This window comes from Hemitrygon akajei, chromosome 10 (genome assembly GCF_048418815.1).
Source record: "Hemitrygon akajei chromosome 10, sHemAka1.3, whole genome shotgun sequence".
Taxonomy (NCBI): Eukaryota; Metazoa; Chordata; class Chondrichthyes; order Myliobatiformes; family Dasyatidae; genus Hemitrygon; species Hemitrygon akajei.
Window position 1 is genome coordinate 109958787 of NC_133133.1, and position 569409 is coordinate 110528195.

Sequence of the window (569409 nt, forward strand, 5' to 3'; positions counted from 1 at the left end):
TCGGAAACATATCCCTCAGCTGTGTTATGGGAACGTTTTCCCTCAGCAGTGTTATGGGAAACTTTTCCCTCATCAGTGTTATATGAAACTTTTCCCTCAACTGTGTTATGGGAACATTTTCCCTCAGCTGTGTTATGGGAAACATTTCCCTCAGCAGCGTTATGGGAAACGTTTCCCTCAGCAGCATTATGGGAAACTTTTCCGTCAGCAGTGTTATGCGAAACTTTTCCCTCATCAGTGTTATATGAAACTTTTCCCTCAGCAGCGTTGTGGGAAACTTTTCCCTCAGCTGTATTATGGGAAACTCTTCCCTCAGCAGTGTTATGCAAAACTTTTCCCTCAAAACTCTTTTGGGAAACGTTTCCCTCAGTTCTGTTATGGGAAACTTTTCCTTCAGCAGTGTTATGGGAAACTTTTCCCTCAGCTGTGATATCGGAAATTTTCCCTCAGCTCAGCTATTGGAAAATTTTCCCTCAGCAGTGTTATGCGAAACTTTTCCCTAAGATGTGTTATCGGAAACGTATCCCTCAGCAGGGTTATGGGAAACATTTCCCTCAGCAGCATTATGAGAAACTTTTCCCTCAGCAGCTTTATGGGAAACTTTTCCCTCAGCTGTGTTATGGGAAACCTTTCCCTCAGTTGTGTTATTGGAAACATTTCCCTCAGATGTGTTATGGGAGCTTTTCCCTCAGCTGTGTTATGGGAAACTTTTCAATCTGCAGTGTTATGGAAAAATTTACCCTCAGCTGTGTTATGGGAAACTTTTCTCTCAGAAGTGTTATGGGAAACTTTTCCTCAGCACTGTTATCGGAAACATTTCCCTCAGCTGTGTTATAGGAGATTTTCCCTCAGCTGTGTTATGGGAAACTTTTCAATCAGCAGTGCTATGGGAAAATTTACCCTCAGATGTGTTATGGGAAACTTTTCCCTAAGCAGTGTTATGGGAAACTTTTCCCTCAGCTCTGTTATGTTAAACTTTTCCCTCAGCTGTGTTATGGGAAACCTTTCCATCAGCGGTGTTATCGGAAACTTTTCCCTCAGCTCTGTTATGGGAAAATTTTCCCTCAGCAGTGTTATGCGAAACTTTTCCCTAAGATGTGTTATTGGAAACTTTTTCCTAAGCAGCGTTATGGGAAACTTTTCCCGAGGCAGTGCTATCGGAAACTTTTCACTCAGCAGTGTTATGGGAAACTTTTCCCCGGGCAGTGTTATGGGAAACTTTCCCCTCAGCAGTGTTATGGGAAACTTCTCCCTCATCAGTGTTATGCGAAAGTTTTCCCTATGATGTGTTATCGGAAACTTTTCCCTAAGCAGTTTTATGGGAATCTTTTCCCTCAGCAGTGTTATGGGAAACATTTCCCTCAGCAGCATTATGGGAAACTTTTCCCTCAGCAGCTTTATGGGAAACGTTTCCCTCAGCTGTGTTATGGGAAACCTATCCCTCAGTTGTGTTATTGGAAACATTTCCCTCAGCTGTGTTATGGGAGATTTTCCCTCAGCTGTGTTATGGGAATCCTTTCCCTCAACAGTGTTATGGGAAACTTTTTCGTCAGAAGTGTTATGTGAAACTTTTCCCTCAGCAGTGTTATCGGAAAATTTTCCCTCAACTGTGTTATGGGAAACATTTCCCTCAGCAGCATTATGGGAAACTTTTCCCTCAGCAGCTTTATGGGAAACGTTTCCCTCAGCTGTGTTATGGGAAACCTATCCCTCAGTTGTGTTATTGGAAACATTTCCCTCAGCTGTGTTATGGGAGATTTTCCCTCAGCTGTGTTATGGGAATCCTTTCCCTCAACAGTGTTATGGGAAACTTTTTCGTCAGAAGTGTTATGGGAAACTTTTCCCTCAGCAGTGTTATCGGAAAATTTTCCCTCAACTGTGTTATGGGAAACATTACCCTCCGCAGTGTTATGCGAAACTTTTCCCTCATCAGTATTATATGAAACTTTTCCCTCAGCAGCGTTGTGGGAAACTTTTCCCTCAGCTGTATTATGGGAAACTCTTCCCTCAGCAGTGTTATGCAAAACATTTCCCTCAAAACTGTTTTGGGAAACGTTTCCCTCAGCTCTGTTATGGGAAACTTTTCCTTCAGCAGTGTTATGGGAAACTTTTCCCTCAGCTGTGTTATCGGAAATTTTCCCTCAGCTCAGCTATGGGAAAATTTTCCCTCAGCAGTGTTATGGGAAACTTTTCCATCAGCTGTGTTATCGGAAACTTTTCCCTCAGCTCTGTTATGGGAAAATTTTCCCTCAGTAGTGTTATGCGAAACTTTTCCCTAAGATGTGTTATTGGAAACTTTTTCCTAAGCAGCGTTATGGGAAACTTTTCCCTCAGCGGTGTTATCGGAAACTTTTCCCTCAGAAGTTTAATGGGAATCTTTTCCCTCAGCAGTGTTATGGGAAACATTTCCCTCAGCAGCATTATGGGAAACTTTTCCCTCAGCAGCGTTATGGGAAACTTTTCCATCAGTTGTGTTATCGGAAACATATCCCTCAGCTGTGTTATGGGAACGTTTTCCCTCAGCAGTGTTATGGGAAACTTTTCCCTCATCAGTGTTATATGAAACTTTTCCCTCAACTGTGTTATGGGAACATTTTCCCTCAGCTGTGTTATGGGAAACATTTCCCTCAGCAGCGTTATGGGAAACGTTTCCCTCAGCAGCATTATGGGAAACTTTTCCGTCAGCAGTGTTATGGGAAACTTTTGCCTCTGCAGTGTTATCGGAAACTTTTCCCTCAGCAGTGTTATCGGAAACTTTTCCCTAGGCAGTGCTATCGGAAACTTTTCACTCAGCAGTGTTATGGGAAACTTTTCCCCGGGCAGTGTTATGGGAAACTTTTCCCTCAGCAGTGTTATGGGAAACTTCTCCCTCATCAGTGTTATGCGAAACTTTTCCCTATGATGTGTTATCGGAAACTTTTCCCTAAGCAGCGTTATGGGAAACTTTTCCCTCAGCGGTGTTATTGGAAACTTTTCCCTCAGCAGTGTTATCGGAAACTTTTCCTCAGCAGTGTTATGGGAAACATTTCCTTCAGCAGCATTATGGGAAACTTTTCCCTCAGCAGCTTTATGGGAAACGTTTCCCTCAGCTGTGTTATGGGAAACCTTTCCCTCAGTTGTGTTATTGGAAACATTTCCCTCAGCTGTTTTATGGGAAACTTTTCAATCAGCAGTGCTATGGGAAACTTTTCCCTCAGCTGTGTTATGGGAATCCTTTCCCTTAACAGTGTTATGGGAAACTTTTTCCTCAGAAGTGTTACGGGAAACTTTTCCCTCAGCTGTGTTATGGGAAACATTTCCCTCAGCAGTGTTATGCGAAACTTTTCCCTCATCAGTGTTATATGAAACTTTTCCCTCAGCTGTGTTATCGGAAATTTTCCTTCAGCTCAGCTATTGGAAAATTTTCCCTCAGCAGTGTTATGCGAAACTTTTCCCTAAGATGTGTTATCGGAAACTTATCCCTCAGCAGTGTTATGGGAAACATTTCCCTCAGCAGCATTATGGGAAACTTTTCCCTCAGCAGCTTTATGGGAAACGTTTCCCTCAGCTGTGTTATGGGAAACTTTTCAATCAGCAGTGCTATGGGAAACTTTTCCCTCAGCTGTGTTATGGGAATCCTTTCCCTTAACAGTGTTATGGGAAACTTTTTCCTCAGAAGTGTTACGGGAAACTTTTCCCTCAGCTGTGTTATGGGAAACATTTCCCTCAGCAGTGTTATGCGAAACTTTTCCCTCATCAGTGTTATATGAAACTTTTCCCTCAGCTGTGTTATCGGAAATTTTCCTTCAGCTCAGCTATTGGAAAATTTTCCCTCAGCAGTGTTATGCGAAACTTTTCCCTAAGATGTGTTATCGGAAACTTATCCCTCAGCAGTGTTATGGGAAACGTTTCCCTCAGCTGTGTTATGGGAAACCTTTCCCTCAGTTGTGTTATTGGAAACATTTCCCTCAGCTGTTTTATGGGAAACTTTTCAATCAGCAGTGCTATGGGAAACTTTTCCCTCAGCTGTGTTATGGGAATCCTTTCCCTTAACAGTGTTATGGGAAACTTTTTCCTCAGAAGTGTTACGGGAAACTTTTCCCTCAGCTGTGTTATGGGAAACATTTCCCTCAGCAGTGTTATGCGAAACTTTTCCCTCATCAGTGTTATATGAAACTTTTCCCTCAGCTGTGTTATCGGAAATTTTCCTTCAGCTCAGCTATTGGAAAATTTTCCCTCAGCAGTGTTATGCGAAACTTTTCCCTAAGATGTGTTATCGGAAACTTATCCCTCAGCAGTGTTATGGGAAACATTTCCCTCAGCAGCATTATGGGAAACTTTTCCCTCAGCAGCTTTATGGGAAACGTTTCCCTCAGCTGTGTTATGGGAAACTTTTCAATCAGCAGTGCTATGGGAAACTTTTCCCTCAGCTGTGTTATGGGAATCCTTTCCCTTAACAGTGTTATGGGAAACTTTTTCCTCAGAAGTGTTACGGGAAACTTTTCCCTCAGCTGTGTTATGGGAAACATTTCCCTCAGCAGTGTTATGCGAAACTTTTCCCTCATCAGTGTTATATGAAACTTTTCCCTCAGCTGTGTTATCGGAAATTTTCCTTCAGCTCAGCTATTGGAAAATTTTCCCTCAGCAGTGTTATGCGAAACTTTTCCCTAAGATGTGTTATCGGAAACTTATCCCTCAGCAGTGTTATGGGAAACATTTCCCTCAGCAGCATTATGGGAAACTTTTCCCTCAGCAGCTTTATGGGAAACGTTTCCCTCAGCTGTGTTATGGGAAACCTATCCCTCAGTTGTGTTATTGGAAACATTTCCCTCAGCTGTGTTATGGGAGATTTTCCCTCAACAGTGTTATGGGAAACTTTTTCGTCAGAAGTGTTATGTGAAACTTTTCCCTCAGCAGTGTTATCGGAAAATTTTCCCTCAACTGTGTTATGGGAAACATTTCCCTCAGCAGCATTATGGGAAACTTTTCCCTCAGCAGCTTTATGGGAAACGTTTCCCTCAGCTGTGTTATGGGAAACCTTTCCCTCAGTTGTGTTATTGGAAACATTTCCCTCAGCTGTTTTATGGGAAACTTTTCAATCAGCAGTGCTATGGGAAACTTTTCCCTCAGCTGTGTTATGGGAATCCTTTCCCTTAACAGTGTTATGGGAAACTTTTTCCTCAGAAGTGTTACGGGAAACTTTTCCCTCAGCTGTGTTATGGGAAACATTTCCCTCAGCAGTGTTATGCGAAACTTTTCCCTCATCAGTGTTATATGAAACTTTTCCCTCAGCAGCGTTGTGGGAAACTTTTCCCTCAGCTGTATTATGGGAAACTCTTCCCTCAGCAGTGTTATGCAAAACTTTTCCCTCAAAACTCTTTTGGGAAACGTTTCCCTCAGTTCTGTTATGGGAAACTTTTCCTTCAGCAGTGTTATGGGAAACTTTTCCCTCAGCTGTGTTATCGGAAATTTTCCCTCAGCTCAGCTATTGGAAAATTTTCCCTCAGCAGTGTTATGCGAAACTTTTCCCTAAGATGTGTTATCGGAAACTTATCCCTCAGCAGTGTTATGGGAAACATTTCCCTCAGCAGCATTATGGGAAACTTTTCCCTCAGCAGCTTTATGGGAAACGTTTCCCTCAGCTGTGTTATGGGAAACCTATCCCTCAGTTGTGTTATTGGAAACATTTCCCTCAGCTGTGTTATGGGAGATTTTCCCTCAGCTGTGTTATGGGAATCCTTTCCCTCAACAGTGTTATGGGAAACTTTTTCGTCAGAAGTGTTATGGGAACCTTTTCCCTCAGCAGTGTTATCGGAAAATTTTCCCTCAACTGTGTTATGGGAAACATTTCCCTCAGCAGTGTTATGCGAAACTTTTCCCTCATCAGTATTATATGAAACTTTTCCCTCAGCAGCGTTGTGGGAAACTTTTCCCTCAGCTGTATTATGGGAAACTCTTCCCTCAGCAGTGTTATGCAAAACATTTCCCTCAAAACTGTTTTGGGAAACGTTTCCCTCAGCTCTGTTATGGGAAACTTTTCCTTCAGCAGTGTTATGGGAAACTTTTCCCTCAGCTGTGTTATCGGAAATTTTCCCTCAGCTCAGCTATGGGAAAATTTTCCCTCAGCAGTGTTATGGGAAACTTTTCCATCAGCTGTGTTATCGGAAACTTTTCCCTCAGCTCTGTTATGGGAAAATTTTCCCTCAGTAGTGTTATGCGAAACTTTTCCCTAAGATGTGTTATTGGAAACTTTTTCCTAAGCAGCGTTATGGGAAACTTTTCCCTCAGCGGTGTTATCGGAAACTTTTCCCTCAGAAGTTTAATGGGAATCTTTTCCCTCAGCAGTGTTATGGGAAACATTTCCCTCAGCAGCATTATGGGAAACTTTTCCCTCAGCAGCGTTATGGGAAACTTTTCCATCAGTTGTGTTATCGGAAACATATCCCTCAGCTGTGTTATGGGAACGTTTTCCCTCAGCAGTGTTATGGGAAACTTTTCCCTCATCAGTGTTATATGAAACTTTTCCCTCAACTGTGTATTGGGAACATTTTCCCTCAGCTGTGTTATGGGAAACCTTTCCCTCAGTTGTGTTATTGGAAACATTTCCCTCAGATGTGTTATGGGAGCTTTTCCCTCAGCTGTGTTATGGGAAACTTTTCAATCTGCAGTGTTATGGGAAACTTTTCCCCGGGCAGTGTTATGGGAAACTTTTCCCTCAGCAGTGTTATGGGAAACTTCTCCCTCATCAGTGTTATGCGAAACTTTTCCCTATGATGTGTTATCGGAAACTTTTCCCTAAGCAGCGTTATGGGAAACTTTTCCCTCAGCGGTGTTATTGGAAACTTTTCCCTCAGCAGTGTTATCGGAAACTTTTCCTCAGCAGTGTTATGGGAAACATTTCCTTCAGCAGCATTATGGGAAACTTTTCCCTCAGCAGCTTTATGGGAAACGTTTCCCTCAGCTGTTTTATGGGAAACTTTTCAATCAGCAGTGCTATGGGAAACTTTTCCCTCAGCTGTGTTATGGGAATCCTTTCCCTTAACAGTGTTATGGGAAACTTTTTCCTCAGAAGTGTTACGGGAAACTTTTCCCTCAGCTGTGTTATGGGAAACATTTCCCTCAGCAGTGTTATGCGAAACTTTTCCCTCATCAGTGTTATATGAAACTTTTCCCTCAGCAGCGTTGTGGGAAACTTTTCCCTCAGCTGTATTATGGGAAACTCTTCCCTCAGCAGTGTTATGCAAAACTTTTCCCTCAAAACTCTTTTGGGAAACGTTTCCCTCAGTTCTGTTATGGGAAACTTTTCCTTCAGCAGTGTTATGGGAAACTTTTCCCTCAGCTGTGTTATCGGAAATTTTCCCTCAGCTCAGCTATTGGAAAATTTTCCCTCAGCAGTGTTATGTGAAACTTTTCCCTAAGATGTGTTATCGGAAACTTATCCCTCAGCAGGGTTATGGGAAACATTTCCCTCAGCAGCATTATGAGAAACTTTTCCCTCAGCAGCTTTATGGGAAACTTTTCCCTCAGCTGTGTTATGGGAAACCTTTCCCTCAGTTGTGTTATTGGAAACATTTCCCTCAGATGTGTTATGGGAGCTTTTCCCTCAGCTGTGTTATGGGAAACTTTTCAATCTGCAGTGTTATGGAAAAATTTACCCTCAGCTGTGTTATGGGAAACTTTTCTCTCAGAAGTGTTATGGGAAACTTTTCCTCAGCACTGTTATCGGAAACATTTCCCTCAGCTGTGTTATAGGAGATTTTCCCTCAGCTGTGTTATGGGAAACTTTTCAATCAGCAGTGCTATGGGAAAATTTACCCTCAGATGTGTTATGGGAAACTTTTCCCTAAGCAGTGTTATGGGAAACATTTCCCTCAGCTCTGTTATGTTAAACTTTTCCCTCAGCTGTGTTATGGGAAACCTTTCCATCAGCGGTGTTATCGGAAACTTTTCCCTCAGCTCTGTTATGGGAAAATTTTCCCTCAGCAGTGTTATGCGAAACTTTTCCCTAAGATGTGTTATTGGAAACTTTTTCCTAAGCAGCGTTATGGGAAACTTTTCCCTCAGCGGTGTTATCGGAAACTTTTCCTTCAGAAGTTTAATGGGAATCTTTTCCCTCAGCAGTGTAATGGGAAACATTTCCCTCAGCAGCATAATGGGAAACTTTTCCCTCAGCAGCATTATGGGAAACTTTTCCATCAGTTGTGTTATCGGAAACATATCCCTCAACTGTGTTATGGGAACGTTTTCCCTCAGCTGTGTTATGGGAAACATTTCCCTCAGCAGCGTTATGGGAAACGTTTCCCTCAGCAGCATTATGGGAAACTTATCCGTCAGCAGTGTTATGGGAAACTTTTCCCTCTGCAGTGTTATCGGAAACTTTTCCCTCAGCAGTGTTATCGGAAACTTTTCCCTAGGCAGTGTTATCGGAAACTTTTCACTCAGCAGTGTTATGGGAAACTTTTCCCCAGGCAGTGTTATGGGAAACTTTTCCCTCAGCAGTGTTATGGGAAACTTCTCCCTCATCAGTGTTATGCGAAACTTTTCCCTCAGCTGTGTTATGGGAAACCTTTCCCTCAGTTGTGTTATTGGAAACATTTCCCTCAGCTGTTTTATGGGAAACTTTTCAATCAGCAGTGCTATGGGAAACTTTTCCCTCAGCTGTGTTATGGGAATCCTTTCCCTTAACAGTGTTATGGGAAACTTTTTCCTCAGAAGTGTTACGGGAAACTTTTCCCTCAGCTGTGTTATGGGAAACATTTCCCTCAGCAGTGTTATGCTAAACTTTTCCCTCATCAGTGTTATATGAAACTTTTCCCTCAGCAGCGTTGTGGGAAACTTTTCCCTCAGCTGTATTATGGGAAACTCTTCCCTCAGCAGTGTTATGCAAAACTTTTCCCTCAAAACTCTTTTGGGAAACGTTTCCCTCAGTTCTGTTATGGGAAACTTTTCCTTCAGCAGTGTTATGGGAAACTTTTCCCTCAGCTGTGTTATCGGAAATTTTCCCTCAGCTCAGCTATTGGAAAATTTTCCCTCAGCAGTGTTATGCGAAACTTTTCCCTAAGATGTGTTATCGGAAACTTATCCCTCAGCAGGGTTATGGGAAACATTTCCCTCAGCAGCATTATGAGAAACTTTTCCCTCAGCAGCTTTATGGGAAACTTTTCCCTCAGCTGTGTTATGGGAAACCTTTCCCTCAGTTGTGTTATTGGAAACATTTCCCTCAGATGTGTTATGGGAGCTTTTCCCTCAGCTGTGTTATGGGAAACTTTTCAATCTGCAGTGTTATGGAAAAATTTACCCTCAGCTGTGTTATGGGAAACTTTTCCCTCAGAAGTGTTATGGGAAACTTTTCCTCAGCACTGTTATCGGAAACATTTCTCTCAGCTGTGTTATAGGAGATTTTCCCTCAGCTGTGTTATGGGAAACTTTTCAATCAGCAGTGCTATGGGAAAATTTACCCTCAGATGTGTTATGGGAAACCTTTCCCTAAGCAGTGTTATGGGAAACTTTTCCCTCAGCTCTGTTATGTTAAACTTTTCCCTCAGCTGTGTTATGGGAAACCTTTCCATCAGCGGTGTTATCGGAAACTTTTCCCTCAGCTCTGTTATGGGAAAATTTTCCCTCAGCAGTGTTATGCGAAACTTTTCCCTAAGATGTGTTATTGGAAACTTTTTCCTAAGCAGCGTTATGGGAAACTTTTCCCTCAGCGGTGTTATCGGAAACTTTTCCTTCAGAAGTTTAATGGGAATCTTTTCCCTCAGCAGTGTAATGGGAAACATTTCCCTCAGCAGCATAATGGGAAACTTTTCCCTCAGCAGCATTATGGGAAACTTTTCCATCAGTTGTGTTATCGGAAACATATCCCTCAACTGTGTTATGGGAACGTTTTCCCTCAGCTGTGTTATGGGAAACATTTCCCTCAGCAACGTTATGGGAAACGTTTCCCTCAGCAGCATTATGGGAAACTTATCCGTCAGCAGTGTTATGGGAAACTTTTCCCTCTGCAGTGTTATCGGAAACTTTTCCCTCAGCAGTGTTATCGGAAACTTTTCCCTAGGCAGTGTTATCGGAAACTTTTCACTCAGCAGTGTTATGGGAAACTTTTCCCCAGGCAGTGTTATGGGAAACTTTTCCCTCAGCAGTGTTATGGGAAACTTCTCCCTCATCAGTGTTATGCGAAACTTTTCCCTATGATGTGTTATCGGAAACTTTTCCCTAAGCAGCGTTATGGGACACTTATCCGTCAGCAGTGTTATGGGAAACTTTTCCCTCTGCAGTGTTATCGGAAACATTTCCTTCAGCAGTGTTATCGGAAACTTTTCCCTAGGCAGTGTTATCGGAAACTTTTCACTCAGCAGTGTTATGGGAAACTTTTCCCCAGGCAGTGTTATGGGAAACTTTTCCCTCAGCAGTGTTATGGGAAACTTCTCCCTCATCAGTGTTATGCGAAACTTTTCCCTATGATGTGTTATCGGAAACTTTTCCCTAAGCAGCGTTATGGGAAACTTTTCCCTCAGCGGTGTTATTGGAAACTTTTCCCTCAGCAGTGTTATCGGAAACTTTTCCTCAGCAGTGTTATGGGAAACATTTCCTTCAGCAGCATTATGGGAAACTTCTCCCTCAGCAGCTTTATGGGAAACGTTTCCCTCAGCTGTGTTATGGGAAACCTTTCCCTCAGTTGTGTTATTGGAAACATTTCCCTCAGCTGTTTTATGGGAAACTTTTCAATCAGCAGTGCTATGGGAAACTTTTCCCTCAGCTGTGTTATGGGAAACTTTTCCCTCAGCTGTGTTATGGGAATCCTTTCCCTTAACAGTGTTATGGGAAACTTTTTCCTCAGCAGTGTTACGGGAAACTTTTCCCTCAGCTGTGTTATGGGAAACATTTCCCTCAGCAGTGTTATGCGAAACTTTTCCCTCATCAGTGTTATATGAAACTTTTCCCTGAGCAGCGTTGGTGGAAACTTTTCCCTCAGCTGTATTATGGGAAACTCTTCCCTCAGCAGTGTTATGCAAAACTTTTCCCTCAAAACTGTTTTGGGAAACGTTTCCCTCAGTTCTGTTATGGGAAACTTTTCCTTCAGCAGTGTTATGGGAAACTTTTCCCTCAGCTGTGTTATCGGAAATTTTCTCTCAGCTCAGCTATGGGAAAATTTTCCCTCAGCAGTGTTATGCGAAACTTTTCCCTAAGATGTGTTATCGGAAACTTTTCCCTCAGCAGGGTTATGGGAAATTTTCCCTCAGCAGTTTTATGGGAATCTTTTCCCTCAGCAGTGTTATGGGAAACTTTTCCCTCTGCAGAGTTATCGGAAAATTTTCCCTCAGCTGTGTTATCGGATACTTCTCCCTCAGCTGTGTTTTCGGAAAATTTTCCCTCGGCTGTGTTATCGGAAAATTTTGCCTCATCTGTGTTATGGGAAACTTTTCCCTCAGCAGCGTTATGGGAATCTTTTCCATCAGCTGTGTTATGGGAAAATTTTCTCTCATCTGTGTTATGGGAAACTTTTCCCTCAGCAGCGTTATGGGAAACCTTTCCCTCAGATGTGTTCTCGGAAAACTTTCCCTCAGCAGCGTTATCGGAAACTTTTCCCTCAGAAGTTTAATGGGAATCTTTTCCCTCAGCAGTGTTATGGGAAACATTTCCCTCAGCAGCATTATGGGAAACTTTTCCCTCAGCAGCGTTATGGGAAACTTTTCCATTAGTTGTGTTATCGGAAACATATCCCTCAGCTGTGTTATGGGAACGTTTTCCCTCAGCAGTGTTATGGGAAACTTTTCCCTCATCAGTGTTATATGAAACTTTTCCCTCAACTGTGTTATGGGAACGTTTTCCCTCAGCTGTGTTATGGGAAACATTTCCCTCAGCAGCGTTATGGGAAACGTTTCCCTCAGCAGCATTATGGGAAACTTTTCCGTCAGCAGTGTTATGGGAAACTTTTCCCTCTGCAGTGTTATCGGTAACTTTTCCCTCAGCAGTGTTATCGGAAACTTTTCCCTAGGCAGTGCTATCGGAAACTTTTCACTCAGCAGTGTTATGGGAAACTTTTCCCCGGGCAGTGTTATGGGAAACTTTTCCCTCAGCAGTGTTATGGGAAACTTCTCCCTCATCAGTGTTATGCGAAACTTTTCCCTATGATGTGTTATCGGAAACTTTTCCCTAAGCAGCGTTATGGGAAACTTTTCCCTCAGCGGTGTTATTGGAAACTTTTCCCTCAGCAGTGTTATCGGAAACTTTTCCTCAGCAGTGTTATGGGAAACATTTCCTTCAGCAGCATTATGGGAAACTTTTCCCTCAGCAGCTTTATGGGAAACGTTTCCCTCAGCTGTGTTATGGGAAACATTTCCCTCAGCTGTTTTATGGGAAACTTTTCAATCAGCAGTGCTATGGGAAACTTTTCCCTCAGCTGTGTTATGGGAATCCTTTCCCTTAACAGTGTTATGGGAAACTTTTTCCTCAGAAGTGTTACGGGAAACTTTTCCCTCAGCTGTGTTATGGGAAACATTTCCCTCAGCAGTGTTATGCGAAACTTTTCCCTCATCAGTGTTATATGAAACTTTTCCCTCAGCAGCGTTGTGGGAAACTTTTCCCTCAGCTGTATTATGGGAAACTCTTCCCTCAGCAGTGTTATGCAAAACTTTTCCCTCAAAACTCTTTTGGGAAACGTTTCCCTCAGTTCTGTTATGGGAAACTTTTCCTTCAGCAGTGTTATGGGAAACTTTTCCCTCAGCTGTGTTATCGGAAATTTTCCCTCAGCTCAGCTATTGGAAAATTTTCCCTCAGCAGTGTTATGCGAAACTTTTCCCTAAGATGTGTTATCGGAAACTTATCCCTCAGCAGGGTTATGGGAAACATTTCCCTCAGCAGCATTATGAGAAACTTTTCCCTCAGCAGCTTTATGGGAAACTTTTCCCTCAGCTGTGTTATGGGAAACCTTTCCCTCAGTTGTGTTGTTGGAAACATTTCCCTCAGATGTGTTATGGGAGCTTTTCCCTCAGCTGTGTTATGGGAAACTGTTCAATCTGCAGAGTTATGGAAAAATTTACCCTCAGCTGTGTTATGGGAAACTTTTCCCTCAGAAGTGTTATGGGAAACATTTCCTCAGCAATGTTATCGGAAACATTTCCCTCAGCTGTGTTATAGGAGATTTTCCCTCAGCTGTGTTATGGGAAACTTTTCAATCAGCAGTGCTATGGGAAAATTTACCCTCAGATGTGTTATGGGAAACTTTTCCCTAAGCAGTGTTATGGGAAACTTTTCCCTCAGCTCTGTTATGGGAAACTTTTCCCTCAGCTGTGTTATGGGAAACTTTTCCATCAGCAGTGTTATCGGAAACTTTTCCCTCAGCTCTGTTATGGGAAAATTTTCCCTCAGCAGTGTTATGCGAAACTTTTCCCTAAGATGTGTTATTGGAAACTTTTTCCTAAGCAGCGTTATGGGAAACTTTTCCCTCAGCGGTGTTATCGGAAACTTTTCCCTCAGAAGTTTAATGGGAATATTTTCCCTCAGCAGTGTAATGGGAAACATTTCCCTCAGCAGCATTATGGGAAACTTTTCCCTCAGCAGCTTTATGGGAAACTTTTCCCTCAGCAGTGTTATGGGAAACTTGTCCCTCATCAGTGTTATATGAAACTTTTCCCTCAACTGTGTTATGGGAACGTTTTCCCTCAGCTGTGTTATGGGAAACATTTCCCTCAGCAGCGTTATGGGAAACGTTTCCCTCAGCAGCATTATGGGAAACTTATCCGTCAGCAGTGTTATGGGAAACTTTTCCCTCTGCAGTGTTATCGGAAACTTTTCCCTCAGCAGTGTTATCGGAAACTTTTCCCTAGGCAGTGTTATCGGAAACTTTTCACTCAGCAGTGTTATGGGAAACTTTTCCCCAGGCAGTGTTATGGGAAACTTTTCCCTCAGCAGTGTTATGGGAAACTTCTCCCTCATCAGTGTTATGCGAAACTTTTCCCTATGATGTGTTATCGGAAACTTTTCCCTAAGCAGCGTTATGGGAAACTTTTCCCTCAGCAGCGTTATGGGAAACGTTTCCCTCAGCAGCATTATGGGAAACTTATCCGTCAGCAGTGTTATGGGAAACTTTTCCCTCTGCAGTGTTATCGGAAACTTTTCCCTCAGCAGTGTTATCGGAAACTTTTCCCTAGGCAGTGTTATCGGAAACTTTTCACTCAGCAGTGTTATGGGAATCTTTTCCCCAGGCAGTGTTATGGGAAACTTTTCCCTCAGCAGTGTTATGGGAAACTTCTCCCTCATCAGTGTTATGCGAAACTTTTCCCTATGATGAGTTATCGGAAACTTTTCCCTAAGCAGCGTTATGGGAAACTTTTCCCTCAGCGGTGTTATTGGAAACTTTTCCCTCAGCAGTGTTATCGGAAACTTTTCCTCAGCAGTGTTATGGGAAACATTTCCTTCAGCAGCATTATGGGAAACTTTTCCCTCAGCAGCTTTATGGGAAACGTTTCCCTCAGCTGTGTTATGGGAAACCTTTCCCTCAGTTGTGTTATTGGAAACATTTCCCTCAGCTGTTTTATGGGAAACTTTTCAATCAGCAGTGCTATGGGAAACTTTACCCTCAGCTGTGTTATGGGAAACTTTTCCCTCAGCTGTGTTATGGGAAACTTTTCCCTCAGCTGTGTTATGGGAATCCTTTCCCTTAACAGTGTTATGGGAAACTTTTTCCTCAGAAGTGTTACGGGAAACTTTTCCCTCAGCTGTGTTATGGGAAACATTTCCCTCAGCAGTGTTATGCGAAACTTTTCCCTCATCAGTGTTATATGAAACTTTTCCCTCAGCAGCGTTGTGGGAAACTTTTCCCTCAGCTGTATTATGGGAAACTCTTCCCTCAGCAGTGTTATGCAAAACTTTTCCCTCAAAACTCTTTTGGGAAACGTTTCCCTCAGTTCTGTTATGGGAAACTTTTCCTTCAGCAGTGTTATGGGAAACTTTTCCCTCAGCTGTGTTATCGGAAATTTTCCCTCAGCTCAGCTATTGGAAAATTTTCCCTCAGCAGTGTTATGCGAAACTTTTCCCTAAGATGTGTTATCGGAAACTTATCCCTCAGCAGGGTTATGGGAAACATTTCCCTCAGCAGCATTATGAGAAACTTTTCCCTCAGCAGCTTTATGGGAAACTTTTCCCTCAGCTGTGTTATGGGAAACCTTTCCCTCAGTTGTGTTATTGGAAACATTTCCCTCAGATGTGTTATGGGAGCTTTTCCCTCAGCTGTGTTATGGGAAACTGTTCAATCTGCAGTGTTATGGAAAAATTTACCCTCAGCTGTGTTATGGGAAACTTTTCCCTCAGAAGTGTTATGGGAAACTTTTCCTCAGAACTGTTATCGGAAACATTTCCCTCAGCTGTGTTATAGGAGATTTTCCCTCAGCTGTGTTATGGGAAACTTTTCAATCAGCAGTGCTATGGGAAAATTTACCCTCAGATGTGTTATGGGAAACTTTTCCCTAAGCAGTGTTGTGGGAAACTTTTCCCTCAGCTCTGTTATGGGAAACTTTTCCCTCAGCTGTGTTATGGGAAACCTTTCCATCAGCAGTGTTATCGGAAACTTTTCCCTCAGCTCTGTTATGGGATAATTTTCCCTCAGCAGTGTTATGCGAAACTTTTCCCTAAGATGTGTTATTGGAAACTTTTTCCTAAGCAGCGTTATGGGAAACTTTTCCCTCAGCGGTGTTATCGGAAACTTTTCCCTCAGAAGTTTAATGGGAATCTTTTCCCTCAGCAGTGTAATGGGAAACATTTCCCTCAGCAGCATAATGGGAAACTTTTCCCTCAGCAGCTTTATGGGAAACTTTTCCCTCAGCAGTGTTATTAGAAACTTGTCCCTCAGCAGCGTTATGGGAAACTTTTCCATCAGTTGTGTTATCGGAAACATATCCCTCAGCTGTGTTATGGGAACGTTTTCCCTCAGCAGTGTTATGGGAAACTTTTCCCTCATCAGTGTTATATGAAACTTTTCCCTCAACTGTGTTATGGGAACGTTTTCCCTCAGCTGTGTTATGGGAAACATTTCCCTCAGCAGCGTTATGGGAAACGTTTCCCTCAGCAGCATTATGGGAAAATTATCCGTCAGCAGTGTTATGGGAAACTTTTCCCTCTGCAGTGTTATCGGAAACTTTTCCCTCAGCAGTGTTATCGGAAACTTTTCCCTAGGCAGTGTTATCGGAAACTTTTCACTCAGCAGTGTTATGGGAAACTTTTCCCCAGGCAGTGTTATGGGAAACTTTTCCCTCAGCAGTGTTATGGGAAACTTCTCCCTCATCAGTGTTATGCGAAACTTTCCCTATGATGTGTTATGGGAATCCTTTCCCTTAACAGTGTTATGGGAAACTTTTTCCTCAGAAGTGTTACGGGAAACTTTTCCCTCAGCTGTGTTATGGGAAACATTTCCCTCAGCAGTGTTATGCGAAACTTTTCCCTCATCAGTGTTATATGAAACTTTTCCCTCAGCAGCGTTGGTGGAAACTTTTCCCTCAGCTGTATTATGGGAAACTCTTCCCTCAGCAGCGTTATGGGAAACCTTTCCCTCAGCAGTGTTATGGGAAACTTTTCCCTCAGCTGTGTTCTCGGAAACCTTTCCTTCAGCAGTGTTATGGGAAACTTTTCCCTCAGCTGTGTCGTGGGAAACTTTTCCCTCAGCTGTGTTATGGGAAAGGTTTCCCTCAGCAGTGTTATGGGAAACTTTTCCCTCAGAAGTGTTATGGGAAACTTTTCCCTCAGCTGTGTTATGGGAGACTTTTCCCTCAGCAGTGTTATGGGTAACTTTTCCCTCAGCAGTGTTATCGGAAACTTTTCCCTCAGCAGAGTTATGAGAAACTTTTCCCTTTGCAGAGTTATCGGAAAATTTTCCCTCTGCTGTGTTATTGGAAAATCTTCCCTCAGCTGTGTTATGGGAAACGTTTCCCTCAGCAGCGTTATGGGAAACGTTTCCCTCAGCAGTGTTATCGGAAACTTTTCCCTCAGCAGCGTTATGGGAAACTTTTCCCTCAGCAGCGTTATCGGAAACTTTTCCCTCAGCAGCGTTATGGGAAACTTTTCCCTCAGCAGCGTTATCGGAAACTTTTCCCTCAGTAGTGTTATGGGAAACTTTTTCCTCAGCAGTGTTATCGGAAACTTTTCCCTCAGCATTGTTATCGGAAACATTTCCCTCAGCAGTGTTATCGGAAACTTTTCCCTCAGCAGAGTTATGAGAAACTTTTCCCTCTTCAGAGTTATCGAAAACTTTTCCCTCAGCTGTTTTATCGGAAAATTTTCCCTCATCTGTGTTTTCTGAAACTTTTCCCTTGGCTGTGTTATCGGAAAATTTTACCTCAGCAGTGTTATGGGAATCTTTTCCATCAGCTGTGTTATGGGAAAATTTTCCCTCATCTGTGTTATGGGAAAATATTCACTCAGCAGCGTTATGGGAAACCTTTCCCTCAGTTGTGTTATGGGAAACTTTTCCCTCAGCTGTGTTCTCGGAAACCTTTCCCTCAGCAGTGTTATGGGAAACTTTTCCCTCAGCTGTGTAGTGGGAAGCTTTTCCCTCAGCTGTGTTATGGGAAAGGTTTCCCTCAGCAGTGTTATGGCAAACTTTTCCCTCAGCAGTGTTATGGCAAACTTTTCGCTCAGCTGTGTCGTGGGAAATTTTCCCTCAGCATTATTATAGGAAACTTTTCCCTCAGATGTGTTATCAGAAACTTTCCCTCAGCGGATTTATGGGAAACGTTTCGCTCAGCTGAGTTATGGGAAACTTTTCCCTCAGAGGCGTAATCGGAAACATTTCCCTCAGCAGTGTTATGGGAAATTTTCCCTCAGCATTATTATGGGAAACTTTTCCCTCAGCAGTGTTATCGGAAACTTTTCCCTCAGCAGTGTTATCGGAAAATTTTCCCTCAGCTGTGTTATGGGAAACTTTTCCCTGAGCAGTGTTATGGGAAACTTTTCACTGAGCAGTGTTTTGGGATACTTTTCCCTCAGCTGTGTTATGGGAATCCTTTCCCTCAGTTGTGTTATTGGAAACATTTCCCTCAGCTGTGTTATGGGAGATTTTCCCTCAGCTGTGTTATGGGAAACTTTTCAATCAGCAGTGCTATGGGAAACTTATCCCTCAACTGTGTTATGGGAATCCTTTCCCTCAACAGTGTTATGGGAAACTTTTTCCTCAGAAGTCTTTGGGAAACATTTCCCTCAGCAGAGTTATGGGAAACTTTTCCCTCAACTGTGTTATGGAAAACATTTCCCTCAGCTATGTTATGGGAAACTTTTCCCACAACAGCGTTATGGGAAACTTTTCCCTCAGCAGCTTTATGGGAAACATTTCCCTCAGCAGCGTTATCGGAAACTTTTCCCTCAGCAGCGTTATGGGAAACATTTCTCTCAGCAGTGTTATGGGAAACTTTTCCCTCAGCAGCGTTATGGGAAACGTTTCCCTCAGCAGCGTTATGGGATACTTTTCCCTCAGCAGAGTTATGGGAAACTTTTCCCTCAGCAGTGTTATCGAAAACTTTTCCCTCAGCAGAGTTATGAGTAACTTTTCCCTTTGCAGAGTTATCGGAAAATTTTCCCTCAGCTGTGTTATCGGAAACTTTTCCCTCAGCTGTGTTATGGTAAAATTTTCCCTCTGCTGTGTTATCGGAAAATCTTCCCTCGGCGTGTTATCGGAAAATTTTCCCTCAGCAGTGTTATGGCAAACTTTTCGCTCAGCTGTGTCGTGGGAAATTTCCCCTCAGCAGTCTTGTGGGAAACATTTCCCTCAGCAGTGAAATGGGAAACTTTTCCCTCAGCTGCTTTACCGGAAACTTTTCCCTTGGCAGTGTTATGGTAAACTATTCCCTCAGCAGCATTATGGGAAACGTTTCCCTCAGCAGTGTTATGGGAAACTTTTCCCTCAGCAGTGTTATGAGAAACTTTTCCCTTTGCAGACTTATCGGAAAATTTTCCCTCAGCTGTGTTATCGGAAACTTTTCCCTCAGCTGTGTTATGGTAAAATTTTCCCTCAGCTGTGTTATCGGAAAATTTTCCCTCAGCTGTGCATTGGGAAACTTTTCCCTCAGCTGTGTTATCGGAAACTTTTCCCTCAGCAGTGTTATCGGAAACTTTTCCCTCAGCAGTATTATCGGAAACTTTTCCCTCAGCAGCGTTATGGGAAACGTTTCCCTCAGCAGTGTTATGGGAAACTTTTCCCTCAGCAGCGTTATGGGAAACTTTTCCCTCAGCAGCGTTATGGGAAACGTTTCCCTCAGCAGCATTATGGGAAACTTATCCGTCAGCAGTGTTATGGGAAACTTTTCCCTCTGCAGTGTTATCGGAAACTTTTCCCTCAGCAGTGTTATCGGAAACTTTTCCCTAGGCAGTGTTATCGGAAACTTTTCACTCAGCAGTGTTATGGGAATCTTTTCCCCAGGCAGTGTTATGGGAAACTTTTCCCTCAGCAGTGTTATGGGAAACTTCTCCCTCATCAGTGTTATGCGAAACTTTTCCCTATGATGAGTTATCGGAAACTTTTCCCTAAGCAGCGTTATGGGAAACTTTTCCCTCAGCGGTGTTATTGGAAACTTTTCCCTCAGCAGTGTTATCGGAAACTTTTCCTCAGCAGTGTTATGGGAAACATTTCCTTCAGCAGCATTATGGGAAACTTTTCCCTCAGCAGCTTTATGGGAAACGTTTCCCTCAGCTGTGTTATGGGAAACCTTTCCCTCAGTTGTGTTATTGGAAACATTTCCCTCAGCTGTTTTATGGGAAACTTTTCAATCAGCAGTGCTATGGGAAACTTTACCCTCAGCTGTGTTATGGGAAACTTTTCCCTCAGCTGTGTTATGGGAAACTTTTCCCTCAGCTGTGTTATGGGAATCCTTTCCCTTAACAGTGTTATGGGAAACTTTTTCCTCAGAAGTGTTACGGGAAACTTTTCCCTCAGCTGTGTTATGGGAAACATTTCCCTCAGCAGTGTTATGCGAAACTTTTCCCTCATCAGTGTTATATGAAACTTTTCCCTCAGCAGCGTTGTGGGAAACTTTTCCCTCAGCTGTATTATGGGAAACTCTTCCCTCAGCAGTGTTATGCAAAACTTTTCCCTCAAAACTCTTTTGGGAAACGTTTCCCTCAGTTCTGTTATGGGAAACTTTTCCTTCAGCAGTGTTATGGGAAACTTTTCCCTCAGCTGTGTTATCGGAAATTTTCCCTCAGCTCAGCTATTGGAAAATTTTCCCTCAGCAGTGTTATGCGAAACTTTTCCCTAAGATGTGTTATCGGAAACTTATCCCTCAGCAGGGTTATGGGAAACATTTCCCTCAGCAGCATTATGAGAAACTTTTCCCTCAGCAGCTTTATGGGAAACTTTTCCCTCAGCTGTGTTATGGGAAACCTTTCCCTCAGTTGTGTTATTGGAAACATTTCCCTCAGATGTGTTATGGGAGCTTTTCCCTCAGCTGTGTTATGGGAAACTGTTCAATCTGCAGTGTTATGGAAAAATTTACCCTCAGCTGTGTTATGGGAAACTTTTCCCTCAGAAGTGTTATGGGAAACTTTTCCTCAGAACTGTTATCGGAAACATTTCCCTCAGCTGTGTTATAGGAGATTTTCCCTCAGCTGTGTTATGGGAAACTTTTCAATCAGCAGTGCTATGGGAAAATTTACCCTCAGATGTGTTATGGGAAACTTTTCCCTAAGCAGTGTTGTGGGAAACTTTTCCCTCAGCTCTGTTATGGGAAACTTTTCCCTCAGCTGTGTTATGGGAAACCTTTCCATCAGCAGTGTTATCGGAAACTTTTCCCTCAGCTCTGTTATGGGATAATTTTCCCTCAGCAGTGTTATGCGAAACTTTTCCCTAAGATGTGTTATTGGAAACTTTTTCCTAAGCAGCGTTATGGGAAACTTTTCCCTCAGCGGTGTTATCGGAAACTTTTCCCTCAGAAGTTTAATGGGAATCTTTTCCCTCAGCAGTGTAATGGGAAACATTTCCCTCAGCAGCATAATGGGAAACTTTTCCCTCAGCAGCTTTATGGGAAACTTTTCCCTCAGCAGTGTTATTAGAAACTTGTCCCTCAGCAGCGTTATGGGAAACTTTTCCATCAGTTGTGTTATCGGAAACATATCCCTCAGCTGTGTTATGGGAACGTTTTCCCTCAGCAGTGTTATGGGAAACTTTTCCCTCATCAGTGTTATATGAAACTTTTCCCTCAACTGTGTTATGGGAACGTTTTCCCTCAGCTGTGTTATGGGAAACATTTCCCTCAGCAGCGTTATGGGAAACGTTTCCCTCAGCAGCATTATGGGAAAATTATCCGTCAGCAGTGTTATGGGAAACTTTTCCCTCTGCAGTGTTATCGGAAACTTTTCCCTCAGCAGTGTTATCGGAAACTTTTCCCTAGGCAGTGTTATCGGAAACTTTTCACTCAGCAGTGTTATGGGAAACTTTTCCCCAGGCAGTGTTATGGGAAACTTTTCCCTCAGCAGTGTTATGGGAAACTTCTCCCTCATCAGTGTTATGCGAAACTTTCCCTATGATGTGTTATGGGAATCCTTTCCCTTAACAGTGTTATGGGAAACTTTTTCCTCAGAAGTGTTACGGGAAACTTTTCCCTCAGCTGTGTTATGGGAAACATTTCCCTCAGCAGTGTTATGCGAAACTTTTCCCTCATCAGTGTTATATGAAACTTTTCCCTCAGCAGCGTTGGTGGAAACTTTTCCCTCAGCTGTATTATGGGAAACTCTTCCCTCAGCAGCGTTATGGGAAACCTTTCCCTCAGCAGTGTTATGGGAAACTTTTCCCTCAGCTGTGTTCTCGGAAACCTTTCCTTCAGCAGTGTTATGGGAAACTTTTCCCTCAGCTGTGTCGTGGGAAACTTTTCCCTCAGCTGTGTTATGGGAAAGGTTTCCCTCAGCAGTGTTATGGGAAACTTTTCCCTCAGAAGTGTTATGGGAAACTTTTCCCTCAGCTGTGTTATGGGAGACTTTTCCCTCAGCAGTGTTATGGGTAACTTTTCCCTCAGCAGTGTTATCGGAAACTTTTCCCTCAGCAGAGTTATGAGAAACTTTTCCCTTTGCAGAGTTATCGGAAAATTTTCCCTCTGCTGTGTTATCGGAAAATCTTCCCTCAGCTGTGTTATGGGAAACGTTTCCCTCAGCAGCGTTATGGGAAACGTTTCCCTCAGCAGTGTTATCGGAAACTTTTCCCTCAGCAGCGTTATGGGAAACTTTTCCCTCAGCAGCGTTATCGGAAACTTTTCCCTCAGCAGCGTTATGGGAAACATTTCCCTCAGCAGCGTTATCGGAAACTTTTCCCTCAGTAGTGTTATGGGAAACTTTTTCCTCAGCAGTGTTATCGGAAACTTTTCCCTCAGCATTGTTATCGGAAACATTTCCCTCAGCAGTGTTATCGGAAACTTTTCCCTCAGCAGAGTTATGAGAAACTTTTCCCTCTTCAGAGTTATCGAAAACTTTTCCCTCAGCTGTTTTATCGGAAAATTTTCCCTCATCTGTGTTTTCTGAAACTTTTCCCTTGGCTGTGTTATCGGAAAATTTTACCTCAGCAGTGTTATGGGAATCTTTTCCATCAGCTGTGTTATGGGAAAATTTTCCCTCATCTGTGTTATGGGAAAATATTCACTCAGCAGCGTTATGGGAAACCTTTCCCTCAGTTGTGTTATGGGAAACTTTTCCCTCAGCTGTGTTCTCGGAAACCTTTCCCTCAGCAGTGTTATGGGAAACTTTTCCCTCAGCTGTGTAGTGGGAAGCTTTTCCCTCAGCTGTGTTATGGGAAAGGTTTCCCTCAGCAGTGTTATGGCAAACTTTTCCCTCAGCAGTGTTATGGCAAACTTTTCGCTCAGCTGTGTCGTGGGAAATTTTCCCTCAGCATTATTATAGGAAACTTTTCCCTCAGATGTGTTATCAGAAACTTTCCCTCAGCGGATTTATGGGAAACGTTTCGCTCAGCTGAGTTATGGGAAACTTTTCCCTCAGAGGCGTAATCGGAAACATTTCCCTCAGCAGTGTTATGGGAAATTTTCCCTCAGCATTATTATGGGAAACTTTTCCCTCAGCAGTGTTATCGGAAACTTTTCCCTCAGCAGTGTTATCGGAAAATTTTCCCTCAGCTGTGTTATGGGAAACTTTTCCCTGAGCAGTGTTATGGGAAACTTTTCACTGAGCAGTGTTTTGGGATACTTTTCCCTCAGCTGTGTTATGGGAATCCTTTCCCTCAGTTGTGTTATTGGAAACATTTCCCTCAGCTGTGTTATGGGAGATTTTCCCTCAGCTGTGTTATGGGAAACTTTTCAATCAGCAGTGCTATGGGAAACTTATCCCTCAACTGTGTTATGGGAATCCTTTCCCTCAACAGTGTTATGGGAAACTTTTTCCTCAGAAGTCTTTGGGAAACATTTCCCTCAGCAGAGTTATGGGAAACTTTTCCCTCAACTGTGTTATGGAAAACATTTCCCTCAGCTATGTTATGGGAAACTTTTCCCACAACAGCGTTATGGGAAACTTTTCCCTCAGCAGCTTTATGGGAAACATTTCCCTCAGCAGCGTTATCGGAAACTTTTCCCTCAGCAGCGTTATGGGAAACATTTCTCTCAGCAGTGTTATGGGAAACTTTTCCCTCAGCAGCGTTATGGGAAACGTTTCCCTCAGCAGCGTTATGGGATACTTTTCCCTCAGCAGAGTTATGGGAAACTTTTCCCTCAGCAGTGTTATCGAAAACTTTTCCCTCAGCAGAGTTATGAGTAACTTTTCCCTTTGCAGAGTTATCGGAAAATTTTCCCTCAGCTGTGTTATCGGAAACTTTTCCCTCAGCTGTGTTATGGTAAAATTTTCCCTCTGCTGTGTTATCGGAAAATCTTCCCTCGGCGTGTTATCGGAAAATTTTCCCTCAGCAGTGTTATGGCAAACTTTTCGCTCAGCTGTGTCGTGGGAAATTTCCCCTCAGCAGTCTTGTGGGAAACATTTCCCTCAGCAGTGAAATGGGAAACTTTTCCCTCAGCTGCTTTACCGGAAACTTTTCCCTTGGCAGTGTTATGGTAAACTATTCCCTCAGCAGCATTATGGGAAACGTTTCCCTCAGCAGTGTTATGGGAAACTTTTCCCTCAGCAGTGTTATGAGAAACTTTTCCCTTTGCAGACTTATCGGAAAATTTTCCCTCAGCTGTGTTATCGGAAACTTTTCCCTCAGCTGTGTTATGGTAAAATTTTCCCTCAGCTGTGTTATCGGAAAATTTTCCCTCAGCTGTGCATTGGGAAACTTTTCCCTCAGCTGTGTTATCGGAAACTTTTCCCTCAGCAGTGTTATCGGAAACTTTTCCCTCAGCAGTATTATCGGAAACTTTTCCCTCAGCAGCGTTATGGGAAACGTTTCCCTCAGCAGTGTTATGGGAAACTTTTCCCTCAGCAGCGTTATGGGAAACTTTTCCCTCAGCAGCGTTATCGGAAACTTTTCCCTCAGCAGCATTATGGGAAACTTTTCCCTCAGCAGTGTTATGGGAAACTTTTCCTCAGCACTGTTATCGGAAACATTTCGCTCAGCTGTGTTACTGGAAACTTTTCCAACAGCTGTGTTATTGGAAAATTTTCCCTCAGTTGTGTTATGGGAATCTTTGCCCTCATCAGTGTTATGGAAAACTTTTCCCTCAGCAGTGTTGTGGGAAACTATTCCCTCAGCAGTGTTATGGGAAACTTTTCCCTCAGCAGTGTTATCGGAAACTTTTCACTCAGCAGCGTTATAGGAATCTTTTCCCTCAGCAGCGTTATCGGAAACTTTTCCCTCAGCACTGTTATCGGAAACTTTTTCCTCAGCAGTGTTATGGGAAACTTTTCCCTCAGCAGTGTTATGGGAAACTTTTCCCTCAGCAGCGTTATGGGAAACATTTCCCTCAGCAGCGTTATGGGATACTTTTCCCTCAGCAGCGTTATGGGAAACTTTTCCCTCAGCAGTGTTATCGGAAACTTTCTCTCAGCAGCATTATGGGAAACATTTCTCTCAGCAGCGTTATGGGAAACTTTTCCCTCGGCAGCGTTATGGGAAACTTTTCCCTCAGCAGCATTATGGGAAACTTTTCCCTCAGCAGTGTTATGGGAAACATTTCCTCAGCAGTGTTATGGGAAACTTTTCCCTCAGCTGTGTTATCGGAAATTTTCCCTCAGCTCTGCTATGGGAAAATTTTCCCTCAGCAGTGTTATGCGAAACTTTTCCCTAAGATGTGTTATCAAAAAATTTTCCCTCAGCAGGGTTATGGGAAACTTTTCCCTCAGCAGTTTTATGGGAATCATTTCCCTCAGCAATGTTATGGGAAACATTTCCCTCAGCAGCATTATGGGAAACTTTTCCCTCAGCAGCTTTATGGAAAACTTTTCACTCAGCTGTGTTATGGGAAACCTTTCCCTCAGTAGTATAATTGGAAACATTCCCCTCAGCTGCTTTACCGGAAACTTTTCCCTTGGCAGTGTTATGGTAAACTATTCCCTCAGCAGCATTATGGGAAAGGTTTCCCTCAGCAGTGTTATGGCAAACTTTTCCCTCAGCAGTGTTATGGGAAACTTTTCCCTCAGCTGTGTTCTCGAAAACCTTTCCCTCAACAGTGTTATGGGAAACTTTTCCCTCAGCTGTGTCGTGGGAAACTTTTCCCTCAGCTGTGTTATGGGAAACTTTTCCCTCAGCTGTGTTCTCGAAAACCTTTCCCTCAACAGTGTTATGGGAAACTTTTCCCTCAGCTGTGTCGTGGGAAACTTTTCCCTCAGCTGTGTTATGGGAAAGGTTTCCCTCAGCAGTGTTATGGCAAACTTTTCGCTCAGCTGTGTCGTGGGAAATTTCCCCTCAGCAGTCTTGTGGGAAACATTTCCCTCAGCAGTGAAATGGGAAACTTTTCCCTCAGCTTCTTTACCGGAAACTTTTCCCTTGGCAGTGTTATGGTAAACTATTCCCTCAGCAGCATTATGGGAAACGTTTCCCTCAGCAGTGTTATGGGAAACTTTTCCCTCAGCAGTGTTATGAGAAACTTTTCCCTTTGCAGACTTATCGGAAAATTTTCCCTCAGCTGTGTTATCGGAAACTTTTCCCTCAGCTGTGTTATGGTAAAATTTTCCCTCAGCTGTGTTATCGGAAAATTTTCCCTCAGCTGTGCATTGGGAAACTTTTCCCTCAGCTGTGTTATCGGAAACTTTTCCCTCAGCAATGTTATCGGAAACTTTTCCCTCAGCAGTGTTATCGGAAACTTTTCCCTCAGCAGCGTTATGGGAACGTTTCCCTCAGCAGTGTTATGGGAAACTTTTCCCTCAGCAGCGTTATGGGAAACTTTTCCCTCAGCAGCGTTATCGGAAACTTTTCCCTCAGCAGCATTATGGGAAACTTTTCCCTCAGCAGTGTTATGGGAAACTTTTCCTCAGCACTGTTATCGGAAACATTTCGCTCAGCTGTGTTACTGGAAACTTTTCCAACAGCTGTGTTATTGGAAAATTTTCCCTCAGTTGTGTTATGGGAATCTTTGCCCTCATCAGTGTTATGGAAAACTTTTCCCTCAGCAGTGTTGTGGGAAACTATTCCCTCAGCAGTGTTATGGGAAACTTTTCCCTCAGCAGTGTTATCGGAAACTTTTCACTCAGCAGCGTTATAGGAAACTTTTCCCTCAGCAGCGTTATCGGAAACTTTTCCCTCAGCACTGTTATCGGAAACTTTTTCCTCAGCAGTGTTATGGGAAACTTTTCCCTCAGCAGTGTTATGGGAAACTTTTCCCTCAGCAGCGTTATGGGAAACGTTTCCCTCAGCAGCGTTATGGGATACTTTTCCCTCAGCAGCGTTATGGGAAACTTTTCCCTCAGCAGCGTTATCGGAAACTTTCCCTCAGCAGCGTTATGGGAAACATTTCTCTCAGCAGCGTTATGGGAATCTTTTCCTCAGCAGTGTTATGGGAAACTTTTCCCTCAGCTGTGTTATCGGAAAATTTTCCCTCAGCAGGGTTATGGGAAACTTTTCCCTCAGCAGTTTTATGGGAATCATTTCCCTCAGCAATGTTATGGGAAACATTTCCCTCAGTTGTGTTATTGGAAACATTTCCCTCAGCTGTGTTATGGGAGCTTTTCCCTCAGCTGTGCTATGGGAAACTTTTCCCTCAGCACTGTTATGGGAAACTTTTCCTCAGCACTGTTATTGGAATCATTTCCTTCAGCTGTGTTACCGGAAACTTTTCCCTCAGCAGTGTTATGGGAAACTTTTCCCTCAGCAGCGATATGGGAAACGTTACCCTCAGCTGTGTTATCGGAAAATTTTCCCTCAGCTGTGCATTGGGAAACTTTTCCCTCAGCTGTGTTATCGGAAACTTTTCCCTCAGCTGTGTTATGGTAAAATTTTCCCTCAGCTGTGTTATGGGAGATTTTCCCTCAGCTGTGTTATGGGAAACTTTTCCCTCAGCAGTGTTATGGGAAACTTTTCCATCAGCAGCGTTATGGGAAACGTTTCCCTCAGCAGTGTTATGTGATACTTTTCCCTCAGCAGCGTTATGGGAAACTTTTACCTCAGCAGCGTTATCGGAAACTTTTCCCTCAGCAGCATTATGGGAAACTTTTCCCTCAGCAGTGTTATGGGAAACTTTTCCTCAGCACTGTTATCGGAAACATTTCGCTCAGCTGTGTTACTGGAAACTTTTCCAACAGCTGTGTTATTGGAAAATTTTCCCTCAGTTGTGTTATGGGAATCTTTGCCCTCATCAGTGTTATGGAAAACTTTTTACTCAGCAGTGTTATGGGAAACTTTTCCCTCAGCAGTGTTATGGGAAACTTTTCCCTCAGCAGTGTTATCGGAAACTTTTCACTCAGCAGCGTTATCGGAAACTTTTCCCTCAGCAGCGTTATCGGAAACTTTTCCCTCAGCAATGTTATGGGAAACATTTCCCTCAGCAGCATTATGGGAAACTTTTCCCTCGGCAGCTTTATGGGAAACTTTTCCCTCTGCTGTGTTATGGGAAACCTTTCCCTCAGTTGTGTTATTGGAAACTTTTTCCTCAGTAGTGTTATGGGAAACTTTTCCCTCAGCAGCGTTATGGGATACTTTTCCCTCAGCAGCGTTATGGGAAACTTTTCCCTCAGCAGCGTTATCGGAAACTTTCCCTCAGCAGCGTTATGGGAAACATTTCTCTCAGCAGCGTTATGGGAAACTTTTCCCTCGGCAGCGTTATTGGAAACTTTTCCCTCAGCAGCATTATGGGAAACTTTTCCCTCAGCAGTGTTATGGGAAACTTTTCCTCAGCAGTGTTATGGGAAACTTTTCCCTCAGCTGTGTTATCGGAAATTTTCCCTCAGCTCTGCTATGGGAAAATTTTCCCTCAGCAGTGTTATGCGAAACTTTTCCCTAAGATGTGTTATCGGAAAATTTTCCCTCAGCAGGGTTATGGGAAACTTTTCCCTCAGCAGTTTTATGGGAATCATTTCCCTCAGCAATGTTATGGGAAACATTTCCCTCAGCAGCATTATGGGAAACTTTTCCCTCAGCAGCTTTATGGGAAACTTTTCCCTCAGCTGTGTTATGGGAAACCTTTCCCTCAGTTGTGTTATTGGAAACATTTCCCTCAGTTGTGTTATGGGAATCTTTGCCCTCATCAGTGTTATGGAAAACTTTTCCCTCAGCAGTGTTGTGGGAAACTATTCCCTCAGCAGTGTTATCGGAAACTTTTCACTCAGCAGTGTTATGGGAAACTTTTCCCTCAGCAGTGTTATGGGAAACTTTTCCCTCAGCAGTGTTATCGGAAACTTTTCACTCAGCAGCGTTATCGGAAACTTTTCCCTCAGCAGCGTTATCGGAAACTTTTCCCTCAGCACTGTTATCGGAAACTTTTTCCTCAGCAGTGTTATGGGAAACTTTTCCCTCAGCAATGTTATGGGAAACATTTCCCTCAGCAGCATTATGGGAAACTTTTCCCTCGGCAGCTTTATGGGAAACTTTTCCCTCTGCTGTGTTATGGGAAACCTTTCCCTCAGTTGTGTTATTGGAAACTTTTTCCTCAGTAGTGTTATGGGAAACTTTTCCCTCAGCAGCGTTATGGGATACTTTTCCCTCAGCAGCGTTATGGGAAACTTTTCCCTCAGCAGCGTTATCGGAAACTTTTCCCTCGGCAGCGTTATTGGAAACTTTTCCCTCAGCAGCATTATGGGAAACTTTTCCCTCAGCAGTGTTATGGGAAACTTTTCCTCAGCAGTGTTATGGGAAACTTTTCCCTCAGCTGTGTTATCGGAAATTTTCCCTCAGCTCTGCTATGGGAAAATTTTCCCTCAGCAGTGTTATGCGAAACTTTTCCCTAAGATGTGTTATCGGAAAATTTTCCCTCAGCAGGGTTATGGGAAACTTTTCCCTCAGCAGTTTTATGGGAATCATTTCCCTCAGCAATGTTATGGGAAACATTTCCCTCAGCAGCATTATGGGAAACTTTTCCCTCAGCAGCTTTATGGGAAACTTTTCCCTCAGCTGTGTTATGGGAAACCTTTCCCTCAGTTGTGTTATTGGAAACATTTCCCTCAACTGTGTTATGGGATCTTTTCCCTCAGCTGTGTTATGGGAGCTTTTCCCTCAGCTGTGCAATGGGAAACTTTTCCTTCAGCAGTATTATGGGAAACCTTTCCTCAGCACTGTTATCGGAAACATTTCCCTCAGCTGTGTTACCGGAAACTTTTCCCTCAGCAGTGTTATGGGAACTTTTCCCTCAGCAGAGTTATGGGAAATGTTTCCCTCAGCAGTGTTATGGGAAACTTTTCCCTCAGCAGTGTTATGAGAAACCTTTCCCTTTGCAGAGTTATCGGAAACTTTTCCCTCAGCTGTGTTATAGTAAAATTTTCCCTCAGCTGTGTTATCGGAAAATTTACCCTCAGCTGTGCATTGGGAAACTTTTCCCTAAGCTGTGTTATCGGAAACTTTTCCCTCAGCAGCGTTATCGGAAACTTTTCCCTCAGCAGCGTTATCGGAAACTTTTCCCTCAGCACTGTTATCGGAAACTTTTTCCTCAGCAGTGTTATGGGAAACTTTTCCCTCAGCAGTGTTATGGGAAACTTTTCCTCAGCAGTGTTATGGGAAACTTTTCCCTCAGCTGTGTTATCGGAAATTTTCCCTCAGCTCTGCTATGGGAAAATTTTCCCTCAGCAGTGTTATGCGAAACTTTTCCCTAAGATGTGTTATCGGAAAATTTTCCCTCAGCAGGGTTATGGGAAAATTTTCCCTCAGCAGTTTTATGGGAATCATTTCCCTCAGCAATGTTATGGGAAAAATTTCCCTCAGCAGCATTATGGGAAACTTTTCCCTCAGTAGCTTTATGGGAAACTTTTCCCTCAGCTGTGTTATGGGAAACCTTTCCCTCAGTTGTGTTATTGGAAACATTTCCCTCAGCTGTGTTATGGGATCTTTTCCCTCAGCTGTGTTATGGGAGCTTTTCCCTCAGCTGTGATATGGGAAACTTGTCCCTCAGCAGTGTTATGGGAAACTTTTCCTCAGCACTGTTATCGGAAACATTTCCCTCAGCTGTGTACCGGAAACTTTTCCCTCAGCAGTGTTATGGGAAATTTTTCCCTCAGCAGCGTTATGGGAAACTTTTCCCTCAGCAGTGTTATGGGAAACTTTTCCCTCAGCAGTGTTATGAGAAACTTTTCCCTTTGCAGAGTTATCGGAAAATTTTCCCTCAGCTGTGTTATCGGAAACTTTTCCCTCAGCTGTGTTATGGTAAAATTTTCCCTCAGCTGTGTTATCGGAAAATTTTCCCTCAGCTGAGCATTGGGAAACTTTTCCCTCAGCTGTGTTATCGGAAAATTTTCCCTCAGCTGTGCATTGGGAAATTTTTCCCTCAGCAGTGTTATGGGAAACTTCTCCCTCAGCTGTGTTATGGGAAATTTTCCCTCAGCATTATTATGGGAAACTTTTCCCTCAGCAGTGTTATCGGAAACTTTTCCCTCGGCAGTGTTATCGGAAATTTTTCCCTCAGCAGTGTTATGGCAAACTTTTCGCTCAGCTGTGTCGTGGGAAATTTCCCCTCAGCAGTCTTGTGGGAAACATTTCCCTCAGCAGTGAAATGGGAAACTTTTCCCTCAGCTGCTTTACCGGAAACTTTTCCCTTGGCAGTGTTATGGTAAACTATTCCCTCAGCAGCATTATGGGAAACGTTTCCCTCAGCAGTGTTATGGGAAACTTTTCCCTCAGCAGTGTTATGAGAAACTTTTCCCTTTGCAGACTTATCGGAAAATTTTCCCTCAGCTGTGTTATCGGAAACTTTTCCCTCAGCTGTGTTATGGTAAAATTTTCCCTCAGCTGTGTTATCGGAAAATTTTCCCTCAGCTGTGCATTGGGAAACTTTTCCCTCAGCTGTGTTATCGGAAACTTTTCCCTCAGCAATGTTATCGGAAACTTTTCCCTCAGCAGTGTTATCGGAAACTTTTCCCTCAGCAGCGTTATGGGAACGTTTCCCTCAGCAGTGTTATGGGAAACTTTTCCCTCAGCAGCGTTATGGTTAACTTTTCCCTCAGCAGCGTTATCGGAAACTTTTCCCTCAGCAGCATTATGGGAAACTTTTCCCTCAGCAGTGTTATGGGAAACTTTTCCTCAGCACTGTTATCGGAAACATTTCGCTCAGCTGTGTTACTGGAAACTTTTCCAACAGCTGTGTTATTGGAAAATTTTCCCTCAGTTGTGTTATGGGAATCTTTGCCCTCATCAGTGTTATGGAAAACTTTTCCCTCAGCAGTGTTGTGGGAAACTATTCCCTCAGCAGTGTTATGGGAAACTTTTCCCTCAGCAGTGTTATCGGAAACTTTTCACTCAGCAGCGTTATAGGAAACTTTTCCCTCAGGAGCGTTATCGGAAACTTTTCCCTCAGCACTGTTATAGGAAACTTTTTCCTCAGCAGTGTTATGGGAAACTTTTCCCTCAGCAGTGTTATGGGAAACTTTTCCCTCAGCAGCGTTATGGGAAACGTTTCCCTCAGCAGCGTTATGGGATACTTTTCCCTCAGCAGCGTTATGGGAAACTTTTCCCTCAGCAGCGTTATCGGAAACTTTCCCTCAGCAGCGTTATGGGAAACATTTCTCTCAGCAGCGTTATGGGAATCTTTTCCTCAGCAGTGTTATGGGAAACTTTTCCCTCAGCTGTGTTATGGTAAAATTTTCCCTCAGCTGTGTTATGGGAGATTTTCCCTCAGCTGTGTTATGGGAAACTTTTCCCTCAGCAGTGTTATGGGAAACTTTTCCATCAGCAGCGTTATGGGAAACTTTTCCCTCAGCAGCGTTATGGGAAACTTTTACCTCAGCAGCGTTATCGGAAACTTTTCCCTCAGCAGCATTATGGGAAACTTTTCCCTCAGCAGTGTTATGGGAAACTTTTCCTCAGCACTGTTATCGGAAATATTTCGCTCAGCTGTGTTACTGGAAACTTTTCCAACAGCTGTGTTATTGGAAAATTTTCCCTCAGTTGTGTTATGGGAATCTTTGCCCTCATCAGTGTTATGGAAAACTTTTCCCTCAGCAGTGTTGTGGGAAACTATTCCCTCAGCAGTGTTATCGGAAACTTTTCACTCAGCAGTGTTATGGGAAACTTTTCCCTCAGCAGTGTTATGGGAAACTTTTCCCTCAGCAGTGTTATCGGAAACTTTTCACTCAGCAGCGTTATCGGAAACTTTTCCCTCAGCAGCGGTATCGGAAACTTTTCCCTCAGCACTGTTATCGGAAACTTTTCCCTCAGCACTGTTATCGGAAACTTTTTCCTCAGCAGTGTTATGGGAAACTTTTCCCTCAGCAATGTTATGGGAAACATTTCCCTCAGCAGCATTATGGGAAACTTTTCCCTCGGCAGCTTTATGGGAAACTTTTCCCTCAGCTGTGTTATGGGAAACCTTTCCCTCAGTTGTGTTATTGGAAACTTTTTCCTCAGTTGTGTTATGGGAAACTTTTCCCTCAGCAGCGTTATGGGATACTTTTCCCTCAGCAGCGTTATGGGAAACTTTTCCCTCAGCAACGTTATCGGAAACTTTCCCTCAGCAGCGTTATGGGAAACATTTCTCTCAGCAGCGTTATGGGAAACTTTTCCCTCGGCAGCGTTATTGGAAACTTTTCCCTCAGCAGCATTATGGGAAACTTTTCCCTCAGCAGTGTTATGGGAAACTTTTCCTCAGCAGTGTTATGGGAAACTTTTCCCTCAGCTGTGTTATCGGAAAATTTTCCCTCAGCAGGGTTATGGGAAACTTTTCCCTCAGCAGTTTTATGGGAATCATTTCCCTCAGCAATGTTATGGGAAACATTTCCCTCAGTTGTGTTATTGGAAACATTTCCCTCAGCTGTGTTATGGGAGCTTTTCCCTCAGCTGTGCTATGGGAAACTTTTCCCTCAGCACTGTTATGGGAAACTTTTCCTCAGCACTGTTATTGGAATCATTTCCTTCAGCTGTGTTACCGGAAACTTTTCCCTCAGCAGTGTTATGGGAAACTTTTCCCTCAGCAGCGATATGGGAAACGTTTCCCTCAGCTGTGTTATCGGAAAATTTTCCCTCAGCTGTGCATTGGGAAACTTTTCCCTCAGCTGTGTTATCGGAAACTGTTCCCTCAGCTGTGTTATGGTAAAATTTTCCCTCAGCTGTGTTATGGGAGATTTTCCCTCAGCTGTGTTATGGGAAACTTTTCCCTCAGCAGTGTTATGGGAAACTTTTCCATCAGCAGCGTTATGGGAAACTTTTCCCTCAGCAGCGTTATGGGAAACTTTTACCTCAGCAGCGTTATCGGAAACTTTTCCCTCAGCAGCATTATGGGAAACTTTTCCCTCAGCAGTGTTATGGGAAACTTTTCCTCAGCACTGTTATCGGAAATATTTCGCTCAGCTGTGTTACTGGAAACTTTTCCAACAGCTGTGTTATTGGAAAATTTTCCCTCAGTTGTGTTATGGGAATCTTTGCCCTCATCAGTGTTATGGAAAACTTTTCCCTCAGCAGTGTTGTGGGAAACTATTCCCTCAGCAGTGTTATCGGAAACTTTTCACTCAGCAGTGTTATGGGAAACTTTTCCCTCAGCAGTGTTATGGGAAACTTTTCCCTCAGCAGTGTTATCGGAAACTTTTCACTCAGCAGCGTTATCGGAAACTTTTCCCTCAGCAGCGTTATCGGAAACTTTTCCCTCAGCACTGTTATCGGAAACTTTTCCCTCAGCACTGTTATCGGAAACTTTTTCCTCAGCAGTGTTATGGGAAACTTTTCCCTCAGCAATGTTATGGGAAACATTTCCCTCAGCAGCATTATGGGAAACTTTTCCCTCGGCAGCTTTATGGGAAACTTTTCCCTCAGCTGTGTTATGGGAAACCTTTCCCTCAGTTGTGTTATTGGAAACTTTTTCCTCAGTAGTGTTATGGGAAACTTTTCCCTCAGCAGCGTTATGGGATACTTTTCCCTCAGCAGCGTTATGGGAAACTTTTCCCTCAGCAGCGTTATCGGAAACTTTCCCTCAGCAGCGTTATGGGAAACATTTCTCTCAGCAGCGTTATTGGAAACTTTTCCCTCGGCAGCGTTATTGGAAACTTTTCCCTCAGCAGCATTATGGGAAACTTTTCCCTCAGCAGTGTTATGGGAAACTTTTCCTCAGCAGTGTTATGGGAAACTTTTCCCTCAGCTGTGTTATCGGAAATTTTCCCTCAGCTCTGCTATGGGAAAATTTTCCCTCAGCAGTGTTATGCGAAACTTTTCCCTAAGATGTGTTATCGGAAAATTTTCCCTCAGCAGGGTTATGGGAAACTTTTCCCTCAGCAGTTTTATGGGAATCATTTCCCTCAGCAATGTTATGGGAAACATTTCCCTCAGCAGCATTATGGGAAACTTTTCCCTCAGCAGCTTTATGGGAAACTTTTCCCTCAGCTGTGTTATGGGAAACCTTTCCCTCAGTTGTGTTATTGGAAACATTTCCCTCAACTGTGTTATGGGATCTTTTCCCTCAGCTGTGTTATGGAAGCTTTTCCCTCAGCTGTGCAATGGGAAACTTTTCCTTCAGCAGTATTATGGGAAACTTTTCCTCAGCACTGTTATCGGAAACATTTCCCTCAGCTGTGTTACCGGAAACTTTTCCCTCAGCAGTGTTATGGGAACTTTTCCCTCAGCAGAGTTATGGGAAATGTTTCCCTCAGCAGTGTTATGGGAAACTTTTCCCTCAGCAGTGTTATGAGAAACCTTTCCCTTTGCAGAGTTATCGGAAACTTTTCCCTCAGCTGTGTTATAGTAAAATGTTCCCTCAGCTGTGTTATCGGAAAATTTACCCTCAGCTGTGCATTGGGAAACTTTTCCCTAAGCTGTGTTATCGGAAACTCTTCCCTCAGCAGCGTTATCGGAAACTTTTCCCTCAGCACTGTTATCGGAAACTTTTTCCTCAGCAGTGTTATGGGAAACTTTTCCCTCAGCAGTGTTATGGGAAACTTTTCCTCAGCAGTGTTATGGGAAACTTTTCCCTCAGCTGTGTTATCGGAAATTTTCCCTCAGCTCTGCTATGGGAAAATTTTCCCTCAGCAGTGTTATGCGAAACTTTTCCCTAAGATGTGTTATCGGAAAATTTTCCCTCAGCAGGGTTATGGGAAAATTTTCCCTCAGCAGTTTTATGGGAATCATTTCCCTCAGCAATGTTATGGGAAAAATTTCCCTCAGCAGCATTATGGGAAACTTTTCCCTCAGTAGCTTTATGGGAAACTTTTCCCTCAGCTGTGTTATGGGAAACCTTTCCCTCAGTTGTGTTATTGGAAACATTTCCCTCAGCTGTGTTATGGGATCTTTTCCCTCAGCTGTGTTATGGGAGCTTTTCCCTCAGCTGTGATATGGGAAACTTTTCCCTCAGCAGTGTTATGGGAAACTTTTCCTCAGCACTGTTATCGGAAACATTTCCCTCAGCTGTGTACCGGAAACTTTTCCCTCAGCAGCGTTATGGGAAACTTTTCCCTCAGCAGTGTTATGGGAAACTTTTCCCTCAGCAGTGTTATGAGAAACTTTTCCCTTTGCAGAGTTATCGGAAAATTTTCCCTCAGCTGTGTTATGGGAAACTTTTCCCTCAGCTGTGTTATGGTAAAATTTTCCCTCAGCTGTGTTATCGGAAAATTTTCCCTCAGCTGAGCATTGGGAAACTTTTCCCTCAGCTGTGTTATCGGAAAATTTTCCCTCAGCTGTGCATTGGGAAATTTTTCCCTCAGCACTGTTATGGGAAACTTCTCCCTCAGCTGTGTTATGGGAAATTTTCCCTCAGCATTATTATGGGAAACTTTTCCCTCAGCAGTGTTATCGGAAACTTTTCCCTCGGCAGTGTTATCGGAAATTTTTCCCTCAGCAGTGTTATGGGAAACTTTTCCCTCAGCTGTGTTATGGGAAATTTTCCCTCAGCATTATTATGGGAAACTTTTCCCTCAGCAGTGTTATCGGAACCTTTTCCCTCGGCAGTGTTATCGGAAAATTTTCCCTCAGCAGCGTTATGGAAACTTTTCGCTCAGCTGTGTTTTAGGATACTTTTCCCTCAGCTGTGTTATGGGAATCCTTTCCCTCAGTTGTGTTATTGGGAACATTTCCCTCAGCTGTGTTATGGGAGATTTTCCCTCAGCTGTGTTATGGGAAACTTTTCAATCAGCAGTGCTATGGGAAACTTTACCCTCAGCTGTGTTATGGGAAACTTTTCCCTCAGCTGTGTTATTGGAAACATTTCCCTCAGCTGTTGTTATGGGAGATTTTCCCTCAGCTGTGTTATGGGAAACTTTTCCCTCAGCAGTGTTATGGGAAACCTTTCCTCAACACTGTTATCGGAAACATTTCCCTCAGCTGTGTTACTGGAAACTTTTCCCTCAGCAGTGTTATGGGAAACTTTTCCCTCAGCTGTTTTATCGGAAACGTTTCCCTCAGCAGTGTTATGGGAAAGTATTCCCTCAGCAGTGTTATGGGAAACTTTTCCCTCAGCAGTGTTATGGGAAACTTTTCCTCAGCAGTGTTATTGGAAACTTTTCCCTCAGCAGTGTTATGGGAAACTTTTCCCTCAGCTGTGTTATGGGAACTTTTCACTCAGCTGTGTTTTGGGATACTTTTCCCTCAGTAGTGTTATGGGAAACTTTTGACTAGGAAGTGTAATGGGTAACTTTTCCCTCAGCAGTGTTATGGGAAACTTTTCCCTCAGCATTGTTATCGGAAACTTTTCCCTCAGCAGTGTTATGAGAAACTTTTCCCTTTGCAGAGTTATCGGAAAATTTTCCCTCAGCTGTGTTATCGGAAACTTTTCCCTCAGCTGTGTTATGGTAAAATTTTCCCTCAGCTGTGTTATCGGAAAATTTTCCCTCAGCTGTGCATTGGGAAATTTTTCCCTCAGCAGTGTTATGGGAAACTTTTCCCTCAGCTGTGTTATGGGAAATTTTCCCTCAGCATTATTATGGGAAACTTTTCCCTCAGCAGTGTTATCGGAAACTTTTCCCTCGGCAGTGTTATCGGAAAATCTTCCCTCAGCAGTGTTATGGGAAACTTTTCGCTCAGCTGTGTTTTGGGATACTTTTCCCTCAGCTGTATTATGGGAATCCTTTCCCTCAGTTGTGTTATTGGAAACATTTCCCTCAGCTGTGTTATGGGAGATTTTCCCTCAGCTGTGTTATGGGAAACTTTTCAATCAGCAGTGCTATGGGAAACTTTACCCTCAGCTGTGTTATGGGAAACTTTTCCCTCAGCAGTGTTATTGGAAACATTTCCCTCAGCTGTGTTATGGGAAACTTTTTAATCAGCAGTGCTATGGGAAACTTTACCCTCAGCTGTGTTATCGGAAACTTTTCCCTCAGCAGTGTTATTGGAAACATTTCCCTCAACTGTGTTATGGGAGATTTTCCCTCAGCTGTGTTATGGGAAACTTTTCCCTCAGCTGTGTTATGGGAATCCTTTCCCTCAACAGTGTTATGGGAAACTTTTTCCTTAGCAGTGTTATGGGAAACTTTTCCCTCAACTGTGTTATGGAAAACATTTCCCTCAGCTATGTTTTGGGAAACTTTTCCCACAGCAGCGTTATGGGAAACTTTTCCCTCAGCAGCTTTATGGGAAACTGTTCTCTCAGCAGTTTTATGGGAAACTTTTCCCTCAGCAGTGTTATCGGAAACTTTTCCCTCAACTGTGTTATGGAATACATTTCCCTCAGCTATGTTTTGGGAAACTTTTCCCTCAGCAGCTTTATGGGAAACTGTTCTCTCAGCTGTGTTATGGGAAAACTTTCCCTCAGTTGTGTTATCGGAAACACATCCCTCAGCTGTGTTATCGGAAACTTTTCCCTCTGCAGTGTTATGGGAACCTTTTCCCTCAGCTGTGTTATGGGAAACTTTTCCCTCATCAGTGTTATATGAAACTTTTCCCTCAGCAGTGTTATCGGAAACTTTTCACTCAGCAGTGTTATGGGAAACTTTTCCCTCAGCAGTGTTGTGGGAAACATTTCCCTCAGCAGTGTTATGGGAAACTTTTCCCTCAGCTGTGTTATGGGAAACTATTCCCTCAGCAGTGTTGTGGGAAACATTTCCTCAGCAGTGTTATGGGAAACTTTTCCCTCAGCTGTGTTATCGGAAATTTTCCCTCAGCTCTGCTATGGGAAAATTTTCCCTCAGCAGTGTTATGCGAAACTTTTCCCTAAGATGTGTTATCAAAAAATTTTCCCTCAGCAGGGTTATGGGAAACTTTTCCCTCAGCAGTTTTATGGGAATCATTTCCCTCAGCAATGTTATGGGAAAAATTTCCCTCAGCAGCATTATGGGAAACTTTTCCCTCAGCAGCTTTATGGAAAACTTTTCCCTCAGCTGTGTTATGGGAAACCTTTCCCTCAGTTGTGTTATTGGAAACATTCCCCTCAGCTGCTTTACCGGAAACTTTTCCCTTGGCAGTGTTATGGTAAACTATTCCCTCAGCAGTGTTATGGGAAACTTTTCCCTCAGCAGTGTTATGGCAAACTTTTCCCTCAGCAGTGTTATGGGAAACTTTTCCCTCAGCTGTGTTCTCGAAAACCTTTCCCTCAACAGTGTTATGGGAAACTTTTCCCTCAGCTGTGTAGTGGGAAACTTTTCCCTCAGCTGTGTTATGGGAAACTTTTCCCTCAGCTGTGTTCTCGAAAACCTTTCCCTCAACAGTGTTATGGGAAAATTTTCCCTCAGCTGTGTCGTGGTAAACTTTTCCCTCAGCTGTGTTATGGGAAAGGTTTCCCTCAGCAGTGTTATGGCAAACTTTTCCCTCAGCTGCTTTACCGGAAACTTTTCCCTTGGCAGTGTTATGGTAAACTATTCCCTCAGCAGCATTATGGGAAACGTTTCCCTCAGCAGTGTTATGGGAAACTTTTCCCTCAGCAGTGTTATGAGAAACTTTTCCCTTTGCAGACTTATCGGAAAATTTTCCCTCAGCTGTGTTATCGGAAACTTTTCCCTCAGCTGTGTTATGGTAAAATTTTCCCTCAGCTGTGTTATCGGAAAATTTTCCCTCAGCTGTGCATTGGGAAACTTTTCCCTCAGCTGTGTTATCGGAAACTTTTCCCTCAGCAATGTTATCGGAAACTTTTCCCTCAGCAGTGTTATCGGAAACTTTTCCCTCAGCAGCGTTATGGGAACGTTTCCCTCAGCAGTGTTATGGGAAACTTTTCCCTCAGCAGCGTTATGGGAAACTTTTCCCTCAGCAGCGTTATCGGAAACTTTTCCCTCAGCAGCATTATGGGAAACTTTTCCCTCAGCAATGTTATGGGAAACTTTTCCTCAGCACTGTTATCGGAAACATTTCGCTCAGCTGTGTTACTGGAAACTTTTCCAACAGCTGTGTTATTGGACAATTTTCCCTCAGTTGTGTTATGGGAATCTTTGCCCTCATCAGTGTTATGGAAAACTTTTCCCTCAGCAGTGTTGTGGGAAACTATTCCCTCAGCAGTGTTATGGGAAACTTTTCCCTCAGCAGTGTTATCGGAAACTTTTCACTCAGCAGCGTTATAGGAAACTTTTCCCTCAGCAGCGTTATCGGAAACTTTTCCCTCAGCTGTGTTATGGGAACTTTTCACTCAGCTGTGTTTTGGGATACTTTTCCCTCAGTAGTGTTATGGGAAACTTTTGACTAGGAAGTGTAATGGGTAACTTTTCCCTCAGCAGTGTTATGGGAAACTTTTCCCTCAGCATTGTTATCGGAAACTTTTCCCTCAGCAGTGTTATGAGAAACTTTTCCCTTTGCAGAGTTATCGGAAAATTTTCCCTCAGCTGTGTTATCGGAAACTTTTCCCTCAGCTGTGTTATGGTAAAATTTTCCCTCAGCTGTGTTATCGGAAAATTTTCCCTCAGCTGTGCATTGGGAAATTTTTCCCTCAGCAGTGTTATGGGAAACTTTTCCCTCAGCTGTGTTATGGGAAATTTTCCCTCAGCATTATTATGGGAAACTTTTCCCTCAGCAGTGTTATCGGAAACTTTTCCCTCGGCAGTGTTATCGGAAAATCTTCCCTCAGCAGTGTTATGGGAAACTTTTCGCTCAGCTGTGTTTTGGGATACTTTTCCCTCAGCTGTATTATGGGAATCCTTTCCCTCAGTTGTGTTATTGGAAACATTTCCCTCAGCTGTGTTATGGGAGATTTTCCCTCAGCTGTGTTATGGGAAACTTTTCAATCAGCAGTGCTATGGGAAACTTTACCCTCAGCTGTGTTATGGGAAACTTTTCCCTCAGCAGTGTTATTGGAAACATTTCCCTCAGCTGTGTTATGGGAAACTTTTTAATCAGCAGTGCTATGGGAAACTTTACCCTCAGCTGTGTTATCGGAAACTTTTCCCTCAGCAGTGTTATTGGAAACATTTCCCTCAACTGTGTTATGGGAGATTTTCCCTCAGCTGTGTTATGGGAAACTTTTCCCTCAGCTGTGTTATGGGAATCCTTTCCCTCAACAGTGTTATGGGAAACTTTTTCCTTAGCAGTGTTATGGGAAACTTTTCCCTCAACTGTGTTATGGAAAACATTTCCCTCAGCTATGTTTTGGGAAACTTTTCCCACAGCAGCGTTATGGGAAACTTTTCCCTCAGCAGCTTTATGGGAAACTGTTCTCTCAGCAGTTTTATGGGAAACTTTTCCCTCAGCAGTGTTATCGGAAACTTTTCCCTCAACTGTGTTATGGAATACATTTCCCTCAGCTATGTTTTGGGAAACTTTTCCCTCAGCAGCTTTATGGGAAACTGTTCTCTCAGCTGTGTTATGGGAAACCTTTCCCTCAGTTGTGTTATCGGAAACATATCCCTCAGCTGTGTTATCGGAAACTTTTCCCTCTGCAGTGTTATGGGAACCTTTTCCCTCAGCTGTGTTATGGGAAACTTTTCCCTCATCAGTGTTATATGAAACTTTTCCCTCAGCAGTGTTATCGGAAACTTTTCACTCAGCAGTGTTATGGGAAACTTTTCCCTCAGCAGTGTTGTGGGAAACATTTCCCTCAGCAGTGTTATGGGAAACTTTTCCCTCAGCTGTGTTATGGGAAACTATTCCCTCAGCAGTGTTGTGGGAAACATTTCCTCAGCAGTGTTATGGGAAACTTTTCCCTCAGCTGTGTTATCGGAAATTTTCCCTCAGCTCTGCTATGGGAAACTTTTCCCTCAGCAGTGTTATCGGAAACTTTTCACTCAGCAGCGTTATAGGAAACTTTTCCCTCAGCAGCGTTATCGGAAACTTTTCCCTCAGCTGTGTTATGGGAACTTTTCACTCAGCTGTGTTTTGGGATACTTTTCCCTCAGTAGTGTTATGGGAAACTTTTGACTAGGAAGTGTAATGGGTAACTTTTCCCTCAGCAGTGTTATGGGAAACTTTTCCCTCAGCATTGTTATCGGAAACTTTTCCCTCAGCAGTGTTATGAGAAACTTTTCCCTTTGCAGAGTTATCGGAAAATTTTCCCTCAGCTGTGTTATCGGAAACTTTTCCCTCAGCTGTGTTATGGTAAAATTTTCCCTCAGCTGTGTTATCGGAAAATTTTCCCTCAGCTGTGCATTGGGAAATTTTTCCCTCAGCAGTGTTATGGGAAACTTTTCCCTCAGCTGTGTTATGGGAAATTTTCCCTCAGCATTATTATGGGAAACTTTTCCCTCAGCAGTGTTATCGGAAACTTTTCCCTCGGCAGTGTTATCGGAAAATCTTCCCTCAGCAGTGTTATGGGAAACTTTTCGCTCAGCTGTGTTTTGGGATACTTTTCCCTCAGCTGTATTATGGGAATCCTTTCCCTCAGTTGTGTTATTGGAAACATTTCCCTCAGCTGTGTTATGGGAGATTTTCCCTCAGCTGTGTTATGGGAAACTTTTCAATCAGCAGTGCTATGGGAAACTTTACCCTCAGCTGTGTTATGGGAAACTTTTCCCTCAGCAGTGTTATTGGAAACATTTCCCTCAGCTGTGTTATGGGAAACTTTTTAATCAGCAGTGCTATGGGAAACTTTACCCTCAGCTGTGTTATCGGAAACTTTTCCCTCAGCAGTGTTATTGGAAACATTTCCCTCAACTGTGTTATGGGAGATTTTCCCTCAGCTGTGTTATGGGAAACTTTTCCCTCAGCTGTGTTATGGGAATCCTTTCCCTCAACAGTGTTATGGGAAACTTTTTCCTTAGCAGTGTTATGGGAAACTTTTCCCTCAGCTGTGTTATGGGAAACTATTCCCTCAGCAGTGTTGTGGGAAACATTTCCTCAGCAGTGTTATGGGAAACTTTTCCCTCAGCTGTGTTATCGGAAATTTTCCCTCAGCTCTGCTATGGGAAAATTTTCCCTCAGCAGTGTTATGCGAAACTTTTCCCTAAGATGTGTTATCAAAAAATTTTCCCTCAGCAGGGTTATGGGAAACTTTTCCCTCAGCAGTTTTATGGGAATCATTTCCCTCAGCAATGTTATGGGAAAAATTTCCCTCAGCAGCATTATGGGAAACTTTTCCCTCAGCAGCTTTATGGAAAACTTTTCCCTCAGCTGTGTTATGGGAAACCTTTCCCTCAGTTGTGTTATTGGAAACATTCCCCTCAGCTGCTTTACCGGAAACTTTTCCCTTGGCAGTGTTATGGTAAACTATTCCCTCAGCAGTGTTATGGGAAACTTTTCCCTCAGCAGTGTTATGGCAAACTTTTCCCTCAGCAGTGTTATGGGAAACTTTTCCCTCAGCTGTGTTCTCGAAAACCTTTCCCTCAACAGTGTTATGGGAAACTTTTCCCTCAGCTGTGTCGTGGGAAACTTTTCCCTCAGCTGTGTTATGGGAAACTTTTCCCTCAGCTGTGTTCTCGAAAACCTTTCCCTCAACAGTGTTATGGGAAAATTTTCCCTCAGCTGTGTCGTGGTAAACTTTTCCCTCAGCTGTGTTATGGGAAAGGTTTCCCTCAGCAGTGTTATGGCAAACTTTTCCCTCAGCTGCTTTACCGGAAACTTTTCCCTTGGCAGTGTTATGGTAAACTATTCCCTCAGCAGCATTATGGGAAACGTTTCCCTCAGCAGTGTTATGGGAAACTTTTCCCTCAGCAGTGTTATGAGAAACTTTTCCCTTTGCAGACTTATCGGAAAATTTTCCCTCAGCTGTGTTATCGGAAACTTTTCCCTCAGCTGTGTTATGGTAAAATTTTCCCTCAGCTGTGTTATCGGAAAATTTTCCCTCAGCTGTGCATTGGGAAACTTTTCCCTCAGCTGTGTTATCGGAAACTTTTCCCTCAGCAATGTTATCGGAAACTTTTCCCTCAGCAGTGTTATCGGAAACTTTTCCCTCAGCAGCGTTATGGGAACGTTTCCCTCAGCAGTGTTATGGGAAACTTTTCCCTCAGCAGCGTTATGGGAAACTTTTCCCTCAGCAGCGTTATCGGAAACTTTTCCCTCAGCAGCATTATGGGAAACTTTTCCCTCAGCAATGTTATGGGAAACTTTTCCTCAGCACTGTTATCGGAAACATTTCGCTCAGCTGTGTTACTGGAAACTTTTCCAACAGCTGTGTTATTGGACAATTTTCCCTCAGTTGTGTTATGGGAATCTTTGCCCTCATCAGTGTTATGGAAAACTTTTCCCTCAGCAGTGTTGTGGGAAACTATTCCCTCAGCAGTGTTATGGGAAACTTTTCCCTCAGCAGTGTTATCGGAAACTTTTCACTCAGCAGCGTTATAGGAAACTTTTCCCTCAGCAGCGTTATCGGAAACTTTTCCCTCAGCACTGTTATCGGAAACTTTTTCCTCAGCAGTGTTATGGGAAACTTTTCCCTCAGCAGTGTTATGGGAAACTTTTCCTTCAGCAGCGTTATGGGAAACGTTTCCCTCAGCAGCGTTATGGGATACTTTTCCCTCAGCAGCGTTATGGGAAACTTTTCCCTCAGCAGCGTTATCGGAAACTTTCCCTCAGCAGCGTTATGGGAAACATTTCTCTCAGCAGCGTTATGGGAATCTTTTCCTCAGCAGTGTTATGGGAAACTTTTCCCTCAGCTGTGTTATCGGAAAATTTTCCCTCAGCAGGGTTATGGGAAACTTTTCCCTCAGCAGTTTTATGGGAATCATTTCCCTCAGCAATGTTAGGGAAACATTTCCCTCAGTTGTGTTATTGGAAACATTTCCCTCAGCTGTGTTATGGGAGCTTTTCCCTCAGCTCTGCTATGGGAAACTTTTCCCTCAGCACTGTTATGGGAAACTTTTCCTCAGCACTGTTATTGGAAACATTTCCTTCAGCTGTGTTACCGGAAACTTTTCCCTCAGCAGTGTTATGGGAAACTTTTCCCTCAGCAGCGATATGGGAAACGTTTCCCTCAGCTGTGTTATCGGAAACTTTTCCCTCAGCTGTGTTATGGTAAAATTTTCCCTCAGCTGTGTTATCGGAAAATTTTCCCTCAGCTGTGCATTGGGAAACTTTTCCCTCAGCTGTGTTATCGGAAACTTTTCCCTCAGCTGTGTTATGGTAAAATTTTCCCTCAGCTGTGTTATGGGAGATTTTCCCTCAGCTGTGTTATGGGAAACTTTTCCCTCAGCAGTGTTATGGGAAACTTTTCCATCAGCAGCGTTATGGGAAACGTTTCCCTCAGCAGTGTTATGTGAATCTTTTCCCTCAGCAGCGTTATGGGAAACTTTTACCTCAGCAGCGTTATCGGAAACTTTTCCCTCAGCAGCATTATGGGAAACTTTTCCCTCAGCAGTGTTATGGGAAACTTTTCCTCAGCACTGTTATCGGAAACATTTCGCTCAGCTGTGTTACTGGAAACTTTTCCAACAGCTGTGTTATTGGAAAATTTTCCCTCAGTTGTGTTATGGGAATCTTTGCCCTCATCAGTGTTATGGAAAACTTTTCCCTCAGCAGTGTTGTGGGAAACTATTCCCTCAGCAGTGTTATCGGAAACTTTTCACTCAGCAGTGTTATGGGAAACTTTTCCCTCAGCAGTGTTATGGGAAACTTTTCCCTCAGCAGTGTTATCGGAAACTTTTCACTCAGCAGCGTTATCGGAAACTTTTCACTCAGCAGCGTTATCGGAAACTTTTCCCTCAGCAGCGTTATCGGAAACTTTTCCCTCAGCACTGTTATCGGAAACTTTTTCCTCAGCAGTGTTATGGGAAACTTTTCCCTCAGCAATGTTATGGGAAACATTTCCCTCAGCAGCATTATGGGAAACTTTTCCCTCGGCAGCTTTATGGGAAACTTTTCCCTCAGCTGTGTTATGGGAAACCTTTCCCTCAGTTGTGTTATTGGAAACTTTTTCCTCAGTAGTGTTATGGGAAACTTTTCCCTCAGCAGCGTTATCGGAAACTTTCCCTCAGCAGCGTTATGGGAAACATTTCTCTCAGCAGCGTTATGGGAAACTTTTCCCTCGGCAGCGTTATTGGAAACTTTTCCCTCAGCAGCATTATGGGAAACTTTTCCCTCAGCAGTGTTATGGGAAACTTTTCCTCAGCAGTGTTATGGGAAACTTTTCCCTCAGCTGTGTTATCGGAAATTTTCCCTCAGCTCTGCTATGGGAAAATTTTCCCTCAGCAGTGTTATGCGAAACTTTTCCCTAAGATGTGTTATCGGAAAATTTTCCCTCAGCAGGGTTATGGGAAACTTTTCCCTCAGCAGTTTTATGGGAATCATTTCCCTCAGCAATGTTATGGGAAACATTTCCCTCAGCAGCATTATGGGAAACTTTTCCCTCAGCAGCTTTATGGGAAACTTTTCCCTCAGCTGTGTTATGGGAAACCTTTCCCTCAGTTGTGTTATTGGAAACTTTTCCCTCAACTGTGTTATGGGATCTTTTCCCTCAGCTGTGTTATGGGAGCTTTTCCCTCAGCTGTGCAATGGGAAACTTTTCCTTCAGCAGTATTATGGGAAACTTTTCCTCAGCACTGTTATCGGAAACATTTCCCTCAGCTGTGTTACCGGAAACTTTTCCCTCAGCAGTGTTATGGGAACTTTTCCCTCAGCAGAGTTATGGGAAATGTTTCCCTCAGCAGTGTTATGGGAAACTTTTCCCTCAGCAGTGTTATGAGAAACCTTTCCCTTTGCAGAGTTATCGGAAAATTTTCCCTCAGCTGTGTTATCGGAAACTTTTCCCTCAGCTGTGTTATAGTAAAATTTTCCCTCAGCTGTGTTATCGGAAAATTTACCCTCAGCTGTGCATTGGGAAACTTTTCCCTAAGCTGTGTTATCGGAAACTTTTCCCTCAGCAGCGTTATCGGAAACTTTTCCCTCAGCACAGTTATCGGAAACTTTTTCCTCAGCAGTGTTATGGGAAACTTTTCCCTCAGCAGTGTTATGGGAAACTTTTCCTCAGCAGTGTTATGGGAAACTTTTCCCTCAGCTGTGTTATCGGAAATTTTCCCTCAGCTCTGCTATGGGAAAATTTTCCCTCAGCAGTGTTATGCGAAACTTTTCCCTAAGATGTGTTATCGGAAAATTTTCCCTCAGCAGGGTTATGGGAAAATTTTCCCTCAGCAGTTTTATGGGAATCATTTCCCTCAGCAATGTTATGGGAAAAATTTCCCTCAGCAGCATTATGGGAAACTTTTCCCTCAGTAGCTTTATGGGAAACTTTTCCCTCAGCTGTGTTATGGGAAACCTTTCCCTCAGTTGTGTTATTGGAAACATTTCCCTCAGCTGTGTTATGGGATCTTTTCCCTCAGCTGTGTTATGGGAGCTTTTCCCACAGCTGTGATATGGGAAAATTTTCCCTCAGCAGTGTTATGGGAAACTTTTCCCTCAGCAGTGTTATGGGAAACTTTTCCTCAGCAGTGTTATGGGAAACTTTTCCTCAGCAGTGTTATGGGAAACTTTTCCCTCAGCTGTGTTATCGGAAATTTTCCCTCAGCTCTGCTATGGGAAAATTTTCCCTCAGCAGTGTTATGCGAAACTTTTCCCTAAGATGTGTTATCGGAAAATTTTCCCTCAGCAGGGTTATGGGAAACTTTTCCCTCAGCAGTTTTATGGGAATCATTTCCCTCAGCAATGTTATGGGAAACATTTCCCTCAGCAGCATTATGGGAAACTTTTCCCTCAGCAGCTTTATGGGAAACTTTTCCCTCAGCTGTGTTATGGGAAACCTTTCCCTCAGTTGTGTTATTGGAAACTTTTCCCTCAACTGTGTTATGGGATCTTTTCCCTCAGCTGTGTTATGGGAGCTTTTCCCTCAGCTGTGCAATGGGAAACTTTTCCTTCAGCAGTATTATGGGAAACTTTTCCTCAGCACTGTTATCGGAAACATTTCCCTCAGCTGTGTTACCGGAAACTTTTCCCTCAGCAGTGTTATGGGAACTTTTCCCTCAGCAGAGTTATGGGAAATGTTTCCCTCAGCAGTGTTATGGGAAACTTTTCCCTCAGCAGTGTTATGAGAAACCTTTCCCTTTGCAGAGTTATCGGAAAATTTTCCCTCAGCTGTGTTATCGGAAACTTTTCCCTCAGCTGTGTTATAGTAAAATTTTCCCTCAGCTGTGTTATCGGAAAATTTACCCTCAGCTGTGCATTGGGAAACTTTTCCCTAAGCTGTGTTATCGGAAACTTTTCCCTCAGCAGCGTTATCGGAAACTTTTCCCTCAGCACAGTTATCGGAAACTTTTTCCTCAGCAGTGTTATGGGAAACTTTTCCCTCAGCAGTGTTATGGGAAACTTTTCCTCAGCAGTGTTATGGGAAACTTTTCCCTCAGCTGTGTTATCGGAAATTTTCCCTCAGCTCTGCTATGGGAAAATTTTCCCTCAGCAGTGTTATGCGAAACTTTTCCCTAAGATGTGTTATCGGAAAATTTTCCCTCAGCAGGGTTATGGGAAAATTTTCCCTCAGCAGTTTTATGGGAATCATTTCCCTCAGCAATGTTATGGGAAAAATTTCCCTCAGCAGCATTATGGGAAACTTTTCCCTCAGTAGCTTTATGGGAAACTTTTCCCTCAGCTGTGTTATGGGAAACCTTTCCCTCAGTTGTGTTATTGGAAACATTTCCCTCAGCTGTGTTATGGGATCTTTTCCCTCAGCTGTGTTATGGGAGCTTTTCCCACAGCTGTGATATGGGAAAATTTTCCCTCAGCAGTGTTATGGGAAACTTTTCCTCAGCACTGTTATCGGAAACATTTCCCTCAGCTGTGTACCGGAAACTTTTCCCTCAGCAGTGTTATGGGAAATTTTTCCCTCAGCAGCGTTATGGGAAACTTTTCCCTCAGCAGTGTTATGGGAAACTTTTCCCTCAGCAGTGTTATGAAAAACTTTTCCCTTTGCAGAGTTATCGGAAAATTTTCCCTCAGCTGTGTTATCGGAAACTTTTCCCTCAGCTGTGTTATGGTAAAATTTTCCCTCAGCTGTGTTATCGGAAAATTTTCCCTCAGCTGAGCATTGGGAAACTTTTCCCTCAGCTGTGTTATCGGAAAATTTTCCCTCAGCTGTGCATTGGGAAATTTTTCCCTCAGCACTGTTATGGGAAACTTTTCCCTCAGCTGTGTTGTGGGAAATTTTCCCTCAGCATTATTATGGGAAACTTTTCCCTCAGCAGTGTTATCGGAAACTTTTCCCTCGGCAGTGTTATCGGAAATTTTTCCCTCAGCAGTGTTATGGGAAACTTTTCCCTCAGCTGTGTTATGGGAAATTTTCCCTCAGCATTATTATGGGAAACTTTTCCCTCAGCAGTGTTATCGGAACCTTTTCCCTCGGCAGTGTTATCGGAAAATTTTCCCTCAGCAGCGTTATGGGAAACTTTTCGCTCAGCTGTGTTTTGGGATACTTTTCCCTCAGCTGTGTTATGGGAATCCTTTCCCTCAGTTGTGTTATTGGGAACATTTCCCTCAGCTGTGTTATGGGAGATTTTCCCTCAGCTGTGTTATGGGAAACTTTTCAATCAGCAGTGCTATGGGAAACTTTACCCTCAGCTGTGTTATGGGAAACTTTTCCCTCAGCTGTGTTATTGGAAACATTTCCCTCAGCTGTGTTATGGGAGATTTTCCCTCAGCTGTGTTATGGGAAACTTTACCCTCAGCTGTGTTATGGGAAACTTTTCCCTCAGCTGTTTTATCGGAAACGTTTCCCTCAGCAGTGTTATGGGAAAGTATTCCCTCAGCAGTGTTATGGGAAACTTTTCCCTCAGCAGTGTTATGGGAAACTTTTCCTCAGCAGTTTTATTGGAAACTTTTCCCTCAGCAGTGTTATGGGAAACTTTTCCCTCAGCTGTGTTATGGGAACTTTTCACTCAGCTGTGTTTTGGGATACTTTTCCCTCAGTAGTGTTATGGGAAACTTTTGACTAGGAAGTGTAATGGGTAACTTTTCCCTCAGCAGTGTTATGGGAAACTTTTCCCTCAGCATTGTTATCGGAAACTTTTCCCTCAGCAGTGTTATGAGAAACTTTTCCCTTTGCAGAGTTATCGGAAAATTTTCCCTCAGCTGTGTTATCGGAAAATTTTCCCTCAGCTGTGCATTGGGAAATTTTTCCCTCAGCAGTGTTATGGGAAACTTTTCCCTCAGCTGTGTTATGGGAAATTTTCCCTCAGCATTATTATGGGAAACTTTTCCCTCAGCAGTGTTATCGGAAACTTTTCCCTCGGCAGTGTTATCGGAAACTTTTCGCTCAGCTGTGTTTTGGGATACTTTTCCCTCAGCTGTATTATGGGAATCCTTTCCCTCAGTTGTGTTATTGGAAACATTTCCCTCAGCTGTGTTATGGGAGATTTTCCCTCAGCTGTGTTATGGGAAACTTTTCAATCAGCAGTGCTATGGGAAACTTTACCCTCAGCTGTGTTATGGGAAACTTTTCCCTCAGCAGTGTTATTGGAAACATTTCCCTCAGCTGTGTTATGGGAAACTTTTTAATCAGCAGTGCTATGGGAAACTTTACCCTCAGCTGTGTTATCGGAAACTTTTCCCTCAGCTGTGTTATAGTAAAATTTTCCCTCAGCTGTGTTATCGGAAAATTTACCCTCAGCTGTGCATTGGGAAACTTTTCCCTAAGCTGTGTTATCGGAAACTTTTCCCTCAGCAGCGTTATCGGAAACTTTTCCCTCAGCACTGTTATCGGAAACTTTTTCCTCAGCAGTGTAATGGGAAACTTTTCCCTCAGCAGTGTTATGGGAAACTTTTCCTCAGCAGTGTTATGGGAAACTTTTCCCTCAGCTGTGTTATCGGAAATTTTCCCTCAGCTCTGCTATGGGAAAATTTTCCCTCAGCAGTGTTATGCGAAACTTTTCCCTAAGATGTGTTATCGGAAAATTTTCCCTCAGCAGGGTTATGGGAAAATTTTCCCTCAGCAGTTTTATGGCAATCATTTCCCTCAGCAATGTTATGGGAAAAATTTCCCTCAGCAGCATTATGGGAAACTTTTCCCTCAGTAGCTTTATGGGAAACTTTTCCCTCAGCTGTGTTATGGGAAACCTTTCCCTCAGTTGTGTTATTGGAAACATTTCCCTCAGCTGTGTTATGGGATCTTTTCCCTCAGCTGAGTTATGGGAGCTTTTCCCACAGCTGTGATATGGGAAACTTTTCCCTCAGCAGTGTTATGGGAAACTTTTCCTCAGCACTGTTATCGGAAACATTTCCCTCAGCTGTGTACCGGAAACTTTTCCCTCAGCAGTGTTATGGGAAACATTTCCCTAGGAAGTGTAATGGGTAACTTTTCCCTCAGCAGTGTTATGGGAAACTTTTCCCTCAGCATTGTTATCGGAAACTTTTCCCTCAGCAGTGTTATGAGAAACTTTTCCCTTTGCAGAGTTATCGGAAAATTTTCCCTCAGCTGTGTTATCGGAAACTTTTCCCTCAGCTGTGTTATGGTAAAATTTTCCCTCAGCTGTGTTATCGGAAAATTTTCCCTCAGCTGAGCATTGGGAAACTTTTCCCTCAGCTGTGTTATCGGAAAATTTTCCCTCAGCTGTGCATTGGGAAATTTTTCCCTCAGCACTGTTATGGGAAACTTTTCCCTCAGCTGTGTTGTGGGAAATTTTCCCTCAGCATTATTATGGGAAACTTTTCCCTCAGCAGTGTTATCGGAAACTTTTCCCTCGGCAGTGTTATCGGAAATTTTTCCCTCAGCAGTGTTATGGGAAACTTTTCCCTCAGCTGTGTTATGGGAAATTTTCCCTCAGCATTATTATGGGAAACTTTTCCCTCAGCAGTGTTATCGGAACCTTTTCCCTCGGCAGTGTTATCGGAAAATTTTCCCTCAGCAGCGTTATGGGAAACTTTTCGCTCAGCTGTGTTTTGGGATACTTTTCCCTCAGCTGTGTTATGGGAATCCTTTCCCTCAGTTGTGTTATTGGGAACATTTCCCTCAGCTGTGTTATGGGAGATTTTCCCTCAGCTGTGTTATGGGAAACTTTTCAATCAGCAGTGCTATGGGAAACTTTACCCTCAGCTGTGTTATGGGAAACTTTTCCCTCAGCTGTGTTATTGGAAACATTTCCCTCAGCTGTGTTATGGGAGATTTTCCCTCAGCTGTGTTATGGGAAACTTTTCCCTCAGCAGTGTTATGGGAAACCTTTCCTCAACACTGTTATCGGAAACATTTCCCTCAGCTGTGTTACTGGAAACTTTTCCCTCAGCAGTGTTATGGGAAACTTTTCCCTCAGCTGTTTTATCGGAAACGTTTCCCTCAGCAGTGTTATGGGAAAGTATTCCCTCAGCAGTGTTATGGGAAACTTTTCCCTCAGCAGTGTTATGGGAAACTTTTCCTCAGCAGTGTTATTGGAAACTTTTCCCTCAGCAGTGTTATGGGAAACTTTTCCCTCAGCTGTGTTATGGGAACTTTTCCCTCAGCAGTGTTATGGGAAACTTTTCCCTCAGCATTGTTATCGGAAACTTTTCCCTCAGCAGTGTTATGAGAAACTTTTCCCTTTGCAGAGTTATCGGAAAATTTTCCCTCAGCTGTGTTATCGGAAACTTTTCCCTCAGCTGTGTTATGGTAAAATTTTCCCTCAGCTGTGTTATCGGAAAATTTTCCCTCAGCTGTGCATTGGGAAATTTTTCCCTCAGCAGTGTTATGGGAAACTTTTCCCTCAGCTGTGTTATGGGAAATTTTCCCTCAGCATTATTATGGGAAACTTTTCCCTCAGCAGTGTTATCGGAAACTTTTCCCTCGGCAGTGTTATCGGAAACTTTTCGCTCAGCTGTGTTTTGGGATACTTTTCCCTCAGCTGTATTATGGGAATCCTTTCCCTCAGTTGTGTTATTGGAAACATTTCCCTCAGCTGTGTTATGGGAGATTTTCCCTCAGCTGTGTTATGGGAAACTTTTCAATTAGCAGTGCTATGGGAAACTTTACCCTCAGCTGTGTTATGGGAAACTTTTCCCTCAGCAGTGTTATTGGAAACATTTCCCTCAGCTGTGTTATGGGAAACTTTTTAATCAGCAGTGCTATGGGAAACTTTACCCTCAGCTGTGTTATCGGAAATTTTTCCCTCAGCAGTGTTATTGGAAACATTTCCCTCAACTATGTTTTGGGAAACTTTTCCCTCAGCAGCTTTATGGGAAACTGTTCTCTCAGCTGTGTTATGGGAAACCTTTCCCTCAGTTGTGTTATCGGAAACATATCCCTCAGCTGTGTTATGGGAACCTTTTCCCTCAGCTGTGTTATGGGAATCCTTTCCCTCAACAGTGTTATGGGAAACTTTTTCCTTAGCAGTTTTATGGGAAACTTTTCCCTCAACTGTGTTATGGAAAACATTTCCCTCAGCTATGTTTTGGGAAACTTTTCCCACAGCAGCGTTATGGGAAACTTTTCCCTCAGCAGCTTTATGGGAAACTGTTCTCTCAGCAGTTTTATGGGAAACTTTTCCCTCAGCAGTGTTATCGGAAACTTTTCCCTCAACTGTGTTATGGAATACATTTCCCTCAGCTATGTTTTGGGAAACTTTTCCCTCAGCAGCTTTATGGGAAACTGTTCTCTCAGCTGTGTTATGGGAAACCTTTCCCTCAGTTGTGTTATCGGAAACATATCCCTCAGCTGTGTTATGGGAACCTTTTCCCTCAGCTGTGTTATGGGAACCTTTTCAATCAGCAGTGTTATGGGAACCTTTTCCCTCAGCTGTGTTATGGGAAACTTTTCCCTCATCAGTGTTATATGAAACTTTTCCCTCAGCAGTGTTATCGGAAACTTTTCACTCAGCAGTGTTATGGGAAACTTTTCCCTCAGCAGTGTTGTGGGAAACATTTCCCTCAGCAGTGAAATGGGAAACTTTTCCCTCAGCTGCTTTATCGGAAACTTTTCCCTCAGCAGTGTTATGGGAAACTATTCCCTCAGCAGTGTTGTGGGAAACATTTCCCTCAGCAGTGAAATGGGAAACTTTTCCCTCAGCTGCTTTATCGGAAACTTTTCCCTCAGCAGTGTTATGGGAAACTATTCCCTCATCAGTGTTATATGAAACTTTTCCCTCAGCATTATTATGGGAAACTTTTCCCTCAGCAGTGTTATCGGAAACTTTTCCCTCGGCAGTGTTATCGGAAATTTTTCCCTCAGCAGTGTTATGGGAAACTTTTCCCTCAGCTGTGTTATGGGAAATTTTCCCTCAGCATTATTATGGGAAACTTTTCCCTCAGCAGTGTTATCGGAACCTTTTCCCTCGGCAGTGTTATCGGAAAATTTTCCCTCAGCAGCGTTATGGGAAACTTTTCGCTCAGCTGTGTTTTGGGATACTTTTCAATCAGCCGTGCTATGGGAAACTTTACCCTCAGCTGTGTTATGGGAAACTTTTCCCTCAGCAGTGTTATTGGAAACATTTCCCTCAGCTGTGTTATGGGAAACTTTTTAATCAGCAGTGCTATGGGAAACTTTACCCTCAGCTGTGTTATCGGAAAATTTTCCCTCAGCAGTGTTATTGGAAACATTTCCCTCAACTGTGTTATGGGAGATTTTCCCTCAGCTGTGTTATGGGAAACTTTTCCCTCAGCTGTGTTATGGGAAACTTTTCCCTCAGCAGTGTTGTGGGAAACATTTCCCTCAGCAGTGAAATGGGAAACTTTTCCCTCAGCTGCTTTATCGGAAACTTTTCCCTCAGCAGTGTTATGGGAAACTTTTCCCTCAGCATTGTTATCGGAAACTTTTCCCTCAGCAGTGTTATGAGAAACTTTTCCCTTTGCAGAGTTATCGGAAAATTTTCCCTCAGCTGTGTTATCGGAAACTTTTCCCTCAGCTGTGTTATGGTAAAATTTTCCCTCAGCTGTGTTATCGGAAAATTTTCCCTCAGCTGTGCATTGGGAAATTTTTCCCTCAGCAGTGTTATGGGAAACTTTTCCCTCAGCTGTGTTATGGGAAATTTTCCCTCAGCATTATTATGGGAAACTTTTCCCTCAGCAGTGTTATCGGAAACTTTTCCCTCGGCAGTGTTATCGGAAACTTTTCGCTCAGCTGTGTTTTGGGATACTTTTCCCTCAGCTGTATTATGGGAATCCTTTCCCTCAGTTGTGTTATTGGAAACATTTCCCTCAGCTGTGTTATGGGAGATTTTCCCTCAGCTGTGTTATGGGAAACTTTTCAATTAGCAGTGCTATGGGAAACTTTACCCTCAGCTGTGTTATGGGAAACTTTTCCCTCAGCAGTGTTATTGGAAACATTTCCCTCAGCTGTGTTATGGGAAACTTTTTAATCAGCAGTGCTATGGGAAACTTTACCCTCAGCTGTGTTATCGGAAATTTTTCCCTCAGCAGTGTTATTGGAAACATTTCCCTCAACTATGTTTTGGGAAACTTTTCCCTCAGCAGCTTTATGGGAAACTGTTCTCTCAGCTGTGTTATGGGAAACCTTTCCCTCAGTTGTGTTATCGGAAACATATCCCTCAGCTGTGTTATGGGAACCTTTTCCCTCAGCTGTGTTATGGGAATCCTTTCCCTCAACAGTGTTATGGGAAACTTTTTCCTTAGCAGTTTTATGGGAAACTTTTCCCTCAACTGTGTTATGGAAAACATTTCCCTCAGCTATGTTTTGGGAAACTTTTCCCACAGCAGCGTTATGGGAAACTTTTCCCTCAGCAGCTTTATGGGAAACTGTTCTCTCAGCAGTTTTATGGGAAACTTTTCCCTCAGCAGTGTTATCGGAAACTTTTCCCTCAACTGTGTTATGGAATACATTTCCCTCAGCTATGTTTTGGGAAACTTTTCCCTCAGCAGCTTTATGGGAAACTGTTCTCTCAGCTGTGTTATGGGAAACCTTTCCCTCAGTTGTGTTATCGGAAACATATCCCTCAGCTGTGTTATGGGAACCTTTTCCCTCAGCTGTGTTATGGGAACCTTTTCAATCAGCAGTGTTATGGGAACCTTTTCCCTCAGCTGTGTTATGGGAAACTTTTCCCTCATCAGTGTTATATGAAACTTTTCCCTCAGCAGTGTTATCGGAAACTTTTCACTCAGCAGTGTTATGGGAAACTTTTCCCTCAGCAGTGTTGTGGGAAACATTTCCCTCAGCAGTGAAATGGGAAACTTTTCCCTCAGCTGCTTTATCGGAAACTTTTCCCTCAGCAGTGTTATGGGAAACTATTCCCTCAGCAGTGTTGTGGGAAACATTTCCCTCAGCAGTGAAATGGGAAACTTTTCCCTCAGCTGCTTTATCGGAAACTTTTCCCTCAGCAGTGTTATGGGAAACTATTCCCTCATCAGTGTTATATGAAACTTTTCCCTCAGCATTATTATGGGAAACTTTTCCCTCAGCAGTGTTATCGGAAACTTTTCCCTCGGCAGTGTTATCGGAAATTTTTCCCTCAGCAGTGTTATGGGAAACTTTTCCCTCAGCTGTGTTATGGGAAATTTTCCCTCAGCATTATTATGGGAAACTTTTCCCTCAGCAGTGTTATCGGAACCTTTTCCCTCGGCAGTGTTATCGGAAAATTTTCCCTCAGCAGCGTTATGGGAAACTTTTCGCTCAGCTGTGTTTTGGGATACTTTTCAATCAGCCGTGCTATGGGAAACTTTACCCTCAGCTGTGTTATGGGAAACTTTTCCCTCAGCAGTGTTATTGGAAACATTTCCCTCAGCTGTGTTATGGGAAACTTTTTAATCAGCAGTGCTATGGGAAACTTTACCCTCAGCTGTGTTATCGGAAAATTTTCCCTCAGCAGTGTTATTGGAAACATTTCCCTCAACTGTGTTATGGGAGATTTTCCCTCAGCTGTGTTATGGGAAACTTTTCCCTCAGCTGTGTTATGGGAAACTTTTCCCTCATCAGTGTTATATGAAACTTTTCCCTCAGCAGTGTTATCGGAAACTTTTCACTCAGCAGTGTTATGGGAAACTTTTCCCTCAGCAGTGAAATGGGAAACTTTTCCCTCAGCTGCTTTATCGGAAACTTTTCCCTCAGCAGTGTTATGGGAAACTATTCCCTCAGCAGTGTTGTGGGAAACATTTCCCTCAGCAGTGAAATGGGAAACTTTTCCCTCAGCTGCTTTATCGGAAACTTTTCCCTCAGCAGTGTTATGGGAAACTATTCCCTCATCAGTGTTATATGAAACTTTTCCCTCAGCATTATTATGGGAAACTTTTCCCTCAGCAGTGTTATCGGAAACTTTTCCCTCGGCAGTGTTATCGGAAATTTTTCCCTCAGCAGTGTTATGGGAAACTTTTCCCTCAGCTGTGTTATGGGAAATTTTCCCTCAGCATTATTATGGGAAAGTTTTCCCTCAGCAGTGTTATCGGAACCTTTTCCCTCGGCAGTGTTATCGGAAAATTTTCCCTCAGCAGCGTTATGGGAAACTTTTCGCTCAGCTGTGTTTTGGGATACTTTTCCCTCAGCTGTGTTATGGGAATCCTTTCCCTCAGTTGTGTTATTGGGAACATTTCCCTCAGCTGTGTTATGGGAGATTTTCCCTCAGCTGTGTTATGGGAAACTTTTCAATCAGCAGTGCTATGGGAAACTTTTCCCTCAGCTGTGTTATTGGAAACATTTCCCTCAGCTGTGTTATGGGAGATTTTCCCTCAGCTGTGTTATGGGAAACTTTTCCCTCAGCTGTGTTATGGGAAACCTTTCCTCAACACTGTTATCGGAAACATTTCCCTCAGCTGTGTTACTCGAAACTTTTCCCTCAGCAGTGTTATGGGAAACTTTTCCCTCAGCTGTTTTATCGGAAACGTTTCCCTCAGCAGTGTTATGGGAAAGTATTCCCTCAGCAGTGTTATGGGAAACTTTTCCCTCAGCAGTGTTATGGGAAACTTTTCCCTCAGCTGTGTTATGGGAACTTTTCACTCAGCTGTGTTTTGGGATACTTTTCCCTCAGTAGTGTTATGGGAAACATTTCCCTAGGAAGTGTAATGGGTAACTTTTCCCTCAGCAGTGTTATGGGAAACTTTTCCCTCAGCATTGTTATCGGAAACTTTTCCCTCAGCAGTGTTATGAGAAACTTTTCCCTTTGCAGAGTTATCGGAAAATTTTCCCTCAGCTGTGTTATCGGAAACTTTTCCCTCAGCTGTGTTATGGTAAAATTTTCCCTCAGCTGTGTTATCGGAAAATTTTCCCTCAGCTGTGCATTGGGAAATTTTTCCCTCAGCAGTGTTATGGGAAACTTTTCCCTCAGCTGTGTTATGGGAAACTTTTCCCTCAGCAGTGTTATCGGAAACTTTTCCCTCGGCAGTGTTATCGGAAAATCTTCCCTCAGCAGTGTTATGGGAAACTTTTCGCTCAGCTGTGTTTTGGGATACTTTTCCCTCAGTAGTGTTATGGGAAACTTTTGACTAGGAAGTGTAATGGGTAACTTTTCCCTCAGCAGTGTTATGGGAAACTTTTCCCTCAGCATTGTTATCGGAAACTTTTCCCTCAGCAGTGTTATGAGAAACTTTTCCCTTTGCAGAGTTATCGGAAAATTTTCCCTCAGCTGTGTTATCGGAAACTTTTCCCTCAGCTGTGTTATGGTAAAATTTTCCCTCAGCTGTGTTATCGGAAAATTTTCCCTCAGCTGTGCATTGGGAAATTTTTCCCTCAGCAGTGTTATGGGAAACTTTTCCCTCAGCTGTGTTATGGGAAACTTTTCCCTCAGCAGTGTTATCGGAAACTTTCCCCTCGGCAGTGTTATCGGAAAATCTTCCCTCAGCAGTGTTATGGGAAACTTTTCGCTCAGCTGTGTTTTGGGATACTTTTCCCTCAGCTGTATTATGGGAATCCTTTCCCTCAGTTGTGTTATTGGAAACATTTCCCTCAGCTGTGTTATGGGAGATTTTCCCTCAGCTGTGTTATGGGAAACTTTTCAATCAGCAGTGCTATGGGAAACTTTACCCTCAGCTGTGTTATGGGAAACTTTTCCCTCAGCAGTGTTATTGGAAACATTTCCCTCAGCTGTGTTATGGGAAACTTTTTAATCAGCAGTGCTATGGGAAACTTTACCCTCAGCTGTGTTATCGGAAACTTTTCCCTCAGCAGTGTTATTGGAAACATTTCCCTCAACTGTGTTATGGGAGATTTTCCCTCAGCTGTGTTACGCGAAACTTTTCCCTAAGATGTGTTATCGGAAAATTTTCCCTCAGCAGGGTTATGGGAAAATTTTCCCTCAGCAGTTTTATGGGAATCATTTCCCTCAGCAATGTTATGGGAAAGTATTCCCTCAGCAGTGTTATGGGAAACTTTTCCCTCAGCAGTGTTATGGGAAACTTTTCCCTCAGCTGTGTTATGGGAACTTTTCACTCAGCTGTGTTTTGGGATACTTTTCCCTCAGTAGTGTTATGGGAAACATTTCCCTAGGAAGTGTAATGGGTAACTTTTCCCTCAGCAGTGTTATGGGAAACTTTTCCCTCAGCATTGTTATCGGAAACTTTTCCCTCAGCAGTGTTATGAGAAACTTTTCCCTTTGCAGAGTTATCGGAAAATTTTCCCTCAGCTGTGTTATCGGAAACTTTTCCCTCAGCTGTGTTATGGTAAAATTTTCCCTCAGCTGTGTTATCGGAAAATTTTCCCTCAGCTGTGCATTGGGAAATTTTTCCATCAGCAGTGTTATGGGAAACTTTTCCCTCAGCTGTGTTATGGGAAACTTTTCCCTCAGCAGTGTTATCGGAAACTTTTCCCTCGGCAGTGTTATCGGAAAATCTTCCCTCAGCAGTGTTATGGGAACTTTTCACTCAGCTGTGTTTTGGGATACTTTTCCCTCAGTAGTGTTATGGGAAACTTTTGACTAGGAAGTGTAATGGGTAACTTTTCCCTCAGCAGTGTTATGGGAAACTTTTCCCTCAGCATTGTTATCGGAAACTTTTCCCTCAGCAGTGTTATGAGAAACTTTTCCCTTTGCAGAGTTATCGGAAAATTTTCCCTCAGCTGTGTTATCGGAACCTTTTCCCTCAGCTGTGTTATGGTAAAATTTTCCCTCAGCTGTGTTATCGGAAAATTTTCCCTCAGCTGTGCATTGGGAAATTTTTCCCTCAGCAGTGTTATGGGAAACTTTTCCCTCAGCTGTGTTATGGGAAACTTTTCCCTCAGCAGTGTTATCGGAAACTTTTCCCTCGGCAGTGTTATCGGAAAATCTTCCCTCAGCAGTGTTATGGGAAACTTTTCGCTCAGCTGTGTTTTGGGATACTTTTCCCTCAGCTGTATTATGGGAATCCTTTCCCTCAGTTGTGTTATTGGAAACATTTCCCTCAGCTGTGTTATGGGAGATTTTCCCTCAGCTGTGTTATGGGAAACTTTTCAATCAGCAGTGCTATGGGAAACTTTACCCTCAGCTGTGTTATGGGAAACTTTTCCCTCAGCAGTGTTATTGGAAACATTTCCCTCAGCTGTGTTATGGGAAACTTTTTAATCAGCAGTGCTATGGGAAACTTTACCCTCAGCTGTGTTATCGGAAACTTTTCCCTCAGCAGTGTTATTGGAAACATTTCCCTCAACTGTGTTATGGGAGATTTTCCCTCAGCTGTGTTACGCGAAACTTTTCCCTAAGATGTGTTATCGGAAAATTTTCCCTCAGCAGGGTTATGGGAAAATTTTCCCTCAGCAGTTTTATGGGAATCATTTCCCTCAGCAATGTTATGGGAAAAATTTCCCTCAGCAGCATTATGGGAAACATTTCCCTCAGTAGCTTTATGGGAAACTTTTCCCTCAGCTGTGTTATGGGAAACCTTTCCCTCAGTTGTGTTATTGGAAACATTTCCCTCAGCTGTGTTATGGGATCTTTTCCCTCAGCTGTGTTATGGGAGCTTTTCCCTCAGCTGTGATATGGGAAACTTTTCACTCAGCAGTGTTATGGGAAACTTTTCCTCAGCACTGTTATCGGAAACATTTCCCTCAGCTGTGTACCGGAAACTTTTCCCTCAGCAGTGTTATGGGAAATTTTTCCCTCAGCAGCGTTATGGGAAACTTTTCCCTCAGCAGTGTTATGGGAAACTTTTCCCTCAGCAGTGTTATGAGAAACTTTTCCCTTTGCAGAGTTATCGGAAAATTTTCCCTCAGCTGTGTTATCGGAAACTTTTCCCTCAGCTGTGTTATGGTAAAATTTTCCCTCAGCTGTGTTATCGGAAAATTTTCCCTCAGCTGAGCATTGGGAAACTTTTCCCTCAGCTGTGTTATCGGAAAATTTTCCCTCAGCTGTGCATTGGGAAATTTTTCCCTCAGCACTGTTATGGGAAACTTTTCCCTCAGCTGTGTTATGGGAAATTTTCCCTCAGCATTATTATGGGAAACTTTTCCCTCAGCAGTGTTATCGGAAACTTTTCCCTCGGCAGTGTTATCGGAAATTTTTCCCTCAGCAGTGTTATGGGAAACTTTTCCCTCAGCTGTGTTATGGGAAATTTTCCCTCAGCATTATTATGGGAAACTTTTCCCTCAGCAGTGTTATCGGAACCTTTTCCCTCGGCAGTGTTATCGGAAAATTTTCCCTCAGCAGCGTTATGGGAAACTTTTCGCTCAGCTGTGTTTTGGGATACTTTCCCCTCAGCTGTGTTATGGGAATCCTTTCCCTCAGTTGTGTTATTGGGAACATTTCCCTCAGCTGTGTTATGGGAGATTTTCCCTCAGCTGTGTTATGGGAAACTTTTCAATCAGCAGTGCTATGGGAAACTTTACCCTCAGCTGTGTTATGGGAAACTTTTCCCTCAGCTGTGTTATTGGAAACATTTCCCTCAGCTGTGTTATGGGAGATTTTCCCTCAGCTGTGTTATGGGAAACCTTTCCTCAACACTGTTATCGGAAACATTTCCCTCAGCTGTGTTACTGGAAACTTTTCCCTCAGCAGTGTTATGGGAAACTTTTCCCTCAGCTGTTTTATCGGAAACGTTTCCCTCAGCAGTGTTATGGGAAAGTATTCCCTCAGCAGTGTTATGGGAAACTTTTCCCTCAGCAGTGTTATTGGAAACTTTTCCTCAGCAGTGTTATTGGAAACTTTTCCCTCAGCAGTGTTATGGGAAACTTTTCCCTCAGCTGTGTTATGGGAACTTTTCACTCAGCTGTGTTTTGGGATACTTTTCCCTCAGTAGTGTTATGGGAAACTTTTGACTAGGAAGTGTAATGGGTAACTTTTCCCTCAGCAGTGTTATGGGAAACTTTTCCCTCAGCATTGTTATCGGAAACTTTTCCCTCAGCAGTGTTATGAGAAACTTTTCCCTTTGCAGAGTTATCGGAAAATTTTCCCTCAGCTGTGTTATCGGAAACTTTTCCCTCAGCTGTGTTATGGTAAAATTTTCCCTCAGCTGTGTTATCGGAAAATTTTCCCTCAGCTGTGCATTGGGAAATTTTTCCCTCAGCAGTGTTATGGGAAACTTTTCCCTCAGCTGTGTTATGGGAAATTTTCCCTCAGCATTATTATGGGAAACTTTTCCCTCGGCAGTGTTATCGGAAAATCTTCCCTCAGCAGTGTTATGGGAAACTTTTCGCTCAGCTGTGTTTTGGGATACTTTTCCCTCAGCTGTATTATGGGAATCCTTTCCCTCAGTTGTGTTATTGGAAACATTTCCCTCAGCTGTGTTATGGGAGATTTTCCCTCAGCTGTGTTATGGGAAACTTTTCAATCAGCAGTGCTATGGGAAACTTTACCCTCAGCTGTGTTATGGGAAACTTTTCCCTCAGCAGTGTTATTGGAAACATTTCCATCAGCAGTGTTATGGGAAACTTTTCCCTCAGCTGTGTTATGGGAAACTTTTCCCTCAGCAGTGTTATCGGAAACTTTTCCCTCGGCAGTGTTATCGGAAAATCTTCCCTCAGCAGTGTTATGGGAACTTTTCACTCAGCTGTGTTTTGGGATACTTTTCCCTCAGTAGTGTTATGGGAAACTTTTGACTAGGAAGTGTAATGGGTAACTTTTCCCTCAGCAGTGTTATGGGAAACTTTTCCCTCAGCATTGTTATCGGAAACTTTTCCCTCAGCAGTGTTATGAGAAACTTTTCCCTTTGCAGAGTTATCGGAAAATTTTCCCTCAGCTGTGTTATCGGAAACTTTTCCCTCAGCTGTGTTATGGTAAAATTTTCCCTCAGCTGTGTTATCGGAAAATTTTCCCTCAGCTGTGCATTGGGAAATTTTTCCCTCAGCAGTGTTATGGGAAACTTTTCCCTCAGCTGTGTTATGGGAAACTTTTCCCTCAGCAGTGTTATCGGAAACTTTTCCCTCGGCAGTGTTATCGGAAAATCTTCCCTCAGCAGTGTTATGGGAAACTTTTCGCTCAGCTGTGTTTTGGGATACTTTTCCCTCAGCTGTATTATGGGAATCCTTTCCCTCAGTTGTGTTATTGGAAACATTTCCCTCAGCTGTGTTATGGGAGATTTTCCCTCAGCTGTGTTATGGGAAACTTTTCAATCAGCAGTGCTATGGGAAACTTTACCCTCAGCTGTGTTATGGGAAACTTTTCCCTCAGCAGTGTTATTGGAAACATTTCCCTCAGCTGTGTTATGGGAAACTTTTTAATCAGCAGTGCTATGGGAAACTTTACCCTCAGCTGTGTTATCGGAAACTTTTCCCTCAGCAGTGTTATTGGAAACATTTCCCTCAACTGTGTTATGGGAGATTTTCCCTCAGCTGTGTTACGCGAAACTTTTCCCTAAGATGTGTTATCGGAAAATTTTCCCTCAGCAGGGTTATGGGAAAATTTTCCCTCAGCAGTTTTATGGGAATCATTTCCCTCAGCAATGTTATGGGAAAAATTTCCCTCAGCAGCATTATGGGAAACATTTCCCTCAGTAGCTTTATGGGAAACTTTTCCCTCAGCTGTGTTATGGGAAACCTTTCCCTCAGTTGTGTTATTGGAAACATTTCCCTCAGCTGTGTTATGGGATCTTTTCCCTCAGCTGTGTTATGGGAGCTTTTCCCTCAGCTGTGATATGGGAAACTTTTCCCTCAGCAGTGTTATGGGAAACTTTTCCTCAGCACTGTTATCGGAAACATTTCCCTCAGCTGTGTACCGGAAACTTTTCCCTCAGCAGTGTTATGGGAAATTTTTCCCTCAGCAGCGTTATGGGAAACTTTTCCCTCAGCAGTGTTATGGGAAACTTTTCCCTCAGCAGTGTTATGAGAAACTTTTCCCTTTGCAGAGTTATCGGAAAATTTTCCCTCAGCTGTGTTATCGGAAACTTTTCCCTCAGCTGTGTTATGGTAAAATTTTCCCTCAGCTGTGTTATCGGAAAATTTTCCCTCAGCTGAGCATTGGGAAACTTTTCCCTCAGCTGTGTTATCGGAAAATTTTCCCTCAGCTGTGCATTGGGAAATTTTTCCCTCAGCACTGTTATGGGAAACTTTTCCCTCAGCTGTGTTATGGGAAATTTTCCCTCAGCATTATTATGGGAAACTTTTCCCTCAGCAGTGTTATCGGAAACTTTTCCCTCGGCAGTGTTATCGGAAATTTTTCCCTCAGCAGTGTTATGGGAAACTTTTCCCTCAGCTGTGTTATGGGAAATTTTCCCTCAGCATTATTATGGGAAACTTTTCCCTCAGCAGTGTTATCGGAACCTTTTCCCTCGGCAGTGTTATCGGAAAATTTTCCCTCAGCAGCGTTATGGGAAACTTTTCGCTCAGCTGTGTTTTGGGATACTTTCCCCTCAGCTGTGTTATGGGAATCCTTTCCCTCAGTTGTGTTATTGGGAACATTTCCCTCAGCTGTGTTATGGGAGATTTTCCCTCAGCTGTGTTATGGGAAACTTTTCAATCAGCAGTGCTATGGGAAACTTTACCCTCAGCTGTGTTATGGGAAACTTTTCCCTCAGCTGTGTTATTGGAAACATTTCCCTCAGCTGTGTTATGGGAGATTTTCCCTCAGCTGTGTTATGGGAAACCTTTCCTCAACACTGTTATCGGAAACATTTCCCTCAGCTGTGTTACTGGAAACTTTTCCCTCAGCAGTGTTATGGGAAACTTTTCCCTCAGCTGTTTTATCGGAAACGTTTCCCTCAGCAGTGTTATGGGAAAGTATTCCCTCAGCAGTGTTATGGGAAACTTTTCCCTCAGCAGTGTTATTGGAAACTTTTCCTCAGCAGTGTTATTGGAAACTTTTCCCTCAGCAGTGTTATGGGAAACTTTTCCCTCAGCTGTGTTATGGGAACTTTTCACTCAGCTGTGTTTTGGGATACTTTTCCCTCAGTAGTGTTATGGGAAACTTTTGACTAGGAAGTGTAATGGGTAACTTTTCCCTCAGCAGTGTTATGGGAAACTTTTCCCTCAGCATTGTTATCGGAAACTTTTCCCTCAGCAGTGTTATGAGAAACTTTTCCCTTTGCAGAGTTATCGGAAAATTTTCCCTCAGCTGTGTTATCGGAAACTTTTCCCTCAGCTGTGTTATGGTAAAATTTTCCCTCAGCTGTGTTATCGGAAAATTTTCCCTCAGCTGTGCATTGGGAAATTTTTCCCTCAGCAGTGTTATGGGAAACTTTTCCCTCAGCTGTGTTATGGGAAATTTTCCCTCAGCATTATTATGGGAAACTTTTCCCTCGGCAGTGTTATCGGAAAATCTTCCCTCAGCAGTGTTATGGGAAACTTTTCGCTCAGCTGTGTTTTGGGATACTTTTCCCTCAGCTGTATTATGGGAATCCTTTCCCTCAGTTGTGTTATTGGAAACATTTCCCTCAGCTGTGTTATGGGAGATTTTCCCTCAGCTGTGTTATGGGAAACTTTTCAATCAGCAGTGCTATGGGAAACTTTACCCTCAGCTGTGTTATGGGAAACTTTTCCCTCAGCAGTGTTATTGGAAACATTTCCCTCAGCTGTGTTATGGGAAACTTTTTAATCAGCAGTGCTATGGGAAACTTTACCCTCAGCTGTGTTATCGGAAACTTTTCCCTCAGCAGTGTTATTGGAAACATTTCCCTCAACTGTGTTATGGGAGATTTTCCCTCAGCTGTGTTATGGGAAACTTTTCCCTCAGCTGTGTTATGGGAATCCTTTCCCTCAACAGTGTTATGGGAAACTTTTTCCTTAGCAGTTTTATGGGAAACTTTTCCCTCAACTGTGTTATGGAAAACATTTCCCTCAGCTATGTTTTGGGAAACTTTTCCCACAGCAGCGTTATGGGAAACTTTTCCCTCAGCAGCTTTATGGGAAACTGTTCTCTCAGCAGTTTTATGGGAAACTTTTCCCTCAGCAGTGTTATCGGAAACTTTTCCCTCAACTGTGTTATGGAATACATTTCCCTCTGCTATGTTTTGGGAAACTTTTCCCTCAGCAGCTTTATGGGAAACTGTTCTCTCAGCTGTGTTATGGGAACCTTTTCCCTCAGCTGTGTTATGGGAACCTTTTCAATCAGCAGTGTTATGGGAACCTTTTCCCTCAGCTGTGTTATGGGAAACTTTTCCCTCATCAGTGTTATATGAAACTTTTCCCTCAGCAGTGTTATCGGAAACTTTTCACTCAGCAGTGTTATGGGAAACTTTTCCCTCAGCAGTGTTGTGGGAAACATTTCCCTCAGCAGTGAAATGGGAAACTTTTCCCTCAGCTGCTTTATCGGAAACTTTTCCCTCAGCAGTGTTATGGGAAACTATTCCCTCATCAGTGTTATATGAAACTTTTCCCTCAGCATTATTATGGGAAACTTTTCCCTCAGCAGTGTTATCGGAAACTTTTCCCTCGGCAGTGTTATCGGAAATTTTTCCCTCAGCAGTGTTATGGGAAACTTTTCCCTCAGCTGTGTTATGGGAAATTTTCCCTCAGCATTATTATGGGAAACTTTTCCCTCAGCAGTGTTATCGGAACCTTTTCCCTCGGCAGTGTTATCGGAAAATTTTCCCTCAGCAGCGTTATGGGAAACTTTTCGCTCAGCTGTGTTTTGGGATACTTTTCCCTCAGCTGTGTTATGGGAATCCTTTCCCTCAGTTGTGTTATTGGGAACATTTCCCTCAGCTGTATTATGGGAGATTTTCCCTCAGCTGTGTTATGGGAAACTTTTCAATCAGCAGTGCTATGGGAAACTTTACCCTCAGCTGTGTTTTTGGGAAACTTTTCCCTCAGCTGTGTTATTGGAAACATTTCCCTCAGCTGTGTTATGGGAGATTTTCCCTCAGCTGTGTTATGGGAAACTTTTCCCTCAGCAGTGTTATGGGAAACTATTCCCTCATCAGTGTTATATGAAACTTTTCCCTCAGCATTATTATGGGAAACTTTTCCCTCAGCAGTGTTATCGGAAACTTTTCCCTCGGCAGTGTTATCGGAAATTTTTCCCTCAGCAGTGTTATGGGAAACTTTTCCCTCAGCTGTGTTATGGGAAATTTTCCCTCAGCATTATTATGGGAAACTTTTCCCTCAGCAGTGTTATCGGAACCTTTTCCCTCGGCAGTGTTATCGGAAAATTTTCCCTCAGCAGCGTTATGGGAAACTTTTCGCTCAGCTGTGTTTTGGGATACTTTTCCCTCAGCTGTGTTATGGGAATCCTTTCCCTCAGTTGTGTTATTGGGAACATTTCCCTCAGCTGTATTATGGGAGATTTTCCCTCAGCTGTGTTATGGGAAACTTTTCAATCAGCAGTGCTATGGGAAACTTTACCCTCAGCTGTGTTTTTGGGAAACTTTTCCCTCAGCTGTGTTATTGGAAACATTTCCCTCAGCTGTGTTATGGGAGATTTTCCCTCAGCTGTGTTATGGGAAACTTTTCCCTCAGCAGTGTTATGGGAAACCTTTCCTCAACACTGTTATCGGAAACATTTCCCTCAGCTGTGTTACTCGAAACTTTTCCCTCAGCAGTGTTATGGGAAACTTTTCCCTCAGCATTGTTATCGGAAACTTTTCCCTCAGCAGTGTTATGAGAAACTTTTCCCTTTGCAGAGTTATCGGAAAATTTTCCCTCAGCTGTGTTATCGGAAACTTTTCCCTCAGCTGTGTTATGGTAAAATTTTCCCTCAGCTGTGTTATCGGAAAATTTTCCCTCAGCTGTGCATTGGGAAATTTTTCCCTCAGCAGTGTTATGGGAAACTTTTCCCTCAGCTGTGTTATGGGAAACTTTTCCCTCAGCAGTGTTATCGGAAACTTTTCCCTCGGCAGTGTTATCGGAAAATCTTCCCTCAGCAGTGTTATGGGAAACTTTTCGCTCAGCTGTGTTTTGGGATACTTTTCCCTCAGCTGTATTATGGGAATCCTTTCCCTCAGTTGTGTTATTGGAAACATTTCCCTCAGCTGTGTTATGGGAGATTTTCCCTCAGCCGTGTTATGGGAAACTTTTCAATCAGCAGTGCTATGGGAAACTTTACCCTCAGCTGTGTTATGGGAAACTTTTCCCTCAGCAGTGTTATTGGAAACATTTCCCTCAGCTGTGTTATGGGAAACTTTTTAATCAGCAGTGCTATGGGAAACTTTACCCTCAGCTGTGTTATCGGAAACTTTTCCCTCAGCAGTGTTATTGGAAACATTTCCCTCAACTGTGTTATGGGAGATTTTCCCTCAGCTGTGTTATGGGAAACTTTTCCCTCAGCTGTGTTATGGGAATCCTTTCCCTCAACAGTGTTATGGGAAACTTTTTCCTTAGCAGTGTTATGGGAAACTTTTCCCTCAACTGTGTTATGGAAAACATTTCCCTCAGCTATGTTTTGGGAAACTTTTCCCACAGCAGCGTTATGGGAAACTTTTCCCTCAGCAGCTTTATGGGAAACTGTTCTCTCAGCAGTTTTATGGGAAACTTTTCCCTCAGCAGTGTTATCGGAAACTTTTCCCTCAACTGTGTTATGGAAAACATTTCCCTCAGCTATGTTTTGGGAAACTTTTCCCTCAGCAGCTTTATGGGAAACTGTTCTCTCAGCTGTGTTATGGGAAACCTTTCCCTCAGTTGTGTTATCGGAAACATATCCCTGAGCTGTGTTATGGGAACCTTTTCCCTCAGCTGTGTTATGGGAACCTTTTCAATCAGCAGTGTTATGGGAACCTTTTCCCTCAGCTGTGTTATGGGAAACTTTTCCCTCATCAGTGTTATATGAAACTTTTCCCTCAGCAGTGTTATCGGAAACTTTTCACTCAGCAGTGTTATGGGAAACTTTTCCCTCAGCAGTGTTGTGGGAAACATTTCCCTCAGCAGTGAAATGGGAAACTTTTCCCTCAGCTGCTTTATCGGAAACTTTTCCCTCAGCAGTGTTATGGGAAACTATTCCCTCAGCAGCGTTATGGGAAACTTTTCCCTCAGCAGCATTATGGGAAACTTTTCCCTCTGCTGTGTTATCGGAAAATCTTCCCTCAGCTGTGTTATGGGAAACTTTTCCCTCAGCAGGATTATCGGAAAGTTGTCCCTCAGCAGCTTTATGGGAAACTATTCCATCAGCTGCGTTATCGGAAACTTTTCCCTCAGCAGTTTTATGGGAAACTTTTCCCTCAGCAGCGTTATGGGAAACTTTTCCCTCAGCTGTGTTATGGGAAACCTTTCCCTCAGTTGTGTTATCGGAAACATTTCCCTCAGCTGTGTTATGGGATCTTTTCCCTCAGCTGTGTTATGGGAGCTTTTCCCTCAGCTGTGCTATGGGAAACTTTTCCCTCAGCAGTGTTATGGGAAACTTTTCCTCAGCACTGTTATCGGAAACATTTCCCTCAGCTGTGTTACCGGAAACTTTTCCCTCAGCAGTGTTATGGGAAACTTTTCCCTCAGCAGCATTATGGGAAACGTTTCCCTCAGCAGTGTTATGGGAAACTTTTCCCTCAGCAGTGTTATGAGAAACTTTTCCCTTTGCAGAGTTATCGGAAAATTTTCCCTCAGCTGTGTTATCGGAAACTTTTCCCTCAGCAATGTTATGGTAAACTTTTCCCTCAGCTGTGTTATCGGAAACTTTTCCCTCAGCTGTGTTATGGTAAAATTTTCCCTCACCTTTGTTATCGGAAAATTTTCCCTCAGCTGTGCATTGGGAAATTTTTCCCTCAGCAGTGTTATGGGAAACTTTTCCCTCAGCTGTGTTATGGGAAATTTTCCCTCAGCATTATTATGGGAAACTTTTCCCTCAGCAGTGTTATCGGAAACTTTTCCCTCGGCAGTGTTATCGGAAAATTTTCCCTCAGCAGTGTTAATGGAAACTTTTCGCTCAGCTGTGTTTTGGGATACTTTTCCTTTAGCTGTGTTATGGGAATCCTTTCCCTCAGTTGTGTTATTGGAAACATTTCCCTCAGCTGTGTTATGGGAGATTTTCCCTCAGCTGTGTTATGGGAAACTTTTCAATCAGCAGTGCTATGGGAAACTTTACCCTCAGCTGTGTTATGGGAAACTTTTCCCTCAGCTGTGTTATTGGAAACATTTCCCTCAGCTGTGTTATCGGAAACTTTTCCCTCAGCTGTGTTATGGTAAAATTTTCCCTCAGCTGTGTTATCGGAAAATTTTCCCTCAGCTGTGCATTGGGAAATTTTTCCCTCAGCAGTGTTATGGGAAACTTTTCCCTCAGCTGTGTTATGGGAAACTTTTCCCTCAGCAGTGTTATCGGAAACTTTTCCCTCGGCAGTGTTATCGGAAAATCTTCCCTCAGCAGTGTTATGGGAAACTTTTCGCTCAGCTGTGTTTTGGGAAACTTTACCCTCAGCTGTGTTATGGGAAACTTTTCCCTCAGCAGTGTTATTGGAAACATTTCCCTCAGCTGTGTTATGGGAAACTTTTCCCTCAGCTGTGTTATGGGAAACTTTTCCCTCAGCAGTGTTATCGGAAACTTTTCCCTCGGCAGTGTTATCGGAAAATCTTCCCTCAGCAGTGTTATGGGAAACTTTTTAATCAGCAGTGCTATGGGAAACTTTACCCTCAGCTGTGTTATCGGAAACTTTTCCCTCAGCAGTGTTATTGGAAACATTTCCCTCAACTGTGTTATGGGAGATTTTCCCTCAGCTGTGTTACGCGAAACTTTTCCCTAAGATGTGTTATCGGAAAATTTTCCCTCAGCAGGGTTATGGGAAAATTTTCCCTCAGCAGTTTTATGGGAATCATTTCCCTCAGCAATGTTATGGGAAAAATTTCCCTCAGCAGCATTATGGGAAACTTTTCCCTCAGTAGCTTTATGGGAAACTTTTCCCTCAGCTGTGTTATGGGAAACCTTTCCCTCAGTTGTGTTATTGGAAACATTTCCCTCAGCTGTGTTATGGGATCTTTTCCCTCAGCTGTGTTATGGGAGCTTTTCCCTCAGCTGTGATATGGGAAACTTTTCCCTCAGCAGTGTTATGGGAAACTTTTCCTCAGCACTGTTATTGGAAACATTTCCCTCAGCTGTGTACCGGAAACTTTTCCCTCAGCAGTGTTATGGGAAATTTTTCCCTCAGCAGCGTTATGGGAAACTTTTCCCTCAGCAGTGTTATGGGAAACTTTTCCCTCAGCAGTGTTATGAGAAACTTTTCCCTTTGCAGAGTTATCGGAAAATTTTCCCTCAGCTGTGTTATCGGAAACTTTTCCCTCAGCTGTGTTATGGTAAAATTTTCCCTCAGCTGTGTTATCGGAAAATTTTCCCTCAGCTGAGCATTGGGAAACTTTTCCCTCAGCTGTGTTATCGGAAAATTTTCCCTCAGCTGTGCATTGGGAAATTTTTCCCTCAGCACTGTTATGGGAAACTTTTCCCTCAGCTGTGTTATGGGAAATTTTCCCTCAGCATTATTATGGGAAACTTTTCCCTCAGCAGTGTTATCGGAAACTTTTCCCTCGGCAGTGTTATCGGAAATTTTTCCCTCAGCAGTGTTATGGGAAACTTTTCCCTCAGCTGTGTTATGGGAAATTTTCCCTCAGCATTATTATGGGAAACTTTTCCCTCAGCAGTGTTATCGGAACCTTTTCCCTCGGCAGTGTTATCGGAAAATTTTCCCTCAGCAGCGTTATGGGAAACTTTTCGCTCAGCTGTGTTTTGGGATACTTTCCCCTCAGCTGTGTTATGGGAATCCTTTCCCTCAGTTGTGTTATTGGGAACATTTCCCTCAGCTGTGTTATGGGAGATTTTCCCTCAGCTGTGTTATGGGAAACTTTTCAATCAGCAGTGCTATGGGAAACTTTACCCTCAGCTGTGTTATGGGAAACTTTTCCCTCAGCTGTGTTATTGGAAACATTTCCCTCAGCTGTGTTATGGGAGATTTTCCCTCAGCTGTGTTATGGGAGCTTTTCCCTCAGCTGTGCTATGGGAAACTTTTCCCTCAGCAGTGTTATGGGAAACTTTTCCTCAGCACTGTTATCGGAAACATTTCCCTCAGCTGTGTTACCGGAAACTTTTCCCTCAGCAGTGTTATGGGAAACTTTTCCCTCAGCAGTGTTATGAGAAACTTTTCCCTTTGCAGAGTTATCGGAAAATTTTCCCTCAGCTGTGTTATCGGAAACTTTTCCCTCAGCAATGTTATGGTAAACTTTTCCCTCAGCTGTGTTATCGGAAACTTTTCCCTCAGCTGTGTTATGGTAAAATTTTCCCTCACCTTTGTTATCGGAAAATTTTCCCTCAGCTGTGCATTGGGAAATTTTTCCCTCAGCAGTGTTATGGGAAACTTTTCCCTCAGCTGTGTTATGGGAAATTTTCCCTCAGCATTATTATGGGAAACTTTTCCCTCAGCAGTGTTATCGGAAACTTTTCCCTCGGCAGTGTTATCGGAAAATTTTCCCTCAGCAGTGTTAATGGAAACTTTTCGCTCAGCTGTGTTTTGGGATACTTTTCCTTTAGCTGTGTTATGGGAATCCTTTCCCTCAGAAGTGTTATTGGAAACATTTCCCTCAGCTGTGTTATGGGAGATTTTCCCTCAGCTGTGTTATGGGAAACTTTTCAATCAGCAGTGCTATGGGAAACTTTACCCTCAGCTGTGTTATGGGAAACTTTTCCCTCAGCTGTGTTATTGGAAACATTTCCCTCAGCTGTGTTATCGGAAAATTTTCCCTCAGCTGTGTTATCGGAAAATTTTCCCTCAGCTGTGCATTGGGAAATTTTTCCCTCAGCAGTGTTATGGGAAACTTTTCCCTCAGCTGTGTTATGGGAAACTTTTCCCTCAGCAGTGTTATCGGAAACTTTTCCCTCGGCAGTGTTATCGGAAAATCTTCCCTCAGCAGTGTTATGGGAAACTTTTCGCTCAGCTGTGTTTTGGGATACTTTTCCCTCAGCTGTATTATGGGAATCCTTTCCCTCAGTTGTGTTATTGGAAACATTTCCCTCAGCTGTGTTATGGGAGATTTTCCCTCAGCTGTGTTATGGGAAACTTTTCAATCAGCAGTGCTATGGGAAACTTTACCCTCAACTGTGTTATGGGAAACTTTTCCCTCAGCAGTGTTATTGGAAACATTTCCCTCAGCTGTGTTATGGGAAACTTTTTAATCAGCAGTGCTATGGGAAACTTTACCCTCAGCTGTGTTATCGGAAACTTTTCCCTCAGCAGTGTTATTGGAAACATTTCCCTCAACTGTGTTATGGGAGATTTTCCCTCAGCTGTGTTACGCGAAACTTTTCCCTAAGATGTGTTATCGGAAAATTTTCCCTCAGCAGGGTTATGGGAAAATTTTCCCTCAGCAGTTTTATGGGAATCATTTCCCTCAGCAATGTTATGGGAAAAATTTCCCTCAGCAGCATTATGGGAAACTTTTCCCTCAGTAGCTTTATGGGAAACTTTTCCCTCAGCTGTGTTATGGGAAACCTTTCCCTCAGTTGTGTTATTGGAAACATTTCCCTCAGCTGTGTTATGGGATCTTTTCGCTCAGCTGTGTTATGGGAGCTTTTCCCTCAGCTGTGATATGGGAAACTTTTCCCTCAGCAGTGTTATGGGAAACTTTTCCTCAGCACTGTTATTGGAAACATTTCCCTCAGCTGTGTACCGGAAACTTTTCCCTCAGCAGTGTTATGGGAAATTTTTCCCTCAGCAGCGTTATGGGAAACTTTTCCCTCAGCAGTGTTATGGGAAACTTTTCCCTCAGCAGTGTTATGAGAAACTTTTCCCTTTGCAGAGTTATCGGAAAATTTTCCCTCAGCTGTGTTATCGGAAACTTTTCCCTCAGCTGTGTTATGGTAAAATTTTCCCTCAGCTGTGTTATCGGAAAATTTTCCCTCAGCTGAGCATTGGGAAACTTTTCCCTCAGCTGTGTTATCGGAAAATTTTCCCTCAGCTGTGCATTGGGAAATTTTTCCCTCAGCACTGTTATGGGAAACTTTTCCCTCAGCTGTGTTATGGGAAATTTTCCCTCAGCATTATTATGGGAAACTTTTCCCTCAGCAGTGTTATCGGAAACTTTTCCCTCGGCAGTGTTATCGGAAATTTTTCCTTCAGCAGTGTTATGGGAAACTTTTCCCTCAGCTGTGTTATGGGAAATTTTCCCTCAGCATTATTATGGGAAACTTTTCCCTCAGCAGTGTTATCGGAACCTTTTCCCTCGGCAGTGTTATCGGAAAATTTTCCCTCAGCAGCGTTATGGGAAACTTTTCGCTCAGCTGTGTTTTGGGATACTTTCCCCTCAGCTGTGTTATGGGAATCCTTTCCCTCAGTTGTGTTATTGGGAACATTTCCCTCAGCTGTGTTATGGGAGATTTTCCCTCAGCTGTGTTATGGGAAACTTTTCAATCAGCAGTGCTATGGGAAACTTTACCCTCAGCTGTGTTATGGGAAACTTTTCCCTCAGCTGTGTTATTGGAAACATTTCCCTCAGCTGTGTTATGGGAGATTTTCCCTCAGCTGTGTTATGGGAAACTTTTCCCTCAGCAGTGTTATGGGAAACCTTTCCTCAACACTGTTATCGGAAACATTTCCCTCAGCTGTGTTACTGGAAACTTTTCCCTCAGCAGTGTTATGGGAAACTTTTCCCTCAGCTGTTTTATCGGAAACGTTTCCCTCAGCAGTGTTATGGGAAACTTTTCCCTCAGCAGTGTTATGGGAAACTTTTCCCTCAGCAGTGTTATGGGAAACTTTTCCTCAGCAGTGTTATTGGAAACTTTTCCCTCAACAGTGTTATGGGAAACTTTTCCCTCAGCTGTGTTATGGGAACTTTTCACTCAGCTGTGTTTTGGGATACTTTTCCCTCAGTAGTTTTATGGGAAACTTTTGACTAGGAAGTGTAATGGGTAACTTTTCCCTCAGCAGTGTTATGGGAAACTTTTCCCTCAGCATTGTTATCGGAAACTTTTCCCTCAGCAGTGTTATGAGAAACTTTTCCCTTTGCAGAGTTATCGGAAAATTTTCCCTCAGCTGTGTTATCGGAAACTTTTCCCTCAGCTGTGTTATGGTAAAATTTTCCCTCAGCTGTGTTATCGGAAAATTTTCCCTCAGCTGTGCATTGGGAAATTTTTCCCTCAGCAGTGTTATGGGAAACTTTTCCCTCAGCTGTGTTATGGGAAACTTTTCCCTCAGCAGTGTTATCGGAAACTTTTCCCTCGGCAGTGTTATCGGAAAATCTTCCCTCAGCAGTGTTATGGGAAACTTTTCACTCAGCTGTGTTTTGGGATACTTTTCCCTCAGCTGTATTATGGGAATCCTTTCCCTCAGTTGTGTTATTGGAAACATTTCCCTCAGCTGTGTTATGGGAGATTTTCCCTCAGCTGTGTTATGGGAAACTTTTCAATCAGCAGTGCTATGGGAAACTTTACCCTCAGCTGTGTTATGGGAAACTTTTCCCTCAGCAGTGTTATTGGAAACATTTCCCTCAACTGTGTTATGGGAGATTTTCCCTCAGCTGTGTTATGGGAAACTTTTCCCTCAGCTGTGTTATGGGAATCCTTTCCCTCAACAGTGTTATGGGAAACTTTTTCCTTAGCAGTGTTATGGGAAACTTTTCCCTCAACTGTGTTATGGAAAACATTTCCCTCAGCTATGTTTTGGGAAACTTTTCCCACAGCAGCGTTATGGGAAACTTTTCCCTCAGCAGCTTTATGGGAAACTGTTCTCTCAGCAGTTTTATGGGAAACTTTTCCCTCAGCAGTGTTATCGGAAACTTTTCCCTCAACTGTGTTATGGAAAACATTTCCCTCAGCTATGTTTTGGGAAACTTTTCCCTCAGCAGCTTTATGGGAAACTGTTCTCTCAGCTGTGTTATGGGAAACCTTTCCCTCAGTTGTGTTATCGGAAACATATCCCTGAGCTGTGTTATGGGAACCTTTTCCCTCAGCTGTGTTATGGGAACCTTTTCAATCAGCAGTGTTATGGGAACCTTTTCCCTCAGCTGTGTTATGGGAAACTTTTCCCTCATCAGTGTTATATGAAACTTTTCCCTCAGCAGTGTTATCGGAAACTTTTCACTCAGCAGTGTTATGGGAAACTTTTCCCTCAGCAGTGTTGTGGGAAACATTTCCCTCAGCAGTGAAATGGGAAACTTTTCCCTCAGCTGCTTTATCGGAAACTTTTCCCTCAGCAGTGTTATGGGAAACTATTCCCTCAGCAGCGTTATGGGAAACTTTTCCCTCAGCAGCATTATGGGAAACTTTTCCCTCTGCTGTGTTATCGGAAAATCTTCCCTCAGCTGTGCTATGGGAAACTTTTCCCTCAGCAGGATTATCGGAAAGTTGTCCCTCAGCAGCTTTATGGGAAACTATTCCATCAGCTGCGTTATCGGAAACTTTTCCCTCAGCAGTTTTATGGGAAACTTTTCCCTCAGCAGCGTTATGGGAAACTTTTCCCTCAGCTGTGTTATGGGAAACCTTTCCCTCAGTTGTGTTATCGGAAACATTTCCCTCAGCTGTGTTATGGGATCTTTTCCCTCAGCTGTGTTATGGGAGCTTTTCCCTCAGCTGTGCTATGGGAAACTTTTCCCTCAGCAGTGCTATGGGAAACTTTTCCTCAGCACTGTTATCGGAAACATTTCCCTCAGCTGTGTTACCGGAAACTTTTCCCTCAGCAGTGTTATGGGAAACTTTTCCCTCAGCAGCATTATGGGAAACGTTTCCCTCAGCAGTGTTATGGGAAACTTTTCCCTCAGCAGTGTTATGAGAAACTTTTCCCTTTGCAGAGTTATCGGAAAATTTTCCCTCAGCTGTGTTATCGGAAACTTTTCCCTCAGCAATGTTATGGTAAACTTTTCCCTCAGCTGTGTTATCGGAAACTTTTCCCTCAGCTGTGTTATGGTAAAATTTTCCCTCACCTTTGTTATCGGAAAATTTTCCCTCAGCTGTGCATTGGGAAATTTTTCCCTCAGCAGTGTTATGGGAAACTTTTCCCTCAGCTGTGTTATGGGAAATTTTCCCTCAGCATTATTATGGGAAACTTTTCCCTCAGCAGTGTTATCGGAAACTTTTCCCTCGGCAGTGTTATCGGAAAATTTTCCCTCAGCAGTGTTAATGGAAACTTTTCGCTCAGCTGTGTTTTGGGATACTTTTCCTTTAGCTGTGTTATGGGAATCCTTTCCCTCAGAAGTGTTATTGGAAACATTTCCCTCAGCTGTGTTATGGGAGATTTTCCCTCAGCTGTGTTATGGGAAACTTTTCAATCAGCAGTGCTATGGGAAACTTTACCCTCAGCTGTGTTATGGGAAACTTTTCCCTCAGCTGTGTTATTGGAAACATTTCCCTCAGCTGTGTTATCGGAAAATTTTCCCTCAGCTGTGTTATCGGAAAATTTTCCCTCAGCTGTGCATTGGGAAATTTTTCCCTCAGCAGTGTTATGGGAAACTTTTCCCTCAGCTGTGTTATGGGAAACTTTTCCCTCAGCAGTGTTATCGGAAACTTTTCCCTCGGCAGTGTTATCGGAAAATCTTCCCTCAGCAGTGTTATGGGAAACTTTTCGCTCAGCTGTGTTTTGGGATACTTTTCCCTCAGCTGTATTATGGGAATCCTTTCCCTCAGTTGTGTTATTGGAAACATTTCCCTCAGCTGTGTTATGGGAGATTTTCCCTCAGCTGTGTTATGGGAAACTTTTCAATCAGCAGTGCTATGGGAAACTTTACCCTCAACTGTGTTATGGGAAACTTTTCCCTCAGCAGTGTTATTGGAAACATTTCCCTCAGCTGTGTTATGGGAAACTTTTTAATCAGCAGTGCTATGGGAAACTTTACCCTCAGCTGTGTTATCGGAAACTTTTCCCTCAGCAGTGTTATTGGAAACATTTCCCTCAACTGTGTTATGGGAGATTTTCCCTCAGCTGTGTTACGCGAAACTTTTCCCTAAGATGTGTTATCGGAAAATTTTCCCTCAGCAGGGTTATGGGAAAATTTTCCCTCAGCAGTTTTATGGGAATCATTTCCCTCAGCAATGTTATGGGAAAAATTTCCCTCAGCAGCATTATGGGAAACTTTTCCCTCAGTAGCTTTATGGGAAACTTTTCCCTCAGCTGTGTTATGGGAAACCTTTCCCTCAGTTGTGTTATTGGAAACATTTCCCTCAGCTGTGTTATGGGATCTTTTCGCTCAGCTGTGTTATGGGAGCTTTTCCCTCAGCTGTGATATGGGAAACTTTTCCCTCAGCAGTGTTATGGGAAACTTTTCCTCAGCACTGTTATTGGAAACATTTCCCTCAGCTGTGTACCGGAAACTTTTCCCTCAGCAGTGTTATGGGAAATTTTTCCCTCAGCAGCGTTATGGGAAACTTTTCCCTCAGCAGTGTTATGGGAAACTTTTCCCTCAGCAGTGTTATGAGAAACTTTTCCCTTTGCAGAGTTATCGGAAAATTTTCCCTCAGCTGTGTTATCGGAAACTTTTCCCTCAGCTGTGTTATGGTAAAATTTTCCCTCAGCTGTGTTATCGGAAAATTTTCCCTCAGCTGAGCATTGGGAAACTTTTCCCTCAGCTGTGTTATCGGAAAATTTTCCCTCAGCTGTGCATTGGGAAATTTTTCCCTCAGCACTGTTATGGGAAACTTTTCCCTCAGCTGTGTTATGGGAAATTTTCCCTCAGCATTATTATGGGAAACTTTTCCCTCAGCAGTGTTATCGGAAACTTTTCCCTCGGCAGTGTTATCGGAAATTTTTCCTTCAGCAGTGTTATGGGAAACTTTTCCCTCAGCTGTGTTATGGGAAATTTTCCCTCAGCATTATTATGGGAAACTTTTCCCTCAGCAGTGTTATCGGAACCTTTTCCCTCGGCAGTGTTATCGGAAAATTTTCCCTCAGCAGCGTTATGGGAAACTTTTCGCTCAGCTGTGTTTTGGGATACTTTCCCCTCAGCTGTGTTATGGGAATCCTTTCCCTCAGTTGTGTTATTGGGAACATTTCCCTCAGCTGTGTTATGGGAGATTTTCCCTCAGCTGTGTTATGGGAAACTTTTCAATCAGCAGTGCTATGGGAAACTTTACCCTCAGCTGTGTTATGGGAAACTTTTCCCTCAGCTGTGTTATTGGAAACATTTCCCTCAGCTGTGTTATGGGAGATTTTCCCTCAGCTGTGTTATGGGAAACTTTTCCCTCAGCAGTGTTATGGGAAACCTTTCCTCAACACTGTTATCGGAAACATTTCCCTCAGCTGTGTTACTGGAAACTTTTCCCTCAGCAGTGTTATGGGAAACTTTTCCCTCAGCTGTTTTATCGGAAACGTTTCCCTCAGCAGTGTTATGGGAAAGTATTCCCTCAGCAGTGTTATGGGAAACTTTTCCCTCAGCAGTGTTATGGGAAACTTTTCCTCAGCAGTGTTATTGGAAACTTTTCCCTCAACAGTGTTATGGGAAACTTTTCCCTCAGCTGTGTTATGGGAACTTTTCACTCAGCTGTGTTTTGGGATACTTTTCCCTCAGTAGTTTTATGGGAAACTTTTGACTAGGAAGTGTAATGGGTAACTTTTCCCTCAGCAGTGTTATGGGAAACTTTTCCCTCAGCATTGTTATCGGAAACTTTTCCCTCAGCAGTGTTATGAGAAACTTTTCCCTTTGCAGAGTTATCGGAAAATTTTCCCTCAGCTGTGTTATCGGAAACTTTTCCCTCAGCTGTGTTATGGTAAAATTTTCCCTCAGCTGTGTTATCGGAAAATTTTCCCTCAGCTGTGCATTGGGAAATTTTTCCCTCAGCAGTGTTATGGGAAACTTTTCCCTCAGCTGTGTTATGGGAAACTTTTCCCTCAGCAGTGTTATCGGAAACTTTTCCCTCGGCAGTGTTATCGGAAAATCTTCCCTCAGCAGTGTTATGGGAAACTTTTCACTCAGCTGTGTTTTGGGATACTTTTCCCTCAGCTGTATTATGGGAATCCTTTCCCTCAGTTGTGTTATTGGAAACATTTCCCTCAGCTGTGTTATGGGAGATTTTCCCTCAGCTGTGTTATGGGAAACTTTTCAATCAGCAGTGCTATGGGAAACTTTACCCTCAGCTGTGTTATGGGAAACTTTTCCCTCAGCAGTGTTATTGGAAACATTTCCCTCAACTGTGTTATGGGAGATTTTCCCTCAGCTGTGTTATGGGAAACTTTTCCCTCAGCTGTGTTATGGGAATCCTTTCCCTCAACAGTGTTATGGGAAACTTTTTCCTTAGCAGTGTTATGGGAAACTTTTCCCTCAACTGTGTTATGGAAAACATTTCCCTCAGCTATGTTTTGGGAAACTTTTCCCACAGCAGCGTTATGGGAAACTTTTCCCTCAGCAGCTTTATGGGAAACTGTTCTCTCAGCAGTTTTATGGGAAACTTTTCCCTCAGCAGTGTTATCGGAAACTTTTCCCTCAACTGTGTTATGGAAAACATTTCCCTCAGCTATGTTTTGGGAAACTTTTCCCTCAGCAGCTTTATGGGAAACTGTTCTCTCAGCTGTGTTATGGGAAACCTTTCCCTCAGTTGTGTTATCGGAAACATATCCCTGAGCTGTGTTATGGGAACCTTTTCCCTCAGCTGTGTTATGGGAACCTTTTCAATCAGCAGTGTTATGGGAACCTTTTCCCTCAGCTGTGTTATGGGAAACTTTTCCCTCATCAGTGTTATATGAAACTTTTCCCTCAGCAGTGTTATCGGAAACTTTTCACTCAGCAGTGTTATGGGAAACTTTTCCCTCAGCAGTGTTGTGGGAAACATTTCCCTCAGCAGTGAAATGGGAAACTTTTCCCTCAGCTGCTTTATCGGAAACTTTTCCCTCAGCAGTGTTATGGGAAACTATTCCCTCAGCAGCGTTATGGGAAACTTTTCCCTCAGCAGCATTATGGGAAACTTTTCCCTCTGCTGTGTTATCGGAAAATCTTCCCTCAGCTGTGCTATGGGAAACTTTTCCCTCAGCAGGATTATCGGAAAGTTGTCCCTCAGCAGCTTTATGGGAAACTATTCCATCAGCTGCGTTATCGGAAACTTTTCCCTCAGCAGTTTTATGGGAAACTTTTCCCTCAGCAGCGTTATGGGAAACTTTTCCCTCAGCTGTGTTATGGGAAACCTTTCCCTCAGTTGTGTTATCGGAAACATTTCCCTCAGCTGTGTTATGGGATCTTTTCCCTCAGCTGTGTTATGGGAGCTTTTCCCTCAGCTGTGCTATGGGAAACTTTTCCCTCAGCAGTGCTATGGGAAACTTTTCCTCAGCACTGTTATCGGAAACATTTCCCTCAGCTGTGTTACCGGAAACTTTTCCCTCAGCAGTGTTATGGGAAACTTTTCCCTCAGCAGCATTATGGGAAACGTTTCCCTCAGCAGTGTTATGGGAAACTTTTCCCTCAGCAGTGTTATGAGAAACTTTTCCCTTTGCAGAGTTATCGGAAAATTTTCCCTCAGCTGTGTTATCGGAAACTTTTCCCTCAGCAATGTTATGGTAAACTTTTCCCTCAGCTGTGTTATCGGAAACTTTTCCCTCAGCTGTGTTATGGTAAAATTTTCCCTCACCTTTGTTATCGGAAAATTTTCCCTCAGCTGTGCATTGGGAAATTTTTCCCTCAGCAGTGTTATGGGAAACTTTTCCCTCAGCTGTGTTATGGGAAATTTTCCCTCAGCATTATTATGGGAAACTTTTCCCTCAGCAGTGTTATCGGAAACTTTTCCCTCGGCAGTGTTATCGGAAAATTTTCCCTCAGCAGTGTTAATGGAAACTTTTCGCTCAGCTGTGTTTTGGGATACTTTTCCTTTAGCTGTGTTATGGGAATCCTTTCCCTCAGTTGTGTTATTGGAAACATTTCCCTCAGCTGTGTTATGGGAGATTTTCCCTCAGCTGTGTTATGGGAAACTTTTCAATCAGCAGTGCTATGGGAAACTTTACCCTCAGCTGTGTTATGGGAAACTTTTCCCTCAGCTGTGTTATTGGAAACATTTCCCTCAGCTGTGTTATCGGAAACTTTTCCCTCAGCTGTGTTATGGTAAAATTTTCCCTCAGCTGTGTTATCGGAAAATTTTCCCTCAGCTGTGCATTGGGAAATTTTTCCCTCAGCAGTGTTATGGGAAACTTTTCCCTCAGCTGTGTTATGGGAAACTTTTCCCTCAGCAGTGTTATCGGAAACTTTTCCCTCGGCAGTGTTATCGGAAAATCTTCCCTCAGCAGTGTTATGGGAAACTTTTCGCTCAGCTGTGTTTTGGGATACTTTTCCCTCAGCTGTATTATGGGAATCCTTTCCCTCAGTTGTGTTATTGGAAACATTTCCCTCAGCTGTGTTATGGGAGATTTTCCCTCAGCTGTGTTATGGGAAACTTTTCAATCAGCAGTGCTATGGGAAACTTTACCCTCAGCTGTGTTATGGGAAACTTTTCCCTCAGCAGTGTTATTGGAAACATTTCCCTCAGCTGAGTTATGGGAAACTTTTTAATCAGCAGTGCTATGGGAAACTTTACCCTCAGCTGTGTTATCGGAAACCTTTCCCTCAGCAGTGTTATTGGAAACATTTCCCTCAACTGTGTTATGGGAGATTTTCCCTCAGCTGTGTTACGCGAAACTTTTCCCTAAGATGTGTTATCGGAAAATTTTCCCTCAGCAGGGTTATGGGAAAATTTTCCCTCAGCAGTTTTATGGGAATCATTTCCCTCAGCAATGTTATGGGAAAAATTTCCCTCAGCAGCATTATGGGAAACTTTTCCCTCAGTAGCTTTATGGGAAACTTTTCCCTCAGCTGTGTTATGGGAAACCTTTCCCTCAGTTGTGTTATTGGAAACATTTCCCTCAGCTGTGTTATGGGATCTTTTCCCTCAGCTGTGTTATGGGAGCTTTTCCCTCAGCTGTGATATGGGAAACTTTTCCCTCAGCAGTGTTACGGGAAACTTTTCCTCAGCACTGTTATTGGAAACATTTCCCTCAGCTGTGTACCGGAAACTTTTCCCTCAGCAGTGTTATGGGAAATTTTTCCCTCAGCAGCGTTATGGGAAACTTTTCCCTCAGCAGTGTTATGGGAAACTTTTCCCTCAGCAGTGTTATGAGAAACTTTTCCCTTTGCAGAGTTATCGGAAAATTTCCCCTCAGCTGTGTTATCGGAAACTTTTCCCTCAGCTGTGTTATGGTAAAATTTTCCCTCAGCCGTGTTATCGGAAAATTTTCCCTCAGCTGAGCATTGGGAAACTTTTCCCTCAGCTGTGTTATCGGAAAATTTTCCCTCAGCTGTGCATTGGGAAATTTTTCCCTCAGCACTGTTATGGGAAACTTTTCCCTCAGCTGTGTTATGGGAAATTTTCCCTCAGCATTATTATGGGAAACTTTTCCCTCAGCAGTGTTATCGGAAACTTTTCCCTCGGCAGTGTTATCGGAAATTTTTCCCTCAGCAGTGTTATGGGAAACTTTTCCCTCAGCTGTGTTATGGGAAATTTTCCCTCAGCATTATTATGGGAAACTTTTCCCTCAGCAGTGTTATCGGAACCTTTTCCCTCGGCAGTGTTATCGGAAAATTTTCCCTCAGCAGCGTTATGGGAAACTTTTCGCTCAGCTGTGTTTTGGGATACTTTCCCCTCAGCTGTGTTATGGGAATCCTTTCCCTCAGTTGTGTTATTGGGAACATTTCCCTCAGCTGTGTTATGGGAGATTTTCCCTCAGCTGTGTTATGGGAAACTTTTCAATCAGCAGTGCTATGGGAAACTTTACCCTCAGCTGTGTTATGGGAAACTTTTCCCTCAGCTGTGTTATTGGAAACATTTCCCTCAGCTGTGTTATGGGAGATTTTCCCTCAGCTGTGTTATGGGAAACTTTTCCCTCAGCAGTGTTATGGGAAACCTTTCCTCAACACTGTTATCGGAAACATTTCCCTCAGCTGTGTTACTGGAAACTTTTCCCTCAGCAGTGTTATGGGAAACTTTTCCCTCAGCTGTTTTATCGGAAACGTTTCCCTCAGCAGTGTTATGGGAAAGTATTCCCTCAGCAGTGTTATGGGAAACTTTTCCCTCAGCAGTGTTATGGGAAACTTTTCCTCAGCAGTGTTATTGGAAACTTTTCCCTCAACAGTGTTATGGGAAACTTTTCCCTCAGCTGTGTTATGGGAACTTTTCACTCAGCTGTGTTTTGGGATACTTTTCCCTCAGTAGTGTTATGGGAAACTTTTGACTAGGAAGTGTAATGGGTAACTTTTCCCTCAGCAGTGTTATGGGAAACTTTTCCCTCAGCATTGTTATCGGAAACTTTTCCCTCAGCAGTGTTATGAGAAACTTTTCCCTTTGCAGAGTTATCGGAAAATTTTCCCTCAGCTGTGTTATCGGAAACTTTTCCCTCAGCTGTGTTATGGTAAAATTTTCCCTCAGCTGTGTTATCGGAAAATTTTCCCTCAGCTGTGCATTGGGAAATTTTTCCCTCAGCAGTGTTATGGGAAACTTTTCCCTCAGCTGTGTTATGGGAAATTTTCCCTCAGCATTATTATGGGAAACTTTTCCCTCAGCAGTGTTATCGGAAACTTTTCCCTCGGCAGTGTTATCGGAAAATCTTCCCTCAGCAGTGTTATGGGAAACTTTTCGCTCAGCTGTGTTTTGGGATACTTTTCCCTCAGCTGTATTATGGGAATCCTTTCCCTCAGTTGTGTTATTGGAAACATTTCCCTCAGCTGTGTTATGGGAGATTTTCCCTCAGCTGTGTTATGGGAAACTTTTCAATCAGCAGTGCTATGGGAAACTTTACCCTCAGCTGTGTTATGGGAAACTTTTCCCTCAGCAGTGTTATTGGAAACATTTCCCTCAGCTGTGTTATGGGAAACTTTTTAATCAGCAGTGCTATGGGAAACTTTACCCTCAGCTGTGTTATCGGAAACTTTTCCCTCAGCAGTGTTATTGGAAACATTTCCCTCAACTGTGTTATGGGAGATTTTCCCTCAGCTGTGTTATGGGAAACTTTTCCCTCAGCTGTGTTATGGGAATCCTTTCCCTCAACAGTGTTATGGGAAACTTTTTCCTTAGCAGTGTTATGGGAAACTTTTCCCTCAACTGTGTTATGGAAAACATTTCCCTCAGCTATGTTTTGGGAAACTTTTCCCACAGCAGCGTTATGGGAAACTTTTCCCTCAGCAGCTTTATGGGAAACTGTTCTCTCAGCAGTTTTATGGGAAACTTTTCCCTCAGCAGTGTTATCGGAAACTTTTCCCTCAACTGTGTTATGGAATACATTTCCCTCAGCTATGTTTTGGGAAACTTTTCCCTCAGCAGCTTTATGGGAAACTGTTCTCTCAGCTGTGTTATGGGAAACCTTTCCCTCAGTTGTGTTATCGGAAACATATCCCTCAGCTGTGTTATGGGAACCTTTTCCCTCAGCTGTGTTATGGGAACCTTTTCAATCAGCAGTGTTATGGGAACCTTTTCCCTCAGCTGTGTTATATGAAACTTTTCCCTCAGCAGTGTTATCGGAAACTTTTCACTCAGCAGTGTTATGGGAAACTTTTCCCTCAGCAGTGTTGTGGGAAACATTTCCCTCAGCAGTGAAATGGGAAACTTTTCCCTCAGCTGCTTTATCGGAAACTTTTCCCTCAGCAGTGTTATGGGAAACTATTCCCTCAGCAGTGTTGTGGGAAACATTTCCCTCAGCAGTGAAATGGGAAACTTTTCCCTCAGCTGCTTTATCGGAAACTTTTCCCTCAGCAGTGTTATGGGAAACTATTCCCTCATCAGTGTTATATGAAACTTTTCCCTCAGCATTATTATGGGAAACTTTTCCCTCAGCAGTGTTATCGGAAACTTTTCCCTCGGCAGTGTTATCGGAAATTTTTCCCTCAGCAGTGTTATGGGAAACTTTTCCCTCAGCTGTGTTATGGGAAATTTTCCCTCAGCATTATTATGGGAAACTTTTCCCTCAGCAGTGTTATCGGAACCTTTTCCCTCGGCAGTGTTATCGGAAAATTTTCCCTCAGCAGCGTTATGGGAAACTTTTCGCTCAGCTGTGTTTTGGGATACTTTTCCCTCAGCTGTGTTATGGGAATCCTTTCCCTCAGTTGTGTTATTGGGAACATTTCCCTCAGCTGTGTTATGGGAGATTTTCCCTCAGCTGTGTTATGGGAAACTTTTCAATCAGCAGTGCTATGGGAAACTTTACCCTCAGCTGTGTTATGGGAAACTTTTCCCTCAGCTGTGTTATTGGAAACATTTCCCTCAGCTGTGTTATGGGAGATTTTCCCTCAGCTGTGTTATGGGAAACTTTTCCCTCAGCAGTGTTATGGGAAACCTTTCCTCAACACTGTTATCGGAAACATTTCCCTCAGCTGTGTTACTCGAAACTTTTCCCTCAGCAGTGTTATGGGAAACTTTTCCCTCAGCTGTTTTATCGGAAACGTTTCCCTCAGCAGTGTTATGGGAAAGTATTCCCTCAGCAGTGTTATGGAAAACTTTTCCCTCAGCAGTGTTATGGGAAACTTTTCCTCAGCAGTGTTATTGGAAACTTTTCCCTCAGCAGTGTTATGGGAAACTTTTCCCTCAGCTGTGTTATGGGAACTTTTCACTCAGCTGTGTTTTGGGATACTTTTCCCTCAGTAGTGTTATGGGAAACTTTTCCCTAGGAAGTGTAATGGGTAACTTTTCCCTCAGCAGTGTTATGGGAAACTTTTCCCTCAGCATTGTTAACGGAAACTTTTCCCTCAGCAGTGTTATGAGAAACTTTTCCCTTTGCAGAGTTATCGGAAAATTTTCCCTCAGCTGTGTTATCGGAAACTTTTCCCTCAGCTGTGTTATGGTAAAATTTTCCCTCAGCTGTGTTATCGGAAAATTTTCCTTCAGCTGTGCATTGGGAAATTTTTCCCTCAGCAGTGTTATGGGAAACTTTTCCCTCAGCTGTGTTATGGGAAACTTTTCCCTCAGCAGTGTTATCGGAAACTTTTCCCTCGGCAGTGTTATCGGAAAATCTTCCCTCAGCAGTGTTATGGGAAACTTTTCGCTCAGCTGTGTTTTGGGATACTTTTCCCTCAGCTGTATTATGGGAATCCTTTCCCTCAGTTGTGTTATTGGAAACATTTCCCTCAGCTGTGTTATGGGAGATTTTCCCTCAGCTGTGTTATGGGAAACTTTTCAATCAGCAGTGCTATGGGAAACTTTACCCTCAGCTGTGTTATGGGAAACTTTTCCCTCAGCAGTGTTATTGGAAACATTTCCCTCAGCTGTGTTATGGGAAACTTTTTAATCAGCAGTGCTATGGGAAACTTTACCCTCAGCTGTGTTATCGGAAACTTTTCCCTCAGCAGTGTTATTGGAAACATTTCCCTCAACTGTGTTATGGGAGATTTTCCCTCAGCTGTGTTATGGGAAACTTTTCCCTCAGCTGTGTTATGGGAATCCTTTCCCTCAACAGTGTTATGGGAAACTTTTTCCTTAGCAGTGTTATGGGAAACTTTTCCCTCAACTGTGTTATGGAAAACATTTCCCTCACCTATGTGTTGGGAAACTTTTCCCACAGCAGCGTTATGGGAAACTTTTCCCTCAGCAGCTTTATGGGAAACTGTTCTCTCAGCAGTTTTATGGGAAACTTCTCCCTAAGCAGTGTTATCGGAAACTTTTCCCTCAACTGTGTTATGGAAAACATTTCCCTCAGCTATGTTTTGGGAAACTTTTCCCTCAGCAGCTTTATGGGAAACTGTTCTCTCAGCTGTGTTATGGGAAACCTTTCCCTCAGTTGTGTTATCGGAAACATATCCCAGAGCTGTGTTATGGGAAACTTTTCCCTCAGCTGTGTTATGGGAACCTTTTCAATCAGCAGTGTTATGGGAACCTTTTCCCTCAGCTGTGTTATGGGAAACTTTTCCCTCATCAGTGTTATATGAAACTTTTCCCTCAGCAGTGTTATCGGAAACTTTTCACTCAGCAGTGTTATGGGAAACTTTTCCCTCAGCAGTGTTGTGGGAAACATTTCCCTCAGCAGTGAAATGGGAAACTTTTCCCTCAGCTGCTTTATCGGAAACTTTTCCCTCAGCAGTGTTATGGGAAACTATTCCCTCAGCAGCGTTATGGGAAACTTTTCCCTCAGCAGCATTATGGGAAACTTTTCCCTCTGCTGTGTTATCGGAAAATCTTCCCTCAGCTGTGTTATGGGAAACTTTTCCCTCAGCAGCGTTATGGGAAACTTTTCCCTCAGCTATGTTATGGGAAACCTTTCCCTCAGTTGTGTTATCGGAAACATTTCCCTCAGCTGTGTTATGGGATCTTTTCCCTCAGCTGTGTTATGGGAGCTTTTCCCTCAGCTGTGCTATGGGAAACTTTTCCCTCAGCAGTGTTATGGGAAACTTTTCCTCAGCACTGTTATCGGAAACATTTCCCTCAGCTGTGTTACCGGAAACTTTTCCCTCAGCAGTGTTATGGGAAACTTTTCCCTCAGCAGCATTATGGGAAACGTTTCCGTCAGCAGTGTTATGGGAAACTTTTCCCTCAGCAGTGTTATGAGAAACTTTTCCCTTTGCAGAGTTATCGGAAAATTTTCCCTCAGCTGTGTTATCGGAAACTTTTCCCTCAGCAATGTTATGGTAAACTTTTCCCTCAGCTGTGTTATCGGAAACTTTTCCCTCAGCTGTGTTATGGTAAAATTTTCCCTCACCTTTGTTATCGGAAAATTTTCCCTCAGCTGTGCATTGGGAAATTTTTCCCTCAGCAGTGTTATGGGAAACTTTTCCCTCAGCTGTGTTATGGGAAATTTTCCCTCAGCATTATTATGGGAAACTTTTCCCTCAGCAGTGTTATCGGAAACTTTTCCCTCGGCAGTGTTATCGGAAAATTTTCCCTCAGCAGTGTTAATGGAAACTTTTCGCTCAGCTGTGTTTTGGGATACTTTTCCTTTAGCTGTGTTATGGGAATCCTTTCCCTCAGTTGTGTTATTGGAAACATTTCCCTCAGCTGTGTTATGGGAGATTTTCCCTCAGCTGTGTTATGGGAAACTTTTCAATCAGCAGTGCTATGGGAAACTTTACCCTCAGCTGTGTTATGGGAAACTTTTCCCTCAGCTGTGTTATGGGAAACTTTTCCCTCAGCAGTGTTATGGGAAACTTTTCCTCAACACTGTTATCGGAAACATTTCCCTCAGCTGTGTTACTGGAAACTTTTCCCTCAGCAGTGTTATGGGAAACTTTTCCCTCAGCAGCGTTATGGAAAACATTTCCCTCAGCTATGTTTTGGGAAACTTTTCCCTCAGCAGCTTTATGGGAAACTGTTCTCTCAGCTGTGTTATGGGAAACCTTTCCCTCAGTTGTGTTATCGGAAACATATCCCTCAGCTGTGTTATGGGAACCTTTTCCCTCAGCTGTGTTATGGGAACCTTTTCAATCAGCAGTGTTATGGGAACCTTTTCCCTCAGCTGTGTTATGGGAAACTTTTCCCTCATCAGTGTTATATGAAACTTTTCCCTCAGCAGTGTTATCGGAAACTTTTCACTCAGCAGTGTTATGGGAAACTTTTCCCTCAGCAGTGTTGTGGGAAACATTTCCCTCAGCAGTGAAATGGGAAACTTTTCCCTCAGCTGCTTTATCGGAAACTTTTCCCTCAGCAGTGTTATGGGAAACTATTCCCTCAGCAGCGTTATGGGAAACTTTTCCCTCAGCAGCATTATGGGAAATTTTCCCTCTGCTGTGTTATCGGAAAATCTTCCCTCAGCTGTGTTATGGGAAACTTTTCCCTCAGCAGCGTTATGGGAAACTTTTCCCTCAGCTATGTTATGGGAAACCTTTCCCTCAGTTGTGTTATCGGAAACATTTCCCTCAGCTGTGTTATGGGATCTTTTCCCTCAGCTGTGTTATGGGAGCTTTTCCCTCAGCTGTGCTATGGGAAACTTTTCCCTCAGCAGTGTTATGGGAAACTTTTCCTCAGCACTGTTATCGGAAACATTTCCCTCAGCTGTGTTACCGGAAACTTTTCCCTCAGCAGTGTTATGGGAAACTTTTCCCTCAGCAGCATTATGGGAAACGTTTCCGTCAGCAGTGTTATGGGTAACTTTTCCCTCAGCAGTGTTATGAGAAACTTTTCCCTTTGCAGAGTTATCGGAAAATTTTCCCTCAGCTGTGTTATCGGAAACTTTTCCCTCAGCAATGTTATGGTAAACTTTTCCCTCAGCTGTGTTATCGGAAACTTTTCCCTCAGCTGTGTTATCGGAAACTTTTCCCTCAGCTGTGTTATGGTAAAATTTTCCCTCACCTTTGTTATCGGAAAATTTTCCCTCAGCTGTGCATTGGGAAATTTTTCCCTCAGCAGTGTTATGGGAAACTTTTCCCTCAGCTGTGTTATGGGAAATTTTCCCTCAGCATTATTATGGGAAACTTTTCCCTCAGCAGTGTTATCGGAAACTTTTCCCTCGGCAGTGTTATCGGAAATTTTTCCCTCAGCAGTGTTAATGGAAACTTTTCGCTCAGCTGTGTTTTGGGATACTTTTCCTTTAGCTGTGTTATGGGAATCCTTTCCCTCAGTTGTGTTATTGGAAACATTTCCCTCAGCTGTGTTATGGGAAACTTTTCAATCAGCAGTGCTATGGGAAACTTTACCCTCAGCTGTGTTATGGGAAACTTTTCCCTCAGCTGTGTTATGGGAAACTTTTCCTCAACACTGTTATCGGAAACATTTCCCGCAGCTGTGTTACTGGAAACTTTTCCCTCAGCAGTGTTATGGGAAACTTTTCCCTCAGCAGCGTTATGGGAAACGTTTCCCTCAGCAGTGTTATGGGAAACTTTTCCCTCAGCAGCGTTATGGGAAACTTTTCCCTCAGCAGCGTTATCGTAAATTTTTCCCTCAGCAGCATTATGGGAAACTTTTCCCTCAGCAGTGTTATGGGAAACTTTTCCTCAGCACTGTTATCGGAAACATTTCCTTCAGCTGTGTTACTTGAAACTTTTCCAACAGCTGTGTTATTGGAAAATTTTCCCTCAGTTGTTTTATGGGAATCTTTGCCCTCATCAGTGTTATGGAAAACTTTTCCCTCAGCAGTGTTGTGGGAAACTATTCCCTCAGCAGTGTTATGGGAAACTTTTCCCTCAGCTGTGTTATGGGAAACTTTTCCCTCAGCAGTGTTATGGGAAACTTTTCCCTCAGCAGTGTTATCGGAAACTTTTCCCTCAGCAGTGAAATGGGAAAATTTTCCCTCAGCTGCTTTATCGGAAACTTTTCCCTCAGCAGTGTTATGGGAAATTATTCCCTCAACAGTGTTATCGAAATACTTTTCACTCAGCAGCGTTATCGGAAACTTTTCCCTCAGCAGCGTTATCGGAATCTTTTCACTCAGCAGCGTTATCGGAAACTTTTCCCTCAGCAGCGTTATCGGAAACTTTTTCCTCAGCAGTGTTATGGGAAACTTTTCCCTCAGCAGCGTTATGGGAAACATTTCCCTCAGCAGCGTTATGGGATACTTTTCCCTCAGCAGCGTTAGGGGAAACTTTTCCCTCAGCAGCGTTATCGGAAACTTTCCCTCAGCAGCGTTATGGGAAACATTTCTCTCAGCAGCGTTATGGGAAACTTTTCCCTCGGCAGCGTTATGGGAAACTTTTCCCTCAGCAGCATTATGGGAAACTTTTCCTCAGCAGTGTTATGGGAAACTTTTCCCTCAGCTGTGTTATCGGAAATTTTCCCTCAGCTCTGCTATGGGAAAATTTTCCCTCAGCAGTGTTATGCGAAACTTTTCCCTAAGATGTGTTATCGGAAAATTTTCCCTCAGCAGGTTTATGGGAAACTTTTCCCTCAGCAGTTTTATGGGAATCATTTCCCTCAGCAATGTTATGGGAAACCTTTCCCTCAGCTGTGTTATGGGAATCCTTTCCCTCAGTTGTGTTATTGGAAACATTTCCCTCAGCTGTGTTATGGGAGATTTTCCCTCAGCTGTGTTATGGGAAACTTTTCAATCAGCAGTGCTATGGGAAACTTTACCCTCAGCAGCTTTATGGGAAACTATTCCATCAGCTGCGTTATCGGAAACTTTTCCCTCAGCAGTTTTATGGGAAACTTTTCCCTCAGCAGCGTTATGGGAAAATTTTCCCTCAGCTGTGTTATGGGAAACCTTTCCCTCAGTTGTGTTATCGGAAACATTTCCCTCAGCTGTGTTATGGGAACCTTTTCCATCAGCTCTGTTATGGGAAACTTTACAATCAGTTGTGTTACGGGAAACGTTTCCCTCAGCTGTGTTATGGGAATCATTTCACTCAGAAGTGTTATGGGAAACTTTTCCCTCTGCAGTGTTATGGGAAACTTTTCCATCAGCTGCGTTATCTGAAACGTTTCCCTCAGCGGATTTATGGGAAACGTTTCGCTCAGCTGAGTTATGGGAAAATTTTCCCTCAGTTGTGTTATGGGAATCTTTGCCCTCAACAGTGTTATGGAAAACTTTTCCCTCAGCGGTGTTGTGGGAAACTATTCCCTCAGCAGTGTTATGGGAAACTTTTCCCTCAGCAGTGTTGTGGGAAACATCTCCCTCAGCAGTGAAATGGGAAACTTTTCCCTCAGCTGCTTTATCGGAAACTTTTCCCTCAGCAGTGTTATGGGAAACTTGTCCCTCAGAAGTGTTATCGGAAACTTTTCACTCAGCTGCGTTACGGAAAATTTTCCGTCAGCAGCGTTATCGGAAACTTTTCCCTCAGCAATGTTATCGGAAACTTTTTCCTCAGCAGTGTTATGGGAAACTTTTTCCTCAGCAGTGTTATGGGAAACTTTTCCCTCAGCAGCGTTATCGGAAAATTTTCCCTCAGCACTGTTATCGGAAACTTTTTCCTCAGCAGTGTTAATGGAAACTTTTCCCTCAGCAGCGTTATGGGAAACTTTTCCCTCTGCAGTGTTATGGGAAACTTTTCCATCAGCTGCGTTATCGGAAACTTTTCCCTCAGCACTGTTATGGGAAACTTTTCCCTCGGCTGTGTTATCGGAAAATTTTGCCTCAGCTGTGTTATGGGAATCTTTTCCAACAGCTGTTTTATAGGAAAATTTTCCCTCATCTGTGTTATGGGAAACTTTTCCCTCAGCAGCGTTATGGGAAACCTTTCCCTCAGCTGTGTTATGGGAAACTTTTCCCTCAGCTGTGTTCTCGGAAAACTTTCCCTCAGCAGAGTTATCGGAAACTTTTCCCTCAGCTGTGTCGTGGGAAACTTTTCCCTCAGCAGTGTTATCTGAAACGTTTCCATCAGCAGTGTTATGGCAAACTTTTCGCTCAGCTGTGTTATGGGAAATTTTCCCTCAGCATTATTATCGGAAACTTTTCCCTCAGATGTGTTATCAGAAAATTTCCCTCAGCGGATTTATGGGAAAAGGTTCGCTAAGCTGAGTTATGGGAAAATTTTCCCTCAGTTGTGTTATGGGAATCTTTGCCCTCAGCAGTGTTGTGGGAACCAACTCCCTCAGCAGTGAAATGGGAAACTTTTCCCTCAGCTGCTTTATCGGAAACTTTTCACTCAGCAGCGTTATCGGAAACTTTTCCCTCAGCAGCGTTATCGGAAAATTTTCCCTCAGCACTGTTATGGGAAACTTTTTCCTCAGCAGTGTTATGGGAAACTTTTCCCTCAGCAGTGTTATGGGAAACTTTTCCCTCAGCAGCGTTATGGGAAATGTTTCCCTCAGCAGCGTTATGGGATACTTTTCCCTCAGCAGCGTTATGGGAAACTTTTCTCTCAACAGCGTTATCGGAAACCTTTCCCTCAGCAGTGTTGTGGGAAACTATTCCCTCAGCAGTGTTATGGGAAACTTTTCCCTCAGCAGTGTTATGGGAAAATTTTCCCTCAGCTGTGTTATCGGAAACATTTCACTCAGCAGCGTTATCGGAAACTTTTCCCTCAGCAGTGTTAACGGAAAATTTTCCCTCAGCAGTGTTATGGGAAACTTTTCTCTCAGCAGCGTTATCGGAAACTTTTCCCTCAGCAGTGTTATCGGAAACTTTTTCCTCAGCAGTGTTATGGAAAACTTTTCCCTCAGCAGTGTTATTGGAAACTTTTCACTCAGCAGTGTTATGAGAAACTTTTCCCTCAGCAGTGAATTGGGAATCACTTCCCTCAGCAGTGTTATGGGAAACTTTTCCCTCAGCTGAGTTATGGGAATCACTTCCCTCAGCAGTGTTATGGGAAACTTTTCCCTCAGCTGAGTTATGGGAATCTTTTCCCTCAGCAGTGTTATCGGAAACATTTCCCTCAGCAGAGTTATGGGAAACTTTTCCCTCAGCTGAGTTATGGGAAACTTTTCCCTCAGCGGCGTTATCGGAAATTTTCCCTCAGCTCTGCTATGGGAAAATTTTCCCTCAGCAGTGTTATGCGAAACTTTTCCCTAAGATGTGTTATCGGAAAATTTTCCCTCAGCAGGTTTATGGGAAACTTTTCCCTCAGCAGTTTTATGGGAATCATTTCCCTCAGCAATGTTATGGGAAACCTTTCCCTCAGCTGTGTTATGGGAATCCTTTCCCTCAGTTGTGTTATTGGAAACATTTCCCTCAGCTGTGTTATGGGAGATTTTCCCTCAGCTGTGTTATGGGAAACTTTTCAATCAGCAGTGCTATGGGAAACTTTACCCTCAGCAGCTTTATGGGAAACTATTCCATCAGCTGCGTTATCGGAAACTTTTCCCTCAGCAGTTTTATGGGAAACTTTTCCCTCAGCAGCGTTATGGGAAACTTTTCCCTCTGCAGTGTTATGGGAAACTTTTCCATCAGCTGCGTTATCGGAAACTTTTCCCTCAGCACTGTTATGGGAAACTTTTCCCTCGGCTGTGTTATCGGAAAATTTTGCCTCAGCAGTGTTATGGGAATCTTTTCCAACAGCTGTTTTATAGGAAAATTTTCCCTCATCTGTGTTATGGGAAACTTTTCCCTCAGCAGCGTTATGGGAAACCTTTCCCTCAGCTGTGTTATGGGAAACTTTTCCCTCAGCTGTGTTCTCGGAAAACTTTCCCTCAGCAGAGTTATCGGAAACTTTTCCCTCAGCTGTGTCGTGGGAAACTTTTCCCTCAGCAGTGTTATCTGAAACGTTTCCATCAGCAGTGTTATGGCAAACTTTTCGCTCAGCTGTGTTATGGGAAATTTTCCCTCAGCATTATTATCGGAAACTTTTCCCTCAGATGTGTTATCAGAAAATTTCCCTCAGCGGATTTATGGGAAAAGGTTCGCTAAGCTGAGTTATGGGAAAATTTTCCCTCAGTTGTGTTATGGGAATCTTTGCCCTCAGCAGTGTTGTGGGAACCAACTCCCTCAGCAGTGAAATGGGAAACTTTTCCCTCAGCTGCTTTATCGGAAACTTTTCACTCAGCAGCGTTATCGGAAACTTTTCCCTCAGCAGCGTTATCGGAAAATTTTCCCTCAGCACTGTTATGGGAAACTTTTTCCTCAGCAGTGTTATGGGAAACTTTTCCCTCAGCAGTGTTATGGGAAACTTTTCCCTCAGCAGCGTTATGGGAAATGTTTCCCTCAGCAGCGTTATGGGATACTTTTCCCTCAGCAGCGTTATGGGAAACTTTTCTCTCAACAGCGTTATCGGAAACCTTTCCCTCAGCAGTGTTGTGGGAAACTATTCCCTCAGCAGTGTTATGGGAAACTTTTCCCTCAGCAGTGTTATGGGAAAATTTTCCCTCAGCTGTGTTATCGGAAACATTTCACTCAGCAGCGTTATCGGAAACTTTTCCCTCAGCAGTGTTAACGGAAAATTTTCCCTCAGCAGTGTTATGGGAAACTTTTCTCTCAGCAGCGTTATCGGAAACTTTTCCCTCAGCAGTGTTATCGGAAACTTTTTCCTCAGCAGTGTTATGGAAAACTTTTCCCTCAGCAGTGTTATTGGAAACTTTTCCCTCAGCAGCGTTATGGGAATCTTTGCCCTCAACAGTGTTATGGAAAACTTTTCCCTCAGCGGTGTTGTGGGAAACTATTCCCTCAGCAGTGTTATGGGAAACTTTTCCCTCAGCAGTGTTGTGGGAAACATCTCCCTCAGCAGTGAAATGGGAAACTTTTCCCTCAGCTGCTTTATCGGAAACTTTTCCCTCAGCAGTGTTATGGGAAACTTTTCCCTCAGAAGTGTTATCGGAAACTTTTCACTCAGCTGCGTTACGGAAAATTTTCCCTCAGCAGCGTTATCGGAAACTTTTCCCTCAGCAATGTTATCGGAAACTTTTTCCTCAGCAGTGTTATGGGAAACTTTTTCCTCAGCAGTGTTATGGGAAACTTTTCCCTCAGCAGCGTTATCGGAAAATTTTCCCTCAGCACTGTTATCGGAAACTTTTTCCTCAGCAGTGTTAATGGAAACTTTTCCCTCAGCAGCGTTATGGGAAACTTTTCCCTCTGCAGTGTTATGGGAAACTTTTCCATCAGCTGCGTTATCGGAAACTTTTCCCTCAGCACTGTTATGGGAAACTTTTCCCTCGGCTGTGTTATCGGAAAATTTTGCCTCAGCAGTGTTATGGGAATCTTTTCCAACAGCTGTTTTATAGGAAAATTTTCCCTCATCTGTGTTATGGGAAACTTTTCCCTCAGCAGCGTTATGGGAAACCTTTCCCTCAGCTGTGTTATGGGAAACTTTTCCCTCAGCTGTGTTCTCGGAAAACTTTCCCTCAGCAGAGTTATCGGAAACTTTTCCCTCAGCTGTGTCGTGGGAAACTTTTCCCTCAGCAGTGTTATCTGAAACGTTTCCATCAGCAGTGTTATGGCAAACTTTTCGCTCAGCTGTGTTATGGGAAATTTTCCCTCAGCATTATTATCGGAAACTTTTCCCTCAGATGTGTTATCAGAAAATTTCCCTCAGCGGATTTATGGGAAAAGGTTCGCTAAGCTGAGTTATGGGAAAATTTTCCCTCAGTTGTGTTATGGGAATCTTTGCCCTCAGCAGTGTTGTGGAAACCAACTCCCTCAGCAGTGAAATGGGAAACTTTTCCCTCAGCTGCTTTATCGGAAACTTTTCACTCAGCAGCGTTATCGGAAACTTTTCCCTCAGCAGCGTTATCGGAAAATTTTCCCTCAGCACTGTTATGGGAAACTTTTTCCTCAGCAGTGTTATGGGAAACTTTTCCCTCAGCAGTGTTATGGGAAACTTTTCCCTCAGCAGCGTTATGGGAAATGTTTCCCTCAGCAGCGTTATGGGATACTTTTCCCTCAGCAGCGTTATGGGAAACTTTTCTCTCAACAGCGTTATCGGAAACCTTTCCCTCAGCAGTGTTATGGAAAACTTTTCCCTCAGCAGTGTTATTGGAAACTTTTCCCTCAGCAGCGTTATGGGAATCTTTGCCCTCAACAGTGTTATGGAAAACTTTTCCCTCAGCGGTGTTGTGGGAAACTATTCCCTCAGCAGTGTTATGGGAAACTTTTCCCTCAGCAGTGTTGTGGGAAACATCTCCCTCAGCAGTGAAATGGGAAACTTTTCCCTCAGCTGCTTTATCGGAAACTTTTCCCTCAGCAGTGTTATGGGAAACTTTTCCCTCAGAAGTGTTATCGGAAACTTTTCACTCAGCTGCGTTACGGAAAATTTTCCCTCAGCAGCGTTATCGGAAAATTTTCCCTCAGCAGTGTTATGGGAAAATTTTCCGTCAGCAGCGTTATCGGAAACTTTTCCCTCAGCAATGTTATCGGAAACTTTTTCCTCAGCAGTGTTATGGGAAACTTTTTCCTCAGCAGTGTTATGGGAAACTTTTCCCTCAGCAGCGTTATCGGAAAATTTTCCCTCAGCACTGTTATCGGAAACTTTTTCCTCAGCAGTGTTAATGGAAACTTTTCCCTCAGCAGCGTTATGGGAAACTTTTCCCTCTGCAGTGTTATGGGAAACTTTTCCATCAGCTGCGTTATCGGAAACTTTTCCCTCAGCACTGTTATGGGAAACTTTTCCCTCGTCTGTGTTATCGGAAAATTTTGCCTCAGCAGTGTTATGGGAATCTTTTCCAACAGCTGTTTTATAGGAAAATTTTCCCTCATCTGTGTTATGGGAAACTTTTCCCTCAGCAGCGTTATGGGAAACCTTTCCCTCAGCTGTGTTATGGGAAACTTTTCCCTCAGCTGTGTTCTCGGAAAACTTTCCCTCAGCAGAGTTATCGGAAACTTTTCCCTCAGCTGTGTCGTGGGAAACTTTTCCCTCAGCAGTGTTATCTGAAACGTTTCCATCAGCAGTGTTATGGCAAACTTTTCGCTCAGCTGTGTTATGGGAAATTTTCCCTCAGCATTATTATCGGAAACTTTTCCCTCAGATGTGTTATCAGAAAATTTCCCTCAGCGGATTTATGGGAAAAGGTTCGCTAAGCTGAGTTATGGGAAAATTTTCCCTCAGTTGTGTTATGGGAATCTTTGCCCTCAGCAGTGTTGTGGGAACCAACTCACTCAGCAGTGAAATGGGAAACTTTTCCCTCAGCTGCTTTATCGGAAACTTTTCACTCAGCAGCGTTATCGGAAACTTTTCCCTCAGCAGCGTTATCGGAAAATTTTCCCTCAGCACTGTTATGGGAAACTTTTTCCTCAGCAGTGTTATGGGAAACTTTTCCCTCAGCAGTGTTATGGGAAACTTTTCCCTCAGCAGCGTTATGGGAAATGTTTCCCTCAGCAGCGTTATGGGATACTTTTCCCTCAGCAGCGTTATGGGAAACTTTTCTCTCAACAGCGTTATCGGAAACCTTTCCCTCAGCAGTGTTGTGGGAAACTATTCCCTCAGCAGTGTTATGGGAAACTTTTCCCTCAGCAGTGTTATGGGAAAATTTTCCCTCAGCTGTGTTATCGGAAACATTTCACTCAGCAGCGTTATCGGAAACTTTTCCCTCAGCAGTGTTAACGGAAAATTTTCCCTCAGCAGTGTTATGGGAAACTTTTCTCTCAGCAGCGTTATCGGAAACTTTTCCCTCAGCAGTGTTATCGGAAACTTTTTCCTCAGCAGTGTTATGGAAAACTTTTCCCTCAGCAGTGTTATGGGAAACTTTTCCCTCAGCAGCGTTATCGGAAAATTTTCCCTCAGCACTGTTATCGGAAACTTTTTCCTCAGCAGTGTTATGGGAAACTTTTCCCTCAGCAGCGTTATGGGAAACTTTTCGCTCAGCAGTGTTAACGGAAACTTTTCCCTCAGCTGTCTTATCGGAAACATTTCTCTCAGCAGTGTTATGGGAAAATTTTCCCTCAGCAGTGTTGTGCAAAACTATTCCTGAAGATGTGTTATCGGAAACATTTCCCTCAGCTGCGTTATGGGAAACTTTTCCCTCAGCAGTTTTATGGGAATCTTTTCCCTCAGCAGTTTTATGGGAAACTTTTCCCTCAGCTCTGTTATGGGAAAATTTTCCCTAAGCAGTGTTATGCAAAACTATTCCCGAAGATGGGTTATCGGAAACTTTTCCCTCAGTTGTTTTATGGGAATCTTTTCCCTCAGCAGTTTTATGGGAAACTTTTCCCTCAGCAGTGTTATGGGAAACTTTTCCCTCAGCTGTGTTATGGGAAAATTTTCCCTCTGCAGTGTTATGGGAATTTTTTCCTCTGCTGTGTTATGGGAAACTTTTCCCTCTGCAGTGTTATGGGAATCTTTTCCCTCTGCTGTGTTATGGGAAACTTTTCCCTCAGCAGTGTTATGGGAATCTTTTACCTCTGCTGTGTTATGGGAAACTTTTCCCTCAGCAGTGTTATGGGAAACTTTTCCCTCTGCAGTGTTATGGGAATCTTTTCCCTCTGCTGTGTTATGGGAAACTTTTCCCTCAGCAGTGTTATGCGAAACTTTTCACTCAGCAGTGTTATGAGAAACTTTTCCCTCAGCAGTGAATTGGGAATCACTTCCCTCAGCAGTGTTATGGGAAACTTTTCCCTCAGCTGAGTTATGGGAATCACTTCCCTCAGCAGTGTTATGGGAAACTTTTCCCTCAGCTGAGTTATGGGAATCTTTTCCCTCAGCAGTGTTATCGGAAACATTTCCCTCAGCAGAGTTATGGGAAAATTTTCCCTCAGCTGAGTTATGGGAAACTTTTCCCTCAGCGGCGTTATCGGAAACGTTTCACTCAGCAGTTTTATGCGAAACTTTTCACTCAGCAGTGTTATGGGAAACGTTTCCCTCAGCTGAGCTATTGGAAACTTTTCTCTCAGTGGCGTTATCGGAAACTTTTCCCTCAGCTGCGTTTTGGGACACTTTTCCCTCAGCAGTGTTATGGGAAACTTTTCCCTCCGCAGTGTTATGGGAAACATTTCCCTCAGCAGTGTTATCAGAAACCTTTCCCTCAGCAGTGTGATCGGAAACATTTCCCTCAGCAGTTTTTTTGGGAAACTTTTCGCTCAGCAGTGTTATGGGAAACTTTTCCCTCAGCAGTCTTATGGGAAACTTTTACCTCAGCAGTGTTATCAGAAATTTTTCCCCCAGCTGTGTTATGGGAAACTTTTCCCTGAGCAGTGTTATGGGAAGATTTTTCCTCAGCAGCGTTATGGGAAACTTTTCCATCAGCTGCGTTATCGGAAACTTTTCCCTCAGCAGTTTTTTGGGAAACTTTTCTCTCAGCTGTGTTTTCGGAATCTTTTCCCTCAGCTGTGTTATGGGAAACATTTCCCTCTGCAGTTTTATGGGAAACTTTTCCCTCAGCTCTGTTATGGGAAAATTTTCCCTCAGCAGTGTTATGCAAAACTATTCCCGAAGATGTGTTATCGGAAACTTTTCCCTCAGTTGTTTTATGGGAATCTTTTCCCTCAGCAGTGTTATGGGAAAATTTTCCCTCTGCAGTGTTATGGGAATCTTTTACCTCTGCTGTGTTATGGGAAACTTTTCCCTCAGCAGTGTTATGGGAAACTTTTCCCTCTGCAGTGTTATGGGAATCTTTTCCCTCTGCTGTGTTATGGGAAACTTTTCCCTCAGCAGTGTTATGCGAAACTTTTCACTCAGCAGTGTTATGAGAAACTTTTCCCTCAGCAGTGAATTGGGAATCACTTCCCTCAGCAGTGTTATGGGAAACTTTTCCCTCAGCTGAGTTATGGGAATCACTTCCCTCAGCAGTGTTATGGGAAACTTTTCCCTCAGCTGAGTTATGGGAATCTTTTCCCTCAGCAGTGTTATCGGAAACATTTCCCTCAGCAGAGTTATTTGAAACTTTTCCCTCAGCTGAGTTATGGGAAACTTTTCCCTCAGCGGCGTGATCGGAAACGTTTCACTCAGCAGTTTTATGCGAAACTTTTCACTCAGCAGTGTTATGGGAAACTTTTCCCTCAGCTGAGCTATTGGAAACTTTTCTCTCAGCAGCGTTATGGGAAACTTTTCCATCAGCTGCGTTATCGGAAACTTTTCCCTCAGCAGTTTTTTGGGAAACTTTTCTCTCAGCTGTGTTTTCGGAATCTTTTCCCTCAGCTGTGTTATGGGAAACATTTCCCTCTGCAGTTTTATGGGAAACTTTTCCCTCAGCTCTGTTATGGGAAAATTTTCCCTCAGCAGTGTTATGCAAAACTATTCCCGAAGATGTGTTATCGGAAACTTTTCCCTCAGTTGTTTTATGGGAATCTTTTCCCTCAGCAGTGTTATGGGAAAATTTTCCCTCTGCAGTGTTATGGGAATCTTTTACCTCTGCTGTGTTATGGGAAACTTTTCCCTCAGCAGTGTTATGGGAAACTTTTCCCTCTGCAGTGTTATGGGAATCTTTTCCCTCTGCTGTGTTATGGGAAACTTTTCCCTCAGCAGTGTTATGCGAAACTTTTCACTCAGCAGTGTTATGAGAAACTTTTCCCTCAGCAGTGAATTGGGAATCACTTCCCTCAGCAGTGTTATGGGAAACTTTTCCCTCAGCTGAGTTATGGGAATCACTTCCCTCAGCAGTGTTATGGGAAACTTTTCCCTCAGCTGAGTTATGGGAATCTTTTCCCTCAGCAGTGTTATCGGAAACATTTCCCTCAGCAGAGTTATTTGAAACTTTTCCCTCAGCTGAGTTATGGGAAACTTTTCCCTCAGCGGCGTGATCGGAAACGTTTCACTCAGCAGTTTTATGCGAAACTTTTCACTCAGCAGTGTTATGGGAAACTTTTCCCTCAGCTGAGCTATTGGAAACTTTTCTCTCAGTGGCGTTATCGGAAACTTTTCCCTCAGCTGCGTTTTGGGACACTTTTCCCTCAGCAGTGTTATGGGAAACTTTTCCCTCCGCAGTGTTATGGGAAACATTTCCCTCAGCAGTGTTATCGGAAACTTTTCCCACAGCAGTTTTTTTGGGAAACCTTTCGCTCAGCTGTGTTATGGGAAACTTTTCCCTCAGCAGTGTTATGGGAAACTATTCCTTCAGCAGTGTTATGGGAAACTTTTCCCTCAGCAGTGTTATCTGAAACTTTTCACTCAGCAGCGTTATCGGAAACTTTTCCCTCAGCTGTGTTTTGGGACACTTTTCCCTCAGCAGTGTTATGGGAAACTTTTCCCTCCGCAGTGTTATGGGAAACTTTTCCCTCAGCAGTGTTATCAGAAACCTTTCCCTCAGCAGTGTTATCGGAAACATTTCCCTCAGCAGTTTTTTTGGGAAACTTTTCGCTCAGCTGTGTTATGGGAAACTTTTCCCTCAGCAGTGTTATCGGAAACTTTTCCCTCAGCTGTGTTATGGGAAGATTTTTCCTCAGCAGCGTTATGGGAAATTTTTCCATCAGCTGCGTTATCGGATACTTTTCCCTCAGCAGTTTTTTGGGAAACTTTTCCCTCAGCTGTGTATTCGGAAACTTTTCCCTCAGCTGTGTTATGGGAAAATTTTCCCTCAGAAGTGTTTTGCGAATCTTTTCCATCAGCTGTGTTATGGGAATCTTTTCCATCAGCAGCGTTATGGGAATCTTTTCCCTCAGCTGTGTTATGGGAAAATTTTCCCTCTGCAGTGTTATGGGAATCTTTTCCCTGAGCAGTGTTATGGGAAATTTTTCCCTCTGCAGTGTTATGGGAATCTTTTACCTCTGCTGTGTTATGGGAAACTTTTCCCTCAGCACGTGTTATGGGAAACTTTTACCTCAGCAGTGTTATCAGAAATTTTTCCCCCAGCTGTGTTATGGGAAACTTTTCCCTCAGCTGTGTTATCGGAAACTTTTCCCTCAGCTGTGTTATGGGAAGATTTTACCTCTGCTGTGTTATGGGAAACTTTTCCCTCAGCACGTGTTATGGGAAACTTTTACCTCAGCAGTGTTATCAGAAATTTTTCCCCCAGCTGTGTTATGGGAAACTTTTCCATCAGCTGCGTTATCGGAAACTTTTCCCTCAGCAGTTTTTTGGGAAACTTTTCCCTCAGCTGTGTTTTCGGAAAATTTTCCCTCAGCTGTGTTATGGGATAATTTTCCCTCAGAAGTGTTTTGCGAATCTTTTCCATCAGCTGTGTTATGGGAAAATTTTCCCTCAGCTGTGTTATGGGAAACTTTTCCCTCAGCAGCGTTATGGGAATCTTTTCCCTCAGCTGTGTTATGGGAAAATTTTCCCTCTGCAGTGTTATGGGAATCTTTTCCCTGAGCAGTGTTATGGGAAACATTTCCCTCTGCAGTGTTATGGGAATCTTTTACCTCTGCTGAGTTATGGGAAACTTTTCCCTCACCAGTGTTATGGGAAACTATTCCTTCAGCAGTGTTATGGGAAACTTTTCCCTCAGCAGTGTTATCGGAAACTTTTCACTCAGCAGCGTTATCGGAAAATTTTCCCTCAGCACTGTTATCGGAAACTTTTTCCTCAGCAGTGTTATGGGAAACTTCTCCCTCAGCAGTGTTATGGGAAACTTTTCCCTCAGCAGCGTTATGGGAAATGTTTCCCTCAGCAGCTTTATGGGATACTTTTCCCTCAGCAACTTTATGGGAAAATTTTCCCTCAGCAGCGTTATCGGAAACTTTTCCCTCAGCAGTGTTATGGGAAACTTTTCCCTCAGCAGCGTTATGGGAAGCTTTTCCCTCAGCTGTGTTATTGGAAACTTTTCCCTTAGCTGCGTTATCGGAAACTTTTCCCTGAGCAGTTTTTTGGGAAACTTTTCCCTCAGATGTGTTTTCGGAAACTTTTCCCTCAGCTGTGTTATGGGAAAATTTTCCCTCAGAAGTGTTTTGGGAATCTTTTCCATCAGCTGTGTTATGGGAAAATTTTCCCTCAGCTGTGTTATGGGAAAATTTTCCCTCAGCAGCGTTATGGGAATCTTTTCCCTCAGCTGTGTTATGGGAAAATTTTCCCTCTGCAGTGTTATGGGAATCTTTTCCCTGAGCAGTGTTATGGGAAATTTTTCCCTCTGCAGTGTTATGGGAATCTTTTACCTCTGCTGTGTTATGGGAAACTTTTCCCTCAGCAGTGTTATGGGAAACTATTCCCTCAGCAGTGTTATGGGAAACTTTTCCCTCAGCAGTGTTATCGGAATCTTTTCACTCAGCAGCGTTATCGGAAACTATTCCCTCAGCTGTGTTATCGGAAAATTTTCCTTCAGCACTGTTATTGGAAACTTTTTCCTCAGCAGTGTTATGGGAAACTTTTCCCTCAGCAGCGTTATGGGAAATGTTTCCCTCAGCAGCGTTATGGGATACTTTTCCCTCAGCAGCGTTATGGGAAAATTTTCCCTCAGCAGCGTTATCGGAAACTTTTCCCTCAGCCGTGTTATGGGAAACTTTTCCCTCAGCAGAGTTATGGGAAGCTTTTCCCTCAGCAGTGTAATGGGAAACTTTTCCCTCAGCACCGTTATTGGAAACTTTTCCCTGAGCACTGTTACGGGAAACTTTTCCCTCAGCTCTGTTATGGGAATCTTTTCGCTCAGCAGTGTTATGGGAAACTTTTCCCTGAGCTGTCTTATCGGAAACATTTCCCTCAGCAGTTTTATGGGAAACTTTTCCCTCAGCTGTGTTATGGGAAAATTTTCCCTCAGCAGTGTTATGGGAATCTTTTCCATCAGCTGTGTTTTGGGAAAATTTTCCCTCAGCTGTGTTATGGGAAACTTTTCCCTCAGTAGCGTTCTGGGAAACTTTTCCCTCAGCTGTGTTATGGGAAAATTTTCCCTCTGCAGTGTTATGGGAATTTTATCCCTCTGCTGTGTTATGGGAAACTTTTCGCTCTGCAGTGTTATCGGAATCCTTCCCCTCTTCTGTGTTATGAGAAACTTTTCCCTCAGCAGTGAATTGGGAATCACTTCCCTCAGCAGTGTTATCGGAAACTTTTCCCTCAGCAGAGTTATGGGAAACTTTTCCCTCAGCGGCGTTATCGGAAACGTTTCACTCAGCAGTATTATGCGAAACTTTTCACTCAGCAGTGTTATGGGAAACTTTTCCCTCAGCTGAGCTATTGGAAACTTTTCTCTCAGTGGCGTTATCGGAAACTTTTCCCTCAGCTGTGTTTTGGGACACTTTCCCTCAGCTGTGTTATGGGAAAATTTTCCCTCAGAAGTGTTTTGCGAATCTTTTCCATCAGCTGTGTTATGGGAATCTTTTCCATCAGCAGCGTTATGGGAATCTTTTCCCTCAGCTGTGTTATGGGAAAATTTTCCCTCAGAAGTGTTTTGGGAATCTTTTCCATCAGCTGTGTTATGGGAAAATTTTCACTCAGCTGTGTTATGGGAAAATTTTCCCTCAGCAGCGTTATGGGAATCTTTTCCCTCAGCTGTGTTATGGGAAAATTTTCCCTCTGCAGTGTTATGGGAATCTTTTCCCTGAGCAGTGTTATGGGAAATTTTTCCATCTGCAGTGTTATGGGAATCTTTTACCACTGCTGTGTTATGGGAAACTTTTCCCTCAGCAGTGTTATGGGAAACTATTCCCTCAGCAGTGTTATGGGAAACTTTTCCCTCAGCAGTGTTATCGGAATCTTTTCACTCAGCAGCGTTATCGGAAACTATTCCCTCAGCTGTGTTATCGGAAAATTTTCCTTCAGCACTGTTATCGGAAACTTTTTCCTCAGCAGTGTTATGGGAAACTTTTCCCTCAGCAGCGTTATGGGAAATGTTTCCCTCAGCAGCGTTATGGGATACTTTTCCCTCAGCAGCGTTATGGGAAAATTTTCCCTCAGCACCGTTATTGGAAACTTTTCCCTGAGCACTGTTACGGGAAACTTTTCCCTCAGCTCTGTTATGGGAATCTTTTCGCTCAGCAGTGTTATGGGAAACATTTTCCTCAGCAGTGTTATGGGAAACTTTTCCCTCAGCAGTGTAATGGGAAACTTTTCCCTCAGCAGCGTTATTGGAAACTTTTCCCTTAGATGCGTTATCGGAAACTTTTCCCTGAGCAGTGTTATGGGAAACATTTCCTCAGCTGTGTTTTCGAAAAAGTTTCCCTCACCTGTGTTATGGGAAACTTTTCACTCAGCTGCGTTATCGGAAACTTTTCCCTCAGCTGTGTTATGGGAAGATTTTTCCTCAGCAGCGTTATGGGAAACTTTTCCATCAGCTGCGTTATCGGAAACTTTTCCCTCAGCAGTTTTTTGGGAAACTTTTCCCTCAGCTGTGTTTTCGGAAAATTTTCCCTCAGCTGTGTTATGGGATAATTTTCCCTCAGAAGTGTTTTGCGAATCTTTTCCATCAGCTGTGTTATGGGAAAATTTTCCCTCAGCTGTGTTATGGGAAACTTTTCCCTCAGCAGCGTTATGGGAATCTTTTCCCTCAGCTGTGTTATGGGAAAATTTTCCCTCTGCAGTGTTATGGGAATCTTTTCCCTGAGCAGTGTTATGGGAAACATTTCCCTCTGCAGTGTTATGGGAATCTTTTACCTCTGCTGAGTTATGGGAAACTTTTCCCTCACCAGTGTTATGGGAAACTATTCCTTCAGCAGTGTTATGGGAAACTTTTCCCTCAGCAGTGTTATCGGAAACTTTTCACTCAGCAGCGTTATCGGAAAATTTTCCCTCAGCACTGTTATCGGAAACTTTTTCCTCAGCAGTGTTATGGGAAACTTCTCCCTCAGCAGTGTTATGGGAAACTTTTCCCTCAGCAGCGTTATGGGAAATGTTTCCCTCAGCAGCTTTATGGGATACTTTTCCCTCAGCAACTTTATGGGAAAATTTTCCCTCAGCAGCGTTATCGGAAACTTTTCCCTCAGCAGTGTTATGGGAAACTTTTCCCTCAGCAGCGTTATGGGAAGCTTTTCCCTCAGCTGTGTTATTGGAAACTTTTCCCTTAGCTGCGTTATCGGAAACTTTTCCCTGAGCAGTTTTTTGGGAAACTTTTCCCTCAGATGTGTTTTCGGAAACTTTTCCCTCAGCTGTGTTATGGGAAAATTTTCCCTCAGAAGTGTTTTGGGAATCTTTTCCATCAGCTGTGTTATGGGAAAATTTTCCCTCAGCTGTGTTATGGGAAAATTTTCCCTCAGCAGCGTTATGGGAATCTTTTCCCTCAGCTGTGTTATGGGAAAATTTTCCCTCTGCAGTGTTATGGGAATCTTTTCCCTGAGCAGTGTTATGGGAAATTTTTCCCTCTGCAGTGTTATGGGAATCTTTTACCTCTGCTGTGTTATGGGAAACTTTTCCCTCAGCAGTGTTATGGGAAACTATTCCCTCAGCAGTGTTATGGGAAACTTTTCCCTCAGCAGTGTTATCGGAATCTTTTCACTCAGCAGCGTTATCGGAAACTATTCCCTCAGCTGTGTTATCGGAAAATTTTCCTTCAGCACTGTTATTGGAAACTTTTTCCTCAGCAGTGTTATGGGAAACTTTTCCCTCAGCAGCGTTATGGGAAATGTTTCCCTCAGCAGCGTTATGGGATACTTTTCCCTCAGCAGCGTTATGGGAAAATTTTCCCTCAGCAGCGTTATCGGAAACTTTTCCCTCAGCCGTGTTATGGGAAACTTTTCCCTCAGCAGAGTTATGGGAAGCTTTTCCCTCAGCAGTGTAATGGGAAACTTTTCCCTCAGCACCGTTATTGGAAACTTTTCCCTGAGCACTGTTACGGGAAACTTTTCCCTCAGCTCTGTTATGGGAATCTTTTCGCTCAGCAGTGTTATGGGAAACTTTTCCCTGAGCTGTCTTATCGGAAACATTTCCCTCAGCAGTTTTATGGGAAACTTTTCCCTCAGCTGTGTTATGGGAAAATTTTCCCTCAGCAGTGTTATGGGAATCTTTTCCATCAGCTGTGTTTTGGGAAAATTTTCCCTCAGCTGTGTTATGGGAAACTTTTCCCTCAGTAGCGTTCTGGGAAACTTTTCCCTCAGCTGTGTTATGGGAAAATTTTCCCTCTGCAGTGTTATGGGAATTTTATCCCTCTGCTGTGTTATGGGAAACTTTTCGCTCTGCAGTGTTATCGGAATCCTTCCCCTCTTCTGTGTTATGAGAAACTTTTCCCTCAGCAGTGAATTGGGAATCACTTCCCTCAGCAGTGTTATCGGAAACTTTTCCCTCAGCAGAGTTATGGGAAACTTTTCCCTCAGCGGCGTTATCGGAAACGTTTCACTCAGCAGTATTATGCGAAACTTTTCACTCAGCAGTGTTATGGGAAACTTTTCCCTCAGCTGAGCTATTGGAAACTTTTCTCTCAGTGGCGTTATCGGAAACTTTTCCCTCAGCTGTGTTTTGGGACACTTTCCCTCAGCTGTGTTATGGGAAAATTTTCCCTCAGAAGTGTTTTGCGAATCTTTTCCATCAGCTGTGTTATGGGAATCTTTTCCATCAGCAGCGTTATGGGAATCTTTTCCCTCAGCTGTGTTATGGGAAAATTTTCCCTCAGAAGTGTTTTGGGAATCTTTTCCATCAGCTGTGTTATGGGAAAATTTTCACTCAGCTGTGTTATGGGAAAATTTTCCCTCAGCAGCGTTATGGGAATCTTTTCCCTCAGCTGTGTTATGGGAAAATTTTCCCTCTGCAGTGTTATGGGAATCTTTTCCCTGAGCAGTGTTATGGGAAATTTTTCCATCTGCAGTGTTATGGGAATCTTTTACCACTGCTGTGTTATGGGAAACTTTTCCCTCAGCAGTGTTATGGGAAACTATTCCCTCAGCAGTGTTATGGGAAACTTTTCCCTCAGCAGTGTTATCGGAATCTTTTCACTCAGCAGCGTTATCGGAAACTATTCCCTCAGCTGTGTTATCGGAAAATTTTCCTTCAGCACTGTTATCGGAAACTTTTTCCTCAGCAGTGTTATGGGAAACTTTTCCCTCAGCAGCGTTATGGGAAATGTTTCCCTCAGCAGCGTTATGGGATACTTTTCCCTCAGCAGCGTTATGGGAAAATTTTCCCTCAGCACCGTTATTGGAAACTTTTCCCTGAGCACTGTTACGGGAAACTTTTCCCTCAGCTCTGTTATGGGAATCTTTTCGCTCAGCAGTGTTATGGGAAACATTTTCCTCAGCAGTGTTATGGGAAACTTTTCCCTCAGCAGTGTAATGGGAAACTTTTCCCTCAGCAGCGTTATTGGAAACTTTTCCCTTAGATGCGTTATCGGAAACTTTTCCCTGAGCAGTGTTATGGGAAACATTTCCTCAGCTGTGTTTTCGAAAAAGTTTCCCTCACCTGTGTTATGGGAAACTTTTCACTCAGCTGCGTTATCGGAAACTTTTCCCTCAGCAGTGTTATTGGAAACTATTTCGTCAGCTGTGTTATGGGAAACTTTCCCTGAGCACTGTTATGGGAAACTTTTCCTCAGCTCTGTTATGGGAAACTTTTCGCTCAGCAGTGTTATGGGAAAATTTTCCCTCAGCTGTCTTATTGGAAACATTTCCCTCAGCTCTGTTATGGGAAAATTTTCCCTCAGCAGTGTTATGCAAACCTATTCCCGAAGATGTGTTATCGGAAACTTTTCCCTCAGCAGCGTTATGGGAAACTTTTCCCTCAGCGGTGTTATCGGAAACTTTTCCCTCAGCTGTGTTATGGGAAAATTTTCCCTCAGCAGCGTTATGGGAAACATTTCCCTAGGCAGTGTTATGGGAAACTTTTCCTTCAGCTGTGTTATGGGAAACGTTTACCTAAGAAGTGTTGTGGTAATCTTTTCCATCAGCTGTGTTATGGGAAAATTTTCCCTCAGCTGTGTTATGGGAAACTTTGTCCTCAGCAGCGTTATGGGAATCTTTTCCCTCAGCTGTGTTATGGGAAAATTTTCCCTCTGCAGTGTTATGGGAATCTTTTACCTCTGCTGTGTTATTGGAAACTTTTCCCTCAGCAGAGTTATAGGATACTTTTCCCTCAGCAGCGTTATGGGAAACTTTTCCCTCAGCTGTGTTATGGGAAACTTTTCGCTCAGCAGTGTTATGGGAAAATTTTCCCTCAGCTGTCTTATTGGAAACATTTCCCTCAGCTCTGTTATGGGAAAATTTTCCCTCAGCAGTGTTATGCAAACCTATTCCCGAAGATGTGTTATCGGAAACTTTTCCCTCAGCAGCGTTATGGGAAACTTTTCCCTCAGCGGTGTTATCGGAAACTTTTCCCTCAGCTGTGTTATGGGAAAATTTTCCCTCAGCAGTGTTATGGGAATCTTTTCCATCAGCTGTGTTATGGGAAAATTTTCCCTCAGCTGTGTTATGGGAATCTTTTCCCTCAGTAGCGTTCTGGGAAACTTTTCCCTCAGCAGTGTTATGCGAAACTTTTCACTCAGCAGTGTTATGAGAAACTTTTCCCTCAGCAGTGAATTGGGAATCACTTCCCTCAGCAGAGTTATGGAAAACTTTTCCCTCAGCAGAGTTATGGGAAACTTTTCCCTCAGCAGCGTTAAGCAAAGCTTTTCCCTCAGCTGAGTTATGGGAAACTTTTCCCTCAGCGGCGTTATGGGAAACTTTTCCCTCAGCTGAGCTATTGGAAACTTTTCTCTCAGTGGCGTTATCGGAAACTTTTCCCTCAGCTGTGTTTTGGGAACTTTTCCCTCAGCAGTGTTATCGGAAACCTTTCCCTCAGCAGTGTTATCGGAAACTTTTCCCTCAGCCGTGTTATGGTAAACTTTTCCCTCAGCAGCGTTATGGGAAACTTTTCCCTCAGCACCGTTATTGGAAACTTTTCCCTTAGCTGCGTTATCGGAAACTTTTCCCTGAGCAGTGTTATGGGAAACTTTTCCCTCTGCAGTGTTATGGGAATCTTTTCCCTCTGCAGTGTTATGGGAAACTTTTCCCTCAGCAGCGTTATGGGATACTTTACCCTCAGCAGCGTTATGGGAAACTTTTCCCTCAGCAGCGTTATCGGAAACTTTTCCGTCAGCAGCTTTATGGGATACTTTTCCCTCAGCAGCGTTATGGGAAACTTTTCCCTCAGCAGTGTTATGGGAAACTTTTCCCTCAGCAGTGTTATGGGAAACATTTTCCTCAGCAGTGTTATGGGAAACTTTTCCCTCAGCAGTGTAATGGGAAACTTTTCCCTCAGCAGCGTTATTGGAAACTTTTCCCTTAGATGCGTTATCGGAAACTTTTCCCTGAGCAGTGTTATGGGAAACATTTCCTCAGCTGTGTTTTCGAAAAAGTTTCCCTCACCTGTGTTATGGGAAACTTTTCACTCAGCTGCGTTATCGGAAACTTTTCCCTCAGCAGTGTTATTGGAAACTATTTCATCAGCTGTGTTATGGGAAACTTTCCCTGAGCACTGTTATGGGAAACTTTTCCTCAGCTCTGTTATGGGAAACTTTTCGCTCAGCAGTGTTATGGGAAAATTTTCCCTCAGCTGTCTTATTGGAAACATTTCCCTCAGCTCTGTTATGGGAAAATTTTCCCTCAGCAGTGTTATGCAAACCTATTCCCAAAGATGTGTTATCGGAAACTTTTCCCTCAGAAGCGTTATGGGAAACTTTTCCCTCAGCTGTGTTATGGGAAAATTTTCCCTCAGCAGCGTTATGGGAAACATTTCCCTAGGCAGTGTTATGGGAAACTTTTCCTTCAGCTGTGTTATGGGAAACGTTTACCTAAGAAGTGTTTTGGTAATCTTTTCCATCAGCTGTGTTATGGGAAAATTTTCCCTCAGCTGTGTTATGGGAAACTTTGTCCTCAGCAGCGTTATGGGAATCTTTTCCCTCAGCTGTGTTATGGGAAAATTTTCCCTCTGCAGTGTTATGGGAATCTTTTCCCTGAGCAGTGTTATGGGAAACTTTTCCCTCTGCAGTGTTATGGGAATCTTTTACCTCTGCTGTGTTATTGGAAACTTTTCCCTCAGCAGAGTTATAGGATACTTTTCCCTCAGCAGCGTTATGGGAAACTTTTCCCTCAGCTGTGTTATGGGAAAATTTTCCCTCAGCAGTGTTATGGGAATCTTTTCCATCAGCTGTGTAATGGGAAAATTTTCCCTGAGCTGTGTTATGGGAAACTTTTCACTCAGTAGCGTTCTGGGAAACTTTTCCCTCAGCTGTGTTATGGGAAAATTTTCCCTCTGCAGTGTTATGGGAATTTTTTCCCTCTGCTGTGTTATGGGAAACTTTTCCCTCTGCAGTGTCATGGGAATCTTTTCCCTCTGCTGTGTTATGGGAAACTTTTCCCTCAGCAGTGTTATGCAAAACTATTCCCGAAGATGTGTTATCGGAAACTTTTCCCTCAGCTGCGTTATGGGAAACTTTTCCCTCAGCGGTGTTATCGGAAACTTTTCCCTCAGCTGTTTTATGGGAATATTTTCCCTCAGCAGTTTCATCGGAAACTTTTCCCTCAGCTGTGTTATGGGAAAATTTTCCCTCAGCAGTGTTATGGGAATCTTTTCCATCAGCTGTGTTTTGGGAAAATTTTCCCTCAGCTGTGTTATGGGAAACTTTTCTCTCAGTAGCGTTCTGGAAAACTTTTCCCTCAGCTGTGTTATGGGAAAATTTTCCCTCTGCAGTGTTATGGGAATTTTTTCCCTCTGCTATGTTATGGGAATCTTTTCGCTCTGCAGTGTTATGGGAATCTTTTCCCTCTGCTGTGTTATGGGAAACTTTTCCCTCAGTAGCGTTCTGGGAAACTTTTCCCTCAGCTGTGTTATGGGAAAATTTTCCCTCTGCAGTGTTATGGGAATTTTTTCCCTCTGCTGTGTTATGGGAAACTTTTCGCTCTGCAGTGTTATGGGAATCTTTTCCTTCTGCTGTGTTATGAGAAACTTTTCCCTCAGCAGTGAATTGGGAATCACTTCCCTCAGCAGTGTTATGGGAAACTTTTCCCTCAGCTGAGTTATGGGAATCTTTTCCCTCAGCAGTGTTATCGGAAACGTTTCCCTCAGCAGAGTTATGGGAAACTTTTCCCTCAGCATCGTTAAGCGAAACTTTTCCCTCAGCTGAGTTATGGGAAACTTTTCCCTCAGCGGCGTTATCGGAAACGTTTCACTCAGCAGTTTTATGCGAAACTTTTCACTCAGCAGCGTTATGGGAAACTTTTCCCTCAGCTGAGCTATTGGAAACTTTTCTCTCAGTGGCGTTATCGGAAACTTTTCCCTCAGCTGTGTTTTGGGACACTTTCCCTCAGCAGTGTTATCAGAAATTTTTCCCTCAGCTGTGTTATGGGAAACTTTTCCCTCAGCTGTGTTATCGGAAACTTTTCCTCAGCTGTGTTATTAGAAACTTTTTCGTCAGCTGTGTTATAGGAAACTTTTCCTTGAGCACTGTTATGGGAAACTTTTCCCTCAGCTCTGTTATGGGAAACTTTTCGCTCAGCAGTGTTATGGGAAACTTTTCCCTCAGCTGTCTTATCGAAAACATTTCCTTCAGCTGTGTTATGGGAAACTTTTCACTCAGTAGCGTTCCTGGAAACTTTTCCCTCAGCTGTGTTATGGGAAAATTTTCCCTCCGCAGTTTTATGGGAATTTTTTCCCTCTGCTGTGTTATGGGAAACTTTTCCCTCTGCAGTGTCATGGGAATCTTTTCCCTCTGCTGTGTTATGGGAAACTTTTCCCTCAGCAGTGTTATGGGAAACTTTTCCCTCCGCAGTGTTATGGGAAACTTTTCCCTCAGCAGTGTTATCAGAAACCTTTCCCTCAGCAGTGTTATCGGAAACATTTCCCTCAGCAGTTTTTTTGGGAAACTTTTCGCTCAGCTGTGTTATGGGAAACTTTTCCCTCAGCAGTGTTATCGGAAACTTTTCCCTCAGCTGTGTTATGGGAAGATTTTTCCTCAGCAGCGTTATGGGAAATTTTTCCATCAGCTGCGTTATCGGATACTTTTCCCTCAGCAGTTTTTTGGAAAATTTTCCCTCAGCTGTGTTTTCGGAAACTTTTCCCTCAGCTGTGTTATGGGAAAATTTTCCCTCAGAAGTGTTTTGCGAATCTTTTCCATCAGCTGTGTTATGGGAATCTTTTCCATCAGCAGCGTTATGGGAATCTTTTCCCTCAGCTGTGTTATGGGAAAATTTTCCCTCTGCAGTGTTATGGGAATCTTTTCCCTGAGCAGTGTTATGGGAAATTTTTCCCTCTGCAGTGTTATGGGAATCTTTTACCTCTGCTGTGTTATGGGAAACTTTTCCCTCAGCACGTGTTATGGGAAACTTTTACCTCAGCAGTGTTATCAGAAATTTTTCCCCCAGCTGTGTTATGGGAAACTTTTCCCTCAGCTGTGTTATCGGAAACTTTTCCCTCAGCTGTGTTATGGGAAGATTTTTCCTCAGCAGCGTTATGGGAAACTTTTCCATCAGCTGCGTTATCGGAAACTTTTCCCTCAGCAGTTTTTTGGGAAACTTTTCCCTCAGCTGTGTTTTCGGAAAATTTTCCCTCAGCTGTGTTATGGGATAATTTTCCCTCAGAAGTGTTTTGCGAATCTTTTCCATCAGCTGTGTTATGGGAAAATTTTCCCTCAGCTGTGTTATGGGAAACTTTTCCCTCAGCAGCGTTATGGGAATCTTTTCCCTCAGCTGTGTTATGGGAAAATTTTCCCTCTGCAGTGTTATGGGAATCTTTTCCCTGAGCAGTGTTATGGGAAACATTTCCCTCTGCAGTGTTATGGGAATCTTTTACCTCTGCTGAGTTATGGGAAACTTTTCCCTCACCAGTGTTATGGGAAACTATTCCTTCAGCAGTGTTATGGGAAACTTTTCCCTCAGCAGTGTTATCGGAAACTTTTCACTCAGCAGCGTTATCGGAAAATTTTCCCTCAGCACTGTTATCGGAAACTTTTTCCTCAGCAGTGTTATGGGAAACTTCTCCCTCAGCAGTGTTATGGGAAACTTTTCCCTCAGCAGCGTTATGGGAAATGTTTCCCTCAGCAGCTTTATGGGATACTTTTCCCTCAGCAACTTTATGGGAAAATTTTCCCTCAGCAGCGTTATCGGAAACTTTTCCCTCAGCAGTGTTATGGGAAACTTTTCCCTCAGCAGCGTTATGGGAAGCTTTTCCCTCAGCTGTGTTATTGGAAACTTTTCCCTTAGCTGCGTTATCGGAAACTTTTCCCTGAGCAGTTTTTTGGGAAACTTTTCCCTCAGATGTGTTTTCGGAAACTTTTCCCTCAGCTGTGTTATGGGAAAATTTTCCCTCAGAAGTGTTTTGGGAATCTTTTCCATCAGCTGTGTTATGGGAAAATTTTCCCTCAGCTGTGTTATGGGAATCTTTTCCCTGAGCAGTGTTATGGGAAATTTTTCCCTCTGCAGTGTTATGGGAATCTTTTACCTATGCTGTGTTATGGGAAACTTTTCCCTCAGCAGTGTTATGGGAAACTATTCCCTCAGCAGTGTTATGGGAAACTTTTCCCTCAGCAGTGTTATCGGAATCTTTTCACTCAGCAGCGTTATCGGAAACTATTCCCTCAGCTGTGTTATCGGAAAATTTTCCTTCAGCACTGTTATTGGAAACTTTTTCCTCAGCAGTGTTATGGGAAACTTTTCCCTCAGCAGCGTTATGGGAAATGTTTCCCTCAGCAGCGTTATGGGATACTTTTCCCTCAGCAGCGTTATGGGAAAATTTTCCCTCAGCAGCGTTATCGGAAACTTTTCAATCAGCCGTGTTATGGGAAACTTTTCCCTCAGCAGAGTTATGGGAAGCTTTTCCCTCAGCAGTGTAATGGGAAACTTTTCCCTCAGCACCGTTATTGGAAACTTTTCCCTGAGCACTGTTACGGGAAACTTTTCCCTCAGCTCTGTTATGGGAATCTTTTCGCTCAGCAGTGTTATGGGAAACTTTTCCCTGAGCTGTCTTATCGGAAACATTTCCCTCAGCAGTTTTATGGGAAACTTTTCCCTCAGCTGTGTTATGGGAAAATTTTCCCTCAGCAGTGTTATGGGAATCTTTTCCATCAGCTGTGTTTTGGGAAAATTTTCCCTCAGCTGTGTTATGGGAAACTTTTCCCTCAGTAGCGTTCTGGGAAACTTTTCCCTCAGCTGTGTTATGGGAAAATTTTCCCTCTGCAGTGTTATGGGAATTTTATCCCTCTGCTGTGTTATGGGAAACTTTTCGCTCTGCAGTGTTATCGGAATCCTTCCCCTCTTCTGTGTTATGAGAAACTTTTCCCTCAGCAGTGAATTGGGAATCACTTCCCTCAGCAGTGTTATCGGAAACTTTTCCCTCAGCAGAGTTATGGGAAACTTTTCCCTCAGCGGCGTTATCGGAAACGTTTCACTCAGCAGTATTATGCGAAACTTTTCACTCAGCAGTGTTATGGGAAACTTTTCCCTCAGCTGAGCTATTGGAAACTTTTCTCTCAGTGGCGTTATCGGAAACTTTTCCCTCAGCTGTGTTTTGGGACACTTTCCCTCAGCTGTGTTATGGGAAAATTTTCCCTCAGAAGTGTTTTGCGAATCTTTTCCATCAGCTGTGTTATGGGAATCTTTTCCATCAGCAGCGTTATGGGAATCTTTTCCCTCAGCTGTGTTATGGGAAAATTTTCCCTCAGAAGTGTTTTGGGAATCTTTTCCATCAGCTGTGTTATGGGAAAATTTTCCCTCAGCTGTGTTATGGGAAAATTTTCCCTCAGCAGCGTTATGGGAATCTTTTCCCTCAGCTGCGTTATGGGAAAATTTTCCCTCTGCAGTGTTATGGGAATCTTTTCCCTGAGCAGTGTTATGGGAAATTTTTCCATCTGCAGTGTTATGGGAATCTTTTACCACTGCTGTGTTATGGGAAACTTTTCCCTCAGCAGTGTTATGGGAAACTATTCCCTCAGCAGTGTTATGGGAAACTTTTCCCTCAGCAGTGTTATCGGAATCTTTTCACTCAGCAGCGTTATCGGAAACTATTCCCTCAGCTGTGTTATCGGAAAATTTTCCTTCAGCACTGTTATCGGAAACTTTTTCCTCAGCAGTGTTATGGGAAACTTTTCCCTCAGCAGCGTTATGGGAAATGTTTCCCTCAGCAGCGTTATGGGATACTTTTCCCTCAGCAGCGTTATGGGAAAATTTTCCCTCAGCACCGTTATTGGAAACTTTTCCCTGAGCACTGTTACGGGAAACTTTTCCCTCAGCTCTGTTATGGGAATCTTTTCGCTCAGCAGTGTTATGGGAAACATTTTCCTCAGCAGTGTTATGGGAAACTTTTCCCTCAGCAGTGTAATGGGAAACTTTTCCCTCAGCAGCGTTATTGGAAACTTTTCCCTTAGATGCGTTATCGGAAACTTTTCCCTGAGCAGTGTTATGGGAAACATTTCCTCAGCTGTGTTTTCGAAAAAGTTTCCCTTACCTGTGTTATGGGAAACTTTTCACTCAGCTGCGTTATCGGAAACTTTTCCCTCAGCAGTGTTATTGGAAACTATTTCGTCAGCTGTGTTATGGGAAACTTTCCCTGAGCACTGTTATGGGAAACTTTTCCTCAGCTCTGTTATGGGAAACTTTTCGCTCAGCAGTGTTATGGGAAAATTTTCCCTCAGCTGTCTTATTGGAAACATTTCCCTCAGCTCTGTTATGGGAAAATTTTCCCTCAGCAGTGTTATGCAAACCTATTCCCGAAGATGTGTTATCGGAAACTTTTCCCTCAGCAGCGTTATGGGAAACTTTTCCCTCAGCGGTGTTATCGGAAACTTTTCCCTCAGCTGTGTTATGGGAAAATTTTCCCTCAGCAGCGTTATGGGAAACATTTCCCTAGGCAGTGTTATGGGAAACTTTTCCTTCAGCTGTGTTATGGGAAACGTTTACCTAAGAAGTGTTTTGGTAATCTTTTCCATCAGCTGTGTTATGGGAAAATTTTCCCTCAGCTGTGTTATGGGAAACTTTGTCCTCAGCTGCGTTATGGGAATCTTTTCCCTCAGCTGTGTTATGGGAAAATTTTCCCTCTGCAGTGTTATGGGAATCTTTTACCTCTGCTGTGTTATTGGAAACTTTTCCCTCAGCAGAGTTATAGGATACTTTTCCCTCAGCAGCGTTATGGGAAACTTTTCCCTCAGCTGTGTTATGGGAAACTTTTCGCTCAGCAGTGTTATGGGAAAATTTTCCCTCAGCTGTCTTATTGGAAACATTTCCCTCAGCTCTGTTATGGGAAAATTTTCCCTCAGCAGTGTTATGCAAACCTATTCCCGAAGATGTGTTATCGGAAACTTTTCCCTCAGCAGCGTTATGGGAAACTTTTCCCTCAGCGGTGTTATCGGAAACTTTTCCCTCAGCTGTGTTATGGGAAAATTTTCCCTCAGCAGTGTTATGGGAATCTTTTCCATCAGCTGTGTTATGGGAAAATTTTCCCTCAGCTGTGTTATGGGAATCTTTTCCCTCAGTAGCGTTCTGGGAAACTTTTCCCTCAGCAGTGTTATGCGAAACTTTTCACTCAGCAGTGTTATGAGAAACTTTTCCCTCAGCAGTGAATTGGGAATCACTTCCCTCAGCAGAGTTATGGAAAACTTTTCCCTCAGCAGAGTTATGGGAAACTTTTCCCTCAGCAGCGTTAAGCGAAGCTTTTCCCTCAGCTGAGTTATGGGAAACTTTTCCCTCAGCGGCGTTATGGGAAACTTTTCCCTCAGCTGAGCTATTGGAAACTTTTCTCTCAGTGGCGTTATCGGAAACTTTTCCCTCAGCTGTGTTTTGGGAACTTTTCCCTCAGCAGTTTTATCGGAAACCTTTCCCTCAGCAGTGTTATCGGAAACTTTTCCCTCAGCCGTGTTATGGTAAACTTTTCCCTCAGCAGCGTTATGGGAAACTTTTCCCTCAGCACCGTTATTGGAAACTTTTCCCTTAGCTGCGTTATCGGAAACTTTTCCCTGAGCAGTGTTATGGGAAACTTTTCCCTCTGCAGTGTTATGGGAATCTTTTCCCTCTGCAGTGTTATGGGAAACTTTTCCCTCAGCAGCGTTATGGGATACTTTTCCCTCAGCAGCGTTATGGGAAACTTTTCCCTCAGCAGCGTTATCGGAAACTTTTCCGTCAGCAGCTTTATGGGATACTTTTCCCTCAGCAGCGTTATGGGAAACTTTTCCCTCAGCAGTGTTATGGGAAACTTTTCCCTCAGCAGTGTTATGGGAAACTTTTCCCTCAGCAGTGTTATGGGAAACATTTTCCTCAGCAGTGTTATGGGAAACTTTTCCCTCAGCAGTGTAATGGGAAACTTTTCCCTCAGCAGCGTTATTGGAAACTTTTCCCTTAGATGCGTTATCGGAAACTTTTCCCTGAGCAGTGTTATGGGAAACATTTCCTCAGCTGTGTTTTCGAAAAAGTTTCCCTCACCTGTGTTATGGGAAACTTTTCACTCAGCTGCGTTATCGGAAACTTTTCCCTCAGCAGTGTTATTGGAAACTATTTCGTCAGCTGTGTTATGGGAAACTTTCCCTGAGCACTGTTATGGGAAACTTTTCCTCAGCTCTGTTATGGGAAACTTTTCGCTCAGCAGTGTTATGGGAAAATTTTCCCTCAGCTGTCTTATTGGAAACATTTCCCTCAGCTCTGTTATGGGAAAATTTTCCCTCAGCAGTGTTATGCAAACCTATTCCCAAAGATGTGTTATCGGAAAGTTTTCCCTCAGAAGCGTTATGGGAAACTTTTCCCTCAGCGGTGTTATCGGAAACTTTTCCCTCAGCTGTGTTATGGGAAAATTTTCCCTCAGCAGCGTTATGGGAAACATTTCACTCAGCAGTTTTATGCGAAACTTTTCACTCAGCAGCGTTATGGGAAACTTTTCCCTCAGCTGAGCTATTGGAAACTTTTCTCTCAGTGGCGTTATCGGAAACTTTTCCCTCAGCTGTGTTTTGGGACACTTTCCCTCAGCAGTGTTATCAGAAATTTTTCCCTCAGCTGTGTTATGGGAAACTTTTCCCTCAGCTGTGTTATCGGAAACTTTTCCTCAGCTGTGTTATTAGAAACTTTTTCATCAGCTGTGTTATAGGAAACTTTTCCTTGAGCACTGTTATGGGAAACTTTTCCCTCAGCTCTGTTATGGGAAACTTTTCGCTCAGCAGTGTTATGGGAAACTTTTCCCTCAGCTGTCTTATCGAAAACATTTCCTTCAGCTGTGTTATGGGAAACTTTTCACTCAGTAGCGTTCTTGGAAACTTTTCCCTCAGCTGTGTTATGGGAAAATTTTCCCTCCGCAGTTTTATGGGAATTTTTTCCCTCTGCTGTGTTATGGGAAACGTTTCCCTCTGCAGTGTCATGGGAATCTTTTCCCTCTGCTGTGTTATGGGAAACTTTTCCCTCAGCAGTGTTATGGGAAACTTTTCCCTCCGCAGTGTTATGGGAAACTTTTCCCTCAGCAGTGTTATCAGAAACCTTTCCCTCAGCAGTGTTATCGGAAACATTTCCCTCAGCAGTTTTTTTGGGAAACTTTTCGCTCAGCTGTGTTATGGGAAACTTTTCCCTCAGCAGTGTTATCGGAAACTTTTCCCTCAGCTGTGTTATGGGAAGATTTTTCCTCAGCAGCGTTATGGGAAATTTTTCCATCAGCTGCGTTATCGGATACTTTTCCCTCAGCAGTTTTTTGGGAAACTTTTCCCTCAGCTGTGTTTTCGGAAACTTTTCCCTCAGCTGTGTTATGGGAAAATTTTCCCTCAGAAGTGTTTTGCGAATCTTTTCCATCAGCTGTGTTATGGGAATCTTTTCCATCAGCAGCGTTATGGGAATCTTTTCCCTCAGCTGTGTTATGGGAAAATTTTCCCTCTGCAGTGTTATGGGAATCTTTTCCCTGAGCAGTGTTATGGGAAATTTTTCCCTCTGCAGTGTTATGGGAATCTTTTACCTCTGCTGTGTTATGGGAAACTTTTCCCTCAGCACGTGTTATGGGAAACTTTTACCTCAGCAGTGTTATCAGAAATTTTTCCCCCAGCTGTGTTATGGGAAACTTTTCCCTCAGCTGTGTTATCGGAAACTTTACCCTCAGCTGTGTTATGGGAAGATTTTTCCTCAGCAGCGTTATGGGAAACTTTTCCATCAGCTGCGTTATCGGAAACTTTTCCCTCAGCAGTTTTTTGGGAAACTTTTCCCTCAGCTGTGTTTTCGGAAAATTTTCCCTCAGCTGTGTTATGGGATAATTTTCCCTCAGAAGTGTTTTGCGAATCTTTTCCATCAGCTGTGTTATGGGAAAATTTTCCCTCAGCTGTGTTATGGGAAACTTTTCCCTCAGCAGCGTTATGGGAATCTTTTCCCTCAGCTGTGTTATGGGAAAATTTTCCCTCTGCAGTGTTATGGGAATCTTTTCCCTGAGCAGTGTTATGGGAAACATTTCCCTCTGCAGTGTTATGGGAATCTTTTACCTCTGCTGAGTTATGGGAAACTTTTCCCTCACCAGTGTTATGGGAAACTATTCCTTCAGCAGTGTTATGGGAAACTTTTCCCTCAGCAGTGTTATCGGAAACTTTTCACTCAGCAGCGTTATCGGAAAATTTTCCCTCAGCACTGTTATCGGAAACTTTTTCCTCAGCAGTGTTATGGGAAACTTCTCCCTCAGCAGTGTTATGGGAAACTTTTCCCTCAGCAGCGTTATGGGAAATGTTTCCCTCAGCAGCTTTATGGGATACTTTTCCCTCAGCAACTTTATGGGAAAATTTTCCCTCAGCAGCGTTATCGGAAACTTTTCCCTCAGCAGTGTTATGGGAATCTTTTACCTCTGCTGTGTTATTGGAAACTTTTCCCTCAGCAGAGTTATAGGATACTTTTCCCTCAGCAGCGTTATGGGAAACTTTTCCCTCAGCTGTGTTATGGGAAACTTTTCGCTCAGCAGTGTTATGGGAAAATTTTCCCTCAGCTGTCTTATTGGAAACATTTCCCTCAGCTCTGTTATGGGAAAATTTTCCCTCAGCAGTGTTATGCAAACCTATTCCCGAAGATGTGTTATCGGAAACTTTTCCCTCAGCAGCGTTATGGGAAACTTTTCCCTCAGCGGTGTTATCGGAAACTTTTCCCTCAGCTGTGTTATGGGAAAATTTTCCCTCAGCAGTGTTATGGGAATCTTTTCCATCAGCTGTGTTATGGGAAAATTTTCCCTCAGCTGTGTTATGGGAATCTTTTCCCTCAGTAGCGTTCTGGGAAACTTTTCCCTCAGCAGTGTTATGCGAAACTTTTCACTCAGCAGTGTTATGAGAAACTTTTCCCTCAGCAGTGAATTGGGAATCACTTCCCTCAGCAGAGTTATGGAAAACTTTTCCCTCAGCAGAGTTATGGGAAACTTTTCCCTCAGCAGCGTTAAGCGAAGCTTTTCCCTCAGCTGAGTTATGGGAAACTTTTCCCTCAGCGGCGTTATGGGAAACTTTTCCCTCAGCTGAGCTATTGGAAACTTTTCTCTCAGTGGCGTTATCGGAAACTTTTCCCTCAGCTGTGTTTTGGGAACTTTTCCCTCAGCAGTGTTATCGGAAACCTTTCCCTCAGCAGTGTTATCGGAAACTTTTCCCTCAGCCGTGTTATGGTAAACTTTTCCCTCAGCAGCGTTATGGGAAACTTTTCCCTCAGCACCGTTATTGGAAACTTTTCCCTTAGCTGCGTTATCGGAAACTTTTCCCTGAGCAGTGTTATGGGAAACTTTTCCCTCTGCAGTGTTATGGGAATCTTTTCCCTCTGCAGTGTTATGGGAAACTTTTCCCTCAGCAGCGTTATGGGATACTTTTCCCTCAGCAGCGTTATGGGAAACTTTTCCCTCAGCAGCGTTATCGGAAACTTTTCCGTCAGCAGCTTTATGGGATACTTTTCCCTCAGCAGCGTTATGGGAAACTTTTCCCTCAGCAGTGTTATGGGAAACTTTTCCCTCAGCAGTGTTATGGGAAACTTTTCCCTCAGCAGTGTTATGGGAAACATTTTCCTCAGCAGTGTTATGGGAAACTTTTCCCTCAGCAGTGTAATGGGAAACTTTTCCCTCAGCAGCGTTATTGGAAACTTTTCCCTTAGATGCGTTATCGGAAACTTTTCCCTGAGCAGTGTTATGGGAAACATTTCCTCAGCTGTGTTTTCGAAAAAGTTTCCCTCACCTGTGTTATGGGAAACTTTTCACTCAGCTGCGTTATCGGAAACTTTTCCCTCAGCAGTGTTATTGGAAACTATTTCGTCAGCTGTGTTATGGGAAACTTTCCCTGAGCACTGTTATGGGAAACTTTTCCTCAGCTCTGTTATGGGAAACTTTTCGCTCAGCAGTGTTATGGGAAAATTTTCCCTCAGCTGTCTTATTGGAAACATTTCCCTCAGCTCTGTTATGGGAAAATTTTCCCTCAGCAGTGTTATGCAAACCTATTCCCAAAGATGTGTTATCGGAAAGTTTTCCCTCAGAAGCGTTATGGGAAACTTTTCCCTCAGCGGTGTTATCGGAAACTTTTCCCTCAGCTGTGTTATGGGAAAATTTTCCCTCAGCAGCGTTATGGGAAACATTTCACTCAGCAGTATTATGCGAAACTTTTCACTCAGCAGCGTTATGGGAAACTTTTCCCTCAGCTGAGCTATTGGAAACTTTTCTCTCAGTGGCGTTATCGGAAACTTTTCCCTCAGCTGTGTTTTGGGACACTTTCCCTCAGCAGTGTTATCAGAAATTTTTCCCTCAGCTGTGTTATGGGAAACTTTTCCCTCAGCTGTGTTATCGGAAACTTTTCCTCAGCTGTGTTATTAGAAACTTTTTCATCAGCTGTGTTATAGGAAACTTTTCCTTGAGCACTGTTATGGGAAACTTTTCCCTCAGCTCTGTTATGGGAAACTTTTCGCTCAGCAGTGTTATGGGAAACTTTTCCCTCAGCTGTCTTATCGAAAACATTTCCTTCAGCTGTGTTATGGGAAACTTTTCACTCAGTAGCGTTCTTGGAAACTTTTCCCTCAGCTGTGTTATGGGAAAATTTTCCCTCCGCAGTTTTATGGGAATTTTTTCCCTCTGCTGTGTTATGGGAAACGTTTCCCTCTGCAGTGTCATGGGAATCTTTTCCCTCTGCTGTGTTATGGGAAACTTTTCCCTCAGCAGTGTTATGGGAAACTTTTCCCTCCGCAGTGTTATGGGAAACTTTTCCCTCAGCAGTGTTATCAGAAACCTTTCCCTCAGCAGTGTTATCGGAAACATTTCCCTCAGCAGTTTTTTTGGGAAACTTTTCGCTCAGCTGTGTTATGGGAAACTTTTCCCTCAGCAGTGTTATCGGAAACTTTTCCCTCAGCTGTGTTATGGGAAGATTTTTCCTCAGCAGCGTTATGGGAAATTTTTCCATCAGCTGCGTTATCGGATACTTTTCCCTCAGCAGTTTTTTGGGAAACTTTTCCCTCAGCTGTGTTTTCGGAAACTTTTCCCTCAGCTGTGTTATGGGAAAATTTTCCCTCAGAAGTGTTTTGCGAATCTTTTCCATCAGCTGTGTTATGGGAATCTTTTCCATCAGCAGCGTTATGGGAATCTTTTCCCTCAGCTGTGTTATGGGAAAATTTTCCCTCTGCAGTGTTATGGGAATCTTTTCCCTGAGCAGTGTTATGGGAAATTTTTCCCTCTGCAGTGTTATGGGAATCTTTTACCTCTGCTGTGTTATGGGAAACTTTTCCCTCAGCACGTGTTATGGGAAACTTTTACCTCAGCAGTGTTATCAGAAATTTTTCCCCCAGCTGTGTTATGGGAAACTTTTCCCTCAGCTGTGTTATCGGAAACTTTACCCTCAGCTGTGTTATGGGAAGATTTTTCCTCAGCAGCGTTATGGGAAACTTTTCCATCAGCTGCGTTATCGGAAACTTTTCCCTCAGCAGTTTTTTGGGAAACTTTTCCCTCAGCTGTGTTTTCGGAAAATTTTCCCTCAGCTGTGTTATGGGATAATTTTCCCTCAGAAGTGTTTTGCGAATCTTTTCCATCAGCTGTGTTATGGGAAAATTTTCCCTCAGCTGTGTTATGGGAAACTTTTCCCTCAGCAGCGTTATGGGAATCTTTTCCCTCAGCTGTGTTATGGGAAAATTTTCCCTCTGCAGTGTTATGGGAATCTTTTCCCTGAGCAGTGTTATGGGAAACATTTCCCTCTGCAGTGTTATGGGAATCTTTTACCTCTGCTGAGTTATGGGAAACTTTTCCCTCACCAGTGTTATGGGAAACTATTCCTTCAGCAGTGTTATGGGAAACTTTTCCCTCAGCAGTGTTATCGGAAACTTTTCACTCAGCAGCGTTATCGGAAAATTTTCCCTCAGCACTGTTATCGGAAACTTTTTCCTCAGCAGTGTTATGGGAAACTTCTCCCTCAGCAGTGTTATGGGAAACTTTTCCCTCAGCAGCGTTATGGGAAATGTTTCCCTCAGCAGCTTTATGGGATACTTTTCCCTCAGCAACTTTATGGGAAAATTTTCCCTCAGCAGCGTTATCGGAAACTTTTCCCTCAGCAGTGTTATGGGAAACTTTTCCCTCAGCACCGTTATGGGAAGCTTTTCCCTCAGCTGTGTTATTGGAAACTTTTCCCTTAGCTGCGTTATCGGAAACTTTTCCCTGAGCAGTTTTTTGGGAAACTTTTCCCTCAGATGTGTTTTCGGAAACTTTTCCCTCAGCTGTGTTATGGGAAAATTTTCCCTCAGAAGTGTTTTGGGAATCTTTTCCATCAGCTGTGTTATGGGAAAATTTTCCCTCAGCTGTGTTATGGGAAAATTTTCCCTCAGCAGCGTTATGGGAATCTTTTCCCTCAGCTGTGTTATGGGAAAATTTTCCCTCTGCAGTGTTATGGGAATCTTTTCCCTGAGCAGTGTTATGGGAAATTTTTCCCTCTGCAGTGTTATGGGAATCTTTTACCTCTGCTGTGTTATGGGAAACTTTTCCCTCAGCAGTGTTATGGGAAACTATTCCCTCAGCAGTGTTATGGGAAACTTTTCCCTCAGCAGTGTTATCGGAATCTTTTCACTCAGCAGCGTTATCGGAAACTATTCCCTCAGCTGTGTTATCGGAAAATTTTCCTTCAGCACTGTTATTGGAAACTTTTTCCTCAGCAGTGTTATGGGAAACTTTTCCCTCAGCAGCGTTATGGGAAATGTTTCCCTCAGCAGCGTTATGGGATACTTTTCCCTCAGCAGCGTTATGGGAAAATTTTCCCTCAGCAGCGTTATCGGAAACTTTTCCCTCAGCCGTGTTATGGGAAACTTTTCCCTCAGCAGAGTTATGGGAAGCTTTTCCCTCAGCAGTGTAATGGGAAACTTTTCCCTCAGCACCGTTATTGGAAACTTTTCCCTGAGCACTGTTACGGGAAACTTTTCCCTCAGCTCTGTTATGGGAATCTTTTCGCTCAGCAGTGTTATGGGAAACTTTTCCCTGAGCTGTCTTATCGGAAACATTTCCCTCAGCAGTTTTATGGGAAACTTTTCCCTCAGCTGTGTTATGGGAAAATTTTCCCTCAGCAGTGTTATGGGAATCTTTTCCATCAGCTGTGTTTTGGGAAAATTTTCCCTCAGCTGTGTTATGGGAAACTTTTCCCTCAGTAGCGTTCTGGGAAACTTTTCCCTCAGCTGTGTTATGGGAAAATTTTCCCTCTGCAGTGTTATGGGAATTTTATCCCTCTGCTGTGTTATGGGAAACTTTTCGCTCTGCAGTGTTATCGGAATCCTTCCCCTCTTCTGTGTTATGAGAAACTTTTCCCTCAGCAGTGAATTGGGAATCACTTCCCTCAGCAGTGTTATCGGAAACTTTTCCCTCAGCAGAGTTATGGGAAACTTTTCCCTCAGCGGCGTTATCGGAAACGTTTCACTCAGCAGTATTATGCGAAACTTTTCACTCAGCAGTGTTATGGGAAACTTTTCCCTCAGCTGAGCTATTGGAAACTTTTCTCTCAGTGGCGTTATCGGAAACTTTTCCCTCAGCTGTGTTTTGGGACACTTTCCCTCAGCTGTGTTATGGGAAAATTTTCCCTCAGAAGTGTTTTGCGAATCTTTTCCATCAGCTGTGTTATGGGAATCTTTTCCATCAGCAGCGTTATGGGAATCTTTTCCCTCAGCTGTGTTATGGGAAAATTTTCCCTCAGAAGTGTTTTGGGAATCTTTTCCATCAGCTGTGTTATGTGAAAATTTTCCCTCAGCTGTGTTATGGGAAAATTTTCCCTCAGCAGCGTTATGGGAATCTTTTCCCTCAGCTGTGTTATGGGAAAATTTTCCCTCTGCAGTGTTATGGGAATCTTTTCCCTGAGCAGTGTTATGGGAAATTTTTCCATCTGCAGTGTTATGGGAATCTTTTACCACTGCTGTGTTATGGGAAACTTTTCCCTCAGCAGTGTTATGGGAAACTATTCCCTCAGCAGTGTTATGGGAAACTTTTCCCTCAGCAGTGTTATCGGAATCTTTTCACTCAGCAGCGTTATCGGAAACTATTCCCTCAGCTGTGTTATCGGAAAATTTTCCTTCAGCACTGTTATCGGAAACTTTTTCCTCAGCAGTGTTATGGGAAACTTTTCCCTCAGCAGCGTTATGGGAAATGTTTACCTCAGCAGCGTTATGGGATACTTTTCCCTCAGCAGCGTTATGGGAAAATTTTCCCTCAGCACCGTTATTGGAAACTTTTCCCTGAGCACTGTTACGGGAAACTTTTCCCTCAGCTCTGTTATGGGAATCTTTTCGCTCAGCAGTGTTATGGGAAACATTTTCCTCAGCAGTGTTATGGGAAACTTTTCCCTCAGCAGTGTAATGGGAAACTTTTCCCTCAGCAGCGTTATTGGAAACTTTTCCCTTAGATGCGTTATCGGAAACTTTTCCCTGAGCAGTGTTATGGGAAACATTTCCTCAGCTGTGTTTTCGAAAAAGTTTCCCTCACCTGTGTTATGGGAAACTTTTCACTCAGCTGCGTTATCGGAAACTTTTCCCTCAGCAGTGTTATTAGAAACTATTTCGTCAGCTGTGTTATGGGAAACTTTCCCTGAGCACTGTTATGGGAAACTTTTCCTCAGCTCTGTTATGGGAAACTTTTCGCTCAGCAGTGTTATGGGAAAATTTTCCCTCAGCTGTCTTATTGGAAACATTTCCCTCAGCTCTGTTATGGGAAAATTTTCCCTCAGCAGTGTTATGCAAACCTATTCCCGAAGATGTGTTATCGGAAACTTTTCCCTCAGCAGCGTTATGGGAAACTTTTCCCTCAGCGGTGTTATCGGAAACTTTTCCCTCAGCTGTGTTATGGGAAAATTTTCCCTCAGCAGCGTTATGGGAAACATTTCCCTAGGCAGTGTTATGGGAAACTTTTCCTTCAGCTGTGTTATGGGAAACGTTTACCTAAGAAGTGTTTTGGTAATCTTTTCCATCAGCTGTGTTATGGGAAAATTTTCCCTCAGCTGTGTTATGGGAAACTTTGTCCTCAGCAGCGTTATGGGAATCTTTTCCCTCAGCTGTGTTATGGGAAAATTTTCCCTCTGCAGTGTTATGGGAATCTTTTACCTCTGCTGTGTTATTGGAAACTTTTCCCTCAGCAGAGTTATAGGATACTTTTCCCTCAGCAGCGTTATGGGAAACTTTTCCCTCAGCTGTGTTATGGGAAACTTTTCGCTCAGCAGTGTTATGGGAAAATTTTCCCTCAGCTGTCTTATTGGAAACATTTCCCTCAGCTCTGTTATGGGAAAATTTTCCCTCAGCAGTGTTATGCAAACCTATTCCCGAAGATGTGTTATCGGAAACTTTTCCCTCAGCAGCGTTATGGGAAACTTTTCCCTCAGCGGTGTTATCGGAAACTTTTCCCTCAGCTGTGTTATGGGAAAATTTTCCCTCAGCAGTGTTATGGGAATCTTTTCCATCAGCTGTGTTATGGGAAAATTTTCCCTCAGCTGTGTTATGGGAATCTTTTCCCTCAGTAGCGTTCTGGGAAACTTTTCCCTCAGCAGTGTTATGCGAAACTTTTCACTCAGCAGTGTTATGAGAAACTTTTCCCTCAGCAGTGAATTGGGAATCACTTCCCTCAGCAGAGTTATGGAAAACTTTTCCCTCAGCAGAGTTATGGGAAACTTTTCCCTCAGCAGCGTTAAGCGAAGCTTTTCCCTCAGCTGAGTTATGGGAAACTTTTCCCTCAGCGGCGTTATGGGAAACTTTTCCCTCAGCTGAGCTATTGGAAACTTTTCTCTCAGTGGCGTTATCGGAAACTTTTCCCTCAGCTGTGTTTTGGGAACTTTTCCCTCAGCAGTGTTATCGGAAACCTTTCCCTCAGCAGTGTTATCGGAAACTTTTCCCTCAGCCGTGTTATGGTAAACTTTTCCCTCAGCAGCGTTATGGGAAACTTTTCCCTCAGCACCGTTATTGGAAACTTTTCCCTTAGCTGCGTTATCGGAAACTTTTCCCTGAGCAGTGTTATGGGAAACTTTTCCCTCTGCAGTGTTATGGGAATCTTTTCCCTCTGCAGTGTTATGGGAAACTTTTCCCTCAGCAGCGTTATGGGATACTTTTCCCTCAGCAGCGTTATGGGAAACTTTTCCCTCAGCAGCGTTATCGGAAACTTTTCCGTCAGCAGCTTTATGGGATACTTTTCCCTCAGCAGCGTTATGGGAAACTTTTCCCTCAGCAGTGTTATGGGAAACTTTTCCCTCAGCAGTATTATGGGAAACTTTTCCCTCAGCAGTGTTATGGGAAACATTTTCCTCAGCAGTGTTATGGGAAACTTTTCCCTCAGCAGTGTAATGGGAAACTTTTCCCTCAGCAGCGTTATTGGAAACTTTTCCCTTAGATGCGTTATCGGAAACTTTTCCCTGAGCAGTGTTATGGGAAACATTTCCTCAGCTGTGTTTTCGAAAAAGTTTCCCTCACCTGTGTTATGGGAAACTTTTCACTCAGCTGCGTTATCGGAAACTTTTCCCTCAGCAGTGTTATTGGAAAGTATTTCGTCAGCTGTGTTATGGGAAACTTTCCCTGAGCACTGTTATGGGAAACTTTTCCTCAGCTCTGTTATGGGAAACTTTTCGCTCAGCAGTGTTATGGGAAAATTTTCCCTCAGCTGTCTTATTGGAAACATTTCCCTCAGCTCTGTTATGGGAAAATTTTCCCTCAGCAGTGTTATGCAAACCTATTCCCAAAGATGTGTTATCGGAAACTTTTCCCTCAGAAGCGTTATGGGAAACTTTTCCCTCAGCGGTGTTATCGGAAACTTTTCCCTCAGCTGTGTTATGGGAAAATTTTCCCTCAGCAGCGTTATGGGAAACATTTCCCTAGGCAGTGTTATGGGAAACTTTTCCTTCAGCTGTGTTATGGGAAACGTTTACCTAAGAAGTGTTTTGGTAATCTTTTCCATCAGCTGTGTTATGGGAAAATTTTCCCTCAGCTGTGTTATGGGAAACTTTGTCCTCAGCAGCGTTATGGGAATCTTTTCCCTCAGCTGTGTTATGGGAAAATTTTCCCTCTGCAGTGTTATGGGAATCTTTTCCCTGAGCAGTGTTATGGGAAACTTTTCCCTCTGCAGTGTTATGGGAATCTTTTACCTCTGCTGTGTTATTGGAAACTTTTCCCTCAGCAGAGTTATAGGATACTTTTCCCTCAGCAGCGTTATGGGAAACTTTTCCCTCAGCTGTGTTATGGGAAAATTTTCCCTCAGCAGTGTTATGGGAATCTTTTCCATCAGCTGTGTAATGGGAAAATTTTCCCTCAGCTGTGTTATGGGAAACTTTTCACTCAGTAGCGTTCTGGGAAACTTTTCCCTCAGCTGTGTTATGGGAAAATTTTCCCTCTGCAGTGTTATGGGAATTTTTTCCCTCTGCTGTGTTATGGGAAACTTTTCCCTCTGCAGTGTCATGGGAATCTTTTCCCTCTGCTGTGTTATGGGAAACTTTTCCCTCAGCAGTGTTATGCAAAACTATTCCCGAAGATGTGTTATCGGAAACTTTTCCCTCAGCTGCGTTATGGGAAACTTTTCCCTCAGCGGTGTTATCGGAAACTTTTCCCTCAGCTGTTTTATGGGAATATTTTCCCTCAGCAGTTTCATCGGAAACTTTTCCCTCAGCTGTGTTATGGGAAAATTTTCCCTCAGCAGTGTTATGGGAATCTTTTCCATCAGCTGTGTTTTGGGAAAATTTTCCCTCAGCTGTGTTATGGGAAACTTTTCTCTCAGTAGCGTTCTGGAAAACTTTTCCCTCAGCTGTGTTATGGGAAAATTTTCCCTCTGCAGTGTTATGGGAATTTTTTCCCTCTGCTATGTTATGGGAATCTTTTCGCTCTGCAGTGTTATGGGAATCTTTTCCCTCTGCTGTGTTATGGGAAACTTTTCCCTCAGTAGCGTTCTGGGAAACTTTTCCCTCAGCTGTGTTATGGGAAAATTTTCCCTCTGCAGTGTTATGGGAATTTTTTCCCTCTGCTGTGTTATGGGAAACTTTTCGCTCTGCAGTGTTATGGGAATCTTTTCCTTCTGCTGTGTTATGAGAAACTTTTCCCTCAGCAGTGAATTGGGAATCACTTCCCTCAGCAGTGTTATGGGAAACTTTTCCCTCAGCTGAGTTATGGGAATCTTTTCCCTCAGCAGTGTTATCGGAAACGTTTCCCTCAGCAGAGTTATGGGAAACTTTTCCCTCAGCATCGTTAAGCGAAACTTTTCCCTCAGCTGAGTTATGGGAAACTTTTCGCTCAGCGGCGTTATCGGAAACGTTTCACTCAGCAGTTTTATGCGAAACTTTTCACTCAGCAGCGTTATGGGAAACTTTTCCCTCAGCTGAGCTATTGGAAACTTTTCTCTCAGTGGCGTTATCGGAAACTTTTCTCTCAGTGGCGTTATCGGAAACTTTTCCCTCAGCTGTGTTTTGGGACACTTTCCCTCAGCAGTGTTATCAGAAATTTTTCCCTCAGCTGTGTTATGGGAAACTTTTCCCTCAGCTGTGTTATCGGAAACTTTTCCTCAGCTGTGTTATTAGAAACTTTTTCGTCAGCTGTGTTATAGGAAACTTTTCCTTGAGCACTGTTATGGGAAACTTTTCCCTCAGCTCTGTTATGGGAAACTTTTCGCTCAGCAGTGTTATGGGAAACTTTTCCCTCAGCTGTCTTATCGAAAACATTTCCTTCAGCTGTGTTATGGGAAACTTTTCACTCAGTAGCGTTCTTGGAAACTTTTCCCTCAGCTGTGTTATGGGAAAATTTTCCCTCCGCAGTTTTATGGGAATTTTTTCCCTCTGCTGTGTTATGGGAAACTTTTCCCTCTGCAGTGTCATGGGAATCTTTTCCCTCTGCTGTGTTATGGGAAACTTTTCCCTCAGCAGTGTTATGCAAAACTATTCCCGAAGATGTGTTATCGGAAACTTTTCCCTCAGCTGCGTTATGGGAAACTTTTCCCTCAGCGGTGTTATCGGAAACTTTTCCCTCAGCTGTTTTATGGGAATATTTTCCCTCAGCAGTTTTATGGGAAACTTTTCCCTCAGCTGTGTTATGGGAAAATTTTCCCTCAGCAGTGTTATGGGAATCTTTTCCATCAGCTGTGTTTTGGGAAAATTTTCCCTCAGCTGTGTTATGGGAAACTTTTCTCTCAGTAGCGTTCTGGGAAACTTTTCCCTCAGCTGTGTTGTGGGAAAATTTTCCCTCTGCAGTGTTATGGGAATTTTTTCCCTCTGCTATGTTATGGGAATCTTTTCCCTCTGCTGTGTTATGAGAAACCTTTCCCTCAGCAGTGAATTGGTAATCACTTCCCTCAGCAGTTTTATGGGAAACTTTTCCCTCAGCTGAGCTATTGGAAACTTTTCTCTCAGTGGCGTTATCGGAAAATTTTCCCTCAGCTGTGTTTTGGGACACTTTCCCTCAGCAGTGTTATCAGAAATTTTTCCCTCAGCTGTGTTATGGGAAACTTTTACCTCACCAGTGTTAGCGGAAACTTTTCCCTCAGCTGTATTATGAGAAACTTTTCCCTCAGCTGTGTTATCGGAAACTTTTCCCTCAGCTGTGTTATGGGAAGATTTTTCCTCAGCAGCGTTATGGGAAACTTTTCCATCAGCAGTTTTTTGGGAAACTTTTCCCTCAGATGTGTTTTCGGAAACTTTTCCCTCAGCTGTGTTATGGGAAAATTTTACATAAGAAGTGTTTTGGTAATCTTTTCCATCAGCTGTGTTATGGGAAAATTTTCCCTCAGCTGTGTTATGGGAAACTTTTCCCTCAGCAGCGTTATGGGAATCTTTTCCCTCAGCTGTGTTATGGGAAAATTTTCCCTCTGCAGTGTTATGGGAATCTTTTCCCTGAGCAGTGTTATGGGAAACTTTTCCCTCTGCAGTGTTAAGGGAATCTTTTCCCTCTGCAGTGTTATGGGAAACTTTTCCCTCAGCAGCGTTATGGGATACTTTTCCCTCAGCAGCGTTATGGGAAACTTTTCCCTCAGCAGCGTTATGGGAAACTTTTCCCTCAGCATTGTTATGGGAAACTTTTCCCTCAGCAGTGTTATGGGAAACTTTTCCCTCAGCAGTGTTATGGGAAACATTTTCCTCAGCAGTGTTATGGGAAACTTTTCCCTCAGCAGTGTAATGGGAAACTTTTCCCTCAGCAGCGTTATTGGAAACTTTTCCCTTAGATGCGTTATCGGAAACTTTTCCCTGAGCAGTCTTATGGGAAACATTTCCTCAGCTGTGTTTTCGAAAAAGTTTCCCTCACCTGTGTTATGGGAAACTTTTCACTCAGCTGCGTTATCGGAAACTTTTCCCTCAGCTGTGTTATTAGAAACTTTTTCGTCAGCTGTGTTATGGGAAACTTTACCTGAGCACTGTTATGGGAAACTTTTCCTCAGCTCTGTTATGGGAAACTTTTAGCTCAGCAGTGTTATGGGAAAATTTTCCCTCAGCTGTCTTATTGGAAACATTTCCCTCAGCTCTGTTATGGGAAAATTTTCCCTCAGCAGTGTTATGCAAACCTATTCCCGAAGATGTGTTATCGGAAACTTTTCCCTCAGCAGCGTTATGGGAAACTTTTCCCTCAGCGGTGTTATCGGAAACTTTTCCCTCAGCTGTGTTATGGGAAAATTTTCCCTCAGCAGTGTTATGGGAATCTTTTCCATCAGCTGTGTTATGGGAAAATTTTCCCTCAGCTGTGTTATGGGAATCTTTTCCCTCAGTAGCGTTCTGGGAAACTTTTCACTCAGCTGTGTTATGGGAAAATTTTCCCTCTGCAGTATTATGGGAATTTTTTCCCTCTGCTGTGTTATGGGAAACTTTTCCCTCTGCTGTGTTATGGGAATCTTTTCCCTCTGCTGTGTTATGGGAAACTTTTCCCTCAGCAGTGTTATGCGAAACTTTTCACTCAGCAGTGTTATGAGAAACTTTTCCCTCAGCAGTGAATTGGGAATCACTTCCCTCAGCAGAGTTATGGAAAACTTTTCCCTCAGCTGTGTTATGGGAAAATTTTCCCTCTGCAGTGTTATGGGAATTTTTTCCCTCTGCTGTGTTATGGGAAACTTTTCGCTCTGCAGTGTTATGGGAATCTTTTCCTTCTGCTGTGTTATGAGAAACTTTTCCCTCAGCAGTGAATTGGGAATCACTTCCCTCAGCAGTGTTATGGGAAACTTTTCCCTCAGCTGAGTTATGGGAATCTTTTCCCTCAGCAGTGTTATCGGAAACGTTTCCCTCAGCAGAGTTATGGGAAACTTTTCCCTCAGCATCGTTAAGCGAAACTTTTCCCTCAGCTGAGTTATGGGAAACTTTTCCCTCAGCAGTGTTATGGGAATCTTTTCCATCAGCTGTGTTATGGGAAAATTTTCCCTCAGCAGTGTTATGGGAATCTTTTCCATCAGCTGTGTTATGGGAAAATTTTCCCTCTGCAGTATTATGGGAATTTTTTCCCTCTGGTGTGTTATGGGAAACTTTTCCCTCTGCTGTGTTATGGGAATCTTTTCCCTCTGCTGTGTTATGGGAAACTTTTCCCTCAGCAGTGTTATGCGAAACTTTTCACTCAGCAGTGTTATGGGAAACTTTTCCCTCAGCAGTGAATTGGGAATCACTTCCCTCAGCAGTGTTATGGGAAACTTTTCCCTCAGCAGAGTTATGGGAAACTTTTCCCTGAGCACTGTTATGGGAAACTTTTCGCTCAGCAGTGATATGGGAAACTTTTCCCTCAGCTGTCTTAACGGAAACATTTCCCTCAGCTCTGTTAAGGGAAAATTTTCCCTCAGCAGTGTTATGCAAAACTATTCCCGAAGATGTGTTATCGGAAACTTTTCCCTCAGCAGCGTTATGGGAAACTTTTCCCTCAGCGGTGTTATCGGAAACTTTTCCCTCAGCTGTGTTATGGGAAAATTTTCCCTCAACAGTGTTATGGGAATCTTTTCCATCAGCTGTGTTATGGGAAAATTTTCCCTCAGCTGTGTTATGGGAAACTTTTCACTCAGTAGCGTTCTGGGAAACTTTTCCCTCAGCTGTGTTATGGGAAAATTTTCCCTCTGCAGTGTTATGGGAATTTTTTCCCTCTGCTGTGTTATGGGAAACTTTTCCCTCTGCAGTGTCATGGGAATCTTTTCCCTCTGCTGTGTTATGGGAAACTTTTCCCTCAGCATTGTTATGCAAAACTATTCCCGAAGATGTGTTATCGGAAACTTTTCCCTCAGCTGCGTTATGGGAAACTTTTCCCTCAGCGGTGTTATCGGAAACTTTTCCCTCAGCTGTGTTATGGGAAAATTTTCCCTCAGCAGTGTTATGGGAATCTTTTCCATCAGCTGTGTTATGGGAAAATTTTCCCTCAGCAGTGTTATGGGAATCTTTTCCATCAGCTGTGTTATGGGAAAATTTTCCCTCTGCAGTATTATGGGAATTTTTTCCCTCTGGTGTGTTATGGGAAACTTTTCCCTCTGCTGTGTTATGGGAATCTTTTCCCTCTGCTGTGTTATGGGAAACTTTTCCCTCAGCAGTGTTATGCGAAACTTTTCACTCAGCAGTGTTATGAGAAACTTTTCCCTCAGCAGTGAATTGGGAATCACTTCCCTCAGCAGTGTTATGGGAAACTTTTCCCTCAGCAGAGTTATGGGAAACTTTTCCCTCAGCAGCGTTAAGCGAAGCTTTTCCCTCAGCTGAGCTATTGGAAACTTTTCTCTCAGTGGCGTTATCGGAAACTTTCCCCTCAGCTGTGTTTTGGGACACTTTTCCCTCAGCAGTGTTATGGGAAACTTTTCCCTCAGCAGTGTTATGGGAACTTTTCCCTCAGCAGTGTTATCGGAAACCTTTCCCTCAGCAGTGTTATCGGAAACTTTTCCCTCAGCAGTTTTTTTGGGAAACTTTTCACTCAGCTGTGTTATGGGAAACTTTTCCCTCAGCAGTCTTATGGGAAACTTTTACTTCAGCTGTGTTATCAGAAACTTTCCCTCAGCTGTGTTTTCAGAAATTTTTCCCTCAGCTGTGTTATGGGAAAATTTTACCTCACCAGTGTTAGCGGAAACTTTTCCCTCAGCTGTATTATGGGAAGATTTTTCCTCAGCAGAGTTATCGGAAACTTTTCCCTCAGCAGTTTTTTGGGAAACTTTTCCCTCAGCTGTGTTTTCGGAAACTTTTCCCTCAGCTGTGTTATGGGAAAATTTTCCCTCAGAAGTGTTTTGGGAATCTTTTCCATCAGCTGTGTTATGGGAAAATTTTCCTTCAGCTGTGTTATGGGAAACTTTTCCCTCAGCAGCGTTATGGGAATCTTTTCCCTGAGCTGTGTTATGGGAAAATTTTCCCTCTGCAGTGTTATGGGAATCTTTTACCTCTGCTGTGTTATGGGAAACTTTTCCCTCAGCAGTGTTATGCGAAACTTTTCCCTCAGCAGTGTTATGGGAAACTTTTCCCTCTGCAGCGTTATGGGAAACTTTTCCCTCAGCCGTGTTATCGGAAACTTTTCCCTCAGCAGCGTTATGGGAAACTTTTCCCTCAGCAGTGTAATGGGAAACATTTCTCTCAGCAGCTTTATTGGAAACTTTTCCCTTAGCTGCGTTATCGGAAACTTTTCCCTGAGCACTGTTATGGGAAACTTTTCGCTCAGCAGTGATATGGGAAACTTTTCCCTCAGCTGTCTTAACGGAAACATTTCCCTCAGCTCTGTTAAGGGAAAATTTTCCCTCAGCAGTGTTATGCAAAACTATTCCCGAAGATGTGTTATCGGAAACTTTTCCCTCAGCAGCGTTATGGGAAACTTTTCCCTCAGCGGTGTTATCGGAAACTTTTCCCTCAGCTGTGTTATGGGAAAATTTTCCCTCAGCAGTGTTATGGGAATCTTTTCCATCAGCTGTGTTATGGGAAAATTTTCCCTCAGCTGTGTTATGGGAAACTTTTCACTCAGTAGCGTTCTGGGAAACTTTTCCCTCAGCTGTGTTATGGGAAAATTTTCCCTCTGCAGTGTTATGGGAATTTTTTCCCTCTGCTGTGTTATGGGAAACTTTTCCCTCTGCAGTGTCATGGGAATCTTTTCCCTCTGCTGTGTTATGGGAAACTTTTCCCTCAGCATTGTTATGCAAAACTATTCCCGAAGATGTGTTATCGGAAACTTTTCCCTCAGCTGCGTTATGGGAAACTTTTCCCTCAGCGGTGTTATCGGAAACTTTTCCCTCAGCTGTTTTATGGGAATATTTTCCCTCAGCAGTTTTATCGGAAACATTTCCCTCAGCTGTGTTATGGGAAAATTTTCCCTCAGCAGTGTTATGGGAATCTTTTCCATCAGCTGTGTTTTGGGAAAATTTTCCCTCAGCTGTGTTATGGGAAACTTTTCTCTCAGTAGCGTTCTGGGAAACTTTTCCCTCAGCTGTGTTATGGGAAAATCTTCCCTCTGCAGTGTTATGGGAATTTTTTCCCTCTGCTATGTTATGGGAATCTTTTCGCTCTGCAGTGTTATGGGAATCTTTTCCCTCTGCTGTGTTATGGGAAACTTTTCCCTCAGTAGCGTTCTGGGAAACTTTTCCCTCAGCTGTGTTATGGGAAAATTTTCCCTCTGCAGTGTTATGGGAATTTTTTCCCTCTGCTGTGTTATGGGAAACTTTTCGCTCTGCAGTGTTATGGGAATCTTTTCCCTCTGCTGTGTTATGAGAAACTTTTCCCTCAGCAGTGAATTGGGAATCACTTCCCTCAGCAGTGTTATGGGAAACTTTTCCCTCAGCTGAGTTATGGGAATCTTTTCCCTCAGCAGTGTTATCGGAAACTTTTCCCTCAGCAGAGTTATGGGAAACTTTTCCCTCAGCATTTTTAAGCGAAACTTTTCCCTCAGCTGAGGTATGGGAAACTTTTCCCTCAGCGGCGTTATCGGAAACGTTTCACTCAGCAGTTTTATGCGAAACTTTTCACTCAGCAGTGTTATGGGAAACTTTTCCCTCAGCTGAGCTATTGGAAACTTTTCTCTCAGTGGCGTTATCGGAAACTTTTCTCTCAGCTGTGTTTTGGGACACTTTCCCTCAGCAGTGTTATCAGAAATGTTTCCCTCAGCTGTGTTATGGGAAACTTTTACCTCACCAGTGTTAGCGGAATCTTTTCCCTCAGCTGTATTATGAGAAACTTTTCCCTCAGCTGTGTTATCGGAAACTTTTCCCTCAGCTGTGTTATGGGAAGATTTTTCCTCAGCAGCGTTATGGGAAACATTTCCCTAGGCAGTGTTATGGGAAACTTTTCCTTCAGCTGTGTTATGGGAAACTTTTACCTAAGAAGTGTTTTGCTAATCTTTTCCATCAGCTGTGTTATGGGAAAATTTTCCCTCAGCTGTGTTTTGGGACACTTTCCCTCAGCGGCGTTATCGGAAACGTTTCACTCAGCAGTTTTATGCGAAACTTTTCACTCAGCAGTGTTATGGGAAACTTTTCCCTCAGCTGAGCTATTGGAAACTTTTCTCTCAGTGGCGTTATCGGAAACTTTTCCCTCAGCTGTGTTTTGGGACACTTTCCCTCAGCAGTGTTATCAGAAATGTTTCCCTCAGCTTGTTATGGGAAACTTTTACCTCACCAGTGTTAGCGGAATCTTTTCCCTCAGCTGTATTATGAGAAACTTTTCCCTCAGCTGTGTTATCGGAAACTTTTCCCTCAGCTGTGTTATGGGAAGATTTTTCCTCAGCAGCGTTATGGGAAACATTTCCCTAGGCAGAGTTATGGGAAACTTTTCCTTCAGCTGTGTTATGGGAAACTTTTCCCTCAGCAGCATTATGGGAATCTTTTCCCTCAGCTGTGTTATGGGAAAGTTTTCCCTCTGCAGTGTTATGGGAATCTTTTCCCTGAGCAGTGTTATGGGAAACTTTTCCCTCTGCAGTGTTATGGGAATCTTTTACCTCTGCTGTGTTATGGGAAACTTTTCCCTCAGCAGAGTTATAGGATACTTTTCCCTCAGCAGCGTTATGGGAAACTTTTCCCTCAGCAGCGTTATCGGAAACTTTTCCCTCAGCAGCGTTATGGGATACTTTTCCCTCAGCAGCGTTATGGGAAACTTTTCCCTCTGCAGCGTTATCGGAAACTTTTCCCTCAGCAGTGTTATGGGAAACTTTTCCCTCAGCAGCGTTATGGGAAACTTTTCCCTCAGCAGTGTAATGGGAAACATTTCCCTCAGCAGCGTTATTGGAAACTTTTCCCTTAGCTGCGTTATCGGAAACTTATCCCTGAGCAGTGTTATGGGAAACATTTCCTCAGCTGTGTTTTCGAAAAAGTTTCCCTCACCTGTGTTATGGGAAACTTTTCACTCAGCTGCCTTATCGGAAACTTTTCCCTCAGCTGTGTTATTAGAAACTTTTTCGTCAGCTGTGTTATAGGAAACTTTTCCCTGAGCACTGTTATGGGAAACTTTTCCCTCAGCTCTGTTATGGGAAACTTTTCGCTCAGCAGTGTAATGGGAAACTTTTCCCTCAGCTGTCTTATCGGAAACATTTCCCTCAGCTGTGTTATGGGAAACTTTTCACTCAGTAGCGTTCTGGGAAACTTTTCCCTCAGCTGTGTTATGGGAAAATTTTCCCTCCGCAGTTTTATGGGAATTTTTTCCCTCTGCTGTGTTATGGGAAACTTTTCCCTCTGCAGTGTCATGGGAATCTTTTCCCTCTGCTGTGTTATGGGAAAATTTTCCCTCTGCAGTGTTATGGGAATCTTTTCCCTGAGCAGTGTTATGGGAAACTTTTCCCTCTGCAGTGTTATGGGAATCTTTTACCTCTGCTGTGTTATGGGAAACTTTTCCCTCAGCAGAGTTATAGGATACTTTTCCCTCAGCAGCGTTATGGGAAACTTTTCCCTCAGCAGCGTTATCGGAAACTTTTCCCTCAGCAGCGTTATGGGATACTTTTCCCTCAGCAGCGTTATGGGAAACTTTTCCCTCTGCTATGTTATGGGAATCTTTTCGCTTTGCAGTGTTATGGGAATCTTTTCCCTCTGCTGTGTTATGAGAAACTTTTCCCTCAGCAGTGAATTGGTCATCACTTCCCTCAGCAGTGTTATGGGAATCTTTTCCCTCAGCTGAGTTATGGGAAACTTTTCCCTCAGCGGCGTTATCGGAAACGTTTCACTCAGCAGTTTTATGCGAAACTTTTCACTCAGCAGTGTTATGGGAAACTTTTCCCTGAGCTGAGCTATTGGAAACTTTTCTCTCTGTGGCGTTATCGGAAAATTTTCCCTCAGCTGTGTTTTGGGACACTTTCCCTCAGCAGTGTTATCAGAAATTTTTTCCTCAGCTGTGTTATGGGAAACTTTTACCTCACCAGTGTTAGCGGAAACTTTTCCATCAGCAGTTTTTTGGGAAACTTTTCCCTCAGATGTGTTTTCGGAAACTTTTCCCTCAGCAGTGTTATGGGAAAATTTTACATAAGAAGTGTTTTGGTAATCTTTTCCATCAGCTGTGTTATGGGAAACTTTTCCCTCAGCAGCGTTATGGGAATCTTTTCCCTCAGCTGTGTTATGGGAAAATTTTCCCTCTGCAGTGTTATGGGAATCTTTTACCTCTGCTGTGTTATGGGAAACTTTTCCCTCAGCAGAGTTATAGGATACTTTTCCCTCAGCAGCGTTATGGGAAACTTTTCCCTCAGCAGCGTTATCGGAAACTTTTCCCTCAGCAGCGTTATGGGATACTTTTCCCTCAGCAGCGTTATGGGAAACTTTTCCCTCAGCAGCGTTATGGGATACTTTTCCCTCAGCAGCGTTATGGGAAACTTTTCCCTCTGCAGCGTTATCGGAAACTTTTCCCTCAGCAGAGTTATGGGAAACTTTTCCCTCAGCAGCGTTAAGCGAAGCTTTTCCCTCAGCTGAGTTATGGGAAACTTTTCCCTCAGCGGCGTTATCGGAAACGTTTCACTCAGCAGTTTTATGCGAAACTTTTCACTCAGCAGTGTTATGGGAAACTTTTCCCTCAGCTGAGCTATTGGAAACTTTTCTCTCAGTGGCGTTATCGGAAACTTTCCCCTCAGCTGTGTTTTGGGACACTTTTCCCTCAGCAGTGTTATGGGAAACTTTTCCCTCAGCAGTGTTATGGGAACTTTTCCCTCAGCAGTGTTATCGGAAACCTTTCCCTCAGCAGTGTTATCGGAAACTTTTCCCTCAGCAGTTTTTTTGGGAAACTTTTCACTCAGCTGTGTTATGGGAAACTTTTCCCTCAGCAGTCTTATGGGAAACTTTTACTTCAGCTGTGTTATCAGAAACTTTCCCTCAGCTGTGTTTTCAGAAATTTTTCCCTCAGCTGTGTTATGGGAAACTTTTACCTCACCAGTGTTAGCGGAAACTTTTCCCTCAGCTGTATTATGGGAAGATTTTTCCTCAGCAGAGTTATCGGAAACTTTTCCCTCAGCAGTTTTTTGGGAAACTTTTCCCTCAGCTGTGTTTTCGGAAACTTTTCCCTCAGCTGTGTTATGGGAAAATTTTCCCTCAGAAGTGTTTTGGGAATCTTTTCCATCAGCTGTGTTATGGGAAAATTTTCCTTCAGCTGTGTTATGGGAAACTTTTCCCTCAGCAGCGTTATGGGAATCTTTTCCCTGAGCTGTGTTATGGGAAAATTTTCCCTCTGCAGTGTTATGGGAATCTTTTACCTCTGCTGTGTTATGGGAAACTTTTCCCTCAGCAGTGTTATGCGAAACTTTTCCCTCAGCAGTGTTATGGGAAACTTTTCCCTCTGCAGCGTTATGGGAAACTTTTCCCTCAGCCGTGTTATCGGAAACTTTTCCCTCAGCAGCGTTATGGGAAACTTTTCCCTCAGCAGTGTAATGGGAAACATTTCTCTCAGCAGCTTTATTGGAAACTTTTCCCTTAGCTGCGTTATCGGAAACTTTTCCCTGAGCACTGTTATGGGAAACTTTTCGCTCAGCAGTGATATGGGAAACTTTTCCCTCAGCTGTCTTAACGGAAACATTTCCCTCAGCTCTGTTAAGGGAAAATTTTCCCTCAGCAGTGTTATGCAAAACTATTCCCGAAGATGTGTTATCGGAAACTTTTCCCTCAGCAGCGTTATGGGAAACTTTTCCCTCAGCGGTGTTATCGGAAACTTTTCCCTCAGCTGTGTTATGGGAAAATTTTCCCTCAGCAGTGTTATGGGAATCTTTTCCATCAGCTGTGTTATGGGAAAATTTTCCCTCAGCTGTGTTATGGGAAACTTTTCACTCAGTAGCGTTCTGGGAAACTTTTCCCTCAGCTGTGTTATGGGAAAATTTTCCCTCTGCAGTGTTATGGGAATTTTTTCCCTCTGCTGTGTTATGGGAAACTTTTCCCTCTGCAGTGTCATGGGAATCTTTTCCCTCTGCTGTGTTATGGGAAACTTTTCCCTCAGCATTGTTATGCAAAACTATTCCCGAAGATGTGTTATCGGAAACTTTTCCCTCAGCTGCGTTATGGGAAACTTTTCCCTCAGCGGTGTTATCGGAAACTTTTCCCTCAGCTGTTTTATGGGAATATTTTCCCTCAGCAGTTTTATCGGAAACTTTTCCCTCAGCTGTGTTATGGGAAAATTTTCCCTCAGCAGTGTTATGGGAATCTTTTCCATCAGCTGTGTTTTGGGAAAATTTTCCCTCAGCTGTGTTATGGGAAACTTTTCTCTCAGTAGCGTTCTGGGAAACTTTTCCCTCAGCTGTGTTATGGGAAAATATTCCCTCTGCAGTGTTATGGGAATTTTTTCCCTCTGCTATGTTATGGGAATCTTTTCGCTCTGCAGTGTTATGGGAATCTTTTCCCTCTGCTGTGTTATGGGAAACTTTTCCCTCAGTAGCGTTCTGGGAAACTTTTCCCTCAGCTGTGTTATGGGAAAATTTTCCCTCTGCAGTGTTATGGGAATTTTTTCCCTCTGCTGTGTTATGGGAAACTTTTCGCTCTGCAGTGTTATGGGAATCTTTTCCCTCTGCTGTGTTATGAGAAACTTTTCCCTCAGCAGTGAATTGGGAATCACTTCCCTCAGCAGTGTTATGGGAAACTTTTCCCTCAGCTGAGTTATGGGAATCTTTTCCCTCAGCAGTGTTATCGGAAACTTTTCCCTCAGCAGAGTTATGGGAAACTTTTCCCTCAGCATTTTTAAGCGAAACTTTTCCCTCAGCTGAGGTATGGGAAACTTTTCCCTCAGCGGCGTTATCGGAAACGTTTCACTCAGCAGTTTTATGCGAAACTTTTCACTCAGCAGTGTTATGGGAAACTTTTCCCTCAGCTGAGCTATTGGAAACTTTTCTCTCAGTGGCGTTATCGGAAACTTTTCCCTCAGCTGTGTTTTGGGACACTTTCCCTCAGCAGTGTTATCAGAAATGTTTCCCTCAGCTGTGTTATGGGAAACTTTTACCTCACCAGTGTTAGCGGAATCTTTTCCCTGAGCTGTATTATGAGAAACTTTTCCCTCAGCTGTGTTATCGGAAACTTTTCCCTCAGCTGTGTTATGGGAAGATTTTTCCTCAGCAGCGTTATGGGAAACATTTCCCTAGGCAGTGTTATGGGAAACTTTTCCTTCAGCTGTGTTATGGGAAACTTTTACCTAAGAAGTGTTTTGGTAATCTTTTCCATCAGCTGTGTTATGGGAAAATTTTCCCTCAGCTGTGTTTTGGGACACTTTCCCTCAGCGGCGTTATCGGAAACGTTTCACTCAGCAGTTTTATGCGAAACTTTTCACTCAGCAGTGTTATTGGAAACTTTTCCCTCAGCTGAGCTATTGGAAACTTTTCTCTCAGTGGCGTTATCGGAAACTTTTCCCTCAGCTGTGTTTTGGGACACTTTCCCTCAGCAGTGTTATCAGAAATGTTTCCCTCAGCTGTGTTATGGGAAACTTTTACCTCACCAGTGTTAGCGGAATCTTTTCCCTCAGCTGTATTATGAGAAACTTTTCCCTCAGCTGTGTTATCGGAAACTTTTCCCTCAGCTGTGTTATGGGAAGATTTTTCCTCAGCAGCGTTATGGGAAACATTTCCCTAGGCAGAGTTATGGGAAACTTTTCCTTCAGCTGTGTTATGGGAAACTTTTACCTAAGAAGTGTTTTGGTAATCTTTTCCATCAGCTGTGTTATGGGAAAATTTTCCCTCAGCTGTGTTATGGGAAACTTTTCCCTCAGCAGCATTATGGGAATCTTTTCCCTCAGCTGTGTTATGGGAAAGTTTTCCCTCTGCAGTGTTATGGGAATCTTTTCCCTGAGCAGTGTTATGGGAAACTTTTCCCTCTGCAGTGTTATGGGAATCTTTTACCTCTGCTGTGTTATGGGAAACTTTTCCCTCAGCAGAGTTATAGGATACTTTTCCCTCAGCAGCGTTATGGGAAACTTTTCCCTCAGCAGCGTTATCGGAAACTTTTCCCTCAGCAGCGTTATGGGATACTTTTCCCTCAGCAGCGTTATGGGAAACTTTTCCCTCTGCAGCGTTATCGGAAACTTTTCCCTCAGCAGTGTTATGGGAAACTTTTCCCTCAGCAGCGTTATGGGAAACTTTTCCCTCAGCAGTGTAATGGGAAACATTTCCCTCAGCAGCGTTATTGGAAACTTTTCCCTTAGCTGCGTTATCGGAAACTTATCCCTGAGCAGTGTTATGGGAAACATTTCCTCAGCTGTGTTTTCGAAAAAGTTTCCCTCACCTGTGTTATGGGAAACTTTTCACTCAGCTGCCTTATCGGAAACTTTTCCCTCAGCTGTGTTATTAGAAACTTTTTCGTCAGCTGTGTTATAGGAAACTTTTCCCTGAGCACTGTTATGGGAAACTTTTCCCTCAGCTCTGTTATGGGAAACTTTTCGCTCAGCAGTGTAATGGGAAACTTTTCCCTCAGCTGTCTTATCGGAAACATTTCCCTCAGCTGTGTTATGGGAAACTTTTCACTCAGTAGCGTTCTGGGAAACTTTTCCCTCAGCTGTGTTATGGGAAAATTTTCCCTCCGCAGTTTTATGGGAATTTTTTCCCTCTGCTGTGTTATGGGAAACTTTTCCCTCTGCAGTGTCATGGGAATCTTTTCCCTCTGCTGTGTTATGGGAAAATTTTCCCTCTGCAGTGTTATGGGAATCTTTTCCCTGAGCAGTGTTATGGGAAACTTTTCCCTCTGCAGTGTTATGGGAATCTTTTACCTCTGCTGTGTTATGGGAAACTTTTCCCTCAGCAGAGTTATAGGATACTTTTCCCTCAGCAGCGTTATGGGAAACTTTTCCCTCAGCAGCGTTATCGGAAACTTTTCCCTCAGCAGCGTTATGGGATACTTTTCCCTCAGCAGCGTTATGGGAAACTTTTCCCTCTGCTATGTTATGGGAATCTTTTCGCTTTGCAGTGTTATGGGAATCTTTTCCCTCTGCTGTGTTATGAGAAACTTTTCCCTCAGCAGTGAATTGGTCATCACTTCCCTCAGCAGTGTTATGGGAATCTTTTCCCTCAGCTGAGTTATGGGAATCTTTTCCCTCAGCAGTGTTATCGGAAACTTTTCCCTCAGCAGAGTTATGGGAAACTTTTCCCTCAGCATCGTTAAGCGAAACTTTTCCCTCAGCTGAGTTATGGGAAACTTTTCCCTCAGCGGCGTTATCGGAAACGTTTCACTCAGCAGTTTTATGCGAAACTTTTCACTCAGCAGTGTTATGGGAAACTTTTCCCTGAGCTGAGCTATTGGAAACTTTTCTCTCTGTGGCGTTATCGGAAAATTTTCCCTCAGCTGTGTTTTGGGACACTTTCCCTCAGCAGTGTTATCAGAAATTTTTTCCTCAGCTGTGTTATGGGAAACTTTTACCTCACCAGTGTTAGCGGAAACTTTTCCATCAGCAGTTTTTTGGGAAACTTTTCCCTCAGATGTGTTTTCGGAAACTTTTCCCTCAGCAGTGTTATGGGAAAATTTTACATAAGAAGTGTTTTGGTAATCTTTTCCATCAGCTGTGTTATGGGAAACTTTTCCCTCAGCAGCGTTATGGGAATCTTTTCCCTCAGCTGTGTTATGGGAAAATTTTCCCTCTGCAGTGTTATGGGAATCTTTTACCTCTGCTGTGTTATGGGAAACTTTTCCCTCAGCAGAGTTATAGGATACTTTTCCCTCAGCAGCATTATGGGAAACTTTTCCCTCAGCAGCGTTATCGGAAACTTTTCCCTCAGCAGCGTTATGGGATACTTTTCCCTCAGCAGCGTTATGGGAAACTTTTCCCTCTGCAGCATTATCGGAAACTTTTCCCTCAGCAGTGTTATGGGAAACTTTTCCCTCAGCAGCGTTATGGGAAACTTTTCCCTCAGCAGTGTAATGGGAAACTTTTCCCTCAGCAGCGTTATTGGAAACTTTTCCCTCAGCAGTGTTATGGGAAACTTTTCCCTCAGCAGCGTTATGGGAAACTTTTCCCTCAGCAGTGTAATGGGAAACTTTTCCCTTACCTGCGTTATCGGAAACTTTTCCCTGAGCAGTGTTATGGGAAACATTTCCTCAGCTGTGTTTTCAAAAAAGTTTCCCTCACCTGTGTTATGGGAAACTTTTCACTCAGCTGCGTTATCGGAAACTTTTCCCTCAGCTGTGTTATGGGAAACTTTTCCCTCAGCTCTGTTATGGGAAAATTTTCCCTCAGCAGTGTTATGCAAAACTATTCCCGAAAATGTGTTATCGGAAATTTTTCCCTCAGCAGCGTTATGGGAAAATTTTCCCTCAGCAGTGTTATGGGAATCTTTTCCATCAGCTGTGTTATGGGAAAATTTTCCCTCAGCTGTGTTATGGGAATCTTTTCCCTCAGTAGCGTTCTGGGAAACTTTTCACTCAGCTGTGTTATGGGAAAATTTTCCCTCTGCAGTATTATGGGAATTTTTTCCCTCTGGTGTGTTATGGGAAACGTTTCCCTCTGCTGTGTTATGGGAATCTTTTCCCTCTGCTGTGTTATGGGAAACTTTTCCCTCAGCAGTGTTATGCGAAACTTTTCACTCAGCAGTGTTATGAGAAACTTTTCCCTCAGCAGTGAATTGGGAATCACTTCCCTCAGCAGTGTTATGGGAAACTTTTCCCTCAGCAGAGTTATGGGAAACTTTTCCCTCAGCAGCGTTAAGCGAAGCTTTTCCCTCAGCTGAGTTATGGGAAACTTTTCCCTCAGCGGCGTTATCGGAAACGTTTCACTCAGAAGTTTTATGCGAAACTTTTCACTCAGCAGTGTTATGGGAAACTTTTCCGTCAGCTGAGCTATTGGAAACTTTTCTCTCAGTGGCGTTATCGGAAACTTTTCCCTCAGCTGTGTTTTGGGACACTTTCCCTCAGCAGTGTTATCAGAAATTTTTCCCTCAGCTGTGTTATGGGAAACTTTTACCTCACCAGTGTTAGCGGAAACTTTTCCCTCAGCTGTATTATGAGAAACTTTTCCCTCAGCTGTGTTATCGGAAACTTTTCCCTCAGCTCTGTTATGGGAAGATTTTTCCTCAGCAGCGTTATGGGAAACATTTCCCTAGGCAGTGTTATGGGAAACTTTTCCTTCAGCTGTGTTATGGGAAACTTTTACCTAAGAAGTGTTTTGGTAATCTTTTCCATCAGCTGTGTTATGGGAAAATTTTCCCTCAGCTGTGTTATGGGAAACTTTTCCCTCAGCAGCGTTATGGGAATCTTTTCCCTCAGCTGTGTTATGGGAAAATTTTCCCTCTGCAGTGTTATGGGAATCTTTTCCCTGAGCAGTGTTATGGGAAACTTTTCCCTCTGCAGTGTTATGGGAATCTTTTCCCTCAGCAGAGATATAGGATACTTTTCCCTCAGCAGCGTTATGGGAAACTTTTCCCTCAGCAGCGTTATCGGAAACTTTTCCCTCAGCAGCGTTATGGGATACTTTTCCCTCAGCAGCGTTATGGGAAACTTTTCCCTCTGCAGCGTTATCGGAAACTTTTCCCTCAGCAGCGTTATGGGAAACTTTTCCCTCAGCAGCGTTATGGGAAACTTTTCCCTCAGCAGTGTAATGGGAAACTTTAACCTCAGCAGCGTTATTGGAAACTTTTCCCTCAGCAGCGTTATCGGAAACTTTTCCCTCAGCAGTGTTATGGGAAACTTTTCCCTCAGCAGCGTTATGGGAAACTTTTCCCTCAGCAGTGTAATGGGAAACTTTTCCCTTAGCTGCGTTATCGGAAACTTTTCCCTGAGCAGTGTTATGGGAAACATTTCCTCAGCTGTGTTTTCAAAAAAGTTTCCCTCACCTGTGTTATGGGAAACTTTTCACTCAGCTGCGTTATCGGAAATTTTTCCCTCAGCTGTGTTATTAGAAACTTTTTCGTCAGCTGTGTTATGGGAAACTTTCCCTGAGCACTGTTATGGGAAACTTTTCCCTCAGCTCTGTTATGGGAAAATTTTCCCTCAGCAGTGTTATGCAAAACTATTCCCGAAGATGTGTTATCGGAAATTTTTCCCTCAGCAGCGTTATGGGAAACTTTTCCCTCAGCGGTGTTATCGGAAACTTTTCCCTCAGCTGTGTTATGGGAAAATTTTCCCTCAGCAGTGTTATGGGAATCTTTTCCATCAGCTGTGTTATGGGAAAATTTTCCCTCAGCTGTGTTATGGGAATCTTTTCCCTCAGTAGCGTTCTGGGAAACTTTTCACTCAGCTGTGTTATGGGAAAATTTTCCCTCTGCAGTATTATGGGAATTTTTTCCCTCTGGTGTGTTATGGGAAACTTTTCCCTCTGCTGTGTTATGGGAATCTTTTCCCTCTGCTGTGTTATGGGAAACTTTTCCCTCAGCAGTGTTATGCGAAACTTTTCACTCAGCAGTGTTATGAGAAACTTTTCCCTCAGCAGTGAATTGGGAATCACTTCCCTCAGCAGTGTTATGGGAAACTTTTCCCTCAGCAGAGTTATGGGAAACTTTTCCCTCAGCAGCGTTAAGCGAAGCTTATCCCTCAGCTGAGTTATGGGAAACTTTTCCCTCAGCGGCGTTATCGGAAACGTTTCACTCAGCAGTTTTATGCGAAACTTTTCACTCAGCAGTGTTATGGGAAACTTTTCCCTCAGCTTAGCTATTGGAAACTTTTCTCTCAGTGGCGTTATCGGAAACTTTTCCCTCAGCTGTGTTTTGGGACACTTTTCCCTCAGCAGTGTTATCGGAAACCTTTCCCTCAGCAGTGTTATCGGAAACTTTTCCCTCAGCAGTTTTTTTGGGAAACTTTTCACTCAGCTGTGTTATGGGAAACTTTTCCCTCAGCAGTCTTATGGGAAACTTTTACTTCAGCTGTGTTATCAGAAACTTTCCCTCAGCAGTGTTTTCAGAAATTTTTCCCTCAGCTGTGTTATGGGAAACTTTTACCTCACCAGTGTTAGCGGAAACTTTTCCCTCAGCTGTATTATGAGAAACTTTTCCCTCTGCTGTGTTATGGGAAGATTTTTCCTCAGCAGAGTTATCGGAAACTTTTCCGTCAGCAGTTTTTTGGGAAACTTTTCCCTCAGCTGTGTTTTCGGAAACTTTTCCCTCAGCTGTGTTATGCAAAACTATTCCCGAAGATGTGTTATCGGAAACTTTTCCCTCAGCAGCGTTATGGGAATCTTTTCCATCAGCAGCGTTATGGGACTCTTTTCCCTGAGCTGTGTTATGGGAAAATTTTCCCTCTGCAGTGTTATGGGAATCTTTTACCTCTGCTGTGTTATGGGAAACTTTTCCCTCAGCAGCGTTATGGGAAACTTTTCCCTCAGCCGTGTTATCGGAAACTTTTCCCTCAGCAGCGTTATGGGAAACTTTTCCCTCAGCAGCGTTATGGGAAACTTTTCCCTCAGCCGTGTTATAGGAAACTTTTCCCTGAGCACTGTTATGGGAAACTTTTCCCTCAGCTCTGTTATGGGAAACTTTTCGCTCAGCAGTGTTATGGGAAACTTTTCCATCAGCTGTCTTATCGGAAACATTTCCCTCAGCTCTGTTAAGGGAAAATTTTCCCTCAGCAGTGTTATGCAAAACTATTCCCGAAGATGTGTTATCGGAAACTTTTCCCTCAGCAGCGTTATGGGAAACTTTTCCCTCAGCGGTGTTATCGGAAACTTTTCCCTCAGCTGTGTTATGGGAAAATTTTCCCTCAGCAGTGTTATGGGAATCTTTTCCATCAGCTGTGTTATGGGAAAATTTTCCCTCAGCTGTGTTATGGGAAACTTTTCACTCAGTAGCGTTCTGGGAAACTTTTCCCTCAGCTGTGTTATGGGAAAATTTTCCCTCTGCAGTGTTATGGGAATTTTTTCCCTCTGCTGTGTTATGGGAAACTTTTCCCTCTGCAGTGTCATGGGAATCTTTTCCCTCTGCTGTGTTATGGGAAACTTTTCCCACAGCAGTGTTATACAAAACTATTCCCGAAGATGTGTTATCGGAAACTTTTCCCTCAGCTGCGTTATGGGAAACTTTTCCCTCAGAAGTGTTATCGGAAACTTTTCCCTCAGCTGTTTTATGGGAAACTTTTCCCTCAGCATTGTTATGGGAATCTTTTCCATCAGCTGTGTTTTGGGAAAATTTTCCCTCAGCTGTGTTATGGGAAACTTTTCTCTAAGTAGCGTTCTGGGAAACTTTTCCCTCAGCTGTGTTATGGGAAAATTTTCCCTCTGCAGTGTTATGGGAATTTTTTCCCTCTGCTATGTTATGGGAATCTTTTCGCTCTGCAGTGTTATGGGAATCTTTTCCCTCTGCTGTGTTATGGGAAACTTTTCCCTCAGTAGCGTTCTGGGAAACTTTTCCCTCAGCTGTGTTATCGGAAACTTCTCCCTCAGCTGTGTTTTCGGAAACTTTTCCCTCAGCAGAGTTATGCGAAACTTTTCCCTCAGCTGAGTTATGGGAAACTTTTCCCTCAGCGGCGTTATCGGAAACGTTTCACTCAGCAGTTTTATGCGAAACTTTTCACTCAGCAGTGTTATGGGAAACTTTTCCCTCAGCTGAGCTATTTTAAACTTTTCTCTCAGTGGCGTTATCGGAAACTTTTCCCTCAGCTGTGTTTTGGGACACTTTCCCTCAGCAGTGTTATCAGAAATTTTTCCCTCAGCTGTGTTATGGGAAACTTTTACCTCACCAGTGTTAGCGGAAACTTTTCCCTCAGCTGTGTTATCGGAAACTTTTCACTCAGCTCTGTTATGGGAAGATTTTTCCTCAGCAGCGTTATGGGAAACATTTCCCTAGGCAGTGTTATGGGAAACTTTTCCTTCAGCTGTGTTATGGGAAACTTTTACCTAAGAAGTGTTTTGGTAATCTTTTCCATCAGCTGTGTTATGGGAAAATTTTCCCTCAGCTGTGTTATGGGAAACTTTTCCCTCAGCAGCGTTATGGGAATCTTTTCCCTCAGCTGTGTTATGGGAAAATTTTCCCTCTGCTGTATTATGGGAATCTTTTCCCTGAGCAGTGTTATGGGAAACTTTTCCCTCTGCAGTGTTATGGGAAACTTTTCCCTCAGCAGTGTTATGGGAAACTTTTCCCTCAGCAGATTTATAGGATACTTTTCCCTCAGCAGCGTTATGGGAAACTTTTCCCTCAGCAGCGTTATCGGAAACTTTTCCCTCAGCAGCGTTATGGGATACTTTTCCCTCAGCAGCGTTATGGGAAACTTTTCCCTCAGCAGCGTTATGGGAAACTTTTCCCTCAGCAGTGTAATGGGAAACTTTTCCCTCAGCAGCGTTATTGGAAACTTTTCCCTTAGCTGCGTTATCGGAAACTTTTCCCTGAGCAGTGTTATGGGAAACATTTCCTCAGCTGTGTTTTCGAAAAAGTTTCCCTCACCTGTGTTATAGGAAACTTTTCCCTGAGCACTGTTATGGGAAACTTTTCCCTCAGCTCTGTTATGGGAAACTTTTCGCTCAGCAGTGTTATGGGAAACTTTTCCCTCAGCTGTCTTATCGGAAACATTTCCCTCAGCTCTGTTATGGGAAAATTTTCCCTCAGCAGTGTTATGCAAAACTATTCCCGAAGATGTGTTATCGGAAACTTTTCCCTCAGCAACGTTATGGGAAACTTTTCCCTCAGAGGTGTTATCGGAAACTTTTCCCTCAGCTGTGTAATGGGAAACATTTCCCTCAGCAGCGTTATTGGAAACTTTTCCCTTAGCTGCGTTATCGGAAACTTATCCCTGAGCAGTGTTATGGGAAACATTTCCTCAGCTGTGTTTTCGAAAAAGTTTCCCTCACCTGTGTTATGGGAAACTTTTCACTCAGCTGCCTTATCGGAAACTTTTCCCTCAGCTGTGTTATTAGAAACTTTTTCGTCAGCTGTGTTATAGGAAACTTTTCCCTGAGCACTGTTATGGGAAACTTTTCCCTCAGCTCTGTTATGGGAAACTTTTCGCTCAGCAGTGTAATGGGAAACTTTTCCCTCAGCTGTCTTATCGGAAACATTTCCCTCAGCTGTGTTATGGGAAACTTTTCACTCAGTAGCGTTCTGGGAAACTTTTCCCTCAGCTGTGTTATGGGAAAATTTTCCCTCCGCAGTTTTATGGGAATTTTTTCCCTCTGCTGTGTTATGGGAAACTTTTCCCTCTGCAGTGTCATGGGAATCTTTTCCCTCTGCTGTGTTATGGGAAAATTTTCCCTCTGCAGTGTTATGGGAATCTTTTCCCTGAGCAGTGTTATGGGAAACTTTTCCCTCTGCAGTGTTATGGGAATCTTTTACCTCTGCTGTGTTATGGGAAACTTTTCCCTCAGCAGAGTTATAGGATACTTTTCCCTCAGCAGCGTTATGGGAAACTTTTCCCTCAGCAGCGTTATCGGAAACTTTTCCCTCAGCAGCGTTATGGGATACTTTTCCCTCAGCAGCGTTATGGGAAACTTTTCCCTCTGCTATGTTATGGGAATCTTTTCGCTTTGCAGTGTTATGGGAATCTTTTCCCTCTGCTGTATTATGAGAAACTTTTCCCTCAGCAGTGAATTGGTCATCACTTCCCTCAGCAGTGTTATGGGAATCTTTTCCCTCAGCTGAGTTATGGGAATCTTTTCCCTCAGCAGTGTTATCGGAAACTTTTCCCTCAGCAGAGTTATGGGAAACTTTTCCCTCAGCATCGTTAAGCGAAACTTTTCCCTCAGCTGAGTTATGGGAAACTTTTCCCTCAGCGGCGTTATCGGAAACGTTTCACTCAGCAGTTTTATGCGAAACTTTTCACTCAGCAGTGTTATGGGAAACTTTTCCCTGAGCTGAGCTATTGGAAACTTTTCTCTCTGTGGCGTTATCGGAAAATTTTCCCTCAGCTGTGTTTTGGGACACTTTCCCTCAGCAGTGTTATCAGAAATTTTTTCCTCAGCTGTGTTATGGGAAAATTTTCCCTCAGCTGTGTTATGGGAAACTTTTCACTCAGTAGCGTTCTGGGAAACTTTTCCCTCAGCTGTGTTATGGGAAAATTTTCCCTCTGCAGTGTTATGGGAATTTTTTCCCTCTGCTGTGTTATGGGAAACTTTTCCCTCTGCAGTGTCTTGGGAATCTTTTCCCTCTGCTGTGTTATGGGAAACTTTTCCCTCAGCAGTGTTATGCAAAACTATTCCCGAAGATGTGTTATCGGAAACTTTTCCCTCAGCTGCGTTATGGGAAACTTTTCCCTCAGAAGTGTTATGGGAATCTTTTCCATCAGCTGTGTTTTGGGAAAATTTTCCCTCAGCTGCGTTATGGGAAACTTTTCCCTCAGAAGTATTATGGGAATCTTTTCCATCAGCTGTGTTTTGGGAAAATTTTCCCTCAGCTGTGTTATGGGAAACTTTTCTCTCAGTAGCGTTCTGGGAAACTTTTCCCTCAGCTGTGTTATGGGAAAATTTTCCCTCTGCAGTGTTATGGGAATTTTTTCCCTCTGCTATGTTATGGGAATCTTTTCGCTCTGCAGTGTTTTGGGAATCCTTTCCCTCTGCTGTGTTATGGGAAACGTTTCCCTCAGTAGCGTTCTGGGAAACTTTTCCCTCAGCTGTGTTATGGGAAAATTTTCCCTCTGCAGTGTTATGGGAAATTTTTCCCTCAGCTGTGTTATGGGAAACTTTTACCTCACCAGTGTTAGCGGAAACTTTTCCCTCAGCTGTATTATGAGAAACTTTTCCCTCAGCTGTGTTATCGGAAACTTTTCCCTCAGGTGTCTTATGGGAAGATTTTTCCTCAGCAGCGTTATGGGAAACATTTCCCTAGGCAGTGTTATGGGAAACTTTTCCTTCAGCTGTGTTATTGGAAACTTTTACCTAAGAAGTGTTTTGGTAATCTTTTCCATCAGCTGTGTTATGGGAAAATTTTCCCTCAGCTGTGTTATGGGAAACTTTGTCCTCAGCAGCGTTATGGGAATCTTTTCCCTCAGCTGTGTTATGGGAAAATTTTCCCTCTGCAGTGTTATGGGAATCTTTTCCCTGAGCAGTGTTATGGGAAACTTTTCCCTCTGCAGTGTTATGGGAATCTTTTACCTCTGCTGTGTTATGGGAAACTTTTCCCTCAGCAGTGTTATGGGAAACTTTTCCCTCAGCAGAGTTATAGGATACTTTTCCCTCAGCAGCGTTATGGGAAACTTTTCCCTCAGCAGCGTTATCGGAAACTTTTCCCTCAGCAGCGTTATGGGATACTTTTCCCTCAGCAGCGTTATGGGAAACTTTTCCCTCTGCAGCGTTATCGGAAACTTTTCCCTCAGCTGTGTTATGGGAAACTTTTCCCTCTGCAGCGTTATCGGAAACTTTTCCCTCAGCAGTGTTATGGGAAGCTTTTCCCTCAGCAGTGTAATGGGAAACTTTTCCCTCAGCAGCGTTATTGGAAACTTTTCCCTTAGCTGCGTTATCGGAAACTTATCCCTGAGCAGTGTTATGGGAAACATTTCCTCAGCTGTGTTTTCGAAAAAGTTTCCCTCACCTGTGTTATGGGAAACTTTTCACTCAGCTGCGTTATCGGAAACTTTTCCCTCAGCTGTGTTATTAGAAACTTTTTCGTCAGCTGTGTGATGGGAAACTTTCCCTGAGCACTGTTATGGGAAACTTTTCCCTGAGCACTGTTATGGGAAACTTTTCCCTCAGCTCTGTTATGGGAAACTTTTCGCTCAGCAGTGTTATGGGAAACTTTTCCATCAGCTGTCTTATCGGAAACATTTCCCTCAGCTCTGTTAAGGGAAAATTTTCCCTCAGCAGTGTTATGCAAAACTATTCCCGAAGATGTGTTATCGGAAACTTTTCCCTCAGCAGCGTTATGGGAAACTTTTCCCTCAGCGGTGTTATCGGAAACTTTTCCCTCAGCTGTGTTATGGGAAAATTTTCCCTCAGCAGTGTTATGGGAATCTTTTCCATCAGCTGTGTTATGGGAAAATTTTCCCTCAGCTGTGTTATGGGAAACTTTTCACTCAGTAGCGTTCTGGGAAACTTTTCCCTCAGCTGTGTTATGGGAAAATTTTCCCTCTGCAGTGTTATGGGAATTTTTTCCCTCTGCTGTGTTATGGGAAACTTTTCCCTCTGCAGTGTCATGGGAATCTTTTCCCTCTGCTGTGTTATGGGAAACTTTTCCCACAGCAGTGTTATACAAAACTATTCCCGAAGATGTGTTATCGGAAACTTTTCCCTCAGCTGCGTTATGGGAAACTTTTCCCTCAGAAGTGTTATCGGAAACTTTTCCCTCAGCTGTTTTATGGGAAACTTTTCCCACAGCATTGTTATGGGAATCTTTTCCATCAGCTGTGTTTTGGGAAAATTTTCCCTCAGCTGTGTTATGGGAAACTTTTCTCTAAGTAGCGTTCTGGGAAACTTTTCCCTCAGCTGTGTTATGGGAAAATTTTCCCTCTGCAGTGTTATGGGAATTTTTTCCCTCTGCTATGTTATGGGAATCTTTTCGCTCTGCAGTGTTATGGGAATCTTTTCCCTCTGCTGTGTTATGGGAAACTTTTCCCTCAGTAGCGTTCTGGGAAACTTTTCCCTCAGCTGTGTTATCGGAAACTTCTCCCTCAGCTGTGTTTTCGGAAACTTTTCCCTCAGCAGAGTTATGCGAAACTTTTCCCTCAGCTGAGTTATGGGAAACTTTTCCCTCAGCGGCGTTATCGGAAACGTTTCACTCAGCAGTTTTATGCGAAACTTTTCACTCAGCAGTGTTATGGGAAACTTTTCCCTCAGCTGAGCTATTTTAAACTTTTCTCTCAGTGGCGTTATCGGAAACTTTTCCCTCAGCTGTGTTTTGGGACACTTTCCCTCAGCAGTGTTATCAGAAATTTTTCCCTCAGCTGTGTTATGGGAAACTTTTACCTCACCAGTGTTAGCGGAAACTTTTCCCTCAGCTGTGTTATCGGAAACTTTTCACTCAGCTCTGTTATGGGAAGATTTTTCCTCAGCAGCGTTATGGGAAACATTTCCCTAGGCAGTGTTATGGGAAACTTTTCCTTCAGCTGTGTTATGGGAAACTTTTACCTAAGAAGTGTTTTGGTAATCTTTTCCATCAGCTGTGTTATGGGAAAATTTTCCCTCAGCTGTGTTATGGGAAACTTTTCCCTCAGCAGCGTTATGGGAATCTTTTCCCTCAGCTGTGTTATGGGAAAATTTTCCCTCTGCTGTATTATGGGAATCTTTTCCCTGAGCAGTGTTATGGGAAACTTTTCCCTCTGCAGTGTTATGGGAAACTTTTCCCTCAGCAGTGTTATGGGAAACTTTTCCCTCAGCAGATTTATAGGATACTTTTCCCACAGCAGCGTTATGGGAAACTTTTCCCTCAGCAGCGTTATCGGAAACTTTTCCCTCAGCAGCGTTATGGGATACTTTTCCCTCAGCAGCGTTATGGGAAACTTTTCCCTCAGCAGCGTTATGGGAAACTTTTCCCTCAGCAGTGTAATGGGAAACTTTTCCCTCAGCAGCGTTATTGGAAACTTTTCCCTTAGCTGCGTTATCGGAAACTTTTCCCTGAGCAGTGTTATGGGAAACATTTCCTCAGCTGTGTTTTCGAAAAAGTTTCCCTCACCTGTGTTATAGGAAACTTTTCCCTGAGCACTGTTATGGGAAACTTTTCCCTCAGCTCTGTTATGGGAAACTTTTCGCTCAGCAGTGTTATGGGAAACTTTTCCCTCAGCTGTCTTATCGGAAACATTTCCCTCAGCTCTGTTATGGGAAAATTTTCCCTCAGCAGTGTTATGCAAAACTATTCCCGAAGATGTGTTATCGGAAACTTTTCCCTCAGCAACGTTATGGGAAACTTTTCCCTCAGAGGTGTTATCGGAAACTTTTCCCTCAGCTGTGTTATGGGAAAATTTTCCCTCAGCAGTGTTATGGGAATCTTTTCCATCAGCTGTGTTATGGGAAAATTTTCCCTCAGCTGTGTTATGGGAAACTTTTCACTCAGTAGCGTTCTGGGAAACTTTTCCCTCAGCTGTGTTATGGGAAAATTTTCCCTCTGCAGTGTTATGGGAATTTTTTCCCTCTGCTGTGTTATGGGAAACTTTTCCCTCTGCAGTGTCTTGGGAATCTTTTCCCTCTGCTGTGTTATGGGAAACTTTTCCCTCAGCAGTGTTATGCAAAACTATTCCCGAAGATGTGTTATCGGAAACTTTTCCCTCAGCTGCGTTATGGGAAACTTTTCCCTCAGAAGTGTTATGGGAATCTTTTCCATCAGCTGTGTTTTGGGAAAATTTTCCCTCAGCTGCGTTATGGGAAACTTTTCCCTCAGAAGTATTATGGGAATCTTTTCCATCAGCTGTGTTTTGGGAAAATTTTCCCTCAGCTGTGTTATGGGAAACTTTTCTCTCAGTAGCGTTCTGGGAAACTTTTCCCTCAGCTGTGTTATGGGAAAATTTTCCCTCTGCAGTGTTATGGGAATTTTTTCCCTCTGCTATGTTATGGGAATCTTTTCGCTCTGCAGTGTTTTGGGAATCCTTTCCCTCTGCTGTGTTATGGGAAACGTTTCCCTCAGTAGCGTTCTGGGAAACTTTTCCCTCAGCTGTGTTATGGGAAAATTTTCCCTCTGCAGTGTTATGGGAAATTTTTCCCTCAGCTGTGTTATGGGAAACTTTTACCTCACCAGTGTTAGCGGAAACTTTTCCCTCAGCTGTATTATGAGAAACTTTTCCCTCAGCTGTGTTATCGGAAACTTTTCCCTCAGGTGTCTTATGGGAAGATTTTTCCTCAGCAGCGTTATGGGAAACATTTCCCTAGGCAGTGTTATGGGAAACTTTTCCTTCAGCTGTGTTATTGGAAACTTTTACCTAAGAAGTGTTTTGGTAATCTTTTCCATCAGCTGTGTTATGGTAAAATTTTCCCTCAGCTGTGTTATGGGAAACTTTGTCCTCAGCAGCGTTATGGGAATCTTTTCCCTCAGCTGTGTTATGGGAAAATTTTCCCTCTGCAGTGTTATGGGAATCTTTTCCCTGAGCAGTGTTATGGGAAACTTTTCCCTCTGCAGTGTTATGGGAATCTTTTACCTCTGCTGTGTTATGGGAAACTTTTCCCTCAGCAGTGTTATGGGAAACTTTTCCCTCAGCAGAGTTATAGGATACTTTTCCCTCAGCAGCGTTATGGGAAACTTTTCCCTCAGCAGCGTTATCGGAAACTTTTCCCTCAGCAGCGTTATGGGATACTTTTCCCTCAGCAGCGTTATGGGAAACTTTTCCCTCTGCAGCGTTATCGGAAACTTTTCCCTCAGCTGTGTTATGGGAAACTTTTCCCTCTGCAGCGTTATCGGAAACTTTTCCCTCAGCAGTGTTATGGGAAGCTTTTCCCTCAGCAGTGTAATGGGAAACTTTTCCCTCAGCAGCGTTATTGGAAACTTTTCCCTTAGCTGCGTTATCGGAAACTTATCCCTGAGCAGTGTTATGGGAAACATTTCCTCAGCTGTGTTTTCGAAAAAGTTTCCCTCACCTGTGTTATGGGAAACTTTTCACTCAGCTGCGTTATCGGAAACTTTTCCCTCAGCTGTGTTATTAGAAACTTTTTCGTCAGCTGTGTGATGGGAAACTTTCCCTGAGCACTGTTATGGGAAACTTTTCCCTCAGCTCTGTTATGGGAAACTTTTCGCTCAGCAGTGTTATGGGAAACTTTTCCCTCAGCTGTCTTATCGGAAACATTTCCCTCAGCTCTGTTAAGGGAAAATTTTCCCTCAGCAGTGTTATGCAAAACTATTCCCGAAGATGTGTTATCGGAAACTTTTCCCTCAGCAGCGTTATGGGAAACTTTTCCCTCAGCGGTGTTATCGGAAACTTTTCCCTCAGCTGTGTTATGGGAAAATTTTCCCTCAGCTGTGTTATGGGAAACTTTTCACTCAGTAGCGTTCTGGGAAACTTTTCCCTCAGCAGTGTTATGGGAAACTTTTCCCTCAGCTGAGTTATGGCAAACTTTTCCCTCAGCAGTGTTATGGGAAACTTTTCGCTCAGCTGTGTTAGGAGAAATTTTCCCTCAACATTATTATGGGAAAATTTTCCCTCAGCAGTGTTATCAGAAACTTTTCCCTCTGCAGGGCTATGGGAATATTTTCCCTTAGCAGTGTAATGGGAAACTTTTCCCTCAGCAGATTTATGGGAAACTTTTCACTCAGCAGTGTTATGGGAAACTTTTCCCTCAGCAGTGAATTGGGAAACTTTTCCCTCAGCAGCTTTATGTGAAACATTTCCCTCAGCTGCGTTATGGGAAAAGTTGCCCTCAGCATCGTTATTGGAAACTTTTCCCTGAGCAGTGAATTTGGAAACATTTCCCTCAGCAGTGTTATTGAAACTTGTCCCTGAGCAGTGTTATGGGAAACTTTTCCCTCAGCTGTGTTATCTGAAAATTTTCCCTCAGCAGTGTTATGGGTATCTTTTCCATAAGCTGTGTTATGGGAAAATGTTCCCTCAGCTGTGTTCTGGGAAATTTTTCCCTCAGCTGTGTTCTCGGAAACTTTTCCCTCAGCAGTGTTATGGGAAGCTTTTCCCTCAGCAGTGTAATGGGAAACTTTTCCCTCAGCAGCGTTATTGGAAACTTTTCCCTTAGCTGCGTTATCGGAAACTTATCCCTGAGCAGTGTTATGGGAAACATTTCCTCAGCTGTGTTTTCGAAAAAGTTTCCCTCACCTGTGTTATGGGAAACTTTTCACTCAGCTGCGTTATCGGAAACTTTTCCCTCAGCAGTGTTATTGGAAACTATTTCGTCAGCTGTGTTATGGGAAACTTTCCCTGAGCACTGTTAAGGGAAACTTTTCCTCAGCTCTGTTATGGGAAACTTTTCGCTCAGCAGTGTTATGGGAAACTTTTCCCTCAGCAGTGTTATGGGAAGCTTTTCCCTCAGCTCTGTTAAGGGAAAATTTTCCCTCAGCAGTGTTATGCAAAACTATTCCCGAAGATGTGTTATCGGAAACTTTTCCCTCAGCAGCGTTATGGGAAACTTTTCCCTCAGCGGTGTTATCGGAAACTTTTCCCTCAGCTGTGTTATGGGAAACTTTTCCCTCAGCAGCGTTATGGGAATCTTTTCCCTGAGCTGTGTTATGGGAAAATTTTCCCTCTGCAGTGTTATGGGAATCTTTTACCTCTGCTGTGTTATGGGAAACTTTTCCCTCAGCAGCGTTATGGGAAACTTTTCCCTCAGCCGTGTTATCGGAAACTTTTCCCTCAGCAGCGTTATGGGAAACTTTTCCCTCAGCAGCGTTATGGGAAACTTTTCCCTCAGCCGTGTTATAGGAAACTTTTCCCTGAGCACTGTTATGGGAAACTTTTCCCTCAGCTCTGTTATGGGAAACTTTTCGCTCAGCAGTGTTATGGGAAACTTTTCCATCAGCTGTCTTATCGGAAACATTTCCCTCAGCTCTGTTAAGGGAAAATTTTCCCTCAGCAGTGTTATGCAAAACTATTCCCGAAGATGTGTTATCGGAAACTTTTCCCTCAGCAGCGTTATGGGAAACTTTTCCCTCAGCGGTGTTATCGGAAACTTTTCCCTCAGCTGTGTTATGGGAAAATTTTCCCTCAGCAGTGTTATGGGAATCTTTTCCATCAGCTGTGTTATGGGAAAATTTTCCCTCAGCAGTGTTATGGGAATCTTTTCCATCAGCTGTGTTATGGGAAACTTTTCACTCAGTAGCGTTCTGGGAAACTTTTCCCTCAGCTGTGTTATGGGAAAATTTTCCCTCTGCAGTGTTATGGGAATTTTTTCCCTCTGCTGTGTTATGGGAAACTTTTCCCTCTGCAGTGTCATGGGAATCTTTTCCCTCTGCTGTGTTATGGGAAACTTTTCCCACAGCAGTGTTATGCAAAACTATTCCCGAAGATGTGTTATCGGAAACTTTTCCCTCAGCTGCGTTATGGGAAACTTTTCCCTCAGAAGTGTTATCGGAAACTTTTCCCTCAGCTGTTTTATGGGAAACTTTTCCCTCAGCATTGTTATGGGAATCTTTTCCATCAGCTGTGTTTTGGGAAAATTTTCCCTCAGCTGTGTTATGGGAAACTTTTCTCTAAGTAGCGTTCTGGGAAACTTTTCCCTCAGCTGTGTTATGGGAAAATTTTCCCTCTGCAGTATTATGGGAATATTTTCCCTCTGCTATGTTATGGGAATCTTTTCGCTCTGCAGTGTTATGGGAATCTTTTCCCTCTGCTGTGTTATGGGAAACTTTTCCCTCAGTAGCGTTCTGGGAAACTTTTCCCTCAGCTGTGTTATCGGAAACTTCTCCCTCAGCTGTGTTTTCGGAAACTTTTCCCTCAGCAGAGTTATGCGAAACTTTTCCCTCAGCTGAGTTATGGGAAACTTTTCCCTCAGCGGCGTTATCGGAAACGTTTCACTCAGCAGTTTTATGCGAAACTTTTCACTCAGCAGTGTTATGGGAAACTTTTCCCTCAGCTGAGCTATTTTAAACTTTTCTCTCAGTGGCGTTATCGGAAACTTTTCCCTCAGCTGTGTTTTGGGACACTTTCCCTCAGCAGTGTTATCAGAAATTTTTCCCTCAGCTGTGTTATGGGAAACTTTTACCTCACCAGTGTTAGCGGAAACTTTTCCCTCAGCTGTGTTATCGGAAACTTTTCCCTCAGCTCTGTTATGGGAAGATTTTTCCTCAGCAGCGTTATGGGAAACATTTCCCTAGGCAGTGTTATGGGAAACTTTTCCTTCAGCTGTGTTATGGGAAACTTTTACCTAAGAAGTGTTTTGGTAATCTTTTCCATCAGCTGTGTTATGGGAAAATTTTCCCTCAGCTGTGTTATGGGAAACTTTTCCCTCAGCAGCGTTATGGGAATCTTTTCCCTCAGCTGTGTTATGGGAAAATTTTCCCTCTGCAGTATTATGGGAATCTTTTCCCTGAGCAGTGTTATGGGAAACTTTTCCCTCTGCAGTGTTATGGGAAACTTTTCCCTCAGCAGTGTTATGGGAAACTTTTCCCTCAGCAGATTTATAGGATACTTTTCCCTCAGCAGCGTTATGGGAAACTTTTCCCTCAGCAGCGTTATCGGAAACTTTTCCCTCAGCAGCGTTATGGGATACTTTTCCCTCAGCAGCGTTATGGGAAACTTTTCCCTCAGCAGCGTTATGGGAAACTTTTCCCTCAGCAGTGTAATGGGAAACTTTTCCCTCAGCAGCGTTATTGGAAACTTTTCCCTTAGCTGCGTTATCGGAAACTTTTCCCTTAGCTGCGTTATCGGAAACTTTTCCCTCAGCTCTGTTATGGGAAACTTTTCGCTCAGCAGTGTTATGGGAAACTTTTCCCTCAGCTGTCTTATCGGAAACATTTCCCTCAGCTCTGTTATGGGAAAATTTTCCCTCAGCAGTGTTATGCAAAACTATTCCCGAAGATGTGTTATCGGAAACTTTTCCCTCAGCAACGTTATGGGAAACTTTTCCCTCAGAGGTGTTATCGGAAACTTTTCCCTCAGCTGTGTTATGGGAAAATTTTCCCTCAGCAGTGTTATGGGAATCTTTTCCATCAGCTGTGTTATGGGAAAATTTTCCCTCAGCTGTGTTATGGGAAACTTTTCACTCAGTAGCGTTCTGGGAAACTTTTCCCTCAGCTGTGTTATGGGAAAATTTTCCCTCTGCAGTGTTATGGGAATTTTTTCCCTCTGCTGTGTTATGGGAAACTTTTCCCTCTGCAGTGTCATGGGAATCTTTTCCCTCTGCTGTGTTATGGGAAACTTTTCCCTCAGCAGTGTTATGCAAAACTATTCCCGAAGATGTGTTATCGGAAACTTTTCCCTCAGCTGCGTTATGGGAAACTTTTCCCTCAGAAGTGTTATGGGAATCTTTTCCATCAGCTGTGTTTTGGGAAAATTTTCCCTCAGCTGCGTTATGGGAAACTTTTCCCTCAGAAGTATTATGGGAATCTTTTCCATCAGCTGTGTTTTGGGAAAATTTTCCCTCAGCTGTGTTATGGGAAACTTTTCTCTCAGTAGCGTTCTGGGAAACTTTTCCCTCAGCTGTGTTATGGGAAAATTTTCCCTCTGCAGTGTTATGGGAATTTTTTCCCTCTGCTATGTTATGGGAATCTTTTCGCTCTGCAGTGTTTTGGGAATCCTTTCCCTCTGCTGTGTTATGGGAAACGTTTCCCTCAGTAGCGTTCTGGGAAACTTTTCCCTCAGCTGTGTTATGGGAAAATTTTCCCTCAGCAGTGTTATGCAAAACTATTCCCGAAGATGTGTTATCGGAAACTTTTCCCTCAGCAGCGTTATGGGAAACTTTTCCCTCAGCGGTGTTATCGGAAACTTTTCCCTCAGCTGTGTTATGGGAAACTTTTCCCTCAGCAGCGTTATGGGAATCTTTTACCTCTGCTGTGTTATGGGAAACTTTTCCCTCAGCAGCGTTATGGGAAACTTTTCCCTCAGCCGTGTTATCGGAAACTTTTCCCTCAGCAGCGTTATGGGAAACTTTTCCCTCAGCAGCGTTATGGGAAACTTTTCCCTCAGCCGTGTTATAGGAAACTTTTCCCTGAGCACTGTTATGGGAAACTTTTCCCTCAGCTCTGTTATGGGAAACTTTTCGCTCAGCAGTGTTATGGGAAACTTTTCCATCAGCTGTCTTATCGGAAACATTTCCCTCAGCTCTGTTAAGGGAAAATTTTCCCTCAGCAGTGTTATGCAAAACTATTCCCGAAGATGTGTTATCGGAAACTTTTCCCTCAGCAGCGTTATGGGAAACTTTTCCCTCAGCGGTGTTATCGGAAACTTTTCCCTCAGCTGTGTTATGGGAAAATTTTCCCTCAGCAGTGTTATGGGAATCTTTTCCATCAGCTGTGTTATGGGAAAATTTTCCCTCAGCAGTGTTATGGGAATCTTTTCCATCAGCTGTGTTATGGGAAACTTTTCACTCAGTAGCGTTCTGGGAAACTTTTCCCTCAGCTGTGTTATGGGAAAATTTTCCCTCTGCAGTGTTATGGGAATTTTTTCCCTCTGCTGTGTTATGGGAAACTTTTCCCTCTGCAGTGTCATGGGAATCTTTTCCCTCTGCTGTGTTATGGGAAACTTTTCCCACAGCAGTGTTATGCAAAACTATTCCCGAAGATGTGTTATCGGAAACTTTTCCCTCAGCTGCGTTATGGGAAACTTTTCCCTCAGAAGTGTTATCGGAAACTTTTCCCTCAGCTGTTTTATGGGAAACTTTTCCCTCAGCATTGTTATGGGAATCTTTTCCATCAGCTGTGTTTTGGGAAAATTTTCCCTCAGCTGTGTTATGGGAAACTTTTCTCTAAGTAGCGTTCTGGGAAACTTTTCCCTCAGCTGTGTTATGGTAAAATTTTCCCTCTGCAGTGTTATGGGAATTTTTTCCCTCTGCTATGTTATGGGAATCTTTTCGCTCTGCAGTGTTATGGGAATCTTTTCCCTCTGCTGTGTTATGGGAAACTTTTCCCTCAGTAGCGTTCTGGGAAACTTTTCCCTCAGCTGTGTTATCGGAAACTTCTCCCTCAGCTGTGTTTTCGGAAACTTTTCCCTCAGCAGAGTTATGCGAAACTTTTCCCTCAGCTGAGTTATGGGAAACTTTTCCCTCAGCGGCGTTATCGGAAACGTTTCACTCAGCAGTTTTATGCGAAACTTTTCACTCAGCAGTGTTATGGGAAACTTTTCCCTCAGCTGAGCTATTTTAAACTTTTCTCTCAGTGGCGTTATCGGAAACTTTTCCCTCATCTGTGTTTTGGGACACTTTCCCTCAGCAGTGTTATCAGAAATTTTTCCCTCAGCTGTGTTATGGGAAACTTTTACCTCACCAGTGTTAGCGGAAACTTTTCCCTCAGCTGTGTTATCGGAAACTTTTCCCTCAGCTCTGTTATGGGAAGATTTTTCCTCAGCAGCGTTATGGGAAACATTTCCCTAGGCAGTGTTATGGGAAACTTTTCCTTCAGCTGTGTTATGGGAAACTTTTACCTAAGAAGTGTTTTGGTAATCTTTTCCATCAGCTGTGTTATGGGAAAATTTTCCCTCAGCTGTGTTATGGGAAACTTTTCCCTCAGCAGCGTTATGGGAATCTTTTCCCTCAGCTGTGTTATGGGAAAATTTTCCCTCTGCAGTATTATGGGAATCTTTTCCCTGAGCAGTGTTATGGGAAACTTTTCCCTCTGCAGTGTTATGGGAAACTTTTCCCTCAGCAGTGTTATGGGAAACTTTTCCCTCAGCAGATTTATAGGATACTTTTCCCTCAGCAGCGTTATGGGAAACTTTTCCCTCAGCAGCGTTATCGGAAACTTTTCCCTCAGCAGCGTTATGGGATACTTTTCCCTCAGCAGCGTTATGGGAAACTTTTCCCTCAGCAGCGTTATGGGAAACTTTTCCCTCAGCAGTGTAATGGGAAACTTTTCCCTCAGCAGCGTTATTGGAAACTTTTCCCTTAGCTGCGTTATCGGAAACTTTTCCCTTAGCTGCGTTATCGGAAACTTTTCCCTCAGCTCTGTTATGGGAAACTTTTCGCTCAGCAGTGTTATGGGAAACTTTTCCCTCAGCTGTCTTATCGGAAACATTTCCCTCAGCTCTGTTATGGGAAAATTTTCCCTCAGCAGTGTTATGCAAAACTATTCCCGAAGATGTGTTATCGGAAACTTTTCCCTCAGCAACGTTATGGGAAACTTTTCCCTCAGAGGTGTTATCGGAAACTTTTCCCTCAGCTGTGTTATGGGAAAATTTTCCCTCAGCAGTGTTATGGGAATCTTTTCCATCAGCTGTGTTATGGGAAAATTTTCCCTCAGCTGTGTTATGGGAAACTTTTCACTCAGTAGCGTTCTGGGAAACTTTTCCCTCAGCTGTGTTATGGGAAAATTTTCCCTCTGCAGTGTTATGGGAATTTTTTCCCTCTGCTGTGTTATGGGAAACTTTTCCCTCTGCAGTGTCATGGGAATCTTTTCCCTCTGCTGTGTTATGGGAAACTTTTCCCTCAGCAGTGTTATGCAAAACTATTCCCGAAGATGTGTTATCGGAAACTTTTCCCTCAGCTGCGTTATGGGAAACTTTTCCCTCAGAAGTGTTATGGGAATCTTTTCCATCAGCTGTGTTTTGGGAAAATTTTCCCTCAGCTGCGTTATGGGAAACTTTTCCCTCAGAAGTATTATGGGAATCTTTTCCATCAGCTGTGTTTTGGGAAAATTTTCCCTCAGCTGTGTTATGGGAAACTTTTCTCTCAGTAGCGTTCTGGGAAACTTTTCCCTCAGCTGTGTTATGGGAAAATTTTCCCTCTGCAGTGTTATGGGAATTTTTTCCCTCTGCTATGTTATGGGAATCTTTTCGCTCTGCAGTGTTTTGGGAATCCTTTCCCTCTGCTGTGTTATGGGAAACGTTTCCCTCAGTAGCGTTCTGGGAAACTTTTCCCTCAGCTGTGTTATGGGAAAATTTTCCCTCTGCAGTGTTATGGGAAATTTTTCCCTCAGCTGTGTTATGGGAAACTTTTACCTCACCAGTGTTAGCGGAAACTTTTCCCTCAGCTGTATTATGAGAAACTTTTCCCTCAGCTGTGTTATCGGAAACTTTTCCCTCAGGTGTCTTATGGGAAGATTTTTCCTCAGCAGCGTTATGGGAAACATTTCCCTAGGCAGTGTTATGGGAAACTTTTCCTTCAGCTGTGTTATTGGAAACTTTTACCTAAGAAGTGTTTTGGTAATCTTTTCCATCAGCTGTGTTATGGGAAAATTTTCCCTCAGCTGTGTTATGGGAAACTTTGTCCTCAGCAGCGTTATGGGAATCTTTTCCCTCAGCTGTGTTATGGGAAAATTTTCCCTCTGCAGTGTTATGGGAATCTTTTCCCTGAGCAGTGTTATGGGAAACTTTTCCCTCTGCAGTGTTATGGGAATCTTTTACCTCTGCTGTGTTATGGGAAACTTTTCCCTCAGCAGTGTTATGGGAAACTTTTCCCTCAGCAGAGTTATAGGATACTTTTCCCTCAGCAGCGTTATGGGAAACTTTTCCCTCAGCAGCGTTATCGGAAACTTTTCCCTCAGCAGCGTTATGGGATACTTTTCCCTCAGCAGCGTTATGGGAAACTTTTCCCTCTGCAGCGTTATCGGAAACTTTTCCCTCAGCTGTGTTATGGGAAACTTTTCCCTCTGCAGCGTTATCGGAAACTTTTCCCTCAGCAGTGTTATGGGAAGCTTTTCCCTCAGCAGTGTAATGGGAAACTTTTCCCTCAGCAGCGTTATTGGAAACTTTTCCCTTAGCTGCGTTATCGGAAACTTATCCCTGAGCAGTGTTATGGGAAACATTTCCTCAGCTGTGTTTTCGAAAAAGTTTCCCTCACCTGTGTTATGGGAAACTTTTCACTCAGCTGCGTTATCGGAAACTTTTCCCTCAGCTGTGTTATTAGAAACTTTTTCGTCAGCTGTGTGATGGGAAACTTTCCCTGAGCACTGTTATGGGAAACTTTTCCCTCAGCTCTGTTATGGGAAACTTTTCGCTCAGCAGTGTTATGGGAAACTTTTCCCTCAGCTGTCTTATCGGAAACATTTCCCTCAGCTCTGTTAAGGGAAAATTTTCCCTCAGCAGTGTTATGCAAAACTATTCCCGAAGATGTGTTATCGGAAACTTTTCCCTCAGCAGCGTTATGGGAAACTTTTCCCTCAGCGGTGTTATCGGAAACTTTTCCCTCAGCTGTGTTATGGGAAAATTTTCCCTCAGCTGTGTTATGGGAAACTTTTCACTCAGTAGCGTTCTGGGAAACTTTTCCCTCAGCAGTGTTATGGGAAACTTTTCCCTCAGCTGAGTTATGGCAAACTTTTCCCTCAGCAGTGTTATGGGAAACTTTTCGCTCAGCTGTGTTAGGAGAAATTTTCCCTCAACATTATTATGGGAAAATTTTCCCTCAGCAGTGTTATCAGAAACTTTTCCCTCTGCAGGGCTATGGGAATATTTTCCCTTAGCAGTGTAATGGGAAACTTTTCCCTCAGCAGATTTATGGGAAACTTTTCACTCAGCAGTGTTATGGGAAACTTTTCCCTCAGCAGTGAATTGGGAAACTTTTCCCTCAGCAGCTTTATGTGAAACATTTCCCTCAGCTGCGTTATGGGAAAAGTTTCCCTCAGCATCGTTATTGGAAACTTTTCCCTGAGCAGTGAATTTGGAAACATTTCCCTCAGCAGTGTTATTGAAACTTGTCCCTGAGCAGCGTTTTGGGAAACTTTTCCATCAGCTGCGTTATCGGAAACTTTTCCCTCAGCAGTGTTATGGGAAACTTTTCCCTCAGCAGCGTTATCGGAAACTTTTCCCTCAGCAGCGTTATGGGATACTTTTCCCTCAGCAGCGTTATGGGAAACTTTTCCCTCAGCAGCGTTATGGGAAACTTTTCCCTCAGCAGTGTAATGGGAAACTTTTCCCTCAGCAGCGTTATTGGAAACTTTTCCCTTAGCTGCGTTATCGGAAACTTTTCCCTGAGCAGTGTTATGGGAAACATTTCCTCAGCTGTGTTTTCGAAAAAGTTTCCCTCACCTGTGTTATAGGAAACTTTTCCCTGAGCACTGTTATGGGAAACTTTTCCCTCAGCTCTGTTATGGGAAACTTTTCGCTCAGCAGTGTTATGGGAAACTTTTCCCTCTGCTGTGTTATGGGAAACTTTTCCCTCAGTAGCGTTCTGGGAAACTTTTCCCTCAGCTGTGTTATCGGAAACTTCTCCCTCAGCTGTGTTTTCGGAAACTTTTCCCTCAGCAGAGTTATGCGAAACTTTTCCCTCAGCTGAGTTATGGGAAACTTTTCCCTCAGCGGCGTTATCGGAAACGTTTCACTCAGCAGTTTTATGCGAAACTTTTCACTCAGCAGTGTTATGGGAAACTTTTCCCTCAGCTGAGCTATTTTAAACTTTTCTCTCAGTGGCGTTATCGGAAACTTTTCCCTCAGCTGTGTTTTGGGACACTTTCCCTCAGCAGTGTTATCAGAAATTTTTCCCTCAGCTGTGTTATGGGAAACTTTTACCTCACCAGTGTTAGCGGAAACTTTTCCCTCAGCTGTGTTATCGGAAACTTTTCCCTCAGCTCTGTTATGGGAAGATTTTTCCTCAGCAGCGTTATGGGAAACATTTCCCTAGGCAGTGTTATGGGAAACTTTTCCTTCAGCTGTGTTATGGGAAACTTTTACCTAAGAAGTGTTTTGGTAATCTTTTCCATCAGCTGTGTTATGGGAAAATTTTCCCTCAGCTGTGTTATGGGAAACTTTTCCCTCAGCAGCGTTATGGGAATCTTTTCCCTCAGCTGTGTTATGGGAAAATTTTCCCTCTGCAGTATTATGGGAATCTTTTCCCTGAGCAGTGTTATGGGAAACTTTTCCCTCTGCAGTGTTATGGGAAACTTTTCCCTCAGCAGTGTTATGGGAAACTTTTCCCTCAGCAGATTTATAGGATACTTTTCCCTCAGCAGCGTTATGGGAAACTTTTCCCTCAGCAGCGTTATCGGAAACTTTTCCCTCAGCAGCGTTATGGGATACTTTTCCCTCAGCAGCGTTATGGGAAACTTTTCCCTCAGCAGCGTTATGGGAAACTTTTCCCTCAGCAGTGTAATGGGAAACTTTTCCCTCAGCAGCGTTATTGGAAACTTTTCCCTTAGCTGCGTTATCGGAAACTTTTCCCTTAGCTGCGTTATCGGAAACTTTTCCCTCAGCTCTGTTATGGGAAACTTTTCGCTCAGCAGTGTTATGGGAAACTTTTCCCTCAGCTGTCTTATCGGAAACATTTCCCTCAGCTCTGTTATGGGAAAATTTTCCCTCAGCAGTGTTATGCAAAACTATTCCCGAAGATGTGTTATCGGAAACTTTTCCCTCAGCAACGTTATGGGAAACTTTTCCCTCAGAGGTGTTATCGGAAACTTTTCCCTCAGCTGTGTTATGGGAAAATTTTCCCTCAGCAGTGTTATGGGAATCTTTTCCATCAGCTGTGTTATGGGAAAATTTTCCCTCAGCTGTGTTATGGGAAACTTTTCACTCAGTAGCGTTCTGGGAAACTTTTCCCTCAGCTGTGTTATGGGAAAATTTTCCCTCTGCAGTGTTATGGGAATTTTTTCCCTCTGCTGTGTTATGGGAAACTTTTCCCTCTGCAGTGTCATGGGAATCTTTTCCCTCTGCTGTGTTATGGGAAACTTTTCCCTCAGCAGTGTTATGCAAAACTATTCCCGAAGATGTGTTATCGGAAACTTTTCCCTCAGCTGCGTTATGGGAAACTTTTCCCTCAGAAGTGTTATGGGAATCTTTTCCATCAGCTGTGTTTTGGGAAAATTTTCCCTCAGCTGCGTTATGGGAAACTTTTCCCTCAGAAGTATTATGGGAATCTTTTCCATCAGCTGTGTTTTGGGAAAATTTTCCCTCAGCTGTGTTATGGGAAACTTTTCTCTCAGTAGCGTTCTGGGAAACTTTTCCCTCAGCTGTGTTATGGGAAAATTTTCCCTCTGCAGTGTTATGGGAATTTTTTCCCTCTGCTATGTTATGGGAATCTTTTCGCTCTGCAGTGTTTTGGGAATCCTTTCCCTCTGCTGTGTTATGGGAAACGTTTCCCTCAGTAGCGTTCTGGGAAACTTTTCCCTCAGCTGTGTTATGGGAAAATTTTCCCTCAGCAGTGTTATGCAAAACTATTCCCGAAGATGTGTTATCGGAAACTTTTCCCTCAGCAGCGTTATGGGAAACTTTTCCCTCAGCGGTGTTATCGGAAACTTTTCCCTCAGCTGTGTTATGGGAAACTTTTCCCTCAGCAGCGTTATGGGAATCTTTTACCTCTGCTGTGTTATGGGAAACTTTTCCCTCAGCAGCGTTATGGGAAACTTTTCCCTCAGCCGTGTTATCGGAAACTTTTCCCTCAGCAGCGTTATGGGAAACTTTTCCCTCAGCAGCGTTATGGGAAACTTTTCCCTCAGCCGTGTTATAGGAAACTTTTCCCTGAGCACTGTTATGGGAAACTTTTCCCTCAGCTCTGTTATGGGAAACTTTTCGCTCAGCAGTGTTATGGGAAACTTTTCCATCAGCTGTCTTATCGGAAACATTTCCCTCAGCTCTGTTAAGGGAAAATTTTCCCTCAGCAGTGTTATGCAAAACTATTCCCGAAGATGTGTTATCGGAAACTTTTCCCTCAGCAGCGTTATGGGAAACTTTTCCCTCAGCGGTGTTATCGGAAACTTTTCCCTCAGCTGTGTTATGGGAAAATTTTCCCTCAGCAGTGTTATGGGAATCTTTTCCATCAGCTGTGTTATGGGAAAATTTTCCCTCAGCAGTGTTATGGGAATCTTTTCCATCAGCTGTGTTATGGGAAACTTTTCACTCAGTAGCGTTCTGGGAAACTTTTCCCTCAGCTGTGTTATGGGAAAATTTTCCCTCTGCAGTGTTATGGGAATTTTTTCCCTCTGCTGTGTTATGGGAAACTTTTCCCTCTGCAGTGTCATGGGAATCTTTTCCCTCTGCTGTGTTATGGGAAACTTTTCCCACAGCAGTGTTATGCAAAACTATTCCCGAAGATGTGTTATCGGAAACTTTTCCCTCAGCTGCGTTATGGGAAACTTTTCCCTCAGAAGTGTTATCGGAAACTTTTCCCTCAGCTGTTTTATGGGAAACTTTTCCCTCAGCATTGTTATGGGAATCTTTTCCATCAGCTGTGTTTTGGGAAAATTTTCCCTCAGCTGTGTTATGGGAAACTTTTCTCTAAGTAGCGTTCTGGGAAACTTTTCCCTCAGCTGTGTTATGGTAAAATTTTCCCTCTGCAGTGTTATGGGAATTTTTTCCCTCTGCTATGTTATGGGAATCTTTTCGCTCTGCAGTGTTATGGGAATCTTTTCCCTCTGCTGTGTTATGGGAAACTTTTCCCTCAGTAGCGTTCTGGGAAACTTTTCCCTCAGCTGTGTTATCGGAAACTTCTCCCTCAGCTGTGTTTTCGGAAACTTTTCCCTCAGCAGAGTTATGCGAAACTTTTCCCTCAGCTGAGTTATGGGAAACTTTTCCCTCAGCGGCGTTATCGGAAACGTTTCACTCAGCAGTTTTATGCGAAACTTTTCACTCAGCAGTGTTATGGGAAACTTTTCCCTCAGCTGAGCTATTTTAAACTTTTCTCTCAGTGGCGTTATCGGAAACTTTTCCCTCAGCTGTGTTTTGGGACACTTTCCCTCAGCAGTGTTATCAGAAATTTTTCCCTCAGCTGTGTTATGGGAAACTTTTACCTCACCAGTGTTAGCGGAAACTTTTCCCTCAGCTGTGTTATCGGAAACTTTTCCCTCAGCTCTGTTATGGGAAGATTTTTCCTCAGCAGCGTTATGGGAAACATTTCCCTAGGCAGTGTTATGGGAAACTTTTCCTTCAGCTGTGTTATGGGAAACTTTTACCTAAGAAGTGTTTTGGTAATCTTTTCCATCAGCTGTGTTATGGGAAAATTTTCCCTCAGCTGTGTTATGGGAAACTTTTCCCTCAGCAGCGTTATGGGAATCTTTTCCCTCAGCTGTGTTATGGGAAAATTTTCCCTCTGCAGTATTATGGGAATCTTTTCCCTGAGCAGTGTTATGGGAAACTTTTCCCTCTGCAGTGTTATGGGAAACTTTTCCCTCAGCAGTGTTATGGGAAACTTTTCCCTCAGCAGATTTATAGGATACTTTTCCCTCAGCAGCGTTATGGGAAACTTTTCCCTCAGCAGCGTTATCGGAAACTTTTCCCTCAGCAGCGTTATGGGATACTTTTCCCTCAGCAGCGTTATGGGAAACTTTTCCCTCAGCAGCGTTATGGGAAACTTTTCCCTCAGCAGTGTAATGGGAAACTTTTCCCTCAGCAGCGTTATTGGAAACTTTTCCCTTAGCTGCGTTATCGGAAACTTTTCCCTTAGCTGCGTTATCGGAAACTTTTCCCTCAGCTCTGTTATGGGAAACTTTTCGCTCAGCAGTGTTATGGGAAACTTTTCCCTCAGCTGTCTTATCGGAAACATTTCCCTCAGCTCTGTTATGGGAAAATTTTCCCTCAGCAGTGTTATGCAAAACTATTCCCGAAGATGTGTTATCGGAAACTTTTCCCTCAGCAACGTTATGGGAAACTTTTCCCTCAGAGGTGTTATCGGAAACTTTTCCCTCAGCTGTGTTATGGGAAAATTTTCCCTCAGCAGTGTTATGGGAATCTTTTCCATCAGCTGTGTTATGGGAAAATTTTCCCTCAGCTGTGTTATGGGAAACTTTTCACTCAGTAGCGTTCTGGGAAACTTTTCCCTCAGCTGTGTTATGGGAAAATTTTCCCTCTGCAGTGTTATGGGAATTTTTTCCCTCTGCTGTGTTATGGGAAACTTTTCCCTCTGCAGTGTCATGGGAATCTTTTCCCTCTGCTGTGTTATGGGAAACTTTTCCCTCAGCAGTGTTATGCAAAACTATTCCCGAAGATGTGTTATCGGAAACTTTTCCCTCAGCTGCGTTATGGGAAACTTTTCCCTCAGAAGTGTTATGGGAATCTTTTCCATCAGCTGTGTTTTGGGAAAATTTTCCCTCAGCTGCGTTATGGGAAACTTTTCCCTCAGAAGTATTATGGGAATCTTTTCCATCAGCTGTGTTTTGGGAAAATTTTCCCTCAGCTGTGTTATGGGAAACTTTTCTCTCAGTAGCGTTCTGGGAAACTTTTCCCTCAGCTGTGTTATGGGAAAATTTTCCCTCTGCAGTGTTATGGGAATTTTTTCCCTCTGCTATGTTATGGGAATCTTTTCGCTCTGCAGTGTTTTGGGAATCCTTTCCCTCTGCTGTGTTATGGGAAACGTTTCCCTCAGTAGCGTTCTGGGAAACTTTTCCCTCAGCTGTGTTATGGGAAAATTTTCCCTCTGCAGTGTTATGGGAAATTTTTCCCTCAGCTGTGTTATGGGAAACTTTTACCTCACCAGTGTTAGCGGAAACTTTTCCCTCAGCTGTATTATGAGAAACTTTTCCCTCAGCTGTGTTATCGGAAACTTTTCCCTCAGGTGTCTTATGGGAAGATTTTTCCTCAGCAGCGTTATGGGAAACATTTCCCTAGGCAGTGTTATGGGAAACTTTTCCTTCAGCTGTGTTATTGGAAACTTTTACCTAAGAAGTGTTTTGGTAATCTTTTCCATCAGCTGTGTTATGGGAAAATTTTCCCTCAGCTGTGTTATGGGAAACTTTGTCCTCAGCAGCGTTATGGGAATCTTTTCCCTCAGCTGTGTTATGGGAAAATTTTCCCTCTGCAGTGTTATGGGAATCTTTTCCCTGAGCAGTGTTATGGGAAACTTTTCCCTCTGCAGTGTTATGGGAATCTTTTACCTCTGCTGTGTTATGGGAAACTTTTCCCTCAGCAGTGTTATGGGAAACTTTTCCCTCAGCAGAGTTATAGGATACTTTTCCCTCAGCAGCGTTATGGGAAACTTTTCCCTCAGCAGCGTTATCGGAAACTTTTCCCTCAGCAGCGTTATGGGATACTTTTCCCTCAGCAGCGTTATGGGAAACTTTTCCCTCTGCAGCGTTATCGGAAACTTTTCCCTCAGCTGTGTTATGGGAAACTTTTCCCTCTGCAGCGTTATCGGAAACTTTTCCCTCAGCAGTGTTATGGGAAGCTTTTCCCTCAGCAGTGTAATGGGAAACTTTTCCCTCAGCAGCGTTATTGGAAACTTTTCCCTTAGCTGCGTTATCGGAAACTTATCCCTGAGCAGTGTTATGGGAAACATTTCCTCAGCTGTGTTTTCGAAAAAGTTTCCCTCACCTGTGTTATGGGAAACTTTTCACTCAGCTGCGTTATCGGAAACTTTTCCCTCAGCTGTGTTATTAGAAACTTTTTCGTCAGCTGTGTGATGGGAAACTTTCCCTGAGCACTGTTATGGGAAACTTTTCCCTCAGCTCTGTTATGGGAAACTTTTCGCTCAGCAGTGTTATGGGAAACTTTTCCCTCAGCTGTCTTATCGGAAACATTTCCCTCAGCTCTGTTAAGGGAAAATTTTCCCTCAGCAGTGTTATGCAAAACTATTCCCGAAGATGTGTTATCGGAAACTTTTCCCTCAGCAGCGTTATGGGAAACTTTTCCCTCAGCGGTGTTATCGGAAACTTTTCCCTCAGCTGTGTTATGGGAAAATTTTCCCTCAGCTGTGTTATGGGAAACTTTTCACTCAGTAGCGTTCTGGGAAACTTTTCCCTCAGCAGTGTTATGGGAAACTTTTCCCTCAGCTGAGTTATGGCAAACTTTTCCCTCAGCAGTGTTATGGGAAACTTTTCGCTCAGCTGTGTTAGGAGAAATTTTCCCTCAACATTATTATGGGAAAATTTTCCCTCAGCAGTGTTATCAGAAACTTTTCCCTCTGCAGGGCTATGGGAATATTTTCCCTTAGCAGTGTAATGGGAAACTTTTCCCTCAGCAGATTTATGGGAAACTTTTCACTCAGCAGTGTTATGGGAAACTTTTCCCTCAGCAGTGAATTGGGAAACTTTTCCCTCAGCAGCTTTATGTGAAACATTTCCCTCAGCTGCGTTATGGGAAAAGTTTCCCTCAGCATCGTTATTGGAAACTTTTCCCTGAGCAGTGAATTTGGAAACATTTCCCTCAGCAGTGTTATTGAAACTTGTCCCTGAGCAGCGTTTTGGGAAACTTTTCCATCAGCTGCGTTATCGGAAACTTTTCCCTCAGCAGTGTTATGGGAAACTTTTCCCTCAGCAGCGTTATCGGAAACTTTTCCCTCAGCAGCGTTATGGGATACTTTTCCCTCAGCAGCGTTATGGGAAACTTTTCCCTCAGCAGCGTTATGGGAAACTTTTCCCTCAGCAGTGTAATGGGAAACTTTTCCCTCAGCAGCGTTATTGGAAACTTTTCCCTTAGCTGCGTTATCGGAAACTTTTCCCTGAGCAGTGTTATGGGAAACATTTCCTCAGCTGTGTTTTCGAAAAAGTTTCCCTCACCTGTGTTATAGGAAACTTTTCCCTGAGCACTGTTATGGGAAACTTTTCCCTCAGCTCTGTTATGGGAAACTTTTCGCTCAGCAGTGTTATGGGAAACTTTTCCCTCAGCTGTCTTATCGGAAACATTTCCCTCAGCTCTGTTATGGGAAAATTTTCCCTCAGCAGTGTTATGCAAAACTATTCCCGAAGATGTGTTATCGGAAACTTTTCCCTCAGCAACGTTATGGGAAACTTTTCCCTCAGAGGTGTTATCGGAAACTTTTCCCTCAGGTGTCTTATGGGAAGATTTTTCCTCAGCAGCGTTATGGGAAACATTTCCCTAGGCAGTGTTATGGGAAACTTTTCCTTCAGCTGTGTTATTGGAAACTTTTACCTAAGAAGTGTTTTGGTAATCTTTTCCATCAGCTGTGTTATGGGAAAATTTTCCCTCAGCTGTGTTATGGGAAACTTTGTCCTCAGCAGCGTTATGGGAATCTTTTCCCTCAGCTGTGTTATGGGAAAATTTTCCCTCTGCAGTGTTATGGGAATCTTTTCCCTGAGCAGTGTTATGGGAAACTTTTCCCTCTGCAGTGTTATGGGAATCTTTTACCTCTGCTGTGTTATGGGAAACTTTTCCCTCAGCAGTGTTATGGGAAACTTTTCCCTCAGCAGAGTTATAGGATACTTTTCCCTCAGCAGCGTTATGGGAAACTTTTCCCTCAGCAGCGTTATCGGAAACTTTTCCCTCAGCAGCGTTATGGGATACTTTTCCCTCAGCAGCGTTATGGGAAACTTTTCCCTCTGCAGCGTTATCGGAAACTTTTCCCTCAGCTGTGTTATGGGAAACTTTTCCCTCTGCAGCGTTATCGGAAACTTTTCCCTCAGCAGTGTTATGGGAAGCTTTTCCCTCAGCAGTGTAATGGGAAACTTTTCCCTCAGCAGCGTTATTGGAAACTTTTCCCTTAGCTGCGTTATCGGAAACTTATCCCTGAGCAGTGTTATGGGAAACATTTCCTCAGCTGTGTTTTCGAAAAAGTTTCCCTCACCTGTGTTATGGGAAACTTTTCACTCAGCTGCGTTATCGGAAACTTTTCCCTCAGCTGTGTTATTAGAAACTTTTTCGTCAGCTGTGTGATGGGAAACTTTCCCTGAGCACTGTTATGGGAAACTTTTCCCTCAGCTCTGTTATGGGAAACTTTTCGCTCAGCAGTGTTATGGGAAACTTTTCCCTCAGCTGTCTTATCGGAAACATTTCCCTCAGCTCTGTTATGGGAAAATTTTCCCTCAGCAGTGTTATGCAAAACTATTCCCGAAGATGTGTTATCGGAAACTTTTCCCTCAGCAACGTTATGGGAAACTTTTCCCTCAGAGGTGTTATCGGAAACTTTTCCCTCAGCTGTGTTATGGGAAAATTTTCCCTCAGCAGTGTTATGGGAATCTTTTCCATCAGCTGTGTTATGGGAAAATTTTCCCTCAGCTGTGTTATGGGAAACTTTTCACTCAGTAGCGTTCTGGGAAACTTTTCCCTCAGCTGTGTTATGGGAAAATTTTCCCTCTGCAGTGTTATGGGAATTTTTTCCCTCTGCTGTGTTATGGGAAACTTTTCCCTCTGCAGTGTCATGGGAATCTTTTCCCTCTGCTGTGTTATGGGAAACTTTTCCCTCAGCAGTGTTATGCAAAACTATTCCCGAAGATGTGTTATCGGAAACTTTTCCCTCAGCTGCGTTATGGGAAACTTTTCCCTCAGAAGTGTTATGGGAATCTTTTCCATCAGCTGTGTTTTGGGAAAATTTTCCCTCAGCTGCGTTATGGGAAACTTTTCCCTCAGAAGTATTATGGGAATCTTTTCCATCAGCTGTGTTTTGGGAAAATTTTCCCTCAGCTGTGTTATGGGAAACTTTTCTCTCAGTAGCGTTCTGGGAAACTTTTCCCTCAGCTGTGTTATGGGAAAATTTTCCCTCTGCAGTGTTATGGGAATTTTTTCCCTCTGCTATGTTATGGGAATCTTTTCGCTCTGCAGTGTTTTGGGAATCCTTTCCCTCTGCTGTGTTATGGGAAACGTTTCCCTCAGTAGCGTTCTGGGAAACTTTTCCCTCAGCTGTGTTATGGGAAAATTTTCCCTCAGCAGTGTTATGCAAAACTATTCCCGAAGATGTGTTATCGGAAACTTTTCCCTCAGCAGCGTTATGGGAAACTTTTCCCTCAGCGGTGTTATCGGAAACTTTTCCCTCAGCTGTGTTATGGGAAACTTTTCCCTCAGCAGCGTTATGGGAATCTTTTACCTCTGCTGTGTTATGGGAAACTTTTCCCTCAGCAGCGTTATGGGAAACTTTTCCCTCAGCCGTGTTATCGGAAACTTTTCCCTCAGCAGCGTTATGGGAAACTTTTCCCTCAGCAGCGTTATGGGAAACTTTTCCCTCAGCCGTGTTATAGGAAACTTTTCCCTGAGCACTGTTATGGGAAACTTTTCCCTCAGCTCTGTTATGGGAAACTTTTCGCTCAGCAGTGTTATGGGAAACTTTTCCATCAGCTGTCTTATCGGAAACATTTCCCTCAGCTCTGTTAAGGGAAAATTTTCCCTCAGCAGTGTTATGCAAAACTATTCCCGAAGATGTGTTATCGGAAACTTTTCCCTCAGCAGCGTTATGGGAAACTTTTCCCTCAGCGGTGTTATCGGAAACTTTTCCCTCAGCTGTGTTATGGGAAAATTTTCCCTCAGCAGTGTTATGGGAATCTTTTCCATCAGCTGTGTTATGGGAAAATTTTCCCTCAGCAGTGTTATGGGAATCTTTTCCATCAGCTGTGTTATGGGAAACTTTTCACTCAGTAGCGTTCTGGGAAACTTTTCCCTCAGCTGTGTTATGGGAAAATTTTCCCTCTGCAGTGTTATGGGAATTTTTTCCCTCTGCTGTGTTATGGGAAACTTTTCCCTCTGCAGTGTCATGGGAATCTTTTCCCTCTGCTGTGTTATGGGAAACTTTTCCCACAGCAGTGTTATGCAAAACTATTCCCGAAGATGTGTTATCGGAAACTTTTCCCTCAGCTGCGTTATGGGAAACTTTTCCCTCAGAAGTGTTATCGGAAACTTTTCCCTCAGCTGTTTTATGGGAAACTTTTCCCTCAGCATTGTTATGGGAATCTTTTCCATCAGCTGTGTTTTGGGAAAATTTTCCCTCAGCTGTGTTATGGGAAACTTTTCTCTAAGTAGCGTTCTGGGAAACTTTTCCCTCAGCTGTGTTATGGGAAAATTTTCCCTCTGCAGTGTTATGGGAATTTTTTCCCTCTGCTATGTTATGGGAATCTTTTCGCTCTGCAGTGTTATGGGAATCTTTTCCCTCTGCTGTGTTATGGGAAACTTTTCCCTCAGTAGCGTTCTGGGAAACTTTTCCCTCAGCTGTGTTATCGGAAACTTCTCCCTCAGCTGTGTTTTCGGAAACTTTTCCCTCAGCAGAGTTATGCGAAACTTTTCCCTCAGCGGCGTTATCGGAAACGTTTCACTCAGCAGTTTTATGCGAAACTTTTCACTCAGCAGTGTTATGGGAAACTTTTCCCTCAGCTGAGCTATTTTAAACTTTTCTCTCAGTGGCGTTATCGGAAACTTTTCCCTCAGCTGTGTTTTGGGACACTTTCCCTCAGCAGTGTTATCAGAAATTTTTCCCTCAGCTGTGTTATGGGAAACTTTTACCTCACCAGTGTTAGCGGAAACTTTTCCCTCAGCTGTGTTATCGGAAACTTTTCCCTCAGCTCTGTTATGGGAAGATTTTTCCTCAGCAGCGTTATGGGAAACATTTCCCTAGGCAGTGTTATGGGAAACTTTTCCTTCAGCTGTGTTATGGGAAACTTTTACCTAAGAAGTGTTTTGGTAATCTTTTCCATCAGCTGTGTTATGGGAAAATTTTCCCTCAGCTGTGTTATGGGAAACTTTTCCCTCAGCAGCGTTATGGGAATCTTTTCCCTCAGCTGTGTTATGGGAAAATTTTCCCTCTGCAGTATTATGGGAATCTTTTCCCTGAGCAGTGTTATGGGAAACTTTTCCCTCTGCAGTGTTATGGGAAACTTTTCCCTCAGCAGTGTTATGGGAAACTTTTCCCTCAGCAGATTTATAGGATACTTTTCCCTCAGCAGCGTTATGGGAAACTTTTCCCTCAGCAGCGTTATCGGAAACTTTTCCCTCAGCAGCGTTATGGGATACTTTTCCCTCAGCAGCGTTATGGGAAACTTTTCCCTCAGCAGCGTTATGGGAAACTTTTCCCTCAGCAGTGTAATGGGAAACTTTTCCCTCAGCAGCGTTATTGGAAACTTTTCCCTTAGCTGCGTTATCGGAAACTTTTCCCTTAGCTGCGTTATCGGAAACTTTTCCCTCAGCTCTGTTATGGGAAACTTTTCGCTCAGCAGTGTTATGGGAAACTTTTCCCTCAGCTGTCTTATCGGAAACATTTCCCTCAGCTCTGTTATGGGAAAATTTTCCCTCAGCAGTGTTATGCAAAACTATTCCCGAAGATGTGTTATCGGAAACTTTTCCCTCAGCAACGTTATGGGAAACTTTTCCCTCAGAGGTGTTATCGGAAACTTTTCCCTCAGCTGTGTTATGGGAAAATTTTCCCTCAGCAGTGTTATGGGAATCTTTTCCATCAGCTGTGTTATGGGAAAATTTTCCCTCAGCTGTGTTATGGGAAACTTTTCACTCAGTAGCGTTCTGGGAAACTTTTCCCTCAGCTGTGTTATGGGAAAATTTTCCCTCTGCAGTGTTATGGGAATTTTTTCCCTCTGCTGTGTTATGGGAAACTTTTCCCTCTGCAGTGTCATGGGAATCTTTTCCCTCTGCTGTGTTATGGGAAACTTTTCCCTCAGCAGTGTTATGCAAAACTATTCCCGAAGATGTGTTATCGGAAACTTTTCCCTCAGCTGCGTTATGGGAAACTTTTCCCTCAGAAGTGTTATGGGAATCTTTTCCATCAGCTGTGTTTTGGGAAAATTTTCCCTCAGCTGCGTTATGGGAAACTTTTCCCTCAGAAGTATTATGGGAATCTTTTCCATCAGCTGTGTTTTGGGAAAATTTTCCCTCAGCTGTGTTATGGGAAACTTTTCTCTCAGTAGCGTTCTGGGAAACTTTTCCCTCAGCTGTGTTATGGGAAAATTTTCCCTCTGCAGTGTTATGGGAATTTTTTCCCTCTGCTATGTTATGGGAATCTTTTCGCTCTGCAGTGTTTTGGGAATCCTTTCCCTCTGCTGTGTTATGGGAAACGTTTCCCTCAGTAGCGTTCTGGGAAACTTTTCCCTCAGCTGTGTTATGGGAAAATTTTCCCTCAGCAGTGTTATGCAAAACTATTCCCGAAGATGTGTTATCGGAAACTTTTCCCTCAGCAGCGTTATGGGAAACTTTTCCCTCAGCGGTGTTATCGGAAACTTTTCCCTCAGCTGTGTTATGGGAAACTTTTCCCTCAGCAGCGTTATGGGAATCTTTTACCTCTGCTGTGTTATGGGAAACTTTTCCCTCAGCAGCGTTATGGGAAACTTTTCCCTCAGCCGTGTTATCGGAAACTTTTCCCTCAGCAGCGTTATGGGAAACTTTTCCCTCAGCAGCGTTATGGGAAACTTTTCCCTCAGCCGTGTTATAGGAAACTTTTCCCTGAGCACTGTTATGGGAAACTTTTCCCTCAGCTCTGTTATGGGAAACTTTTCGCTCAGCAGTGTTATGGGAAACTTTTCCATCAGCTGTCTTATCGGAAACATTTCCCTCAGCTCTGTTAAGGGAAAATTTTCCCTCAGCAGTGTTATGCAAAACTATTCCCGAAGATGTGTTATCGGAAACTTTTCCCTCAGCAGCGTTATGGGAAACTTTTCCCTCAGCGGTGTTATCGGAAACTTTTCCCTCAGCTGTGTTATGGGAAAATTTTCCCTCAGCAGTGTTATGGGAATCTTTTCCATCAGCTGTGTTATGGGAAAATTTTCCCTCAGCAGTGTTATGGGAATCTTTTCCATCAGCTGTGTTATGGGAAACTTTTCACTCAGTAGCGTTCTGGGAAACTTTTCCCTCAGCTGTGTTATGGGAAAATTTTCCCTCTGCAGTGTTATGGGAATTTTTTCCCTCTGCTGTGTTATGGGAAACTTTTCCCTCTGCAGTGTCATGGGAATCTTTTCCCTCTGCTGTGTTATGGGAAACTTTTCCCACAGCAGTGTTATGCAAAACTATTCCCGAAGATGTGTTATCGGAAACTTTTCCCTCAGCTGCGTTATGGGAAACTTTTCCCTCAGAAGTGTTATCGGAAACTTTTCCCTCAGCTGTTTTATGGGAAACTTTTCCCTCAGCATTGTTATGGGAATCTTTTCCATCAGCTGTGTTTTGGGAAAATTTTCCCTCAGCTGTGTTATGGGAAACTTTTCTCTAAGTAGCGTTCTGGGAAACTTTTCCCTCAGCTGTGTTATGGGAAAATTTTCCCTCTGCAGTGTTATGGGAATTTTTTCCCTCTGCTATGTTATGGGAATCTTTTCGCTCTGCAGTGTTATGGGAATCTTTTCCCTCTGCTGTGTTATGGGAAACTTTTCCCTCAGTAGCGTTCTGGGAAACTTTTCCCTCAGCTGTGTTATCGGAAACTTCTCCCTCAGCTGTGTTTTCGGAAACTTTTCCCTCAGCAGAGTTATGCGAAACTTTTCCCTCAGCGGCGTTATCGGAAACGTTTCACTCAGCAGTTTTATGCGAAACTTTTCACTCAGCAGTGTTATGGGAAACTTTTCCCTCAGCTGAGCTATTTTAAACTTTTCTCTCAGTGGCGTTATCGGAAACTTTTCCCTCAGCTGTGTTTTGGGACACTTTCCCTCAGCAGTGTTATCAGAAATTTTTCCCTCAGCTGTGTTATGGGAAACTTTTACCTCACCAGTGTTAGCGGAAACTTTTCCCTCAGCTGTGTTATCGGAAACTTTTCCCTCAGCTCTGTTATGGGAAGATTTTTCCTCAGCAGCGTTATGGGAAACATTTCCCTAGGCAGTGTTATGGGAAACTTTTCCTTCAGCTGTGTTATGGGAAACTTTTACCTAAGAAGTGTTTTGGTAATCTTTTCCATCAGCTGTGTTATGGGAAAATTTTCCCTCAGCTGTGTTATGGGAAACTTTTCCCTCAGCAGCGTTATGGGAATCTTTTCCCTCAGCTGTGTTATGGGAAAATTTTCCCTCTGCAGTATTATGGGAATCTTTTCCCTGAGCAGTGTTATGGGAAACTTTTCCCTCTGCAGTGTTATGGGAAACTTTTCCCTCAGCAGTGTTATGGGAAACTTTTCCCTCAGCAGATTTATAGGATACTTTTCCCTCAGCAGCGTTATGGGAAACTTTTCCCTCAGCAGCGTTATCGGAAACTTTTCCCTCAGCAGCGTTATGGGATACTTTTCCCTCAGCAGCGTTATGGGAAACTTTTCCCTCAGCAGCGTTATGGGAAACTTTTCCCTCAGCAGTGTAATGGGAAACTTTTCCCTCAGCAGCGTTATTGGAAACTTTTCCCTTAGCTGCGTTATCGGAAACTTTTCCCTTAGCTGCGTTATCGGAAACTTTTCCCTCAGCTCTGTTATGGGAAACTTTTCGCTCAGCAGTGTTATGGGAAACTTTTCCCTCAGCTGTCTTATCGGAAACATTTCCCTCAGCTCTGTTATGGGAAAATTTTCCCTCAGCAGTGTTATGCAAAACTATTCCCGAAGATGTGTTATCGGAAACTTTTCCCTCAGCAACGTTATGGGAAACTTTTCCCTCAGAGGTGTTATCGGAAACTTTTCCCTCAGCTGTGTTATGGGAAAATTTTCCCTCAGCAGTGTTATGGGAATCTTTTCCATCAGCTGTGTTATGGGAAAATTTTCCCTCAGCTGTGTTATGGGAAACTTTTCACTCAGTAGCGTTCTGGGAAACTTTTCCCTCAGCTGTGTTATGGGAAAATTTTCCCTCTGCAGTGTTATGGGAATTTTTTCCCTCTGCTGTGTTATGGGAAACTTTTCCCTCTGCAGTGTCATGGGAATCTTTTCCCTCTGCTGTGTTATGGGAAACTTTTCCCTCAGCAGTGTTATGCAAAACTATTCCCGAAGATGTGTTATCGGAAACTTTTCCCTCAGCTGCGTTATGGGAAACTTTTCCCTCAGAAGTGTTATGGGAATCTTTTCCATCAGCTGTGTTTTGGGAAAATTTTCCCTCAGCTGCGTTATGGGAAACTTTTCCCTCAGAAGTATTATGGGAATCTTTTCCATCAGCTGTGTTTTGGGAAAATTTTCCCTCAGCTGTGTTATGGGAAACTTTTCTCTCAGTAGCGTTCTGGGAAACTTTTCCCTCAGCTGTGTTATGGGAAAATTTTCCCTCTGCAGTGTTATGGGAATTTTTTCCCTCTGCTATGTTATGGGAATCTTTTCGCTCTGCAGTGTTTTGGGAATCCTTTCCCTCTGCTGTGTTATGGGAAACGTTTCCCTCAGTAGCGTTCTGGGAAACTTTTCCCTCAGCTGTGTTATGGGAAACTTTTACCTCACCAGTGTTAGCGGAAACTTTTCCCTCAGCTGTATTATGAGAAACTTTTCCCTCAGCTGTGTTATCGGAAACTTTTCCCTCAGGTGTCTTATGGGAAGATTTTTCCTCAGCAGCGTTATGGGAAACATTTCCCTAGGCAGTGTTATGGGAAACTTTTCCTTCAGCTGTGTTATTGGAAACTTTTACCTAAGAAGTGTTTTGGTAATCTTTTCCATCAGCTGTGTTATGGGAAAATTTTCCCTCAGCTGTGTTATGGGAAACTTTGTCCTCAGCAGCGTTATGGGAATCTTTTCCCTCAGCTGTGTTATGGGAAAATTTTCCCTCTGCAGTGTTATGGGAATCTTTTCCCTGAGCAGTGTTATGGGAAACTTTTCCCTCTGCAGTGTTATGGGAATCTTTTACCTCTGCTGTGTTATGGGAAACTTTTCCCTCAGCAGTGTTATGGGAAACTTTTCCCTCAGCAGAGTTATAGGATACTTTTCCCTCAGCAGCGTTATGGGAAACTTTTCCCTCAGCAGCGTTATCGGAAACTTTTCCCTCAGCAGCGTTATGGGATACTTTTCCCTCAGCAGCGTTATGGGAAACTTTTCCCTCTGCAGCGTTATCGGAAACTTTTCCCTCAGCTGTGTTATGGGAAACTTTTCCCTCTGCAGCGTTATCGGAAATTTTTCCCTCAGCAGTGTTATGGGAAGCTTTTCCCTCAGCAGTGTAATGGGAAACTTTTCCCTCAGCAGCGTTATTGGAAACTTTTCCCTTAGCTGCGTTATCGGAAACTTATCCCTGAGCAGTGTTATGGGAAACATTTCCTCAGCTGTGTTTTCGAAAAAGTTTCCCTCACCTGTGTTATGGGAAACTTTTCACTCAGCTGCGTTATCGGAAACTTTTCCCTCAGCTGTGTTATTAGAAACTTTTTCGTCAGCTGTGTGATGGGAAACTTTCCCTGAGCACTGTTATGGGAAACTTTTCCCTCAGCTCTGTTATGGGAAACTTTTCGCTCAGCAGTGTTATGGGAAACTTTTCCCTCAGCTGTCTTATCGGAAACATTTCCCTCAGCTCTGTTAAGGGAAAATTTTCCCTCAGCAGTGTTATGCAAAACTATTCCCGAAGATGTGTTATCGGAAACTTTTCCCTCAGCAGCGTTATGGGAAACTTTTCCCTCAGCAGTGTTATCGGAAACTTTTCCCTCAGCTGTGTTATGGGAAAATTTTCCCTCAGCTGTGTTATGGGAAACTTTTCACTCAGTAGCGTTCTGGGAAACTTTTCCCTCAGCAGTGTTATGGGAAACTTTTCCCTCAGCTGAGTTATGGCAAACTTTTCCCTCAGCAGTGTTATGGGAAACTTTTCGCTCAGCTGTGTTAGGAGAAATTTTCCCTCAACATTATTATGGGAAAATTTTCCCTCAGCAGTGTTATCAGAAACTTTTCCCTCTGCAGGGCTATGGGAATATTTTCCCTTAGCAGTGTAATGGGAAACTTTTCCCTCAGCAGATTTATGGGAAACTTTTCACTCAGCAGTGTTATGGGAAACTTTTCCCTCAGCAGTGAATTGGGAAACTTTTCCCTCAGCAGCTTTATGTGAAACATTTCCCTCAGCTGCGTTATGGGAAAAGTTTCCCTCAGCATCGTTATTGGAAACTTTTCCCTGAGCAGTGAATTTGGAAACATTTCCCTCAGCAGTGTTATTGAAACTTGTCCCTGAGCAGCGTTTTGGGAAACTTTTCCCTCAGCAGATTTATAGGATACTTTTCCCTCAGCAGCGTTATGGGAAACTTTTCCCTCAGCAGCGTTATCGGAAACTTTTCCCTCAGCAGCGTTATGGGATACTTTTCCCTCAGCAGCGTTATGGGAAACTTTTCCCTCAGCTGTGTTATGGGAAACTTTTCCCTCAGTAGCGTTCTGGGAAACTTTTCCCTCAGCTGTGTTATCGGAAACTTCTCCCTCAGCTGTGTTTTCGGAAACTTTTCCCTCAGCAGAGTTATGCGAAACTTTTCCCTCAGCGGCGTTATCGGAAACGTTTCACTCAGCAGTTTTATGCGAAACTTTTCACTCAGCAGTGTTATGGGAAACTTTTCCCTCAGCTGAGCTATTTTAAACTTTTCTCTCAGTGGCGTTATCGGAAACTTTTCCCTCAGCTGTGTTTTGGGACACTTTCCCTCAGCAGTGTTATCAGAAATTTTTCCCTCAGCTGTGTTATGGGAAACTTTTACCTCACCAGTGTTAGCGGAAACTTTTCCCTCAGCTGTGTTATCGGAAACTTTTCCCTCAGCTCTGTTATGGGAAGATTTTTCCTCAGCAGCGTTATGGGAAACATTTCCCTAGGCAGTGTTATGTGAAACTTTTCCTTCAGCTGTGTTATGGGAAACTTTTACCTAAGAAGTGTTTTGGTAATCTTTTCCATCAGCTGTGTTATGGGAAAATTTTCCCTCAGCTGTGTTATGGGAAACTTTTCCCTCAGCAGCGTTATGGGAATCTTTTCCCTCAGCTGTGTTATGGGAAAATTTTCCCTCTGCAGTATTATGGGAATCTTTTCCCTGAGCAGTGTTATGGGAAACTTTTCCCTCTGCAGTGTTATGGGAAACTTTTCCCTCAGCAGTGTTATGGGAAACTTTTCCCTCAGCAGATTTATAGGATACTTTTCCCTCAGCAGCGTTATGGGAAACTTTTCCCTCAGCAGCGTTATCGGAAACTTTTCCCTCAGCAGCGTTATGGGATACTTTTCCCTCAGCAGCGTTATGGGAAACTTTTCCCTCAGCAGCGTTATGGGAAACTTTTCCCTCAGCAGTGTAATGGGAAACTTTTCCCTCAGCAGCGTTATTGGAAACTTTTCCCTTAGCTGCGTTATCGGAAACTTTTCCCTTAGCTGCGTTATCGGAAACTTTTCCCTCAGCTCTGTTATGGGAAACTTTTCGCTCAGCAGTGTTATGGGAAACTTTTCCCTCAGCTGTCTTATCGGAAACATTTCCCTCAGCTCTGTTATGGGAAAATTTTCCCTCAGCAGTGTTATGCAAAACTATTCCCGAAGATGTGTTATCGGAAACTTTTCCCTCAGCAACGTTATGGGAAACTTTTCCCTCAGAGGTGTTATCGGAAACTTTTCCCTCAGCTGTGTTATGGGAAAATTTTCCCTCAGCAGTGTTATGGGAATCTTTTCCATCAGCTGTGTTATGGGAAAATTTTCCCTCAGCTGTGTTATGGGAAACTTTTCACTCAGTAGCGTTCTGGGAAACTTTTCCCTCAGCTGTGTTATGGGAAAATTTTCCCTCTGCAGTGTTATGGGAATTTTTTCCCTCTGCTGTGTTATGGGAAACTTTTCCCTCTGCAGTGTCATGGGAATCTTTTCCCTCTGCTGTGTTATGGGAAACTTTTCCCTCAGCAGTGTTATGCAAAACTATTCCCGAAGATGTGTTATCGGAAACTTTTCCCTCAGCTGCGTTATGGGAAACTTTTCCCTCAGAAGTGTTATGGGAATCTTTTCCATCAGCTGTGTTTTGGGAAAATTTTCCCTCAGCTGCGTTATGGGAAACTTTTCCCTCAGAAGTATTATGGGAATCTTTTCCATCAGCTGTGTTTTGGGAAAATTTTCCCTCAGCTGTGTTATGGGAAACTTTTCTCTCAGTAGCGTTCTGGGAAACTTTTCCCTCAGCTGTGTTATGGGAAAATTTTCCCTCTGCAGTGTTATGGGAATTTTTTCCCTCTGCTATGTTATGGGAATCTTTTCGCTCTGCAGTGTTTTGGGAATCCTTTCCCTCTGCTGTGTTATGGGAAACGTTTCCCTCAGTAGCGTTCTGGGAAACTTTTCCCTCAGCTGTGTTATGGGAAAATTTTCCCTCTGCAGTGTTATGGGAAATTTTTCCCTCAGCTGTGTTATGGGAAACTTTTACCTCACCAGTGTTAGCGGAAACTTTTCCCTCAGCTGTATTATGAGAAACTTTTCCCTCAGCTGTGTTATCGGAAACTTTTCCCTCAGGTGTCTTATGGGAAGATTTTTCCTCAGCAGCGTTATGGGAAACATTTCCCTAGGCAGTGTTATGGGAAACTTTTCCTTCAGCTGTGTTATTGGAAACTTTTACCTAAGAAGTGTTTTGGTAATCTTTTCCATCAGCTGTGTTATGGGAAAATTTTCCCTCAGCTGTGTTATGGGAAACTTTTCCCTCAGCAGCGTTATGGGAATCTTTTCCCTCAGCTGTGTTATGGGAAAATTTTCCCTCTGCAGTATTATGGGAATCTTTTCCCTGAGCAGTGTTATGGGAAACTTTTCCCTCTGCAGTGTTATGGGAAACTTTTCCCTCAGCAGTGTTATGGGAAACTTTTCCCTCAGCAGATTTATAGGATACTTTTCCCTCAGCAGCGTTATGGGAAACTTTTCCCTCAGCAGCGTTATCGGAAACTTTTCCCTCAGCAGCGTTATGGGATACTTTTCCCTCAGCAGCGTTATGGGAAACTTTTCCCTCAGCAGCGTTATGGGAAACTTTTCCCTCAGCAGTGTAATGGGAAACTTTTCCCTCAGCAGCGTTATTGGAAACTTTTCCCTTAGCTGCGTTATCGGAAACTTTTCCCTTAGCTGCGTTATCGGAAACTTTTCCCTCAGCTCTGTTATGGGAAACTTTTCGCTCAGCAGTGTTATGGGAAACTTTTCCCTCAGCTGTCTTATCGGAAACATTTCCCTCAGCTCTGTTATGGGAAAATTTTCCCTCAGCAGTGTTATGCAAAACTATTCCCGAAGATGTGTTATCGGAAACTTTTCCCTCAGCAACGTTATGGGAAACTTTTCCCTCAGAGGTGTTATCGGAAACTTTTCCCTCAGCTGTGTTATGGGAAAATTTTCCCTCAGCAGTGTTATGGGAATCTTTTCCATCAGCTGTGTTATGGGAAAATTTTCCCTCAGCTGTGTTATGGGAAACTTTTCACTCAGTAGCGTTCTGGGAAACTTTTCCCTCAGCTGTGTTATGGGAAAATTTTCCCTCTGCAGTGTTATGGGAATTTTTTCCCTCTGCTGTGTTATGGGAAACTTTTCCCTCTGCAGTGTCATGGGAATCTTTTCCCTCTGCTGTGTTATGGGAAACTTTTCCCTCAGCAGTGTTATGCAAAACTATTCCCGAAGATGTGTTATCGGAAACTTTTCCCTCAGCTGCGTTATGGGAAACTTTTCCCTCAGAAGTGTTATGGGAATCTTTTCCATCAGCTGTGTTTTGGGAAAATTTTCCCTCAGCTGCGTTATGGGAAACTTTTCCCTCAGAAGTATTATGGGAATCTTTTCCATCAGCTGTGTTTTGGGAAAATTTTCCCTCAGCTGTGTTATGGGAAACTTTTCTCTCAGTAGCGTTCTGGGAAACTTTTCCCTCAGCTGTGTTATGGGAAAATTTTCCCTCTGCAGTGTTATGGGAATTTTTTCCCTCTGCTATGTTATGGGAATCTTTTCGCTCTGCAGTGTTTTGGGAATCCTTTCCCTCTGCTGTGTTATGGGAAACGTTTCCCTCAGTAGCGTTCTGGGAAACTTTTCCCTCAGCTGTGTTATGGGAAAATTTTCCCTCTGCAGTGTTATGGGAAATTTTTCCCTCAGCTGTGTTATGGGAAACTTTTACCTCACCAGTGTTAGCGGAAACTTTTCCCTCAGCTGTATTATGAGAAACTTTTCCCTCAGCTGTGTTATCGGAAACTTTTCCCTCAGGTGTCTTATGGGAAGATTTTTCCTCAGCAGCGTTATGGGAAACATTTCCCTAGGCAGTGTTATGGGAAACTTTTCCTTCAGCTGTGTTATTGGAAACTTTTACCTAAGAAGTGTTTTGGTAATCTTTTCCCTCAGCTGTGTTATGGGAAAATTTTCCCTCTGCAGTGTTATGGGAATCTTTTCCCTGAGCAGTGTTATGGGAAACTTTTCCCTCTGCAGTGTTATGGGAATCTTTTACCTCTGCTGTGTTATGGGAAACTTTTCCCTCAGCAGTGTTATGGGAAACTTTTCCCTCAGCAGAGTTATAGGATACTTTTCCCTCAGCAGCGTTATGGGAAACTTTTCCCTCAGCAGCGTTATCGGAAACTTTTCCCTCAGCAGCGTTATGGGATACTTTTCCCTCAGCAGCGTTATGGGAAACTTTTCCCTCTGCAGCGTTATCGGAAACTTTTCCCTCAGCTGTGTTATGGGAAACTTTTCCCTCTGCAGCGTTATCGGAAACTTTTCCCTCAGCAGTGTTATGGGAAGCTTTTCCCTCAGCAGTGTAATGGGAAACTTTTCCCTCAGCAGCGTTATTGGAAACTTTTCCCTTAGCTGCGTTATCGGAAACTTATCCCTGAGCAGTGTTATGGGAAACATTTCCTCAGCTGTGTTTTCGAAAAAGTTTCCCTCACCTGTGTTATGGGAAACTTTTCACTCAGCTGCGTTATCGGAAACTTTTCCCTCAGCTGTGTTATTAGAAACTTTTTCGTCAGCTGTGTGATGGGAAACTTTCCCTGAGCACTGTTATGGGAAACTTTTCCCTCAGCTCTGTTATGGGAAACTTTTCGCTCAGCAGTGTTATGGGAAACTTTTCCCTCAGCTGTCTTATCGGAAACATTTCCCTCAGCTCTGTTAAGGGAAAATTTTCCCTCAGCAGTGTTATGCAAAACTATTCCCGAAGATGTGTTATCGGAAACTTTTCCCTCAGCAGCGTTATGGGAAACTTTTCCCTCAGCAGTGTTATCGGAAACTTTTCCCTCAGCTGTGTTATGGGAAAATTTTCCCTCAGCTGTGTTATGGGAAACTTTTCACTCAGTAGCGTTCTGGGAAACTTTTCCCTCAGCAGTGTTATGGGAAACTTTTCCCTCAGCTGAGTTATGGCAAACTTTTCCCTCAGCAGTGTTATGGGAAACTTTTCGCTCAGCTGTGTTAGGAGAAATTTTCCCTCAACATTATTATGGGAAAATTTTCCCTCAGCAGTGTTATCAGAAACTTTTCCCTCTGCAGGGCTATGGGAATATTTTCCCTTAGCAGTGTAATGGGAAACTTTTCCCTCAGCAGATTTATGGGAAACTTTTCACTCAGCAGTGTTATGGGAAACTTTTCCCTCAGCAGTGAATTGGGAAACTTTTCCCTCAGCAGCTTTATGTGAAACATTTCCCTCAGCTGCGTTATGGGAAAAGTTTCCCTCAGCATCGTTATTGGAAACTTTTCCCTGAGCAGTGAATTTGGAAACATTTCCCTCAGCAGTGTTATTGAAACTTGTCCCTGAGCAGCGTTTTGGGAAACTTTTCCCTCAGCAGATTTATAGGATACTTTTCCCTCAGCAGCGTTATGGGAAACTTTTCCCTCAGCAGCGTTATCGGAAACTTTTCCCTCAGCAGCGTTATGGGATACTTTTCCCTCAGCAGCGTTATGGGAAACTTTTCCCTCAGCAGCGTTATGGGAAACTTTTCCCTCAGCAGTGTAATGGGAAACTTTTCCCTCAGCAGCGTTATTGGAAACTTTTCCCTTAGCTGCGTTATCGGAAACTTTTCCCTGAGCAGTGTTATGGGAAACATTTCCTCAGCTGTGTTTTCGAAAAAGTTTCCCTCACCTGTGTTATAGGAAACTTTTCCCTGAGCACTGTTATGGGAAACTTTTCCCTCAGCTCTGTTATGGGAAACTTTTCGCTCAGCAGTGTTATGGGAAACTTTTCCCTCAGCTGTCTTATCGGAAACATTTCCCTCAGCTCTGTTATGGGAAAATTTTCCCTCAGCAGTGTTATGCAAAACTATTCCCGAAGATGTGTTATCGGAAACTTTTCCCTCAGCAACGTTATGGGAAACTTTTCCCTCAGAGGTGTTATCGGAAACTTTTCCCTCAGGTGTCTTATGGGAAGATTTTTCCTCAGCAGCGTTATGGGAAACATTTCCCTAGGCAGTGTTATGGGAAACTTTTCCTTCAGCTGTGTTATTGGAAACTTTTACCTAAGAAGTGTTTTGGTAATCTTTTCCATCAGCTGTGTTATGGGAAAATTTTCCCTCAGCTGTGTTATGGGAAACTTTGTCCTCAGCAGCGTTATGGGAATCTTTTCCCTCAGCTGTGTTATGGGAAAATTTTCCCTCTGCAGTGTTATGGGAATCTTTTCCCTGAGCAGTGTTATGGGAAACTTTTCCCTCTGCAGTGTTATGGGAATCTTTTACCTCTGCTGTGTTATGGGAAACTTTTCCCTCAGCAGTGTTATGGGAAACTTTTCCCTCAGCAGAGATATAGGATACTTTTCCCTCAGCAGCGTTATGGGAATCTTTTCCCTGAGCAGTGTTATGGGAAACTTTTCCCTCTGCAGTGTTATGGGAATCTTTTACCTCTGCTGTGTTATGGGAAACTTTTCCCTCAGCAGTGTTATGGGAAACTTTTCCCTCAGCAGAGTTATAGGATACTTTTCCCTCAGCAGCGTTATGGGAAACTTTTCCCTCAGCAGCGTTATCGGAAACTTTTCCCTGAGCAGCGTTATGGGATACTTTTCCCTCAGCAGCGTTATGGGAAACTTTTCCCTCTGCAGCGTTATCGGAAACTTTTCCCTCAGCTGTGTTATGGGAAACTTTTCCCTCTGCAGCGTTATCGGAAACTTTTCCCTCAGCAGTGTTATGGGAAGCTTTTCCCTCAGCAGTGTAATGGGAAACTTTTCCCTCAGCAGCGTTATTGGAAACTTTTCCCTTAGCTGCGTTATCGGAAACTTATCCCTGAGCAGTGTTATGGGAAACATTTCCTCAGCTGTGTTTTCGAAAAAGTTTCCCTCACCTGTGTTATGGGAAACTTTTCACTCAGCTGCGTTATCGGAAACTTTTCCCTCAGCTGTGTTATTAGAAACTTTTTCGTCAGCTGTGTGATGGGAAACTTTCCCTGAGCACTGTTATGGGAAACTTTTCCCTCAGCTCTGTTATGGGAAACTTTTCGCTCAGCAGTGTTATGGGAAACTTTTCCCTCAGCTGTCTTATCGGAAACATTTCCCTCAGCTCTGTTAAGGGAAACTTTTCCCTCAGCAGCGTTATGGGAAACTTTTCCCTCAGCGGTGTTATCGGAAACTTTTCCCTCAGCTGTGTTATGGGAAAATTTTCCCTCAGCTGTGTTATGGGAAACTTTTCACTCAGTAGCGTTCTGGGAAACTTTTCCCTCAGCAGTGTTATGGGAAACTTTTCCCTCAGCTGAGTTATGGCAAACTTTTCCTTCAGCAGTGTTATGGGAAACTTTTCGCTCAGCTGTGTTAGGAGAAATTTTCCCTCAACATTATTATGGGAAAATTTTCCCTCAGCAGTGTTATCAGAAACTTTTCCCTCTGCAGGGCTATGGGAATATTTTCCCTTAGCAGTGTAATGGGAAACTTTTCCCTCAGCAGATTTATGGGAAACTTTTCACTCAGCAGTGTTATGGGAAACTTTTCCCTCAGCAGTGAATTGGGAAACTTTTCCCTCAGCAGCTTTATGTGAAACATTTCCCTCAGCTGCGTTATGGGAAAAGTTTCCCTCAGCATCGTTATTGGAAACTTTTCCCTGAGCAGTGAATTTGGAAACATTTCCCTCAGCAGTGTTATTGAAACTTGTCCCTGAGCAACGTTTTGGGAAACTTTTCCCTCAGCAGATTTATAGGATACTTTTCCCTCAGCAGCGTTATGGGAAACTTTTCCCTCAGCAGCGTTATCGGAAACTTTTCCCTCAGCAGCGTTATGGGATACTTTTCCCTCAGCAGCGTTATGGGAAACTTTTCCCTCAGCAGCGTTATGGGAAACTTTTCCCTCAGCAGTGTAATGGGAAACTTTTCCCTCAGCAGCGTTATTGGAAACTTTTCCCTTAGCTGCGTTATCGGAAACTTTTCCCTGAGCAGTGTTATGGGAAACATTTCCTCAGCTGTGTTTTCGAAAAAGTTTCCCTCACCTGTGTTATAGGAAACTTTTCCCTGAGCACTGTTATGGGAAACTTTTCCCTCAGCTCTGTTATGGGAAACTTTTCGCTCAGCAGTGTTATGGGAAACTTTTCCCTCAGCTGTCTTATCGGAAACATTTCCCTCAGCTCTGTTATGGGAAAATTTTCCCTCAGCAGTGTTATGCAAAACTATTCCCGAAGATGTGTTATCGGAAACTTTTCCCTCAGCAACGTTATGGGAAACTTTTCCCTCAGAGGTGTTATCGGAAACTTTTCCCTCAGCTGTGTTATGTGAAAATTTTCCCTCAGCAGTGTTATGGGAATCTTTTCGCTCTGCAGTGTTTTGGGAATCCTTTCCCTCTGCTGTGTTATGGGAAACGTTTCTCTCAGTAGCGTTCTGGGAAACTTTTCCCTCAGCTGTGTTATGGGAAAATTTTCCCTCTGCAGTGTTATGGGAATTTTTTCCCTCTGCTATGTTATGGGAATCTTTTCGCTCTGCAGTGTTTTGGGAATCCTTTCCCTCTGCTGTGTTATGGGAAACGTTTCCCTCAGTAGCGTTCTGGGAAACTTTTCCCTCAGCTGTGTTATGGGAAAATTTTCCCTCTGCAGTGTTATGGGAAATTTTTCCCTCAGCTGTGTTATGGGAAACTTTTACCTCACCAGTGTTAGCGGAAACTTTTCCCTCAGCTGTATTATGAGAAACTTTTCCCTCAGCTGTGTTATCGGAAACTTTTCCCTCAGGTGTCTTATGGGAAGATTTTTCCTCAGCAGCGTTATGGGAAACATTTCCCTAGGCAGTGTTATGGGAAACTTTTCCTTCAGCTGTGTTATTGGAAACTTTTACCTAAGAAGTGTTTTGGTAATCTTTTCCATCAGCTGTGTTATGGGAAAATTTTCCCTCAGCTGTGTTATGGGAAACTTTGTCCTCAGCAGCGTTATGGGAATCTTTTCCCTCAGCTGTGTTATGGGAAAATTTTCCCTCTGCAGTGTTATGGGAATCTTTTCCCTGAGCAGTGTTATGGGAAACTTTTCCCTCTGCAGTGTTATGGGAATCTTTTACCTCTGCTGTGTTATGGGAAACTTTTCCCTCAGCAGTGTTATGGGAAACTTTTCCCTCAGCAGAGTTATAGGATACTTTTCCCTCAGCAGCGTTATGGGAAACTTTTCCCTCAGCAGCGTTATCGGAAACTTTTCCCTCAGCAGCGTTATGGGATACTTTTCCCTCAGCAGCCTTATGGGAAACTTTTCCCTCTGCAGCGTTATCGGAAACTTTTCCCTCAGCTGTGTTATGGGAAACTTTTCCCTCTGCAGCGTTATCGGAAACTTTTCCCTCAGCAGTGTTATGGGAAGCTTTTCCCTCAGCAGTGTAATGGGAAACTTTTCCCTCAGCAGCGTTATTGGAAACTTTTCCCTTAGCTGCGTTATCGGAAACTTTTCCCTCAGCTGTGTTATTAGAAACTTTTTCGTCAGCTGTGTGATGGGAAACTTTCCCTGAGCACTGTTATGGGAAACTTTTCCCTCAGCTCTGTTATGGGAAACTTTTCGCTCAGCAGTGTTATGGGAAACTTTTCCCTCTGCTATGTTATGGGAATCTTTTCGCTCTGCAGTGTTTTGGGAATCCTTTCCCTCTGCTGTGTTATGGGAAACGTTTCCCTCAGTAGCGTTCTGGGAAACTTTTCCCTCAGCTGTGTTATGGGAAAATTTTCCCTCTGCAGTGTTATGGGAAATTTTTCCCTCAGCTGTGTTATGGGAAACTTTTCTCTCAGTAGCGTTCTGGGAAACTTTTCCCTCAGCTGTGTTATGGGAAAATTTTCCCTCTGCAGTGTTATGGGAATTTTTTCCCTCTGCTATGTTATGGGAATCTTTTCGCTCTGCAGTGTTTTGGGAATCCTTTCCCTCTGCTGTGTTATGGGAAACGTTTCCCTCAGTAGCGTTCTGGGAAACTTTTCCCTCAGCTGTGTTATGGGAAACTTTTCCCTCTGCAGCGTTATCGGAAACTTTTCCCTCAGCAGTGTTATGGGAAGCTTTTCCCTCAGCAGTGTAATGGGAAAATTTTCCCTCAGCAGTGTTATGGGAATCTTTTCCATCAGCTGTGTTATGGGAAAATTTTCCCTCAGCTGTGTTATGGGAAACTTTTCACTCAGTAGCGTTCTGGGAAACTTTTCCCTCAGCTGTGTTATGGGAAAATTTTCCCTCTGCAGTGTTATGGGAATTTTTTCCCTCTGCTGTGTTATGGGAAACTTTTCCCTCTGCAGTGTCATGGGAATCTTTTCCCTCTGCTGTGTTATGGGAAACTTTTCCCTCAGCAGTGTTATGCAAAACTATTCCCGAAGATGTGTTATCGGAAACTTTTCCCTCAGCTGCGTTAAGGGAAACTTTTCCCTCAGAAGTGTTATGGGAATCTTTTCCATCAGCTGTGTTTTGGGAAAATTTTCCCTCAGCTGCGTTATGGGAAACTTTTCCCTCAGAAGTATTATGGGAATCTTTTCCCTCAGCTGTGTTATGGGAAAATTTTCCCTCTGCAGTGTTATGGGAATTTTTTCCCTCTGCTATGTTATGGGAATCTTTTCGCTCTGCAGTGTTTTGGGAATCCTTTCCCTCTGCTGTGTTATGGGAAACGTTTCCCTCAGTAGCGTTCTGGGAAACTTTTCCCTCAGCTGTGTTATGGGAAAATTTTCCCTCTGCAGTGTTATGGGAAATTTTTCCCTCAGCTGTGTTATGGGAAACTTTTACCTCACCAGTGTTAGCGGAAACTTTTCCCTCAGCTGTATTATGAGAAACTTTTCCCTCAGCTGTGTTATCGGAAACTTTTCCCTCAGGTGTCTTATGGGAAGATTTTTCCTCAGCAGCGTTATGGGAAACATTTCCCTAGGCAGTGTTATGGGAAACTTTTCCTTCAGCTGTGTTATTGGAAACTTTTACCTAAGAAGTGTTTTGGTAATCTTTTCCATCAGCTGTGTTATGGGAAAATTTTCCCTCAGCTGTGTTATGGGAAACTTTGTCCTCAGCAGCGTTATGGGAATCTTTTCCCTCAGCTGTGTTATGGGAAAATTTTCCCTCTGCAGTGTTATGGGAATCTTTTCCCTGAGCAGTGTTATGGGAAACTTTTCCCTCTGCAGTGTTATGGGAATCTTTTACCTCTGCTGTGTTATGGGAAACTTTTCCCTCAGCAGTGTTATGGGAAACTTTTCCCTCAGCAGAGTTATAGGATACTTTTCCCTCAGCAGCGTTATGGGAAACTTTTCCCTCAGCAGCGTTATCGGAAACTTTTCCCTCAGCAGCGTTATGGGATACTTTTCCCTCAGCAGCCTTATGGGAAACTTTTCCCTCTGCAGCGTTATCGGAAACTTTTCCCTCAGCTGTGTTATGGGAAACTTTTCCCTCTGCAGCGTTATCGGAAACTTTTCCCTCAGCAGTGTTATGGGAAGCTTTTCCCTCAGCAGTGTAATGGGAAACTTTTCCCTCAGCAGCGTTATTGGAAACTTTTCCCTTAGCTGCGTTATCGGAAACTTATCCCTGAGCAGTGTTATGGGAAACATTTCCTCAGCTGTGTTTTCGAAAAAGTTTCCCTCACCTGTGTTATGGGAAACTTTTCACTCAGCTGCGTTATCGGAAACTTTTCCCTCAGCTGTGTTATTAGAAACTTTTTCGTCAGCTGTGTGATGGGAAACTTTCCCTGAGCACTGTTATGGGAAACTTTTCCCTCAGCTCTGTTATGGGAAACTTTTCGCTCAGCAGTGTTATGGGAAACTTTTCCCTCAGCTGTCTTATCGGAAACATTTCCCTCAGCTCTGTTAAGGGAAAATTTTCCCTCAGCAGTGTTATGCAAAACTATTCCCGAAGATGTGTTATCGGAAACTTTTCCCTCAGCAGCGTTATGGGAAACTTTTCCCTCAGCGGTGTTATCGGAAACTTTTCCCTCAGCTGTGTTATGGGAAAATTTTCCCTCAGCTGTGTTATGGGAAACTTTTCACTCAGTAGCGTTCTGGGAAACTTTTCCCTCAGCAGTGTTATGGGAAACTTTTCCCTCAGCTGAGTTATGGCAAACTTTTCCCTCAGCAGTGTTATGGGAAACTTTTCGCTCAGCTGTGTTAGGAGAAATTTTCCCTCAACATTATTATGGGAAAATTTTCCCTCAGCAGTGTTATCAGAAACTTTTCCCTCTGCAGGGCTATGGGAATATTTTCCCTTAGCAGTGTAATGGGAAACTTTTCCCTCAGCAGATTTATGGGAAACTTTTCACTCAGCAGTGTTATGGGAAACTTTTCCCTCAGCAGTGAATTGGGAAACTTTTCCCTCAGCAGCTTTATGTGAAACATTTCCCTCAGCTGCGTTATGGGAAAAGTTTCCCTCAGCATCGTTATTGGAAACTTTTCCCTGAGCAGTGAATTTGGAAACATTTCCCTCAGCAGTGTTATTGAAACTTGTCCCTGAGCAGCGTTTTGGGAAACTTTTCCATCAGCTGCGTTATCGGAAACTTTTCCCTCAGCAGTGTTATGGGAAACTTTTCCCTCAGCTGTGTTATCTGAAAATTTTCCCTCAGCAGTGTTATGGGTATCTTTTCCATAAGCTGTGTTATGGGAAAATGTTCCCTCAGCTGTGTTCTGGGAAATTTTTCCCTCAGCTGTGTTCTCGGAAACTTTTCCCTCTCAGCGTTATCGGAAAATTTTCCCTCAGCAGTGTTATGGGAACCTTTTCCATCAGCTCTGTTATGGGAAAAATTTCCCTCAACTGTGTTATGGGAAACTTTTCCTCAGCTGTGTTTTTTGAAACTTTTCCCTCAGCTGTGTAATGGAAAAATTTTCCTTGAGCAGTGTTATGGGAATCTTTTCCGTCAGCTGTGTTATGGGAAACTTTTCCCTCAGCTTAGTTATGGGAAACTTTTCCCTCAGCAGTGTTATGGGAAACTTTTCCCTCAGCAGTGTTATGGGAAGCTTTTCCCTCAGCAGTGTAATGGGAAACTTTTCCCTCAGCAGCGTTATTGGAAACTTTTCCCTTAGCTGCGTTATCGGAAACTTATCCCTGAGCAGTGTTATGGGAAACATTTCCTCAGCTGTGTTTTCGAAAAAGTTTCCCTCACCTGTGTTATGGGAAACTTTTCACTCAGCTGCGTTATCGGAAACTTTTCCCTCAGCTGTGTTATTAGAAACTTTTTCGTCAGCTGTGTGATGGGAAACTTTCCCTGAGCACTGTTATGGGAAACTTTTCCCTCAGCTCTGTTATGGGAAACTTTTCGCTCAGCAGTGTTATGGGAAACTTTTCCCTCAGCTGTCTTATCGGAAACATTTCCCTCAGCTCTGTTAAGGGAAAATTTTCCCTCAGCAGTGTTATGCAAAACTATTCCCGAAGATGTGTTATCGGAAACTTTTCCCTCAGCAGCGTTATGGGAAACTTTTCCCTCAGCGGTGTTATCGGAAACTTTTCCCTCAGCTGTGTTATGGGAAAATTTTCCCTCAGCTGTGTTATGGGAAACTTTTCACTCAGTAGCGTTCTGGGAAACTTTTCCCTCAGCAGTGTTATGGGAAACTTTTCCCTCAGCTGAGTTATGGCAAACTTTTCCCTCAGCAGTGTTATGGGAAACTTTTCGCTCAGCTGTGTTAGGAGAAATTTTCCCTCAACATTATTATGGGAAAATTTTCCCTCAGCAGCGTTATCAGAAACTTTTCCCTCTGCAGGGCTATGGGAATATTTTCCCTTAGCAGTGTAATGGGAAACTTTTCCCTCAGAAGTGTTATGGGAAACTTTTCCCTCAGCAGTGAATTGGGAAACTTTTCCCTCAGCAGCTTTATGTGAAACATTTCCCTCAGCTGCGTTATGGGAAAAGTTTCCCTCAGCATCGTTATTGGAAACTTTTCCCTGAGCAGTGAATTTGGAAACATTTCCCTCAGCAGTGTTATTGAAACTTGTCCCTGAGCAGCGTTTTGGGAAACTTTTCCATCAGCTGCGTTATCGGAAACTTTTCCCTCAGCAGTGTTATGGGAAACTTTTCCCTCAGCTGTGTTATCTGAAAATTTTCCCTCAGCAGTGTTATGGGAACCTTTTCCATCAGCTCTGTTATGGGAAAAATTTCCCTCAACTGTGTTATGGGAAACTTTTCCTCAGCTGTGTTTTTTGAAACTTTTCCCTCAGCTGTGTAATGGAAAAATTTTCCTTGAGCAGTGTTATGGGAATCTTTTCCGTCAGCTGTGTTATGGGAAACTTTTCCCTCAGCTTAGTTATGGGAAACTTTTCCCTCAGCAGTGTTATGGGAAACTTTTCCCTCAGCTGTTATCAGATACATTCCCTCAGCAGATTTATGGGAAACTTCTCACTCAGCAGTCTTATGGGAAACTTTTCCCTCAGCAGTCTTATGGGAAACTTTTCCCTCAGCAGTGAATTGGGAATCTTTTCCCTCAGCAGCGTTATCGGAAATTTTCCCTCAGCAGTGTTATGGGAACCTTTTCCATCAGCTGTGTTATGGGTAAAATTTCCCTCAACTGTGTTATGGGAAACTTTTCCTCAGCTGTGTAATGGAAAAATTTTCCCTGTGCACTTTTATGGGAATCTTTACCCTCAGCTGTGTTATGGGAAACTTTTCCCTCAGCAGTGCTATGGGAATCTTTTCCATCAGCTGTGTTATGGGAAAATTTCCCTCAACTGTGTTATGGGAAACTTTTCCTCAGCTGTGTAATGGAAAAATTTTCCCTGAGCACTTTTATGGGAATCTTTACCCTCCGCTGTGTTATCGGAAAATTTTCCCTCAGCAGTGCTATGGGAACCTTTTCCATCAGCTGTGTTATGGGAAAAATTTCCCTCAACTGTGTTATGGGAAACTTTTCCTCAGCTGTGTAATGGAAAAATTTTCCCTGAGCACTTTTATGGGAATCTTTACCCTCCGCTGTGTTATCGGAAAATTTTCCCTCAGCAGTGCTATGGGAATCTTTTCCATCAGCTGTGTTATGGGAAAATTTTCCTCAGCTGTGTTTTATGAAACTTTTCCCTCAGCTGTGTAATGGGAAAATTTTCCCTCAGCTCTGTTATGGGAAACTTTTCCATCAGCTGTGTTATGGGAAATTTTCCCTCAGCATTATTATGGGAAACTTTTCCCTCAGCAGTGTTATCGGAAACTTTTCCCTCAGCAGTGTCATGAAAAAATTTTCCCTCAGCATTGTTATTGGAAACTTTTCCCTCAGCAGAGATATCGGAAACTTTTCCCTCAGCAGTGAATTGGGAAACTTTTCCCTCAGCAGTGTTATGGGAAACTTTTCCCTCAGTTGAGTTATGGGAAGCATTTCCCTCAGCTGAGTTATGGCAAATTTTTCCCTCAGCAGCTTTATGTGAAACATTTCCCTCAGCTGCGTTATTGGAAAATTTTCCCTCAGCATCGTTATGGTTATCTTTTCCATCAGCTGTGTTATCGGAAACTTTTCCCTCAGCTGTGTTATGGGAAACTTTTCCCTCAGAGGCGTTATTGAAAACTTTTCTCTCAGCAGAGTTATGGGAAACTTTTCCCTCAGCAGCATTATGGGAAACGTTTCCCTCAGCAGCGTTATGAGAAACTTTTCCCTCAGCAGTGTCATGGGAAACTTTTCCCTTAGCATTGTTATCGGAAACTTTTCCCTCAGCAGAGATATCGGAAACTTTTCCCTCAGCAGTGAATTGGGAAACTTTTCCCTCAGCAGTGAATTGGGAAAATTTTCCCTCAGCAGTGTTATGGGAAACTTTTCCCTCAGCTGAGTTATGGGAAACATTTCCCTCAGCGGCGTTATCGGAAACTTTTCCCTCAGCAGCGTTATGCGAAACATTTCACTCAGCAGTGTTACGAGAAACTTTTCCCTCAGCAGTGTTATGGGAAACTTTTCCCTCAGCTTTGTTATGGAAACTTTTCCCTCAGCAGTGTTATTGGAAACTTGTCCCTCAGCAGCGTTATGGGAAACTTTTCCATCGGCTGCGTTATCGGAAACTTTTCCCTCAGCAGATTATGGGAAACTTTTCCCTCAGCTGTATTTTCGGAAAAATTTACCTCAGCTGTGTTATCGGAAAATTTTCCCTCAGCAGTGTTATGGGAATCTTTTCCATCAGCTGTGTTATGGGATAAATTTCCCTCAACTGTGTTATGGGAAACTTTTCCTCAGCTGTGTAATGGAAAAATTTTCCCTGAGCACTTTTATGGGAATCTTTACCCTCAGCTGTGTTATGGGAAACTTTTCCCTCCGCTGTGTTATCGGAAAATTTTCCATCAGCTGTGTTATGGGAAAATTTTCCTCAGCTGTGTTATGGGAAAATTTTCCCTCAGCTCTGTTATGGGAATCTTTTCCATCAGCTGTGTTATGGGAAAATTTTCCCTCAGCACTGTTATGGGAATCTTTTCCATCAGCTGTGTTATGGGAAATTTTCCCTCAGCATTATTATGGGAAACTTTTCCCTCAGCAGTGTTATCGGAAACTTTTCCCTCAGCAGTGTCATGAAAAACTTTTCCCTCAGCATTGTTATCGGAATCTTTTCCCTCAGCAGAGATATCGGAAACTTTTCCCTCAGCAGTGAATTGGGAAACTTTTCCCTCAGCAGTGTTATGGGAAACTTTTCCCTCAGTTGAGTTATGGGAAGCATTTCCCTCAGCTGAGTTATGGCAAATTTTTCCCTCAGCAGCTTTATGTGAAACATTTCCCTCGGCTGCGTTATGGGAAAATTTTCCCTCAGCATCGTTATGGGAATCTTTTCCATCAGCTGTGTTATCGGAAACTTTTCCCTCAGCTGTGTTATGGGAAACTTTTCCCTCAGAGGCGTTACGGGAAACATTTCCCTCAGCTGTGTTATGGGAAAATTTTCCCTCAGATGTGAATTGGGAAACTTTTCCCTCAGCAACTTTATGGGAAACTGTTCCCTCATCAGTGTTATTGAAAACTTTTCCCTCAGCAGAGTTATGGGAAACTTTTCCCTCAGCAGCATTATGGGAAACTTTTCCCTCAGCAGCGTTATGAGAAACTTTTCCCTCAGCAGTGTCATGGTAAACTTTTCCCTTAGCATTGTTATCGGAAACTTTTCCCTCAGCAGAGATATCGGAAACTTTTCCCTCAGCAGTGAATTGGGAAACTTTTCCCTCAGCAGTGTTATGGGAAACTTGTCCCTCAGCAGTGTCATGAAAAACTTTTCCCTCAGCATTGTTATCGGAAACTTTTCCCTCAGCAGAGATATCGGAAACTTTTCCCTCAGCAGTGAATTGGGAAACTTTTCCCTCAGCAGTGTTATGGGAAACTTTTCCCTCAGTTGAGTTATGGGAAGCATTTCCCTCAGCTGAGTTATGGCAAATTTTTCCCTCAGCAGCTTTATGTGAAACATTTCCCTCAGCTGCGTTATGGGAAAATTTTCCCTCAGCATCGTTATGGGAATCTTTTCCATCAGCTGTGATATCGGAAACTTTTCCCTCAGCTGTGTTATCGGAAACTTTTCCCTCAGAGGCGTTACGGGAAACATTTCCCTCAGCTGTGTTATGGGAAAATTTTCCCTCAGATGTGAATTGGGAAACTTTTCCCTCAGCAGTGTTATCGGAAACTTTTCCCTCAGCTGTGTTATGGAAACTTTTCCCTCAGCAGTGTTATGGGAAACTTTTCCCTCAGCAGCGTTATGGGAAACTTTTCCATCAGCTGCGTTATCGGAAACTTTTCCCTCAGCAGAGTTATGGGAAACTTTTCCCTTAGCTGTATTTTCGGAAAAATTTACCTCAGCTGTGTTATCGGAAAATTTTCCCTCAGCAGTGTTATGGGAATCTTTTCCATCAGCTGTGTTATGGGAAAATTTTCCCTCAGCAGTGTTATGGGAAACTTTTCCCTCAGCAGTGTTATGGGAAACTTTACGCTCAGCTGCATTTTTGGAAACTTTTCGCTCAGCGGTGTTATGGGAAACTTTTCCTCAGCAGTTTTATGGGAAACTTTTCCCTCTGCAGTGTTATCGGAAAGTTTTCCCTCAGTGGGTTATGGGAATCTTTTCCGCAGCAGTGTTATGGGAACCTTTTCCCTCAGTTGAGTTACGGGAAGCATTTCCCTCAGCGGCGTTATCGGAAACTTTTCTCTCAGCAGCGTTATGCGTAACATTTCACTCAGCAGTGTTATGAGAAACTTTTCCCTCAGCAGTGAATTGGGAAACTTTTCCCTCAGCAGTGTTATGGGAAACTTTTCCCTCAGCTGAGTTATGGCAAACTTTTCCCTCAGCAGTGTTATGGGAAACTTTTCGCTCAGCTGTGTTAGGGGAAATTTTCCCTCAACACTATTATGGGAAAATTTTCCCTCAGCAGTGTTATCGGAAACTTTTCCCTCTGCAGGGCTATGGGAATCTTTTCCCTTAGCAGTGTAATGGGAAACTTTTCCCTCAGCTGTTATCAGAAACTTTCCCTCAGCAGATTTATGGGAAACTTTTCACTCAGCAGCTTTATGTGAAACATTTCCCTCAGCTGCGTTATGGGAAAAGTTTCCCTCAGCAGTGTTATGGGAAACTTTTCCCTCAGCTGTGTTATCTGAAAATTTTCCCTCAGCAGTGTTATGGGTATCTTTTCCATAAGCTGTGTTATGGGAAAATGTTCCCTCAGCAGTGTTATGGGAAACTTTTCCCTCAGCAGTGAATTGGGAAACTTTTCCCTCAGTAGTGTTATGAGAAACTTTACCCTCAGCTGCGTTATGGGAAAATTTTCCCTCAGCATCGTTATTGGAAACTTTTCCCTGAGCAGTGAATTTGGAAACTTTTCCCTCAGCAGTGTGATTGGAAACTTGTCCCTCAGCAGCGTTTTGGGAAACTTTTCCATCAGCTGCGTTATCGGAAACTTTTCCCTCAGCAGTGTTATGGGAAAATTTTCCCTCAGCTGTGTTATCTGAAAATTTTCCCTCAGCAGTGTTATGGGTATCTTTTCCCTCAGCTGTGTTACGGGAAAATGTTCCCTCAGCTGTGTTCTGGGAAACTTTTCCCTCAGCTGTGTTCTCGGAAACTTTTCCCTCTCAGCGTTATCGGAAAATTTTCCCTCAGCAGTGTTATGGGAACCTTTTCCATCAGCTCTGTTATGGGAAAAATTTCCCTCAACTGTGTTATGGGAAACTTTTCCTCAGCTGTGTTTTTTGAAACTTTTCCCTCAGCTGTGTAATGGAAAAATTTTCCTGAGCAGTGTTATGGGAATCTTTTCCTCAGCTGTGTTATGGGAAACTTTTCCCTCCGCTGTGTTATCGGAAAATTTTCCATCAGCTGTGTTATGGGAAAATTTTCCTCAGCTGTGTTTTATGAAACTTTTCCTCAGCTGTGTTATGGGAAAATTTTCCCTCAGCTCTGTTATGGGAATCTTTTCCATCAGCTGTGTTATGGGAAAATTTTCCCTCAGCACTATTATGGGAATTTTTTCCATTAGCTGTGTTATGGGAAAATTTTCCCTCAGCACTGTTATGGGAATCTTTTCCATCAGCTGTGTTATGGGAAATTTTCCCTCAGCATTATTATGGGAAACTTTTCCCTCAGCAGTGTCATGAAAAACTTTTCCCTCAGCATTGTTATCGGAAACTTTTCCCTCAGCAGAGATATCGGAAACTTTTCCCTCAGCAGTGAATTGGGAAACTTTTCCCTCAGCAGTGTTATGGGAAACTTTTCCCTCAGTTGAGTTATGGGAAGCATTTCCCTCAGCTGAGTTATGGCAAATTTTTCCCTCAGCAGCTTTATGTGAAACATTTCCCTCAGCTGCGTTATGGGAAAATTTTCCCTCAGCATCGTTATGGGAATCTTTTCCATCAGCTGTGTTATCGGAAACTTTTCCCTCAGCTGTGTTATCGGAAACTTTTCCCTTAGAGGCGTTACGGGAAACATTTCCCTCAGCTGTCTTATGGGAAAATTTTCCCTCAGATGTGAATTGGGAAACTTTTCCCTCAGCAACTTTATGGGATACTGTTCCCTCATCAGTGTTATTGAAAACTTTTCCCTCAGCAGAGATATCGGAAACTTTTCCCTCAGCAGTGAATTGGGAAACTTTTCCCTCAGCAGTGTTATGGGAAACTTTTCCCTCAGCTGAGTTATGGGAAACATTTCCCTCAGCGGCGTTATCAGAAACTTTTCCCTCAGCAGCGTTATGCGAAACATTTCACTCAGCAGTGTTATGAGAAACTTTTCCCTCAGCAGTGTTATGGGAAACTTTTCCCTCAGCTTTGTTATGGGAAACTTTTCCCTCAGCAGTGTTATCGGAAACTTTTCCCTCAGCTGTGTTATGGAAACTTTTCCCTCAGCAGTGTTATTGGAAACTTTTCCCTCAGCAGCGTTATGGGAAACTTTTCCATCAGCTGCGTTATCGGAAACTTTTCCCTCAGCAGAGTTATGGGAAACTTTTCCCTCAGCTGTATTTTCGGAAAAATTTACCTCAGCTGTGTTATCGGGAAATTTTCCCTCAGCAGTGTTATGGGAATCTGTTCCATCAGCTGGGTTATGGGAAAATTTTCCCTCAGCTGTGTTATGGGAAACGTTTCCCTCAGCAGTGTTATGGGAAACTTTACGCTCAGCTGCATTTTTGGAAACTTTTCGCTCAGCGGTGTTATGGGAATCTTTTCCTCAGCAGTTTTATGGGAAACTTTTCCCTCTGCAGTGTTATCGGAAAGTTTTCCCTCAGTGGGTTATGGGAATCTTTTCCGCAGCAGTGTTATGGGAAACTTTTCCCTCAGTTGAGTTACGGGAAGCATTTTCCTCAGCGGCGTTATCGGAAACTTTTCTCTCAGCAGCGTTATGCGTAACATTTCACTCAGCAGTGTTATGAGAAACTTTTCCCTCAGCAGTGAATTGGGAAACTTATCCCTCAGCAGTGTTATGGGAAACTTTTCCCTCAGCTGAGTTATGGCAAACTTTTCCCTCAGCAGTGTTATGGGAAACATTTCCCTCAGCTGCGTTATGGGAAAATTTTCCCTTAGCATCGTTATTGGAAACTTTTCCCTGAGCAGTGAATTTGGAAACATTTCCCTCAGCAGTGTTATTGAAACTTGTCCCTGAGCAGCGTTTTGGGAAACTTTTCCATCAGCTGCGTTATCGGAAACTTTTCCCTCAGCAGTGTTATGGGAAACTTTTCCCTCAGCTGTGTTATCTGAAAATTTTCCCTCAGCAGTGTTATGGGAATCTTTTCCATCAGCTGTGTTATGGGAAAATTTTCCTCAGCTGTGTTTTATGAAACTTTTCCCTCAGCTGTGTAATGGAAAAATTTTCCCTGAGCACTGTTATGGGAATCTTATCGCTCAGCTGTGTTATGGGAAACTTTTCCCTCCGCTGTGTTATCGGAAAATTTTCCATCAGCTGTGTTATGGGAATATTTTCCTCAGCTGTGTTATGGGAAAATTTTCCCTCAGCTCTGTTATGGGAATCTTTTCCATCAGCTGTGTTATGGGAAAATTTTCCCTCAGCACTATTATGGGAATCTTTTCCATTAGCTGTGTTATGGGAAAATTTTCCCTCAGCACTGTTATGGGAATCTTTTCCATCAGCTGTGTTATGGGAAATTATCCCTCAGCATTATTATGGGAAACTTTTCCCTCTGCAGTGTTATCGGAAACTTTTCCCTCAGCAGTGTCATGAAAAACTTTTCCCTCAGCATTGTTATCGGAATCTTTTCCCTCAGCAGAGATATCGGAAACTTTTCCCTCAGCAGTGAATTGGGAAACTTTTCCCTCAGCAGTGTTATGGGAAACTTTTCCCTCAGTTGAGTTATGGGAAGCATTTCCCTCAGCTGAGTTATGGCAAATTTTTCCCTTAGCAGCTTTATGTGAAACATTTCCCTCAGCTGCGTTATGGGAAAATTTTCCCTCAGCATCGTTATGGGAATCTTTTCCATCAGCTGTGTTATCGGAAACTTTTCCCTCAGCTGTGTTATGGGAAACTTTTCCCTCAGAGGCGTTACGGGAAACATTTCCCTCAGCTGTGTTATGCGAAAATTTTCCCTCAGATGTGAATTGGGAAACTTTTCCCTCAGCAACTTTATGGGAAACTGTTCCCTCATCAGTGTTATTGAAAACTTTTCCCTCAGCAGAGTTATGGGAAACTTTTCCCTCAGCAGCATTATGGGAAACTTTTCCCTCAGCAGCGTTATGAGAAACTTTTCCCTCAGCAGTGTCATGGGAAACTTTTCCCTTAGCATTGTTATCGGAAACTTTTCCCTCAGCAGAGATATCGGAAACTTTTCCCTCAGCAGTGAATTGGGAAGCTTTTCCCTCAGCAGTGTTATGGGAAACTTGTCCCTCAGCAGTGTCATGAAAAACTTTTCCCTCAGCATTGTTATCGGAAACTTTTCCCTCAGCAGAGATATCGGAAACTTTTCCCTCAGCAGTGAATTGGGAAACTTTTCCCTCAGCAGTGTTATGGGAAACTTTTCCCTCAGTTGAGTTATGGGAAGCATTTCCCTCAGCTGAGTTATGGCAAATTTTTTCCTCAGCAGCTTTATGTGAAACATTTCCCTCAGCTGCGTTATGGGAAAATTTTCCCTCAGCATCGTTATGGGAATCTTTTCCATCAGCTGTGATATCGGAAACTTTTCCCTCAGCTGTGTTATGGGAAACTTTTCCCTCAGAGGCGTTACGGGAAACATTTCCCTCAGCTGTGTTATGGGAAAATTTTCCCTCAGATGTGAATTGGGAAACTTTTCCCTCAGCAACTTTATGGGAAACTGTTCCCTCATCAGTGTTATTGAATTGGGAAACTTTTCCCTCAGCAGTGTTATGGGAAACTTTTCCCTCAGCTGAGTTATGGGAAACATTTCCCTCAGCGGCGTTATCGGAAACTTTTCCCTCAGCAGCGTTATGCGAAACATTTCACTCAGCAGTGTTATGAGAAACTTTTCCCTCAGCAGTGTTATGGGAAACTTTTCCCTCAGCTTTGTTATGGGAAACTTTTCCCTCAGCAGTGTTATCGGAAACTTTTCCCTCAGCTGTGTTATGGAAACTTTTCCCTCAGCAGTGTTATTGGAAACTTGTCCCTCAGCAGCGTTATGGGAAACTTTTCCATCAGCTGCGTTATCGGAAACTTTTCCCTCAGCAGAGTTATGGGAAACTTTTCCCTCAGCTGTATTTTCGGAAAAATTTACCTCAGCTGTGTTATCGGAAAATTTTCCCTCAGCACTGTTATGGGAATCTTTTCCATCAGCTGTGTTATGGGAAAATTTTCCCTCAGCTGTGTTATGGGAAACTTTTCCCTCAGCAGTGTTATGGGAAACTTTACGCTCAGCTGCATTTTTGGAAACTTTTCGCTCAGCGGTGTTATGGGAAACTTTTCCTCAGCAGTTTTATGGGAAACTTTTCCCTCTACAGTGTTATCGGAAAGTTTTCCCTCAGTGGGTTATGGGAATCTTTTCCGCAGCAGTGTTATGGGAAACTTTTCCCTCAGTTGAGTTACGGGAAGCATTTCCCTCAGCGGCGTTATGCGTAACATTTCACTCAGCAGTGTTATGAGAAACTTTTCCCTCAGCAGTGAATTGGGAATCTTTTCCCTCAGCAGTGTTATGGGAAACTTTTCCCTCAGCTGAGTTATGGCAAACTTTTCCCTCAGCAGTGTTATGGGTAACTTTTCGCTCAGCTGTGTTAGGGGAAATTTTCCCTCAACACTATTATGGGAAAAATTTCCCTCAGCAGTGTAATGGGAAACTTTTCCCTCAGCTGTTATCAGAAACTTTCCCTCAGCAGATTTATGGGAAACTTTTCACTCAGCAGCTTTATGTGAAACATTTCCCTCAGCTGCGTTATGGGAAAAGTTACCCTCAGCAGTGTTATGGGAAACTTTTCCCTCAGCTGTGTTATCTGAAAATTTTCCCTCAGCAGTGTTATGGGTATCTTTTCCATAAGCTGTGTTATGGGAAAATGTTCCCTCAGCAGTGTTATGGGAAACTTTTCCCTCAGCAGTGAATTGGGAAACTTTTCCCTCAGTAGTGTTATGAGAAACTTTACCCTCAGCTGAGTTATGGCAAACTTTTCCCTCAGCAGCTTCATGTGAAACAATTCCCTCAGCTGCGTTATGGGAAAATTTTCCCTCAGCATCGTTATTGGAAACTTTTCCCTGAGCAGTGAATTTGGAAACTTTTCCCTCAGCAGTGTGATTGGAAACTTGTCCCTCAGCAGCGTTTTGGGAAACTTTTCCATCAGCTGCGTTATCGGAAACTTTTCCCTCAGCAGAGTTATGGGAAACTTTTCCCTCAGCTGTATTTTCGGAAAAATTTACCTCAGCTGTGTTATCGGAAAATTTTCCCTCAGCAGTGTTATGGGAATCTTTTCCATCAGCTGTGTTATGGGAAAATTTTCCCTCAGCTGTGTTATGGGAAACATTTCCCTCAGCAGTGTTATGGGAAACTTTACGCTCAGCTGCATTTTTGGAAACTTTTCGCTCAGCGGTGTTATGGGAATCTTTTCCTCAGCAGTTTTATGGGAAACTTTTCCCTCTGCAGTGTTATCGGAAAGTTTTCCCTCAGTGGGTTATGGGAATCTTTTCCGCAGCAGTGTTATGGGAAACTTTTCCCTCAGTTGAGTTACGGGAAGCATTTCCCTCAGCGGCGTTATCGGAAACTTTTCTCTCAGCAGCGTTATGCGTAACATTTCACTCAGCAGTGTTATGAGAAACTTTTCTCTCAGTAGTGAATTGGGAAACTTTTCCCTCAGCAGTGTTATGGGAAACTTTTCCCTCAGCTGAGTTATGGCAAACTTTTCCCTCAGCAGTGTTATGGGAAACTTTTCGCTCAGCTGTGTTAGGGGAAATTTTCCCTCAACATTATTATGGGAAAATTTTCCCTCAGCAGTGTTATCAAAAACTTTTCCCTCTGCAGGGCTATGGGAATCTTTTCCCGTAGCAGTATAATGGGAAACTTTTCCCTCAGCTGTTATCAGAAACTTTCCCTCAGCAGATTTATGGGAAACTTTTCACTCAGCAGTGTTATGGGAAACTTTTCCCTCAGCAGTGAATTGGGAAACTTTTCCCTCAGCAGCTTTATGTGAAACATTTCCCTCAGCTGCGTTATGGGAAAAGTTTACCTCAGCATCGTTATTGGAAACTTTTCCCTGAGCAGTGAATTTGGAAACATTTCCCTCAGCAGTGTTATTGAAACTTGTCCCTGAGCAGCGTTTTGGGAAACTTTTCCATCAGCTGCGTTATCGGAAACTTTTCCCTCAGCAGTGTTATGGGAAACTTTTCCCTCAGCTGTGTTATCTGAAAATTTTCACTCAGCAGTGTTATCGGAAACATTTCCCTCAGCAGTGTTATGGGAAACTTTTCACTCAGCAGTCTTATGGGAAAATTTTCCCTCAGCAGTGAATTGGGAAAATTTTCCCTCAGCAGTGCTATGGGAAACTTTTCCATCACCAGTGTTATCGGAAACTTTTCCCTCAGCTGTGTTATGGAAAACTTTTCCCTCAGAGGCGTTACGGGAAACATTTCCCTCAGCTGTGTTATGGGAAAATTTTCCCTCAGATGTGAATTGGGAAACTTTTCCCTCAGCAACTTTATGGGAAACTGTTCCCTCATCAGTGTTATTGAAAACTTTTCCCTCAGCAGAGATATCGGAAACTTTTCCCTCAGCAGTGAATTGGGAAACTTTTCCCTCAGCAGTGTTATGGGAAACTTTTCCCTCAGCTGAGTTATGGGAAACATTTCCCTCAGCGGCGTTATCGGAAACTTTTCCCTCAGCAGCGTTATGCGAAACATTTCACTCAGCAGTGTTATGAGAAACTTTTCCCTCAGCAGTGTTATGGGAAACTTTTCCCTCAGCTTTGTTATGGGAAACTTTTCCCTCAGCAGTGTTATCGGAAACTTTTCCCTCAGCTGTGTTATGGAAACTTTTCCCTCAGCAGTGTTATTGGAAACTTGTCCCTCAGCAGCGTTATGGGAAACTTTTCCATCAGCTGCGTTATCGGAAACTTTTCCCTCAGCAGAGTTATGGGAAACTTTTCCCTCAGCTGTATTTTCGGAAAAATTTACCTCAGCTGTGTTATCGGAAAATTTTCCCTCAGCAGTGTTATGGGAATCTTTTCCATCAGCTGTGTTATGGGAAAATTTTCCCTCAGCTGTGTTATGGGAAACTTTTCCCTCAGCAGTGTTATGGGAAACTTTACGCTCAGCTGCATTTTTGGAAACTTTTCGCTCAGCGGTGTTATGGGAAACTTTTCACTCAGCAGTTTTATGGGAAACTTTTCCCTCTACAGTGTTATCGGAAAGTTTTCCCTCAGTGGGTTATGGGAATCTTTTCCGCAGCAGTGTTATGGGAAACTTTTCCCTCAGTTGAGTTACGGGAAGCATTTCCCTCAGCGGCGTTATCGGAAACTTTTCTCTCAGCAGCGTTATGCGTAACATTTCACTCAGCAGTGTTATGAGAAACTTTTCCCTCAGCAGTGAATTGGGAATCTTTTCCCTCAGCAGTGTTATGGGAAACTTTTCCCTCAGCTGAGTTATGGCAAACTTTTCCCTCAGCAGTGTTATGGGTAACTTTTCGGTCAGCTGTGTTAGGGGAAATTTTCCCTCAACACTATTATGGGAAAAATTTCCCTCAGCAGTGTTATCGGAAACTTTTCCCTCTGCAGGGCTATGGGAATCTTTTCCCTTAGCAGTGTAATGGGAAACTTTTCCCTCAGCTGTTATCAGAAACTTTCCCTCAGCAGATTTATGGGAAACTTTTCACTCAGCAGCTTTATGTGAAACATTTCCCTCAGCTGCGTTATGGGAAAAGTTACCCTCAGCAGTGTTATGGCAAACTTTTCCCTCAGCTGTGTTATCTGAAAATTTTCCCTCAGCAGTGTTATGGGTATCTTTTCCATAAGCTGTGTTATGGGAAAATGTTCCCTCAGCAGTGTTATGGGAAACTTTTCCCTCAGCAGTGAATTGGGAAACTTTTCCCTCAGTAGTGTTATGAGAAACTTTACCCTCAGCTGAGTTATGGCAAACTTTTCCCTCAGCAGCTTCATGTGAAACATTTCCCTCAGCTGCGTTATGGGAAAATTTTCCCTCAGCATCGTTATTGGAAACTTTTCCCTGAGCAGTGAATTTGGAAACTTTTCCCTCAGCAGTGTGATTGGAAACTTTTCCCTCAGCAGTGTTATGGGAAACTTTTCCCTCAGCTGTGTTATCTGAAAATTTTCCCTCAGCAGTGTTATTGGAAACTTGTCCCTCAGCAGTGTTATTGGAAACTTGTCCCTCAGCAGCGTTATGGGAAACTTTTCCTTCAGCTGCGTTATCGGAAACTTTTCCCTCAGCAGAGTTATGGGAAACTATTCCCTCAGCTGTATTTTCTGAAAAATTTACCTCAGCTGTGTTATCGGAAAATTTTCCCTCAGCAGTGTTATGGGAATCTTTTCCATCAGCTGTGTTATGGGAAAATTTTCCCTCAGCTGTGTTATGGGAAACGTTTCCCTCAGCAGTGTTATGGGAAACTTTACGCTCAGCTGCATTTTTGGAAACTTTTCGCTCAGCGGTGTTATGGGAATCTTTTCCTCAGCAGTTATATGGGAAACTTTTCCCTCTGCAGTGTTATCGGAAAGTTTTCCCTCAGTGGGTTATGGGAATCTTTTGCGCAGCAGTGTTATGGGAAACTTTTCCCTCAGTTGAGTTACGGGAAGCATTTCCCTCAGCGGCGTTATCGGAAACTTTTCTCTCAGCAGCGTTATGCGTAACATTTCACTCAGCAGTGTTATGAGAAACTTTTCCCTCAGCAGTGAATTGGGAAACTTTTCCCTCAGCAGTGTTATGGGAAACTTTTCCCTCAGCTGAGTTATGGCAAACTTTTCCCTCAGCAGTGTTATGGGAAACTTTTCGCTCAGCTGTGTTAGGGGAAATTTTCCCTCAACATTATTATGGGAAAATTTTCCCTCAGCAGTGTTATCAAAAACTTTTCCCTCTGCAGGGCTATGGGAATCTTTTCCCGTAGCAGTGTAATGGGAAACTTTTCCCTCAGCTGTTATCAGAAACTTTCCCTCAGCAGATTTATGGGAAACTTTTCACTCAGCAGTGTTATGGGAAACTTTTCCCTCAGCAGTGAATTGGGAAACTTTTCCCTCAGCAGCTTTATGTGAAACATTTCCCTCAGCTGCGTTATGGGAAAAGTTTCCCTCAGCATCGTTATTGGAAACTTTTCCCTGAGCAGTGAATTTGGAAACATTTCACTCAGCAGTGTTATTGAAACTTGTCCCTGAGCAGCGTTTTGGAAACTTTTCCATCAGCTGCGTTATCGGAAACTTTTCCCTCAGCAGTGTTATGGGAAACTTTTCCCTCAGCTGTGTTATCTGAAAATTTTCCCTCAGCAGTGTTATTGGAAACATTTCCCTCAGCAGTGTTATGGGAAACTTTTCCATCACCAGTGTTATCGGAAACTTTTCCCTCAGCAGTGATTTGGGAAACTTTTCCCTCAGCAGTGTTATGGGAAACTTTTCCCTCAGCTGAGTTATGGGAAACTATTCCCTCAGCGGCGTTATCGGAAACTTTTCACTCAGCAGTTTTATGCGAAACTTTTCACTCAACAGTGTTATGGGAAATTTTTTCCTCAGCAGTGTTATGTGAAAATTTTCACTCAGCTCTATTATGGGAAACTTTTCCCTCAGCAGAGTTATGGGAAACATTTCCCTCAGCAGAGTTATGGGAAAATTTTCCCTCAGCAGCATTATGGGAAACTTTTCCCTAGTCAGTGCTGTCGGAAACTTTTCCCTCAGCTGTGTTAATGGAAACTTTTCCCTCAGCTGAGTTATGGGAAACTTTTCCCTCAGATGCGTAATCGGAAACTTTTCCCTCAGCAGAGTTGTCGGAAACTTTTCCGTCAGCAGTGTTACGGGAAACTTTTCCCTCAGCTAAGTTATGGGAAACATTTCCCTCAGAGGCGTACTCGGAAACTTTTCCCTCAGCAGTGTTATGGGAAACTTGTCACTCAGCAGTGTTATGGGAAAATTTTCCCTCAGCAGTGCATTGGGAAACGTTTCCCACAGCTGTTTTATTGGAAACCGTTCCCTCAGCAGTGTTATGGGAAACTTTTTCCTCAGCTGTGTTATGGGAAACTTTTTCCTCAGCAGTGTTATGTGAAACTTTTCCCTCAGCTGTATTATGGGAAACTTTTCCCTCAGCAGAGTTATGGGAAACATTTCCCTCAGCAGAGTTATGGGAAACTTTTCCCTCAGCAGTGTTATCGGTTACTTTTCCCTCAGCAGTGTTATGGGAAAATTTTCCCTCAGCTGTGTTATCAGAAACTTTTCCCTCAGCAGTGTTATTGGAAACTTTTCCATCAGCTGCGTTATCGGAAACTATTTCCTAGGCTGTGTTATGGGAAACTTTGATCTCAGCAGTGTTATCGAAAACTGTTCCCTCAGCCGTCTTATCGGAAACTTTTCCCTCAGCCATTTTATCGGAAACTATTCCCTCAGCTGTGTTATGGGAAATTTTCCCTCAGCATTATTATGGGAAACTTTTCCCTCAGCAGTTTTATGGGAAACTTTTACCTGAGCAGTGTTATGGGAAACTTTTCCGTCAGCTGTGTTATCAGAAACTTTCCCTCAGCTGTGTTATAGGAGACTTTTCCCTGAGCAGTGTTATGGGAAACTTCCCTCAGCTGTGTTATCAGAAACTTACCCTCAGCAGATTTATGGGAATCTTTTCACTCAGCAGTGTTATGGAAAACTTTCCCCTCAGCTGTGATATGGGAAACTTTTCCCTCAGCATTAATATGGGAAACTTTTCCCTCAGCAGTGTTGTCGGAAACTTTTCCCTCAGCAGTGTTACGGGAAACTTTTCCCTCAGCTGAGTTATGGGAAACTTTTCCCTCAGAGGCGTAATCGGAAACTTTTCCCTCAGCAGAGTTGTCGGAACCTTTTCCCTCATCTGTGTTACGGGAAACATTTCCCTCAGAGGAGTAATCGGAAACATTTCCCTCAGCAGTGTTATGGGAAACTTTTCACTCAGCAGTGTTATGGGAAAATTTTCCCTCAGCAGTGCATTGGGAAACTTTTCCCTCAGCTGTTTTATTGGAAACCATTCCCTCAGCAGTGTTATGGGAAACATTTCCCTCAGCAGTGTTATGGGAAATTTTCCCTCAGCATTATTATGGGAAACTTTTCCCTCAGCAGTGTTATGGGAAAATTTTCCCTCAGCAGTGTTTTGGGAAACTTTCCCTCAGCAGATTTATGGGAAACTTTTCCCTCAGCTGAGTTATGGGAAACTATTCCCTCAGCGGCGTTATCGGAAACTTTTCCCTCAGCAGTTTTATGCGAAACTTTTCACTCAGCAGTGTTATCAGAAACTTTTCCCTCAGCAGTGAATTGGGAAACTTTTCCCTCAGCAGTGTTATGGGAAACTTTTCCCTCAGCTGTGTTATCTGAAAATTTTCCCTCAGCAGTGTTATGGGTATCTTTTCCATAAGCTGTGTTATGGGAAAATGTTCCCTCAGCAGTGTTATGGGAAACTTTTCCCTCAGCAGTGAATTGGGAAACTTTTCCCTCAGTAGTGTTATGAGAAACTTTACCCTCAGCTGAGTTATGGCAAACTTTTCCCTCAGCAGCTTCATGTGAAACAATTCCCTCAGCTGCGTTATGGGAAAATTTTCCCTCAGCATCGTTATTGGAAACTTTTCCCTGAGCAGTGAATTTGGAAACTTTTCCCTCAGCAGTGTGATTGGAAACTTGTCCCTCAGCAGCGTTTTGGGAAACTTTTCCATCAGCTGCGTTATCGGAAACTTTTCCCTCAGCAGAGTTATGGGAAACTTTTCCCTCAGCTGTATTTTCGGAAAAATTTACCTCAGCTGTGTTATCGGAAAATTTTCCCTCAGCAGTGTTATGGGAATCTTTTCCATCAGCTGTGTTATGGGAAAATTTTCCCTCAGCTGTGTTATGGGAAACATTTCCCTCAGCAGTGTTATGGGAAACTTTACGCTCAGCTGCATTTTTGGAAACTTTTCGCTCAGCGGTGTTATGGGAATCTTTTCCTCAGCAGTTTTATGGGAAACTTTTCCCTCTGCAGTGTTATCGGAAAGTTTTCCCTCAGTGGGTTATGGGAATCTTTTCCGCAGCAGTGTTATGGGAAACTTTTCCCTCAGTTGAGTTACGGGAAGCATTTCCCTCAGCGGCGTTATCGGAAACTTTTCTCTCAGCAGCGTTATGCGTAACATTTCACTCAGCAGTGTTATGAGAAACTTTTCCCTCAGTAGTGAATTGGGAAACTTTTCCCTCAGCAGTGTTATGGGAAACTTTTCCCTCAGCTGAGTTATGGCAAACTTTTCCCTCAGCAGTGTTATGGGAAACTTTTCGCTCAGCTGTGTTAGGGGAAATTTTCCCTCAACATTATTATGGGAAAATTTTCCCTCAGCAGTGTTATCAAAAACTTTTCCCTCTGCAGGGCTATGGGAATCTTTTCCCGTAGCAGTATAATGGGAAACTTTTCCCTCAGCTGTTATCAGAAACTTTCCCTCAGCAGATTTATGGGAAACTTTTCACTCAGCAGTGTTATGGGAAACTTTTCCCTCAGCAGTGAATTGGGAAACTTTTCCCTCAGCAGCTTTATGTGAAACATTTCCCTCAGCTGCGTTATGGGAAAAGTTTACCTCAGCATCGTTATTGGAAACTTTTCCCTGAGCAGTGAATTTGGAAACATTTCCCTCAGCAGTGTTATTGAAACTTGTCCCTGAGCAGCGTTTTGGGAAACTTTTCCATCAGCTGCGTTATCGGAAACTTTTCCCTCAGCAGTGTTATGGGAAACTTTTCCCTCAGCTGTGTTATCTGAAAATTTTCACTCAGCAGTGTTATCGGAAACATTTCCCTCAGCAGTGTTATGGGAAACTTTTCACTCAGCAGTCTTATGGGAAAATTTTCCCTCAGCAGTGAATTGGGAAAATTTTCCCTCAGCAGTGCTATGGGAAACTTTTCCATCACCAGTGTTATCGGAAACTTTTCCCTCAGCTGTGTTATGGAAAACTTTTCCCTCAGAGGCGTTACGGGAAACATTTCCCTCAGCTGTGTTATGGGAAAATTTTCCCTCAGATGTGAATTGGGAAACTTTTCCCTCAGCAACTTTATGGGAAACTGTTCCCTCATCAGTGTTATTGAAAACTTTTCCCTCAGCAGAGATATCGGAAACTTTTCCCTCAGCAGTGAATTGGGAAACTTTTCCCTCAGCAGTGTTATGGGAAACTTTTCCCTCAGCTGAGTTATGGGAAACATTTCCCTCAGCGGCGTTATCGGAAACTTTTCCCTCAGCAGCGTTATGCGAAACATTTCACTCAGCAGTGTTATGAGAAACTTTTCCCTCAGCAGTGTTATGGGAAACTTTTCCCTCAGCTTTGTTATGGGAAACTTTTCCCTCAGCAGTGTTATCGGAAACTTTTCCCTCAGCTGTGTTATGGAAACTTTTCCCTCAGCAGTGTTATTGGAAACTTGTCCCTCAGCAGCGTTATGGGAAACTTTTCCATCAGCTGCGTTATCGGAAACTTTTCCCTCAGCAGAGTTATGGGAAACTTTTCCCTCAGCTGTATTTTCGGAAAAATTTACCTCAGCTGTGTTATCGGAAAATTTTCCCTCAGCAGTGTTATGGGAATCTTTTCCATCAGCTGTGTTATGGGAAAATTTTCCCTCAGCTGTGTTATGGGAAACTTTTCCCTCAGCAGTGTTATGGGAAACTTTACGCTCAGCTGCATTTTTGGAAACTTTTCGCTCAGCGGTGTTATGGGAAACTTTTCCTCAGCAGTTTTATGGGAAACTTTTCCCTCTACAGTGTTATCGGAAAGTTTTCCCTCAGTGGGTTATGGGAATCTTTTCCGCAGCAGTGTTATGGGAAACTTTTCCCTCAGTTGAGTTACGGGAAGCATTTCCCTCAGCGGCGTTATCGGAAACTTTTCTCTCAGCAGCGTTATGCGTAACATTTCACTCAGCAGTGTTATGAGAAACTTTTACCTCAGCAGTGAATTGGGAATCTTTTCCCTCAGCAGTGTTATGGGAAACTTTTCCCTCAGCTGAGTTATGGCAAACTTTTCCCTCAGCAGTGTTATGGGTAACTTTTCGCTCAGCTGTGTTAGGGGAAATTTTCCCTCAACACTATTATGGGAAAAATTTCCCTCAGCAGTGTTATCGGAAACTTTTCCCTCTGCAGGGCTATGGGAATCTTTTCCCTTAGCAGTGTAATGGGAAACTTTTCCCTCAGCTGTTATCAGAAACTTTCCCTCAGCAGATTTATGGGAAACTTTTCACTCAGCAGCTTTATGTGAAACATTTCCCTCAGCTGCGTTATGGGAAAAGTTACCCTCAGCAGTGTTATGGCAAACTTTTCCCTCAGCTGTGTTATCTGAAAATTTTCCCTCAGCAGTGTTATGGGTATCTTTTCCATAAGCTGTGTTATGGGAAAATGTTCCCTCAGCAGTGTTATGGGAAACTTTTCCCTCAGCAGTGAATTGGGAAACTTTTCCCTCAGTAGTGTTATGAGAAACTTTACCCTCAGCTGAGTTATGGCAAACTTTTCCCTCAGCAGCTTCATGTGAAACATTTCCCTCAGCTGCGTTATGGGAAAATTTTCCCTCAGCATCGTTATTGGAAACTTTTCCCTGAGCAGTGAATTTGGAAACTTTTCCCTCAGCAGTGTGATTGGAAACTTGTCCCTCAGCAGCGTTTTGGGAAACTTTTCCATCAGCTGCGTTATCGGAAACTTTTCCCTCAGCAGTGTTATGGGAAACTTTTCCCTCAGCTGTGTTATCTGAAAATTTTCCCTCAGCAGTGTTATTGGAAACTTGTCCCTCAGCAGTGTTATTGGAAACTTGTCCCTCAGCAGCGTTATGGGAAACTTTTCCATCAGCTGCGTTATCGGAAACTTTTCCCTCAGCAGAGTTATGGGAAACTATTCCCTCAGCTGTATTTTCGGAAAAATTTACCTCAGCTGTGTTATCGGAAAATTTTCCCTCAGCAGTGTTATGGGAATCTTTTCCATCAGCTGTGTTATGGGAAAATTTTCCCTCAGCTGTGTTATGGGAAACGTTTCCCTCAGCAGTGTTATGGGAAACTTTACGCTCAGCTGCATTTTTGGAAACTTTTCGCTCAGCGGTGTTATGGGAATCTTTTCCTCAGCAGTTATATGGGAAACTTTTCCCTCTGCAGTGTTATCGGAAAGTTTTCCCTCAGTGGGTTATGGGAATCTTTTCCGCAGCAGTGTTATGGGAAACTTTTCCCTCAGTTGAGTTACGGGAAGCATTTCCCTCAGCGGCGTTATCGGAAACTTTTCTCTCAGCAGCGTTATGCGTAACATTTCACTCAGCAGTGTTATGAGAAACTTTTCCCTCAGCAGTGAATTGGGAAACTTTTCCCTCAGCAGTGTTATGGGAAACTTTTCCCTCAGCTGAGTTATGGCAAACTTTTCCCTCAGCAGTGTTATGGGAAACTTTTCCCTGAGCAGTGAATTTGGAAACTTTTCCCTCAGCAGTGTGATTGGAAACTTGTCCCTCAGCAGCGTTTTGGGAAACTTTTCCATCAGCTGCGTTATCGGAAACTTTTCCCTCAGCAGTGTTATGGGAAACTTTTCCCTCAGCTGTGTTATCTGAAAATTTTCCCTCAGCAGTGTTATTGGAAACTTGTCCCTCAGCAGTGTTATTGGAAACTTGTCCCTCAGCAGCGTTATGGGAAACTTTTCCATCAGCTGCGTTATCGGAAACTTTTCCCTCAGCAGAGTTATGGGAAACTATTCCCTCAGCTGTATTTTCGGAAAAATTTACCTCAGCTGTGTTATCGGAAAATTTTCCCTCAGCAGTGTTATGGGAATCTTTTCCATCAGCTGTGTTATGGGAAAATTTTCCCTCAGCTGTGTTATGGGAAACGTTTCCCTCAGCAGTGTTATGGGAAACTTTACGCTCAGCTGCATTTTTGGAAACTTTTCGCTCAGCGGTGTTATGGGAATCTTTTCCTCAGCAGTTATATGGGAAACTTTTCCCTCTGCAGTGTTATCGGAAAGTTTTCCCTCAGTGGGTTATGGGAATCTTTTCTGCAGCAGTGTTATGGGAAACTTTTCCCTCAGTTGAGTTACGGGAAGCATTTCCCTCAGCGGCGTTATCGGAAACTTTTCTCTCAGCAGCGTTATGCATAACATTTCACTCAGCAGTGTTATGAGAAACTTTTCCCTCAGCAGTGAATTGGGAAACTTTTCCCTCAGCAGTGTTATGGGAAACTTTTCCCTCAGCTGAGTTATGGCAAACTTTTCCCTCAGCAGTGTTATGGGAAACTTTTCGCTCAGCTGTGTTAGGGGAAATTTTCCCTCAACATTATTATGGGAAAATTTTCCCTCAGCAGTGTTATCAAAAACTTTTCCCTCTGCAGGGCTATGGGAATCTTTTCCCGTAGCAGTGTAATGGGAAACTTTTCCCTCAGCTGTTATCAGAAACTTTCCCTCAGCAGATTTATGGGAAACTTTTCACTCAGCAGTGTTATGGGAAACTTTTCCCTCAGCAGTGAATTGGGAAACTTTTCCCTCAGCAGTGAATTGGGAAACTTTTCCCTCAGCAGCTTTATGTGAAACATTTCCCTCAGCTGCGTTATGGGAAAAGTTTCCCTCAGCATCGTTATTGGAAACTTTTCCCTGAGCAGTGAATTTGGAAACATTTCCCTCAGCAGTGTTATTGAAACTTGTCCCTGAGCAGCGTTTTGGGAAACTTTTCCATCAGCTGCGTTATCGGAAACTTTTCCCTCAGCAGTGTTATGGGAAACTTTTCCCTCAGCTGTGTTATCTGAAAATTTTCACTCAGCAGTGTTATCGGAAACATTTCCCTCAGCAGTGTTATGGGAAACTTTTCACTCAGCAGTCTTATGGGAAAATTTTCCCTCAGCAGTGAATTGGGAAAATTTTCCCTCAGCAGTGCTATGGGAAACTTTTCCATCACCAGTGTTATCGGAAACTTTTCCCTCAGCTGTGTTATGGAAAACCTTTCCCTCAGAGGCGTTACGGGAAACATTTCCCTCAGCTGTGTTATGGGAAAATTTTCCCTCAGATGTGAATTGGGAAACTTTTCCCTCAGCAGTGTGATTGGAAACTTTACGCTCAGCTGCATTTTTGGAAACTTTTCGCTCAGCGGTGTTATGGGAATCTTTTCCTCAGCAGTTATATGGGAAACTTTTCCCTCTGCAGTGTTATCGGAAAGTTTTCCCTCAGTGGGTTATGGGAATCTTTTCCGCAGCAGTGTTATGGGAAACTTTTCCCTCAGTTGAGTTACGGGAAGCATTTCCCTCAGCGGCGTTATCGGAAACTTTTCTCTCAGCAGCGTTATGCGTAACATTTCACTCAACAGTGTTATGAGAAACTTTTCCCTCAGCAGTGAATTGGGAAACTTTTCCCTCAGCAGTGTTATGGGAAACTTTTCCCTCAGCTGAGTTATGGCAAACTTTTCCCTCAGCAGTGTTATGGGAAACTTGTCCCTCAGCAGCGTTTTGGGAAACTTTTCCATCAGCTGCGTTATCGGAAACTTTTCCCTCAGCAGTGTTATGGGAAACTTTTCCCTCAGCTGTGTTATCTGAAAATTTTCCCTCAGCAGTGTTATTGGAAACTTGTCCCTCAGCAGTGTTATTGGAAACTTGTCCCTCAGCAGCGTTATGGGAAACTTTTCCATCAGCTGCGTTATCGGAAACTTTTCCCTCAGCAGAGTTATGGGAAACTATTCCCTCAGCTGTATTTTCGGAAAAATTTACCTCAGCTGTGTTATCGGAAAATTTTCCCTCAGCAGTGTTATGGGAATCTTTTCCATCAGCTGTGTTATGGGAAAATTTTCCCTCAGCTGTGTTATGGGAAACGTTTCCCTCAGCAGTGTTATGGGAAACTTTACGCTCAGCTGCATTTTTGGAAACTTTTCGCTCAGCGGTGTTATGGGAATCTTTTCCTCAGCAGTTATATGGGAAACTTTTCCCTCTGCAGTGTTATCGGAAAGTTTTCCCTCAGTGGGTTATGGGAATCTTTTCTGCAGCAGTGTTATGGGAAACTTTTCCCTCAGTTGAGTTACGGGAAGCATTTCCCTCAGCGGCGTTATCGGAAACTTTTCTCTCAGCAGCGTTATGCGTAACATTTCACTCAGCAGTGTTATGAGAAACTTTTCCCTCAGCAGTGAATTGGGAAACTTTTCCCTCAGCAGTGTTATGGGAAACTTTTCCCTCAGCTGAGTTATGGCAAACTTTTCCCTCAGCAGTGTTATGGGAAACTTTTCGCTCAGCTGTGTTAGGGGAAATTTTCCCTCAACATTATTATGGGAAAATTTTCCCTCAGCAGTGTTATCAAAAACTTTTCCCTCTGCAGGGCTATGGGAATCTTTTCCCGTAGCAGTGTAATGGGAAACTTTTCCCTCAGCTGTTATCAGAAACTTTCCCTCAGCAGATTTATTGGAAACTTTTCACTCAGCAGTGTTATGGGAAACTTTTCCCTCAGCAGTGAATTGGGAAACTTTTCCCTCAGCAGCTTTATGTGAAACATTTCCCTCAGCTGCGTTATGGGAAAAGTTTCCCTCAGCATCGTTATTGGAAACTTTTCCCTGAGCAGTGAATTTGGAAACATTTCCCTCAGCAGTGTTATTGAAACTTGTCCCTGAGCAGCGTTTTGGGAAACTTTTCCATCAGCTGCGTTATCGGAAACTTTTCCCTCAGCAGTGTTATGGGAAACTTTTCCCTCAGCTGTGTTATCTGAAAATTTTCCCTCAGCAGTGTTATCGGAAACATTTCCCTCAGCAGTGTTATGGGAAACTTTTCCATCACCAGTGTTATCGGAAACTTTTCCCTCAGCAGTGATTTGGGAAACTTTTCCCTCAGCAGTGTTATGGGAAACTTTTCCCTCAGCTGAGTTATGGGAAACTATTCCCTCAGCTGTGTTATCTGAAAATTTTCCCTCAGCAGTGTTATCGGAAACATTTCCCTCAGCAGTGTTATGGGAAACATTTCCCTCAGCAGAGTTATGGGAAAATTTTCCCTCAGCAGCATTATGGGAAACTTTTCCCTAGTCAGTGCTGTCGGAAACTTTTCCCTCAGCTGTGTTAATGGAAACTTTTCCCTCAGCTGAGTTATGGGAAACTTTTCCCTCAGATGCGTAATCGGAAAATTTTCCCTCAGCAGAGTTGTCGGAAACTTTTCCGTCAGCAGTGTTACGGGAAACTTTTCCCTCAGCTAAGTTATGGGAAACATTTCCCTCAGAGGCGTACTCGGAAACTTGTCACTCAGCAGTGTTATGGGAAAATTTTCCCTCAGCAGTGCATTGGGAAACGTTTCCCACAGCTGTTTTATTGGAAACCGTTCCCTCAGCAGTGTTATGGGAAACTTTTTCCTCAGCTGTGTTATGGGAAACTTTTTCCTCAGCAGTGTTATGTGAAACTTTTTCCTCAGCTGTATTATGGGAAACTTTTCCCTCAGCAGAGTTATGGGAAACATTTCCCTCAGCAGAGTTATGGGAAAATTTTCCCTCAGCAGTGTTATCGGTTACTTTTCCCTCAGCAGTGTTATGGGAAAATTTTCCCTCAGCTGTGTTATCAGAAACTTTTCCCTCAGCAGTGTTATTGGAAACTTTTCCATCAGCTGCGTTATCGGAAACTTTTCCCTAGGCTGTGGTATCAGAAACTATTTCCTAGGCTGTGTTATGGGAAACTTTGATCTCAGCAGTGTTATCGAAAACTGTTCCCTCAGCCGTCTTATCGTAAACTTTTCCCTCAGCCATTTTATCGGAAACTATTCCCTCAGCTGTGTTATGGGAAATTTTCCCTCAGCATTATTATGGGAAACTTTTCCCTCAGCAGTGTTATGGGAAACTTTTCCGTCAGCTGTGTTATCAGAAACTTTCCCTCAGCTGTGTTATAGGAAACTTTTCCCTGAGCAGTGTTATGGGAAACTTCCCTCAGCTGTGTTATCAGAAACTTACCCTCAGCAGATTTATGGGAATCTTTTCACTCAGCAGTGTTATGGAAATCTTTCCCCTCAGCTGTGATATGGGAAACTTTTCCCTCAGCATTAATATGGGAAACTTTTCCCTCAGCAGTGTTGTCGGAAACTTTTCCCTCAGCAGTGTTACGGGAAACTTTTCCCTCAGCTGAGTTATGGGAAACTTTTCCCTCAGAGGCGTAATCGGAAACTTTTCCCTCAGCAGAGTTGTCGGAACCTTTTCCCTCATCTGTGTTACGGGAAACTTTTCCCTCAGCTGAGTTATGGGAAACATTTCCCTCAGAGGAGTAATCGGAAACTTTTCCCTCAGCAGTGTTATGGGAAACTTTTCACTCAGCAGTGTTATGGGAAAATTTTCCCTCAGCAGTGCATTGGGAAACTTTTCCCTCAGCTGTTTTATTGGAAACCATTCCCTCAGCAGTGTTATGGGAAACATTTCCCTCAGCAGTGTTATGGGAAATTTTCCCTCAGCATTATTATGGGAAACTTTTCCCTCAGCAGTGTTATGGGAAAATTTTCCCTCAGCAGTGTTTTGGGAAACTTTCCCTCAGCAGATTTATGGGAAACTTTTCCCTCAGCTGAGTTATGGGAAACTATTCCCTCAGCGGCGTTATCGGAAACTTTTCCCTCAGCAGTTTTATGCGAAACTTTTCACTCAGCAGTGTTATCAGAAACTTTTCCCTCAGCAGTGAATTGGGAAAATTTCCCTCAGCAGTGTTATGCGAAACATTCCCCTGAACATTGTTATGGGAATCTTTTCCCTCAGCTGTTATCAGAAACTTTCCCTCAGCAGATTTATGGGAAACTTTTAACTCAGCAGTGTTATGGGAAACTTTTCACTCAGCTGTGTTATCGGAAACTTTTCACTCAGCTGTGTTATCGGAAACTTTTCCCACAGCAGTGTTATGGGAAACTTTTCCCTCAGATGTGTTATCAGAAACTTTCCCTCAGCGGATTTATGGGAAACTTTTAACTCAGCTGTGTTATGGGAAACTTTTCCCTCAGCATTGTTGTCGGAAACTTTTCTCTCAGCAGTGTTATGAGAAACTTTTCACTCAGCAGTGTTATGCGAAACTTTTCCCTCAGCAGTGTTACGGGATACTTTTCCCTCAGCTGAGTTATGAGAAACTTTTTCCTCAGAGGCGTAATCGGTAAATTTCTCTCAGCAGTGTTATGGGAAACCTTTCCCTCAGCAGTGTTATGGGAAATTTTTCCCTCAGCAGTGATTTGGGAAATTTTCCATCACCAGTGTTATCGGAAACTTTTCCCTCAGCTGAGTTATGAGAAACTTTTCCCTCAGAGGCGTAATCGGTAAATTTCTCTCAGCAGTATTATGGGAAACCTTTCCCTCAGCAGTGAATTTGGAAAATTTTCCCTCAGCAGTGTTATGGGAAATTTTCCATCACCAGTGTTATCGGAAACTTTTCCCTCAGCAGTGATTTGGGAAACTTTTCCCTCAGCAGTGATTTGGGAAACTTTTCCCTCAGCAGTGTTATGGGAAAATTTTCCCTCAGCTGTGTTATCAGAAACTTTTCCCTCAGCAGTGTTATTGGAAACTTTTCCATCAGCTGCGTTATCGGAAACTTTTCCCTAGGCTGTGTTATCGGAAACTATTTCCTAGGCTGTGTTATGGGAAACTTTGATCTCAGCTGTGTTATCGAAAACTGTTCCCTCAGCCGTCTTATCGGAAACTTTTCCCTCAGCCATTTTATCGGAAACTATTCGCTCAGCTGTGTTAAGGGAAATTTTCCCTCAGCATTATTATGGGAAACTTTTCCCTCAGCAGTTTTATGGGAAACTTTTACCTGAGCAGTGTTATGGGAAACTTTTCCGTCAGCTGTGTTATCAGAAACTTTCCCTCAGCTGTGTTATAGGAAACTTTTCCCTGAGCAGTGTTATGGGAAACTTTTCCCTCAGCTGTGTTATCAGAAACTTACCCTCAGCAGATTTATGGGAATCTTTTCACTCAGCAGTGTTATGGAAAATTTTCCCCTCAGCTGTGATATGGGAAACTTTTCCCTCAGCATTATTATGGTAAACTTTTCCCTCAGCAGTGTTGTCGGAAACTTTTCCCTCAGCAGTGTTACGGGAAACTTTTCCCTCAGCTGAGTTATGGGAAACTTTTCCCTCAGAGGCGTAATCGGAAACTTTTCCCTCAGCTGTTTTATTGGAAACCATTCCCTCAGCATTATTATGGGAAACTTTTCCCTCAGCAGTGTTATGGGAAAATTTTCCCTCAGCAGTGTTTTGGGAAACTTCCCCTCAGCAGATTTATGGGAAACTTTTCCCTCAGCAGAGTTATGGGAAACAATTCCCTCAGCGGCGTTATCGGAACCTTTTCCCTCAGCAGTTTTATGCGAAACTTTTCACTCAGCAGTGTTATCAGAAACTTCTCCCTCAGCAGTGAATTGGAAAAATTTCCCTCAGCAGTGTTATGCGAAACATTCCCCTGAACATTGTTATGGGAAACTTTTCCCTCATCTGTTATCAGAAACTTTCCCTCAGCAGATTTATGGGAAACTTTTCACTCAGCAGTGTTATGGGAATCTTTTCACTCAGCTGTGTTATTGGAAACTTTTCACTCAGCTGTGTTATTGGAAACTTTTCACTCAGCAGTGTTATGCGAAACTTTTCCCTCAGCAGTGTTACGGGAAACTTTTCCCTCAGCTGAGTTATGAGAAACTTTTCCCTCAGAGGCGTAATCGGTAACTTTTCTCTCAGCAGTGTTATGGGAAACCTTTCCCTCAGCAGTGTTATGGGAAACTTTTCCCTCAGCAGTGTTATCGGAAACATTTCCCTCAGCAGTGTTATGGGAAACTTTTCACTCAGCAGTCTTATGGGAAAATTTTCCCTCAGCAGTGAATTGGGAAAATTTTCCCTCAGCAGTGTTATGGGAAACTTTTCCATCACCAGTGTTATCGGAAACCTTTCCCTCAGCAGTGATTTGGGAAACTTTTCCCTCAGCAGTGTTCTGGGAAACTTTTCCCTCAGCTGAGTTATGGGAAACTATTCCCTCAGCGGCGTTATCGGAAACTTTTCCCTCAGCAGTTTTATGCGAAACTTTTCACTCAGCAGTGTTATGAGAAACTTTTCCCTCAGCAGTGAATTGAGAAAATTTCCCTCAGCAGTGTTATCGGAAAATTTTCCCTGAGCAGTTTTATGGGAAACTTTTCCCTCCGCAGTGTGATTGGAAACTTTTCCCTCAGAAGTAAATTTGAAAACTTTTCCCTCCGCAGTGTTAATAGAAACTTTTCCCTTGTAAGTGTTGTCGGAAACTTTTCCCTCAGCTGTCTTACTGGAAACTTTTCCCTCAGCTGTGTTATCGGAAACTATTCCCTCAGCAGTGTTATGGGAAACTTTTTCCTCAGCTGTGTTATGGGAAACATTTTCCTCAGCAGTGTTATGTGAAACTTTTCACTCAGCTGTATTATGGGAAACTTTTCCCTCAGCAGAGTTATGGGAAACATTTCCCTCAGCAGAGTTATGGGAAACTTTTCCCTCAGCAGCATTATGGGAAACGTTTCCCTAGGCAGTGTTATCGGAAACTTTTCCCTCAGCTGTGTTATCGGAAACTTTTCCCTCAGCAGTGTTATGGGAAAATGTTCACTCAGCAGTCTTATGGGAAACTTTTCCCTCAGCAGTGAATTGGGAAACTTTTCCCTCAGCAGTGTTATGGGAATCTTTTCCATCACCAGTGTTATCGGAAACTTTTCCCTCAGCAGTGAATTGGGAAACTTTTCCCTCAGCAGTGTTATGGGAAACGTTTCCCTCAGCTGAGTTATGGGAAACTATTCCCTCAGCGGCGTTATCGGAAACTATTCCATCAGCTGCGTTATCGGAAACTGTTCCCTAGGCTGTGTTATCGGAAACTTTTTCCTAGGCTGTGTTATGGGAAACTTTGATCTCCGCAGTGTTATCGGAAACTGTTCCCTCAGCCGTCTTATCGGAAACTTTTCCCTCAGCAGTTTTATGGGAAACATTTCCCTGAGCAGTGTTATGGGAAACTTTTCCCTCAGCTGTTTTATCAGAAACTTTCCCTCAGCAGATTTATGGGAAACTTTTCCCACAGCTGTGTTATCGGAAACTTTTCCCTCCGCAGTGTGATTGGAAACTTTTCCCTCAGCAGTAAATTTGGAAACTTTTCCCTCCGCAGTGTTAATGGAAACTTTTCCCTTGTAAGTGTTATCGGAAACTTTTCCCTCAGCTGTCTTACTGGAAACTTTTCCCTCAGCTGTCTTACTGGAAACAATTCCCTCAGCAGTGTTATGGGAATCTTTTTCCTCAGCTGTGTTATGAGAAACTTTTTCCTCAGAAGTGTTATGTGAAACTTTTCCCTCAGCTGTATTATGGGAAACTTTTCCCTCAGCAGAGTTATGGGAAACATTTCCCTCAGCAGAGTTATGGGAAACTTTTCCCTCAGCAGTGTTGTCGGAAACTTTTCTCTCAGCAGTGTTATGAGAAACTTTTCACTCAGCAGTGTTATGCGAAACTTTTCCCTCAGCAGTGTTACGGGATACTTTTCCCTCAGCTGAGTTATGAGAAACTTTTCCCTCAGAGGCGTAATCGGTAAATTTCTCTCAGCAGTGTTATGGGAAACCTTTCCCTCAGCAGTGTTATGGGAAATTTTTCCCTCAGCAGTGATTTGGGAAATTTTCCATCACCAGTGTTATCGGAAACTTTTCCCTCAGCTGAGTTATGAGAAACTTTTCCCTCAGAGGCGTAATCGGTAAATTTCTCTCAGCAGTATTATGGGAAACCTTTCCCTCAGCAGTGAATTTGGAAAATTTTCCCTCAGCAGTGTTATGGGAAATTTTCCATCACCAGTGTTATCGGAAACTTTTCCCTCAGCAGTGATTTGTGAAACTTTTCCCTCAGCTGTGATTTGGGAAACTTTTCCCTCAGCAGTGTTATGGGAAAATTTTCCCTCAGCTGTGTTATCAGAAACTTTTCCCTCAGCAGTGTTATTGGAAACTTTTCCATCAGCTGCGTTATCGGAAACTTTTCCCTAGGCTGTGTTATCGGAAACTATTTCCTAGGCTGTGTTATGGGAAACTTTGATCTCAGCTGTGTTATCGAAAACTGTTCCCTCAGCCGTCTTATCGGAAACTTTTCCCTCAGCCATTTTATCGGAAACTATTCGCTCAGCTGTGTTAAGGGAAATTTTCCCTCAGCATTATTATGGGAAACTTTTCCCTCAGCAGTTTTATGGGAAACTTTTACCTGAGCAGTGTTATGGGAAACTTTTCCGTCAGCTGTGTTATCAGAAACTTTCCCTCAGCTGTGTTATAGGAAACTTTTCCCTGAGCAGTGTTATGGGAAACTTTTCCCTCAGCTGTGTTATCAGAAACTTACCCTCAGCAGATTTATGGGAATCTTTTCACTCAGCAGTGTTATGGAAAATTTTCCCCTCAGCTGTGATATGGGAAACTTTTCCCTCAGCATTATTATGGTAAACTTTTCCCTCAGCAGTGTTGTCGGAAACTTTTCCCTCAGCAGTGTTACGGGAAACTTTTCCCTCAGCTGAGTTATGGGAAACTTTTCCCTCAGAGGCGTAATCGGAAACTTTTCCCTCAGCAGAGTTGTCGGAAACTTTTCCCTCAGCAGTGTTACGGGAAACTTTTCCCTCAGCTGAGTTATGGGAAACTTTTCCCTCAGAGGCGTAATCGGAAACTTTTCCCTCAGCTGTTTTATTGGAAACCATTCCCTCAGCATTATTATGGGAAACTTTTCCCTCAGCAGTGTTATGGGAAAATTTTCCCTCAGCAGTGTTTTGGGAAACTTCCCCTCAGCAGATTTATGGGAAACTTTTCCCTCAGCAGAGTTATGGGAAACAATTCCCTCAGCGGCGTTATCGGAACCTTTTCCCTCAGCAGTTTTATGCGAAACTTTTCACTCAGCAGTGTTATCAGAAACTTCTCCCTCAGCAGTGAATTGGAAAAATTTCCCTCAGCAGTGTTATGCGAAACATTCCCCTGAACATTGTTATGGGAAACTTTTCCCTCATCTGTTATCAGAAACTTTCCCTCAGCAGATTTATGGGAAACTTTTCACTCAGCAGTGTTATGGGAATCTTTTCACTCAGCTGTGTTATTGGAAACTTTTCACTCAGCTGTGTTATCGGAAACTTTTCCCACAGCAGTGTTATGGGAAACTTTTCCCTCAGATGTGTTATCAGAAACTTTCCCTCAGCGGATTTATGGGAAACTTTTAACTAAGCTGTGTTATGGGAAACTTTTCACACAGCAGTGTTGTCGGAAACTTTTCTCTCAGCAGTGTTATGAGAAACTTTTCACTCAGCAGTGTTATGCGAAACTTTTCCCTCAGCAGTGTTACGGGAAACTTTTCCCTCAGCTGAGTTATGAGAAACTTTTCCCTCAGAGGCGTAATCGGTAACTTTTTTCTCAGCAGTGTTATGGGAAACCTTTCCCTCAGCAGTGTTATGGGAAACTTTTCCCTCAGCAGTGTTATCGGAAACATTTCCCTCAGCAGTGTTATGGGAAACTTTTCACTCAGCAGTCTTATGGGAAAATTTTCCCTCAGCAGTGAATTGGGAAAATTTTCCCTCAGCAGTGTTATGGGAAACTTTTCCATCACCAGTGTTATCGGAAACCTTTCCCTCAGCAGTGATTTGGGAAACTTTTCCCTCAGCAGTGTTATGGGAAACTTTTCCCTCAGCTGAGTTATGGGAAACTATTCCCTCAGCGGCGTTATCGGAAACTTTTCCCTCAGCAGTTTTATGCGAAACTTTTCACTCAGCAGTGTTATGAGAAACTTTTCCCTCAGCAGTGAATTGAGAAAATTTCCCTCAGCAGTGTTATCGGAAAATTTTCCCTGAGCAGTTTTATGGGAAACTTTTCCCTCCGCAGTGTGATTGGAAAATTTTCCCTCAGAAGTAAATTTGAAAACTTTTCCCTCCGCAGTGTTAATAGAAACTTTTCCCTTGTAAGTGTTGTCGGAAACTTTTCCCTCAGCTGTCTTACTGGAAACTTTTCCCTCAGCTGTGTTATCGGAAACTATTCCCTCAGCAGTGTTATGGGAAACTTTTTCCTCAGCTGTGTTATGGGAAACATTTTCCTCAGCAGTGTTATGTGAAACTTTTCACTCAGCTGTATTATGGGAAACTTTTCCCTCAGCAGAGTTATGGGAAACATTTCCCTCAGCAGAGTTATGGGAAACTTTTCCCTCAGCAGCATTATGGGAAACGTTTCCCTAGGCAGTGTTATCGGAAACTTTTCCCTCAGCTGTGTTATCGGAAACTTTTCCCTCAGCAGTGTTATGGGAAAATTTTCACTCAGCAGTCTTATGGGAAACTTTTCCCTCAGCAGTGAATTGGGAAACTTTTCCCTCAGCAGTGTTATGGGAATCTTTTCCATCACCAGTGTTATCGGAAACTTTTCCCTCAGCAGTGAATTGGGAAACTTTTCCCTCAGCAGTGTTATGGGAAACGTTTCCCTCAGCTGAGTTATGGGAAACTATTCCCTCAGCGGCGTTATCGGAAACTATTCCATCAGCTGCGTTATCGGAAACTGTTCCCTAGGCTGTGTTATCGGAAACTTTTTCCTAGGCTGTGTTATGGGAAACTTTGATCTCCGCAGTGTTATCGGAAACTGTTCCCTCAGCCGTCTTATCGGAAACTTTTCCCTCAGCAGTTTTATGGGAAACATTTCCCTGAGCAGTGTTATGGGAAACTTTTCCCTCAGCTGTTTTATCAGAAACTTTCCCTCAGCAGATTTATGGGAAACTTTTCCCACAGCTGTGTTATCGGAAACTTTTCCCTCCGCAGTGTGATTGGAAACTTTTCCCTCAGCAGTAAATTTGGAAACTTTTCCCTCCGCAGTGTTAATGGAAACTTTTCCCTTGTAAGTGTTATCGGAAACTTTTCCCTCAGCTGTCTTACTGGAAACTTTTCCCTCAGCTGTCTTACTGGAAACAATTCCCTCAGCAGAGTTATGGGAAACATTTCCCTCAGCAGAGTTATGGGAAACTTTTCCCTCAGCAGTGTTATGGGAAACTTTTCCCTCAGCTGTGTTATTGGAAACTATTTCCTCAGCTGTGTTATTGGACACTATTCCCTCAGTTGTGTTATCAGAAACTTTCCCTCAGCAGATTTATGGGAAACTTTTCCCACAGCTGTGTTATCGGAAAATTTTCCCTCAGCATTTGTATGCAAAACTTTTCCCTGAGCAGTGTTACGGGAAACTTTTCCCTCAGCTGAGTTATGGGAAACTTTTCCGTCAGCGGCGTTATCAGAATCTTTTCCCTCAGCTGTGTTATAGGAAACTTTTCCCTGAGCAGTGTTATGGGAAACTTTTCCCTCAGCTGTGTTATCAGAAACATACCCTCAGCAGATTTATGGGAATCTTTTCACTCAGCAGTGTTATGGAAAACTTTCCCCTCAGCTGTGATATGGGAAACTTTTCCCTCAGCATTATTATGGGAAACTTTTCCCTCAGCAGTGTTGTCGGAAACTTTTCCCTCAGCAGTGTTACGGGAAAATTTTCCCTCAGCTGAGTTATGGGAAACTTTTCCCTCAGCAGTGTTATCGGTAACTTTTCCCTCAGCAGTGTTATGGGAAAATTTTCCCTCAGCTGTGTTATCAGAAACGTTTCCCTCAGAAGTGTTATTGGAAACTTTTCCATCAGCTGCGTTATCGGAAACTTTTCCCTAGGCTGTGTTATCGGAAACTTTTTCCTAGGCTGTGTTATGGGAAACTTTGATCTCAGCAGTGTTATCGAAAACTGTTCCCTCAGCCGTCTTATCGGAAACTTTTCCCTCAGCCATTTTATCGGAAACTATTCCCTCAGCTGTGTTATGGGAAATTTTCCCTCAGCATTATTATGGGAAACTTTTCCCTCAGCAGTTTTATGGGAAACTTTTACCTGAGCAGTGTTATGGGAAAGTTTTCCCTCAGCTGTGTTATCAGAAACTTTCCCTCAGCAGATTTATGGGAAACTTTTCCCACAGCTGTGTTATCGGAAACTTTTCCCTCAGCATTTTTATGCAAAACTTTTCCCTGAGCAGTATTATGGGAAACTTTTCCCTCAGTTGTGTTATCAGAAACTTTCCCTCAGCAGATTTATGGGAAACTTTTCAATCAGCAGTGTTATGGGAAACTTTTCCCTCAGCTGTGTTATGGGAAACTTTTCCCTCAGCGGCGTTATCAGAATCTTTTCCCTCAGCTGTGTTATAGGAAACTTTTCCCTGAGCAGTGTTATGGGAAACTTTTCCCTCAGCTGTGTTATCAGAAACTTACCCTCAGCAGATTTATGGGAATCTTTTCACTCAGCAGTCTTATGGAAAACTTTCCCCTCAGCTGTGATATGGGAAACTTTTCCCACAGCTGTTATCAGAAACTTTTCCTCAGCAGATTTATGGGAAACTTTTCACTCAGCAGTGTTATGGGAAACTTTTCACTCAGCTGTGTTATCGGAAACTTTTCACTCAGCTGTGTTATCGGAAACATTTCCCTCAGCAGTGTTATGGGAAACTTTTCACTCAGCTGTGTTATCGGAAACTTTTCACTCAGCTGTGTTATAGGAAACTTTTCCCACAGCAGTGTTATGGGAAACTTTTCCCTCAGATGTGTTATCAGAAACTTACCCTCAGCAGATTTATGGGAATCTTTTCACTCAGCAATCTTATGGAAAACTTTCCCCTCAGCTGTGATATGGGAAACTTTTCCCTCAGCATTATTATGGGAAACTTTTCCCTCAGCAGTGATTTGGGAAATTTTCCATCACCAGTGTTATCGGAAACTTTTCCCTCAGCTGAGTTATGAGAAACTTTTCCCTCAGAGGCGTAATCGGTAAATTTCTCTCAGCAGTATTATGGGAAACCTTTCCCTCAGCAGTGAATTTGGAAAATTTTCCCTCAGCAGTGTTATGGGAAATTTTCCATCACCAGTGTTATCGGAAACTTTTCCCTCAGCAGTGATTTGGGAAACTTTTCCATCAGCTGCGTTATCGGAAACTTTTCCCTAGGCTGTGTTATCGGAAACTATTTCCTAGGCTGTGTTATGGGAAACTTTGATCTCAGCTGTGTTATCGAAAACTGTTCCCTCAGCCGTCTTATCGGAAACTTTTCCCTCAGCCATTTTATCGGAAACTATTCGCTCAGCTGTGATAAGGGAAATTTTCCCTCAGCATTATTATGGGAAACTTTTCCCTCAGCAGTTTTATGGGAAACTTTTACCTGAGCAGTGTTATGGGAAAGTTTTCCCTCAGCTGTGTTATCAGAAACTTTCCCTCAGCAGATTTATGGGAAACTTTTCCCACAGCTGTGTTATCGGAAACTTTTCCCTCAGCATTTTTATGCAAAACTTTTCCCTGAGCAGTATTATGGGAAACTTTTCCCTCAGTTGTGTTATCAGAAACTTTCCCTCAGCAGATTTATGGGAAACTTTTCACTCAGCAGTGTTATGGAAAATTTTCCCCTCAGCTGTGATATGGGAAACTTTTCCCTCAGCATTATTATGGTAAACTTTTCCCTCAGCAGTGTTGTCGGAAACTTTTCCCTCAGCAGTGTTACGGGAAACTTTTCCCTCAGCTGAGTTATGGGAAACTTTTCCCTCAGAGGCGTAATCGGAAACTTTTCCCTCAGCAGAGTTGTCGGAAACTTTTCCCTCAGCAGTGTTACGGGAAACTTTTCCCTCAGCTGAGTTATGGGAAACTTTTCCCTCAGAGGCGTAATCGGAAACTTTTCCCTCAGCTGTTTTATTGGAAACCATTCCCTCAGCATTATTATGGGAAAATTTTCCCTCAGCAGTGTTATGGGAAAATTTTCCCTCAGCAGTGTTTTGGGAAACTTCCCCTCAGCAGATTTATGGGAAACTTTTCACTCAGCAGTGTTATCAGAAACTTCTCCCTCAGCAGTGAATTGGAAAAATTTCCCTCAGCAGTGTTATGCGAAACATTCCCCTGAACATTGTTATGGGAAACTTTTCCCTCATCTGTTATCAGAAACTTTCCCTCAGCAGATTTATGGGAAACTTTTCACTCAGCAGTGTTATGGGAATCTTTTCACTCAGCTGTGTTATTGGAAACTTTTCACTCAGCTGTGTTATCGGAAACTTTTCCCACAGCAGTGTTATGGGAAACTTTTCCCTCAGATGTGTTATCAGAAACTTTCCCTCAGCGGATTTATGGGAAACTTTTAACTAAGCTGTGTTATGGGAAACTTTTCACACAGCAGTGTTGTCGGAAACTTTTCTCTCAGCAGTGTTATGAGAAACTTTTCACTCAGCAGTGTTATGCGAAACTTTTCCCTCAGCAGTGTTACGGGAAACTTTTCCCTCAGCTGAGTTATGAGAAACTTTTCCCTCAGAGGCGTAATCGGTAACTTTTCTCTCAGCAGTGTTATGGGAAACCTTTCCCTCAGCAGTGTTATGGGAAACATTTCCCTCAGCAGTGTTATCGGAAACATTTCCCTCAGCAGTGTTATGGGAAACTTTTCACTCAGCAGTCTTATGGGAAAATTTTCCCTCAGCAGTGAATTGGGAAAATTTTCCCTCAGCAGTGTTATGGGAAACTTTTCCATCACCAGTGTTATCGGAAACCTTTCCCTCAGCAGTGATTTGGGAAACTTTTCCCTCAGCAGTGTTATGGGAAACTTTTCCCTCAGCTGAGTTATGGGAAACTATTCCCTCAGCGGCGTTATCGGAAACTTTTCCCTCAGCAGTTTTATGCGAAACTTTTCACTCAGCAGTGTTATGAGAAACTTTTCCCTCAGCAGTGAATTGAGAAAATTTCCCTCAGCAGTGTTATCGGAAAATTTTCCCTGAGCAGTTTTATGGGAAACTTTTCCCTCCGCAGTGTGATTGGAAACTTTTCCCTCAGAAGTAAATTTGAAAACTTTTCCCTCCGCAGTGTTAATAGAAACTTTTCCCTTGTAAGTGTTGTCGGAAACTTTTCCCTCAGCTGTCTTACTGGAAACTTTTCCCTCAGCTGTGTTATCGGAAACTATTCCCTCAGCAGTGTTATGGGAAACTTTTTCCTCAGCTGTGTTATGGGAAACATTTTCCTCAGCAGTGTTATGTGAAACTTTTCACTCAGCTGTATTATGGGAAACTTTTCCCTCAGCAGAGTTATGGGAAACATTTCCCTCAGCAGAGTTATGGGAAACTTTTCCCTCAGCAGCATTATGGGAAACGTTTCCCTAGGCAGTGTTATCGGAAACTTTTCCCTCAGCTGTGTTATCGGAAACTTTTCCCTCAGCAGTGTTATGGGAAAATTTTCACTCAGCAGTCTTATGGGAAACTTTTCCCTCAGCAGTGAATTGGGAAACTTTTCCCTCAGCAGTGTTATGGGAATCTTTTCCATCACCAGTGTTATCGGAAACTTTTCCCTCAGCAGTGAATTGGGAAACTTTTCCCTCAGCAGTGTTATGGGAAACGTTTCCCTCAGCTGAGTTATGGGAAACTATTCCCTCAGCGGCGTTATCGGAAACTATTCCATCAGCTGCGTTATCGGAAACTGTTCCCTAGGCTGTGTTATCGGAAACTTTTTCCTAGGCTGTGTTATGGGAAACTTTGATCTCCGCAGTGTTATCGGAAACTGTTCCCTCAGCCGTCTTATCGGAAACTTTTCCCTCAGCAGTTTTATGGGAAACATTTCCCTGAGCAGTGTTATGGGAAACTTTTCCCTCAGCTGTTTTATCAGAAACTTTCCCTCAGCAGATTTATGGGAAACTTTTCCCACAGCTGTGTTATCGGAAACTTTTCCCTCCGCAGTGTGATTGGAAACTTTTCCCTCAGCAGTAAATTTGGAAACTTTTCCCTCCGCAGTGTTAATGGAAACTTTTCCCTTGTAAGTGTTATCGGAAACTTTTCCCTCAGCTGTCTTACTGGAAACTTTTCCCTCAGCTGTCTTACTGGAAACAATTCCCTCAGCAGTGTTATGGGAATCTTTTTCCTCAGCTGTGTTATGAGAAACTTTTTCCTCAGAAGTGTTATGTGAAACTTTTCCCTCAGCTGTATTATGGGAAACTTTTCCCTCAGCAGAGTTATGGGAAACATTTCCCTCAGCAGAGTTATGGGAAACTTTTCCCTCAGCAGTGTTATGGGAAACTTTTCCCTCAGCTGTGTTATTGGAAACTATTTCCTCAGCTGTGTTATTGGACACTATTCCCTCAGTTGTGTTATCAGAAACTTTCCCTCAGCAGATTTATGGGAAAATTTTCCCACAGCTGTGTTATCGGAAAATTTTCCCTCAGCATTTGTATGCAAAACTTTTCCCTGAGCAGTGTTATGGGAAACTTTTCCCTCAGCTGTGTTATCAGAAACTTTCCTTCAGCAGATTTATGGGAAACCTTTCACTCAGCAGTGTTATGGGAAACTTTTCCCTCAGCTGAGTTATGGGAATCTTTTCCCTCAGCTGTGTTATCGGAAACATTTCCCTCAGCAGTGTTATGGGAAACTTTTCACTCAGCAGTCTTATGGGAAAATTTTCCCTCAGCAGTGAATTGGGAAAATTTTCCCTCAGCAGTGTTATGGGAAACTTTTCCATCACCAGTGTTATCGGAAACATTTCCCTCAGCAGTGATTTGGGAAACTTTTCCCTCAGCAGTGTTATGGGAAACTTTTCCCTCAGCTGAGTTATGGGAAACTATTCCCTCAGCGGCGTTATCGGAAACTTTTCCCTCAGCAGTTTTATGCGAAACTTTTCACTCAGCAGTGTTATGAGAAACTTTTCCCTCCGCAGTGTGATTGGAAACTTTTCCCTCAGAAGTAAATTTGGAAACTTTTCCCTCCGCAGTGTTAATAGAAACTTTTCCCTTGTAAGTGTTGTCGGAAACTTTTCCCTCAGCTGTCTTACTGGAAACTTTTCCCTCAGCTGTGTTATCGGAAACTATTCCCTCAGCAGTGTTATGGGAAACTTTTTCCTCAGCTGTGTTATGGGAAACATTTTCCTCAGCAGTGTTATGTGAAACTTTTCACTCAGCTGTATTATGGGAAACTTTTCCCTCAGCTGTTTTATCAGAAACTTTCCCTCAGCAGATTTATGGGAAACTTTTCCCACAGCTGTGTTATCGGAAACTTTTCCCTCCGCAGTGTGATTGGAAACTTTTCCCTCAGCAGTAAATTTGGAAACTTTTCCCTCCGCAGTGTTAATGGAAACTTTTCCCTTGTAAGTGTTATCGGAAACTTTTCCCTCAGCTGTCTTACTGGAAACTTTTCCCTCAGCTGTCTTACTGGAAACAATTCCCTCAGCAGTGTTATGGGAATCTTTTTCCTCAGCTGTGTTATGAGAAACTTTTTCCTCAGAAGTGTTATGTGAAACTTTTCCCTCAGCTGTATTATGGGAAACTTTTCCCTCAGCAGAGTTATGGGAAACATTTCCCTCAGCAGAGTTATGGGAAACTTTTCCCTCAGCAGTGTTATGGGAAACTTTTCCCTCAGCTGTGTTATTGGAAACTATTTCCTCAGCTGTGTTATTGGACACTATTCCCTCAGTTGTGTTATCAGAAACTTTCCCTCAGCAGATTTATGGGAAAATTTTCCCACAGCTGTGTTATCGGAAAATTTTCCCTCAGCATTTGTATGCAAAACTTTTCCCTGAGCAGTGTTATGGGAAACTTTTCCCTCAGCTGTGTTATCAGAAACTTTCCTTCAGCAGATTTATGGGAAACCTTTCACTCAGCAGTGTTATGGGAAACTTTTCCCTCAGCTGAGTTATGGGAATCTTTTCCCTCAGCTGTGTTATCGGAAACATTTCCCTCAGCAGTGTTATGGGAAACTTTTCACTCAGCAGTCTTATGGGAAAATTTTCCCTCAGCAGTGAATTGGGAAAATTTTCCCTCAGCAGTGTTATGGGAAACTTTTCCATCACCAGTGTTATCGGAAACATTTCCCTCAGCAGTGATTTGGGAAACTTTTCCCTCAGCAGTGTTATGGGAAACTTTTCCCTCAGCTGAGTTATGGGAAACTATTCCCTCAGCGGCGTTATCGGAAACTTTTCCCTCAGCAGTTTTATGCGAAACTTTTCACTCAGCAGTGTTATGAGAAACTTTTCCCTCCGCAGTGTGATTGGAAACTTTTCCCTCAGAAGTAAATTTGGAAACTTTTCCCTCCGCAGTGTTAATAGAAACTTTTCCCTTGTAAGTGTTGTCGGAAACTTTTCCCTCAGCTGTCTTACTGGAAACTTTTCCCTCAGCTGTGTTATCGGAAACTATTCCCTCAGCAGTGTTATGGGAAACTTTTTCCTCAGCTGTGTTATGGGAAACATTTTCCTCAGCAGTGTTATGTGAAACTTTTCACTCAGCTGTATTATGGGAAACTTTTCCCTCAGCAGAGTTATGGGAAACATTTCCCTCAGCAGAGTTATGGGAAACTTTTCCCTCAGCAGCATTATGGGAAACGTTTCCCTAGGCAGTGTTATCGGAAACTTTTCCCTCAGCTGTGTTATCGGAAACTTTTCCCTCAGCAGTGTTATGGGAAAATTTTCACTCAGCAGTCTTATGGGAAACTTTTCCCTCAGCAGTGAATTGGGAAACTTTTCCCTCAGCAGTGTTATGGGAATCTTTTCCATCACCAGTGTTATCGGAAACTTTTCCCTCAGCAGTGAATTGGGAAACTTTTCCCTCAGCAGTGTTATGGGAAACGTTTCCCTCAGCTGAGTTATGGGAAACTATTCCCTCAGCGGCGTTATCGGAAACTATTCCATCAGCTGCGTTATCGGAAACTGTTCCCTAGGCTGTGTTATGGGAAACTTTGATCTCCGCAGTGTTATCGGAAACTGTTCCCTCAGCCGTCTTATCGGAAACTTTTCCCTCAGCAGTTTTATGGGAAACATTTCCCTGAGCAGTGTTATGGGAAACTTTTCCCTCAGCTGTTTTATCAGAAACTTTCCCTCAGCAGATTTATGGGAAACTTTTCCCACAGCTGTGTTATCGGAAACTTTTCCCTCCGCAGTGTGATTGGAAACTTTTCCCTCAGCAGTAAATTTGGAAACTTTTCCCTCCGCAGTGTTAATGGAAACTTTTCCCTTGTAAGTGTTATCGGAAACTTTTCCCTCAGCTGTCTTACTGGAAACTTTTCCCTCAGCTGTCTTACTGGAAACAATTCCCTCAGCAGAGTTATGGGAAACATTTCCCTCAGCAGAGTTATGGGAAACTTTTCCCTCAGCAGTGTTATGGGAAACTTTTCCCTCAGCTGTGTTATTGGAAACTATTTCCTCAGCTGTGTTATTGGACACTATTCCCTCAGTTGTGTTATCAGAAACTTTCCCTCAGCAGATTTATGGGAAACTTTTCCCACAGCTGTGTTATCGGAAAATTTTCCCTCAGCATTTGTATGCAAAACTTTTCCCTGAGCAGTGTTATGGGAAACTTTTCCCTCAGCTGTGTTATCAGAAACTTTCCCTCAGCAGATTTATGGGAACCTTTCACTCAGCAGTGTTATGGGAAACTTTTCCCTCAGCTGAGTTATGGGAAACTTTTCCGTCAGCGGCGTTATCAGAATCTTTTCCCTCAGCTGTGTTATAGGAAACTTTTCCCTGAGCAGTGTTATGGGAAACTTTTTCCTCAGCTGTGTTATCAGAAACATACCCTCAGCAGATTTATGGGAATCTTTTCACTCAGCAGTGTTATGGAAAACTTTCCCCTCAGCTGTGATATGGGAAACTTTTCCCTCAGCATTATTATGGGAAACTTTTCCCTCAGCAGTGTTGTCGGAAACTTTTCCCTCAGCAGTGTTACGGGAAAATTTTCCCTCAGCTGAGTTATGGGAAACTTTTCCCTCAGCAGTGTTATCGGTAACTTTTCCCTCAGCAGTGTTATGGGAAAATTTTCCCTCAGCTGTGTTATCAGAAACGTTTCCCTCAGAAGTGTTATTGGAAACTTTTCCATCAGCTGCGTTATCGGAAACTTTTCCCTAGGCTGTGTTATCGGAAACTTTTTCCTAGGCTGTGTTATGGGAAACTTTGAACTCAGCAGTGTTATCGAAAACTGTTCCCTCAGCCGTCTTATCGGAAACTTTTCCCTCAGCCATTTTATCGGAAACTATTCCCTCAGCTGTGTTATGGGAAATTTTCCCTCAGCATTATTATGGGAAACTTTTCCCTCAGCAGTTTTATGGGAAACTTTTACCTGAGCAGTGTTATGGGAAAGTTTTCCCTCAGCTGTGTTATCAGAAACTTTCCCTCAGCAGATTTATGGGAAACTTTTCCCACAGCTGTGTTATCGGAAACTTTTCCCTCAGCATTTTTATGCAAAACTTTTCCCTGAGCAGTATTATGGGAAACTTTTCCCTCAGTTGTGTTATCAGAAACTTTCCCTCAGCAGATTTATGGGAAACTTTTCAATCAGCAGTGTTATGGGAAACTTTTCCCTCAGCTGTGTTATGGGAAACTTTTCCCTCAGCGGCGTTATCAGAATCTTTTCCCTCAGCTGTGTTATAGGAAACTTTTCCCTGAGCAGTGTTATGGGAAACTTTTCCCTCAGCTGTATTATCAGAAACTTACCCTCAGCAGATTTATGGGAATCTTTTCACTCAGCAGTCTTATGGAAAACTTTCCCCTCAGCTGTGATATGGGAAACTTTTCCCACAGCTGTTATCAGAAACTTTTCCTCAGCAGATTTATGGGAAACTTTTCACTCAGCAGTGTTATGGGAAACTTTTCACTCAGCTGTGTTATCGGAAACTTTTCACTCAGCTGTGTTATCGGAAACATTTCCCTCAGCAGTGTTATGGGAAACTTTTCACTCAGCTGTGTTATCGGAAACTTTTCACTCAGCTGTGTTATAGGAAACTTTTCCCACAGCAGTGTTATGGGAAACTTTTCCCTCAGATGTGTTATCAGAAACTTACCCTCAGCAGATTTATGGGAATCTTTTCACTCAGCAATCTTATGGAAAACTTTCCCCTCAGCTGTGATATGGGAAACTTTTCCCTCAGCATTATTATGGGAAACTTTTCCCTCAGCAGTGTTGTCGGAAACTTTTCCCTCAGCAGTGTTACGGGAAACTTTTCCCTCAGCTGAGTTATGGGAAACTTTTCCCTCAGAGTCGTAATCGGAAACTTTTCCCTCAGCAGAGTTGTCGGAAACTTTTCCCGCAGCAGTGTTACGGGAAACTTTTCCCTCTGCTGAGTTATGGGAAACATTTCCCTCAGAGGCGTAATCGGAAACTTTTCCCTCAGCAGTGTTATGTGAAACTTTTCACTCAGCAGTGTTATGGGAAAATTTTCCCTCAGCAGTGCATTGGGAAACTTTTCCCTCAGCTGTTTTATTGGAAACCATTCCCTCAGCAGTGTTATGGGAAACATTTCCCTCAGCAGTGTTATGAGAAACATTTCCCTCAGAGGCGTAATCGGTAAATTTTCTCTCAGCAGTGTTATGGGAAACCTTTCCCTCAGCAGTGTTATGGGAAACTTTTCCCTCAGCAGTGTTATCGGAAACATTTCCCTCAGCAGTGTTATGGGAAACTTTTCACTCAGCAGTCTTATGGGAAACTTTTCCCTCAGCAGTGAATTTGGAAAATTTTCCCTCAGCATTATTATGGGAAACTTTTCCCTCAGCAGTGTTGTCGGAAAATTTTCCCTCAGCAGTGTTACGGGAAACTTTTCCCTCAGCTGAGTTATGGGAAACTTTTCCCTCAGAGGCGTAATCGGAAACTTTTCCCTCAGCAGAGTTGTCGGAAACTTTTCCCTCAGCAGTGTTACAGGAAACTTTTCCCTCAGCTGAGTTATGGGAAACATTTCCCTCAGAGGCGTAATCGGAAACTTTTCCCTCAGCAGTGTTATGGGAAACTTTTCACTCAGCAGTGTTATGGGAAAATTTTCCCTCAGCAGTGCATTGGGAAACTTTTCCCTCAGCTGTTTTATTGGAAACCGTTCCCTCAGCAGTGTTATGGGAAACATTTCCCTCAGCAGTGTTATGAGAAACATTTCCCTCAGAGGCGTAATCGGTAACTTTTCTCTCAGCAGTGTTATGGGAAACCTTTCCCTCACCAGTGTTATCGGAAACTTTTCCCTCAGCAGTGATTTGGGAAACTTTTCCCTCAGCAGTGTTATGGGAAACTTTTCCCTCAGCTGAGTTAAGGGAAACTATTCCCTCAGCGGCGTTATCGGAAACTTTTCCCTCAGCAGTTTTATGCGAAACTTTTCACTCAGCAGTGTTATGAGAAACTTTTCCCTCAGCAGTGAATTGAGAAAATTTCCCTCAGCAGTGTTATCGGAAAATTTTCCCCTAGCAGTTTTATGGGAAACTTTTCCCTCCGCAGTGTGATTGGATACTTTTCCCTCAGCAGTAAATTTGGAAACTTTTCCCTCCGCAGTGTTAATAGAAACTTTTCCCTTGTAAGTGTTGTCGGAAACTTTTCCCTCAGCTGTCTTACTGGAAACTTTTCCCTCAGCTGTGTTATCGGAAACTATTCCCTCAGCAGTGTTATGGGAAACTTTTTCCTCAGCTGTGTTATGGGAAACTTTTTCCTCAGCAGTGTTATGTGAAACTTTTCACTCAGCTGTATTATGGGAAAATTTTCCCTCAGACAGAGTTATGGGAAACATTTCCCTCAGCAGAGTTATGGAAAACTTTTCCCTCTGCAGCAGTATGGGAAACTTTTCCCTAGGCAGTGTTATCGGAAACTTTTCCCTCAGCTGTGTTATCGGAAACTTTTCCCACAGCAGTGTTATGGGAAAATTTTCACTCAGCAGTCTTATGGGAAACTTTTCCCTCAGCTGAGTTATCGGAAACTTTTCCCTCAGAGGCGTAATCGGAAACTTTTCCCTCAGCTGTTCTATTGGAAACCATTCCCTCAGCAGTGTTATGGGAAACATTTCCCTCAGCAGTGTTATGGGAAATTTTCCCTCAGCATTATTATGGGAAACTTTTCCCTCAGCAGTGTTATGGGAAAATTTTCCCTCAGCAGTGTTTTGGGAAACTTTCCCTCAGCAGATTTATGGGAAACTTTTCCCTCAGCTGAGTTACGGGAAACTATTCCCTCAGCGGCGTTATCGGAAACTTTTCCCTCAGCAGTTTTATGCGAAACGTTTCACTCAGCAGTGTTATCAGTAACTTTTCACTCAGCAGTGTTATCAGTAACTTTTCCCTCAGCAGTGAATTGGGAAAATTTCCCTCAGCAGTATTATGCGAAACATTCCCCTGAACATTGTTATGGGAAACTTTTCCCTCAGCTGTTATCAGAAACTTTCCCTCAGCAGATTTATGGGAAACTTTTCACTCAGCAGTGTTATGGGAAACTTTTCACTCAGCTGTGTTATCGGAAACTTTTCACTCAGCTGTGTTATCGGAAACATTTCCCTCAGCAGTGTTATGGGAAACTTTTCACTCAGCTGTGTTATCGGAAACTTTTCACTCAGCTGTGTTATCGGAAACTTTTCCCACAGCAGTGTTATGGGAAACTTTTCCCTCAGATGTGTTATCAGAAACATTTCCCTCAGAGGCGTAATCGGAAACTTTTCCCTCAGCAGTGTTATGGGAAACTTTTCACTCAGCAGTGTTATGGGAAAATTTTCCCTCAGCAGTGCATTGGGAAACTTTTCCCTCAGCTGTTTTATTGGAAACCGTTCCCTCAGCAGTGTTATGGGAAACATTTCCCTCAGCAGTGTTATGAGAAACATTTCCCTCAGAGGCGTAATCGGTAACTTTTCTCTCAGCAGTGTTATGGGAAACCTTTCCCTCACCAGTGTTATCGGAAACTTTTCCCTCAGCAGTGATTTGGGAAACTTTTCCCTCAGCAGTGTTATGGGAAACTTTTCCCTCAGCTGAGTTAAGGGAAACTATTCCCTCAGCGGCGTTATCGGAAACTTTTCCCTCAGCAGTTTTATGCGAAACTTTTCACTCAGCAGTGTTATGCGAAACTTTTCACTCAGCAGTGAATTGAGAAAATTTCCCTCAGCAGTGTTATCGGAAAATTTTCCCTGAGCAGTTTTATGGGAAACTTTTCCCTCCGCAGTGTGATTGGATACTTTTCCCTCAGCAGTAAATTTGGAAACTTTTCCCTCCGCAGTGTTAATAGAAACTTTTCCCTTGTAAGTGTTGTCGGAAACTTTTCCCTCAGCTGTCTTACTGGAAACTTTTCCCTCAGCTGTGTTATCGGAAACTATTCCCTCAGCAGTGTTATGGGAAACTTTTTCCTCAGCTGTGTTATGGGAAACTTTTTCCTCAGCAGTGTTATGTGAAACTTTTCACTCAGCTGTATTATGGGAAACTTTTCCCTCAGCAGAGTTATGGGAAACATTTCCCTCAGCAGAGTTATGGGAAACTTTTCCCTCTGCAGCAGTATGGGAAACTTTTCCCTAGGCAGTGTTATCGGAAACTTTTCCCTCAGCTGTGTTATCGGAAACTTTTCCCACAGCAGTGTTATGGGAAAATTTTCACTCAGCAGTCTTATGGGAAACTTTTCCCTCAGCAGTGAATTGGGAAACTTTTCCCTGAGCAGTGTTATGGGAATCTTTTCCATCACCAGTGTTATCGGAAACTTTTCCCTCAGCAGTGAATTGGGAAACTTTTCCCTCAGCAGTGTTATGGGAAACTTTTCCCTCAGCTGAGTTATGGGAAACTATTCCCTCAGCGGCGTTATCGGAAACTATTCCATCAGCTGCGTTATCGGAAACTGTTCCCTAGGCTGTGTTATCGGAAACTTTTTCCTAGGCTGTGTTATGGGAAACTTTGATCTCCGCAGTGTTATCGGAAACTGTTCCCTCAGACGTCTTATCGGAAACTTTTCCCTCAGCAGTTTTATGGGAAACATTTCCCTGAGCAGTGTTATGGGAAACTTTTCCCTCAGCTGTTTTATCAGAAACTTTCCCTCAGCAGATTTATGGGAAACTTTTCCCACAGCTGTGTTATCGGAAACTTTTCCCTCCGCAGTGTGATTGGAAACTTTTCCCTCAGCAGTAAATTTGGAAACTTTTCCCTCCGCAGTGTTAATGGAAACTTTTCCCTTGTAAGTGTTATCGGAAACTTTTCCCTCAGCTGTCTTACTGGAAACTTTTCCCTCAGCTGTCTTACTGGAAACAATTCCCTCAGCAGTGTTATGGGAATCTTTTTCCTCAGCTGTGTTATGAGAAACTTTTTCCTCAGAAGTGTTATGTGAAACTTTTCCCTCAGCTGTATTATGGGAAACTTTTCCCTCAGCAGAGTTATGGGAAACATTTCCCTCAGCAGAGTTATGGGAAACTTTTCCCTCAGCAGTGTTATGGGAAACTTTTCCCTCAGCTGTGTTATTGGAAACTATTTCCTCAGCTGTGTTATTGGACACTATTCCCTCAGTTGTGTTATCAGAAACTTTCCCTCAGCAGATTTATGGGAAAATTTTCCCACAGCTGTGTTATCGGAAAATTTTCCCTCAGCATTTGTATGCAAAACTTTTCCCTGAGCAGTGTTATGGGAAACTTTTCCCTCAGCTGTGTTATCAGAAACTTTCCTTCAGCAGATTTATGGGAAACCTTTCACTCAGCAGTGTTATGGGAAACTTTTCCCTCAGCTGAGTTATGGGAAACTTTTCCGTCAGCGGCGTTATCAGAATCTTTTCCCTCAGCTGTGTTATCGGAAACATTTCCCTCAGCAGTGTTATGGGAAACTTTTCACTCAGCAGTCTTATGGGAAAATTTTCCCTCAGCAGTGAATTGGGAAAATTTTCCCTCAGCAGTGTTATGGGAAACTTTTCCATCACCAGTGTTATCGGAAACATTTCCCTCAGCAGTGATTTGGGAAACTTTTCCCTCAGCAGTGTTATGGGAAACTTTTCCCTCAGCTGAGTTATGGGAAACTATTCCCTCAGCGGCGTTATCGGAAACTTTTCCCTCAGCAGTTTTATGCGAAACTTTTCACTCAGCAGTGTTATGAGAAACTTTTCCCTCAGCAGTGAATTGAGAAAATTTCCCTCAGCAGTGTTATCGGAAAATTTTCCCTGAGCAGTTTTATGGGAAACTTTTCCCTCCGCAGTGTGATTGGAAACTTTTCCCTCAGAAGTAAATTTGGAAACTTTTCCCTCCGCAGTGTTAATAGAAACTTTTCCCTTGTAAGTGTTGTCGGAAACTTTTCCCTCAGCTGTCTTACTGGAAACTTTTCCCTCAGCTGTGTTATCGGAAACTATTCCCTCAGCAGTGTTATGGGAAACTTTTTCCTCAGCTGTGTTATGGGAAACATTTTCCTCAGCAGTGTTATGTGAAACTTTTCACTCAGCTGTATTATGGGAAACTTTTCCCTCAGCAGAGTTATGGGAAACATTTCCCTCAGCAGAGTTATGGGAAACTTTTCCCTCAGCAGCATTATGGGAAACGTTTCCCTAGGCAGTGTTATCGGAAACTTTTCCCTCAGCTGTGTTATCGGAAACTTTTCCCTCAGCAGTGTTATGGGAAAATTTTCACTCAGCAGTCTTATGGGAAACTTTTCCCTCAGCAGTGAATTGGGAAACTTTTCCCTCAGCAGTGTTATGGGAATCTTTTCCATCACCAGTGTTATCGGAAACTTTTCCCTCAGCAGTGAATTGGGAAACTTTTCCCTCAGCAGTGTTATGGGAAACGTTTCCCTCAGCTGAGTTATGGGAAACTATTCCCTCAGCGGCGTTATCGGAAACTATTCCATCAGCTGCGTTATCGGAAACTGTTCCCTAGGCTGTGTTATGGGAAACTTTGATCTCCGCAGTGTTATCGGAAACTGTTCCCTCAGCCGTCTTATCGGAAACTTTTCCCTCAGCAGTTTTATGGGAAACATTTCCCTGAGCAGTGTTATGGGAAACTTTTCCCTCAGCTGTTTTATCAGAAACTTTCCCTCAGCAGATTTATGGGAAACTTTTCCCACAGCTGTGTTATCGGAAACTTTTCCCTCCGCAGTGTGATTGGAAACTTTTCCCTCAGCAGTAAATTTGGAAACTTTTCCCTCCGCAGTGTTAATGGAAACTTTTCCCTTGTAAGTGTTATCGGAAACTTTTCCCTCAGCTGTCTTACTGGAAACTTTTCCCTCAGCTGTCTTACTGGAAACAATTCCCTCAGCAGAGTTATGGGAAACATTTCCCTCAGCAGAGTTATGGGAAACTTTTCCCTCAGCAGTGTTATGGGAAACTTTTCCCTCAGCTGTGTTATTGGAAACTATTTCCTCAGCTGTGTTATTGGACACTATTCCCTCAGTTGTGTTATCAGAAACTTTCCCTCAGCAGATTTATGGGAAACTTTTCCCACAGCTGTGTTATCGGAAAATTTTCCCTCAGCATTTGTATGCAAAACTTTTCCCTGAGCAGTGTTATGGGAAACTTTTCCCTCAGCTGTGTTATCAGAAACTTTCCCTCAGCAGATTTATGGGAACCTTTCACTCAGCAGTGTTATGGGAAACTTTTCCCTCAGCTGAGTTATGGGAAACTTTTCCGTCAGCGGCGTTATCAGAATCTTTTCCCTCAGCTGTGTTATAGGAAACTTTTCCCTGAGCAGTGTTATGGGAAACTTTTTCCTCAGCTGTGTTATCAGAAACATACCCTCAGCAGATTTATGGGAATCTTTTCACTCAGCAGTGTTATGGAAAACTTTCCCCTCAGCTGTGATATGGGAAACTTTTCCCTCAGCATTATTATGGGAAACTTTTCCCTCAGCAGTGTTGTCGGAAACTTTTCCCTCAGCAGTGTTACGGGAAAATTTTCCCTCAGCTGAGTTATGGGAAACTTTTCCCTCAGCAGTGTTATCGGTAACTTTTCCCTCAGCAGTGTTATGGGAAAATTTTCCCTCAGCTGTGTTATCAGAAACGTTTCCCTCAGAAGTGTTATTGGAAACTTTTCCATCAGCTGCGTTATCGGAAACTTTTCCCTAGGCTGTGTTATCGGAAACTTTTTCCTAGGCTGTGTTATGGGAAACTTTGAACTCAGCAGTGTTATCGAAAACTGTTCCCTCAGCCGTCTTATCGGAAACTTTTCCCTCAGCCATTTTATCGGAAACTATTCCCTCAGCTGTGTTATGGGAAATTTTCCCTCAGCATTATTATGGGAAACTTTTCCCTCAGCAGTTTTATGGGAAACTTTTACCTGAGCAGTGTTATGGGAAAGTTTTCCCTCAGCTGTGTTATCAGAAACTTTCCCTCAGCAGATTTATGGGAAACTTTTCCCACAGCTGTGTTATCGGAAACTTTTCCCTCAGCATTTTTATGCAAAACTTTTCCCTGAGCAGTATTATGGGAAACTTTTCCCTCAGTTGTGTTATCAGAAACTTTCCCTCAGCAGATTTATGGGAAACTTTTCAATCAGCAGTGTTATGGGAAACTTTTCCCTCAGCTGTGTTATGGGAAACTTTTCCCTCAGCGGCGTTATCAGAATCTTTTCCCTCAGCTGTGTTATAGGAAACTTTTCCCTGAGCAGTGTTATGGGAAACTTTTCCCTCAGCTGTATTATCAGAAACTTACCCTCAGCAGATTTATGGGAATCTTTTCACTCAGCAGTCTTATGGAAAACTTTCCCCTCAGCTGTGATATGGGAAACTTTTCCCACAGCTGTTATCAGAAACTTTTCCTCAGCAGATTTATGGGAAACTTTTCACTCAGCAGTGTTATGGGAAACTTTTCACTCAGCTGTGTTATCGGAAACTTTTCACTCAGCTGTGTTATCGGAAACATTTCCCTCAGCAGTGTTATGGGAAACTTTTCACTCAGCTGTGTTATCGGAAACTTTTCACTCAGCTGTGTTATAGGAAACTTTTCCCACAGCAGTGTTATGGGAAACTTTTCCCTCAGATGTGTTATCAGAAACTTACCCTCAGCAGATTTATGGGAATCTTTTCACTCAGCAATCTTATGGAAAACTTTCCCCTCAGCTGTGATATGGGAAACTTTTCCCTCAGCATTATTATGGGAAACTTTTCCCTCAGCAGTGTTGTCGGAAACTTTTCCCTCAGCAGTGTTACGGGAAACTTTTCCCTCAGCTGAGTTATGGGAAACTTTTCCCTCAGAGTCGTAATCGGAAACTTTTCCCTCAGCAGAGTTGTCGGAAACTTTTCCCGCAGCAGTGTTACGGGAAACTTTTCCCTCTGCTGAGTTATGGGAAACATTTCCCTCAGAGGCGTAATCGGAAACTTTTCCCTCAGCAGTGTTATGTGAAACTTTTCACTCAGCAGTGTTATGGGAAAATTTTCCCTCAGCAGTGCATTGGGAAACTTTTCCCTCAGCTGTTTTATTGGAAACCATTCCCTCAGCAGTGTTATGGGAAACATTTCCCTCAGCAGTGTTATGAGAAACATTTCCCTCAGAGGCGTAATCGGTAAATTTTCTCTCAGCAGTGTTATGGGAAACCTTTCCCTCAGCAGTGTTATGGGAAACTTTTCCCTCAGCAGTGTTATCGGAAACATTTCCCTCAGCAGTGTTATGGGAAACTTTTCACTCAGCAGTCTTATGGGAAACTTTTCCCTCAGCAGTGAATTTGGAAAATTTTCCCTCAGCATTATTATGGGAAACTTTTCCCTCAGCAGTGTTGTCGGAAAATTTTCCCTCAGCAGTGTTACGGGAAACTTTTCCCTCAGCTGAGTTATGGGAAACTTTTCCCTCAGAGGCGTAATCGGAAACTTTTCCCTCAGCAGAGTTGTCGGAAACTTTTCCCTCAGCAGTGTTACAGGAAACTTTTCCCTCAGCTGAGTTATGGGAAACATTTCCCTCAGAGGCGTAATCGGAAACTTTTCCCTCAGCAGTGTTATGGGAAACTTTTCACTCAGCAGTGTTATGGGAAAATTTTCCCTCAGCAGTGCATTGGGAAACTTTTCCCTCAGCTGTTTTATTGGAAACCGTTCCCTCAGCAGTGTTATGGGAAACATTTCCCTCAGCAGTGTTATGAGAAACATTTCCCTCAGAGGCGTAATCGGTAACTTTTCTCTCAGCAGTGTTATGGGAAACCTTTCCCTCACCAGTGTTATCGGAAACTTTTCCCTCAGCAGTGATTTGGGAAACTTTTCCCTCAGCAGTGTTATGGGAAACTTTTCCCTCAGCTGAGTTAAGGGAAACTATTCCCTCAGCGGCGTTATCGGAAACTTTTCCCTCAGCAGTTTTATGCGAAACTTTTCACTCAGCAGTGTTATGAGAAACTTTTCCCTCAGCAGTGAATTGAGAAAATTTCCCTCAGCAGTGTTATCGGAAAATTTTCCCTGAGCAGTTTTATGGGAAACTTTTCCCTCCGCAGTGTGATTGGATACTTTTCCCTCAGCAGTAAATTTGGAAACTTTTCCCTCCGCAGTGTTAATAGAAACTTTTCCCTTGTAAGTGTTGTCGGAAACTTTTCCCTCAGCTGTCTTACTGGAAACTTTTCCCTCAGCTGTGTTATCGGAAACTATTCCCTCAGCAGTGTTATGGGAAACTTTTTCCTCAGCTGTGTTATGGGAAACTTTTTCCTCAGCAGTGTTATGTGAAACTTTTCACTCAGCTGTATTATGGGAAAATTTTCCCTCAGACAGAGTTATGGGAAACATTTCCCTCAGCAGAGTTATGGAAAACTTTTCCCTCTGCAGCAGTATGGGAAACTTTTCCCTAGGCAGTGTTATCGGAAACTTTTCCCTCAGCTGTGTTATCGGAAACTTTTCCCACAGCAGTGTTATGGGAAAATTTTCACTCAGCAGTCTTATGGGAAACTTTTCCCTCAGCTGAGTTATCGGAAACTTTTCCCTCAGAGGCGTAATCGGAAACTTTTCCCTCAGCTGTTCTATTGGAAACCATTCCCTCAGCAGTGTTATGGGAAACATTTCCCTCAGCAGTGTTATGGGAAATTTTCCCTCAGCATTATTATGGGAAACTTTTCCCTCAGCAGTGTTATGGGAAAATTTTCCCTCAGCAGTGTTTTGGGAAACTTTCCCTCAGCAGATTTATGGGAAACTTTTCCCTCAGCTGAGTTACGGGAAACTATTCCCTCAGCGGCGTTATCGGAAACTTTTCCCTCAGCAGTTTTATGCGAAACGTTTCACTCAGCAGTGTTATCAGTAACTTTTCACTCAGCAGTGTTATCAGTAACTTTTCCCTCAGCAGTGAATTGGGAAAATTTCCCTCAGCAGTATTATGCGAAACATTCCCCTGAACATTGTTATGGGAAACTTTTCCCTCAGCTGTTATCAGAAACTTTCCCTCAGCAGATTTATGGGAAACTTTTCACTCAGCAGTGTTATGGGAAACTTTTCACTCAGCTGTGTTATCGGAAACTTTTCACTCAGCTGTGTTATCGGAAACATTTCCCTCAGCAGTGTTATGGGAAACTTTTCACTCAGCTGTGTTATCGGAAACTTTTCACTCAGCTGTGTTATCGGAAACTTTTCCCACAGCAGTGTTATGGGAAACTTTTCCCTCAGATGTGTTATCAGAAACATTTCCCTCAGAGGCGTAATCGGAAACTTTTCCCTCAGCAGTGTTATGGGAAACTTTTCACTCAGCAGTGTTATGGGAAAATTTTCCCTCAGCAGTGCATTGGGAAACTTTTCCCTCAGCTGTTTTATTGGAAACCGTTCCCTCAGCAGTGTTATGGGAAACATTTCCCTCAGCAGTGTTATGAGAAACATTTCCCTCAGAGGCGTAATCGGTAACTTTTCTCTCAGCAGTGTTATGGGAAACCTTTCCCTCACCAGTGTTATCGGAAACTTTTCCCTCAGCAGTGATTTGGGAAACTTTTCCCTCAGCAGTGTTATGGGAAACTTTTCCCTCAGCTGAGTTAAGGGAAACTATTCCCTCAGCGACGTTATCGGAAACTTTTCCCTCAGCAGTTTTATGCGAAACTTTTCACTCAGCAGTGTTATGAGAAACTTTTCACTCAGCAGTGAATTGAGAAAATTTCCCTCAGCAGTGTTATCGGAAAATTTTCCCTGAGCAGTTTTATGGGAAACTTTTCCCTCCGCAGTGTGATTGGATACTTTTCCCTCAGCAGTAAATTTGGAAACTTTTCCCTCCGCAGTGTTAATAGAAACTTTTCCCTTGTAAGTGTTGTCGGAAACTTTTCCCTCAGCTGTCTTACTGGAAACTTTTCCCTCAGCTGTGTTATCGGAAACTATTCCCTCAGCAGTGTTATGGGAAACTTTTTCCTCAGCTGTGTTATGGGAAAATTTTTGCTCAGCAGTGTTATGTGAAACTTTTCACTCAGCTGTATTATGGGAAACTTTTCCCTCAGCAGAGTTATGGGAAACATTTCCCTCAGCAGAGTTATGGGAAACTTTTCCCTCTGCAGCAGTATGGGAAACTTTTCCCTAGGCAGTGTTATCGGAAACTTTTCCCTCAGCTGTGTTATCGGAAACTTTTCCCACAGCAGTGTTATGGGAAAATTTTCACTCAGCAGTCTTATGGGAAACTTTTCCCTCAGCAGTGAATTGGGAAACTTTTCCCTGAGCAGTGTTATGGGAATCTTTTCCATCACCAGTGTTATCGGAAACTTTTCCCTCAGCAGTGAATTGGGAAACTTTTCCCTCAGCAGTGTTATGGGAAACTTTTCCCTCAGCTGAGTTATGGGAAACTATTCCCTCAGCGGCGTTATCGGAAACTATTCCATCAGCTGCGTTATCGGAAACTGTTCCCTAGGCTGTGTTATCGGAAACTTTTTCCTAGGCTGTGTTATGGGAAACTTTGATCTCCGCAGTGTTATCGGAAACTGTTCCCTCAGACGTCTTATCGGAAACTTTTCCCTCAGCAGTTTTATGGGAAACATTTCCCTGAGCAGTGTTATGGGAAACTTTTCCCTCAGCTGTTTTATCAGAAACTTTCCCTCAGCAGATTTATGGGAAACTTTTCCCACAGCTGTGTTATCGGAAACTTTTCCCTCCGCAGTGTGATTGGAAACTTTTCCCTAAGCAGTAAATTTGGAAACTTTTCCCTCCGTAGTGTTAATGGAAACTTTTCCCTTGTAAGTGTTATCGGAAACTTTTCCCTCAGCTGTCTTACTGGAAACTTTTCCCTCAGCTGTCTTACTGGAAACAATTCCCTCAGCAGTGTTATGGGAATCTTTTTCCTCAGCTGTGTTATGAGAAACTTTTTCCTCAGAAGTGTTATGGGAATCTTTTCCATCACCAGTGTTATCGGAAACTTTTCCCTCAGCAGTGAATTGGAAACTTTTCCCTCAGCAGTGTTATGGGAAACGTTTCCCTCAGCTGAGTTATGGGAAACTATTCCCTCAGCGGCGTTATCGGAAACTATTCCATCAGCTGCGTTATCGGAAACTGTTCCCTAGGCTGTGTTATCGGAAACTTTTTCCTAGGCTGTGTTATGGGAAACTTTGATCTCAGCAGTGTTATCGGAAACTGTTCCCTCAGCCGTCTTATCGGAAACTTTTCCCTCAGCAGTTTTATGGGAAACATTTCCCTGAGCAGTGTTATGGGAAACTTTTCCCTCAGCTGTTTTATCAGAAACTTTCCCTCAGCAGATTTATGGGAAACTTTTCCCACAGCTGTGTTATCGGAAACTTTTCCCTCCGCAGTGTTAATAGAAACTTTTCCCTTGTAAGTGTTATCGGAAACTTTTCCCTCAGCTGTCTTACTGGAAACTTTTCCCTCAGCTGTCTTACTGGAAACAATTCACTCAGCAGTGTTATGGGAATCTTTTTCCTCAGCTGTGTTATGAGAAACTTTTTCCTCAGAAGTGTTATGTGAAACTTTTCCCTCAGCTGTATTATGGGAAACTTTTCCCTCAGCAGAGTTATGGGAAACATTTACCTCAGCAGAGTTATGGGAAACTTTTCCCTCAGCAGTGTTATGGGAAACTTTTCCCTCAGCTGTGTTATTGGAAACTATTTCCTCAGCTGTGTTATTGGACACTATTCCCTCAGCTGTGTTATCAGAAACTTTCCCTCAGCAGATTTATGGGAAACTTTTCACTCAGCTGTGTTATCGGAAACTTTTCACTCAGCTGTGTTATCGGAAACTTTTCCCACAGCAGTGTTATGGGAAACGTTTCCCTCAGATGTGTTATCAGAAACTTACCCTCAGCAGATTTATGGGAATCTTTTCACTCAGCAGTCGTATGGAAAACTTTCCCGTCAGCTGTGATATGGGAAACTTTTCCCTCAGCATTATTATGGGAAACTTTTCCCTCAGCAGTGTTGTCGGAAACTTTTCCATCAGCAGTGTTACGGGAAACTTTTCCCTCAGCTGAGTTATGGGAAACTTTTCCCTCAGAGGCGTAATCGGAAACTTTTCCCTCAGCAGAGTTGTCGGAAACTTTTCCCTCAGCAGTGTTACGGGAAACTTTTCCCTCAGCTGAGTTATGGGAAACATTTCCCTCAGAGGCGTAATCGGAAACTTTTCCCTCAGCAGTGTTATGGGAAACTTTTCACTCAGCAGTGTTATGGGAAAATTTTCCCTCAGCAGTGCATTGGGAAACTTTTCCCTCAGCTGTTTTATTGGAAACCATTCCCTCAGCAGTGTTATGGGAAACATTTCCCTCAGCAGTGTTATGAGAAACATTTCCCTCAGAGGCGTAATCGGTAACTTTTCCCTCAGCAGTTTTATGCAAAACTTTTCACTCAGCAGTGTTATGAGAAACTTTTCCCTCAGCAGTGTTATCGGAAAATTTTCCCTGAGCAGTTTTATGGGAAACTTTTCCCTCCGCAGTGTGATTGGATACTTTTCCCTCAGCAGTAAATTTGGAAACTTTTCCCTCCGCAGTGTTAATAGAAACTTTTCCCTTGTAAGTGTTGTCGGAAACTTTTCCCTCAGCTGTGTTATCGGAAACTATTCCCTCAGCAGTGTTATGGGAAACTTTTTCCTCAGCTGTGTTATGGGAAACTTTTTCCTCAGCAGTGTTATGTGAAACTTTTCACTCAGCTGTATTATGGGAAACTTTTCCCTCAGCAGAGTTATGGGAAACATTTCCCTCAGCAGAGTTATGGGAAACTTTTCCCTCTGCAGCAGTATGGGAAACTTTTCCCTAGGCAGTGTTATCGGAAACTTTTCCCTCAGCTGTGTTATCGGAAACTTTTCCCACAGCAGTGTTATGGGAAAATTTTCACTCAGCAGTCTTATGGGAAACTTTTCCCTCAGCAGTGAATTGGGAAACTTTTCCCTGAGCAGTGTTATGGGAATCTTTTCCATCACCAGTGTTATCGGAAACTTTTCCCTCAGCAGTGAATTGGGAAACTTTTCCCTCAGCAGTGTTATGGGAAACTTTTCCCTCAGCTGAGTTATGGGAAACTATTCCCTCAGCGGCGTTATCGGAAACTATTCCATCAGCTGCGTTATCGGAAACTGTTCCCTAGGCTGTGTTATCGGAAACTTTTTCCTAGGCTGTGTTATAGGAAACTTTGATCTCCGCAGTGTTATCGGAAACTGTTCCCTCAGACGTCTTATCGGAAACTTTTCCCTCAGCAGTTTTATGGGAAACATTTCCCTGAGCAGTGTTATGGGAAACTTTTCCCTCAGCTGTTTTATCAGAAACTTTCCCTCAGCAGATTTATGGGAAACTTTTCCCACAGCTGTGTTATCGGAAACTTTTCCCTCCGCAGTGTGATTGGAAACTTTTCCCTAAGCAGTAAATTTGGAAACTTTTCCCTCCGCAGTGTTAATGGAAACTTTTCCCTTGTAAGTGTTATCGGAAACTTTTCCCTCAGCTGTCTTACTGGAAACTTTTCCCTCAGCTGTCTTACTGGAAACAATTCCCTCAGCAGTGTTATGGGAATCTTTTTCCTCAGCTGTGTTATGAGAAACTTTTTCCTCAGAAGTGTTATGGGAATCTTTTCCATCACCAGTGTTATCGGAAACTTTTCCCTCAGCAGTGAATTGGAAACTTTTCCCTCAGCAGTGTTATGGGAAACGTTTCCCTCAGCTGAGTTATGGGAAACTATTCCCTCAGCGGCGTTATCGGAAACTATTCCATCAGCTGCGTTATCGGAAACTGTTCCCTAGGCTGTGTTATCAGAAACTTTTTCCTAGGCTGTGTTATGGGAAACTTTGAACTCCGCAGTGTTATCGGAAACTGTTCCCTCAGCCGTCTTATCGGAAACTTTTCCCTCAGCAGTTTTATGGGAAACATTTCCCTGAGCAGTGTTATGGGAAACTTTTCCCTCAGCTGTTTTATCAGAAACTTTCCCTCAGCAGATTTATGGGAAACTTTTCCCACAGCTGTGTTATCGGAAACTTTTCCCTCCGCAGTGTTAATAGAAACTTTTCCCTTGTAAGTGTTATCGGAAACTTTTCCCTCAGCTGTCTTACTGGAAACTTTTCCCTCAGCTGTCTTACTGGAAACAATTCACTCAGCAGTGTTATGGGAATCTTTTTCCTCAGCTGTGTTATGAGAAACTTTTTCCTCAGAAGTGTTATGTGAAACTTTTCCCTCAGCTGTATTATGGGAAACTTTTCCCTCAGCAGAGTTATGGGAAACATTTACCTCAGCAGAGTTATGGGAAACTTTTCCCTCAGCAGTGTTATGGGAAACTTTTCCCTCAGCTGTGTTATTGGAAACTATTTCCTCAGCTGTGTTATTGGACACTATTCCCTCAGCTGTGTTATCAGAAACTTTCCCTCAGCAGATTTATGGGAAACTTTTCACTCAGCTGTGTTATCGGAAACTTTTCACTCAGCTGTGTTATCGGAAACTTTTCCCACAGCAGTGTTATGGGAAACGTTTCCCTCTGATGTGTTATCAGAAACTTACCCTCAGCAGATTTATGGGAATCTTTTCACTCAGCAGTCGTATGGAAAACTTTCCCCTCAGCTGTGATATGGGAAACTTTTCCCTCAGCATTATTATGGGAAACTTTTCCCTCAGCAGTGTTGTCGGAAACTTTTCCCTCAGCAGTGTTACGGGAAACTTTTCCCTCAGCTGAGTTATGGGAAACTTTTCCCTCAGAGGCGTAATCGGAAACTTTTCCCTCAGCAGAGTTGTCGGAAACTTTTCCCTCAGCAGTGTTACGGGAAACTTTTCCCTCAGCTGAGTTATGGGAAACATTTCCCTCAGAGGCGTAATCGGAAACTTTTCCCTCAGCAGTGTTATGGGAAACTTTTCACTCAGCAGTGTTATGGGAAAATTTTCCCTCAGCAGTGCATTGGGAAACTTTTCCCTCAGCTGTTTTATTGGAAACCATTCCCTCAGCAGTGTTATGGGAAACATTTCCCTCAGCAGTGTTATGAGAAACATTTCCCTCAGAGGCGTAATCGGTAACTTTTCCCTCAGCAGTTTTATGCAAAACTTTTCACTCAGCAGTGTTATGAGAAACTTTTCCCTCAGCAGTGAATTGAGAAAATTTCCCTCAGCAGTGTTATCGGAAAATTTTCCCTGAGCAGTTTTATGGGAAACTTTTCCCTCCGCAGTGTGATTGGATACTTTTCCCTCAGCAGTAAATTTGGAAACTTTTCCCTCCGCAGTGTTAATAGAAACTTTTCCCTTGTAAGTGTTGTCGGAAACTTTTCCCTCAGCTGTGTTATCGGAAACTATTCCCTCAGCAGTGTTATGGGAAACTTTTTCCTCAGCTGTGTTATGGGAAACTTTTTCCTCAGCAGTGTTATGTGAAACTTTTCACTCAGCTGTATTATGGGAAACTTTTCCCTCAGCAGAGTTATGGGAAACATTTCCCTCAGCAGAGTTATGGGAAACTTTTCCCTCTGCAGCAGTATGGGAAACTTTTCCCTAGGCAGTGTTATCGGAAACTTTTCCCTCAGCTGTGTTATCGGAAACTTTTCCCACAGCAGTGTTATGGGAAAATTTTCACTCAGCAGTCTTATGGGAAACTTTTCCCTCAGCAGTGAATTGGGAAACTTTTCCCTGAGCAGTGTTATGGGAATCTTTTCCATCACCAGTGTTATCGGAAACTTTTCCCTCAGCAGTGAATTGGGAAACTTTTCCCTCAGCAGTGTTATGGGAAACTTTTCCCTCAGCTGAGTTATGGGAAACTATTCCCTCAGCGGCGTTATCGGAAACTATTCCATCAGCTGCGTTATCGGAAACTGTTCCCTAGGCTGTGTTATCGGAAACTTTTTCCTAGGCTGTGTTATAGGAAACTTTGATCTCCGCAGTGTTATCGGAAACTGTTCCCTCAGACGTCTTATCGGAAACTTTTCCCTCAGCAGTTTTATGGGAAACATTTCCCTGAGCAGTGTTATGGGAAACTTTTCCCTCAGCTGTTTTATCAGAAACTTTCCCTCAGCAGATTTATGGGAAACTTTTCCCACAGCTGTGTTATCGGAAACTTTTCCCTCCGCAGTGTGATTGGAAACTTTTCCCTAAGCAGTAAATTTGGAAACTTTTCCCTCCGCAGTGTTAATGGAAACTTTTCCCTTGTAAGTGTTATCGGAAACTTTTCCCTCAGCTGTCTTACTGGAAACTTTTCCCTCAGCTGTCTTACTGGAAACAATTCCCTCAGCAGTGTTATGGGAATCTTTTTCCTCAGCTGTGTTATGAGAAACTTTTTCCTCAGAAGTGTTATGGGAATCTTTTCCATCACCAGTGTTATCGGAAACTTTTCCCTCAGCAGTGAATTGGAAACTTTTCCCTCAGCAGTGTTATGGGAAACGTTTCCCTCAGCTGAGTTATGGGAAACTATTCCCTCAGCGGCGTTATCGGAAACTATTCCATCAGCTGCGTTATCGGAAACTGTTCCCTAGGCTGTGTTATCAGAAACTTTTTCCTAGGCTGTGTTATGGGAAACTTTGAACTCCGCAGTGTTATCGGAAACTGTTCCCTCAGCCGTCTTATCGGAAACTTTTCCCTCAGCAGTTTTATGGGAAACATTTCCCTGAGCAGTGTTATGGGAAACTTTTCCCTCAGCTGTTTTATCAGAAACTTTCCCTCAGCAGATTTATGGGAAACTTTTCCCACAGCTGTGTTATCGGAAACTTTTCCCTCCGCAGTGTGATTGGAAACTTTTCCCTCAGCAGTAAATTTGGAAACTTTTCCCTCCGCAGTGTTAATGGAAACTTTTCCCTTGTAAGTGTTATCGGAAACTTTTCCCTCAGCTGTCTTACTGGAAACTTTTCCCTCAGCTGTCTTACTGGAAACAATTCACTCAGCAGTGTTATGGGAATCTTTTTCCTCAGCTGTGTTATGAGAAACTTTTTCCTCAGAAGTGTTATGTGAAACTTTTCCCTCAGCTGTATTATGGGAAACTTTTCCCTCAGCAGAGTTATGGGAAACATTTACCTCAGCAGAGTTATGGGAAACTTTTCCCTCAGCTGTGTTATGGGAAACTTTTCCCTCAGCTGTGTTATTGGAAACTATTTCCTCAGCTGTGTTATTGGACACTATTCCCTCAGCTGTGTTATCAGAAACTTTCCCTCAGCAGATTTATGGGAAACTTTTCACTCAGCTGTGTTATCGGAAACTTTTCACTCAGCTGTGTTATCGGAAACTTTTCCCACAGCAGTGTTATGGGAAACTTTTCCCTCAGATGTGTTATCAGAAACTTACCCTCAGCAGATTTATGGGAATCTTTTCACTCAGCAGTCGTATGGAAAACTTTCCCCTCAGCTGTGATATGGGAAACTTTTCCCTCAGCATTATTATGGGAAACTTTTCCCTCAGCAGTGTTGTCGGAAACTTTTCCCTCAGCAGTGTTACGGGAAACTTTTCCCTCAGCTGAGTTATGGGAAACTTTTCCCTCAGAGGCGTAATCGGAAACTTTTCCCTCAGCAGAGTTGTCGGAAACTTTTCCCTCAGCAGTGTTACGGGAAACTTTTCCCTCAGCTGAGTTATGGGAAACATTTCCCTCAGAGGCGTAATCGGAAACTTTTCCCTCAGCAGTGTTATGGGAAACTTTTCACTCAGCAGTGTTATGGGAAAATTTTCCCTCAGCAGTGCATTGGGAAACTTTTCCCTCAGCTGTTTTATTGGAAACCATTCCCTCAGCAGTGTTATGGGAAACATTTCCCTCAGCAGTGTTATGAGAAACATTTCCCTCAGAGGCGTAATCGGTAACTTTTCTCTCAGCAGTGTTATGGGAAACCTTTCCCTCACCAGTGTTATCGGAAACTTTTCCCTCAGCAGTGATTTGGGAAACTTTTCCCTCAGCAGTGTTATGGGAAACTTTTCCCTCAGCTGAGTTATGGGAAACTATTCCCTCAGCGGCGTTATCGGAAACTTTTCCCTCAGCAGTTTTATGCGAAACTTTTCACTCAGCAGTGTTATGAGAAACTTTTCCCTCAGCAGTGAATTGAGAAAATTTCCCTCAGCAGTGTTATCGGAAAATTTTCCCTGAGCAGTTTTATGGGAAACTTTTCCCACCGCAGTGTGATTGGAAACTTTTCCCTCAGCAGTAAATTTGGAAACTTTTCCCTCCGCAGTGTTAATAGAAACTTTTCCCTTGTAAGTGTTGTCGGAAACTTTTCCCTCAGCTGTCTTACTGGAAACTTTTCCCTCAGCTGTGTTATCGGAAACTATTCCCTCAGCAGTGTTATGGGAAACTTTTTCCTCAGCTGTGTTATGGGAAACTTTTTCCTCAGCAGTGTTATGTGAAACTTTTCACTCAGCTGTATTATGGGAAACCTTTCCCTCAGCAGAGTTATGGGAAACATTTCCCTCAGCAGAGTTATGGGAAACTTTTCCCTCTGCAGCAGTATTGGAAACTTTTCCCTAGGCAGTGTTATCGGAAACTTTTCCCTCAGCTGTGTTATCGGAAACTTTTCCCTCAGCAGTGTTATGGGAAAATTTTCACTCAGCAGTCTTATGGGAAACTTTTCCCTCAGCAGTGAATTGGGAAACTTTTCCCTCAGCAGTGTTATGGGAATCTTTTCCATCACCAGTGTTATCGAAAACTTTTCCCTCAGCAGTGAATTGGGAAACTTTTCCCTCAGCAGTGTTATGGGAAACTTTTCCCTCAGCTGAGTTATGGGAAACTATTCCCTCAGCGGCGTTATCGGAAACTATTCCATCAGCTGCGTTATCGGAAACTGTTCCCCAGGCTGTGTTATCGGAAACTTTTTCCTAGGCTGTGTTATGGGAAACTTTGATCTCCGCAGTGTTATCGGAAACTGTTCCCTCAGACGTCTTATCGGAAACTTTTCCCTCAGCAGTTTTATGGGAAACATTTCCCTGAGCAGTGTTATGGGAAACTTTTCCCTCAGCTGTTTTATCAGAAACTTTCCCTCAGCAGATTTATGGGAAACTTTTCCCACAGCTGTGTTATCGGAAACTTTTCCCTCCGCAGTGTGATTGGAAACTTTTCCCTCAGCAGTAAATTTGGAAACTTTTCCCTCCGCAGTGTTAATGTAAACTTTTCCCTTGTAAGTGTTATCGGAAACTTTTCCCTCAGCTGTCTTACTGGAAACAATTCCCTCAGCAGTGTTATGGGAATCTTTTTCCTCAGCTGTGTTATGAGAAACTTTTTCCTCAGAAGTGTTATGTGAAACTTTTCCCTCAGCTGTATTATGGGAAACTTTTCCCTCAGCAGAGTTGTCGGAAACTTTTCCCTCAGCAGTGTTACGGGAAACTTTTCCCTCAGCTGAGTTATGGGAAACATTTCCCTCAGAGGCGTAATCGGAAACTTTTCCCTCAGCAGTGTTATGGGAAACTTTTCACTCAGCAGTGTTATGGGAAAATTTTCCCTCAGCAGTGCATTGGGAAACTTTTCCCTCAGCTGTTTTATTGGAAACCATTCCCTCAGCAGTGTTATGGGAAACATTTCCCTCAGCAGTGTTATGAGAAACATTTCCCTCAGAGGCGTAATCGGTAACTTTTCCCTCAGCAGTTTTATGCAAAACTTTTCACTCAGCAGTGTTATGAGAAACTTTTCCCTCAGCAGTGAATTGAGAAAATTTCCCTCAGCAGTGTTATCGGAAAATTTTCCCTGAGCAGTTTTATGGGAAACTTTTCCCTCCGCAGTGTGATTGGATACTTTTCCCTCAGCAGTAAATTTGGAAACTTTTCCCTCCGCAGTGTTAATAGAAACTTTTCCCTTGTAAGTGTTGTCGGAAACTTTTCCCTCAGCTGTGTTATCGGAAACTATTCCCTCAGCAGTGTTATGGGAAACTTTTTCCTCAGCTGTGTTATGGGAAACTTTTTCCTCAGCAGTGTTATGTGAAACTTTTCACTCAGCTGTATTATGGGAAACTTTTCCCTCAGCAGAGTTATGGGAAACATTTCCCTCAGCAGAGTTATGGGAAACTTTTCCCTCTGCAGCAGTATGGGAAACTTTTCCCTAGGCAGTGTTATCGGAAACGTTTCCCTCAGCTGTGTTATCGGAAACTTTTCCCACAGCAGTGTTATGGGAAAATTTTCACTCAGCAGTCTTATGGGAAACTTTTCCCTCAGCAGTGAATTGGGAAACTTTTCCCTGAGCAGTGTTATGGGAATCTTTTCCATCACCAGTGTTATCGGAAACTTTTCCCTCAGCAGTGAATTGGGAAACTTTTCCCTCAGCAGTGTTATGGGAAACTTTTCCCTCAGCTGAGTTATGGGAAACTATTCCCTCAACGGCGTTATCGGAAACTATTCCATCAGCTGCGTTATCGGAAAATGTTCCCTAGGCTGTGTTATCGGAAACTTTTTCCTAGGCTGTGTTATAGGAAACTTTGATCTCCGCAGTGTTATCGGAAACTGTTCCCTCAGACGTCTTATCGGAAACTTTTCCCTCAGCAGTTTTATGGGAAACATTTCCCTGAGCAGTGTTATGGGAAACTTTTCCCTCAGCTGTTTTATCAGAAACTTTCCCTCAGCAGATTTATGGGAAACTTTTCCCACAGCTGTGTTATCGGAAACTTTTCCCTCCGCAGTGTGATTGGAAACTTTTCCCTAAGCAGTAAATTTGGAAACTTTTCCCTCCGCAGTGTTAATGGAAACTTTTCCCTTGTAAGTGTTATCGGAAACTTTTCCCTCAGCTGTCTTACTGGAAACTTTTCCCTCAGCTGTCTTACTGGAAACAATTCCCTCAGCAGTGTTATGGGAATCTTTTTCCTCAGCTGTGTTATGAGAAACTTTTTCCTCAGAAGTGTTATGGGAATCTTTTCCATCACCAGTGTTATCGGAAACTTTTCCCTCAGCAGTGAATTGGAAACTTTTCCCTCAGCAGTGTTATGGGAAACGTTTCCCTCAGCTGAGTTATGGGAAACTATTCCCTCAGCGGCGTTATCGGAAACTATTCCATCAGCTGCGTTATCGGAAACTGTTCCCTAGGCTGTGTTATCAGAAACTTTTTCCTAGGCTGTGTTATGGGAAACTTTGAACTCCGCAGTGTTATCGGAAACTGTTCCCTCAGCCGTCTTATCGGAAACTTTTCCCTCAGCAGTTTTATGGGAAACATTTCCCTGAGCAGTGTTATGGGAAACTTTTCCCTCAGCTGTTTTATCAGAAACTTTCCCTCAGCAGATTTATGGGAAACTTTTCCCACCGCAGTGTGATTGGAAACTTTTCCCTCAGCAGTAAATTTGGAAACTTTTCCCTCCGCAGTGTTAATAGAAACTTTTCCCTTGTAAGTGTTGTCGGAAACTTTTCCCTCAGCTGTCTTACTGGAAACTTTTCCCTCAGCTGTGTTATCGGAAACTATTCCCTCAGCAGTGTTATGGGAAACTTTTTCCTCAGCTGTGTTATGGGAAACTTTTTCCTCAGCAGTGTTATGTGAAACTTTTCACTCAGCTGTATTATGGGAAACCTTTCCCTCAGCAGAGTTATGGGAAACATTTCCCTCAGCAGAGTTATGGGAAACTTTTCCCTCTGCAGCAGTATTGGAAACTTTTCCCTAGGCAGTGTTATCGGAAACTTTTCCCTCAGCTGTGTTATCGGAAACTTTTCCCTCAGCAGTGTTATGGGAAAATTTTCACTCAGCAGTCTTATGGGAAACTTTTCCCTCAGCAGTGAATTGGGAAACTTTTCCCTCAGCAGTGTTATGGGAATCTTTTCCATCACCAGTGTTATCGAAAACTTTTCCCTCAGCAGTGAATTGGGAAACTTTTCCCTCAGCAGTGTTATGGGAAACTTTTCCCTCAGCTGAGTTATGGGAAACTATTCCCTCAGCGGCGTTATCGGAAACTATTCCATCAGCTGCGTTATCGGAAACTGTTCCCCAGGCTGTGTTATCGGAAACTTTTTCCTAGGCTGTGTTATGGGAAACTTTGATCTCCGCAGTGTTATCGGAAACTGTTCCCTCAGACGTCTTATCGGAAACTTTTCCCTCAGCAGTTTTATGGGAAACATTTCCCTGAGCAGTGTTATGGGAAACTTTTCCCTCAGCTGTTTTATCAGAAACTTTCCCTCAGCAGATTTATGGGAAACTTTTCCCACAGCTGTGTTATCGGAAACTTTTCCCTCCGCAGTGTGATTGGAAACTTTTCCCTCAGCAGTAAATTTGGAAACTTTTCCCTCCGCAGTGTTAATGTAAACTTTTCCCTTGTAAGTGTTATCGGAAACTTTTCCCTCAGCTGTCTTACTGGAAACAATTCCCTCAGCAGTGTTATGGGAATCTTTTTCCTCAGCTGTGTTATGAGAAACTTTTTCCTCAGAAGTGTTATGTGAAACTTTTCCCTCAGCTGTATTATGGGAAACTTTTCCCTCAGCAGAGTTGTCGGAAACTTTTCCCTCAGCAGTGTTACGGGAAACTTTTCCCTCAGCTGAGTTATGGGAAACATTTCCCTCAGAGGCGTAATCGGAAACTTTTCCCTCAGCAGTGTTATGGGAAACTTTTCACTCAGCAGTGTTATGGGAAAATTTTCCCTCAGCAGTGCATTGGGAAACTTTTCCCTCAGCTGTTTTATTGGAAACCATTCCCTCAGCAGTGTTATGGGAAACATTTCCCTCAGCAGTGTTATGAGAAACATTTCCCTCAGAGGCGTAATCGGTAACTTTTCCCTCAGCAGTTTTATGCAAAACTTTTCACTCAGCAGTGTTATGAGAAACTTTTCCCTCAGCAGTGAATTGAGAAAATTTCCCTCAGCAGTGTTATCGGAAAATTTTCCCTGAGCAGTTTTATGGGAAACTTTTCCCTCCGCAGTGTGATTGGATACTTTTCCCTCAGCAGTAAATTTGGAAACTTTTCCCTCCGCAGTGTTAATAGAAACTTTTCCCTTGTAAGTGTTGTCGGAAACTTTTCCCTCAGCTGTGTTATCGGAAACTATTCCCTCAGCAGTGTTATGGGAAACTTTTTCCTCAGCTGTGTTATGGGAAACTTTTTCCTCAGCAGTGTTATGTGAAACTTTTCACTCAGCTGTATTATGGGAAACTTTTCCCTCAGCAGAGTTATGGGAAACATTTCCCTCAGCAGAGTTATGGGAAACTTTTCCCTCTGCAGCAGTATGGGAAACTTTTCCCTAGGCAGTGTTATCGGAAACGTTTCCCTCAGCTGTGTTATCGGAAACTTTTCCCACAGCAGTGTTATGGGAAAATTTTCACTCAGCAGTCTTATGGGAAACTTTTCCCTCAGCAGTGAATTGGGAAACTTTTCCCTGAGCAGTGTTATGGGAATCTTTTCCATCACCAGTGTTATCGGAAACTTTTCCCTCAGCAGTGAATTGGGAAACTTTTCCCTCAGCAGTGTTATGGGAAACTTTTCCCTCAGCTGAGTTATGGGAAACTATTCCCTCAACGGCGTTATCGGAAACTATTCCATCAGCTGCGTTATCGGAAAATGTTCCCTAGGCTGTGTTATCGGAAACTTTTTCCTAGGCTGTGTTATAGGAAACTTTGATCTCCGCAGTGTTATCGGAAACTGTTCCCTCAGACGTCTTATCGGAAACTTTTCCCTCAGCAGTTTTATGGGAAACATTTCCCTGAGCAGTGTTATGGGAAACTTTTCCCTCAGCTGTTTTATCAGAAACTTTCCCTCAGCAGATTTATGGGAAACTTTTCCCACAGCTGTGTTATCGGAAACTTTTCCCTCCGCAGTGTGATTGGAAACTTTTCCCTAAGCAGTAAATTTGGAAACTTTTCCCTCCGCAGTGTTAATGGAAACTTTTCCCTTGTAAGTGTTATCGGAAACTTTTCCCTCAGCTGTCTTACTGGAAACTTTTCCCTCAGCTGTCTTACTGGAAACAATTCCCTCAGCAGTGTTATGGGAATCTTTTTCCTCAGCTGTGTTATGAGAAACTTTTTCCTCAGAAGTGTTATGGGAATCTTTTCCATCACCAGTGTTATCGGAAACTTTTCCCTCAGCAGTGAATTGGAAACTTTTCCCTCAGCAGTGTTATGGGAAACGTTTCCCTCAGCTGAGTTATGGGAAACTATTCCCTCAGCGGCGTTATCGGAAACTATTCCATCAGCTGCGTTATCGGAAACTGTTCCCTAGGCTGTGTTATCAGAAACTTTTTCCTAGGCTGTGTTATGGGAAACTTTGAACTCCGCAGTGTTATCGGAAACTGTTCCCTCAGCCGTCTTATCGGAAACTTTTCCCTCAGCAGTTTTATGGGAAACATTTCCCTGAGCAGTGTTATGGGAAACTTTTCCCTCAGCTGTTTTATCAGAAACTTTCCCTCAGCAGATTTATGGGAAACTTTTCCCACAGCTGTGTTATCGGAAACTTTTCCCTCCGCAGTGTGATTGGAAACTTTTCCCTCAGCAGTAAATTTGGAAACTTTTCCCTCCGCAGTGTTAATGGAAACTTTTCCCTTGTAAGTGTTATCGGAAACTTTTCCCTCAGCTGTCTTACTGGAAACTTTTCCCTCAGCTGTCTTACTGGAAACAATTCACTCAGCAGTGTTATGGGAATCTTTTTCCTCAGCTGTGTTATGAGAAACTTTTTCCTCAGAAGTGTTATGTGAAACTTTTCCCTCAGCTGTATTATGGGAAACTTTTCCCTCAGCAGAGTTATGGGAAACATTTACCTCAGCAGAGTTATGGGAAACTTTTCCCTCAGCAGTGTTATGGGAAACTTTTCCCTCAGCTGTGTTATTGGAAACTATTTCCTCAGCTGTGTTATTGGACACTATTCCCTCAGCTGTGTTATCAGAAACTTTCCCTCAGCAGATTTATGGGAAACTTTTCACTCAGCTGTGTTATCGGAAACTTTTCACTCAGCTGTGTTATCGGAAACTTTTCCCACAGCAGTGTTATGGGAAACTTTTCCCTCAGATGTGTTATCAGAAACTTACCCTCAGCAGATTTATGGGAATCTTTTCACTCAGCAGTCGTATGGAAAACTTTCCCCTCAGCTGTGATATGGGAAACTTTTCCCTCAGCATTATTATGGGAAACTTTTCCCTCAGCAGTGTTGTCGGAAACTTTTCCCTCAGCAGTGTTACGGGAAACTTTTCCCTCAGCTGAGTTATGGGAAACTTTTCCCTCAGAGGCGTAATCGGAAACTTTTCCCTCAGCAGAGTTGTCGGAAACTTTTCCCTCAGCAGTGTTACGGGAAACTTTTCCCTCAGCTGAGTTATGGGAAACATTTCCCTCAGAGGCGTAATCGGAAACTTTTCCCTCAGTAGTGTTATGGGAAACTTTTCACTCAGCAGTGTTATGGGAAAATTTTCCCTCAGCAGTGCATTGGGAAACTTTTCCCTCAGCTGTTTTATTGGAAACCATTCCCTCAGCAGTGTTATGGGAAACATTTCCCTCAGCAGTGTTATGAGTAACATTTCCCTCAGAGGCGTAATCGGTAACTTTTCTCTCAGCAGTGTTATGGGAAACCTTTCCCTCACCAGTGTTATCGGAAACTTTTCCCTCAGCAGTGATTTGGGAAACTTTTCCCTCAGCAGTGTTATGGGAAACTTTTCCCTCAGCTGAGTTATGGGAAACTATTCCCTCAGCGGCGTTATCGGAAACTTTTCCCTCAGCAGTTTTATGCGAAACTTTTCACTCAGCAGTGTTATGAGAAACTTTTCCCTCAGCAGTGAATTGAGAAAATTTCCCTCAGCAGTGTTATCGGAAAATTTTCCCTGAGCAGTTTTATGGGAAACTTTTCCCACCGCAGTGTGATTGGAAACTTTTCCCTCAGCAGTAAATTTGGAAACTTTTCCCTCCGCAGTGTTAATAGAAACTTTTCCCTTGTAAGTGTTGTCGGAAACTTTTCCCTCAGCTGTCTTACTGGAAACTTTTCCCTCAGCTGTGTTATCGGAAACTATTCCCTCAGCAGTGTTATGGGAAACTTTTTCCTCAGCTGTGTTATGGGAAACTTTTTCCTCAGCAGTGTTATGTGAAACTTTTCACTCAGCTGTATTATGGGAAACCTTTCCCTCAGCAGAGTTATGGGAAACATTTCCCTCAGCAGAGTTATGGGAAACTTTTCCCTCTGCAGCAGTATGGGAAACTTTTCCCTAGGCAGTGTTATCGGAAACTTTTCCCTCAGCAGTGTTATGGGAAAATTTTCACTCAGCAGTCTTATGGGAAACTTTTCCCTCAGCAGTGAATTGGGAAACTTTTCCCTCAGCAGTGTTATGGGAATCTTTTCCATCACCAGTGTTATCGAAAACTTTTCCCTCAGCAGTGAATTGGGAAACTTTTCCCTCAGCAGTGTTATGGGAAACTTTTCCCTCAGCTGAGTTATGGGAAACTATTCCCTCAGCGGCGTTATCGGAAACTATTCCATCAGCTGCGTTATCGGAAACTGTTCCCTAGGCTGTGTTATCGGAAACTTTTTCCTAGGCTGTGTTATGGGAAACTTTGATCTCCGCAGTGTTATCGGAAACTGTTCCCTCAGACGTCTTATCGGAAACTTTTCCCTCAGCAGTTTTATGGGAAACATTTCCCTGAGCAGTGTTATGGGAAACTTTTCCCTCAGCTGTTTTATCAGAAACTTTCCCTCAGCAGATTTATGGGAAACTTTTCCCACAGCTGTGTTATCGGAAACTTTTCCCTCCGCAGTGTGATTGGAAACTTTTCCCTCAGCAGTAAATTTGGAAACTTTTCCCTCCGCAGTGTTAATGTAAACTTTTCCCTTGTAAGTGTTATCGGAAACTTTTCCCTCAGCTGTCTTACTGGAAACAATTCCCTCAGCAGTGTTATGGGAATCTTTTTCCTCAGCTGTGTTATGAGAAACTTTTTCCTCAGAAGTGTTATGTGAAACTTTTCCCTCAGCTGTATTATGGGAAACTTTTCCCTCAGCAGAGTTATGGGAAACATTTCCCTCAGCAGAGTTATGGGAAACTTTTCTCTCAGCAGTGTTATGGGAAACTTTTCCCTCAGCTGTGTTATTGGACACTATTCCCTCAGCTGTGTTATCAGAAACTTTCCCTCAGCAGATTTATGGGAAACTTTTCCCACAGCTGTGTTATCGGAAAATTTTCCCTCAGCATTTTTATGCAAAACTTTTCCCTGAGCAGTGTTATGGGAAACTTTTCCCTCAGCTGTGTTATCAGAAACTTTCCCTCAGCTGATTTATGGGAAACTTTTCACTCAGCAGTGTTATGGGAAACTTTTCCCTCAGCTGAGTTATGGGAAACTTTTCCGTCAGCGTCGTTATCAGAATCTTTTCCCTCAGCTGTGTTATAGGAAACATTTCCCTCAGCAGTGTTATGGGAAACTTTTCACTCAGCAGTCTTATGGGAAAATTTTCCCTCAGCAGTGTTGTCGGAAACTTTTCCCTCAGCAGTGTTACGGGAAAATTTTCCCTCAGCTGAGTTATGGGAAACTTTTCCCTCAGCAGTGTTATAGGTAACTTTTCCCTCAGCAGTGTTATGGGAAAATTTTCCCTCAGCTGTGTTATCAGAAACTTTTCCCTCAGAAGTGTTATTGGAAACTTTTCCATCAGCTGCGTTATCGGAAACTATTCCCTCAGCTGAGTTATGGGAAACTTTTCCCTCAGAGGCGTAATCGGAAACTTTTCCCTCAGCAGAGTTGTCGGAAATTTTCCCTCAGCAGTGTTACGGGAAACTTTTCCCTCTGCTGAGTTATGGGAAACATTTCCCTCAGAGGCGTAATCGGAAACTTTTCCCTCAGCAGTGTTATGGGAAACTTTTCACTCAGCAGTGTTATGGGAAAATTTTCCCTCAGCAGTGTATTGGGAAACTTTTCCCTCAGCTGTTCTATTGGAAACCATTCCCTCAGCAGTGTTATGGGAAACATTTCCCTCAGCAGTGTTATGGGAAATTTTCCCTCAGCATTATTATGGGAAACTTTTCCCTCAGCAGTGTTTTGGGAAAATTTTCCCTCAGCAGTGTTTTGGGAAACTTTCCCTCAGCAGATTTATGGGAAACTTTTCCCTCAGCTGAGTTATTGGAAACTATTCCCTCAGCGGCGTTATCGGAAACTTTTCCCTCAGCAGTTTTACGCGAAACTTTTCACTCAGCAGTGTTATCAGTAACTTTTCACTCAGCAGTGTTATCAGTAACTTTTCCCTCAGCAGTGAATTGGGAAAATTTCCCTCAGCAGTGTTATGCGAAACATTCCCCTGAACATTGTTATGGGAAACTTTTCCCTCAGCTGTTATCAGAAACTTTCCCTCAGCAGATTTATGGGAAACTTTTCACTCAGCAGTGTTATGGGAAACTTTTCACTCAGCTGTGTTATCGGAAACTTTTCACTCAGCTGTGTTATCGGAAACATTTCCCTCAGCAGTGTTATGGGAAACTTTTCACTCAGCTGTGTTATCGGAAACTTTTCACTCAGCTGTGTTATCGGAAACTTTTCCCACAGCACTGTTATGGGAAACTTTTCCCTCAGATGTGTTATCAGAAACTTACCCTCAGCAGATTTATGGGAATCTTTTCACTCAGCAGTCTTATGGAAAACTTTCCCCTCAGCTGTGATATGGGAAATTTTTCCCTCAGCATTATTATGGGAAACTTTTCCCTCAGCAGTGTTGTCGGAAACTTTTCCCTCAGCAGTGTTACGGGAAACTTTTCCCTCAGCTGAGTTATGGGAAACTTTTCCCTCAGAGGCGTAATCGGAAACTTTTCCCTCAGCAGAGTTGTCGGAAACTTTTCCCTCAGCAGTGTTACGGGAAACTTTTCCCTCAGCTGAGTTATGGGAAACATTTCCCTCAGAGGCGTAATCGGAAACTTTTCCCTCAGCAGTGTTATGGGAAACATTTCCCTCAGCAGTGTTGTCGGAAACTTTTCCCTCAGCAGTGTTACGGGAAAATTTTCCCTCAGCTGAGTTATGGGAAACTTTTCCCTCAGCAGTGTTATCGGTAACTTTTCCCTCAGCAGTGTTATGGGAAAATTTTTCCTCAGCTGTGTTATCAGAAACTTTTCCCTCAGAAGTGTTATTGGAAACTTTTCCATCTGCTGCGTTATCGGAAACTTTTCCCTAGGCTGTGTTATCGGAAACTTTTTCCTAGGCTGTGTTATGGGAAACTTTGATCTCAGCAGTGTTATCGAAAACTGTTCCCTCAGCCGTCTTATCGGAAACTTTTCCCTCAGCCATTTTATCGGAAACTATTCCCTCAGCTGTGTTATGGGAAATTTTCCCTCAGCATTATTATGGGAAACTTTTCCCTCAGCAGTTTTATGGGAAACTTTTACCTGAGCAGTGTTATGGGAAACTTTTCCCTCAGCTGTGTTATCAGAAACTTTCCCTCAGCAGATTTATGGGAAACTTTTCCCACAGCTGTGTTATCGGAAACTTTTCCCTCAGCATTTTTATGCAAAACTTTTCCCTGAGCAGTGTTATGGGAAACTTTTCCCTCAGTTGTGTTATCAGAAACTTTCCCTCAGCAGATTTATGGGAAACTTTTCAATCAGCAGTGTTATGGGAAACTTTTCCCTCAGCTGTGTTATGGGAAACTTTTCCCTCAGAGGCGTTATCAAAATCTTTTCCCTCAGCTGTGTTATAGGAAACTTTTCCCTGAGCAGTGTTATGGGAAACTTTTCCCTCAGCTGTGTTATCAGAAACGTACCCTCAGCAGATTTATGGGAATCTTTTCACTCAGCAGTCTTATGGAAAACTTTTCCCTCAGCAGTGTTGTCGGAAACTTTTCCCTCAGCAGGGTTACGGGAAACTTTTCCCTCAGCTGAGTTATGGGAAACTTTTCCCTCAGAGGCGTAATCGGAAACTTTTCCCTCAGCAGAGTTGTCGGAAATTTTCCCTCAGCAGTGTTACGGGAAACTTTTCCCTCTGCTGAGTTATGGGAAACATTTACCTCAGAGGCGTAATCGGAAACTTTTCCCTCAGCAGTGTTATGGGAAACTTTTCACTCAGCACTGTTATGGGAAAATTTTCCCTCAGCAGTGTATTGGGAAACTTTTCCCTCAGCTGTTCTATTGGAAACCATTCCCTCAGCAGTGTTATGGGAAACTTTTCCCTCAGCAGTGTTATGGGAAAATTTTCCCTCAGCAGTGTTTTGGGAAACTTTCCCTCAGCAGATTTATGGGAAACTTTTCCCTCAGCTGAGTTATGGGAAACTATTCCCTCAGTGGCGTTATCGGAAACTTTTCCCTCAGCAGTTTTATGCGAAACTTTTCACTCAGCAGTGTTATCAGTAACTTTTCACTCAGCAGTGTTATCAGTAACTTTTCCCTCAGCAGTGAGTTGGGAAAATTTCCCTCAGCAGTGTTATGCGAAACATTCCCCTGAACATTGTTATGGGAAACTTTTCCCTCAGCTGTTATCAGAAACTTTCCCTCAGCAGATTTATGGGAAACTTTTCACTCAGCAGTGTTATGGGAAACTTTTCACTCAGCTGTGTTATCGGAAACTTTTCACTCAGCTGTGTTATCAGAAACATTTCCCTCAGCAGTGTTATGGGAAACTTTTCACTCAGCTGTGTTATCAGAAACTTACCCTCAGCAGATTTATGGGAATCTTTTCACTCAGCAGTCTTATGGAAAACTTTCCCCTCAGCATTATTATGGGAAACTTTTCACTCAGAGGCGTAATCGGAAACTTTTCCCTCAGCATTATTATGGGAAACATTTCCCTCAGAGGCGTAATCGTAAACTTTTCCCTCAGCAGTGTTATGGGAAACTTTTCACTCAGCAGTGTTATGGGAAAATTTTCCCTCAGCAGTGCATTGGGAAACTTTTCCCTCAGCTGTTTTATTGGAAACCATTCCCTCAGCAGTGTTATCAGAAACTTTTCCCTCAGCAGTGTTATTGGAAACTTTTCCATCAGCTGCGTTATAGGAAACTTTTCCCTAGGCTGTGTTATCGGAAACTTTTTCCTAGGCTGTGTTATGGGAAACTTTGATCTCAGCAGTGTTATCGGAAACTGTTCCCTCAGCCGTCTTATCGGAAACTTTTCCCTCAGCCATTTTATCGGAAACTATTCCCTCAGCTGTGTTATGGGTAATTTTCCCTCAGCATTGTTATGGGAAACTTTTCCCTCATCAGTTTTATGGGAAACTTTTCCCTCGGCAGTGTTATGGGAAACTTTTCCCTCAGCTGTGTTATCAGAAACTTTCCCTCAGCAGATTTATGGGAAACTTTTCCCACAGCTGTGTTATCGGAAAATTTTCCCTCAGCATTTTTATGCAAAACTTTTCCCTGAGCAGTGTTATGGGAAACTTTTCCCTCAGCTGTGTTATCAGAAACTTTCCCTCAGCAGATTTATGGGAAACTTTTCACTCAGCAGTGTTATGGGAAACTTTTCCCTCAGCTGAGTTATGGGAAACTTTTCCGTCAGCGGCGTTATCAGAATCTTTTCCCTCAGCTGTGTTATAGGAAACTTTTCCCTGAGCAGTGTTATGGGAAACTTTTCCCTCAGCTGTGTTATCAGAAACTTACCCTCAGCAGATTTATGGGAATCTTTTCACTCAGCAGTGTTATGGAAAACTTGCCCCTCAGCTGTGATATGGGAAACTTTTCCCTCAGCATTATTATGGGAAACTTTTCCCTCAGCAGTGTTGTCGGAAACTTTTCCCTCAGCAGTGTTACGGGAAAATTTTCCCTCAGCTGAGTTATGGGAAAATTTTCCCTCAGCAGTGTTTTGGGAAACTTTCCCTCAGCAGATTTATGGGAAACTTTTCCCTCAGCTGAGTTATGGGAAAATTTTCCCTCAGCTGTGTTATCAGAAACTTTTCCCTCAGAAGTGTTATTGGAAACTTTTCCATCAGCTGCGTTATCGGAAACTTTTCCCTAGGCTGTGTTATTGGAAACTTTTTCCTAGGCTGTGTTATGGGAAACTTTGATCTCAGCAGTGTTATCGAAAACTTTTCCCTCAGCCGTCTTATCGGAAACTTTTCCCTCAGCCATTTTATCGGAAACTATTCCCTCAGCTGTGTTATGGGAAATTTTCCCTCAGCATTATTATGGGAAACTTTTCCCTCAGCAGTTTTATGGGAAACTTTTACCTGAGCAGTGTTATGGGAAACTTTTCCCTCAGCTGTGTTATCAGAAACTTTCCCTCAGCAGATTTATGGGAAACTTTTCCCACAGCTGTGTTATCGGAAACTTTTCCCTCAGCATTTTTATGCAAAACTTTTCCCTGAGCAGTGTTATGGGAAACTTTTCCCTCAGCTGTGTTATCAGAAACTTTCCCTCAGCAGATTTATGGGAAACTTTTCAATCAGCAGTGTTATGGGAAACTTTTCCCTCAGCTGTGTTATGGGAAACTTTTCCCTCAGCGGCGTTATCAGAATCTTTTCCCTCAGCTGTGTTATAGGAAACTTTTCCCTGAGCAGTGTTATGGGAAACTTTTCACTCAGCTGTGTTATCGGAAACTTTTCCCACAGCAGTGTTTTGGGAAACTTTTCCCTCAGATGTGTTATCAGAAACTTACCCTCAGCAGATTTATGGGAAACTTTTCACTCAGCAGTGTTATGGGAAACTTTTCACTCAGCTGTGTTATCGGAAACTTTTCACTCAGCTGTGTTATCGGAAACATTTCCCTCAGCAGTGTTATGGGAAACTTTTCACTCAGCTGTGTTATCGGAAACTTTTCACTCAGCTGTGTTATCGGAAACTTTTCCCACAGCAGTGTTATGGGAAACTTTTCCCTCAGATGTGTTATCAGAAACTTACCCTCAGCAGATTTATGGGAATCTTTTCACTCAGCAGTCTTATGGAAAACTTTCCCCTCAGCTGTGATATGGGAAACTTTTCCCTCAGCATTATTATGGGAAACTTTTCCCTCAGCAGTGTTGTCGGAAACTTTTCCCTCAGCAGTGTTACGGGAAACTTTTCCCTCAGCTGAGTAATGGGAAACTTTTCCCTCAGAGGCGTAATCGGAAACTTTTCCCTCAGCAGAGTTGTCGGAAACTTTTCCCTCAGCAGTGTTACGGGAAACTTTTCCCTCAGGTGAGTTATGGGAAACATTTCCCTCAGAGGCGTAATCGGAAACTTTTCCCTCAGCAGTGTTATGGGAAACTTTTCACTCAGCAGTGTTATGGGAAAATTTTCCCTCAGCAGTGCATTGGGAAACTTTTCCCTCAGCTGTTTTATTGGAAACCATTCCCTCAGCAGTGTTATGGGAAACATTTCCCTCAGCAGTGTTATGAGAAACATTTCCCTCAGAGGCGTAATCGGTAACTTTTCTCTCAGCAGTGTTATGGGAAACCTTTCCCTCAGCAGTGTTATGGGATACTTTTCCCTCAGCAGTGTTATCGGAAACATTTCCCTCAGCAGTGTTATGGGAAACTTTTCACTCAGCAGTCTTATGGGAAACTTTTCCCTCAGCAGTGAATTGGGAAAATTTTCCCTCAGCAGTGTTATGGGAAACTTTTCCCTCAGCTGAGTTATGGGAAACTATTCCCTCAGCGGCGTTATCGGAAACTTTTCCCTCAGCAGTTTTATGCGAAACTTTTCACTCAGCAGTGTTATGGGAAACTTTTCCCTCAGCTGTGTTATTGGACACTATTCCCTCAGCTGTGTTATCAGAAACTTTTCCCTCAGCAGTGTTATTGGAAACTTTTCCATCAGCTGCGTTATAGGAAACTTTTCCCTAGGCTGTGTTATGGGAAACTTTGATCTCAGCAGTGTTATCGGAAACTGTTCCCTCAGCCGTCTTATCGGAAACTTTTCCCTCAGCCATTTTATCGGAAACTATTCCCTCAGCTGTGTTATGGGTAATTTTCCCTCAGCATTGTTATGGGAAACTTTTCCCTCAGCAGTTTTATGGGAAACTTTTCCCTCAGCAGTGTTATGGGAAACTTTTCCCTCAGCTGTGTTATCAGAAACTTTCCCTCAGCAGATTTATGGGAAACTTTTCCCACAGCTGTGTTATCGGAAAATTTTCCCTCAGCATTTTTATGCAAAACTTTTCCCTGAGCAGTGTTATGGGAAACTTTTCCCTCAGCTGCGTTATCAGAAACTTTCCCTCAGCAGATTTATGGGAAACTTTTCACTCAGCAGTGTTATGGGAAACTTTTCCCTCAGCTGAGTTATGGGAAACTTTTCCGTCAGCGGCGTTATCAGAATCTTTTCCCTCAGCTGTGTTATAGGAAACTTTTCCCTGAGCAGTGTTATGGGAAACATTTCCCTCAGCTGTGTTATCAGAAACTTACCCTCAGCAGATTTATGGGAATCTTTTCACTCAGCAGTGTTATGGAAAACTTGCCCCTCAGCTGTGATATGGGAAACTTTTCCCTCAGCATTATTATGGGAAACTTTTCCCTCAGCAGTGTTGTCGGAAACTTTTCCCTCAGCAGTGTTACGGGAAAATTTTCCCTCAGCTGAGTTATGGGAAACTTTTCCCTCAGCAGTGTTATCGGTAACTATTCCCTCAGCAGTGTTATGGGAAAATTTTCCCTCAGCTGTGTTATCAGAAACTTTTCCCTCAGAAGTGTTATTGGAAACTTTTCCATCAGCTGCGTTATCGGAAACTTTTCCCTAGGCTGTGTTATCGGAAACTTTTTCCTAGGCTGTGTTATGGGAAACTTTGATCTCAGCAGTGTTATCGAAAACTGTTCCCTCAGCCGTCTTATCGGAAACTTTTCCCTCAGCCATTTTATCGGAAACTATTCCCTCAGCTGTGTTATGGGAAATTTTCCCTCAGCATTATTATGGGAAACTTTTCCCTCAGCAGTTTTATGGGAAACTTTTACCTGAGCAGTGTTATGGGAAACTTTTCCCTCAGCTGTGTTATCAGAAACTTTCCCTCAGCAGATTTATGGGAAACTTTTCCCACAGCTGTGTTATCGGAAAGTTTTCCCTCAGCATTTTTATGCAAAACTTTTCCCTGAGCAGTGTTATGGGAAACTTTTCCCTCAGCTGTGTTATCAGAAACTTTCCCTCAGCAGATTTATGGGAAACTTTTCAATCAGCAGTGTTATGGGAAACTTTTCCCTCAGCTGTGTTATGGGAAACTTTTCCCTCAGCGGCGTTATCAGAATCTTTTCCCTCAGCTGTGTTATAGGAAACTTTTCCCTGAGCAGTGTTATGGGAAACTTTTCACTCAGCAGTCTTATGGAAAACTTTCCCCTCAGCAGTGTTGTCGGAAACTTTTCCCTCAGCAGGGTTACGGGAAACTTTTCCCTCAGCTGAGTTATGGGAAACTTTTCCCTCAGAGGCGTAATCGGAAACTTTTCCCTCAGCAGAGTTGTCGGAAACTTTTCCCTCAGCAGTGTTACGGGAAACTTTTCCCTCTGCTGAGTTATGGGAAACATTTACCTCAGAGGCGTAATCGGAAACTTTTCCCTCAGCAGTGTTATGGGAAACTTTTCACTCAGCACTGTTATGGGAAAATTTTCCCTCAGCAGTGTATTGGGAAACTTTTCCCTCAGCTGTTCTATTGGAAACCATTCCCTCAGCAGTGTTATGGGAAACTTTTCCCTCAGCAGTGTTATGGGAAAATTTTCCCTCAGCAGTGTTTTGGGAAACTTTCCCTCTGCAGATTTATGGGATACTTCTCCCTCAGCTGAGTTATGGGAAACTATACCCTCAGCGGCGTTATCGGAAACTTTTCCCTCAGCAGTTTTATGCGAAACTTTTCACTCAGCAGTGTTATCAGTAACTTTTCACTCAGCAGTGTTATCAGTAACTTTTCCCTCAGCAGTGAGTTGGAAAAATTTCCCTCAGCAGTGTTATGCGAAACATTCCCCTGAACATTGTTATGGGAAACTTTTCCCTCAGCTGTTATCAGAAACTTTCCCTCAGCAGATTTATGGGAAACTTTTCACTCAGCAGTGTTATGGGAAACTTTTCACTCAGCTGTGTTATCGGAAACTTTTCACTCAGCTGTGTTATCGGAAACATTTCCCTCAGCAGTGTTATGGGAAACTTTTCACTCAGCTGTGTTATCAGAAACTTACCCTCAGCAGATTTATGGGAATCTTTTCACTCAGCAGTCTTATGGAAAACTTTCCCCTCAGCATTATTATGGGAAACTTTTCACTCAGAGGCGTAATCGGAAACTTTTCCCTCAGCATTATTATGGGAAACATTTCCCTCAGAGGCGTAATCGGAAACTTTTCCCTCAGCAGTGTTATGGGAAACTTTTCACTCAGCAGTGTTATGGGAAAATTTTCCCTCAGCAGTGCATTGGGAAACTTTTCCCTCAGCTGTTTTATTGGAAACCATTCCCTCAGCAGTGTTATGGGAAACATTTCCCTCAGCAGTGTTATGAGAAACATTTCCCTCAGAGGCGTAATCGGTAACTTTTCTCTCAGCAGTGTTATGGGAAACCTTTCCCTCAGCAGTGTTATGGGATACTTTTCCCTCAGCAGTGTTATCGGAAACTTTTCCCTCAGCTGTGTTATTGGACACTATTCCCTCAGCTGTGTTATCAGAAACTTTTCCCTCAGCAGTGTTATTGGAAACTTTTCCATCAGCTGCGTTATAGGAAACTTTTCCCTAGGCTGTGTTATGGGAAACTTTGATCTCAGCTGTGTTATCAGAAACTTTTCCCTCAGCCGTCTTATCGGAAACTTTTCCCTCAGCCATTTTATCGGAAACTATTCCCTCAGCTGTGTTATGGGTAATTTTCCCTCAGCATTGTTATGGGAAACTTTTCCCTCAGCAGTTTTATGGGAAACTTTTCCCTCAGCAGTGTTATGGGAAACTTTTCCCTCAGCTGTGTTATCAGAAACTTTCCCTCAGCAGATTTATGGGAAACTTTTCCCACAGCTGTGTTATCGGAAAATTTTCCCTCAGCATTTTTATGCAAAACTTTTCCCTGAGCAGTGTTATGGGAAACTTTTCCCTCAGCTGCGTTATCAGAAACTTTCCCTCAGCAGATTTATGGGAAACTTTTCACTCAGCAGTGTTATGGGAAACTTTTCCCTCAGCTGAGTTATGGGAAACTTTTCCGTCAGCGGCGTTATCAGAATCTTTTCCCTCAGCTGTGTTATAGGAAACTTTTCCCTGAGCAGTGTTATGGGAAACATTTCCCTCAGCTGTGTTATCAGAAACTTACCCTCAGCAGATTTATGGGAATCTTTTCACTCAGCAGTGTTATGGAAAACTTGCCCCTCAGCTGTGATATGGGAAACTTTTCCCTCAGCATTATTATGGGAAACTTTTCCCTCAGCAGTGTTGTCGGAAACTTTTCCCTCAGCAGTGTTACGGGAAAATTTTCCCTCAGCTGAGTTATGGGAAACTTTTCCCTCAGCAGTGTTATCGGTAACTATTCCCTCAGCAGTGTTATGGGAAAATTTTCCCTCAGCTGTGTTATCAGAAACTTTTCCCTCAGAAGTGTTATTGGAAACTTTTCCATCAGCTGCGTTATCGGAAACTTTTCCCTAGGCTGTGTTATCGGAAACTTTTTCCTAGGCTGTGTTATGGGAAACTTTGATCTCAGCAGTGTTATCGAAAACTGTTCCCTCAGCCGTCTTATCGGAAACTTTTCCCTCAGCCATTTTATCGGAAACTATTCCCTCAGCTGTGTTATGGGAAATTTTCCCTCAGCATTATTATGGGAAACTTTTCCCTCAGCAGTTTTATGGGAAACTTTTACCTGAGCAGTGTTATGGGAAACTTTTCCCTCAGCTGTGTTATCAGAAACTTTCCCTCAGCAGATTTATGGGAAACTTTTCCCACAGCTGTGTTATCGGAAAGTTTTCCCTCAGCATTTTTATGCAAAACTTTTCCCTGAGCAGTGTTATGGGAAACTTTTCCCTCAGCTGTGTTATCAGAAACTTTCCCTCAGCAGATTTATGGGAAACTTTTCAATCAGCAGTGTTATGGGAAACTTTTCCCTCAGCTGTGTTATGGGAAACTTTTCCCTCAGCGGCGTTATCAGAATCTTTTCCCTCAGCTGTGTTATAGGAAACTTTTCCCTGAGCAGTGTTATGGGAAACTTTTCACTCAGCAGTCTTATGGAAAACTTTCCCCTCAGCAGTGTTGTCGGAAACTTTTCCCTCAGCAGGGTTACGGGAAACTTTTCCCTCAGCTGAGTTATGGGAAACTTTTCCCTCAGAGGCGTAATCGGAAACTTTTCCCTCAGCAGAGTTGTCGGAAACTTTTCCCTCAGCAGTGTTACGGGAAACTTTTCCCTCTGCTGAGTTATGGGAAACATTTACCTCAGAGGCGTAATCGGAAACTTTTCCCTCAGCAGTGTTATGGGAAACTTTTCACTCAGCACTGTTATGGGAAAATTTTCCCTCAGCAGTGTATTGGGAAACTTTTCCCTCAGCTGTTCTATTGGAAACCATTCCCTCAGCAGTGTTATGGGAAACTTTTCCCTCAGCAGTGTTATGGGAAAATTTTCCCTCAGCAGTGTTTTGGGAAACTTTCCCTCTGCAGATTTATGGGATACTTCTCCCTCAGCTGAGTTATGGGAAACTATACCCTCAGCGGCGTTATCGGAAACTTTTCCCTCAGCAGTTTTATGCGAAACTTTTCACTCAGCAGTGTTATCAGTAACTTTTCACTCAGCAGTGTTATCAGTAACTTTTCCCTCAGCAGTGAGTTGGAAAAATTTCCCTCAGCAGTGTTATGCGAAACATTCCCCTGAACATTGTTATGGGAAACTTTTCCCTCAGCTGTTATCAGAAACTTTCCCTCAGCAGATTTATGGGAAACTTTTCACTCAGCAGTGTTATGGGAAACTTTTCACTCAGCTGTGTTATCGGAAACTTTTCACTCAGCTGTGTTATCGGAAACATTTCCCTCAGCAGTGTTATGGGAAACTTTTCACTCAGCTGTGTTATCAGAAACTTACCCTCAGCAGATTTATGGGAATCTTTTCACTCAGCAGTCTTATGGAAAACTTTCCCCTCAGCATTATTATGGGAAACTTTTCACTCAGAGGCGTAATCGGAAACTTTTCCCTCAGCATTATTATGGGAAACATTTCCCTCAGAGGCGTAATCGGAAACTTTTCCCTCAGCAGTGTTATGGGAAACTTTTCACTCAGCAGTGTTATGGGAAAATTTTCCCTCAGCAGTGCATTGGGAAACTTTTCCCTCAGCTGTTTTATTGGAAACCATTCCCTCAGCAGTGTTATGGGAAACATTTCCCTCAGCAGTGTTATGAGAAACATTTCCCTCAGAGGCGTAATCGGTAACTTTTCTCTCAGCAGTGTTATGGGAAACCTTTCCCTCAGCAGTGTTATGGGATACTTTTCCCTCAGCAGTGTTATCGGAAACATTTCCCTCAGCAGTGTTATGGGAAACTTTTCACTCAGCAGTCTTATGGGAAACTTTTCCCTCAGCAGTGAATTGGGAAAATTTTCCCTCAGCAGTTTTATGCGAAACTTTTCACTCAGCAGTGTTATGGGAAACTTTTCCCTCAGCTGTGTTATTGGAAACTATTTCCTCAGCTGTATTATTGGACACTATTCCCTCAGCTGTGTTATCAGAAACTTTTACCTCAGCAGTGTTATTGGAAACTTTTCCATCAGCTGCGTTATAGGAAACTTTTCCCTAGGCTGTGTTATCGGAAACTTTTTCCTAGGCTGTGTTATGGGAAACTTTGATCTCAGCAGTGTTATCGGAAACTGTTCCCTCAGCCGTCTTATCGGAAACTTTTCCCTCAGCCATTTTATCGGAAACTATTCCCTCAGCTGTGTTATGGGTAATTTTCCCTCAGCATTGTTATGGGAAACTTTTCCCTCAGCAGTTTTATGGGAAACTTTTCCCTCAGCAGTGTTATGGGAAACTTTTCCCTCAGCTGTGTTATCAGAAACTTTCCCTCAGCAGATTTATGGGAAACTTTTCCCACAGCTGTGTTATCGGAAAATTTTCCCTCAGCATTTTTATGCAAAACTTTTCCCTGAGCAGTGTTATGGGAAACTTTTCCCTCAGCTGCGTTATCAGAAACTTTCCCTCAGCAGATTTATGGGAAACTTTTCACTCAGCAGTGTTATGGGAAACTTTTCCCTCAGCTGAGTTATGGGAAACTTTTCCGTCAGCGGCGTTATCAGAATCATTTCCCTCAGCTGTGTTATAGGAAACTTTTCCCTGAGCAGTGTTATGGGAAACTTTTCCCTCAGCTGTGTTATCAGAAACTTACCCTCAGCAGATTTATGGGAATCTTTTCACTCAGCAGTGTTATGGAAAACTTGCCCCTCAGCTGTGATATGGGAAACTTTTCCCTCAGCATTATTATGGGAAACTTTTCCCTCAGCAGTGTTGTCGGAAACTTTTCCCTCAGCAGTGTACCGGGAAAATTTTCCCTCAGCTGAGTTATGGGAAACTTTTCCCTCAGCAGTGTTATCGGTAACTTTTCCCTCAGCAGTGTTATGGGAAAATTTTCCCTCAGCTGTGTTATCAGAAACTTTTCCCTCAGAAGTGTTATTGGAAACTTTTCCATCAGCTGCGTTATCGGAAACTTTTCCCTAGGCTGTGTTATCGGAAACTTTTTCCTAGGCTGTGTTATGGGAAACTTTGATCTCAGCAGTGTTATCGAAAACTGTTCCCTCAGCCGTCTTATCGGAAACTTTTCCCTCAGCCATTTTATCGGAAACTATTCCCTCAGCTGTGTTATGGGAAATTTTCCCTCAGCATTATTATGGGAAACTTTTCCCTCAGCAGTTTTATGGGAAACTTTTACCTGAGCAGTGTTATGGGAAACTTTTCCCTCAGCTGTGTTATCAGAAACTTTCCCTCAGCAGATTTATGGGAAACTTTTCCCACAGCTGTGTTATCGGAAAGTTTTCCCTCAGCATTTTTATGCAAAACTTTTCCCTGAGCAGTGTTATGGGAAACTTTTCCCTCAGCTGTGTTATCAGAAACTTTCCCTCAGCAGATTTATGGGAAACTTTTCAATCAGCAGTGTTATGGGAAACTTTTCCCTCAGCTGTGTTATGGGAAACTTTTCCCTCAGCGGCGTTATCAGAATCTTTTCCCTCAGCTGTGTTATAGGAAACTTTTCCCTGAGCAGTGTTATGGGAAACTTTTCACTCAGCAGTCTTATGGAAAACTTTCCCCTCAGCAGTGTTGTCGGAAACTTTTCCCTCAGCAGGGTTACGGGAAACTTTTCCCTCAGCTGAGTTATGGGAAACTTTTCCCTCAGAGGCGTAATCGGAAACTTTTCCCTCAGCAGAGTTGTCGGAAACTTTTCCCTCAGCAGTGTTACGGGAAACTTTTCCCTCTGCTGAGTTATGGGAAACATTTACCTCAGAGGCGTAATCGGAAACTTTTCCCTCAGCAGTGTTATGGGAAACTTTTCACTCAGCACTGTTATGGGAAAATTTTCCCTCAGCAGTGTATTGGGAAACTTTTCCCTCAGCTGTTCTATTGGAAACCATTCCCTCAGCAGTGTTATGGGAAACTTTTCCCTCAGCAGTGTTATGGGAAAATTTTCCCTCAGCAGTGTTTTGGGAAACTTTCCCTCTGCAGATTTATGGGATACTTCTCCCTCAGCTGAGTTATGGGAAACTATTCCCTCAGCGGCGTTATCGGAAACTTTTCCCTCAGCAGTTTTATGCGAAACTTTTCACTCAGCAGTGTTATCAGTAACTTTTCACTCAGCAGTGTTATCAGTAACTTTTCCCTCAGCAGTGAGTTGGAAAAATTTCCCTCAGCAGTGTTATGCGAAACATTCCCCTGAACATTGTTATGGGAAACTTTTCCCTCAGCTGTTATCAGAAACTTTCCCTCAGCAGATTTATGGGAAACTTTTCACTCAGCAGTGTTATGGGAAACTTTTCACTCAGCTGTGTTATCGGAAACTTTTCACTCAGCTGTGTTATCGGAAACATTTCCCTCAGCAGTGTTATGGGAAACTTTTCACTCAGCTGTGTTATCAGAAACTTACCCTCAGCAGATTTATGGGAATCTTTTCACTCAGCAGTCTTATGGAAAACTTTCCCCTCAGCATTATTATGGGAAACTTTTCACTCAGAGGCGTAATCGGAAACTTTTCCCTCAGCATTATTATGGGAAACATTTCCCTCAGAGGCGTAATCGGAAACTTTTCCCTCAGCAGTGTTATGGGAAACTTTTCACTCAGCAGTGTTATGGGAAAATTTTCCCTCAGCAGTGCATTGGGAAACTTTTCCCTCAGCTGTTTTATTGGAAACCATTCCCTCAGCAGTGTTATGGGAAACATTTCCCTCAGCAGTGTTATGAGAAACATTTCCCTCAGAGGCGTAATCGGTAACTTTTCTCTCAGCAGTGTTATGGGAAACCTTTCCCTCAGCAGTGTTATGGGATACTTTTCCCTCAGCAGTGTTATCGGAAACATTTCCCTCAGCAGTGTTATGGGAAACTTTTCACTCAGCAGTCTTATGGGAAACTTTTCCCTCAGCAGTGAATTGGGAAAATTTTCCCTCAGCAGTTTTATGCGAAACTTTTCACTCAGCAGTGTTATGGGAAACTTTTCCCTCAGCTGTGTTATTGGAAACTATTTCCTCAGCTGTATTATTGGACACTATTCCCTCAGCTGTGTTATCAGAAACTTTTACCTCAGCAGTGTTATTGGAAACTTTTCCATCAGCTGCGTTATAGGAAACTTTTCCCTAGGCTGTGTTATCGGAAACTTTTTCCTAGGCTGTGTTATGGGAAACTTTGATCTCAGCAGTGTTATCGGAAACTGTTCCCTCAGCCGTCTTATCGGAAACTTTTCCCTCAGCCATTTTATCGGAAACTATTCCCTCAGCTGTGTTATGGGTAATTTTCCCTCAGCATTGTTATGGGAAACTTTTCCCTCAGCAGTTTTATGGGAAACTTTTCCCTCAGCAGTGTTATGGGAAACTTTTCCCTCAGCTGTGTTATCAGAAACTTTCCCTCAGCAGATTTATGGGAAACTTTTCCCACAGCTGTGTTATCGGAAAATTTTCCCTCAGCATTTTTATGCAAAACTTTTCCCTGAGCAGTGTTATGGGAAACTTTTCCCTCAGCTGCGTTATCAGAAACTTTCCCTCAGCAGATTTATGGGAAACTTTTCACTCAGCAGTGTTATGGGAAACTTTTCCCTCAGCTGAGTTATGGGAAACTTTTCCGTCAGCGGCGTTATCAGAATCATTTCCCTCAGCTGTGTTATAGGAAACTTTTCCCTGAGCAGTGTTATGGGAAACTTTTCCCTCAGCTGTGTTATCAGAAACTTACCCTCAGCAGATTTATGGGAATCTTTTCACTCAGCAGTGTTATGGAAAACTTGCCCCTCAGCTGTGATATGGGAAACTTTTCCCTCAGCATTATTATGGGAAACTTTTCCCTCAGCAGTGTTGTCGGAAACTTTTCCCTCAGCAGTGTACCGGGAAAATTTTCCCTCAGCTGAGTTATGGGAAACTTTTCCCTCAGCAGTGTTATCGGTAACTTTTCCCTCAGCAGTGTTATGGGAAAATTTTCCCTCAGCTGTGTTATCAGAAACTTTTCCCTCAGAAGTGTTATTGGAAACTTTTCCATCAGCTGCGTTATCGGAAACTTTTCCCTAGGCTGTGTTATCGGAAACTTTTTCCTAGGCTGTGTTATGGGAAACTTTGATCTCAGCAGTGTTATCGAAAACTGTTCCCTCAGCCGTCTTATCGGAAACTTTTCCCTCAGCCATTTTATCGGAAACTATTCCCTCAGCTGTGTTATGGGAAATTTTCCCTCAGCATTATTATGGGAAACTTTTCCCTCAGCAGTTTTATGGGAAACTTTTACCTGAGCAGTGTTATGGGAAACTTTTCCCTCAGCTGTGTTATCAGAAACTTTCCCTCAGCAGATTTATGGGAAACTTTTCCCACAGCTGTGTTATCGGAAAGTTTTCCCTCAGCATTTTTATGCAAAACTTTTCCCTGAGCAGTGTTATGGGAAACTTTTCCCTCAGCTGTGTTATCAGAAACTTTCCCTCAGCAGATTTATGGGAAACTTTTCAATCAGCAGTGTTATGGGAAACTTTTCCCTCAGCTGTGTTATGGGAAACTTTTCCCTCAGCGGCGTTATCAGAATCTTTTCCCTCAGCTGTGTTATAGGAAACTTTTCCCTGAGCAGTGTTATGGGAAACATTTCACTCAGCAGTCTTATGGAAAACTTTCCTCTCAGCTGTGATATGGGAAACTTTTCCCTCAGCATTATTATGGGAAACTTTTCCCTCAGCAGTGTTGTCGGAAACTTTTCCCTCAGCAGGGTTACGGGAAACTTTTCCCTCTGCTGAGTTATGGGAAACATTTCCCTCAGAGGCGTAATCGTAAACTTTTCCCTCAGCAGTGTTATGGGAAAATTTTCCCTCATAACACTTTTCACTCAGCAGTGTTATGGGAAAATTTTCCCTCAGCAGTGTTATGGGAAACATTTCCCTCAGCAGTGTTATGGGAAATTTTCCCTCAGCATTATTATGGGAAACTTTTCCCTCAGCAGTGTTTTGGGAAACTTTCCCTCAGCAGATTTATGGGAAACTTTTCTCTCAGCTGAGTTATGGGAAACTATTCCCTCAGCGGCGTTATCGGAAACTTTTCCCTCAGCAGTTTTATGCGAAACTTTTCACTCAGCAGTGTTATCAGTAACTTTTCACTCAGCAGTGTTATCAGTAACTTTTCCCTCAGCAGTGAATTGGGAAAATTTCCCTCAGCAGTGTTATGCGAAACATTCCCCTGAACATTGTTATGGGAAACTTTTCCCTCAGCTGTTATCAGAAACTTTCCCTCAGCAGATTTATGGGAAACTTTTCACTCAGCAGTGTTATGGGAAACTTTTCACTCAGCTGTGTTATCGGAAACTTTTCACTCAGCTGTGTTATCGGAAACATTTCCCTCAGCAGTGTTATGGGAAACTTTTCACTCAGCTGTGTTATCGGAAACTTTTCACTCAGCTGTGTTATCGGAAACTTTTCCCACAGCAGTGTTATGGGAAACTTTTCCCTCAGATGTGTTATCAGAAACTTACCCTCAGCAGATTTATGGGAATCTTTTCACTCAGCAGTCTTATGGAAAACTTTCCCCTCAGCTGTGATATGGGAAACTTTTCCCTCAGCATTATTATGGGAAACTTTTCCCTCAGCAGTGTTGTCGGAAACTTTTCCCTCAGCTGAGTTATGGGAAACTTTTCCCTCAGAGGCGTAATCGGAAACTTTTCCCTCAGCAGAGTTGTCGGAAACTTTTCCCTCAGCAGTGTTACGGGAAACTTTTCCCTCAGCTGAGTTATGGGAAACATTTCCCTCAGAGGCGTAATCGGAAACTTTTCCCTCAGCAGTGTTATGGGAAAATTTTCCCTCAGCAGTGCATTGGGAAACTTTTCCCTCAGCTGTTTTATTGGAAACCATTCCCTCAGCAGTGTTATGGGAAACATTTCCCTCAGCAGTGTTATGAGAAACATTTCCCTCAGAGGCGTAATCGGTAACTTTTCTCTCAGCAGTGTTATGGGAAACCTTTCCCTCAGCAGTGTTATGGGAAACTTTTCCCTCAGCAGTGTTATCGGAAACATTTCCCTCAGCAGTGTTATGGGAAACTTTTCACTCAGCAGTCTTATGGGAAACTTTTCCCTCAGCAGTGAATTGGGAAAATTTTCCCTCAGCAGTGTTATGGGAAACTTTTCCCTCAGCTGAGTTATGGGAAACTATTCCCTCAGCGGCGTTATCGGAAACTTTTCCCTCAGCAGTTTTATGCGAAACTTTTCACTCAGCAGTGTTATGGGAAACTTTTCCCTCAGCTGTGTTATTGGAAACTATTTCCTCAGCTGTGTTATAGGACACTATTCCCTCAGCTGTGTTATCAGAAACTTTTCCCTCAGCAGTGTTATTGGAAACTTTTCCATCAGCTGCGTTATAGGAAACTTTTCCCTAGGCTGTGTTATCGGAAACTTTTTCCTAGGCTGTGTTATGGGAAACTTTGATCTCAGCAGTGTTATCGGAAACTGTTCCCTCAGCCGTCTTATCGGAAACTTTTCCCTCAGCCATTTTATCGGAAACTATTCCCTCAGCTGTGTTATGGGTAATTTTCCCTCAGCATTGTTATGGGAAACTTTTCCCTCAGCAGTTTTATGGGAAACTTTTCCCTCAGCAGTGTTATGGGAAACTTTTCACTCAGCTGTGTTATCAGAAACTTTCCCTCAGCAGATTTATGGGAAACTTTTCCCACAGCTGTTTTATCGGAAAATTTTCCCTCAGCATTTTTATGCAAAACTTTTCCCTGAGCAGTGTTATGGGAAACTTTTCCCTCAGCTGCGTTATCAGAAACTTTCCCTCAGCAGATTTATGGGAAACTTTTCACTCAGCAGTGTTATGGGAAACTTTTCCCTCAGCTGAGTTATGGGAAACTTTTCCGTCAGCGGCGTTATCAGAATCTTTTCCCTCAGCTGTGTTATAGGAAACTTTTCCCTGAGCAGTGTTATGGGAAACTTTTCCCTCAGCTGTGTTATCAGAAACTTACCCTCAGCAGATTTATGGGAGTCTTTTCACTCAGCAGTGTTATGGAAAACTTGCCCCTCAGCTGTGATATGGGAAACTTTTCCCTCAGCATTATTATGGGAAACTTTTCCCTCAGCAGTGTTGTCGGAAACTTTTCCCACAGTAGTGTTACGGGAAAATTTTCCCTCAGCTGAGTTATGGGAAACTTTTCCCTCAGCAGTGTTATCGGTAACTTTTCCCTCAGCAGTGATATGGGAAAATTTTCCCTCAGCTGTGTTATCAGAAACTTTTCCCTCAGAAGTGTTATTGGAAACTTTTCCATCAGCTGCGTTATCGGAAACTTTTCCCTAGGCTGTGTTATCGGAAACTTTTTCCTAGGCTGTGTTATGGGAAACTTTGATCTCAGCAGTGTTATCGAAAACTGTTCCCTCAGCCGTCTTATCGGAAACTTTTCCCTCAGCCATTTTATCGGAAACTATTCCCTCAGCTGTGTTATGGGAAATTTTCCCTCAGCATTATTATGGGAAACTTTTCCCTCAGCAGTTTTATGGGAAACTTTTACCTGAGCAGTGTTATGGGAAACTTTTCCCTCAGCTGTGTTATCAGAAACTTTCCCTCAGCAGATTTATGGGAAACTTTTCCCACAGCTGTGTTATCGGAAAGTTTTCCCTCAGCATTTTTATGCAAAACTTTTCCCTGAGCAGTGTTATGGGAAACTTTTCCCTCAGCTGTGTTATCAGAAACTTTCCCTCAGCAGATTTATGGGAAACTTTTCAATCAGCAGTGTTATGGGAAACTTTTCCTCTCAGCTGTGTTATGGGAAACTTTTCCCTCAGCGGCGTTATCAGAATCTTTTCCCTCAGCTGTGTTATAGGAAACTTTTCCCTGAGCAGTGTTATGGGAAACTTTTCACTCAGCAGTCTTATGGAAAACTTTCCCCTCAGCTGTGATATGGGAAACTTTTCCCTCAGCATTATTATGGGAAACTTTTCCCTCAGCATTGTTGTCGGAAACTTTTCCCTCAGCAGGGTTGTCGGAAACTTTTCCCTCAGCAGTGTTACGGGAAACTTTTCCCTCTGCTGAGTTATGGGAAACATTTCCCTCAGAGGCGTAATCGGAAACTTTTCCCTCAGCAGTGTTATGGGAAAATTTTCCCTCATAACACTTTTCACTCAGCAGTGTTATGGGAAAATTTTCCCTCAGCAGTGTTATGGGAAACATTTCCCTCAGCAGTGTTATGGGAAATTTTCCCTCAGCATTATTATGGGAAACTTTTCCCTCAGCAGTGTTATGGGAAAATTTTCCCTCAGCAGTGTTTTGGGAAACTTTCCCTCAGCAGATTTATGGGAAACTTTTCCCTCAGCTGAGTTATGGGAAACTATTCCCTCAGCAGCGTTATCGGAAACTTTTCCCTCAGCAGTTTTATGTGAAACTTTTCACTCAGCAGTGTTATCAGTAACTTTTCACGCAGCAGTGTTATCAGTAACTTTTCCCTCAGCAGTGAATTGGGAAAATTTCCCTCAGCAGTGTTATGCGAAACATTCCCCTGAACATTGTTATGGGAAACTTTTCCCTCAGCTGTTATCAGAAACTTTCCCTCAGCAGATTTATGGGAAACTTTTCACTCAGCAGTGTTATGGGAAACTTTTCACTCAGCTGTGTTATCGGAAACTTTTCACTCAGCTGTGTTATCGGAAACATTTCCCTCAGCAGTGTTATGGGAAACTTTTCACTCAGCTGTGTTATCGGAAACTTTTCCCACAGCAGTGTTATGGGAAACTTTTCCCTCAGATGTGTTATCAGAAACTTACCCTCAGCAGATTTATGGCAATCTTTTCACTCAGCAGTCTTATGGAAAACTTTCCCCTCAGCTGTGATATGGGAAACTTTTCCCTCAGCATTATTATGGGAAACTTTTCCCTCAGCAGTGTTGTCGGAAACTTTTCCCTCAGCAGTGTTACGGGAAACTTTTCCCTCAGCTGAGTTATGGGAAACTTTTCCCTCAGAGGCGTAATCGGAAACTTTTCCCTCAGCAGAGTTGTCGGAAACTTTTCCCTCAGCAGTGTTACGGGAAACTTTTCCCTCAGCTGAGTTATGGGAAACATTTCCCTCAGAGGCGTAATCGGAAACTTTTCCCTCAGCAGTGTTATGGGAAACCATTCCCTCAGCAGTGTTATGGGAAACATTTCCCTCAGCAGTGTTATGAGAAACATTTCCCTCAGAGGCGTAATCGGTAACTTTTCTCTCAGCAGTGTTATGGGAAACCTTTCCCTCAGCAGTGTTATGGGTAACTTTTCCCTCAGCAGTGTTATCGGAAACATTTCCCTCAGCAGTGTTATGGGAAACTTTTCACTCAGCAGTCTTATGGGAAACTTTTCCCTCAGCAGTGAATTGGGAAAATTTTCCCTCAGCAGTGTTATGGGAAACTTTTCCCTCAGCTGAGTTATGGGAAACTATTCCCTCAGCGGCGTTATCGGAAACTTTTCCCTCAGCAGTTTTATGCGAAACTTTTCACTCAGCAGTGTTATGGGAAACTTTTCCTTCAGCTGTGTTATTGGAAACTATTTCCTCAGCTGTGTTATTGGACACTATTCCCTCAGCTGTGTTATCAGAAACTTTTCCCTCAGCAGTGTTATTGGAAACTTTACCATCAGCTGCGTTATAGGAAATTTTTCCCTAGGCTGTGTTATCGGAAACTTTTTCCTAGGCTGTGTTATGGGAAACTTTGATCTCAGCAGTGTTATCGGAAACTGTTCCCTCAGCCGTCTTATCGGAAACTTTTCCCTCAGCCATTTTATCGGAAACTATTCCCTCAGCTGTGTTATGGGTAATTTTCCCTCAGCATTGTTATGGGAAACTTTTCCCTCAGCAGTTTTATGGGAAACTTTTCCCTCAGCAGTGTTATGGGAAACTTTTCCCTCAGCTGTGTTATCAGAAACTTTCCCTCAGCAGATTTATGGGAAACTTTTCCCACAGCTGTGTTATCGGAAAATTTTCCCTCAGCATTTTTATGCAAAACTTTTCCCTGAGCAGTGTTATGGGAAACTTTTCCCTCAGCTGCGTTATCAGAAACTTTCCCTCAGCAGATTTATGGGAAACTTTTCACTCAGCAGTGTTATGGGAAACTTTTCCCTCAGCTGAGTTATGGGAAACTTTTCCGTCAGCGGCGTTATCAGAATCTTTTCCCTCAGCTGTGTTATAGGAAAGTTTTCCCTGAGCAGTGTTATGGGAAACTTTTCCCTCAGCTGTGTTATCAGAAACTTACCCTCAGCAGATTTATGGGAATCTTTTCACTCAGCAGTGTTATGGAAAACTTCCCCCTCAGCTGTGATATGGGAAACTTTTCCCTCAGCATTATTATGGGAAACTTTTCCCTCAGCAGTGTTGTCGGAAACTTTTCCCTCAGCAGTGTTGTCGGAAACTTTTCCCTCAGCAGTGTTACGGGAAAATTTTCCCTCAGCTGAGTTATGGGAAACTTTTCCCTCAGCAGTGTTATCGGTAACTTTTCCCTCAGCAGTGTTATGGGAAAATTTTCCCTCAGCTGTGTTATCAGAAACTTTTCCCTCAGAAGTGTTATTGGAAACTTTTCCATCAGCTGCGTTATCGGAAACTTTTCCCTAGGCTGTGTTATCGGAAACTTTTTCCTAGGCTGTGTTATGGGAAACTTTGATCTCAGCAGTGTTATCGAAAACTGTTACCTCAGCTGTCTTATCGGAAACTTTTCCCTCAGCCATTTTATCGGAAACTATTCCCTCAGCTGTGTTATGGGAAATTTTCCCTCAGCATTATTATGGGAAACTTTTCCCTCAGCAGTTTTATGGGAAACTTTTACCTGAGCAGTGTTATGGGAAACTTTTCCCTCAGCTGTGTTATCAGAAACTTTCCCTCAGCAGATTTATGGGAAACTTTTCCCACAGCTGTGTTATCGGAAACTTTTCCCTCAGCATTTTTATGCAAAACTTTTCCCTGAGCAGTGTTATGGGAAACTTTTCCCTCAGCTGTGTTATCAGAAACTTTCCCTCAGCAGATTTATGGGAAACTTTTCAATCAGCAGTGTTATGGGAAACTTTTCCCTCAGCTGTGTTATGGGAAACTTTTCCCTCAGCATTATTATGGGAAACTTTTCCCTCAGCAGTGTTGTCGGAAACTTTTCCCTCAGCAGGGTTACGGGAAACTTATCCCTCAGCTGAGTTATGGGAAACTTTTCCCTCAGAGGCGTAATCGGAAACTTTTCCCTCAGCAGAGTTGTCGGAAACTTTTCCCTCAGCAGTGTTACGGGAAACTTTTCCCTCTGCTGAGTTATGGGAAACATTTCCCTCAGAGTCGTAATCGGAAAATTTTCCCTCAGCAGTGTTATGGGAAACTTTTCACTCAGCAGTGTTATGGGAAAATTTTCCCTCAGCAGTGTTATGGGAAACATTTCCCTCAGCAGTGTTATGGGAAATTTTCCCTCAGCATTATTATGGGAAACTTTTCCCTCAGCAGTGTTATGGGTAAATTTTCCCTCAGCAGTGTTTTGGGAAACTTTCCCTCAGTAGATTTATGGGAAACTTTTCCCTCAGCTGAGTTATGGGAAACTATTCCCTCAGCGGCGTTATCGGAAACTTTTCCCTCAGCAGTTTTATGCGAAACTTTTCACTCAGCAGTGTTATCAGTAACTTTTCACTCAGCAGTGTTATCAGTAACTTTTCCCTCAGCAGTGAATTGGGAAAATTTCCCTCAACAGTGTTATGCGAAACATTCCCCTGAACATTGTTATGGGAAACTTTTCCCTCAGCTGTTATCAGAAACTTTCCCTCAGCAGATTTATGGGAAACTTTTCACTCAGCAGTGTTATTGGAAACTTTTCACTCAGCTGTGTTATCAGAAACTTTTCACTCAGCTGTGTTATCGGAAACATTTCCCTCAGCAGTGTTATGGGAAACTTTTCACTCAGCTGTGTTATCGGAAACTTTTCCCACAGCAGTGTTATGGGAAACTTTTCCCTCAGATGTGTTATCAGAAACTTACCCTCAGCAGATTTATGGGAATCTTTTCACTCAGCAGTCTTATGGAAAACTTTCCCCTCAGCTGTTATATGGGAAACTTTTCCCTCAGCATTATTATGGGAAACTTTTCCCTCAGCAGTGTTACGGGAAACTTTTCCCTCAGCTGAGTTATGGGAAACTTTTCCCTCAGCTGTGTTATCAGAAACTTTTCCCTCAGAAGTGTTATTGGAAACTTTTCCATCAGCTGCGTTATCGGAAACTTTTCCCTAGGCTGTGTTATCGGAAACTTTTCCCTAGGCTGTGTTATGGGAAACTTTTCCCTCAGCATTATTATGGGAAACTTTTCCCTCAGCAGTGTTACGGGAAACTTTTCCCTCAGCTGAGTTATGGGAAACTTTTCCCTCAGCTGTGTTATCAGAAACTTTTCCCTCAGAAGTGTTATTGGAAACTTTTCCATCAGCTGCGTTATCGGAAACTTTTCCCTAGGCTGTGTTATCGGAAACTTTTCCCTAGGCTGTGTTATGGGAAACTTTTCCCTCAGCGGCGTTATCAGAATCTTTTCCCTCAGCTGTGTTATAGGAAACTTTTCCCTGAGCAGTGTTATGGGAAACTTTTCCCTAGGCTGTGTTATCGGAAACTTTTTTTTAGGCTTTGTTATGGGAAACTTTGATCTCAGCAGTGTTATCGAAAACTGTTCCCTCAGCCGTCTTATCGGAAACTTTTCCCTCAGCCATTTTATCGGAAATTATTCCCTCAGCTGTGTTATGGGAAAATTTCCCTCAGCATTATTATGGGAAACTTTTCCCTCAGCAGTTTTATGGGAAACTTTTACCTGAGCAGTGTTATGGGAAACTTTTCCCTCAGCTGTGTTATCAGAAACTTTCCCTCAGCAGATTTATGGGAAACATTTCCCACAGCTGTGTTATCGGAAAATTTTCCCTCAGCATTTTTATGCAAAACTTTTCCCTGAGCAGTGTTATGGGAAACTTTTCCCTCAGCTGTGTTATCAGAAACTTTCCCTCAGCAGATTTATGGGAAACTTTTCAATCAGCAGTGTTGTGGGAAACTTTTCCCTCAGCTGTGTTATGGGAAACTTTTCCCTCAGCGGCGTTATCAGAATCTTTTCCCTCAGCTGTTTTATAGGAAACTTTTCCCTGAGCAGTGTTATGGGAAACTTTTCACTCAGCAGTCTTATGGAAAACTTTCCCCTCAGCTGTGATATGGGAAACTTTTCCCTCAGCATTATTATGAGAAACTTTTCCCTCAGCAGTGTTGTCGGAAACTTTTCCCTCAGCAGGGTTACGGGAAACTTTTCCCTCAGCTGAGTTATGGGAAACTTTTCCCTCAGAGGCGTAATCGGAAACTTTTCCCTCAGCAGAGTTGTCGGAAACTTTTCCCTCAGCTGTGTTACGGGAAACTTTTCCCTCTGCTGAGTTATGGGAAACATTTCCCTCAGAGGCGTAATCGGAAACTTTTCCCTCAGCAGTGTTATGGGAAAATTTTCCCTCAGCAGTGTATTGGGAAACTTTTCCCTCAGCTGTTCTATTGGAAACCATTCCCTCAGCAGTGTTATGGGAAACATTTCCCTCAGCAGTGTTATGGGAAATTTTCCCTCAGCATTATTATGGGAAACTTTTCCCTCAGCAGTGTTATGGGAAAATTTTCCCTCAGCAGTGTTTTGGGAAACTTTCCCTCAGCAGATTTATGGGAAACTTTTCCCTCAGCTGAGTTATGGGAAACTATTCCCTCAGCGGCGTTATCGGAAACTTTTCCCTCAGCAGTTTTATGGGAAACTTTTCACTCAGCTGTGTTATCGGAAACTTTTCACTCAGCTGTGTTATCGGAAACATTTCCCTCAGCAGTGTTATGGGAAACTTTTCACTCAGCTGTGTTATTGGAAACTTTTCACTCAGCTGTGTTATCGGAAACTTTTCCCACAGCAGTGTTATGGGAAACTTTTCCCTCAGATGTGTTATCAGAAACTTACCCTCAGCAGATTTATGGGAATCTTTTCACTCAGCAGTCTTATGGAAAACTTTCCCCTCAGCTGTGATATGGGAAACTTTTCCCTCAGCATTATTATGGGAAACTTTTCCCTCAGCAGTGTTGTCGGAAACTTTTCCCTCAGCAGTGTTACGGGAAACTTTTCCCTCAGCTGAGTTATGGGAAACTTTTCCCTCAGAGGCGTAATCGGAAACTTTTCCCTCAGCAGAATTGTCGGAAACTTTTCCCTCAGCAGTGTTACGGGAAACTTTTCCCTCAGCTGAGTTATGGGAAACTTTTCCCTCAGAGGCGTAATCGGAAACTTTTCCCTCAGCAGAATTGACGGAAACTTTTCCCTCAGCAGTGTTACGGGAATCTTTTCCGTCAGCTGAGTTATGGGAAACATTTCCCTCAGAGGCGTAATCGGAAACTTTTCCCTCAGCAGAATTGACGGAAACTTTTCCCTCAGCAGTGTTACGGGAAACTTTTCCCTCAGCTGAGTTATGGGAAACATTTCCCTCAGAGGCGTAATCGGAAACTTTTCCCTCAGCAGAATTGACGGAAACTTTTCCCTCAGCAGTGTTACGGGAAACTTTTCCCTCAGCTGAGTTATGGGAAACATTTCCCTCAGAGGCGTAATCGGAAACTTTTCCCTCAGCAGAATTGACGGAAACTTTTCCCTCAGCAGTGTTACGGGAAACTTTTCCCTCAGCTGAGTTATGGGAAACATTTCCCTCAGAGGCGTAATCGGAAACTTTTCCCTCAGCAGAATTGACGGAAACTTTTCCCTCAGCAGTGTTACGGGAATCTTTTCCGTCAGCTGAGTTATGGGAAACTTTTCCCTCAGCAGTGTTATCGGAAACTTTTCCCTCAGCAGTGTTATGGGAAACTTTTCACTCAGCAGTGTTATGGGAAAATTTTCCCTCAGCAGTGCATTGGGAAACTTTTCCCTCAGCTGTTTTATTGGAAACCATTCCCTCAGCAGTGTTATGGGAAACATTTCCCTAAGCAGTGTTATGAGAAACATTTCCCTCAGAGGCGTAATCGGTAACTTTTCTCTCAGCAGTGTTATGGGAAACCTTTCCCTCAGCAGTGTTATGGGAAACTTTTCCCTCAGCAGTGTTATCGGAAACATTTCCCTCAGCAGTGTTATGGGAAACTTTTCACTCAGCAGTCTTATGGGAAACTTTTCCCTCAGCAGTGAATTGGGAAAATTTTCCCTCAGCAGTGTTATGGGAAACTTTTCCCTCAGCTGAGTTATGGGAAACTATTCCCTCAGCGGCGTTATCGGAAACTTTTCCCTCAGCAGTTTTATGCGAAACTTTTCACTCAGCAGTGTTATGAGAAACTTTTCCCTCAGCAGTGAATTGGGAAAATTTCCCTCAGCAGTGTTATCGGAAAATTTTCCCTGAGCAGTTTTATGGGAAACTTTTCCCTCCGCAGTGTGATTGGAAACTTTTCCCTCAGCAGTAAATTTGGAAACTTTTCCCTCCGCAGTGTTAATGGAAACTTTTCCCTTGTAAGTGTTATCGGAAACTTTTCCCTCAGATGTCTTACTGGAAACTTTTCCCTCAGCTGTGTTATCGGAAACTATTCCCTCAGCAGTGTTATGGGAAACTTTTTCCTCAGCAGTGTTATGTGAAACTTTTCACTCAGCTGTATTATGCGAAACTTTTCCCTCAGCCATTTTATCGGAAACTATTCCCTCAGCTGTGTTATGGGAAATTTTCCCTCAGCATTATTATGGGAAACTTTTCCCTCAGCAGTTTTATGGGAAACTTTTACCTGAGCAGTGTTATGGGAAACTTTTCCCTCAGCTGTGTTATCAGAAACTTTCCCTCAGCAGATTTATGGGAAACTTTTCCCACAGCTGTGTTATCGGAAACTTTTCCCTCAGCATTTTTATGCAAAACTTTTCCCTGAGCAGTGTTATGGGAAACTTTACCGTCAGCTGTGTTATCAGAAACTTTCCCTTAGCAGATTTATGGGAAACTTTTCAATCAGCAGTGTTATGGGAAACTTTTCCCTCAGCTGTGCTATGGGAAACTTTTCCCTCAGCGGCGTTATCAGAATCATTTCCCTCAGCTGTATTATAGGAAACTTTTCCCTGAGCAGTGTTATGGGAAACTTTTCCCTCAGCTGTCTTATCAGAAACTTACCCTCAGCTGATTTATGGGAATCTTTTCACTCAACAGTGTTATGGAATACTTTCCCCTCAGCAGTGTTACGGGAAACTTTTCCCTCAGCTGAGTTATGGGAAACATTTCCCTCAGAGGCGTAATCGGAAACGTTTCCCTCAGCAGTGTTATTGGAAACTTTTCACTCAGCAGTGTTATGAGAAACTTTTCCCTCAGCAGTGAATTGGGAAAATTTCCCTCAGCAGTGTTATCGGAAAATTTTCCCTGAGCAGTTTTATGGGAAACTTTTCCCTCCGCAGTGTGATTGGAAACTTTTCCCTCAGCAGTAAATTTGGAAACTTTTCCCTCCGCAGTGTTAATGGAAACTTTTCCCTTGTAAGTGTTATCGGAAACTTTTCCCTCAGATGTCTTACTGGAAACTTTTCCCTCAGCTGTGTTATCGGAAACTATTCCCTCAGCAGTGTTATGGGAAACTTTTTCCTCAGCAGTGTTATGTGAAACTTTTCACTCAGCTGTATTATGCGAAACTTTTCCCTCAGCCATTTTATCGGAAACTATTCCCTCAGCTGTGTTATGGGAAATTTTCCCTCAGCATTATTATGGGAAACTTTTCCCTCAGCAGTTTTATGGGAAACGTTTACCTGAGCAGTGTTATGGGAAACTTTTCCCTCAGCTGTGTTATCAGAAACTTTCCCTCAGCAGATTTATGGGAAACTTTTCCCACAGCTGTGTTATCGGAAACTTTTCCCTCAGCGGCGTTATCAGAATCATTTCCCTCAGCTGTATTATATGAAACTTTTCCCTGAGCAGTGTTATGGGAAACTTTTCCCTCAGCTGTCTTATCAGAAACTTACCCTCAGCTGATTTATGGGAATCTTTTCACTCAACAGTGTTATGGAATACTTTCCCCTCAGCAGTGTTACGGGAAACTTTTCACTCAGCAGTGTCATGGGAAAATTTTCCCTCAGCAGTGCATTGGGAAAATTTTCCCTCAGCTGTTTTATTGGAAACCATTCCCTCAGCAGTGTTATGGGAAACATTTCCCTCAGCAGTGTTATGGGAAATTTTCCCTCAGCATTATTATGGGAAACTTTTCCCTCAGCAGTGTTATGGGAAAATTTTCCCTCAGCAGTGTTTTGGGAAACTTTCCCTCAGCAGATTTATGGAAAACTTTTCCCTCAGCTGAGTTATGGGAAACTATTCCCTCAGCATTATTATGGGAAACATTTCCCTAAGCAGTGTTATGAGAAACATTTCCCTCAGAGGTGTAATCGGTAACTTTTCTCTCAGCAGTGTTATGGGAAACCTTTCCCTCAGCAGTGTTATGGGAAACTTTTCCCTCAGCAGTGTTATCGGAAACATTTCCCTCAGCTGAGTTATGGGAAACTATTCCCTCAGCGGCGTTATCGGAAACTTTTCCCTCAGCAGTTTTATGCGAAACTTTTCACTCAGCAGTGTTATGGGAAACTTTACCGTCAGCTGTGTTATCAGAAACTTTCCCTTAGCAGATTTATGGGAAACTTTTCAATCAGCAGTGTTATGGGAAACTTTTCCCTCAGCTGTGTTATGGGAAACTTTTCCCTCAGCGGCGTTATCAGAATCATTTCCCTCAGCTGTATTATATGAAACTTTTCCCTGAGCAGTGTTATGGGAAACTTTTCCCTCAGCTGTCTTATCAGAAACTTACCCTCAGCTGATTTATGGGAATCTTTTCACTCAACAGTGTTATGGAATACTTTCCCCTCAGCAGTGTTACGGGAAACTTTTCACTCAGCAGTGTCATGGGAAAATTTTCCCTCAGCAGTGCATTGGGAAAATTTTCCCTCAGCTGTTTTATTGGAAACCATTCCCTCAGCAGTGTTATGGGAAACATTTCCCTCAGCAGTGTTATGGGAAATTTTCCCTCAGCATTATTATGGGAAACTTTTCCCTCAGCAGTGTTATGGGAAAATTTTCCCTCAGCAGTGTTTTGGGAAACTTTCCCTCAGCAGATTTATGGAAAACTTTTCCCTCAGCTGAGTTATGGGAAACTATTCCCTCAGCATTATTATGGGAAACATTTCCCTAAGCAGTGTTATGAGAAACATTTCCCTCAGAGGCGTAATCGGTAACTTTTCTCTCAGCAGTGTTATGGGAAACCTTTCCCTCAGCAGTGTTATGGGAAACTTTTCCCTCAGCAGTGTTATCGGAAACATTTCCCTCAGCTGAGTTATGGGAAACTATTCCCTCAGCGGCGTTATCGGAAACTTTTCCCTCAGCAGTTTTATGCGAAACTTTTCACTCAGCAGTGTTATGAGAAACTTTTCCCTCAGCAGTGAATTGGGAAAATTTCCCTCAGCAGTGTTATCGGAAAATTTTCCCTGAGCAGTTTTATGGGAAACTTTTCCCTCCGCAGTGTGATTGGAAACTTTTCCCTCAGCAGTAAATTTGGAAACTTTTCCCTCCGCAGTGTTAATGGAAACTTTTCCCTTGTAAGTGTTATCGGAAACTTTTCCCTCAGATGTCTTACTGGAAACTTTTCCCTCAGCTGTGTTATCGGAAACTATTCCCTCAGCAGTGTTATGGGAAACATTTTCCTCAGCAGTGTTATGTGAAACTTTTCACTCAGCTGTATTATGCGAAACTTTTCCCTCAGCCATTTTATCGGAAACTATTCCCTCAGCTGTGTTATGGGAAATTTTCCCTCAGCATTATTATGGGAAACTTTTCCCTCAGCAGTTTTATGGGAAACTTTTACCTGAGCAGTGTTATGGGAAACTTTTCCCTCAGCTGTGTTATCAGAAACTTTCCCTCAGCAGATTTATGGGAAACTTTTCCCACAGCTGTGTTATCGGAAACTTTTCCCTCAGCATTTTTATGCAAAACTTTTCCCTGAGCAGTGTTATGGGAAACTTTACCGTCAGCTGTGTTATCAGAAACTTTCCCTTAGCAGATTTATGGGAAACTTTTCAATCAGCAGTGTTATGGGAAACTTTTCCCTCAGCTGTGTTATGGGAAACTTTTCCCTCAGCGGCGTTATCAGAATCATTTCCCTCAGCTGTATTATATGAAACTTTTCCCTGAGCAGTGTTATGGGAAACTTTTCCCTCAGCTGTCTTATCAGAAACTTACCCTCAGCTGATTTATGGGAATCTTTTCACTCAACAGTGTTATGGAATACTTTCCCCTCAGCAGTGTTACGGGAAACTTTTCACTCAGCAGTGTCATGGGAAAATTTTCCCTCAGCAGTGCATTGGGAAAATTTTCCCTCAGCTGTTTTATTGGAAACCATTCCCTCAGCAGTGTTATGGGAAACATTTCCCTCAGCAGTGTTATGGGAAATTTTCCCTCAGCATTATTATGGGAAACTTTTCCCTCAGCAGTGTTATGGGAAAATTTTCCCTCAGCAGTGTTTTGGGAAACTTTCCCTCAGCAGATTTATGGAAAACTTTTCCCTCAGCTGAGTTATGGGAAACTATTCCCTCAGCGGCGTTATCGGAAACTTTTCCCTCAGCAGTTTTATGCGAAACTTTTCACTCAGCAGTGTTATCAGTAACTTTTCACTCAGCAGTGTTATCAGTAACTTTTCCCTCAGCAGTGAATTGGGAAAATTTCCCTCAGCAGTGTTATGCGAAACATTCCCCTGAACATTGTTATGGGAAACTTTTCCCTCAGCTGTTATCAGAAACTTTCCCTCAGCAGATTTATGGGAAACTTTTCACTCAGCAGTGTTATGGGAAACTTTTCACTCAGCTGTGTTATCGGAAACTTTTCACTCAGCTGTGTTATCGGAAACATTTCCCTCAGCAGTGTTATGGGAAACTTTTCACTCAGCTGTGTTATTGGAAACTTTTCACTCAGCTGTGTTATCGGAAACTTTTCCCACAGCAGTGTTATGGGAAACTTTTCCCTCAGATGTGTTATCAGAAACTTACCCTCAGCAGATTTATGGGAATCTTTTCACTCAGCAGTCTTATGGAAAACTTTCCCCTCAGCTGTGATATGGGAAACTTTTCCCTCAGCATTATTATGGGAAACTTTTCCCTCAGCAGTGTTGTCGGAAACTTTTCCCTCAGCAGTGTTACGGGAAACTTTTCCCTCAGCTGAGTTATGGGAAACTTTTCCCTCAGAGGCGTAATCGGAAACTTTTCCCTCAGCAGAATTGACGGAAACTTTTCCCTCAGCAGTGTTACGGGAATCTTTTCCGTCAGCTGAGTTATGGGAAACATTTCCCTCAGAGGCGTAATCGGAAACTTTTCCCTCAGCAGTGTTATGGGAAACTTTTCACTCAGCAGTGTTATGGGAAAATTTTCCCTCAGCAGTGCATTGGGAAACTTTTCCCTCAGCTGTTTTATTGGAAACCATTCCCTCAGCAGTGTTATGGGAAACATTTCCCTAAGCAGTGTTATGAGAAACATTTCCCTCAGAGGCGTAATCGGTAACTTTTCTCTCAGCAGTGTTATGGGAAACCTTTCCCTCAGCAGTGTTATGGGAAACTTTTCCCTCGGCAGTGTTATCGGAAACATTTCCCTCAGCTGAGTTATGGGAAACTATTCCCTCAGCGGCGTTATCGGAAACTTTTCCCTCAGCAGTTTTATGCGAAACTTTTCACTCAGCAGTGTTATGAGAAACTTTTCCCTCAGCAGTGAATTGGGAAAATTTCCCTCAGCAGTGTTATCGGAAAATTTTCCCTGAGCAGTTTTATGGGAAACTTTTCCCTCCGCAGTGTGATTGGAAACTTTTCCCTCAGCAGTAAATTTGGAAACTTTTCCCTCCGCAGTGTTAATGGAAACTTTTCCCTTGTAAGTGTTATCGGAAACTTTTCCCTCAGATGTCTTACTGGAAACTTTTCCCTCAGCTGTGTTATCGGAAACTATTCCCTCAGCAGTGTTATGGGAAACTTTTTCCTCAGCAGTGTTATGTGAAACTTTTCACTCAGCTGTATTATGCGAAACTTTTCCCTCAGCCATTTTATCGGAAACTATTCCCTCAGCTGTGTTATGGGAAATTTTCCCTCAGCATTATTATGGGAAACTTTTCCCTCAGCAGTTTTATGGGAAACTTTTACCTGAGCAGTGTTATGGGAAACTTTTCCCTCAGCTGTGTTATCAGAAACTTTCCCTCAGCAGATTTATGGGAAACTTTTCCCACAGCTGTGTTATCGGAAACTTTTCCCTCAGCATTTTTATGCAAAACTTTTCCCTGAGCAGTGTTATGGGAAACTTTACCGTCAGCTGTGTTATCAGAAACTTTCCCTTAGCAGATTTATGGGAAACTTTTCAATCAGCAGTGTTATGGGAAACTTTTCCCTCAGCTGTGTTATGGGAAACTTTTCCCTCAGCGGCGTTATCAGAATCATTTCCCTCAGCTGTATTATAGGAAACTTTTCCCTGAGCAGTGTTATGGGAAACTTTTCCCTCAGCTGTCTTATCAGAAACTTACCCTCAGCTGATTTATGGGAATCTTTTCACTCAACAGTGTTATGGAATACTTTCCCCTCAGCAGTGTTACGGGAAACTTTTCCCTCAGCTGAGTTATGGGAAACATTTCCCTCAGAGGCGTAATCGGAAACGTTTCCCTCAGCAGTGTTATTGGAAACTTTTCACTCAGCAGTGTTATGAGAAACTTTTCCCTCAGCAGTGAATTGGGAAAATTTCCCTCAGCAGTGTTATCGGAAAATTTTCCCTGAGCAGTTTTATGGGAAACTTTTCCCTCCGCAGTGTGATTGGAAACTTTTCCCTCAGCAGTAAATTTGGAAACTTTTCCCTCCGCAGTGTTAATGGAAACTTTTCCCTTGTAAGTGTTATCGGAAACTTTTCCCTCAGATGTCTTACTGGAAACTTTTCCCTCAGCTGTGTTATCGGAAACTATTCCCTCAGCAGTGTTATGGGAAACTTTTTCCTCAGCAGTGTTATGTGAAACTTTTCACTCAGCTGTATTATGCGAAACTTTTCCCTCAGCCATTTTATCGGAAACTATTCCCTCAGCTGTGTTATGGGAAATTTTCCCTCAGCATTATTATGGGAAACTTTTCCCTCAGCAGTTTTATGGGAAACTTTTACCTGAGCAGTGTTATGGGAAACTTTTCCCTCAGCTGTGTTATCAGAAACTTTCCCTCAGCAGATTTATGGGAAACTTTTCCCACAGCTGTGTTATCGGAAACTTTTCCCTCAGCATTTTTATGCAAAACTTTTCCCTGAGCAGTGTTATGGGAAACTTTACCGTCAGCTGTGTTATCAGAAACTTTCCCTTAGCAGATTTATGGGAAACTTTTCAATCAGCAGTGTTATGGGAAACTTTTCCCTCAGCTGTGTTATGGGAAACTTTTCCCTCAGCGGCGTTATCAGAATCATTTCCCTCAGCTGTATTATAGGAAACTTTTCCCTGAGCAGTGTTATGGGAAACTTTTCCCTCAGCTGTCTTATCAGAAACTTACCCTCAGCTGATTTATGGGAATCTTTTCACTCAACAGTGTTATGGAATACTTTCCCCTCAGCAGTGTTACGGGAAACTATTCACTCAGCAGTGTCATGGGAAAATTTTCCCTCAGCAGTGCATTGGGAAACTTTTCCCTCAGCTGTTTTATTGGAAACCATTCCCTCAGCAGTGTTATGGGAAACATTTCCCTCAGCAGTGTTATGGGAAATTTTCCCTCAGCATTATTATGGGAAACTTTTCCCTCAGCAGTGTTATGGGAAAATTTTCCCTCAGAAGTGTTTTGGGAAACTTTCCCTCAGCAGATTTATGGGAAACTTTTCCCTCAGCTGAGTTATGGGAAACTATTCCCTCAGCAAATTTATGGGAAACTTTTCACTCAGCAGTGTTATGGGAATCTTTTCTCTCAGCTGTGTTATTGGAAACTTTTCACTCAGCTGTGTTATCGGAAACTTTTCCCACAGCAGTGTTATGGGAAACTTTTCCCTCAGATGTGTTATCAGAAACTTTCCCTCAGCGGATTTATGGGAAACTTTTAACTCAGCTGTGTTATGGGAAACTTTTCCCTCAGCAGTGTTGTCGGAAACTTTTCTCTCAGCAGTGTTATGAGAAACTTTTCACTCAGCAGTGTTATGCGAAACTTTTCCCTCAGCAGTGTTACGGGAAACTTTTCCCTCAGCTGAGTTATGAGAAACTTTTCCCTCATAGGCGTAATCGGTAACTTTTCTCTCAGCAGTGTTATGGGAAACCTTTACCTCAGCAGTGTTATGGGAAACTTTTCACTCAGCAGTCTTATGGGAAAATTTTCCCTCAGCAGTGAATTGGGAAAATTTTCCCTCAGCAGAGTTATGGGAAACTTTTCCCTCAGCTGGGTTATGGGAAACTATTCCCTCAGCTGTGTTATAGGAAACTTTTCCCTGAGCAGTGTTATGGGAAACTTTTCCCTCAGCTGTCTTATCAGAAACTTACCCTCAGCTGATTTATGGGAATCTTTTCACTCAGCAGTCTTATGGAAAACTTTCCCCTCAGCTGTGATATGGGAAACTTTTCCCTCAGCAGTGTTGTCGGAAACTTTTCCCTCAGCAGTGTTACGGGAAACTTTTCCCTCAGCAGTGTTATGGGAAAATTTTCCCTCAGCAGTGTTTTGGGAAACTTTCCCTCAGCAGATTTATGGGAAACTTTTCCCTCAGCAGTGTTATGGGAAAATTTTCCCTCAGCAGTGTTTTGGGCAACTTTCCCTCAGCATTATTATGGGAAACTTTTCCCTCAGCAGTGTTATGGGAAAATTTTCCCTCAGCAGTGTTTTGGGAAACTTTCCCTCAGCAGATTTATGGGAAACTTTTCCCTCAGCTGAGTTATGGGAAACTATTCCCTCAGCGGCGTTATCGGAAACTTTTCCCTCGGCAGTTTTATGCGAAACCTTTCACTCAGCAGTGTTATCAGAAACTTTTCCCTCAGCAGTGAATAGGGAAAATTTCCCTCAGCAGTGTAATGCGAAACATTCCCCTGAACATTGTTATGGGAAACTTTTCCCTCAGCTGTTATCAGAAACTTTCCCTCAGCAGATTTATGGGAAACTTTTCACTCAGCAGTGTTATGGGAATCTTTTCACTCAGCTGTGTTATTGGAAACTTTTCCCACAGCAGTGTTATGGGAAACTTTTCCCTCCGATGTGTTATCAGAAACTTTCCCTCAGCAGTGTTACGGGAAACTTTGCCCTCAGCTGAGTTATGAGAAACTTTTCCCTCATAGGCGTAATCTGTAACTTTTCTCTCAGCAGTGTTATGGGAAACCTTTCCCTCAGCTGTGTTATGGGAAACTTTTCCCTCAGCAGTGTTATGGGAAACATTTCCCTCAGCAGTGTTACGGGAAACTTTTCCCTCAGCAGTGTTATGGGAAACCTTTCCCTCAGCAGTGTTATGGGAAAGTTTTCACTCAGCAGTCTTATGGGAAAATTTTCCCTCAACAGTGAATTGGGAAAATTTTCCCTCAGCAGTGTTATGGGAAACTTTTCCATCACCAGTGTTATCGGAAACTTTTCCCTCAGCAGTGATTTGGGAAACTTTTCCCTCAGCAGTGTTATGGGATACTTTTCCCTCAGCTGTGTTATGGGAAACTATTCCCTCAGCAGCGTTATCGGAAACTTTTCCCTCAGCAGTTTTATGCGAAACTTTTCACTCAGCAGTGTTATGAGAAACTTTTCCCTCAGTAGTGAATTGGGAAAATTTCCCTCAGCAGTGTTATCGGAAAATTTTCCCTGAGCAGTTTTATGGGAAACTTTTCCCTCCGCAGTGTGATTGGAAACTTTTCCCTCAGCAGTAAATTTGGAAACTTTTCCCTCCACAGTGTTAATGGAAACTTTTCCCTTGTAAGTGTTATCGGAAACTTTTCCCTCAGCTGTCTTACTGGAAACTTTTCCCTCAGCTGTGTTATCGGAAACTATTCCCTCAGCAGTGTTATGGGAAACTTTTTCCTCAGCTGTGTTATGGGAAACTTTTTCCTCAGCAGTGTTATGTGAAACTTTTCACTCAGCTGTATTATGGGAAACTTTTCCCTCAGCAGAGTTATGGGAAACATTTCCCTCAGCAGATTTATGGGAAACTTTTCCCTCAGCTGTATTATGGGAAACTTTTCCCTCAGCAGAGTTATGGGAAACATTTCCCTCAGCAGAGTTATGGGAAACTTTTCCCTCAGCAGCATTATGGGAAACTTTTCCCTAGGCAGTGTTATGGGAAACATTTCCCTCAGCAGTGTTATCGGAAACTTTTCCCTCAGCAGTGTTATGGGAAAATTTTCACTCAGCAGTCTTATGGGAAACTTTTCCCTCAGCAGTGAATTGGGAAACTTTTCCCTCAGCAGTGTTATGGGAATCTTTTCCATCACCAGTGTTATCGGAAACTTTTCCTTCAGCAGTGAATTGGGAAACTTTTCCCTCAGCAGTGTTATGGGAAACTTTTCCCTCAGCGGCGTTATCGGAAACTATTCCATCAGCTGCGTTATCGGAAACTGTTCCCTAGGCTGTGTTATCGGAAACTTTTTCCTAGGCTGTGTTATGGGAAACTTTGATCTCAGCAGTGTTATGGGAAACATTTCCCTCAGCTGAGTTATGGGAAACTATTCACTCAGCTGTTATCAGAAACTTTCCCTCAGCAGATTTATGGGAAACTTTTCACTCAGCAGTGTTATGGGAATCTTTTCACTCAGCTGTGTTATTGGAAACTTTTCACTCAGCTGTGTTATCGGAAACTTTTCCCACAGCAGTGTTATGGGAAACTTTTCCCTCAGATGTGTTATCAGAAACTTTCCCTCAGCGGATTTATGGGAAACTTTTAACTCAGCTGTGTTATGCGAAACTTTTCCCTCAGCAGTGTTACGGGAAACTTTGCCCTCAGCTGAGTTATGAGAAACTTTTCCCTCATAGGCGTAATCTGTAACTTTTCTCTCAGCAGTGTTATGGGAAACCTTTCCCTCAGCAGTGTTATGGGAAACTTTTCCCTCAGCAGTGTTATGGGAAACATTTCCCTCAGCAGTGTTACGGGAAAATTTTCCCTCAGCAGTGTTATGGGAAACCTTTCCCTCAGCAGTGTTATGGGAAAGTTTTCACTCAGCAGTCTTATGGGAAAATTTTCCCTCAACAGTGAATTGGGAAAATTTTCCCTCAGCAGTGTTATGGGAATCTTTTCCATCACCAGTGTTATCGGAAACTTTTCCCTCAGCAGTGATTTGGGAAACTTTTCCCTCAGCAGTGTTATGGGATACTTTTCCCTCAGCTGAGTTATGGGAAACTATTCCCTCAGCGGCGTTATCGGAAGCTTTTCCCTCAGCAGTTTTATGCGAAACCTTTCACTCAGCAGTGTTATCAGAAACTTTTCCCTCAGCAGTGAATAGGGAAAATTTCCCTCAGCAGTGTTATGCGAAACATTCCCCTGAACATTGTTATGGGAAACTTTTCCCTCAGCTGTTATCAGAAACTTTCCCTCAGCAGATTTATGGGAAACTTTTCACTCAGCAGTGTTATGGGAATCTTTTCACTCAGCTGTGTTATTGGAAACTTTTCACTCAGCTGTGTTATCGGAAACTTTTCCCACAGCAGTGTTATGGGAAACTTTTCCCTCAGATGTGTTATCAGAAACTTTCCCTCAGCGGATTTATGGGAAACTTTTAACTCAGCTGTGTTATGCGAAACTTTTCCCTCAGAAGTGTTACGGGAAACTTTGCCCTCAGCTGAGTTATGAGAAACTTTTCCCTCATAGGCGTAATCTGTAACTTTTCTCTCAGCAGTGTTATGGGAAACCTTTCCCTCAGCAGTGTTATGGGAAACTTTTCCCTCAGCAGTGTTATGGGAAACATTTCCCTCAGCAGTGTTACGGGAAACTTTTCCCTCAGCAGTTTTATGCGAAACCTTTCACTCAGCAGTGTTATCAGAAACTTTTCCCTCAGCAGTGAATAGGGAAAATTTCCCTCAGCAGTGTAATGCGAAACATTCCCCTGAACATTGTTATGGGAAACTTTTCCCTCAGCTGTTATCAGAAACTTTCCCTCAGCAGATTTATGGGAAACTTTTCACTCAGCAGTGTTATGGGAATCTTTTCACTCAGCTGTGTTATTGGAAACTTTTCCCACAGCAGTGTTATGGGAAACTTTTCCCTCCGATGTGTTATCAGAAACTTTCCCTCAGCAGTGTTACGGGAAACTTTGCCCTCAGCTGAGTTATGAGAAACTTTTCCCTCATAGGCGTAATCTGTAACTTTTCTCTCAGCAGTGTTATGGGAAACCTTTCCCTCAGCTGTGTTATGGGAAACTTTTCCCTCAGCAGTGTTATGGGAAACATTTCCCTCAGCAGTGTTACGGGAAACTTTTCCCTCAGCAGTGTTATGGGAAACCTTTCCCTCAGCAGTGTTATGGGAAAGTTTTCACTCAGCAGTCTTATGGGAAAATTTTCCCTCAACAGTGAATTGGGAAAATTTTCCCTCAGCAGTGTTATGGGAAACTTTTCCATCACCAGTGTTATCGGAAACTTTTCCCTCAGCAGTGATTTGGGAAACTTTTCCCTCAGCAGTGTTATGGGATACTTTTCCCTCAGCTGTGTTATGGGAAACTATTCCCTCAGCAGCGTTATCGGAAACTTTTCCCTCAGCAGTTTTATGCGAAACTTTTCACTCAGCAGTGTTATGAGAAACTTTTCCCTCAGTAGTGAATTGGGAAAATTTCCCTCAGCAGTGTTATCGGAAAATTTTCCCTGAGCAGTTTTATGGGAAACTTTTCCCTCCGCAGTGTGATTGGAAACTTTTCCCTCAGCAGTAAATTTGGAAACTTTTCCCTCCACAGTGTTAATGGAAACTTTTCCCTTGTAAGTGTTATCGGAAACTTTTCCCTCAGCTGTCTTACTGGAAACTTTTCCCTCAGCTGTGTTATCGGAAACTATTCCCTCAGCAGTGTTATGGGAAACTTTTTCCTCAGCTGTGTTATGGGAAACTTTTTCCTCAGCAGTGTTATGTGAAACTTTTCACTCAGCTGTATTATGGGAAACTTTTCCCTCAGCAGAGTTATGGGAAACATTTCCCTCAGCAGATTTATGGGAAACTTTTCCCTCAGCTGTATTATGGGAAACTTTTCCCTCAGCAGAGTTATGGGAAACATTTCCCTCAGCAGAGTTATGGGAAACTTTTCCCTCAGCAGCATTATGGGAAACTTTTCCCTAGGCAGTGTTATGGGAAACATTTCCCTCAGCAGTGTTATCGGAAACTTTTCCCTCAGCAGTGTTATGGGAAAATTTTCACTCAGCAGTCTTATGGGAAACTTTTCCCTCAGCAGTGAATTGGGAAACTTTTCCCTCAGCAGTGTTATGGGAATCTTTTCCATCACCAGTGTTATCGGAAACTTTTCCTTCAGCAGTGAATTGGGAAACTTTTCCCTCAGCAGTGTTATGGGAAACTTTTCCCTCAGCGGCGTTATCGGAAACTATTCCATCAGCTGCGTTATCGGAAACTGTTCCCTAGGCTGTGTTATCGGAAACTTTTTCCTAGGCTGTGTTATGGGAAACTTTGATCTCAGCAGTGTTATGGGAAACATTTCCCTCAGCTGAGTTATGGGAAACTATTCACTCAGCTGTTATCAGAAACTTTCCCTCAGCAGATTTATGGGAAACTTTTCACTCAGCAGTGTTATGGGAATCTTTTCACTCAGCTGTGTTATTGGAAACTTTTCACTCAGCTGTGTTATCGGAAACTTTTCCCACAGCAGTGTTATGGGAAACTTTTCCCTCAGATGTGTTATCAGAAACTTTCCCTCAGCGGATTTATGGGAAACTTTTAACTCAGCTGTGTTATGCGAAACTTTTCCCTCAGCAGTGTTACGGGAAACTTTGCCCTCAGCTGAGTTATGAGAAACTTTTCCCTCATAGGCGTAATCTGTAACTTTTCTCTCAGCAGTGTTATGGGAAACCTTTCCCTCAGCAGTGTTATGGGAAACTTTTCCCTCAGCAGTGTTATGGGAAACATTTCCCTCAGCAGTGTTACGGGAAAATTTTCCCTCAGCAGTGTTATGGGAAACCTTTCCCTCAGCAGTGTTATGGGAAAGTTTTCACTCAGCAGTCTTATGGGAAAATTTTCCCTCAACAGTGAATTGGGAAAATTTTCCCTCAGCAGTGTTATGGGAATCTTTTCCATCACCAGTGTTATCGGAAACTTTTCCCTCAGCAGTGATTTGGGAAACTTTTCCCTCAGCAGTGTTATGGGATACTTTTCCCTCAGCTGAGTTATGGGAAACTATTCCCTCAGCGGCGTTATCGGAAGCTTTTCCCTCAGCAGTTTTATGCGAAACCTTTCACTCAGCAGTGTTATCAGAAACTTTTCCCTCAGCAGTGAATAGGGAAAATTTCCCTCAGCAGTGTTATGCGAAACATTCCCCTGAACATTGTTATGGGAAACTTTTCCCTCAGCTGTTATCAGAAACTTTCCCTCAGCAGATTTATGGGAAACTTTTCACTCAGCAGTGTTATGGGAATCTTTTCACTCAGCTGTGTTATTGGAAACTTTTCACTCAGCTGTGTTATCGGAAACTTTTCCCACAGCAGTGTTATGGGAAACTTTTCCCTCAGATGTGTTATCAGAAACTTTCCCTCAGCGGATTTATGGGAAACTTTTAACTCAGCTGTGTTATGCGAAACTTTTCCCTCAGCAGTGTTACGGGAAACTTTGCCCTCAGCTGAGTTATGAGAAACTTTTCCCTCATAGGCGTAATCTGTAACTTTTCTCTCAGCAGTGTTATGGGAAACCTTTCCCTCAGCAGTGTTATGGGAAACTTTTCCCTCAGCAGTGTTATGGGAAACATTTCCCTCAGCAGTGTTACGGGAAACTTTTCCCTCAGCAGTGTTATGGGAAACCTTTCCCTCAGCAGTGTTATGGGAAAGTTTTCACTCAGCAGTCTTATGGGAAAATTTTCCCTCAACAGTGAATTGGGAAAATTTTCCCTCAGCAGTGTTATGGGAAACTTTTCCATCACCAGTGTTATCGGAAACTTTTCCCTCAGCAGTGATTTGGGAAACTTTTCCCTCAGCAGTGTTATGGGATACTTTTCCCTCAGCTGAGTTATGGGAAACTATTCCCTCAGCAGCGTTATCGGAAACTTTTCCCTCAGCAGTTTTATGCGAAACTTTTCACTCAGCAGTGTTATGAGAAACTTTTCCCTCAGTAGTGAATTGGGAAAATTTCCCTCAGCAGTGTTATCGGAAAATTTTCCCTGAGCAGTTTTATGGGAAACTTTTCCCTCCGCAGTGTGATTGGAAACTTTTCCCTCAGCAGTAAATTTGGAAACTTTTCCCTCCACAGTGTTAATGGAAACTTTTCCCTTGTAAGTGTTATCGGAAACTTTTCCCTCAGCTGTCTTACTGGAAACTTTTCCCTCAGCTGTGTTATCGGAAACTATTCCCTCAGCAGTGTTATGGGAAACTTTTTCCTCAGCTGTGTTATGGGAAACTTTTTCCTCAGCAGTGTTATGTGAAACTTTTCACTCAGCTGTATTATGGGAAACTTTTCCCTCAGCAGAGTTATGGGAAACATTTCCCTCAGCAGATTTATGGGAAACTTTTCCCTCAGCTGTATTATGGGAAACTTTTCCCTCAGCAGAGTTATGGGAAACATTTCCCTCAGCAGAGTTATGGGAAACTTTTCCCTCAGCAGCATTATGGGAAACTTTTCCCTAGGCAGTGTTATGGGAAACATTTCCCTCAGCAGTGTTATCGGAAACTTTTCCCTCAGCAGTGTTATGGGAAAATTTTCACTCAGCAGTCTTATGGGAAACTTTTCCCTCAGCAGTGAATTGGGAAACTTTTCCCTCAGCAGTGTTATGGGAATCTTTTCCATCACCAGTGTTATCGGAAACTTTTCCTTCAGCAGTGAATTGGGAAACTTTTCCCTCAGCAGTGTTATGGGAAACTTTTCCCTCAGCGGCGTTATCGGAAACTATTCCATCAGCTGCGTTATCGGAAACTGTTCCCTAGGCTGTGTTATCGGAAACTTTTTCCTAGGCTGTGTTATGGGAAACTTTGATCTCAGCAGTGTTATGGGAAACATTTCCCTCAGCTGAGTTATGGGAAACTATTCCCTCAGCAGCGTTATCGGAAACTTTTCCCTCAGCAGTTTTATGCGAAACTTTTCACTCAGCAGTGTTATGAGAAACTTTTCCCTCAGTAGTGAATTGGGAAAATTTCCCTCAGCAGTGTTATCGGAAAATTTTCCCTGAGCAGTTTTATGGGAAACTTTTCCCTCCGCAGTGTGATTGGAAACTTTTCCCTCAGCAGTAAATTTGGAAACTTTTCCCTCCACAGTGTTAATGGAAACTTTTCCCTTGTAAGTGTTATCGGAAACTTTTCCCTCAGCTGTCTTACTGGAAACTTTTCCCTCAGCTGTGTTATCGGAAACTATTCCCTCAGCAGTGTTATGGGAAACTTTTTCCTCAGCTGTGTTATGGGAAACTTTTTCCTCAGCAGTGTTATGTGAAACTTTTCACTCAGCTGTATTATGGGAAACTTTTCCCTCAGCAGAGTTATGGGAAACATTTCCCTCAGCAGATTTATGGGATACTTTTCCCTCAGCTGTATTATGGGAAACTTTTCCCTCAGCAGAGTTATGGGAAACATTTCCCTCAGCAGAGTTATGGGAAACTTTTCCCTCAGCAGCATTATGGGAAACTTTTCCCTAGGCAGTGTTATGGGAAACATTTCCCTCAGCAGTGTTATCGGAAACTTTTCCCTCAGCAGTGTTATGGGAAAATTTTCACTCAGCAGTCTTATGGGAAACTTTTCCCTCAGCAGTGAATTGGGAAACTTTTCCCTCAGCAGTGTTATGGGAATCTTTTCCATCACCAGTGTTATCGGAAACTTTTCCTTCAGCAGTGAATTGGGAAACTTTTCCCTCAGCAGTCTTATGGGAAACTTTTCCCTCAGCGGCGTTATCAGAATCTTTTCCCTCAGCTGTGTTATAGGAAACTTTTCCCTGAGCAGTGTTATGGGAAACTTTTCCATCAGCTGTGTTATCAGAAACTTTCCCTCAGCAGATTTATGGGAAACTTTTCAATCAGCAGTGTTATAGGAAACTTTTCCCTCAGCTGTGTTATGGGAAACTTTTCCCTCAGCTGTGTTATGGGAAACTTTTCCCTCAGCGGCGTTATCAGAATCTTTTCCCTCAGCTGTGTTATAGGAAACTTTTCCCTGAGCAGTGTTATGCGAAACTTTTCCCTCAGCTGTCTTATCAGAAACTTACCCTCAGCTGATTTATGGGAATCTTTTCACTCAGCAGTCTGATGGAAAACTTTCCCCTCAGCTGTGATATGGGAAACTTTTCCCTCAGCATTATTATGGGAAACTTTTCCCTCAGCAGTGTTGTCGGAAACTTTTCCCTCAGCAGTGTTACGGGAAACTTTTCCCTCAGCTGAGTTATGGGAAACTTTTCCCTCAGAGGCGTAATCGGAAACTTTTCCCTCAGCAGAGTTGTCGGAAACTTTTCCCTCAGCAGTGTTATGGGAAACTTTTCCCTCAGGTGAGTTATGGGAAACTTTTCCCTCAGAGGCGTAATCGGAAACTTTTCCCTCAGCAGTGTTATGGGAAACTTTTCACTCAGCAGTGTTATGGGAAAATTTTCCCTCAGCAGTGCATTGGGAAACTTTTCCCTCAGCTGTTTTATTGGAAACCATTCCCTCAGCAGTGTTATGGGAAACATTTCCCTCAGCAGTGTTATGGGAAATTTTCCCTCAGCATTATTATGGGAAACTTTTCCCTCAGCAGTGTTATGGGAAAATTTTCCCTCAGCAGTGTTTTGGGAAACTTTCCCTCAGCAGATTTATGGGAAACTTTTCCCTCAGCAGTGTTATGGGAAAATTTTCCCTCAGCAGTGTTTTGGGAAACTTTCCCTCAGCATTATTATGGGAAACTTTTCCCTCAGCAGGGTTATGGGAAAATTTTCCCTCAGCAGTGTTTTGGGAAAATTTCCCTCAGCAGATTTATGGGAAACTTTTCCCTCAGCTGAGTTATGGGAAACTATTCCCTCAGCGGCGTTATCGGAAACTTTTCCCTCAGCAGTTTTATGCGAAACTTTTCACTCAGCAGTGTTATCAGAAACTTTTCCCTCAGCAGTGAATAGGGAAAATTTCCCTCAGCAGTGTTATGCGAAACATTCCCCTGAACATTGTTATGGGAAACTTTTCCCTCAGCTGTTATCAGAAACTTTCCCTCAGCAGATTTATGGGAAACTTTTCACTCAGCAGTGTTATGGGAATCTTTTCACTCAGCTGTGTTATTGGAAACTTTTCACTCAGCTGTGTTATCGGAAACTTTTCCCACAGCAGTGTTATGGGAAACTTTTCCCTCAGATGTGTTATCAGAAACTTTCCCTCAGCGGATTTATGGGAAACTTTTAACTCAGCTGTGTTATGCGAAACTTTTCCCTCAGCAGTGTTACGGGAAACTTTGCCCTCAGCTGAGTTATGAGAAACTTTTCCCTCATAGGCGTAATCTGTAACTTTTCTCTCAGCAGTGTTATGGGAAACCTTTCCCTCAGCAGTGTTATGGGAAACTTTTCCCTCAGCAGTGTTATGGGAAACATTTCCCTCAGCAGTGTTACGGGAAACTTTTCCCTCAGCAGTGTTATGGGAAACCTTTCCCTCAGCAGTGTTATGGGAAAGTTTTCACTCAGCAGTCTTATGGGAAAATTTTCCCTCAACAGTGAATTGGGAAAATTTTCCCTCAGCAGTGTTATGGGAAACTTTTCCATCACCAGTGTTATCGGAAACTTTTCCCTCAGCAGTGATTTGGGAAACTTTTCCCTCAGCAGTGTTATGGGATACTTTTCCCTCAGCTGAGTTATGGGAAACTATTCCCTCAGCAGCGTTATCGGAAACTTTTCCCTCAGCAGTTTTATGCGAAACTTTTCACTCAGCAGTGTTATGAGAAACTTTTCCCTCAGTAGTGAATTGGGAAAATTTCCCTCAGCAGTGTTATCGGAAAATTTTCCCTGAGCAGTTTTATGGGAAACTTTTCCCTCCGCAGTGTGATTGGAAACTTTTCCCTCAGCAGTAAATTTGGAAACTTTTCCCTCCACAGTGTTAATGGAAACTTTTCCCTTGTAAGTGTTATCGGAAACTTTTCCCTCAGCTGTCTTACTGGAAACTTTTCCCTCAGCTGTGTTATCGGAAACTATTCCCTCAGCAGTGTTATGGGAAACTTTTTCCTCAGCTGTGTTATGGGAAACTTTTTCCTCAGCAGTGTTATGTGAAACTTTTCACTCAGCTGTATTATGGGAAACTTTTCCCTCAGCAGAGTTATGGGAAACATTTCCCTCAGCAGATTTATGGGAAACTTTTCCCTCAGCTGTATTATGGGAAACTTTTCCCTCAGCAGAGTTATGGGAAACATTTCCCTCAGCAGAGTTATGGGAAACTTTTCCCTCAGCAGCATTATGGGAAACTTTTCCCTAGGCAGTGTTATGGGAAACATTTCCCTCAGCAGTGTTATCGGAAACTTTTCCCTCAGCAGTGTTATGGGAAAATTTTCACTCAGCAGTCTTATGGGAAACTTTTCCCTCAGCAGTGAATTGGGAAACTTTTCCCTCAGCAGTGTTATGGGAATCTTTTCCATCACCAGTGTTATCGGAAACTTTTCCTTCAGCAGTGAATTGGGAAACTTTTCCCTCAGCAGTGTTATGGGAAACTTTTCCCTCAGCGGCGTTATCGGAAACTATTCCATCAGCTGCGTTATCGGAAACTGTTCCCTAGGCTGTGTTATCGGAAACTTTTTCCTAGGCTGTGTTATGGGAAACTTTGATCTCAGCAGTGTTATGGGAAACATTTCCCTCAGCTGAGTTATGGGAAACTATTCCCTCAGCAGCGTTATCGGAAACTTTTCCCTCAGCAGTTTTATGCGAAACTTTTCACTCAGCAGTGTTATGAGAAACTTTTCCCTCAGTAGTGAATTGGGAAACTTTTCCCTCCGCAGTGTGATTGGAAACTTTTCCCTCAGCAGTAAATTTGGAAACTTTTCCCTCCACAGTGTTAATGGAAACTTTTCCCTTGTAAGTGTTATCGGAAACTTTTCCCTCAGCTGTCTTACTGGAAACTTTTCCCTCAGCTGTGTTATCGGAAACTATTCCCTCAGCAGTGTTATGGGAAACTTTTTCCTCAGCTGTGTTATGGGAAACTTTTTCCTCAGCAGTGTTATGTGAAACTTTTCACTCAGCTGTATTATGGGAAACTTTTCCCTCAGCAGAGTTATGGGAAACATTTCCCTCAGCAGATTTATGGGATACTTTTCCCTCAGCTGTATTATGGGAAACTTTTCCCTCAGCAGAGTTATGGGAAACATTTCCCTCAGCAGAGTTATGGGAAACTTTTCCCTCAGCAGCATTATGGGAAACTTTTCCCTAGGCAGTGTTATGGGAAACATTTCCCTCAGCAGTGTTATCGGAAACTTTTCCCTCAGCAGTGTTATGGGAAAATTTTCACTCAGCAGTCTTATGGGAAACTTTTCCCTCAGCAGTGAATTGGGAAACTTTTCCCTCAGCAGTGTTATGGGAATCTTTTCCATCACCAGTGTTATCGGAAACTTTTCCTTCAGCAGTGAATTGGGAAACTTTTCCCTCAGCAGTCTTATGGGAAACTTTTCCCTCAGCGGCGTTATCAGAATCTTTTCCCTCAGCTGTGTTATAGGAAACTTTTCCCTGAGCAGTGTTATGGGAAACTTTTCCATCAGCTGTGTTATCAGAAACTTTCCCTCAGCAGATTTATGGGAAACTTTTCAATCAGCAGTGTTATAGGAAACTTTTCCCTCAGCTGTGTTATGGGAAACTTTTCCCTCAGCTGTGTTATGGGAAACTTTTCCCTCAGCGGCGTTATCAGAATCTTTTCCCTCAGCTGTGTTATAGGAAACTTTTCCCTGAGCAGTGTTATGCGAAACTTTTCCCTCAGCTGTCTTATCAGAAACTTACCCTCAGCTGATTTATGGGAATCTTTTCACTCAGCAGTCTGATGGAAAACTTTCCCCTCAGCTGTGATATGGGAAACTTTTCCCTCAGCATTATTATGGGAAACTTTTCCCTCAGCAGTGTTGTCGGAAACTTTTCCCTCAGCAGTGTTACGGGAAACTTTTCCCTCAGCTGAGTTATGGGAAACTTTTCCCTCAGAGGCGTAATCGGAAACTTTTCCCTCAGCAGAGTTGTCGGAAACTTTTCCCTCAGCAGTGTTATGGGAAACTTTTCCCTCAGGTGAGTTATGGGAAACTTTTCCCTCAGAGGCGTAATCGGAAACTTTTCCCTCAGCAGTGTTATGGGAAACTTTTCACTCAGCAGTGTTATGGGAAAATTTTCCCTCAGCAGTGCATTGGGAAACTTTTCCCTCAGCTGTTTTATTGGAAACCATTCCCTCAGCAGTGTTATGGGAAACATTTCCCTCAGCAGTGTTATGGGAAATTTTCCCTCAGCATTATTATGGGAAACTTTTCCCTCAGCAGTGTTATGGGAAAATTTTCCCTCAGCAGTGTTTTGGGAAACTTTCCCTCAGCAGATTTATGGGAAACTTTTCCCTCAGCAGTGTTATGGGAAAATTTTCCCTCAGCAGTGTTTTGGGAAACTTTCCCTCAGCATTATTATGGGAAACTTTTCCCTCAGCAGGGTTATGGGAAAATTTTCCCTCAGCAGTGTTTTGGGAAAATTTCCCTCAGCAGATTTATGGGAAACTTTTCCCTCAGCTGAGTTATGGGAAACTATTCCCTCAGCGGCGTTATCGGAAACTTTTCCCTCAGCAGTTTTATGCGAAACTTTTCACTCAGCAGTGTTATCAGAAACTTTTCCCTCAGCAGTGAATAGGGAAAATTTCCCTCAGCAGTGTTATGCGAAACATTCCCCTGAACATTGTTATGGGAAACTTTTCCCTCAGCTGTTATCAGAAACTTTCCCTCAGCAGATTTATGGGAAACTTTTCACTCAGCAGTGTTATGGGAATCTTTTCACTCAGCTGTGTTATTGGAAACTTTTCACTCAGCTGTGTTATCGGAAACTTTTCCCACAGCAGTGTTATGGGAAACTTTTCCCTCAGATGTGTTATCAGAAACTTTCCCTCAGCGGATTTATGGGAAACTTTTAACTCAGCTGTGTTATGCGAAACTTTTCCCTCAGCAGTGTTACGGGAAACTTTGCCCTCAGCTGAGTTATGAGAAACTTTTCCCTCATAGGCGTAATCTGTAACTTTTCTCTCAGCAGTGTTATGGGAAACCTTTCCCTCAGCAGTGTTATGGGAAACTTTTCCCTCAGCAGTGTTATGGGAAACATTTCCCTCAGCAGTGTTACGGGAAACTTTTCCCTCAGCAGTGTTATGGGAAACCTTTCCCTCAGCAGTGTTATGGGAAAGTTTTCACTCAGCAGTCTTATGGGAAAATTTTCCCTCAACAGTGAATTGGGAAAATTTTCCCTCAGCAGTGTTATGGGAAACTTTTCCATCACCAGTGTTATCGGAAACTTTTCCCTCAGCAGTGATTTGGGAAACTTTTCCCTCAGCAGTGTTATGGGATACTTTTCCCTCAGCTGAGTTATGGGAAACTATTCCCTCAGCAGCGTTATCGGAAACTTTTCCCTCAGCAGTTTTATGCGAAACTTTTCACTCAGCAGTGTTATGAGAAACTTTTCCCTCAGTAGTGAATTGGGAAAATTTCCCTCAGCAGTGTTATCGGAAAATTTTCCCTGAGCAGTTTTATGGGAAACTTTTCCCTCCGCAGTGTGATTGGAAACTTTTCCCTCAGCAGTAAATTTGGAAACTTTTCCCTCCACAGTGTTAATGGAAACTTTTCCCTTGTAAGTGTTATCGGAAACTTTTCCCTCAGCTGTCTTACTGGAAACTTTTCCCTCAGCTGTGTTATCGGAAACTATTCCCTCAGCAGTGTTATGGGAAACTTTTTCCTCAGCTGTGTTATGGGAAACTTTTTCCTCAGCAGTGTTATGTGAAACTTTTCACTCAGCTGTATTATGGGAAACTTTTCCCTCAGCAGAGTTATGGGAAACATTTCCCTCAGCAGATTTATGGGAAACTTTTCCCTCAGCTGTATTATGGGAAACTTTTCCCTCAGCAGAGTTATGGGAAACATTTCCCTCAGCAGAGTTATGGGAAACTTTTCCCTCAGCAGCATTATGGGAAACTTTTCCCTAGGCAGTGTTATGGGAAACATTTCCCTCAGCAGTGTTATCGGAAACTTTTCCCTCAGCAGTGTTATGGGAAAATTTTCACTCAGCAGTCTTATGGGAAACTTTTCCCTCAGCAGTGAATTGGGAAACTTTTCCCTCAGCAGTGTTATGGGAATCTTTTCCATCACCAGTGTTATCGGAAACTTTTCCTTCAGCAGTGAATTGGGAAACTTTTCCCTCAGCAGTGTTATGGGAAACTTTTCCCTCAGCGGCGTTATCGGAAACTATTCCATCAGCTGCGTTATCGGAAACTGTTCCCTAGGCTGTGTTATCGGAAACTTTTTCCTAGGCTGTGTTATGGGAAACTTTGATCTCAGCAGTGTTATGGGAAACATTTCCCTCAGCTGAGTTATGGGAAACTATTCCCTCAGCAGCGTTATCGGAAACTTTTCCCTCAGCAGTTTTATGCGAAACTTTTCACTCAGCAGTGTTATGAGAAACTTTTCCCTCAGTAGTGAATTGGGAAAATTTCCCTCAGCAGTGTTATCGGAAAATTTTCCCTGAGCAGTTTTATGGGAAACTTTTCCCTCCGCAGTGTGATTGGAAACTTTTCCCTCAGCAGTAAATTTGGAAACTTTTCCCTCCACAGTGTTAATGGAAACTTTTCCCTTGTAAGTGTTATCGGAAACTTTTCCCTCAGCTGTCTTACTGGAAACTTTTCCCTCAGCTGTGTTATCGGAAACTATTCCCTCAGCAGTGTTATGGGAAACTTTTTCCTCAGCTGTGTTATGGGAAACTTTTTCCTCAGCAGTGTTATGTGAAACTTTTCACTCAGCTGTATTATGGGAAACTTTTCCCTCAGCAGAGTTATGGGAAACATTTCCCTCAGCAGATTTATGGGATACTTTTCCCTCAGCTGTATTATGGGAAACTTTTCCCTCAGCAGAGTTATGGGAAACATTTCCCTCAGCAGAGTTATGGGAAACTTTTCCCTCAGCAGCATTATGGGAAACTTTTCCCTAGGCAGTGTTATGGGAAACATTTCCCTCAGCAGTGTTATCGGAAACTTTTCCCTCAGCAGTGTTATGGGAAAATTTTCACTCAGCAGTCTTATGGGAAACTTTTCCCTCAGCAGTGAATTGGGAAACTTTTCCCTCAGCAGTGTTATGGGAATCTTTTCCATCACCAGTGTTATCGGAAACTTTTCCTTCAGCAGTGAATTGGGAAACTTTTCCCTCAGCAGTGTTATGGGAAACTTTTCCCTCAGCGGCGTTATCGGAAACTATTCCATCAGCTGCGTTATCGGAAACTGTTCCCTAGGCTGTGTTATCGGAAACTTTTTCCTAGGCTGTGTTATGGGAAACTTTGATCTCAGCAGTGTTATGGGAAACATTTCCCTGAGCAGTGTTATGGGAAACTTTTCCCTCAGCTGTTTTATCAGAAACTTTCCCTCAGCAGATTTATGGGAAACTTTTCCCACAGCTGTGTTATCGGAAACTTTTCCCTCCGCTGTGTGATTGGAAACTTTTCCCTCAGCAGAAAATTTGGAAACTTTTCCCTCCGCAGTGTTAATGGAAACTTTTCCCTTGTAAGTGTTATCGGAAACATTTCCCTCAGATGTCTTACTGGAAACTCATCCCTCCGCTGTCTTACTGGAAACAATTCCCTCAGCAGTGTTATGGGAATCTTTTTCCTCAGCTGTGTTATGAGAAACTTTTTCCTCCGCAGTGTTATGTGAAACTTTTCCCTCAACTGTGTTATTGGAAACTTTTCACTCAGCTGTGTTATCGGAAACTTTTCCCACAGCAGTGTTATGGGAAACTTTTCCCTCAGATGTGTTATCAGAAACTTTCCCTCAGCGGATTTATGGGAAACTTTTAACTCAGCTGTGTTATGGGAAACTTTTCCCTCAGCAGTGTTGTCGGAAACTTTTCTCTCAGCAGTGTTATGAGAAACTTTTCACTCAGCAGTGTTATGCGAAACTTTTCCCTCAGCAGTGTTACGGGAAACTTTTCCCTCAGCTGAGTTATGAGAAACTTTTCCCTCATAGGCGTAATCGGTAACTTTTCTCTCAGCAGTGTTATGGGAAACCTTTGCCTCAGCAGTGTTATGGGAAACTTTTCACTCAGCAGTCTTATGGGAAAATTTTCCCTCAGCAGTGAATTGGGAAAATTTTCCCTCAGCAGAGTTATGGGAAACTTTTCCCTCAGCTGAGTTATGGGAAACTATTCCCTCAGCAGATTTATAGGAAACTTTTCAATCAGCAGTGTTATGGGAATCTTTTCCCTCAGCTGTGTTATGGGAAACTTTTCCCTCAGCTGTCTTATGGGAAACTTTTCCCTCAGCGGCGTTATCAGAATCTTTTCCCTCAGCTGTGTTATAGGAAACTTTTCCCTGAGCAGTGTTATGGGAAACTTTTCCATCAGCTGTGTTATCAGAAACTTTCCCTCAGCAGATTTATGGGAAACTTTTCAATCAGCAGTGTTATAGGAAACTTTTCCCTCAGCTGTGTTATGGGAAACTTTTCCCTCAGCTGTGTTATGGGAAACTTTTCCCTCAGCGGCGTTATCAGAATCTTTTCCCTCAGCTGTGTTATAGGAAACTTTTCCCTGAGCAGTGTTATGCGAAACTTTTCCCTCAGCTGTCTTATCAGAAACTTACCCTCAGCTGATTTATGGGAATCTTTTCACTCAGCAGTCTGATGGAAAACTTTCCCCTCAGCTGTGATATGGGAAACTTTTCCCTCAGCATTATTATGGGAAACTTTTCCCTCAGCAGTGTTGTCGGAAACTTTTCCCTCAGCAGTGTTACGGGAAACTTTTCCCTCAGCTGAGTTATGGGAAACTTTTCCCTCAGAGGCGTAATCGGAAACTTTTCCCTCAGCAGAGTTGTCGGAAACTTTTCCCTCAGCAGTGTTATGGGAAACTTTTCCCTCAGGTGAGTTATGGGAAACTTTTCCCTCAGAGGCGTAATCGGAAACTTTTCCCTCAGCAGTGTTATGGGAAACTTTTCACTCAGCAGTGTTATGGGAAAATTTTCCCTCAGCAGTGCATTGGGAAACTTTTCCCTCAGCTGTTTTATTGGAAACCATTCCCTCAGCAGTGTTATGGGAAACATTTCCCTCAGCAGTGTTATGGGAAATTTTCCCTCAGCATTATTATGGGAAACTTTTCCCTCAGCAGTGTTATGGGAAAATTTTCCCTCAGCAGTGTTTTGGGAAACTTTCCCTCAGCAGATTTATGGGAAACTTTTCCCTCAGCAGTGTTATGGGAAAATTTTCCCTCAGCAGTGTTTTGGGAAACTTTCCCTCAGCATTATTATGGGAAACTTTTCCCTCAGCAGGGTTATGGGAAAATTTTCCCTCAGCAGTGTTTTGGGAAAATTTCCCTCAGCAGATTTATGGGAAACTTTTCCCTCAGCTGAGTTATGGGAAACTATTCCCTCAGCGGCGTTATCGGAAACTTTTCCCTCAGCAGTTTTATGCGAAACTTTTCACTCAGCAGTGTTATCAGAAACTTTTCCCTCAGCAGTGAATAGGGAAAATTTCCCTCAGCAGTGTTATGCGAAACATTCCCCTGAACATTGTTATGGGAAACTTTTCACTCAGCTGTTATCAGAAACTTTCCCTCAGCAGATTTATGGGAAACTTTTCACTCAGCAGTGTTATGGGAATCTTTTCACTCAGCTGTGTTATTGGAAACTTTTCACTCAGCTGTGTTATCGGAAACTTTTCCCACAGCAGTGTTATGGGAAACTTTTCTCTCAGATGTGTTATCAGAAACTTTCCCTCAGCGGATTTATGGGAAACTTTTAACTCAGCTGTGTTATGCGAAACTTTTCCCTCAGCAGTGTTACGGGAAACTTTGCCCTCAGCTGAGTTATGAGAAACTTTTCCCTCATAGGCGTAATCTGTAACTTTTCTCTCAGCAGTGTTATGGGAAACCTTTCCCTCAGCAGTGTTATGGGAAACTTTTCCCTCAGCAGTGTTATGGGAAACATTTCCCTCAGCAGTGTTACGGGAAAATTTTCCCTCAGCAGTGTTATGGGAAACCTTTCCCTCAGCAGTGTTATGGGAAAGTTTTCACTCAGCAGTCTTATGGGAAAATTTTCCCTCAACAGTGAATTGGGAAAATTTTCCCTCAGCAGTGTTATGGGAAACTTTTCCATCACCAGTGTTATCGGAAACTTTTCCCTCAGCAGTGATTTGGGAAACTTTTCCCTCAGCAGTGTTATGGGATACTTTTCCCTCAGCTGAGTTATGGGAAACTATTCCCTCAGCGGCGTTATCGGAAGCTTTTCCCTCAGCAGTTTTATGCGAAACCTTTCACTCAGCAGTGTTATCAGAAACTTTTCCCTCAGCAGTGAATAGGGAAAATTTCCCTCAGCAGTGTTATGCGAAACATTCCCCTGAACATTGTTATGGGAAACTTTTCCCTCAGCTGTTATCAGAAACTTTCCCTCAGCAGATTTATGGGAAACTTTTCACTCAGCAGGGTTATGGGAATCTTTTCACTCAGCTGTGTTATTGGAAACTTTTCACTCAGCTGTGTTATCGGAAACTTTTCCCACAGCAGTGTTATGGGAAACTTTTCCCTCAGATGTGTTATCAGAAACTTTCCCTCAGCGGATTTATGGGAAACTTTTAACTCAGCTGTGTTATGCGAAACTTTTCCCTCAGCAGTGTTACGGGAAACTTTGCCCTCAGCTGAGTTATGAGAAACTTTTCCCTCATAGGCGTAATCTGTAACTTTTCTCTCAGCAGTGTTATGGGAAACCTTTCCCTCAGCAGTGTTATGGGAAACTTTTCCCTCAGCAGTGTTATGGGAAACATTTCCCTCAGCAGTGTTACGGGAAACTTTTCCCTCAGCAGTGTTATGGGAAACCTTTCCCTCAGCAGTGTTATGGGAAAGTTTTCACTCAGCAGTCTTATGGGAAAATTTTCCCTCAACAGTGAATTGGGAAAATTTTCCCTCAGCAGTGTTATGGGAAACTTTTCCATCACCAGTGTTATCGGAAACTTTTCCCTCAGCAGTGATTTGGGAAACTTTTCCCTCAGCAGTGTTATGGGATACTTTTCCCTCAGCTGAGTTATGGGAAACTATTCCCTCAGCAGATTTATGGGAAACTTTTCCCTCAGCTGAGTTATGGGATACTATTCCCTCAGAGGCGTAATCGGAAACTTTTCCCACAGCAGTGTTATGGGAAACTTTTCCCTGAGCAGTGTTATGGGAAAATTTTCCCTCAGCAGATTTATGGGAAACTTTTCCCTCAGCTGAGTTATGGGATACTATTCCCTCAGCGGCGTTATCGGAAACTTTTCCCTCAGCAATTTTATGCAAAATATTTCACTCAGCAGTGTTATCAGAAACTTTTCCCTCAGCAGTGTTATGCGAAACATTCCCCTGAACATTGTTATGGGAAACTTTTCCCTCAGCTGTTATCAGAAACTTTCCCTCAGCAGATTTATGGGAAACTTTTCACTCAGCAGTGTTATGGGAAACTTTTCACTCAGCTGTGTTATAGGAAACTTTTCACTCAGCTGTGTTATCGGAAACTTTTCCCACAGCAGTGTTATGGGAAACTTTTCCCTCAGCAGTGTTACGGGAAACTTTTCCCTCATAGGCGTAATCGGTAACTTTTCCCTCAGCAGTGTTATGGGAAACCTTTCCCTCAGCAGTGTTATCGGAAACTTTTCCCTCAGCAGTGTTATGAGAAACTTTTCCCTCAGCATTGTTATCGGAAACTTTTCCCTCAGCTGTGTTATGGGAAACCTTTCCCTCAGCAGTGTTATCGGAAACTTTTCCCTCAGCAGTGTTATGGGAAACTTTTCCCTCAGCAGTGTTATCGGAAACTTTTCCCTCAGCAGTGTTATGGGAATCTTTTCCATCACCAGTGTTATCGGAAACTTTTCCTTCAGCAGTGAATTGGGAAACTTTTCCCTCAGCAGTGTTATGGGAAACTTTTCCCTCAGCGGCGTTATCGGAAACTATTCCATCAGCTGCGTTATCGGAAACTGTTCCCTAGGCTGTGTTATCGGAAACTTTTTCCTAGGCTGTGTTATGGGAAACTTTGATCTCAGCAGTGTTATGGGAAACATTTCCCTCAGCTGAGTTATGGGAAACTATTCCCTCAGCAGCGTTATCGGAAACTTTTCCCTCAGCAGTTTTATGCGAAACTTTTCACTCAGCAGTGTTATGAGAAACTTTTCCCTCAGTAGTGAATTGGGAAAATTTCCCTCAGCAGTGTTATCGGAAAATTTTCCCTGAGCAGTTTTATGGGAAACTTTTCCCTCCGCAGTGTGATTGGAAACTTTTCCCTCAGCAGTAAATTTGGAAACTTTTCCCTCCACAGTGTTAATGGAAACTTTTCCCTTGTAAGTGTTATCGGAAACTTTTCCCTCAGCTGTCTTACTGGAAACTTTTCCCTCAGCTGTGTTATCGGAAACTATTCCCTCAGCAGTGTTATGGGAAACTTTTTCCTCAGCTGTGTTATGGGAAACTTTTTCCTCAGCAGTGTTATGTGAAACTTTTCACTCAGCTGTATTATGGGAAACTTTTCCCTCAGCAGAGTTATGGGAAACATTTCCCTCAGCAGATTTATGGGATACTTTTCCCTCAGCTGTATTATGGGAAACTTTTCCCTCAGCAGAGTTATGGGAAACATTTCCCTCAGCAGAGTTATGGGAAACTTTTCACTCAGCAGTGTTATGGGAATCTTTTCACTCAGCTGTGTTATTGGAAACTTTTCACTCAGCTGTGTTATCGGAAACTTTTCCCACAGCAGTGTTATGGGAAACTTTTCCCTCAGATGTGTTATCAGAAACTTTCCCTCAGCGGATTTATGGGAAACTTTTAACTCAGCTGTGTTATGCGAAACTTTTCCCTCAGCAGTGTTACGGGAAACTTTGCCCTCAGCTGAGTTATGAGAAACTTTTCCCTCATAGGCGTAATCTGTAACTTTTCTCTCAGCAGTGTTATGGGAAACCTTTCCCTCAGCAGTGTTATGGGAAACTTTTCCCTCAGCAGTGTTATGGGAAACATTTCCCTCAGCAGTGTTACGGGAAACTTTTCCCTCAGCAGTGTTATGGGAAACCTTTCCCTCAGCAGTGTTATGGGAAAGTTTTCACTCAGCAGTCTTATGGGAAAATTTTCCCTCAACAGTGAATTGGGAAAATTTTCCCTCAGCAGTGTTATGGGAAACTTTTCCATCACCAGTGTTATCGGAAACTTTTCCCTCAGCAGTGATTTGGGAAACTTTTCCCTCAGCAGTGTTATGGGATACTTTTCCCTCAGCTGAGTTATGGGAAACTATTCCCTCAGCAGCGTTATCGGAAACTTTTCCCTCAGCAGTTTTATGCGAAACTTTTCACTCAGCAGTGTTATGAGAAACTTTTCCCTCAGTAGTGAATTGGGAAAATTTCCCTCAGCAGTGTTATCGGAAAATTTTCCCTGAGCAGTTTTATGGGAAACTTTTCCCTCCGCAGTGTGATTGGAAACTTTTCCCTCAGCAGTAAATTTGGAAACTTTTCCCTCCACAGTGTTAATGGAAACTTTTCCCTTGTAAGTGTTATCGGAAACTTTTCCCTCAGCTGTCTTACTGGAAACTTTTCCCTCAGCTGTGTTATCGGAAACTATTCCCTCAGCAGTGTTATGGGAAACTTTTTCCTCAGCTGTGTTATGGGAAACTTTTTCCTCAGCAGTGTTATGTGAAACTTTTCACTCAGCTGTATTATGGGAAACTTTTCCCTCAGCAGAGTTATGGGAAACATTTCCCTCAGCAGATTTATGGGAAACTTTTCCCTCAGCTGTATTATGGGAAACTTTTCCCTCAGCAGAGTTATGGGAAACATTTCCCTCAGTAGAGTTATGGGAAACTTTTCCCTCAGCAGCATTATGGGAAACTTTTCCCTAGGCAGTGTTATGGGAAACATTTCCCTCAGCAGTGTTATCGGAAACTTTTCCCTCAGCAGTGTTATGGGAAAATTTTCACTCAGCAGTCTTATGGGAAACTTTTCCCTCAGCAGTGAATTGGGAAACTTTTCCCTCAGCAGTGTTATGGGAATCTTTTCCATCACCAGTGTTATCGGAAACTTTTCCTTCAGCAGTGAATTGGGAAACTTTTCCCTCAGCAGTGTTATGGGAAACTTTTCCCTCAGCGGCGTTATCGGAAATTATTCCATCAGCTGCGTTATCGGAAACTGTTCCCTAGGCTGTGTTATCGGAAACTTTTTCCTAGGCTGTGTTATGGGAAACTTTGATCTCAGCAGTGTTATGGGAAACATTTCCCTCAGCTGAGTTATGGGAAACTATTCCCTCAGCAGCGTTATCGGAAACTTTTCCCTCAGCAGTTTTATGCGAAACTTTTCACTCAGCAGTGTTATGAGAAACTTTTCCCTCAGTAGTGAATTGGGAAAATTTCCCTCAGCAGTGTTATCGGAAAATTTTCCCTGAGCAGTTTTATGGGAAACTTTTCCCTCCGCAGTGTGATTGGAAACTTTTCCCTCAGCAGTAAATTTGGAAACTTTTCCCTCCACAGTGTTAATGGAAACTTTTCCCTTGTAAGTGTTATCGGAAACTTTTCCCTCAGCTGTCTTACTGGAAACTTTTCCCTCAGCTGTGTTATCGGAAACTATTCCCTCAGCAGTGTTATGGGAAACTTTTTCCTCAGCTGTGTTATGGGAAACTTTTTCCTCAGCAGTGTTATGTGAAACTTTTCACTCAGCTGTATTATGGGAAACTTTTCCCTCAGCAGAGTTATGGGAAACATTTCCCTCAGCAGATTTATGGGATACTTTTCCCTCAGCTGTATTATGGGAAACTTTTCCCTCAGCAGAGTTATGGGAAACATTTCCCTCAGCAGAGTTATGGGAAACTTTTCCCTCAGCAGCATTATGGGAAACTTTTCCCTAGGCAGTGTTATGGGAAACATTTCCCTCAGCAGTGTTATCGGAAACTTTTCCCTCAGCAGTGTTATGGGAAAATTTTCACTCAGCAGTCTTATGGGAAACTTTTCCCTCAGCAGTGAATTGGGAAACTTTTCCCTCAGCAGTGTTATGGGAATCTTTTCCATCACCAGTGTTATCGGAAACTTTTCCTTCAGCAGTGAATTGGGAAACTTTTCCCTCAGCAGTGTTATGGGAAACTTTTCCCTCAGCGGCGTTATCGGAAACTATTCCATCAGCTGCGTTATCGGAAACTGTTCCCTAGGCTGTGTTATCGGAAACTTTTTCCTAGGCTGTGTTATGGGAAACTTTGATCTCAGCAGTGTTATGGGAAACATTTCCCTGAGCAGTGTTATGGGAAACTTTTCCCTCAGCTGTTTTATCAGAAACTTTCCCTCAGCAGATTTATGGGAAACTTTTCCCACAGCTGTGTTATCGGAAACTTTTCCCTCCGCTGTGTGATTGGAAACTTTTCCCTCAGCAGAAAATTTGGAAACTTTTCCCTCCGCAGTGTTAATGGAAACTTTTCCCTTGTAAGTGTTATCGGAAACATTTCCCTCAGATGTCTTACTGGAAACTCATCCCTCCGCTGTCTTACTGGAAACAATTCCCTCAGCAGTGTTATGGGAATCTTTTTCCTCAGCTGTGTTATGAGAAACTTTTTCCTCCGCAGTGTTATGTGAAACTTTTCCCTCAACTGTGTTATTGGAAACTTTTCACTCAGCTGTGTTATCGGAAACTTTTCCCACAGCAGTGTTATGGGAAACTTTTCCCTCAGATGTGTTATCAGAAACTTTCCCTCAGCGGATTTATGGGAAACTTTTAACTCAGCTGTGTTATGGGAAACTTTTCCCTCAGCAGTGTTGTCGGAAACTTTTCTCTCAGCAGTGTTATGAGAAACTTTTCACTCAGCAGTGTTATGCGAAACTTTTCCCTCAGCAGTGTTACGGGAAACTTTTCCCTCAGCTGAGTTATGAGAAACTTTTCCCTCATAGGCGTAATCGGTAACTTTTCTCTCAGCAGTGTTATGGGAAACCTTTGCCTCAGCAGTGTTATGGGAAACTTTTCACTCAGCAGTCTTATGGGAAAATTTTCCCTCAGCAGTGAATTGGGAAAATTTTCCCTCAGCAGAGTTATGGGAAACTTTTCCCTCAGCTGAGTTATGGGAAACTATTCCCTCAGCAGATTTATAGGAAACTTTTCAATCAGCAGTGTTATGGGAATCTTTTCCCTCAGCTGTGTTATGGGAAACTTTTCCCTCAGCTGTCTTATGGGAAACTTTTCCCTCAGCGGCGTTATCAGAATCTTTTCCCTCAGCTGTGTTATAGGAAACTTTTCCCTGAGCAGTGTTATGGGAAACTTTTCCATCAGCTGTGTTATCAGAAACTTTCCCTCAGCAGATTTATGGGAAACTTTTCAATCAGCAGTGTTATAGGAAACTTTTCCCTCAGCTGTGTTATGGGAAACTTTTCCCTCAGCTGTGTTATGGGAAACTTTTCCCTCAGCGGCGTTATCAGAATCTTTTCCCTCAGCTGTGTTATAGGAAACTTTTCCCTGAGCAGTGTTATGCGAAACTTTTCCCTCAGCTGTCTTATCAGAAACTTACCCTCAGCTGATTTATGGGAATCTTTTCACTCAGCAGTCTGATGGAAAACTTTCCCCTCAGCTGTGATATGGGAAACTTTTCCCTCAGCATTATTATGGGAAACTTTTCCCTCAGCAGTGTTGTCGGAAACTTTTCCCTCAGCAGTGTTACGGGAAACTTTTCCCTCAGCTGAGTTATGGGAAACTTTTCCCTCAGAGGCGTAATCGGAAACTTTTCCCTCAGCAGAGTTGTCGGAAACTTTTCCCTCAGCAGTGTTATGGGAAACTTTTCCCTCAGGTGAGTTATGGGAAACTTTTCCCTCAGAGGCGTAATCGGAAACTTTTCCCTCAGCAGTGTTATGGGAAACTTTTCACTCAGCAGTGTTATGGGAAAATTTTCCCTCAGCAGTGCATTGGGAAACTTTTCCCTCAGCTGTTTTATTGGAAACCATTCCCTCAGCAGTGTTATGGGAAACATTTCCCTCAGCAGTGTTATGGGAAATTTTCCCTCAGCATTATTATGGGAAACTTTTCCCTCAGCAGTGTTATGGGAAAATTTTCCCTCAGCAGTGTTTTGGGAAACTTTCCCTCAGCAGATTTATGGGAAACTTTTCCCTCAGCAGTGTTATGGGAAAATTTTCCCTCAGCAGTGTTTTGGGAAACTTTCCCTCAGCATTATTATGGGAAACTTTTCCCTCAGCAGGGTTATGGGAAAATTTTCCCTCAGCAGTGTTTTGGGAAAATTTCCCTCAGCAGATTTATGGGAAACTTTTCCCTCAGCTGAGTTATGGGAAACTATTCCCTCAGCGGCGTTATCGGAAACTTTTCCCTCAGCAGTTTTATGCGAAACTTTTCACTCAGCAGTGTTATCAGAAACTTTTCCCTCAGCAGTGAATAGGGAAAATTTCCCTCAGCAGTGCATGCGAAACATTCCCCTGAACATTGTTATGGGAAACTTTTCACTCAGCTGTTATCAGAAACTTTCCCTCAGCAGATTTATGGGAAACTTTTCACTCAGCAGTGTTATGGGAATCTTTTCACTCAGCTGTGTTATTGGAAACTTTTCACTCAGCTGTGTTATCGGAAACTTTTCCCACAGCAGTGTTATGGGAAACTTTTCCCTCAGATGTGTTATCAGAAACTTTCCCTCAGCGGATTTATGGGAAACTTTTAACTCAGCTGTGTTATGCGAAACTTTTCCCTCAGCAGTGTTACGGGAAACTTTGCCCTCAGCTGAGTTATGAGAAACTTTTCCCTCATAGGCGTAATCTGTAACTTTTCTCTCAGCAGTGTTATGGGAAACCTTTCCCTCAGCAGTGTTATGGGAAACTTTTCCCTCAGCAGTGTTATGGGAAACATTTCCCTCAGCAGTGTTACGGGAAAATTTTCCCTCAGCAGTGTTATGGGAAACCTTTCCCTCAGCAGTGTTATGGGAAAGTTTTCACTCAGCAGTCTTATGGGAAAATTTTCCCTCAACAGTGAATTGGGAAAATTTTCCCTCAGCAGTGTTATGGGAATCTTTTCCATCACCAGTGTTATCGGAAACTTTTCCCTCAGCAGTGATTTGGGAAACTTTTCCCTCAGCAGTGTTATGGGATACTTTTCCCTCAGCTGAGTTATGGGAAACTATTCCCTCAGCGGCGTTATCGGAAGCTTTTCCCTCAGCAGTTTTATGCGAAACCTTTCACTCAGCAGTGTTATCAGAAACTTTTCCCTCAGCAGTGAATAGGGAAAATTTCCCTCAGCAGTGTTATGCGAAACATTCCCCTGAACATTGTTATGGGAAACTTTTCCCTCAGCTGTTATCAGAAACTTTCCCTCAGCAGATTTATGGGAAACTTTTCACTCAGCAGTGTTATGGGAATCTTTTCACTCAGCTGTGTTATTGGAAACTTTTCACTCAGCTGTGTTATCGGAAACTTTTCCCACAGCAGTGTTATGGGAAACTTTTCCCTCAGATGTGTTATCAGAAACTTTCCCTCAGCGGATTTATGGGAAACTTTTAACTCAGCTGTGTTATGCGAAACTTTTCCCTCAGCAGTGTTACGGGAAACTTTGCCCTCAGCTGAGTTATGAGAAACTTTTCCCTCATAGGCGTAATCTGTAACTTTTCTCTCAGCAGTGTTATGGGAAACCTTTCCCTCAGCAGTGTTATGGGAAACTTTTCCCTCAGCAGTGTTATGGGAAACATTTCCCTCAGCAGTGTTACGGGAAACTTTTCCCTCAGCAGTGTTATGGGAAACCTTTCCCTCAGCAGTGTTATGGGAAAGTTTTCACTCAGCAGTCTTATGGGAAAATTTTCCCTCAACAGTGAATTGGGAAAATTTTCCCTCAGCAGTGTTATGGGAAACTTTTCCATCACCAGTGTTATCGGAAACTTTTCCCTCAGCAGTGATTTGGGAAACTTTTCCCTCAGCAGTGTTATGGGATACTTTTCCCTCAGCTGAGTTATGGGAAACTATTCCCTCAGCAGCGTTATCGGAAACTTTTCCCTCAGCAGTTTTATGCGAAACTTTTCACTCAGCAGTGTTATGAGAAACTTTTCCCTCAGTAGTGAATTGGGAAAATTTCCCTCAGCAGTGTTATCGGAAAATTTTCCCTGAGCAGTTTTATGGGAAACTTTTCCCTCCGCAGTGTGATTGGAAACTTTTCCCTCAGCAGTAAATTTGGAAACTTTTCCCTCCACAGTGTTAATGGAAACTTTTCCCTTGTAAGTGTTATCGGAAACTTTTCCCTCAGCTGTCTTACTGGAAACTTTTCCCTCAGCTGTGTTATCGGAAACTATTCCCTCAGCAGTGTTATGGGAAACTTTTTCCTCAGCTGTGTTATGGGAAACTTTTTCCTCAGCAGTGTTATGTGAAACTTTTCACTCAGCTGTATTATGGGAAACTTTTCCCTCAGCAGAGTTATGGGAAACATTTCCCTCAGCAGATTTATGGGGAACTTTTCCCTCAGCTGTATTATGGGAAACTTTTCCCTCAGCAGAGTTATTGGAAACATTTCCCTCAGCAGAGTTATGGGAAACTTTTCCCTCAGCAGCATTATGGGAAACTTTTCCCTAGGCAGTGTTATGGGAAACATTTCCCTCAGCAGTGTTATCGGAAACTTTTCCCTCAGCAGTGTTATGGGAAAATTTTCACTCAGCAGTCTTATGGGAAACTTTTCCCTCAGCAGTGAATTGGGAAACTTTTCCCTCAGCAGTGTTATGGGAATCTTTTCCATCACCAGTGTTATCGGAAACTTTTCCTTCAGCAGTGAATTGGGAAACTTTTCCCTCAGCAGTGTTATGGGAAACTTTTCCCTCAGCGGCGTTATCGGAAACTATTCCATCAGCTGCGTTATCGGAAACTGTTCCCTAGGCTGTGTTATCGGAAACTTTTTCCTAGGCTGTGTTATGGGAAACTTTGATCTCAGCAGTGTTATGGGAAACATTTCCCTCAGCTGAGTTATGGGAAACTATTCCCTCAGCAGCGTTATCGGAAACTTTTCCCTCAGCAGTTTTATGCGAAACTTTTCACTCAGCAGTGTTATGAGAAACTTTTCCCTCAGTAGTGAATTGGGAAAATTTCCCTCAGCAGTGTTATCGGAAAATTTTCCCTGAGCAGTTTTATGGGAAACTTTTCCCTCCGCAGTGTGATTGGAAACTTTTCCCTCAGCAGTAAATTTGGAAACTTTTCCCTCCACAGTGTTAATGGAAACTTTTCCCTTGTAAGTGTTATCGGAAACTTTTCCCTCAGCTGTCTTACTGGAAACTTTTCCCTCAGCTGTGTTATCGGAAACTATTCCCTCAGCAGTGTTATGGGAAACTTTTTCCTCAGCTGTGTTATGGGAAACTTTTTCCTCAGCAGTGTTATGTGAAACTTTTCACTCAGCTGTATTATGGGAAACTTTTCCCTCAGCAGAGTTATGGGAAACATTTCCCTCAGCAGATTTATGGGATACTTTTCCCTCAGCTGTATTATGGGAAACTTTTCCCTCAGCAGAGTTATGGGAAACATTTCCCTCAGCAGAGTTATGGGAAACTTTTCCCTCAGCAGCATTATGGGAAACTTTTCCCTAGGCAGTGTTATGGGAAACATTTCCCTCAGCAGTGTTATCGGAAACTTTTCCCTCAGCAGTGTTATGGGAAAATTTTCACTCAGCAGTCTTATGGGAAACTTTTCCCTCAGCAGTGAATTGGGAAACTTTTCCCTCAGCAGTGTTATGGGAATCTTTTCCATCACCAGTGTTATCGGAAACTTTTCCTTCAGCAGTGAATTGGGAAACTTTTCCCTCAGCAGTGTTATGGGAAACTTTTCCCTCAGCGGCGTTATCGGAAACTATTCCATCAGCTGCGTTATCGGAAACTGTTCCCTAGGCTGTGTTATCGGAAACTTTTTCCTAGGCTGTGTTATGGGAAACTTTGATCTCAGCAGTGTTATGGGAAACATTTCCCTGAGCAGTGTTATGGGAAACTTTTCCCTCAGCTGTTTTATCAGAAACTTTCCCTCAGCAGATTTATGGGAAACTTTTCCCACAGCTGTGTTATCGGAAACTTTTCCCTCCGCTGTGTGATTGGAAACTTTTCCCTCAGCAGAAAATTTGGAAACTTTTCCCTCCGCAGTGTTAATGGAAACTTTTCCCTTGTAAGTGTTATCGGAAACATTTCCCTCAGATGTCTTACTGGAAACTCATCCCTCCGCTGTCTTACTGGAAACAATTCCCTCAGCAGTGTTATGGGAATCTTTTTCCTCAGCTGTGTTATGAGAAACTTTTTCCTCCGCAGTGTTATGTGAAACTTTTCCCTCAACTGTGTTATTGGAAACTTTTCACTCAGCTGTGTTATCGGAAACTTTTCCCACAGCAGTGTTATGGGAAACTTTTCCCTCAGATGTGTTATCAGAAACTTTCCCTCAGCGGATTTATGGGAAACTTTTAACTCAGCTGTGTTATGGGAAACTTTTCCCTCAGCAGTGTTGTCGGAAACTTTTCTCTCAGCAGTGTTATGAGAAACTTTTCACTCAGCAGTGTTATGCGAAACTTTTCCCTCAGCAGTGTTACGGGAAACTTTTCCCTCAGCTGAGTTATGAGAAACTTTTCCCTCATAGGCGTAATCGGTAACTTTTCTCTCAGCAGTGTTATGGGAAACCTTTGCCTCAGCAGTGTTATGGGAAACTTTTCACTCAGCAGTCTTATGGGAAAATTTTCCCTCAGCAGTGAATTGGGAAAATTTTCCCTCAGCAGAGTTATGGGAAACTTTTCCCTCAGCTGAGTTATGGGAAACTATTCCCTCAGCAGATTTATAGGAAACTTTTCAATCAGCAGTGTTATGGGAATCTTTTCCCTCAGCTGTGTTATGGGAAACTTTTCCCTCAGCTGTCTTATGGGAAACTTTTCCCTCAGCGGCGTTATCAGAATCTTTTCCCTCAGCTGTGTTATAGGAAACTTTTCCCTGAGCAGTGTTATGGGAAACTTTTCCATCAGCTGTGTTATCAGAAACTTTCCCTCAGCAGATTTATGGGAAACTTTTCAATCAGCAGTGTTATAGGAAACTTTTCCCTCAGCTGTGTTATGGGAAACTTTTCCCTCAGCGGCGTTATCAGAATCTTTTCCCTCAGCTGTGTTATAGGAAACTTTTCCCTGAGCAGTGTTATGCGAAACTTTTCCCTCAGCTGTCTTATCAGAAACTTACCCTCAGCTGATTTATGGGAATCTTTTCACTCAGCAGTCTGATGGAAAACTTTCCCCTCAGCTGTGATATGGGAAACTTTTCCCTCAGCATTATTATGGGAAACTTTTCCCTCAGCAGTGTTGTCGGAAACTTTTCCCTCAGCAGTGTTACGGGAAACTTTTCCCTCAGCTGAGTTATGGGAAACTTTTCCCTCAGAGGCGTAATCGGAAACTTTTCCCTCAGCAGAGTTGTCGGAAACTTTTCCCTCAGCAGTGTTATGGGAAACTTTTCCCTCAGGTGAGTTATGGGAAACTTTTCCCTCAGAGGCGTAATCGGAAACTTTTCCCTCAGCAGTGTTATGGGAAACTTTTCACTCAGCAGTGTTATGGGAAAATTTTCCCTCAGCAGTGCATTGGGAAACTTTTCCCTCAGCTGTTTTATTGGAAACCATTCCCTCAGCAGTGTTATGGGAAACATTTCCCTCAGCAGTGTTATGGGAAATTTTCCCTCAGCATTATTATGGGAAACTTTTCCCTCAGCAGTGTTATGGGAAAATTTTCCCTCAGCAGTGTTTTGGGAAACTTTCCCTCAGCAGATTTATGGGAAACTTTTCCCTCAGCAGTGTTATGGGAAAATTTTCCCTCAGCAGTGTTTTGGGAAACTTTCCCTCAGCATTATTATGGGAAACTTTTCCCTCAGCAGGGTTATGGGAAAATTTTCCCTCAGCAGTGTTTTGGGAAAATTTCCCTCAGCAGATTTATGGGAAACTTTTCCCTCAGCTGAGTTATGGGAAACTATTCCCTCAGCGGCGTTATCGGAAACTTTTCCCTCAGCAGTTTTATGCGAAACTTTTCACTCAGCAGTGTTATCAGAAACTTTTCCCTCAGCAGTGAATAGGGAAAATTTCCCTCAGCAGTGTTATGCGAAACATTCCCCTGAACATTGTTATGGGAAACTTTTCACTCAGCTGTTATCAGAAACTTTCCCTCAGCAGATTTATGGGAAACTTTTCACTCAGCAGTGTTATGGGAATCTTTTCACTCAGCTGTGTTATTGGAAACTTTTCACTCAGCTGTGTTATCGGAAACTTTTCCCACAGCAGTGTTATGGGAAACTTTTCTCTCAGATGTGTTATCAGAAACTTTCCCTCAGCGGATTTATGGGAAACTTTTAACTCAGCTGTGTTATGCGAAACTTTTCCCTCAGCAGTGTTACGGGAAACTTTGCCCTCAGCTGAGTTATGAGAAACTTTTCCCTCATAGGCGTAATCTGTAACTTTTCTCTCAGCAGTGTTATGGGAAACCTTTCCCTCAGCAGTGTTATGGGAAACTTTTCCCTCAGCAGTGTTATGGGAAACATTTCCCTCAGCAGTGTTACGGGAAAATTTTCCCTCAGCAGTGTTATGGGAAACCTTTCCCTCAGCAGTGTTATGGGAAAGTTTTCACTCAGCAGTCTTATGGGAAAATTTTCCCTCAACAGTGAATTGGGAAAATTTTCCCTCAGCAGTGTTATGGGAAACTTTTCCATCACCAGTGTTATCGGAAACTTTTCCCTCAGCAGTGATTTGGGAAACTTTTCCCTCAGCAGTGTTATGGGATACTTTTCCCTCAGCTGAGTTATGGGAAACTATTCCCTCAGCGGCGTTATCGGAAGCTTTTCCCTCAGCAGTTTTATGCGAAACCTTTCACTCAGCAGTGTTATCAGAAACTTTTCCCTCAGCAGTGAATAGGGAAAATTTCCCTCAGCAGTGTTATGCGAAACATTCCCCTGAACATTGTTATGGGAAACTTTTCCCTCAGCTGTTATCAGAAACTTTCCCTCAGCAGATTTATGGGAAACTTTTCACTCAGCAGGGTTATGGGAATCTTTTCACTCAGCTGTGTTATTGGAAACTTTTCACTCAGCTGTGTTATCGGAAACTTTTCCCACAGCAGTGTTATGGGAAACTTTTCCCTCAGATGTGTTATCAGAAACTTTCCCTCAGCGGATTTATGGGAAACTTTTAACTCAGCTGTGTTATGCGAAACTTTTCCCTCAGCAGTGTTACGGGAAACTTTGCCCTCAGCTGAGTTATGAGAAACTTTTCCCTCATAGGCGTAATCTGTAACTTTTCTCTCAGCAGTGTTATGGGAAACCTTTCCCTCAGCAGTGTTATGGGAAACTTTTCCCTCAGCAGTGTTATGGGAAACATTTCCCTCAGCAGTGTTACGGGAAACTTTTCCCTCAGCAGTGTTATGGGAAACCTTTCCCTCAGCAGTGTTATGGGAAAGTTTTCACTCAGCAGTCTTATGGGAAAATTTTCCCTCAACAGTGAATTGGGAAAATTTTCCCTCAGCAGTGTTATGGGAAACTTTTCCATCACCAGTGTTATCGGAAACTTTTCCCTCAGCAGTGATTTGGGAAACTTTTCCCTCAGCAGTGTTATGGGATACTTTTCCCTCAGCTGAGTTATGGGAAACTATTCCCTCAGCGGCGTTATCGGAAGCTTTTCCCTCAGCAGTTTTATGCGAAACCTTTCACTCAGCAGTGTTATCAGAAACTTTTCCCTCAGCAGTGAATAGAGAAAATTTCCCTCAGCAGTGTTATGCGAAACATTCCCCTGAACATTGTTATGGGAAACTTTTCCCTCAGCTGTTATCAGAAACTTTCCCTCAGCAGATTTATGGGAAACTTTTCACTCAGCAGTGTTATGGGAATCTTTTCACTCAGCTGTGTTATTGGAAACTTTTCCCTCAGCTGTGTTATCGGAAACTTTTCCCTCAGCAGTGAATTGGGAAAATTTCCCTCAGCAGTGTTTTCGGAAAATTTTCCCTGAGCAGTTTTATGGGAAACTTTTCCCTCCGCAGTAAATTTGGAAACTTTTCCCTCCACAGTGTTAATGGAAACTTTTCCCTTGTAAGTGTTATCGGAAACTTTTCCCTCAGCTGTCTTACTGGAAACTTTTCCCTCAGCTGTGTTATCGGAAACTATTCCCTCAGCAGTGTTATGGGAAACTTTTTCCTCAGCTGTGTTATGGGAAACTTTTTCCTCAGCAGTGTTATGTGAAACTTTTCACTCAGCTGTATTATGGGAAACTTTTCCCTCAGCTGTGTTATCGGAAACATTTCCCTCAGCAGTGTTACGGGAAACATTTCCCTCAGCAGAGTTATGGGAAACATTTCCCTCAGCAGATTTATGGGAAACTTTTCCCTCAGCTGTATTATGGGAAACTTTTCCCTCAGCAGAGTTATGGGAAACATTTCCCTCAGCAGAGTTATGGGAAACTTTTCCCTCAGCAGCATTATGGGAAACTTTTCCCTAGGCAGTGTTATGGGAAACTTTTCCCTCAGCAGTGTTATGGGAAACCTTTCCCTCAGCAGTGTTATGGGAAAGTTTTCACTCAGCAGTCTTATGGGAAACTTTTCCCTCAGCCATTTTATCGGAAACTATTCCCTCAGCTGTGTTCTGGGAAATTTTCCCTCAGCATTATTATGGGAAACTTTTCCCTCAGCAGTTTTATGGGAAACTTTTACCTGAGCAGTGTTATGGGAAACTTTTCCCTCAGCTGTGTTATCAGAAACTTTCCCTCAGCAGATTTATGGGAAACTTTTCCCACAGCTGTGTTATCGGAAACTTTTCCCTCAGCATTTTTATGCAAAACTTTTCCCTGAGCAGTGTTATGGGAAACTTTTCCCTCAGCTGTGTTATCAGAAACTTTCCCTCAGCAGATTTATGGGAAACTTTTCAATCAGCAGTGTTATGGGAAACTTTTCCCTCAGCTGTGTTATGGGAAACTTTACCGTCAGCGGCGTTATCAGAATCTTTTCCCTCAGCTGTGTTATAGGAAACTTTTCCCTGAGCAGTGTTATGGGAAACTTTTCCCTCAGCTGTGTTATCAGAAACTTACCCTCAGCAGATTTATGGGAATCTTTTCACTCAGCAGTCTTATGGAAAACTTTCCCCTCAGCTGTGATATGGGAAACTTTTCCCTCAGCATTATTATGGGAAACTTTTCCCTCGGCAGTGTTGTCGGAAACTTTTCCCTCAGCAGGGTTACGGGAAACTTTTCCCTCAGCTGAGTTATGGGAAACTTTTCCCTCAGAGGCGTAATCGGAAACTTTTCCCTCAGCAGAGTTGTCGGAAACTTTTCCCTCAGCAGTGTTACGGGAAACTTTTCCCTCTGCTGAGTTATGGGAAACATTTCCCTCAGAGGCATATTCGGAAACTTTTGACTCAGCTGTGTTATCGGAAACTTTTAACTCATCTGTGTTATCGGAAACTTTTCCCACAGCAGTGTTAAGGGAAACTTTTCCCTCAGATGTGTTATCAGAAACTTTCCCTCAGCGGATTTATGGGAAAATTTTAACACAGCTGTGTTATGGGAAACTTTTCCCTCAGCAGTGTTGTCGGAAACTTTTCTCTCAGCAGTGTTATGCGAAACTTTTCCCTCAGCAGTGTTACGGGAAACTTTTCCCTCAGCTGAGTTATGGGAAACTATTCCCTCAGCAGCGTTATCGGAAACTTTTCCCTCAGCAGTTTTATGCGAAACTTTTCACTCAGCAGTGTTATGAGAAACTTTTCCCTCAGCAGTGAATTGGGAAAATTTCCCTCAGCAGTGTTATCGGAAAATTTTCCCTGAGCAGTTTTATGGGAAACTTTTCCCTCCGCAGTAAATTTGGAAACTTTTCCCTCCACAGTGTTAATGGAAACTTTTCCCTTGTAAGTGTTATCGGAAACTTTTCCCTCAGCTGTCTTACTGGAAACTTTTCCCTCAGCTGTGTTATCGGAAACTATTCCCTCAGCAGTGTTATGGGAAACTTTTTCCTCAGCTGTGTTATGGGAAACTTATTCCTCAGCAGTGTTATGTGAAACTTTTCACTCAGCTGTATTATGGGAAACTTTTCCCTCAGCTGTGTTATCGGAAACATTTCCCTCAGCAGTGTTACGGGAAACATTTCCCTCAGCAGAGTTATGGGAAACATTTCCCTCAGCAGATTTATGGGAAACTTTTCCCTCAGCTGTATTATGGGAAACTTTTCCCTCAGCAGAGTTATGGGAAACATTTCCCTCAGCAGAGTTATGGGAAACTTTTCCCTCAGCAGCATTATGGGAAACTTTTCCCTAGGCAGTGTTATGGGAAACTTTTCCCTCAGCAGTGTTATGGGAAACCTTTCCCTCAGCAGTGTTATGGGAAAGTTTTCACTCAGCAGTCTTATGGGAAACTTTTCCCTCAGCCATTTTATCGGAAACTATTCCCTCAGCTGTGTTCTGGGAAATTTTCCCTCAGCATTATTATGGGAAACTTTTCCCTCAGCAGTTTTATGGGAAACTTTTACCTGAGCAGTGTTATGGGAAACTTTTCCCTCAGCTGTGTTATCAGAAACTTTCCCTCAGCAGATTTATGGGAAACTTTTCCCACAGCTGTGTTATCGGAAACTTTTCCCTCAGCATTTTTATGCAAAACTTTTCCCTGAGCAGTGTTATGGGAAACTTTTCCCTCAGCTGTGTTATCAGAAACTTTCCCTCAGCAGATTTATGGGAAACTTTTCAATCAGCAGTGTTATGGGAAACTTTTCCCTCAGCTGTGTTATGGGAAACTTTACCGTCAGCGGCGTTATCAGAATCTTTTCCCTCAGCTGTGTTATAGGAAACTTTTCCCTGAGCAGTGTTATGGGAAACTTTTCCCTCAGCTGTGTTATCAGAAACTTACCCTCAGCAGATTTATGGGAATCTTTTCACTCAGCAGTCTTATGGAAAACTTTCCCCTCAGCTGTGATATGGGAAACTTTTCCCTCAGCATTATTATGGGAAACTTTTCCCTCAGCAGTGTTGTCGGAAACTTTTCCCTCAGCAGGGTTACGGGAAACTTTTCCCTCAGCTGAGTTATGGGAAACTTTTCCCTCAGAGGCGTAATCGGAAACTTTTCCCTCAGCAGAGTTGTCGGAAACTTTTCCTCAGCAGTGTTACGGGAAACTTTTCCCTCTGCTGAGTTATGGGAAACATTTCCCTCAGAGGCATATTCGGAAACTTTTGACTCAGCTGTGTTATCGGAAACTTTTAACTCATCTGTGTTATCGGAAACTTTTCCCACAGCAGTGTTATGGGAAACTTTTCCCTCAGATGTGTTATCAGAAACTTTCCCTCAGCGGATTTATGGGAAAATTTTAACACAGCTGTGTTATGGGAAACTTTTCCCTCAGCAGTGTTGTCGGAAACTTTTCTCTCAGCAGTGTTATGCGAAACTTTTCCCTCAGCAGTGTTACGGGAAACTTTTCCCTCAGCTGAGTTATGAGAAACTTTTCCCTCAGAGGCGTAATCGGTAACTTTTCTCTCAGCAGTGTTGTGGGAAACCTTTCCCTCAGCAGTGTTATGGGAAACTTTTCCCTCAGCAGTGTTATCGGAAACATTTCCCTCAGCAGTGTTATGGGAAACTTTTCACTCAGCAGTCTTAAGGGAAACTTTTCCCTCAGCAGTGAATTGGGAAAATTTTCCCTCAGCAGTGTTATGGGAAACGTTTCCCTCAGCAGAGTTATGGGAAACATTTCCCTCAGCAGATTTATGGGAAACTTTTCCCTCAGCTGTATTATGGGAAACTTTTCACTCAGCAGAGTTATGGGAAACATTTCCCTCAGCAGAGTTATGGGAAACTTTTCCCTCAGCAGCATTATGGGAAACTTTTCCCTAGGCAGTGTTATGGGAAACTTTTCCCTCAGCAGTGTTATGGGAAACCTTTCCCTCAGCAGTGTTATGGGAAAGTTTTCACTCAGCAGTCTTATGGGAAACTTTTCCCTCAGCCATTTTATCGGAAACTATTCCCTCAGCTGTGTTCTGGGAAATTTTCCCTCAGCATTATTATGGGAAACTTTTCCCTCAGCAGTTTTATGGGAAACTTTTACCTGAGCAGTGTTATGGGAAACTTTTCCCTCAGCTGTGTTATCAGAAACTTTCCCTCAGCAGATTTATGGGAAACTTTTCCCACAGCTGTGTTATCGGAAACTTTTCCCTCAGCATTTTTATGCAAAACTTTTCCCTGAGCAGTGTTATGGGAAACTTTTCCCTCAGCTGTGTTATCAGAAACTTTCCCTCAGCAGATTTATGGGAAACTTTTCAATCAGCAGTGTTATGGGAAACTTTTCCCTCAGCTGTGTTATGGGAAACTTTTCCCTGAGCAGTGTTATGGGAAACTTTTCCCTCAGCTGTGTTATCAGAAACTTACCCTCAGCAGATTTATGGGAATCTTTTCACTCAGCAGTCTTATGGAAAACTTTCCCCTCAGCTGTGATATGGGAAACTTTTCCCTCAGCATTATTATGGGAAACTTTTCCCTCGGCAGTGTTGTCGGAAACTTTTCCCTCAGCAGGGTTACGGGAAACTTTTCCCTCAGCTGAGTTATGGGAAACTTTTCCCTCAGAGGCGTAATCGGAAACTTTTCCCTCAGCAGAGTTGTCGGAAACTTTTCCCTCAGCAGTGTTACGGGAAACTTTTCCCTCTGCTGAGTTATGGGAAACATTTCCCTCAGAGGCATATTCGGAAACTTTTGACTCAGCTGTGTTATCGGAAACTTTTAACTCATCTGTGTTATCGGAAACTTTTCCCACAGCAGTGTTATGGGAAACTTTTCCCTCAGATGTGTTATCAGAAACTTTCCCTCAGCGGATTTATGGGAAAATTTTAACACAGCTGTGTTATGGGAAACTTTTCCCTCAGCAGTGTTGTCGGAAACTTTTCTCTCAGCAGTGTTATGCGAAACTTTTCCCTCAGCAGTGTTACGGGAAACTTTTCCCTCAGCTGAGTTATGGGAAACTATTCCCTCAGCAGCGTTATCGGAAACTTTTCCCTCAGCAGTTTTATGCGAAACTTTTCACTCAGCAGTGTTATGAGAAACTTTTCCCTCAGCAGTGAATTGGGAAAATTTCCCTCAGCAGTGTTATCGGAAAATTTTCCCTGAGCAGTTTTATGGGAAACTTTTCCCTCCGCAGTAAATTTGGAAACTTTTCCCTCCACAGTGTTAATGGAAACTTTTCCCTTGTAAGTGTTATCGGAAACTTTTCCCTCAGCTGTCTTACTGGAAACTTTTCCCTCAGCTGTGTTATCGGAAACTATTCCCTCAGCAGTGTTATGGGAAACTTTTTCCTCAGCTGTGTTATGGGAAACTTTTTCCTCAGCAGTGTTATGTGAAACTTTTCACTCAGCTGTATTATGGGAAACTTTTCCCTCAGCTGTGTTATCGGAAACATTTCCCTCAGCAGTGTTACGGGAAACATTTCCCTCAGCAGAGTTATGGGAAACATTTCCCTCAGCAGATTTATGGGAAACTTTTCCCTCAGCTGTATTATGGGAAACTTTTCCCTCAGCAGAGTTATGGGAAACATTTCCCTCAGCAGAGTTATGGGAAACTTTTCCCTCAGCAGCATTATGGGAAACTTTTCCCTAGGCAGTGTTATGGGAAACTTTTCCCTCAGCAGTGTTATGGGAAACCTTTCCCTCAGCAGTGTTATGGGAAAGTTTTCACTCAGCATTATTATGGGAAACTTTTCCCTCAGCAGTTTTATGGGAAACTTTTACCTGAGCAGTGTTATGGGAAACTTTTCCCTCAGCTGTGTTATCAGAAACTTTCCCTCAGCAGATTTATGGGAAACTTTTCCCACAGCTGTGTTATCGGAAACTTTTCCCTCAGCATTTTTATGCAAAACTTTTCCCTGAGCAGTGTTATGGGAAACTTTTCCCTCAGCTGTGTTATCAGAAACTTTCCCTCAGCAGATTTATGGGAAACTTTTCAATCAGCAGTGTTATGGGAAACTTTTCCCTCAGCTGTGTTATGGGAAACTTTACCGTCAGCGGCGTTATCAGAATCTTTTCCCTCAGCTGTGTTATAGGAAACTTTTCCCTGAGCAGTGTTATGGGAAACTTTTCCCTCAGCTGTGTTATCAGAAACTTACCCTCAGCAGATTTATGGGAATCTTTTCACTCAGCAGTCTTATGGAAAACTTTCCCCTCAGCTGTGATATGGGAAACTTTTCCCTCAGCATTATTATGGGAAACTTTTCCCTCAGCAGTGTTGTCGGAAACTTTTCCCTCAGCAGGGTTACGGGAAACTTTTCCCTCAGCTGAGTTATGGGAAACTTTTCCCTCAGAGGCGTAATCGGAAACTTTTCCCTCAGCAGAGTTGTCGGAAACTTTTCCCTCAGCAGTGTTACGGGAAACTTTTCCCTCTGCTGAGTTATGGGAAACATTTCCCTCAGAGGCATATTCGGAAACTTTTGACTCAGCTGTGTTATCGGAAACTTTTAACTCATCTGTGTTATCGGAAACTTTTCCCACAGCAGTGTTATGGGAAACTTTTCCCTCAGATGTGTTATCAGAAACTTTCCCTCAGCGGATTTATGGGAAAATTTTAACACAGCTGTGTTATGGGAAACTTTTCCCTCAGCAGTGTTGTCGGAAACTTTTCTCTCAGCAGTGTTATGCGAAACTTTTCCCTCAGCAGTGTTACGGGAAACTTTTCCCTCAGCTGAGTTATGAGAAACTTTTCCCTCAGAGGCGTAATCGGTAACTTTTCTCTCAGCAGTGTTGTGGGAAACCTTTCCCTCAGCAGTGTTATGGGAAACTTTTCCCTCAGCAGTGTTATCGGAAACATTTCCCTCAGCAGTGTTATGGGAAACTTTTCACTCAGCAGTCTTAAGGGAAACTTTTCCCTCAGCAGTGAATTGGGAAAATTTTCCCTCAGCAGTGTTATGGGAAACGTTTCCATCACCAGTGTTATCGGAAACTTTTCCCTCAGTAGTGAATTGGGAAACTTTTCCCTCAGCAGTGTTATGGGAAACTTTTCCCTCAGCTGAGTTATGGGAAACTATTCCCTCAGCGGCGTTATCGGAAACTTTTCCCTCAGCAGTGTTATCGGAAAATTTTCCCTGAGCAGTTTTATGAGAAACTTTTCCCTCAGCAGTAAATTTGGAAACTTTTCCCTCCGCAGTGTTACTGGAAACTTATCCCTTGTAAGTGTTATCGGAAACTTTTCCCTCAGCTGTCTTACTGGAAACTTTTCCCTCAGCCATTTTATCGGAAACTATTCCCTCAGCTGTGTTATGGGAAATTTTGCAACAGCATTATTATGGGAAACTTTTCCCTCAGCAGTTTTATGGGAAACTTTTCCCTGAGCAGTGTTATGGGAAACTTTTCCCTCAGCTGTGTTATCAGAAACTTCCCCTGAACATTGTTATGGGAAACTTTTCCCTCAGCTGTTATCAGAAACTTTCCCTCAGCTGTGTTATCAGAAACTTTCCCTCAGCAGTGTTATGGGAAACTTTTCACTCAGCTGTGTTATGCGAAACTTTTCCCTCAGCAGTGTTACGGGAAACTTTTCCCTCAGCTGAGTTATGAGAAACTTTTCCCTCAGAGGCGTAATCGGTAACTTTTCTCTCAGCAGTGTTATGGGAAACCTTTCCCTCAGCAGTGTTATGGGAAACTTTTCCCTCAGCAGTGTTATGGGAAAATTTTCCCTCAGCAGTGTTTTGGAAAACTTTCCCTCAGCAGATTTATTCGAAACTTTTCCCTCAGCTGAGTTATGGGAAACTATTCCCTCAGCGGCGTTATCGGAAACTTTTCCCTCAGCAGTTTTATGCAAACTTTTCACTCAGCAGTGTTATCAGAAACTTTTCCCTCAGCAGTGAATTGGGAAAATTTCCCTCAGCAGTGTTATGCGAAACATTCCCCTGAACATTGTTATGGGAAACTTTTCCCTCAGCTGTTATCAGAAACTTTCCCTCAGCAGATTTATGGGAAACTTTTCACTCAGCAGTGTTATGGGAAACTTTTCACTCAGCTGTGTTATCGGAAACTTTTCACTCAGCTGTGTTATCGGAAACTTTTCCCACAGCAGTGTTATGGGAAACTTTTCCCTCAGATGTGTTATCAGAAACTTTCCCTCAGCGGATTTATGGGAAACTTTTAACTCAGCTGTGTTATGGGAAACTTTTCCCTCAGCAGTGTTGTCGTAAACTTTTCTCTCAGCAGTGTTATGAGAAACTTTTCACTCAGCAGTGTTATGCGAAACTTTTCCCTCAGCAGTGTTATGGGAAACTTTTCCCTCAGCAGTGTTATCGGAAACATTTCCCTCAGCAGTCTTATGGGAAACTTTTTCCTCAGCAGTGAATTGGGAAAATTTTCCCTCAGCAGTGTTATGGGAAACGTTTCCATCACCAGTGTTATGGGAAACTTTTCCCTCAGCTGAGTTATGGGAAACTATTCCCTCAGCGGCGTTATCGGAAACTTTTCCCTCAGCAGTTTTATGCGAAACTTTTCACTCTGCAGTGTTATGAGAAACTTTTCCCTCAGCAGTGAATTGGGAAAATTTCCCTCAGCAGTGTTATCGGAAAATTTTCCCGGAGCAGTTTTATGGGAAACTTTTCCCTCAGCAGTAAATTTGGAAACTTTTCCCTCCGCAGTGTTAATGGAAACTTTTCCCTTGTAAGTGTTATCGGAAACTTTTCCCTCAGCTGTCTTACTGGAAACGTTTCCCTCAGCCATTTTATCGGAAACTATTCCCTCAGCTGTGTTATGGGAAATTTTCCAACAGCATTATTATGGGAAACTTTTCCCTCAGCAGTTTTATGGGAAACTTTTCCCTGAGCAGTGTTATGGGAAACTTTTCCCTCAGCTGTGTTATCAGAAACTTCCCCTCAGCAGATTTATGGGAAACTTTTCCCACAGCTGTGTTATCGGAAACTTTTCCCTCAGCATTTTTATGCAAAACTTTTCCCTGAGCAGTGTTATGGGAAACTTTTCCCTCAGCTGTGTTATCAGAATCTTTCCCTCAGCAGATTTATGGGAAACTTTTCACTCAGCAGTTTTATGGGAAACTTTTCCCTCAGCTGAGTTATGGGAAACTTTTCACTCAGCAGTGTTATGGGAAACTTTTCCCTCAGCTGAGTTATGGGAAACTTTTCCCTCAGCGGCGTTATCAGAATCTTTTCCCTCAGCTGTGTTATAGGAAACTTTTCCCTGAGCAGTGTTATGGGAAAATTTTCCCTCAGCTGTGTTATCAGAAACTTACCCTCAGCAGATTTATGGGAATCTTTTCACTCAGCAGTGTTATGGAAAACTTTCCCCTCAGCTGTGATATGGGAAACTTTTCCCTCAGCATTATTATGGGAAACTTTTCCCTCAGCTGTGTTGTCGGAAACTTTTCCCTCAGCAGTGTTACGGGAAAATTTTCCCTCAGCTGAGTTATGGGAAACTTTTCCCTCAGCAGTGTTATCGGTAACATTTCCCTCAGCAGTGTTATGGGAAAATTTTCACTCAGCTGTGTTATCAGAAACTTTTCCCTCAGCAGTGTTATTGGAAACTTTTCCATCAGCTGCGTTATCGGAAACTTTTCCCTAGGCTGTGTTATCGGAAACTTTTTCCTAGGCTGTGTTATGGGAAACTTTGATCTCAGCAGTGTTATCGAAAACTTTTCCCTCAGCCATTTTATCGGAAACTATTCCCTCAGCTGTGTTCTGGGAAATTTTCCATCAGCATTATTATGGGAAACTTTTCCCTCAGCTGTGTTACGGGAAACTTTTCCCTCTGCTGAGTTATGGGAAACTTTTCCCTCAGCGGCGTTATCAGAATCTTTTCTCTCAGCAGTGTTATGGGAAACCTTTCCCTCAGCAGTGTTATTGGAAACTATTTCCTCAGCTGTGTTATTGGACACTATTCCCTCAGCTGTGTTATCAGAAACTTTTCCCTCAGAAGTGTTATTGGAAACTTTTCCATCAGCTGCGTTATCAGAAACTTTTCCCTAGGCTGTGTTATCGGAAACTTTTTCCTAGGCTGTGTTATGGGAAACTTTGATCTCAGCAGTGTTATCGGAAACTGTTCCCTCAGCAGTTTTATGGGAAACTTTTCCCTCAGCAGTGTTGTGGGAAACTTTTCCCTCAGCTGTGTTATCAGAAACTTTCCCTCAGCAGATTTATGGGAAACTTTTCCCACAGCTGTGTTATCGGAAACTTTTCCCTCAGCATTTTTATGCAAAACTTTTCCCTGAGCAGTGTTATGGGAAACTTTTCCCTCAGCTGTGTTATCAGAAACTTTCCCTCAGCAGATTTATGGGAAACTTTTCACTCAGCAGTGTTATGGGAAACTTTTCCCTCAGCTGTGTTATCAGAAACTTTCCCTCAGCAGATTTATGGGAAACTTTTAACTCAGCAGTTTTATGGGAAACTTTTCCCTCAGCTGAGTTATGGGAAACTTTTCCCTCAGCGGCGTTATCAGAATCTTTTCCCTCAGCTGTGTTATAGGAAACTTTTCCCTGAGCAGTGTTATGGAAATCTTTCCCCTCAGCTGTGATATGGGAAACATTTGCCTCAGCATTATTATGGGAAACTTTTCCCTCAGCTGTGTTGTCGGAAACTTTTCCCTCAGCAGTGTTACTGGAAAATTTTCCCTCAGCTGAGTTATGGGAAACTTTTCCCTCAGCAGTGTTATCGGGAACTTTTCCCTCAGTAGTGTTATGGGAAAATTTTCCCTCAGCTGTGTTATCAGAAACTTTTCCCTCAGCAGTGTTATAGGAAACTTTTTCCTAGGCTTTGTTATGGGAAACTTTGATCTCAGCAGTGTTATCGAAAACTGTTCCCTCAGCCGTCTTATCGGAAACTTTTCCCTCAGCCATTTTATCGGAAACTATTCCCTCAGCTGTGTTCTGGGAAATTTTCCCTCAGCATTATTAAGGGAAACTTTTCCCTCAGCAGTTTTATGGGAAACTTTTTCCTGAGCAGTGTTATGGGAAACTTTTCCCTCAGCTGTGTGATCAGAAACTTTCCCTCAGCAGATTTATGGGAAACTTTTCCCACAGCTGTGTTATCGGAAACTTTTCCCTCAGCATTTTTATGCAGAACTTTTCCCTGAGCAGTGTTATGGGAAACTGTTCCCTCAGCTGTGTTATCAGAAACTTTCCCTCAGCAGATTTATGGGAAACTTTTCAATCAGCAGTGTTATGGGAAACTTTTCCCTCAGCTGTGTTATTTGAAACATTTCCGTCAGCGGCGTTATCAGAATCTTTTCCCTCAGCTGTGTTATAGGAAACTTTTCCCTGAGCAGTGTTATGGGAAACTTTTCCCTCAGCTGTGTTATCAGAAACTTACCCTCAGCAGATTTATGGGAAACTTTTAACTCAGCTGTGTTATGGGAAACTTTTCCCTCAGCAGTGTTGTCGTAAACTTTTCTCTCAGCAGTGTTATGAGAAACTTTTCCCTCAGCAGTGTTACGGGAAAATTTTCCCTCAGCAGTGTTATGGGAAACTTTTCCCTCAGCAGTGTTATCGGTAACATTTCCCTCAGCAGTGTTATGGGAAAATTTTCACTCAGCTGTGTTATCAGAAACTTTTCCCTCAGCAGTGTTATTGGAAACTTTTCCATCAGCTGCGTTATCGGAAACTTTTCCCTAGGCTGTGTTATCGGAAACTTTTTCCTAGGCTGTGTTATGGGAAACTTTGATCTCAGCAGTGTTATCGAAAACTTTTCCCTCAGCCATTTTATCGGAAACTATTCCCTCAGCTGTGTTCTGGGAAATTTTCCATCAGCATTATTATGGGAAACTTTTCCCTCAGCTGTGTTACGGGAAACTTTTCCCTCTGCTGAGTTATGGGAAACTTTTCCCTCAGCGGCGTTATCAGAATCTTTTCTCTCAGCAGTGTTATGGGAAACCTTTCCCTCAGCAGTGTTATTGGAAACTATTTCCTCAGCTGTGTTATTGGACACTATTCCCTCAGCTGTGTTATCAGAAACTTTTCCCTCAGAAGTGTTATTGGAAACTTTTCCATCAGCTGCGTTATCAGAAACTTTTCCCTAGGCTGTGTTATCGGAAACTTTTTCCTAGGCTGTGTTATGGGAAACTTTGATCTCAGCAGTGTTATCGGAAACTGTTCCCTCAGCAGTTTTATGGGAAACTTTTCCCTCAGCAGTGTTGTGGGAAACTTTTCCCTCAGCTGTGTTATCAGAAACTTTCCCTCAGCAGATTTATGGGAAACTTTTCCCACAGCTGTGTTATCGGAAACTTTTCCCTCAGCATTTTTATGCAAAACTTTTCCCTGAGCAGTGTTATGGGAAACTTTTCCCTCAGCTGTGTTATCAGAAACTTTCCCTCAGCAGATTTATGGGAAACTTTTCACTCAGCAGTGTTATGGGAAACTTTTCCCTCAGCTGTGTTATCAGAAACTTTCCCTCAGCAGATTTATGGGAAACTTTTAACTCAGCAGTTTTATGGGAAACTTTTCCCTCAGCTGAGTTATGGGAAACTTTTCCCTCAGCGGCGTTATCAGAATCTTTTCCCTCAGCTGTGTTATAGGAAACTTTTCCCTGAGCAGTGTTATGGAAAACTTTCCCCTCAGCTGTGATATGGGAAACATTTGCCTCAGCATTATTATGGGAAACTTTTCCCTCAGCTGTGTTGTCGGAAACTTTTCCCTCAGCAGTGTTACTGGAAAATTTTCCCTCAGCTGAGTTATGGGAAACTTTTCCCTCAGCAGTGTTATCGGGAACTTTTCCCTCAGTAGTGTTATGGGAAAATTTTCCCTCAGCTGTGTTATCAGAAACTTTTCCCTCAGCAGTGTTATAGGAAACTTTTTCCTAGGCTTTGTTATGGGAAACTTTGATCTCAGCAGTGTTATCGAAAACTGTTCCCTCAGCCGTCTTATCGGAAACTTTTCCCTCAGCCATTTTATCGGAAACTATTCCCTCAGCTGTGTTCTGGGAAATTTTCCCTCAGCATTATTAAGGGAAACTTTTCCCTCAGCAGTTTTATGGGAAACTTTTTCCTGAGCAGTGTTATGGGAAACTTTTCCCTCAGCTGTGTGATCAGAAACTTTCCCTCAGCAGATTTATGGGAAACTTTTCCCACAGCTGTGTTATCGGAAACTTTTCCCTCAGCATTTTTATGCAGAACTTTTCCCTGAGCAGTGTTATGGGAAACTGTTCCCTCAGCTGTGTTATCAGAAACTTTCCCTCAGCAGATTTATGGGAAACTTTTCAATCAGCAGTGTTATGGGAAACTTTTCCCTCAGCTGTGTTATTTGAAACATTTCCGTCAGCGGCGTTATCAGAATCTTTTCCCTCAGCTGTGTTATAGGAAACTTTTCCCTGAGCAGTGTTATGGGAAACTTTTCCCTCAGCTGTGTTATCAGAAACTTACCCTCAGCAGATTTATGGGAAACTTTTAACTCAGCTGTGTTATGGGAAACTTTTCCCTCAGCAGTGTTGTCGTAAACTTTTCTCTCAGCAGTGTTATGAGAAACTTTTCACTCAGCAGTGTTATGCGAAACTTTTCCCTCAGCAGTGTTATGGGAAACTTTTCCCTCAGCAGTGTTATCGGAAACATTTCCCTCAGCAGTGTTATGGGAAACTTTTCACTCAGCAGTCTTATGGGAAACTTTTCCCTCAGCAGTGAATTGGGAAAATTTTCCCTCAGCAGTGTTATGGGAAACGTTTCCATCACCAGTGTTATCGGAAACTTTTCCCTCAGCAGTGAATTGGGAAACTTTTCCCTCAGCAGTGTTATGGGAAACTTTTCCCTCAGCTGAGTTATGGGAAACTATTCCCTCAGCGGCGTTATCGGAAACTTTTCCCTCAGCAGTTTTATGCGAAACTTTTCACTCAGCAGTGTTATGAGAAACTTTTCCCTCAGCAGTGAATTGGGAAAATTTCCCTCAGCAGTGTTATCGGAAAATTTTCCTTGAGCAGTTTTATGGGAAACTTTTCCCTCAGCAGTAAATTTGGAAACTTTTCCCTCCGCAGTGTTAATGGAAACTTTTCCCTTGTAAGTGCTATCGGAAACTTTTCCCTCAGCTGTCTTACTGGAAACTTTTCCCTCAGCCATTTTATCGGAAACTATTCCCTCAGCTGTGTTATGGGAAATTTTCCAACAGCATTATTATGGGAAACTTTTCCCTCAGCAGTTTTATGGGAAACTTTTCCCTGAGCAGTGTTATGGGAAACTTTTCCCTCAGCTGTGTTATCAGAAACTTCCCCTCAGCAGATTTATGGGAAACTTTTCCCACAGCTGTGTTATCGGAAACTTTTCCCTCAGCATTTTTATGCAAAACTTTTCCCTGAGCAGTGTTATGGGAAACTTTTCCCTCAGCTGTGTTATCAGAATCTTTCCCTCAGCAGATTTATGGGAAACTTTTCACTCAGCAGTTTTATGGGAAACTTTTCCCTCAGCTGAGTTATGGGAAACTTTTCCCTCAGCTGAGTTATGGGAAACTTTTCACTCAGCAGTGTTATGGGAAACTTTTCCCTCAGCTGAGTTATGGGAAACTTTTCCCTCAGCGGCGTTATCAGAATATTTTCCCTCAGCTGTGTTATAGGAAACTTTTCCCTGAGCAGTGTTATGGGAAAATTTTCCCTCAGCTGTGTTATCAGAAACTTACCCTCAGCAGATTTATGGGAATCTTTTCACTCAGCAGTGTTATGGAAAACTTTCCCCTCAGCTGTGATATGGGAAACTTTTCCCTCAGCATTATTATGGGAAACTTTTCCCTCAGCTGTGTTGTCGGAAACTTTTCCCTCAGCAGTGTTACGGGAAAATTTTCCCTCAGCTGAGTTATGGGAAACTTTTCCCTCAGTAGTGTTATCGGTAACATTTCCCTCAGCAGTGTTATGGGAAAATTTTCACTCAGCTGTGTTATCAGAAACTTTTCCCTCAGCAGTGTTATTGGAAACTTTTCCATCAGCTGCGCTATCGGAAACTTTTCCCTAGGCTGTGTTATCGGAAACTTTTTCCTAGGCTGTGTTATGGGAAACTTTGATCTCAGCAGTGTTATCGAAAACTGTTCCCTCAGCCGTCTTATCGGAAACTTTTCCCTCAGCCATTTTATCGGAAACTATTCCCTCAGCTGTGTTCTGGGAAATTTTCCCTCAGCATTATTATGGGAAACTTTTCCCTCAGCAGTTTTATGGGAAACTTTTACCTGAGCAGTGTTATGGGAAACTTTTCCCTCAGCTGTGTTATCAGAAACTTTCCCTCAGCAGATTTATGGGAAACTTTTCGCACAGCTGTGTTATCGGAAACTTTTCCCTCAGCATTTTTATGCAAAACTTTTCCCCGAGCAGTGTTATGGGAAACTTTTCCCTCAGCTGTGTTATCAGAAACTTTCCCTCAGCAGATTTATGGGAAACTTTTCAATCAGCAGTGTTATGGGAAACTTTTCCCTCAGCTGTGTTATGGGAAACTTTTCCGTCAGCGGCGTTATCAGAATCTTTTCCCTCAGCTGTGTTATAGGAAACTTTTCCCTGAGCAGTGTTATGGGAAACTTTTCCCTCAGCTGTGTTATCAGAAACTTACCCTCAGCAGATTTATGGGAATCTTTTCACTCAGCAGTCTTATGGAAAACTTTCCCCTCAGCTGTGATATGGGAAACTTTTCCCTCAGCATTATTATGGGAAACTTTTCCCTCAGCAGTGTTGTCGGAAACTTTTCCCTCAGCAGGGTTACGGGAAACTTTTCCCTCAGCTGAGTTATGGGAAACTTTTCCCTGAGAGGCGTAATCGGAAACTTTTCCCTCAGCAGAGTTGTCGGAAACTTTTCCCTCAGCAGTGTTACGGGAAACTTTTCCCTCTGCTGAGTTATGGGAAACATTTCCCTCAGAGGCATAATCGGAAACTTTTCCCTCAGCAGTGTTATGGGAAACCTTTCCCTCAGCAGTGTTATGGGAAACTTTTCCCTCAGCAATGTTATCGGAAACATTTCCCTCAGCAGTGTTATGGGAGACTTTTCACTCAGCAGTCTTAAGGGAAACTTTCCCCTCAGCAGTGAATTGGGAAAATTTTCCCTCAGCAGTGTTATGGGAAACGTTTCCATCACCAGTGTTATCGGAAACTTTTCCCTCAGTAGTGAATTGGGAAACTTTTCCCTCAGCAGTGTTATGGGAAACTTTTCCCTCAGCTGAGTTATGGGAAACTATTCCCTCAGCGGCGTTATCGGAAACTTTTCCCTCAGCAGTTTTATGCGAAACTTCTCACTCAGCAGTGTTATGAGAAACTTTTCCCTCAGCAGTGAATTGGGAAAATTTCCCTCAGCAGTGTTATCGGAAAATTTTCCCTGAGCAGTTTTATGAGAAACTTTTCCCTCAGCAGTAAATTTGGAAACTTTTCCCTCCGCAGTGTTAATGGAAACTTTTCCCTTGTAAGTGTTATCGGAAACTTTTCCCTCAGCTGCCTTACTGGAAACTTTTCCCTCAGCCATTTTATCGGAAACTATTCCCTCAGCTGTGTTATGGGAAATTTTCCCACAGCATTATTATGGGAAACTTTTCCCTCAGCGGTTTTATGGGAAACTTTTCCCTGAGCAGTGTTATGGGAAACTTTTCCCTCAGCTGTGTTATCAGAAACTTTCCCTCAGCAGATTTATGGGAAACTTTTCCCACAGCTGTGTTATCGGAAACTTTTCCCTCAGCATTTTTATGCAAAACTTTTCCCTGAGCAGTGTTATGGGAAACTTTTCCCTCAGCTGTGTTATCAGAAACTTTCCCTCAGCAGATTTATGGGAAACTTTTAACTCAGCAGTTTTATGGGAAACTTTTCCCTCAGCTGAGTTATGGGAAACTTTTCCCTCAGCTGAGTTATGGGAAACTTTTCACTCAGCAGTGTTATGGGAAACTTTTCCCTCAGCGGCGTTATCAGAATCTTTTCCCTCAGCTGTGTTATAGGAAACTTTTCCCTGAGCAGTGTTATGGGAAACTTTTCCCTCAGCTGTGTTGTCGGAAACTTTTCCCTCAGCTGTGTTATCAGAAACTTTCCCTTAGCAGATTTATGGGAAAGTTTTCCCACAGCTGTGTTATCGGAAACTTTTCCCTGAGCAGTTTTATGAGAAACTTTTCCCTCAGCAGTAAATTTGGAAACTTTTCCCTCCGCAGTGTTATGGGAAACTTTTCCCTCAGCGGCGTTATCAGAATCTTTTCCCTCAGCTGTGTTATAGGAAACTTTTCCCTGAGCAGTGTTATGGGAAACTTTTCCCTCAGCTGTGTTGTCGGAAACTTTTCCCTCAGCAGATTTATGGGAAACTTTTCCCACAGCTGTGTTATCGGAAACTTTTCCCTCAGCATTTTTATGCAAAACTTTTCCCTGAGCAGTGTTATGGGAAACTTTTCCCTCAGCTGTGTTATCAGAAACTTTCCCTCAGCAGATTTATGGGAAACTTTTAACTCAGCAGTTTTATGGGAAACTTTTCCCTCAGCTGAGTTATGGGAAACTTTTCCCTCAGCTGAGTTATGGGAAACTTTTCACTCAGCAGTGTTATGGGAAACTTTTCCCTCAGCGGCGTTATCAGAATCTTTTCCCTCAGCTGTGTTATAGGAAACTTTTCCCTGAGCAGTGTTATGGGAAACTTTTCCCTCAGCTGTGTTGTCGGAAACTTTTCCCTCAGCAATGTTACGGGAAAATTTTCCCTCAGCTGATTTATGGGAAACTTTTCCCTCAGCAGTGTTATCGGTAACATTTCCCTCAGCAGTGTTATGGGAAAATTTTCCCTCAGCTGTGTTATCAGAAACTTTTCCCTCAGCAGTGTTATTGGAAACTTTTCCATCAGCTGCGTTATCGGAAACTTTTCCCTAGGCTGTGTTATCGGAAACTTTGATCTCAGCAGTGTTATCGAAAACTGTTCCCTCAGCCGTCTTATCGGAAACTTTTCCCTCAGCCATTTTATCGGAAACTACTCCCTCAGCTGTGTTCTGGGAAATTTTCCCTCAGCATTATTATGGGAAACTTTTCCCTCAGCAGTTTTATGGGAAACTTTTACCTGAGCAGTGTTAGGGGAAACTTTTCCCTCAGCTGTGTTATCAGAAACTTTCCCTCAGCAGATTTATGGGAAACTTTTCCCACAGCTGTGTTATCGGAAACTTTTCCCTCAGCATTTTTATGCAAAACTTTTCCCTGAGCAGTGTTATGGGAAACTTTTCCCTCAGCTGTGTTATCAGAAACTTTCCCTCAGCAGATTTATGGGAAACTTTTCAATCAGCAGTGTTATGGGAAACTTTTCCCTGAGCAGTGTTATGGGAAACTTTTCCCTAGGCTGTGTTATCGGAAACTTTTTCCTAGGCTGTGTTATGGGAAACTTTGATCTCAGCAGTGTTATCGAAAACTGTTCCCTCAGCCGTCTTATCGGAAACTTTTCCCTCAGCCATTTTATCGGAAACTATTCCCTCAGCTGTGTTCTGGGAAATTTTCCCTCAGCATTATTATGGGAAACTTTTCCCTCAGCAGTTTTATGGGAAACTTTTACCTGAGCAGTGTTATGGGAAACTTTTCCCTCAGCTGTGTTATCAGAAACTTTCCCTCAGCAGATTTATGGGAAACTTTTCGCACAGCTGTGTTATCGGAAACTTTTCCCTCAGCATTTTTATGCAAAACTTTTCCCCGAGCAGTGTTATGGGAAACTTTTCCCTCAGCTGTGTTATCAGAAACTTTCCCTCAGCAGATTTATGGGAAACTTTTCAATCAGCAGTGTTATGGGAAACTTTTCCCTCAGCTGTGTTATGGGAAACTTTTCCGTCAGCGGCGTTATCAGAATCTTTTCCCTCAGCTGTGTTATAGGAAACTTTTCCCTGAGCAGTGTTATGGGAAACTTTTCCCTCAGCTGTGTTATCAGAAACTTACCCTCAGCAGATTTATGGGAATCTTTTCACTCAGCAGTCTTATGGAAAACTTTCCCCTCAGCTGTGATATGGGAAACTTTTCCCTCAGCATTATTATGGGAAACTTTTCCCTCAGCAGTGTTGTCGGAAACTTTTCCCTCAGCAGGGTTACGGGAAACTTTTCCCTCAGCTGAGTTATGGGAAACTTTTCCCTGAGAGGCGTAATCGGAAACTTTTCCCTCAGCAGAGTTGTCGGAAACTTTTCCCTCAGCAGTGTTACGGGAAACTTTTCCCTCTGCTGAGTTATGGGAAACATTTCCCTCAGAGGCATAATCGGAAACTTTTCCCTCAGCAGTGTTATGGGAAACCTTTCCCTCAGCAGTGTTATGGGAAACTTTTCCCTCAGCAATGTTATCGGAAACATTTCCCTCAGCAGTGTTATGGGAGACTTTTCACTCAGCAGTCTTAAGGGAAACTTTCCCCTCAGCAGTGAATTGGGAAAATTTTCCCTCAGCAGTGTTATGGGAAACGTTTCCATCACCAGTGTTATCGGAAACTTTTCCCTCAGTAGTGAATTGGGAAACTTTTCCCTCAGCAGTGTTATGGGAAACTTTTCCCTCAGCTGAGTTATGGGAAACTATTCCCTCAGCGGCGTTATCGGAAACTTTTCCCTCAGCAGTTTTATGCGAAACTTCTCACTCAGCAGTGTTATGAGAAACTTTTCCCTCAGCAGTGAATTGGGAAAATTTCCCTCAGCAGTGTTATCGGAAAATTTTCCCTGAGCAGTTTTATGAGAAACTTTTCCCTCAGCAGTAAATTTGGAAACTTTTCCCTCCGCAGTGTTAATGGAAACTTTTCCCTTGTAAGTGTTATCGGAAACTTTTCCCTCAGCTGCCTTACTGGAAACTTTTCCCTCAGCCATTTTATCGGAAACTATTCCCTCAGCTGTGTTATGGGAAATTTTCCCACAGCATTATTATGGGAAACTTTTCCCTCAGCGGTTTTATGGGAAACTTTTCCCTGAGCAGTGTTATGGGAAACTTTTCCCTCAGCTGTGTTATCAGAAACTTTCCCTCAGCAGATTTATGGGAAACTTTTCCCACAGCTGTGTTATCGGAAACTTTTCCCTCAGCATTTTTATGCAAAACTTTTCCCTGAGCAGTGTTATGGGAAACTTTTCCCTCAGCTGTGTTATCAGAAACTTTCCCTCAGCAGATTTATGGGAAACTTTTAACTCAGCAGTTTTATGGGAAACTTTTCCCTCAGCTGAGTTATGGGAAACTTTTCCCTCAGCTGAGTTATGGGAAACTTTTCACTCAGCAGTGTTATGGGAAACTTTTCCCTCAGCGGCGTTATCAGAATCTTTTCCCTCAGCTGTGTTATAGGAAACTTTTCCCTGAGCAGTGTTATGGGAAACTTTTCCCTCAGCTGTGTTGTCGGAAACTTTTCCCTCAGCTGTGTTATCAGAAACTTTCCCTTAGCAGATTTATGGGAAAGTTTTCCCACAGCTGTGTTATCGGAAACTTTTCCCTGAGCAGTTTTATGAGAAACTTTTCCCTCAGCAGTAAATTTGGAAACTTTTCCCTCCGCAGTGTTATGGGAAACTTTTCCCTCAGCGGCGTTATCAGAATCTTTTCCCTCAGCTGTGTTATAGGAAACTTTTCCCTGAGCAGTGTTATGGGAAACTTTTCCCTCAGCTGTGTTGTCGGAAACTTTTCCCTCAGCAGATTTATGGGAAACTTTTCCCACAGCTGTGTTATCGGAAACTTTTCCCTCAGCATTTTTATGCAAAACTTTTCCCTGAGCAGTGTTATGGGAAACTTTTCCCTCAGCTGTGTTATCAGAAACTTTCCCTCAGCAGATTTATGGGAAACTTTTAACTCAGCAGTTTTATGGGAAACTTTTCCCTCAGCTGAGTTATGGGAAACTTTTCCCTCAGCTGAGTTATGGGAAACTTTTCACTCAGCAGTGTTATGGGAAACTTTTCCCTCAGCGGCGTTATCAGAATCTTTTCCCTCAGCTGTGTTATAGGAAACTTTTCCCTGAGCAGTGTTATGGGAAACTTTTCCCTCAGCTGTGTTGTCGGAAACTTTTCCCTCAGCAATGTTACGGGAAAATTTTCCCTCAGCTGATTTATGGGAAACTTTTCCCTCAGCAGTGTTATCGGTAACATTTCCCTCAGCAGTGTTATGGGAAAATTTTCCCTCAGCTGTGTTATCAGAAACTTTTCCCTCAGCAGTGTTATTGGAAACTTTTCCATCAGCTGCGTTATCGGAAACTTTTCCCTAGGCTGTGTTATCGGAAACTTTGATCTCAGCAGTGTTATCGAAAACTGTTCCCTCAGCCGTCTTATCGGAAACTTTTCCCTCAGCCATTTTATCGGAAACTACTCCCTCAGCTGTGTTCTGGGAAATTTTCCCTCAGCATTATTATGGGAAACTTTTCCCTCAGCAGTTTTATGGGAAACTTTTACCTGAGCAGTGTTAGGGGAAACTTTTCCCTCAGCTGTGTTATCAGAAACTTTCCCTCAGCAGATTTATGGGAAACTTTTCCCACAGCTGTGTTATCGGAAACTTTTCCCTCAGCATTTTTATGCAAAACTTTTCCCTGAGCAGTGTTATGGGAAACTTTTCCCTCAGCTGTGTTATCAGAAACTTTCCCTCAGCAGATTTATGGGAAACTTTTCAATCAGCAGTGTTATGGGAAACTTTTCCCTCAGCTGTGTTATGGGAAACTTTTCCGTCAGCGGCGTTATCAGAATCTTTTCCCTCAGCTGTGTTATAGGAAACTTTTCCCTGAGCAGTGTTATGGGAAACTTTTCCCTCAGCTGTGTTATCAGAAACTTACCCCCAGCAGATTTATGGGAATCTTTTCACTCAGCTGTCTTATGGAAAACTTTCCCCTCAGCTGTGATATGGGAAACTTTTCCCTCAGCATTATTATGGGAAACTTTTCCCTCAGCAGTGTTGTCGGAAACTTTTCCCTCAGCAGGGTTACGGGAAACTTTTCCCTCAGCCGTCTTATCGGAAACTTTTCCCTCAGCCATTTTATCGGAAACTATTCCCTCAGCTGTGTTCTGGGAAATTTTCCCTCAGCATTATTATGGGAAACTTTTCCCTCAGCAGTTTTATGGGAAACTTTTACCTGAGCAGTGTTAGGGGAAACTTTTCCCTCAGCTGTGTTATCAGAAACTTTCCCTCAGCAGATTTATGGGAAACTTTTCCCACAGCTGTGTTATCGGAAACTTTTCCCTCAGCATTTTTATGCAAAACTTTTCCCTGAGCAGTGTTATGGGAAACTTTTCCCTCAGCTGTGTTATCAGAAACTTTCCCTCAGCAGATTTATGGGAAACTTTTCAATCAGCAGTGTTATGGGAAACTTTTCCCTCAGCTGTGTTATGGGAAACTTTTCCCTCAGCTGTCTTATGGAAAACTTTCCCCTCAGCTGTGATATGGGAAACTTTTCCCTCAGCATTATTATGGGAAACTTTTCCCTCAGCAGAGTTGTCGGAAACTTTTCCCTCAGCAGGGTTACGGGAAACTTTTCCCTCAGCTGAGTTATGGGAAACTTTTCCCTCAGAGGCGTAATCGGAAACTTTTCCCGCAGCAGAGTTGTCGGAAACTTTTCCCTCAGCAGTGTTACGGGAAACTTTTCCCTCTGCTGAGTTATGGGAAACATTTCCCTCAGAGGCATAATCGGAAACTTTTCCCTCAGCAGTGTTATGGGAAACTTTTCACTCAGCTGTGTTATCGGAAACTTTTCACCCAGCTGTGTTATCGGAAACTTTTCCCACAGCAGTGTTATGGGAAACTTTTCCCTCAGATGTGTTATCAGAAACTTTCCCTCAGCGGATTTATGGGAAAATTTTAACTCAGCTGTGTTATGGGAAACTTTTCCCTCAGCAGTGTTGTCGGAAACTTTTCTCTCAGCAGTGTTATGAGAAACTTTTCACTCAGCAGTGTTATGCGAAACTTTTCCCTCAGCAGTGTTACGGGAAACTTTTCCCTCAGCTGAGTTATGAGAAACTTTTCCCTCAGAGGCGTAATCGGTAACTTTTCTCTCAGCAGTGTTATGGGAAACCTTTCCCTCAGCAGTGTTATGGGAAACTTTTCCCTCAGCAGTGTTATCGGAAACATTTCCCTCAGCAGTGTTATGGGAGACTTTTCACTCAGCAGTCTTAAGGGAAACTTTTCCCTCAGCAGTGAATTGGGAAAATTTTCCCTCAGCAGTGTTATGGGAAACGTTTCCATCACCAGTGTTATCGGAAACTTTTCCCTCAGTAGTGAATTGGGAAACTTTTACCTCAGCAGTGTTATCGGAAACTTTTCCCTCAGCAGTTTTATGCGAAACTTCTCACTCAGCAGTGTTATGAGAAACTTTTCCCTCAGCAGTGAATTGGGAAAATTTCCCTCAGCAGTGTTATCGGAAAATTTTCCCTGAGCAGTTTTATGAGAAACTTTTCCCTCAGCAGTAAATTTGGAAACTTTTCCCTCCGCAGTGTTAATGGAAACTTTTCCCTTGTAAGTGTTATCGGAAACTTTTCCCTCAGCTGTCTTACTGGAAACTTTTCCCTCAGCCATTTTATCGGAAACTATTCCCTCAGCTGTGTTATGGGAAATTTTCCCACAGCATTATTATGGGAAACTTTTCCCTCAGCAGTTTTATCGGAAACTTTTCCCTGAGCAGTGTTATGGGAAACTTTTCCCTCAGCTGTGTTATCAGAAACTTTCCCTCAGCAGATTTATGGGAAACTTTTCCCACAGCTGTGTTATCGGAAACTTTTCCCTCAGCATTTTTATGCAAAACTTTTCCCTGAGCAGTGTTATGGGAAACTTTTCCCTCAGCTGTGTTATCAGAAACTTTCCCTCAGCAGATTTATGGGAAACTTTTAACTCAGCAGTTTTATGGGAAACTTTTCCCTCAGCTGAGTTATGGGAAACTTTTCCCTCAGCGGCGTTATCAGAATCTTTTCCCTCAGCTGTGTTATAGGAAACTTTTCCCTGAGCAGTGTTATGGAAAACTTTCCCCTCAGCTGTGATATGGGAAACTTTTCCCTCAGCATTATTATGGGAAAATTTTCCCTCAGCTGTGTTGTCGGAAACTTTTCCCTCAGCAGTGTTATGGGAAAATTTTCCCTCAGCTGTGTTATCAGAAACTTTTCCCTCAGCAGTGTTATTGGAAACTTTTCCATCAGCTGCATTATCGGAAACTTTTCCCTAGGCTGTGTTATCGGAAACTTTTTCCTAGGCTGTGTTATGGGAAACTTTGATCTCAGCAGTGTTATCGAAAACTGTTCCCTCAGCCGTCTTATCGGAAACTTTTCCCTCAGCCATTTTATTGGAAACTATTCCCTCAGCTGTGTTCTGGGAAATTTTCCCTCAGCATTATTATGGGAAACTTTTCCCTCAGCAGTTTTATGGGAAACTTTTACCTGAGCAGTGTTATGGGAAACTTTTCCCTCAGCTGTTTTATCAGAAACTTTCCCTCAGCAGATTTATGGGAAACTTTTCCCACAGCTGTGTTATCGGAAACTTTTCCCTCCGCAGTGTGATTGGAAACTTTTCCCTCAGCAGTAAATTTGGAAACTTTTCCCTCTGCAGTGTTAATGGAAACTTTTCCCTTGTAAGTGTTATCGGAAACTTTTCCCTCAGCTGTCTTACTGTAAACTTTTCCCTCAGCTGTCTTACTGGAAACAATTCCCTCAGCTGTATTATGGGAAACTTTTCCCTCAGCTGTGTTATTGGAAACTATTTCCTCAGCTGTGTTATTGGACACTATTCCCTCAGCTGTGTTATCAGAAACTTTTCCCTCAGAAGTGTTATTGGAAACTTTTCCATCAGCTGCGTTATCAGAAACTTTTCCCTAGGCTGTGTTATCGGAAACTTTTTCCTAGGCTGTGTTATGGGAAACTTTGATCTCAGCAGTGTTATCGGAAACTGTTCCCTCAGCAGTTTTATGGGAAACTTTTCCCTCAGCAGTGTTGTGGGAAACTTTTCCCTCAGCTGTGTTATCAGAAACTTTCCCTCAGCAGATTTATGGGAAACTTTTCCCACAGCTGTGTTATCGGAAACTTTTCCCTCAGCATTTTTATGCAAAACTTTTCCCTGAGCAGTGTTATGGGAAACTTTTCCCTCAGCTGTGTTATCAGAAACTTTCCCTCAGCAGATTTATGGGAAACTTTTCACTCAGCAGTGTTATGGGAAACTTTTCCCTCAGCTGAGTTATGGGAAACTTTTCCCTCAGCGGCGTTATCAGAATCTTTTCCCTCAGCTGTGCTATAGGAAACTTTTCCCTGAGCAGTGTTATGGGAAACTTTTCCCTAGGCTGTGTTATCGGAAACTTTTTCCTAGTCTTTGTTATGGGAAACTTTGATCTCAGCAGTGTTATCGAAAACTGTTCTCTCAGCCGTCTTATCGGAAACTTTTCCCTCAGCCATTTTATCGGAAACTATTCCCTCAGCTGTGTTCTGGGAAATTTTCCCTCAGCATTATTAAGGGAAACTTTTCCCTCAGCAGTTTTATGGGAAACTGTTCCCTCAGCTGTGTGATCAGAAACTTTCCCTCAGCAGATTTATGGGAAACTTTTCAATCAGCAGTGTTATGGGAAACTTTTCCCTCAGCTGTGTTATGGGAAACTTTTCCGTCAGCGGCGTTATCAGAATCTTTTCCCTCAGCTGTGTTATAGGAAACTTTTCCCTGAGCAGTGTTATGGGAAACTTTTCCCTCAGCTGTGTTATCAGAAACTTACCCTCAGCAGATTTATGGGAATCTTTTCACTCAGCAGTCTTATGGAAAACTTTCCCCTCAGCTGTGATATGGGAAACTTTTCCCTCAGCATTATTATGGGAAACTTTTCCCTCAGCAGTGTTGTCGGAAACTTTTCCCTCAGCAGGGTTACGGGAAACTTTTCCCTCAGCTGAGTTATGGGAAACTTTTCCCTCAGCAGCGTTATCGGACACTTTCCCTCAGCAGCGTTATGGGAAACATTTCTCTCAGCAGCGTTACGGGAAACTTTTCCCTCTGTTGAGTTATGGGAAACATTTCCCTCAGAGGCATAAACGGGAACTTTTCCCTCAGCAGTGTTATGGGAAACTTTTCACTCAGCAGTGTTATGGGAAAATTTTCCCTCAGCAGTGCATTGGGAAACTTTTCCCTCAGCTGTTTTATTGGAAACCATTCCCTCAGCAGTGTTATGGGAAATTTTCCCTCAGCATTATTATGGGAAACTTTTCCCTCAGCAGTGTTATGGGAAAATTTTCCCTCAGCAGTGTTTTGGGAAACTTTCCCTCAGCAGATTTATGGGAAACTTTTCCCTCAGCTGAGTTATGGGAAACTATTCCCTCAGCGGCGTTATCGGAAACTTTTCCCTCAGCAGTTTTATGCAAAACTTTTCACTCAGCAGTGTTATCAGAAACTTTTCCCTCAGCAGTGAATTGGGAAAATTTCCCTCAGCAGTGTTATGCGAAACTTTCCTCTGAACATTGTTATGGGAAACTTTTCCCTCAGCTGTTATCAGAAACTTTCCCTCTGCTGAGTTATGGGAAACATTTCCCTCAGAGGCGTAATCGGAAACTTTTCCCTCAGCAGTGTTATGGGAAATTCTCCCTCAGCATTATTATGGGAAACTTTTCCCTCAGCAGTGTTATGGGAAAATTTTCCCTCAGCAGTGTTTTGGGAAACTTTCCCTCAGCAGATTTATGGGAAACTTTTCCCTCAGCTGAGTTATGGGAAACTATTTCCTCAGCGGCGTTATCGGAAACTTTTCCCTCAGCAGTTTTATGCAAACTTTTCACTCAGCAGTGTTATCAGAAACTTTTCCCTCAGCAGTGAATTGGGAAAATTTCCCTCAGCAGTGTTATGCGGAACATTCCCCTGAACATTGTTATGGGAAAGTTTTCCCTCAGCTGTTATCAGAAACTTTCCCTCAGCAGATTTATGGGACACTTTTCACTCAGCAGTGTTATGGGAAACTTTTCACTCAGCTGTGTTATCGGAAACTTTTCACTCAGCTGTGTTATCGGAAACTTTTCCCACAGCAGTGTTATGGGAAACTTTTCCCTCAGATGTGTTATCAGAAACTTTCCCTCAGCAGATTTATGGGAAACTTTTAACTCAGCTGTGTTATGGGAAACTTTTCCCTCAGCAGTGTTGTCGGAAACTTTTCTCTCAGCAGTGTTATGAGAAACTTTACACTCAGCAGTGTTATGGGAAACTTTTCCCTCAGCTGTGTTATTGGAAACTATTTCCTCAGCTGTGTTATTGGACACTATTCCCTCAGCTGTGTTATCAGAAACTTACCCTCAGCAGATTTATGGGAATCTTTTCACTCAGCAGTCTTATGGAAAACTTTCCCCTCAGCTGTGATATGGGAAACTTTTCCCTCAGCATTATTATGGGGAATTTTTCCCTCAGCTGTGTTGTCGGAAACTTTTCCCTCAGCAGGGTTACGGGAAACTTTTCCCTCAGCTGAGTTATGGGAAACTTTTCCCTCAGCAGCGTTATCGGACACTTTCCCTCAGCAGCGTTATGGGAAACATTTCTCTCAGCAGCGTTACGGGAAACTTTTCCCTCTGTTGAGTTATGGGAAACATTTCCCTCAGAGGCATAAACGGAAACTTTTCCCTCAGCAGTGTTATGGGAAACTTTTCACTCAGCAGTGTTATGGGAAAATTTTCCCTCAGCAGTGCATTGGGAAACTTTTCCCTCAGCTGTTTTATTGGAAACCATTCCCTCAGCAGTGTTATGGGAAATTTTCCCTCAGCATTATTATGGGAAACTTTTCCCTCAGCAGTGTTATGGGAAAATTTTCCCTCAGCAGTGTTTTGGGAAACTTTCCCTCAGCAGATTTATGGGAAACTTTTCCCTCAGCTGAGTTATGGGAAACTATTCCCTCAGCGGCATTATCGGAAACTTTTCCCTCAGCAGTTTTATGCAAAACTTTTCACTCAGCAGTGTTATCAGAAACTTTTCCCTCAGCAGTGAATTGGGAAAATTTCCCTCAGCAGTGTTATGCGAAACTTTCCTCTGAACATTGTTATGGGAAACTTTTCCCTCAGCTGTTATCAGAAACTTTCCCTCTGCTGAGTTATGGGAAACATTTCCCTCAGAGGCGTAATTTGAAACTTTTCCCTCAGCAGTGTTATGGGAAATTCTCCCTCAGCATTATTCTGGGAAACTTTTCCCTCAGCAGTGTTATGGGAAAATTTTCCCTCAGCAGTGTTTTGGGAAACTTTCCCTCAGCAGATTTATGGGAAACTTTTCCCTCAGCTGAGTTATGGGAAACTATTCCCTCAGCGGCGTTATCGGAAACTTTTCCCTCAGCAGTTTTATGCAAACTTTTCACTCAGCAGTGTTATCAGAAACTTTTCCCTCAGCAGTGAATTGGGAAAATTTCCCTCAGCAGTGTTATGCGGAACATTCCCCTGAACATTGTTATGGGAAAGTTTTCCCTCAGCTGTTATCAGAAACTTTCCCTCAGCAGATTTATGGGACACTTTTCACTCAGCAGTGTTATGGGAAACTTTTCACTCAGCTGTGTTATCGGAAACTTTTCACTCAGCTGTGTTATCGGAAACTTTTCCCACAGCAGTGTTATGGGAAACTTTTCCCTCAGATGTGTTATCAGAAACTTTCCCTCAGCAGATTTATGGGAAACTTTTAACTCAGCTGTGTTATGGGAAACTTTTCCCTCAGCTGTGTTATTGGAAACTATTTCCTCAGCTGTGTTATTGGACACTATTCCCTCAGCTGTGTTATCAGAAACTTACCCTCAGCAGATTTATGGGAATCTTTTCACTCAGCAGTCTTATGGAAAACTTTCCCCTCAGCTGTGATATGGGAAACTTTTCCCTCAGCATTATTATGGGAAACTTTTCCCTCAGCAGTGTTGTCGGAAACTTTTCCCTCAGCAGGGTTACGGGAAACTTTTCCCTCAGCTGAGTTATGGGAAACTTTTCCCTCAGCAGCGTTATCGGACACTTTCCCTCAGCAGCGTTATGGGAAACATTTCTCTCAGCAGCGTTACGGGAAACTTTTCCCTCTGTTGAGTTATGGGAAACATTTCCCTCAGAGGCATAAACGGAAACTTTTCCCTCAGCAGTGTTATGGGAAACTTTTCACTCAGCAGTGTTATGGGAAAATTTTCCCTCAGCAGTGCATTGGGAAACTTTCCCTCAGCAGATTTATGGGAAACTTTTCCCTCAGCTGAGTTATGGGAAACTATTCCCTCAGCGGCATTATCGGAAACTTTTCCCTCAGCAGTTTTATGCAAAACTTTTCACTCAGCAGTGTTATCAGAAACTTTTCCCTCAGCAGTGAATTGGGAAAATTTCCCTCAGCAGTGTTATGCGAAACTTTCCTCTGAACATTGTTATGGGAAACTTTTCCCTCAGCTGTTATCAGAAACTTTCCCTCTGCTGAGTTATGGGAAACATTTCCCTCAGAGGCGTAATTTGAAACTTTTCCCTCAGCAGTGTTATGGGAAATTCTCCCTCAGCATTATTCTGGGAAACTTTTCCCTCAGCAGTGTTATGGGAAAATTTTCCCTCAGCAGTGTTTTGGGAAACTTTCCCTCAGCAGATTTATGGGAAACTTTTCCCTCAGCTGAGTTATGGGAAACTATTCCCTCAGCGGCGTTATCGGAAACTTTTCCCTCAGCAGTTTTATGCAAACTTTTCACTCAGCAGTGTTATCAGAAACTTTTCCCTCAGCAGTGAATTGGGAAAATTTCCCTCAGCAGTGTTATGCGGAACATTCCCCTGAACATTGTTATGGGAAAGTTTTCCCTCAGCTGTTATCAGAAACTTTCCCTCAGCAGATTTATGGGACACTTTTCACTCAGCAGTGTTATGGGAAACTTTTCACTCAGCTGTGTTATCGGAAACTTTTCACTCAGCTGTGTTATCGGAAACTTTTCCCACAGCAGTGTTATGGGAAACTTTTCCCTCAGATGTGTTATCAGAAACTTTCCCTCAGCAGATTTATGGGAAACTTTTAACTCAGCTGTGTTATGGGAAACTTTTCCCTCAGCTGTGTTATTGGAAACTATTTCCTCAGCTGTGTTATTGGACACTATTCCCTCAGCTGTGTTATCAGAAACTTACCCTCAGCAGATTTATGGGAATCTTTTCACTCAGCAGTCTTATGGAAAACTTTCCCCTCAGCTGTGATATGGGAAACTTTTCCCTCAGCATTATTATGGGAAACTTTTCCCTCAGCAGTGTTGTCGGAAACTTTTCCCTCAGCAGGGTTACGGGAAACTTTTCCCTCAGCTGAGTTATGGGAAACTTTTCCCTCAGCAGCGTTATCGGACACTTTCCCTCAGCAGCGTTATGGGAAACATTTCTCTCAGCAGCGTTACGGGAAACTTTTCCCTCTGTTGAGTTATGGGAAACATTTCCCTCAGAGGCATAAACGGAAACTTTTCCCTCAGCAGTGTTATGGGAAACTTTTCCCTCAGCATTATTATGGGAAACTTTTCCCTCAGCAGTGTTATGGGAAAATTTTCCCTCAGCAGTGTTTTGGGAAACTTTCCCTCAGCAGATTTATGGGAAACTTTTCCCTCAGCTGAGTTATGGGAAACTATTCCCTCAGCGGCGTTATCGGAAACTTTTCCCTCAGCAGTTTTATGCAAAACTTTTCACTCAGCAGTGTTATCAGAAACTTTTCCCTCAGCAGTGAATTGGGAAAATTTCCCTCAGCAGTGTTATGCGAAACTTTCCTCTGAACATTGTTATGGGAAACTTTTCCCTCAGCTGTTATCAGAAACTTTCCCTCTGCTGAGTTATGGGAAACATTTCCCTCAGAGGCGTAATCGGAAACTTTTCCCTCAGCAGTGTTATGGGAAATTCTCCCTCAGCATTATTATGGGAAACTTTTCCCTCAGCAGTGTTATGGGAAAATTTTCCCTCAGCAGTGTTTTGGGAAACTTTCCCTCAGCAGATTTATGGGAAACTTTTCCCTCAGCTGAGTTATGGGAAACTATTCCCTCAGCGGCGTTATCGGAAACTTTTCCCTCAGCAGTTTTATGCAAACTTTTCACTCAGCAGTGTTATCAGAAACTTTTCCCTCAGCAGTGAATTGGGAAAATTTCCCTCAGCAGTGTTATGCGGAACATTCCCCTGAACATTGTTATGGGAAAGTTTTCCCTCAGCTGTTATCAGAAACTTTCCCTCTGCTGAGTTATGGGAAACATTTCCCTCAGAGGCGTAATCGGAAACTTTTCCCTCAGCAGTGTTATGGGAAATTCTCCCTCAGCATTATTATGGGAAACTTTTCCCTCAGCAGTGTTATGGGAAAATTTTCCCTCAGCAGTGTTTTGGGAAACTTTCCCTCAGCAGATTTATGGGAAACTTTTCCCTCAGCTGAGTTATGGGAAACTATTTCCTCAGCGGCGTTATCGGAAACTTTTCCCTCAGCAGTTTTATGCAAACTTTTCACTCAGCAGTGTTATCAGAAACTTTTCCCTCAGCAGTGAATTGGGAAAATTTCCCTCAGCAGTGTTATGCGGAACATTCCCCTGAACATTGTTATGGGAAAGTTTTCCCTCAGCTGTTATCAGAAACTTTCCCTCAGCAGATTTATGGGACACTTTTCACTCAGCAGTGTTATGGGAAACTTTTCACTCAGCTGTGTTATCGGAAACTTTTCACTCAGCTGTGTTATCGGAAACTTTTCCCACAGCAGTGTTATGGGAAACTTTTCCCTCAGATGTGTTATCAGAAACTTTCCCTCAGCAGATTTATGGGAAACTTTTAACTCAGCTGTGTTATGGGAAACTTTTCCCTCAGCAGTGTTGTCGGAAACTTTTCTCTCAGCAGTGTTATGAGAAACTTTACACTCAGCAGTGTTATGGGAAACTTTTCCCTCAGCTGTGTTATTGGAAACCATTCCCTCAGCAGTGTTATGGGAAATTTTCCCTCAGCATTATTATGGTAAACTTTTCCCTCAGCAGTGTTATGGGAAAATTTTCCCTCAGCAGTGTTTTGGGAAACTTTCCCTCAGCAGATTTATGGGAAACTTTTCCCTCAGCTGAGTTATGGGAAACTATTCCCTCAGCGGCGTTATCGGAAACTTTTCCCTCAGCAGTTTTATGCAAAACTTTTCACTCAGCAGTGTTATCAGAAACTTTTCCCTCAGCAGTGAATGGGAAAATTTCCCTCAGCAGTGTTATGCGAAACTTTCCTCTGAACATTGTTATGGGAAACTTTTCCCTCAGCTGTTATCAGAAACTTTCCCTCAGCAGATTTATGGGAAACTTTTCCCTCAGCAGAGTTGTCGGAAACTTTTCCCTCAGCAGTGTTACGGGAAACTTTTCCCTCTGCTGAGTTATGGGAAACATTTCCCTCAGAGGCGTAATCGGAAACTTTTCCCTCAGCAGTGTTATGGGAAATTCTCCCTCAGCATTATTATGGGAAACTTTTCCCTCAGCAGTGTTATGGGAAAATTTTCCCTCAGCAGTGTTTTGGGAAACTTTCCCTCAGCAGATTTATGGGAAACTTTTCCCACAGCTGTTTTATCGGAAACTTTTCCCTCAGCATTTTTATGCAAAACTTTTCCCTGAGCAGTGTTATGGGAAACTGTTCCCTCAGCTGTGTTATCAGAAACTTTCCCTCAGCAGATTTATGGGAAACTTTTCAATCAGCAGTGTTATGGGAAACTTTTCCCTCAGCTGTGTTATGGGAAACTTTTCCGTCAGCGGCGTTATCAGAATCTTTTCCCTCAGCTGTGTTATAGGAAACTTTTCCCTGAGCAGTGTTATGGGAAACTTTTCCCTCAGCTGTGTTATCAGAAACTTACCCTCAGCAGATTTATGGGAATCTTTTCACTCAGCAGTCTTGTGGAAAACTTTCCCCTCAGCTGTGTTATTGGAAACTATTTCCTCAGCTGTGTTATTGGACACTATTCCCTCAGCTGTGTTATCAGAAACTTACCCTCAGCAGATTTATGGGAATCTTTTCACTCAGCAGTCTTATGGAAAACTTTCCCCTCAGCTGTGATATGGGAAACTTTTCCCTCAGCATTATTATGGGGAATTTTTCCCTCAGCTGTGTTGTCGGAAACTTTTCCCTCAGCAGGGTTACGGGAAACTTTTCCCTCAGCTGAGTTATGGGAAACTTTTCCCTCAGCAGCGTTATCGGACACTTTCCCTCAGCAGCGTTATGGGAAACATTTCTCTCAGCAGCGTTACGGGAAACTTTTCCCTCTGTTGAGTTATGGGAAACATTTCCCTCAGAGGCATAAACGGAAACTTTTCCCTCAGCAGTGTTATGGGAAACTTTTCACTCAGCAGTGTTATGGGAAAATTTTCCCTCAGCAGTGCATTGGGAAACTTTTCCCTCAGCTGTTTTATTGGAAACCATTCCCTCAGCAGTGTTATGGGAAATTTTCCCTCAGCATTATTATGGGAAACTTTTCCCTCAGCAGTGTTATGGGAAAATTTTCCCTCAGCAGTGTTTTGGGAAACTTTCCCTCAGCAGATTTATGGGAAACTTTTCCCTCAGCTGAGTTATGGGAAACTATTCCCTCAGCGGCATTATCGGAAACTTTTCCCTCAGCAGTTTTATGCAAAACTTTTCACTCAGCAGTGTTATCAGAAACTTTTCCCTCAGCAGTGAATTGGGAAAATTTCCCTCAGCAGTGTTATGCGAAACTTTCCTCTGAACATTGTTATGGGAAACTTTTCCCTCAGCTGTTATCAGAAACTTTCCCTCTGCTGAGTTATGGGAAACATTTCCCTCAGAGGCGTAATTTGAAACTTTTCCCTCAGCAGTGTTATGGGAAATTCTCCCTCAGCATTATTCTGGGAAACTTTTCCCTCAGCAGTGTTATGGGAAAATTTTCCCTCAGCAGTGTTTTGGGAAACTTTCCCTCAGCAGATTTATGGGAAACTTTTCCCTCAGCTGAGTTATGGGAAACTATTCCCTCAGCGGCGTTATCGGAAACTTTTCCCTCAGCAGTTTTATGCAAACTTTTCACTCAGCAGTGTTATCAGAAACTTTTCCCTCAGCAGTGAATTGGGAAAATTTCCCTCAGCAGTGTTATGCGGAACATTCCCCTGAACATTGTTATGGGAAAGTTTTCCCTCAGCTGTTATCAGAAACTTTCCCTCAGCAGATTTATGGGACACTTTTCACTCAGCAGTGTTATGGGAAACTTTTCACTCAGCTGTGTTATCGGAAACTTTTCACTCAGCTGTGTTATCGGAAACTTTTCCCACAGCAGTGTTATGGGAAACTTTTCCCTCAGATGTGTTATCAGAAACTTTCCCTCAGCAGATTTATGGGAAACTTTTAACTCAGCTGTGTTATGGGAAACTTTTCCCTCAGCTGTGTTATTGGAAACTATTTCCTCAGCTGTGTTATTGGACACTATTCCCTCAGCTGTGTTATCAGAAACTTACCCTCAGCAGATTTATGGGAATCTTTTCACTCAGCAGTCTTATGGAAAACTTTCCCCTCAGCTGTGATATGGGAAACTTTTCCCTCAGCATTATTATGGGAAACTTTTCCCTCAGCAGTGTTGTCGGAAACTTTTCCCTCAGCAGGGTTACGGGAAACTTTTCCCTCAGCTGAGTTATGGGAAACTTTTCCCTCAGCAGCGTTATCGGACACTTTCCCTCAGCAGCGTTATGGGAAACATTTCTCTCAGCAGCGTTACGGGAAACTTTTCCCTCTGTTGAGTTATGGGAAACATTTCCCTCAGAGGCATAAACGGAAACTTTTCCCTCAGCAGTGTTATGGGAAACTTTTCACTCAGCAGTGTTATGGGAAAATTTTCCCTCAGCAGTGCATTGGGAAACTTTCCCTCAGCAGATTTATGGGAAACTTTTCCCTCAGCTGAGTTATGGGAAACTATTCCCTCAGCGGCATTATCGGAAACTTTTCCCTCAGCAGTTTTATGCAAAACTTTTCACTCAGCAGTGTTATCAGAAACTTTTCCCTCAGCAGTGAATTGGGAAAATTTCCCTCAGCAGTGTTATGCGAAACTTTCCTCTGAACATTGTTATGGGAAACTTTTCCCTCAGCTGTTATCAGAAACTTTCCCTCTGCTGAGTTATGGGAAACATTTCCCTCAGAGGCGTAATTTGAAACTTTTCCCTCAGCAGTGTTATGGGAAATTCTCCCTCAGCATTATTCTGGGAAACTTTTCCCTCAGCAGTGTTATGGGAAAATTTTCCCTCAGCAGTGTTTTGGGAAACTTTCCCTCAGCAGATTTATGGGAAACTTTTCCCTCAGCTGAGTTATGGGAAACTATTCCCTCAGCGGCGTTATCGGAAACTTTTCCCTCAGCAGTTTTATGCAAACTTTTCACTCAGCAGTGTTATCAGAAACTTTTCCCTCAGCAGTGAATTGGGAAAATTTCCCTCAGCAGTGTTATGCGGAACATTCCCCTGAACATTGTTATGGGAAAGTTTTCCCTCAGCTGTTATCAGAAACTTTCCCTCAGCAGATTTATGGGACACTTTTCACTCAGCAGTGTTATGGGAAACTTTTCACTCAGCTGTGTTATCGGAAACTTTTCACTCAGCTGTGTTATCGGAAACTTTTCCCACAGCAGTGTTATGGGAAACTTTTCCCTCAGATGTGTTATCAGAAACTTTCCCTCAGCAGATTTATGGGAAACTTTTAACTCAGCTGTGTTATGGGAAACTTTTCCCTCAGCTGTGTTATTGGAAACTATTTCCTCAGCTGTGTTATTGGACACTATTCCCTCAGCTGTGTTATCAGAAACTTACCCTCAGCAGATTTATGGGAATCTTTTCACTCAGCAGTCTTATGGAAAACTTTCCCCTCAGCTGTGATATGGGAAACTTTTCCCTCAGCATTATTATGGGAAACTTTTCCCTCAGCAGTGTTGTCGGAAACTTTTCCCTCAGCAGGGTTACGGGAAACTTTTCCCTCAGCTGAGTTATGGGAAACTTTTCCCTCAGCAGCGTTATCGGACACTTTCCCTCAGCAGCGTTATGGGAAACATTTCTCTCAGCAGCGTTACGGGAAACTTTTCCCTCTGTTGAGTTATGGGAAACATTTCCCTCAGAGGCATAAACGGAAACTTTTCCCTCAGCAGTGTTATGGGAAACTTTTCCCTCAGCATTATTATGGGAAACTTTTCCCTCAGCAGTGTTATGGGAAAATTTTCCCTCAGCAGTGTTTTGGGAAACTTTCCCTCAGCAGATTTATGGGAAACTTTTCCCTCAGCTGAGTTATGGGAAACTATTCCCTCAGCGGCGTTATCGGAAACTTTTCCCTCAGCAGTTTTATGCAAAACTTTTCACTCAGCAGTGTTATCAGAAACTTTTCCCTCAGCAGTGAATTGGGAAAATTTCCCTCAGCAGTGTTATGCGAAACTTTCCTCTGAACATTGTTATGGGAAACTTTTCCCTCAGCTGTTATCAGAAACTTTCCCTCTGCTGAGTTATGGGAAACATTTCCCTCAGAGGCGTAATCGGAAACTTTTCCCTCAGCAGTGTTATGGGAAATTCTCCCTCAGCATTATTATGGGAAACTTTTCCCTCAGCAGTGTTATGGGAAAATTTTCCCTCAGCAGTGTTTTGGGAAACTTTCCCTCAGCAGATTTATGGGAAACTTTTCCCTCAGCTGAGTTATGGGAAACTATTCCCTCAGCGGCGTTATCGGAAACTTTTCCCTCAGCAGTTTTATGCAAACTTTTCACTCAGCAGTGTTATCAGAAACTTTTCCCTCAGCAGTGAATTGGGAAAATTTCCCTCAGCAGTGTTATGCGGAACATTCCCCTGAACATTGTTATGGGAAAGTATTCCCTCAGCTGTTATCAGAAACTTTCCCTCTGCTGAGTTATGGGAAACATTTCCCTCAGAGGCGTAATCGGAAACTTTTCCCTCAGCAGTGTTATGGGAAATTCTCCCTCAGCATTATTATGGGAAACTTTTCCCTCAGCAGTGTTATGGGAAAATTTTCCCTCAGCAGTGTTTTGGGAAACTTTCCCTCAGCAGATTTATGGGAAACTTTTCCCTCAGCTGAGTTATGGGAAACTATTTCCTCAGCGGCGTTATCGGAAACTTTTCCCTCAGCAGTTTTATGCAAACTTTTCACTCAGCAGTGTTATCAGAAACTTTTCCCTCAGCAGTGAATTGGGAAAATTTCCCTCAGCAGTGTTATGCGGAACATTCCCCTGAACATTGTTATGGGAAAGTTTTCCCTCAGCTGTTATCAGAAACTTTCCCTCAGCAGATTTATGGGACACTTTTCACTCAGCAGTGTTATGGGAAACTTTTCACTCAGCTGTGTTATCGGAAACTTTTCACTCAGCTGTGTTATCGGAAACTTTTCCCACAGCAGTGTTATGGGAAACTTTTCCCTCAGATGTGTTATCAGAAACTTTCCCTCAGCAGATTTATGGGAAACTTTTAACTCAGCTGTGTTATGGGAAACTTTTCCCTCAGCAGTGTTGTCGGAAACTTTTCTCTCAGCAGTGTTATGAGAAACTTTACACTCAGCAGTGTTATGGGAAACTTTTCCCTCAGCTGTGTTATTGGAAACCATTCCCTCAGCAGTGTTATGGGAAATTTTCCCTCAGCATTATTATGGTAAACTTTTCCCTCAGCAGTGTTATGGGAAAATTTTCCCTCAGCAGTGTTTTGGGAAACTTTCCCTCAGCAGATTTATGGGAAACTTTTCCCTCAGCTGAGTTATGGGAAACTATTCCCTCAGCGGCGTTATCGGAAACTTTTCCCTCAGCAGTTTTATGCAAAACTTTTCACTCAGCAGTGTTATCAGAAACTTTTCCCTCAGCAGTGAATGGGAAAATTTCCCTCAGCAGTGTTATGCGAAACTTTCCTCTGAACATTGTTATGGGAAACTTTTCCCTCAGCTGTTATCAGAAACTTTCCCTCAGCAGATTTATGGGAAACTTTTCCCTCAGCAGAGTTGTCGGAAACTTTTCCCTCAGCAGTGTTACGGGAAACTTTTCCCTCTGCTGAGTTATGGGAAACATTTCCCTCAGAGGCGTAATCGGAAACTTTTCCCTCAGCAGTGTTATGGGAAATTCTCCCTCAGCATTATTATGGGAAACTTTTCCCTCAGCAGTGTTATGGGAAAATTTTCCCTCAGCAGTGTTTTGGGAAACTTTCCCTCAGCAGATTTATGGGAAACTTTTCCCACAGCTGTTTTATCGGAAACTTTTCCCTCAGCATTTTTATGCAAAACTTTTCCCTGAGCAGTGTTATGGGAAACTGTTCCCTCAGCTGTGTTATCAGAAACTTTCCCTCAGCAGATTTATGGGAAACTTTTCAATCAGCAGTGTTATGGGAAACTTTTCCCTCAGCTGTGTTATGGGAAACTTTTCCGTCAGCGGCGTTATCAGAATCTTTTCCCTCAGCTGTGTTATAGGAAACTTTTCCCTGAGCAGTGTTATGGGAAACTTTTCCCTCAGCTGTGTTATCAGAAACTTACCCTCAGCAGATTTATGGGAATCTTTTCACTCAGCAGTCTTGTGGAAAACTTTCCCCTCAGCTGTGATATGGGAAACTTTTCCCTCAGCATTATTATGGGAAACTTTTCCCTCAGCAGTGTTGTCGGAAACTTTTCCCTCAGCAGGGTTACGGGAAACTTTTCCCTCAGCTGAGTTATGGGAAACTTTTCCCTCAGCAGCGTTATCGGACACTTTCCCTCAGCAGCGTTATGGGAAACATTTCTCTCAGCAGCGTTACGGGAAACTTTTCCCTCTGCTGAGTTTTGGGAAACATTTCCCTCAGAGGCATAAACGGAAACTTTTCCCTCAGCAGTGTTATGGGAAACTTTTCACTCAGCAGTGTTATGGGAAAATTTTCCCTCAGCAGTGCATTGGGAAACTTTTCCCTGAGCTGTTTTATTGGAAACCATTCCCTCAGCAGTGTTATGGGAAATTTTCCCTCAGCATTATTATGGGAAACTTTTCCCTCAGCAGTGTTATGGGAAAATTTTCCCTCAGCAGTGTTTTGGGAAACTTTCCCTCAGCAGATTTATGGGAAACTTTTCCCTCAGCTGAGTTATGGGAAACTATTCCCTCAGCGGCGTTATCGGAAACTTTTCCCTCAGCAGTTTTATGCAAAACTTTTCACTCAGCAGTGTTATCAGAAACTTTTCCCTCAGCAGTGAATGGGAAAATTTCCCTCAGCAGTGTTATGCGAAACTTTCCTCTGAACATTGTTATGGGAAACTTTTCCCTCAGCTGTTATCAGAAACTTTCCCTCAGCAGATTTATGGGAAACTTTTCCCTCAGCAGAGTTGTCGGAAACTTTTCCCTCAGCAGTGTTACGGGAAACTTTTCCCTCTGCTGAGTTATGGGAAACATTTCCCTCAGAGGCGTAATCGGAAACTTTTCCCTCAGCAGTGTTATGGGAAATTCTCCCTCAGCATTATTATGGGAAACTTTTCCCTCAGCAGTGTTATGGGAAAATTTTCCCTCAGCAGTGTTTTGGGAAACTTTCCCTCAGCAGATTTATGGGAAACTTTTCCCTCAGCTGAGTTATGGGAAACTATTCCCTCAGCGGCGTTATCGGAAACTTTTCCCTCAGCAGTTTTATGCAAAACTTTTCACTCAGCAGTGTTATCAGAAACTTTTCCCTCAGCAGTGAATGGGAAAATTTCCCTCAGCAGTGTTATGCGAAACTTTCCTCTGAACATTGTTATGGGAAACTTTTCCCTCAGCTGTTATCAGAAACTTTCCCTCAGCAGATTTATGGGAAACTTTTCCCTCAGCAGAGTTGTCGGAAACTTTTCCCTCAGCAGTGTTACGGGAAACTTTTCCCTCTGCTGAGTTATGGGAAACATTTCCCTCAGAGGCGTAATCGGAAACTTTTCCCTCAGCAGTGTTATGGGAAATTCTCCCTCAGCATTATTATGGGAAACTTTTCCCTCAGCAGTGTTATGGGAAAATTTTCCCTCAGCAGTGTTTTGGGAAACTTTCCCTCAGCAGATTTATGGGAAACTTTTCCCACAGCTGTTTTATCGGAAACTTTTCCCTCAGCATTTTTATGCAAAACTTTTCCCTGAGCAGTGTTATGGGAAACTGTTCCCTCAGCTGTGTTATCAGAAACTTTCCCTCAGCAGATTTATGGGAAACTTTTCAATCAGCAGTGTTATGGGAAACTTTTCCCTCAGCTGTGTTATGGGAAACTTTTCCGTCAGCGGCGTTATCAGAATCTTTTCCCTCAGCTGTGTTATAGGAAACTTTTCCCTGAGCAGTGTTATGGGAAACTTTTCCCTCAGCTGTGTTATCAGAAACTTACCCTCAGCAGATTTATGGGAATCTTTTCACTCAGCAGTCTTATGGAAAACTTTCCCCTCAGCTGTGATATGGGAAACTTTTCCCTCAGCATTATTATGGGAAACTTTTCCCTCAGCAGTGTTGTCGGAAACTTTTCCCTCAGCAGGGTTACGGGAAACTTTTCCCTCAGCTGAGTTATGGGAAACTTTTCCCTCAGCAGCGTTATCGGACACTTTCCCTCAGCAGCGTTATGGGAAACATTTCTCTCAGCAGCGTTACGGGAAACTTTTCCCTCTGCTGAGTTTTGGGAAACATTTCCCTCAGAGGCATAAACGGAAACTTTTCCCTCAGCAGTGTTATGGGAAACTTTTCACTCAGCAGTGTTATGGGAAAATTTTCCCTCAGCAGTGCATTGGGAAACTTTTCCCTCAGCTGTTTTATTGGAAACCATTCCCTCAGCAGTGTTATGGGAAATTTTCCCTCAGCATTATTATGGGAAACTTTTCCCTCAGCAGTGTTATGGGAAAATTTTCCCTCAGCAGTGTTTTGGGAAACTTTCCCTCAGCAGATTTATGGGAAACTTTTCCCTCAGCTGAGTTATGGGAAACTATTCCCTCAGCGGCGTTATCGGAAACTTTTCCCTCAGCAGTTTTATGCAAAACTTTTCACTCAGCAGTGTTATCAGAAACTTTTCCCTCAGCAGTGAATGGGAAAATTTCCCTCAGCAGTGTTATGCGAAACTTTCCTCTGAACATTGTTATGGGAAACTTTTCCCTCAGCTGTTATCAGAAACTTTCCCTCAGCAGATTTATGGGAAACTTTTCCCTCAGCAGAGTTGTCGGAAACTTTTCCCTCAGCAGTGTTACGGGAAACTTTTCCCACAGCAGTGTTATGGGAAACTTTTCCCTCAGATGTGTTATCAGAAACTTTCCCTCAGCAGATTTATGGGAAACTTTTAACTCAGCTGTGTTATGGGAAACTTTTCCCTCAGCAGTGTTGTCGGAAACTTTTCTCTCAGCAGTGTTATGAGAAACTTTACACTCAGCTGTGTTATTGGAAACTATTTCCTCAGCTGTGTTATTGGACACTATTCCCTCAGCTGTGTTATCAGAAACTTTTCCCTCAGAAGTTTTATTGGAAACTTTTCCATCAGCTGCGTTATCAGAAACTGTTCCCTAGGCTGTGTTATCGGAAACTTTTTCCTAGGCTGTGTTATGGGAAACTTTGATCTCGGCAGTGTTATCGGAAACTGTTCCCTCAGCAGTTTTATGGGAAACTTTTCCCTGAGCAGTGTTGTGGGAAACTTTTCCCTCAGCTGTGTTATCAGAAACTTTCCCTCAGCAGATTTATGGGAAACTTTTCCCACAGCTGTGTTATCGGAAACTTTTCCCTCAGCATTTTTATGCAAAACTTTTCCCTGAGCAGTATTATGGGAAACTTTTCCCTCAGCTGTGTTATCAGAAACTTTCCCTCAGCAGATTTATGGGAAACTTTTCTCTCAGCAGTGTTATGGGAAACTTTTCCCTCAGCTGAGTTATGGGAAACTTTTCCCTCAGCGGCGTTATCAGAATCTTTTCCCTCAGCTGTGTTATAGGAAACTTTTCCCTGAGCAGTGTTATGGGAAACTTTTCCCTAGGCTGTGTTATCGGAAACTTTTTCCTAGTCTCTGTTATGGGAAACTTTGATCTCAGCAGTGTTATCGAAAACTGTTCCCTCAGCCGTCTTATCGGAAACTTTTCCCTCACCCATTTTATCGGAAACTATTCCCTCAGCTGTGTTCTGGGAAATTTTCCCTCAGCATTATTAAGGGAAACTTTTCCCTCAGCAGTTTTATGGGAAACTTTTACCTGAGCAGTGTTATGGGAAACTTTTCCCTCAGCTGTGTGATCAGAAACTTTCCCTCAGCAGATTTATGGGAAACTTTTCCCACAGCTGTGTTATCGGAAACTTTTCCCTCAGCATTTTTATGCAAAACTTTTCCCTGAGCAGTGTTATGGGAAACTGTTCCCTCAGCTGTGTTATCAGAAACTTTCCCTCAGCAGATTTATGGGAAACTTTTCCCTCAGCTGTGTTATGGGAAACTTTTCCGTCAGCGGCGTTATCAGAATCTTTTCCCTCAGCTGTGTTATAGGAAACTTTTCCCTGAGCAGTGTTATGGGAAACTTTTCCCTCAGCTGTGTTATCAGAAACTTACCCTCAGCAGATTTATGGGAATCTTTTCACTCAGCAGTCTTATGGAAAACTTTCCCCTCAGCTGTGATATGGGAAACTTTTCCCTCAGCATTATTATGGGAAACTTTTCCCTCAGCAGTGTTGTCGGAAACTTTTCCCTCAGCAGGGTTACGGGAAACTTTTCCCTCAGCTGAGTTATGGGAAACTTTTCCCTCAGCAGCGTTATCGGACACTTTCCCTCAGCAGCGTTATGGGAAACATTTCTCTCAGCAGCGTTACGGGAAACTTTTCCCTCTGCTGAGTTTTGGGAAACATTTCCCTCAGAGGCATAAACGGAAACTTTTCCCTCAGCAGTGTTATGGGAAACTTTTCACTCAGCAGTGTTATGGGAAAATTTTCCCTCAGCAGTGCATTGGGAAACTTTTCCCTCAGCTGTTTTATTGGAAACCATTCCCTCAGCAGTGTTATGGGAAATTTTCCCTCAGCATTATTATGGGAAACTTTTCCCTCAGCAGTGTTATGGGAAAATTTTCCCTCAGCAGTGTTTTGGGAAACTTTCCCTCAGCAGATTTATGGGAAACTTTTCCCTCAGCTGAGTTATGGGAAACTATTCCCTCAGCGGCGTTATCGGAAACTTTTCCCTCAGCAGTTTTATGCAAAACTTTTCACTCAGCAGTGTTATCAGAAACTTTTCCCTCAGCAGTGAATGGGAAAATTTCCCTCAGCAGTGTTATGCGAAACTTTCCTCTGAACATTGTTATGGGAAACTTTTCCCTCAGCTGTTATCAGAAACTTTCCCTCAGCAGATTTATGGGAAACTTTTCCCTCAGCAGAGTTGTCGGAAACTTTTCCCTCAGCAGTGTTACGGGAAACTTTTCCCTCTGCTGAGTTATGGGAAACATTTCCCTCAGAGGCGTAATCGGAAACTTTTCCCTCAGCAGTGTTATGGGAAATTCTCCCTCAGCATTATTATGGGAAACTTTTCCCTCAGCAGTGTTATGGGAAAATTTTCCCTCAGCAGTGTTTTGGGAAACTTTCCCTCAGCAGATTTATGGGAAACTTTTCCCTCAGCTGAGTTATGGGAAACTATTCCCTCAGCGGCGTTATCGGAAACTTTTCCCTCAGCAGTTTTATGCAAACTTTTCACTCAGCAGTGTTATCAGAAACTTTTCCCTCAGCAGTGAATTGGGAAAATTTCCCTCAGCAGTGTTATGCGAAACATTCCCCTGAACATTGTTATCGGAAACTTTTCACTCAGCTGTGTTATCGGAAACTTTTCCCACAGCAGTGTTATGGGAAACTTTTCCCTCAGATGTGTTATCAGAAACTTTCCCTCAGCAGATTTATGGGAAACTTTTAACTCAGCTGTGTTATGGGAAACTTTTCCCTCAGCAGTGTTGTCGGAAACTTTTCTCTCAGCAGTGTTATGAGAAACTTTACACTCAGCAGTGTTATGCGAAACTTTTCCCTCAGCAGTGTTACGGGAAACTTTTCCCTCAGCTGAGTTATGAGAAACTTTTCCCTCAGAGGCGTAATCGGTAACTTTTCTCTCAGCAGTGTTATGGGAAACCTTTCCCTCAGCAGTGTTATGGGAAACGTTTCCCTCAGCAGTGTTATCGGAAACATTTCTCTCAGCAGTGTTATGGGAAACCTTTCCCTCAGCAGTGTTATGGGAAACTTTTCCCTCAGCAGTGTTATGGGAAACATTTCCCTCAGCAGTGTTATGGGAAACTTTTCCCTCAGATGTGTTATCAGAAACTTTCCCTCAGCGGATTTATGGGAAACTTTTCACTCAGCAGTGTTATGGGAAACTTTTCACTCAGCAGTCTTATGGGAAACGTTTCCCTCAGCAGTGAATTGGGAAACTTTTCCCTCAGCAGTGAATTGGGAAAATTTTCCCTCAGCAGATTTATGGGAAAATTTTCCCACAGCTGTTTTATCGGAAACTTTTCCCTCAGCAGTTAATTTGGAAAATTTTCCCTCCGCAGTGTTAATAGAAACTTTTCCCTTGTAAGTGTTATCGGAAACTTTTCCCTCAGCTGTCTTACTGGAAACTTTTCCCTCAGCTATCTTACTGGAAACAATTCCCTCAGCAGTGTTATGGGAAACATTTTCCTCAGCTGTGTTATGGGAAACTTTTTCCTCAGCAGTGTTATGTGAAACTTTTCCCTCAGCTGTATTATGGGAAACTTTTCCCTCAGCAGAGTTATGGGAAACATTTCTCTCAGCAGAGTTATGGGAAACTTTTCCCTCAGCAGTGTTATCGGTAACTTTTCCCTCAGCAGTATTATTGGAAACTTTTCCATCAGCTGCGTTATCGGAAACTTTTCCCTAGGCTGTGTTATCGGAAACTTTTTCCTAGGCTGTGTTATGGGAAACTTTGATCTCAGCAGTGTTATCGGAAACTGTTCCCTCAGCCATTTTATCGGAAACTATTCCCTCAGCTGTGTTATGGGAAATTTTCCCTCAGCATTATTATGGGAAACTTTTCCCTCAGCAGTTTTATGGGAAACTTTTCCCTGAGCAGTGTTATGGGAAACTTTTCCCTCAGCTGTGTTATCAGAAACTTTCCCTCAGCAGATTTATGGGAAACTTTTCCCACAGCTGTGTTATCGGAAACTTTTCCCTCAGCATTTTTATGCAAAACGTTTCCCTGAGCAGTGTTATGGGAAACATTTCCCTCAGCTGTGTTATCAGAAACTTTCCCTCAGCAGATTTATGGGAAACTTTTCCCTCAGCTGAGTTATGGGAAACTATTCCCTCAGCGGCGTTATCGGAAACTTTTCCCTCAGCAGTTTTATGCAAACTTTTCACTCAGCAGTGTTATCAGAAACTTTTCCCTCAGCAGTGAATTGGGAAAATTTCCCTCAGCAGTGTTATGCGAAACATTCCCCTGAACATTGTTATGGGAAAGTTTTCCCTCAGCTGTTATCAGAAACTTTCCCTCAGCAGATTTATGGGACACTTTTCACTCAGCAGTGTTATGGGAAACTTTTCACTCAGCTGTGTTATCGGAAACTTTTCACTCAGCTGTGTTATCGGAAACTTTTCCCACAGCAGTGTTATGGGAAACTTTTCCCTCAGATGTGTTATCTGATACTTTCCCTCAGCGGATTTATGGGAAACTTTTAACTCAGCTGTGTTATGGGAAACTTTTCCCACAGCAGTGTTGTCGGAAACTTTTCTCTCAGCACTGTTATGAGAAACTTTTCACTCAGCAGTGTTTTGCGAAACTTTTCCCTCAGCAGTGTTACGGGAAACTTTTCCCTCAGCTGAGTTATGAGAAACTTTTCCCTCAGAGGCGTAATCGGTAACTTTTCTCTCAACCGTGTTATGGGAAACCTTTCCCTCAGCAGTGTTATGGGAAACTTTTCCCTCAGCAGTGTTATCGGAAACATTTCTCTCAGCAGTGTTATGGGAAACCTTTCCCTCTGCAGTGTTATGGGAAACTTTTCCCTCCGCAGTGTTATCGGAAACATTTCCCTCAGCAGTGTTATGGGAAACTTTTCCCTCAGATGTGTTATCAGAAACTTTCCCTCAGCGGATTTATGGGAAACTTTTCCCTCAGCAGTGTTATCGGAAACATTTCTCTCAGCAGTGTTATGGGAAACCTTTCCCTCAGCATTGTTATGGGAAACTTTTCCCTCCGCAGTGTTATCGGAAACATTTCCCTCAGCTGTGTTATGGGAAACTTTTCCCTCAGCAGTGTTGTCGGAAACTTTTCTCTCAGCAGTGTTATGAGAAACTTTTCACTCAGCAGTGTTATGCGAAACTTTTCCCTCAGCAGTGTTATGGGAAACTTTTCCCTCAGCTGAGTTATGAGAAACTTTTCCCTCAGAGGCATAATCGGTAACTTTTCTCTCAGCAGTGTTATGGGAAACCTTTCCCTCAGCAGTTTTATGGGAAACTTTTCCCTCAGCTGAGTTATGGGAAACTTTTCCCTCAGCGGCGTTATTAGAATCTTTTCCCTCAGCTGTGTTATAGGAAACTTTTCCCTGAGCAGTGTTATGGATAACTTTCCCCTCAGCTGTGATATGGGAAACTTTTCCCTCAGCATTATTATGGGAAACTTTTCCCTCATCTGTGTTGTCGGAAACTTTTCCCTCAGCAGTGTTACGGGAAAATTTTCCCTCAGCTGAGTTATGGGAAACTTTTCCCTCAGCAGTGTTATCGGGAACTTTTCCCTCAGCAGTGTTATGGGAAAATTTTCCCTCAGCTGTGTTATCTGAAACTTTTCCCTCAGCAGTGTTATTGGAAACTTTTCCATCAGCTGCGTTATCGGAAACTTTTCCCTGGGCTGTGTTATCGGAAACTTTTTCCTAGGCTGTGTTATGGGAAACTTTGATCTCAGCAGTTTTATCGAAAACTGTTCCCTCAGCCGTCTTATCGGAAACTTTTCCCTCAGCCATTTTATCGGAAACTATTCCCTCAGCTGTGTTCTGGGAAATTTTCCCTCAGCATTATTATGGGAAACTTTTCCCTCAGCAGTTTTATGGGAAACTTTTACCTGAGCAGTGTTATGGGAAACTTTTCCCTCAGCTGTTTTATCAGAAACGTTCCCTCAGCAGATTTATGGGAAACTTTTCCCACAGCTGTGTTATCGGAAACTTTTCCCTCCGCAGTGTGATTGGAAACTTTTCCCTCAGCAGTAAATTTGGAAACTTTTCCCTCTGCAGTGTTAATGGAAACTTTTCCCTTGTAAGTGTTATCGGAAACTTTTCCCTCAGCTGTCTTACTGGAAACTTTTCCCTCAGCTGTCTTACTGGAAACAATTCCCTCAGCTGTATTATGGGAAACTTTTCCCTCAGCTGTGTTATTGGAAACTATTTCCTCAGCTGTGTTATTGGACACTATTCCCTCAGCTGTGTTATCAGAAACTTTTCCCTCAGAAGTGTTATTGGAAACTTTTCCATCAGCTGCGTTATCAGAAACTTTTCCCTAGGCTGTGTAATCGGAAACTTTTTCCTAGGCTGTGTTATGGGAAACTTTGATCTCAGCAGTGTTATCGGAAACTGTTCCCTCAGCAGTTTTATGGGAAACTTTTCCCTGAGCAGTGTTGTGGGAAACTTTTCCCTCAGCTGTGTTATCAGAAACTTTCCCTCAGCAGATTTATGGGAAACTTTTCCCACAGCTGTGTTATCGGATACTTTTCCCTCAGCATTTTTATGCAAAACTTTTCCCTGAGCAGTGTTATGGGAAACTTTTCCCTCAGCTGTGTTATCAGAAACTTTCCCTCAGCAGATTTATGGGAAACTTTTCACTCAGCAGTGTTATGGGAAACTTTTCCCTCAGCTGAGTTATGGGAAACTTTTCCCTCAGCGGCGTTATCAGAATCTTTTCCCTCAGCTGTGTTATAGGAAACTTTTCCCTGAGCAGTGTTATGGGAAACTTTTCCCTAGGCTGTGTTATCGGAAACTTTTTTTTAGGCTTTGTTATGGGAAACTTTGATCTCAGCAGTGTTATCGAAAACTGTTCCCTCAGCCGTCTTATCGGAAACTTTTCCCTCAGCCATTTTAACGGAAACTATTCCCTCAGCTGTGTTCTGGGAAATTTTCCCTCAGCATTATTAAGGGAAACTTTTCCCTCAGCAGTTTTATGGGAAACTTTTACCTGAGCAGTGTTATAGGAAACTTTTCCCTCAGCTGTGTGATCAGAAACTTTCCCTTAGCAGATTTATGGGAAACTTTTCCCACAGCTGTGTTATCGGAAACTTTTCCCTCAGCATTTTTATGCAAAACTTTTCCCTGAGCAGTGTTATGGGAAACTGTTCCCTCAGCTGTGTTATCAGAAACTTTCCCTCAGCAGATTTATGGGAAACTTTTCAATCAACAGTGTTATGGGAAACTTTTCCCTCAGCTGTGTTATGGGAAACTTTTCCGTCAGCGGCGTTATCAGAATCTTTTCCCTCAGCTGTGTTATAGGAAACTTTTCCCTCAGCAGTGTTGTCGGAAACTTTTCCCTCAGCAGGGTTACGGGAAACTTTTCCCTCAGCTGAGTTATGGGAAACTTTTCCCTCAGAGGCGTAATCGGAAACTTTTCCCTCAGCTGAGTTGTCGGAAACTTTTCCCTCAGCAGTGTTACGGGAAACTTTTCCCTCTGCTGAGTTATGGGAAACATTTCCCTCAGAGGCATAAACGGAAACTTTTCCCTCAGCAGTGTTATGGGAAACTTTTCACTCAGCAGTGTTATGGGAAAATTTTCCCTCAGCAGTGCATTGGGAAACTTTTCCCTCAGCTGTTTTATTGGAAACCATTCCCTCAGCAGTGTTATGGGAAATTTTCCCTCAGCATTATTATGGGAAACTTTTCCCTCAGCTGAGTTATGGGAAACTATTCCCTCAGCGGCGTTATCGGAAACTTTTCCCTCAGCAGTTTTATGCAAAACTTTTCACTCAGCAGTGTTATCAGAAACTTTTCCCTCAGCAGTGAATTGGGAAAATTTCCCTCAGCAGTGTTATGCGAAACATTCCCCTGAACATTGTTATGGGAAAAGTTTCCCTCAGCTGTTATCAGAAACTTTCCCTCAGCAGATTTATGGGAAACTTTTCCCTCAGCAGAGTTGTCGGAAACTTTTCCCTCAGCAGTGTTACGGGAAACTTTTCCCTCTGCTGAGTTATGGGAAACATTTCCCTCAGAGGCGTAATCGGAAACTTTTCCCTCAGCAGTGTTATGGGAAATTCTCCCTCAGCATTATTATGGGAAACTTTTCCCTCAGCAGTGTTATGGGAAAATTTTCCCTCAGCAGTGTTTTGGGAAACTTTCCCTCAGCAGATTTATGGGAAACTTTTCCCTCAGCTGAGTTATGGGAAACTATTCCCTCAGCGGCGTTATGGGAAACTTTTCCCTCAGCAGTGAATTGGGAAAATTTCCCTCAGCAGTGTTATGCGAAACATTCCCCTGAACATTGTTATGGGAAAGTTTTCCCTCAGCTGTTATCAGAAACTTTCCCTCAGCAGATTTATGGGACACTTTTCACTCAGCAGTGTTATGGGAAACTTTTCACTCAGCTGTGTTATCGGAAACTTTTCACTCAGCTGTGTTATCGGAAACTTTTCCCACAGCAGTGTTATGGGAAACTTTTCCCTCAGATGTGTTATCAGAAACTTTCCCTCAGCGGATTTATGGGAAACTTTTAACTCAGCTGTGTTATGGGAAACTTTTCCCTCAGCAGTGTTGTCGGAAACTTTTCTCTCAGCAGTGTTATGAGAAACTTTTCACTCAGCAGTGTTATGCAAAACTTTTCCCTCAGCAGTGTTACGGGAAACTTTTCCCTCAGCTGAGTTATGAGAAACTTTTCCCTCAGAGGCGTAATCGGTAACTTTTCTCTCAGCAGTGTTATGGGAAACTTTTCCCTCAGCAGTGTTATGGGAAACTTTTCCCTCAGCAGTGTTATCGGAAACATTTCCCTCAGCAGTGTTATGGGAAACTTTTCCCTCAGCAGTGAATTGGGAAACTTTTCCCTCAGCAGTGAATTGGGAAAATTTTCCCTCAGCAGATTTATGGGAAACTTTTCCCACAGCTGTGTTATCGGAAACTTTTCCCTCAGCAGTTAATTTGGAAAATTTTCCCTCCGCAGTGTTAATAGAAACTTTTCCCTTGTAAGTGTTATCGGAAACTTTTCCCTCAGCTGTCTTACTGGAAACTATTCCCTCAGCTATCTTACTGGAAACAATTCCCTCAGCAGTGTTATGGGAAACATTTTCCTCAGCTGTATTATGGGAAACTTTTCCCTCAGCAGAGTTATTGGAAACATTTCCCTCAGCAGAGTTATGGGAAACTTTTCCCTCAGCAGTGTTATCGGTAACTTTTCCCTCAGCAGTGTTATGGGAAACTTTTCCCTCAGCTGTATTATTGGAAACTATTTCCTCAGCTGTGTTACTGGACACTATTCCCTCAGCTGTGTTATCAGAAACTTTTCCCTCAGCAGTGTTATTGGAAACTTTTCCATCAGCTGCGTTATCGGAAACTTTTCCCTAGGCTGTGTTATCGGAAACTTTTTCCTAGGCTGTGTTATGGGAAACTTTGATCTCAGCAGTGTTATCGGAAACTGTTCCCTCAGCCGTCTTCTCGGAAACTTTTCCCTCAGCCATTTTATCGGAAACTATTCCCTCAGCTGTGTTATGGGAAATTTTCCCTCAGCATTTTTATGGGAAACTTTTCCCTCAGCAGTTTTATGGGAAACTTTTCCCTGAGCAGTATTATGGGAAACTTTTCCCTCAGCTGTGTTATCAGAAACTTTCCCTCAGCAGATTTATGGGAAACTTTTCCCACAGCTGTGTTATCGGAAACTTTTCCCTCAGCATTTTTATGCAAAACGTTTCCCTGAGCAGTGTTATGGGAAACTTTTCCCTCAGCTGTGTTATCAGAAACTTTCCCTCAGCAGATTTATGGGAAACTTTTCCCTCAGCTGAGTTATGGGAAACTATTCCCTCAGCGGCGTTATCGGAAACTTTTCCCTCAGCAGTTTTATGCAAACTTTTCACTCAGCTGAGTTATGGGAAACTTTTCCCTCAGCGGCGTTATCAGAATCTTTTCCCTCAGCTGTGTTATAGGAAACTTTTCCCTGAGCAGTGTTATGGGAAACTTTTCCCTAGGCTGTGTTATCGGAAACTTTTTTTTAGGCTTTGTTATGGGAAACTTTGATCTCAGCAGTGTTATCGAAAACTGTTCCCTCAGCCGTCTTATCGGAAACTTTTCCCTCAGCCATTTTATCGGAAACTATTCCCTCAGCTGTGTTCTGGGAAATTTTCCCTCAGCATTATTAAGGGAAACTTTTCCCTCAGCAGTTTTATGGGAAACTTTTACCTGAGCAGTGTTATGGGAAACTTTTCCCTCAGCTGTGTGATCAGAAACTTTCCCTCAGCAGATTTATGGGAAACTTTTCCCACAGCTGTGTTATCGGAAACTTTTCCCTCAGCATTTTTATGCAAAACTTTTCCCTGAGCAGTGTTATGGGAAACTGTTCCCTCAGCTGTGTTATCAGAAACTTTCCCTCAGCAGATTTATGGGAAACTTTTCAATCAACAGTGTTATGGGAAACTTTTCCCTCAGCTGTGTTATGGGAAACTTTTCCGTCAGCGGCGTTATCAGAATCTTTTCCCTCAGCTGTGTTATAGGAAACTTTTCCCTGAGCAGTGTTATGGGAAACTTTTCCCTAGGCTGTGTTATCGGAAACTTTTTTTTAGGCTTTGTTATGGGAAACTTTGATCTCAGCAGTGTTATCGAAAACTGTTCCCTCAGCCGTCTTATCGGAAACTTTTCCCTCAGCCATTTTAACGGAAACTATTCCCTCAGCTGTGTTCTGGGAAATTTTCCCTCAGCATTATTAAGGGAAACTTTTCCCTCAGCATTTTTATGCAAAACTTTTCCCTGAGCAGTGTTATGGGAAACTGTTCCCTCAGCTGTGTTATCAGAAACTTTCCCTCAGCAGATTTATGGGAAACTTTTCAATCAACAGTGTTATGGGAAACTTTTCCCTCAGCTGTGTTATGGGAAACTTTTCCGTCAGCGGCGTTATCAGAATCTTTTCCTTCAGCTGTGTTATAGGAAACTTTTCCCTGAGCAGTGTTATGGGAAACTTTTCCCTCAGCTGTGTTATCAGAAACTTACCCTCAGCAGATTTATGGGAATCTTTTCACTCAGCAGTGTTATGGAAAACTTTCCCCTCAGCTGTGATATGGGAAACTTTTCCCTCAGCATTATTATGGGAAACTTTTCCCTCAGCAGTGTTGTCGGAAACTTTTCCCTCAGCAGGGTTACGGGAAACTTTTCCCTCAGCTGAGTTATGGGAAACTTTTCCCTCAGAGGCGTAATCGGAAACTTTTCCCTCAGCTGAGTTGTCGGAAACTTTTCCCTCAGCAGTGTTACGGGAAACTTTTCCCTCTGCTGAGTTATGGGAAACATTTCCCTCAGAGGCATAAACGGAAACTTTTCCCTCAGCAGTGTTATGGGAAACTTTTCACTCAGCAGTGTTATGGGAAAATTTTCCCTCAGCAGTGCATTGGGAAACTTTTCCCTCAGCTGTTTTATTGGAAACCATTCCCTCAGCAGTGTTATGGGAAATTTTCCCTCAGCATTATTATGGGAAACTTTTCCCTCAGCTGAGTTATGGGAAACTATTCCCTCAGCGGCGTTATCGGAAACTTTTCCCTCAGCAGTTTTATGCAAAACTTTTCACTCAGCAGTGTTATCAGAAACTTTTCCCTCAGCAGTGAATTGGGAAAATTTCCCTCAGCAGTGTTATGCGAAACATTCCCCTGAACATTGTTATGGGAAAAGTTTCCCTCAGCTGTTATCAGAAACTTTCCCTCAGCAGATTTATGGGAAACTTTTCCCTCAGCAGAGTTGTCGGAAACTTTTCCCTCAGCAGTGTTACGGGAAACTTTTCCCTCTGCTGAGTTATGGGAAACATTTCCCTCAGAGGCGTAATCGGAAACTTTTCCCTCAGCAGTGTTATGGGAAATTCTCCCTCAGCATTATTATGGGAAACTTTTCCCTCAGCAGTGTTATGGGAAAATTTTCCCTCAGCAGTGTTTTGGGAAACTTTCCCTCAGCAGATTTATGGGAAACTTTTCCCTCAGCTGAGTTATGGGAAACTATTCCCTCAGCGGCGTTATGGGAAACTTTTCCCTCAGCAGTGAATTGGGAAAATTTCCCTCAGCAGTGTTATGCGAAACATTCCCCTGAACATTGTTATGGGAAAGTTTTCCCTCAGCTGTTATCAGAAACTTTCCCTCAGCAGATTTATGGGACACTTTTCACTCAGCAGTGTTATGGGAAACTTTTCACTCAGCTGTGTTATCGGAAACTTTTCACTCAGCTGTGTTATCGGAAACTTTTCCCACAGCAGTGTTATGGGAAACTTTTCCCTCAGATGTGTTATCAGAAACTTTCCCTCAGCGGATTTATGGGAAACTTTTAACTCAGCTGTGTTATGGGAAACTTTTCCCTCAGCAGTGTTGTCGGAAACTTTTCTCTCAGCAGTGTTATGAGAAACTTTTCACTCAGCAGTGTTATGCAAAACTTTTCCCTCAGCAGTGTTACGGGAAACTTTTCCCTCAGCTGAGTTATGAGAAACTTTTCCCTCAGAGGCGTAATCGGTAACTTTTCTCTCAGCAGTGTTATGGGAAACTTTTCCCTCAGCAGTGTTATGGGAAACTTTTCCCTCAGCAGTGTTATCGGAAACATTTCCCTCAGCAGTGTTATGGGAAACTTTTCCCTCAGCAGTGAATTGGGAAACTTTTCCCTCAGCAGTGAATTGGGAAAATTTTCCCTCAGCAGATTTATGGGAAACTTTTCCCACAGCTGTGTTATCGGAAACTTTTCCCTCAGCAGTTAATTTGGAAAATTTTCCCTCCGCAGTGTTAATAGAAACTTTTCCCTTGTAAGTGTTATCGGAAACTTTTCCCTCAGCTGTCTTACTGGAAACTATTCCCTCAGCTATCTTACTGGAAACAATTCCCTCAGCAGTGTTATGGGAAACATTTTCCTCAGCTGTATTATGGGAAACTTTTCCCTCAGCAGAGTTATTGGAAACATTTCCCTCAGCAGAGTTATGGGAAACTTTTCCCTCAGCAGTGTTATCGGTAACTTTTCCCTCAGCAGTGTTATGGGAAACTTTTCCCTCAGCTGTATTATTGGAAACTATTTCCTCAGCTGTGTTACTGGACACTATTCCCTCAGCTGTGTTATCAGAAACTTTTCCCTCAGCAGTGTTATTGGAAACTTTTCCATCAGCTGCGTTATCGGAAACTTTTCCCTAGGCTGTGTTATCGGAAACTTTTTCCTAGGCTGTGTTATGGGAAACTTTGATCTCAGCAGTGTTATCGGAAACTGTTCCCTCAGCCGTCTTCTCGGAAACTTTTCCCTCAGCCATTTTATCGGAAACTATTCCCTCAGCTGTGTTATGGGAAATTTTCCCTCAGCATTTTTATGGGAAACTTTTCCCTCAGCAGTTTTATGGGAAACTTTTCCCTGAGCAGTGTTATGGGAAACTTTTCCCTCAGCTGTGTTATCAGAAACTTTCCCTCAGCAGATTTATGGGAAACTTTTCCCACAGCTGTGTTATCGGAAACTTTTCCCTCAGCATTTTTATGCAAAACGTTTCCCTGAGCAGTGTTATGGGAAACTTTTCCCTCAGCTGTGTTATCAGAAACTTTCCCTCAGCAGATTTATGGGAAACTTTTCCCTCAGCTGAGTTATGGGAAACTATTCCCTCAGCGGCGTTATCGGAAACTTTTCCCTCAGCAGTTTTATGCAAACTTTTCACTCAGCTGAGTTATGGGAAACTTTTCCCTCAGCGGCGTTATCAGAATCTTTTCCCTCAGCTGTGTTATAGGAAACTTTTCCCTGAGCAGTGTTATGGGAAACTTTTCCCTAGGCTGTGTTATCGGAAACTTTTTTTTAGGCTTTGTTATGGGAAACTTTGATCTCAGCAGTGTTATCGAAAACTGTTCCCTCAGCCGTCTTATCGGAAACTTTTCCCTCAGCCATTTTATCGGAAACTATTCCCTCAGCTGTGTTCTGGGAAATTTTCCCTCAGCATTATTAAGGGAAACTTTTCCCTCAGCAGTTTTATGGGAAACTTTTACCTGAGCAGTGTTATGGGAAACTTTTCCCTCAGCTGTGTGATCAGAAACTTTCCCTCAGCAGATTTATGGGAAACTTTTCCCACAGCTGTGTTATCGGAAACTTTTCCCTCAGCATTTTTATGCAAAACTTTTCCCTGAGCAGTGTTATGGGAAACTGTTCCCTCAGCTGTGTTATCAGAAACTTTCCCTCAGCAGATTTATGGGAAACTTTTCAATCAACAGTGTTATGGGAAACTTTTCCCTCAGCTGTGTTATGGGAAACTTTTCCGTCAGCGGCGTTATCAGAATCTTTTCCCTCAGCTGTGTTATAGGAAACTTTTCCCTGAGCAGTGTTATGGGAAACTTTTTCCTCAGCTGTGTTATCAGAAACTTACCCTCAGCAGATTTATGGGAATCTTTTCACTCAGCAGTGTTATGGAAAACTTTCCCCTCAGCTGTGATATGGGAAACTTTTCCCTCAGCATTATTATGGGAAACTTTTCCCTCAGCAGTGTTGTCGGAAACTTTTCCCTCAGCAGGGTTAGGGGAAACTTTTCCCTCAGCTGAGTTATGGGAAACTTTTCCCTCAGAGGCGTAATCGGAAACTTTTCCCTCAGCTGAGTTGTCGGAAACTTTTCCCTCAGCAGTGTTACGGGAAACTTTTCCCTCTGCTGAGTTATGGGAAACATTTCCCTCAGAGGCATAAACGGAAACTTTTCCCTCAGCAGTGTTATGGGAAACTTTTCACTCAGCAGTGTTATGGGAAAATTTTCCCTCAGCAGTGCATTGGGAAACTTTTCCCTCAGCTGTTTTATTGGAAACCATTCCCTCAGCAGTGTTATGGGAAATTTTCCCTCAGCATTATTATGGGAAACTTTTCCCTCAGCTGAGTTATGGGAAACTATTCCCTCAGCGGCGTTATCGGAAACTTTTCCCTCAGCAGTTTTATGCAAAACTTTTCACTCAGCAGTGTTATCAGAAACTTTTCCCTCAGCAGTGTTATGCGAAACATTCCCCTGAACATTGTTATGGGAAAAGTTTCCCTCAGCTGTTATCAGAAACTTTCCCTCAGCAGATTTATGGGAAACTTTTCCCTCAGCAGAGTTGTCGGAAACTTTTCCCTCAGCAGTGTTACGGGAAACTTTTCCCTCTGCTGAGTTATGGGAAAAATTTCCCTCAGAGGCGTAATCGGAAACTTTTCCCTCAGCAGTGTTATGGGAAATTCTCCCTCAGCATTATTATGGGAAACTTTTCCCTCAGCAGTGTTATGGGAAAATTTTCCCTCAGCAGTGTTTTGGGAAACTTTCCCTCAGCAGATTTATGGGAAACTTTTCCCTCAGCTGAGTTATGGGAAACTATTCCCTCAGCGGCGTTATGGGAAACTTTTCCCTCAGCAGTGAATTGGGAAAATTTCCCTCAGCAGTGTTATGCGAAACATTCCCCTGAACATTGTTATGGTAAAGTTTTCCCTCAGCTGTTATCAGAAACTTTCCCTCAGCAGATTTATGGGACACTTTTCACTCAGCAGTGTTATGGGAAACTTTTCACTCAGCTGTGTTATCGGAAACTTTTCACTCAGCTGTGTTATCGGAAACTTTTCCCACAGCAGTGTTATGGGAAACTTTTCCCTCAGATGTGTTATCAGAAACTTTCCCTCAGCGGATTTATGGGAAAATTTTAACTCAGCTGTGTTATGGGAAACTTTTCCCTCAGCAGTGTTGTCGGAAACTTTTCTCTCAGCAGTGTTATGAGAAACTTTTCACTCAGCAGTGTTATGCAAAACTTTTCCCTCAGCAGTGTTACGGGAAACTTTTCCCTCAGCTGAGTTATGAGAAACGTTTCCCTCAGAGGCGTAATCGGTAACGTTTCTCTCAGCAGTGTTATGGGAAACCTTTCCCTCAGCAGTGTTATGGGAAACTTTTCCCTCAGCAGTGTTATCGGAAACATTTCTCTCAGCAGTGTTATGGGAAACCTTTCCCTCAGCAGTGTTATGGGAAACTTTTCCCTCCGCAGTGTTATCGGAAACATTTCCCTCAGCATTGTTATGGGAAACTTTTCCCTCAGATGTGTTATCAGAAACTTTCCCTCAGCGGATTTATGGGAAACTTTTAACTCAGCTGTGTTATGGGAAACTTTTCCCTCAGCAGTGTTGTCGGAAACTTTTCTCTCAGCAGTGTTAAGAGAAACTTTTCACTCAGCAGTGTTATGCGAAACTTTTCCCTCAGCAGTGTTACGGGAAACTTTTCCCTCAGCTGAGATATGAGAAACTTTTCCCTCAGAGGCGTAATCGGTAACTTTTCTCTGAGCAGTGTTATGGGAAACCTTTCCCTCAGCAGTGTTATGGGAAACCTTTCCCTCAGCAGTGTTATCGGAAACATTTCCCTCAGCAGTGTTATGGGAAACTTTTCACTCAGCAGTCTTATGGGAAACTTTTCCCTCAGCAGTGAATTGGGAAACTTTTCCCTCAGCAGTGAATTGGGAAAATTTCCCTCAGCAGATTTATGGGAAACTTTTCCCACAACTGTTTTATCGGAAACTTTTCCCTCAGCAGTTAATTTGGAAAATTTTCCCTCCGCAGTGTTAATAGAAACTTTTCCCTTGTAATTGTTATCGGAAACTTTTCCCTCAGCTGTCTTACTGGAAACTTTTCCCTCAGCTATCTTACTGGAAACAATTCCCTCAGCAGTGTTATGGGAAACATTTTCCTCAGCTGTGTTATGGGAAACTTTTTCCTCAGCAGTGTTATGTGAAACTTTTCCCTCAGCTGTATTATGGGAAACTTTTCCCTCAGCAGAGTTATGGGAAACATTTCCCTCAGCAGAGTTATGGGAAACTTTTCCCTCAGCAGTGTTATCGGTAACTTTTCCCTCAGCAGTGTTATGGGAAACTTTTCCCTCAGCTGTATTATTGGAAACTATTTCCTCAGCTGTGTTACTGGACACTATTCCCTCAGCTGTGTTATCAGAAACTTTTCCCTCAGCAGTGTTATTGGAAACTTTTCCATCAGCTGCGTTATCGGAAACTTTTCCCTAGGCTGTGTTATCGGAAACTTTTTCCTAGGCTGTGTTATGGGAAACTTTGATCTCAGCAGTGTTGTCGGAAACTGTTCTCTCAGCAGTGTTATGAGAAACTTTTCACTCAGCAGTGTTATGGGAAACTTTTCACTCAGCAGTCTTATGGGAAACTTTTCCCTCAGCAGTGAATTGGGAAAATTTTCCCTCAGCAGATTTATGGGAAACTTTTCCCACAGCTGTGTTATCGGAAACTTTTCCCTCAGCAGTTAATTTGGAAAATTTTCCCTCCGCAGTGTTAATAGAAACTTTTCCCTTGTAAGTGTTATCGGAAACTTTTCCCTCAGCTGTCTTACTGGAAACTTTTCCCTCAGCTATCTTACTGGAAACAATTCCCTCAGCAGTGTTATGGGAAACATTTTCCTCAGCTGTATTATGGGAAACTTTTCCCTCAGCAGAGTTATGGGAAACATTTCCCTCAGCAGAGTTATGGGAAACTTTTCCCTCAGCAGTGTTATCGGTAACTTTTCCCTCAGCAGTGTTATGGGAAACTTTTCCCTCAGCTGTATTATTGGAAACTATTTCCTCAGCTGTGTTACTGGACACTATTCCCTCAGCTGTGTTATCAGAAACTTTTCCCTCAGCAGTGTTATTGGAAACTTTTCCATCAGCTGCGTTATCGGAAACTTTTCCCTAGGCTGTGTTATCGGAAACTTTTTCCTAGGCTGTGTTATGGGAAACTTTGATCTCAGCAGTGTTATCGGAAACTGTTCCCTCAGCGGTCTTATCGGAAACTTTTCCCTCAGCCATTTTATCGGAAACTATTCCCTCAGCTGTGTTATGGGAAATTTTCCCTCATCATTATTATGGGAAACTTTTCCCTCAGCAGTTCTATGGGAAACTTTTCCCTGAGCAGTGTTAGGGGAAACTTTTCCCTCAGCTGTGTTATGGGAAACTTTTCCCTCAGCAGTGTTGTCGGAAACTTTTCTCTCAGCAGTGTTATGAGAAACTTTTCACTCAGCAGTGTTATGCGAAACTTTTCCCTCAGCAGTGTTACGGGAAACTTTTCCCTCAGCTGAGATATGAGAAACTTTTCCCTCAGAGGCGTAATCGGTAACTTTTCTCTGAGCAGTGTTATGGGAAACCTTTCCCTCAGCAGTGTTATGGGAAACCTTTCCCTCAGCAGTGTTATCGGAAACATTTCCCTCAGCAGTGTTATGGGAAACTTTTCACTCAGCAGTCTTATGGGAAACTTTTCCCTCAGCAGTGAATTGGTAAACTTTTCCCTCAGCAGTGAATTGGGAAAATTTTCCCTCAGCAGATTTATGGGAAACTTTTCCCACAACTGTGTTATCGGAAACTTTTCCCTCAGCAGTTAATTTGGAAAATTTTCCCTCCGCAGTGTTAATAGAAACTTTTCCCTTGTAAGTGTTATCGGAAACTTTTCCCTCAGCTGTCTTACTGGAAACTTTTCCCTCAGCTATCTTACTGGAAACAATTCCCTCAGCAGTGTTATGGGAAACATTTTCCTCAGCTGTGTTATGGGAAACTTTTTCCTCAGCAGTGGTATGTGAAACTTTTCCCTCAGCTGTATTATGGGAAACTTTTCCCTCAGCAGAGTTATGGGAAACATTTCCCTCAGCAGAGTTATGGGAAACTTTTCCCTCAGCAGTGTTATCGGTAACTTTTCCCTCAGCAGTGTTATGGGAAACTTTTCCCTCAGCTGTATTATTGGAAACTATTTCCTCAGCTGTGTTACTGGACACTATTCCCTCAGCTGTGTTATCAGAAACTTTTCCCTCAGCAGTGTTATTGGAAACTTTTCCATCAGCTGCGTTATCGGAAACTTTTCCCTAGGCTGTGTTATCGGAAACTTTTTCCTAGGCTGTGTTATGGGAAACTTTGATCTCAGCAGTGTTGTCGGAAACTGTTCTCTCAGCAGTGTTATGAGAAACTTTTCACTCAGCAGTGTTATGGGAAACTTTTCACTCAGCAGTCTTATGGGAAACTTTTCCCTCAGCAGTGAATTGGGAAACTTTTCCCTCAGCAGTGAATTGGGAAAATTTTCCCTCAGCAGATTTATGGGAAACTTTTCCCACAGCTGTGTTATCGGAAACTTTTCCCTCAGCAGTTAATTTGGAAAATTTTCCCTCCGCAGTGTTAATAGAAACTTTTCCCTTGTAAGTGTTATCGGAAACTTTTCCCTCAGCTGTCTTACTGGAAACTTTTCCCTCAGCTATCTTACTGGAAACAATTCCCTCAGCAGTGTTATGGGAAACATTTTCCTCAGCTGTATTATGGGAAACTTTTCCCTCAGCAGAGTTATGGGAAACATTTCCCTCAGCAGAGTTATGGGAAACTTTTCCCTCAGCAGTGTTATCGGTAACTTTTCCCTCAGCAGTGTTATGGGAAACTTTTCCCTCAGCTGTATTATTGGAAACTATTTCCTCAGCTGTGTTACTGGACACTATTCCCTCAGCTGTGTTATCAGAAACTTTTCCCTCAGCAGTGTTATTGGAAACTTTTCCATCAGCTGCGTTATCGGAAACTTTTCCCTAGGCTGTGTTATCGGAAACTTTTTCCTAGGCTGTGTTATGGGAAACTTTGATCTCAGCAGTGTTATCGGAAACTGTTCCCTCAGCCGTCTTATCGGAAACTTTTCCCTCAGCCATTTTATCGGAAACTATTCCCTCAGCTGTGTTATGGGAAATTTTCCCTCAGCATTATTATGGGAAACTTTTCCCTCAGCAGTTCTATGGGAAACTTTTCCCTGAGCAGTGTTATGGGAAACTTTTCCCTCAGCTGTGTTATCAGAAACTTTCCCTCAGCAGATTTATGGGAAACTTTTCCCACAGCTGTGTTATCGGAAACTTTTCCCTCAGCATTTTTATGCAAAACGTTTCCCTGAGCAGTGTTATGGGAAACTTTTCACTCAGCTGTGTTATCAGAAACTTTCCCTCAGCAGATTTATGGGAAACTTTTCCCTCAGCTGAGTTATGGGAAACTATTCCCTCAGCGGCGTTATCGGAAACTTTTCCCTCAGCAGTTTTATGCAAACTTTTCACTCAGCAGTGTTATCAGAAACTTTTCCCTCAGCAGTGAATTGGGAAAATTTCCCTCAGCAGTGTTATGCGAAACATTCCCCTGAACATTGTTATGGGAAAGTTTTCCCTCAGCTGTTATCAGAAACTTTCCCTCAGCAGATTTATGGGACACTTTTCACTCAGCAGTGTTATGGGAAACTTTTCACTCAGCTGTGTTATCGGAAACTTTTCACTCAGCTGTGTTATCGGAAACTTTTCCCACAGCAGTGTTATGGGAAACTTTTCCCTCAGATGTGTTATCAGAAACTTTCCCTCAGCGGATTTATGGGAAACTTTTAACTCAGCTGTGTTATGGGAAACTTTTCTCTCAGCAGTGTTATGAGAAACTTTTCACTCAGCAGTGTTATGCGAATCTTTTCCCTCAGCAGTGTTATGGGAAACTTTTCCCTCAGCTGAGTTATGAGAAACTTTTCCCTCAGAGGCGTAATCGGTAACTTTTCTCTCAGCAGTGTTATGGGAAACCTTTCCCTCAGCAGTGTTATGGGAAACTTTTCCCTCAGCTGTGTTATCGGAAACATTTCTCTCAGCAGTGTTATGGGAAACTTTTCCCTCCGCAGTGTTATCGGAAACATTTCCCTCAGCATTGTTATGGGAAACTTTTCCCTCAGCAGTGTTGTCGGAAACTGTTCTCTCAGCAGTGTTATGAGAAACTTTTCACTCAGCAGTGTTATGGGAAACTTTTCACTCAGCAGTCTTATGGGAAACTTTTCCCTCAGCAGTGAATTGGGAAACTTTTCCCTCAGCAGTGAATTGGGAAAATTTTCCCTCAGCAGATTTATGGGAAACTTTTCCCACAGCTGTGTTATCGGAAACTTTTCCCCCAGCAGTTAATTTGGAAAATTTTCCCTCCGCAGTGTTAATAGAAACTTTTCCCTTGTAAGTGTTATCGGAAAATTTTCCCTCAGCTGTCTTACTGGAAACTTTTCCCTCAGCTATCTTACTGGAAACAATTCCCTCAGCAGTGTTATGGGAAACATTTTCCTCAGCTGTATTATGGGAAACTTTTCCCTCAGCATAGTTATGGGAAACATTTCCCTCAGCAGAGTTATGGGAAACTTTTCCCTCAGCAGTGTTATCGGTAACTTTTCCCTCAGCAGTGTTATGGGAAACTTTTCCCTCAGCTGTATTATTGGAAACTATTTCCTCAGCTGTGTTACTGGACACTATTCCCTCAGCTGTGTTATCAGAAACTTTTCACTCAGCAGTGTTATTGGAAACTTTTCCATCAGCTGCGTTATCGGAAACTTTTCCCTAGGCTTTGTTATCGGAAACTTTTTCCTAGGCTGTGTTATGGGAAACTTTGATCTCAGCAGTGTTATCGGAAACTTTTCCCTCAGCCATTTTATCGGAAACTATTCCCTCAGCTGTGTTATGGCAAATTTTCCCTCAGCATTATTATGGGAAACTTTTCCCGCAGCAGTTTTATGGGAAACTTTAACCCTGAGCAGTGTTATGGGAAACTTTTCCCTCAGCTGTGTTACCAGAAACTTTCCATCAGCAGATTTATGGGAAACTTTTCCCACAGCTGTGTTATCGGAAACTTTTCCCTCAGCATTTTTATGCAAAACGTTTCCCTGAGCAGTGTTATGGGAAACTTTTCCCTCAGCTGTGTTATCAGAAACTTTCCCTCAGCAGATTTATGGGAAACTTTTCCCTCAGCGGCGTTATCAGAAACTTTTCCCTCAGCAGTTTTATGCAAACTTTTCACTCAGCAGTGTTATCAGAAACTTTTCCCTCAGCAGTGTTATGCGAAACATTCCCCTGAACATTGTTATGGGAAAGTTTTCCCTCAGCTGTTATCAGAAACTTTCCCTCAGCAGATTTATGGGACACTTTTCACTCAGCAGTGTTATGGGAAACATTTCACTCAGCTGTGTTATCGGAAACTTTTCACTCAGCTGTGTTATCGGAAACTTTTCCCACAGCAGTGTTATGGGAAACTTTTCCCTCAGATGTGTTATCAGAAACTTTCCCTCAGCGGATTTATGGGAAACTTTTAACTCAGCTGTGTTATGGGAAACTTTTCCCTCAGCAGTGTTATGGGAAACTTTTCACTCAGCAGTGTTATGGGAAAATTTTCCCTCAGCAGTGCATTGGGAAACTTTTCCCTCAGCTATTTTATTGGAAACCATTCCCTCAGCAGTGTTATGGGAAATTTTCCCTCAGCATTATTATGGGATACTTTTCCCTCAGCTGAGTTATGGGAAACTATTCCCTCAGCGGCGTTATCGGAAACTTTTCCCTCAGCAGTTTTATGCAAAACTTTTCACTCAGCAGTGTTATCAGAAACTTTTCCCTCAGCAGTGAATTGGGAAAATTTCCCTCAGCAGTGTTATGCGAAACTTTCCCCTGAACATTGTTATGGGAAAAGTTTCCCTCAGCTGTTATCAGAAACTTTCCCTCAGCAGATTTATGGGAAACTTTTCCCTCAGCAGATTTGTCGGAAACTTTTCCCTCAGCAGTGTTACGGGAAACTTTTCCCTCTGCTGAGTTATGGGAAACATTTCCCTCAGAGGCGTAATCGGAAACTTTTCCCTCAGCAGTGTTATGGGAAATTCTCCCTCAGCATTATTATGGGAAACTTTTCCCTCAGCAGTGTTATGGGAAAATTTTCCCTCAGCAGTGTTTTGGGAAACTTTCCCTCAGCAGATTTATGGGAAACTTTTCCCTCAGCTGAGTTATGGGAAACTATTCCCTCAGCGGCGTTATGGGAAACTTTTCCCTCAGCAGTGAATTGGGAAAATTTCCCTCAGCAGTGTTATGCGAAACATTCCCCTGAACATTGTTATGGGAAAGTTTTCCCTCAGCTGTTATCAGAAACTTTCCCTCAGCAGATTTATGGGACACTTTTCACTCAGCAGTGTTATGGGAAACTTTTCACTCAGCTGTGTTATCGGAAACTTTTCACTCAGCTGTGTTATCGGAAACTTTTCCCACAGCAGTGTTACGGGAAACTTTTCCCTCAGATGTGTTATCAGAAACTTTCCCTCAGCGGATTTATGGGAAACTTTTAACTCAGCTGTGTTATGGGAAACTTTTCCCTCAGCAGTGTTGTCGGAAACTTTTCTCTCAGCAGTGTTATGAGAAACTTTTCACTCAGCAGTGTTATGCAAAACTTTTCCCTCAGCAGTGTTACGGGAAACTTTTCCCTCAGCTGAGTTATGAGAAACTTTTCCCTCAGAGGCGTAATCGGTAACTTTTCTCTCAGCAGTGTTATGGGAAACCTTTCCCTCAGCAGTGTTATGGGAAACTTTTCCCTCAGCAGTGTTATCGGAAACATTTCTCTCAGCAGTGTTATGGGAAACCTTTCCCTCAGCAGTGTTAAGGGAAACTTTTCCCTCAGCAGTGTTATCGGAAACATTTCCCTCAGCAGTGTTATGGGAAACTTTTCCCTCAGATGTGTTATCAGAAACTTTCCCTCAGCGGATTTATGGGAAACTTTTAACTCAGCTGTGTTATGGGAAACTTTTCCCTCAGCAGTGTTGTCGGAAACTGTTCTCTCAGCAGTGTTATGAGAAACTTTTCACTCAGCAGTGTTATGGGAAACTTTTCACTCAGCAGTCTTATGGGAAACTTTTCCCTCAGCAGTAAATTGGGAAACTTTTCCCTCAGCAGTGAATTGGGAAAATTTTCCCTCAGCAGATTAATGGGAAACTTTTCCTACAGCTGTGTTATCGGAAACTTTTCCCCCAGCAGTTAATTTGGAAAATTTTCCCTCCGCAGTGTTAATAGAAACTTTTCCCTTGTAAGTGTTATCGGAAACTTTTCCCTCAGCTGTCTTACTGGAAACTTTTCCCTCAGCTGTCTTACTGGAAACTTTTCCCTCAGCTATCTTACTGGAAACAATTCCCTCAGCAGTGTTATGGGAAACATTTTCCTCAGCTGTATTATGGGAAACTTTTCCCTCAGCATAGTTATGGGAAACATTTCCCTCAGCAGAGTTATGGGAAACTTTTCCCTCAGCAGTGTTATCGGTAACTTTTCCCTCAGCAGTGTTATGGGAAACTTTTCCCTCAGCTGTATTATCGGAAACTATTTCCTCAGCTGTGTTACTGGACACTATTCCCTCAGCTGTGTTATCAGAAACTTTTCCCTCAGCAGTGTTATTGGAAACTTTTCCATCAGCTGCGTTATCGGAAACTTTTCCCTAGGCTGTATTATCGGAAACTTTTTCCTAGGCTGTGTTATGGGAAACTTTGATCTCAGCAGTGTTATCGGAAACTGTTCCCTCAGCCGTCTTATCGGAAACTTTTCCCTCAGCCATTTTATCGGAAACTATTCCCTCAGCTGTGTTATGGGAAATTTTCCCTCAGCATTATTATGGGAAACTTTTCCCTCAGCAGTTTTATGGGAAACTTTAACCCTGAGCAGTGTTATGGGAAACTTTTCCCTCAGCTGTGTTATCAGAAACTTTCCCTCAGCAGATTTATGGGAAACTTTTCCCACAGCTGTGTTATCGGAAACTTTTCCCTCAGCATTTTTATGCAAAACGTTTCCCTGAGCAGTGTTATGGGAAACTTTTCCCTCAGCTGTTATCAGAAACTTTCCCTCAGCAGATTTATGGGACACTTTTCACTCAGCAGTGTTATGGGAAACTTTTCACTCAGCTGTGTTATCGGAAACTTTTCACTCAGCTGTGTTATCGGAAACTTTTCCCACAGCAGTGTTATGGGAAACTTTTCCCTCAGATGTGTTATCAGAAACTTTCCCTCAGCGGATTTATGGGAAACTTTTAACTCAGCTGTGTTATGGGAAACTTTTCCCTCAGCAGTGTTGTCGGAAACTTTTCTCTCAGCAGTGTTATGAGAAACTTTTCACTCAGCAGTGTTATGCAAAACTTTTCCCTCAGCAGTGTTACGGGAAACTTTTCCCTCAGCTGAGTTATGAGAAACTTTTCCCTCAGAGGCGTAATCGGTAACTTTTCTCTCAGCAGTGTTATGGGAAACCTTTCCCTCAGCAGTGTTATGGGAAACTTTTCCCTCAGCAGTGTTATCGGAAACATTTCTCTCAGCAGTGTTATGGGAAACCTTTCCCTCAGCAGTGTTATGGGAAACTTTTCCCTCAGCAGTGTTATCGGAAACATTTCCCTCAGCAGTGTTATGGGAAACTTTTCCCTCAGATGTGTTATCAGAAACTTTCCCTCAGCGGATTTATGGGAAACTTTTAACTCAGCTGTGTTATGGGAAACTTTTCCCTCAGCAGTGTTGTCGGAAACTGTTCTCTCAGCAGTGTTATGAGAAACTTTTCACTCAGCAGTGTTATGGGAAACTTTTCACTCAGCAGTCTTATGGGAAACTTTTCCCTCAGCAGTGAATTGGGAAACTTTTCCCTCAGCAGTGAATTGGGAAAATTTTCCCTCAGCAGATTTATGGGAAACTTTTCCCACAGCTGTGTTATCGGAAACTTTTCCCCCAGCAGTTAATTTGGAAAATTTTCCCTCCGCAGTGTTAATAGAAACTTTTCCCTTGTAAGTGTTATCGGAAACTTTTCCCTCAGCTGTCTTACTGGAAACTTTTCCCTCAGCTATCTTACTGGAAACAATTCCCTCAGCAGTGTTATGGGAAACATTTTCCTCAGCTGTATTATGGGAAACTTTTCCCTCAGCATAGTTATGGGAAACATTTCCCTCAGCAGAGTTATGGGAAACTTTTCCCTCAGCAGTGTTATCGGTAACTTTTCCCTCAGCAGTGTTATGGGAAACTTTTCCCTCAGCTGTATTATTGGAAACTATTTCCTCAGCTGTGTTACTGGACACTATTCCCTCAGCTGTGTTATCAGAAACTTTTCCCTCAGCAGTGTTATTGGAAACTTTTCCATCAGCTGCGTTATCGGAAACTTTTCCCTAGGCTGTGTTATCGGAAACTTTTTCCTAGGCTGTGTTATGGGAAACTTTGATCTCAGCAGTGTTATCGGAAACTGTTCCCTCAGCCGTCTTATCGGAATCTTTTCCCTCAGCCATTTTATCGGAAACTATTCCCTCAGCTGTGTTATGGGAAATTTTCCCTCAGCATTATTATGGGAAACTTTTCCCTCAGCAGTTTTATGGGAAACTTTAACCCTGAGCAGTGTTATGTGAAACTTTTCCCTCAGCTGTGTTATCAGAAACTTTCCCTCAGCAGATTTATGGGAAACTTTTCCCACAGCTGTGTTATCGGAAACTTTTCCCTCAGCATTTTTATGCAAAACGTTTCCCTGAGCAGTGTTATGGGAAACTTTTCCCTCAGCTGTGTTATCAGAAACTTTCCCTCAGCAGATTTATGGGAAACTTTTCCCTCAGCGGCGTTATCAGAAACTTTTCCCTCAGCAGTTTTATGCAAACTTTTCACTCAGCAGTGTTATCAGAAACTTTTCCCTCAGCAGTGTTATGCGAAACATTCCCCTGAACATTGTTATGGGAAAGTTTTCCCTCAGCTGTTATCAGAAACTTTCCCTCAGCAGATTTATGGGACACTTTTCACTCAGCAATGTTATGGGAAACTTTTCACTCAGCTGTGTTATCGGAAACTTTTCCCACAGCAGTGTTACGGGAAACTTTTCCCTCAGCTGAGTTATGGGAAACATTTCCCTCAGAGGCGTAATCGAAAACTTTTCCCTCAGCAGTATTTTGGGAAACTTTTCACTCAGCAGTGTTATGGGAAAATTTTCCCTCAGCAGTGCATTGGGAAACTTTTCCCTCAGCTGTTTTATTGGAAACCGTTCCCTCAGCAGTGTTATGGGAACATTTCCCTCAGCAGTGTTATGGGAAAATTTTCCCTCAGCAGTGTTATGGGAAACTTTCCCTCAGCAGATTTATGGGAAACTTTTCTCTCAGCTGAGTTATGGGATACTATTCCCTCAGCGGCGTTATCGGAAACTTTTCCCTCAGCAGTTTTATGCAAAACTTTTCACTCAGTAGTGTTATCAGAAACTTTTCCCTCAGCAGTGAATTGGGAAAATTTCCCTCAGCACTGTTATGCGAAACATTCCCCTGAACATTGTTATGGGAAACTTTTCCCTCAGCTGTTATCAGAAACTTTCCCTCAGCAGATTTATGGGAAACTTTTCACTCGCAGTGTTATGGGAAACTTTTCACTCAGCTGTGTTATCGGAAACCTTTCACTCAGCTGTGTTATGGGAAACTTTTCACTCAGCTGTGTTATCGGAAACTTTTCCCTCAGCTGTGTAATCAGAAACTTTCCCTCAGCAGATTTATGGGAAACTTTTCACTCAGCAGTGTTATGGGAAACTTTTCCCTCAGCTGAGTTATGGGAAACTTTTCCCTCAGTGGCGTTATCAGAATCTTTTCCCTCAGCTGTGTTATAGGAAACTTTTCCCTGAGCAGTGTTATGGGAATCTTTTCCCTCAGCGGTGTTATCAGAAACTTACCCTCAGCAGATTTATGGGCATCTTTTCACTCAGCAGTGTTATGGAAAACTTTCCGCTCAGCTGTGATATGGGAAACTTTTCCCTCAGCATTATTATGGGAAACTTTTCCCTCAGCAATGTTATGGGAAACTTTTCACTCAGCAGTGTTATGGGAAACTTTTCACTCAGCTGTGTTATCGGAAACTTTTCACTCAGCTGTGTTATCGGAAACTTTTCCCACAGCAGTGTTATGGGAAACTTTTCCCTCAGCAGTGTTACGGGAAACTTTTCCCTCAGCTGAGTTATGAGAAACTTTTCCCTCAGAGGCGTAATCGGTAACTTTTCTCTCAGCAGTGTTATGGGAAAATTTTCACTCAGCAGTGTTATGGGAAACCTTTCCCTCAGCAGTGTTATCGGAAACTTTTCCCTCAGCAGTGTTATGAGAAACTTTTCCCTCAGCATTGTTATCGGAAACTTTTCCCTCAGCTGTGTTATGGGAAACCTTTCCCTCAGCAGTGTTATCGGAAACTTTTCCCTCAGCAGTGTTATGGGAAACTTTTCCCTCAGCTGTGTTATCAGAAACTTTCCCTCAGCAGATTTATGGGAAACTTTTCCATCACCAGTGTTATTGGAAACTTTTCCCTCAGCTGTGAATTGGGAAAGTTTTCCCTCAGCAGTGTTATGGGAAACTTTTCCCTCAGCAGTGTTATGGGAAACTTTTCACTCAGCAGTGTTATGGGAAACTTTTCACTCAGCAGTGTTATGGGAAAATTTTCCCTCAGCAGTGCATTGGGAAACTTTTCCCTCAGCTGTTTTATTGGAAACCGTTCCCTCAGCAGTGTTATGGGAAAATTTTTCCCCAGCTCTGTTATGGGAAACTTTTTCCTCAGCATTGTTATGTGAAAATTTTCCCTCAGCTGTATTATGGGAAACTTTTCCCTCAGCAGAGTTATGGGAAACATTTCCCTCAGCAGAGTTATGGGAATATTTTCCCTCAGCAGTGTTATCGGTAACTTTTCCCTCAGCAGTGTTATGGGAAACTTTTCCCTCAGCTGTGTTATTGGAAACTATTTCCTCAGCTGTGTTATTGGACACTATTCCCTCAGCTGTGTTATCAGAAACTTTTCCCTCAGCAGTGTTATTGGAAACTTTTCCATCAGCTGCGTTATCGGAAACTTTTCCCTAGGCTGTGTTATCGGAAACTTTTTCCTAGGCTGTGTTATGGGAAACTTTGATCTCAGCCGTGTTATCGGAAACTGTTCCCTCAGCCGTCTTATCGGAAACTTTTCCCTCAGCCATTTTATCGGAAACTATTCCCTCAGCTGTGTTATGGGAAATTTTCCCTCAGCATTATTATGGGAAACTTTTCCCTCAGCAGTTTTATGGGAAATTTTTCCCTGAGCAGTGTTATGGGAAACTTTTCCCTCAGCTGTGTTATCAGAAAATTTCCCTCAGCAGATTTATGGGAAACTTTTCCCACAGCTGTGTTATCGGAAACTTTTCCCTCAGCATTTTTATGCAAAACTTTTCCCTGAGCAGTGTTATGGGAAACTTTCCGCTCAGCTGTGATATGGGAAACTTTTCCCTCAGCAATGTTATGGGAAACTTTTCACTCAGCAGTGTTATGGGAAACCTTTCCCTCAGCAGTGTTATCGGAAACTTTTCCCTCAGCAGTGTTATGAGAAACTTTTCCCTCAGCATTGTTATCGGAAACTTTTCCCTCAGCTGTGTTATGGGAAACCTTTCCCTCAGCAGTGTTATCAGAAACTTTTCCCTCAGCAGTGTTATGGGAAACTTTTCCCTCAGCTGTGTTATCAGCAACTTTCCCTCAGCAGATTTATGGGAAACTTTTCCATCACCAGTGTTATTGGAAACTTTTCCCTCAGCTGTGAATTGGGAAAGTTTTCCCTCAGCAGTGTTATGGGAAACTTTTCCCTCAGCAGTGTTATGGGAAACTTTTCACTCAGCAGTGTTATGGGAAACTTTTCACTCAGCAGTGTTATGGGAAAATTTTCCCTCAGCAGTGCATTGGGAAACTTTTCCCTCAGCTGTTTTATTGGAAACCGTTCCCTCAGCAGTGTTATGGGAAAATTTTTCCCCAGCTCTGTTATGGGAAACTTTTTCCTCAGCATTGTTATGTGAAAATTTTCCCTCAGCTGTATTATGGGAAAATTTTCCCTCAGCAGAGTTATGGGAAACATTTCCCTCAGCAGAGTTATGGGAATCTTTTCCCTCAGCAGTGTTATCGGTAACTTTTCCCTCAGCAGTGTTATGGGAAACTTTTCCCTCAGCTGTGTTATTGGAAACTATTTCCTCAGCTGTGTTATTGGACACTATTCCCTCAGCTGTGTTATCAGAAACTTTTCCCTCAGCAGTGTTATTGGAAACTTTTCCATCAGCTGCGTTATCGGAAACTTTTCCCTAGGCTGTGTTATCGGAAACTTTTTCCTAGGCTGTGTTATGGGAAACTTTGATCTCAGCCGTGTTATCGGAAACTGTTCCCACAGCCGTCTTATCGGAAACTTTTCCCTCAGCCATTTTATCGGAAACTATTCCCTCAGCTGTGTTATGGGAAATTTTCCCTCAGCATTATTATGGGAAACTTTTCCCTCAGCAGTTTTATTGGAAATTTTTCCCTGAGCAGTGTTATGGGAAACTTTTCCCTCAGCTGTGTTATCAGAAAATTTCCCTCAGCAGATTTATGGGAAACTTTTCCCACAGCTGTGTTATCGGAAACTTTTCCCTCAGCATTTTTATGCAAAACTTTTCCCTGAGCAGTGTTATGGGAAACTTTCCGCTCAGCTGTGATATGGGAAACTTTTCCCTCAGCAATGTTATGGGAAACTTTTCACTCAGCAGTGTTATGGGAAACTTTTCACTCAGCTGTGTTATCGGAAACTTTTCACTCAGCTGTGTTATCGGAAACTTTTCCCACAGCAGTGTTATGGGAAACTTTTCCCTCAGCAGTGTTACGGGAAACTTTTCCCGCAGCTGAGTTATGAGAAACTTTTCCCTCAGAGGCGTAATCGGTAACTTTTCTCTCAGCAGTGTTATGGGAAAATTTTCACTCAGCAGTGTTATGGGAAACCTTTCCCTCAGCAGTGTTATCGGAAACTTTTCCCTCAGCAGTGTTATGAGAAACTTTTCCCTCAGCATTGTTATCGGAAACTTTTCCCTCAGCTGTGTTATGGGAAACCTTTCCCTCAGCAGTGTTATCGGAAACTTTTCCCTCAGCAGTGTTATGGGAAACTTTTCCCTCAGCTGTGTTATCAGAAACTTTCCCTCAGCAGATTTATGGGAAACTTTTCCATCACCAGTGTTATTGGAAACTTTTCCCTCAGCTGTGAATTGGGAAAGTTTTCCCTCAGCAGTGTTATGGGAAACTTTTCCCTCAGCAGTGTTATGGGAAACTTTTCACTCAGCAGTGTTATGGGAAACTTTTCACTCAGCAGTGTTATGGGAAAATTTTCCCTCAGCAGTGCATTGGAAAACTTTTCCCTCAGCTGTTTTATTGGAAACCGTTCCCTCAGCAGTGTTATGGGAAAATTTTTCCCCAGCTCTGTTATGGGAAACTTTTTCCTCAGCATTGTTATGTGAAAATTTTCCCTCAGCTGTATTATGGGAAACTTTTCCCTCAGCAGAGTTATGGGAAACATTTCCCTCAGCAGAGTTATGGGAATCTTTTCCCTCAGCAGTGTTATCGGTAACTTTTCCCTCAGCAGTGTTATGGGAAACTTTTCCCTCAGCTGTGTTATTGGAAACTATTTCCTCAGCTGTGTTATTGGACACTATTCCCTCAGCTGTGTTATCAGAAACTTTTCCCTCAGCAGTGTTATTGGAAACTTTTCCATCAGCTGCGTTATCGGAAACTTTTCCCTTGGCTGTGTTATCGGAAACTTTTTCCTAGGCTGTGTTATGGGAAACTTTGATCTCAGCCGTGTTATCGGAAACTGTTCCCACAGCCGTCTTATCGGAAACTTTTCCCTCAGCCATTTTATCGGAAACTATTCCCTCAGCTGTGTTATGGGAAATTTTCCCTCAGCATTATTATGGGAAACTTTTCCCTCAGCAGTTTTATGGGAAATTTTTCCCTGAGCAGTTTTATGGGAAACTTTTCCCTCAGCTGTGTTATCAGAAAATTTCCCTCAGCAGATTTATGGGAAACTTTTCCCACAGCTGTGTTATCGGAAACTTTTCCCTCAGCATTTTTATGCAAAACTTTTCCCTGAGCAGTGTTATGGGAAACTTTCCCCTCAGCTGTGTTATCAGAAACTTTCCCTCAGCAGATTTATGGGAAACTTTTCATTCAGCAGTGTTATGGGAAACTTTTCCCTCAGCTGAGTTATGGGAAACTTTTCCCTCAGCGGCGTTATCAGAATCTTTTCCCTCAGCTGTGTTATAGGAAACTTTTCCCTGAGCAGTTTTATGGGAAACTTTTCCCTCAGCTGTGTTATCAGAAACTTACCCTCAGCAGATTTATGGGCATCTTTTCACTCAGCAGTGTTATGGAAAACTTTCCGCTCAGCTGTGATATGGGAAACTTTTCCCTCAGAATTATTATGGGAAACTTTTCCCTCAGCAGTGTAGTCGGAAACTTTTCCCTCAGCAGTGTTACGGGAAACTTTTCCCTCAGCTGAGTTATGGGAAACTTTTCCCTCAGAGGCGTAATCGGAAACTTTTCCCTCAGCAGAGTTGTCGGAAACTTTTCCCACAGCAGTGTTACGGGAAACCTTTCCCTCAGCTGAGTTATGGGAAACATTTCCCTCAGAGGCGTAATCGAAAACTTTTCCCTCAGCAGTGTTTTGGGAAACTTTTCACTCAGCAGTGTTATGGGAAAATTTTCCCTCAGCAGTGCATTGGGAAACTTTTCCCTCAGCTGCTTTATTGGAAACCGTTCCCTCAGCAGTGTTACGGGAACATTTCCCTCAGCAGATTTATGGGAAACTTTTCCATCACCAGTGTTATTGGAAACTTTTCCCTCAGCTGTGAATTGGGAAAGTTTTCCCTCAGCAGTGTTATGGGAAACTTTTCCCTCAGCAGTGTTATGGGAAACTTTTCACTCAGCAGTGTTATGGGAAACTTTTCACTCAGCAGTGTTATGGGAAAATTTTCCCTCAGCAGTGCACTGGAAAACTTTTCCCTCAGCTGTTTTATTGGAAACCGTTCCCTCAGCAGTGTTATGGGAAAATTTTTCCCCAGCTCTGTTATGGGAAACTTTTTCCTCAGCATTGTTATGTGAAAATTTTCCCTCAGCTGTATTATGGGAAACTTTTCCCTCAGCAGAGTTATGGGAAACATTTCCCTCAGCAGAGTTATGGGAATCTTTTCCCTCAGCAGTGTTATCGGTAACTTTTCCCTCAGCAGTGTTATGGGAAACTTTTCCCTCAGCTGTGTTATTGGAAACTATTTCCTCAGCTGTGTTATTGGACACTATTCCCTCAGCTGTGTTATCAGAAACTTTTCCCTCAGCAGTGTTATTGGAAACTTTTCCATCAGCTGCGTTATCGGAAACTTTTCCCTAGGCTGTGTTATCGGAAACTTTTTCCTAGGCTGTGTTATGGGAAACTTTGATCTCAGCCGTGTTATCGGAAACTGTTCCCACAGCCGTCTTATCGGAAACTTTTCCCTCAGCCATTTTATCGGAAACTATTCCCTCAGCTGTGTTATGGGAAATTTTCCCTCAGCATTATTATGGGAAACTTTTCCCTCAGCAGTTTTATGGGAAATTTTTCCCTGAGCAGTGTTATGGGAAACTTTTCCCTCAGCTGTGTTATCAGAAAATTTCCCTCAGCAGATTTATGGGAAACTTTTCCCACAGCTGTGTTATCGGAAACTTTTCCCTCAGCATTTTTATGCAAAACTTTTCCCTGAGCAGTGTTATGGGAAACTTTCCCCTCAGCTGTGTTATCAGAAACTTTCCCTCAGCAGATTTATGGGAAACTTTTCATTCAGCAGTGTTATGGGAAACTTTTCCCTCAGCTGAGTTATGGGAAACTTTTCCCTCAGCGGCGTTATCAGAATCTTTTCCCTCAGCTGTGTTATAGGAAACTTTTCCCTGAGCAGTTTTATGGGAAACTTTTCCCTCAGCTGTGTTATCAGAAACTTACCCTCAGCAGATTTATGGGCATCTTTTCACTCAGCAGTGTTATGGAAAACTTTCCGCTCAGCTGTGATATGGGAAACTTTTCCCTCAGAATTATTATGGGAAACTTTTCCCTCAGCAGTGTAGTCGGAAACTTTTCCCTCAGCAGTGTTACGGGAAACTTTTCCCTCAGCTGAGTTATGGGAAACTTTTCCCTCAGAGGCGTAATCGGAAACTTTTCCCTCAGCAGAGTTGTCGGAAACTTTTCCCACAGCAGTGTTACGGGAAACCTTTCCCTCAGCTGAGTTATGGGAAACATTTCCCTCAGAGGCGTAATCGAAAACTTTTCCCTCAGCAGTGTTTTGGGAAACTTTTCACTCAGCAGTGTTATGGGAAAATTTTCCCTCAGCAGTGCATTGGGAAACTTTTCCCTCAGCTGCTTTATTGGAAACCGTTCCCTCAGCAGTGTTACGGGAACATTTCCCTCAGCAGATTTATGGGAAACTTTTCCCTCAGCTGCTTTATTGGAAACCGTTCCCTCAGCAGTGTTACGGGAACATTTCACTCAGCAGTGTTATGGAAAACTTTCCGCTCAGCTGTGATATGGGAAACTTTTCCCTCAGAATTATTATGGGAAACTTTTCCCTCAGCAGTGTAGTCGGAAACTTTTCCCTCAGCAGTGTTACGGGAAACTTTTCCCTCAGCTGAGTTATGGGAAACTTTTCCCTCAGAGGCGTAATCGGAAACTTTTCCCTCAGCAGAGTTGTCGGAAACTTTTCCCACAGCAGTGTTACGGGAAACCTTTCCCTCAGCTGAGTTATGGGAAACATTTCCCTCAGAGGCGTAATCGAAAACTTTTCCCTCAGCAGTGTTTTGGGAAACTTTTCACTCAGCAGTGTTATGGGAAAATTTTCCCTCAGCAGTGCATTGGGAAACTTTTCCCTCAGCTGCTTTATTGGAAACCGTTCCCTCAGCAGTGTTACGGGAACATTTCCCTTAGCAGATTTATGGGAAACTTTTCTCTCAGCTGAGTTATGGGATACTATTCCCTCAGCGGCGTTATCGGAAACTTTTCCCTCAGCAGTTTTATGCAAAACTTTTCACTCAGCAGTGTTATCAGAAACTTTTCCCTCAGCAGTGAATTGGGAAAATTTCCCTCAGCACTGTTATGCGAAACATTCCCCTGAACATTGTTATGGGAAACTTTTCCCTCAGCTGTTATCAGAAACTTTCCCTCAGCAGATTTATGGGAAACTTTTCACTCGCAGTGTTATGGGAAACTTTTCACTCAGCTGTGTTATCGGAAACTTTTCACTCAGCTGTGTTATGGGAAACTTTTCACTCAGCTGTGTTATCGGAAACTTTTCCCTCAGCTGTGTTATCAGAAACTTTCCCTCAGCAGATTTATGGAAACCTTTCCCACAGCTGTGTTATCGGAAAATTTTCCCTCAGCTGTGAATTGGGAAAGTTTTCCCTCAGCAGTGTTATGGGAAACTTTTCCCTCAGCTGAGTTATGGGAAACATTTCCCTCAGAGGCGTAATCGGAAACTTTTCCCTCAGCAGTGTTATGGGAAACTTTTCACTCAGCAGTGTCATGGGAAACTTTTCACTCAGCAGTGTTATGGGAAAATTTTCCCTCAGCAGTGCATTGGGAAACTTTTCCCTCAGCTATTTTATTGGAAACCGTTCCCTCAGCAGTGTTATGGGAAACTTTTTCCCCAGCTCTGTTATGGGAAACTTTTTCCTCAGCAGTGTTATGTGAAAATTTTCCCTCAGCTGTATTATGGGAAACTTTTCCCACAGCAGAGTTATGGGAAACATTTCCCTCAGCAGAGTTATGGGAATCTTTTCCCTCAGCAGTGTTATCGGTAACTTTTCCCTCAGCAGTGTTATGGGAAACTTTTCCGTCAGCTGTGTTATTGGACACTATTCCCTCAGCTGTGTTAACAGAAACTTTTCCCTCAGCAGTGTTATTGGAAACTTTTCCATCAGCTGCGTTATCGGAAACTTTTCCCTAGGCTGTGTTATCGGAAACTTTTTCCTAGGCTGTGTTATGGGAAGCTTTGATCTCAGCAGTGTTATCGGAAACTGTTCCCTCAGCCGTCTTATCGGAAACTTTTCCCTCAGCCATTTTATCGGAAACTTTTCCCTCAGCAGTTTTATGGGAAACTTTTCCCTGAGCAGTGTTATGGGAAACTTTTCCCTCAGCTGTGTTATCAGAAACTTTCCCTCAGCAGATTTATGGGAAACTTTTCCCACAGCTGTGTTATGGGAAACTTTTCCATCAGCTGTGTTATCAGAAACTTTCCCTCAGCAGATTTATGGGAAACTTTTCACTCAGCAGTGTTATGGGAAACTTTTCCCTCAGCTGAGTTATGGGAAACTTTTCCCTCAGTGGCGTTATCAGAATCTTTTCCCTCAGCTGTGTTCTAGGAAACTTTTCCCTGAGCAGTGTTATGTGAAACTTTTCCCTAGGCTGTGTTATCGGAAACTTTTTCCTAGGCTGTGTTATGGGAAACTTTGATCTCAGCAGTGTTATCGGAAACTGTTCCCTCAGCCGTATTATCGGAAACTTTTCCCTCAGCCATTTTATCGGAAACTATTCCCTCAGCTGTGTTATGGGAAATTTTCCCTCAGCATTATTATGGGAAACTTTTCCCTCAGCAGTGTTATCGGAAACTGTTCCCTCAACCGTCTTATCGGAAACTTTTCCCTCAGCCATTTTATCGGAAACTATTCCCTCAGCTGTGTTATGGGAAATTTTCCCTCAGCATTATTATGGGAAACTTTTCCCTCAGCAGTTTTATGGGAAACTTTTCCCTGAGCAGTGTTATGGGAAACTTTTCCCTCAGCTGTGTTATCAGAAACTTTCCCTCAGCAGATTTATGGGAAACTTTTCACTCAGCAGTGCTATGGGAATCTTTTCCCTCAGCTGAGTTATGGGAAACTTTTCCCTCAGTGGCGTTATCAGAATCTTTTCCCTCAGCTGTGTTATAGGAAACTTTTCCCTGAGCAGTGTTATGGGAAACTTTTCCCTCAGCGGTGTTATCAGAAACTTACCCTCAGCAGATTTATGGGCATCTTTTCACTCAGCAGTGTTATGGAAAACTTTCCGCTCAGCTGTGATATGGGAAACTTTTCCCTCAGCAATTTTATGGGAAACTTTTCACTCAGCAGTGTTATGGGAAACTTTTCACTCAGCTGTGTTATCGGAAACTTTTCACTCAGCTGTGTTATCTGAAACTTTTCCCACAGCAGTGTTATGGGAAACTTTTCCCTCAGCAGTGTTACGGGAAACTTTTCCCTCAGCAGTGTTATGAGAAACTTTTCCCTCAGCATTGTTATCGGAAACTTTTCCCTCAGCTGTGTTATGGGAAACCTTTCCCTCAGCTGTGAATTGGGAAAGTTTTCCCTCAGCAGTGTTATGGGAAACTTTTCCCTCAGCAGTGTTATGGGAAACTTTTCACTCAGCAGTGTTATGGGAAACTTTTCACTCAGCTGTGTTATGGGAAAATTTTCCCTCAGCTGTTTTATTGGAAACCGTTCCCTCAGCAGAGTTATGGGAAAATTTTTCCCCAGCTCTGTTATGGGAAACTTTTTCCTCAGCAGTGTTATGTGAAAATTTTCCCTCAGCTGTATTATGGGAAACTTTTCCCTCAGCAGAGTTATGGGAAACATTTCCCTCAGCAGAGTTATGGGAATCTTTTCCCTCAGCAGTGTTATCGGTAACTTTTCCCTCAGCAGTGTTATGGGAAACTTTTCCCTCAGCTGTGTTATTGGAAACTATTTCCTCAGCTGTGTTATTGGACACTATTCCCTCAGCTGTGTTATCAGAAACTTTTCCCTCAGCAGTGTTATTGGAAACTTTTCCATCAGCTGCGTTATCGGAAACTTTTCCCTAGGCTGTGTTATCGGAAACTTTTTCCTAGGCTGTGTTATGGGAAACTTTGATCTCAGCCGTGTTATCGGAAACTGTTCCCTCAGCCGTCTTATCGGAAACTTTTCCCTCAGCCATTTTATCGGAAACTATTCCCTCAGCTGTGTTATGGGAAATTTTCCCTCAGCATTATTATGGGAAACTTTTCCCTCAGCAGTTTTATGGGAAATTTTTCCCTGAGCAGTGTTATGGGAAACTTTTCCCTCAGCTGTGTTATCAGAAAATTTCCCTCAGCAGATTTATGGGAAACTTTTCCCTCAGCTGAGTTATGAGAAACTTTTCCCTCAGAGGCGTAATCGGTAACTTTTCTCTCAGCAGTGTTATGGGAAAATTTTCACTCAGCAGTGTTATGGGAAACCTTTCCCTCAGCAGTGTTATCGGAAACTTTTCCCTCAGCAGTGTTATGAGAAACTTTTCCCTCAGCATTGTTATCGGAAACTTTTCCCTCAGCTGTGTTATGGGAAACCTTTCCCTCAGCTGTGTTATCAGAAAATTTCCCTCAGCAGATTTATGGGAAACTTTTCCCACAGCTGTGTTATCGGAAACTTTTCCCTCAGCATTTTTATGCAAAACTTTTCCCTGAGCAGTGTTATGGGAAACTTTCCGCTCAGCTGTGATATGGGAAACTTTTCCCTCAGCAATGTTATGGGAAACTTTTCACTCAGCAGTGTTATGGGAAACTTTTCACTCAGCTGTGTTATCGGAAACTTTTCACTCAGCTGTGTTATCGGAAACTTTTCCCACAGCAGTGTTATGGGAAACTTTTCCCTCAGCAGTGTTACGGGAAACTTTTCCCGCAGCTGAGTTATGAGAAACTTTTCCCTCAGAGGCGTAATCGGTAACTTTTCTCTCAGCAGTGTTATGGGAAAATTTTCACTCAGCAGTGTTATGGGAAACCTTTCCCTCAGCAGTGTTATCGGAAACTTTTCCCTCAGCAGTGTTATGAGAAACTTTTCCCTCAGCATTGTTATCGGAAACTTTTCCCTCAGCTGTGTTATGGGAAACCTTTCCCTCAGCAGTGTTATCGGAAACTTTTCCCTCAGCAGAGTTATGGGAAACTTTTCCCTCAGCTGTGTTATCAGAAACTTTCCCTCAGCAGATTTATGGGAAACTTTTCCATCACCAGTGTTATTGGAAACTTTTCCCTCAGCTGTGAATTGGGAAAGTTTTCCCTCAGCAGTGTTATGGGAAACTTTTCCCTCAGCAGTGTTATGGGAAACTTTTCACTCAGCAGTGTTATGGGAAACTTTTCACTCAGCAGTGTTATGGGAAAATTTTCCCTCAGCAGTGCATTGGGAAACTTTTCCCTCAGCTGTTTTATTGGAAACCGTTCCCTCAGCAGTGTTATGGGAAAATTTTTCCCCAGCTCTGTTATGGGAAACTTTTTCCTCAGCATTGTTATGTGAAAATTTTCCCTCAGCTGTATTATGGGAAACTTTTCCCTCAGCAGAGTTATGGGAAACATTTCCCTCAGCAGAGTTATGGGAATCTTTTCCCTCAGCAGTGTTATCGGTAACTTTTCCCTCAGCAGTGTTATGGGAAACTTTTCCCTCAGCTGTGTTATTGGAAACTATTTCCTCAGCTGTGTTACTGGACACTATTCCCTCAGCTGTGTTATCAGAAACTTTTCCCTCAGCAGTGTTATTGGAAACTTTTCCATCAGCTGCGTTATCGGAAACTTTTCCCAAGGCTGTGTTATCGGAAACTTTTTCCTAGGCTGTGTTATGGGAAACTTTGATCTCAGCCGTGTTATCGGAAACTGTTCCCACAGCCGTCTTATCGGAAACTTTTCCCTCAGCCATTTTATCGGAAACTATTCCCTCAGCTGTGTTATGGGAAATTTTCCCTCAGCATTATTATGGGAAACTTTTCCCTCAGCAGTTTTATGGGAAATTTTTCCCTGAGCAGTGTTATGGGAAACTTTTCCCTCAGCTGTGTTATCAGAAAATTTCCCTCAGCAGATTTATGGGAAACTTTTCCCACAGCTGTGTTATCGGAAACTTTTCCCTCAGCATTTTTATGCAAAACTTTTCCCTGAGCAGTGTTATGGGAAACTTTCCCCTCAGCTGTGTTATCAGAAACTTTCCCTCAGCAGATTTATGGGAAACTTTTCATTCAGCAGTGTTATGGGAAACTTTTCCCTCAGCTGAGTTATGGGAAACTTTTCCCTCAGCGGCGTTATCAGAATCTTTTCCCTCAGCTGTGTTATAGGAAACTTTTCCCTGAGCAGTTTTATGGGAAACTTTTCCCTCAGCTGTGTTATCAGAAACTTACCCTCAGCAGATTTATGGGCATCTTTTCACTCAGCAGTGTTATGGAAAACTTTCCGCTCAGCTGTGATATGGGAAACTTTTCCCTCAGAATTATTATGGGAAACTTTTCCCTCAGCAGTGTAGTCGGAAATTTTTCCCTCAGCAGTGTTACGGGAAACTTTTCCCTCAGCTGAGTTATGGGAAACTTTTCCCTCAGAGGCGTAATCGGAAACTTTTCCCTCAGCAGAGTTGTCGGAAACTTTTCCCACAGCAGTGTAACGGGAAACTTTTCCCTCAGCTGAGTTATGGGAAACATTTCCCTCAGAGGCGTAATCGAAAACTTTTCCCTCAGCAGTGTTTTGGGAAACTTTTCACTCAGCAGTGTTATGGGAAAATTTTCCCTCAGCAGTGCATTGGGAAACTTTTCCCTCAGCTGCTTTATTGGAAACCGTTCCCTCAGCAGTGTTACGGGAACATTTCCCTCAGCAGATTTATGGGAAACTTTTCTCTCAGCTGAGTTATGGGATACTATTCCCTCAGCGGCGTTATCGGAAACTTTTCCCTCAGCAGTTTTATGCAAAACTTTTCACTCAGCAGTGTTATCAGAAACTTTTCCCTCAGCAGTGAATTGGGAAAATTTCCCTCAGCACTGTTATGCGAAACATTCCCCTGAACATTGTTATGGGAAACTTTTCCCTCAGCTGTTATCAGAAACTTTCCCTCAGCAGATTTATGGGAAACTTTTCACTCGCAGTGTTATGGGAAACTTTTCACTCAGCTGTGTTATCGGAAACTTTTCACTCAGCTGTGTTATGGGAAACTTTTCACTCAGCTGTGTTATCGGAAACTTTTCCCTCAGCTGTGTTATCAGAAACTTTCCCTCAGCAGATTTATGGGAAACCTTTCCCACAGCTGTGTTATCGGAAAATTTTCCCTCAGCTGTGAATTGGGAAAGTTTTCCCTCAGCAGTGTTATGGGAAACTTTTCCCTCAGCTGAGTTATGGGAAACATTTCCCTCAGAGGCGTAATCGGAAACTTTTCCCTCAGCAGTGTTATGGGAAACTTTTCACTCAGCAGTGTCATGGGAAACTTTTCACTCAGCAGTGTTATGGGAAAATTTTCCCTCAGCAGTGCATTGGGAAACTTTTCCCTCAGCTATTTTATTGGAAACCGTTCCCTCAGCAGTGTTATGGGAAACTTTTTCCCCAGCTCTGTTATGGGAAACTTTTTCCTCAGCAGTGTTATGTGAAAATTTTCCCTCAGCTGTATTATGGGAAACTTTTCCCACAGCAGAGTTATGGGAAACATTTCCCTCAGCAGAGTTATGGGAATCTTTTCCCTCAGCAGTGTTATCGGTAACTTTTCCCTCAGCAGTGTTATGGGAAACTTTTCCGTCAGCTGTGTTATTGGACACTATTCCCTCAGCTGTGTTAACAGAAACTTTTCCCTCAGCAGTGTTATTGGAAACTTTTCCATCAGCTGCGTTATCGGAAACTTTTCCCTAGGCTGTGTTATCGGAAACTTTTTCCTAGGCTGTGTTATGGGAAGCTTTGATCTCAGCAGTGTTATCTGAAACTGTTCCCTCAGCCGTCTTATCGGAAACTTTTCCCTCAGCCATTTTATCGGAAACTTTTCCCTCAGCAGTTTTATGGGAAACTTTTCCCTGAGCAGTGTTATGGGAAACTTTTCCCTCAGCTGTGTTATCAGAAACTTTCCCTCAGCAGATTTATGGGAAACTTTTCCCACAGCTGTGTTATGGGAAACTTTTCCCTCAGCTGTGTTATCAGAAACTTTCCCTCAGCAGATTTATGGGAAACATTTCACTCAGCAGTGTTATGGGAAACTTTTCCCTCAGCTGAGTTATGGGAAACTTTTCCCTCAGTGGCGTTATCAGAATCTTTTCCCTCAGCTGTGTTCTAGGAAACTTTTCCCTGAGCAGTGTTATGTGAAACTTTTCCCTAGGCTGTGTTATCGGAAACTTTTTCCTAGGCTGTGTTATGGGAAACTTTGATCTCAGCAGTGTTATCGGAAACTGTTCCCTCAGCCGTCTTATCGGAAACTTTTCCCTCAGCCATTTTATCGGAAACTTTTCCCTCAGCAGTTTTATGGGAAACTTTTCCCTGAGCAGTGTTATGGGAAACTTTTCCCTCAGCTGTGTTATCAGAAACTTTCCCTCAGCAGATTTATGGGAAACTTTTCCCACAGCTGTGTTATGGGAAACTTTTCCCTCAGCTGTGTTATCAGAAACTTTCCCTCAGCAGATTTATGGGAAACATTTCACTCAGCAGTGTTATGGGAAACTTTTCCCTCAGCTGAGTTATGGGAAACTTTTCCCTCAGTGGCGTTATCAGAATCTTTTCCCTCAGCTGTGTTCTAGGAAACTTTTCCCTGAGCAGTGTTATGTGAAACTTTTCCCTAGGCTGTGTTATCGGAAACTTTTTCCTAGGCTGTGTTATGGGAAACTTTGATCTCAGCAGTGTTATCGGAAACTGTTCCCTCAGCCGTCTTATCGGAAACATTTCCCTCAGCCATTTTATCGGAAACTATTCCCTCAGCTGTGTTATGGGAAATTTTCCCTCAGCATTATTATGGGAAACTTTTCCCTCAGCAGTGTTATCGGAAACTGTTCCCTCAACCGTCTTATCGGAAACTTTTCCCTCAGCCATTTTATCGGAAACTATTCCCTCAGCTGTGTTATGGGAAATTTTCCCTCAGCATTATTATGGGAAACTTTTCCCTCAGCAGTTTTATGGGAAACTTTTCCCTGAGCAGTGTTATGGGAAACTTTTCCCTCAGCTGTGTTATCAGAAACTTTCCCTCAGCAGATTTATGGGAAACTTTTCACTCAGCAGTGTTATGGGAATCTTTTCCCTCAGCTGAGTTATGGGAAACTTTTCCCTCAGTGGCGTTATCAGAATCTTTTACCTCAGCTGTGTTATAGGAAACTTTTCCCTGAGCAGTGTTATGGGAAACTTTTCCCTCAGCGGTGTTATCAGAAACTTACCCTCAGCAGATTTATGGGCATCTTTTCACTCAGCAGTGTTATGGAAAACTTTCCGCTCAGCTGTGATATGGGAAACTTTTCCCTCAGCAATGTTATGGGAAACTTTTCACTCAGCAGTGTTATGGGAAACTTTTCACTCAGCTGTGTTATCGGAAACTTTTCACTCAGCTGTGTTATCTGAAACTTTTCCCACAGCAGTGTTATGGGAAACTTTTCCCTCAGCAGTGTTACGGGAAACTTTTCCCTCAGCAGTGTTATGAGAAACTTTTCCCTCAGCATTGTTATCGGAAACTTTTCCCTCAGCTGTGTTATGGGAAACCTTTCCCTCAGCTGTGAATTGGGAAAGTTTTCCCTCAGCAGTGTTATGGGAAACTTTTCCCTCAGCAGTGTTATGGGAAACTTTTCACTCAGCAGTGTTATGGGAAACTTTTCACTCAGCTGTGTTATGGGAAAATTTTCCCTCAGCTGTTTTATTGGAAACCGTTCCCTCAGCAGAGTTATGGGAAAATTTTTCCCCAGCTCTGTTATGGGAAACTTTTTCCTCAGCAGTGTTATGTGAAAATTTTCCCTCAGCTGTATTATGGGAAACTTTTCCCTCAGCAGAGTTATGGGAAACATTTCCCTCAGCAGAGTTATGGGAATCTTTTCCCTCAGCTGTGTTATCGGTAACTTTTCCCTCAGCAGTGTTATGGGAAACTTTTCCCTCAGCTGTGTTATTGGAAACTATTTCCTCAGCTGTGTTATTGGACACTATTCCCTCAGCTGTGTTATCAGAAACTTTTCCCTCAGCAGTGTTATTGGAAACTTTTCCATCAGCTGCGTTATCGGAAAATTTTCCCTAGGCTGTGTTATCGGAAACTTTTTCCTAGGCTGTGTTATGGGAAACTTTGATCTCAGCAGTGTTATCGGAAACTGTTCCCTCAGCCGTCTTATCGGAAACTTTTCCCTCAGCCATTTTATCGGAAACTATTCCCTCAGCTGTGTTATGGGAAATTTTCCCTCAGCATTATTATGGGAAGCTTTTCCCTCAGCAGTTTTATGGGATACTTTTCCCTGAGCAGTGTTATCGGAATCTTTTCCCTCAGCATTTTTATGCAAAACTTTTCCCTGAGCAGTGTTATGGGAAACTTTTCCCTCAGCTGTGTTATCAGAAACTTTCCCTCAGCAGATTTATGGGAAACTTTTCACTCAGCAGTGTTATGGGAAACTTTTCCCTCAGCTGAGTTATGGGAAACTTCCCTCAGCGGCGTTATCAGAATCTTTTCCCTCAGCTGTGTTATAGGAAACTTTTCCCTCAGCAGTGTTACGGGAAACTTTTCCCTCAGCAGTGTTATGAGAAACTTTTCCCTCAGCAGTGTTATGGGAAACTTTTCACTCAGCTGTGTTATCGGAAACTTTTCACTCAGCTGTGTTATCTGAAACTTTTCCCACAGCAGTGTTATGGGAAACTTTTCCCTCAGCAGTGTTACGGGAAACTTTTCCCTCAGCAGTGTTATGAGAAACTTTTCCCTCAGCATTGTTATCGGAAACTTTTCCCTCAGCTGTGTTATGGGAAACCTTTCCCTCAGCTGTGAATTGGGAAAGTTTTCCCTCAGCAGTGTTATGGGAAACTTTTCCCTCAGCAGTGTTATGGGAAACTTTTCACTCAGCAGTGTTATGGGAAACTTTTCACTCAGCTGTGTTATGGGAAAATTTTCCCTCAGCTGTTTTATTGGAAACCGTTCCCTCAGCAGAGTTATGGGAAAATTTTTCCCCAGCTCTGTTATGGGAAACTTTTTCCTCAGCAGTGTTATGTGAAAATTTTCCCTCAGCTGTATTATGGGAAACTTTTCCCTCAGCAGAGTTATGGGAAACATTTCCCTCAGCAGAGTTATGGGAATCTTTTCCCTCAGCAGTGTTATCGGTAACTTTTCCCTCAGCAGTGTTATGGGAAACTTTTCCCTCAGCTGTGTTATTGGAAACTATTTCCTCAGCTGTGTTATTGGACACTATTCCCTCAGCTGTGTTATCAGAAACTTTTCCCTCAGCAGTGTTATTGGAAACTTTTCCATCAGCTGCGTTATCGGAAAATTTTCCCTAGGCTGTGTTATCGGAAACTTTTTCCTAGGCTGTGTTATGGGAAACTTTGACCTCAGCAGTGTTATCGGAAACTGTTCCCTCAGCCGTCTTATCGGAAACTTTTCCCTCAGCCATTTTATCGGAAACTATTCCCTCAGCTGTGTTATGGGAAATTTTCCCTCAGCATTATTATGGGAAGCTTTTCCCTCAGCAGTTTTATGGGAAACTTTTCCCTGAGCAGTGTTATCGGAATCTTTTCCCTCAGCATTTTTATGCAAAACTTTTCCCTGAGCAGTGTTATGGGAAACTTTTCCCTCAGCTGTGTTATCAGAAACTTTCCCTCAGCAGATTTATGGGAAACTTTTCACTCAGCAGTGTTATGGGAAACTTTTCCCTCAGCTGAGTTATGGGAAACTTCCCTCAGCGGCGTTATCAGAATCTTTTCCCTCAGCTGTGTTATAGGAAACTATTCCCTCAGCAGTGCATTGGGAAAATTTTCCCTCAGCTGTGTTATCAGAAACTTACCCTCAGCAGATTTATGGGCATCTTTTCACTCAGCAGTGTTATGGAAAACTTTCCGCTCAGCTGTGATATCGGAAACTTTTCCCTCAGCATTATTATGGGAAACTTTTCCCTCAGCAGTGTAGTCGGAAACTTTTCCCTCAGCAGTGTTACGGGAAACTTTTCACTCAGCTGAGTTATGGGAAACTTTTCCCTCAGATGCGTAATCGGAAACTTTTCCCTCAGCAGAGTTGTCGGAAACTTTTCCCACAGCAGTGTTACGGGAAACTTTTCCCTCAGCTGAGTTATGGGAAACATTTCCCTCAGAGGCGTAATCGAAAACTTTTCCCTCAGCAGTGTTTTGGGAAACTTTTCACTCAGCAGTGTTATGGGAAAATTTTCCCTCAGCAGTGCATTGGGAAACTTTTCCCTCAGCTGTTTTATTGGAAACCGTTCCCTCAGCAGTGTTATGGTAACATTTCCCTCAGCAGTGTTATGGGAAAATTTTCCCTCAGCAGTGTTATGGGAAAATTTCCCTCAGCAGATTTATGGGAAAATTTTCTTTCAGCTGAGTTATGGGATACTATTCCCTCAGCGGCGTTACGGAAACTTTTCCCTCAGCAGTTTTATGCAAAACTTTTCACTCAGCAGTGTTATCAGAAACTTTTCCCTCAGCATTTTTATGCAAAACTTTTCCCTGAGCAGTGTTATGGGAAACTTTTCCCTCAGCTGTGTTATCAGAAACTTTTCCCTCAGCATTTTTATGCAAAACTTTTTCCTCAGCAGTGTTATGTGAAAATTTTCCCTCAGCTGTATTATGGGAAACTTTTCCCTCAGCAGAGTTATGGGAAACATTTCCCTCAGCAGAGTTATGGGAATCTTTTCCCTCAGCAGTGTTATCGGTAACTTTTCCCTCAGCAGTGTTATGGGAAACTTTTCCCTCAGCTGTGTTATTGGAAACTATTTCCTCAGCTGTGTTATTGGACACTATTCCCTCAGCTGTGTTATCAGAAACTTTTCCCTCAGCAGTGTTATTGGAAACTTTTCCATCAGCTGCGTTATCGGAAAATTTTCCCTAGGCTGTGTTATCGGAAACTTTTTCCTAGGCTGTGTTATGGGAAACTTTGATCTCAGCAGTGTTATCGGAAACTGTTCCCTCAGCCGTCTTATCGGAAACTTTTCCCTCAGCCATTTTATCGGAAACTATTCCCTCAGCTGTGTTATGGGAAATTTTCCCTCAGCATTATTATGGGAAGCTTTTCCCTCAGCAGTTTTATGGGAAACTTTTCCCTGAGCAGTGTTATCGGAATCTTTTCCCTCAGCATTTTTATGCAAAACTTTTCCCTGAGCAGTGTTATGGGAAACTTTTCCCTCAGCTGTGTTATCAGAAACTTTCCCTCAGCAGATTTATGGGAAACCTTTCACTCAGCAGTGTTATGGGAAACTTTTCCCTCAGCTGAGTTATGGGAAACTTCCCTCAGCGGCGTTATCAGAATCTTTTCCCTCAGCTGTGTTATAGGAAACTATTCCCTCAGCAGTGCATTGGGAAAATTTTCCCTCAGCTGTGTTATCAGAAACTTACCCTCAGCAGATTTATGGGCATCTTTTCACTCAGCAGTGTTATGGAAAACTTTCCGCTCAGCTGTGATATCGGAAACTTTTCCCTCAGCATTATTATGGGAAACTTTTCCCTCAGCAGTGTAGTCGGAAACTTTTCCCTCAGCAGTGTTACGGGAAACTTTTCACTCAGCTGAGTTATGGGAAACTTTTCCCTCAGATGCGTAATCGGAAACTTTTCCCTCAGCAGAGTTGTCGGAAACTTTTCCCACAGCAGTGTTACGGGAAACTTTTCCCTCAGCTGAGTTATGGGAAACATTTCCCTCAGAGGCGTAATCGAAAACTTTTCCCTCAGCAGTGTTTTGGGAAACTTTTCACTCAGCAGTGTTATGGGAAAATTTTCCCTCAGCAGTGCATTGGGAAACTTTTCCCTCAGCTGTTTTATTGGAAACCGTTCCCTCAGCAGTGTTATGGTAACATTTCCCTCAGCAGTGTTATGGGAAAATTTTCCCTCAGCAGTGTTATGGGAAAATTTCCCTCAGCAGATTTATGGGAAAATTTTCTTTCAGCTGAGTTATGGGATACTATTCCCTCAGCGGCGTTACGGAAACTTTTCCCTCAGCAGTTTTATGCAAAACTTTTCACTCAGCAGTGTTATCAGAAACTTTTCCCTCAGCAGTGAATTGGGAAAATTTCCCTCAGCACTGTTATGCGAAACATTCCCCTGAACATTGTTATGGGAAACTTTTCACTCAGCTGTTATCAGAAACTTTCCCTCAGCAGAATTATGGGAAACTTTTCACTCAGCAGTGTTATGGGAAACTTTTCCCTGAGCAGTGTTATGGGAAACTTTTCCCTCAGCTGTGTTATCAGAAACTTTCCCTCAGCAGATTTATGGGAAACTTTTCCCACAGCTGTGTTATCGGAAACTTTTCCCTCAGCATTTTTATGCAAAACTTTTCCCTGAGCAGTGTTATGGGAAACTTTTCCCTCAGCTGTGTTATCAGAATCTTTCCCTCAGCAGATTTATGGGAAACTTTTCACTCAGCAGTGTTATGGGAAACTTTTCCCTCAGCTGAGTTATGGGAAACTTTTCCCTCAGCGGCGTTATCTGAATCTTTTCCCTCAGCAGTGTTATCGGTAACTTTTCCCTCAGCAGTGTTATGGGAAACTTTTCCCTCAGCTGTGTTATTGGAAACTATTTCCTCAGCTGTGTTATTGGACACTATTCCCTCAGCTGTGTTATCAGAAACTTTTCCCTCAGCAGTGTTATGGGAAAATTTCCCTCAGCAGATTTATGGGAAAATTTTCTTTCAGCTGAGTTATGGGATACTATTCCCTCAGCGGCGTTACGGAAACTTTTCCCTCAGCAGTTTTATGCAAAACTTTTCACTCAGCAGTGTTATCAGAAACTTTTCCCTCAGCAGTGAATTGGGAAAATTTCCCTCAGCACTGTTATGCGAAACATTCCCCTGAATATTGTTATGGGATACTTTTCCCTCAGCTGTTATCAGAAACTTTCCCTCAGCAGATTTATGGGAAACTTTTCACTCAGCAGTGTTATGGGAAACTTTTCCCTGAGCAGTGTTATGGGAAACTTTTCCCTCAGCTGTGTTATCAGAAACTTTCCCTCAGCAGATTTATGGGAAACTTTTCCCACAGCTGTGTTATCGGAAACTTTTCCCTCAGCATTTTTATGCAAAACTTTTCCCTGAGCAGTGTTATGGGAATCTTTTCCCTCAGCTGTGTTATCAGAATCTTTCCCTCAGCAGATTTATGGGAAACTTTTCACTCAGCAGTGTTATGGGAAACTTTTCCCTCAGCTGAGTTATGGGAAACTTTTCCCTCAGCGGCGTTATCAGAATCTTTTCCCTCAGCAGTGTTATCGGTAACTTTTCCCTCAGCAGTGTTATGGGAAACTTTTCCCTCAGCTGTGTTATTGGAAACTATTTCCTCAGCTGTGTTATTGGACACTATTCCCTCAGCTGTGTTATCAGAAACTTTTCCCTCAGCAGTGTTATTGGAAACTTTTCCATCAGCTGCGTTATCGGAAACTTTTCCCTAGGCTGTGTTATCGGAAACTTTTTCCTAGGCTGTGTTATGGGAAACTTTGATCTCAGCAGTGTTATCGGAAACTGTTCCCTCAGCCGTCTTATCGGAAACTTTTCCCTCAGCCATTTTATCGGAAACTATTCCCTCAGCTGTGTTATTGGAAATTTTCCCTCAGCATTATTATGGGAAACTTTTCCCTCAGCAGTTTTATGGGAAACTTTTCCCTGAGCAGTGTTATCGGAAACTTTTCCCTCAGCATTTTTATGCAAAACTTTTCCCTGAGCATTGTTATGGGAAACTTTTCCCTCAGCTGTGTTATCAGAAACTTTCCCTCAGCAGATTTATGGGAAACTTTTCACTCAGCAGTGTTATGGGAAACTTTTCCCTCAGCTGAGTTATGGGAAACTTCCCTCAGCGGCGTTATCAGAATCTTTTCCCTCAGCTGTGTTATAGGAAACTTTTCCCTCAGCTGAGTTATGGGAAACATTTCCCTCAGAGGCGTAATCGAAAACTTTTCCCTCAGCAGTGTTTTGGGAAACTTTTCACTCAGCAGTGTTATGGGAAAATTTTCCCTCAGCAGTGCATTGGGAAACTTTTCCCTCAGCTGTTTTATTGGAAACCGTTCCCTCAGCAGTGTTATGGGAACATTTCCCTCAGCAGATTTATGGGAAAATTTTCTTTCAGCTGAGTTATGGGATACTATTCCCTCAGCGGCGTTACGGAAACTTTTCCCTCAGCAGTTTTATGCAAAACTTTTCACTCAGCAGTGTTATCAGAAACTTTTCCCTCAGCAGTGAATTGGGAAAATTTCCCTCAGCACTGTTATGCGAAACATTCCCCTGAACATTGTTATGGGAAACTTTTCCCTCAGCTGTTATCAGAAACTTTCCCTCAGCAGATTTATGGGAAACTTTTCACTCAGCAGTGTTATGGGAAACTTTTCCCTGAGCAGTGTTATGGGAAACTTTTCCCTCAGCTGTGTTATCAGAAACTTTCCCTCAGCAGATTTATGGGAAACTTTTCCCACAGCTGTGTTATCGGAAACTTTTCCCTCAGCATTTTTATGCAAAACTTTTCCCTGAGCAGTGTTATGGGAAACTTTTCCCTCAGCTGTGTTATCAGAATCTTTCCCTCAGCAGATTTATGGGAAACTTTTCACTCAGCAGTGTTATGGGAAACTTTTCCCTCAGCTGAGTTATGGGAAACTTTTCCCTCAGCGGCGTTATCAGAATCTTTTCCCTCAGCTGTGTTATAGGAAACTTTTCCCTGAGCAGTGTTATGGGAAACTTTTCCCTCAGCTGTGTTATCAGAAACTTACCCTCAGCAGATTTATGGGCATCTTTTCCCTCAGCAGTGTTATGGGAAAATTTTCCCTCACCAGTGTTATGGGAAACTTTCCCTCAGCAGATTTATGGGAAACTTTTCTCTCAGCTGAGTTATGGGATACTATTCACTCAGCGGCGTTATCGGAAACTTTTCCCTCAGCAGTTTTATGCAAAACTTTTCACTCAGCAGTGTTATCAGAAACTTTTCCCTCAGCAGTGAATTGGGAAAATTTCCCTCAGCACTGTTATGCGAAACATTCCCTGAACATTGTTATGGGAAACTTTTCCCTCAGCTGTTATCAGAAACTTTCCCTCAGCAGATTTATGGGAAACTTTTCACTCGCAGTGTTATGGGAAACTTTTCACTCAGCTGTGTTATCGGAAACTTTTCACTCAGCTGTGTTATGGGAAACTTTTCACTCAGCTGTGTTATCGGAAACTTTTCCCTCAGCTGTGTTATCAGAAACTTTCCCTCAGCAGATTTATGGGAAACTTTTCCCACAGCTGTGTTATTGGAAACTTTTCCCTCAGCATTTTTATGCAAAACTTTTCCCTGAGCAGTGTTATGGGAAACTTTTCCATCACCAGTGTTATTGGAAACTTTTCCCTCAGCTGTGAATTGGGAAACTATTCCCTCAGCAGTGTTATGGGAAACTTTTCCCTCAGCTGAGTTATGGGAAACTTTTTCCTCAGCAGTGTTATGTGAAAATTTTCCCTCAGCTGTATTATGGGAAACTTTTCCCTCAGCAGAGTTATGGGAAACATTTCCCTCAGCAGAGTTATGGGAATCTTTTCCCTCAGCAGTGTTATCGGTAACTTTTCCCTCAGCAGTGTTATGGGAAAATTTTCCCTCAGCAGTGTTATGGGAAACTTTCCCTCAGCAGATTTATGGGAAAATTTTCTTTCAGCTGAGTTATGGGATACTATTCCCTCAGCGGCGTTACGGAAAGTTTTCCCTCAGCAGTTTTATGCAAAACTTTTCACTCAGCAGTGTTATCAGAAACCTTTCCCTCAGCAGTGAATTGGGAAAATTTCCCTCAGCACTGTTATGCGAAACATTCCCCTGAACATTGTTATGGGAAACTTTTCCCTCAGCTGTTATCAGAAACTTTCCCTCAGCAGATTTATGGGAAACTTTTCACTCAGCAGTGTTATGGGAAACTTTTCCCTGAGCAGTGTTATGGGAAACTTTTCCCTCAGCTGTGTTATCAGAAACTTTCCCTCAGCAGATTTATGGGAAACTTTTCCCACAGCTGTGTTATCGGAAACTTTTCCCTCAGCATTTTTATGCAAAACTTTTCCCTGAGCAGTGTTATGGGAAACTTTTCCCTCAGCTGTGTTATCAGAATCTTTCCCTCAGCAGATTTATGGGAAACTTTTCACTCAGCAGTGTTATGGGAAACTTTTTCCTCAGCTGAGTTATGGGAAACTTTTCCCTCAGCGGCGTTATCAGAATCTTTTCCCTCAGCTGTGTTATAGGAAACTTTTCCCTGAGCAGTGTTATGGGAAACTTTTCCCTCAGCTGTGTTATCAGAAACTTACCCTCAGCAGATTTATGGGCATCTTTTCACTCAGCAGTGTTATGGAAAACTTTCCGCTCAGCTGTGATATGGGAAAATTTTCCCTCAGCATTATTATGGGAAACTTTTCCCTCAGCAGTGTAGTCGGAAACTTTTCCCTCAGCAGTGTTACGGGAAACTTTTCCCTCAGCTGAGTTATGGGAAAATTTTCACACAGCAGTGTTACGGGAAACTTTTCCCTCAGCTGAGTTATGGGAAACATTTCCCTCAGAGGAGTAATCGAAAACTTTTCCCTCAGCAGTGTTTTGGGAAACTTTTCACTCAGCAGTGTTATGGGAAAATTTTCCCTCAGCAGTGCATTGGGAAACTTTTCCCTCAGCTGTTTTATTGGAAACCGTTCCCTCAGCAGTGTTATGGGAACATTTCCCTCAGCAGTGTTATGGGAAAATTTTCCCTCACCAGTGTTATGGGAAACTTTCCCTCAGCAGATTTATGGGAAACTTTTCTCTCAGCTGAGTTATGGGATACTATTCCCTCAGCGGCGTAATCAGAAACTTTTCCCTCAGCAGTTTTATGCAAAACTTTTCACTCAGCAGTGTTATCAGAAACTTTTCCCTCAGCAGTGAATTGGGAAAATTTCCCTCAGCACTGTTATGTGAAACATTCCCTGAACATTGTTATGGGAAACTTTTCCCTCAGCTGTTATCAGAAACTTTCCCTCAGCAGATTTATGGGAAACTTTTCACTCGCAGTGTTATGGGAAACTTTTCACTCAGCTGTGTTATCGGAAACTTTTCACTCAGCTGTGTTATAGGAAAATTTTCCCTCAGCAGTGCATTGGGAAACTTTTCCCTCAGCTGTTTTATTGGAAAGCGTTCCCTCAGCAGTGTTATGGGAACATTTCCCTCAGCAGTGTTATGGGAAAATTTTCCCTCAGCAGTGTTATGGGAAACTTTCCCTCAGCAGATTTATGGGAAACTTTTCTCTCAGCTGAGTTATGGGATACTATTCCCTCAGCTGCGTAATCAGAAACTTTTCCCTCAGCAGTTTTATGCAAAACTTTTCACTCAGCAGTGTTATCAGAAACTTTTCCCTCAGCAGTGAATTGGGAAAATTTCCCTCAGCACTGTTATGCGAAACATTCCCCTGAACATTGTTATGGGAAACTTTTCCCTCAGCTGTTATCAGAAACTTTCCCTCAGCAGATTTATGGGAAACTTTTCACTCGCAGTGTTATGGGAAACTTTTCACTCAGCTGTGTTATCGGAAACTTTTCACTCAGCTGTGTTATGGGAAACTTTTCACTCAGCTGTGTTATCGGAAACTTTTCCCTCAGCTGTGTTATCAGAAACTTTCCCTCAGCAGATTTATGGGAAACTTTTCCCACAGCTGTGTTATCGGAAACTTTTCCCTCAGCATTTTTATGCAAAACTTTTTCCTCAGCAGTGTTATGTGAAAATTTTCCCTCAGCTGTATTATGGGAAACTTTTCCCTCAGCAGAGTTATGGGAAACATTTCCCTCAGCAGAGTTATGGGAATCTTTTCCCTCAGCAGTGTTATCGGTAACTTTTCCCTCAGCAGTGTTATGGGAAACTTTTCCCTCAGCTGTGTTATTGGAAACTATTTCCTCAGCTGTGTTATTGGACACTATTCCCTCAGCTGTGTTATCAGAAACTTTTCCCTCAGCAGTGTTATTGGAAACTTTTCCATCAGCTGCGTTATCGGAAACTTTTCCCTAGGCTGTGTTATCGGAAACTTTTTCCTAGGCTGTGTTATGGGAAACTTTGATCTCAGCCGTGTTATCGGAAACTGTTCCCACAGCCGTCTTATCGGAAACTTTTCATTCAGCCATTTTATCGGAAACTTTTCCCTCAGCAGTTTTATGGGAAACTTTTCCCTGAGCAGTGTTATGGGAAACTTTTCCCTCAGCTGTGTTATCAGAATCTTTCCCTCAGCAGATTTATGGGAAACTTTTCACTCAGCAGTGTTATGGGAAACTTTTCCCTCAGCTGAGTTATGGGAAACTTTTCCCTCAGCGGCGTTATCAGAATCTTTTCCCTCAGCTGTGTTATAGGAAACTTTTCCCTGAGCAGTGTTATGGGAAACTTTTCCCTCAGCTGTGTTATCAGAAACTTACCCTCAGCAGATTTATGGGCATCTTTTCACTCAGCAGTGTTATGGAAAACTTTCCGCTCAGCTGTGATATGGGAAAATTTTCCCTCAGCATTATTATGGGAAACTTTTCCCTCAGCAGTGTAGTCGGAAACTTTTCCCTCAGCAGTGTTACGGGAAACTTTTCCCTCAGCTGAGTTATGGGAAAATTTTCACACAGCAGTGTTACGGGAAACTTTTCCCTCAGCTGAGTTATGGGAAACATTTCCCTCAGAGGAGTAATCGAAAACTTTTCCCTCAGCAGTGTTTTGGGAAACTTTTCACTCAGCAGTGTTATGGGAAAATTTTCCCTCAGCAGTGCATTGGGAAACTTTTCCCTCAGCTGTTTTATTGGAAACCGTTCCCTCAGCAGTGTTATGGGAACATTTCCCTCAGCAGTGTTATGGGAAAATTTTCCCTCAGCAGTGTTATGGGAAACTTTCCCTCAGCAGATTTATGGGAAACTTTTCTCTCAGCTGAGTTATGGGATACTATTCCCTCAGCGGCGTAATCAGAAACTTTTCCCTCAGCAGTTTTATGCAAAACTTTTCACTCAGCAGTGTTATCAGAAACTTTTCCCTCAGCAGTGAATTGGGAAAATTTCCCTCAGCACTGTTATGCGAAACATTCCCCTGAACATTGTTATGGGAAACTTTTCCCTCAGCTGTTATCAGAAACTTTCCCTCAGCAGATTTATGGGAAACTTTTCACTCGCAGTGTTATGGGAAACTTTTCACTCAGCTGTGTTATCGGAAACTTTTCACTCAGCTGTGTTATGGGAAACTTTTCACTCAGCTGTGTTATCGGAAACTTTTCCCTCAGCTGTGTTATCAGAAACTTTCCCTCAGCAGATTTATGGGAAACTTTTCCCACAGCTGTGTTATCGGAAACTTTTCCCTCAGCAGTGTTATGTGAAAATTTTCCCTCAGCTGTATTATGGGAAACTTTTCCCTCAGCAGAGTTATGGGAAACATTTCCCTCAGCAGAGTTATGGGAATCTTTTCCCTCAGCAGTGTTATCGGTAACTTTTCCCTCAGCAGTGTTATGGGAAACTTTTCCCTCAGCTGTGTTATTGGAAACTATTTCCTCAGCTGTGTTATTGGACACTATTCCCTCAGCTGTGTTATCAGAAACTTTTCCCTCAGCAGTGTTATTGGAAACTTTTCCATCAGCTGCGTTATCGGAAACTTTTCCCTGGGCTGTGTTATCGGAAACTTTTTCCTAGGCTGTGTTATGGGAAACTTTGATCTCAGCAGTGTTATCGGAAACTGTTCCCTCAGCCGTCTTATCGGAAACTTTTCCCTCAGCCATTTTATCGGAAACTATTCCCTCAGCTGTGTTATGGGAAATTTTCCCTCAGCATTATTATGGGAAGCTTTTCCCTCAGCAGTTTTATGGGAAACTTTTCCCTGAGCAGTGTTATCGGAAACTTTTCCCTCAGCATTTTTATGCAAAACTTTTCCCTGAGCAGTGTTATGGGAAACTTTTCCCTCAGCTGTGTTATCAGAAACTTTCCCTCAGCAGATTTATGGGAAACTTTTCACTCAGTAGTGTTATGGGAAAATTTTCCCTCAGCTGAGTTATGGGAAACTTCCCTCAGCGGCGTTATCAGAATCTTTTCCCTCAGCTGTGTTATAGGAAACTTTTCCCTCAGCAGTGCATTGGGAAAATTTTCCCTCAGCTGTGTTATCAGAAACTTACCCTCAGCAGATTTATGGGCATCTTTTCACTCAGCAGTGTTATGGAAAACTTTCCGCTCAGCTGTGATATCGGAAACTTTTCCCTTAGCATTATTATGGGAAACTTTTCCCTCAGCAGTGTAGTCGGAAACTTTTCCCTCAGCAGTGTTACGGGAAACTTTTCACTCAGCTGAGTTATGGGAAACTTTTCCCTCAGATGCGTAATCGGAAACTTTTCCCTCAGCAGAGTTGTCGGAAACTTTTCCCACAGCAGTGTTACGGGAAACTTTTCCCTCAGCTGAGTTATGGGAAACATTTCCCTCAGAGGCGTAATCGAAAACTTTTCCCTCAGCAGTGTTTTGGGAAACTTTTCACTCAGCAGTGTTATGGGAAAATTTTCCCTCAGCAGTGCATTGGGAAACTTTTCCCTCAGCTGTTTTATTGGAAACCGTTCCCTCAGCAGTGTTATGGGAACATTTCCCTCAGCAGTGTTATGGGAAAATTTTCCCTCAGCAGTGTTATGGGAAAATTTCCCTCAGCAGATTTATGGGAAAATTTTCTTTCAGCTGAGTTATGGGATACTATTCCCTCAGCGGCGTTACGGAAACTTTTCCCTCAGCAGTTTTATGCAAAACTTTTCACTCAGCAGTGTTATCAGAAACTTTTCCCTCAGCAGTGAATTGGGAAAATTTCCCTCAGCACTGTTATGCGAAACATTCCCCTGAACATTGTTATGGGAAACTTTTCCCTCAGCTGTTATCAGAAACTTTCCCTCAGCAGAATTATGGGAAACTTTTCACTCAGCAGTGTTATGGGAAACTTTTCCCTGAGCAGTGTTATGGGAAACTTTTCCCTCAGCTGTGTTATCAGAAACTTTCCCTCAGCAGATTTATGGGAAACTTTTCCCACAGCTGTGTTATCGGAAACTTTTCCCTCAGCATTTTTATGCAAAACTTTTCCCTGAGCAGTGTTATGGGAAACTTTTCCCTCAGCTGTGTTATCAGAATCTTTCCCTCAGCAGATTTATGGGAAACTTTTCACTCAGCAGTGTTATGGGAAACTTTTCCCTCAGCTGAGTTATGGGAAACTTTTCCCTCAGCGGCGTTATCTGAATCTTTTCCCTCAGCAGTGTTATCGGTAACTTTTCCCTCAGCAGTGTTATGGGAAACTTTTCCCTCAGCTGTGTTATTGGAAACTATTTCCTCAGCTGTGTTATTGGACACTATTCCCTCAGCTGTGTTATCAGAAACTTTTCCCTCAGCAGTGTTATGGGAAAATTTCCCTCAGCAGATTTATGGGAAAATTTTCTTTCAGCTGAGTTATGGGATACTATTCCCTCAGCGGCGTTACGGAAACTTTTCCCTCAGCAGTTTTATGCAAAACTTTTCACTCAGCAGTGTTATCAGAAACTTTTCCCTCAGCAGTGAATTGGGAAAATTTCCCTCAGCACTGTTATGCGAAACATTCCCCTGAACATTGTTATGGGATACTTTTCCCTCAGCTGTTATCAGAAACTTTCCCTCAGCAGATTTATGGGAAACTTTTCACTCAGCAGTGTTATGGGAAACTTTTCCCTGAGCAGTGTTATGGGAAACTTTTCCCTCAGCTGTGTTATCAGAAACTTTCCCTCAGCAGATTTATGGGAAACTTTTCCCACAGCTGTGTTATCGGAAACTTTTCCCTCAGCATTTTTATGCAAAACTTTTCCCTGAGCAGTGTTATGGGAAACTTTTCCCTCAGCTGTGTTATCAGAATCTTTCCCTCAGCAGATTTATGGGAAACTTTTCACTCAGCAGTGTTATGGGAAACTTTTCCCTCAGCTGAGTTATGGGAAACTTTTCCCTCAGCGGCGTTATCAGAATCTTTTCCCTCAGCAGTGTTATCGGTAACTTTTCCCTCAGCAGTGTTATGGGAAACTTTTCCCTCAGCTGTGTTATTGGAAACTATTTCCTCAGCTGTGTTATTGGACACTATTCCCTCAGCTGTGTTATCAGAAACTTTTCCCTCAGCAGTGTTATTGGAAACTTTTCCATCAGCTGCGTTATCGGAAACTTTTCCCTAGGCTGTGTTATCGGAAACTTTTTCCTAGGCTGTGTTATGGGAAACTTTGATCTCAGCAGTGTTATCGGAAACTGTTCCCTCAGCCGTCTTATCGGAAACTTTTCCCTCAGCCATTTTATCGGAAACTATTCCCTCAGCAGTGTTATGGGAAAATTTTCCCTCAGCAGTGTTATGGGAAACTTTCCCTCAGCAGATTTATGGGAAACTTTTCTCTCAGCTGAGTTATGGGATACTATTCCCTCAGCGGCGTTATCGGAAACTTTTCCCTCAGCAGTTTTATGCAAAACTTTTCACTCAGCAGTGTTATCAGAAACTTTTCCCTCAGCAGTGAATTGGGAAAATTTCCCTCAGCACTGTTATGCGAAACATTCCCCTGAACATTGTTATGGGAAACTTTTCCCTCAGCTGTTATCAGAAACTTTCCCTCAGCAGATTTATGGGAAACTTTTCACTCAGCTGTGTTATGGGAAACTTTTCACTCAGCTGTGTTATCGGAAACTTTTCCCTCAGCTGTGTTATCAGAAACTTTCCCTCAGCAGATTTATGGGAAACTTTTCCCTCAGCAGTGTTATGGGAAACTTTTCCATCACCAGTGTTATTGGAAACTTTTCCCTCAGCTGTGAATTGGGAAACTTTTCCCTCAGCAGTGTTATGGGAAACTTTTCCCTCAGCTGAGTTATGGGAAACATTTCCCTCAGAGGCGTAATCGGAAACTTTTCCCTCAGCAGAGTTATGGGAAACATTTCCCTCAGCAGAGTTATGGGAATCTTTTCCCTCAGCTGTGTTATCGGTAACTTTTCCCTCAGCAGTGTTATGGGAAACTTTTCCCTCAGCTGTGTTATTGGAAACTATTTCCTCAGCTGTGTTATTGGACACTATTCCCTCAGCTGTGTTATCAGAAACTTTTCCCTCAGCAGTGTTATTGGAAACTTTTCCATCAGCTGCGTTATCGGAATCTTTTCCCTAGGCTGTGTTATCAGAAACTTTTTCCTAGGCTGTGTTATGGGAAACTTTGATCTCAGCAGTGTTATCGGAAACTGTTCCCTCAGCCGTCTTATCGGAAACTTTTCCCTCAGCCATTTTATCGGAAACTATTCCCTCAGCTGTGTTATGGGAAATTTTCCCTCAGCATTATTATGGGAAACTTTTCCCTCAGCAGTTTTATGGGAAACTTTTCCCTGAGCAGTGTTATCGGAAACTTTTCCCTCAGCATTTTTATGCAAAACTTTTCCCTGAGCAGTGTTATGGGAAACTTTTCCCTCAGCTGTGTTATCAGAAACTTTCCCTCAGCAGATTTATGGGAAACTTTTCACTCAGCAGTGTTATGGGAAACTTTTCCCTCAGCTGAGTTATGGGAAACTTTTCCCTCAGTGGCGTTATCAGAATCTTTTCCCTCAGCAGTGTTATGGGAAAATTTTCCCTCAGCAGTGTTATGGGAAACTTTCCCTCAGCAGATTTATGGGAAACTTTTCTTTCAGCTGAGTTATGGGATACTATTCCCTCAGCGGCGTTATCGGAAACTTTTCCCTCAGCAGTTTTATGCAAAACTTTTCACTCAGCAGTGTTATCAGAAACTTTTCCCTCAGCAGTGAATTGGGAAAATTTCCCTCAGCACTGTTATGCGAAACATTCCCCTGAACATTGTTATGGGAAACTTTTCCCTCAGCTGTTATCAGAAACTTTCCCTCAGCAGATTTATGGGAAACTTTTCACTCAGCAGTGTTATGGGAAACTTTTCACTCAGCTGTGTTATGGGAAACCTTTCCCTCAGCAGTGTTATCGGAAACTTTTCCCTCAGCAGTGTTATGAGAAACTTTTCCCTCAGCATTGTTCTCGGAAACTTTTCCCTCAGCTGTGTTATGGGAAACCTTTCCCTCAGCAGTGTTTTCGGAAACTTTTCCCTCAGCAGTGTTATGGGAAACTTTTCCCTCAGCAGTGTTATCGGAAACTTTTCCCTCAGCATTTTCATGCAAAACTTTTCCCTGAGCAGTGTTATGGGAAACTTTTCCATCACCAGTGTTATTGGAAACTTTTCCCTCAGCTGTGAATTGGGAAACTTTTCCCTCAGCAGTGTTATGGGAAACTTTTCCCTCAGCTGAGTTATGGGAAACATTTCCCCCAGAGGCGTAATCAGAAACTTTTCCCTCAGCAGTGTTATGGGAAACTTTTCACTCAGCAGAGTTATGGGAAAATTTTCCCTCAGCAGTGCATTGGGAAACTTTTCCCTCAGCTGTTTTATTGGAAACCGTTCCCTCAGCAGTGTTATGGGAAACATTTTCCCCAGCTCTGTTATGGGAAACTTTTTCCTCAGCAGTGTTATATGAAAATTTTCCCTCAGCTGTATCATGGGAATCTTTTCCCTCAGCAGAGTTATGGGAAACATTTCCCTCAGCAGAGTTATGGGAATCTTTTCCCTCAGCATTGTTATCGGTAACTTTTCCCTCAGCAGTGTTATGGGAAACTTTTCCCTCAGCTGTGTTATTGGAAACTATTTCCTCAGCTGTGTTATTGGACACTATTCCCTCAGCTGTGTTATCAGAAACTTTTCCCTCAGCAGTGTTATTGGAAACTTTTCCATCAGCTGCGTTATCGGAAACTTTTCCCTAGGCTGTGTTATCGGAAACTTTTTCCTAGGCTGTGTTATGGGAAACTTTGATCTCAGCAGTGTTATCGGAAACTGTTCCCACAGCCATCTTATCGGAAACTTTTCATTCAGCCATTTTATCGGAAACTTTTCCCTCAGCAGTTTTATGGGAAACTTTTCCCTGAGCAGTGTTATGGGAAACTTTTCCCTCAGCTGTGTTATCAGAAACTTTCCCTCAGCAGATTTGTGGGAAACTTTTCCCACAGCTGTGTTATCGGAAACGTTTCCCTCAGCATTTTTATGCAAAACTTTTCCCTGAGCAGTGTTATAGAAACTTTTCCCTCAGCTGTGTTATCAGAAACTTTCCCTCAGCAGATTTATGGGAAACTTTTCACTCAGCAGTGTTATGGGAAAATTTTCACTCAGCTGAGTTATGGGAAACTTTTCCATCAGCGGCGTTATCAGAATCTTTTCCCTCAGCGGTGTTATAGGAAACTTACCCTCAGCAGATTTATGGGAATCTTTTCACTCAGCAGTGTTATGGAAAACTTTCCCCTCAGCTGTGATATGGAAAACTTTTCCCTCAGCATTATTATGGGAACATTTCCCTCAGCAGTGTTATGGGAAAATTTTCCCTCAGCAGTGTTATGGGAAACTTTCCCTCAGCAGATTTATGGGAAACTTTTCCCTCAGCTGAGTTATGGGATACTATTCCCTCAGCGGCGTTATCTGAAACTTTTCCCTCAGCAATTTTATGCAAAATATTTCACTCAGCAGTGTTATCAGAAACCTTTCCCTCAGCGATGAATTGGGAAAATTTCCCTCAGCAGTGTTATGCGAAACATTCCCCTGAACATTGTTATGGGAAACTTTTCCCTCAGCTGTTATCAGAAACTTTCCCTCAGCAGATTTATGGGAAACTTTTCACTCAGCAGTGTTATGGGAAACTTTTCCCTCAGCTGTTTTATTGGAAACCGTTCCCTCAGCAGTGTTATGGGAAACATTTTCCCCAGCTCTGTTATGGGAAACTTTTTCCTCAGCAGTGTTATATGAAAATTTTCCCTCAGCTTTATTATGGGAATCTTTTCCCTCAGCAGAGTTATGGGAAACATTTCCCTCAGCAGAGTTATGGGAATCTTTTCCCTCAGCAGTGTTATCGGTAACTTTTCCCTCAGCAGTGTTATGGGAAACTTTTCCCTCAGCTGTGTTATTGGAAACTATTTCCTCAGCTGTGTTATTGGACACTATTCCCTCAGCTGTGTTATCAGAAACTTTTCCCTCAGCAGTGTTATTGGAAACTTTTCCATCAGCTGCGTTATCGGAAACTTTTCCCTAGGCTGTGTTATCGGAAACTTTTTCCTAGGCTGTGTTATGGGAAACTTTGATCTCAGCAGTGTTATCGGAAACTGTTCCCACAGCCATCTTATCGGAAACTTTTCATTCAGCCATTTTATCGGAAACTTTTCCCTCAGCAGTTTTATGGGAAACTTTTCCCTGAGCAGTGTTATGGGAAACTTTTCCCTCAGCTGTGTTATCAGAAACTTTCCCTCAGCAGATTTGTGGGAAACTTTTCCCACAGCTGTGTTATCGGAAACTTTTCCCTCAGCATTTTTATGCAAAACTTTTCCCTGAGCAGTGTTATGGAAACTTTTCCCTCAGCTGTGTTATCAGAAACTTTCCCTCAGCAGAGTTATGGGAAACTTTTCACTCAGCAGTGTTATGGGAAACTTTTCCCTCAGCTGAGTTATGGGAAACTTTTCCCTCAGCGGCGTTATCAGAATTTTTCCCTCAGCTGTGTTATAGGAAACTTTCCCTCAGCAGATTTATGGGAATCTTTTCACTCAGCAGTGTTATGGAAAACTTTCCCCTCAGCTGTGATATGGAAAACTTTTCCCTCAGCATTATTATGGGAAACTTTTCCCTCAGAGGCGTAATCGGAAACTTTTCCCTCAGCAGAGTTGTCGGAAACTTTTCCCACAGCAGTGTTACGGGAAACTTTTCCCTCAGCTGAGTTATGGGAAACATTTCCCTCAGAGGCGTAATCGGAATCTGTTCCCTCAGCAGTGTTTTGGGAAACTTTTCACTCAGCAGTGTTATCAGAAACTTTTCCCTCAGCAGTGAATTGGGAAAATTTCCCTCAGCACTGTTATGCGAAACATTCCCCTGAACATTGTTATGGGAAACTTTTCCCTCAGCTGTTATCAGAAACTTTCCCTCAGCAGAATTATGGGAAACTTTTCACTCAGCAGTGTTATGGGAAACTTTTCCCTGAGCAGTGTTATGGGAAACTTTTCCCTCAGCTGTGTTATCAGAAACTTTCCCTCAGCAGATTTATGGGAAACTTTTCCCACAGCTGTGTTATCGGAAACTTTTCCCTCAGCATTTTTATGCAAAACTTTTCCCTGAGCAGTGTTATGGGAAACTTTTCCCTCAGCTGTGTTATCAGAATCTTTCCCTCAGCAGATTTATGGGAAACTTTTCACTCAGCAGTGTTATGGGAAACTTTTCCCTCAGCTGAGTTATGGGAAACTTTTCCCTCAGCGGCGTTATCTGAATCTTTTCCCTCAGCAGTGTTATCGGTAACTTTTCCCTCAGCAGTGTTATGGGAAACTTTTCCCTCAGCTGTGTTATTGGAAACTATTTCCTCAGCTGTGTTATTGGACACTATTCCCTCAGCTGTGTTATCAGAAACTTTTCCCTCAGCAGTGTTATGGGAAAATTTCCCTCAGCAGATTTATGGGAAAATTTTCTTTCAGCTGAGTTATGGGATACTATTCCCTCAGCGGCGTTACGGAAACTTTTCCCTCAGCAGTTTTATGCAAAACTTTTCACTCAGCAGTGTTATCAGAAACTTTTCCCTCAGCAGTGAATTGGGAAAATTTCCCTCAGCACTGTTATGCGAAACATTCCCCTGAACATTGTTATGGGATACTTTTCCCTCAGCTGTTATCAGAAACTTTCCCTCAGCAGATTTATGGGAAACTTTTCACTCAGCAGTGTTATGGGAAACTTTTCCCTGAGCAGTGTTATGGGAAACTTTTCCCTCAGCTGTGTTATCAGAAACTTTCCCTCAGCAGATTTATGGGAAACTTTTCCCACAGCTGTGTTATCGGAAACTTTTCCCTCAGCATTTTTATGCAAAACTTTTCCCTGAGCAGTGTTATGGGAAACTTTTCCCTCAGCTGTGTTATCAGAATCTTTCCCTCAGCAGATTTATGGGAAACTTTTCACTCAGCAGTGTTATGGGAAACTTTTCCCTCAGCTGAGTTATGGGAAACTTTTCCCTCAGCGGCGTTATCAGAATCTTTTCCCTCAGCAGTGTTATCGGTAACTTTTCCCTCAGCAGTGTTATGGGAAACTTTTCCCTCAGCTGTGTTATTGGAAACTATTTCCTCAGCTGTGTTATTGGACACTATTCCCTCAGCTGTGTTATCAGAAACTTTTCCCTCAGCAGTGTTATTGGAAACTTTTCCATCAGCTGCGTTATCGGAAACTTTTCCCTAGGCTGTGTTATCGGAAACTTTTTCCTAGGCTGTGTTATGGGAAACTTTGATCTCAGCAGTGTTATCGGAAACTGTTCCCTCAGCCGTCTTATCGGAAACTTTTCCCTCAGCCATTTTATCGGAAACTATTCCCTCAGCAGTGTTATGGGAAAATTTTCCCTCAGCAGTGTTATGGGAAACTTTCCCTCAGCAGATTTATGGGAAACTTTTCTCTCAGCTGAGTTATGGGATACTATTCCCTCAGCGGCGTTATCGGAAACTTTTCCCTCAGCAGTTTTATGCAAAACTTTTCACTCAGCAGTGTTATCAGAAACTTTTCCCTCAGCAGTGAATTGGGAAAATTTCCCTCAGCACTGTTATGCGAAACATTCCCCTGAACATTGTTATGGGAAACTTTTCCCTCAGCTGTTATCAGAAACTTTCCCTCAGCAGATTTATGGGAAACTTTTCACTCAGCTGTGTTATGGGAAACTTTTCACTCAGCTGTGTTATCGGAAACTTTTCCCTCAGCTGTGTTATCAGAAACTTTCCCTCAGCAGATTTATGGGAAACTTTTCCCACAGCTGTGTTATCGGAAACTTTTCCCTCAGCATTTTTATGCAAAACTTTTCCCTGAGCAGTGTTATGGGAAACTTTTCCATCACCAGTGTTATTGGAAACTTTTCCCTCAGCTGTGAATTGGGAAACTTTTCCCTCAGCAGTGTTATGGGAAACTTTTCCCTCAGCTGAGTTATGGGAAACATTTCCCTCAGAGGCGTAATCGGAAACTTTTCCCTCAGCAGAGTTATGGGAAACATTTCCCTCAGCAGAGTTATGGGAATCTTTTCCCTCAGCTGTGTTATCGGTAACTTTTCCCTCAGCAGTGTTATGGGAAACTTTTCCCTCAGCTGTGTTATTGGAAGCTATTTCCTCAGCTGTGTTATTGGACACTATTCCCTCAGCTGTGTTATCAGAAACTTTTCCCTCAGCAGTGTTATTGGAAACTTTTCCATCAGCTGCGTTATCGGAATCTTTTCCCTAGGCTGTGTTATCAGAAACTTTTTCCTAGGCTGTGTTATGGGAAACTTTGATCTCAGCAGTGTTATCGGAAACTGTTCCCTCAGCCGTCTTATCGGAAACTTTTCCCTCAGCCATTTTATCGGAAACTATTCCCTCAGCTGTGTTATGGGAAATTTTCCCTCAGCATTATTATGGGAAACTTTTCCCTCAGCAGTTTTATGGGAAACTTTTCCCTGAGCAGTGTTATCGGAAACTTTTCCCTCAGCATTTTTATGCAAAACTTTTCCCTGAGCAGTGTTATGGGAAACTTTTCCCTCAGCTGTGTTATCAGAATCTTTCCCTCAGCAGATTTATGGGAAACTTTTCACTCAGCAGTGTTATGGGAAACTTTTCCCTCAGCTGAGTTATGGGAAACTTTTCCCTCAGCGGCGTTATCTGAATCTTTTCCCTCAGCAGTGTTATCGGTAACTTTTCCCTCAGCAGTGTTATGGGAAACTTTTCCCTCAGCTGTGTTATTGGAAACTATTTCCTCAGCTGTGTTATTGGACACTATTCCCTCAGCTGTGTTATCAGAAACTTTTCCCTCAGCAGTGTTATGGGAAAATTTCCCTCAGCAGATTTATGGGAAAATTTTCTTTCAGCTGAGTTATGGGATACTATTCCCTCAGCGGCGTTACGGAAACTTTTCCCTCAGCAGTTTTATGCAAAACTTTTCACTCAGCAGTGTTATCAGAAACTTTTCCCTCAGCAGTGAATTGGGAAAATTTCCCTCAGCACTGTTATGCGAAACATTCCCCTGAACATTGTTATGGGATACTTTTCCCTCAGCTGTTATCAGAAACTTTCCCTCAGCAGATTTATGGGAAACTTTTCACTCAGCAGTGTTATGGGAAACTTTTCCCTGAGCAGTGTTATGGGAAACTTTTCCCTCAGCTGTGTTATCAGAAACTTTCCCTCAGCAGATTTATGGGAAACTTTTCCCACAGCTGTGTTATCGGAAACTTTTCCCTCAGCATTTTTATGCAAAACTTTTCCCTGAGCAGTGTTATGGGAAACTTTTCCCTCAGCTGTGTTATCAGAATCTTTCCCTCAGCAGATTTATGGGAAACTTTTCACTCAGCAGTGTTATGGGAAACTTTTCCCTCAGCTGAGTTATGGGAAACTTTTCCCTCAGCGGCGTTATCAGAATCTTTTCCCTCAGCAGTGTTATCGGTAACTTTTCCCTCAGCAGTGTTATGGGAAACTTTTCCCTCAGCTGTGTTATTGGAAACTATTTCCTCAGCTGTGTTATTGGACACTATTCCCTCAGCTGTGTTATCAGAAACTTTTCCCTCAGCAGTGTTATTGGAAACTTTTCCATCAGCTGCGTTATCGGAAACTTTTCCCTAGGCTGTGTTATCGGAAACTTTTTCCTAGGCTGTGTTATGGGAAACTTTGATCTCAGCAGTGTTATCGGAAACTGTTCCCTCAGCCGTCTTATCGGAAACTTTTCCCTCAGCCATTTTATCGGAAACTATTCCCTCAGCAGTGTTATGGGAAAATTTTCCCTCAGCAGTGTTATGGGAAACTTTCCCTCAGCAGATTTATGGGAAACTTTTCTCTCAGCTGAGTTATGGGATACTATTCCCTCAGCGGCGTTATCGGAAACTTTTCCCTCAGCAGTTTTATGCAAAACTTTTCACTCAGCAGTGTTATCAGAAACTTTTCCCTCAGCAGTGAATTGGGAAAATTTCCCTCAGCACTGTTATGCGAAACATTCCCCTGAACATTGTTATGGGAAACTTTTCCCTCAGCTGTTATCAGAAACTTTCCCTCAGCAGATTTATGGGAAACTTTTCACTCAGCTGTGTTATGGGAAACTTTTCACTCAGCTGTGTTATCGGAAACTTTTCCCTCAGCTGTGTTATCAGAAACTTTCCCTCAGCAGATTTATGGGAAACTTTTCCCACAGCTGTGTTATCGGAAACTTTTCCCTCAGCATTTTTATGCAAAACTTTTCCCTGAGCAGTGTTATGGGAAACTTTTCCATCACCAGTGTTATTGGAAACTTTTCCCTCAGCTGTGAATTGGGAAACTTTTCCCTCAGCAGTGTTATGGGAAACTTTTCCCTCAGCTGAGTTATGGGAAACATTTCCCTCAGAGGCGTAATCGGAAACTTTTCCCTCAGCAGAGTTATGGGAAACATTTCCCTCAGCAGAGTTATGGGAATCTTTTCCCTCAGCTGTGTTATCGGTAACTTTTCCCTCAGCAGTGTTATGGGAAACTTTTCCCTCAGCTGTGTTATTGGAAACTATTTCCTCAGCTGTGTTATTGGACACTATTCCCTCAGCTGTGTTATCAGAAACTTTTCCCTCAGCAGTGTTATTGGAAACTTTTCCATCAGCTGCGTTATCGGAATCTTTTCCCTAGGCTGTGTTATCAGAAACTTTTTCCTAGGCTGTGTTATGGGAAACTTTGATCTCAGCAGTGTTATCGGAAACTGTTCCCTCAGCCGTCTTATCGGAAACTTTTCCCTCAGCCATTTTATCGGAAACTATTCCCTCAGCTGTGTTATGGGAAATTTTCCCTCAGCATTATTATGGGAAACTTTTCCCTCAGCAGTTTTATGGGAAACTTTTCCCTGAGCAGTGTTATCGGAAACTTTTCCCTCAGCATTTTTATGCAAAACTTTTCCCTGAGCAGTGTTATGGGAAACTTTTCCCTCAGCTGTGTTATCAGAAACTTTCCCTCAGCAGATTTATGGGAAACTTTTCACTCAGCAGTGTTATGGGAAACTTTTCCCTCAGCTGAGTTATGGGAAACTTTTCCCTCAGTGGCGTTATCAGAATCTTTTCCCTCAGCAGTGTTATGGGAAAATTTTCCCTCAGCAGTGTTATGGGAAACTTTCCCTCAGCAGATTTATGGGAAACTTTTCTTTCAGCTGAGTTATGGGATACTATTCCCTCAGCGGCGTTATCGGAAACTTTTCCCTCAGCAGTTTTATGCAAAACTTTTCACTCAGCAGTGTTATCAGAAACTTTTCCCTCAGCAGTGAATTGGGAAAATTTCCCTCAGCACTGTTATGCGAAACATTCCCCTGAACATTGTTATGGGAAACTTTTCCCTCAGCTGTTATCAGAAACTTTCCCTCAGCAGATTTATGGGAAACTTTTCACTCAGCAGTGTTATGGGAAACTTTTCACTCAGCTGTGTTATGGGAAACCTTTCCCTCAGCAGTGTTATCGGAAACTTTTCCCTCAGCAGTGTTATGAGAAACTTTTCCCTCAGCATTGTTCTCGGAAACTTTTCCCTCAGCTGTGTTATGGGAAACCTTTCCCTCAGCAGTGTTTTCGGAAACTTTTCCCTCAGCAGTGTTATGGGAAACTTTTCCCTCAGCAGTGTTATCGGAAACTTTTCCCTCAGCATTTTCATGCAAAACTTTTCCCTGAGCAGTGTTATGGGAAACTTTTCCATCACCAGTGTTATTGGAAACTTTTCCCTCAGCTGTGAATTGGGAAACTTTTCCCTCAGCAGTGTTATGGGAAACTTTTCCCTCAGCTGAGTTATGGGAAACATTTCCCCCAGAGGCGTAATCAGAAACTTTTCCCTCAGCAGTGTTATGGGAAACTTTTCACTCAGCAGAGTTATGGGAAAATTTTCCCTCAGCAGTGCATTGGGAAACTTTTCCCTCAGCTGTTTTATTGGAAACCGTTCCCTCAGCAGTGTTATGGGAAACATTTTCCCCAGCTCTGTTATGGGAAACTTTTTCCTCAGCAGTGTTATATGAAAATTTTCCCTCAGCTGTATCATGGGAATCTTTTCCCTCAGCAGAGTTATGGGAAACATTTCCCTCAGCAGAGTTATGGGAATCTTTTCCCTCAGCATTGTTATCGGTAACTTTTCCCTCAGCAGTGTTATGGGAAACTTTTCCCTCAGCTGTGTTATTGGAAACTATTTCCTCAGCTGTGTTATTGGACACTATTCCCTCAGCTGTGTTATCAGAAACTTTTCCCTCAGCAGTGTTATTGGAAACTTTTCCATCAGCTGCGTTATCGGAAACTTTTCCCTAGGCTGTGTTATCGGAAACTTTTTCCTAGGCTGTGTTATGGGAAACTTTGATCTCAGCAGTGTTATCGGAAACTGTTCCCACAGCCATCTTATCGGAAACTTTTCATTCAGCCATTTTATCGGAAACTTTTCCCTCAGCAGTTTTATGGGAAACTTTTCCCTGAGCAGTGTTATGGGAAACTTTTCCCTCAGCTGTGTTATCAGAAACTTTCCCTCAGCAGATTTGTGGGAAACTTTTCCCACAGCTGTGTTATCGGAAACGTTTCCCTCAGCATTTTTATGCAAAACTTTTCCCTGAGCAGTGTTATAGAAACTTTTCCCTCAGCTGTGTTATCAGAAACTTTCCCTCAGCAGATTTATGGGAAACTTTTCACTCAGCAGTGTTATGGGAAAATTTTCACTCAGCTGAGTTATGGGAAACTTTTCCATCAGCGGCGTTATCAGAATCTTTTCCCTCAGCGGTGTTATAGGAAACTTACCCTCAGCAGATTTATGGGAATCTTTTCACTCAGCAGTGTTATGGAAAACTTTCCCCTCAGCTGTGATATGGAAAACTTTTCCCTCAGCATTATTATGGGAACATTTCCCTCAGCAGTGTTATGGGAAAATTTTCCCTCAGCAGTGTTATGGGAAACTTTCCCTCAGCAGATTTATGGGAAACTTTTCCCTCAGCTGAGTTATGGGATACTATTCCCTCAGCGGCGTTATCTGAAACTTTTCCCTCAGCAATTTTATGCAAAATATTTCACTCAGCAGTGTTATCAGAAACCTTTCCCTCAGCGATGAATTGGGAAAATTTCCCTCAGCAGTGTTATGCGAAACATTCCCCTGAACATTGTTATGGGAAACTTTTCCCTCAGCTGTTATCAGAAACTTTCCCTCAGCAGATTTATGGGAAACTTTTCACTCAGCAGTGTTATGGGAAACTTTTCCCTCAGCTGTTTTATTGGAAACCGTTCCCTCAGCAGTGTTATGGGAAACATTTTCCCCAGCTCTGTTATGGGAAACTTTTTCCTCAGCAGTGTTATATGAAAATTTTCCCTCAGCTTTATTATGGGAATCTTTTCCCTCAGCAGAGTTATGGGAAACATTTCCCTCAGCAGAGTTATGGGAATCTTTTCCCTCAGCAGTGTTATCGGTAACTTTTCCCTCAGCAGTGTTATGGGAAACTTTTCCCTCAGCTGTGTTATTGGAAACTATTTCCTCAGCTGTGTTATTGGACACTATTCCCTCAGCTGTGTTATCAGAAACTTTTCCCTCAGCAGTGTTATTGGAAACTTTTCCATCAGCTGCGTTATCGGAAACTTTTCCCTAGGCTGTGTTATCGGAAACTTTTTCCTAGGCTGTGTTATGGGAAACTTTGATCTCAGCAGTGTTATCGGAAACTGTTCCCACAGCCATCTTATCGGAAACTTTTCATTCAGCCATTTTATCGGAAACTTTTCCCTCAGCAGTTTTATGGGAAACTTTTCCCTGAGCAGTGTTATGGGAAACTTTTCCCTCAGCTGTGTTATCAGAAACTTTCCCTCAGCAGATTTGTGGGAAACTTTTCCCACAGCTGTGTTATCGGAAACTTTTCCCTCAGCATTTTTATGCAAAACTTTTCCCTGAGCAGTGTTATGGAAACTTTTCCCTCAGCTGTGTTATCAGAAACTTTCCCTCAGCAGAGTTATGGGAAACTTTTCACTCAGCAGTGTTATGGGAAACTTTTCCCTCAGCTGAGTTATGGGAAACTTTTCCCTCAGCGGCGTTATCAGAATTTTTCCCTCAGCTGTGTTATAGGAAACTTTCCCTCAGCAGATTTATGGGAATCTTTTCACTCAGCAGTGTTATGGAAAACTTTCCCCTCAGCTGTGATATGGAAAACTTTTCCCTCAGCATTATTATGGGAAACTTTTCCCTCAGAGGCGTAATCGGAAACTTTTCCCTCAGCAGAGTTGTCGGAAACTTTTCCCACAGCAGTGTTACGGGAAACTTTTCCCTCAGCTGAGTTATGGGAAACATTTCCCTCAGAGGCGTAATCGGAATCTGTTCCCTCAGCAGTGTTTTGGGAAACTTTTCACTCAGCAGTGTTATGGGAAAATTTTCCCTCAGCAGTGCATTGGGAAAATTTTCCCTCAGCTGTTTTATTGGAAACCGTTCCCTCAGCAGTGTTATGGGAACATTTCCCTCAGCAGTGTTATGGGAAAATTTTCCCTCAGCTGAGTTATGGGATACTATTCCCTCAGCGGCGTTATCGGAAACTTTTCCCTCAGCAATTTTATGCAAAATATTTCACTCAGCAGTGTTATCAGAAACTTTTCCCTCAGCGGTGAATTGGGAAAATTTCCCTCAGCAGTGTTATGCGAAACATTCCCCTGAACATTGTTATGGGAAACTTTTCCCTCAGCTGTTATCAGAAACTTTCCCTCAGCAGATTTATGGGAAACTTTTCACTCAGCAGTGTTATGGGAAACTTTTCACTCAGCTGTGTAATCGGAAACTTTTCCCTCAGCTGTGTTATCAGAAACTTTCCCTCAGCAGATTTATGGGAAACTTTTCCCACAGCTGTGTTATCGGAAACTTTTCCCTCAGCATTTTTATGCAAAACTTTTCGCTGAGCAGTGTTATGGGAACATTTCCCTCAGCATTGTTATGGGAAAATTTTCCCTCAGCAGTGTTATGGGAAACTTTCCCTCAGCAGATTTCTGGGAAACTTTTCCCTCAGCTGAGTTATGGGATACTATTCCCTCAGCGGCGTTATCTGAAACTTTTCCCTCAGCAATTTTATGCAAAATATTTCACTCAGCAGTGTTATCAGAAACTTTTCCCTCAGCGGTGAATTGGGAAAATTTCCCTCAGCAGTGTTATGCGAAACATTCCCCTGAACATTGTTATGGGAAACTTTTCCCTCAGCTGTTATCAGAAACTTTCCCTCAGCAGATTTATGGGAAACTTTTCACTCAGCAGTGTTATGGGAAACTTTTCACTCAGCTGTGTTATCGGAAACTTTTCCCTCAGCTGTGTTATCAGAAACTTTCCCTCAGCAGATTTATGGGAAACTTTTCCCACAGCTGTGTTATCGGAAACTTTTCCCTCAGCATTTTTATGCAAATCTTTTCCCTGAGCAGTGTTATGGGAAACTTTTCCATCACCAGTGTTATTGGAAACTTTTCCCTCAGCTGTGAATTGAGAAACTTTTCCCTCAGCAGTGTTATGGGAAACTTTTCCCTCAGCTGAGTTATGGGAAACATTTCCCTCAGAGGCGTAATCGGAAACTTTTCCCTCAGCAGTGTTATGGGAAACTTTTCCCTGAGCAGTGTTATGGGAAAATTTTCCCTCAGCAGTGCATTGGGAAACTTTTCCCTCAGCTGTTTTATTGGAAACAGTTCCCTCAGCAGTGTTATGGGAAACTTTTTCCCCAGCTCTGTTATGTGAAAATTTTCCCTCAGGTGTATTATGGGAATCTTTTCCCTCAGCAGAGTTATGGGAAACATTTCCCTCAGCAGAGTTATGGGAATCTTTTCCCTCAGCAGTGTTATCGGTAACTTTTCCCTCAGCAGTGTTATGGAAAACTTTTCCCTCAGCTGTGTTATTGGAAACTATTTCCTCAGCTGTGTTATTGGACACTATTCCCTCAGCTGTGTTATCAGAAACTTTTCCCTCAGCAGTGTTATTGGAAACTTTTCCATCAGCTGCGTTATCGGAAACTTTTCCCTAGGCTGTGTTATCGGAAAATTTTTCCTAGGCTGTGTTATGGGAAACTTTGATCTCAGCAGATTTATGGGAAACTTTTCCCTCAGCAGTGTTATGGGAAACTTTCCCTCAGCAGATTTATGGGAAACTTTTCCATCAGCTGAGTTATGGGATACTATGCCCTCAGCGGCGTGATCTGAAACTTTTCCCTCAGCAATTTTATGCAAAATATTTCACTCAGCAGTGTTATCAGAAACTTTTCCCTCAGCGGTGAATTGGGAAAATTTCCCTCAGCAGTGTTATGCGAAACATTCCCCTGAACATTGTTATGGGAAACTTTTCCCTCAGCTGTTATCAGAAACTTTCCCTCAGCAGATTTATGGGAAACTTTTCCCTCAGCATTTTTATGCAAAACTTTTCGCTGAGCAGTGTTATGGGAACATTTCCCTCAGCATTGTTATGGGAAACTTTTCCCTCAGCAGTGTAGTCGGAAACATTTCCCTCAGCAGTGTTACGGGAAACTTTTCCCTCAGCTGAGTTATGGGAAACTTTTCCCTCAGCAGTGTTATGGGAAACTTTTCCCTCAGCTGTGTTATCAGAAACTTTCCCTCAGCAGATTTGTGGGAAACTTTTCCCACAGCTGTGTTATCGGAAACTTTTCCCTCAGCATTTTTATGCAAAACTTTTCCCTGAGCAATGTTATGGAAACTTTTCCCTCAGCTGTGTTATCAGAAACTTTCCCTCAGCAGATTTATGGGAAACTTTTCACTCAGCAGTGTTATGGGAAACTTTTCCCTCAGCTGAGTTATGGGAAACTTTTCCCTCAGCGGCGTTATCAGAATCTTTTCCCTCAGCTGTGTTATAGGAAACTTACCCTCAGAAGATTTATGGGAATCTTTTCACTCAGCAGTGTTATGGAAAACTTTCCCCTCAGCTGTGATATGGAAAACTTTTCCCTCAGCATTATTATGGGAAACTTTTCCCTCAGCTGAGTTATGGGATACTATTCCCTCAGCGGCGTGATCTGAAACTTTTCCCTCAGCAATTTTATGCAAAATATTTCACTCAGCAGTGTTATCAGAAACTTTTCCCTCAGCGGTGAATTGGGAAAATTTCCCTCAGCAGTGTTATGCGAAACATTCCCCTGAACATTGTTATGGGAAACTTTTCCCTCAGCTGTTATCAGAAACTTTCCCTCAGCAGATTTATGGGAAACTTTTCACTCAGCATTTTTATGCAAAACTTTTCCCTGAGCAGTGTTATGGGAAACTTTTCCATCACCAGTGTTATTGGAAACTTTTCCCTCAGCTGTGAATTGAGAAACTTTTCCCTCAGCAGTGTTATGGGAAACTTTTCCCTCAGCTGAGTTATGGAAACATTTCCCTCAGAGGCGTAATCGGAAACTTTTCCCTCAGCAGTGTTATGGGAAACTTTTCCCTGAGCAGTGTTATGGGAAAATTTTCCCTCAGCAGTGCATTGGGAAACTTTTCCCTCAGCTGTTTTATTGGAAACCGTTCCCTCAGCAGTGTTATGGGAAACTTTTTCCCCAGCTCTGTTATGTGAAAATTTTCCCTCAGCTGTATTATCGGAATCTTTTCCCTCAGCAGAGTTATGGGAAACATTTCCCTCAGCAGAGTTATGGGAATCTTTTCCCTCAGCAGTGTTATCGGTAACTTTTCCCTCAGCAGTGTTATGGGAAACTTTTCCCTCAGCTGTGTTATTGGAAACTATTTCCTCAGCTGTGTTATTGGACACTATTCCCTCAGCTGTGTTATCAGAAACTTTTCCCTCAGCAGTGTTATTGGAAACTTTTCCATCAGCTGCGTTATCGGAAACTTTTCCCTAGGCTGTGTTATCGGAAAATTTTTCCTAGGCTGTGTTATGGGAAACTTTGATCTCAGCAGTGTTATCGGAAACTGTTCCCACAGCCATCTTATCGGAAACTTTTCATTCAGCCATTTTATCGGAAACTTTTCCCTCAGCAGTTTTATGGGAAACTTTTCCCTGAGCAGTGTTATGGGAAACTTTTCCCTCAGCTGTGTTATCAGAAACTTTCCCTCAGCAGATTTGTGGGAAACTTTTCCCACAGCTGTGTTATCGGAAACTTTTCCCTCAGCATTTTTATGCAAAACTTTTCCCTGAGCAGTGTTATGGAAACTTTTCTCTCAGCTGTGTTATCAGAAACCTTCCCTCAGCAGAGTTATGGGAAACTTTTCCCTCAGCGGCGTTATCAGAATCTTTTCCCACAGCGGTGTTATAGGAAACTTACCCTCAGCAGATTTATGGGAATCTTTTCACTCAGCAGTGTTATGGAAAACTTTCCCCTCAGCTGTGATATGGGAAACTTTTCCCTCAGCATTATTATGGGAAACTTTAACCTCAGAGGCGTAATCGGAAACTTTTCCCTCAGCAGAGTTGTCGGAAACTTTTCCCACAGCAGTGTTACGGGAAACTTTTCCCTCAGCTGAGTTATGGGAAACATTTCCCTCAGAGGCGTAATCGGAATCTTTTCCCTCAGCAGTGTTTTGGGAAACTTTTCACTCAGCAGTGTTATGGGAAAATTTTCCCTCAGCAGTGCATTGGGAAAATTTTCCCTCAGCAGTGCTATGGGAAACTTTCCCTCAGCAGATTTATGGGAAACTTTTCCCTCAGCTGTGTTATCAGAAACTTACCCTCAGCATTATTATGGGAAACTTTTCCCTCCGCAGTGTAGTCGGAAACATTTCCCTCAGCAGTGTTACGGGAAACTTTTCCCTCAGCTGAGTTATGGGAAACTTTTCCCTCAGCAGTGTTATTGGAAACTTTTCCCTCAGCTGTGTTATCAGAAACTTTCCCTCAGCAGATTTGTGGGAAACTTTTCCCACAGCTGTGTTATCGGAAACTTTTCCCTCAGCATTTTTATGCAAAACTTTTCCCTGAGCAGTGTTATGGAAACTTTTCCCTCAGCTGTGTTATCAGAAACTTTCCCTCAGCAGATTTATGGGAAACTTTTCACTCAGCAGTGTTATGGGAAACCTTTCCCTCAGCTGAGTTATGGGAAACTTTTCCCTCAGCGGCGTTATCAGAATCTTTTCCCTCAGCTGTGTTATAGGAAACTTACCCTCAGAAGATTTATGGGAATCTTTTCACTCAGCAGTGTTATGGAAAACTTTCCCCTCAGCTGTGATATGGAAAACTTTTCCCTCAGCATTATTATGGGAAACTTTTCCCTCAGAGGCGTAATCGGAAACTTTTCCCTCAGCAGAGTTGTCGGAAACTTTTCCCACAGCAGTGTTACGGGAAACTTTTCCCTCAGCTGAGTTATGGGAAACATTTCCCTCAGAGGCGTAATCGGAATCTTTTCCCTCAGCAGTGTTTTGGGAAACTTTTCACTCAGCAGTGTTATCAGAAACTTTTCCCTCAGCGGTGAATTGGGAAAATTTCCCTCAGCAGTGTTATGCGAAACATTCCCCTGAACATTGTTATGGGAAACTTTTCCCTCAGCTGTTATCAGAAACTTTCCCTCAGCAGATTTATGGGAAACTTTTCACTCAGCAGTGTTATGGGAAACTTTTCACTCAGCTGCGTTATCGGAAACTTTTCCCTAGGCTGTGTTATCGGAAACTTTTTCCTAGGCTGTGTTATGGGAAACTTTGATCTCAGCAGTGTTATCGGAAACTGTTCCCACAGCCATCTTATCGGAAACTTTTCATTCAGCCATTTTATCGGAAACTTTTCCCTCAGCAGTTTTATGGGAAACTTTTCCCTGAGCAGTGTTATGGGAAACTTTTCCCTCAGCTGTGTTATCAGAAACTTTCCCTCAGCAGATTTGTGGGAAACTTTTCCCACAGCTGTGTTATCGGAAACTTTTCCCTCAGCATTTTTATGCAAAACTTTTCCCTGAGCAGTGTTATGGAAACTTTTCCCTCAGCTGTGTTATCAGAAACTTTCCCTCAGCAGAGTTATGGGAAACTTTTCACTCAGCAGTGTTATGGGAAACTTTTCCCTCAGCTGAGTTATGGGAAACTTTTCCCTCAGCGGCGTTATCAGAATCTTTTCCCTCAGCTGTGTTATAGGAAACTTACCCTCAGCAGATTTATGGGAATCTTTTCACTCAGCAGTGTTATGGAAAACTTTCCCCTCAGCTGTGATATGGAAAACTTTTCCCTCAGCATTATTATGGGAAACTTTTCCCTCAGAGGCGTAATCGGAAACTTTTCCCTCAGCAGAGTTGTCGGAAACTTTTCCCACAGCAGTGTTACGGGAAACTTTTCCCTCAGCTGAGTTATGGGAAACATTTCCCTCAGAGGCGTAATCGGAATCTTTTCCCTCAGAAGTGTTTTGGGAAACTTTTCACTCAGCAGTGTTATGGGAAAATTTTCCCTCAGCAGTGCATTGGGAAAATTTTCCCTCAGCTGTTTTATTGGAAACCGTTCCCTCAGCAGTGTTATGGGAACATTTCCCTCAGCAGTGTTATGGGAAAATTTTCCCTCAGCAGTGTTATGGGAAACTTTCCCTCAGCAGATTTATGGGAAACTTTTCCCTCAGCTGAGTTATGGGATACTATTCCCTCAGCGGCGTTATCGGAAACTTTTCCCTCAGCAATTTTATGCAAAATATTTCACTCAGCAGTGTTATCAGAAACTTTTCCCTCAGCGGTGAATTGGGAAAATTTCCCTCAGCAGTGTTATGCGAAACATTCCCCTGAACATTGTTATGGGAAACTTTTCCCTCAGCTGTTATCAGAAACTTTCCCTCAGCAGATTTATGGGAAACTTTTCACTCAGCAGTGTTATGGGAAACTTTTCACTCAGCTGTGTTATCGGAAACTTTTCCCTCAGCTGTGTTATCAGAAACTTTCCCTCAGCAGATTTATGGGAAACTTTTCCCACAGCTGTGTTATCGGAAACTTTTCCCTCAGCAATTTTATGCAAAATATTTCACTCAGCAGTGTTATCAGAAACTTTTCCCTCAGCGGTGAATTGGGAACATTTCCCTCAGCATTGTTATGGGAAACTTTTTCCTCAGCAGTGTTATGCGAAAATTTTCCCTCAGCTGTATTATGGGAATCTTTTCCCTCAGCAGAGTTATGGGAAACATTTCCCTCAGCAGTGTTATGGGAAACTTTTCCCTCAGCAGTGTTATCGGTAACTTTTCCCTCAGCAGTGTTATGGGAAACTTTTCCCTCAGCATTTTTATGCAAAACTTTTCCCTGAGCAGTGTTATGGGAAACTTTTCCATCACCAGTGTTCTTGGAAACTTTTCCCTCAGCTGTGAATTGAGAAACTTTTCCCTCAGCAGTGTTATGGGAAACTTTAACCTCAGCTGAGTTATGGGAAACATTTCCCTCAGAGGCGTAATCGGAAACTTTTCCCACAGCAGTGTTATGGGAAACTTTTCCCTGAGCAGTGTTATGGGAAAATTTTCCCTCAGCAGATTTATGGGAAACTTTTCCCTCAGCTGAGTTATGGGATACTATTCCCTCAGCGGCGTTATCGGAAACTTTTCCCTCAGCAATTTTATGCAAAATATTTCACTCAGCAGTGTTATCAGAAACTTTTCCCTCAGCAGTGTTATGCGAAACATTCCCCTGAACATTGTTATGGGAAACTTTTCCCTCAGCTGTTATCAGAAACTTTCCCTCAGCAGATTTATGGGAAACTTTTCACTCAGCAGTGTTATGGGAAACTTTTCACTCAGCTGTGTTATAGGAAACTTTTCACTCAGCTGTGTTATCGGAAACTTTTCCCACAGCAGTGTTATGGGAAACTTTTCCCTCAGCAGTGTTACGGGAAACTTTTCCCTCATAGGCGTAATCGGTAACTTTTCCCTCAGCAGTGTTATGGGAAACCTTTCCCTCAGCAGTGTTATCGGAAACTTTTCCCTCAGCAGTGTTATGAGAAACTTTTCCCTCAGCATTGTTATCGGAAACTTTTCCCTCAGCTGTGTTATGGGAAACCTTTCCCTCAGCAGTGTTATCGGAAACTTTTCCCTCAGCAGTGTTATGGGAAACTTTTCCCTCAGCAGTGTTATCGGAAACTTTTCCCTCAGCAGTGTTATGGGAAACTTTTCACTCAGCAGTCTTATGGGAAACTTTTCCCTCAGCAGTGAATTGGGAAACTTTTCCCTCAGCAGTGTTATGGGAAAATTTTCCATCACCAGTGTTATTGGAAACTATTCCCTCAGCAGTGAATTGGGAAAATTTTCCCTCAGCAGTGTTACGGGAAACTTTTTCCTCAGCTGAGTTATGGGAAACATTTCCCTCAGAGGCGTAATCGGAAACTTTTCCCTCAGCAGTGTTATGGGAAACTTTTCACTCAGCAGTGTTATGGGAAACTTTTCCCTCAGCTGTTATCAGAAACTTTCCCTCAGCAGATTTATGGGAAACTTTTCCCTCAGCAGTGTTATGGGAAACTTTTCACTCAGCTGTGTTATAGGAAACTTTTCACTCAGCTGTGTTATCGGAAACTTTTCCCACAGCAGTGTTATGGGAAACTTTTCCCTCAGCAGTGTTACGGGAAACTTTTCCCTCATAGGCGTAATCGGTAACTTTTCCCTCAGCAGTGTTATGGGAAACCTTTCCCTCAGCAGTGTTATCGGAAACTTTTCCCTCAGCAGTGTTATGAGAAACTTTTCCCTCAGCATTGTTATCGGAAACTTTTCCCTCAGCTGTGTTATGGGAAACCTTTCCCTCAGCAGTGTTATCGGAAACTTTTCCCTCAGCAGTGTTATGGGAAACTTTTCCCTCAGCAGTGTTATCGGAAACTTTTCCCTCAGCAGTGTTATGGGAAACTTTTCACTCAGCAGTCTTATGGGAAACTTTTCCCTCAGCAGTGAATTGGGAAACTTTTCCCTCAGCAGTGTTATGGGAAAATTTTCCATCACCAGTGTTATTGGAAACTTTTCCCTCAGCAGTGAATTGGGAAAATTTTCCCTCAGCAGTGTTACGGGAAACTTTTTCCTCAGCTGAGTTATGGGAAACATTTCCCTCAGAGGCGTAATCGGAAACTTTTCCCTCAGCAGTGTTATGGGAAAATTTTCCCTCAGCAATGCATTGGGAAACTTTTCCCTCAGCTGTTTTATTGGAAACCGTTCCCTCAGCAGTGTTATGGGAAACATTTTCCCCAGCTCTGTTATGGGAAACTTTTTCCTCAGCAGTGTTATATGAAAATTTTCCCTCAGCTGTATTATGGGAATCTTTTCCCTCAGCAGAGTTATGGGAAACATTTCCCTCAGCAGAGTTATGGGAATCTTTTCCCTCAGCATTGTTATCGGTAACTTTTCCCTCAGCAGAGTTATGGGAATCTTTTCCCTCAGCTGTGTTATTGGAAACTATTTCCTCAGCTGTGTTATTGGACACTATTCCCTCAGCTGTGTTATCAGAAACTTTTCCCTCAGCAGTGTTATTGGAAACTTTTCCATCAGCTGCGTTATCGGAAACTTTTCCCTAGGCTGTGTTATCGGAAACTTTTTCCTAGGCTGTGTTATGGGAAACTTTGATCTCAGCAGTGTTATCGGAAACTGTTCCCACAGCCATCTTATCGGAAACTTTTCATTCAGCCATTTTATCGGAAACTTTTCCCTCAGCAGTTTTATGGGAAACTTTTCCCTGAGCAGTGTTATGGGAAACTTTTCCCTCAGCTGTGTTATCAGAAACTTTCCCTCAGCAGATTTGTGGGAAACTTTTCCCACAGCTGTGTTATCGGAAACTTTTCCCTCAGCATTTTTATGCAAAACTTTTCCCTGAGCAGTGTTATGGAAACTTTTCCCTCAGCTGTGTTATCAGAAACTTTCCCTCAGCAGATTTATGGAAAACTTTTCACTCAGCAGTGTTATGGGAAACTTTTCACTCAGCTGAGTTATGGGAAACTTTTCCCTCAGCGGCGTTATCAGAATCTTTTCCCTCAGCGGTGTTATAGGAAACTTACCCTCAGCAGATTTATGGGAATCTTTTCACTCAGCAGTGTTATGGAAAACTTTCCCCTCAGCTGTGATATGGAAAACTTTTCCCTCAGCATTATTATGGGAAACTTTTCCCTCAGAGGCGTAATCGGAAACTTTTCCCTCAGCAGAGCTGTCGGAAACTTTTCCCACAGCAGTGTTACGGGAAACTTTTCCCTCAGCTGAGTTATGGGAAACATTTCCCTCAGAGGCGTAATCGGAATCTTTTCCCTCAGCAGTGTTTTGGGAAACTTTTCACTCAGCGGTGTTATGGGAAAATTTTCCCTCAGCAGTGCATTGGGAAAATTTTCCCTCAGCTGTTTTATTGGAAACCGTTCCCTCAGCAGTGTTATGGGAACATTTCCCTCAGCAGTGTTATGGGAAAATTTTCCCTAAGCAGTGTTATGGGAAACTTTCCCTCAGCAGATTTATGGGAAACTTTTCCCTCAGCTGAGTTATGGGATACTATTCACTCAGCGGCGTTATCGGAAACTTTTCCCTCAGCAATTTTATGCAAAATATTTCACTCAGCAGTGTTATCAGAAACTTTTCCCTCAGCGGTGAATTGGGAAAATTTCCCTCAGCAGTGTTATGCGAAACATTCCCCTGAACATTGTTATGGGAAACTTTTCCCTCAGCTGTTATCAGAAACTTTCCCTCAGCAGATTTATGGGAAACTTTTCACTCAGCAGTGTTATGGGAAACTTTTCACTCAGCTGTGTTATCGGAAACTTTTCCCTCAGCTGTGTTATCAGAAACTTTCCCTCAGCAGATTTATGGGAAACTTTTCCCACAGCTGTGTTATCGGAAACTTTTCCCTCAGCATTTTTATGCAAAACTTTTCGCTGAGCAGTGTTATGGGAACATTTCCCTCAGCATTGTTATGGGAAAATTTTCCCTCAGCAGTGTTATGGGAAACTTTCCCTCAGCAGATTTATGGGAAACTTTTCCCTCAGCTGAGTTATGGGATACTATTCCCTCAGCGGCGTTATCGGAAACTTTTCCCTCAGCAATTTTATGCAAAATATTTCACTCAGCAGTGTTATCAGAAACTTTTCCCTCAGCGGTGAATTGGGAAAATTTCCCTCAGCAGTGTTATGCGAAACATTCCCCTGAACATTGTTATGGGAAACTTTTCCCTCAGCTGTTATCGGAAACTTTCCCTCAGCAGATTTATGGGAAACTTTTCACTCAGCAGTGTTATGGGAAACTTTTCACTCAGCTGTGTTATCGGAAACTTTTCACTCAGCTGTGTTATCGGAAACTTTTCCCACAGCAGTGTTATGGGAAACTTTTCCCTCAGCAGTGTTACGGGAAACTTTTCCCTCAGCTGAGTTATGAGAAACTTTTCCCTCATAGGCGTAATCGGTAACTTTTCCCTCAGCAGTGTTATGGGAAACCTTTCCCTCAGCAGTGTTATCGGAAACTTTTCCCTCAGCAGTGTTATGAGAAACTTTTCCCTCAGCATTGTTATCGGAAACTTTTCCCTCAGCTGTGTTATGGGAAACCTTTCCCTCAGCAGTGTTATCGGAAACTTTTCCCTCAGCAGTGTTATGGGAAACTTTTCCCTCAGCAGTGTTATCGGAAACTTTTCCCTCAGCAGTGTTATGGGAAACTTTTCACTCAGCAGTCTTATGGGAAACTTTTCCCTCAGCAGTGAATTGGGAAACTTTTCCCTCAGCAGTGTTATGGGAAAATTTTCCATCACCAGTGTTATTGGAAACTTTTCCCTCAGCAGTGAATTGGGAAAATTTTCCCTCAGCAGTGTTACGGGAAACTTTTTCCTCAGCTGAGTTATGGGAAACATTTCCCTCAGAGGCGTAATCGGAAACTTTTCCCTCAGCAGTGTTATGGGAAACTTTTCACTCAGCAGTGTTATGGGAAAATTTTCCCTCAGCAATGCATTGGGAAACTTTTCCCTCAGCTGTTTTATTGGAAACCGTTCCCTCAGCAGTGTTATGGGAAACATTTTCCCCAGCTCTGTTATGGGAAACTTTTTCCTCAGCAGTGTTATATGAAAATTTTCCCTCAGCTGTATTATGGGAATCTTTTCCCTCAGCAGAGTTATGGGAAACATTTCCCTCAGCAGAGTTATGGGAATCTTTTCCCTCAGCATTGTTATCGGTAACTTTTCCCTCAGCAGTGTTATGGGAAACTTTTCCCTCAGCTGTGTTATTGGAAACTATTTCCTCAGCTGTGTTATTGGACACTATTCCCTCAGCTGTGTTATCAGAAACTTTTCCCTCAGCAGTGTTATTGGAAACTTTTCCATCAGCTGCGTTATCGGAAACTTTTCCCTAGGCTGTGTTATCGGAAACTTTTTCCTAGGCTGTGTTATGGGAAACTTTGATCTCAGCAGTGCTATCGGAAACTGTTCCCACAGCCATCTTATCGGAAACTTTTCATTCAGCCATTTTATCGGAAACTTTTCCCTCAGCAGTTTTATGGGAAACTTTTCCCTGAGCAGTGTTATGGGAAACTTTTCCCTCAGCTGTGTTATCAGAAACTTTCCCTCAGCAGATTTGTGGGAAACTTTTCCCACAGCTGTGTTATCGGAAACTTTTCCCTAAGCATTTTTATGCAAAACTTTTCCCTGAGCAGTGTTATGGAAACTTTTCCCTCAGCTGTGTTATCAGAAACTTTCCCTCAGCAGATTTATGGAAAACTTTTCACTCAGCAGTGTTATGGGAAACTTTTCACTCAGCTGAGTTATGGGAAACTTTTCCCTCAGCGGTGTTATCAGAATCTTTTCCCTCAGCGGTGTTATAGGAAACTTACCCTCAGCAGATTTATGGGAATCTTTTCACTCAGCAGTGTTATGGAAAACTTTCCCCTCAGCTGTGATATGGAAAACTTTTCCCTCAGCATTATTATGGGAAACTTTTCCCTCAGAGGCGTAATCGGAAACTTTTCCCTCAGCAGAGTTGTCGGAAACTTTTCCCACAGCAGTGTTACGGGAAACTTTTCCCTCAGCTGAGTTATGGGAAACATTTCCCTCAGAGGCGTAATCGGAATCTTTTCCCTCAGCAGATTTATGGGAAACTTTTCACTCAGCAGTGTTATGGGAAACTTTTCACTCAGCTGTGTTATGAGAAACTTTTCCCTCATAGGCGTAATCGGTAACTTTTCCCTCAGCAGTGTTATGGGAAACCTTTCCCTCAGCAGTGTTATCGGAAACTTTTCCCTCAGCTGAGTTATGGGAAACATTTCCCTCAGAGGCGTAATCGGAATCTTTTCCCTCAGCAGTGTTTTGGGAAACTTTTCACTCAGCGGTGTTATGGGAAAATTTTCCCTCAGCAGTGCATTGGGAAAATTTTCCCTCAGCTGTTTTATTGGAAACCGTTCCCTCAGCAGTGTTATGGGAACATTTCCCTCAGCAGTGTTATGGGAAAATTTTCCCTAAGCAGTGTTATGGGAAACTTTCCCTCAGCAGATTTATGGGAAACTTTTCCCTCAGCTGAGTTATGGGATACTATTCACTCAGCGGCGTTATCGGAAACTTTTCCCTCAGCAATTTTATGCAAAATATTTCACTCAGCAGTGTTATCAGAAACTTTTCCCTCAGCGGTGAATTGGGAAAATTTCCCTCAGCAGTGTTATGCGAAACATTCCCCTGAACATTGTTATGGGAAACTTTTCCCTCAGCTGTTATCAGAAACTTTCCCTCAGCAGATTTATGGGAAACTTTTCACTCAGCAGTGTTATGGGAAACTTTTCACTCAGCTGTGTTATCGGAAACTTTTCCCTCAGCTGTGTTATCAGAAACTTTCCCTCAGCAGATTTATGGGAAACTTTTCCCACAGCTGTGTTATCGGAAACTTTTCCCTCAGCATTTTTATGCAAAACTTTTCGCTGAGCAGTGTTATGGGAACATTTCCCTCAGCATTGTTATGGGAAAATTTTCCCTCAGCAGTGTTATGGGAAACTTTCCCTCAGCAGATTTATGGGAAACTTTTCCCTCAGCTGAGTTATGGGATACTATTCCCTCAGCAGCGTTATCGGAAACTTTTCCCTCAGCAATTTTATGCAAAATATTTCACTCAGCAGTGTTATCAGAAACTTTTCCCTCAGCGGTGAATTGGGAAAATTTCCCTCAGCAGTGTTATGCGAAACATTCCCCTGAACATTGTTATGGGAAACCTTTCCCTCAGCTGTTATCAGAAACTTTCCCTCAGCAGATTTATGGGAAACTTTTCACTCAGCAGTGTTATGGGAAACTTTTCACTCAGCTGTGTTATCGGAAACTTTTCACTCAGCTGTGTTATCGGAAACTTTTCCCACAGCAGTGTTATGGGAAACTTTTCCCTCAGCAGTGTTACGGGAAACTTTTCCCTCAGCTGAGTTATGAGAAACTTTTCCCTCATAGGCGTAATCGGTAACTTTTCCCTCAGCAGTGTTATGGGAAACCTTTCCCTCAGCAGTGTTATCGGAAACTTTTCCCTCAGCAGTGTTATGAGAAACTTTTCCCTCAGCATTGTTATCGGAAACTTTTCCCTCAGCTGTGTTATGGGAAACCTTTCCCTCAGCAGTGTTATCGGAAACTTTTCCCTCAGCAGTGTTATGGGAAACTTTTCCCTCAGCAGTGTTATCGGAAACTTTTCACTGAGCAGTGTTATGGGAAACTTTTCACTCAGCAGTCTTATGGGAAACTTTTCCCTCAGCAGTGAATTGGGAAACTTTTCCCTCAGCAGTGTTATGGGAAAATTTTCCATCACCAGTGTTATTGGAAACTTTTCCCTCAGCAGTGAATTGGGAAAATTTTCCCTCAGCAGTGTTACGGGAAACTTTTTCCTCAGCTGAGTTAAGGGAAACATTTCCCTCAGAGGCGTAATCGGAAACTTTTCCCTCAGCAGTGTTATGGGAAACTTTTCACTCAGCAGTGTTATGGGAAAATTTTCCCTCAGCAATGCATTGGGAAACTTTTCCCTCAGCTGTTTTATTGGAAACCGTTCCCTCAGCAGTGTTATGGGAAACATTTTCCCCAGCTCTGTTATGGGAAACTTTTTCCTCAGCAGTGTTATATGAAAATTTTCCCTCAGCAGTATTATGGGAATCTTTTCCCTCAGCAGAGTTATGGGAAACATTTCCCTCAGCAGAGTTATGGGAATCTTTTCCCTCAGCATTGTTATCGGTAACTTTTCCCTCAGCAGTGTTATGGGAAACTTTTCCCTCAGCTGTGTTATTGGAAACTATTTCCTCAGCTGTGTTATTGGACACTATTCCCTCAGCTGTGTTATCAGAAACTTTTCCCTCAGCAGTGTTATTGGAAACTTTTCCATCAGCTGCGTTATCGGAAACTTTTCCCTAGGCTGTGTTATCGGAAACTTTTTCCTAGGCTGTGTTATGGGAAACTTTGATCTCAGCAGTGCTATCGGAAACTGTTCCCACAGCCATCTTATCGGAAACTTTTCATTCAGCCATTTTATCGGAAACTTTTCCCTCAGCAGTTTTATGGGAAACTTTTCCCTGAGCAGTGTTATGGGAAACTTTTCCCTCAGCTGTGTTATCAGAAACTTTCCCTCAGCAGATTTGTGGGAAACTTTTCCCACAGCTGTGTTATCGGAAACTTTTCCCTAAGCATTTTTATGCAAAACTTTTCCCTGAGCAGTGTTATGGAAACTTTTCCCTCAGCTGTGTTATCAGAAACTTTCCCTCAGCAGATTTATGGAAAACTTTTCACTCAGCAGTGTTATGGGAAACTTTTCACTCAGCTGAGTTATGGGAAACTTTTCCCTCAGCGGCGTTATCAGAATCTTTTCCCTCAGCGGTGTTATAGGAAACTTACCCTCAGCAGATTTATGGGAATCTTTTCACTCAGCAGTGTTATGGAAAACTTTCCCCTCAGCTGTGATATGGAAAACTTTTCCCTCAGCATTATTATGGGAAACTTTTCCCTCAGAGGCGTAATCGGAAACTTTTCCCTCAGCAGAGTTGTCGGAAACTTTTCCCACAGCAGTGTTACGGGAAACTTTTCCCTCAGCTGAGTTATGGGAAACATTTCCCTCAGAGGCGTAATCGGAATCTTTTCCCTCAGCAGATTTATGGGAAACTTTTCACTCAGCAGTGTTATGGGAAACTTTTCACTCAGCTGTGTTATGAGAAACTTTTCCCTCATAGGCGTAATCGGTAACTTTTCCCTCAGCAGTGTTATGGGAAACCTTTCCCTCAGCAGTGTTATCGGAAACTTTTCCCTCAGCAGTGTTATGAGAAACTTTTCCCTCAGCATTGTTATCGGAAACTTTTCCCTCAGCTGTGTTATGGGAAACCTTTCCCTCAGCAGTGTTATCGGAAACTTTTCCCTCAGCAGTGTTATGGGAAACTTTTCCCTCAGCAGTGTTATCGGAAACTTTTCACTGAGCAGTGTTATGGGAAACTTTTCACTCAGCAGTCTTATGGGAAACTTTTCCCTCAGCAGTGAATTGGGAAACTTTTCCCTCAGCAGTGTTATGGGAAAATTTTCCATCACCAGTGTTATTGGAAACTTTTCCCTCAGCAGTGAATTGGGAAAATTTTCCCTCAGCAGTGTTACGGGAAACTTTTTCCTCAGCTGAGTTATGGGAAACATTTCCCTCAGAGGCGTAATCGGAAACTTTTCCCTCAGCAGTGTTATGGGAAACTTTTCACTCAGCAGTGTTATGGGAAAATTTTCCCTCAGCAATGCATTGGGAAACTTTTCCCTCAGCTGTTTTATTGGAAACCGTTCCCTCAGCAGTGTTATGGGAAACATTTTCCCCAGCTCTGTTATGGGAAACTTTTTCCTCAGCAGTGTTATATGAAAATTTTCCCTCAGCAGTATTATGGGAATCTTTTCCCTCAGCAGAGTTATGGGAAACATTTCCCTCAGCAGAGTTATGGGAATCTTTTCCCTCAGCATTGTTATCGGTAACTTTTCCCTCAGCAGTGTTATGGGAAACTTTTCCCTCAGCTGTGTTATTGGAAACTATTTCCTCAGCTGTGTTATTGGACACTATTCCCTCAGCTGTGTTATCAGAAACTTTTCCCTCAGCAGTGTTATTGGAAACTTTTCCATCAGCTGCGTTATCGGAAACTTTTCCCTAGGCTGTGTTATCGGAAACTTTTTCCTAGGCTGTGTTATGGGAAACTTTGATCTCAGCAGTGCTATCGGAAACTGTTCCCACAGCCATCTTATCGGAAACTTTTCATTCAGCCATTTTATCGGAAACTTTTCCCTCAGCAGTTTTATGGGAAACTTTTCCCTGAGCAGTGTTATGGGAAACTTTTCCCTCAGCTGTGTTATCAGAAACTTTCCCTCAGCAGATTTGTGGGAAACTTTTCCCACAGCTGTGTTATCGGAAACTTTTCCCTAAGCATTTTTATGCAAAACTTTTCCCTGAGCAGTGTTATGGAAACTTTTCCCTCAGCTGTGTTATCAGAAACTTTCCCTCAGCAGATTTATGGGAAACTTTTCCCTCAGCTGAGTTATGGGATACTATTCCCTCAGCGGCGTTATCGGAAACTTTTCCCTCAGCAATTTTATGCAAAATATTTCACTCAGCAGTGTTATCAGAAACTTTTCCCTCAGCGGTGAATTGGGAAAATTTCCCTCAGCAGTGTTATGCGAAACATTCCCCTGAACATTGTTATGGGAAACTTTTCCCTCAGCTGTTATCGGAAACTTTCCCTCAGCAGATTTATGGGAAACTTTTCACTCAGCAGTGTTATGGGAAACTTTTCACTCAGCTGTGTTATCGGAAACTTTTCACTCAGCTGTGTTATCGGAAACTTTTCCCACAGCAGTGTTATGGGAAACTTTTCCCTCAGCAGTGTTACGGGAAACTTTTCCCTCAGCTGAGTTATGAGAAACTTTTCCCTCATAGGCGTAATCGGTAACTTTTCCCTCAGCAGTGTTATGGGAAACCTTTCCCTCAGCAGTGTTATCGGAAACTTTTCCCTCAGCAGTGTTATGAGAAACTTTTCCCTCAGCATTGTTATCGGAAACTTTTCCCTCAGCTGTGTTATGGGAAACCTTTCCCTCAGCAGTGTTATCGGAAACTTTTCCCTCAGCAGTGTTATGGGAAACTTTTCCCTCAGCAGTGTTATCGGAAACTTTTCCCTCAGCAGTGTTATGGGAAACTTTTCACTCAGCAGTCTTATGGGAAACTTTTCCCTCAGCAGTGAATTGGGAAACTTTTCCCTCAGCAGTGTTATGGGAAAATTTTCCATCACCAGTGTTATTGGAAACTTTTCCCTCAGCAGTGAATTGGGAAAATTTTCCCTCAGCAGTGTTACGGGAAACTTTTTCCTCAGCTGAGTTATGGGAAACATTTCCCTCAGAGGCGTAATCGGAAACTTTTCCCTCAGCAGTGTTATGGGAAACTTTTCACTCAGCAGTGTTATGGGAAAATTTTCCCTCAGCAATGCATTGGGAAACTTTTCCCTCAGCTGTTTTATTGGAAACCGTTCCCTCAGCAGTGTTATGGGAAACATTTTCCCCAGCTCTGTTATGGGAAACTTTTTCCTCAGCAGTGTTATATGAAAATTTTCCCTCAGCTGTATTATGGGAATCTTTTCCCTCAGCAGAGTTATGGGAAACATTTCCCTCAGCAGAGTTATGGGAATCTTTTCCCTCAGCATTGTTATCGGTAACTTTTCCCTCAGCAGTGTTATGGGAAACTTTTCCCTCAGCTGTGTTATTGGAAACTATTTCCTCAGCTGTGTTATTGGACACTATTCCCTCAGCTGTGTTATCAGAAACTTTTCCCTCAGCAGTGTTATTGGAAACTTTTCCATCAGCTGCGTTATCGGAAACTTTTCCCTAGGCTGTGTTATCGGAAACTTTTTCCTAGGCTGTGTTATGGGAAACTTTGATCTCAGCAGTGCTATCGGAAACTGTTCCCACAGCCATCTTATCGGAAACTTTTCATTCAGCCATTTTATCGGAAACTTTTCCCTCAGCAGTTTTATGGGAAACTTTTCCCTGAGCAGTGTTATGGGAAACTTTTCCCTCAGCTGTGTTATCAGAAACTTTCCCTCAGCAGATTTGTGGGAAACTTTTCCCACAGCTGTGTTATCGGAAACTTTTCCCTAAGCATTTTTATGCAAAACTTTTCCCTGAGCAGTGTTATGGAAACTTTTCCCTCAGCTGTGTTATCAGAAACTTTCCCTCAGCAGATTTATGGAAAACTTTTCACTCAGCAGTGTTATGGGAAACTTTTCACTCAGCTGAGTTATGGGAAACTTTTCCCTCAGCGGTGTTATCAGAATCTTTTCCCTCAGCGGTGTTATAGGAAACTTACCCTCAGCAGATTTATGGGAATCTTTTCACTCAGCAGTGTTATGGAAAACTTTCCCCTCAGCTGTGATATGGAAAACTTTTCCCTCAGCATTATTATGGGAAACTTTTCCCTCAGAGGCGTAATCGGAAACTTTTCCCTCAGCAGAGTTGTCGGAAACTTTTCCCACAGCAGTGTTACGGGAAACTTTTCCCTCAGCTGAGTTATGGGAAACATTTCCCTCAGAGGCGTAATCGGAATCTTTTCCCTCAGCAGATTTATGGGAAACTTTTCACTCAGCAGTGTTATGGGAAACTTTTCACTCAGCTGTGTTATGAGAAACTTTTCCCTCATAGGCGTAATCGGTAACTTTTCCCTCAGCAGTGTTATGGGAAACCTTTCCCTCAGCAGTGTTATCGGAAACTTTTCCCTCAGCTGAGTTATGGGAAACATTTCCCTCAGAGGCGTAATCGGAATCTTTTCCCTCAGCAGTGTTTTGGGAAACTTTTCACTCAGCGGTGTTATGGGAAAATTTTCCCTCAGCAGTGCATTGGGAAAATTTTCCCTCAGCTGTTTTATTGGAAACCGTTCCCTCAGCAGTGTTATGGGAACATTTCCCTCAGCAGTGTTATGGGAAAATTTTCCCTAAGCAGTGTTATGGGAAACTTTCCCTCAGCAGATTTATGGGAAACTTTTCCCTCAGCTGAGTTATGGGATACTATTCACTCAGCGGCGTTATCGGAAACTTTTCCCTCAGCAATTTTATGCAAAATATTTCACTCAGCAGTGTTATCAGAAACTTTTCCCTCAGCGGTGAATTGGGAAAATTTCCCTCAGCAGTGTTATGCGAAACATTCCCCTGAACATTGTTATGGGAAACTTTTCCCTCAGCTGTTATCAGAAACTTTCCCTCAGCAGATTTATGGGAAACTTTTCACTCAGCAGTGTTATGGGAAACTTTTCACTCAGCTGTGTTATCGGAAACTTTTCCCTCAGCTGTGTTATCAGAAACTTTCCCTCAGCAGATTTATGGGAAACTTTTCCCACAGCTGTGTTATCGGAAACTTTTCCCTCAGCATTTTTATGCAAAACTTTTCGCTGAGCAGTGTTATGGGAACATTTCCCTCAGCATTGTTATGGGAAAATTTTCCCTCAGCAGTGTTATGGGAAACTTTCCCTCAGCAGATTTATGGGAAACTTTTCCCTCAGCTGAGTTATGGGATACTATTCCCTCAGCAGCGTTATCGGAAACTTTTCCCTCAGCAATTTTATGCAAAATATTTCACTCAGCAGTGTTATCAGAAACTTTTCCCTCAGCGGTGAATTGGGAAAATTTCCCTCAGCAGTGTTATGCGAAACATTCCCCTGAACATTGTTATGGGAAACCTTTCCCTCAGCTGTTATCAGAAACTTTCCCTCAGCAGATTTATGGGAAACTTTTCACTCAGCAGTGTTATGGGAAACTTTTCACTCAGCTGTGTTATCGGAAACTTTTCACTCAGCTGTGTTATCGGAAACTTTTCCCACAGCAGTGTTATGGGAAACTTTTCCCTCAGCAGTGTTACGGGAAACTTTTCCCTCAGCTGAGTTATGAGAAACTTTTCCCTCATAGGCGTAATCGGTAACTTTTCCCTCAGCAGTGTTATGGGAAACCTTTCCCTCAGCAGTGTTATCGGAAACTTTTCCCTCAGCAGTGTTATGAGAAACTTTTCCCTCAGCATTGTTATCGGAAACTTTTCCCTCAGCTGTGTTATGGGAAACCTTTCCCTCAGCAGTGTTATCGGAAACTTTTCCCTCAGCAGTGTTATGGGAAACTTTTCCCTCAGCAGTGTTATCGGAAACTTTTCACTGAGCAGTGTTATGGGAAACTTTTCACTCAGCAGTCTTATGGGAAACTTTTCCCTCAGCAGTGAATTGGGAAACTTTTCCCTCAGCAGTGTTATGGGAAAATTTTCCATCACCAGTGTTATTGGAAACTTTTCCCTCAGCAGTGAATTGGGAAAATTTTCCCTCAGCAGTGTTACGGGAAACTTTTTCCTCAGCTGAGTTAAGGGAAACATTTCCCTCAGAGGCGTAATCGGAAACTTTTCCCTCAGCAGTGTTATGGGAAACTTTTCACTCAGCAGTGTTATGGGAAAATTTTCCCTCAGCAATGCATTGGGAAACTTTTCCCTCAGCTGTTTTATTGGAAACCGTTCCCTCAGCAGTGTTATGGGAAACATTTTCCCCAGCTCTGTTATGGGAAACTTTTTCCTCAGCAGTGTTATATGAAAATTTTCCCTCAGCAGTATTATGGGAATCTTTTCCCTCAGCAGAGTTATGGGAAACATTTCCCTCAGCAGAGTTATGGGAATCTTTTCCCTCAGCATTGTTATCGGTAACTTTTCCCTCAGCAGTGTTATGGGAAACTTTTCCCTCAGCTGTGTTATTGGAAACTATTTCCTCAGCTGTGTTATTGGACACTATTCCCTCAGCTGTGTTATCAGAAACTTTTCCCTCAGCAGTGTTATTGGAAACTTTTCCATCAGCTGCGTTATCGGAAACTTTTCCCTAGGCTGTGTTATCGGAAACTTTTTCCTAGGCTGTGTTATGGGAAACTTTGATCTCAGCAGTGCTATCGGAAACTGTTCCCACAGCCATCTTATCGGAAACTTTTCATTCAGCCATTTTATCGGAAACTTTTCCCTCAGCAGTTTTATGGGAAACTTTTCCCTGAGCAGTGTTATGGGAAACTTTTCCCTCAGCTGTGTTATCAGAAACTTTCCCTCAGCAGATTTGTGGGAAACTTTTCCCACAGCTGTGTTATCGGAAACTTTTCCCTAAGCATTTTTATGCAAAACTTTTCCCTGAGCAGTGTTATGGAAACTTTTCCCTCAGCTGTGTTATCAGAAACTTTCCCTCAGCAGATTTATGGAAAACTTTTCACTCAGCAGTGTTATGGGAAACTTTTCACTCAGCTGAGTTATGGGAAACTTTTCCCTCAGCGGCGTTATCAGAATCTTTTCCCTCAGCGGTGTTATAGGAAACTTACCCTCAGCAGATTTATGGGAATCTTTTCACTCAGCAGTGTTATGGAAAACTTTCCCCTCAGCTGTGATATGGAAAACTTTTCCCTCAGCATTATTATGGGAAACTTTTCCCTCAGAGGCGTAATCGGAAACTTTTCCCTCAGCAGAGTTGTCGGAAACTTTTCCCACAGCAGTGTTACGGGAAACTTTTCCCTCAGCTGAGTTATGGGAAACATTTCCCTCAGAGGCGTAATCGGAATCTTTTCCCTCAGCAGATTTATGGGAAACTTTTCACTCAGCAGTGTTATGGGAAACTTTTCACTCAGCTGTGTTATGAGAAACTTTTCCCTCATAGGCGTAATCGGTAACTTTTCCCTCAGCAGTGTTATGGGAAACCTTTCCCTCAGCAGTGTTATCGGAAACTTTTCCCTCAGCAGTGTTATGAGAAACTTTTCCCTCAGCATTGTTATCGGAAACTTTTCCCTCAGCTGTGTTATGGGAAACCTTTCCCTCAGCAGTGTTATCGGAAACTTTTCCCTCAGCAGTGTTATGGGAAACTTTTCCCTCAGCAGTGTTATCGGAAACTTTTCACTGAGCAGTGTTATGGGAAACTTTTCACTCAGCAGTCTTATGGGAAACTTTTCCCTCAGCAGTGAATTGGGAAACTTTTCCCTCAGCAGTGTTATGGGAAAATTTTCCATCACCAGTGTTATTGGAAACTTTTCCCTCAGCAGTGAATTGGGAAAATTTTCCCTCAGCAGTGTTACGGGAAACTTTTTCCTCAGCTGAGTTATGGGAAACATTTCCCTCAGAGGCGTAATCGGAAACTTTTCCCTCAGCAGTGTTATGGGAAACTTTTCACTCAGCAGTGTTATGGGAAAATTTTCCCTCAGCAATGCATTGGGAAACTTTTCCCTCAGCTGTTTTATTGGAAACCGTTCCCTCAGCAGTGTTATGGGAAACATTTTCCCCAGCTCTGTTATGGGAAACTTTTTCCTCAGCAGTGTTATATGAAAATTTTCCCTCAGCAGTATTATGGGAATCTTTTCCCTCAGCAGAGTTATGGGAAACATTTCCCTCAGCAGAGTTATGGGAATCTTTTCCCTCAGCATTGTTATCGGTAACTTTTCCCTCAGCAGTGTTATGGGAAACTTTTCCCTCAGCTGTGTTATTGGAAACTATTTCCTCAGCTGTGTTATTGGACACTATTCCCTCAGCTGTGTTATCAGAAACTTTTCCCTCAGCAGTGTTATTGGAAACTTTTCCATCAGCTGCGTTATCGGAAACTTTTCCCTAGGCTGTGTTATCGGAAACTTTTTCCTAGGCTGTGTTATGGGAAACTTTGATCTCAGCAGTGCTATCGGAAACTGTTCCCACAGCCATCTTATCGGAAACTTTTCATTCAGCCATTTTATCGGAAACTTTTCCCTCAGCAGTTTTATGGGAAACTTTTCCCTGAGCAGTGTTATGGGAAACTTTTCCCTCAGCTGTGTTATCAGAAACTTTCCCTCAGCAGATTTGTGGGAAACTTTTCCCACAGCTGTGTTATCGGAAACTTTTCCCTAAGCATTTTTATGCAAAACTTTTCCCTGAGCAGTGTTATGGAAACTTTTCCCTCAGCTGTGTTATCAGAAACTTTCCCTCAGCAGATTTATGGGAAACTTTTCCCTCAGCTGAGTTATGGGATACTATTCCCTCAGCGGCGTTATCGGAAACTTTTCCCTCAGCAATTTTATGCAAAATATTTCACTCAGCAGTGTTATCAGAAACTTTTCCCTCAGCGGTGAATTGGGAAAATTTCCCTCAGCAGTGTTATGCGAAACATTCCCCTGAACATTGTTATGGGAAACTTTTCCCTCAGCTGTTATCGGAAACTTTCCCTCAGCAGATTTATGGGAAACTTTTCACTCAGCAGTGTTATGGGAAACTTTTCACTCAGCTGTGTTATCGGAAACTTTTCACTCAGCTGTGTTATCGGAAACTTTTCCCACAGCAGTGTTATGGGAAACTTTTCCCTCAGCAGTGTTACGGGAAACTTTTCCCTCAGCTGAGTTATGAGAAACTTTTCCCTCATAGGCGTAATCGGTAACTTTTCCCTCAGCAGTGTTATGGGAAACCTTTCCCTCAGCAGTGTTATCGGAAACTTTTCCCTCAGCAGTGTTATGCGAAACATTCCCCTGAACATTGTTATGGGAAACTTTTCCCTCAGCTGTTATCAGAAACTTTCCCTCAGCAGATTTATGGGAAACTTTTCACTCAGCAGTGTTATGGGAAACTTTTCACTCAGCTGTGTTATCGGAAACTTTTCCCTCAGCTGTGTTATCAGAAACTTTCCCTCAGCAGATTTATGGGAAACTTTTCCCACAGCTGTGTTATCGGAAACTTTTCCCTCAGCATTTTTATGCAAAACTTTTCGCTGAGCAGTGTTATGGGAACATTTCCCTCAGCATTGTTATGGGAAAATTTTCCCTCAGCAGTGTTATGGGAAACTTTCCCTCAGCAGATTTATGGGAAACTTTTCCCTCAGCTGAGTTATGGGATACTATTCCCTCAGCAGCGTTATCGGAAACTTTTCCCTCAGCAATTTTATGCAAAATATTTCACTCAGCAGTGTTATCAGAAACTTTTCCCTCAGCGGTGAATTGGGAAAATTTCCCTCAGCAGTGTTATGCGAAACATTCCCCTGAACATTGTTATGGGAAACCTTTCCCTCAGCTGTTATCAGAAACTTTCCCTCAGCAGATTTATGGGAAACTTTTCACTCAGCAGTGTTATGGGAAACTTTTCACTCAGCTGTGTTATCGGAAACTTTTCACTCAGCTGTGTTATCGGAAACTTTTCCCACAGCAGTGTTATGGGAAACTTTTCCCTCAGCAGTGTTACGGGAAACTTTTCCCTCAGCTGAGTTATGAGAAACTTTTCCCTCATAGGCGTAATCGGTAACTTTTCCCTCAGCAGTGTTATGGGAAACCTTTCCCTCAGCAGTGTTATCGGAAACTTTTCCCTCAGCAGTGTTATGAGAAACTTTTCCCTCAGCATTGTTATCGGAAACTTTTCCCTCAGCTGTGTTATGGGAAACCTTTCCCTCAGCAGTGTTATCGGAAACTTTTCCCTCAGCAGTGTTATGGGAAACTTTTCCCTCAGCAGTGTTATCGGAAACTTTTCACTGAGCAGTGTTATGGGAAACTTTTCACTCAGCAGTCTTATGGGAAACTTTTCCCTCAGCAGTGAATTGGGAAACTTTTCCCTCAGCAGTGTTATGGGAAAATTTTCCATCACCAGTGTTATTGGAAACTTTTCCCTCAGCAGTGAATTGGGAAAATTTTCCCTCAGCAGTGTTACGGGAAACTTTTTCCTCAGCTGAGTTAAGGGAAACATTTCCCTCAGAGGCGTAATCGGAAACTTTTCCCTCAGCAGTGTTATGGGAAACTTTTCACTCAGCAGTGTTATGGGAAAATTTTCCCTCAGCAATGCATTGGGAAACTTTTCCCTCAGCTGTTTTATTGGAAACCGTTCCCTCAGCAGTGTTATGGGAAACATTTTCCCCAGCTCTGTTATGGGAAACTTTTTCCTCAGCAGTGTTATATGAAAATTTTCCCTCAGCAGTATTATGGGAATCTTTTCCCTCAGCAGAGTTATGGGAAACATTTCCCTCAGCAGAGTTATGGGAATCTTTTCCCTCAGCATTGTTATCGGTAACTTTTCCCTCAGCAGTGTTATGGGAAACTTTTCCCTCAGCTGTGTTATTGGAAACTATTTCCTCAGCTGTGTTATTGGACACTATTCCCTCAGCTGTGTTATCAGAAACTTTTCCCTCAGCAGTGTTATTGGAAACTTTTCCATCAGCTGCGTTATCGGAAACTTTTCCCTAGGCTGTGTTATCGGAAACTTTTTCCTAGGCTGTGTTATGGGAAACTTTGATCTCAGCAGTGCTATCGGAAACTGTTCCCACAGCCATCTTATCGGAAACTTTTCATTCAGCCATTTTATCGGAAACTTTTCCCTCAGCAGTTTTATGGGAAACTTTTCCCTGAGCAGTGTTATGGGAAACTTTTCCCTCAGCTGTGTTATCAGAAACTTTCCCTCAGCAGATTTGTGGGAAACTTTTCCCACAGCTGTGTTATCGGAAACTTTTCCCTAAGCATTTTTATGCAAAACTTTTCCCTGAGCAGTGTTATGGAAACTTTTCCCTCAGCTGTGTTATCAGAAACTTTCCCTCAGCAGATTTATGGAAAACTTTTCACTCAGCAGTGTTATGGGAAACTTTTCACTCAGCTGAGTTATGGGAAACTTTTCCCTCAGCGGCGTTATCAGAATCTTTTCCCTCAGCGGTGTTATAGGAAACTTACCCTCAGCAGATTTATGGGAATCTTTTCACTCAGCAGTGTTATGGAAAACTTTCCCCTCAGCTGTGATATGGAAAACTTTTCCCTCAGCATTATTATGGGAAACTTTTCCCTCAGAGGCGTAATCGGAAACTTTTCCCTCAGCAGAGTTGTCGGAAACTTTTCCCACAGCAGTGTTACGGGAAACTTTTCCCTCAGCTGAGTTATGGGAAACATTTCCCTCAGAGGCGTAATCGGAATCTTTTCCCTCAGCAGATTTATGGGAAACTTTTCACTCAGCAGTGTTATGGGAAACTTTTCACTCAGCTGTGTTATGAGAAACTTTTCCCTCATAGGCGTAATCGGTAACTTTTCCCTCAGCAGTGTTATGGGAAACCTTTCCCTCAGCAGTGTTATCGGAAACTTTTCCCTCAGCAGTGTTATGAGAAACTTTTCCCTCAGCATTGTTATCGGAAACTTTTCCCTCAGCTGTGTTATGGGAAACCTTTCCCTCAGCAGTGTTATCGGAAACTTTTCCCTCAGCAGTGTTATGGGAAACTTTTCCCTCAGCAGTGTTATCGGAAACTTTTCACTGAGCAGTGTTATGGGAAACTTTTCACTCAGCAGTCTTATGGGAAACTTTTCCCTCAGCAGTGAATTGGGAAACTTTTCCCTCAGCAGTGTTATGGGAAAATTTTCCCTCAGCAGAGTTATGGGAATCTTTTCCCTCAGCATTGTTATCGGTAACTTTTCCCTCAGCAGTGTTATGGGAAACTTTTCCCTCAGCTGTGTTATTGGAAACTATTTCCTCAGCTGTGTTATTGGACACTATTCCCTCAGCTGTGTTATCAGAAACTTTTCCCTCAGCAGTGTTATTGGAAACTTTTCCATCAGCTGCGTTATCGGAAACTTTTCCCTAGGCTGTGTTATCGGAAACTTTTTCCTAGGCTGTGTTATGGGAAACTTTGATCTCAGCAGTGCTATCGGAAACTGTTCCCACAGCCATCTTATCGGAAACTTTTCATTCAGCCATTTTATCGGAAACTTTTCCCTCAGCAGTTTTATGGGAAACTTTTCCCTGAGCAGTGTTATGGGAAACTTTTCCCTCAGCTGTGTTATCAGAAACTTTCCCTCAGCAGATTTGTGGGAAACTTTTCCCACAGCTGTGTTATCGGAAACTTTTCCCTAAGCATTTTTATGCAAAACTTTTCCCTGAGCAGTGTTATGGAAACTTTTCCCTCAGCTGTGTTATCAGAAACTTTCCCTCAGCAGATTTATGGAAAACTTTTCACTCAGCAGTGTTATGGGAAACTTTTCACTCAGCTGAGTTATGGGAAACTTTTCCCTCAGCGGCGTTATCAGAATCTTTTCCCTCAGCGGTGTTATAGGAAACTTACCCTCAGCAGATTTATGGGAATCTTTTCACTCAGCAGTGTTATGGAAAACTTTCCCCTCAGCTGTGATATGGAAAACTTTTCCCTCAGCATTATTATGGGAAACTTTTCCCTCAGAGGCGTAATCGGAAACTTTTCCCTCAGCAGAGTTGTCGGAAACTTTTCCCACAGCAGTGTTACGGGAAACTTTTCCCTCAGCTGAGTTATGGGAAACATTTCCCTCAGAGGCGTAATCGGAATCTTTTCCCTCAGCAGATTTATGGGAAACTTTTCACTCAGCAGTGTTATGGGAAACTTTTCACTCAGCTGTGTTATGAGAAACTTTTCCCTCATAGGCGTAATCGGTAACTTTTCCCTCAGCAGTGTTATGGGAAACCTTTCCCTCAGCAGTGTTATCGGAAACTTTTCCCTCAGCAGTGTTATGAGAAACTTTTCCCTCAGCATTGTTATCGGAAACTTTTCCCTCAGCTGTGTTATGGGAAACCTTTCCCTCAGCAGTGTTATCGGAAACTTTTCCCTCAGCAGTGTTATGGGAAACTTTTCCCTCAGCAGTGTTATCGGAAACTTTTCACTGAGCAGTGTTATGGGAAACTTTTCACTCAGCAGTCTTATGGGAAACTTTTCCCTCAGCAGTGAATTGGGAAACTTTTCCCTCAGCAGTGTTATGGGAAAATTTTCCATCACCAGTGTTATTGGAAACTTTTCCCTCAGCAGTGAATTGGGAAAATTTTCCCTCAGCAGTGTTACGGGAAACTTTTTCCTCAGCTGAGTTATGGGAAACATTTCCCTCAGAGGCGTAATCGGAAACTTTTCCCTCAGCAGTGTTATGGGAAACTTTTCACTCAGCAGTGTTATGGGAAAATTTTCCCTCAGCAATGCATTGGGAAACTTTTCCCTCAGCTGTTTTATTGGAAACCGTTCCCTCAGCAGTGTTATGGGAAACATTTTCCCCAGCTCTGTTATGGGAAACTTTTTCCTCAGCAGTGTTATATGAAAATTTTCCCTCAGCAGTATTATGGGAATCTTTTCCCTCAGCAGAGTTATGGGAAACATTTCCCTCAGCAGAGTTATGGGAATCTTTTCCCTCAGCATTGTTATCGGTAACTTTTCCCTCAGCAGTGTTATGGGAAACTTTTCCCTCAGCTGTGTTATTGGAAACTATTTCCTCAGCTGTGTTATTGGACACTATTCCCTCAGCTGTGTTATCAGAAACTTTTCCCTCAGCAGTGTTATTGGAAACTTTTCCATCAGCTGCGTTATCGGAAACTTTTCCCTAGGCTGTGTTATCGGAAACTTTTTCCTAGGCTGTGTTATGGGAAACTTTGATCTCAGCAGTGCTATCGGAAACTGTTCCCACAGCCATCTTATCGGAAACTTTTCATTCAGCCATTTTATCGGAAACTTTTCCCTCAGCAGTTTTATGGGAAACTTTTCCCTGAGCAGTGTTATGGGAAACTTTTCCCTCAGCTGTGTTATCAGAAACTTTCCCTCAGCAGATTTGTGGGAAACTTTTCCCACAGCTGTGTTATCGGAAACTTTTCCCTAAGCATTTTTATGCAAAACTTTTCCCTGAGCAGTGTTATGGAAACTTTTCCCTCAGCTGTGTTATCAGAAACTTTCCCTCAGCAGATTTATGGGAAACTTTTCCCTCAGCTGAGTTATGGGATACTATTCCCTCAGCGGCGTTATCGGAAACTTTTCCCTCAGCAATTTTATGCAAAATATTTCACTCAGCAGTGTTATCAGAAACTTTTCCCTCAGCGGTGAATTGGGAAAATTTCCCTCAGCAGTGTTATGCGAAACATTCCCCTGAACATTGTTATGGGAAACTTTTCCCTCAGCTGTTATCGGAAACTTTCCCTCAGCAGATTTATGGGAAACTTTTCACTCAGCAGTGTTATGGGAAACTTTTCACTCAGCTGTGTTATCGGAAACTTTTCACTCAGCTGTGTTATCGGAAACTTTTCCCACAGCAGTGTTATGGGAAACTTTTCCCTCAGCAGTGTTACGGGAAACTTTTCCCTCAGCTGAGTTATGAGAAACTTTTCCCTCATAGGCGTAATCGGTAACTTTTCCCTCAGCAGTGTTATGGGAAACCTTTCCCTCAGCAGTGTTATCGGAAACTTTTCCCTCAGCAGTGTTATGCGAAACATTCCCCTGAACATTGTTATGGGAAACTTTTCCCTCAGCTGTTATCAGAAACTTTCCCTCAGCAGATTTATGGGAAACTTTTCACTCAGCAGTGTTATGGGAAACTTTTCACTCAGCTGTGTTATCGGAAACTTTTCCCTCAGCTGTGTTATCAGAAACTTTCCCTCAGCAGATTTATGGGAAACTTTTCCCACAGCTGTGTTATCGGAAACTTTTCCCTCAGCATTTTTATGCAAAACTTTTCGCTGAGCAGTGTTATGGGAACATTTCCCTCAGCATTGTTATGGGAAAATTTTCCCTCAGCAGTGTTATGGGAAACTTTCCCTCAGCAGATTTATGGGAAACTTTTCCCTCAGCTGAGTTATGGGATACTATTCCCTCAGCAGCGTTATCGGAAACTTTTCCCTCAGCAATTTTATGCAAAATATTTCACTCAGCAGTGTAATCAGAAACTTTTCCCTCAGCGGTGAATTGGGAAAATTTCCCTCAGCAGTGTTATGCGAAACATTCCCCTGAACATTGTTATGGGAAACCTTTCCCTCAGCTGTTATCAGAAACTTTCCCTCAGCAGATTTATGGGAAACTTTTCACTCAGCAGTGTTATGGGAAACTTTTCACTCAGCTGTGTTATCGGAAACTTTTCACTCAGCTGTGTTATCGGAAACTTTTCCCACAGCAGTGTTATGGGAAACTTTTCCCTCAGCAGTGTTACGGGAAACTTTTCCCTCAGCTGAGTTATGAGAAACTTTTCCCTCATAGGCGTAATCGGTAACTTTTCCCTCAGCAGTGTTATGGGAAACCTTTCCCTCAGCAGTGTTATCGGAAACTTTTCCCTCAGCAGTGTTATGAGAAACTTTTCCCTCAGCATTGTTATCGGAAACTTTTCCCTCAGCTGTGTTATGGGAAACCTTTCCCTCAGCAGTGTTATCGGAAACTTTTCCCTCAGCAGTGTTATGGGAAACTTTTCCCTCAGCAGTGTTATCGGAAACTTTTCACTGAGCAGTGTTATGGGAAACTTTTCACTCAGCAGTCTTATGGGAAACTTTTCCCTCAGCAGTGAATTGGGAAACTTTTCCCTCAGCAGTGTTATGGGAAAATTTTCCATCACCAGTGTTATTGGAAACTTTTCCCTCAGCAGTGAATTGGGAAAATTTTCCCTCAGCAGTGTTACGGGAAACTTTTTCCTCAGCTGAGTTAAGGGAAACATTTCCCTCAGAGGCGTAATCGGAAACTTTTCCCTCAGCAGTGTTATGGGAAACTTTTCACTCAGCAGTGTTATGGGAAAATTTTCCCTCAGCAATGCATTGGGAAACTTTTCCCTCAGCTGTTTTATTGGAAACCGTTCCCTCAGCAGTGTTATGGGAAACATTTTCCCCAGCTCTGTTATGGGAAACTTTTTCCTCAGCAGTGTTATATGAAAATTTTCCCTCAGCAGTATTATGGGAATCTTTTCCCTCAGCAGAGTTATGGGAAACATTTCCCTCAGCAGAGTTATGGGAATCTTTTCCCTCAGCATTGTTATCGGTAACTTTTCCCTCAGCAGTGTTATGGGAAACTTTTCCCTCAGCTGTGTTATTGGAAACTATTTCCTCAGCTGTGTTATTGGACACTATTCCCTCAGCTGTGTTATCAGAAACTTTTCCCTCAGCAGTGTTATTGGAAACTTTTCCATCAGCTGCGTTATCGGAAACTTTTCCCTAGGCTGTGTTATCGGAAACTTTTTCCTAGGCTGTGTTATGGGAAACTTTGATCTCAGCAGTGCTATCGGAAACTGTTCCCACAGCCATCTTATCGGAAACTTTTCATTCAGCCATTTTATCGGAAACTTTTCCCTCAGCAGTTTTATGGGAAACTTTTCCCTGAGCAGTGTTATGGGAAACTTTTCCCTCAGCTGTGTTATCAGAAACTTTCCCTCAGCAGATTTGTGGGAAACTTTTCCCACAGCTGTGTTATCGGAAACTTTTCCCTAAGCATTTTTATGCAAAACTTTTCCCTGAGCAGTGTTATGGAAACTTTTCCCTCAGCTGTGTTATCAGAAACTTTCCCTCAGCAGATTTATGGAAAACTTTTCACTCAGCAGTGTTATGGGAAACTTTTCACTCAGCTGAGTTATGGGAAACTTTTCCCTCAGCGGCGTTATCAGAATCTTTTCCCTCAGCGGTGTTATAGGAAACTTACCCTCAGCAGATTTATGGGAATCTTTTCACTCAGCAGTGTTATGGAAAACTTTCCCCTCAGCTGTGATATGGAAAACTTTTCCCTCAGCATTATTATGGGAAACTTTTCCCTCAGAGGCGTAATCGGAAACTTTTCCCTCAGCAGAGTTGTCGGAAACTTTTCCCACAGCAGTGTTACGGGAAACTTTTCCCTCAGCTGAGTTATGGGAAACATTTCCCTCAGAGGCGTAATCGGAATCTTTTCCCTCAGCAGATTTATGGGAAACTTTTCACTCAGCAGTGTTATGGGAAACTTTTCACTCAGCTGTGTTATGAGAAACTTTTCCCTCATAGGCGTAATCGGTAACTTTTCCCTCAGCAGTGTTATGGGAAACCTTTCCCTCAGCAGTGTTATCGGAAACTTTTCCCTCAGCAGTGTTATGAGAAACTTTTCCCTCAGCATTGTTATCGGAAACTTTTCCCTCAGCTGTGTTATGGGAAACCTTTCCCTCAGCAGTGTTATCGGAAACTTTTCCCTCAGCAGTGTTATGGGAAACTTTTCCCTCAGCAGTGTTATCGGAAACTTTTCACTGAGCAGTGTTATGGGAAACTTTTCACTCAGCAGTCTTATGGGAAACTTTTCCCTCAGCAGTGAATTGGGAAACTTTTCCCTCAGCAGTGTTATGGGAAAATTTTCCATCACCAGTGTTATTGGAAACTTTTCCCTCAGCAGTGAATTGGGAAAATTTTCCCTCAGCAGTGTTACGGGAAACTTTTTCCTCAGCTGAGTTATGGGAAACATTTCCCTCAGAGGCGTAATCGGAAACTTTTCCCTCAGCAGTGTTATGGGAAACTTTTCACTCAGCAGTGTTATGGGAAAATTTTCCCTCAGCAATGCATTGGGAAACTTTTCCCTCAGCTGTTTTATTGGAAACCGTTCCCTCAGCAGTGTTATGGGAAACATTTTCCCCAGCTCTGTTATGGGAAACTTTTTCCTCAGCAGTGTTATATGAAAATTTTCCCTCAGCAGTATTATGGGAATCTTTTCCCTCAGCAGAGTTATGGGAAACATTTCCCTCAGCAGAGTTATGGGAATCTTTTCCCTCAGCATTGTTATCGGTAACTTTTCCCTCAGCAGTGTTATGGGAAACTTTTCCCTCAGCTGTGTTATTGGAAACTATTTCCTCAGCTGTGTTATTGGACACTATTCCCTCAGCTGTGTTATCAGAAACTTTTCCCTCAGCAGTGTTATTGGAAACTTTTCCATCAGCTGCGTTATCGGAAACTTTTCCCTAGGCTGTGTTATCGGAAACTTTTTCCTAGGCTGTGTTATGGGAAACTTTGATCTCAGCAGTGCTATCGGAAACTGTTCCCACAGCCATCTTATCGGAAACTTTTCATTCAGCCATTTTATCGGAAACTTTTCCCTCAGCAGTTTTATGGGAAACTTTTCCCTGAGCAGTGTTATGGGAAACTTTTCCCTCAGCTGTGTTATCAGAAACTTTCCCTCAGCAGATTTGTGGGAAACTTTTCCCACAGCTGTGTTATCGGAAACTTTTCCCTAAGCATTTTTATGCAAAACTTTTCCCTGAGCAGTGTTATGGAAACTTTTCCCTCAGCTGTGTTATCAGAAACTTTCCCTCAGCAGATTTATGGGAAACTTTTCCCTCAGCTGAGTTATGGGATACTATTCCCTCAGCGGCGTTATCGGAAACTTTTCCCTCAGCAATTTTATGCAAAATATTTCACTCAGCAGTGTTATCAGAAACTTTTCCCTCAGCGGTGAATTGGGAAAATTTCCCTCAGCAGTGTTATGCGAAACATTCCCCTGAACATTGTTATGGGAAACTTTTCCCTCAGCTGTTATCGGAAACTTTCCCTCAGCAGATTTATGGGAAACTTTTCACTCAGCAGTGTTATGGGAAACTTTTCACTCAGCTGTGTTATCGGAAACTTTTCACTCAGCTGTGTTATCGGAAACTTTTCCCACAGCAGTGTTATGGGAAACTTTTCCCTCAGCAGTGTTACGGGAAACTTTTCCCTCAGCTGAGTTATGAGAAACTTTTCCCTCATAGGCGTAATCGGTAACTTTTCCCTCAGCAGTGTTATGGGAAACCTTTCCCTCAGCAGTGTTATCGGAAACTTTTCCCTCAGCAGTGTTATGAGAAACTTTTCCCTCAGCATTGTTATCGGAAACTTTTCCCTCAGCTGTGTTATGGGAAACCTTTCCCTCAGCAGTGTTATCGGAAACTTTTCCCTCAGCAGTGTTATGGGAAACTTTTCCCTCAGCAGTGTTATCGGAAACTTTTCCCTCAGCAGTGTTATGGGAAACTTTTCACTCAGCAGTCTTATGGGAAACTTTTCCCTCAGCAGTGAATTGGGAAACTTTTCCCTCAGCAGTGTTATGGGAAAATTTTCCATCACCAGTGTTATTGGAAACTTTTCCCTCAGCAGTGAATTGGGAAAATTTTCCCTCAGCAGTGTTACGGGAAACTTTTTCCTCAGCTGAGTTATGGGAAACATTTCCCTCAGAGGCGTAATCGGAAACTTTTCCCTCAGCAGTGTTATGGGAAACTTTTCACTCAGCAGTGTTATGGGAAAATTTTCCCTCAGCAATGCATTGGGAAACTTTTCCCTCAGCTGTTTTATTGGAAACCGTTCCCTCAGCAGTGTTATGGGAAACATTTTCCCCAGCTCTGTTATGGGAAACTTTTTCCTCAGCAGTGTTATATGAAAATTTTCCCTCAGCTGTATTATGGGAATCTTTTCCCTCAGCAGAGTTATGGGAAACATTTCCCTCAGCAGAGTTATGGGAATCTTTTCCCTCAGCATTGTTATCGGTAACTTTTCCCTCAGCAGTGTTATGGGAAACTTTTCCCTCAGCTGTGTTATTGGAAACTATTTCCTCAGCTGTGTTATTGGACACTATTCCCTCTGCTGTGTTATCAGAAACTTTTCCCTCAGCAGTGTTATTGGAAACTTTTCCATCAGCTGCGTTATCGGAAACTTTTCCCTAGGCTGTGTTATCGGAAACTTTTTCCTAGGCTGTGTTATGGGAAACTTTGATCTCAGCAGTGCTATCGGAAACTGTTCCCACAGCCATCTTATCGGAAACTTTTCATTCAGCCATTTTATCGGAAACTTTTCCCTCAGCAGTTTTATGGGAAACTTTTCCCTGAGCAGTGTTATGGGAAACTTTTCCCTCAGCTGTGTTATCAGAAACTTTCCCTCAGCAGATTTGTGGGAAACTTTTCCCACAGCTGTGTTATCGGAAACTTTTCCCTAAGCATTTTTATGCAAAACTTTTCCCTGAGCAGTGTTATGGAAACTTTTCCCTCAGCTGTGTTATCAGAAACTTTCCCTCAGCAGATTTATGGAAAACTTTTCACTCAGCAGTGTTATGGGAAACTTTTCACTCAGCTGAGTTATGGGAAACTTTTCCCTCAGCGGCGTTATCAGAATCTTTTCCCTCAGCGGTGTTATAGGAAACTTACCCTCAGCAGATTTATGGGAATCTTTTCACTCAGCAGTGTTATGGAAAACTTTCCCCTCAGCTGTGATATGGAAAACTTTTCCCTCAGCATTATTATGGGAAACTTTTCCCTCAGAGGCGTAATCGGAAACTTTTCCCTCAGCAGAGTTGTCGGAAACTTTTCCCACAGCAGTGTTACGGGAAACTTTTCCCTCAGCTGAGTTATGGGAAACATTTCCCTCAGAGGCGTAATCGGAATCTTTTCCCTCAGCAGATTTATGGGAAACTTTTCACTCAGCAGTGTTATGGGAAACTTTTCACTCAGCTGTGTTATGAGAAACTTTTCCCTCATAGGCGTAATCGGTAACTTTTCCCTCAGCAGTGTTATGGGAAACCTTTCCCTCAGCAGTGTTATCGGAAACTTTTCCCTCAGCTGAGTTATGGGAAACATTTCCCTCAGAGGCGTAATCGGAATCTTTTCCCTCAGCAGTGTTTTGGGAAACTTTTCACTCAGCGGTGTTATGGGAAAATTTTCCCTCAGCAGTGCATTGGGAAAATTTTCCCTCAGCTGTTTTATTGGAAACCGTTCCCTCAGCAGTGTTATGGGAACATTTCCCTCAGCAGTGTTATGGGAAAATTTTCCCTAAGCAGTGTTATGGGAAACTTTCCCTCAGCAGATTTATGGGAAACTTTTCCCTCAGCTGAGTTATGGGATACTATTCACTCAGCGGCGTTATCGGAAACTTTTCCCTCAGCAATTTTATGCAAAATATTTCACTCAGCAGTGTTATCAGAAACTTTTCCCTCAGCGGTGAATTGGGAAAATTTCCCTCAGCAGTGTTATGCGAAACATTCCCCTGAACATTGTTATGGGAAACTTTTCCCTCAGCTGTTATCAGAAACTTTCCCTCAGCAGATTTATGGGAAACTTTTCACTCAGCAGTGTTATGGGAAACTTTTCACTCAGCTGTGTTATCGGAAACTTTTCCCTCAGCTGTGTTATCAGAAACTTTCCCTCAGCAGATTTATGGGAAACTTTTCCCACAGCTGTGTTATCGGAAACTTTTCCCTCAGCATTTTTATGCAAAACTTTTCGCTGAGCAGTGTTATGGGAACATTTCCCTCAGCATTGTTATGGGAAAATTTTCCCTCAGCAGTGTTATGGGAAACTTTCCCTCAGCAGATTTATGGGAAACTTTTCCCTCAGCTGAGTTATGGGATACTATTCCCTCAGCAGCGTTATCGGAAACTTTTCCCTCAGCAATTTTATGCAAAATATTTCACTCAGCAGTGTTATCAGAAACTTTTCCCTCAGCGGTGAATTGGGAAAATTTCCCTCAGCAGTGTTATGCGAAACATTCCCCTGAACATTGTTATGGGAAACCTTTCCCTCAGCTGTTATCAGAAACTTTCCCTCAGCAGATTTATGGGAAACTTTTCACTCAGCAGTGTTATGGGAAACTTTTCACTCAGCTGTGTTATCGGAAACTTTTCACTCAGCTGTGTTATCGGAAACTTTTCCCACAGCAGTGTTATGGGAAACTTTTCCCTCAGCAGTGTTACGGGAAACTTTTCCCTCAGCTGAGTTATGAGAAACTTTTCCCTCATAGGCGTAATCGGTAACTTTTCCCTCAGCAGTGTTATGGGAAACCTTTCCCTCAGCAGTGTTATCGGAAACTTTTCCCTCAGCAGTGTTATGAGAAACTTTTCCCTCAGCATTGTTATCGGAAACTTTTCCCTCAGCTGTGTTATGGGAAACCTTTCCCTCAGCAGTGTTATCGGAAACTTTTCCCTCAGCAGTGTTATGGGAAACTTTTCCCTCAGCAGTGTTATCGGAAACTTTTCACTGAGCAGTGTTATGGGAAACTTTTCACTCAGCAGTCTTATGGGAAACTTTTCCCTCAGCAGTGAATTGGGAAACTTTTCCCTCAGCAGTGTTATGGGAAAATTTTCCATCACCAGTGTTATTGGAAACTTTTCCCTCAGCAGTGAATTGGGAAAATTTTCCCTCAGCAGTGTTACGGGAAACTTTTTCCTCAGCTGAGTTAAGGGAAACATTTCCCTCAGAGGCGTAATCGGAAACTTTTCCCTCAGCAGTGTTATGGGAAACTTTTCACTCAGCAGTGTTATGGGAAAATTTTCCCTCAGCAATGCATTGGGAAACTTTTCCCTCAGCTGTTTTATTGGAAACCGTTCCCTCAGCAGTGTTATGGGAAACATTTTCCCCAGCTCTGTTATGGGAAACTTTTTCCTCAGCAGTGTTATATGAAAATTTTCCCTCAGCAGTATTATGGGAATCTTTTCCCTCAGCAGAGTTATGGGAAACATTTCCCTCAGCAGAGTTATGGGAATCTTTTCCCTCAGCATTGTTATCGGTAACTTTTCCCTCAGCAGTGTTATGGGAAACTTTTCCCTCAGCTGTGTTATTGGAAACTATTTCCTCAGCTGTGTTATTGGACACTATTCCCTCAGCTGTGTTATCAGAAACTTTTCCCTCAGCAGTGTTATTGGAAACTTTTCCATCAGCTGCGTTATCGGAAACTTTTCCCTAGGCTGTGTTATCGGAAACTTTTTCCTAGGCTGTGTTATGGGAAACTTTGATCTCAGCAGTGCTATCGGAAACTGTTCCCACAGCCATCTTATCGGAAACTTTTCATTCAGCCATTTTATCGGAAACTTTTCCCTCAGCAGTTTTATGGGAAACTTTTCCCTGAGCAGTGTTATGGGAAACTTTTCCCTCAGCTGTGTTATCAGAAACTTTCCCTCAGCAGATTTGTGGGAAACTTTTCCCACAGCTGTGTTATCGGAAACTTTTCCCTAAGCATTTTTATGCAAAACTTTTCCCTGAGCAGTGTTATGGAAACTTTTCCCTCAGCTGTGTTATCAGAAACTTTCCCTCAGCAGATTTATGGAAAACTTTTCACTCAGCAGTGTTATGGGAAACTTTTCACTCAGCTGAGTTATGGGAAACTTTTCCCTCAGCGGCGTTATCAGAATCTTTTCCCTCAGCGGTGTTATAGGAAACTTACCCTCAGCAGATTTATGGGAATCTTTTCACTCAGCAGTGTTATGGAAAACTTTCCCCTCAGCTGTGATATGGAAAACTTTTCCCTCAGCATTATTATGGGAAACTTTTCCCTCAGAGGCGTAATCGGAAACTTTTCCCTCAGCAGAGTTGTCGGAAACTTTTCCCACAGCAGTGTTACGGGAAACTTTTCCCTCAGCTGAGTTATGGGAAACATTTCCCTCAGAGGCGTAATCGGAATCTTTTCCCTCAGCAGATTTATGGGAAACTTTTCACTCAGCAGTGTTATGGGAAACTTTTCACTCAGCTGTGTTATGAGAAACTTTTCCCTCATAGGCGTAATCGGTAACTTTTCCCTCAGCAGTGTTATGGGAAACCTTTCCCTCAGCAGTGTTATCGGAAACTTTTCCCTCAGCTGAGTTATGGGAAACATTTCCCTCAGAGGCGTAATCGGAATCTTTTCCCTCAGCAGTGTTTTGGGAAACTTTTCACTCAGCGGTGTTATGGGAAAATTTTCCCTCAGCAGTGCATTGGGAAAATTTTCCCTCAGCTGTTTTATTGGAAACCGTTCCCTCAGCAGTGTTATGGGAACATTTCCCTCAGCAGTGTTATGGGAAAATTTTCCCTAAGCAGTGTTATGGGAAACTTTCCCTCAGCAGATTTATGGGAAACTTTTCCCTCAGCTGAGTTATGGGATACTATTCACTCAGCGGCGTTATCGGAAACTTTTCCCTCAGCAATTTTATGCAAAATATTTCACTCAGCAGTGTTATCAGAAACTTTTCCCTCAGCGGTGAATTGGGAAAATTTCCCTCAGCAGTGTTATGCGAAACATTCCCCTGAACATTGTTATGGGAAACTTTTCCCTCAGCTGTTATCAGAAACTTTCCCTCAGCAGATTTATGGGAAACTTTTCACTCAGCAGTGTTATGGGAAACTTTTCACTCAGCTGTGTTATCGGAAACTTTTCCCTCAGCTGTGTTATCAGAAACTTTCCCTCAGCAGATTTATGGGAAACTTTTCCCACAGCTGTGTTATCGGAAACTTTTCCCTCAGCATTTTTATGCAAAACTTTTCGCTGAGCAGTGTTATGGGAACATTTCCCTCAGCATTGTTATGGGAAAATTTTCCCTCAGCAGTGTTATGGGAAACTTTCCCTCAGCAGATTTATGGGAAACTTTTCCCTCAGCTGAGTTATGGGATACTATTCCCTCAGCAGCGTTATCGGAAACTTTTCCCTCAGCAATTTTATGCAAAATATTTCACTCAGCAGTGTTATCAGAAACTTTTCCCTCAGCGGTGAATTGGGAAAATTTCCCTCAGCAGTGTTATGCGAAACATTCCCCTGAACATTGTTATGGGAAACCTTTCCCTCAGCTGTTATCAGAAACTTTCCCTCAGCAGATTTATGGGAAACTTTTCACTCAGCAGTGTTATGGGAAACTTTTCACTCAGCTGTGTTATCGGAAACTTTTCACTCAGCTGTGTTATCGGAAACTTTTCCCACAGCAGTGTTATGGGAAACTTTTCCCTCAGCAGTGTTACGGGAAACTTTTCCCTCAGCTGAGTTATGAGAAACTTTTCCCTCATAGGCGTAATCGGTAACTTTTCCCTCAGCAGTGTTATGGGAAACCTTTCCCTCAGCAGTGTTATCGGAAACTTTTCCCTCAGCAGTGTTATGAGAAACTTTTCCCTCAGCATTGTTATCGGAAACTTTTCCCTCAGCTGTGTTATGGGAAACCTTTCCCTCAGCAGTGTTATCGGAAACTTTTCCCTCAGCAGTGTTATGGGAAACTTTTCCCTCAGCAGTGTTATCGGAAACTTTTCACTGAGCAGTGTTATGGGAAACTTTTCACTCAGCAGTCTTATGGGAAACTTTTCCCTCAGCAGTGAATTGGGAAACTTTTCCCTCAGCAGTGTTATGGGAAAATTTTCCATCACCAGTGTTATTGGAAACTTTTCCCTCAGCAGTGAATTGGGAAAATTTTCCCTCAGCAGTGTTACGGGAAACTTTTTCCTCAGCTGAGTTAAGGGAAACATTTCCCTCAGAGGCGTAATCGGAAACTTTTCCCTCAGCAGTGTTATGGGAAACTTTTCACTCAGCAGTGTTATGGGAAAATTTTCCCTCAGCAATGCATTGGGAAACTTTTCCCTCAGCTGTTTTATTGGAAACCGTTCCCTCAGCAGTGTTATGGGAAACATTTTCCCCAGCTCTGTTATGGGAAACTTTTTCCTCAGCAGTGTTATATGAAAATTTTCCCTCAGCAGTATTATGGGAATCTTTTCCCTCAGCAGAGTTATGGGAAACATTTCCCTCAGCAGAGTTATGGGAATCTTTTCCCTCAGCATTGTTATCGGTAACTTTTCCCTCAGCAGTGTTATGGGAAACTTTTCCCTCAGCTGTGTTATTGGAAACTATTTCCTCAGCTGTGTTATTGGACACTATTCCCTCAGCTGTGTTATCAGAAACTTTTCCCTCAGCAGTGTTATTGGAAACTTTTCCATCAGCTGCGTTATCGGAAACTTTTCCCTAGGCTGTGTTATCGGAAACTTTTTCCTAGGCTGTGTTATGGGAAACTTTGATCTCAGCAGTGCTATCGGAAACTGTTCCCACAGCCATCTTATCGGAAACTTTTCATTCAGCCATTTTATCGGAAACTTTTCCCTCAGCAGTTTTATGGGAAACTTTTCCCTGAGCAGTGTTATGGGAAACTTTTCCCTCAGCTGTGTTATCAGAAACTTTCCCTCAGCAGATTTGTGGGAAACTTTTCCCACAGCTGTGTTATCGGAAACTTTTCCCTAAGCATTTTTATGCAAAACTTTTCCCTGAGCAGTGTTATGGAAACTTTTCCCTCAGCTGTGTTATCAGAAACTTTCCCTCAGCAGATTTATGGAAAACTTTTCACTCAGCAGTGTTATGGGAAACTTTTCACTCAGCTGAGTTATGGGAAACTTTTCCCTCAGCGGCGTTATCAGAATCTTTTCCCTCAGCGGTGTTATAGGAAACTTACCCTCAGCAGATTTATGGGAATCTTTTCACTCAGCAGTGTTATGGAAAACTTTCCCCTCAGCTGTGATATGGAAAACTTTTCCCTCAGCATTATTATGGGAAACTTTTCCCTCAGAGGCGTAATCGGAAACTTTTCCCTCAGCAGAGTTGTCGGAAACTTTTCCCACAGCAGTGTTACGGGAAACTTTTCCCTCAGCTGAGTTATGGGAAACATTTCCCTCAGAGGCGTAATCGGAATCTTTTCCCTCAGCAGATTTATGGGAAACTTTTCACTCAGCAGTGTTATGGGAAACTTTTCACTCAGCTGTGTTATGAGAAACTTTTCCCTCATAGGCGTAATCGGTAACTTTTCCCTCAGCAGTGTTATGGGAAACCTTTCCCTCAGCAGTGTTATCGGAAACTTTTCCCTCAGCAGTGTTATGAGAAACTTTTCCCTCAGCATTGTTATCGGAAACTTTTCCCTCAGCTGTGTTATGGGAAACCTTTCCCTCAGCAGTGTTATCGGAAACTTTTCCCTCAGCAGTGTTATGGGAAACTTTTCCCTCAGCAGTGTTATCGGAAACTTTTCACTGAGCAGTGTTATGGGAAACTTTTCACTCAGCAGTCTTATGGGAAACTTTTCCCTCAGCAGTGAATTGGGAAACTTTTCCCTCAGCAGTGTTATGGGAAAATTTTCCATCACCAGTGTTATTGGAAACTTTTCCCTCAGCAGTGAATTGGGAAAATTTTCCCTCAGCAGTGTTACGGGAAACTTTTTCCTCAGCTGAGTTATGGGAAACATTTCCCTCAGAGGCGTAATCGGAAACTTTTCCCTCAGCAGTGTTATGGGAAACTTTTCACTCAGCAGTGTTATGGGAAAATTTTCCCTCAGCAATGCATTGGGAAACTTTTCCCTCAGCTGTTTTATTGGAAACCGTTCCCTCAGCAGTGTTATGGGAAACATTTTCCCCAGCTCTGTTATGGGAAACTTTTTCCTCAGCAGTGTTATATGAAAATTTTCCCTCAGCAGTATTATGGGAATCTTTTCCCTCAGCAGAGTTATGGGAAACATTTCCCTCAGCAGAGTTATGGGAATCTTTTCCCTCAGCATTGTTATCGGTAACTTTTCCCTCAGCAGTGTTATGGGAAACTTTTCCCTCAGCTGTGTTATTGGAAACTATTTCCTCAGCTGTGTTATTGGACACTATTCCCTCAGCTGTGTTATCAGAAACTTTTCCCTCAGCAGTGTTATTGGAAACTTTTCCATCAGCTGCGTTATCGGAAACTTTTCCCTAGGCTGTGTTATCGGAAACTTTTTCCTAGGCTGTGTTATGGGAAACTTTGATCTCAGCAGTGCTATCGGAAACTGTTCCCACAGCCATCTTATCGGAAACTTTTCATTCAGCCATTTTATCGGAAACTTTTCCCTCAGCAGTTTTATGGGAAACTTTTCCCTGAGCAGTGTTATGGGAAACTTTTCCCTCAGCTGTGTTATCAGAAACTTTCCCTCAGCAGATTTGTGGGAAACTTTTCCCACAGCTGTGTTATCGGAAACTTTTCCCTAAGCATTTTTATGCAAAACTTTTCCCTGAGCAGTGTTATGGAAACTTTTCCCTCAGCTGTGTTATCAGAAACTTTCCCTCAGCAGATTTATGGAAAACTTTTCACTCAGCAGTGTTATGGGAAACTTTTCACTCAGCTGAGTTATGGGAAACTTTTCCCTCAGCGGCGTTATCAGAATCTTTTCCCTCAGCGGTGTTATAGGAAACTTACCCTCAGCAGATTTATGGGAATCTTTTCACTCAGCAGTGTTATGGAAAACTTTCCCCTCAGCTGTGATATGGAAAACTTTTCCCTCAGCATTATTATGGGAAACTTTTCCCTCAGAGGCGTAATCGGAAACTTTTCCCTCAGCAGAGTTGTCGGAAACTTTTCCCACAGCAGTGTTACGGGAAACTTTTCCCTCAGCTGAGTTATGGGAAACATTTCCCTCAGAGGCGTAATCGGAATCTTTTCCCTCAGCAGATTTATGGGAAACTTTTCACTCAGCAGTGTTATGGGAAACTTTTCACTCAGCTGTGTTATCAGAAACTTTTCCCTCAGCTGTGTTATCAGAAACTTTCCCTCAGCAGATTTATGGGAAACTTTTCCCACAGCTGTGTTATCGGAAACTTTTCCCTCAGCATTTTTATGCAAAATATTTCACTCAGCAGTGTTATCAGAAACTTTTCCTTCAGCGGTGAATTGGGAAAATTTCCCTCAGCAGTGTTATGCGAAACATTCCCCTGAACATTGTTATGGGAAACTTTTCCCTCAGCTGTTATCAGAAACTTTCCCTCAGCAGATTTATGGGAAACTTTTCACTCAGCAGTGTTATGGGAAACTTTTCACTCAGCTGTGTTATCGGAAACTTTTCCCTCAGCTGTGTTATCAGAAACTTTCCCTCAGCAGATTTATGGGAAACTTTTCCCACAGCTGTGTTATCGGAAACTTTTCCCTCAGCATTTTTATGCAAAACTTTTCGCTGAGCAGTGTTATGGGAACATTTCCCTCAGCATTGTTATGGGAAAATATTCCCTCAGCAGTGTTATGGGAAACTTTCCCTCAGCAGATTTATGGGAAACTTTTCCCTCAGCTGAGTTATGGGATACTATTCCCACAGCTGTGTTATCGGAAACTTTTCCCTCAGCATTTTTATGCAAAACTTTTCCCTGAGCAGTGTTATGGGAAACTTTTCCATCACCAGTGTTACTGGAAACTTTTCCCTCAGCTGTGAATTGGGAAACTTTTCCCTCAGCAGTGTTATGGGAAACGTTTCCTTGAGCAGTGTAATGGGAAAATTTTCCCTCAGCAGTGCATTGGGAAACTTTTCCCTCAGCTGTTTTATTGGAAACCGTTCCCTCAGCAGTGTTATGGGAAACTTTTTCCTCAGCAGAGTTATGGGAATCTTTTCCCTCAGCAGTGTTATCGGTAACTTTTCCCTCAGCAGTGTTATGGGAAACCTTTCCCTCAGCTGTGTTATTGGAAACTATTTCCTCAGCTGTGTTATTGGACACTATTCCCTCAGCTATGTTATCAGAAACTTTTCCCTCAGCAGTGTTATTGGAAACTTTTCCATCAGCTGTGTTATCGGAAACGTTTCCCTAGGCTGTGTTATCGGAAACTTTTTCCTAGGCTGTGTTATGGGAAACTTTGATCTCAGCAGTGTTATCGGAAACTGTTCCCACAGCCATCTTATCGGAAACTTTTCATTCAGCCATTTTATCGGAAACTTTTCCCTCAGCAGTTTTATGGGAAACTTTTCCCTGAGCAGTGTTATGGGAAACTTTTCCCTCAGCTGTGTTATCAGAAACTTTCCCTCAGCAGATTTGTGGGAAACTTTTCCCACAGCTGTGTTATCGGAAACTTTTCCCTCAGCATTTTTATGCAAAACTTTTCCCTGAGCAGTGTTATGGAAACTTTTCCCTCAGCTGTGTTATCAGAAACTTTCCCTCAGCAGAGTTATGGGAAACTTTTCACTCAGCAGTGTTATGGGAAACTTTTCCCTCAGCTGAGTTATGGGAAACTTTTCCCTCAGCGGCGTTATCAGAATCTTTTCCCTCAGCGGTGTTATAGGAAACTTACCCTCAGCAGATTTATGGGAATCTTTTCACTCAGCAGTGTTATGGAAAACTTTCCCCTCAGCTGTGATATGGGAAACTTTTCCCTCAGCATTATTATGGGAAACTTTACCCTTAGAGGCGTAATCGGAAACTTTTCCCTCAGCAGAGTTGTCGGAAACTTTTCCCACAGCAGTGTTACGGGAAACTTTTCCCTCAGCTGAGTTATGGGAAACATTTCCCTCAGAGGCGTAATCGGAATCTTTTCCCTCAGCAGTGTTTTGGGAAACTTTTCACTCAGCAGTGTTATGGGAAAATTTTCCCTCAGCAGTGCATTGGGAAAATTTTCCCTCAGCTGTTTTATTGGAAACCGTTCCCTCAGCAGTGTTATGGGAACATTTCCGTCAGCAGTGTTATGGAAAAATTTTCCCTCAGCAGTGTTATGGGAAACTTTCCCTCAGCAGATTTATGGGAAACTTTTCCCTCAGCTGTGTTATCAGAAACTTACCCTCAGCAGATTTATGGGCATCTTTTCACTCAGCAATGTTATGGAAAACTTTCCGCTCAGCTGTGATATGGGAAACTTTTCCCTCAGCATTATTATGGGAAACTTTTCCCTCAGCAGTGTAGTCGGAAACTTTTCCCTCAGCAGTGTTACGGGAAACTTTTCCCTCAGCTGAGTTATGGGAAACTTTTCCCTCAGCAGTGTTATGGGAAACTTTTCCCTCAGCTGTGTTATCAGAAACTTTCCCTCAGCAGATTTGTGGGAAACTTTTCCCACAGCTGTGTTATCGGAAACTTTTCCCTCAGCATTCTTATGCAAAACTTTTCCCTGAGCAGTGTTATGGAAACTTTTCCCTCAGCTGTGTTATCAGAAACTTTCCCTCAGCAGATTTATGGGAAACTTTTCACTCAGCAGTGTTATGGGAAACTTTTCTCTCAGCTGAGTTATGGGAAACTTTTCCCTCAGCGGCGTTATCAGAATCTTTTCCCTCAGCGGTGTTATAGGAAACTTACCCTCATCAGATTTATGGGAATCTTTTCACTCAGCAGTGTTATGGAAAACTTTCCCCTCAGCTGTGATATGGAAATCTTTTCCCTCAGCATTATTATGGGAAACTTTTCCCTCAGAGGCGTAATCGGAAACTTTTCCCTCAGCAGAGTTGTCGGAAACTTTTCCCACAGCAGTGTTACGGGAAACTTTTCCCTCAGCTGAGTTATGGGAAACATTTCCCTCAGAGGCGTAATCGGAATCTTTTCCCTCAGCAGTGTTTTGGGAAACTTTTCACTCAGCAGTGTTATGGGAAAATTTTCCCTCAGCAGTGCATTGGGAAAATTTTCCCTCAGCTGTTTTATTGGAAACCGTTACCTCAGCAGTGTTATGGGAACATTTCCCTCAGCAGTGTTATGGGAAAATTTTCCCTCAGCAATTTTATGCAAAATATTTCACTCAGCAGTGTTATCAGAAACTTTTCCCTCAGCTGTGTTATTAGAAACTTTCCCTCAGCAGATTTATGGGAAACTTTTCCCTAGGCTGTGTTATCGGAAACTTTTTCCTAGGCTGTGTTATGGGAAACTTTGATCTCAGCAGTGTTATCGGAAACTGTTCCCACAGCCATCTTATCGGAAACTTTTCATTCAGCCATTTTATCGGAAACTTTTCCCTCAGCAGTTTTATGGGAAACTTTTCCCTGAGCAGTGTTATGGGAAACATTTCCCTCAGCTGTGTTATCAGAAACTTTCCCTCAGCAGATTTGTGGGAAACTTTTCCCACAGCTGTGTTATCGGAAACTTTTCCCTCAGCATTTTTATGCAAAACTTTTCCCTGAGCAGTGTTATGGAAACTTTTCCCTCAGCTGTGTTATCAGAAACTTTCCCTCAGCAGAGTTATGGGAAACTTTTCACTCAGCAGTGTTATGGGAAACTTTTCCCTCAGCTGAGTTATGGGAAACTTTTCCCTCAGCGGCGTTATCAGAATCTTTTCCCTCAGCGGTGTTATAGGAAACTTACCCTCAGCAGATTTATGGGAATCTTTTCACTCAGCAGTGTTATGGAAAACTTTCCCCTCAGCTGTGATATGGGAAACTTTTCCCTCAGCATTATTATGGGAAACTTTACCCTCAGAGGCGTAATCGGAAACTTTTCCCTCAGCAGAGTTGTCGGAAACTTTTCCCACAGCAGTGTTACGGGAAACTTTTCCCTCAGCTGAGTTATGGGAAAAATTTCCCTCAGAGGCGTAATCGGAATCTTTTCCCTCAGCAGTGTTTTGGGAAACTTTTCACTCAGCAGTGTTATGGGAAAATTTTCCCTCAGCTGTTTTATTGGAAACCGTTCCCTCAGCTGTGTTATGGGAATATTTCCCTCAGCAGTGTTATGGGAAAATTTTCCCTCAGCAGTGTTATGGGAAACTTTCCCTCAGCAGATTTATGGGAAACTTTTCCATCAGCTGAGTTATGGGATACTATTCCCTCAGCGGCGTTATCGGAAACTTTTCCCTGAGCAATTTTATGCAAAATATTTCACTCAGCAGTGTTATCAGAAACTTTTCCCTCAGCGGTGAATTGGGAAAATTTCCCTCAGCAGTGTTATGCGAAACATTCCCCTGAACATTGTTATGGGAAACTTTTCCCTCAGCTGTTATCAGAAACTTTCCCTCAGCAGATTTATGGGAAACTTTTCACTCAGCAGTGTTATGGGAAACTTTTCACTCAGCTGTGTTATCGGAAACTTTTCACTCAGCTGTGTTATCGGAAACTTTTCCCACAGCAGTGTTATGGGAAACTTTTCCCTCAGCAGTGTTACGGGAAACTTTTCCCTCAGCTGAGTTATGAGAAACTTTTCCCTCAGAGGCGTAATCGGTAACTTTTCCCTCAGCAGTGTTATGGGAAAATTTTCACTCAGCAGTGTTATGGGAAACCTTTCCCTCAGCAGTGTTATCGGAAACTTTTCCCTCAGCAGTGTTATGAGAAACTTTTCCCTCAGCATTGTTATCGGAAACTTTTCCCTCAGCTGTGTTATGGGAAACCTTTCCCTCAGCAGTGTTATCGGAAACTTTTCCCTCAGCAGTGTTATGGGAAACTTTTCCCTCAGCAGTGTTATCGGAAACTTTTCCCTCAGCAGTGAATTGGGAAACTTTTCCCTCAGCAGTGTTATGGGAAACTTTTCCATCACCAGTGTTTTTGGAAACTTTTCCCTCAGCAGTGAATTGGGAAAATTTTCCCTCAGCAGTGTTACGGGAAACTTTTTCCTCAGCTGAGTTATGGGAAACATTTCCCTCAGAGGCGTAATCGGAAACTTTTCCCTCAGCAGTGTTATGGGAAACTTTTCACTCAGCAGTGTTATGGGAAAATTTTCCCTCAGCAGTGCATTGGGAAACTTTTCCCTCAGCTGTTTTATTGGAAACCGTTCCCTCAGCAGTGTTATGGGAAACTTTTTCTGCAGCTCTGTTATGGGAAACTTTTTCCTCAGCAGTGTTATGTGAAACTTTTCCCTCAGCTGTATTATGGGAAACTTTTCCCTCAGCAGAGTTATGGGAAACATTTCCCTCAGCAGAGTTATGGGAATCTTTTCCCTCAGCAGTGTTATCGGTAACTTTTCCCTCAGCAGTGTTATGGGAAACTTTTCCCTCAGCTGTGTTATTGGAAACTATTTCCTCAGCTGTGTTATTGGACACTATTCCCTCAGCTGTGTTATCAGAAACTTTTCCCTCAGCAGTGTTATTGGAAACTTTTCCCTCAGCATTTTTATCAGAAACTTTTCCCTCAGCGGTGTTATAGGAAACTTACCCTCAGCAGATTTATGGGAATCTTTTCACTCAGCAGTGTTATGGAAAACTTTCCCCTCAGCTGAGATATGGGAAACTTTTCCCTCAGCGGAGTTATCAGAATCTTTTCCCTCAGCTGTGTTATAGGAAACAGTTCCCTGAGCAGTGCTATGGGAAACTTTTCCCTCAGCTGAGTTATGGGAAACTTTTCCCTCAGCGGCGTTATCAGAATCTTTTCCCTCAGCTGTGTTATAGGAAACTTTTCCCTGAGCAGTGTTATGGGAAACTTTTCCCTCAGCTGTGTTATCAGAAACTTACCCTCAGCAGATTTATGGGAATCTTTTCACTCAGCAGTGTTATGGAAAACTTTCCCCTCAGCTGAGTTATGGGAAACTTTTCCCTCAGCGGAGTTATCAGAATCTTTTCCCTCAGCTGTGTTATAGGAAACTTTTCCCTGAGCAGTGTTATGGGAAACTTTTCTCTCAGCTGAGTTATGGGAAACTTTTCCCTCAGCGGCGTTATCAGAATCTTTTCCCTCAGCTGTGTTATAGGAAACTTTTCCCTGAGCAGTGTTATGGGAAACTTTTCCCTCAGCTGTGTTATCAGAAACTTACCCTCAGCAGATTTATGGGAATCTTTTCACTCAGCAGTCTTATGGAAAACTTTCCCCTCAGCTGTGATATGGGAAACTTTTCCCTCAGCATTATTATGGGAAACTTTTCCCTCAGCAGTGTTATCGGTAACTTTTCCCTCAGCAGTGTTATCGGTAACTTTTCCCTCAGCAGTGTTATTGGAAACTTTTCCATCAGCTGCGTTATCGGAAACTTTTCCCTAGGCTGTGTTATCGGAAACTTTTTCCTAGGCTGTGTTATGGGAAACTTTGATCTCAGCAGTGTTATCGGAAACTGTTCCCACAGCCATCTTATCGGAAACTTTTCATTCAGCCATTTTATCGGAAACTTTTCCCTCAGCAGTTTTATGGGAAACTTTTCCCTGAGCAGTGTTATGGGAAACATTTCCCTCAGCTGTGTTATCAGAAACTTTCCCTCAGCAGATTTGTGGGAAACTTTTCCCACAGCTGTGTTATCGGAAACTTTTCCCTCAGCATTTTTATGCAAAACTTTTCCCTGAGCAGTGTTATGGAAACTTTTCCCTCAGCTGTGTTATCAGAAACTTTCCCTCAGCAGAGTTATGGGAAACTTTTCACTCAGCAGTGTTATGGGAAACTTTTCCCTCAGCTGAGTTATGGGAAACTTTTCCCTCAGCGGCGTTATCAGAATCTTTTCCCTCAGCGGTGTTATAGGAAACTTACCCTCAGCAGATTTATGGGAATCTTTTCACTCAGCAGTGTTATGGAAAACTTTCCCCTCAGCTGTGATATGGGAAACTTTTCCCTCAGCATTATTATGGGAAACTTTACCCTCAGAGGCGTAATCGGAAACTTTTCCCTCAGCAGAGTTGTCGGAAACTTTTCCCACAGCAGTGTTACGGGAAACTTTTCCCTCAGCTGAGTTATGGGAAAAATTTCCCTCAGAGGCGTAATCGGAATCTTTTCCCTCAGCAGTGTTTTGGGAAACTTTTCACTCAGCAGTGTTATGGGAAAATTTTCCCTCAGCTGTTTTATTGGAAACCGTTCCCTCAGCTGTGTTATGGGAATATTTCCCTCAGCAGTGTTATGGGAAAATTTTCCCTCAGCAGTGTTATGGGAAACTTTCCCTCAGCAGATTTATGGGAAACTTTTCCATCAGCTGAGTTATGGGATACTATTCCCTCAGCGGCGTTATCGGAAACTTTTCCCTGAGCAATTTTATGCAAAATATTTCACTCAGCAGTGTTATCAGAAACTTTTCCCTCAGCGGTGAATTGGGAAAATTTCCCTCAGCAGTGTTATGCGAAACATTCCCCTGAACATTGTTATGGGAAACTTTTCCCTCAGCTGTTATCAGAAACTTTCCCTCAGCAGATTTATGGGAAACTTTTCACTCAGCAGTGTTATGGGAAACTTTTCACTCAGCTGTGTTATCGGAAACTTTTCACTCAGCTGTGTTATCGGAAACTTTTCCCACAGCAGTGTTATGGGAAACTTTTCCCTCAGCAGTGTTACGGGAAACTTTTCCCTCAGCTGAGTTATGAGAAACTTTTCCCTCAGAGGCGTAATCGGTAACTTTTCCCTCAGCAGTGTTATGGGAAAATTTTCACTCAGCAGTGTTATGGGAAACCTTTCCCTCAGCAGTGTTATCGGAAACTTTTCCCTCAGCAGTGTTATGAGAAACTTTTCCCTCAGCATTGTTATCGGAAACTTTTCCCTCAGCTGTGTTATGGGAAACCTTTCCCTCAGCAGTGTTATCGGAAACTTTTCCCTCAGCAGTGTTATGGGAAACTTTTCCCTCAGCAGTGTTATCGGAAACTTTTCCCTCAGCAGTGAATTGGGAAACTTTTCCCTCAGCAGTGTTATGGGAAACTTTTCCATCACCAGTGTTTTTGGAAACTTTTCCCTCAGCAGTGAATTGGGAAAATTTTCCCTCAGCAGTGTTACGGGAAACTTTTTCCTCAGCTGAGTTATGGGAAACATTTCCCTCAGAGGCGTAATCGGAAACTTTTCCCTCAGCAGTGTTATGGGAAACTTTTCACTCAGCAGTGTTATGGGAAAATTTTCCCTCAGCAGTGCATTGGGAAACTTTTCCCTCAGCTGTTTTATTGGAAACCGTTCCCTCAGCAGTGTTATGGGAAACTTTTTCTGCAGCTCTGTTATGGGAAACTTTTTCCTCAGCAGTGTTATGTGAAACTTTTCCCTCAGCTGTATTATAGGAAACTTTTCCCACAGCAGAGTTATGGGAAACATTTCCCTCAGCAGAGTTATGGGAATCTTTTCCCTCAGCAGTGTTATCGGTAACTTTTCCCTCAGCAGTGTTATGGGAAACTTTTCCCTCAGCTGTGTTATTGGAAACTATTTCCTCAGCTGTGTTATTGGACACTATTCCCTCAGCTGTGTTATCAGAAACTTTTCCCTCAGCAGTGTTATTGGAAACTTTTCCCTCAGCATTTTTATCAGAAACTTTTCCCTCAGCGGTGTTATAGGAAACTTACCCTCAGCAGATTTATGGGAATCTTTTCACTCAGCAGTGTTATGGAAAACTTTCCCCTCAGCTGAGATATGGGAAACTTTTCCCTCAGCGGAGTTATCAGAATCTTTTCCCTCAGCTGTGTTATAGGAAACAGTTCCCTGAGCAGTGCTATGGGAAACTTTTCCCTCAGCTGAGTTATGGGAAACTTTTCCCTCAGCGGCGTTATCAGAATCTTTTCCCTCAGCTGTGTTATAGGAAACTTTTCCCTGAGCAGTGTTATGGGAAACTTTTCCCTCAGCTGTGTTATCAGAAACTTACCCTCAGCAGATTTATGGGAATCTTTTCACTCAGCAGTGTTATGGAAAACTTTCCCCTCAGCTGAGTTATGGGAAACTTTTCCCTCAGCGGAGTTATCAGAATCTTTTCCCTCAGCTGTGTTATAGGAAACTTTTCCCTGAGCAGTGTTATGGGAAACTTTTCTCTCAGCTGAGTTATGGGAAACTTTTCCCTCAGCGGCGTTATCAGAATCTTTTCCCTCAGCTGTGTTATAGGAAACTTTTCCCTGAGCAGTGTTATGGGAAACTTTTCCCTCAGCTGTGTTATCAGAAACTTACCCTCAGCAGATTTATGGGAATCTTTTCACTCAGCAGTCTTATGGAAAACTTTCCCCTCAGCTGTGATATGGGAAACTTTTCCCTCAGCATTATTATGGGAAACTTTTCCCTCAGCAGTGTTGTCGGAAACTTTTCCCTCAGCAGGGTTACGGGAAACTTTTCCCTCAGCTGAGTTATGGGAAACTTTTCCATCAGCAGCGTTATCGGACACTTTCCCTCAGCAGCGTTATGGGAAACATTTCTCTCAGCAGCGTTACGGGAAACTTTTCCCTCTGCTGAGTTTTGGGAAACATTTCCCTCAGAGGCATAAACGGAAACTTTTCCCTCAGCAGTGTTATGGGAAACTTTTCACTCAGCAGTGTTATGGGAAAATTTTCCCTCAGCAGTGCATTGGGAAACTTTTCCCTCAGCTGTTTTATTGGAAACCATTCCCTCAGCAGTGTTATGGGAAATTTTCCCTCAGCATTATTATGGGAAACTTTTCCCTCAGCAGTGTTATGGGAAAATTTTCCCTCAGCAGTGTTTTGGGAAACTTTCCCTCAGCAGATTTATGGGAAACTTTTCCCTCAGCTGAGTTATGGGAAACTTTTCCCTCAGCGGCGTTATCGGAAACTTTTCCCTCAGCGGTGTTATAGGAAACTTACCCTCATCAGATTTATGGGAATCTTTTCACTCAGCAGTGTTATGGAAAACTTTCCCCTCAGCTGTGATATGGAAATCTTTTCCCTCAGCATTATTATGGGAAACTTTTCCCTCAGAGGCGTAATCGGAAACTTTTCCCTCAGCAGAGTTGTCGGAAACTTTTCCCACAGCAGTGTTACGGGAAACTTTTCCCTCAGCTGAGTTATGGGAAACATTTCCCTCAGAGGCGTAATCGGAATCTTTTCCCTCAGCAGTGTTTTGGGAAACTTTTCACTCAGCAGTGTTATGGGAAAATTTTCCCTCAGCAGTGCATTGGGAAAATTTTCCCTCAGCTGTTTTATTGGAAACCGTTACCTCAGCAGTGTTATGGGAACATTTCCCTCAGCAGTGTTATGGGAAAATTTTCCCTCAGCAATTTTATGCAAAATATTTCACTCAGCAGTGTTATCAGAAACTTTTCCCTCAGCTGTGTTATTAGAAACTTTCCCTCAGCAGATTTATGGGAAACTTTTCCCACAGCTGTGTTATCGGAAACTTTTCCCTGAGCAGTGTTATGGGAACATTTCCCTCAGCATTGTTATGGGAAACTTTTTCCTCAGCAGTGTTATGCGAAAATTTTCCCTCAGCTGTATTATGGGAATCTTTTCCCTCAGCAGAGTTATGGGAAACATTTCCCTCAGCAGTGTTATCGGTAACTTTTCCCTCAGCAGTGTTATCGGTAACTTTTCCCTCAGCAGTGTTATTGGAAACTTTTCCATCAGCTGCGTTATCGGAAACTTTTCCCTAGGCTGTGTTATCGGAAACTTTTTCCTAGGCTGTGTTATGGGAAACTTTGATCTCAGCAGTGTTATCGGAAACTGTTCCCACAGCCATCTTATCGGAAACTTTTCATTCAGCCATTTTATCGGAAACTTTTCCCTCAGCAGTTTTATGGGAAACTTTTGCCTGAGCAGTGTTATGGGAAACATTTCCCTCAGCTGTGTTATCAGAAACTTTCCCTCAGCAGATTTGTGGGAAACTTTTCCCACAGCTGTGTTATCGGAAACTTTTCCCTCAGCATTTTTATGCAAAACTTTTCCCTGAGCAGTGTTATGGAAACATTTCCCTCAGCTGTGTTATCAGAAACTTTCCCTCAGCAGAGTTATGGGAAACTTTTCACTCAGCAGTGTTATGGGAAACTTTTCCCTCAGCTGAGTTATGGGAAACTTTTCCCTCAGCGGCGTTATCAGAATCTTTTCCCTCAGCGGTGTTATAGGAAACTTACCCTCAGCAGATTTATGGGAATCTTTTCACTCAGCAGTGTTATGGAAAACTTTCCCCTCAGCTGTGATATGGGAAACTTTTCCCTCAGCATTATTATGGGAAACTTTACCCTCAGAGGCGTAATCGGAAACTTTTCCCTCAGCAGAGTTGTCGGAAACTTTTCCCACAGCAGTGTTACGGGAAACTTTTCCCTCAGCTGAGTTATGGGAAAAATTTCCCTCAGAGGCGTAATCGGAATCTTTTCCCTCAGCAGTGTTTTGGGAAACTTTTCACTCAGCAGTGTTATGGGAAAATTTTCCCTCAGCTGTTTTATTGGAAACCGTTCCCTCAGCTGTGTTATGGGAATATTTCCCTCAGCAGTGTTATGGGAAAATTTTCCCTCAGCAGTGTTATGGGAAACTTTCCCTCAGCAGATTTATGGGAAACTTTTCCATCAGCTGAGTTATGGGATACTATTCCCTCAGCGGCGTTATCGGAAACTTTTCCCTGAGCAATTTTATGCAAAATATTTCACTCAGCAGTGTTATCAGAAACTTTTCCCTCAGCGGTGAATTGGGAAAATTTCCCTCAGCAGTGTTATGCGAAACATTCCCCTGAACATTGTTATGGGAAACTTTTCCCTCAGCTGTTATCAGAAACTTTCCCTCAGCAGATTTATGGGAAACTTTTCACTCAGCAGTGTTATGGGAAACTTTTCACTCAGCTGTGTTATCGGAAACTTTTCACTCAGCTGTGTTATCGGAAACTTTTCCCACAGCAGTGTTATGGGAAACTTTTCCCTCAGCAGTGTTACGGGAAACTTTTCCCTCAGCTGAGTTATGAGAAACTTTTCCCTCAGAGGCGTAATCGGTAACTTTTCCCTCAGCAGTGTTATGGGAAAATTTTCACTCAGCAGTGTTATGGGAAACCTTTCCCTCAGCAGTGTTATCGGAAACTTTTCCCTCAGCAGTGTTATGAGAAACTTTTCCCTCAGCATTGTTATCGGAAACTTTTCCCTCAGCTGTGTTATGGGAAACCTTTCCCTCAGCAGTGTTATCGGAAACTTTTCCCTCAGCAGTGTTATGGGAAACTTTTCCCTCAGCAGTGTTATCGGAAACTTTTCCCTCAGCAGTGAATTGGGAAACTTTTCCCTCAGCAGTGTTATGGGAAACTTTTCCATCACCAGTGTTTTTGGAAACTTTTCCCTCAGCAGTGAATTGGGAAAATTTTCCCTCAGCAGTGTTACGGGAAACTTTTTCCTCAGCTGAGTTATGGGAAACATTTCCCTCAGAGGCGTAATCGGAAACTTTTCCCTCAGCAGTGTTATGGGAAACTTTTCACTCAGCAGTGTTATGGGAAAATTTTCCCTCAGCAGTGCATTGGGAAACTTTTCCCTCAGCTGTTTTATTGGAAACCGTTCCCTCAGCAGTGTTATGGGAAACTTTTTCTGCAGCTCTGTTATGGGAAACTTTTTCCTCAGCAGTGTTATGTGAAACTTTTCCCTCAGCTGTATTATGGGAAACTTTTCCCTCAGCAGAGTTATGGGAAACATTTCCCTCAGCAGAGTTATGGGAATCTTTTCCCTCAGCAGTGTTATCGGTAACTTTTCCCTCAGCAGTGTTATGGGAAACTTTTCCCTCAGCTGTGTTATTGGAAACTATTTCCTCAGCTGTGTTATTGGACACTATTCCCTCAGCTGTGTTATCAGAAACTTTTCCCTCAGCAGTGTTATTGGAAACTTTTCCCTCAGCATTTTTATCAGAAACTTTTCCCTCAGCGGTGTTATAGGAAACTTACCCTCAGCAGATTTATGGGAATCTTTTCACTCAGCAGTGTTATGGAAAACTTTCCCCTCAGCTGAGATATGGGAAACTTTTCCCTCAGCTGAGTTATCAGAATCTTTTCCCTCAGCTGTGTTATAGGAAACTTTTCCCTGAGCAGTGTTATGGGAAACTTTTCCCTCAGCTGTGTTATCAGAAACTTACCCTCAGCAGATTTATGGGAATCTTTTCACTCAGCAGTGTTATGGAAAACTTTCCCCTCAGCTGAGTTATGGGAAACTTTTCCCTCAGCGGAGTTATCAGAATCTTTTCCCTCAGCTGTGTTATAGGAAACTTTTCCCTGAGCAGTGTTATGGGAAACTTTTCTCTCAGCTGAGTTATGGGAAACTTTTCCCTCAGCGGCGTTATCAGAATCTTTTCCCTCAGCTGTGTTATAGGAAACTTTTCCCTGAGCAGTGTTATGGGAAACTTTTCCCTCAGCTGTGTTATCAGAAACTTACCCTCAGCAGATTTATGGGAAACTTTTCACTCAGCAGTGTTATGGAAAACTTTCCCCTCAGCAGAGAATTGGGAAAATTTCCCTCAGCAGTGTTATGAGAAACTTTTCCCTCAGCATTGTTATCGGAAACTTTTCCCTCAGCAGTGAATTGGGAAACTTATCCCTCAGCAGTGTTATGGGAAACTTTTCCATCACCAGTGTTATTGGAAACTTTTCCCTCAGCAGTGAATTGGGAAAATTTTCCCTCAGCAGTGTTACGGGAAACTTTCCTCAGCTGAGTTATGGGAAACATTTCCCTCAGAGGCGTAATCGGAAACTTTTCCCTCAGCAGTGTTATGGGAAACTTTACACTCAGCAGTGTTATGGGAAAATTTTCCCTCAGCAGTGCATTGGCAAACTTTTCCCTCAGCTGTTTTATTGGAAACCGTTCCCTCAGCAGTGTTATGGGAAACTTTTTCCGCAGCTCTGTTATGGGAAACTTTTTCCTCAGCAGTGTTATGTGAAACTTTTCCCTCAGCTGTATTATGGGAAATTTTTCCCTCAGCAGAGTTATGGGAAACATTTCCCTCAGCAGAGTTATGGGAATCTTTTCCCTCAGCAGTGTTATCGGTAACTTTTCCCTCAGCAGTGTTATGGGAAACTTTTCCCTCAGCTGTGTTATTGGAAACTATTTCCTCAGCTGTGTTATTGGACACTATTCCCTCAGCTGTGTTATCAGAAACTTTTCCCTCAGCAGTGTTATTGGAAACTTTTCCCTCAGCATTGTTATCAGAAACTTTTCCCTCAGCGGTGTTATAGGAAACTTACCCTCAGCAGATTTATGGGAATCTTTTCACTCAGCAGTGTTATGGAAAACTTTCCCCTCAGCTGAGTTATGGGAAACTTTTCCCTCAGCGGAGTTATCAGAATCTTTTCCCTCAGCTGTGTTATAGGAAACAGTTCCCTGAGCAGTGCTATGGGAAACTTTTCCCTCAGCTGAGTTATGGGAAACTTTTCCCTCAGCGGCGTTATCAGAATCTTTTCCCTCAGCTGTGTTATAGGAAACTTTTCCCTGAGCAGTGTTATGGGAAACTTTTCCCTCAGCTGTGTTATCAGAAACTTACCCTCAGCAGATTTATGGGAATCTTTTCACTCAGCAGTGTTATGGAAAACTTTCCCCTCAGCTGAGTTATGGGAAACTTTTCCCTCAGCGAAGTTATCAGAATCTTTTCCCTCAGCTGTGTTATAGGAAACTTTTCCCTGAGCAGTGTTATGGGAAACTTTTCCCTCAGCTGAGTTATGGGAAACTTTTCCCTCAGCGGCGTTATCAGAATCTTTTCCCTCAGCTGTGTTATAGGAAACTTTTCCCTGAGCAGTGTTATGGGAAACTTTTCCCTCAGCTGTGTTATCAGAAACTTACCCTCAGCAGATTTATGGGAATCTTTTCACTCAGCAGTGTTATGGAAAACTTTCCGCTCAGCAGAGAATTGGGAAAATTTCCCTCAGCAGTGTTATGAGAAACTTTTCCCTCAGCATTGTTATCGGAAACTTTTCCCTCAGCAGTGTTATGGGAAAATTTTCACTCAGCAGTCTTATGGGAAACTTTTCCCTCAGCAGTGAATTGGGAAACTTTTCCCTCAGCAGTGTTATGGGAAACTTTTCCATCACCCGTGTTATCGGAAACTTTTCCCGCAGCAGTGAATTGGGAAACTTTTCCCTCAGCAGTGTTATGGGAAACTTTTCCATCACCAGTGTTATCGGAAACTTTTCCCTCAGCAGTGAATTGGGAAACTTTTCCCTCAGCAGTGTTATGGGAAACTTTTCCCTCAGCTGTCTTACTGGAAACAATTCCCTCAGCAGTGTTATGGGAAACTTTTCCCTCAGCCATTTTATCTGAAACTATTCCCGCAGCTGTGTTATGGGAAATTTTCCCTCAGCATTATTATGGGCAACTTTTCCCTCAGCAGTTTTATGGGAAACTTTTCCCTGAGCAGTGCTATGGGAAACTTTTCCCTCAGCTGTTTTATCAGAAACTTTCCCTCAGCAGATTTATGGGAAACTTTTCCCACAGCTGTGTTATCGGAAACTTTTCCCTCAGCATTTTTATGCAAAACTTTTCCCTGAGCAGTGTTATGGGAAACTTTTCCCTCAGCTGAGTTATGGGAAACTTTTCCCTCAGCAGTGAATTGGGAAACTTTTCCCTCAGCAGCGTTATGGGAAAATTTTCCCTCAGCAGTGTTTTGGGAAACAATTCCCTCAGTTGTTTTATGGGAAACTTTTCCCTCAGCAGTGTTTTGGGAAACTATTCCCTCAGTTGTTTTATGGGAAACTTTTCCTGCAGCAGTGTTATGGGAAACTTTTCCCTCAGCAGTGTTATGGGAAACTTTTCCCACAGCAGTGTTATCGGAAACTTTTCCCTCAGCTGTGTTATCAGAAACTTCCCCTCAGCAGATTTAGGGGAAACTTTTCACTCAGCAGTGTTATCGGAAACTTTTCACTCAGCTGTGTTATCGGAAACTTTTCCCACAGCAGTGTTATGGGAAACTTTTCCCTCAGCAGTGTTACGGGAAACTTTTCCCTCAGCTGAGTTAGGAGAAACTTTTCCCTCAGAGGCGTAATCGGTAACTTTTCTCTCAGCAGTGTTATGGGAAAATTTTCACTCAGCAGTGTTATGGGAAACCTTTCCCTCAGCAGTGTTATCGGAAACTTTTCCCTCAGCAGTGTTATGAGAAACTTTTCCCTCAGCATTGTTATCGGAAACTTTTCCCTCAGCTGTGTTATGGGAAACCTTTCCCTCAGCAGTGTTATCGGAAACTTTTCCCTCAGCAGTGTTATAGGAAACTTTTCCCTCAGCAGTGTTTTCGGAAACTTTTCCCTCAGCAGTGTTATGGGAAACTTTTCACTCAGCAGTCTTATGGGAAACTTTTCCCTCAGCAGTGTTACGGGAAACTTTTCCCTCAGCTGAGTTATGGGAAACTTTTCCCTCAGCGGCGTTATCAGAATCTTTTCCCTCAGCTGTGTTATAGGAAACTTTTCCCTCAGCAGTGTTATGGGAAACTTTTCACTCAGCAGTGTTATGGGAAAATTTTCCCTCAGCAGTGCATTGGGAAACTTTTCCCTCAGCTGTTTTATTGGAAACCGTTCCCTCAGCAGTGTTATGGGAAAATTTTTCCCCAGCTCTGTTAAGGGAAACTTTTCCCTCAGCTTCGTTATCAGAACCTTTTCCCTCAGCGGTGTTATACGAAACTTACCCTCAGCAGATTTATGGGAATCTTTTCACTCAGCAGTGTTATGGAAAACTTTCCCCTCAGCAGAGAATTGGGAAAATTTCCCTCAGCAGTGTTATGAGAAACTTTTCCCTCAGCATTGTTATCGGAAACTTTTCCCTCAGCAGTGTTATGGGAAACTTTTCACTCAGCAGTCTTATGGGAAACTTTTCCCTCAGCAGTGTTATGGGAAACTTTTCCATCACCAGTGTTATCGGAAACTTTTCCCTCAGCAGTGAATTGGGAAACTTTTCCCTCAGCAGTGTTATGGGAAACTTTTCCCTCAGCAGTGTTACGGGAAACTTTTCCCTCAGCTGAGTTATGAGAAACTTTTCCCTAAAAGGCGTAATCGGTAACTTTTCTCTCAGCAGTGTTATGGGAAAATTTTCACTCAGCAGTGTTATGGGAAACCTTTCCCTCAGCAGTGTTATCGGAAACTTTTCCCTCAGCAGTGTTATGAGAAACTTTTCCCTCAGCATTGTTATCGGAAACTTTTCCCTCAGCTGTGTTATGGGAAACCTTTCCCTCAGCAGTGTTATCGGAAACTTTTCCCTCAGCAGTGTTATGAGAAACTTTTCCCTCAGCATTGTTATCGGAAACTTTTCCCTCAGCTGTGTTATGGGAAACCTTTCCCTCAGCAGTGTTATCGGAAACTTTTCCCTCAGCAGTGTTATGGGAAACATTTCCCTCAGCAGTGTTTTCGGAAACTTTTCCCTCAGCAGTGTTATGGGAAACATTTCACTCAGCAGTCTTATGGGAAACTTTTCCCTCAGCAGTGAAATGGAAAACTTTTCCCTCAACAGTGCTATGGGAAACTTTTCCATCACCAGTGTTATCGGAAACTTTTCCCTCAGCAGTGAATTGGGAAACTTTTCCCTCAGCAGTGTTACGGGAAACTTTTCCCTCAGCTGAGTTATGGGAAACTTTTCCCTCAGCGGCGTTATCAGAATCTTTTCCCTCAGCTGTGTTATAGGAAACTTTTCCCTCAGCAGTGTTATGGGAAACTTTTCACTCAGCAGTCTTATGGGAAACTTTTCCCTCATCAGTGAATTGGGAAACTTTTCCCTCAGCAGTGTTATGGGAAACTTTTCCATCACCAGTGTTATCGGAAACTTTTCCCTCAGCAGTGAATTGGGAAACTTTTCCCTCAGCAGTGTTATGGGAAACTTTTCCCTCAGCTGTCTTACTGGAAACAATTCCCTCAGCAGAATTATGGGAAACTTTTTCCTCAGCTATATTATGGTAAACTTTTTCCTCAGCAGTGTTATGTGAAACTTTTCCCTCAGCTGTATTATGGGAAACTTTTCCCTCAGCAGAGTTATGGGAAACATTTCCCACAGCGGTGTTATCGGTAACTTTTCCCTCAGCAGTGTTATGGGAAACTTTTCCCTCGGCTGTTTTATTGGAAACTATTTCCTCAGCTGTGTTATTGGACACTATTCCCTCAGCTGTGTTATCAGAAACTTTTCCCTCAGCAGTGTTATTGGAAACTTTTCCATCAGCTTCTTTATCGGAAACTTTTCCCTAGGCTGTGTTATCTGAAACTTTTTCCTAGGCTGTGTTATGGGAACCTTTGATCTCAGCAGTGTTATCAGAAACTGTTCCCTCAGCCGTCTTATCGGAAACTTTTCCCTAGGCCATTTTATCTGAAACTATTCCCTCAGCTGTGTTATGGGAAATTTTCCCTCAGCATTATTATGGGCAACTTTTCCCTCAGCAGTTTTATGGGAAACTTTTCCCTGAGCAGTGCTCTGGGAAACTTTTCCCTCAGCTGTTTTATCAGAAACTTTCCCTCAGCAGATTTATGGGAAACTTTTCCGACAGCTGTGTTATCGGAAACTTTTCCCTCAGCATTTTTATGCAAAACTTTTCCCTGAGCAGTGTTATGGGAAACTTTTCCCTCAGCTGTGTTATCAGAAACTTCCCCTCAGCAGATTTATGGGAAACTTTTCACTCAGCAGTGTTATGGGAAACATTTCCCTCAGCTGAGTTATGGGAAACTTTTCCCTCAGCGGCGTTATCAGAATCTTTTCCCTCAGCTGTGTTATAGGAAACATTTCCCTGAGCAGTGTTATGGGAAACTTTTCCCTCAGCTGAGTTATGGGAAACTTTTCCCTCAGCGGCGTTATCAGAATCTTTTCCCTTAGCTGTGTTATACGAAACTTTTCCCTGAGCAGTGTTATGGGAAACTTTTCCCTCAGCTGTGTTATCAGAAACTTACCCTCAGCAGATTTATGGGAATCTTTTCACTCAGCAGTGTTATGGAAAACTTTCCCCTCAGCTGTGTTATGGGAAACTTTTCCCTCAGCGGTGTTGTCGGAAACTTTTCCCTCAGCAGTGTTACGGGAAACTTTTCCCTCAGCTGAGTTATGGGAAACTTTTCCCTCAGAGGCGTAATCTGAAACTTTTCCCTCAGCAGATTTGTCGGAAATTTTTCACTCAGCAGTGTTACGGGAAACTTTTCCCTCAGCTGAGTTATGGGAAACATTTCCCTCAGAGGCGTAATCGGAAACTTTTCCCTCAACAGAGTTATGGGAAACTTTTACTTCAGCAGTGTTATGGGAAACTTTTCCCTCAGCTGTGTTATCGGAATCTTTTCCCTCTGCAGATTTGTGGGGAACTTTTCCCTCAGCAGCGTTATGGGAAATTTTTCCCTCCGCAGTGTTATGGGAACTTTTCCCTCAGCTGTGTTATCAGAAACTTTTCTCTCAGCAGATTTATGGGGAACTTTTCCCTCAGCAGCGTTATGGGAAACTTTTCCCTCAGCAGTGTTATGAGAAACTTTTCCCTCAGCATTGTTATCGGAAACTTTTCCCTCAGCAGTGTTATGGGAAACTTTTCACTCAGCAGTCTTATGGGAAACTTTTCCCTCAGCAGTGTTATGGGAAACTTTTCCATCACCAGTGTTATCGGAAACTTTTCCCTCAGCAGTGAATTGGGAAACTTTTCCCTCAGCAGTGTTATGGGAAACTTTTCCCTCAGCAGTGTTACGGGAAACTTTTCCCTCAGCTGAGTTATGAGAAACTTTTCCCTAAAAGGCGTAATCGGTAACTTTTCTCTCAGCAGTGTTATGGGAAAATTTTCACTCAGCAGTGTTATGGGAAACCTTTCCCTCAGCAGTGTTATCGGAAACTTTTCCCTCAGCAGTGTTATGAGAAACTTTTCCCTCAGCATTGTTATCGGAAACTTTTCCCTCAGCTGTGTTATGGGAAACCTTTCCCTCAGCAGTGTTATCGGAAACTTTTCCCTCAGCAGTGTTATGAGAAACTTTTCCCTCAGCATTGTTATCGGAAACTTTTCCCTCAGCTGTGTTATGGGAAACCTTTCCCTCAGCAGTGTTATCGGAAACTTTTCCCTCAGCAGTGTTATGGGAAACATTTCCCTCAGCAGTGTTTTCGGAAACTTTTCCCTCAGCAGTGTTATGGGAAACATTTCACTCAGCAGTCTTATGGGAAACTTTTCCCTCAGCAGTGAAATGGAAAACTTTTCCCTCAACAGTGCTATGGGAAACTTTTCCATCACCAGTGTTATCGGAAACTTTTCCCTCAGCAGTGAATTGGGAAACTTTTCCCTCAGCAGTGTTACGGGAAACTTTTCCCTCAGCTGAGTTATGGGAAACTTTTCCCTCAGCGGCGTTATCAGAATCTTTTCCCTCAGCTGTGTTATAGGAAACTTTTCCCTCAGCAGTGTTATGGGAAACATTTCACTCAGCAGTCTTATGGGAAACTTTTCCCTCATCAGTGAATTGGGAAACTTTTCCCTCAGCAGTGTTATGGGAAACTTTTCCATCAACAGTGTTATCGGAAACTTTTCCCTCAGCAGTGAATTGGGAAACTTTTCCCTCAGCAGTGTTATGGGAAACTTTTCCCTCAGCTGTCTTACTGGAAACAATTCCCTCAGCAGAATTATGGGAAACTTTTTCCTCAGCTATATTATGGTAAACTTTTTCCTCAGCAGTGTTATGTGAAACTTTTCCCTCAGCTGTATTATGGGAAACTTTTCCCTCAGCAGAGTTATGGGAAACATTTCACTCAGCGGTGTTATCGGTAACTTTTCCCTCAGCAGTGTTATGGGAAACTTTTCCCTCGGCTGTGTTATTGGAAACTATTTCCTCAGCTGTGTTATTGGACACTATTCCCTCAGCTGTGTTATCAGAAACTTTTCCCTCAGCAGTGTTATTGGAAACTTTTCCATCAGCTTCTTTATCGGAAACTTTTCCCTAGGCTGTGTTATCTGAAACTTTTTCCTAGGCTGTGTTATGGGAACCTTTGATCTCAGCAGTGTTATCAGAAACTGTTCCCTCAGCCGTCTTATCGGAAACTTTTCCCTAGGCCATTTTATCTGAAACTATTCCCTCAGCTGTGTTATGGGAAATTTTCCCTCAGCATTATTATGGGCAACTTTTCCCTCAGCAGTTTTATGGGAAACTTTTCCCTGAGCAGTGCTCTGGGAAACTTTTCCCTCAGCTGTTTTATCAGAAACTTTCCCTCAGCAGATTTATGGGAAACTTTTCCGACAGCTGTGTTATCGGAAACTTTTCCCTCAGCATTTTTATGCAAAACTTTTCCCTGAGCAGTGTTATGGGAAACTTTTCCCTCAGCTGTGTTATCAGAAACTTCCCCTCAGCAGATTTATGGGAAACTTTTCACTCAGCAGTGTTATGGGAAACATTTCCCTCAGCTGAGTTATGGGAAACTTTTCCCTCAGCGGCGTTATCAGAATCTTTTCCCTCAGCTGTGTTATAGGAAACATTTCCCTGAGCAGTGTTATGGGAAACTTTTCCCTCAGCTGAGTTATGGGAAACTTTTCCCTCAGCGGCGTTATCAGAATCTTTTCCCTTAGCTGTGTTATACGAAACTTTTCCCTGAGCAGTGTTATGGGAAACTTTTCCCTCAGCTGTGTTATCAGAAACTTACCCTCAGCAGATTTATGGGAATCTTTTCACTCAGCAGTGTTATGGAAAACTTTCCCCTCAGCTGTGATATGGGAAACTTTTCCCTCAGCAGTGTTGTCGGAAACTTTTCCCTCAGCAGTGTTACGGGAAACTTTTCCCTCAGCTGAGTTATGGGAAACTTTTCCCTCAGAGGCGTAATCTGAAACTTTTCCCTCAGCAGATTTGTCGGAAATTTTTCACTCAGCAGTGTTACGGGAAACTTTTCCCTCAGCTGAGTTATGGGAAACATTTCCCTCAGAGGCGTAATCGGAAACTTTTCCCTCAACAGAGTTATGGGAAACTTTTACTTCAGCAGTGTTATGGGAAACTTTTCCCTCAGCTGTGTTATCGGAATCTTTTCCCTCTGCAGATTTGTGGGGAACTTTTCCCTCAGCAGCGTTATGGGAAATTTTTCCCTCCGCAGTGTTATGGGAACTTTTCCCTCAGCTGTGTTATCAGAAACTTTTCTCTCAGCAGATTTATGGGGAACTTTTCCCTCAGCAGCGTTATGGGAAACTTTTCCCTCTGCAGTGTTATGGGAAACTTTTCCCTCAGCTGTGTTATGGGAAACTTTTCCCTCAGCAGTGTTATCGGAAACTTTTCCCTCAGCAGTGTTATGGGAAACTTTTCACTCAGCAGTCTTATGGGAAACTTTTCCCTCAGCAGTGTATTGGGAAACTTTTCCCTCAGCAGTGTTATGGGAAACTTTTCCATCACCAGTGTTATCGGAAACTTTTCCCTCAGCAGTGAATTGGGAAACTTTTCCCTCAGCAGTGTTATGGGAAACTTTTCCCTCAGCTGTCTTACTGGAAACAATTCCCTCAGCAGTGTTATGGGAAACTTTTTCCTCAGCTATGTTATGGTAAACTTTTTCCTCAGCAGTGTTATGTGAAACTTTTCCCTCAGCTGTATTATGGGAAACTTTTCCCTCAGCATTATTATGGGAAACTTTTCCCTCAGCAGTGTTGTCGGAAACTTTTCCCTCAGCAGTGTTGTCGGAAACTTTTCCCTCAGCAGTGTTACGGGAAACTTTTCCCTCAGCTGAGTTATGGGAAACTTTTCCCTCAGAGGCGTAATCTGAAACTTTTCCCTCAGCAGAGTTGTCGGAAATTTTTCACTCAGCAGTGTTACGGGAAACTTTTCCCTCAGCTGAGTTATGGGAAACATTTCCCTCAGAGGCGTAATCGGAAACTTTTCCCTCAACAGAGTTATGGGAAACTTTTACTTCAGCAGTGTTATGGGAAACTTTTCCCTCAGCTGTGTTATCGGAATCTTTTCCCTCTGCAGATTTGTGGGGAACTTTTCCCTCAGCAGCGTTATGGGAAACTTTTCCCTCTGCAGTGTTATGGGAAACTTTTCCCTCAGCTGTGTTATGGGAAACTTTTCCCTCAGCAGTGTTATCGGAAACTTTTCCCTCAGCAGTGTTATGGGAAACTTTTCACTCAGCAGTCTTATGGGAAACGTTTCCCTCAGCAGTGTATTGGGAAACTTTTCCCTCAGCAGTGTTATGGGAAACTTTTCCATCACCAGTGTTATCGGAAACTTTTCCCTCAGCAGTGAATTGGGAAACTTTTCCCTCAGCAGTGTTATGGGAAACTTTTCCCTCAGCTGTCTTACTGGAAACAATTCCCTCAGCAGTGTTATGGGAAACTTTTTCCTCAGCTATGTTATGGTAAACTTTTTCCTCAGCAGTGTTATGTGAAACTTTTCCCTCAGCTGTATTATGGGAAACTTTTCCCTCAGCATTATTATGGGAAACTTTTCCCTCAGCAGTGTTGTCGGAAACTTTTCCCTCAGCAGTGTTGTCGGAAACTTTTCCCTCAGCAGTGTTACGGGAAACTTTTCCCTCAGCTGAGTTATGGGAAACTTTTCCCTCAGAGGCGTAATCTGAAACTTTTCCCTCAGCAGAGTTGTCGGAAATTTTTCACTCAGCAGTGTTACGGGAAACTTTTCCCTCAGCTGAGTTATGGGAAACATTTCCCTCAGAGGCGTAATCGGAAACTTTTCCCTCAACAGAGTTATGGGAAACTTTTACTTCAGCAGTGTTATGGGAAACTTTTCCCTCAGCTGTGTTATCGGAATCTTTTCCCTCTGCAGATTTGTGGGGAACATTTCCCTCAGCAGCGTTATGGGAAATTTTTCCCTCAGCAGTGTTATGGGAAACTTTTCCCTCGGCTGTGTTATTGGAAACTATTTCCTCAGCTGTGTTATTGGACACTATTCCCTCAGCTGTGTTATCAGAAACTTTTCCCTCAGCAGTGTTATTGGAAACTTTTCCATCAGCTTCTTTATCGGAAACTTTTCCCTAGGCTGTGTTATCTGAAACTTTTTCCTAGGCTGTGTTATGGGAACCTTTGATCTCAGCAGTGTTATCAGAAACTGTTCCCTCAGCCGTCTTATCGGAAACTTTTCCCTAGGCCATTTTCTCTGAAACTATTCCCTCAGCTGTGTTATGGGAAATTTTCCCTCAGCATTATTACGGGAAACTTTTCCCTCAGCTGAGTTATGGGAAACATTTCCCTCAGAGGCGTAATCGGAAACTTTTCCCTCAACAGAGTTATGGGAAACTTTTACTTCAGCAGTGTTATGGGAAACTTTTCCCTCAGCTGTGTTATCGGAATCTTTTCCCTCTGCAGATTTGTGGGGAACATTTCCCTCAGCAGCGTTATGGGAAATTTTTCCCTCAGCAGTGTTATGGGAAACTTTTCCCTCGGCTGTGTTATTGGAAACTATTTCCTCAGCTGTGTTATTGGACACTATTCCCTCAGCTGTGTTATCAGAAACTTTTCCCTCAGCAGTGTTATTGGAAACTTTTCCATCAGCTTCTTTATCGGAAACTTTTCCCTAGGCTGTGTTATCTGAAACTTTTTCCTAGGCTGTGTTATGGGAACCTTTGATCTCAGCAGTGTTATCAGAAACTGTTCCCTCAGCCGTCTTATCGGAAACTTTTCCCTAGGCCATTTTCTCTGAAACTATTCCCTCAGCTGTGTTATGGGAAATTTTCCCTCAGCATTATTATGGGCAACTTTTCCCTCAGCAGTTTTATGGGAAACTTTTCCCTGAGCAGTGCTCTGGGAAACTTTTCCCTCAGCTGTTTTATCAGAAACTTTCCCTCAGCAGATTTATGGGAAACTTTTCCGACAGCTGTGTTATCGGAAACTTTTCCCTCAGCATTTTTATGCAAAACTTTTCCCTGAGCAGTGTTATGGGAAACTTTTCCCTCAGCTGTGTTATCAGAAACTTCCCCTCAGCAGATTTATGGGAAACTTTTCACTCAGCAGTGTTATGGGAAACATTTCCCTCAGCTGAGTTATGGGAAACTTTTCCCTCAGCGGCGTTATCAGAATCTTTTCCCTCAGCTGTGTTATAGGAAACATTTCCCTGAGCAGTGTTATGGGAAACTTTTCCCTCAGCTGAGTTATGGGAAACTTTTCCCTCAGCGGCGTTATCAGAATCTTTTCCCTTAGCTGTGTTATACGAAACTTTTCCCTGAGCAGTGTTATGGGAAACTTTTCCCTCAGCTGTGTTATCAGAAACTTACCCTCAGCAGATTTATGGGAATCTTTTCACTCAGCAGTGTTATGGAAAACTTTCCCCTCAGCTGTGTTATGGGAAACTTTTCCCTCAGCAGTGTTGTCGGAAACTTTTCCCTCAGCAGTGTTACGGGAAACTTTTCCCTCAGCTGAGTTATGGGAAACTTTTCCCTCAGAGGCGTAATCTGAAACTTTTCCCTCAGCAGATTTGTCGGAAATTTTTCACTCAGCAGTGTTACGGGAAACTTTTCCCTCAGCTGAGTTATGGGAAACATTTCCCTCAGAGGCGTAATCGGAAACTTTTCCCTCAACAGAGTTATGGGAAACTTTTACTTCAGCAGTGTTATGGGAAACTTTTCCCTCAGCTGTGTTATCGGAATCTTTTCCCTCTGCAGATTTGTGGGGAACTTTTCCCTCAGCAGCGTTATGGGAAATTTTTCCCTCCGCAGTGTTATGGGAACTTTTCCCTCAGCTGTGTTATCAGAAACTTTTCTCTCAGCAGATTTATGGGGAACTTTTCCCTCAGCAGCGTTATGGGAAACTTTTCCCTCAGCAGTGTTATGAGAAACTTTTCCCTCAGCATTGTTATCGGAAACTTTTCCCTCAGCAGTGTTATGGGAAACTTTTCACTCAGCAGTCTTATGGGAAACTTTTCCCTCAGCAGTGTTATGGGAAACTTTTCCATCACCAGTGTTATCGGAAACTTTTCCCTCAGCAGTGAATTGGGAAACTTTTCCCTCAGCAGTGTTATGGGAAACTTTTCCCTCAGCAGTGTTACGGGAAACTTTTCCCTCAGCTGAGTTATGAGAAACTTTTCCCTAAAAGGCGTAATCGGTAACTTTTCTCTCAGCAGTGTTATGGGAAAATTTTCACTCAGCAGTGTTATGGGAAACCTTTCCCTCAGCAGTGTTATCGGAAACTTTTCCCTCAGCAGTGTTATGAGAAACTTTTCCCTCAGCATTGTTATCGGAAACTTTTCCCTCAGCTGTGTTATGGGAAACCTTTCCCTCAGCAGTGTTATCGGAAACTTTTCCCTCAGCAGTGTTATGAGAAACTTTTCCCTCAGCATTGTTATCGGAAACTTTTCCCTCAGCTGTGTTATGGGAAACCTTTCCCTCAGCAGTGTTATCGGAAACTTTTCCCTCAGCAGTGTTATGGGAAACATTTCCCTCAGCAGTGTTTTCGGAAACTTTTCCCTCAGCAGTGTTATGGGAAACATTTCACTCAGCAGTTTTATGGGAAACTTTTCCCTCAGCAGTGAAATGGAACACTTTTCCCTCAACAGTGCTATGGGAAACTTTTCCATCACCAGTGTTATCGGAAACTTTTCCCTCAGCAGTGAATTGGGAAACTTTTCCCTCAGCAGTGTTACGGGAAACTTTTCCCTCAGCTGAGTTATGGGAAACTTTTCCCTCAGCGGCGTTATCAGAATCTTTTCCCTCAGCTGTGTTATAGGAAACTTTTCCCTCAGCAGTGTTATGGGAAACATTTCACTCAGCAGTCTTATGGGAAACTTTTCCCTCATCAGTGAATTGGGAAACTTTTCCCTCAGCAGTGTTATGGGAAACTTTTCCATCAACAGTGTTATCGGAAACTTTTCCCTCAGCAGTGAATTGGGAAACTTTTCCCTCAGCAGTGTTATGGGAAACTTTTCCCTCAGCTGTCTTACTGGAAACAATTCCCTCAGCAGAATTATGGGAAACTTTTTCCTCAGCTATATTATGGTAAACTTTTTCCTCAGCAGTGTTATGTGAAACTTTTCCCTCAGCTGTATTATGGGAAACTTTTCCCTCAGCAGAGTTATGGGAAACATTTCACTCAGCGGTGTTATCAGTAACTTTTCCCTCAGCAGTGTTATGGGAAACTTTTCCCTCGGCTGTGTTATTGGAAACTATTTCCTCAGCTGTGTTATTGGACACTATTCCCTCAGCTGTGTTATCAGAAACTTTTCCCTCAGCAGTGTTATTGGAAACTTTTCCATCAGCTTCTTTATCGGAAACTTTTCCCTAGGCTGTGTTATCTGAAACTTTTTCCTAGGCTGTGTTATGGGAACCTTTGATCTCAGCAGTGTTATCAGAAACTGTTCCCTCAGCCGTCTTATCGGAAACTTTTCCCTAGGCCATTTTATCTGAAACTATTCCCTCAGCTGTGTTATGGGAAATTTTCCCTCAGCATTATTATGGGCAACTTTTCCCTCAGCAGTTTTATGGGAAACTTTTCCCTGAGCAGTGCTCTGGGAAACTTTTCCCTCAGCTGTTTTATCAGAAACTTTCCCTCAGCAGATTTATGGGAAACTTTTCCGACAGCTGTGTTATCGGAAACTTTTCCCTCAGCATTTTTATGCAAAACTTTTCCCTGAGCAGTGTTATGGGAAACTTTTCCCTCAGCTGTGTTATCAGAAACTTCCCCTCAGCAGATTTATGGGAAACTTTTCACTCAGCAGTGTTATGGGAAACATTTCCCTCAGCTGAGTTATGGGAAACTTTTCCCTCAGCGGCGTTATCAGAATCTTTTCCCTCAGCTGTGTTATAGGAAACATTTCCCTGAGCAGTGTTATGGGAAACTTTTCCCTCAGCTGAGTTATGGGAAACTTTTCCCTCAGCGGCGTTATCAGAATCTTTTCCCTTAGCTGTGTTATACGAAACTTTTCCCTGAGCAGTGTTATGGGAAACTTTTCCCTCAGCTGTGTTATCAGAAACTTACCCTCAGCAGATTTATGGGAATCTTTTCACTCAGCAGTGTTATGGAAAACTTTCCCCTCAGCTGTGATATGGGAAACTTTTCCCTCAGCAGTGTTGTCGGAAACTTTTCCCTCAGCAGTGTTACGGGAAACTTTTCCCTCAGCTGAGTTATGGGAAACTTTTCCCTCAGAGGCGTAATCTGAAACTTTTCCCTCAGCAGATTTGTCGGAAATTTTTCACTCAGCAGTGTTACGGGAAACTTTTCCCTCAGCTGAGTTATGGGAAACATTTCCCTCAGAGGCGTAATCGGAAACTTTTCCCTCAACAGAGTTATGGGAAACTTTTACTTCAGCAGTGTTATGGGAAACTTTTCCCTCAGCTGTGTTATCGGAATCTTTTCCCTCTGCAGATTTGTGGGGAACTTTTCCCTCAGCAGCGTTATGGGAAATTTTTCCCTCCGCAGTGTTATGGGAACTTTTCCCTCAGCTGTGTTATCAGAAACTTTTCTCTCAGCAGATTTATGGGGAACTTTTCCCTCAGCAGCGTTATGGGAAACTTTTCCCTCTGCAGTGTTATGGGAAACTTTTCCCTCAGCTGTGTTATGGGAAACTTTTCCCTCAGCAGTGTTATCGGAAACTTTTCCCTCAGCAGTGTTATGGGAAACTTTTCACTCAGCAGTCTTATGGGAAACTTTTCCCTCAGCAGTGTATTGGGAAACTTTTCCCTCAGCAGTGTTATGGGAAACTTTTCCATCACCAGTGTTATCGGAAACTTTTCCCTCAGCAGTGAATTGGGAAACTTTTCCCTCAGCAGTGTTATGGGAAACTTTTCCCTCAGCTGTCTTACTGGAAACAATTCCCTCAGCAGTGTTATGGGAAACTTTTTCCTCAGCTATGTTATGGTAAACTTTTTCCTCAGCAGTGTTATGTGAAACTTTTCCCTCAGCTGTATTATGGGAAACTTTTCCCTCAGCATTATTATGGGAAACTTTTCCCTCAGCAGTGTTGTCGGAAACTTTTCCCTCAGCAGTGTTGTCGGAAACTTTTCCCTCAGCAGTGTTACGGGAAACTTTTCCCTCAGCTGAGTTATGGGAAACTTTTCCCTCAGAGGCGTAATCTGAAACTTTTCCCTCAGCAGAGTTGTCGGAAATTTTTCACTCAGCAGTGTTACGGGAAACTTTTCCCTCAGCTGAGTTATGGGAAACATTTCCCTCAGAGGCGTAATCGGAAACTTTTCCCTCAACAGAGTTATGGGAAACTTTTACTTCAGCAGTGTTATGGGAAACTTTTCCCTCAGCTGTGTTATCGGAATCTTTTCCCTCTGCAGATTTGTGGGGAACTTTTCCCTCAGCAGCGTTATGGGAAACTTTTCCCTCTGCAGTGTTATGGGAAACTTTTCCCTCAGCTGTGTTATGGGAAACTTTTCCCTCAGCAGTGTTATCGGAAACTTTTCCCTCAGCAGTGTTATGGGAAACTTTTCACTCAGCAGTCTTATGGGAAACGTTTCCCTCAGCAGTGTATTGGGAAACTTTTCCCTCAGCAGTGTTATGGGAAACTTTTCCATCACCAGTGTTATCGGAAACTTTTCCCTCAGCAGTGAATTGGGAAACTTTTCCCTCAGCAGTGTTATGGGAAACTTTTCCCTCAGCTGTCTTACTGGAAACAATTCCCTCAGCAGTGTTATGGGAAACTTTTTCCTCAGCTATGTTATGGTAAACTTTTTCCTCAGCAGTGTTATGTGAAACTTTTCCCTCAGCTGTATTATGGGAAACTTTTCCCTCAGCATTATTATGGGAAACTTTTCCCTCAGCAGTGTTGTCGGAAACTTTTCCCTCAGCAGTGTTGTCGGAAACTTTTCCCTCAGCAGTGTTACGGGAAACTTTTCCCTCAGCTGAGTTATGGGAAACTTTTCCCTCAGAGGCGTAATCTGAAACTTTTCCCTCAGCAGAGTTGTCGGAAATTTTTCACTCAGCAGTGTTACGGGAAACTTTTCCCTCAGCTGAGTTATGGGAAACATTTCCCTCAGAGGCGTAATCGGAAACTTTTCCCTCAACAGAGTTATGGGAAACTTTTACTTCAGCAGTGTTATGGGAAACTTTTCCCTCAGCTGTGTTATCGGAATCTTTTCCCTCTGCAGATTTGTGGGGAACATTTCCCTCAGCAGCGTTATGGGAAATTTTTCCCTCAGCAGTGTTATGGGAAACTTTTCCCTCGGCTGTGTTATTGGAAACTATTTCCTCAGCTGTGTTATTGGACACTATTCCCTCAGCTGTGTTATCAGAAACTTTTCCCTCAGCAGTGTTATTGGAAACTTTTCCATCAGCTTCTTTATCGGAAACTTTTCCCTAGGCTGTGTTATCTGAAACTTTTTCCTAGGCTGTGTTATGGGAACCTTTGATCTCAGCAGTGTTATCAGAAACTGTTCCCTCAGCCGTCTTATCGGAAACTTTTCCCTAGGCCATTTTCTCTGAAACTATTCCCTCAGCTGTGTTATGGGAAATTTTCCCTCAGCATTATTACGGGAAACTTTTCCCTCAGCTGAGTTATGGGAAACATTTCCCTCAGAGGCGTAATCGGAAACTTTTCCCTCAACTGAGTTATGGGAAACTTTTACTTCAGCAGTGTTATGGGAAACTTTTCCCTCAGCTGTGTTATCGGAATCTTTTCCCTCTGCAGATTTGTGGGGAACATTTCCCTCAGCAGCGTTATGGGAAATTTTTCCCTCAGCAGTGTTATGGGAAACTTTTCCCTCGGCTGTGTTATTGGAAACTATTTCCTCAGCTGTGTTATTGGACACTATTCCCTCAGCTGTGTTATCAGAAACTTTTCCATCAGCTTCTTTATCGGAAACTTTTCCCTAGGCTGTGTTATCTGAAACTTTTTCCTAGGCTGTGTTATGGGAACCTTTGATCTCAGCAGTGTTATCAGAAACTGTTCCCTCAGCCGTCTTATCGGAAACTTTTCCCTAGGCCATTTTCTCTGAAACTATTCCCTCAGCTGTGTTATGGGAAATTTTCCCTCAGCATTATTATGGGAAGCTTTTCCCTCAGCAGTTTTATGGGAAACTTTTCCCTGAGCAGTGTTATGGGAAACTTTTCCCTGAGCAGTGCTCTGGGAAACTTTTCCCTCAGCTGTTTTATCAGAAACTTTCCCTCAGCAGATTTATGGGAAACTTTTCCGACAGCTGTGTTATCGGAAACTTTTCCCTCAGCATTTTTATGCAAAACTTTTCCCTGAGCAGTGTTATGGGAAACTTTTCCCTCAGCTGTGTTATCAGAAACTTCCCCTCAGCAGATTTATGGGAAACTTTTCACTCAGCAGTGTTATGGGAAACATTTCCCTCAGCTGAGTTATGGGAAACTTTTCCCTCAGCGGCGTTATCAGAATCTTTTCCCTCAGCTGTGTTATAGGAAACATTTCCCTGAGCAGTGTTATGGGAAACTTTTCCCTCAGCTGAGTTATGGGAAACTTTTCCCTCAGCGGCGTTATCAGAATCTTTTCCCTTAGCTGTGTTATACGAAACTTTTCCCTGAGCAGTGTTATGGGAAACTTTTCCCTCAGCTGTGTTATCAGAAACTTACCCTCAGCAGATTTATGGGAATCTTTTCACTCAGCAGTGTTATGGAAAACTTTCCCCTCAGCTGTGATATGGGAAACTTTTCCCTCAGCATTATTATGGGAAACTTTTCCCTCAGCAGTGTTGTCGGAAACTTTTCCCTCAGCAGTGTTACGGGAAACTTTTCCCTCAGCTGAGTTATGGGAAACTTTTCCCTCAGAGGCGTAATCTGAAACTTTTCCCTCAGCAGATTTGTCGGAAATTTTTCACTCAGCAGTGTTACGGGAAACTTTTCCCTCAGCTGAGTTATGGGAAACATTTCCCTCAGAGGCGTAATCGGAAACTTTTCCCTCAACAGAGTTATGGGAAACTTTTACTTCAGCAGTGTTATGGGAAACTTTTCCCTCAGCTGTGTTATCGGAATCTTTTCCCTCTGCAGATTTGTGGGGAACTTTTCCCTCAGCAGCGTTATGGGAAATTTTTCCCTCCGCAGTGTTATGGGAACTTTTCCCTCAGCTGTGTTATCAGAAACTTTTCTCTCAGCAGATTTATGGGGAACTTTTCCCTCAGCAGCGTTATGGGAAACTTTTCCCTCTGCAGTGTTATGGGAAACTTTTCCCTCAGCTGTGTTATGGGAAACTTTTCCCTCAGCAGTGTTATCGGAAACTTTTCCCTCAGCAGTGTTATGGGAAACTTTTCACTCAGCAGTCTTATGGGAAACTTTTCCCTCAGCAGTGTATTGGGAAACTTTTCCCTCAGCAGTGTTATGGGAAACTTTTCCATCACCAGTGTTATCGGAAACTTTTCCCTCAGCAGTGAATTGGGAAACTTTTCCCTCAGCAGTGTTATGGGAAACTTTTCCCTCAGCTGTCTTACTGGAAACAATTCCCTCAGCAGTGTTATGGGAAACTTTTTCCTCAGCTATGTTATGGTAAACTTTTTCCTCAGCAGTGTTATGTGAAACTTTTCCCTCAGCTGTATTATGGGAAACTTTTCCCTCAGCATTATTATGGGAAACTTTTCCCTCAGCAGTGTTGTCGGAAACTTTTCCCTCAGCAGTGTTGTCGGAAACTTTTCCCTCAGCAGTGTTACGGGAAACTTTTCCCTCAGCTGAGTTATGGGAAACTTTTCCCTCAGAGGCGTAATCTGAAACTTTTCCCTCAGCAGAGTTGTCGGAAATTTTTCACTCAGCAGTGTTACGGGAAACTTTTCCCTCAGCTGAGTTATGGGAAACATTTCCCTCAGAGGCGTAATCGGAAACTTTTCCCTCAACAGAGTTATGGGAAACTTTTACTTCAGCAGTGTTATGGGAAACTTTTCCCTCAGCTGTGTTATCGGAATCTTTTCCCTCTGCAGATTTGTGGGGAACTTTTCCCTCAGCAGCGTTATGGGAAACTTTTCACTCAGCAGTCTTATGGGAAACTTTTCCCTCAGCAGTGTTATGGGAAACTTTTCCATCACCAGTGTTATCGGAAACTTTTCCCTCAGCAGTGAATTGGGAAACTTTTCCCTCAGCAGTGTTATGGGAAACTTTTCCCTCAGCAGTGTTACGGGAAACTTTTCCCTCAGCTGAGTTATGAGAAACTTTTCCCTAAAAGGCGTAATCGGTAACTTTTCTCTCAGCAGTGTTATGGGAAAATTTTCACTCAGCAGTGTTATGGGAAACCTTTCCCTCAGCAGTGTTATCGGAAACTTTTCCCTCAGCAGTGTTATGAGAAACTTTTCCCTCAGCATTGTTATCGGAAACTTTTCCCTCAGCTGTGTTATGGGAAACCTTTCCCTCAGCAGTGTTATCGGAAACTTTTCCCTCAGCAGTGTTATGAGAAACTTTTCCCTCAGCATTGTTATCGGAAACTTTTCCCTCAGCTGTGTTATGGGAAACCTTTCCCTCAGCAGTGTTATCGGAAACTTTTCCCTCAGCAGTGTTATGGGAAACTTTTACTTCAGCAGTGTTATGGGAAACTTTTCCCTCAGCTGTGTTATCGGAATCTTTTCCCTCTGCAGATTTGTGGGGAACTTTTCCCTCAGCAGCGTTATGGGAAATTTTTCCCTCCGCAGTGTTATGGGAACTTTTCCCTCAGCTGTGTTATCAGAAACTTTTCTCTCAGCAGATTTATGGGGAACTTTTCCCTCAGCAGCGTTATGGGAAACTTTTCCCTCTGCAGTGTTATGGGAAATTTTTCCCTCAGCTGTGTTATGGGAAACTTTTCCCTCAGCAGTGTTATGCGAAACTTTTCCCTCAGTTGTTTTATGGGAAACTTTTCCCGCAGCAGCGTTATGGGAAACTTTTCCCTCAGCAGTGTTTTGGAAAACTATTCCCTCAGTGGTTTTATGCGAAACTTTTCCCTCAGCAGTGGTTTGGGAAACTATTCCCTCAGTTGTTTTATGGGAAACTTTTCCTGCAGCAGTGTTATGGGAAACTTTTCCCTCAGCAGTGTTATGGGAAACTTTTCCCACAGCAGTGTTATCGGAAACTTTTCCCTCAGCTGTGTTATGGGAAACTTTTCCCTCACAGTGTTATGGGAAACTTTTCCCTCAGCAGTGTTATGGGAAACTTTTCCCTCATCAGAGTTATGGGAAACATTTTCCTCAGCAGTGTTTTGGGAAAATTTCCCCTTAGCAGTGTTATGGAAAACTTTTCCTTCAGCAGTGTTATGGGAAACTTTTCCCTCAGCAGTGTTATGGGAAACTTTTCCCTCAGCTGTGTTATCGGAATCTTTTCCCTCTGCAGATTTATGGGAAACTTTTCCCTCAGCGGCGTTATCAGAATCTTTTCCCTCAGCTGTGTTATAGGAAACTTTTCCCTCAGCAGTGTTATGGGAAACTTTTCACTCAGCAGTGTTATGGGAAAATTTTCCCTCAGCAGTGCATTGGGAAACTTTTCCCTCAGCTGTTTTATTGGAAACCGTTCCCTCAGCAGTGTTATGGGAAAATTTTTCCCCAGCTCTGTTAAGGGAAACTTTTCCCTCAGCGGCGTTATCAGAACCTTTTCCCTCAGTGGTGTTATAGGAAACTTACCCTCAGCAGATTTATGGGAATCTTTTCACTCAGCAGTGTTATGGAAAACTTTCCCCTCAGCAGAGAATTGGGAAAATTTCCCTCAGCAGTGTTATGAGAAACTTTTCCCTCAGCATTGTTATCGGAAACTTTTCCCTCAGCAGTGTTATGGGAAACTTTTCACTCAGCAGTCTTATGGGAAACTTTTCCCTCAGCAGTGTTATGGGAAACTTTTCCATCACCAGTGTTATCGGAAACTTTTCCCTCAGCAGTGAATTGGGAAACTTTTCCCTCAGCAGTGTTATGGGAAACTTTTCCCTCAGCAGTGTTACGGGAAACTTTTCCCTCAGCTGAGTTATGAGAAACTTTTCCCTAAAAGGCGTAATCGGTAACTTTTCTCTCAGCTGTGTTATGGGAAAATTTTCACTCAGCAGTGTTATGGGAAACCTTTCCCTCAGCAGTGTTATCGGAAACTTTTCCCTCAGCAGTGTTATGAGAAACTTTTCCCTCAGCATTGTTATCGGAAACTTTTCCCTCAGCTGTGTTATGGGAAACCTTTCCCTCAGCAGTGTTATCGGAAACTTTTCCCTCAGCAGTGTTATGAGAAACTTTTCCCTCAGCATTGTTATCGGAAACTTTTCCCTCAGCTGTGTTATGGGAAACCTTTCCCTCAGCAGTGTTATCGGAATCTTTTCCCTCAGCAGTGTTATGGGAAACATTTCCCTCAGCAGAGTTTTCGGAAACTTTTCCCTCAGCAGTGTTATGGGAAACATTTCACTCAGCAGTCTTATGGGAAACTTTTCCCTCAGCAGTGAATTGGAAAACTTTTCCCTCAACAGTGCTATGGGAAACTTTTCCATCACCAGTGTTATCGGAAACTTTTCCCTCAGCAGTGAATTGGGAAACTTTTCCCTCAGCAGTGTTACGGGAAACTTTTCCCTCAGCTGAGTTATGGGAAACTTTTCCCTCAGCGGCGTTATCAGAATCTTTTCCCTCAGCTGTGTTATAGGAAACTTTTCCCTCAGCAGTGTTATGGGAAACATTTCACTCAGCAGTGTTATGGGAAAATTTTCCCTCAGCAGTGCATTGGGAAACTTTTCCCTCAGCTGTTTTATTGGAAACCGTTCCCTCAGCAGTGTTATGGGAAAATTTTTCCCCAGCTCTGTTATGGGAAACTTTTCCCTCAGCGGCGTTATCAGAACCTTTTCCCTCAGCGGTGTTATAGGAAACTTACCCTCAGCAGATTTATGGGAATCTTTTCACTCAGCAGTGTTATGGAAAACTTTCCCCTCAGCAGAGAATTGGGACAATTTCCCTCAGCAGTGTTATGAGAAAATTTTCCCTCAGCATTGTTATCGGAAACTTTTCCCTCAGCAGTGTTATGGGAAACTTTTCACTCAGCAGTCTTATGGGAAACTTTTCCCTCATCAGTGAATTGGGAAACTTTTCCCTCAGCAGTGTTATGGGAAACTTTTCCATCACCAGTGTTATCGGAAACTTTTCCCTCAGCAGTGAATTGGGAAACTTTTCCCTCAGCAGTGTTATGGGAAACTTTTCCCTCAGCTGTCTTACTGGAAACAATTCCCTCAGCAGTGTTATGGGAAACTTTTTCCTCAGCTATATTATGGTAAACTTTTTCCTCAGCAGTGTTATGTGAAACTTTTCCCTCAGCTGTATTATGGGAAACTTTTCCCTCAGCAGCGTTATGGGAAACTTTTCCCTCTGCAGTGTTATGGGAAACTTTTCCCTCACCTGTGTTATGGGAAACTTTTCCCGCAGCAGCGTTATGGGAAACTTTTCCCTCAGCAGTGTTTTGGGAAACTATTCCCTCAGTTGTTTTATGGCAAACTTTTCCCTCAGCAGTGTTTTGGGAAACTATTCCCTCAGTTGTTTTATGGGAAACTTTTCCTGCAGCAGTGTTATGGGAAACTTTTCCCTCAGCAGTGTTATGGGAAATTTTTCCCTCAGCTGTGTTATCAGAAACTTACCCTCAGCAGATTTATGGGAATCTTTTCACTCAGCAGTGTTATGGAAAAATTTCCCCTCAGCGGTGATATGGGAAACTTTTCCCTCAGCATTATTATGGGAAACTTTTCCCTCAGCAGTGTTGTCGGAAACTTTTCACTCAGCAGTGTTACGGGAAACTTTTCCCTCAGCTGAGTTATGGGAAACTTTTCCCTCAGAGGCGTAATCTGAAACTTTTCCCTCAGCAGAGTTGTCGGAAACTTTTCACTCAGCAGTGTTACGTGAAACTTTTCCCTCTGCTGAGTTATGGGAAACATTTCCCTCAGAGGCGTAATCGGAAACTTTTCCCTCAACAGAGTTATGGGAAACTTTTCCCTCAGCAGTGTTATGGGAAACTTTTCCCTCAGCTGTGTTATCAGAATCTTTTCCCTCTGCAGATTTATGGGGAACTTTTCCCTCAGCAGCGTAATGGGAAATTTTTCCCACCGCAGTGTTATGGGAACTTTTCCCTCAGCTGTGTTATCAGAAACTTTTCTCTCAGCAGATTTATGGGGAACTTTTCCCTCAGCAGCATTATGGGAAACTTTTCCCTCTGCAGTGTTATGGGAAACTTTTCCCTCACCTGTGTTATGGGAAACTTTTCCCTCAGCAGTGTTTTGGGAAACTATTCCCTCAGTTGTTTTATGGGAAACTTTTCCCGCAGCAGCGTTATGGGAAACTTTTCCCTCAGCAGTGTTTTGGGAAACTATTCCCTCAGTTGTTTTATGGCAAAATTTTCCCTCAGCAGTGTTTTGGGAAACTATTCCCTCAGTTGTTTTATGGGAAACTTTTCCTGCAGCAGTGTTATGGGAAACTTTTCCCTCAGCAGTGTTATGGGTAACTTTTCCCTCAGTGGCGTTATCAGAATCTTTTCCCTCAGCTGTGTTATAGGAAACTTTTCCCTGAGCAGTGTTATGGGAATCTTTTCCCTCTGCTGTGTTATCAGAAACTTACCCTCAGCAGATTTATGGGAATCTTTTCACTCAGCAGTGTTATGGAAAACTTTCCCCTCAGCTGTCATATGGGAAACTTTTCCCTCAGCTGTGTTATCGGAATCTTTTCCCTCTGCAGATTTATGGGGAACTTTTCCCTCAGCAGCGTTATGGGAAATTTTTCCCTCAGCAGTGTTATGGGAAACTTTTCACTCAGCAGTCTTATGGGAAACTTTTCCCTCAGCAGTGAATTGGGAAACTTTTCCCTCAGCAGTGTTATGGGAAAATTTTCCATCACCAGTGTTATCGGAAACTTTTCCCTCAGCAGTGAATTGGGAAAATTTTCCCTCAGCAGTGTTATGAGAAACTTTTCCCTCAGCTGTCTTACTGGATACAATTCCCTCAGCAGTGTTATGGGAAACTTTTTCCTCAGCTGTGTTATGGTAAACTTTTTCCTCAGCAGTGTTATGTGAAACTTTTCCCTCAGCTGTATTATTGGAAACTTTTCCCTCAGCAGAGTTATGGGAAACATTTCCCTCAGCAGAGTTATGGGAAACTTTTCCCTCAGATGTGTTATTGGAAACTATTTCCTCAGCTGTGTTATTGGACACTATTCCCTCAGCTGTGTTATCAGAAACTTTTCCCTCTGCAGTGTTATTGGAAACTTTTCCATCAGCTGCTTTATCGGAAACTTTTCCCTAGGCTGTGTTATCGGAAACTTTTTCCTAGGCTGTGTTATGGGAAACTTTGATCTCAGCAGTGTTATCGGAAACTGTTCCCTCAGCCGTCTTATCCGAAACTTTTCCCTCAGCCATTTTATCGGAAACTATTCCCTCAGCTGTGTGATGGGAAATTTTCCCTCAGCATTATTATGGGAAACTTTTCCCTCAGCAGTTTTATGGGAAACTTTTCCCTGAGCACTGTTATGGGAAACTTTTCCCTCAGCTGTTTTATCAGAAACTTTCCCTCAGCAGATTTATGGGAAACTTTTCCGACAGCTGTGTTATGGGAAACTTTTCCCTCAGCTGAGTTATGGGAAACTTTTCCCTCAGCGGCGATATCAGAATCTTTTCCCTCAGCTGTGTTATAGGAAACATTTCCCTGAGCAGTGTTATGGGAAACTTTTCCCTCAGCTGCGTTATGGGAACTTTTCCCTCAGCGGCTTTATCAGAATCTTTTCCCTCAGCTGTGTTATAGGAAACTTTTCCCTGAGCAGTGTTATGGGAAACTTTTCCCTCAGCTGTGTTATCAGAAACTTACCCTCAGCAGATTTATGGGAATCTTTTCACTCAGCAGTGTTATGGAAAAATTTCCCCTCAGCGGTGATATGGGAAACTTTTCCCTCAGCATTATTATGGGAAACTTTTCCCTCAGCAGTGTTGTCGGAAACTTTTCACTCAGCAGTGTTACGGGAAACTTTTCCCTCAGCTGAGTTATGGGAAACTTTTCCCTCAGAGGCGTAATCTGAAACTTTTCCCTCAGCAGAGTTGTTGGAAACTTTTCACTCAGCAGTGTTACGTGAAACTTTTCCCTCTGCTGAGTTATGGGAAACATTTCCCTCAGAGGCGTAATCGGAAACTTTTCCCTCAACAGAGTTATGGGAAACTTTTCCCTCAGCAGTGTTATGGGAAACTTTTCCCTCAGCTGTGTTATCGGAATCTTTTCCCTCTGCAGATTTATGGGGAACTTTTCCCTCAGCAGCGTAATGGGAAATTTTTCCCTCCGCAGTGTTATGGGAACTTTTCCCTCAGCTGTGTTATCAGAAACTTTTCTCTCAGCAGATTTATGGGGAACTTTTCCCTCAGCAGCGTTATGGGAAACTTTTCCCTCTGCAGTGTTATGGGAAACTTTTCCCTCACCTGTGTTATGGGAAACTTTTCCCTCAGCAGTGTTTTGGGAAACTATTCCCTCAGTTGTTTTATGGGAAACTTTTCCCGCAGCAGCGTTATGGGAAACTTTTCCCTCAGCAGTGTTTTGGGAAACTATTCCCTCAGTTGTTTTATGGGAAACTTTTCCCTCAGCAGTGTTTTGGGAAACTATTCACTCAGTTGTTTTATGGGAAACTTTTCCTGCAGCAGTGTTATGGGAAACTTTTCCCTCAGCAGTGTTATGGGTAACTTTTCCCACAGCAGTGTTATCGGAAACTTTTCCCTCAGCTGTGTTATGGGAAACTTTTCCCTCACAGTGTTATGGGAAACTTTTCCCTCAGCAGAGTTATGGGAAACTTTTCCCTCATCAGAGTTATGGGAAACATTTTCCTCAGCAGTGTTATGGGAATCTTTTCCCTCAGCAGTATTATGGAAAACTTTTCCTTCAGCAGTGTTATGGGAAACTTTTCCCTCAGCAGTGTTATGGGAAACTTTTCCCTCAACAAAGTTATGGGAAACTTTTCCCTCAGCAGTGTTATGGGAAACTTTTCCCTCAGCTGTGTTATCGGAATCTTTTCCCTCTGCAGATTTATGGGGAACTTTTCCCTCAGCAGCGTTATGGGAAATTTTTCCCTGCGCAGTGTCATGGGAACTTTTCCCTCAGCTGTGTTATCAGAAACTTTTCTCTCAGAAGTTTTATGGGGAACTTTTCCCTCAGCAGCGTTATGGGAAACTTTTCCCTCTGCAGTGTTATGGGAAACTTTTCCCTCAGCTGTGTTATGGGAAACTTTTCCCTCAGCAGTGTTATGCGAAACTTTTCCCTCAGCAGTGTTTTGGGAAACTATTCCCTCTGTTGTTTTATGGGAAACTTTTCCCGCAGCAGCGTTATGGGAAACTTTTCCCTCAGCAGTGTTTTGGGAAACTATTCCCTCAGTTGTTTTATGGGAAACTTTTCCTGCAGCAGTGTTATGGGAAACTTTTCCCTCAGCAGTGTTATGGGAAACTTTTCCCACAGCAGTGTTATCGGAAACTTTTCCCTCAGCTGTGTTATGGGAAACTTTTCCCTCAGCAGTGTTATGGGAAACTTTTCCCTCAGCAACGTTATGGGAAACTTTTCCTTCAGCAGTGTTATGGGAAACTTTTCCCTCAGCAGTGTTATGGGAAACTTTTCCCTCAGCAACGTTATGGGAAACTTTTCCTTCAGCAGTGTTATGGGAAAATTTTCCCTCACAGTGTTATGGGAAACTTTTCCCTCAGCAGTGTTATGGGAAACTTTTCCCTCAACAGAGTTATGGGAAACATTTTCCTCAGCAGTGTTATGGGAAACTTTTCCCTCAGCTGTGTTATGGGAAACTTTTCCTTCAGCAGTGTTATGGGAAACTTTTCCCTCACCTGTGTTATGGGAAACTTTTCCCTCAGCAGTGTTTTGGGAAACTATTCCCTCAGTTGTTTTATGGGAAACTTTTCATGCAGCAGCGTTATGGGAAACTTTTCCCTCAGCAGTGTTTTGGGAAACTATTCCCTCAGTTGTTTTATGGGAAACTTTTCCCTCAGCAGTGTTTTGGGAAACTATTCACTCAGTTGTTTTATGGGAAACTTTTCCTGCAGCAGTGTTATGGGAAACTTTTCCCTCAGCAGTGTTATGGGTAACTTTTCCCACAGCAGTGTTATCGGAAACTTTTCCCTCAGCTGTGTTATGGGAAACTTTTCCCTCACAGTGTTATGGGAAACTTTTCCCTCAGCAGAGTTATGGGAAACTTTTCCCTCATCAGAGTTATGGGAAACATTTTCCTCAGCAGTGTTATGGGAATCTTTTCCCTCAGCAGTATTATGGAAAACTTTTCCTTCAGCAGTGTTATGGGAAACTTTTCCCTCAGCAGTGTTATGGGAAACTTTTCCCTCAACAAAGTTATGGGAAACTTTTCCCTCAGCAGTGTTATGGGAAACTTTTCCCTCAGCTGTGTTATCGGAATCTTTTCCCTCTGCAGATTTATGGGGAACTTTTCCCTCAGCAGCGTTATGGGAAATTTTTCCCTGCGCAGTGTCATGGGAACTTTTCCCTCAGCTGTGTTATCAGAAACTTTTCTCTCAGAAGTTTTATGGGGAACTTTTCCCTCAGCAGCGTTATGGGAAACTTTTCCCTCTGCAGTGTTATGGGAAACTTTTCCCTCAGCTGTGTTATGGGAAACTTTTCCCTCAGCAGTGTTATGCGAAACTTTTCCCTCAGCAGTGTTTTGGGAAACTATTCCCTCTGTTGTTTTATGGGAAACTTTTCCCGCAGCAGCGTTATGGGAAACTTTTCCCTCAGCAGTGTTTTGGGAAACTATTCCCTCAGTTGTTTTATGGGAAACTTTTCCTGCAGCAGTGTTATGGGAAACTTTTCCCTCAGCAGTGTTATGGGAAACTTTTCCCACAGCAGTGTTATCGGAAACTTTTCCCTCAGCTGTGTTATGGGAAACTTTTCCCTCAGCAGTGTTATGGGAAACTTTTCCCTCAGCAACGTTATGGGAAACTTTTCCTTCAGCAGTGTTATGGGAAACTTTTCCCTCAGCAGTGTTATGGGAAACTTTTCCCTCAGCAACGTTATGGGAAACTTTTCCTTCAGCAGTGTTATGGGAAAATTTTCCCTCACAGTGTTATGGGAAACTTTTCCCTCAGCAGTGTTATGGGAAACTTTTCCCTCAACAGAGTTATGGGAAACATTTTCCTCAGCAGTGTTATGGGAAACTTTTCCCTCAGCTGTGTTATGGGAAACTTTTCCTTCAGCAGTGTTATGGGAAACTTTTCCCTCAGCAGTGTTATGGGAAACTTTTCCCTCAGCTGTGTTATCGGAATCTTTTCCCTCTGCAGATTTATGGGGAACTTTTCCCTCAGCAGCGTTATGGGAAATTTTTCCCTCCGCAGTGTTATGGGAACTTTTCCCTCAGCTGCGTTATCAGAAACTTTTCCCTCAACAGTGTTATGGGAAACTTTTCCCTCAGCATTGTTATCGGAAACTTTTCCCTCAGCAGTGTTATGGGAAACTTTTCCCTCAGCAGTCTTATGGGAAACTTTTCCCTCAGCAGTGAATTGGGAAACTTTTCCCTCAGCAGTGTTATGGGAAAATTTTCCCTCAGCTGTCTTACTGGAAACAATTCCCTCAGCAGTGTTATGGGAAACTTTTTCCTCAGCTGTGTTATGGTAAACTTTTTCCTCAGCAGTGTTATGGAAAACTTTTTCCTCAGCTGTGTTATGGTAAACTTTTCCCTCAGCTGAGTTATCGGAATCTTTTCCCTCTGCAGATTTATGGGGAACTTTTCCCTCAGCAGCGTTATGGGAAATTTTTCCCTGCGCAGTGTCATGGGAACTTTTCCCTCAGCTGTGTTATCAGAAACTTTTCTCTCAGCAGATTTATGGGGAACTTTTCCCTCAGCAGCGTTATGGGAAACTTTTCCCTCTGCAGTGTTATGGGAAACTTTTCCCTCAGCTGTGTTATGGGAAACTTTTCCCTCAGCAGTGTTATGCGAAACTTTTCCCTCAGCAGTGTTTTGGGAAACTATTCCCTCTGTTGTTTTATGGGAAACTTTTCCCGCAGCAGCGTTATGGGAAACTTTTCCCTCAGCAGTGTTTTGGGAAACTATTCCCTCAGTTGTTTTATGGGAAACTTTTCCTGCAGCAGTGTTATGGGAAACTTTTCCCTCAGCAGTGTTATGGGAAACTTTTCCCACAGCAGTGTTATCGGAAACTTTTCCCTCAGCTGTGTTATGGGAAACTTTTCCCTCAGCAGTGTTATGGGAAACTTTTCCCTCAGCAACGTTATGGGAAACTTTTCCTTCAGCAGTGTTATGGGAAACTTTTCCCTCACAGTGTTATGGGAAACTTTTCCCTCAGCAGTGTTATGGGAAACTTTTCCCTCAACAGAGTTATGGGAAACATTTTCCTCAGCAGTGTTATGGGAAACTTTTCCCTCAGCTGTGTTATGGGAAACTTTTCCTTCAGCAGTGTTATGGGAAACTTTTCCCTCAGCAGTGTTATGGGAAACTTTTCCCTCAGCTGTGTTATCGGAATCTTTTCCCTCTGCAGATTTATGGGGAACTTTTCCCTCAGCAGCGTTATGGGAAATTTTTCCCTCCGCAGTGTTATGGGAACTTTTCCCTCAGCTGCGTTATCAGAAACTTTTCCCTCAGCAGTCTTATGGGAAACTTTTCCCTCAGCAGTGAATTGGGAAACTTTTCCCTCAGCTGTGTTATGGGAAAATTTTCCCTCAGCTGTCTTACTGGAAACAATTCCCTCAGCAGTGTTATGGGAAACTTTTTCCTCAGCTGTGTTATGGTAAACTTTTTCCTCAGCAGTGTTATGTGAAACTTTTCCCTCAGCTGTATTATGGGAAACTTTTCCCTCAGCAGAGTTATGGGAAACATTTCCCTCAGCAGAGTTATGGGAAACTTTTCCCTCAGCAGTGTTATCGGTAACTTTTCCCTCAGCAGTGTTATTGGAAACTATTTCCTCAGCTGTGTTATTGGACACTATTCCCTCAGCTGTGTTATCAGAAACTTTTCCCTCAGCAGTGTTATTGGAAACTTTTCCATCAGCTGCTTTATCGGAAACTTTTCCCTAGGCTGTGTTATCGGAAACTTTTTCCTAGGCTGTGTTATCGGAAACTTTGATCTCAGCAGTGTTATCGGAAACTGTTCCCTCAGCCGTCTTATCGGAAACTTTTCCCTCAGCCATTTTATCGGAAACTATTCCCTCAGCTGTGTTATGGGAAATTTTCCCTCAGCATTATTATGGGAAACTTTTCCCTCAGCAGTTTTATGGGAAACTTTTCCCTGAGCAGTGTTATGGGAAACTTTTCCCTCAGCTGTTTTATCAGAAACTTTCCCTCAGCAGATTTATGGGAAACTTTTCCGACAGCTGTGTTATGGGAAACTTTTCCCTCAGCTGAGTTATGGGAAACTTTTCCCTCAGCGGCGTTATCAGAATCTTTTCCCTCAGCAGTGTTATAGGAAACATTTCCCTGAGCAGTGTTATGGGAAACTTTTCCCTCAGCTTCGTTATGGGAAACTTTTCCCTCAGCGGCGTTATCAGAATCTTTTCCCTCAGCTGTGTTATAGGAAACATTTCCCTGAGCAGTGTTATGGGAAACTTTTCCCTCAGCTGTGTTATCAGAAACTTACCCTCGGCAGATTTATGGGAAACTTTTCCCTCAGCTTCGTTATGGGAAACTTTTCCCTCAGCGGCGTTATCAGAATCTTTTCCCTCAGCTGTGTTATAGGAAACATTTCCCTGAGCAGTGTTATGGGAAACTTTTCCCTCAGCTGTGTTATCAGAAACTTACCCTCGGCAGATTTATGGGAATCTTTTCACTCAGCAGTGTTATGGAAAAATTTCCCCTCAGCTGTGATATGGGAAACTTTTCCCTCAGCATTATTATGGGAAACTTTTCCCTCAGCAGTGTTGTCGGAAACTTTTCCCTCAGCAGTGTTACGGGAAACTTTTCCCTCAGCTGAGTTATGGGAAACTTTTCCCTCAGAGGCGTAATCTGAAACTTTTCCCTCAGCAGTGTTATGCGAAACTTTTCCCTCAGCAGTGTTTTGGGAAACTATTCCCTCTGTTGTTTTATGGGAAACTTTTCCCGCAGCAGCGTTATGGGAAACTTTTCCCTCAGCAGTGTTTTGGGAAACTATTCCCTCAGTTGTTTTATGGGAAACTTTTCCTGCAGCAGTGTTATGGGAAACTTTTCCCTCAGCAGTGTTATGGGAAACTTTTCCCACAGCAGTGTTATCGGAAACTTTTCCCTCAGCTGTGTTATGGGAAACTTTTCCCTCAGCAGTGTTATGGGAAACTTTTCCCTCAGCAACGTTATGGGAAACTTTTCCTTCAGCAGTGTTATGGGAAACTTTTCCCTCAGCAGTGATATGGGAAACTTTTCCCTCAGCAACGTTATGGGAAACTTTTCCTTCAGCAGTGTTATGGGAAACTTTTCCCTCACAGTGTTATGGGAAACTTTTCCCTCAGCAATGTTATGGGAAACTTTTCCCTCAACAGAGTTATGGGAAACATTTTCCTCAGCAGTGTTATGGGAAACTTTTCCCTCAGCTGTGTTATGGGAAACTTTTCCTTCAGCAGTGTTATGGGAAACTTTTCCCTCAGCAGTGTTATGGGAAACTTTTCCCTCAGCTGTGTTATCGGAATCTTTTCCCTCTGCAGATTTATGGGGAACTTTTCCCTCAGCAGCGTTATGGGAAATTTTTCCCTCCGCAGTGTTATGGGAACTTTTCCCTCAGCTGCGTTATCAGAAACTTTTCCCTCAGCAGTCTTATGGGAAACTTTTCCCTCAGCAGTGAATTGGGAAACTTTTCCCTCAGCTGTGTTATGGGAAAATTTTCCCTCAGCTGTCTTACTGGAAACAATTCCCTCAGCAGTGTTATGGGAAACTTTTTCCTCAGCTGTGTTATGGTAAACTTTTTCCTCAGCAGTGTTATGTGAAACTTTTCCCTCAGCTGTATTATGGGAAACTTTTCCCTCAGCAGAGTTATGGGAAACATTTCCCTCAGCAGAGTTATGGGAAACTTTTCCCTCAGCAGTGTTATCGGTAACTTTTCCCTCAGCAGTGTTATTGGAAACTATTTCCTCAGCTGTGTTATTGGACACTATTCCCTCAGCTGTGTTATCAGAAACTTTTCCCTCAGCAGTGTTATTGGAAACTTTTCCATCAGCTGCTTTATCGGAAACTTTTCCCTAGGCTGTGTTATCGGAAACTTTTTCCTAGGCTGTGTTATCGGAAACTTTGATCTCAGCAGTGTTATCGGAAACTGTTCCCTCAGCCGTCTTATCGGAAACTTTTCCCTCAGCCATTTTATCGGAAACTATTCCCTCAGCTGTGTTATGGGAAATTTTCCCTCAGCATTATTATGGGAAACTTTTCCCTCAGCAGTTTTATGGGAAACTTTTCCCTGAGCAGTGTTATGGGAAACTTTTCCCTCAGCTGTTTTATCAGAAACTTTCCCTCAGCAGATTTATGGGAAACTTTTCCGACAGCTGTGTTATGGGAAACTTTTCCCTCAGCTGAGTTATGGGAAACTTTTCCCTCAGCGGCGTTATCAGAATCTTTTCCCTCAGCAGTGTTATAGGAAACATTTCCCTGAGCAGTGTTATGGGAAACTTTTCCCTCAGCTTCGTTATGGGAAACTTTTCCCTCAGCGGCGTTATCAGAATCTTTTCCCTCAGCTGTGTTATAGGAAACATTTCCCTGAGCAGTGTTATGGGAAACTTTTCCCTCAGCTGTGTTATCAGAAACTTACCCTCGGCAGATTTATGGGAAACTTTTCCCTCAGCTTCGTTATGGGAAACTTTTCCCTCAGCGGCGTTATCAGAATCTTTTCCCTCAGCTGTGTTATAGGAAACATTTCCCTGAGCAGTGTTATGGGAAACTTTTCCCTCAGCTGTGTTATCAGAAACTTACCCTCGGCAGATTTATGGGAATCTTTTCACTCAGCAGTGTTATGGAAAAATTTCCCCTCAGCTGTGATATGGGAAACTTTTCCCTCAGCATTATTATGGGAAACTTTTCCCTCAGCAGTGTTGTCGGAAACTTTTCCCTCAGCAGTGTTACGGGAAACTTTTCCCTCAGCTGAGTTATGGGAAACTTTTCCCTCAGAGGCGTAATCTGAAACTTTTCCCTCAGCAGAGTTGTCGGAAACTTTTCACTCAGCAGTGTTACGTGAAACTTTTCCCTCTGCTGAGATATGGGAAACATTTCCCTCAGAGGCGTAATCGGAAACTTTTCCCTCAACAGAGTTATGGGAAACTTTTCCCTCAGCAGTGTTATGGGAAACTTTTCCCTCAGCGGCGTTATCAGAATCTTTTCCCTCAGCTGTGTTATAGGAAACATTTCCCTGAGCAGTGTTATGGGAAACTTTTCCCTCAGCTGTGTTATCAGAAACTTACCCTCGGCAGATTTATGGGAAACTTTTCCCTCAGCTTCGTTATGGGAAACTTTTCCCTCAGCGGCGTTATCAGAATCTTTTCCCTCAGCTGTGTTATAGGAAACATTTCCCTGAGCAGTGTTATGGGAAACTTTTCCCTCAGCTGTGTTATCAGAAACTTACCCTCGGCAGATTTATGGGAATCTTTTCACTCAGCAGTGTTATGGAAAAATTTCCCCTCAGCTGTGATATGGGAAACTTTTCCCTCAGCATTATTATGGGAAACTTTTCCCTCAGCAGTGTTGTCGGAAACTTTTCCCTCAGCAGTGTTACGGGAAACTTTTCCCTCAGCTGAGTTATGGGAAACTTTTCCCTCAGAGGCGTAATCTGAAACTTTTCCCTCAGCAGTGTTATGCGAAACTTTTCCCTCAGCAGTGTTTTGGGAAACTATTCCCTCTGTTGTTTTATGGGAAACTTTTCCCGCAGCAGCGTTATGGGAAACTTTTCCCTCAGCAGTGTTTTGGGAAACTATTCCCTCAGTTGTTTTATGGGAAACTTTTCCTGCAGCAGTGTTATGGGAAACTTTTCCCTCAGCAGTGTTATGGGAAACTTTTCCCACAGCAGTGTTATCGGAAACTTTTCCCTCAGCTGTGTTATGGGAAACTTTTCCCTCAGCAGTGTTATGGGAAACTTTTCCCTCAGCAACGTTATGGGAAACTTTTCCTTCAGCAGTGTTATGGGAAACTTTTCCCTCAGCAGTGATATGGGAAACTTTTCCCTCAGCAACGTTATGGGAAACTTTTCCTTCAGCAGTGTTATGGGAAACTTTTCCCTCACAGTGTTATGGGAAACTTTTCCCTCAGCAATGTTATGGGAAACTTTTCCCTCAACAGAGTTATGGGAAACATTTTCCTCAGCAGTGTTATGGGAAACTTTTCCCTCAGCTGTGTTATGGGAAACTTTTCCTTCAGCAGTGTTATGGGAAACTTTTCCCTCAGCAGTGTTATGGGAAACTTTTCCCTCAGCTGTGTTATCGGAATCTTTTCCCTCTGCAGATTTATGGGGAACTTTTCCCTCAGCAGCGTTATGGGAAATTTTTCCCTCCGCAGTGTTATGGGAACTTTTCCCTCAGCTGCGTTATCAGAAACTTTTCCCTCAGCAGTCTTATGGGAAACTTTTCCCTCAGCAGTGAATTGGGAAACTTTTCCCTCAGCTGTGTTATGGGAAAATTTTCCCTCAGCTGTCTTACTGGAAACAATTCCCTCAGCAGTGTTATGGGAAACTTTTTCCTCAGCTGTGTTATGGTAAACTTTTTCCTCAGCAGTGTTATGTGAAACTTTTCCCTCAGCTGTATTATGGGAAACTTTTCCCTCAGCAGAGTTATGGGAAACATTTCCCTCAGCAGAGTTATGGGAAACTTTTCCCTCAGCAGTGTTATCGGTAACTTTTCCCTCAGCAGTGTTATTGGAAACTATTTCCTCAGCTGTGTTATTGGACACTATTCCCTCAGCTGTGTTATCAGAAACTTTTCCCTCAGCAGTGTTATTGGAAACTTTTCCATCAGCTGCTTTATCGGAAACTTTTCCCTAGGCTGTGTTATCGGAAACTTTTTCCTAGGCTGTGTTATCGGAAACTTTGATCTCAGCAGTGTTATCGGAAACTGTTCCCTCAGCCGTCTTATCGGAAACTTTTCCCTCAGCCATTTTATCGGAAACTATTCCCTCAGCTGTGTTATGGGAAATTTTCCCTCAGCATTATTATGGGAAACTTTTCCCTCAGCAGTTTTATGGGAAACTTTTCCCTGAGCAGTGTTATGGGAAACTTTTCCCTCAGCTGTTTTATCAGAAACTTTCCCTCAGCAGATTTATGGGAAACTTTTCCGACAGCTGTGTTATGGGAAACTTTTCCCTCAGCTGAGTTATGGGAAACTTTTCCCTCAGCGGCGTTATCAGAATCTTTTCCCTCAGCAGTGTTATAGGAAACATTTCCCTGAGCAGTGTTATGGGAAACTTTTCCCTCAGCTTCGTTATGGGAAACTTTTCCCTCAGCGGCGTTATCAGAATCTTTTCCCTCAGCTGTGTTATAGGAAACATTTCCCTGAGCAGTGTTATGGGAAACTTTTCCCTCAGCTGTGTTATCAGAAACTTACCCTCGGCAGATTTATGGGAATCTTTTCACTCAGCAGTGTTATGGAAAAATTTCCCCTCAGCTGTGATATGGGAAACTTTTCCCTCAGCATTATTATGGGAAACTTTTCCCTCAGCAGTGTTGTCGGAAACTTTTCCCTCAGCAGTGTTACGGGAAACTTTTCCCTCAGCTGAGTTATGGGAAACTTTTCCCTCAGAGGCGTAATCTGAAACTTTTCCCTCAGCAGAGTTGTCGGAAACTTTTCACTCAGCAGTGTTACGTGAAACTTTTCCCTCTGCTGAGATATGGGAAACATTTCCCTCAGAGGCGTAATCGGAAACTTTTCCCTCAACAGAGTTATGGGAAACTTTTCCCTCAGCAGTGTTATGGGAAACTTTTCCCTCAGCTGTGTTATCGGAATCTTTTCCCTCTGCAGATTTATGGGGAACTTTTCCCTCAGCAGCGTAATGGGAAATTTTTCCCTCCGCAGTGTTATGGGAACTTTTCCCTCAGCTGTGTTATCAGAAACTTTTCTCTCAGCAGATTTATGGGGAACTTTTCCCTCAGCATCGTTATGGGAAACTTTTCCCTCTGCAGTGTTATGGGAAACTTTTCCCTCAGCTGTGTTATGGGAAACTTTTCCCTCAGCAGTGTTTTGGGAAACTATTCCCTCAGATGTTTTATGGAAAACTTTTCCTGCAGCAGTGTTATGGGAAACTTTTCCCTCAGCAGTGTTATGGGTAACTTTTCCCACAGCAGTGTTATCGGAAACTTTTCCCTCAGCTGTGTTATGGGAAACTTTTCCCTCACAGTGTTATGGGAAACTTTTCCCTCAGCAGTGTTATGGGAAACTTTTCCCTCATCAGAGTTATGGGAAACATTTTCCTCAGCAGTGTTATGGGAAGCTTTTCCCTCAGCAGTGTTATGGAAAACTTTTCCTTCAGCAGTGTTATGGGAAACTTTTCCCTCAGCAGTGTTATGGGAAACTTTTCCCTCAGCTGTGTTATCGGAATCTTTTCCCGCTGCAGATTTATGGGGAACTTTTCCCTCAGCAGCATTATGGGAAATTTTTCCCTCCGCAGTGTTATGGGAAATTTTCCCTCAACTGTGTTATCAGAAACTTTTCCCTCAGCAGATTTATGGGTATCTTTTCCCTCAGCAGCATTATGGGAAACTTTTCCCTCAGCAGTGTTGTGGGAAACTTTTCACTCAGCTGTTTTATGGGAAACTTTTCCCTCAGCAGTGTTATGGGAGAATTTTCCCTCAGCTGTGTTATGGGAAACTTTTCCCTCACAGTGTTATGGGAAACTTTTCCCTCAACAGAGCTATGGGAAACTTTTCCCTCAGATGTGTTATGGGAAACTTTTCCCTCAGCAGTGTTATGGGAAACTTTTCCCTCAGCAGTGTTATGGGAAACTTTTCCCTCAACAGTGTTATTTGAAACTTTTCCCTCAACAGAGTTATGGGAAACTTTTCCTCAGCAGTGTTATGGGAAAATTTTCCCTCAGCTGTGTTATCGGAATCTTTTCCCTCTGCAGATTTATGGGGAACTTTTCCCTCAGCAGCGTTATGGGAAATTTTTCCCTGCGCAGTGTCATGGGAACTTTTCCCTCAGCTGTGTTATCAGAAACTTTTCTCTCAGCAGATTTATGGGGAACTTTTCCCTCAGCAGCGTTATGGGAAACTTTTCCCTCTGCAGTGTTATGGGAAACTTTTCCCTCAACAGTGTTATGGGAAACTTTTCCCTCAACAAAGTTATGGGAAACTTTTCCCTCAGCAGTGTTATGGGAAACTTTTCCCTCAGCTGTGTTATCGGAATCTTTTCCCTCTGCAGATTTATGGGGAACTTTTCCCTCAGCAGCGTTATGGGAAATTTTTCCCTGCGCAGTGTCATGGGAACTTTTCCCTCAGCTGTGTTATCAGAAACTTTTCTCTCAGAAGTTTTATGGGGAACTTTTCCCTCAGCAGCGTTATGGGAAACTTTTCCCTCTGCAGTGTTATGGGAAACTTTTCCCTCAGCTGTGTTATGGGAAACTTTTCCCTCAGCAGTGTTATGCGAAACTTTTCCCTCAGCAGTGTTTTGGGAAACTATTCCCTCTGTTGTTTTATGGGAAACTTTTCCCGCAGCAGCGTTATGGGAAACTTTTCCCTCAGCAGTGTTTTGGGAAACTATTCCCTCAGTTGTTTTATGGGAAACTTTTCCTGCAGCAGTGTTATGGGAAACTTTTCCCTCAGCAGTGTTATGGGAAACTTTTCCCACAGCAGTGTTATCGGAAACTTTTCCCTCAGCTGTGTTATGGGAAACTTTTCCCTCAGCAGTGTTATGGGAAACTTTTCCCTCAGCAACGTTATGGGAAACTTTTCCCTCAGCAGTGTTATGGGAAACTTTTCCCTCAGCAACGTTATGGGAAACTTTTCCTTCAGCAGTGTTATGGGAAACTTTTCCCTCACAGTGTTATGGGAAACTTTTCCCTCAGCAGTGTTATGGGAAACTTTTCCCTCAATAGAGTTATGGGAAACATTTTCCTCAGCAGTGTTAAGGGAAACTTTTCCCTCAGCTGTGTTATGGGAAACTTTTCCTTCAGCAGTGTTATGGGAAACTTTTCCCTCAGCAGTGTTATGGGAAACTTTTCCCTCAGCTGTGTTATCGGAATCTTTTCCCTCTGCAGATTTATGGGGAACTTTTCCCTCAGCAGCGTTATGGGAAATTTTTCCCTCCGCAGTGTTATGGGAACTTTTCCCTCAGCTGCGTTATCAGAAACTTTTCCCTCAACAGTGTTATGGGAAACTTTTCCCTCAGCATTGTTATCGGAAACTTTTCCCTCAGCAGTGTTATGGGAAACTTTTCCCTCAACAGTCTTATGGGAAACTTTTCCCTCAGCAGTGAATTGGGAAACTTTTCCCTCAGCAGTGTTATGGGAAAATTTTCCCTCAGCTGTCTTACTGGAAACAATTCCCTCAGCAGTGTTATGGGAAACTTTTTCCTCAGCTGTGTTATGGTAAACTTTTTCCTCAGCAGTGTTATGGAAAACTTTTTCCTCAGCTGTGTTATGGTAAACTTTTCCCTCAGCTGTGTTATCGGAATCTTTTCCCTCTGCAGATTTATGGGGAACTTTTACCTCAGCAGCGTTATGGGAAATTTTTCCCTGCGCAGTGTCATGGGAACTTTTCCCTCAGCTGTGTTATCAGAAACTTTTCTCTCAGCAGATTTATGGGGAACTTTTCCCTCAGCAGCGTTATGGGAAACTTTTCCCTCTGCAGTGTTATGGGAAACTTTTCCTCAGCTGTGTTATGGGAAACTTTTCCCTCAGCAGTGTTATGCGAAACTTTTCCCTCAGCAGTGTTTTGGGAAACTATTCCCTCTGTTGTTTTATGGGAAACTTTTCCCGCAGCAGCGTTATGGGAAACTTTTCCCTCAGCAGTGTTTTGGGAAACTATTCCCTCAGTTGTTTTATGGGAAACTTTTCCTGCAGCAGTGTTATGGGAAACTTTTCCCTCAGCAGTGTTATGGGAAACTTTTCCCACAGCAGTGTTATCGGAAACTTTTCCCTCAGCTGTGTTATGGGAAACTTTTCCCTCAGCAGTGTTATGGGAAACTTTTCCCTCAGCAACGTTATGGGAAACTTTTCCCTCAGCTGTGTTATAGGAAACATTTCCCTGAGCAGTGTTATGGGAAACTTTTCCCTCAGCTGTGTTATCAGAAACTTACCCTCGGCAGATTTATGGGAATCTTTTCACTCAGCAGTGTTATGGAAAAATTTCCCCTCAGCTGTGATATGGGAAACTTTTCCCTCAGCATTATTATGGGAAACTTTTCCCTCAGCAGTGTTGTCGGAAACTTTTCCCTCAGCAGTGTTACGGGAAACTTTTCCCTCAGCTGAGTTATGGGAAACTTTTCCCTCAGAGGCGTAATCTGAAACTTTTCCCTCAGCAGAGTTGTCGGAAACTTTTCACTCAGCAGTGTTACGTGAAACTTTTCCCTCTGCTGAGATATGGGAAACATTTCCCTCAGAGGCGTAATCGGAAACTTTTCCCTCAACAGAGTTATGGGAAACTTTTCCCTCAGCAGTGTTATGGGAAACTTTTCCCTCAGCTGTGTTATCGGAATCTTTTCCCTCTGCAGATTTATGGGGAACTTTTCCCTCAGCAGCGTAATGGGAAATTTTTCCCTCCGCAGTGTTATGGGAACTTTTCCCTCAGCTGTGTTATCAGAAACTTTTCTCTCAGCAGATTTATGGGGAACTTTTCCCTCAGCATCGTTATGGGAAACTTTTCCCTCTGCAGTGTTATGGGAAACTTTTCCCTCAGCTGTGTTATGGGAAACTTTTCCCTCAGCAGTGTTTTGGGAAACTATTCCCTCAGATGTTTTATGGAAAACTTTTCCTGCAGCAGTGTTATGGGAAACTTTTCCCTCAGCAGTGTTATGGGTAACTTTTCCCACAGCAGTGTTATCGGAAACTTTTCCCTCAGCTGTGTTATGGGAAACTTTTCCCTCACAGTGTTATGGGAAACTTTTCCCTCAGCAGTGTTATGGGAAACTTTTCCCTCATCAGAGTTATGGGAAACATTTTCCTCAGCAGTGTTATGGGAAGCTTTTCCCTCAGCAGTGTTATGGAAAACTTTTCCTTCAGCAGTGTTATGGGAAACTTTTCCCTCAGCAGTGTTATGGGAAACTTTTCCCTCAGCTGTGTTATCGGAATCTTTTCCCGCTGCAGATTTATGGGGAACTTTTCCCTCAGCAGCATTATGGGAAATTTTTCCCTCCGCAGTGTTATGGGAAATTTTCCCTCAACTGTGTTATCAGAAACTTTTCCCTCAGCAGATTTATGGGTATCTTTTCCCTCAGCAGCATTATGGGAAACTTTTCCCTCAGCAGTGTTGTGGGAAACTTTTCCCTCAGCTGTTTTATGGGAAACTTTTCCCTCAGCAGTGTTATGGGAGAATTTTCCCTCAGCTGTGTTATGGGAAACTTTTCCCTCACAGTGTTATGGGAAACTTTTCCCTCAACAGAGTTATGGGAAACTTTTCCCTCAGATGTGTTATGGGAAACTTTTCCCTCAGCAGTGTTATGGGAAACTTTTCCCTCAGCAGTGTTATGGGAAACTTTTCCCTCAACAGTGTTATTTGAAACTTTTCCCTCAACAGAGTTATGGGAAACTTTTCCTCAGCAGTGTTATGGGAAAATTTTCCCTCAGCTGTGTTATCGGAATCTTTTCCCTCTGCAGATTTATGGGGAACTTTTCCCTCAGCAGCGTTATGGGAAATTTTTCCCTGCGCAGTGTCATGGGAACTTTTCCCTCAGCTGTGTTATCAGAAACTTTTCTCTCAGCAGATTTATGGGGAACTTTTCCCTCAGCAGCGTTATGGGAAACTTTTCCCTCTGCAGTGTTATGGGAAACTTTTCCCTCAACAGTGTTATGGGAAACTTTTCCCTCAACAAAGTTATGGGAAACTTTTCCCTCAGCAGTGTTATGGGAAACTTTTCCCTCAGCTGTGTTATCGGAATCTTTTCCCTCTGCAGATTTATGGGGAACTTTTCCCTCAGCAGCGTTATGGGAAATTTTTCCCTGCGCAGTGTCATGGGAACTTTTCCCTCAGCTGTGTTATCAGAAACTTTTCTCTCAGAAGTTTTATGGGGAACTTTTCCCTCAGCAGCGTTATGGGAAACTTTTCCCTCTGCAGTGTTATGGGAAACTTTTCCCTCAGCTGTGTTATGGGAAACTTTTCCCTCAGCAGTGTTATGCGAAACTTTTCCCTCAGCAGTGTTTTGGGAAACTATTCCCTCTGTTGTTTTATGGGAAACTTTTCCCGCAGCAGCGTTATGGGAAACTTTTCCCTCAGCAGTGTTTTGGGAAACTATTCCCTCAGTTGTTTTATGGGAAACTTTTCCTGCAGCAGTGTTATGGGAAACTTTTCCCTCAGCAGTGTTATGGGAAACTTTTCCCACAGCAGTGTTATCGGAAACTTTTCCCTCAGCTGTGTTATGGGAAACTTTTCCCTCAGCAGTGTTATGGGAAACTTTTCCCTCAGCAACGTTATGGGAAACTTTTCCCTCAGCAGTGTTATGGGAAACTTTTCCCTCAGCAACGTTATGGGAAACTTTTCCTTCAGCAGTGTTATGGGAAACTTTTCCCTCACAGTGTTATGGGAAACTTTTCCCTCAGCAGTGTTATGGGAAACTTTTCCCTCAATAGAGTTATGGGAAACATTTTCCTCAGCAGTGTTAAGGGAAACTTTTCCCTCAGCTGTGTTATGGGAAACTTTTCCTTCAGCAGTGTTATGGGAAACTTTTCCCTCAGCAGTGTTATGGGAAACTTTTCCCTCAGCTGTGTTATCGGAATCTTTTCCCTCTGCAGATTTATGGGGAACTTTTCCCTCAGCAGCGTTATGGGAAATTTTTCCCTCCGCTGTGTTATGGGAACTTTTCCCTCAGCTGCGTTATCAGAAACTTTTCCCTCAACAGTGTTATGGGAAACTTTTCCCTCAGCATTGTTATCGGAAACTTTTCCCTCAGCAGTGTTATGGGAAACTTTTCCCTCAACAGTCTTATGGGAAACTTTTCCCTCAGCAGTGAATTGGGAAACTTTTCCCTCAGCAGTGTTATGGGAAAATTTTCCCTCAGCTGTCTTACTGGAAACAATTCCCTCAGCAGTGTTATGGGAAACTTTTTCCTCAGCTGTGTTATGGTAAACTTTTCCCTCAGCAACGTTATGGGAAACTTTTCCTTCAGCAGTGTTATGGGAAACTTTTCCCTCACAGTGTTATGGGAAACTTTTCCCTCAGCAGTGTTATGGGAAACTTTTCCCTCAACAGAGTTATGGGAAACATTTTCCTCAGCAGTGTTATGGGAAACTTTTCCCTCAGCAGTGTTATGGGAAACTTTTCCCTCAGCTGTGTTATCGGAATCTTTTCCCTCTGCAGATTTATGGGGAACTTTTCCCTCAGCAGCGTTATGGGAAATTTTTCCCTCCGCAGTGTTATGGGAACTTTTCCCTCAGCTGCGTTATCAGAAACTTTTCCCTCAGCAGTCTTATGGGAAACTTTTCCCTCAGCAGTGAATTGGGAAACTTTTCCCTCAGCAGTGTTATGGGAAAATTTTCCCTCAGCTGTCTTACTGGAAACAATTCCCTCAGCAGTGTTATGGGAAACTTTTTCCTCAGCTGTGTTATGGTAAACTTTTTCCTCAGCAGTGTTATGTGAAACTTTTCCCTCAGCTGTATTATGGGAAACTTTTCCCTCAGCAGAGTTATGGGAAACATTTCCCTCAGCAGAGTTATGGGAAACTTTTCCCTCAGCAGTGTTATCGGTAACTTTTCCCTCAGCAGTGTTATTGGAAACTATTTCCTCAGCTGTGTTATTGGACACTATTCCCTCAGCTGTGTTATCAGAAACTTTTCCCTCAGCAGTGTTATTGGAAACTTTTCCATCAGCTGCTTTATCGGAAACTTTTCCCTAGGCTGTGTTATCGGAAACTTTTTCCTAGGCTGTGTTATGGGAAACTTTGATCTCAGCAGTGTTATCGGAAACTGTTCCCTCAGCCGTCTTATCGGAAACGTTTCCCTCAGCCATTTTATCGGAAACTATTCCCTCAGCTGTGTTATGGGAAATTTTCCCTCAGCATTATTATGGGAAACTTTTCCCTCAGCAGTTTTATGGGAAACTTTTCCCTGAGCAGTGTTATGGGAAACTTTTCCCTCAGCTGTTTTATCAGAAACTTTCCCTCAGCAGATTTATGGGAAACTTTTCCGACAGCTGTGTTATGGGAAACTTTTCCCTCAGCTGAGTTATGGGAAACTTTTCCCTCAGCGGCGTTATCAGAATCTTTTCCCTCAGCTGTGTTATAGGAAGCATTTCCCTGAGCAGTGTTATGGGAAACTTTTCCCTCAGCTTCGTTATGGGAAACTTTTCCCTCAGCGGCGTTATCAGAATCTTTTCCCTCAGCTGTGTTATAGGAAACATTTCCCTGAGCAGTGTTATGGGAAACTTTTCCCTCAGCTGTGTTATCAGAAACTTACCCTCGGCAGATTTATGGGAATCTTTTCACTCAGCAGTGTTATGGAAAAATTTCCCCTCAGCTGTGATATGGGAAACTTTTCCCTCAGCATTATTATGGGAAACTTTTCCCTCAGCAGTGTTGTCGGAAACTTTTCCCTCAGCAGTGTTACGGGAAACTTTTCCCTCAGCTGAGTTATGGGAAACTTTTCCCTCAGAGGCGTAATCTGAAACTTTTCCCTCAGCAGAGTTGTCGGAAACTTTTCACTCAGCAGTGTTACGTGAAACTTTTCCCTCTGCTGAGATATGGGAAACATTTCCCTCAGAGGCGTAATCGGAAATTTTTCCCTCCGCAGTGTTATGGGAACTTTTCCCTCAGCTGTGTTATCAGAAACTTTTCTCTCAGCAGATTTATGGGGAACTTTTCCCTCAGCATCGTTATGGGAAACTTTTCCCTCTGCAGTGTTATGGGAAACTTTTCCCTCAGCTGTGTTATGGGAAACTTTTCCCTCAGCAGTGTTTTGGGAAAATATTCCCTCAGTTGTTTTATGGGAAACTTTTCCCTCAGCAGCGTTATGGGAAACTTTTCCCTCAGCAGTGTTTTGGGAAACTATTCCCTCAGTTGTTTTATGGGAAACTTTTCCCTCAGCAGTGTTTTGGGAAACTATTCCCTCAGATGTTTTATGGAAAACTTTTCCTGCAGCAGTGTTATGGGAAACTTTTCCCTCAGCAGTGTTATGGGTAACTTTTCCCACAGCAGTGTTATCGGAAACTTTTCCCTCAGCTGTGTTATGGGAAACTTTTCCCTCACAGTGTTATGGGAAACTTTTCCCTCAGCAGTGTTATGGGAAACTTTTCCCTCAGCAGTGTTATGGGAAACTTTTCCCTCAACAGAGTTATGGGAAACATTTTCCTCAGCAGTGTTATGGGAAACTTTTCCCTCAGCTGTGTTATGGGAAACTTTTCCTTCAGCAGTGTTATGGGAAACTTTTCCCTCAGCAGTGTTATGGGAAACTTTTCCCTCAGCTGTGTTATCGGAATCTTTTCCCTCTGCAGATTTATGGGGAACTTTTCCCTCAGCAGCGCTATGGGAAATTTTTCCCTCCGCAGTGTTATGGGAACTTTTCCCTCAGCTGCGTTATCAGAAACTTTTCCCTCAGCAGTCTTATGGGAAACTTTTCCCTCAGCAGTGAATTGGGAAACTTTTCCCTCAGCTGTTTTATCAGAAACTTTCCCTCAGCAGATTTATGGGAAACCTTTCCGACAGCTGTGTTATGGGAAACTTTTCCCTCAGCTGAGTTATGGGAAACTTTTCCCTCAGCGGCGTTATCAGAATCTTTTCCCTCAGCTGTGTTATAGGAAACATTTCCCTGAGCAGTGTTATGGGAAACTTTTCCCTCAGCTTCGTTATGGGAAACTTTTCCCTCAGCGGCGTTATCAGAATCTTTTCCCTCAGCTGTGTTATAGGAAACATTTCCCTGAGCAGTGTTATGGGAAACTATTCCCTGAGTTGTTTTATGGGAAACTTTTCCCGCAGCAGTGTTATGGGAAACTTTTCCCTCAGCTGTGTTATGGGAAACTTTTCCCTCAGCAGTGTTATGGAAAACTTTTCCTTCAGCAGTGTTATGGGAAACTTTTCCCTCAGCAGTGTTATGGGAAACTTTTCCCTCAGCTGTGTTATCAGAAACTTTTCCCTCAGCAGATTTATGGGGAGCTTTTCCCTCAGCAGCATTATGGGAAACTTTTCCCTCAGCAGTGTTATGGGAAACTTTTCCCTCAGCTGTTTTATGGGAAACTTTTCCCTCAGCAGTGTTATGGGAGAATTTTCCCTCAGCTGTGTTATGGGAAACTTTTCCCTCACAGAGTTATGGGAAACTTTTCCCTCAGCAGTGTTATGGGAAACTTTTCCCTCAGCAGTGTTATGGGAAACTTTTCCCTCAGCAGTGTTATGGGAAACTTTTCCCTCAGCAGTGTTATGGGAAACTTTTCCCTCAGCTGTGTTATCGGAATCTTTTCCCTCTGCAGATTTATGGGGAACTTTTCCCTCAGCAGCGTTATGGGAAATTTTTCCCTGCGCAGTGACATGTAAACTTTTCCCTCAGCTGTGTTATCAGAAAATTTTCTCTCAGCAGATTTATGGGGAACTTTTCCCTCAGCAGCGTTATGGGAAACTTTTCCCTCTGCAGTGTTATGGGAAACTTTTCCCTCAGCTGTGTTATGGGAAACTTTTCCCTCAGCAGTGTTATGCGAAACTTTTCCCTCAGCAGTGTTTTGGGAAACTATTCCCTCTGTTGTTTTATGGGTAACTTTTCCCGCAGCAGCGTTATGGGAAACTTTTCCCTCAGCAGTGTTTTGGGAAACTATTCCCTCAGTTGTTTTATGGGAAACTTTTCCTGCAGCAGTGTTATGGGAAACTTTTCCCTCAGCAGTGTTATGGGAAACTTTTCCCACAGCAGTGTTATCGGAAACTTTTCCCTCAGCTGTGTTATGGGAAACTTTTCCCTCAGCAGTGTTATGGGAAACTTTTCCCTCAGCAATGTTATGGGAAACTTTTCCTTCAGCAGTGTTATGGGAAACTTTTCCCTCAGCAGTGTTATGGGAAACTTTTCCCTCAGCAACTTTATGGGAAACTTTTCCTTCAGCAGTGTTATGGGAAACTTTTCCTTCACAGTGTTATGGGAAACTTTTCCCTCAGCAGTGTTATGGGAAACTTTTCCCTCAACAGAGTTATGGGAAACATTTTCCTCAGCAGTGTTATGGGAAACTTTTCCCTCAGCAGTGTTATGGGAAACTTTTCCTTCAGCAGTGTTATGGGAAACTTTTCCCTCAGCAGTGTTATGGGAAACTTTTCCCTCAGCTGTGTTATCGGAATCTTTTCCCTCTGCAGATTTATGGGAAACTTTTCCCTCAGCAGTGTTTTGGGAAACTATTCCCTCAGTTGTTTTATGGGAAACTTTTCCCGCAGCAGCGTTATGGGAAACTTTTCCCTCAGCTGTGTTATGGGAAACTTTTCCCTCAGCTGTGTTATTGGACACTATTCCCTCAGCTGTGTTATGGGAAACTTTTTCCTCAGCTGTGTTATGGTAAACTTTTTCCTCAGCAGTGTTATGTGAAACTTTTCCCTCAGCTGTATTATGGGAAACTTTTCCCTCAGCAGAGTTATGGGAAACATTTCCCTCAGCAGAGTTATGGGAAACTTTTCCCTCAGCAGTGTTATCGGTAACTTTTCCCTCAGCAGTGTTATTGGAAACTATTTCCTCAGCTGTGTTATTGGACACTATTCCCTCAGCTGTGTTATCAGAAACTTTTCCCTCAGCAGTGTTATTGGAAACTTTTCCATCAGCTGCTTTATCGGAAACTTTTCCCTAGGCTGTGTTATCGGAAACTTTTTCCTAGGCTGTGTTATGGGAAACTTTGATCTCAGCAGTGTTATCGGAAACTGTTCCCTCAGCCGTCTTATCGGAAACTTTTCCCTCAGCCATTTTATCGGAAACTATTCCCTCAGCTGTGTTATGGGAAATTTTCCCTCAGCATTATTATGGGAAACTTTTCCCTCAGCGGTTTTATGGGAAACTTTTCCCTGAGCAGTGTTATGGGAAACTTTTCCCTCAGCTGTTTTATCAGAAACTTTCCCTCAGCAGATTTATGGGAAACTTTTCCGACAGCTGTGTTATGGGAAACTTTTCCCTCAGCTGAGTTATGGGAAACTTTTCCCTCAGCGGCGTTATCAGAATCTTTTCCCTCAGCTGTGTTATAGGAAACTTTTCCCTGAGCAGTGTTAAGGGAAACTTTTCCCTTAGCTGTGTTATCAGAAACTTACCCTAGCAGATTTATGGGAATCTTTTCACTCAGCAGTGTTATGGAAAACTTTCCCCTCAGCTGTGATATGGGAAACTTTTCCCTCAGCATTATTATGGGAAACTTTTCCCTCAGCAGTGTTGTCGGAAACTTTTCCCTCAGCAGTGTTACGGGAAACTTTTCCCTCAGCTGAGTTATGGGAAACTTTTCTCTCAGAGGCGTAATCTGAAAATTTTCCCTCAGCAGAGTTGTCGGAAACTTTTAACTCAGCAGTTTTACGGGAAACTTTTCCCTCATCTGAGTTATGGGAAACATTTCCCTCAGGTGCGTAATCGGAAACTTTTCCCTCAACAGTGTTATGGGAATCTTTTCCCTCACAGTGTTATGGGAAACTTTTCCCTCAGCAGTGTTATGGGAAACTTTTCCCTCAACAGAGTTATGGGAAACATTTTCCTCAGCAGTGTTATGGGAAACTTTTCCCTCAGCAGTGTTATGGGAAACTTTTCCTTCAGCAGTGTTATGGGAAACTTTTCCCTCAGCAGTGTTATGGGAAACTTTTCCCTCAGCTGTGTTATCGGAATCTTTTCCCTCTGCAGATTTATGGGGAACTTTTCCCTCAGCAGCGTTATGGGAAATTTTTCCCTCCGCAGTGTTATGGGAACTTTTCCCTCAGCTGCGTTATCAGAAACTTTTCCCTCAGCAGATTTATGGGGAACTTTTCCCTCAGCAGCGTTATGGGAACCTTTTCCCTCTGCAGTGTTATGGGAAACTTTTCCCTCAGCTGTGTTATGGGAAACTTTGCCCTCAGCAGTGTTATGGGAAACTTTTCCCTCAGCAGTGTTTTGGGAAACTATTCCCTCAGTTGTTTTATGGGAAACTTTTCCCGCAGCAGCGTTATGGGAAACTTTTCCCTCAGCTGTGTTATGGGAAACTTTTCCCGCAGCAGTGTAACGGGAAACTTTTCCCTCAGCATTGTTATCAAAAATTTTTCCCTCAGCTGTGCTATTGTAAACTTTTCCCTCAGCTGTGTTACGGGAAACTTTTCCCTCAACAGTGTTATGGGAAACTTTACCCTCAGCATTGTTATCGGAAACTTTTCCCTCAGCAGTGTTATGGGAAACTTTTCACTCAGCAGTCTTATGGGAAACTTTTCCCTCAGCAGTGAATTGGGAAACTTTTCCCTCAGCAGTGTTATGGGAAACTTTTCCATCACCAGTGTTATCGGAAACTTTTCCCTCAGCAGTGAATTGGGAAACTTTTCCCTCAGCAGTGTTATGGGAAACTTTTCCCTCAGCTGTCTTACTGGAAACAATTCCCTCAGCAGTGTTATGGGAAACTTTTTCCTCAGCTGTGTTATGGTAAACTTTTCCCTCAGCTGTTTTATCGGTAACTTTTCCCTCAGCAGTGTTATTGGAAACTATTTCCTCAGCTGTGTTATTGGACACTATTCCCTCAGCTGTGTTATAAGAAACTTTTCCCTCAGCAGTGTTATTGGAAACTTTTCCATCAGCTGCTTTATCGGAAACTTTTCCCTAGGCTGTGTTATCGGAAACTTTTTCCTAGGCTGTGTTATGGGAAACTTTGATCTCAGCAGTGTTATCGGAAACTGTTCCCTCAGCCGTCTTATCGGAAACTTTTCCCTCAGCCATTTTATCGGAAACTATTCCCTCAGCTGTGTTATGGGAAATTTTCCCTCAGCAATATTATGGGAAACTTTTCCCTCAGCAGTTTTATGGGAAACTTTTCCCTGAGCAGTGTTATGGGAAACTTTTCCCTCAGCTGTTTTATCAGAAACTTTCCCTCAGCAGATTTATGGGAAACTTTTCCGACAGCTGTGTTATGGGAAACTTTTCCCTCAGCTGAGTTATGGGAAACTTTTCCCTCAACTGTGTTATCGGAATCTTTTCCCTCTGCAGATTTATGGGGAACTTTTCCCTCAGCAGCGTTATGGGAAATTTTTCCCTCCGCAGTGTTATGGGAACTTTTCCCTCAGCTGCGTTATCAGAAACTTTTCCCTCAGCAGATTTATGGGGAACTTTTCCCTCAGCAGCGTTATGGGAAACTTTTCCCTCTGCAGTGTTATGGGAAACTTTTCCCTCAGCTGTGTTATGGGAAACTTTGCCCTCAGCAGTGTTATGGGAAACTTTTCCCTCAGCAGTGTTTTGGGAAACTATTCCCTCAGTTGTTTTATGGGAAACTTTTCCCGCAGCAGCGTTATGGGAAACTTTTCCCTCAGCTGTGTTATGGGAAACTTTTCCCGCAGCAGTGTTATGGGAAACTTTTCCCTCAGCATTGGTATCGGAAATTTTTCCCTCAGCTGTGTTATTGTAAACTTTTCCCTCAGCTGTGTTATGGGAAACTTTTCCCTCAACAGTGTTATGGGAAACTTTTCCCTCAGCATTGTTATCGGAAACTTTTCCCTCAGCAGTTTTATGGGAAACTTTTCCCTGAGCAGTGTTATGGGTAACTTTTCCCTCAGCTGTTTTATCAGAAACTTTCCCTCAGCAGATTTATGGGAAACTTTTCCGACAGCTGTGTTATGGGAAACTTTTCCCTCAGCTGAATTATGGGAAACTTTTCCCTCAGCAGCGTTATCAGAATCTTTTCCCTCAGCTGTGTTATAGGAAACTTTTCCCTGAGCAGTGTTATGGGAAACTTTTCCCTCAGCTGTGTTATCAGAAACTTACCCTCAGCAGATTTATGGGAATCTTTTCACTCAGCAGTGTTATGGAAAACTTTCCCCTCAGCTGTGATATGGGAAACTTTTCCCTCAGCATTATTATGGGAAACTTTTCCCTCAGCAGTGTTGTCGGAAACTTTTCCCTCAGCAGTGTTACGGGAAACTTTTCCCTCAGCTGAGTTATGGGAAACTTTTCTCTCAGAGGCGTAATCTGAAAATTTTCCCTCAGCAGAGTTGTCGGAAACTTTTCACTCAGCAGTGTTACGGGAAAATTTTCCCTCATCTGAGATATGGGAAACATTTCCCTCAGGTGCGTAATCGGAAACATTTTCCTCAGCAGTGTTATGGGAAACTTTTCCCTCAGCAGTGTTATGGGAAACTTTTCCTTCAGCAGTGTTATGGGAAACTTTTCCCTCAGCAGTGTTATGGGAAACTTTTCCCTCAGCTGTGTTATCGGAATCTTTTCCCTCTGCAGATTTATGGGGAACTTTTCCCTCAGCAGCGTTATGGGAAATTTTTCCCTCCGCAGTGTTATGGGAACTTTTCCCTCAGCTGCGTTATCAGAAACTTTTCCCTCAGCAGATTTATGGGGAACTTTTCCCTCAGCAGCGTTATGGGAACCTTTTCCCTCTGCAGTGTTATGGGAAACTTTTCCCTCAGCAGTGTTATGGGAAACTTTTCCCACAGCAGTGTTATCGGAAACTTTTCCCTCAGCTGTGTTATGGGAAACTTTTCCCTCAGCAGTGTTATGGGAAACTTTTCCCTCAGCAACGTTATGGGAAACTTTTCCTTCAGCAGTGTTATGGGAAACTTTTCCCTCAGCAGTGTTATGGGAAACTTTTCCCTCAGCAACGTTATGGGAAACTTTTCCTTCAGCAGTGTTATGGGAAACTTTTCCTTCACAGTGTTATGGGAAACTTTTCCCTCAGCAGTGTTATGGGAAACTTTTCCCTCAACAGAGTTATGGGAAACATTTTCCTCAGCAGTGTTATGGGAAACTTTTCCCTCAGCAGTGTTATGGGAAACTTTTCCTTCAGCAGTGTTATGGGAAACTTTTCCCTCAGCAGTGTTATGGGAAACTTTTCCCTCAGCTGTGTTATCGGAATCTTTTCCCTCTGCAGATTTATGGGGAACTTTTCCCTCAGCAGCGTTATGGGAAATTTTTCCCTCCGCAGTGTTATGGGAACTTTTCCCTCAGCTGCGTTATCAGAAACTTTTCCCTCAGCAGATTTATGGGGAACTTTTCCCTCAGCAGCGTTATGGGAAACTTTTCCCTCTGCAGTGTTATGGGAAACTTTTCCCTCAGCTGTGTTATGGGAAACTTTGCCCTCAGCAGTGTTATGGGAAACTTTTCCCTCAGCAGTGTTTTGGGAAACTATTCCCTCAGTTGTTTTATGGGAAACTTTTCCCGCAGCAGCGTTATGGGAAACTTTTCCCTCAGCTGTGTTATGGGAAACTTTTCCCGCAGCAGTGTAACGGGAAACTTTTCCCTCAGCATTGTTATCAAAAATTTTTCCCTCAGCTGTGCTATTGTAAACTTTTCCCTCAGCTGTGTTACGGGAAACTTTTCCCTCAACAGTGTTATGGGAAACTTTACCCTCAGCATTGTTATCGGAAACTTTTCCCTCAGCAGTGTTATGGGAAACTTTTCACTCAGCAGTCTTATGGGAAACTTTTCCCTCAGCAGTGAATTGGGAAACTTTTCCCTCAGCAGTGTTATGGGAAACTTTTCCATCACCAGTGTTATCGGAAACTTTTCCCTCAGCAGTGAATTGGGAAACTTTTCCCTCAGCAGTGTTATGGGAAACTTTTCCCTCAGCTGTCTTACTGGAAACAATTCCCTCAGCAGTGTTATGGGAAACTTTTTCCTCAGCTGTGTTATGGTAAACTTTTCCCTCAGCTGTTTTATCGGTAACTTTTCCCTCAGCAGTGTTATTGGAAACTATTTCCTCAGCTGTGTTATTGGACACTATTCCCTCAGCTGTGTTATAAGAAACTTTTCCCTCAGCAGTGTTATTGGAAACTTTTCCATCAGCTGCTTTATCGGAAACTTTTCCCTAGGCTGTGTTATCGGAAACTTTTTCCTAGGCTGTGTTATGGGAAACTTTGATCTCAGCAGTGTTATCGGAAACTGTTCCCTCAGCCGTCTTATCGGAAACTTTTCCCTCAGCCATTTTATCGGAAACTATTCCCTCAGCTGTGTTATGGGAAATTTTCCCTCAGCAATATTATGGGAAACTTTTCCCTCAGCAGTTTTATGGGAAACTTTTCCCTGAGCAGTGTTATGGGAAACTTTTCCCTCAGCTGTTTTATCAGAAACTTTCCCTCAGCAGATTTATGGGAAACTTTTCCGACAGCTGTGTTATGGGAAACTTTTCCCTCAGCTGAGTTATGGGAAACTTTTCCCTCAACTGTGTTATCGGAATCTTTTCCCTCTGCAGATTTATGGGGAACTTTTCCCTCAGCAGCGTTATGGGAAATTTTTCCCTCCGCAGTGTTATGGGAACTTTTCCCTCAGCTGCGTTATCAGAAACTTTTCCCTCAGCAGATTTATGGGGAACTTTTCCCTCAGCAGCGTTATGGGAAACTTTTCCCTCTGCAGTGTTATGGGAAACTTTTCCCTCAGCTGTGTTATGGGAAACTTTGCCCTCAGCAGTGTTATGGGAAACTTTTCCCTCAGCAGTGTTTTGGGAAACTATTCCCTCAGTTGTTTTATGGGAAACTTTTCCTGCAGCAGCGTTATGGGAAACTTTTCCCTCAGCTGTGTTATGGGAAACTTTTCCCGCAGCAGTGTTATGGGAAACTTTTCCCTCAGCATTGGTATCGGAAATTTTTCCCTCAGCTGTGTTATTGTAAACTTTTCCCTCAGCTGTGTTATGGGAAACTTTTCCCTCAACAGTGTTATGGGAAACTTTTCCCTCAGCATTGTTATCGGAAACTTTTCCCTCAGCAGTTTTATGGGAAACTTTTCCCTGAGCAGTGTTATGGGTAACTTTTCCGACAGCTGTGTTATAGGAAACTTTTCCCTCAGCTGAGTTATGGGAAACTTTTCCCTCAGCAGCGTTATCAGAATCTTTTCCCTCAGCTGTGTTATAGGAAACTTTTCCCTGAGCAGTGTTATGGGAAACTTTTCCCTCAGCTGTGTTATCAGAAACTTACCCTCAGCAGATTTATGGGAATCTTTTCACTCAGCAGTGTTATGGAAAACTTTCCCCTCAGCTGTGATATGGGAAACTTTTCCCTCAGCATTATTATGGGAAACTTTTCCCTCAGCAGTGTTGTCGGAAACTTTTCCCTCAGCAGTGTTACGGGAAACTTTTCCCTCAGCTGAGTTATGGGAAACTTTTCTCTCAGAGGCGTAATCTGAAAATTTTCCCTCAGCAGAGTTGTCGGAAACTTTTCACTCAGCAGTGTTACGGGAAAATTTTCCCTCATCTGAGATATGGGAAACATTTCCCTCAGGTGCGTAATCGGAAACATTTTCCTCAGCAGTGTTATGGGAAACTTTTCCCTCAGCAGTGTTATGGGAAACTTTTCCTTCAGCAGTGTTATGGGAAACTTTTCCCTCAGCAGTGTTATGGGAAACTTTTCCCTCAGCTGTGTTATCGGAATCTTTTCCCTCTGCAGATTTATGGGGAACTTTTCCCTCAGCAGCGTTATGGGAAATTTTTCCCTCCGCAGTGTTATGGGAACTTTTCCCTCAGCTGCGTTATCAGAAACTTTTCCCTCAGCAGATTTATGGGGAACTTTTCCCTCAGCAGCGTTATGGGAACCTTTTCCCTCTGCAGTGTTATGGGAAACTTTTCCCTCAGCAGTGTTATGGGAAACTTTTCCCACAGCAGTGTTATCGGAAACTTTTCCCTCAGCTGTGTTATGGGAAACTTTTCCCTCAGCAGTGTTATGGGAAACTTTTCCCTCAGCAACGTTATGGGAAACTTTTCCTTCAGCAGTGTTATGGGAAACTTTTCCCTCAGCAGTGTTATGGGAAACTTTTCCCTCAGCTGTGTTATGGGAAACTTTTCCCTCAACAGTGTTATGGGAAACTTTTCCCTCAGCATTGTTATCGGAAACTTTTCCCTCAGCAGTTTTATGGGAAACTTTTCCCTGAGCAGTGTTATGGGTAACTTTTCCCTCAGCTGTTTTATCAGAAAATTTCCCTCAGCAGATTTATGGGAAACTTTTCCGACAGCTGTGTTATGGGAAACTTTTCCCTCAGCTGAATTATGGGAAACTTTTCCCTCAGCAGCGTTATCAGAATCTTTTCCCTCAGCTGTGTTATAGGAAACTTTTCCCTGAGCAGTGTTATGGGAAACTTTTCCCTCAGCTGTGTTATCAGAAACTTACCCTCAGCAGATTTATGGGAATCTTTTCACTCAGCAGTGTTATGGAAAACTTTCCCCTCAGCTGTGATATGGGAAACTTTTCCCTCAGCATTATTATGGGAAACTTTTCCCTCAGCAGTGTTGTCGGAAACTTTTCCCTCAGCAGTGTTACGGGAAACTTTTCCCTCAGCTGAGTTATGGGAAACTTTTCTCTCAGAGGCGTAATCTGAAAATTTTCCCTCAGCAGAGTTGTCGGAAACTTTTCACTCAGCAGTGTTACGGGAAAATTTTCCCTCATCTGAGATATGGGAAACATTTCCCTCAGGTGCGTAATCGGAAACATTTTCCTCAGCAGTGTTATGGGAAACTTTTCCCTCAGCAGTGTTATGGGAAACTTTTCCTTCAGCAGTGTTATGGGAAACTTTTCCCTCAGCAGTGTTATGGGAAACTTTTCCCTCAGCTGTGTTATCGGAATCTTTTCCCTCTGCAGATTTATGGGGAACTTTTCCCTCAGCAGCGTTATGGGAAATTTTTCCCTCCGCAGTGTTATGGGAACTTTTCCCTCAGCTGCGTTATCAGAAACTTTTCCCTCAGCAGATTTATGGGGAACTTTTCCCTCAGCAGCGTTATGGGAACCTTTTCCCTCTGCAGTGTTATGGGAAACTTTTCCCTCAGCAGTGTTATGGGAAACTTTTCCCACAGCAGTGTTATCGGAAACTTTTCCCTCAGCTGTGTTATGGGAAACTTTTCCCTCAGCAGTGTTATGGGAAACTTTTCCCTCAGCAACGTTATGGGAAACTTTTCCTTCAGCAGTGTTATGGGAAACTTTTCCCTCAGCAGTGTTATGGGAAACTTTTCCCTCAGCAACGTTATCAGAATCTTTTCCCTCAGCTGTGTTATAGGAAACTTTTCCCTGAGCAGTGTTATGGGAAACTTTTCCCTCAGCTGTGTTATCAGAAACTTACCCTCAGCAGATTTATGGGAATCTTTTCACTCAGCAGTGTTATGGAAAACTTTCCCCTCAGCTGTGATATGGGAAACTTTTCCCTCAGCATTATTATGGGAAACTTTTCCCTCAGCAGTGTTGTCGGAAACTTTTCCCTCAGCAGTGTTACGGGAAACTTTTCCCTCAGCTGAGTTATGGGAAACTTTTCTCTCAGAGGCGTAATCTGAAAATTTTCCCTCAGCAGAGTTGTCGGAAACTTTTCACTCAGCAGTGTTACGGGAAAATTTTCCCTCATCTGAGATATGGGAAACATTTCCCTCAGGTGCGTAATCGGAAACATTTTCCTCAGCAGTGTTATGGGAAACTTTTCCCTCAGCAGTGTTATGGGAAACTTTTCCTTCAGCAGTGTTATGGGAAACTTTTCCCTCAGCAGTGTTATGGGAAACTTTTCCCTCAGCTGTGTTATCGGAATCTTTTCCCTCTGCAGATTTATGGGGAACTTTTCCCTCAGCAGCGTTATGGGAAATTTTTCCCTCCGCAGTGTTATGGGAACTTTTCCCTCAGCTGCGTTATCAGAAACTTTTCCCTCAGCAGATTTATGGGGAACTTTTCCCTCAGCAGCGTTATGGGAACCTTTTCCCTCTGCAGTGTTATGGGAAACTTTTCCCTCAGCAGTGTTATGGGAAACTTTTCCCACAGCAGTGTTATCGGAAACTTTTCCCTCAGCTGTGTTATGGGAAACTTTTCCCTCAGCAGTGTTATGGGAAACTTTTCCCTCAGCAACGTTATGGGAAACTTTTCCTTCAGCAGTGTTATGTGAAACTTTTCCCTCAGCAGTGTTATGGGAAACTTTTCCCTCAGCAACGTTATGGGAAACTTTTCCTTCAGCAGTGTTATGGGAAACTTTTCCTTCACAGTGTTATGGGAAACTTTTCCCTCAGCAGTGTTATGGGAAACTTTTCCCTCAACAGAGTTATGGGAAACATTTTCCTCAGCAGTGTTATGGGAAACTTTTCCCTCAGCAGTGTTATGGGAAACTTTTCCTTCAGCAGTGTTATGGGAAACTTTTCCCTCAGCAGTGTTATGGGAAACTTTTCCCTCAGCTGTGTTATCGGAATCTTTTCCCTCTGCAGATTTATGGGGAACTTTTCCCTCAGCAGCATTATGGGAAATTTTTCCCTCCGCAGTGTTATGGGAACTTTTCCCTCAGCTGCGTTATCAGAAACTTTTCCCTCAGCAGATTTATGGGGAACTTTTCCCTCAGCAGCGTTATGGGAAACTTTTCCCTCTGCAGTGTTATGGGAAACTTTTCCCTCAGCTGTGTTATGGGAAACTTTGCCCTCAGCAGTGTTATGGGAAACTTTTCCCTCAGCAGTGTTTTGGGAAACTATTCCCTCAGTTGTTTTATGGGAAACTTTTCCCGCAGCAGCGTTATGGGAAACTTTTCCCTCAGCTGTGTTATGGGAAACTTTTTCCTCAGCTGTGTTATTGGACACTATTCCCTCAGCTGTGTTATGGGAAACTTTTTCCTCAGCTGTGTTATGGTAAACTTTTTCCTCAGCAGTGTTATGTGAAACTTTTCCCTCAGCTGTATTATGGGAAACTTTTCCCTCAGCAGAGTTATGGGAAACATTTCCCTCAGCAGAGTTATGGGAAACTTTTCCCTCAGCAGTGTTATCGGTAACTTTTCCCTCAGCAGTGTTATTGGAAACTATTTCCTCAGCTGTGTTATTGGACACTATTCCCTCAGCTGTGTTATCAGAAACTTTTCCCTCAGCAGTGTTATTGGAAACTTTTCCATCAGCTGCTTTATCGGAAACTTTTCCCTAGGCTGTGTTATCGGAAACTTTTTCCTAGGCTGTGTTATGGGAAACTTTGATCTCAGCAGTGTTATCGGAAACTGTTCCCTCAGCCGTCTTATCGGAAACTTTTCCCTCAGCCATTTTATCGGAAACTATTCCCTCAGCTGTGTTATGGGAAATTTTCCCTCAGCATTATTATGGGAAACTTTTCCCTCAGCAGTTTTATGGGAAACTTTTCCCTGAGCAGTGTTATGGGAAACTTTTCCCTCAGCTGTTTTATCAGAAACATTCCCTCAGCAGATTTATGGGAAACTTTTCCGACAGCTGTGTTATGGGAAACTTTTCCCTCTGCTGAGTTATGGGAAACTTTTCCCTCAGCGGCGTTATCAGAATCTTTTCCCTCAGCTGTGTTATAGGAAACTTTTCCCTGAGCAGTGTTATGGGAAACTTTTCCCTCAGCTGTGTTATCAGAAACTTACCCTCAGCAGATTTATGGGAATCTTTTCACTCAGCAGTGTTATGGAAAACTTTCCCCTCAGCTGTGATATGGGAAACTTTTCCCTCAGCATTATTATGGGAAACTTTTCCCTCAGCAGTGTTGTCGGAAACTTTTCCCTCAGCAGTGTTACGGGAAACTTTTCCCTCAGCTGAGTTATGGGAAACTTTTCTCTCAGAGGCGTAATCTGAAAATTTTCCCTCAGCAGAGTTGTCGGAAACTTTTAACTCAGCAGTTTTACGGGAAACTTTTCCCTCATCTGAGTTATGGGAAACATTTCCCTCAGGTGCGTAATCGGAAACATTTCCCTCAACAGTGTTATGGGAATCTTTTCCCTCACAGTGTTATGGGAAACTTTTCCCTCAGCAGTGTTATGGGAAACTTTTCCCTCAACAGAGTTATGGGAAACATTTTCCTCAGCAGTGTTATGGGAAACTTTTCCCTCAGCAGTGTTATGGGAAACTTTTCCTTCAGCAGTGTTATGGGAAACTTTTCCCTCAGCAGTGTTATGGGAAACTTTTCCCTCAGCTGTGTTATCGGAATCTTTTCCCTCTGCAGATTTATGGGGAACTTTTCCCTCAGCAGCGTTATGGGAAATTTTTCCCTCCGCAGTGTTATGGGAACTTTTCCCTCAGCTGCGTTATCAGAAACTTTTCCCTCAGCAGATTTATGGGGAACTTTTCCCTCAGCAGCGTTATGGGAACCTTTTCCCTCTGCAGTGTTATGGGAAACTTTTCCCTCAGCTGTGTTATGGGAAACTTTGCCCTCAGCAGTGTTATGGGAAACTTTTCCCTCAGCAGTGTTTTGGGAAACTATTCCCTCAGTTGTTTTATGGGAAACTTTTCCCGCAGCAGCGTTATGGGAAACTTTTCCCTCAGCTGTGTTATGGGAAACTTTTCCCGCAGCAGTGTAATGGGAAACTTTTCCCTCAGCATTGTTATCAAAAATTTTTCCCTCAGCTGTGCTATTGTAAACTTTTCCCTCAGCTGTGTTACGGGAAACTTTTCCCTCAACAGTGTTATGGGAAACTTTACCCTCAGCATTGTTATCGGAAACTTTTCCCTCAGCAGTGTTATGGGAAACTTTTCACTCAGCAGTCTTATGGGAAACTTTTCCCTCAGCAGTGAATTGGAAAACTTTTCCCTCAGCAGTGTTATGGGAAACTTTTCCATCACCAGTGTTATCGGAAACTTTTCCCTCAGCAGTGAATTGGGAAACTTTTCCCTCAGCAGTGTTATGGGAAACTTTTCCCTCAGCTGTCTTACTGGAAACAATTCCCTCAGCAGTGTTATGGGAAACTTTTTCCTCAGCTGTGTTATGGTAAACTTTTTCCTCAGCAGTGTTAAGTGATACTTTTCCCTCAGCTGTATTATGGGAAACTTTTCCCTCAGCAGAGTTATGGGAAACATTTCCCTCAGCAGAGTTATGGGAAACTTTTCCCTTAGCAGTGTTATCGGTAACTTTTCCCTCAGCAGTGTTATTGGAAACTATTTCCTCAGCTGTGTTATTGGACACTATTCCCTCAGCTGTGTTATAAGAAACTTTTCCCTCAGCAGTGTTATTGGAAACTTTTCCATCAGCTGCTTTATCGGAAACTTTTCCCTAGGCTGTGTTATCGGAAACTTTTTCCTAGGCTGTGTTATGGGAAACTTTGATCTCAGCAGTGTTATCGGAAACTGTTCCCTCAGCCGTCTTATCGGAAACTTTTCCCTCAGCCATTTTATCGGAAACTATTCCCTCAGCTGTGTTATGGGAAATTTTCCCTCAGCATTATTATGGGAAACTTTTCCCTCAGCAGTTTTATGGGAAACTTTTCCCTGAGCAGTGTTATGGGAAACTTTTCCCTCAGCTGTTTTATCAGAAACTTTCCCTCAGCAGATTTATGGGAAACTTTTCCGACAGCTGTGTTATGGGAAACTTTTCCCTCAGCTGAGTTATGGGAAACTTTTCCCTCAACTGTGTTATCGGAATCTTTTCCCTCTGCAGATTTATGGGGAACTTTTCCCTCAGCAGCGTTATGGGAAATTTTTCCCTCCGCCGTGTTATGGGAACTTTTCCCTCAGCTGCGTTATCAGAAACTTTTCCCTCAGCAGATTTATGGGGAACTTTTCCCTCAGCAGCGTTATGGGAAACTTTTCCCTCTGCAGTGTTATGGGAAACTTTTCCCTCAGCTGTGTTATGGGAAACTTTGCCCTCAGCAGTGTTATGGGAAACTTTTCCCTCAGCAGTGTTTTGGGAAACTATTCCCTCAGTTGTTTTATGGGAAACTTTTCCCGCAGCAGCGTTATGGGAAACTTTTCCCTCAGCTGTGTTATGGGAAACTTTTCCCGCAGCAGTGTTATGGGAAACTTTTCCCTCAGCTGTGTTATCGGAATCTTTTCCCTCTGCAGATTTATGGGGAACTTTTCCCTCAGCAGCGTTATGGGAAATTTTTCCCTCCGCAGTGTTATGGGAACTTTTCCCTCAGCTGCGTTATCAGAAACTTTTCCCTCAGCAGATTTATGGGGAACTTTTCCCTCAGCAGCGTTATGGGAACCTTTTCCCTCTGCAGTGTTATGGGAAACTTTTCCCTCAGCTGTGTTATGGGAAACTTTGCCCTCAGCAGTGTTATGGGAAACTTTTCCCTCAGCAGTGTTTTGGGAAACTATTCCCTCAGTTGTTTTATGGGAAACTTTTCCCGCAGCAGCGTTATGGGAAACTTTTCCCTCAGCTGTGTTATGGGAAACTTTTCCCGCAGCAGTGTAATGGGAAACTTTTCCCTCAGCATTGTTATCAAAAATTTTTCCCTCAGCTGTGCTATTGTAAACTTTTCCCTCAGCTGTGTTACGGGAAACTTTTCCCTCAACAGTGTTATGGGAAACTTTACC